General features: G+C 44.4%; 3 protein-coding genes and 3 long non-coding RNA genes across 21 annotated transcripts; 3 read left to right on the top strand and 3 right to left on the bottom strand.

Moving 5' to 3' along the window:
• Positions 1 to 41,476: 41,476 nt before the first annotated feature.
• Positions 41,477 to 392,943, bottom strand: ARHGEF9 (Cdc42 guanine nucleotide exchange factor 9). 15 transcript variants are annotated; one of them, XM_019487852.2, is made up of 21 exons: positions 392,826 to 392,943; positions 364,336 to 364,385; positions 352,246 to 352,303; positions 350,103 to 350,178; positions 349,903 to 349,997; positions 345,875 to 346,046; positions 338,105 to 340,143; positions 324,515 to 324,662; positions 320,308 to 320,417; positions 146,771 to 146,950; positions 127,355 to 127,546; positions 114,624 to 114,803; positions 109,772 to 110,004; positions 103,365 to 103,494; positions 90,834 to 90,965; positions 66,965 to 67,208; positions 66,149 to 66,217; positions 55,480 to 55,639; positions 51,397 to 51,447; positions 48,977 to 49,039; positions 41,477 to 48,271 (listed from the first exon to the last, which is right to left on the bottom strand). In XM_019487852.2, exons 7-21 carry the CDS (start codon positions 340,073 to 340,075, stop codon positions 48,244 to 48,246), a joined length of 3,891 nt encoding a protein of 1,296 aa, XP_019343397.1. In that variant the 5' UTR covers positions 340,076 to 340,143; positions 345,875 to 346,046; positions 349,903 to 349,997; positions 350,103 to 350,178; positions 352,246 to 352,303; positions 364,336 to 364,385; positions 392,826 to 392,943; the 3' UTR covers positions 41,477 to 48,243. The 15 variants fall into 15 exon arrangements, with proteins under 15 accessions (XP_019343397.1, XP_019343398.1, XP_019343396.1 ...); XM_019487853.2 differs by lacking the exon at positions 349,903 to 349,997; XM_019487851.2 differs by lacking the exons at positions 349,903 to 349,997; positions 350,103 to 350,178.
• Positions 161,420 to 167,188, top strand: LOC132252162 (uncharacterized). The gene is made up of 3 exons (XR_009463988.1): positions 161,420 to 164,751; positions 165,654 to 165,851; positions 167,077 to 167,188. It is a non-coding gene; the product is annotated as an uncharacterized LOC132252162 (long non-coding RNA).
• Positions 222,741 to 223,369, bottom strand: LOC132252163 (uncharacterized). Its single transcript, XM_059732796.1, has one exon. The coding sequence runs from the start codon at positions 222,929 to 222,931 to the stop codon at positions 222,752 to 222,754; it is 180 nt and encodes a 59-aa protein (XP_059588779.1). The 5' UTR covers positions 222,932 to 223,369; the 3' UTR covers positions 222,741 to 222,751.
• On the top strand, positions 392,510 to 394,307 carry LOC109283251 (uncharacterized). Its single transcript, XR_009463989.1, has 2 exons — positions 392,510 to 392,697; positions 393,822 to 394,307. It is a non-coding gene; the product is annotated as an uncharacterized LOC109283251 (long non-coding RNA).
• Positions 394,308 to 400,092: 5,785 nt separating this feature from the next.
• Positions 400,093 to 485,706, bottom strand: AMER1 (APC membrane recruitment protein 1). Of its 2 annotated transcripts, XR_009463987.1 has the most exons (3): positions 485,605 to 485,706; positions 406,572 to 406,704; positions 400,093 to 403,694 (listed from the first exon to the last, which is right to left on the bottom strand). XR_009463987.1 is itself a non-coding variant. In XM_059732785.1 (2 exons), exon 2 carries the CDS (start codon positions 472,647 to 472,649, stop codon positions 469,167 to 469,169), a length of 3,483 nt encoding a protein of 1,160 aa, XP_059588768.1. In that variant the 5' UTR covers positions 472,650 to 472,743; positions 485,605 to 485,706; the 3' UTR covers positions 461,737 to 469,166. The 2 variants fall into 2 exon arrangements, 1 of the variants encoding a protein (XP_059588768.1); XM_059732785.1 differs by lacking the exons at positions 400,093 to 403,694; positions 406,572 to 406,704 and adding an exon at positions 461,737 to 472,743.
• Positions 416,179 to 423,781, top strand: LOC106740011 (uncharacterized). Its single transcript, XR_001373404.3, has 4 exons — positions 416,179 to 416,337; positions 419,416 to 419,511; positions 422,789 to 422,888; positions 423,461 to 423,781. It is a non-coding gene; the product is annotated as an uncharacterized LOC106740011 (long non-coding RNA).
• Positions 485,707 to 501,159: the final 15,453 nt, after the last annotated feature.

Genomic DNA, 501,159 nt, shown 5'->3' with positions numbered 1-501,159 from the left:
GCTCTCTGTCTCGAGTGCTTTTCATTCCAAATGGTTCGGAAGCACTTTGCCTGCTATGTCTGAGATTCCCCTCCCCTGTTAATTCATCACAATGGAGAGTGCAGAACAGGCACTTCAGCATTACCAGCCATTAATGGAATTCATGCTGCTGCTACCGTTCTCACCTACTGGCACGGCATGAATGTTCTGTGTCACAGAGGCCACAAATCATTAAGCAACTGCTTTTTACTGATCTTCTGCACCCCTGCATCTGCGCTGCTCTAGCCAATGGTTGTTATGTTACTGGTGTGGGCACTGAACTTTTAAACCACAAGACCTGGGTTCCCCTTTTGGCACCAACGTTGACTCTGCCCAAGATCCTAGTCAAGCCACTTAAGTCCTCTGTCCTGAGAGCTTGTCTGTACCACAGCAGCAGATATCCTGGCATGGGCAGGGTGGTACTGAGCCTGCAATGCCCATGCCTCACTCATCTAAGTCTGTTGGTACCCTCCAGATGCATAAGTTCACCACTGAGGCTCGCCACCTTCTCCAGGTTAATCTCCAGCTGTTGCCCTCAACTATTGGAGACCAAGTGCTTGAGAACAAATGCTAGGGACAAGCCCAGAGACGCTTTGCATGCTTGAAGTGCACCTGTGGAAGTCTGTGTGTGTGTGCAAGGGGTGCTGCTCAGGCCCTCAAGCACGGGATACCCTGCTCCCCCAGCATGCAAGCCTTCAGCTTCCTCAGATGTGGAAAGAATCTCCCACCACTATGAAGCATTTTAAGTTCTAGCGATATGAAATGCTGCTGTTGTTGAATTACAACATAGCCTTCACCCCACCTCCCCCATTACAGACATGCAGTGACCAGTGTGGGGTGGAACACAGCAACTGCTAAATAAGCCCCAACAGCACTGCACAAGAGTGTGTGGATGCTGCCAGTACAATAGGGATGAAGAGTCACCCAAGCAGAGCAGCTGGAGATTCCTCCGAGGGGGAGGTAGTTGTTAGAGGGTCAAAGGTGCAAGAAACAGCTGATGTCCCCAAGGCCTATACAGCCACAGTGTGTAGAGCAGCAGATGCCCACAAAGCCATGTGGTCTTGGTGTATGGAACAAAGGGTGTCCATGATGTACTGAACAGCTGACACACATGACACAGGTCCCATGGAGAAAAGAATCTGTCTCCACAAAACTGTGACAGTTTTATAGCCTAGTGTGAACCTCAAAGCACCTTCTTCCACAGAGCTATCCTGCAAAGCAGCTGGCTTGGCATATGAACTGAGGAACGTCTTCACTTCATTGAAATACAGGGTTTAAGAGGTAAATTGGGTTAGAAGTAATTGCTCTATTGCTCTTCTGGAGTGCCTGAAGTGCGAGTGTTGGCCTGGTCTCTGATACTTAATGCTTTGATCCTGTGAAGAGGAGAGGGAGAACAACAAGCAGAGTGTGAGGCTGTGTTGCTAGAGGCAGATTGTTGAACGTGTCTTCGGTGGTTAATTTTCAGACTTAAATAAACAGATTAAACAGTGTGATCAACAGGGAAGGTCTTTTCATACAAAACTCTTTTCTAAGAGAATCAAATGTGATTATTCAGCCGTGCAGTATCTTAGGAATGGTCCAGGAACAACCGCAGAAGTGAACGGGGCGGGCACGCAGATCACCCACACTGGTTGCCAATTTAGAGGGGGCACCAGAATGGCAACCTCAGGGGAGCCTGCCCCCCAAAAGCCACAGCCAGGCAGGGCATGAGGACCCAGCCCCAGCAGTAGCACCCACTGTCACCCTCCATTTCTGTCCAGGGCCCAAAAGTTACTAGTTATGCCTTTGAACACCTGTTCCCAGCTATCTCAGCCAGGCAGTTCATGGTGGATATTTTAAATTTTAATAAGAATGGTATTAGGAGATGCATCAACAATGTAGGGACTGATAAACACTCGCTGTTCTGAGTAGAGAGCACCACCAGCTGCCACAAAGGACAAACCCAGCAGGTTGCTGAATTGTTCTATTAACTTGAGGTCAGATGATGGGGACTGCTAAGTATATGCAATGTTCATGGGAGTCAGAAAGACTTCCAGGATTTTGCTTATGCTATATAAAGAAAAGACAACAAGCAAACAAGAAGCCAACTCTGCAGGAAGGCAGAAAGTGGTCACCAGTTGTAGGGAATAGCCATTTGATCATCAAGCAAAGCAAGGTTCATTTTTTTTTCAGTGCAATGTTTTGTTTTCTGATTTAATCTCTCCAAATAGTTACTAAGCACTCTAGGTAACACCTTTCTCATTGCAAACACTGAACCCAAATCCAAAAGGCGAGAAGCTTAATGGACACTGGTGGCATTGGCCTTACTTTTATGCAGTGTTACATCCAGCAGACAGCACTGCCTGCATCAGTGTTAGATATGCACTGCACCATGTTATTGGTTGAATATTGGTTGACGCAAAAAGAAAAGTACATTGATGCTTGTAAAAACTGCTCCGGTGTTTAACAACACTGCAGAAGCATTATTATTATATTACATATAATTGCAGGGGCAAACACTATAGACCTCTTTTTCTTTAGAAAAGAACTAAAATGCCAGAACCCTGGGGGTCTGCTTGGATTCTTCCACCTGCACGATATTCTGGTCAGCTATTTAACTTTTGAGAGCCAGCAAGATTGTACCCCTGATTTGTCACCTTAGCAATTAAGCATCCTCAATGTAATTCTATTACTGGTCTTTATCAGGTTCTTTGATCAGATGGGGAGTAGATATAACTAACATGGGCAGCATGTGGTGTTACACTTAATTATTACCTTGATCCCAACAGAAAAATTATACAGCTTAGCAGATGTTGTCCCTAGTAAACTGTTATCCTTATGTGAAGTGACTTTCCTGGCTGATGAGACATAAGAACAAATGGGGAAGTGCCTAATGAAGGAATTTGTAAAGCAAATTTCTTTTCTGTCGCCTAATGGCCCATAGCTACAATTCTTATAGCATTCACTAGTTATCTTTCCAAAAAAAAAGCACATTACTGTGTGCATAACATACTGCTTTATTACTGCAACTTTAACTCCCCAATGAGTACCATTTCTTTGCACACACCCAATAGCTATCTATAAATGTTAGCTCTATTGATTTCTAAGGTGTAGCACTAAATAGCAAGAGGCTTAAAGTATATTCATTCAGGAGATCTTCTCTAGGATGTGTTCTGTATTTCCAATTGTGTTCTAAGTGGTGAAAGATATCAGCTTGCTTCAGGATTTAAGCAGATGCCAATGCTTTGCAGAGTGCCTACCCTGTTTCTCCTGCAGTTTTAACTGGGTACTCTTCCACTCACTGCTCTAATTAGCTAGTCAGTGTTGTCTGGTACTGCTAATATGCTATTATTTCAACCTAGAACTGTTTGTATTTCAATGGGACCAGTATACAGTGTCCTACTTCTAGCTGTACCTGACAGGGATGCTGTGAAGGGTCCTCGATGTTTCTAAAGCACCTGGAGTCTGAGAAATGACAGATACTGTGGAAATGCAAAGTCTAGAAGAAACACGGTGTTAAAGAAATGCGATTGCATTGCTTAGTGTATAAAGAACACATGCATCAGAACACACACGATCAGCTCTTAAGCTAAAGCCTCGCTTCAGGCTTCCAGGCTAGGAGATGAATATCTCTACTGAGAAAATGGAAGAGTTTGTAAGCTGTGGAGCTTGCTTGGGATATGAGGTCCTACACAGTGTGGCATCCTAAGCAGATGCCCAATATGCATTTGTTTTAGATCAATCCTGAGTGCATAGCAATGCTGAAAAAAAAAAGTCTGACATTTTAGACCTATGCATTCTGAAGATGAAATGAAGCTGTACGCATGCCCAAGGACATGGTTAAAAACATACATTGGATTCTCTAGTTCAGTGATTCTCAACCAGGGCACCTGTGGTGCTGCCAGATCCTTTGAAGGTTGCCAGAGGCTGTGAGGAGATAAGCTAAATAGATAAACACAGGTTCAGACTTGTCCCTACCTGAATGATCACCCATGCACACTGCCCAGCCCTTCTGCAAGGAGGTACGCATTGTAATATATGTTAGGGTTTTTTTTAATTGGGTGCCATTCAGTTCAGAAAAGTTATGGAGGTGTGCCTCAAATCCAATGAAGAGTACCTTGAGTCCAAAAAGGTTGAGAACTACTGCTCTAGTTCATGCAATTATATATGTCTCAGATGCTGCCACTTGATCAAAAAGCAGAGCCAGTAGTACTCTTCAAGACTGCTTGCTGACTAAAGTTTACAAGAGTTAAAAGGATGAACTTTCAGCATCCCAAGAGACATAGGCAACTGGTGACTGTCAATAGTGGTGGGGCACAATTTAAAGGTCCTGGTGGTATGCAGCAGGGGTCAGGGCAGGTATTCAAGAGACAAAAGAGTTTTGATTTCTATTCTAGAGCTATTTTTAATGTCATGTTTTATGATACTATGCATGTAATAGCAGATAGAGACTGTTCTAAAAGAGCTACACATGAAGAAAATGGTGACCATGATTTACGTACCTTAAAAATCTTAACAAGTTGTCTTAATACATGGGCAAGGAGTAGGTGTGTGGAGAAGGGTGTGTGTAGAGGGGGAAGGAGATGTGTGGTGGGGCTGGGTGTGTGGGTGTGGGGGTATGTGTGTATGAGGTGGGGGGTTGTGTGTGCTCCAGTGGCTGTGGGTGGCAGGGGACCCAGTGGCTTTCACAGAATATGTCCACTCATCATGCACTGCCAGAGCTTGGCTGCTGCCCCAGAGGCACAGGAGTTGGTCCAGGATTTCCAGAGCTTGGCCCCTGCCCTCATGATGCAGGGCTGGTCCAGACTCTCCAGAGATTGGTCCCTGATGACCCAGACTGTCTCTGCTCCTCTGGGGACGTGTGCCAAGATTGGCTCCATGCCATGAAGGCTGTCTGCCCATAGGAATGCATGGGGTAGACCTGGTGCCTAAAAGTCCCCATAGGAATCCAGGTCTGCCTGCAATCGTTCTCTACCCTCCGGAGTGTGCACTTCACCCCACAATACAGTATCATCCACAAACTTGAATAGAATACACTTCACACCCACATGCAAGTCACTGATGAAGATATTGAAGAGTACAGGCCCAAGGACCGAGCCCTGTGGGACCCCACTACCCACATCCTTCCAGTTCAATTTCGACCTGTCTACTACCACTCTCTGGGTGCAACCGCTAAGCCAATTTGCCACCAACCGGACAGTGTAGACATCTATGTCACAGCCTCTTAATTTATTTATAAGAATAGGATGAGATATCATATCGAAAGCCTTGCTAACGTCCAAGAAAACAACATCCACCTCTACTCCTGCATCTAAGCTTTTTGTGACCCTGTCATTAAATGAAACCAGATTGGTCAGGCATGATCTACCTGCTACGAATCCATGCTGGTTTCCCTGCTGCATTATTTTTCCCTCTGGACTCCCACAAATATGATCTTTAATAATCTTTTCAAAGACCTTTCCAAGGATGGAGGTGAGACTGACTGGCCTATAATTACACGGATTCTCCTTCCTCCCCTTCTTGAAAATAGGGACCACATTGGCCCTTTTCCAGTCCTCTGGGACCTGACCCAAGCGCTTCAAGTGCTCAAACAGCTGTGCCAGTGATTCTGCTATGGCATCAGCCAATTCCTTCAGTACTCTCTGATGGAACTCATCTCGGTCTGCCGACTTGAACACATTGAGTCCATCCAAGTAACTGCACCGAGTCAGCATCAACAGTTGGTGGGCTGGTGTCCCTTTGATGCCTATCTACGAACCCATTAGGAGACTTATCTTGAGCCCTGTTCAGGAACACCAAGGCAACAAACTCATTGAATAGCTCAGCCTTGTCCTCCCTCTCTGTCACTAATTGCTCCTTCTTGTTCAGTAGGGGTCCTATGCTGCCCTGTGCCTTCCTTTTATTCCCTACATACCTAAAAAAAGACTTCTTGTTGTCTTTAATTTGTGTTGCTAGCTTCAGCTCCGTAGTTGCTTTGGCCTTTCTAATTGCCTCCCTGCATGTGTGGGCCAAGTAGGTATACTCCTGCTTGGTAGCTTCCCCCTACTTCTAATGCCTATATGCCTTCCTTTTTGCCCTTAGGCTCCCCTGGATTGCTCTGTTTAGCCAAGGAAGTTTTTTGGCTCCTTTCCCCCTTTTCCCTCGTACTGGGATAGTTTCCCACTGTGCCTGAAGGATCGCTTCCTTTAGAAATGACCACCCTTCCTGGACTCCCATCTTGCAAATACGGTTCTTTTGCAGTACGTTGTTGACTAGACTTCTGAGCACAATGAAGTTAGCCTTCTTAAAGTCAAGCACTTCCACCCTACTAGTTATCTGACCCACACTACGCCGTAAGGTGAATTTGATTGATTGGTGGTCACTGTCCCCAAGGTGACCACAAATCTGTGCAGCTCCCCTACCAGGTCCTCCCCTGTGGCCAAGACCAAGTCCAGTAAGGCATTCCCCTTAGTGGGACTGTATACCTCCTGCATTAGGTGAAGGTCCTGCATGCATGTTAAGAACCTGGTGAACGGTTGGATTTGGCTGACTGCTCCTCCCAGCAGATGTCAGGGTAGTTTAGGTCCCCCATGACAACCACATCCCTAGACTGTACGGCCTCTGAGAGCTGCCTCAAGAATTCCAAGTCTAGCTTTTTTTCTTGGTGTGGAGGTCTTTAGCAGACCCTCACCACTGAGTCCCTTTCCCTACAACCTCATTTATGTTTATGAATAAAATCAATGAACATTAAATTGAGGTGGGGGGGTGCTCCCCCTTATCCCCCCCCCCCAACAAGTTGCCAATGACAAAAGGATAATGTGGAATATAAAATTGATTTGATAAAAGATGAGATTAGAGAAACAGACACTTTTGAAATGTCCCCCTCAAATATACTGTATTTCATTAAATTATTCCTTCAGTTCATGGAATAATATTTAATTGTCATAAGATTAGTCATTTTAGAGGCATCTTCAGTGCCTCATTTCTCAGCAAATACATTCTGAAATATTCAGACATTCAATTTCATAGCCAAACCTAAGATGAGGCTAGGAAATAGGAAACAATTAATATTTTCTCAAAATATTTACTTTACTTCAAGTAGTAATATAATCAAAATTGAGCAAGTAAATTAGTTAATTTAGCTTCTTCTATCTGCCTATAGATTATGTTTCAGTAACTTAAAATTTTCCCAAATATACAATTTTTTTTAAATTATTCATAATTGTAATGAATAATTCTTAGTGGTCCTTTACCCCATTCCTTATTCAACTTCCATGATAATTTTGATTATGCACCTAAGCCACATGCTACTGTTTCTGTCCCCTAACTAAAGGTGTGTAACTTTTAGACTCCATCACAAATGTGTGTGGCTACAAGTTAAAAATTTGCTGCTTAACATATTCACTAAGCATCACTGTTTTCACAAGCATTCTTGCTGATAAACTTGCCTGCTAGAATATTCAGAATAAATGAACACAAAAGGAAAGGGAACAAATATCAAGTGAATTCAGTATTTTTTTGTGTGCCAATAGTGCCGATATGTTATGTGGTATTTGTCCTTCCAGGCCTAATTTTACTGTTGGCATATGCATTACAGCATCTCTACCAGATGTGTTTTAGACAAGGAATGAATACTGAGGAGGCTGGAAAAATTTCCTGCGGGAAATTAATAATTTTCAGCAAAATATCTAAAGATGACATTGCTGTGGTGCTCAGGGGAAGTGTAGTTTGAGTACCTTACACCTATTCTCCATTATTGGCTGGGGTCCTTGACTGAACCACAACTCCCATAATGCACAATGATCTTCCTTCTTGTTGAGCTGCAGTGCTGCATCACGCAAGAACCCAGCTGGGATGCATCCTGGCCGACCAAGTTCACTGGGGAGTCAGCTCCAGAGGTGGAAACGAAGCAAGGCAACTGAATAACGGTACTGCACTGGTATTTCTGAATCAAAACTTTTTTTTTTTGGCGTTTGTTTTTAAAATCCAAAGTAGAATTTTTCAGTGGAAAGCAGATACTTTTAATGAAAAAAAGTTTCAGCCAAAAACCCTGTTTTTGATATAAAACTGGTCTTGACAAAGAAAAATCAGATGCTTGAATATTTACTTCTTATCTGTAAGAATTGGCCTGGGGTGCAAATTTTGGATCTGGGTTGGGCTCTTCAGTCTCCCTGTGGAAGGATTATACAACCCTTCCAGCACATTTAATATGATTAAGACTGGTACGCACCAGTCATGTGCCCCTATTATGATGAACACAAATTAAGGCAGTGACAGACACTATAATGCATTATGGAGTCAACAGTTGCCTGCAAACTAGTTCAAATTCAGCGTCAGCTTGGAGTGGATTTAGGGCTCTACGGAGAATGTAGGAATTCAGGATTTATGTTTTCAAAGGTGAAGGCCCACTTTCCCTCCCCTTTGAGGTGCCTACATTTGTTTGTGCAAATGGTGCAGTGATATGTCACATATAAAACTGTGGTTTAGACTGCAGCCTAAGTGTCTAGTTTGATGTATAGCTGTGACTATTTTTTGAAAACATACTATTTGTGCATTTATGAAATACATGCAGATTTATCTTCAATAAATAAAAGTAAACTGCAATTGTCAAAACAATTCTGTGATGCACCATGCTTGCTTTTTCATAGCCTTTGATTATTCATATGTGAAGTCCAGTGCTTTTTCAGCAAACCTCTCAAATGTTAGCGTGACTTGACAAGTTCCTGTTCTGTTTGGTACTGAGTCATGCCTTTGACTGGTAGTCTGAAGAATTCATGTGGACAGTTGTGCTATTTGTTTAAAATTAGAAAAAAAAACCCCTGTTGGGGACAAGCGCTAGAAAACAAGTCCTATTTTACATAAAGACAAAAGTATTTTGCTGATGTCTCATTTCATCAGTATGAATCACACACAGTATTTCCTTTTATTCAGTGGCCTTCAGTAACTCATACTAAATGAAAATAGAATATAGGAGGGTTCCAGGAATATCATTTTTACACCAGGGGTGTGCATGTAAAGTCAAACAGGGAATTCCAAGAAGCTTAAAAAAACCATTTACCGACAGTTAAATTTCGTTTGTTGTTATTTAGACTTTAAAATACCTGCAAAAAATAAAGGAACACAGGAAAAACTCACATGAACCTAATACTCAACCTCCTCATTGCCAAAAGAACTATGTTTTCTAATGCACCACTTGTAGACAAAAAATTATGAGATTTGCAAGCTATTTTCCATGGTGTTTTTTGCTTTATAATTCTCTCTTGTGTTGTGGTTTCCCATTACTGAGAGGGTAGCATACCCATTTTGTGTGTATCTGGAGAGAGACCCCACTGCAGGGGGAAGGGCTGTGCTATGTCATTTAGACCCATTTCCTGCTACAAGGTATTAAGAAATGAATTATATGTCTTTGGAAAATGAAATATTACTGCTTGGGAGGTTTTCTGATATTATTCAGAGTTCCAGCTGGTATCAGCAAATCCTTCCATATCAAAACCTACGCCCCAGATATGTCATGTGCTCTATGCAATTAATATACCTCTCCGCAGGAGGTTGTCTGAATCTACTATGTGAGCTACCCAATTTGGACCCAATTTGGACACTGAGTATCTAATCCAGGGCACCTCCCTCTAAGTTCAACAAATAAGGAGTGTGAAGAAAAGAGCCATTCAGGGCTGCTTCTTTTTTTATCATGTCCTTATTCACTTTGTGAAAAACAAGATACTTTTTAATTTTACCTCTGGTTCTTCACGTTCCCAAAGAAGGATGTTTCTGCAGAGGGAAACCAGGCATTTGTTTAAACAAAGTGCTGTGAAAGAAGCCAGTTGACCTGCAAGAATATTCATTGGCATTATCTATCCTGAGGGCTTATGTTTGCATTCCACCAGTGATGACTGAAAGATGCCATGGTCTGGTGAGATGGGCATGTGGTTTTGAGCAAAAATCCTGATTCTGGCACTGTGTCACTGTGTGGGGATGGGTGTGTCACTTTGGATGACACTTGCAAAGCCAAAAAGATGAAGTATCCTTATTGTTATTGATTGTGTGTTTACACCACAGGACAAGTATCTGACTTGCAGTAATCTAGATAGTTGTAAACCATGATACGATGTACTGCTATTAGCCCCAGCAGTCTCATAGAGTCAACTAGAAACTATTTCTTATACAGTGTACGTCTTCACTGATGGTCTCCATTCTAGAGTTGGGCAAAAAATGAGATTCGAGGACACCTTGAAGGCCAATTTGAAGCAATGCAGTACCTGGGAGACTCAAGCACTGAATTATCCCTTAAAGCGCTGTGTTATATGACAAGGCATTGCTCATTTTGAGCAAACTTGCTCCGTTATGAAAGTGGATAGGTGAGAGAGACAAAGGCAAAAGACTGTGACCTGACACCACCAGGATCTACTCCTTCCTCTGGGAAGTATTTGCCACGTCTGCAGTCAACATCCAGATCTCAGTTTGGCCTCTTTAGTCATTTATGGACTCACCGATGATTCTGCTGTGTACTGGAAGATTGCGCCCCGTGTATCAAGGGACTGCGACCATGAGACTCTATTTCTGTTTTTAGGCATGGTGTAGAATGTCACCATAGGAACTACGAGCCTTGCACAATTAGCATCTTTCTCAGGCAGGGTTATCATGGTTGGGCCTTCTTTACCGCCTCTTTCTCCCAAAGTCCAGTAACTTTAGAAAAAAAAATAATGGTCTAAGGGCAAGGGTGTGTATTTGGACCCTGGGTTTAATTTTCTATTCTGTCACAAATGTACTGTGTGGCTTCGGGCAGGTGAGTTACTCTTCCCAGGCCTCAATTCCTCATCTGTAAAATGGGCAATTGTACTTCCTCCATTAGTGGGGTGATATAAAGCTAAACGCATTAAAAAGGTGAAATGCTCTGATATAATGGTAATTTAGATCACGTAATTCCTTAAGGCAGTTTTATGCCATGAAACACTGGAGGGGGCGGGGGTGGAATTTTTAAAGCCAAAAGTCTCCAGCCCAAAGTTTCCCAGGAGCAGTGCACACTTTAAAATAGTAATTTAATTCAGGTTGACCATGACATTCATTGCTCATGGCTCTTAATACTTTTTGGCTTGATAGTATGAATGATTTTCTTCTTGCATAGGATTTTTCTGGGGATAACTTCATTGACTTATTAGCTTTAGATGTCCACTTATAAAAGTAAGAGGAGCATCAATCCGTTGGTCTTTTTGAAGCATTGGAACTAATGCCCTGATCTTAAGCTAACCACCCACCCCCACCAAAAAAAATAAAAAAATAAAAAAACAACAAACCCTCTGTTTTTGCTCCAAAAAGCAAAAGCTTGAAAACTAAATTTAAAAATTCAAAAAATGGTGAAGGGATTAGTTTAGGGTCACTGAGCAAATGAGTAGCAAATCTAGGAATAGAGTCCCAGATTTCTGACTCCTCACTGACTGCTCTCAGCTCTGTCTCTTGAGACAGTCAAAGTAAAAAGCTAGTCTATTTAAATAGTAAAAAGGGAACTGAATAAATATACAGTTGCAGCTGGATTATCACAACTGCAAAGCAACAGCTGCCTTCCTAAAGCAACATAATCAAAATCCGAATGGAGATGGTTCCTAAGATCACTGGAGAGACTGCTGCTATTCATCTGATTACCATTAGCAGGTCATGTTTTTGTTGCCCTCATTAAGCACTAAATGCAGTAGTCTTTTTTACTGCTTTATAGTATTTTCTCCTTGATGGGTTTTTCTTTTCATATGCCATGTCATGCATTTATTTAAAAGCTGGTTTAAAATAGCCATGTTGTTCAGTGGCTGTGTGGCAGAGTCTGTGTATTGGCTCAGCTGAAACACTATCCTTTGGCTTAGTGAACTGACTATTATATCTTTCATTAGATTCAGGCTGATTGTCATCTTCAGGAGCGGTTGTGTTGGGAATGGACTTTTGAGCACACCACAAAGTGTCCTGGGCAACAGGGAACAGATTTAATTTATTAGAAAACTACATCCTGGACATTGCCAGGTTTCTCTGGCTGGATGCAGGACTACAGAGCTCAGGGCCCAGTAATGTTCCACAGAAAAGATGAATACGAGGTCAGATCAAAGTGCACTAATAACAAAAATTAAGGAATGGTCTCCTGGGACTGGTTTGCAATGATGAGTCTTCTCTCAGGACTGCTGCGTCTCTGGAGTTCATGACTTCAAGTGTAAAAGGCCAAGAACCAAAAAGTGAGGTTCTGAGAAGTGAATTGTGAACCAGGTCCTGAAATCTGAAAAGTCAATATCCAGAGACAGACTTCATGGCTGGCCATTTTTTCTACAGTGGGGACAAACCAAATCACTGGATCCAAAAGTTGTGGACTTTTGGCAAATTCAGCCTTAAATCCAAACTTCAGATCTGGGTCCCATTTCTGTTTTTCAAGTACGTTTTTGGTAAAAAAAAACCAACTGGCATGCCCGACTGATATACACCTGGGAAGGAATCAGGACACCAGCACATAATGAGCTATACAGATACTCTATCACAGGCTGCAGAACAGATGCCAGGAGAAAGAAAGCAATTTTTTCTACTGTGCCTTTAAATAAAGGCAAAGTCAATCAAGACTCTGTCTAAATGAATCAGGCACTGAGAACCCATGAGTACTAATCATAACCTGAAATGACCATCACCACACAACTGTAACTTTACCCTTGCTAAGAAAAGAAGTTCACAGAGATGTGTGAAAGCATCTTCATTAATTACACATTGAACAGCTGACCTCAGCCCACTTGGAAGAAAACAGGCTTAATTCAGCTTTCAGTGCAGGGCCATTCCCACAGAGTATTGTTGAGAATGGGTAAAAACTGAGACAATGAAAAAAAGAAATATAACAAAACTAGGCCAGCTTGATTCCTAACCCTCCATATTTAAAATCAGCTATGCATAGGAACGGGGCCATATTCCAAAAAGAAGCCATAGCCAACACCAGAAAGAAAAAATCTGATGGCCTCATGACTAGAGTGCAGACTGGGCTATCAATAAATAGACTTATGCATCTTTATGATGTGGGGGAGGAACAATCTGTATTCATAGATACATCTCAGGTCATTTGGTATTTCAGGGAATATTGATATATGATGTATTTAAAGCAACTAAAGATGTTTATAGGCCAGTGTCTGCTCAAAATGAAACCAGTGTAAATCAAAAGTAATTTCACTGACCGTGGCTTAGCTACTTTTGACATGGTTATCTCGGGGTAGAACTGCATGGCAACAAGGAAGGAGCATTTTCCTACTACAGTATAACTAGCTCTTAACACCTGAGTTCAAGGACAGCCTCCTTTGGCTATGGAGAATCTGTATCAGTTCTTCTGACTCCAGCCAAAAGGGGGCAGGAACATATACCAATACATCACTTACCCTCTGAAAATAAAAGAAAAGCAGTTCTGTTCACCAGTCAGTATTATAGGCATCATGGGAGAGCTCTGCTGTTATTTGCTCAGTAAAGCAGGGCACACTTTGAAAACTCAAAACTTACATCAAGGACCTAGGCAACACACAATATGTAAAATGACGTATTTTTATTGTAAAGCATATATTGCAATCAGATAAGCAAACTGTAGCACATTTAAAATGATCAGGACAGAAACTAAAGGATTAAGAGGAGGAAACACTTGGAAAAAACTTCTTTGTCAGGAGGGATGTTAAATATTTACCCTTTGAACCGTGTCACTGTGGGGAATGAAAGGTCAAATTGATATAATCTATGTAATGGCACATGTTTGAGAGTTATTTTCATGACTGCTGGAACCTAAATATATTTCTAAAGGGACAAGCCTTGACTGATTTGTGTATTTGTTATAAATATATAGCACGGAGTGATGAAAATAGTCTTTGTTGTTTTGCTGAGACTCCTTGATTTGTGGTCCACATGACAGTTCTGGGTCTTTACATGTTGTTTATTATTGTACCTGTTACCAGCTCCAAATCATCCAAAACCACAAGCTGAGCCCTCCCTATGAAAAGAGTTAAAAATCATGAGTTAGTCTAAGGTAATTATTTTTGGCACAAAGACTTGTTTTCTGGGTTTTGATGCTTTAAAGGGAAATTATCCATCCTCCAAAGTATGCACAAATGCTTAAAGGTCCAAACCTAGTTTTAAAGAAGTACGTATAAAAGTGTGGCCTTTCCTAAGGCTGCTTAGAGAAGTTTCCCTTATCTTCCACTAACCCAGGGTTCTCCCAGCCCACCTAGCTCAATTCCCCCAAGGCCCACACTATCCCTTGGTTCCTTCTCCAGTTTCCCTTGTGTTTTTGCATTTTCCTGCACTTATTTTCTGCGTCTCACTCACTGTATCCCGTTGCTTCTCATGCCCTTATAATTCCCAAATTAACCTCCTGCTCCCACACACAGCCCCCCCCCATGAATATTTCACCAGGGCTCCAGTATTCCTGACAACCTCTGTGTCCTTCCACCCAACCACACCCTAACAACCCATTTGCCGGTAAGCAGGACACTTGTATAGGGAGCTATGCCTCTTCTCCAGGCAAGCCCAACTCCAGAAAACTTTCTCGTGTACAGAATCAACTGAACCATCTTGGCACTGAAAATGAGTCAGGACTTAGCAGGCAACAATTCTGGTTAGATTCATCTTAGAGTGCATGGAGGGCCCTGAGAATAGGCAAACTGCTAAGAAATGATAGTCTAGGCACTGTCAGTAAAAAGGAAGGACAGACAGAAACACTGAAAGGAAGGGGGTGGGTAAGCAAAGTATTTTGAGCAGCAGCGCTTTCACTGGGCTTTGTTTCATGTGTTGCAAATGGAGTTTCAGAGGTCTGTCTGTATCTCCACCATCGAGAAAACAGCACTATTCTAGTAGTGAGCGGAAGATGGTGAGAAGGTGTGCTGGGCCTTAGAGTAATGGGAGGCCAACTGGGAGTAAAGCATTTTTTCTTTCATTTGAAGACTCCATTCTGGCTGTACTAGTCCCTAGGAGGTGCTTCTCATGGAGAACCCAGGAGGGAGAATAGATGGTAAGGATATTAAAGGTTGTTTCAGCCATGCTAGTGTTTCCAGTGCAGCTCTGCTTGCTGAACTAGCACATGGGGTATCTGGGAGTGATGATATGACATAAACTGACGCTGTCAAGTTAAAAATGCAGAAAGTAAAATGAAGCTAATATAATTATTCCAGCTAACTCTGCACTTTCTGTCCTTCACAATTCAGTTCAGCTTCTCAGCCATTTTAATTTCAGGTTCTCCTGCCCTAGTCTAGTGTTGCATTGTTCAGGATTACCACAGCAGCAGAGGGGTGTTTGTTTTACATCTATTTCCAGAAGACATTTTCATGGGTTTTAAAGTTTATATGTTAGTTTTAAAAGTCTCTGATTTGTAGTAAAATTTCACTTGACTCCTGTGCTCCCTAAAAATAATGTTTAGACTGGATTTCAGGGCAAACTCCCATGCACTAAGAACTACTCACAATGGGAGCTAACCTCCCTAAGGAGTGGAAACTTCTCTTGTAGGAGAATAAGTGAGGTGAAAGAATTGAAAATGTGTAATAGGACAGTCCCAGCATTTATTGACTACTTGGGGGTAAAAGGAAGATGATGAGTGGACTAGATCCTCTTTATCTAGGCTTTCACAAGTATTATACAAATCAAAGAAAAGCAGTGAGGGAGCATATTTCTTGAAACCTTGAGTCAGGTGTATCCCAGCCCTTTACTGGTTTGAGCAAGACAGTTCTGGGAAGAAGGATAGAAACACAGGCATTGTCCTGGTTAGGCTGGTGTTCCAACTACGCAAGCTCAGAATGGATCTGTGTAGGTATTGCTTTTGCAGTATTAGTACAGGGCAGTCACATTAGAAACGATACTGTATACACAGCATGACATTTTCAAATGTGAATGACACTGCCTCGTCTAGAAAAGAACATGAGTTTCAGGAATGGAGAAGTTATCCTCCCAAGTCTCCGTGCGTGTGTGAAATTCAATATGGAGTGTGATGTCACACCTTCCAGAAGAGCATTTTTAAGGCTAGCTCCTTACTAATGAGATTGTTGAGACAAATACATATCAGCAGAAAGAGGCAGAATCCCAGATGCTGTTCTGGGGTGTTGTGCTGTGTCAATACTCAGACAACGCCCATGACTGTGAGACATGATAACTATTGAAAGGAAAAGTCTCCAGCTCAACAGTCTCACAAAGGTTGGGGACCGAGAGCAAGGGAGATAGTTGGTTTCACCTACTATAAGAAAGGGTGAGCAGCTTCAGCTGGGGGAGAGGATCCAGACTGCTGGTTTAAACTCATTCTCTCACTCAGAGAAGGCACGTGGAAAGCTCTTTTGACCTGACGGCCTTTCTGCTTTGATGGGTTTCTGCATGTGGCATATTTCTCCACGTCCACAGGTTCTGTGTTAGAAATGATAGGTAAGCTCTTAGTGCTGTTCAGTTATGAAGCTGCATCATTTTCCAGACTTGCTGCTCTACAAGAGCTGTAGCATTTAAATGTCATTATCATTGCAAGCCTGGGAGGCATTTTAATATGTGGGCTGCTTTTCTTAATGATCAAGAAGAACCTGTCACAGAATGCAGCTCTAATCATTGTTGCACAGAAAGCATGAGCTCATCATTTCACTAATGATCAACTGCTCCTTAACAAAGCTGAATTACGACTGTTGGATAGCTGCCGACTCTTCCATGAGGTCACTGCTTGCAGCAATGATGTTAGAGAGAGTGGAAAGTTTAAATATCCAAATTAATAAATATAGCATAGCCTGGGCCTGTTCATGGCTACATTTCCACCAGTTTTTATAGTCATTAGCCTGGCATCCATGTGTGCAGCTTAAAGATGCTGGGAGCCTGTTATATCCTGAAAGGTAAAGGTACCAATTACCCAAATGGGTCACCCCTGGGTTAGCATTACCCGCTACACACTGCACTTTGCCTTCTCAGGTTATTGTTCCTTTTTCTAACTCAGCCATTGATCAGACTCATTGTGTTTCTGTCTCCATGGTAGCACAGGAAATCCGTGACACTGATCTCATGGTTTAAATTGTGAGCCAAACTTGGTATTTTACTTTAGACAACCAGTGGGAATTCTATTATTGGCACAGTTCAATATTTCCAGTAAGTAATTCTCTTCTTCCCGGACCTAGTAGGTATTGTGCAGGATGGCTATTTTTTTTCCTTAAGGTTATCATCTTGTGAGCTTATTACCTTTGTGCAAGCAGGGAGAAATAGTTTTCTACAGCAACATTAGAACCCTGAAAAGTGCCCAGTAAAAAGATCCTAGGCTACCTGGATAACATCTGTAGCTCCTCTTTTTCATTTTATGCGTAACACAAGCGTTCTGGAAAAACTACTTACATCACTGCCTGCCACTTCCTAGGAAACTGGTGTGTGTCTCCAGATAGCCAAAGTGCACAACACAGATGCATTTGTTTCATTTTATTTGTAGCAGTTATCAGCTCCTGGTAACCCTCTGTGCTGTAAAGATCATTGGACAGATATTTCTCATGCTTGCCTAGAAATGAAAGGTTGGAAAGGTAGTAGCACTTTGAAGTTCTTGTGTATAAAAACTTTTATCTGGGGATAACAGAATGATTCACAAACACGAATGAGTTCATCTTTACAATAAAGTCACGTTAGGGAGAACGACTGCTGTGTTAGGGCTGATGTGTTCTTGGCCTCGTTTTTCTAATGGCGGAACTGGGACCCAGAGATGTTAAAAGTCACATGCCAAAAGTTACACAGGTAAAGCTGGGTGTCCATCCTAGACTGACTCCCAGTCTTATGGTTCAGCTACAGAGGCCTAGATGAGATGGTGAAGTGTATATTGGAAATATTTGCATTGACAGCTTGTAACTCGGGCTAGTCAAAATATTCCTTCAAAGCTTTTTGGTTGGAAATTTGGCTGTTGATGTAAATGAAAACATTTTCATCAGAAAAACCCAAACCCACCAAACTGAAACATTTTTGTTTGAAAACTAAAAACTTTTCTGACATTTGGTTTTTAATGAAAGTCAAAATTTTCTGTGAAAAATGTCTATGCAAATGAGGTTTTTTTCCAGTTTCTTTGACCTTTTTTTTTACATGGAAAGAGAGTGTTTCCTTCCAGCTCTGATTAAAATGACCTCATGCCTCTGAAACACTCTGGACTAGAGCCTTAGCTTGTATAAATCCTCTTAATTCACTTGATGTGGAAGGAGCTACTCCAGTTTACACTAGCAGCCTTCACTAGTTCTGCCAAGATGACAAGAGGTGAGTCAAAAAAAGCATTACTTCCTTGGTAGGTCACGCAACATGGTTGCCTCCTTCATTTTATCTGTTACAGATGTCCTTGTCTCAGGGCAAGATCTATCTCATTTCGTACCTTGATGATTAGACCATAGGTCTACAGTCTTCATCCATATTCTTTTATTGTTGAGGAAGACAACAGCTTTTGAAACCAACAACAGACTAGTTCTCTTTGTAGTGTCCTCCCCAGAAGCCTTGGCTGGTTTAGCCATTACAATAAATAATAATTAAAAGCAGTTGAAAGCAGTTGAGGGGGATAAATGCCTTTCTGAGTTAGTTTTAAACCCATTGAGGATTGCAAGCTCTGAATCTCAGATGGGAGCTGCTGCTGTAGGTGAGAAGCAACAGTACAAAAGGCCCTGGCTGGTTCCCAGAGATCAAGGGTACTAATTAGGGCCATGGGCAGTCAACTAATTCAGACCCTAATGAGCCACAAGGGAACTCTGGGTAATAAAAGATCAGATGCACATACTAGCTTGAAGTCACAAAGTGTGGTAGTTTTAATAATAAGCAAAGATGTTTTAGAGAACACGTGGAATTTCACATGGAACCAGCGAGGAGATTTAGAAAACCAGGAGTGACAACTTGTGTTATCAGCACTGTGGAGGGAAAGCTCTGGGATCTCCATGGTTTTAACAACGTGATTTCAACAGAGTTAAAATAGTGTAAACATGGATCAACACAGAGCTAATCCAATTTCTCTGGATTTCAAGGATTATAACAATATGTGGGGCCTCATCCTTAGCTCTTCATTATTATCCCCAAGGATGGTAAGAGGTATTAAAGGTACCCTAAAACAGCACCTAGGAATTATCCTTGGGTAGAAGACTTTGGACCAGACTTCAATGGCTGCTCTAAGGTTTATCTGTGTAGTCCTTCGTGTGTATGCGTGTGTGTATAAACAGTAGGGCTGTGCAAAATTTTGCTAGCTGTTTCGTTTTGGTGCTGTTTCGACTCATTTTGAGCTCGAAACAGTAAAGTCGAAATGAAACGAAGGGCTTTGAAACAGCCTCGAAACAAGGGCAGTCAAAACGTTTCAAGTTTCAAAGCTCAAGCTGGGCTTGCCTGCAGGGAAACAGAAAGTAAGGAGAGGGAGAAGGAAGAAGGGGGAAGGACTGCTCTCATATTGACTGTGTACATGGCCTGTGACTGTGATCCTTTCCTGAGGTCCCTTCCAACCCCAGCGCTCTGGGGGAGATAGAAAAACAGCATAAAAGGCAGCAATTTTTGAACTGACCTGCTTTCTGCCTTGGGGTCTGACAGTTACTGAGCTATCTTCCAGCAGCTCAGGAGTGTTAGACAACAAAGGCGGCTACTACCATTGATTTGAATGATTTCCTACTTGCTAGCCTAGCAAGTGGGATGCCACAATATCTTTTGCTTTCTTCTACACCCTTTTATTTTATTATTATGTAACCCTAGGCGCGACACTACATGCACCCTCACCTGAATAATGGGATCCTGGGGTACCCGGTAGCCAGTAGCCCTGCCCAGCCCCCCTGGGAAGCTGCTGCAGTGCCCCGAGCGGAGAGCCTCCCCGTAAAATCAAGCACCCTTGCAGACAGCTCTCAAACTATTTACAAGATTTAATTATTTACATCATAATAAATAATCATTAAATAAACACATGGATAAACTGTCTAATAAACCCTCAAGAACTTATTTACACAGTCTCTCACTTGCACACGGTGTACTGGGGATCCCGTGTGCACTGCCCCTGGTGGGGTATCTCAGGGAGCAGGACTGTCTGTGTCCCTGCACGTGGTCTGTGGACGCTCCCTGGCGCTGGTGTCCATCTCTGTGCTCCTGGGGGTCTCTGAGCAGCAAGCAGCGGCTCCTCTGCAGTTCCTGCAAGACAGCCTCCCCCTGCCTTTGCTCCCTTCCCTGCTTCTGCTGGGAGCAGTGTCTGGGCTGCAGGCTATAGCAACCCTCCTGCCCCGCACAGCCTCACAGCCCCCACAAATTCAGCCCCTCCCTGGGCTTGGCCTGCCCCTGGGGCCCTCCACCCCTCAGGGAAACTAGGGCAGACTCCGGCAGTCCCCCCCCACGGCTCTGCTGTACTCACCTGGCCACACCAGCTGCAGTCAGGTCTCTTCAGACCTGGATTCTCCACACCAGCAGTCCCTGCCTGATCCTGCTCCTGCCGCTGCCGCTGCCGCTGCCGCTTCTCCACTCTGCTCCTGCAGGCCTCTCGCAGGGGCTCTCCGAGGGACCACTGCGCTGAGATACTCAATCTGATCTCCAGCCTGTCTCTCAGCCCCCTCTCTTGTTCCCGGTGGGAAAAACTGCTCCCCCTTTTATCCAAGCCTCTCAGCCAATCCCAGCTCAGGGCCCTTCCCGGGGTTTTGCTAAGGGCTCTCTTTCAAACTGTGCTGGGGTTACATCACCCCTCCCACTCCCAACAGGGCTGCTCCCAAACAGCTTCACTTGCCCTCAGAGCCTACAGTGCCCCTCTGGGACAAACTCTGTCTCTGCCAGGCAGCTCTTCCCCTTCTGTTCAGGTGGGTCCATTTTTTAGAGGCTGCTACAATTATATTCATTGATTTATTCTTTTCAATTTCATAATTATATTGGCTATTAAACCATAGAATTTATATAGGAAGGCAGATACATATATTTTTATTTTTATACATTTATATCTGGCAGCATATTATACTATAGAATTTATATAGGAAGAGAGATACATTTATATTTTATTTCTATACATTTATACCGTGTGGCATATTAGGTATCAGATGTCGGATGTCTGGCAGGTTGAGTGTGTCAGAATTCCACGGTCTATATTGAGTCCGTGACTTCCTGTACCTAGGAGGTTGATGAAGTGCAATTCATAGACTAGTCTGTAAAAAGTGGTTTGTAAGTTCCCTTTGAGGATAAGGCCTGAGAAACTGGAGACAGGCGGTGTCCTGTTGTTGTCTTTGATAGTTTTGGTGTGCGCTCATTTTGGTGCGCAGTTGTTGCTTAGTGTCTCCACGTATTTTCCATCAGGGCAATCAGTATGAAACTCATGGACTCAATATAGATAGAGGAATTCTGACACACTGCGACCTGCCGGATGTCTGGCTCCCCAGGTACCTCTGCACTTTTACCTGTGCTGCTACATCCCCTTCTCCCTCTCCCCCCACCAGCCTGTTCCTTGCCCCCTGATGCTGAAATAAAACAGCGGTTTCGAAACGAAACAAAACATGAAACAAAACACTGTCCCAGAGAAATAGTGAAATGGAAGTTGAAATGAAATGGTGGTTTTTTGCTCAGCCCTAGTAAACAGCACCCCTTGTCATGGTGCAGTCTCTGTAGGAATGTGGCCAGGACATGCCACAATGGACAACAAGGCTCCTTTATGCCTCGAGGGATAAGAGTGCAAGTAAGGCACATGCATACAGTAGCAAAGCAAAAAGCTGTCATTGCAACCTGGTCTGCTTTGTGCTGTGCTGCAATTGACACTTTGTGGACAGAACTCACTTTCTGCTGTGGGACCGTTGGATTCTGGGAATGGCATGGCTTGCCAGCCTGAGTCAAAGTCCTAAGAAACGATTATCGGTTTTCCTATAAAATGCAGTTCAAAGTGACTGATTTCTGAGAATCAGGTCTCTTCAGCAGTCCCCACCCCTGTTTGGCTTGCCTTTTTTTCAGAGCTCAATACTTGAAGTGAAAGCCATTTAGTTGTCCATTCAGGGGTACTGTGGAAATCTAGGTCAGCCCGGTTTCCTTGGCCAACATGCACTGCCAGCCTTTGTCATGCTAGCCACGAAGAGGTTAGCCACATCTCGTAGCTGATAGGGCTGCAAGGTGCTGAGTGCTACCCAAGATGGTTCATTTTGGGTCTTTTCCTTATGCAAGCTAGAAATCTTGCACTCCTATGCTCTCTGCATACACATAGGTAAAGACTCTTGGCAATTTGGTGCAGTAAAGGAAAGGATGTGGCCTGTAACCACAGGTTCCAGTGAGGTCTTGGTCCTACTTTGTGAAGTCATCCATTATCTCTGTGCTTACTCTCCTGAGGATGGAGAGAAAATTGACACAATTTTGTCTTATCACTAATCCTTACTTAATTACATTTAAATTGAATTAACTATTTCCTCCTCAATCATTTTTTCCTCCCTGAACAAGCTAAAAAAAAATTAACAGCTGAGATATGCGATCAGAGCATTATTCTCTTTCTCGGGATGGGTGAAGGATAGTAACAAGGTGATTTTCCCTCATGCTCAGGTAGTGATGACAAGGGAGTGATAATCTCTTTTAGTTTCTATTTATTCTCTTCCTAGATGTGCGTGCACCCACTCCCACACATCCACACCCACATACACATATGTATACTATATATCAGTGGTGCTCAACTTCTTTGCCTGGCAGTCTGGATTGGCAGTACCCAGTCCATGAGCTGGATCCAGCTGGTGCTCCTGATCTGGTGCCCAGGTGGGCAAAGCAGGCACCATCTGGCTCCGTGGAGGGGGCAGGGGGCCAGGCCAGCCCTACTATAGCCCTGCAGGAGAAAGGAGTTTGCCCCAGCCCCCTGGAGACATGGCCAGGCTCCAACCTGACCCCATGGAGGAAGGGGGCATGGCCCCACCCCAGTGGGAGGGAAGGCAACATGGCCAGGCACCAACCTGGCCCCACAGGGAAGGAAGGGGGCATAGCTTGGCCCTACGGGGCATGGGGGAGGGGTAGGGTGACCACCTTTTCAAAATGGAAAGGCAGGACACATGCCCTCCTTCCCCCCGCCCGCCCACCCCCCACCCCCCAATGACATGGCCAGAGCAGAGCTGAGCGCAGCCTGTTGGAGGCAGGAGAGGATGTGGGCTGCCCACTGTGGGCTCAGAGCTCCCTGCTGCTGCCATGGTGAGGTGCCTCCTGCCCACCCAGCAGCAGCAGGAGCAGCGACATGGAGTTGTGCCCCCCACTGCTGCCAGGTGGGCAGGGAGCACCTCATCATGGTGGTGCAGCTGGTGTGGGGCTCAGCAGGGTGGGAAGCCATGAGGCTGCAACGGGAAGCCTGCATCTGTCCCCCACACAAATACAGGTGGCACATACCCCCACCATGCTTTCTTCCTGGGAGCGCCCACAGTGGCAGGGGGAAGGAGGGGAGAACTGTCCCCTACTCCCTGCTGCTCCTTAGATGAGCTTCCCATGTCTTCATCCCACTCCCCACCCCAACCCCGGGACCCATGCACTGCCCCAGCTGGGCAGTACCCCCAGCCGCAGCCCCTCCCTCACCATGGGGGCCTCAATTCCCCCCCTACACTCATAGCTGTACCTGCAGGCAGCTGGGGCTGTATTCCTGGCCATGTGCATGCATGTGCATGCACACATGCATGTGACACCCCATGTGTCCTGCTCTCCCCAGCCCCTTGCAGGCTCTAACTCTGCTAGCCTGCAAAGGGAACATACCGTTTCCTGCATTTTTCCATGGTGAATGGCAAATGCTGTCCCAGAGTCATTTAGCCCCAGGACTGGGACTTGATTTTGGGACTGTCCCACCCAATTAGGGATGGGTGGTCACCCTAGGGAGGGGACATGGGCAGACCTCAACCTGACTCCATGGGGGGAAGGGGCCATGGCCCAGCCCCAATCCAGAAGCTGGGGAGGGGAGGGAGTAGCCCAGCCTTGCAGAGGAAGCTATCACAGCCTGGCCCATCCAACCCTGACTGGCCACTCAGGGCTTGGGGTTTGGGGATTTGGCAGGGAGGAGGATGGTTATATTAATGGCCACTGCTCCCTGTCAAACTTCCTGACCCATGGGGAGTCCTACAGGATAGATGCAATGGCTCTGCAAGCCACATTTGGCCCTTGGGTTGGAGATTGAGCACTTTTGATTTTATATATATAATTACACACATAAATATTTAATACCATCCTATATTTTTCTGATTATGTCCACCTTTCTTTTTCTCCAAAAGAATAAAAACAATTTGCACTTGATTTATACAATGGGTGACCAATAAGCAGCCCCCTGCAGCCTTGACTTTTTGTACTTGTAGTAAATATACCAAACCATGCTTTAAAAAAAGATTATTTTAGTACATAAACCCTGTGGGTCCTTTGTGTGGTGTAAATTTGTTAGGGCAATAGCCCTGCAACAGCTTTAACTGTAATTATTGACAGGGGAAACAACCCCTGCTTTTCTTAAAATTGAACCTGAAAAGGTGAGGTTGACTTCTTGTATTCACTTGAATCCAAGATAAGGTGGCCATTGATCTTGTTTTGTACTGACCATCCTGTTTTTCAAACCCTTTGTCCCCTGCCGGTTTCTGAATGAAGAACAGACTGCAACATGTCCTGTTTTTCAATTCATTTGTTGGTGGGAATATATGTCAATCATTTATTCTTGCAGTTCTATTGGCTGTGCCTAGAGGTAGGGCGGCGCACAGCCAGGAGGAACAGGGTTCTGAGTTAACCAGGGCAGTAGGGAGATGGACTTTTTGTGGTTGCCCCACCCCTTGCTGCTGATTGGCCAAGGGGCCTAGTGGCCCCACCCCTTGCTGCGGACTGGCTGAGGAGGTGGCAGCCCTGCCCTTTCACTGCTGATTGGCCAAGGGGGCTGGTGATCCTGCCTCTCACCAAGGGGATGCCCTGTATTCTGGGGATGGGTGGCCACTCTGATCCAAGATGAGGTTTTGTTCCCCAGATGAAGTTAATATGGGGGGAACTTTGTCTTGGATTCAAGTACCAGAACTGGGGCCAGAGCTGCTGCTGCTACCACACAGTGGGTTGGGGTGGCTTGTGCAGGGAGGGGAGCATGGAGGTGACCACCTAGTGGCAGGGGAACTGCTGTAGCTCCAGCCTCAGCCTCAACCCAGCCAGGGGCTGGAGTTGGAGCCACAAACATTGCCACTGCTGCTGCCACCACGGCCACAGTTACTGGATCAGAACCAGAGCCAGAACCAGACATGCTGCAGGGTGGGCAAGTGGCGAGGTGTGGGGGCAGGCACTGGTGGGGCAAGTGGCTTGGGGGGGACAGGCAGCAGGAGGGCAGGCATGGGAGGGCTAAGTTGGGGGGGGATAGCAGGGGGCAGATCAGCAGAGGATGACAGGAGACAGGCAGCAGAGGATGGCAAGTGGCAGAGAAGACAGGTAGCAGAGGGGCAGGTGCCAAGATGGGCAAATGGCAGGGGGGACAGGCAGGGTGGGGGATCAACTGGGATCAGGGCTTAAGCCATCCTTCCTCCCAGCACTGCTTTCCCCATTACTTGCCTCCCTGCCGCCGCTTTCCCCACCACGGCCACGGGGGCATGACTTTAAGATGATCCTGCCATTATTAGATTCTACACATAGAAAATGAAAATGAATCCATCATTTCCCACGTATTGAATCTAATTATTGGGCGGGGGTCATCTTGGGTTTGGAAAAATACAGATGAGCAAACTTGTAACTGGAACAAGATGGTGGGCGTGTGGGTGTGTCAATCCCCAAGGTCAGCTGGGAGCAGCCGCTGCAAATACCATCTGCAGGTCAAGTCCATTTTGTGAGTGTATGGAAGGTTATTCTTGGTAGTCACTTCTCTGCTCTGGAACTCCCCCAACTTGTTGTCTGCAGAGAACAAGTCCAGACATCTTCTGTCAGAAATGTTGTAAGAGCTTCTTTGTCTGGCTTGTGGCAATCGTTCCTTTTTCAAGTTGGGCACAGGCAGGGGCTATGTTTTGGGGAGTTTGTTCTATTACACGTTATTTTATTTGAATATTCATTGCTGGCTTTATAATTTATGTGGTGCTTATTGTAAGCTGTAATAAACTGATTTCAGGAAGGGTGGCATAAAAAAAATCTAATAAATCAAGCAAACCAGTGTGTGTGTGTGTATGCGTAGATATAGATATAAATAAAAGTGCACCTCATTATCAAATGAGTCTCTTGTCCCCTGCACTTCAGGTGTTGTCTTATTTCAAATGTAAACACTTCAGAGCTCAGATTTATCCTGAGATTGTCTGGCACATTTTATTAACAGGACCAGATGTTGCGTGGAGTGTTGTTCCAAAAGAAAGGCCACTGTGCTCTCCCATGTGATGATGAGTTCATCCATGTGTCTGGTGTCTTATTCTCACCAAATTGCCAAAATGGAAACCCTGGGAAAATGAAGGGCTTTCCACTCAACCACAAGCTGAGCTCTCACTTGAGGACAACATTTCTCCTTTCCTTAGCTTAATATGTAGCTTTGGGCTGGCTGCTAAAATGTAGCTCTGCTGAGAGCCCCAGGGAGGCACTGCCTGACGACTGCCTCCCTCCATTTCTCTGTGGCTGCTCTATCCCCTTCACTTTCCAATCATTTAAAATGTGTTTGCAGAGTTTTCTCTTTATTCACTTTTTGTTACATGTAGCAAGTGGGCCAAGGGCTGAGCCTTATGCCTTTGGAGGCTGCAGATGGAGAGGCACCAATTTCCTTAAACATTTACTTGCCTAGAAGTCTGGTCCCCGCTAAGTGCTTAAAGGGTTAACTCAGTTGCCCAGCTAAAATAAAAAACAGGACTTGATCTTCATCCTTGTTTATCCAGTCCCGAACCAGTTTAAATCAGGCCAACACCCATCCTATGATTGCTTAATTGTTCTTCCTGTAAAAGTACAACATGTCTTCTTCATTTGCCTTTTTCATCAAAATAGCTGTGGGTGGGGGAGCCCTCCTCAGCCCCCGTTCTTCCCCCATGTAGAAATGTTACTCAAGAAAACAGAGCTAGATGCAAAGATGGGTACCTCCCCCTCCCTTCCCACATATGATCATCATCACTTTGGAAAGCTGGCACGACGACTTCATCAGTGAGGAAAATTATCCGACTGGGCACACAATTATAAAGGAGCTGGCAACCAATGTGCTGCCTATGTTGTAATAAAAGCAGCAGGAGATCTATGAGGCTGGTTGTGGGGGTGGGAAAAGAATCACTGCAGCAGTTGTGCAAGAGCCCAGTGTGATAATGATGCTGGCCATGTGTCATTCACTTATGCTGCCCATTCATAAGACCGTCTTCATATCTGTCACATTCTTTTGGGATAACAGGGATGTAAGAGAATGTGAAATGATATGTTATCCTCATAAGACAAACATGCACATGGTTAAAATATCAAGGGCAATGGCAAGGACTCATTGGCGATGTGCACAGTGAGCTAGGAGTCTCAAGCACATTCCTAAAGAGTCTCTGCCACAGAAAGTGCTATCACTGTTGACTTACACTTGGCATCCTTCCCCAGGCACTGATCTCTCCTATCACCAGAAAGGTTGGGGTGAAACACAAGTGATGGAGGAGTAGGAATCTTGCGTTGCTTCCAGCTACTTTGTCTGGCTTGTGACAACTGTTAGGGTAACGATATGGATTTTGGATGGTGGGGTAACAATATGGAATCTGGGGGTGCTGGGTGTGCAGCTGAATGAAGGTTTTTTCCTGTGTCTCAGCAAAAAGCTGCTGGTCACAAGGCTAGCTGAGATATTAAAAGCAGCTAACTTAGCTAATGCTTAAGTAAGCGGGTTCTTAACAAAAGGGTAGGGTGCAAAGTGCATGATGTGTTAAAAATAGAATAGCCCACCAACTAGTGTCAGGAAACACAAGCAGAAATACAGCTTTGGAGATGGGGAAGTCAGCAAGAAAACTAGTAAGAACCAGCGAGAAACCACTGGTGACCAAGAGAAGATAGGGGTCAAAGTCTTACGCATGTGCTCTTAGCGGAGATGCATGTAAATGAATGAAATGCATAGGCAATACCATGCTAAGGAAGCAAACAGTAAACAGAGTTAGAGCTTGAGATAGGAGGAGAAATGGGTAGAACTGAAGGTAGAACAAGGGAGGAACAAATGTTAATATGTATGAACCAAGGTGTATAAATGTTAGAAAAAAAATGTGGTTCAGGGCTGCTCCCCATGTTCATGGACTGGGTGTCTGTGAGGGAGCTCACTTGAAGCTGTCTCCATTCTGAATAAAGCTGTTGCGAGCAAGGTGTGCTGGTGTTTGCTCCCTGCTCTGCTCTGGCTAATGAGTACCAGGATCCATGAGCAATTGGACCATCGTCTTCCTAGTTGTTGGATGCCGCATAGAGTCGGAGTCTAATAACAAAATTTCTTTTGCCTGTGGCCACTGATTTTGGGCGCCCAACTTGAGACACGTAGGGATGGCAGGTTAAGCATGTAAACCTAAGGCATCCACAAACAGACTTTGGATTTGTCCCTTTTCCTTCAGTCTCCAGAAAATCCAAGCCAGAATTCTTTAGCAGCAAGCACTAAATTCAAAGTGTGTGTGTGTGGGTGGGTGGGTGTCTGTGCGTGCACACACGGGAGGATCAGACTAAGCAAAGAAGGAATTTTGTGTGCATGTCCAACTTCCTTAAGATATTTAAAAATTTGGACGGTTCTGAAATGACTGAGACTCACAAAAGACATGAGTATGCAGTCATTGGCTTTGGCCTCGTACTCCAACACCTCCAGAGTGGCATCTACCATGAAAAAACAATTGTGTTTGTAGAAAAGGAATAAATAGTTTAGGGAGGAAGCCCATTTGGAAGTCCTCAAGTTAGTGTTTTGATTTGAGTGGACTGTGGTTGGCAGTAACGTATACCAAATCTCAGTGCATCATTTAATTAGACAGACAAGGTTCCTTGGGTGAATTTGATATCTTTTATTAGATCAACCCAAATGTTAATTAAATTAATCACTTAATTAGAGTTATGTGGTGTCTGACCAGTATAGTATTCTCTGTGCCCTCAGCCATAGAACAGCTTCATGTCCATGGTGACTTTTCATTGAGGGTTGAAAGCTAGTTCAGTTTTTGGGACCCTTCATTGCTATAGAAAAGCTGCATTTTGACCTAGCATGGCAACAAGCTGCAAACCATGGGTCAAACTGAGAATGGGTATAAATAGTGGTATAGGCTTAATGCCAGGAGACAGAATGGGAAGATGTGGCTGCACATCTTCAGTCTCTGCCTCTATTTTTTTCCTGACTCATACTTTTCTCCACAAGCAACAGGGCCAGAAAAATACTTTGTTTTTTTAAAAGAAAGTTGAGAGTCTCATGTAATTGAATAACTCCAGGAGTAAGAGCTTTAAGAGGAATACAACATATATGGCAAGACTTGCAAAAGCTGTCAGCATGGCCAAGCAAATCTGAGCAATTTCTTTGTGACTTGACCAGCTCATCCTCATTTCCACAGGTCTTGCCGTGATGACATCCTATAGATTATCTTTCATTTCTTGTTAATTGTATTTCAACTTGCTGTATTGGCCATGCAAATTTTAAAATAACTCAATGACTGCTCCATGTGAGTCATAATCTATGAATAAATGTCTAGAAATGAGCCATTTTCATTTTCTGGTATTGGAACAAGTTACGGGGGATTTTTAGTAGAAAATTCAATGGGTCTAAATAGCCTTTCTCATCTTCTTGGTTGTTAATCAGTATAACCCGATGTTTTGCTTGGATGGGAAATAGATTTTACAAGGCTCTTGTATGCCTGTCTGTGTCTGGAATATAGACTCCTTATGTTTGCCTTTTGTGTGTGTCTGTGTGTGCGTGTGCATGGGTACAGAGTGTTCTGGGTAGAGAAGTAGTATATACAGGAAGGACTAGATGTCTCAGTAGATTACGAGTGGGATAGCAATGATTCTTGCATTCTTGACATAGCCACAGTTTCAAGTTCTGTGAGCTGCCACATACCCTACTGGACTCACCCCCCTGTGAAACAAATGTTTGCTCTGCAGACCTACCTGCTATATAACCTATACACATCCCTTAGGGCAGTAGTTTTCAACCTTTTTTTCATTTGCAGACTGCTAAAATTTTTTGATTGGAGGTGCAGACCCCTTTGAATTGTAAGTATGGGTATTCACAGAGTTCTGATTGATCGTAGTTATCTTTTGTGGACCCCCAGGGTCTGTGGATGACAGGTTGAAAACCCCTGCCTTAGGGCACTAAGTCTAGCCCTTTAGCTTTAAATCACTCGAGCTAAAACTGCTGGGTCTATCATTCTTCCTCTAGATACAGCCACTTCAGGACAAACCACACAACTCTTCCCAGCACTTAGCCTTTCCACTGGAGGAAGCAGAGGGTAGTTTCAAAGTTTGCCTCTTCTAGCAGCAGGAATGCTGCAGTATCTGGGTGGTTTTTTTAAAGCCTTCCCCAGCCAAAGCCAAGGAAAGACCATACGTCTAGTGCTGGCTCTGTTAATTCTAAAAGGATTTGCATGGCGAACATTTATTGTAATTACATTCTGTCTGTGCTGGTGACGCTTGGGAGCAGTGAGCCAAAAGTACCTTGGTCTGAGAATGTGCATTTGCTGGAGAATGGTGACATGGCTTGAAAGCCTTCACAGTAGCTTGCACTGCAGTTCACATTCAAATCATTTTATATATGTAATGAATGGCCAGGCTCTTCAGGAAAAATAACCCAGTCTAATCTCTTTCAATGGGAAATGCAGCTTATCCAGATGGGGAACAAACTAGATAGATATTGTTATGAGAAATTCCCTGGGGTGCTGCATCTTGCCCCAGGGTATGACTGGGATAAGGGAAGAGGTGGTAACAAGTGAAACACCCTTCATGAAATTATCTATAACCCCTATGTGATGTAGAGAGTGCCTGTCCTTGTTCAGGAAACAAATGAGGGCAGGTTGTTGAGCAGTAACTCCAGGAGCTCCTACTTATGTTTAAGATAAACATGATCTACCTGTGTGCTTTTGTATGCTCCTGGTTTGCGTGCTTAATTTCATAGATTTCATAGACATTAGGGCTGGAAGGGACCTTGGAAGATCATCGAGTCTAGCCCCCTGCCCGAGGGGCAGGAAGTCAGCTGGTGTCATAGGATCCCAGCAAGAAAAACATCCAGGTTTCTCTTGAAGGCGTTCAAAGTAGATGCTTGAACCACCCCCAGTGGCAGGCTATTCCAGACCTTGGGGGCTCAGACAGTAAAGAAGTTCTTCCTTATGTCCAGCCTGAAATGGTCTTGCAGGAGTTTATAACCATTCGATCTTGTAATCCCTTGGGGCGCTCTGGTGAACAAATGTTACCCCAGATACTGGTGGTCACCTCTGATAAACTTATAGGTGGCCATCAGATCACCCCTGAGCCTGTGCTTTTCCAGGCTTAAAAGTCCCTGGCTCTCAGCCTCTTATGATAAGGTTTGTTTTCCTGACCTCTGATCATGTGTGTGGCTCTTCTCTGGACTCTCTCAAGCTTCTCCACATCCTTTTTGAATTGTGGAGCTCAAAACTGGATGGAGTACCCCAGCTGCGGCCTCACCAAGGCCAAGTACAACAGGAGAATGATGTCCTGGGATTTGCTTGAGAAGCATCTATGGATGCAAGCCAGCGTTTGCTCGCTTTACTAGCTGCAGCATCACACTGCAGGCTCATGTTCATCTTGTGGTCAGTCCTGACCCCAAGTCCCTCTTGTCTGTAGTGCTAGTCAGCATAGCACTGCCAAGCCTATAGACATGCTGCAGGCTTTTCCTCCCAAGGTGGAGAACTTTGCATTTTTTGGTGTTAAACACCATCAGGTTCTTGTCCGCCCATTTACAGAGCCTGTTAAGGTCAGCCTGGATTACACCCCTGTCCTCAGATGTGGATGTTTACCCCAAAGTTTGGCATCATTGGCGAACTTGGCCAGTCCGCTTCTGACTCCAGTGTCCACATCATTAATGAAGAGGTTGAACAAAATAGGTCCAAGGACAGAGCCTTGAGGGACCCTACTGGTCACAGGTCACCATGATGATTGACTTCCATCAACCACCACCCTCTGGATCTGACTACAGATCCAATTCCCCAGGCAGCGGATCATGGTGGACCCGAGGCCACAGTTGGCCAGTTTTGCCAAAAGGTGATCATGGGATACCAGATCGAAGGCTTTTTTAAAGTTGAGATATATGACATTAATCTCTTCCCCTTTGTCCAGGTGATAGGTCACCTGGTCATAAAAGGAAATGAGATTGGTCAAGCACAACCTACCCGCAACAAACCTGCGCTGGCTGTCCCTCAGGGTGTTGCCATCTGCCGGTCCATTAAGAAAGGCCTCCTTGAGATGTGTTTCACCCTTTTAGAGACCTCTAGGGACTGAAATGCTTATCCATATGGGCTGACGTTCCTTGGATTTTGTACCTGAAAAAATAACGTGCAATGTGAGCCTGGGAGCAGTAACCATTGTCTCACCAGGGCTGGTGATACCCTGATTGGTAGAAGACTTCTTGGTCCTTTGTGGAACAAAGGCCTGATTTTGTCATTTCTCTGGGTTGTTTCTCTAGTCTAGGTGTTTCTTAAGTGAAACACAGGGGCTTGTGCCGGCAGGGCAGGCAGGGTAGGGGCTTGGCCAAGTCTACCCACTCCAAGTCCAGTAAGGTCTTTCTAGTAGCCCACATAGATTGTGAATCCTCTTAAACACAGTAGAGAATGGGATATCTTCCTTTGTGTGTGTGTGTCCATTGAAATGAAAAATTATCATCCGTGTTGGGTTGAAATGTCCCTAGAAATATAAGATACTCTGTTCTGTTCTTACTTTTGAGAGGCAGTGTTTTTGGATGCTCAGCTGTGCCTGTTTAATTAGGAAATCTTGCTAGAAGAGGCTCTTTCCCAAATTTTCCATCCATTCCTGATTTCATGCAAAGCAGGAATTCCACCAGAAAAGCCCCAGTAAGAAATGCAACACAGCAAGAGATGAATGAGTCACTTAGTCTTGTTTTTTGCCACCCAACACTGAAAACATTGAAATACACAGAGAAAGTGCAGGGGCAAGTAGAAATGGAAGAGAAAAAATATTCACATAATGTTTTCCAGCATTCTCAACTTTCAGCACTGAAAAAACTAGTCACTGGCCATGATGGGATTAGAAGAGGAGCTGAACAGCCAACAGTGGCAAAAGAACAGGTTAGGGACTATTTAGAAAATCTGGATGTATGCAAATCCATGGGGCTGCACCCAAGAGTGCTAAGGGAGTTGGCCAATGTGATTGCAGAGCCACTGGTCATCATCTTTGAAAACTCATGGTGATCAGGAGAGGTCCTGGGCAATTGGAAGCTAGCAAATATAGTGTCCATATTTAAGAAAGGGAAAAAGGAGAGAACTACAGGCTGTCCAGTAGCTGGAAAAGTCATGGACCAGGTCCTCAAAGAATGCATTTCTAAGCACTTGGAGGAGAAGATGATTAGGAACAGTCAGCAAGGATTCACCAAGGACAGGTCATGCCTGGCCAACCAAATTGCCTTCTGTGATGAGATGACCAGCTCTGTGAATGAAGGAAGACCAGAGAATGTGATATACCTTGACTTCAGCCAGGCTTTTGATACAGTCTCCCATAACATTCTTACAGACAAGCTATGGACGTATGGGTTGGGTGAATGGACTATGAGGTGGACAGAAAACAGGCTCAGAGGGTAGTAGTCAATGACTCAATGTCTAGTTGGGAGCCAGTATCGAATGGAGCGCCCCAGGGATTAGTCCTGGAGCCAATTTTGTTCAATAGTTTTACCAACGACCTGGAAGATAGGATGGAGTGCACCCTCAGCAAGTTTGCAGATGACACCAAGCTGGGGGGAGTAGTAAATACAGTGGAGGCTGGGGTTAGGATTCAGAGGGACCTAGACAAATTGGAGGAATGGACCAAAAGAAATCTCATAAAGTTCAACAAGGACAAGTGCAAAGTCCTGCACTTAGGATGGAAAAATCCCATACACAAGTACAGGCTGGGAGTTGACTAGCTGAGCAGCAACCCTGTGGAAAAGGACCTTGGAGTTACAGTGGACAATAAGCTGAATGTGAGCCAACAGCGTGCCCTTGTTCACAAGAAAGCTAATGGCATACTGGGCTGCATTGGTAGGAGTGTTGCCAGTAGATCAAGGGAAGTGATTATTCCCCTCTAGTCAGCATTGGTGACACCACATCTGGAGTACTGTGTCCAGTTTTGGGACCCCCACTACAGAAAGGACGTGGACAAATTGGAGAGTCCAGAGGATGGCAACAAAAATGGTGAGGGGGCTGTGGGATATGACTTATGAAGAAAGACTAAGGGAACTGGGTTTATTTAGTCTGGAGAAGAGGAGACTGAGGGGATTTAATAGCAGCCTTCAACTACCTGAGGGGGATTCAAAAGAGGATGGAGCTGGGCTGTTCTCAGTAGTGGCAGATGACAGAACAAGGAGCAATGGTCCCAAGTTGCAACAAGGGAAGTTTAGGTTGGATATTAGGAAGAATTTTCTCACTAGGACAGTAGTAAAACACTGGAACAGGATACCAGAGAGGTGGTGGAAGTTCCATCCTTGGAGGTTTTCAAAACCCAGATAGGCAAAATTTTGGCTGGGATGATCTAGTTGGGGATGGTCCTGCTTTGAGCAGGGGTTTGGACTAGATGTGACCTCCTGAGGTCTCTTCCCTCATTTTCTATGATTCAGTGATTTTAAGAGGGCTGATTCCTAGCAAGGCTTAGCCCACTAAACCATTTTGAGCAGAACATTGAGCAGAAAAATGAGAAACGCAACACTTGCCCTGTCTTATTTATTACTAATTCCTTTAACAGACACACTAGGTTTCAAATAGCTTAAAGCATTTTATTTTCCATACTTATCCTTTTTTAACTACAAATACAAAATGTAACTACAAAGGGTAATGTAGCCATTTGCAAAAGTAAACTCAAATAATGATGCCACATAAATTGCCTCCCCCCCAATTAGAAACACAGAAAAATACCTTTCTATATTAACAGAGCAACAGAATTACACTGAAAAATGCATTCTTCATGTTTGACATAAATAAAAAACACCTAAACATCAATCAGAATAGAAAAGCAGTAAGCCAGCCTCTTTTCTAGAAAGGATCTATTTTCATAGAAGCAAATAATGCTAGTGAAAGAATCATATCTTAGAAAATACAAACTATGTGCACAACTGCCTTATGAAACATTTCTCATGTTATTTATCTTTTGCATTGATTTCAGCAACCAATAACTAACTACATTACACATCTGGTCTGGAGTGGACGCTTTTCTTGCAAATCCTCCCCAGCTGTGCTTTTGTGGGAACAGATGTTTAACTGTGAAATAAAATCAGAGATGTGAACAAAGGGAACCTCTTCAAAAATTAACCCCATTCTAACAATTTTTGGCCCTGCTGTCTTGCCTCCTATTACTGTACTTTAGGAAAAATCTTCAATTGGAGTAGGATCTGAACCTTTGCTCACAATGTATAATCCACAAGATTATATAATCTGCAAGATTAGAAGTAGAATTGGCTGAGAAAGGGAAGCAAGCCTATTTTACAAACAGAAATGCAGAATTTTCACTTAAAATTAATTTTATATATTTGGGAAAAACACAACAAAAAAATTGATAGAGAATGATCGCCTTTCTTTTTTTAAATTTTTTGATAGAAAAATGTGGAACAGGAATTTAAGAAGAAAGACGCAGTGTGTTCTACTCAATGAAATGCCACATCTTTGGGGGAAAGATATATTTTCTTTAAAAAAAGAAAAGAAAAAAGTATCTTGACGAAAAAGATTTTTTTTACCCACAAATATTTCATTTTGGTTGGGCAAATAAGCCTTTTTTTTTAAACAGAAATATCCACATGGTCTGTTTAGCTGCCGTTCTTTCTTTTAAATGCCAGGAACCATCATTTTAGTTTCAAGGACAGTTAGAAATGTGAGTTGGAAAAATAGCAGCTTCTCCTTCACTGCCTGGTGTGTGATCTACTTTATTTCTGCTCACTTTAATCATGCCCCCCTTTTTTTTACTGCATTTCCCTCCCTTTAGCTCTGCAGAGCCAGAACCGAAGAGAGGAGTTGTCTCTGGCTCCTGCAGTAGCACGATAGCTGATTGCTATGTTTCAATTTGCTACATGTGTGCTAACTTGCACAAGGCCTCCACGTTGTATGGATGTCCATGATGGCCTAATTTTGCTTTCTGGACATTTATTATTGGTATGGAAGGACTTATAAGGAAAGACTCTCAGATTGCCTGTTAAGACAGGCTGGGTATCCCATTAAGAGACATCCTTTAATTTGCCAGCTGAGCACATCTGGAACGGGAATTAATAAACATTGGAGCATGTACTTTTTTTTTACAGTCATTTAAGAGTGCAACCCTACATGGGTATCTAGGAGGAACTTGCCAGACTGGGAGCAGGAACAACCTCAATCAATAAGCAAAGAAATGGATTCAAGAAGGAAGGAGGAAGGTACCATGTTGACACGTGATTGCAGCCCCTTGAGGGGCCTATTTTATTTAAAGATCACCTCACGCAAGAAATTATTGTTCCAGGGCTGTTGCCCTAACAGTTGGTAAGGAGGTCAATCCACGTGGAAGGTTATTTATTAAAAAATAGTGCTTTTCTTTTTTTAATCAATCACAAATTATTCAGATATTTATCCAGCACTCTCCATTTTGAGACTGGCACGCAGAATGACATTTCAGGGCTTTGGGTAATTTTTCTGTTGACTTTTGGACCTTTTTAATCAGGGATGATCCTGTCTTGAGCAGGGGCATGGACTAGATGACCTTGTGAGGTCCCTTCCTGTCTTTCTCTCTTCTGATCCTAATATTCAAATAAGAACTAAAGTCTTTCAGGTAGCATAAAGCATCAGCTCATTAACTGGATCATTTATGGCCAGACTGTGATTCTGTAAGAACCCAGGATGGTGAACATTTACACAGGTAGTTGCCCATGGACATGATGACTTCAACAAGTGCTTGCCAATGCACATAAAGGTTCAAATTGCTACTACAACTTGTAAGTGTTCACTAGTGCAAGGGCCCTTGTCAAAGGCCTTACTTAGGCACGTAAGTGCTTACCGCAAATGTAAGGTTCACCTCATGGATCCCTTAGTTTTATTTTTAATTAAAATAAACTTGGGCCAGTGCCTGTTTCAGTGAGCATTGGCGCCTGTTCAAGGATATGTTTCCCACACACCTTCTATTTCTGGGTAGCAGCAACACACTGAGTCCCTGGCAGTTACAGATTGTACTTTATTTTCCTAGTTGTTGTTGCATCATCTCATTGCCTGTTTAAATCCTACTTTTCTTGTTAGGCTGGTACAAGCCCTGTTGCATAGAGCTTTCATTTTCCTTGAATAAAATGGCTTATGGTCCCGCAAACTACTTTTAAGATGCCAGTGCTCCAAGGTAGCTTTGATATTGCTTAAGTAACAATGTTATTTGGGGAATTTTATAGGTTTTTATTAAGTAGTGAAGTCCCATTGGAATAAGGGTTTTGCAATGACTGTTTCAATAAGAACTTTGTATTTGATAATAACCCCCCCCAAAAAACAAACAAACAAAAAATCCCATGCGCATAAAATTCAGAGGAGAGCCTTGGCTTAGCTGAAGTCCTGAGCAAAATTCTCATTAACTTTAATGGGTTTAGTGCTACAGAAAACTGCCCTGATGGCACCAGCAAGAGGCAAGTCTAGTGAATACAGGTGCTGTGAAAGCACGGCCCATTCTCTTACTCTATACAGAACTCGACAAGTGAAAAATCAGGCCTGGCCTGCTCAATTCTTGATGTTCAGTTCATTCCCCCAGTGAGCTGAGGGGTGCTTTTATGATGCAAGCATAGATTGTGCCCATGATGTGAAACTAGGCCCAATTCCTGAGTTTAGGGATGTTGCCAACATCACCTACTGGAGCAGGGGTTTGCAGCTGGGGAACACTTAGATACTGTACGGAGGATGACCCTTCAGTAACTAGACAAGGGAGAGTGCTGTGATGTATATCTGAGAGGAGAATACTGAGCTGCTTGTGCACAGGATTCAATAATAGAAATCAGAGGTTTTAATAAAAGTAGTATGAGGTTCCAAATGTGATCCAAAGACAATTGAAGTCAGTGTAAGACTCCTGTAACTTTCAAGGACTTTGGATCAGGGCCTTGATTTGCTATACACTTAGAGCTCTACCTAGACCTCCTTCAGTAGGACCCTCAGCAGTTAAAACAAATACCTCCTCCTTCTGCTGTAATCCACGAGAGTGAGTGGAAGTGAGCCAGAGGAACAACATTTGGATAGAATCAGAGCGTTGGCTCAGGCCTGTCTCTGGTGCGAAAAGGATTATTCTGAATGAACAGCGTCCCACTACTGTTCTTAACCCAACATGCATTCTGTTTACTAATGGTTTGTCATGTGCGTTACTGGAGCATGTAGGGATATGTCTGCTCAGCTACCTTGGTGTTCCAGGTGGCAATGGGATAAGATGGGCCATGCTGCTTCACACATGCTCCCTCTCACGTGTTTGTGCAGTGCTGTGCTAACTAGCTCGCTCTCTCAGCAGGGCTAATTAGCCTGCCTCAGTGCTGCACTAAGACAGCTAATCTGGTTCCAGTTCATTATGCAGATCAGAATGGTACGTTTCAGCCTGGCCTCACCTGGCATGGCAAGCTAGCAGTATAAACAGGCCCTACAAGTTCTGTCCTGAACCAGGAGTCCATGGTGCTCAGTGCTGTACAGATAACAAAGGGGCAATCTCTGTCCAGTGACTTTACGATTTGATCTATGAGAAACAGACGGAGCAAAAGGAAAAGTGTTGCACGTGTCAGTGCAAGAGGCACCTGGGCAACCTAAATGCCATGAAGTTTTTTCTAGACATCAAGACAACAGAGATTTGAAGAAGGATACCAAGGAAGCTTTGCAGGGATTTGTGGGAAGTGATGGGAAAGATGGGACAAGTGAGTGATGGGGACTGGCACCCTGGGCTTGTTGGAGGCATAAATCAACCTGCTGGGACAGTAGGCAAGATGAGAGGCTGGCAAGGACTTTGAAAATGAAATCCAAGGTCCCATGAACATGAATGTGTGGCATGTTTCAGCATGGCATCGCCTGGCATAGCAAGGTAGCAGTATAAACAGGCCCTGATGTAGTGTAGCAAGGCTGCCACATGCCACAGCAAATGCAGACATGTATACACAGCAGTGGTTTTGGTATGACCCTAACTTTAAAGAAAACACAACCCCAAAGGAACATGCTGAAATAACCTGACAAAAAATGGTTAAAGCGTTAAAAAGTCAGGAAATACTCACATGAAAGTGGCTGCTCTGTCCTTGCCTCACTTAATCGCTTCTGAAAGAGATTAGCGTAGAGAGGCAGCTCCTGGGCTAAGCCTGGGAAATCAGATCCAAACGCCTTCAAACCCTGGAACAAAGTCTGCCAAAAATCCAAGCCCCCGGTTTGGAGCTGAGCCCCTCTAACCCAGTTCCTGAATGAGATCTTGGACCTACACTGAAAACAAATGAAGGAGCTCATTGTCTGAACTTTGTGCACTGTAATGCCAAGGCACTGCTGAGTAAATCAGGGAGGTGCAGTAGGTTGGAGAGAGGGGATAGATACAGTAGACCTATATTCAGTATATAGTCTACTCCCCAGCCTATTTTTTCCTGCACTCATCCACACCCCTGCATTGCAGCACTCACACCTACTCTGCTCCTTCACTGTGGTGAGCAATGATCTTTCTCCCTTTCCTGTTTCCAGGATGTTCTAGGTGCCTTCATATGTGACATTAGGGCCAAATGAGAATTTAGACACAGGCAGGCTCAGGCTCACTATGCCTAACATGCACGTGCCTTGTTCTGGGAGAGTGAATCCACAGACCCAGGTTAGGCACCTAAGCTACTTACATTTTAAATAGAGAGCATTAGATGCCTTGGATTGGGTTTCACAGCCCCAGAGCACTGAGTAGAGGAATACCTAAAGCAGTCCATTGATAAGATATCCTGGAGAAGAGGGATGTATCTGAAGTCCGTCATCTCTCCTGCACTTCAGCAATGACTGAGTCTAGAATTGGCAGTTTGAAACCTGCCCCTAAACATAAGACACCTCCTTTATCCTTTCAGGTATGGGCAACTCTCTGGCTTCCTTCTTTTCAAGGATAGCCAGTGGTGGGGCCACCTCCTTTTGCCTAATGATCTGTTGCTTAGGGCACTCTACCTGGAAGTGAGGCACCTGCATTTTAGGACCTGAACAGTCTGAAGGAGTTCAAGTCCACCTCTCCCAGGATAATGCCCTAACCACCAAGCAATGGGCTAAGCCAAAATGGACTTCCATGAAACAAGTGGAAGAGTAAGGAGCCAAAGAGACAATAAGAGGGAGCATGATTCAGTAGCCCAGCGAGGTGGATATTACAACCCTCTTGGGCCAGAGTGGGGCCTGAGTGCCAGTCCATGCTCCTAGGTGTGCACAGCACTTTGCATGCAGCAGTCACTGGGTAAGATACAAAAACAGCTTTGAGAACAGGGACCAGAACTCAGGTCTTCCATTTTGTGAGCAAGTGAGTCCTAAGGTGATCATGCAGAGGGTCAGCATAGGTACCACCACAGGCCACGTTCTAGGATGAGTGGTTATGGGCGCAATGATGTCAGGTTCGGTGTGCTCCGAGCATATCTACCCCACCAGGTCCCACTGGACAGTTATGCAGGGTTTCAACACCTGAATGTTTCGCACAAACAACATGGTGATAGGTTCTAAGCATGTGCAGAAGCTAAACCTTGGGGCCCTAAGTACATTTCTCCCAGAGAACTTGGGCCTCTCAGATGCCCAAGCTGCACTTAGGGTGAAAGAGGGATGTCTGAATTGCAGCCCACAAAACTCCTGCCCAGCCACTTGTAGGTGCCTAAGCCTTTTTTTGGATCTAGCCCTTAGGAAATAGATAAAGTGCTGGGAGCTGATGCTTACAGATGTGAGCCTTAAGGACCTACAGTAAAATAGGTACGTTTTATAGGATCAAAAATGTGTTGTGCAAGTGGCTTTTCTGTGCAGCTCTACATCAGCTGTTCATACTTTCCCCGTAAACAGGGTCACAAGGGACTGAAGACTGCAATGAAAGGGAAAAAAAGCATTTGTAAGCTGAACTGATAAGATAGTATACTTTCTGCTCCCCATCACTCCTTGTCACTCTCCCAAACTAATGCATACGACACTTATCCTTAATGGTCACTGATACAGCTCTGAATGTTTTAAATTATGACGTGCAGTGAATATGCAGGACATTTCTTGGGGTCTGAGAATGTACTTGCCTTTGAGATTGGCTACCTTGGCTATAATCAGTTGCTGTTAGCACAGGGAAGTCAAATGAAGTCACTTTTGTGTTGTAGACAGAATATTCAGGCAACTGAAATGAATTATGGGCGGCACCTAGCACAAATGACTCCTGGTCCCTGACTGCGGTGCTTTTACACTATAATTAATACTAATTTCACTCAAGCACACACTGCTGATGAAATAACTAGACCCAGAGGCTGATTCTGGAAAGAAATCAAAATATTATTGGTTTTCACTTTACAGGACCAATAACCAGTCACTAAAGTGATAACAATGTACCTCTCTAAAATGAATACACAAAAGCAAAGTTTATTTGTGCAACAGTATAACATCACAGAGACATATGAGATTTTATGTACATGTCATTATCAAGCAGACTATGGGTATCCACAGTGCAGTAACTGACCCTTTTATGATAGAAAAGAGGTTGAAGAAATTGTTTGATTTTTCTTTTTTTGTAAGACGGAGATTTTATGCATCCAAGTATTTGCTAGAAGAGCACACGGAGGACACCAACAAAGGCAAAAGAGTGAGGGTGAATAGTAAAGGACTGATGTGTGTCACTCTGGGGAGCCACGTGAGTTGTAGGAACATAAGGACCTGATGGTGCAAAGACACACGCACATGCTCAACTTTATATACGCTCTGGGCCCTTCTGACATGCTACCATGCATAAAATTAAGCACACACTTTAATCTTGGTAGGTTTGGGGCCTCAATTTCCCACAGGAATATCCCCCCTCAAATCTGTGCAGCGAGTCTTGATTCCCAGAGCTCTGGGCAGGGATCAAAAATAGCCAACAGAGGTGAGAATTGCTATGTGCATCTGAAAGGAGAATTCTGCCCTTCACATGCAACATGCAGACGAACAAGCAGAGATCAGAGCCTCTTACAAATCCACCTCTTACAATCAAGGATTAGTAATCTCAGTTCTGGGCCTAGAGGGTAAGTACAGGGAGTTGGTGGAAGTAGCTTAGGGAACTGTCTGGGCAAGATGCACTAATGACACATATCTGAGCCGCAGAAAGGCAATGAACTGAACAGAAACGGGAGGTACGGTAGATTGAAGCTAAATAGGAAACAAACAAACAAACAAGAGCTGCATCAAATTAAGGGACATGCCTAAAAGGGAATGTAGCAAAGCAGGAGGCTGTCATTTAGTCTCATTAGAGCTGATGCCACTGTTCCGCTCTCCCAGACAAAAGCTCCCTCATGGCCTTGCCTGCGTTCCCATGAATATCATTCACTGTTTGGCGTATGAGATGTGTGGCCATGCCTGCTAGGCTGATGTGCAGGGGCTCTGCAGAAACTCTAGTCTGGGAGGCATGTTGGCTGATTTCAAGCTTCAGTTTGTTGAGGGCCTGTTTTGCAGCAGGCTCCCAGATGTGCAGTATCTGTGGAGCTCCCCGTGATGGGTTGGAGCTCATAAATGTGGTGTTATCAGTGCATGCATAGACTGCTATTCAGGATGGCTATCAGGGACCATGGAGCAAGAAGACATGTCATGTAAACAGGAACCAAAGACAAGCTTGAGCCCATCCCACCCTGGAGCCCTGGGTGCCTGCGTTCTGGAGTCTCTTTGATCACTTACTGCCTTTTAGTTAATTCTTTAAACCTCTGACCTTGTCTTTCTGTTAAGATGCTAATTGTTTCTTCCCGCTAATATAGCATCCTGAACTCCCCAAACACTGACCTCGGAGTCCCAATAATAATTACTTCTCCACGAGCAGCTTTAATCTGAGGACAGAAACAGTCTTAAAGGGGCATCAATTAGATATATTTTATACAAACACCTTTATAGCATTCCTGCCACCTTAGCATATTGAAAACATTCCTTTGCAGTGTATTCCTGCTGTTTATTTCTCACACTTCAGTTTGGTTGGACAATCAAAAATAACCAAGATTAGTTTCTTGTTTTGTATATTTTGATTCAGTTTCATGCTAAGGTCCTCAGTGTTGCAATATTTGGGTGCAAACACTGCTGGGAAATGGTTATTTATTTAAAACATCTGTTCCACTAGCAGAAAATTAATCCACAAAGATATTTCCAATGGTCACAGATTTGGTAAAACTCTTGTGCATACAAACTCTCAATTATTTCTGCTGATTTTAGCACAATGCAGGGTGCCCCACACTGTCAGCACTGTCAATTATTTAATGTTACAAAAGAAATCCACATTCCAGCCAACTCATTCCTTCTCCCAAGCAGCAGCTCTAAGTTTAAATAAAGATGTCTTGGCATTCCAGTTAATTGAAAATGAATCCTACACTTTTGCAGGTGGTTGGATTAGCTGGCTTATGAAGCCCTTCCCAACAATGCAGTTCTATGATTTGGTACTTTCATCTCTCCTATTACTCTGCAGAGGCCAGACAAAGCAAATGGGCCCAAATCAACTCATCCAGGGGATTTCAGAGGGCCTTAAAACCTGATATATCCATTGTCAAATTTGATGTGCCATTTCTTAAAGCCTCTTGACTTTCCCATGAGGTAGGTAGTGGAGCCAGGGGCTGGGGGCAGGAGGGGGGGTAGGGGTGGAAGGGAGGGCAGATAATGTAAACAGAGGCAGGAAAAAATACTCATGGCCTATTGGCAGAGGAAGTGAGCATCACAACTTGTAGCTATGTCAGTGGGAGCTGGAGTCATTCTTTAATCTAGCATGAGGCCTTTGATGACTTGCCCAGGGTCATCATGCAAACTAGTGGCAGGCCTGGGACTAGTAGCTAGGAACCCTGATGTCCTTTCCTGGGTCTAGTAATTGAAGTACAGTGCAGATCTCACGGGCTTGTTCTGTACATGCGCCCCACCACCCATTGCTTCCATTGATGTCCATGGGAGTTTTGAACTTGGTTTGTGTAGCAGTGCTGCAAATTCAGTTCTCAGCTCACTCAAATCTAGTTGCACTAGGATTTTTGTAGTGGTTGAACTAGGCTTCCCTCGCTGGAGTAACTGGATATACAGAAGTGTGAGATTAGAATCAAGCTTTGCCTAGTAGCAAGTTTGCCCACCCAGACCATGGACAAGTCAGCTTGCCATTCCTCCCATCTGTCTTCTCCTCTTACTTAACTAGTCTCTCTTCCCTGCTCATTTCTTTACTTTTCTCTCTGATTCTTCTGCCTTCCCCACCTGTCCAGCTCATTTGGTTCAGATACCCCAACTCCTTCTCTTCCAGACTTTCCCTCATGTAGGAATTCTTAAATGGCCTTTTGGCACTTCATCTTCATCACCTACAGCCACAGCTGGGCACAGTTGGGCATGTGGAGCAGGGCATTTGGTGACCACTAGTCAATGAAACAGTTTATAGCATGTCTACACAGCAAAATGAAGGCATGACCTGACCATAGCTTGTACTTACCTACCAAGCTGGCATGAGTAACATAGCAGTGAGGATGCAGCAGCATAGACTTTAAATATGTGCTAATACCAGGTTATAAGCTCTTCAGAGACCCTGTGGTTGCTAACTTGTGCTAAAGCACATGCTGCTGGGTCTTTACTGCTATCCTTACCCATGCTAGCTAGATATATTACCACATGTTGTGATCAACCTTTATTTTGCCACACAGACATATGTTTAGAGTAGTTCTTAGATTATACTAAAATAAGCTAGAGGTTAAACCTGCTGGTCCAGAATTGGGAGAACACAAAGATGTGTAAAGGGATGTCTGCACAGGAAACTACTCCCTGAAGTTTGGCTTTCAATTGAAATTAAAGCAAGGCACACAAGGCAAGACCGAGCCATCACAGAATGCAGGTATATCTTTCTACGTTTCTGAAAGCTGCTCTCCACTTCAGACAGACACAGCCAACATTCTCAGAATCTTGATGGCAATAGATATCTTTGGAAATGAGGACAAAAACTTATTTTTGCATAGAAACTCCAATGTGACTTTTGGGCTTATTCTAGGTTTCAGCTGTCTGCCAAGACCTTGAAATCCACTGCAAAGATCCAGGGCATTAATGTGAGAGGATGTTGCTGCACCAAGCTGATCATCATCTAATGCCCTTCTTAAAACAAAGCATGACTGTTGCAATTCTTTGCAGGGCACCTTTGATGTTTTAGAGAAATAATAGCAACCCTCTCCCTCACCTTGGCAAGCAGCTTGTGGTGCTCTTCAAGTGACCAATGACAGTATCTTAAACATAACAGAAGAAAAATTACTTTACAGTTGTTTCCTAGATTAGTTAGTGGTTCATCTCTGGCCTCATAATCAAACACTCACTTTTTTGGGTTCATACTCTGTTTGATTTTTCTTGTGGAAAGCTTCAATTTCCAGCTCATTGGCCAGTTTCTTAGCATCAGTAAGGATGCATGTGAGTCCTTTATCACAGTGGTAGTTTACAAGGAAATCCTTCAAGTCATAGTTTGATCAGAATTTACATTGCTGTCTTAAGCATTTTATGGGTGGTGCTGCCTTCATAGGGCATATCATACTGAAGTACCACACTGTGCAAAGATTTCAAATCACAGATTTTGTGAGCCAACAATGCAGTATTGCTTTGAGTTTTGGCTGCTGTGGGTCCCTTTAGGTTTAAACTCTTGGCAATGGATAATGAAATATCATAGACTTCTGAAAGTTGGCACCAAAATACATGGATCCCATCAATTTGGCTATCCCTTGTTGTTTCACTTAAAAGTTTTGGAAATAGGTTAATCGCATGTTGGTGCATAACATCCTAAAGTTACTGTGAGACTGTGGAAACCCCCCCAAATGCTTTGATCCATATAAAAAAGTACTGCAGCTTCAATGCAATAACTTGCACCAATGTTGAATACAAGATTAAAAGAAAGCACATTGTTCAGGACCAAAAAAAATGCTCTCTTGCTAAAGTCCCAGATTCTCTCCACTGTTTGCCTTTCATAGTTGTCCCACTACCATAGCCTTGACCACTCAGATCACTGAATGAAATCTCCATTTCTTTTGACTGTTCAAGAAGAGGTTCTATCATTCTACTGTCAGTGGAGTATGTCACGCTCAAAAACCCAACAAAGTGTTTTTGGATTGTCTCTCTGCCTGGTTTCCATTGCGTCTTCCACAGAAACAGATCTAACAATCAGTGGCATTTGCTCTTGTTTACTGATGGCTTAGATGCAGTCAAGTGTAATAGGATAACTCTTGGCAGGTTTCAAAGCAGAAATAATTTCCTTGTTGATCATGTTCCCAAGAATTTGAATATTTTCAGTGTATATTCACCCAGGTAATGATCATGACTTTTTTGAGGTAATTTGTTGAAGATGTTCTTCTATCCTCAGAATCCTCAGACCGCATGTCCGAAGAAACTCCACAACTCTCAAAAACTTCCTATTGTGGGATGAATAGAGCTTGTCTGGTGAATCCTGTGAGGGAATGTTTCTTTTATTCCATGGAGTCTGGTGAGATAAAAAGTCTTTCCAAATCAGCTTGCCAGGGCTCCATCAGAGAGCTAATTTGGCACTGTTTCTTTTAATTCTCTCTTCTTTGTACAGTCCTGTTTCAAACTAAATTCTATCTCTCCAGGTATGATACTTGTTCATATGATCTCTGGATTTCTCATATTTTGCTAGGCTACTCTGTTTTTCCAGTGTCAAGCACCATTCCTGATTAAATCAACTCCAGAATTAGACACCTTGTAGCAGACGCAATAAGCAGGATCAGCTGAAGTAGAATAGATAAACCCATCTCATTTTCAACCTTCTCCGTTTGAAATCTGCCATGAGAAATGGAAAGCTAAACCTTTTCTTCCATTGCTATACATAAGGGAACCCTACCATCTGTTTGGAGCAATCCGGCATTCAGACGGAAATGGCAAATTCTGTACTGGACTACCACTCCTGTTGAAGTTAATGAAAATACCATCTACAGAAAACACAGTGTAGCATCAACCAATCCACCCTGCACCAATAATGGTATATTCAGTAGAAAAGTCCTAGGCTTAAAATGACCACATCAAAGTACCTTCAAGTATTTACCAGGTCACTGCACCAATGTTGTTGTTCCAAGCATTAGTTAAAGCATGAGTCAAATTCTGTGTTCAGTTATATCTGGTATAAATCTGGAGTAACGCTGGTGTAGTCAAGGGAGTTTCTCCAGTTTATACTAGTTGTACCTGAAAGAAGAATCTGGCCCAATCTTCACCACGGGCTTGATTCTGTCACCGCATGCTCTAGTTGCACTGACTACCTAGTTTTGTGAAGTCCCATTGATTAAAATGAGACACCTCATTGCAAAACATTCTTCTGTCCCATTCTACGTGAGTTAGGGGTTCCCACTCTGCTACCATAAGACATTTTGTTCCGTAGACCCTTATGCATGACTGTTTAGGGCAGATTTTGCTAAAGGCACAATCCCTCTCCCTTTGAAACCAATGGAAAAGCTCCCGTGAACCTCAATGCTGTGCAGATCAGATTCGTTTATACACAACACCATATCAGTACATGTTCTACTGCATAGCTTGACAAATCATATCCAAAGAAATGCTTCTCAACTGTTATAAAGGTAAATAAAGCCAAGATGTACCCATAAACTCCATTATAGAAGTGACTGTCCTATCAGTAATGGCGAGCGGATAACAGAATGATTAGGATGTTAATTTGCAACTTAGAAGACCAGGGTGGAACACTCAATTCCTTGCTCTTCTGTGGACCTTCTGTGTGACCTTGGTCAAGTCACTTAAATGCAGATTCTCAAAGGCAATTAATTTCCATTGAAATCCAACTCCCATCGAGTTAAATGGGAACTAGGCACCTAGACTCTTCCAAAAGTCTTGCCAGGTGCCTAAATGCCTTTGAAAATCTGCCCCCTTAGCTCCCATTCTGTAAAACAGAGAGAACAGAGAATCCCTGCCTCACAGGGGTTGTGAGGATAATAAATAGAAAATTGTGAGGCACTAGTACACTACAACAATTGGGACCACAGACAGAATAAGAATTAGAGCCACATGTATCCCTTTTTTTCCTCTTTTCCCAAAATCCTGTTAACAACTTTCTTCTCTGGCAGAAGGGCAGGGGGTGGGGTGGCAGGGAGTGATGTCTACTTCAGAACCAGATGTCCATGTTCGAAGCACCTCTTCAGGACTCTTATGTTTTCTTTATGAAGTAATCGCTCCTGCAAGAGTTTAATTTTTTTATATATTCTCCTTTATGAAAAATTAAAACAAACAGCATGATTGTGGCTTAAAGCTTTTTATGGCTGTGGCTGTTGTAACTAATATCGAAAGAAGAGCTAAACATCCATATTGATCAAGTGACTTGCATGCAACTAGATTTTATCTGCTAGGTTTGGTGATATAAGGGGGATCCAACCATTTTGGGAATGGAAAGCAACTGAAAATGGAGCAATAGTCTTAGTGATGCTCTCAGAGTGTGAGAACAGTGCAGAGCAGTAGCCCTCGACTGAGTAGGCCAAGCAGCAAAATTAGCAATAGTGCCTGTCAAATAATTGTTTCACTCAAGGCCTCAGAAGCTTTTGGGTCATTGCATGCTAAGGACCTCTTTCTGCTCCAAAATGTGGAATTCTGAACACTTACAAGGATGAATTTAGCCCTGAGAAAGCCTGAAGCACTTTTCTGTAGCAAAGGCAAAGATACCCTTAGTAGTTAAACTCTTGTATGCACAGTCTGGGCTTACAAGTTTTGGGTAGGTCACATTTGTGGGTCCACTCCTAGTCACCTCTCTAGTACAGAATCCTCAAAGGTCAATGTATAGGTCAGGAATTAGTGATACCCTGTCAGTTATGAATTACTTCATTTGTGCCCCACCAGCATACATTCAATGTCAATCTTGAATAATCTTCCAGAGATGGTGCACTTACATGCATTGTTTTGCATTGGAGGATGTTGAACTGGGACTGTAGAGGCTGGTGCTGATTCTGGTGCTGTAGACAGCAAATACAGAAGAATAGGGAACTCTTGTGACTGGGCTGTACTTGAATAGACAGTCCAGCTTCATTAGTCAGATTCAAAGACTGCTTCCTAAAAGAGCTTGCATGCAATATCATAAGCAAGTACACATTGGTAGAACATGAAGCATTCTGATGTACAGTGTACTCATATCATGTCAGTTATCATGCTGTATAGATCTTACCCCAGAGTTTCAAGGCTCTACTGCCTTGCTCAAAAGCTCTTGGGCTGGAGCTGGTGCCTTCCACCTGACCGTGAGCCTGCAGGTGTATGCTGCATTCCATATGTGTTTTGCATGATACAGTGGTTTACAGAGATGTAGCTAAGGAAATGCTTCAGTTAGCAGATGTAATATGAACAACCTAAACAGGCATAATTAATAGAGGCATTTCCTTACATCTATGATTTCGCAACTCAGACTGATTAGCAAACTATTTCAGTGTGTGTGTAAATGCTTTGGTGACAAGTGATGGGCTTAAATATAGTAAGGTAAACTCTGCCCTGCTTTGCACCCCATGTTACCTAAGGTACCAGGATCAGATGCAGGTCTCTTATACTAATGTCAATTAGAAGCATCTCCAGTGGCATAATGAAGAGACTGGTAATGTGTATCAGTATGAATGAGAACATGAGAAGGTGTGTATCAATTTAAAATGTGTCCTCTGTGGAATCTAGGATGGATTATATCAAATGGAAGCTGTCTGAAGCTGGTTGAAGGAAGACCAAAGAAATAAAAATGAATAAAACTTATACTGAATAAATAGAAAAGGATGCTAATGATTGGCTCAGTTTAAGACTATAAAAAAGTATTTAAAAAAAGCAGGCAGGCACACATACACACAACTGGCAGTCTGAGCTGTGTTACTAAAATATCCTTGTGTGTGGAAACTGAAATAATTGATAAAAGCTGGGATTTCACTCATTTTGCACCACAAAACCTGATTGATCAGATTCACCTATCAGCTGGCACGTGCTGGGATGCCTCTCCAGTTTGGGTTGTTGTAAGCACAGCAGAGAAATGTAGATATTCTGACAAACTTTTTTCCCTGACACATAGAGTATATCTGTGTAGCTACTTTCATAAGTTGTTTTTAAAAAAAATAAAACCTCCTTTTGGAAGATAAGGGCAAAAATTCAAGCCTAAACTTCCTGACGGAGTTGCTTGAAAATGCTACAATCTTCAGCAACTGCTGCTCGATTTCAGCAACATCCCTTCGGTCAAAACAAAAACGAAACCCCTATAATCAGTCCACATTGGCCATGTGGTATAGCAGAAATGAAGTCACTGAACTTGATGCTGTAACAGTGTTTGCCTGTGTCTCCACTGAAAGTAAAAGTTTGGCAATAATATTAAGCTGTGTCAATGCACTGATGAAATGGCAGGGATTTGTTCTTCAATGCCACTGATTCCATTTCTTAGCTTGGTCAAACTCTGAAACAAACTGTTTGCCATGCTGATGTGGCCTCTCTCTAACTCTTACTGCAGGGATGCTTTTCTTTTTATTACCATTACTGATTTTTTCTTAATAGATATGGGTTAAACATCCACTCACTCAGCATGCTAGCAGTGTGGCAATCAGTTGTTGAGAAAAGCATCCAGATTACAGCTATGTCTGGGTGCTTGGAATGTGTGTATGTGTGCCCATGCACTCCAGATAGAGTGAAGTAAGAATGGGAATTGCCTTGATTTCTAAGGGATGTGGACACTGGACACCATGGTTTAATACTGATGGCTGTTTTCATTCCAAACTAATGTTGGTACTACCTCAAATCAATTTTCCTCCATTGTCTTCTCCTGGAAAACATTAATGAGACTCTAAAGTGGGCACTGTGACATTCAGATGGTGCAATATCACCCTCCTTTCTTCATGAATGTCCCCTTGTCCTTTCACTTCAAGGGAACGCCAAGTTGAGAATCTGTTCATCTTCTTAAGCCAAGACTATTGCAATGAATCACGTGTGGCCACTGGTTCCTTACTTGGAAAATCACTGTCTGCTCTTACACTATCTATATGTGCAGTAATGTTTCTTGTGTTGGCAGCAATATCTCAGCAATTTGACATCTACTTATGGAATTCTGTCACCTTCCTTTTACGTTGTAAAGTGAAGCAGAATTTGGAAACAGAGAATGCCCCGTTTTAAACCAGGAGGAAGTTTTCCCCCAAACTCTAACGCAGCATCAGACAGCACTTGAAATACAGTATTTCATGTGAGTTGGACCTCTAACCATTAATCGGTTGTTTCAGCTCAGTTCAGGTGGAGGGCACAGGCAGGGGAGGAAGGGATATTTCTCAGGGTATGCCCCCTTTCTGGTCCCGCATGAATCACTTACTGTCTGCTATCCTGACATACTGGCGCCCCATCCAGACAATTCTTGCATGTCCTTGGGAAAAAGAGTAAGACCACTCTGAGTAGGAAAATGATTTAAAAATGCCTTCAGATGCCTTTTCACTTCTTTTTATTTAACTCCATAAATATTTTCATAAGGCTCAGTGTCTTTACAACACTTTTTAAACACTTTTTTTGTTTTATACACACAACTTTGACACTTGTTTGACAGGGTCAAACAGTCCAATATAAACAAAATAATAAAACTGGCAAGTGCGGATCAGCGGATCAGCTGGGTTACCAAAATCCCCTTTTTTTTCTTTTTTGCTCTTACTGTTAAAACCCCAAAAGCACTAAAATATCAGTATTTGGCTTCAAACTAGAATTTTAAAAACCTTTTTTTTTTTTTTTTTTTTTTTTAAATTCTCTGCTACAAATCCCCATCATCCTAGTGCCTTTAAACTCTTACGGACTCTTCTTTTCTTCTCAAGGAAAAATAAGCTTGGTGATGCCATGCAGAACTTACAATAGCTACTAAATATACATGTTCCCTGAAATGTAGCTGCAATGAGAAGATGACAGAGCATAAAGAGAACAAAACCAGAAACCCAAAGCACCACAGTGTACTATCAATAACATTGCACTGGATGGCTGGTGCCCATCCAAGAACTGAAACAATTTTCAAATATATTTTTCTATGTATTATTTTCTATTTACAACTGTAAGATGCACCTAGGTTGGTTCTTGTTTGATCTTATCTGGAGAGGGTAGGGAGGTGAAAGTCTTGAACTTAGATCCTTTGCTCTAGTATCTGCCAGGTCAAGGGGTAACGAGCATCATTTGCTTCGGGAAGCGGGATTTTTTTTTATATCGGTTTTATAGTTTCAGCTGGAGAAATCCTGTTTACATTTAGGTTTGTTACAACGCTCTTGTTGCATCACACATGGAAGTTATGGGGGTTCCTCCTGTCTGGCTTGGAAATGAAAGCCTCTATAACATACTCAGTCAAAATTACCCCTAACTTGATCAGATCTAATCTGTTTCCAGAGTTTTCAAACACGCAAGACAGCCCAACCCTGCTCCCTGTTGGAAAATCAAGAGCAGGTTGTAAAAGTGGGTCCCAGTGCTGGTTCTTCTGTGTATTAGTGCTTCACTTCTTGCAGCAACTTTGCAACTTATGGAGGGAAAGAGCTTTCTTGAATGCCATTACTGAGAACCAAACCCCACTTTCCTCTGGAACAAGCACCTGCATCTGTTTTGCCTGTCGCCTGGCTTTGACGCAGATCGTTTATTGTTGGCAAACCTATCTCATTTTGGCTTTCCACTTAAGAAAGAAGCTGTGAGTCCAACAAGTGGCCTTGTCAGATCAAGCGAGTCTTGATTTATGATGCAAATAATGGTGTGGTAGTGGTGGTTCTTTTTTCTACTGCTGAATATTTAGGAAGCATCTTCTCATAAAAATAATGGATGTTTCATTCTCACTCTCTGAGGCACAAAACAGTAAATGAACAGGCTTAACTAATGTGCTTGTTACTTTTCTCCCCTAAGCAATTAAAAAGGCAAAGGAATAAGTGAAATTTCCATCATATTGACAAGTAGGTTCTCATCCTTCTCTCTCTCTCTGTCCCTCTCTCTCTTCCTTTCTCTCTCTCTCTCTCTCTCTCTCTCTCTCTCTTTGTCCTGTCTCTTTCCAGCCATTCAGAAAAAGCGAGATATTTCATTTCATCCTCTATGGGAACCTTTTGAGGAATAATCCAATTTGTGTCTCTAAATGCCCATCCTGTTAAACAAAGACAAATAATAATTGCCACATGTTCTATATTCACATCTAAGCTGTTAATCATAAAAAATGCAGTGATACAAAAGAGGATTAAAAACAAATATTTTCCAATACAAAATTGTGTTGTTTCCTATTTAGATGTCCTTTTTTCTTTTGCCTGCTCAGTATCCCTGATATCTTGGGGTGACCCTGCTTCTTTCTAAAATGCTTGTCTGTCATTGATGCTTATTTATACTTGCTGGACTACTAACAAAATGCCAAGAGTATTTTTGTGCTTTAAATGAAAAATACAGTCACTCCTTCTAACACGATATGTCAGTTTTATGTCCATGGTTTTTCTACTCCTGAAAGAGAACAGGTTGGAATGCTGAAATCACATTTGCCAGTGGTCTTCCCAGGTTCTTGTTTAAAAATAAAATCTGTGCCCGTGCATTTTGTTCCTAGTTGAGTTGCTTTGCTTGGATGGTAGATAAGAATCAATACAAGTAAGGGTTTGGATCACCTCACCTGACATTTTCAAAGGATCCTGCAAAATTGCATCTGCAAAATTTGAAAATACACTCTTCTATGCAATTTAAATTCTCACATTTACCCATGCAAAAGTCATTTGTGCGTGTATGCAAAGAGCTGCTTTGCAAGGCCAAATATCAGCAATTGCACACAGCAAACAGCGTGCCTGAATGTGAAAATTTGCAGGTGCCATTGTAGGAGGCATCTTTGAAAATGCACTCTCACATTTATGGAGTGAGAAAGAGAGAGAAAGACAGAATAGTTAGCTAATTATTATGTAGCCTACTGACTGTGGGACATTTTTGCTGAACCATTGCTACAATTTAGACTAGACTGCTCACTAATCTCGATCTGGTTGTATAATCATGGTCACATGCTGGACTTCTCAGGTCACATATATTTCAATACAATCTTTTCTGAAAGGCGATTTTCAACCTCCTCCACAGCTGGGATGCATTAGACATCAGGTAAATACTTCTGATTACTTAGGCAAAGATCCTTAAGCTAATAGGTCATTATTGGTAGCTAATGTGCTGTTTGGTCACTCAGGGCTCACAGCAGAGCTAGAGATACTTAAATAAAACATAATAGACCAGACAGAGAGTACAGTAATGGCCATTTATATTTAGGATCATTGCTTCTGTAAATGGCAATCGGTGGTTCATGACAGGAATATTGTGTGCGTGTGTGGTGGGGGGGGGGGGGGTGTGGCAGGAAGGATGGGTCCTTAAAGTTAGTTTTTGCAGAAGGAGAACTGGCCATTCATTGCAGCTCAATGGCCGGTTTTCCCCTAGCTAGAATAGAGGGCATGAAGCCATTAACCAATTTTTTAACCATCTGTTGTCTTTTGTGTAGGAAAAGGACAGTAGTGGGCATTTCACAGAGAAAGTTCTCAGCAGGAAAAAATAACCTGAGGAAAATAAAGCAAGACAAAAAAATTGAAAACAACAAAAGCTCCAGAGGTTCTTTCTTGGCATTACTGGGAATGGAGGGTGATCTAACACAACGCTCCAAGGAAAACATCGTCTAAAAAAATGCAACAAATCAAATGAACAGAAGTCATCTCATGGTAAAGAGCTGATAACCCTTGTGTTTGTTTATGCCCCCTCCCCAGTTCCCCTGCAAGAACACCTATAAAACAGTAAAAGCAATAGGAATACTGAGCAGCAGGTCACAGTGCACAACAGAGCACACCCAGACTGGCACAACTCAGAATGGCGATGCTGGGGGAGGGTGGGAGGGCTGCTCATTTTAACTATAATTCTGGGGACAGTCAATAACTTGGGAGAGGGGAAGGGAGAGGGAGAGGGAGCAGAGATCTAAAAAGGGGGGTGGGGAAAAGGCATAAATAAAATAACATAAAATATACATCAATGTAGCCTGTGAAGAACTTCAGAGATGGACTCACAATGAACAAGAATTCGTTCTGGAGAGACAAAGACAATCTTGAATGACAATGGGGGGAAAAAATACAGAAATGAAGTGAAAAAATGATGTGTTGTTTGACCAATGGAATAAAATAAAATAGGTCACATGATTAGATGTCATTGGTGCTTCCTAGAATCTAGTAGCAGATTGTTTCCCAAAAACAACAAAAAAAGTTTTTGGTCCTTCTATATATATATGTATATATATATATATGTATATATATATATAATTTTTAGTTGCAACAGTGCTTCTCCGAAAAAAGGTCCATCTATAAATATAATTTTATTTCTTTTTATTTTTAAATTTTTAAAATTTTTATTTTAAAATTCTCCATCTCACTCTATGTATTATTTTTTGAATGGCGTTAACCTGCTGAAGTTTTGCCAGAATGGTGACTGACTGCGTTTGGGTTCGGTGAATTCGAAGACCTGGGACTGGGATATGCCATCTGTCACCATGTATTGTCCCTGATTTAATGGATCCTGGGGTGGCGGGTAGGCTGGAGGAACCGACCTGGAGTAGCTGACACCTGCATCGACGGTTGGGGGGAAAAGAAAGAGGTCAGTCAGAGTGCGGCTGGGTCAAAAGTCTTACTCATGCTATATATTTTTATAACTCTAAAAACCAAGGCCCCAAACAATGGGGACATATGCAAGAAAAAGCAGTTTTAGGGAAGAAAACAGCAACTGTCCTAAACTCTCACCTCAAATGCCACCTAAATCAGCCAACTAGTTGGAGATCTGAAAAAGGTCAATTACTTTGGCTTTCCTTATGGACAAGTTCTATGCTATGAAATTGGGATGAAACATAAAAATGGGAAGGATCTCTTGTGTTATTGAGTCCATAAGCTCATTTATAAGTTTATTAAGCTCCTTCTTAGTGCTCATTAGGTTTTTTCCCCCCACTATTCCTATTGGAGGGCTGTTCCAGAACCTCCTTCCCTTGATGGTTAAAAATCAAGGGCAAAAAGCTCCACAGAACCATTAAATAGGGTTTTCTGGAAATGGGCAAATGGAACTGAATAGCAATAGAAATGTTGCACTGTAGGGAACTGTATGTTTTCTACTGAAGCCCATTTGCTGGTTTAAAAAGCCTATAGACAGGAGGTTGTTGCTTTCTTTGGTACAGTTTGTAGGACTTTTCCAGAAGGTTTGCCTTAAATTTAACAGCCTGATTTCATCTCAATATGGAAGGGATATAATGCCATTGATGGGCTCTTTCTGGTCAACCCAAACCTGGGAATAGTGGGTCTCTCACAAGGCAGAATGTTCTTGTTAAATTCCAGTACAAAGTGTTTCAAAGAAGCAAAGAAGACACTCTTGTGACTGGGGTATGGGAGTGAGAAGGTCTATTAATGGTGCTGTACGTGTAACACCCTGTAGCACTGTGATGTAACGTGGAGTGAACCAGGATCATTGTGAGTCAGATAGCCCCTCCTCTGCATGCACCAGGGATTGTGAGGGGTGCTGTCTTTAAGACACCTTCACTGAATGCGAAGAAGGTGCTCTCCGGAGTTGGAACTTAGATTCACGGTCATGAGGAGGTAAAGAAGGGGTGCCCTGAGTCGCTGAGGTTGGAACTGAAGAGATGTGCAGCACTACTATATTAAATAGTATCAGGCAAAGGTAGTATAGCTATTTGCTGTATTTCCCTTCCTGCGATGCCATCCACGAAGCATAACCCCTCTTTAAGCACAGTTCTTAAGCAAAGTGAGCAGACAGAACCCCCATAAGCAAGAAAGTATAGGCTGGAGGGCTTTGAAGTAGGTGCAGTGAGGTCTTCTTGCCTTCTGTGGATCCCTTCAGCTGGATGCAGAACTCGTTATTCAGTTTGTGAGTGGGGCAGGCACCTCCCCCCTGAATAAAGATGGCCAAGACCTGCAAAGGGAAGAAACCTCATGGAAATGTTCACCCTTGGTTTTTCACTGAAGAAGGGCATGATCCAGCCCATGCAGTTCCATGTGTGGGATAATGGGTCTTCTGCAGGAGTCCTACACCTTCCCAGTATGTTCTTAGATACTTAAGCAGACTCATTTCACAAATTTCCAATGTTGCTGTTAGTACCCACCCCAAAGACACAAATCTGGGCAAGATGTCTGCGCAGTAGAATGCTACTTCTAGGGAGTCTTTATTACAGGGATGGGCTAAACACTTAAAGGTTTTGGCATCAGGATTCGTTAAAGACCACAGGCCAGATCCCATTCTCCAATTAGATTGCTCAGGCAGCTCAAAACTGTCCTAACCTAGCATCTGATTATTCTTGTTACATCTACTTTGTGCAGAACCTGGCAGGCCAGCTCTTTACAAACTCTTGTTGGCTTGTTTGATGTAGTGGGCCAAAATGGGACATAACTTGCCTTGTGTAACTCATTGCCAGAAGACGTTGCTGAACCTGACAAGTGAACGAGGTTCAAAAGGACTAGACAAATCCCTGCAGGATGTGTCCATCAGTGGGTATTAGATATTATAGTTCTGGGTGCAAGCTCCAAATTAGGACTTCTTAGGCTTCTACAGGCTCAAGGCTTTAAGGGAAGAGAAGCAGCAGGCAGATCAGTCTGAATATGTCCTGCATAATAAATACTCTTTCATTTAGCATCTATTCAGTGTTACTGTTAGATACTGGATGCTGAGTTAGCTAGACCTGTGGTCTGGCCCACTATGACATCTCATATGTTTTAAACCTATGTTTTTATGACAGGGAAAGTATGGTGGCCACATCATGTTGCATTCAAAGGGCCATGACAGTTTGCTATTCTAGAGAAGAAGCCTTGAGATTGCTCTAATTTAAATGAAGCACTTGGGGGTCAAACAGGCTTCTGTTGTGAGTTTTACGATATGACATTAGCTGATAGCTGGGAATGCCAGAGCTTTTCTTGACTGGTATATGGGTGTTCCTGGCCAAAGTGAACTATCAGAAATGGGGGAGGAAACTCCACTTATTTTCAGAACCTCAGAAAAAGAACAGTTCTCCAAATGAACAAGGAACTGATATATTTGTATCTGAACCAACTGCTTTGCTCCATCATGAGAACCTCAAGCAGTTGTGCAAGATTCTCTCTCTAGGGATTTTTTTTAATATGCAAAACCATAACTCCCCTGCAATTCATCTGAACAAATGAGCAAAGCTCTTTTCCAACAGAGAAAGCTGTAATCTCTGACTGCTTTAGCGAACAGAATTTAAAATGCAAAGTTGGGGAGGAGGGAGAGGAGGGGAATCGATAGATAAGAAAAGATTTCCAGGCACAGCTGTTGTGCTGCTTTTCCCAGGCGCAGGGAACCAGCTATACACCACGATCAGAACTGGAGCTCCTTCTGCTGGTTCATGCATAATTCTGCACCACACACAGGTTGCAGCTGCAGAGATTGTTCAGTATGACTGGAATTGGGGGGGATTCTGTACGGCATGAGCAAAAGAAAAGCTTAGGACAGAAACAATGGGGAGAAAAGGATGCACTATCAGTTGAAACAGAGCAGTACTTCAGCATCCAGCAACGTCAGTTCAAATCATTTGGATTTCTCAGCGCAGAAACAAATTTAAAGGGATTTAAACTCATTTCTACTTTTCTTCCCAACTTCTACAGAAAGAAATATCTCCCTGGGATTGGAAGAATTAGGAGAGAGCAGTAACTATCCAATGTCTCTCTGTGCTTATTCCATTCTCACCCCTTAAGGATTCCTCCCATGCCTTGATAAGTAGCTGTTTCATGGTTCTTATCATTGCACTTCCGTCTAGATACTGTGCTGTTCATTAGCTAGCTTTAAACGATGGGTGGTGAGATGTAAGTGCCTTCTATTCCTCTAGGGGCTGAAACTGTGACAGTGCTGGGGAGTGGAGAAGGTGCTAGGTTAGGAGCCCTCATTTATTATTGGTCTTGGGGTTAACTGAGGGAACACACTTCCTAGGAGGCACACAGCCTCACAAGTTTACTTTCCTACATGCATAATGTGTTTCTGTGGAGTGCTAGGGAGTGTGCTCCATTCAAGTATGAATCTCTATGTGGTTACACATCCAGAGAATAATGACACAATTCAGTTAAAGGGAGAATTAGGTGCAGTTGTGGGTGACCTTTGGCCTTTTCTGAGCACATTTTCACAACGGCTCTCAAAACACGACACAATTTTTCATTTATTTGCTCTCATGTTTTGAGTGGTCAACATCTGGCTCTCAAACTGCCCAAGAGCAAGTTGTGATTTGCTGAGAAATTAATGGCATGTTTGCCACTGTCCAACAAAAATCTTCTGTTTTGTTGCCAGTTACTGAACTGTTTTGTTTTTTCCCCAATATTTTAGTCACAAAACTAGCACAGGTCTTGTTTCTGCTCTCAAGTAGGGTAGAGATTACTTTCATAGATACAGATGCAAGTAACAAGTGATGAGCAAAAGTCTTTATCTGCCCAAGGAGATTGCCATTGCTTTGCCATGCTCACCCAGCTTGAGGTTCCGCATTAATGCAGCACAGAGCAGAGGACTTCACTTCACTTGCTTGTAGAGTTTGGTCTTATTAGAAATGCTACATAGGAATAGGAATCCTATGCGAATCCTAGCTCCCTTCTCTACCCATTAGACAAAACTTTTTATTTTGTAGGATGAAGAAGGGAAAAGAGTTAGCTTCTATCATTCTAGGCTCCTGCTTGAGAAAGGTAAGAGTCCATCAGCTACTCTATAATCAGTTCTCCAGCAGTCTCTACACAGGACAAGGCAATTCTACCTTCTGTACAAATGAGTCCATTACTGCAAACTAACATCAAGAGACTTTAGCACTGAAACAATGAGTAATACTTTACCTGCCTTATCAGACAAAGCCAGGTAAAGATCGTATTATCCAAGTACTTACAATTACATAACTCCTCATCCTCAAGTAGTTTATAAAGTGCTGTACAGAGATTAACCACTTTATTGAGTTGCACAAATTACTTCACTCGTCGATTTACTGACATACAGCCGTTTAGGGGTGGGGTGAAACATGGAAGCTCTATAAAAGCACACAGCAACTGTACATGACAGTTTAGGACAAAAAAGGAAGAAAAATGCCATATCTAGATGACATGGCAGGGAGTATGTAAGCTGACAGCATAACCCTGCTTGAAGTCATCACATGAAACTAAATATTTTAATTCCTTAAACAGTACTCTGAGATCCCTGAGGAACATAAGAGGTCAGTTTTGTATCTCAGCCAAAAGATGGTTCTCCCTGTACCCTGTTGGAGCATTTGTTTAAAAATGGCTTGGAAGAAAGACCACTTCTCCCTAACGCAGAGATACTATTGCCACATGCTTGTGCACATAGGTACTCTTGGAGGTCTCCTCTCCAGGTATTTATTTTACCCACCCTTTCTTAGTTTGTGAAATCTAATCAAATATATAGAACCAAAGCTGCTGACTCGAATTGGATCCATAAATACAATGAGTAGTGAGGAGCCAGTTACATCTATGTGATGAAAATCCTAATCAAAATCAATACTTTTGGATCAGAAACACTGATAAATGGTCAGGGCAAATTCCAGATTGTCATTGCATATTCAACATTCATTTTTGCAGAAGGTTCAGTTTATGGTCAATATAATTTATGTGCAAAGAGATTTGTGCTGTATTTTCTGTATATGTTGGGAAGTGGTACTGATAATGTGAATACACCTAGTAATGATAGTGTTTCATTTGTGGTGTAGAAAGCTTCGTAAACAAAAGGGAAATGATGTTGATTATGTCTAAAAAGATAAGTACCCCCTTTATTTTAGAGTTTAGCTAATATATACCTTAACCTTGTTGAATGACACCGGGGCTACATCTACACACCAAAATGAAGCAGTAACAGCTAGCAGGTGCTAGCTTAAGCTAGCTAGCAGGAGTAACAGAAGTGATTGAGAAGGAGTAGAACAGACTTTTGCATGCACTAGCATGCACAGTAGAAACCCAGGGTGTCCAGAGAGTGCTCCTCTGCTAAAGCCCATGTTGATGTGTTTTCATTGCTCTTCTTATTCAAGTGGCTAGATTAAGGTAGCACCAACATGTCACACATGATACAACTGCACCTTCATTTTGTAGTGCAGATATATCCTGGAAGCTTTGACATAGGAAATGCATAGGAACCGCAGTAATGTGAGATGTGATGGGAATATAGTTCAATTTAACTTGAGAGAATTTGAGTCAGGGTTCCTGGTGGGAGTGACATTATCTCAGTTTGGGCTGGGGGGGAGGAGACATTTGATGGCAAAGGGAGTAGTAGGTAGACTTAGCAGCTTGGAAGAGGTTGCACGGCAGGGCTGGGGCCTTACCTGGTGGAGCTATGCTGAATTTTCAACACACTGTAATTTTTTGAGCAGGTGGGTGTTTACCTGTGAAAGGTTAGGGTCACTTAGGCCACAACTATACTGTGTCCCTGCTGAGTTTGGGACTGTTGCTAAGAACCAAGCCCTGCCCGCTTGCTTTTGCCCAAGGCTGAAAATTAAGCACCCGAGGTTGCTTTGAAGGGCCCTGTGTGTGCCACACTTTCCTGAGACAGAGAGCCATTCTCAGAACATGCCTAAAACATACCCTGTGGCCTGGGACTCTCATGAAATTATGCAGCAGCTCCTTTTCTTTTTAAGCTGCTGGTGCCCACTACTTTTTAGATAAGAGACTGTTGCTTAGACCACTTACAAAGAAAGTAGGAGATCCAGGCTTAATGCTCTTTTAAGATTGAAGGGGATCAAACCCACATCTCTGCCCCCCCTCAGGTGAGTACTCTAACCACCAGGCTGCAGGCTACATTGTGTTGGGAGTGAGCATCTTCCACCTTTCCTGTTGAAGCTGTGCACTATACAGAAAAAAAATGTAAAGTTATTTGGGCCAGAGGGAGCAGGACTCTGCTGCCTAGTGGTTATGATACTCTCTTAGCAGGGGGAGAGTCCTGGTCTTTGTTTCCAGGACTGTTTCTGTATTTCACATTAAACAGTGATTGAAAGAAGTACAAAACCAGCATGGGGATACTCCAGTTGGGCACCTAAAACTCAATGCACAAAGAATCTCTAGTGATCTTTGCAAATCTTGGCTGATAGCTTCTAGGAATATATGCCAAACTGAATGCAAAAAGAGATGTGTTACAAACAGCCAGACGAGGGGATAGAAGAGGATAAAACAGGGGATTTGATATCCATCTGGACATTTTTGGAAACTGAAAGCATTAACTGGAGGACGGGGAGGTGAGGCAGGAGTAACGATCTTAAATTAAACTCAGGAAAGTTAAACTTAGCAATTGCGAAAGAAATTCCTCATAGTCTGAGTAAGTAAGGGAGTGCTGAAAGCCTGTTCTTGGAGTCCCTTAACTGGAACAAAGATATGGAAAATGTTTAGTGAACAATCCTGTATTGGCATTCAAGATGGACTGGATGACCTAATGGGCCTGGTTTTCAAAGGCACCTTAATCTAGCCTCCAATTTAGCACCTGCAGTCAGTCACAAATGCAATTCTTCAGACACAATTGATGCCATTTAACTGTGCAACTGCCTGATTTTTGAGTGCAGTCAAGAAGATTCTGAATGTCATTGGCAGCTTCTACATTATTTGCAAAATGGCTACAGCCCCAATGGACTGTGAGTTATAAGGGCTGTGGACTGCTTTTTAAAAAAATCAAATAAATATGATGTTTCTAGCTCTCAGTTCAGTGTTTCTAGGAGACTTTAGACAGAATTCTACCATCACTGACATCCACTGAATGGGACGGCATGGCTGTAACTGGACCTAGGATCTAGAGGTTTTTTTAAAATGAAGAAACAGAGGTCAACTGCGCTGACCATTGGGAAGAGGCATGGCAAACACTACTCATTCACTCTGTGCTTAATTAATATAAAGAAGATAAGAGAATAGACATAAAGTTGCCTTACGCCACCTGATCTCCTGATATCATTAAGTTTTCCCCAATCCAGTGCAAATCCTGGCATGTTGCTGAAATCTGATCTAGCTCATCATCAAGTCAATTTTGAAGGAATCTTGGCACTGTGCATGTGCACGTGAGTTTCGGTGTACACAGACGTGTGAAAGGCAGACTGCTTCCAACTGAAATGGTTCATATATTATGGTGTGTGCCCTTGTGATTTAAGGATAAAGGTCTAAAAATGCAAAGATTTAGGTCAGTTCCTAATCATTTCCTTAACTTTTCATCAAATTTTGAGGCTTCTTTTCTCTTCGCATACTCTTCCTCACTTTCTGTCCTTGCTGTATGGCAGCCTGTGGTGGTTTAAATGCTGCCTTTTAATAAACAGGCTAGCCAGTCCCAGAGTAATGCTTCAGGGAAGAGCTGTATGACAGTTCATGAAATAAGCCACAGTTTATATTATTGGAAAACGTTCTTCTGGTTCAGCTCTAACAGGAATATTGCATTTTCCATTTCATCTCCTTAACAGCTTCCATCTCTTCCTTGAGCAAGGATATTATTCCTGTTTCCCATTTGAGAGGCAGAAGGGAACAACTGAGATAGTATAGGGGCTGGTAGAAATGGGGCTGTGATAGACATGCATTGGCCTGTAGCAGCAGAACAGAGATCCTGACACTCCAAAGCAGACTATTACAGACTATTACACGGAGTCCTTCTACAGCTGCAGAATCCTGGTCTTTTACTTTAAATATGCAAACAGTCCAAGTGATGTGAATGGAAGTTATTGCACGCTTTAACTTAAGTGCTTTACTAGTTTCAAGGTCTAAAAGATGCTTCGAAGGCAACCAAAACCTACCAATAAAACATATATCTAACTGTGTGATGCTGTATGCAGAGGGAAATGGAAGTGACTCCTGTCTACCATAATCCTGAAGCCTGAGTTGTTGGTTACTCTTCTCTCAGCACAAATACCTACAACCAGTCAGCAACAATACATAGTCTTCAAGCACATGGCAATGTCTCTGGTAAAACCTTACTGGTGAAATGTGTAACATACCTATGACAATGTTAATGAAGCAGTCAAGAAAAGCACCTCAAGCTGGAAATCAGTTTGGGGCTAGTTCTGGTCCCCTCCTTTGTACCAAGTCCTGCTTTCTTAGCAGGCACACAGGACCCCATTGCTAAGTGCAATCATCTGTGCCAGGGCCAACCTTTGAAGTACTGTGCAGAATACAACCCCCTGCCCATGGGGTAATAAAATCAATCTAATTTGATGGTGCTTAGCAATGGCTTGACTTTAACAGAATGTACAGTACAGGACTTAATTCAATTAACTTTAGACTGGGTTGGGATAACACAAGCACAAGACAGCACGAGAGAGGCAGACTTGCTAATTTAATGATATTATGGAAAGGGGCTTGTTGTTATTTCAAAATTAATGTCTGAGGTAAAACAACTGGGCTTTGCTTCACTTGATGCCTAGAGTCAGAACGAGTTTGTCAGGCTCAAGAACCTCAGATCATAAAAAGAATTCCCAGTATTACAGTATCGGCTCACTCTGCATATGCAAAGTGCTGACTGATGTTCTAGGAAAGTATGAACTAATTAATTTTATAGTCAAAAGAGCCTGGGCTAATAAAATCCCCTTTTTTCGTCCCACAGAGAGAGAGAATAAGAGAGCAATTGTGGTGTAAGAAATAAATACAGTTAAGTACATTGAGTTTGTCAAAATGCAAGGCTGGGAATTTAATTGGAAATATTCATATGTACACTCAGGCACACTTGAGCTGAGTCAGTTTGGTTAGGAATAATTAAAACTGGATTTGGCACAGTTGTCATGAGAGTCACAGATTGTACAAGGTTTTTTTTTTGTTTTTTCCAGTGGCTGCAATTTTAGCAATCTCTGCATGCTTGTTAATGGGTGTGTGCGGGCAGATAGGGAAGGGACAAGTCTACAGAACTTTGCACATATGAGGAGTTACTAAATTGCAAAAATTGTCTATTGACAGTGTAGTATGGGGTGCATTGTTGCCAAAATCAGCTGTATATTTTTGGTATCTGAATGACAAATACTTTTTTTTCTACATGCCATAGTTAGAAAATCTGTCCTCAAAACCCTTTAGAAAGCAGCTGAGGAGACAAGCTAGGAAGTGATGAGGGAGCAGAACATCCTCAATAACAGTGAAGGGATAAAGGAAAACAACAGATTCACACTGAACCTAGCAAACCACTAGTGGATCACCAGAGCAATATGGGGATGAGTAAGCAGGGAAGAGAGCTAAGACCTCTCCTGAAGAGTTGAAAAATCCAAGCATTTACCTCCCAACAGCTACAGACCAGGGACAAGCCAGCTGGGAACATCAGGCACCCAAGAAATGAAGAGCTGTTCTCAAAACTTTGAAGCTCTTGGGGGACCTGACTATGCTAACATATTTCAGTAGCTAGACAGCATGTCCGTGATGTCTCAAATTGTTCCTGAAGTTTTGGACAACTTATAACATTTGTACTACAATTTCTCTCTGAACTTTTCCTACATCTACCATGACAAAACCTATAGCTGCAAGAGCTATTACAGAAGGTGATTAGTAGTGAACTTTTGGCCAGTTGTGTATCAGTTTAATATCTGTTTATTAGTTGGCTACACTCTGCTGAGGCAGGGGGAAGAATCTAATTCTATAGGTATAGCATGTCTCTACCAGGGCATGTTATTTTTGTGAGAGCTGATGCTATGTTGCGTGTAGCTCCCAGAAGTACACATACAAGATCCATGAGTGTCCCACTTCAAGAAGAAAAAGAGGTAGAGCGATAGGAACTCACCATATCCAAAGACAGCCATCTTAATTCCTTTCAAGCGGGAGACTCGGGGAGTTAGCAACGCTCCTATGCATTTTCCCAGTCATTCCCAATTCAGTTTGGAGTGAGCTAGTGCATCTATACGTTCCATATGGTTTAAGATAAAATGCCCACAAGACAACTTCTGGAGACTGGAGTGGTCTAACTCCATTGACTTCAACAGAGTCACATCAGAGACTAATTTGACCCAAGGAGACATCTTCACAGTATATGAACCACAAACATGGTATTAAAAAAGAAAAAGAAAGGGGGGAAAAACCAGGAAATCTGGACTCTTGCCCAGCAGAAAGCCCCACCAAACCCTCACGTCACCTATCACGGCATATGCTGCTGGTTACCTTTTTGCTTACTGACTTTCCTTACTGTCATTGCCGCTTGTCGCTTTTGATTTTCAGAAATTTCAAAGCCTGGAAAAGGGAACATGGCAAACGATTCAGAAAATTGCTTACTACTTGGCCTCTCTGGAATATTTCTTCATGCACCATTTATCACACAACTAACCCTTGAGGAACAAAGCACTACCTGGTGCGGCTGCCCACATGGAGAAACATTTGAACAAAAAACAGATCTTATTTTAAAATGAAGCCTCCTTATAACATCAACTGGAAGGCTGGGGGGAGGGGACAGTGGGAGGAGCTGCATGGAAAGCAACCTTCCTGCCTCTAAGTAGTGTTATGCTGTATCATAAATGTAAGCAGTGCTTTATGGATAATGGGACTGATTCTAATCTTGGTTGTAGCAGCCACGTGTGCTGATGCAGAAAGGAGGGCAAGGCTAACAGATCAGCAATATCCTTGGCCTTTCTTCCTACTCAGGAGGTGCCTAACTAGGGCAGAAGTTATATAGCCAGGAGGCCTTGATGCCTCTCCGGGCACAGGACATCCTGATTCATCTCTCCTACATCTGGACAGAGGCTTGATGCTAAGGGTAAGATTTGCTCCTAAGCAAACAGAAATGCAATACTAGTAACTGAATGGAAGAATGGTCAGGACCAAGCATTATCAGCTGGTACCTATTCCCTGACAGTGAGATAAGCCAAGGATGTTAGAATGAAATTTATTGGTAGTTCTAATGCACAATAATTCACCCTTCTCCTTCAGATAGAGATAAACCAAATGCCATCAGCACCCACCCATTCATTTTGAATCCCTTACCTATCTTTTCATCTTCTTGTACCATCTTCCTTTCTTCTCTGAAAGCTCTCAGCCATCGCAATTTCTCTTCCAGCTTCTTGGCAAAGAATAAGTGCATTTCATCAGTCTCCTTGTTATGAAGTTTAAAGGCATTCTTCATGCTGACGTTGAAGTCATCATCTCTCCCATCTTCTATATCCACCACCTCATATTTATCCATGTCAATGCGACCTTTGTAGTATAGGATATCTCTTCGTATCAGGTCCTAGGTGAAAAAGAGGGACGGGTTTACTTCTAAGTAGACTGAAGTCTATCTCATGAGATACATACTAAGTCTCAGTTCAGTTGACATTTCGCAGTCCTCTTGAAGTGCTGAACTGAAAGGGTTAATTTTCAAAATATGATCTAATTCTTACAACTTAATTTGCTGTAAAGAATCGTACTGCTGGCTAAGTGAACAGGATAGACAAAGGCTACGTGGGACAGAATGTGAAACTGGTATATTCCTTAAACTTTAGGAGAAAAAAATATAATTTGCTTGCACTTAGGAATTAACTACCCCAAATGAGTTGTTTATTCTATAAGTGTCCATTACATGGAGGGTTCATAAAAAATTTAATGATTTTTTTTAAAGTAAAAAATATTTTAAAAATGTTATTTAAATTATAATACACGTTTCTTCTATTAATAGCTATTAAAATGAAATCTGAATTTAATAAAAATATGTTGTTATAATGTTTTAAAAATGCAAATAAAAACTAAACATGCAGAATCCATTGGAATTCAGTATGAACAAAAACAAGAAGAGAGGATGAAACCTATTCATTTAAAATGTCTGAAGGATAAATCGTTTAGGAATAACTTAGGAAATATGTTGGGAATTCTGATTTTCCCAAGCCTCAGGCAAATAGCAATAGGAGTCTGTCACTTTAAATTAGGCTTATTTGAAAAATTTCCCAGGCTGGCCTAAACTAAATGGTGCTGACTACAGTTAATCTTTCTGTTCAATAAATCATTTAGCTGTAAGTGTGAAACTTGTTTTGATAAGAAAAGTTGATGCGTCCAAAACACTTCAGTTGGTTTGTTTAAGAACAATAAATTTTATAGGCTATTTTGTATGTTTAATTAAATTCCAGTTACCATCGTAATGCAGCTGCTTGACACAAATCATGAGCAAAAGGCAAGTTATCCAGTAAATAAGCAATAATCAAACACCATTTTCTAACATAGTAAAATGTGGAATCAGTAAGTATATGAAATATTAAGCTATATAACTGCTTAAATAAATGTTTATAGTTAGAGTGTACCCTTCAAACATATAAAATGCCTTCCTAAGTGGCAAAAAGATGTACCAAATCTAGTGCAAAGGCCCTATTTACATGTTATTCTACACACTTCAATAGTTATATCAACCAAAAATAATGCCTTTTCTTAAGAAATTAACTGAAGAACAAATGGAATAAATGCATTTAAAGCAATCATTTTTATTGAGGCTGGGGATTGAAATCAGATTACTTGAATTGTTTTGATTTTACTTAATCCATCATGATTATATGGGGTTTGCATCTTCTCACTGTCTCTGTTGCACAGATAACTGGACAACATAGGCCACTGGCCAATCCAGTTCACGTGCTCCTCAAGAAGAGATATTGAAGAGGAAACCTTATGGGCATTTTCTACAAATGTCCCCAGTAATGCAGACCTGAGAATGCAGAATCATAGAATCATAGAAAATTAGTGTTGGAAGGGACTTCAGGTGGTCATCTAGTCCAACCCCTTGCTCAGAGCAGGTCCATCTCCAACTATCATAGAATCATAGAAAAGTAGGGTTGAAGGGGACCTCAAGGCAGGCTCATCCCTAAACCATTCTAAACAAGTATTTGTCTAACATGTTCTTAAAATTTTTGGGACCAACCCTCACACATGGCTATTAGGCAAACTGGCGAAAACATCAAAACCACCCTTCAGCTTACCACAGGAAAAGCAGGGGGACAAGGGCACTGTCATGTTCTACCACTGCAAGGACAGGAATAGTTTGTTGCTCAAGAAATCCAAGGCAGATGATCAAACCAGTTCTAAATGTCACAAGAGGTGGGGTTTCTATCACTTTCCTCATACAAACTTCCCTGCTGGGAAAATTATCCTCATATTCACTCCAAATTAGACTTAACTCAACTCCATCCAAATATTCCTAACCCACTGGATGCTTCATACCTTCCTTTTTACTCATTGGTGTTTATAGTCCCCACTACCATATTTGATTGTGGGTATTTATAGATGTGCTCCAGAGGTGTGTGTGTGTTTGGGGGGGGGGGTGCTTTAATGAGCACAGATCTGAGAGCTGAACTAATTAAAAGTTCCCAGAGCATCATGTGCATCAGTGCCCCTGCAATGAAAAATGGCAGCACAGCGCTTTGAACTGAAGCTTATCAAACAAGCTTTATTTTAAAGTGCCCCTGCCACCATTTTTCAGCATAGGGATGCTGATATATGTGAATCTGGAGTCTCCCGGAGTGTGGTAATTACCACTCCAGCAGACTCAATTAATCGAGTCTGCTGGAGCACTGTAATTACAGGGCGTCGGAGCAACCTCCCTGCACATGTATAAGTCTCTGTGGCATTCCTCTAACCCTTTATTTGTCTATGGCCCTTTGACCTCTCTTTACTAGGTTGAAGGCAGGAAAGAAAGCCATCGTTATTTACATATTGATGTCCACACTTCATTCGTTTATTCCTTTCATGTCCTTTATGTCAACTTCATACTGAATCCTATATGTACCCTGGTGATAGCAAAATTGTGGAGTACAAATAATTCAGTGGAGCCCAAGATAAGCAGGCTTCCTGTACGGGTCCCCCAGAGGAAGACTATGGGCCAGATCATATTTATCCTTCATGTGCATAGTGTCAGGTATGTAGCTGCATAACTTCATTTTTTGGCACTTACACATAGTTTGGGATTCAGCAATGCTCATGGAAGTCTCCTGAGCATGGTCAGTTGGGCTGTGCTACAGCCAAGCAGCTGCCCAGGGAAAACCTGGGCAGGCATGTAAGGCTGAACTAGTCCTCCTGTGTGGGAGGATCCTCCTACCTTTTAACCTAGTGGTTAGGTCTCTTGCCCAGGGAATAGGGAACTCCCATTTTAAGCACCCTTCATCCAGGGGGGTTTTGAACCTTCTTGTCCTGCTTCTCAGTAAAGTACTCTAACCACCAGGCCACAAGCTAGGCATTAGACATGGTCCTCTCTCCAGATGTCCTCTTGGATCTGGGCCATTAAGATGCAGCCAAGAGAAAACGTGTTCCAGAGCATTTGTGGCCCAGTGAGCTGGATGCTGCCCTGGAAAGGATCTGGGGCTCTGAGTTAGGTCCATCTTCCTAGTGGGGAAGAAACCTACCCAGTATTTTTTATCAAATTGTTATTAATTGGAAAATAAAAGCAAGCCAACTTTAAGAGAGAGGTCCAGGCAATGTCAAACCCAGGTGTTCTCTACCTTTTTTAAACTCAAGGCACCTATGGATAGACTCAAAGCACCTGTCAGTCAATTCCAACTCTCGATTTTCACCCTTATTTTTTCTCCAAAAAAATAATAGAGCGGTTTTTCTGTTGTAAATGTCAGAAAGACCACAACAATGGATTTCTTTTGTAATCTCTGGGTTTATCTTGGGAACCATGTTTGTAAACCAAGCAGTCCTAATATTGTGTGGCAACCTGGGGCATCCTTGAAAGAATCTCAAGGCATCCCAGGATGTTGTGGCACCCTGGCTGAGAACCACTAGTCTAGCCTGTGGCTCTGTGGTTAGAGAGAAGTTTCAGCCTCCTCTGGGACACAGGGTCTAGAACCTTGATTTTTTACTTTCTGGGTAACAGCCTCAGCCACTGCATTATTGGGCTGAGGTAAGAGTGTCCTCCTCCTAGGCCAGGGGTGGGCAATTATTTGGCCTAGATGGACACTTAAGGAGTTTTGGTGAGTTATCATGGACTTGGTCAGCACCCCTTTCCCTTGGCCCCCTCCCCTTGGCCTGCATCAGCTCACTAAAACCCCTTAAGTGTCCCTCCAGGTGTTGTGGGTGCAGGGCGGTCAGGGCCAGGGTACTCCAGCAGCAGGACCGGGTCTGGCAGCCTCAGTGGAGACTGGCAGCAGCAGCTGGAAGGCGCTGCCAGGGCAGGGGCTGCTGGGAAGTGGCCACCATGCCACCCCAGCCCCACTGCATGCCCAGGAGTGGCAGGACCAGCTGCATGCACCATGGCTTGGGCTGCTCCCCACACCTGGGCCAGGGTGGGCTGCTACAGGCTGGATAAAATCCCTTGGTGGGCCACATTGTGCCTGCAAGCTGTATTTTGCCCACCCCTCTTTTAGGCAATGTGATTCTATTTCCACTAGGAGAAAACAGAATCCCAAACTGTGCAAAAATGTCCAGTTTCCCAAAATTGCAGCTTTATGGATCTCCACCTGCTAGTCAGGCATGTGAAGAGCAAATAGGATGTGGCCCTAAGGGACTTAACCTTAACATTGACATAAGATGTCAGTGGCATGAAACTGAACTCAAGCCTCCCACTTCCCAGGCTGGTACCTTTAGCATCAGGCTAAACCTGCTTCCTCTAGAGTTTGCTGACCCACTTGATGGGTCTAGCAGATCCCAAGCCTCATTTCTCCTGCTGCTTTTCTCACTGTGATCTACATCAGCTGCTCTAGTTCCTTTGACAGAGCCATGCAATGGGCTCACTGCAGTTGCTTGACAGATTGCAGGCACGTGTCACTAAATAGGTATTTTGAGAGCTGTTATGTTCGCTGCTCAAACACAGGTGTGAAATGTAGGTGTTGATGAATTGTGGCAAAAAATAATATTCAGACATTCTTCTCTCACCCTTTCCCCTCTGTTTGCTCCCACATTAGAAGACAGAAAATCGATACCTTGGAGATCTCGTTTTTTCTTGCATTAGTTGTAAGTAACATTTTCAATGGTGTGTCATGGAGCTATTTCTGATTCACATGGATGTAACTAAGAGGAGAGTCAGGCTCCCTGAATAACATATTTGTATTTATACAAACCGAGCATAAAAAGCCAAGTCATCAAAAATAGGAAATTGATCATTCAGAGGCATGATGTTATAAGGAGAACAAAGTTATAAGGCATTCATATTTAAATAGCCACTTTTAACAAAACAAAATTAAAACTATGTCCTTCTTCCAGGGGTTATAAACCAATACTCAAAGACATAAAATTCATGTAACTTGACCATTTAAACAGCAAGCTGCCTTTTTTCTCTATGAGAACACTTTTCAAGTGTTCTGAAGATCAAATACCAGATCAAAAGGATAATCTAAAAGTATCAAAGGAATGATCAAAAACTAAAAATCAATGCACAATACTCATTCAATTGAACTAGACTGAAAGCAAATGGTAAATTATGATAAGTAATGTCTCTCATTAAAACTCCTTAAATGCACAAAATAAATTAACTCATCACAGGGTCTCAGAAGAGCTTTTCCATTAATTTGCTTAATAGTATTAATGAATATGGGTGAAGACAATGTTTAAAAATGTTAAGTCTTAAGTAGCCAGTTCTTCACCCTAAAACTCCCTATGAAAGAGTTTATTAAGCATATGCTATGTGAGTATCTTACTGGAGTACAATGCGGCTTTCTATTCTGATCTAACCCTATCTATGGATAAAGGAAATTTCTGGCTAAATATATAGTGGTAAAATCTTACTATGAGATATATTAAACTGTGAGATAATTTCTCAAAAAGGAGATAGAAACACATGTGCCATCTGAGACAATTATTTGAACAAAATAGTTTCGATACCACATGAAAAAAAACAAAATGTGTGCTGATCTCCTAGATGGAGGAGTTCAACCATACTTTTTCACGTAGTATGCTTGATTATATAGCACAAGCAAGGTAATATTGGACTGAATAACAGCAATTTCTCTTCTACCTTGGCTCCATTCATATGCATCTGTGATTTTTTTCCTTCCAGTTAGTATTTTTTGTGCGTGTTGGATGACAATTTTTAATTCGTGCATCTTCTCTATTTTAATTTACGAAATTATGAATCGGTCTCTTCATATTAGCATCAAATTGACATTTTGCTTCTGTTGCCCCTTCACAGACAACACAGATTGGGATAGTGAGTTGGAGTCCTATCTTATCTGGACATCTTCTATAGAATTGTTAAGTACATTTCAGTGGCAAGGACACTAGTGTAACAATCCAAATGCCTTAAAATTTGGCCTTCAGTTAAGCCTATGGAGCCCATGCAAAAGACAACAGAGTTTCATGGATGTAATTGGAAGTGTTGTATATTAAGATAAAGGGGATGCATCAGTGTTACTGAGGGAATGATATGATGGCAATAGGACTGTACAGCTATTGCTGGGGTCAAATGCAGTGGCTGGTGAAGATGAACTAACAGGAAAGAACCTTACTTGAGTACCAGATCCCAGGCTGAGCTTGCAGAGTAGGTGGGTTCAAATGAAAAAAAAAAAACCTGATGTGGAAATTAGCAAAAGGCCTGAAGCCCCTCACTGCCATTTTAACATGCTGTAATTTTGAAAGACCATTAGAATTGCATATTGTGATTTTTTTTTTTAAGAATCCCAATCCAGAATAGCCAAATCTCTTATTTTTTTTCCTACCAGACTACACAGTCTTTAGCCTCCATTGTAACAAGAATTTTTAGGCGTGGAACTCGCCATCTGATGCCAGGCAAGCATGTAAGGCTGCTAGGAATAAGTTTCCAATGTTTCCAAGTTATGGAAACATATTGAAATCGACAAAAGACTAAATCATTCAAAATGGGACAGTACGGCTGCAGAGTTCAAACGAAGTGCATCTGGTCCTCACCCCTACCTCGGGCAAATTCAAGAGGAGGTTGGATGATCACCTGTCTGGGGTCTTGTGAACCCAGCAGTCATTCCTGCCTGTGGCAGGGGGTCAGGCTAGATGATCTGTTCAGGTCCCTCCTGACCCTAGCTACTATGAAACTATGAAACTATGGAACCTGTGCTAGCAGCTCTGAGCATGAGATAAATTCCATTTTTATTCCTGCTGGCAGAAGGGAGGAAGAACACTGCCCCACTGAGTAGCTGTATATTCCAACACAATGATCAGAGCCCCATGTTTTTAGAGATTCTCGACTTTCACGCAGTGTTAGAACAAGTATGAAACCATGGGAAAAGCATTTAGGGCTGAAATAACCTTCACAATCCTATTGATTTCCCAGAAAGTTCAATCCATACCGGAAGATGTGGGAACTAGAACAAGATGATATCATTTTCTAACTGGTTCCTAGATTAGTCATTCCCTGCCATCACTGCTTCCCACACACGCCTTGAAAGATGGATATTGTGTATTGATCAACTGAATTTTAAGTCCTCTTTCCACAGCTCTACAAGCTTGTATATATGATAAGAACAAACCTAGAATTAACTGTCTGTAACAAAAGGCCTACCTATCCTCCAATGAAACCAATAGCAACTCTCAAAATACAAACTGTCTCTATAACTAACCCAATATACATAACTTCCCATCATCAATATCTAACCACAGTATTCACAGGCAGCAAGATATACATAGCAATACATATACATATGTATTCAGCAATGAATACATATTATTAAAGACTGAAATCTAATGCATGTCTATACAATATATATTTTCTCTCCAAGGTTCCCAAAACCTTTAAAAATTATAAACAGGAATTGCTTCATCTGTAAATGAAACAGAGATTTAGGCTTCCCAAAAGTGCCCAAGACAGCTTTTTAGTATTTAGATTACAAGAAAACCCACAGGCTCTCAAAAAGATTGGTAATTCAATCATACTACATGCTGTACATTTCCCATAGTTTTGGGTCCCACAGTCCCTGTTTTGAGGAGTTTCTAATGTATGTTGACAAGAGAAATAAAGCGTGAAGAGAAAAAAAGAGTAAAAATTCACTGTATTTACTTGCATACAATACATAACTTAAAAAAACAACAACTCCCAGCTGTTGGAAATTGGAGTGTGTGTTATATGCAAAGAAATATGGTAAGAGCAGTGCCTGCTGCTTACCGGGCCAAAATGAAAGGAAAATCTGCACACAATCCACAGGGCGCAGAACAATGAACAGGCTCCGGTCCCTAGTTGCTGTTACTCAGTCACTATTACAAGGAAAGGTCTTGATTTTCTTCATTCTGCCTTTCAAAAAAAGATGCATATTTTATTATGGGCTTCACCATATGTGAGAAAATATGGCATGTGACCTGCTCAGAATCAGATGGGAAGTCTGTGGCACAGCTAAGAAATGAACCAAGGTCTCCCACACACCAATTCAAGGTCTTTAACACAAGACTCTCCTTTCTTTCGGCAAACTCACAATCTAAATCAGAATAGACGTTAGACTGGACATTAGGAAGAACTTCTTTACAGTTCGAGTGGCCAAGGTCTGGAACGGGCTCCCAAGGGAGGTGGTGCTCTCCCCTACACAGGGGGTCTTCAAGAGGAGGTTAGATAGGCATCTAGCTGGGGTCATCTAGACCCAGCACTCTTTCCTGCCTATGCAGGGGGTCGGACTCGATGATCTATTGAGGTCCCTTCCGACCCTAACATCTATGAATCTATGAATAGCAAACACACGACAAAGGAAAATGTCTGCTCGGAGACTGAGGAAAAAGGATGGTTTGAAGAAGGATGTAAGCATTATAAGGAAAGAAAAATAAAACACACAAATACAAAATAGGAAGTAGCTGGCTGGGCAACGGTACTGAAGAAAAGGATCTGTGGATTATGGTGGACTGCACACTGAGCACCATTCCACCGTATGAAACTGTTGTAGGGAGGCTCGTCTCATTCTGGGATGTATTAACAGGACTGTCACATGCAGGACACAGGAGGGAATTGTTCCACACTGTGGGCGAGACCTGCTGGAGTACTGTATCCACCACACTGTAAGAAGGATGTAGACAAAAGGAAGGGAGTCCAGAGAACAGCAAAAAGAATGAGAAGAGGTTTAGAAAACGACCCATGAGGAAAGGTTGAAAAAACTGGATTTGTTCCATTTACACATGCGAGGACTGAGGGGAGAACATGACAACAGCCTTCTAATATGTAAAAGATGGTTATAAAGGGGACTAGCAAATTATCCATCAAGAACGACAGGGGCCAGGGGGGGAGGGGTGCTTTGGGCTGGGGCCTGCGCCATTCCCCCATCCCCCCGCTGCTTCGGGCCAGGGCCAGGGCCACTCCCCAGCTCTCCCACGCCGCTTCGGGCTGGGGCTGGGGCCTGAGACTGTGGCAGCGGTTGCAGCGGGGCACGGCCACCATTAACTCCCCCTTCCCTTTCTGCTCCCTTCCCTCCCACCTCCCCTCCCAGCTGGCTGGTGTTGAGGGGGGCACTGGTCCCTGGCTCCATGAAGCAGACTCCCCCACTCTGTCCCCTCCATTATGGCAGCACTCCGGTCACTGTCATCCCCCTCTGCCTCCAAAGAGCAGGGGAGGGCCTCGTCCCCCTCCCCTCCGGCCCCTCAGTCCCCACTGTCATGGAGGCACTCCGCTGTCTGTCCCTGTCCATGTAGGGCACTCTGACAGGGTGCCAAGACTTGGGCTTTTGTAATATTAGAAGAGTGATCAACCGTTTCTCATGCCCCAAAGCAAAAAGTGATCAGCTTGGGTCACAGTAATAAAAGATGTAGGGTGGATATTCTGAATAACTTCATACTATGAGGACAATGGAGCACTGGAACAGACTACTAGGGACGTGGTGGAATTCTCTTCACCGGAGGTTTTTAAGAACAGATGAGACAGTTGTCTCTCAGGACGGTCAAGGTATATTTAACCTGTCTCAGCACAGACACATGCACTGAATTCCTCTTGAGGACACTTCCAGCCCTACATTTCCATGATTTCTATGATGGAGGAAGATGTGCAAGTAGAAATGAAGGGTGTTTACAGGCTACTGTAAATGTATATGGAAGCATGCCAGAACATACAAATCACAGACTGGGAGAGGACAGACAAGAAGCTGTGAAGTGCAAGGTCGAGAAAGAGCACAGGCTCCCCATTCTGTGTCCAGACAGCATGGCCCAGCTCCTCAGAGAACTAATGCATTTAGGTCATTTGCACACACTTGTTTAAATGTGATGGTTTTATACAGCCTCAGCAGTTTCTCTCTCCTCCTCTCCCTGAGATTAATTAAGCTCTTCTGAATAAGATGCTTGGCACTCTGTTCAGGTAATTCGTACTAGGGATTCACAGAGAAAAGATGAAGCCAAAAATGTTTTACAGTAGCACAAAATTAACTTATGACAAATTATATAAACCCACCACCATCCTGCTGTTTGCATTTGCTTCATTGGTGGTATATGGCTCAATATATCAGGGCACTCCTACATAGGGTAGCAGCTTTGCCTAGGAAAATTCAACTGGGGCAGATCTAGGATTTTGAAAAGGGGGAAAGGGAGTGCAGATGGTGTTGTGTATTATCCCATGCAACACAACATATATCCTTCTCCAGGAAAAGAAGCTAGAAGCTTTACTAATATGGTGGGGGCCTAAATCTACATTATTCAGTTTAAAATAGAAGCAAAAAAACAAATATAACTGTATTAGAATGAGTTAAAAATTATCTGCAGGGCAGTGAAATAAGAGCTACATTACCAGGAACAGCTATCAGACAGAAAAATTGCAGAAGAAAGGCTAGCTTGATTAATACAACATTAAGCCCATTAAAAAAGAAGAGAGAGTTGTTAACATCTGTGGCATGACGAGTTTAGAAGGAATCAGGTAGATTTTAATGAGCCATGAATTCAATTGATGCTCTTGCTGCTGCATGAATAGAAAAGCTGCTGCCTCTGCCAGCCAGTTGGTTTTAAATTTAGGGTGGAACAGGAATCAAAGTGGGGAGAGGGGATGTAGCTGCACCAGTGCACTCCCCCTGGATTTCCCCCTAGACGGGGACAATACTGTATCTGCAAAAAGCTATCCCCACTTATAATTGTAAGTTCTCAGGACTGGAATTAGCTTTCTAACAAAACAATTCTCCCCATGAATCATGTAACTGAAGAAAGCTTATTACTAATCTGACTTCTACAATTGCACCTGCCTTTGGTGTCGTCTTCTCCTCCTACCTCTCCACTCCTTTCTCTCATTATTCCCCTGTTTTCAGTTGTCAGTATCTCAGCTTGTGAACACTTTGGACCATGGACTCTCTTTGTGTTATATGGTTGTAGAGTAAGACCCTGATCCCTTGTTGGGATCATCAGGTGCTACTGCAGTAGAAATCCAAGTAAAAATGATAACAGTTTACACATGCCACCAGTTGCAAGCACAAAACTGAGCCTGCAAAATTAAAATCTATCTTCCAAATTGGGCCATACATATATAATTCTCCAGCCCTCTAGAGGGAACCCTGGCCTAGACAGCACACCATATATTTTGTATATGTTATCTTTGTGTGTGGTCTGCGTTATACATTTCAGAAAAGTCAACATATATATTATGTGTGTGTGATGTATCTGGGGAGATTATCTTGTATCTCACAGGGGCTAACAAGGGTTATGCTTTTACAGATGGCATTTGATATATAGAAGTTTTAAAGTATCATATGTTTTATTGTATGTTAGGTCATCTGCTATCAGGTGTACATTAAATAAAATACCTCTAAAACGGAGCTACAGAAAGGGTTGCTTCTTTGGATGAGTCACTAGAGCTCTTCTACAAAGATGCTACTGACAGAAGTAACATGTGTTACTGATATTTTGTTCCATGTGTAAGCTATCAATCTGCTTACCACATTCCTGCAGGTCCTGATGCAAAGCCAATATAAAAGGTTACAGAAAGAGGAAATATTATGCAGGGTTCAAGCAGAAGGAGGGGAGGCAGATATCTTGAGTTCCAGTCCCAGAGCAAGCACGGACTATTAGGGCTGTGCGAAGCTTCGGTCCCTGATTTGATTTGGCAGAGATTTGGCCTGATTTGGTGGCCAAATCTCTGGATCCGAATCAAATCAGGAGACCCTTTAATCACTCTGAATCAAATTGGAACCCTCTGAATTGATTCAGGGAGATCCAGAAAGATTTGGAGATTCAGACATAGACACAGCTTTAAATGTTTTTTCTACATACCTCTAGGTAGCAGGGACTTGTGAGTGCTGCAATGCTGGGGTGCATGGAGTGTCCCACAGAAGTGTAGGGGGCTCCCTAGTGCACTTGACAGCAGATCCAGAAGTAGACCAAAAGCATTTTCGGTCCGCTTCCAGGTCCACTGGGGAGTGCGCGGGGGGGGGCCCCTTTGCGCCTCCATGACTTGGTGACTGGTGCCTCCTGGGTCGGTGGGGTCCCCCTGAGGTTGATAGCCAAGCCAGGGGGAAGAAGTAAGGGGTGGGGGGGATGGCCATGAACGCTCCCTGGCAGACCCAGAAATGGACCTGAAGTACTTCTGGTCACCGCCAAGCACATGGAGGGCCCCCCCCCCCACTCCTGCGGGATGCCCCACGCACCCAAGCGTCACAACAATCACAAGCCATGCCTGCTACCTCAAGGTATGTAGAAAAAAACTTTTAAAGCTGTGTCTATGTCCAAATTGCTGATTCTCTGAATCAGCATCGAATCTTCAGACTTGGATTCGGCTGAATCGAATCAGAGACAGTGATCTGAATCAACAAATCGAATCGCTGTCCCTGATTTGGGCCGAATCTGAATCTGAATTGAATAGGGCCTGCTTTGCATACCCCTACTGACTATGTGATGGTGGGTGCACTGCAACTCTGCTCTGCTTCTGTTTCCCCAACTTTAAAATGTGGATGAGATATTTGCCTATTTCACAGGGTTGTTTAAGGCACCAGTGAAAGACGCACTGGAATCCTCCACAGGAAGGGACTTTAAAATATCAAAGTATAACAATAGGATTTTGGCACTGGATTGCTATCATCTTAATGTCTTTAGAATCTGAATATCAAATGGTCACACAGAAGGCTTCCTAGGCTGCAAAAATGACGCATGAGCAGAGTTTCCTAAACAATTCCAAACATTCTTCCCCTGCCTGTACAAGGAGAATGACACTGCTGGTTTGGGGAAAGACAGGAGACCTATTACAGATTTGTTCTCCAAAACAGGTTTCTGAGACCTGAGTTCTGTTTGACATTGGTTAAGTGTGACTCACAAAACAACTTTTGAAGGACAGTTTATTTTCTTCCATTCCTACCTCTCAGCCCCTAATAAATCAGTAGGAAGTTGTAAACGGTGGGTTTAGTGATGCTGTAAGTCAGACAGTGATATAAGGTGAGTAAAGTATCACAGCCATAGTTGCTTGTTTCCTTTCTGAAATGTCAAAGAAGAGCTTTGTAAGGGGGTGTCAGTGTTGGTGTGTGAGCATGTACTGTCCTGTGTGTGTTGGGGTCACTGGTGTTTATGTGCCCGGAATAATATGAAATATGAAAAAAACCCACATTTTCCCACTGTGAGAGGGCTCCTGGGTCTATCTCAGTCTCCATCTGAATTCGCCTTCCACGACTTTGAAAAGAAGAAAACACCACAGACCACCCAGATGGTAAACTTGTGCTGTGCTGATTTTATTCTTAGCAGTGGGTTACATTGTTGCATCCATCTTGCTAATTACCTCATTAGTGAGGAGAACCATTTGGTGGATCAGGTATCTCTTTCAATTAGAGAGTGTCCTGGATGCATTAGACTATCTCAGTTCGGGCTGTATCTTCCCCGCTAATTTACTCATTAGTGGGGCACGTTCTCAGTGTCTCCGCCGGTACTGAGCAGAGAGGTGCCTCTGCCACTATCCTCCTGCATCTGACTGTGAACCCGGCTCAGCTCTCAGCTGTCCAGTGGAGCGGATGGCTCTGTGCCACTTTTGCTGCCCGTGCACTGCCCTGGAACCCTCCACCTCGGGGTTTTCCTCAGCGTGTTGATCCCCCGGATCCCGGACTCTTCCCTGGGCTATCTGCGTTGGGTATGGGCCTTGGGTGAGTACCCCGCCACCTTACTGGCCAGCTGCGGCATCTCGGGGTCCACAGTCCCTGGCTCTCTTTGGCTGTTGATCACGCTTCTCTCTCCCTCTCTTTCACCGCGGTCCACTCTTCTTTCTCCAGTACCCGAAGGTGAAGTGCGTTTAATTGCTGCCGGGCTTATACCGGCCATCGTGGGCTAATTGCCCTGATGTTTCCCCGTTGTGCAACTCCCTTTACCTGTGTAAAGGTGCTATCTATAGCTACCCACTCCCGTGGCTACCCCAGTAACGAGGCTCCTGACTGAGCCCCTATTACACCCATATCCACTCAGAATAATTGAACTGACTCCTCTTTCTGGATTTGGCATGTTTTGGTTGATGGTTATGTTCCCCTTTTCCTATCCAAGGATGCCATTTAAGAGGTCCAATCACTTCTCTTCCATGTGAGATGATGCAGTACTTTAATCTGCACTCTGAGCTTCTGAGGTATTGCTTAGCAAGTTTGGAAGAAAGGGAGAAATGAAGGAGATTGGCAAATACTAACTCAGCTGGATTTTTTCTTATAAGGAAAGTTCAAGGGATCTGGGGAATCTTTCACCTGCTTTCTACATTCTTTGCTCAGCACAAACCATTTGAAAATGTCATGCTGTTCTTTGACTGCAAAGCAAAAGGTGAACTTTCTACTTGAAACTATGTATTGTTATAGTTATACAGCAGTGGCTTTGGTACTCCACTAATGCCAATAAACTGCATCAGACTTTGAAGCCCAGTTGCTTTTGGTATTGTAATGAAAAGACTGTACCTGCTCTAAAGAGCTAATAACCTAAGAATAAGGCATAGGTGGATACAACAAGCTGACGGGGACACATGGTAATGGGGAGATGATTGTGCGATTACTGGGTTAAGCAGCAGTTGCAGTATACCATTTGCCTTGTCTCTGTCAAGTGTTTTGAAGCCATCTTCGGACAGTTGGCAACCAGAATGCTGAAATAAGGGCTTTACTGGGTCACAGGCCCAGAATGAACCACAGACCCAAACACCCCAGTTTTGGGAAAAGTCAGGTCTCATTCTGGATCTGAACACTGTGGATTAGGCCAATGTCTTATTAATGTCCTATTTGAATGCAGTCAAACTAGAAAATGAAAATCATTTTCAGTTTTGTCCTCAAATTGGTCCTTGTTCTTCTGCCTCCCTTTCCCCTCCACCTCCTGTAGTCGTATGAGGTAGTAGGGTGGTTCAGTATGCTCTCTTACCATGTTTTAGGGGATTTTTATTCATATTTCTTTCAGTACTACTCAATTTTGTTAAAAGAAAGTAATCCCAGGATCTAACTTTTTAACCTAATTTACACTTTACAGTGACCCTGTCAAAAAGCAAGTCTTGTCTGCTTTGCATGGACCAAAAGAAAAGCATTTTCTAAAGTGTCTGCTCATTTAATTCAGCTAACTGAGACGAAAGGTGCACCCTAAGTTCTCACCAACTCCTGCTGGAGATTTTGGAACTCTCTTTGTAACAAGATGGAAACCTAAAAATGAATGAAGCTTCTTTGATATCAGAAAACAAAGCTAGGAGCTGTTGACTGGATGGGAGAGAAAGATATGAATACATGAGTACCTTTTCTGATAATAAGAGGTGCTCAAATACGGAGGTAATGAGTATCATGAGATCCTAGACAGAAAGACATGACAATACTCCCTGTTGACCTATGTCAGCACTGCTATTCACACCCAGAACTGGCCACATTCCTGTGGCACTGAGTGGTGGTAAGGTGCTTTGAGCTCCTTTGGTATGAAAAGCATTGCATAAAAACCTATTAATGAGAAACAGTTCAGTTTTCTAACCAGTTAGGTGCACGAACCTATCTGGCATGTGATGATCCACTAATGTTTGTTTCTAGCATTGAACCCAGAAGGATAACATCTGATTTAGAGCTGCTACAGGTGCTTTAGTACTGCAGTACTTAATCCAAGACTCAAGGGGCTGCATCCATCCACACTACCTCTTCTGGGGTCAGTGGACTTATACCAGGGTGGCCATCCTGTAGCATAGGCAGTCTCTGTGTATGGCATGTGGCAGATTGGGGAGGGGACAGGCAGCACACTGTGAGATAGGCCAGGGAGCAGAAACCAGAGCAGCAGATCAGGCAGGAGATGGTCATCAGAGGGGGATGCCAGATTAACTTGTAGCATGCCTGCCAAAAAGGTTGGCCCCCACTGAGTTAAACCATGGGCTAAGGCCATCCAAGACAGCAAATCATGGACCTCAGATGTGTAATTTTCATTCTCTGGATTTTCCTTTTTTTGGCATCAAGTTTGTTGTACCTCTTATGACTCCTTCGTTTTTTTAGAATAGAACTTCTCATTGCTCCACTTTACTCAAGGTCAATCTCCTGCTCTTCTCACATATTAACTCAACAGGAGACAAAGAATGTCAGTGGGTATGCAATTTGCTCCTACACTCTGGTCAACAGCAGTGTACAATGAGCCTTATCTGAGCATGCAGGTGATGCAGCCCGTAGAATGCATCAGCGAGAGCTGCTTCACATGACCAGCACTGAAATACAGCATGAACTCCCTGGACAGCACACCAGCCACTCAGCTCCTGCCATACAGTCTCTATGAAGAGGTGAAATGCTGATTAGTTATGTCCTTAATGTCTGACCCATAAAGAAGGGAATCCATATCCATGAGAGATATTTATGTAATCAGTTCCCTCAGAAGGCCAGCTGTGTTGGAGAGGTCACTAACCTCTTGCCAAAATATTCAGTCCTGACCACCTAGTGATTTTGAAAAGATACATTTGATTCATCCTTTCCTGTTCCATGAATTAGCTGTATGGGTATAAGTATTTATGTGTGTGTGTGGGTGGGTGCGGGGGAGATGTGTATCGGGGATGGCGGAAGGACTAGAGCTGAACACATTTGTGCAGAAGTGCTATTTTACTCAATGTATTTAGCGGAACATCAGTGGGATTTTGGTGTCTCCTTCAGTCTAAAGTCCCGTCGCACTTTGTTCAAAGCAGTGAAGTGAGGATGATGGTGTTTCCAAGGAATTAATAATAGGAAGAAATAGGAAAGCCTTCCACAGACACATCAGTTTGCTTTTCTGTTTTTCTCATAGATTCATAGATGTTAGGGTTGGAAAGGACCTCAGTAGGTCATCAAGTCTGACGCCCTGCCCTGGGGAGGAAAGAGCGCTGGGGTCAGATGATCCCAGCTAAGTGCTTGTCCAGTCTAATTTTGAAGACCCCCAAGGTAGGGGAGAGCACCACCTCCCTTGGAAGCCCATCCAGATTCTGGCAACCGTTACTGTGAAGAAGTTCTTACTAATATCCAACCTAAATCTGCTCATCATCAATTTGTGGCCATTGTTCCTAGTTACTCCAGGGGGTGCCCCCATAAATAGAGCATCTCCTATTCCCTGCTGCCCTCTCCGATGGATTTATAGGCAGCCACAAGATCACCTCTTAGCCTTCTCTTGCAAAGGCTGAAGAGATCTAGGTCCCTTGGTCTCTCCTCGTAGGGTCTTGCTTGCAGGCCTCTGACCATACAAGTGGCCCTCCTCTGAACCCTCTCAAGATTCTCCGCATCCCTCTTGAAGTGCATCTCCTCATTTCTTTCTCAAATGATGCTGATGGGCAAATACTGCACACTGGGTTTTCAGTTCTTGGGGGGCCAAATTTGTACCTGCTACAATTACACCAGGTGTGAATTTGAAACTGGGTGTTTTGTAAAACACTTTGCACGCCTCCATGTTTCTATAAATGGGCTCAGTCTTCCTTTCATCCACACCAGTGCCTGACTAAGGATCTGGATTCAGACCATTCCTGGGTTAACTATGGAAATATAACCTTCTACCTTCTGCTGATGCTAGTGTCAGCTTCTTCCCACCAGGACTTGGCATGTCGTAGGCCCCCTTTACACACATGCACAGCAGGAGGTGTGATTGTGGGATTGTGCATTAGATCCAGTTATGCCTTATTGCCAGTAAGGGGCAGCCTGACCCTGGGCTCCCCTTACTCTGGCAAGAAGCAGGCTCCTGGAGCTGGAAGTTCCCCAGCCACAGGGACCACGCAGAGCCAGGACTGAAGTTCCCATGCCTGATGGGGCTCTCGGCTCCAGCTGCCCATGTGGTGCAAACAGGACCAAGAGTCCTGCACCTGACACGGCTTTCAGTCTTGGCTGTGCCACATGGGCAACCAGGACTGAGAGTCCTGTCAGGTGTGGGACTCTTGGTCCTGGCTGCACATGTGAGCCCAGGGGTTTCATGCACCCCTGAGCCTTGGGGATCATGGCTCCTTGGATCCCCCGAGCCTGGGGTTTTCATGCTGGGCATGGTGCGTCCCTGTGGCTGGGAACCCTGTCAGCTGATAGAGCTCTCAACCACAGGGGAGGCCCTGCTACCTGTGCACATTAAAGCTCGACAACAACCAGCTATAAAGTAAGTACACATTTTCAAGGTCTAAATTATAGCTGACTGGAGCTTTTTATTGTGGGATAGTTACTTTGCATGTGTAGCTGGTCTTAAGGTAATTGTGCATTTAACTCGGTATTCACGTTATATCTGTAACATGTACAACGGGGCCTTAGCCACCTCTCTAAAGCCCAACGTCCATTTTTCTGGCATCTCCAGTGTAGCTAAAAACCCACACTGCCACAATGAGTCAGGAGAACTTCATCAACTGCACCAACGGAGTGGATTGAGCCTCCTAATCCTCTGGGGCATGTTGTATAATTAGTACCTAATATTAGCAGAACTGTTACCTCTCATTTTGCTTCTTACTCAGTATGCTTTGCTCAAGGAGCTCAAAGAGATGATAGGCAGTAGAAATAAACCAGAATTTACATTACATCTTGATGTCAAGAGACATATTGAGGGCGCATACCCAGAAGCGGGAACATGAGTTTCCCTGGGGACAAGTAGCAGTGGCACGCCTTGCGCCGCTGCTACTTGTCCCCAGGGAATGCCTGTGACACGCACGCCCTGGCATGCAGCTTGTTGCCCTAGGTGAGGTAGGGGAGGCTAGGGCCAGCAACTGTACTGGCCCCAACAGCCTTACCTGGGATCCAAGGGACCTCTGGGAACTGCGGCCATGGTGCTCCTGCAGCAGAGAGCCTGCTGGTAGCTGGAGTGGGGGTGCGGCCAGCCAGTCCCTGGTTTCGGGTGGTACACACTGCCACCATGTGCACTGCCCTGTTTTTTTTAAGGTGTGGGATCTTCCCAAGTCAAAAAAAACTCTTGGCTGCAAAGCAGCAGTGTGGGAAACACCTCCATATGTGGTGTGTGCGGCATGTGGTGCTACAGATGGGTCTGCGGTGCTGCATACTGCACATCCACACACATCTGGATGTGCCCTACAAGTGCAAATAAAATCTAAATACATTTCATGTGGCCACTCCATCAAGAAGCACTTAATAGAGAGCTCCAGCAAGAGTTGTTCAATCATTTGGCAAAAGAAAGTCCTAATTTAATACAGAAACATTTTTAACCCTTTTCACAGTCTAATATCACTTCCAATTGATGATATGATATGTCTATGCCCATCTGGGCAATCAAAGATATAAGCAAGAGGAGGAAAAAATCCAGATCTGCCATCTGTTACATGATATGCATCACAAGCACCCCACAACATAACAAGCTAAGATCATAATTAATGACCAATGTCGAAATGCTGGATGGTAAGCAGTATGATTTGCAAATTTAAAGTATCTCTGTGTCAAACTCTCGCAACTTCAGGAAGGAGAGGAAAGGAGATCCTGTGCCTTTAAGGCAATGTCTTTTAATGCTGACATCAGTTAGGATCGACTTTATTTCTTGGTACTGAAGGTTACTTTACTGGAATATACTGGGGAAGTCATCTTCCTGTCACAGACATATGGTAAATTGGGCAGAGGCCAGTGCTTGTCTCCTGCATAGTTTAAGAAAACTGACCCAGTATCCCTCTACAAAACCTACATCCTTTTTAAGCATAACTTCTATCACTTCTACCACAGGATCTGGACATACAACACATTTATGTCCCTTTACACATTGGTGTAAAAAGATGCGGACACATGGCAAATAGCTGTACATCAGTATGATTTAGTAGAGTGTAGGATTATCCTGAGAAAATACAGCAGTAAAAATGCACTGGTATAGGTTATATCAGCATAAAAGTTCATCAGAAAAATGAGGAGTTAATCCAATAGTCCAAAGCCACCTGGTCTTGCAAAGAACTGAGTCTCTCTCTACTACTGAACCTCGGTTACAGTTATTCCACGTTCTGTTCCTGCTCTAAGATCTCTGCCAATGCTCCTCAGCCCTGGCCTCTATCACTCTCTGCAGTAACTCAATGGAAATGTACCAGGGGTCAGAGTTTTGATCCTATGGGCTTTACTGGAAGAAGGAATTAGTAGCTCTATTGATATAGCTAATGTGACCACATCATTTATTTAAAACTCTGGTGGTCCTGGGCCAACAAGCAAATTATCTCTTGCCAAACCCAGATGAGTTTCTTTGAGAGCTGTCTCTGCACTGGTCACAGCGTTTCCTTGATGTAGAAGAGATCTATATAATCTCCACCTTGGGGAGCCCTTTGTTGTTTTTTTCCCTGAACACAGGTGTGGAGATAGTGCTGCAGTAATCTCAATTTGTCCATATCTTCCTGGAGACCAAGGACGAAGCTCCTTCCCCCCCGTTACTGCATGCAGACAATAGTGATCTGCGATGATCTCGGAAAATGCTACATAAAGGCATACAGTCCCTCAGCCAACAGAGGGTAGCCATCTCGGTCTAAAGTGGAGGTTAGCTCACTAATCATCTGCCTTCTGTCATCCACAATAGCAGAGTCTGACCCTGTGTCAAGACATCACATGCTGTAAATCACTGATTTAAGTTTATAGTGTTTGTGAACCCCAAACTCAGGCTAACTCTATTATAAATCCCTTTATTCAGGCAATCTTTCTTAGTAATACTCAAGGAAATGCTGCAAGGAAGGGAGGACCCATTTAATGAAAAATAATATACTACATTTAAAAATAAAACCTGGATTTTAGTGTTGGTAAAGGTGCCAGATTGACACCACAAGGGCAATAGCTACTGCAGAGACAGGCAGGGCTTCTAATTTTTTTGTCCATCCTGACCTGAGGGGTAGTTTCACAAGATGGAAGTGGAGAGGGTAAGAAATGCATGGTGCAGAGTACCCTCCCAACCCTAGTGAGAGAGGGAGCTAATATATTATATATGAACAAGAGCAAATGCCAGGATGGATGAATGAAAGGAGCATGGACATTCTGTATGTACAAGATCCATTTTTTTTCAAGGGGATGTGTCTACTGCAAAGAACTGTATGGCTTAGATCCCAAGGACCCTAAAGACTCATGAAAATTTCTGTGGGACCTGGAGGTACTTAACTGACTGCAGGAGGAGCTCAGTGCTTTCCCAGATGAGACTCAATGTTAACTAAATTTTGCTTTATGAAACTGTAAATCCAGAATACCACAGGGGAAGTTTAGGACCTGAAGGTTAACGTTTAAACCAAGTGCCTTATGCACTCTCAAGCATGTCCCTTCTCTGGCCATAGGATGTGTGTTTTTTTTAAAACAGTGCCAGAGGAATGAAACACTGAGACAGAAAAGAAAATCTCTAGGAAGGACGATTCAGCTGTGACTCAGAAGGAAAGTACCAACCACTGAATTGCTCAGACCACTGCTTTACTGCTGAGGCAGTGATTTCACAGGGACTGAAGGACCACCCATTGCATCACCCTCAACACTTCCTGCAGCACTAGGACGTTCCTTGGAGGGCACCCATGCAAGTGCCGAACCCACTTAACACTCACTTAGCATATGATATTTGACAGGAAATAGGCTGGGTGAGTATGGATGCTGACATCTGTGGTTTGTTCTCATTCATGCTTGAAGCTGATCCAACGGACTCTGCATAGCTGTATACACGCACGCACATGCACGCGTGTGTGTGTGTGTGTGTCTACAGCGCAAATGGCAACAAATACAGATATTTCAGAAGACAGAAATATCCCAGGCCTTATGAACTCTGTCACTTCAAATGCTGATGCTTTCTTTAATCTTTCTTAATAATGATGAGTTGAGAGCACATTAGCAAAAGCAGAGCAACAGAACTACCTGTTGGGCAGAGGGCTCTTTTTCAGAGATGTCTGACAGAGTTGCTTCTTCCTATTGGTATGTATGCAGATACTAATTCAGTAAGGCTACACAACTGGTATTCTTTATTACCTTCCCCTAGCTTAATGGTGAACCTCAATTCAGATATGTACTTTATAAGTTGCTATGGAGCTTGTGATGTGGGTTTCATGAGGATCAGGTTTAGAGCACACTCCAGTAAATTATAGGCAGTAAGCACTGGCTGGCAGATCGTAGGTCTTTGCCTGGTGTTACCTCTAGAACAGTGGTTTTCAAACTTTGTTCATTTGTGGACCCCTAAAAAATTTTGAATGGAGGTGTGGACCCCTTTGAATTGTAAGCGTGGGTATTCACATACTTTTGACTGTTCATAGTAATTTTCACGGATCCCTTAGGCATAGTTTGAGGATCCCCAGGGGTCCACAGACCACAGGTTGAAAAACCACTGCTCTAGAGGCAGAAAGCACCATTTTATTACAGTAATCAAATAGCCTGCTCAAATGCCAGGTTCCACAGTTCATATAGAAATGTTTGGGCTACCTGTTTCCAAATCATGCACCACAGCTGAAGGTTAAATAAAGGTGGATGTGAACAAGAGCCAACATAAGAGACAAGCAAGAAAAATCAACAAAACATCAAGCTAACAAAAAGACATTGGATTTACTGCTAGTCTAGAAACCTTCCAGTGTATCATAACCACAGTCAGTCTGCCTTCTTGGTGTCTACAATATACAATGGTATGTGGGGGAAAGAAGACCAGGTAGATATACAACCTTGATTATATACGTGTGTGGGTAGGCTGGGGAAATCTGAGCCTTAAAATGGAGGAGGAAGCTTCCTGTTGAGAACAGCTCAGCAGGGTTTGAGCCACTTTCTCCTTTCCTCCAGATCCTTAAATGTGGAACAACAACTCATTGCATCTCAGCTCAGGTTGTCAAGTCATCCCATGATGAGGATTTTTTCAGTGTTTTGACAGTCACCTTCTGGTGTGTGCATGTGGGTGCTTAGTGCTTGCCACGGGTCTTGGGGGAATGCCTGCAGGACGCAGCCAGAATTTTTACATTTATTTCAGAAATGTACAGAATGTGCAAGAACACAGCTGTAGGTCTCAGAAAATGACTTGTAACAGAAATATCTGTTAAGTGGGAAGAACACCATCTATCACATTCACGGTGACTTGCCCTTATTGCCCCCATCCATTCCTCGCTGTAACATTCACCATTTCTGCTTTTTCTGTTTCCTGCTCACTGGGATAGCCCCACCCATTAGCATTCTTCTCTGGTATTTCAGCTTCCTTCTGTCCTTTACTGGAACTATCATTCCCACCCACCTTCCTCTGCATTTCTACCACCTAAAACTCCCATTTTTTTATATGATTCAGTTAAGTTCTCCCCCCATAATAGCCCATCATCTTCAGGTTATGACAAAATGTCTTCAAGCTCTAATGCAGTGTCAGCAAGTCATCATCTTTCATGGCTTTGAGGTTTGGTTTTGCAACCTGTGAATAGGCAGGCTCCTCTTATTAAAACTGGGATGGTCCAACACAGCTCAACGCAGGTGGACATCCTCTTCCTTTTACTCCGCCTCTGGTTGTAACCAGTGTCGAAGAATGATCTCTACCTGTTCTAAATTTCACCTCTGTCCCTCCTTCATCACTGCTCTTCGTATCTGTCATTTCCCTCTCTGTCTGTGTGAGCCCCAGAAAGGAGTTTGGGATGATCTCTCTGCTTATAATCTATACCAAGTGCTTCCTCCTTCCTATGTTTGCAGCATGCCCTGCACAGTGCTGATTTCCCCCCGGGTTTCGGTACCTTTTTGCAGAGAACCAGCTGGTGATCGAAGAGGAAGAAAACGCGTTGCTGGTTCCGTCCATACGGCTGGTAAATCCAGGACATCTCCCCTGTGTAAATTAACTCGGAGCTCCGATCCAGGATGTCATCTCCCTGGTGGGGCACAGAGAAGGAGGCAGGGTAAGCCGCTAGGCCAAGTTTGGGCATTGGGAGGTGACTTTGTTGGGTGCCAGGTAGGCGGAAGGGGAGGAATGACAGGAGGTTCTGCTTATTTTTAAGCAGAACACGGAAGGGAAGAAATAAAACTTGCCGGGAAAGCAATAAAATAAACAACAAGAGCAGAGTTTTTGTTTCTATCATTTGATTCAAATTGTAAGTGGAAAAAGAGGCAGCCAAAAACCTCCACTCGGGTTGCCAGAGGGCTCCCCTCACTCCTCACCACTGGGGGCTTTCCTCCCAGCCGGCCCAAGCCTTGCTCCATTCACAGGCTGCAAGCACTCACAGTGCTCCTAGATGTGGCCAGAGCTGCCTTTGCTCTTCCAACAAAAGTCTCCTCTTCCTGATCTCAGTGCCCCACCTTCACCTGCAAGTCGCCTGAGCCACCACCTGCTCAGCAGTCCAGATCCTTGGCTACAGAATCTCAGGAGAAACCTGGACTTCAGGCTCAACAAGCAGGGCAGCAAGGGGCAGGCCTCTCTCTTTTTCAGGATTTTAGAGTTCTTCACATGCCGATCATCAAAGCAATGCCCTGGGTGGCCTCGCAGAGCCCCACACTCAGAGCACCAGAGCATGTTCCCTGCCACATCCCTCAGTCATCACATCTGACTGTCAAAAGACCTTCCCTGAGTTTTACGGTGCCACCCCCATCTTCCCAGGCATCAAAGTATTACACAGCAGGCTGTCAATTCGGTGCCTCTTGAGGCTGACAAAACATCCCTATAGACTGCCTATCCCACCTCTCCCGGCACGCAGAGGCCCTTGTCCTATGGGCTATTTGCACTCTCTCATCTCCAGCAGGCTGTCAGGACCACCTCAGTTCATGCTGACAGAGTCCGTCCCCACAGGCTGGTAACGCCCCCACCACAGGCTGCCACAGTGCCCTCACCCCTTCCTCTGCCTCGGGCTAAAGCTTGTTTTCCTCTCCCACATTTTTTAAGGATTCATGAGCAGATGGTCCTGCAAACACAGCTCGTCTCCCACTCTCAGAGAGAACAAATGCATCACCCTTCACTAATTGGGACGAGTTGGATTTTTTTTTTTTTAAAGTTAATTAAAATCTATTTATTAAACCGGGCAAATTCTCCACCACCTGCACCATGTGTATGTCGTACTCTGTGAGCACTGCATGCATCTAACACTGAAGACTCACAGACAGAATCCGACAGGTAGGGGACCAAATTTGGGAACCATAGTTAAAATGAGAAAAGACAGGTTTTTGGATCTGAATCCAGATTAGGTCCTGGCTTTGAGGCTGAAATAGGCATAAGTTAAGGATAAGATGATTTTGAAACCTCGGTGAACAGCTGGCAAAGGTTTGGCTGGAGACAGGAGAAATTTTAAGGGAGCAGCCCTTCTGCTGTATTTCCTCTGCATTGAAACCAGATCCAGAAAACAGGCCCTTCCTGGGTCTGTATATGCATGTGAATGAAGTCACCCTTCAGTCCCAATTTCTAGGGCTGGGTTTCTGAGACTCCTGCTGAGGTGAATCTGTAATTAAACTCTCATTTATTCTACACAAACCTATGGGACCGGTGACAAAGGAAACTTTATTGAGTCACAGTTAATGCATTTGCAGTCTCCACTGCCATAGCAACTGCAGCACAGAAACTCTCAAATAGCTTTAGTGAGGGGGGCTGGTAGGTTTGTAGCTAGTATCTAGCTGTCAATTGTGAGTCGAGAACCTCATTAGAGATAGCTGAGCTCTTCACACTCGCAGATAGCAAGAGGCAGGGCTGGCCACACATTTCCTGGCACCTCACCAAAGAGCCCCCATGAAGAGTCAGGAATTAGGCTGGCTCATCTCCTGGTCTGACCCTGCTCTTCCTAGAGGCCATGAATTGCACTTTGTTGGGTCCGTACAGGTATCGCCGGACCTTTGGACAAAGAGCCTTTCAAGAGCACGGGGGCTCTAGAAACCCCTGGCCTTTATGCAACACAAGGTGATGCAGGGAGACAGGATTCCTCCCGCTTCGGGGCTGCTATTTTTCCTTACAAGGGAAGGGGAAGGGCTGGAAAAGGCTGCTTGCTAAAAATAGCAGGCGAGCTTTGTGTGGCTGTTTTACTCCTGTGGTAGCATCGAAGGCCTGAGGACATGCAGAGGACTCTGTAAACACTTCTACTTGATTAACTGAGCCCAAACTGCGTAGTTCCTGCGAGGGATGTAAAAATGAGATAAAAAAAATAATAGGGTTTTTATCACATCTTGTATCCTGAGAAAACAATTTAAATATACAGTATCTGGGCTATAAATAGATGCAGTCCGAGGCTTTGTTTGCGTGTTTGGGAACGTCCTGCAGATAGTTTTATATTAATGTAGAATTGACCAGTTTTCATTACATCTGCTGTAGGGCATGCTTTCCCCGGACAGCCCCCATGCCTATTCCTTCTCCAAGCACAGCCAAGGCACTTGGGCCTCACCCGACAAAATTCATCTGGAGGACTCGGCTTAATGGAATGTGCATTTGGGCGGAGGCAGCCACCTCATTTCTACCAACGCGAAACTCTCTTGATTATTTAGCATACAGCCCTGGGTAGTCAATCCCAGGGCCTCATTTCTCCTAACATGAGCAAAACCAAGAGAGAAAATTAATTGTCTTCTCTTTTTCCACACGCTGGCTTGCATCTACTCTGGATGGGCCCGGGTCTCCCCTTCCTCATGAAGCTGGTTTTGTAGATTGAGAAACATGGTTAAACAGAATAGGGTAAAATTCTCAGCTGCCTTGAACCAGCATAACTCTCCAGACCTCAGTGACTCAGGGCAGGTGAGGATCTGGCTCAGTACAGCAGTCAGCCCAAGGACAAGGGTGGGGGTGAGCGGGTAGACATCAGGGGTCAATCAGGGCCACGGGAGTGCACAAAACCCACATGCACAGAGTTTTAGGTGCATGGCTGTGCATGCCAGTTCCATGGTTGTATTCCAGGGTGGTTATGCTGCATGCATTTTTTAACATTTAATTTTGCCCATGAATATTCTGAGAAATCTGACCCTTGTAATTAGAGCTCAGACACTAAACTGCATAGTCTACAGGCCCTGCTAAACCATCCACTTTGCTACCCTGAATCAAAAACATGACTATGCGAAAACAGTCCAGATTTGATCTACATACAGGCAGCCTAAAGTGTGATAGTGCTCCATACAGAGTAGGAACCATACACCGCTGACAAAGCGCATATACAAGGAGTGTGACATAGAAAAATAAATAATTAAATAAATAAAAGCTGCATTCTCATCTTTCCTTCAAGGAGGCACATGCACTGCCTGATAACTTAGTGCACAGCAGTAGAGACCAGAAGGTCAACCAGTTCTAGGCTAAGCTTGTGCTTCATGCTCCCTGGAGGAGCTAGCATCAGAGATGTGACATGTTAAGGTCCTGAGGGCCAGTTGCCAGTGCTGCAGTGAAGGGTCAGTGCCTCTGCTGCTGCTGAAAGCTGTCAATCATCAGCTTCCCAGCTATGCTGTAAGTAACCACTGCTTTCTATGAGGCATAGAAGGGAAATTGTGAGGGGCCAAAAATAGGGCTTCAAAAAATGCCCAGAAAAGCTGTGGGAAGTATCAACATTACAAGAAACAACATTCCAGTGTGGATAACAGAAGCTGACCAAGAAGCTGTTTCAATTAATGTTACCAAAGGCTTTTGAAAAATGGTCAGCTCCTGAAAATAGTACTGTCGCTAGTGCCCCCTGCACCAGCCCACCTCCTGCCATAGGTCCATGCTATTATCACCAGGCAGAGAATCCCCTTTATTTTGCTAACAACATTCAGTGAGTAGGGCCCTTTCCTGACTGACAGTGCTCTGCTCTAATTAGAGACTGATCGTCTGATTAACGCTCTGGGCGATGGAAAGATCAGAAAATGAAAAGCAAGTGAAATGTCGTCCTTTTTATCAGGCTCATTTTTGATGCCTTCTGTTGCTGGGGAAAAAAGATCTGTTTCAATCCCAGATTTGATTTTTCCCAGGAGGTTTTCTCATCAAGCTGTCCTAGCTTTGAAAACAGTACATTTGTTGCATGCATCTTTTTTTTTTTTTCATGCCAGTTTTTGGATTCAATAATGCAAATATTAAGCTGAAGCCAACTATTGTATATTACATAATTAAGGGCACTGAGTCCTGCATTAAAGAATCCATAAAGAACAAGAGCGAGAAGAAACATAAAAGGACCTAGTTGATTACATTTCCCCCCCTTTTTTCCTTTGTTTTTTATGGGAGCTTATTACTCTTGGAAACTGCCACACTGACAGTCCTAGAGAATAAGTGATAGAAATGCCTAGAAGTCTGCCTATGGCATGGGCAGTGGTCATTCAAACATCCTCCAGGAAGTGGAACTAGGTTGTCTCCTGTGCCAACATTCTGCCTTGGCTCAGGGTCCTTCCTGGAGTTTATGCCAGTGGAAGCCTAGCACAGCAAAGTATGGCTTTGCTATTTGCCCTTCCTTCCACTCGGGAGTTTACAGGCTGGAGAGGAAAAGGAGGTCATAATGATCTGCTACCACAGAAAGAGCAGGAGTTTGAAATGTTCTGTGTTAGGCATTATCACTAAAGTAGGAGCAACTATTTGCTGGGACAACTACTACTGTAAAGTAGGGACAGACACTCCTAATTTCTCATCAGAACATAACAATTTAAGATCTAGAGTTCCTCCTATTGTGCATTTGAGCATATTTCAGTCTTGAATATACTGCTTTTAATGAGGCACAAAGAGACTGAGGGAACGAGCAGCCACTGCATTTGTCCTGGAAAAGAAAAGTGCAGGATCTGCATGTACACGTTGCTCTTCCAGGTGGGGTTTAGTGAGCAGCTAAACGCACTGCTGCTTTTGTGGCAAGGATCCAATAATGCACTCCTAGGACACCCATTCGGATGCATTTCATGATATGCCAGGACAAACTGTTAATGGATTTTATCCCGTAAGCCTTTTCAAGGTCTATCCCAGGACAACGGAAGTGGACATTCTGAATTATTGCAATTGGTCCTGGGAGAAAATGGATTCTCTTGGGACAAATGCAACATCTGTTCGTAGTCTAAGGGGCATGTCTATGGTCACGTGGGAAGCCTGCAACAGAGCAAGGAGCTAAAGTCATGTCTTGAGTACCCTAACCAATGGATCACCTTTCATCACCAGTCTTGACTGTTTAAATAATGGTAACAGTCCTATGTAGGGGGCTGCTTTTATGTTTTAACCATTTGGGAAGACAACTGGCCTTATGAGAACAATCTCTTCACTCTTGTATTCACTAACCACAGAAATCCAGGACTACCTTACAGAAAGCACTGGGACAGATGGTGGCTGAGGATGTGATGGCTGCTTAGGGTGAGCATTGCCTAGGCATGTTTTGAGTACAGTCCAGATAAGTCTAGGCATGCTGCTGTGAACTACCTCAAAGTTATTTTAACATGCCCATTTTGTCTATCCATTTTCAAAGGTTACCAGTTGATCTGAGGGTATTTAACTACAGGTAATGGGATGACACTGAGCTGGTAATGGGCTGATCCTGCTTTGAGCGGGGGGTTGGACTAGATGACCGCCTGAGGTCCCTTCCAACCCTAACTTTCTATGATGCTATGAATACAGGCTGAATATCTGGAAACATTCTGTGACAGCAGGACCCATCCAACTGACAAATGGCCTCTCAAGGGAAACAGTGGAAACTTTATGTTCTGAACCATTAATAAGTGAACTGGACAAAGCACAGTGGAGATGTGGGTAGAAACAATGTTGTTCCAGGTTTATTCATAAATTTGGAATTCAAATTACAGAAAATCAGGTGACATGGCAACAGTCAGATCCAGAGATCCACGTAGGCGTCTAGAGTCGCCTCATCAAAACCACTGGAATTGTTCCTGTTTTAGACCATAGTAGTTGAGATTAAACTCTCACCCATCCGTTTTTCTTCAATCGTTACTCAAGTAAAGCTCCCATTGACATCAATTCCAAGGACTCTATGCAGCACAGTTACCAAGAAAGACAAGTCATCTTTTCTCAGTTTCCCTTTTCAGCTTATATCATTAAAACTTCACCTACATCATTTATATACTAGGCAGTGTCATAGGACCAATGAGCTAATGCTGAATGAAATAAAGCAATGTAGGACCTGGCTAACCCATCTGATTTAAAATCAGGCCCTGTTCAACTAAGGGACATTTACATTTTTTACGTGTTGACCCTTAAGTTAACCGTCAGCACGGAATCATTTGAAAAATCTTAAGGAATAAATTCACTGCTGGCAGAGTTGCTGTCACTTAGTTCAGCTGTGAATTGGGCCCTCTTTTTTCTTCTTTTTAGAATCAGCCACTTGCATATGTTTCCAATATATATGCAACCTCCTCCTTGAGAGTCATAAGGATTTTATATGTATATATTTTTGAAAGAACTGTGCACGTTGTAAGTTATGTTTCTTACTTCCTAAAGAAACAAGGATCACCAATGTCGATCAATATGTCTCTATAGTCCTGATGATAAAGTGCATACAGGTTTGTGATAATCTGTATATTGGGTCTTCTCAAACATTAACTAGTTAATCTTGACTTCAGATACATGAGAGAGAAAGAAAAGTGTTGCCATCCTTATTTTACATGTAGGAAAATCAGGGCATGGAGAAGTAAATAACCTGACCATGGCTGCAGAGGAAGAAAGTATCAAAAGCAAGGAATAGAATTCAAGATTTCTCTTCCCTCAATAGTCTTCACAGACTGATAAATAAAGATGCATACCTGAAAGCAGTTTAAATTAGAGCTGTGTGAATAATGGATTTTTTGGTTCAACAGCTGAAGTGAACACTTGGGGGTTTTTTTTCTTTGAGATGACCAAAAATCTATCTGTTGTTCCCCTTTCAGTCTTTTTCCCACCTCTTCACTCTTTTTTTTTAAATTTAGGTAAATTTAGAAATCAAATTGCCACTTTGAGAGGGGAAGCCAAAATGTTTGGTTTAAAGAATGTCAAAAGAAAACATTTTGACATTTTTTTAATGTACTATTTCACCATTTTTTGAGGCAAAGATTTTTTGTGATATTGTTTATTGGACCAAGCATATCATTGGGAGAGCAACTGAACAAACTTTTGGGCCTTAAGTGCCCTTCCTTAGGTTCCTTGGTGACCTGAGGAAGGACACTTGGGGCGCATCTACACGAGCGCGTACATGCATCTTGCAGTTTCTCAAAGCCCTTTGAGATGCTGCAAGAGGCATGTGCGGGAACAAAAAACAAAATATTAGGCAAAATTAGACCCTTGAATATCCAGGGGTCAAAAAAATGCACGGGGAAAAAAAGCAGGTCAACCGGAGGCTCGGTCCTCCACAGAGATGCTCTGGTAGTGGGTCTACGGCTGGCCCTCACCCCAGGGCTGAAGCACACTGCCTGCCCATGCAGGGCAAGCAGCATGCTAGCCACAGGGAGCTTGACCCAGGCTCCCTGCTGGTAAGTAAGGGGTGGGGGGGCTGGAGGAGGGGGGAGGGGACTATGGGGGGACCCCTGCCAACCGCGCCTGCTCCCCCAGCCCCTTTTCACTGCCCTGCCCAGCCCCATCTCCCACCTGTTCCCCCACCCCCCCGATCACTGTCCCACCTGGCCGCATCCCCTGCCTGCTCCTCCAGCCCCCCAGATAACTGCCCCACCTAGCCCCATCCCCCGCCTGCTCCCTGAACCCCTGATCACTGTCCCGCCCAGCCCCAGCCTCTGCCTGCCACCTGAGCCCCCGGATTGCTGTCCCACCTGGCCCCAGCATCCTGGCAATTGAAAAAAAAAAAAGCCCCACACTCACTGGCAGTAGCAGCTGCCATTGGGGTCACTGGGGCCTTGTGGCAGAGCCCCCCTGCAACATGGGGCCTGGGTCACAGCTGCAGTGGCCCCAGCTGCCTGACAGTGCGCGGAGCTGCACAGCGCCCTGCTGACCCTGGCCACACCCATGCAATGGAGCAGTGGTAGTGCCCCCCGCTGCTCTGTGCTGTGCAGGGGGCTCTGCCATGAGGGCCCAGTGACCCCAACGGCAGCTGCTATTATTGGTAAGTGCAGGGCTTTTTTTTTTTTTTTTTTGTGAGTCCCGGACTGCTGGGGCCGGGTGAGGGGATGGGCATCAGGGGTGGGGCTGGGTGGGAGGGGTGATCAGAGAGCAGGGGCTGCACAGGGAGCTCTGCCACATGGCTCCAGAGCCCCCAGAGCCCCTGCTACTGCCAGTGAGTGCAAGGCTTTTTTTTTTTTTTTTTTTTTTTGAAGTGCCAGGAGGCTGGGGCTAGGCACGCCATCCATTGGGGGGGGCTGGGGGTGCAAGCGGGAGGTGGGACTGGGTGGGGCAGCCATCACAGGGGGCTGCAGGAGTCAGCGGGACAAGGGGCCAGGCAGGGCAGCAATTCAGGGGGCTGGGAGAACAAGTGAGGGTGAGCATGTGGGCCCTGTGGGGGTGGGGGGTCGTAGCCCCTGCGGGGGCCATGTGGCCTTTGTTGGGGGGGCTGTAATCCCTGTTGAGGGGCGGTAGCCTGGGGGGGGCTGTGGCCCCCATGGGGGTGCTGTAGCCCTGTGGGGGGCAGGGGACCCACTCCTCCTAAGCAGCCTCCCTACACAGTCCCCCCACAATCCACCTACACCTACCCACACACCCAACAGCCCCCCACATCCCTCCACAGCCACCCACATCCCCCCACCCCCCTTCCCACCCCTGTCCTGCAAACCCCACATCCCCCCAGCACACACCCTGCATGCCCAGCTGCCAGACAGGATGAGACCTGCTGACGGGAGCTGTGGCTGCAGGGGCAGTTGTCCCCACATCCTGGTTAGTGATGGGGTCAGGGGGAGTTCTAGCCAAAGGCAAACAGCAAAACATATAGGTATTTAGAATTCATTTTCTTATGATGATAGAGACACTGGTAGGCTTCTAAATTGCTTTAACGCTGTAGAAATATCAATAAAACATTGCCCAGCTGATCGCTGTCTCTCTCTCTCTCTCTTTCTCTTTGGTGGTCTTTTGTTTTAATTGTGGAGGAATGTGGATTTTGGGGTATTTTACAGTGATTTGGGGATTTATTTTTTTTTTTTTTTATCAAGGGTTTTTCAGTTTTCAAATAGGGAACACCAGAATTCCTGCTATGGAAGCAAGTGGCAGGACCCAGGCAGAGGAGCCTGCTCAGAGCTGGCACCTTGGGCCCATCTGGCTGTGGCTGACCTCCTGGCCAATTGGGGCCAAAAGGACATGCTTTGACAGTTCAAAGCAGGCCACCACACCCGAAACATCTTCCAGGCAATAGCTGCCCAGATGGCCGGGAAGGGGCACACATGGCAGTAGTGCCACACAAAAGGCCAACCCTGCAGCCACAGCCCACTGGCAGCTGGCCCAGAGGGGAAGATGCCTCTACTGGCTGTGCAGTTCCCATCCGGATCCGGCAGGTGTGCAGCAAGTTACAGCCAGGCAGCAGCCCCTACTGCTAGACTGCTGCAGTGGGTAGAAGGCGCAGGAAACTCTCAGGGCTGCTTCAGCAGTCCAGCTGGCACAAGGGGTAGTGTCCCCAGGTACCAATTGGCTGGGCCCCAGAAGCTCCTGAGAGCAAGTAGCCCTAAGCTGCTTGCCAGGCCAGCTTTTGTACTGCTGGGGCCAGGAAAGGGCAATTTTTATACTGCTGGGGACAACACAGGTGCTGGCCCCGGGCTCTAGCTCCCCCTGGCTGCAGATCCAGGAGAAGCCAGGCAGGGTTATTTTGCCTCAAGTGGCACAATTTGCCCTGCACCAAAGTGCATCTCCAGGCACATGTGCTGAGGCAAAAAGCCCAGGCTCAAATTTGCACTGCTTTTATTTGAGCTGCTGCAAGCACACATGCTTGCATGTGTGGACATGCCCTTGATGTCCAAAAGCTTGTTCAACCAATCCCCAAATGATAAACTTGGTTCAGTAAAAGATACCATGAAAATCCTTGCCTCTTGTACACACTTCCTGGACCATCCCAACTACAACAACACTCCAACCCTAATACCATTTTTTGAAATATAAATTTCATTTTTAGGCTCAAATGATTTGCCAGTTTTGAATCAAATTTTCAAATAGCTTCAGTCCTCCCAATAATGCTTTTTTAAAACAGTGAATATATTATTTGCTGAAAACTTTCACCCATTTTAAACTATGGCTGATATCCCTCTATCCTGTATTCTATCTGAATTTCAGATCAGAGAAGCTGAACCTACTAGTTTTCCACCTGACTTATGTTTCCAATTATTCTTTTGTCCTGGACCTCTCTTAGAGTTTTTTGGCATACACTGAACCTCTATTATAATTACTTATTTGTATTATGGTTCCATCTAGAGGCCCAGCTGAGATAAGAATATCACTGTACTATGCACTAGATAAACACAGAGTGAAAGAGAATCTATGCTTGAAAAGAGCTCACCATTTGATTTGAAAGAAAGATGGAGTGACCTGCATATGCTCAAACTCTCTCAGCCAGTTGAACATCATAGCCCTTTCTTTCAAAGGACAGGCAAGTCCTTTCTTTAAAAAAAGATGGGTGGAGGGGGCAGTGTCTCTTTATGCAGTAGCAAAGTGACAAGAGATCTCACTTCAGGACCTGGGAGATCTGGATTCAATTTCTTTCTGTGTGTGGGATGTTTCAAATGCACACTTCCTAGGAAAGCACTCAAAGTTTTAAGCTATTCCTGCTGAAATCATTCCACTTTGCATGGAATAATTAAGTGGGTTTCCATCTTACTTAACTATAATTATTCATGGGAGCAAGGAGTGGAACCCAGATCACTCCCCATCTATGCAAGTGCCCTAACCACTAGGATAGAGTCATGGTCTCTGCTTACCTTAGACCAGTTATTCCATGTTGGCTGGAAAAGTTTTACCAGGAGGGATAAAATCATCTTTCCCCACCCCAAAACATAACCCAGCCTATGATCCTGTGGTACAGGCACTCTGCTGGTGGGGAGTCCTCTCAAGTAAGAATCTAGGACTCCCACATCCTAATTATGTACTCCAACCAGCAAGTTATTAGGGGGAAATGGATCACCACCTCCTCTGGCTGGTTTTGTGCAGAGTTTGATCATGCAGACATGCTCTGAAAATATATGTTATATTTGGCCCTGTAGACAAGACAGAAGATTGGGCATCTCAGAGCATGAGATGAGTGCTCAGCTGCTCAGCACTGCTCAGACTGAGACGCTTTAGGACATTCTAGGAAGTTTGCAGAGAACTGGCAAAAACTGAGGTCCCTAGGGATTTGGGGTGCTTTTGGGATCAGGCATCAGCTGAACTTGAGTTCTGAAGATTGCACTTTTGATTTGAGGTACCAAAAATTGGAGTTAGCAGGGCCTTGAGCCTCTAAGGCCTGATCAAGCCTCTTTTGGCCAGTGCCCCATCCACTCTCCTATAAAGCAGCAAGGGGGAAAAAGCAAACAAAATGAAGAATTTCCAAAAACTCCAAAATAAGGCCATGGCAAACTAGAATCAGCTTGAAGACCTGGTGTGCAGAATCCCTCTGCCTCCCTGCCGCAGTCTGCCTCTCTATGCTCATTTCTTACAGTGTGATTACTGTTAGGCCTTGATTCAAGAAAATGCTTGAGCATAATAAAGCATGTGGTGCCATTGATTTCCAGTCAAAACATGCAATTGATGACCTTACTGAATTGGGGCATAAGAGCATAATCTCCTTGGGACAAGAAGTATTTCTCATTTTAATTATTCTGATAATTATTTTAATGTATATAGCTCTACAGCACTGTGCATTTTTGGCATTTAATCAATAAATAACAAAAATATAGCATTCACCAAGGGATTACCACAGGGGTTTTAACTGCCTTGTTAGCACAGTTACATCCTACACCTCTGTTTAGGACAATTTTCCCTTTTGTCCCCTGATAAAGTTTAAAGGACCAGAATAAAAATCAGGAACTTGAGTCACATCTCAAGTTCTCCCATGTAATTCCACTGACTTCAGCAGAAGGGGTCTACTATTATATAGAACAGATCACACAAAAGCGATTTTCATGGATGCAAATGAAATCAGGATCAGATTCTGGATGGAGTATCCATTAGAATCAATCACTGACATTCTTGTCTTCTGTAGACAAAGGGTATCTTTCTGCCCTGTGTTTAATTCAGGCACCCTGGTTCTTTCACCTTCTCCCAAAGATCAGTATCCAAGAAAGAAGGCAGGAAACCAGTTGCATGCATTAGACAACACAGAAGGCTGTATGGAATATTCAGCTACATCCTCCACATATAAGGTTAAAAAAAATGATTATTTGCACCTATCTTATGTGCATTTAAATAAAAAGCATAAGGCTGATATGATGCAATGACACCTTGCACCCTGTTCTGGAATGTACTGGAGCCCAACACTGCCAAATGTATACTGTACCTCCCAGTCCAGGACTGAGGCCTGCCACTGAGCTATCTTGTCAATGTTCTCCAGTCTCCGTTTTCGCTCATTGATCTGTTGAGTCACGTTTCTCATGACTGCAAGTGCAGCAGCCACGTACCTGTAGTCACTGGAAAAGACAAAAAGGAGTACATGAAGTGACACCTGGCATGCAGTGGACATGTACAGGAGTCTGTCAATATTAATAGCGTTATTGAAAGACCACTTGGAAAAGATCATCAGGATTTGGCACCTGTTGCTACTACTGATACAGCTCTTCCTCCACCATTGGCTTTTTTTCTATTGTCCCCCAAAATTACCTTATTTCAAACTAAGACTGAATGAGAGAGAGAGAGAAAGAGAGAGAAACATGAGTAATATTAACTGGCCAGTAACATAGCAACTTAGCTCCTGTATATCAATGCAGTTCCACTGGTGTCAGTGTAGCTGTACCCATTGACAGCAGGCATAGGTCTCCCCCTGTAAGTGCTAAAGATTCCTGGGCCATCTAAACATTCCTAACTCCAACAGATGCTGGGAGACCTCAAGCTGTGCTCCTGGGTTTTCCACTTTTTAAGGAAGAGTTGAATTTTTAATTCTTTTTAAACTTTATTCCTTAACAAAACTTGTTTCCCTATCACATTGATTTATAAGGAACGAATATGATGCCCCAAAGACACTTCTGGACACATCGTTCTCAGGTCATCTGGGATAGAACGGGGTTAGTTCTGCAGTCAAATTATATGGATGAGTAATATGAGCAATTGTTTTTCTCTGTGTATATATGTGTGTGTACATATCAATAGATAGATAGATAGATAGATAGATAGATAGATAGATAGATATATAGACAGACCTATCTATCTATCTATCTATCTATCTATCTATCTACAGATGAACACCTAAATTTTTATAGCTCCAAATGAGATGTCTAACTATCTCGTCCTGGCATATCACTGCTCTTGACACGTGTAAAGTCAGGACAAAATATTGGGAATGTAACGCTCTATCCTCTCAGTCTATTCTTGCAAGTCCTGGCTAAGGACTTTACTGGCCTTAATGTTTGCCTATGCTTGGCTTTGAATAACAAAATGAAGTGTGTTTACTGGAGCCCCAAAAGAATTGTCTGTCACTATAAGGTTGCATGCAGTCTCATAACTCATTACACCAGGATTGAGTGCAGATGTAACTAACTTGGTCAGCAAAGAATACACAATAAGTAATTGATCTTACAATCCTTAAGACATAAGGCTGGAAACTAATCTGTTAGGCTGTGACAGGCTCCTTCCCGACCACAGAGACACTCAAAAGAGTGGTGCACAACATTTATCCTGTAGCATTTGCTCATACTGCAGATGCTATGTGAGCAAATCAAAGCAATTCTTTTTTGCTTCCTGGACATGCATGTGTGTGAGTTTAATAACATAGAGTGAAAATAGCCTCCCATCAGGGCCAGCAAGGATGATGATCAGTCTTTTCAAAAAGTGATGCTGAAATCAATGCTATTGATTTCCACCTTGTGCCTTATTTTCCATTTCAGGAGACCTTAATGCTCATTTAGTTTGGAAAGACAGACAAGGCCAGCTGCCATAATGTTGCCATAATTTATGATTAACTTAAGGGTTGATATTGACTGCTGACTAATGAGAAAAATGGAGATCACCGGCAGCTGCAGAGGAAATGGCTCTATTGGTTATTGCTCAGGATCCCACTGGTGGTGTTTAGAGCAGACCACAAAAACTTTGTGTTCTAGTAGATCTCTATATCCTCTTTCTCTGGCCTACACAAAGCATACCCCATATAAGGAGAGTCATTTATAGACCAAGACTGACTTCTGTTCTCCCTGGTATCATCACACTGTTCATTACATTAAAGAAATAGCCTGTCAATTTAAGTCAACTCCACTGTTATTGCTGTAATATACTATGCTAGGAATTTTTGTGATAGGATTTTCTTCAAGATCTGCAGACTTTTAAGTTTAGAGCAATAAATACCTCAATTCTGGATAATGAAAACTACCAATCCACTTATAGTTCACAGTTTCTCTCATCTGACACACTCCTAGAGAGAGAAACTATCATACCACCTTAATAGGCAACCTAGGTAGGGAAGAAATGTAGAAGTTATTGCAATAAATTACATTGCATTATTTTATGTCTTATTTTAACATTATTATGGGATCAAATACTAGGGTCCTTTTTTAGTGCTTGCTTGGCCATTAGGCCAAGTAGGTAACTCACCACCTGAACACAAGAGAGCAGGTTGACATTGTATAAATAGACTTCCAAAAGGCCTTTGATCTAGTATCCCAAAATGTCCTCACGAGAAAATTGGAGGATTGTGGGCTTAACTCTGAGGCAATCACGTGGGTGAGCAACTAGCTGCAGGATAGGACCCCAAGAGTCTTAGTGAACGGATCTGTATCATCGTGGCAAGAAGTGGGCAGCGGTGTTCCGCTGGGGTCGATGCTCGGTCCAGTACTTTTTAACGTCTTTATTAATGATTTGGATGTGGGGGTGAAGAGCTCACTGGCCAAGTTTGTGGATGACACCAAGTTATGGGGAGTGTGGTCATGCTTGAAGGCTGCAGATACAGGCGGACCTAGACAGGTTGGCAAGTTGGACGGATCGGAACCTGATGAAATGCACTGTTGAAAAATGTAAAGTGCTCCACCTCGGGATGAGCAACCCCCAACACACCTACAGGCTTGGCAGCACTAAGCCAGCAGCGCAATGCTGTAGCCAGTAGGGCAAATAATACTCTAGCATGCATAAATCAATGCATCTCCAGCAAAGCCAAGGACATGATTCTTCTGCTCTACTCAGCACTGGTGAGACCACAACTGGAGTACTGTGTCCAATTCAGGGCATTACACTTTAACAAGGATGTGGACAGGCTTGAGAGAGTCCAAAGAAGAGCCACCCAGTATGGTCAGAGTCTTAAAAGGCAAGCCATATGAGGAAAGGCTGAGGGATCTGGGACTCTTCAGCCTGAAGAAACGAAGACTGAGAGGGGACCTTGTAGCAGCTTACAGCTACACTAGGGGAGTACATCAAGGGCTCAGTGAGCAATCGTTCACCAGGGCATCCAAGGGGAAAACCAGCAGTAATAGCCACAAACTTCTGGAAGATCGACTCAGGCTCAACATTAGGAAAAAATTCATAGTCAGGGTGTCCAGACTGTGAAATAAGCTCCCTCCAGAGGTGGTGCAATCACCTACCCTGGAAATCTTCAAGAGGAGACTGGACGTTAACCTCGGTGGGGTCACCTGACCCCCAGTTATCTTTCCTGCTTGGTGCAGTGGGCTGGACCTGATGATCTTCCGTGGTCCCTTCCGGCCTTACAATCTATGAATCTAGGCAATACCCTGGCCAACTCCACAAGACCCCTACTGATTCCAAACCTAGCGAGTGAACGGTTTTGGTCTTTTACTACAAAGAGATGGTGGATGGAGAGGATGCTTTCAGGAGAGGAATATGTGTAGGTAGATGGTGAAAAGTTGCTAAGCTAATGCTTTTAAGGACCTTTTGGTATTTATCATGAATGTGTGTGTGGGTGTGTGAACATAGGGGAAGCCATGCTATAATGGAGACACAGTTATATAGTCTTTTAAATATTTGTGCATTCTGATCATAGAAAATTACTTATGGGAGGACTGAGAGAGGAGTAAAGATAAGGAACGGTGCATGGCTTATGCAAACAGGGTCATAGCTGCGCCTCTGGCAGTTATACTCATGCAAAAGTGGTGCATGGCCATAAGGGTAACTAACTTGGGTGCATAAATTAGAACAGTCTCACACTAAACTCAGACTCAGATCTCAGGCACTGGTCTCTCAACAACACAACATTACCAGTGTAGAAATGAAATTTTTAAAGCAAGCTGACAGCATTGCCAATAACCTGACAATAGACACAGATGACAGATGAGGTTGGGTCAGGCACTAGGTATTACCTATACAATGAAAAGATATTACATTTTTATTAAAAAACAAAACAATAAACACAAAATTTTAAAAGGGCTCTTAATGTCAAATGGACAGGAAAACTTCAGGGCATCTTTTATCCCAAGCCAACTCCCTCTTTTAAATCTCATCTGTTTTTAAATTCCTCACTGAGGAACTTGATGAAACTGCTAGGCAGTAGCCTTTGCAAGGCCAGGTGCTCAGGAGGCAATGTTACACTTATAACCTTCAAATATTCCATTCGTATTAAATGGTGTAAATCTTGAGAAGGTGAACAGATGTGCCTTTGTGAAAAATTCAGATGAATCAGCCCAGAGACAACGAACAACTGAACAGAGCCAAGTTTTGAAACTATTCCTACTCCTGCACCCGTGTGGAGGGGGCTGGTGCCAATCGAGCTGGGTTTTATTCTGGTAATGCTAATTCACTAATTCTAATGTTCCTTTTGAAGAGGAACCAACATGTGCATTTTTTCTTCCATGCGTTAATAAAGCAAGAATCACTGATTGAACTTTTTGGGCTCTCAGCCCATGTCTGCGGCTGAGCCGACAAAGAACCTGGAAGAAAAATGGCAGAAGCAAAGCTTTTGGCTTGTGGATTAATATTAGGATAGCGTTAAAAATAAAATTAAAGGTCAATAAATTGCTTGTCGATTATATTTGGGATACAATGGCTTCCTTTCAGGGCTCCATCAAGATGTAAGTGTAGACTTTTGTCAAATTGCCATGTGCTAACTTAAGATAGAATGATATAGGAATTTGGATTCAGGCCCATTGTCTTACACTTGTGTATAACAGACACAGAGCTCTAAGAGAAACATCTAAGAAAAAGATCTAACAGTATCCACTCACAGGTGATGCTGAAATTAATTCACGTATTCATTTTCAATGCAAATGAATGTTTTGAACTAAGCTGGACCCCAAAAATGTAATTTACTCTTGGTGTAATCATACTGTAGATGTCCTGTTTGATATTATTACTAATTAACTAAGTGAAGGATGCTTTAAATGACAGATATCTAAGGCTGTCTTTTCTGAGGCTGCCTTTTTGTAACCTCTGTGAAACCACAAACCTCATTTGCACCACAAAACAGCAATCACGTGATAATGGTTTGGGACTGTAAAAGAGAAGAAGCCACAAGATTTGTGCTCCAGATCAGGTTTCAAGTGCCCTAGCAATCATGAAGTTCTGAACCCAGGGTTTGATTTGGCTCTAGGATAAAGGTAGAGAGAACATTTGGATTGAGATCTGGGACTGAAAATCCAATATCCAAATTTGAAGATGGTAGTTTAAGAGTAATGTTGTTGCTGTGATGGTTCAGAAATTATGTTGGAGGCAAAGATTTTTTTAGTGCAAAATCTTTTATTGGACCAGCTGCATAGTAGAGATAGAGTTAGACACAGTATTGAATGCAAGACATTCTTCATCAGCAGACCTGATTTGAAAGATATCACCCTGAGAAATCCTTGCCTTTCTAATCTGTAGGGGCATTTATATTCAGAGTTTTGCATTCAGTCTGGCTAACATAAATTACAGATTTGTGAACCAGCTCAGTTCAAACCAGCATAACCCTCTACTCTTGTTACTATTTTGTCCATTCCCAGAACCAATTCACAAACTGGTGAAAATCTTTAGAGATGTTTCTGAGACATGTAGCTTTTTTTTTAACCCTTTCCTTTAACCTCTTTCTGCCAGGAGAGAGAGATTCTTATATGACTTGATTCTCCTCTTACTTAAGAGTGTCTCACCACCTGAACTCCACTCATTTCACCAGTTACTCTGGATATACACCAGTTTAAGTAATCAGACCCATGATACTTCTGTCTTGAAGTAAACCTCAGAAAATAGCAAGAGACATCAGAAGTCATGTGAGATTGGCCGATCCTGGTGGTAGAGAGAAGTATTCCATTTCTCAGGTGCTTCTCAGAACTAAACGCAGATTTCACAACCAGGGAAAGAACTGAGCTGGAAAAATCAGATCATTTTCCTTAAGTTTGAGTATTTTCAGATCTGAGTTGCTACCTTCGCCCATTTCTGTTCATATCTTAGAGGTCCTTATGTAAGGAATGCACAAGAGGGAAATGAACCTTTTTGACTAATGCATCCTAACCACCTATCTGAATCAATAATTCACCTGGGCCAGCAGGTAGCATCAAAAATCACAGCTACATATAATTAGTTTGGGTCTCTGACTACATTAAAGTTCAGTTTGGTTCCAAAGACAGCAAATGCTTCAAATGCACTTTCTAACTAGGTTGCTACAGCTTTGTCCCGCTTTAATTTTAATAAGTTATCCTGAAGAGGAGTAGCTGGATACAAGAACTGGAAAGAGAGGAAACCACTTGCTATCCACCGCGTGTAGATGCTATGTACAGAAAAGGCTACCCAAGTCCCTAATTAGTAAAAGCTTTTGAAACACAAACTTAGTGATAAAGCTCTCTATACCTGTGATCCTGTGCGGTGTACTTCAGTAACTCTGCCAGCTGCAAGGGGTATTTGCAGATCTTCTGCACTGGTGTCAAAAGGAAACCATCTATGGCAATATCAATCATCTGCTGCAACAGACGACACGCTTCAAAGAAATGCTGGTACCTGCCATCTTTCATCAGCTTGGAGAGCTCCATGCATGCATCCAAGTGATTGTTACAGTACTCTGAGTAGATCCAGAACCCGTCTTGCTGTGAGAGGCAGGAGGGAAGAATACACGCAGAGAGACACAGAGAGAAGAGAGGAGAGCACATCAGACAAACACTGGGAACAATCAACTGCTCAACTTGCTAACAAGAATAAATTAAAACAAATAAAAGAAAGATACCCCAGCAACCACAGGGAGGCCTAGTATTGGATTACTAGCATGCAGGCCTTGTACTGTTCTCTGTGAAGCACTCAATTAGCAGGTTTCTCCAGGGAAAGAATCCTTTACACTGACACTTGGTTGCAGGTGCATTTATGATGCATGCATGTAAGCAAGATTCCTTAGCAGAGTCAGGTAAGGACTCTCCATTTCAAATTAAATGAGGGGATTTTCTTTCTTTGAAATGATGAGGCTGATACTGAGTCACAGCTCTGATCTTTTGCTAATACAGAAATAAATAATAATAGCATACCGAGAGCAGGGCCAGGCCAATCTGTAGCTAGGGGGCCAAACTATGAGTGGGGTGATATGTGGAAGATAGAGCCTATTGGCTGCTTAGATTCTGGTTGAAAAGGTAGGATGTGCAGAGCTAGCCCCTTCAGTGTGAAGCATGTAAATGCTTGCATGCACATGGATGCTGTTGCTCTCCTGGTATTAATCTAGCCAAAGCTGCCAAAATTTCAGGAAGGGGTTTTATGCTCAATCCAAAAAGAATATAAATCTCATTGTGGGCCTTCAAGTACAGTGGCATAGGTCACATGCAGCTCACAGAACAAGCTTTGCAAAGCCCCAATCTACATGGTTTTCTGCTGGACAAACCTGAAGCTTTAAATAAATCAAGCCTCCCTCTGCCCACAGGGGATGGGTTTAAACATCCCAGCCATACCAAAAGTGAAACTGAAACACAATGTGGGAAATGGACTTTCCCAAGTTATTTAGAGGAGTGTCAGAGGTAGAACTGAAGCTTAAGGGTGCCTATAGATGTGCTCATTAGCATTTTAATTAGAGCGCATTGGAGCAGACTGAATCGATCAAGTCTGCTCTGCATTCTAATTAAAATGCTGCAGCATTGCCTCAGCATCACGTGTATTAAGCACCCCTCATTTCAAAATGGCCACTGGTGCTTTAACTAAAGCTTGTCAAATGAGCTTTAGCTAAAGCTCCCCTGCAGCCATTTCGAAATGTAGGGGTGGCTTAATACATGTGACAGTGAGCTGTTTTAATCAGAGCAGCTGTCTGGGAACTGCTCCAATTAAAACGTCCCACCCCCACCTCCAACCACATGTATAGGCAGCCTAAGTTTCTAGTTGTACTTGCTGGAGACAAGACCTCTCCTTTCTCTTGTGTTAGCCCATCAAGTCTACTAGTACTAGGGTTTATGTGGGTTAGTGCCCAGAGGCCCTAACTCATTCTACTGGACACTGTACAAATGCATGGTAAGAGGCAGCCTTGCCTTGATGTTTTAGACCGGTAACACAGGCAAAGGGAAAAAGCCCCTTTGTGCTTTAAAATCCTCCTTGTAAAAGACTGTCCAGGACACTGGCAGACATGGAGATTTTTAGAGGCTGGATCCTGTATATTCACACTGTCTGGGAGGAAGAGGCAGCAGGCACTGAGACTTTAAGTCACTGGTTCTCAAACTTTTTAGCCTCAAGGCACCCCTTGGAAATGCCAGCTCTTAAGTTTCACTCTTTTTTTTTTTTACTACAGGAAGAAACCAGAGCAATTTTTCTGTTGCAAAGGACTCAGAAAGATCACCATAGGTCAGAATGGTTTTGACATTGTGGATTCTTATTTGAAATCTCTGGGTTTATCTTGTGAATCATGTTTGCATACCTACCAGTGCTAACATTGTGTGGCACCCCACACCACCCTTGAAAAGTTTTCAAGGCACCCTACAGTGCCTCAGCGAGCTGACTGAGAACCACTTCTCTTTCAAGGGCTCTTGAAGAGCATGTGAGTTCAAAGGGCCTAGGTCCCAGGTGGAAGGCAAACTCCTCCCCTGTCATAATCATGTGGGGAGGCTTTCAGGAGCAGACTAGCCTGGCAACCCAAGGGAGAGCCTACCATTCTGTGGTATGGGTTATCCAATCTGCTTCCTTATCTGCAGATTTCCCTGTAACATCTAGGCCCCAGGCCTAAACATATAAATGAGGGATGATGCTATTACAATATAGCCCCTCGAAAATAAGGATGCTCTTTGATTAAAAGACCAGTGGCACTTAAGGGAAGTGAGTGGTGAGTGGTTTTAATGATATCCCATGAAGTTTTATTACTGTCTACAATGAGTTTCTCTAATAATAACTGAAGTGTTGCTGATGTGAAATGTAGCTCAGCCCAGCCATGACTGTAAGTAATGAAGTTATACATAAAAGGATCTGTATCCTGGATCACAGCACCTCTTACATAAGCTCCGATTTAGCACTTCATTCTCCCTAAAGGAAAGCCTAAAAAAGCAGAACTGTAATTTTCTTGACATTTCCTGACATATTTACAACACTGGCCAATTTATCAGCTCCCATAATATATGGCTTATGTAACTGGCAAGATGGGGTGGGCTAAACGCTCCAGGGCTATATTGTCAGCTAAAATGTCCTATTCATTGTATGTTTAGCATGAGTAAGCTATCTGCTACCTTGCTGTCATTCAGGCAGCATGAAGCATTGCCTTGTACCCTCCCATCCAGCAGAGAAGCAAAGTCACAAAAGGAGCAGTTGGGGGGGATATATTTGGCTGGGTTTTTATTCCTTACTAATATACCTTGTTGCTAGTCAAGGATGTGTGTTTTCTACTCAGTTGGCAGGCAGTTAGAAATGCCAGAATGATGGTGATTTTTTCTCCTGTTTAACCAAACAACTGGTGCTCTTGTCATACGTGGGTTTGAGAGCAACTTAAGACTTATTTTTAAAACCATTCTTCAAAAACAACCTATCACACCATGAGCCAGATATTTGCAAATTGCTTCCACAGAGCTAAATCTCAGGTGTACCATAACTTGAGGAACAGAGACATAGGAATTGCCAGTTATGATCAGATCAAGAGTTCATCTCCGACTGTGGCCAGGACAAGCTGCTTCAGATGACAGTGCTAGAAACACTGTGTAGAAGACCAGTATGGAATAACACGCCTATAATGTTTTTTTTTCCTGACTCCTAGTAGATATATGCCACCTAATGCCCCAAAGTTTGAGGGTTTCTGCCCTCTCCAAGAAATCTTTGTGATTTTTTTACTGCTCTAATTAGTTTTACTATAATTATAAAGGTGTCAAGCATGGAGGTTTTTGAGTAATTATATCATGGCCACCATCATCAGTGCATATGATAAAATAATACATCTCTTATGGCAAAGTTCTATAACAATTCAACAGACAAAAAAATTTGGGGGTTAACATTTCCAAATCATGCTATAAAATTTAATAATAAAAACGTATATCCCCTGGATGGTTTTAAAAGTAGGAAAGATCTCATTCTTTATCAAATTTCTTAAGAATAGTTTCTATAAAGCCGTACTCTATATCTGTGTAACCCTACTGCCTGAAACCCTATTAGATTGACTTATACCTCTCCAAGAGGGATATCAATATTGTCTGCTGTTGCAGTTATACAGGATATTTTGATCTATATATATCAAAATTCACTCTACGAAGATTAGCTAGTCCAATCTTGCCAACCTTCTCCTCAGATAACTATTGTCTCCATTTTGTAGAAAGGGAAGCAGAAACACAAGGGGATACCTAACCTCATAGGGATAAATGGAACCAAGGAACAGAAAAAGAAACAGTGTAGGGTTTGAGATACCAATTTTATCAAACAAAAACATCTTTTTTTCAAACTCAGAAACAGTTGGCAGACGGAGCATTCTCCCCACAATTTTGAGGTTGTGTGGTTTGGGTTGTTGCTGCTGTTGGCTTTTGTTTGATTTTTTAAATAAAACTAGATAATTAAATTATTTTTGCTTTTTTCTCTCGCTCAGGTTACTACTTTTCCTTCTTTTCACTCTTGTCTTGCTTCAGTAGTAAAATGAGAAAAGAAGAGGAAGGAAAAAGGGGGAAGTGAAGGAAAGAAAACCCCCCAAAAGTGAAAACTCAAACTTTTCTAAAGTAAAAATTTACAATTAAAACTTGTTTAAAATCATTCCTTTGGTTAAATATGAAGAACTAAAATGTCTTCAGACATTTAGAATTGCTTCACAAAAAAAAATTCCATTTCTGAACAGCTGTACTCAAAGATCCTGACCCACAGGGCCAAATTCAGAAATGATGCAAAGGGGCAGTAAGTTACACTTCCTTGTATTAACTTGATCTCCCTTATTTCCTATGATGCCTGTATCATCATGAGTGAATGGAGTCCCTGTTGGTGTAAATTATAGCCCGAGGAGCCAGGAAAATGCATCTGTTCTTTCTTTCAGCACGGCGCATGCAGTGTAAGATCAACTTAGACTCCCTTACACTCAGTTGAATGAATGGAAATAGACTGATGAGATCTGAATGTAAGAGGTCACTTATAATCTTATGCTTCACTTCTGGGTTTGCCCCATACCCATATCTCACAATATCAAGTAGTCTGCAGACTGTAACCTGAGAAACTTGCCACCCAAAACAATGAACACCAATTAATTTCTGATTGCCCTTGCCTTTCCATTCCTTCTGCCTCAAAAACTTACATGTTCTAGGAAGCAAGGTCCAATTTCACTGAGGTGGGGGTCCTCATTGTTATACTGTTTCTCCAAGTCCCGGACAAAACCCATCTGAAACCTATAGATATCTTCAATGTTGCCAAATATGACCTTCAACTGCTCATCGCTGAACATGTCTCTCCTCTTCCGGCACTGCTTTAAATAACCCTGCAGAAAGAAGGAAAAGGAATTAATAACATTACTCAAATACTTACAGTCTCAAGACACTAGAAATAGCAACTGGCAGAAAGATACATCTTGCTATGGGTAATAATAAGAAAAAAAGACCCCTTGGGTGAGCAAAGCATGAATAAAAACTGAGTCAGGACTTAGTCCTGAGGGCAAAATCCACCTGTGCTCCCTGACTTTCTCCTTCTCCTACTACACTCATGCATGAGCTAGATGCAAGACAGACCAAGTGGACCCTTGAAACTCTGTGGCCCCCTGAGGGTACAGAAAGACTGGTTTGGAACATGGCAAGCACTATACCACCCATAAGGGCTTCCGAGACTTGGTCAGGTGGTGCTGTAGTGTCTGCTGTTCCATACATAAATAAGTGTAAGGAAGGCCACAGGGAACTCCCTTCTCAGTCCCTGCACATTTTCCTGTACTCATTGCACGAAGGAAGCATTCCTCAGAGCAAACCAGTCATCTTAATACTGTCTTTATTAGTGCTGTAGTGGGGAACAGAGCCACAACTGGTCCTTAACAGTAAAGAGATCTGGCCACACCTTCCTGCCACTGTCTCAACCCTCAAAAATCACTGCTGTACAAACAAATCCATTATCTTTGCATCCTTGTTGCGAACACGTGACCCAAGGAATGGATCCCCATGCTCTGATGTTCACAATGGTGTGTTTGATTGACTGGCCAGTCATTCCTTTTTGTAGCTCAAAAATTTACAAGTTCAGCATGAGGAAGTTGCCAATCAAGTGGCAGAATGCTTGATGACTGTCTGACCACATAACCTTTTTCTGGAGTGGGGGCAGAAGAGCGCACAACACAGCTGTATTTCCTGTTGTCCCAATACTGAGCGAAGGCAGCAGAAAACTGTGGGCAGCCAAAGGCAATGGGCCACCTCTCCAAATCTCATGAAGCTTCCCCAGTTCAGAATGATACATGGTTTATTTAACCCACCATTATTTATTTGCTGATGTATCAGCACTAAAAGCAGGTGGTCTGGCTGCTCTAAAAATGTCACTGTGTGGGAATTCTGAATGCTAAAAAACAGGTTCCACGCAGGCTTGGTTTACTGGATGCCTGACTTGGGAAAGCAGTGGTTAAAGGCCATCGATTAAATGTCATAGAAGAAAAGCAAAACAGCACCATTCTACTTTGTCTCCCACTTTTGTTTCTCTTTCCCATATTGTCCCCAGTTACATCAGTACTTTAAACTACTGGGGAGGCATCAGTATAACTGATAGGGGGATTTTGTTCTCTAGTTTTTCAATTATTGTCTTATTATTAAATAATCATTTATTATATGTTATAGTATTAGTATTATTGTTATAGTATTGCCTAGACTCCTAGTTGTGGTTGGGCCCCATCATATGTCCCACAATACATACATATGCTAAGATAGTCTCCACACTGAAGAACGTACAACTTAATTAGACAAGACAGGAAAAGGGTGGACAAAAGAGGAAGAATTGTTTTCTTAGGTGGGGAATTGTGGTGCCGGGAATGTAAATGGCTTTCCGAAATCAGAGAGTGAAACTGGGATACAGAGTGGGAAACTGAACCCAAATCTCTTGAGTTCCAGACCAGTATATCTACAAGATCATCCCTTCATCTTTTCCCTATTCCTATTCATCATAATCATCATCAGTAGCCACATAATAACAACAACAGCAACAATAAAAATAGGTAGTACTTAATGACTGACTGAGAACGAGGCCTAGAAACCGTCTATGTCCCAAAAAGCTTACAATATAAATAGACAAGCTGGACACAAGGTTTGGGAAAGGATGCAGTGTACTAGCCTCTATTTGCCTCCCTACTTATAGATCTTTCTTTCTTCCCAATCCACTAAATTAACCTTTTGGTTTCTTCTGAAGCACAATCAAATCCAAATAATTGCCTAGAACAGTCTTCTCTAGAGTTCAGGGCAGTTAAGCTTGAGCCAGGAGAAGTGTACTTTTTCTGACCCTATTATATGACCTTGAGCATATCCCTTTGCCTCATTGTGTCTATTTTTCCTCCATCATTCTTTTTCTCTTGTCTGTTTAGACTCTAAAATCTGCAGGCCACAATATATAACACAATGGCGCCCAACCTCAATGAAGCCTCCAACAACAATAATACTGGGACTACACAAGATGATTGTATTGTTCTTTATTTCACAAAGGGTGGAAGACATCAAGAGAGTGAAATTCTAGAAGTTCCACTGGAACAGCTCACTTTGGGAACTGTGGCTGCTGAGTCACCCCCAGCTGCTGCTAAACAATACAAAATATTCGAAAGATATAATATAGCACCCTTAAGGTTCACCATGCAGCTCCTCGGAGGAAAACTTTCAATAGATAATCAAATTTGTAACTTATTTCTGTCCATGTTGATGATTAGTGACCAATTTCCTGACAATCCAGTTTAACTAATACCACATCAGTCTTTTGTAAGGATCTTGTTTCTCTTTCTTAGCCTAGGAGGGTTTTATTATAGAATCCCTAATATAGTTAACGAATCTGGGCTTCTACTCATTCAGGTGCCTCCTTTGGAATTCCTTGATGATTCGTATCTTGGATTTACCCCTCTCATTCTAATTTTAAAAGGGCATGATCAGGAACATCCTGATCTGCAGTCCTGCAATTTTTAAAATACAGTAGTTGCTCAGCAAATAAATAATATTAGTCAGATAGAAATCAAGGCATTTTTTGCAATAATATTTTGCCTCCCATCTGAAGATTGTAAAACACTCTGCAAATGTCAGCTCATGTTTGCACCTTCCCCTGACTCTTGTGAAATACAAACACATTGTGAACCTTGTTTTAGAGATGGAGGCTGAGGCACAGAAAAGTTAAGTAACTCTTCCAGGGTAACATAATGAGCCCATGTCAGAGTCGGAAACCAAACCTAAATTACCTAACTTGCAGACCTGTATTCTAACTACCAGATCTGACCTTCCCTTATCTTGTTTCACTTTGGAGCAGCTGTGCATGCAGTGGAAGGTAACATTGCCGTCTGCATGCTGTGACTTCTGTGGTGTATGAAGAAATTTGGCCTTTGGCCTGGTACCTCAGCACACACACTAGCTGCGCTCTAATATGATCTGCAACATAAAAACTGGTTAATATAGCAAATGCCAAGGTGTCACAACCTATCACAGTCCTGTGATGAATAAGCATCAAGAGCTGATGAACACCTAAAAATTAGCCTTGACTGAAAAACAACTGTAAAAAATAGCACTGCTGAATTCCAAGTGTATCGTGGCTCAATGATTCCAGTACCTTGTTTGCCCAGTAGTTATTCCCATCCCACACACCATCACCAGTAATACAAGTTCAGGAGGCCAAATTATATCTTCAGTGACCTCTGGGTAGTCCCATTGTCTCCAGCAATCTTGCAGAGGTTCAACTGATTGGAAATTAATCAACAACTTAGCCGCTGATGCAGAAGAGGGAATAGATTCCATCTTGCCTGACATTAGCCACATTGGCTCTTCAGTGTTAACAGGAGTAAAAAGCAGTCAAATCTCACACTGCCACTACTGCAGATGTGATGCTGAATATCCACAGGGAGCTGAGCTGTGGGGAACCGACCTGTCAGTTTTCCATTTAACTGCTTTAGGGTGTAAAAGTTTCTAGAAATAAAATGTGTAAAGCAGCAAATAACTCAGAAATGAGTTCACATTTTTACAGAAATGTCCCTGAATAAAGCGTTTTCCTCAATGTTTCAGGTAAAAGCCCTTCAAAGAATGGTCCTCTAGTCTAGGATAATTGACTGTAGGAAAGATAGCATGGGGAGACAGGTTCTATGCAAAATACCTTTTACTGATAAAAGAACACATTTCCTCAGGTTACTAGTAAAGGCAGCTTATCTAACTGCTGGTGCTATAAACTCTTTGGGACAGAGACCATCATTTATTCTATGCATGTTCTGAAGCACAAGAGCTAGGGATAGAAATTACACATAAATCAATATAAGCAATCAGAAACTAGTTCAAATCTGTAACACAACAGAAGTTCAGTGCACATAAACCACTTTCAAAATGGCTAAAACTGGTTTAAGATAAACCTGGATGAATGTAGTATCAGATTTAATTGATGTAGTATCAGATTTAATTTAAGTTAAATCAGTTTTTTGAATTTCTGCCCCACATTGTCTCCATATTCAAGTTAACTCACAGTCTCCCAGCATCCCAAGATGCTTTGCACCTCCCCACAAATCCCCTCCTCCTAGGATGGATGGCCAAGCAGGGAAGCATGCTCTATAGCCCCCCCCCCCCCCACACACACACACACCCACCTGCTTCTGGCCCGAGCAACTGCAGACACGTGGCTGCATTTCCAGAATCCAAAGTGAATGTCGGTCCACTTGCTTATCAGTTCAATCTATGCATTTTAGACTAATCTGCAAAGATTGAATTAATTCAGCCTCAGGCTTCTTGACTGTCTGTACTTAGCCAAGGAGGCTCAAGATGGCTGAGACCTTTCGATGCTATCCCCACACATGTTAAAGAGAAATAGACTTCATCCTGACATCTAAGTCTAAGTGGGTTTTTCTGGCTTTTGCACTATGGTTGGCCGCCCGTAGTGCATTATTTGTTGCAAAATAGTCAAAAAATTAAACTCGTTTGTTTGTTTGTAAATTATCTGTGGAGAGGCCCACCCACCACCCCCTCCTTAACAAACTTTGATTTTTTAAACCATTCCATGGACAAATATGCAAATGAGGTTCAGGCTTGGGATTGCTATTTGCTACCATCCTGAATATTCCCCCTCCTTTGTGTCACAGCTTGCCTAAGTCACATGCTACTCGGAAGCTGAAGCAGCACATTTCCATATAGATGTCTATCAAACTGTAAGGAAAATAAACAAATACGTATCCTAAGTTCCCAAGCCTTTGCTTTGTATTCAGTTTGTGCATTTGGTTGGTTGGTTTCCAATGTGAGTGAGCAAATGGAAGAGCCAGAAGATTATATATAATACACAGCAAGCATCAGCTAGAAGGCTGCTGCATAGTTTTTCCAGTAAATTTACTTCTGTTACATAAAACAATGTCATCTTTCTCCTGTTCCTTCCATCAGGTTTGCTCAGTGACAGAGGATAACTGACTGATGGGCAGATGTTGGAGAACGCTTTGCTCAATGAAGAGCTAAAAATAGCTGACAAACTGTCTCCTTCTAAAGTACTTTTTCATGTAGTCCCCAAGGTGTAGGCCAAAATTGGAGAGTATTTGCAGGAGGGTAAGTGCTAAGTTTTCTAAGCTCTGGGGTTGGTGCACAGAGAAACATGGACTGTGACCCATTCTCTTTTCTTCAACTGAGTGGGAGGTTGAAATGAAAAAAAGAGATGGGATGGGAAGTCATAAGGTGGCACTACCCCACGGTATGGATTGTAGGAGGTTTTGCTTTCCTTTGTATCTGGGACAAGGGCCTCTTTGTTGGATCTTTCAAGTGCATTTTAGTAACCTTTGCTGTGGCAAGACACTGACAGCCCTCATCCCCCTGCTTTACCTGTGGCAGGTTAGGGTGCTCTTGGTATTTTGGGGGCAATAAGTCTTTCTTTAAAGTCTTTCTGGACTTTAAGAAGGGGTGAGAGACAGTGTCAAAGGCCATTCTCATTAATAAACTGAGCGACTGTGGCACTCATGCCTACACAGTCGGATGGGTCAAAAATTGGCTGATGGGGCGCACCCAGAGAGTGGTGGTGGATGGGTCGTGCATCCAAAGATGCATCTCAAGTCAGTCCAGAGAGGTGATACTCCCCCTCTACGTGACATTGGTCAGGCCACAATTGGAGTACTGTGTCCAGTTCTGGGCACCGCACTGAGAAGGATGTGGCCTGCCTTGAGAGGGTTCAGAGGAAGGCCACCCGCTTGGCTGGAGGGCAACAGGGCAGGCCCTACGAGGAGAGGCTGAGGGACCTGAACCTGTTCAGCCACAGCGAGCAGAGACTAAGGGGGGATTTGGTGGCTGCCTACAAAGTTGTTAGGGGAGATCAGCAGCAAACAGAAAGGGCCCTATTCCCCCCAGCAGCACCTGGGGTGATAAGGAACAAAGGCCAGAAGCTGCTGGAGAATAGGTTCAGGTTAGAGATTAGGAGGCACTATTTCACTGTTAGGGTGGCTAGGATCTGGAACCAACTTCCTAGGGAAGTGATCCTCGCTCCTACCTTGGGTAAATTCAAAAAGAGGTTGGATGATCACCTGTCTGGGGTCGTGTGATCTCAGTGTGTGCTCCAACCAGTGGTGGGGGGTTAGACTAGATGATCTATTCAGGTCCCTTCTGACCCCTAACTACTATGAAACTATGAAATATTCCTTGAAGTTATGTGACAGGGTAGGGGTGACTGCCATGAGCAATGTGTTGGAGTAGATGACCTCAGGAGGTTCCTTCCAGCTCTATTATTCTGTGATTTTATGGCTCTCGGACTTCTTTATATCTATGGACCAATTCAGAGTGAGAGTCCCCATATGGATAAATCCCTCAGCTCTAACCACTGCCTGGTTCTCAAAATATCTCCTTCTGTAGGGCATCATGGTAGGGCCCACTGCCCCTAGTGACCTATAGGCCTAGTTTGAGAGCCATTTTGATATGCATATGCATCAGCAGTAACCGCAGGAATGAAGCTTACGTTGCCTTAAATGCGAGGAAAAAATTGGGCTGTCTCTGTTTCCAGGCTGTCATTATTCTAAAACATATCTGAATATTCCTAGTATCATGCATGAGGTATATATAACAAGTATATCTGTACTGATGATCCTCATCAGCAGAACTGGTTTTTGAAACACAGACATCATAACCACAAGGAGATGCTGTCTAAAATATACGATGCCTAGCACAAAGGTAGTCAAGTTCATGAAGGAGCGCACAGTAGAAGAGTATCACCCCAGCAAAAGTACAGGTAAAAAGGACACTGTAAGCAGCCCCAGTACAGAAAATCTTCATGCACCAGCAGACTGTAAACTACAGGTACAAACCTTGGGGTGGGAAAAGTAAAAACATGCCGGGTTTGATTATTACTTTGAGCTTCACGAACATACGGATGGATCACCCCGCCGGTACGGTTCCCAAAGAGCCAATTCCCCATACATCCTTTTTGACACCCCTGGTCTGTGTTTTTTAATAGGGAAGGATCCATGACCCATGGTTTTCCCCTTGACATTTTTTGTGGATGCCTCCACTGTCCAGTCTCGTATTGCCTGAGGAGAGAAGCGGCCCTAAGGAAGGGCTAGTATCTCCTCAGATATTTGATGGGCCTTTGAGGGAGATAGATGATAAGCAACACTTTTGCCTTATATGCTGCACCAAGGGCCCTCACAGATACCAGCACATTATGCTGGTTGGCTCAGAGGCAGCATGCAAAATATAGACCTACTTTCTGACAGAATGAGTCAAAATAATGTCAGCTCGTTACCCCAGTGGGCTTCGTCCATTTGGGGGGACTCATATGACCGGCCCTGAACAACAAACTCAGCGTGACAGTCTACATTCCCGTTTGGAATTTCCCACAAAATGCTCAGAGCTGTCCTAGTGCCTCGATAACGCTCGGATGAATGCTAGAAAGCTGTTGCTTTATGAAGAAAAAAGAAAATCTTCCGTGTCCTGGAGCTTTCCTGTGCTTGGATTTGAGCAAAATTTTAGGGTGAGGATTTCAGGAGAGAGAAAAGGTCATCCATCCAACTCACTCAGAACACGGGCTATCTTAAAAAAAAATGTTTCTTTTCTTCTGTCTTCCTATCCAAGCTTTATCACTTCTCCTATCTACCTTTGTTTAATCTGATTTGCATTCTGCACTCTGATGTGGAAAATACTGCCCCGGGTAATCAGTCATCTCTTTTCAACTCCAGCATGTCTCCTCTGTTTTGACCATCCTACAGCTCACTCTTCCATCTTCAGTGCAGACAATGCCACAGTCAAAAGCACTTCCCTTCCCCATTGCTGTCATGATATAACCTCCACTGTTTGAATCCCTGCACTGGCTTTCCAGTGTTTTTCTGCATTTAGTTTGGGGTTTTCCTCTTTATGCTCAATGCTGTACATAGTGTGATTCCTCCTACATCTCTACCCTTTAAATCAGTGAGAGCTGAAGGTGCTCAGCACATTTACACTATCAAAACCTTAGACTAGGAAGCAAGGACTACATTTTTAATATCTTTATAATACTGTGCACATCTATGGAGTTGTATGATAGGTGGAGTTAGCAGTGCCGCCTACAGTTAAGGTTACCTGACACTTCCCATTAGAAGACCCTGTTTTCAGTTGCTTATTACTTTGCCAAACTCTAGCTGTTCGAGCAGAAATTTTCCATGCTGGGTGTCTGCCTCAGGCTAAAAATTTTTGTGACATTTAAAAAAAAATGATGCAGCCATTTCTGATAATGTAGGTAAGAAAAATGCATTGTTTTGTCTGCGTTAAAACAGTCCTACAAGGCTTCAACTGAGACGTGCTAGTGCCACCATGCTTTACAGCAAGGGCATGATATTTGACAAAGGTGTCAGTGATGCATCTTTTGCTGTTCCTGTGACGATTCACCCAAACTCGGCCTTGTTACATGCCTGTGACAAATCTCAGTCTGCTCAGGCAGCGGGCAATTTTAATTATGGCACTCCATAACTTTTGAGTTCTTGACTGAGTGACCTTAATGTTCTTTCGATGTGGTACTTTCAATGTAATAATAACAGTGCATAATAATACATTATTGGGCATTGGGTATGTTCTTAGAGAGGACACCACAGACTGAATGCCCTTAATCACTTAAATCAAACAGCAGTCTAGTACAAATGCAAATCTTGAGATATTTCAATGACTCTACAAGAAGTTTTTGGTTATATATGAGAAATGAGACCTGGCTCATGCTGATATACCCAATCCCAATGCATGTTTAGCCTTCATCTGCCAGGCAGGTTTTTGCTTTCATGTTACCTGATTTATAACAAGGCTGTGCTTTTCCTCCAGTCCCATAAATAAGAGTGAGGGGGAATTTATAAAACTTGCCGGTGTCAACAACACTCCAGTGCCTTGTCAGTTTGTTGTCAGAACGAGGTTCATTCCCCAGCACAGGTTAGCACCTCTGCCTGTGTTCACCCTGTAGCACAGATAGGAAATCAAGCTGTCTTGCCTAGCTCTTAACTCGAGCTACACTCTGCTAAAGCACAAAAACACACAGTCAAGTCAACTTATTTGGACAGAGCCTGGAGTGATCAAGCTGTCTCAGAGCCTTCTCAGGGCAAACAGATTGCTCTGATTTGTCTGCTTAATTCAAGCAAGATGAGCTTCTCTCCAGCAACGGATGGCCCATCACTGTGCAAATGAGAATGCTCATTTCAGTCTTCACTAGTTTAAAAAAAGCATTGGTATCACTTTTTAGTACTCTACCTTCTGGTAAGATTTATCCTTCAATTCCACTTAGTGCAACGCAGAGCAAGATACGAGCTTTGGTGACACGCATCTTCCCATGTAGTGGACCAGATCCTTAATCAGTGTAGGTCCACTAAAGTCAGTGGAGCTATGTCTGGTTGGAACAGCTGACAATCTGGCCCAATAAAAGACCTAATTAGAGGCTGTCTAGTAGTAAATTCATGGTTTATCAGATAAAAAAAATACCAGTGGAGGTAAAGAAATAATATATAGAAAAACTGTTACAATACTTCACTTCTTCAATTCAAATACTTCTTACTAGAACAAGAACTGAATCAAACTCATTGGCTTCCAGCTGAGATTTCACAACTCTTCCACCCTTGAAACAGTTTCAGAAATTCCCATTTCCCATTTTGATGGATTTCTCACCAAGACAAGGCCAGGTTAAAATAAATGAAGACATCAAGTGACTCAAAGTCCTTATGGACATAGAGTATTGATTCTGCAAAGACTCGACATGTGATTTTAAGTTTAAAATTGTCAGTGGCCTGAGTTCAAAGTAGTAGACTTCACTGTAGATCATTAAGAATAAGGAGCAAATCAAGCTCTAAAGAAAGCTATCCTCTGAAGGAGGGTAGTGAAGAGAAAAGAAGAGCCCGTGAATCATGTGATAAAAACATGATCACTCAATGATTACAAGCCTTTCCCAAAATATCAGAAGAAAAGGATACGTTTAGCTTCCTGAGAAGAGTTAGTTATTTTTGCCAATATGTTTTTGTGGTAGAATTCAAACTTGAAGCTCCTCTTGGAAAGAAGTTGGTTTCAACAAATTTCTCAACTTGAAAAAAAGGTTTAAAAATGTCATATTGTCAAAATCCTAAATGTTGACATTTCAAAGTAAAAAACAATGTTCTGGTTCAAAAATACTTTGCAGAAATATGTGCTGATTATAATAAAATAATTAAAATATAAAGATGGGCAAAATCGGAACAAAATATATGCAATTACCAGCATAAACTACTTTGATAATTCCTAATTTTACTTAGAGTTTCTGCTACCAAAATTTTGTGATTACAACTTTTTTTGTCCCACATTAGGACAAATCAACTTTTTAAAATGTAGAAATTATTTTGTGGGAAAGGAAAGCTATTGTTATTAAAATTCTAGTAGACAACAAGAGGGCAATTTCAATTTATAGGAACCCGATCTCAATTTTAGCCAGATTCACCAACCACTTGTCAGACTGTACCAAGGTACCAAAGTTCATGGCATCAATGCATTTGTATAGTGCCTTTATCCTGACTGATCTCAATACACCTTAGAAAGTCTGTGCTGGATTCTCAGCTTGGGATAAACAAACAGCTCAGTGCAGCTACCCCAGTTACATCAAGAGAGGATATGGTGATATATAAGAGAAAACATGAATTTTAATTCCACAGACAGACTCCTTTTAAGACGTGTTTAACAGGTGGCCTCATTCTACTTGTCATTCTCCAAGCCTCCCAAAACAACTGCTAAAGAGAAGGAAATGTCAAGTTATAGGATGCCTCCTAAGCATATCTTAATTGCCCACTAAAGAATATTTCTTCCAACAATAACAACTCCATATCACCACAACAAATTTCCTTCTGCTTCTACATGGTGCCCAAAACATTAACCTCCCTTGCAGTATCACCCAAAAGGTTAATTATACCATCACATTTTCCTCCATAAACACACAACACTTGAGACACCTAACTTGTGTCTGTGTCTAATTTTGCATATTTACTAATTTTCCTGATGTTCTAGTTATGACTCTGTGTTATATAAAGAAGAAGATTAATGAGCTGTGTGTATCCACATGGAAGATAACAGCCACTGTAAGTCCATGAAGGAGGGCCAGGCTGAGAATCTAAAGGTCCAGCTTGAACCCCTAATGATAATCTGCCTGCAATTTTCTTCAAGTTGTACACAGTATAATTAAATAATTCATTTAATTCAAACAGTGAGAAAACTCCGTGGGCAGTCAGGGAATGAGTCACTTCAGTACCTTTACAAGGAGAAACAGCAGCCATTTTGAATAAGGAAATGTTGTGAACATAATAGGGAAAATGGTGAAAAAAAATTGCTACCAACTTTGCTTAATTACAACCTAATTTCTTCAAACGTACATTCAGAAGTAGCTGGCAATGAGTTTTAATTATAGGGCATGTTTGAAGGATAACAATCCAGGCATTTGTTAGTCAAAATAAAAATGATTGGAACATTTTCTTAAAGGTCCCATTGTCTAATTATTATAAACTCAAATTAAGTAGCAGATTTAGTTGAAAATGCTCAGAAACTTCAATCCTTACTTAGAGATACTGCTTCGCTATTACACACACATAAGCACACGGATACACACACAATGGAAGATAGGCAGCCACTCCACCTCTGCAGGAATAGAGAGGCAGGCATTGCACAGCTGGACAGTAGTGAGAGGAGAGGAATGCATGATCAATGGAAAGGGCAATCCAGAAATTGCCCCGCGTAAAACATTGTCCTAGGATTACTAATGACCACACACAATCAACAGCACCTTGGTTTTTAAGGTTTCATCTGAATGTTTTCCACACATTAATCTTTCTGGAACCTAATCCATCTAATTCAAAAGAAAGAGACCCTCACGTTACCAGGTGAAAACATTGGAGAGCCCTCAGTTTAGGTTTTTATGCACAACAGTGACAAGCATAGGACAATTTGGTACAGATGCCTGTCTCTGTTAAGAACATAGGTAGGAAAGTTTGAGAACTCCCCATCAGCATGAGAAGGTCAAAATCAGGGTGAAAGTAAATTCAAAAGGGGTACAATGGCATGAGGAAGGCCTGCAGTCTGATCCACATCATCATGAATGGTGTGAGGGGGCGGCACTGGACGCAGCAGTGGGGACTTCAAGGGAGGACTAAGGTATACTGACAGAGCTTCACGGAAGTCCAGGACCGGGGACAGCAGATTGCACTTCATTTCAGCATTGTGTTGCACTGTCAGAAGCATGTAAGGAGTCTGAAATCAAGAGGTATTGAAGACACGGGATTATGGTGCATTGGTAAAGCACTGCATATCTAATCTAAATCTGCTTTGCTGAAAATCAAAGCTATTGTATACCACCCTTCTTCTTTATTACAGCCTTTCAGATATTTGAGGACTGCTATCACAAACCTTTAACAGAATCCCAACATACCTCACAAATGTCCTTGAGGTGCTTGATATAGTGGCGCTCTGTGCTCATGATTTCATTGATTACATTAGCTCTCATCTGGTCTCGGTTCTGAAGGGTTCTGCCAAGGCAGAGGCAGTCGGCACTTGGATCCAAATGGCCATTCTGTACTTCGCTGGTTCCTTCCTCTACTCCGTCTTCTTGGTTCACCCATAGCTGTGAGGAAGAAAAGAGAATGGCAACATGTTTATTAGTGGAAGCATCAGGAGCCTTATTAATAAAGCAAGCCATGGCAGCAATAGAAAAGTTAACAGAGAGATGCTGGAGGAGAAACAAAGGATGACAGCAGGTCGCAACTTGTCTTCTCAGAGGTGGCACCCTCCACAGTCATAGACATCTACATGTTTTCATCTACACAATACTACTGCAGTGCTCTTTGCCTAGATCCAATATAGAAGGCCACTTTGGGTGTCTTTACATATGCTCCAGGATGTGGGGGGGAAGCATGCTTTAATTAGAGCGGCTCCAAGAGCTGGTCTAATTAAAGCAAACGCAGCATCACATGTATTTAGTATCCCACACTATAAAGTGGCAGGGGGGTTTGCTTTAACTAAAGCTCATTCGATGAGCATTAGTTAAAGCACCCTTGCTGCCAGTTTGAAGTGCGGGGAGGGGACACTGAATACATGCAACATGGAGGCTGCTGGAGCATGCTACTTAGCACGCTCCAGCAGACTTGATTAATTGAGTCTGCTCCGACGTGTGCTAAATAGCACAAATCAGAGCAAATGTCTGGCACATGTATAGGTGTCCTTTAATTCTATTAAGTTGTCAGAAAGCAGAGCAGGGTAGCATCTTATAGACTAACTCATTCAAAGAGGTATGAGTTTTCATAGGCTACAGTCTATTTTGGCATGCTACGAATGGACTAGCATCTGATGAAGTAAGCTGTAACCCGTGAAAGTTCGTGCCTCTCTGAGTGAATTAATCAATAAGGTGTCACCCTGTTCTCCCTTCTGTGTAAGTTCAGTCTAGCATGGCTAATTACATCTCTCAGTTAATTTGTTAATCTTTTTTTCTGAGAAGAGATAGCTAGTGGCAACACACTTCAGCTGTGCCTGATACTCAGGACTCGCTTCCCTTCCAGGTGTGCAGTGCTGATTTTTAATGGGAAAGGTTACGATTCTGATTAATAAACAGATCTGAACTCATGCTAGTGTTACTGCAAAGCCCAACATAGGGATGTTGGAGGACAGCTCATATCATCTGTATCTTGAGGTTCCCAGTGAGGAAGGGAGGAAAGAGAAATTTGGGATCACTGTAGCAGGCAGTAGGGCCACCCTAAATTGCATTCAGGTTGCCATGGCCAATAAGGCTATGTGGCTGTAAGGAAAATAGCTAGGAACGTCCCTTAGCTCCACCTGCTGATCGCAGCATGCCCATTGCATGGGAAGCTCTCACTTGAGAAATAAAGCACCTTTGTGGCCAATCCCATGCAGAACAGGAAGGAGCTTTGTACCAGGGTCTTTCCTTGGGGACCTTCCAGGTCCTCTGAAGTCAGTATTGAAACAGCCTAGCTGGCTCACAGTGGCCATGGAATACAGCTGAATTCCCCTCACAGGTAGATGGAATTTAAATTGTGTCAGTTTTGACCCCAAAGAGAAACTAATACTCATGTAATAAAATGAAAATAACTATTAGGATGGGGCATGCTCTTTAGCACACGTGACCATATGTATTATCAACCACCTTAGAGAAATATCTGTTGCAAAGATATACTATTAACCTTCCCATATCTCACATAACACCAGTCAGGGCTTGATGTGGAAGGAAAACATCCTTTGAAGAAGGGATAAACTGTTTCCTTTTATCCCAGGTGAATGATTTAAGAAGGGCAACATAGGTCTGGTTCAGAAATCTGAATGAAGCTGAACTTCACCTCAGGCTAAGCCTTGTTAGGACACCGAGGTTTTCATAAACTTCACAGTATACGATGTGTAAAGGAATGCTGCTTTTCTCTGATCTCTTATTTCACGTGACAAGTTCCTTGCCTGAAATGTTCCTTAGCTGGACAAAATGCTTACCTCCACATGGAGAGATTTTGTGAGCTGTCCTCTGCTACACAGAGAGCCGACTGAATTAAGAAATCATCTAAAAATTGTTTGGAATGAGTGCGAGTTTGGTGAGCAATGTAAAACAGGGGGCTCAACCCCTAGCCTGCGGGCCAGATCCAGGCCCCAGTGCTGGGTTATCTGGGTACATGGGGAGCCTCAAGGGCTGCATTGGGCATGCAGGGCCCAATCCTGGTGTGGGGGGACTCAAGGCCCCAATACCAGAACATGGGGCTGCAGGGGGGCAATACAGAGCCCCATTCCAGCACACAGGGTTGGGTGGAGGTACCATCAGGGCCCGATCCTGGCACACGGGACCACATGGTGGTTGCAAGGGGCCCTGGAGACTGATTCCAACACATGGAGCCCTCGAACCTCAATCCTGGTGTGTGGGGCTGAGTGAGGGCAAGAAGGGCCTGGATCCCAGCATGTAGGACCAAGCAGACTTGGCGTGAGGCCCCAATCCCAGTGCATGGGGTCAGGCAGGGGTGGTGTGGGGCCCCAGGGCTTGATCCAGACAACAGGGGCAGTACAGGACCCAATCCCAGTGCATGGGGTCAAATCCAGCCCATGGACTGACCCTGTGCCATTCTTCTTGTCCGTGGAGTCCAAACACGGGGTGGGCACCACTGGATTTGAACTAGCCAGCAAACATTCTGAATTTACACTGCTCACCCCAAAACACAAGTAAGGGCTGCTACAGTCACAATTTTTCCTTCACAAAATAAATAAAACATCCACAGCTTACACACTAAACGATAGCGTTAGCTGCTGGCTATTTCTGTTTTAGCAAAGCTCTTAATGTGTTTGCAAGTATGTGGGTCTCGCTGTTAATACAATTCCTCCATTTGTTACATCTGTCCCCAAATAGAAAGTGGTTAAAAGACATTAGCAAGGCAAATTGAGCTCAATGTTTAGCTTACAAACAAATAGATTTTTTTAATGAAGACTGACATAAATAGTCATGTGGCTTTAAAAACTTTCTGAGAGAAAGTTGTTTTCAAATAAACTTATTCCTTTTTTAGGATCGGCAACTCAAATATTGCAGCACTGAAAATCTGAAAGAAATCTACCTAAAAGCAAACGTTCAACTAACTCTATTACTAGCCATTGTCCAAACTGTGAGGAAACAAAGTAAAGAAACAAAATAAAAATTGAAAAGAAAACTTTTTCTTTTAATATTTTTTCCCTTTTTACAATATAAATTAATAGGCTGAGAAATTTTATTTGCTTCCAAAATATGATTTTTAAATTAACTGTATCCCTTTACATTGCCGGAAGGAAAAGCCTAACAACCTTTTTCTAGCTTGTTTCTGTCTGTCTAACTGATAATTACTTTTTCCATACAACAACGTCCCTTTTATTACAGTTCCAATGTTTTGTCTTTCTCCAGTGAGTTTGAAAGGTCAAGAAGTGGAGATTTTTGGAGAAAACCCACCTCTTTTCTACCAGCAGTTTTAATGAGACAGCAAACACAAAAGGGGAAAAAATGTTCCTTCAACAGCAAGGGAAAAAGTTATCCTTCCCACTATACACATCAGATCTTGCAACCACAAAATAGGCAACAGAGATCTTCATCACAGACAAGAGATGAGGGGAATGCGCGCCCGAACTTTCTCCTGGGTGAGTGAATGACAACACAGACAATGACACAGCAGAGAACAGAGCTTAAACATGCAAGAGACAGCCTCGCTTTTCACCACTGTTGCACTTAAATCGAGGGCAAAAATCGATTAATTTGTTCCAGCCCATTGCAATTTTTAATTTGTAATTCATTGCCTCTGATGAAGTGAGCTTCAGCTCACAAAAAACTCGTGTTTTATCTGTATCTATATATCTACATCTATATCTATACATACACACACATAGATGTGAGCATGGTTTGATTAGCCCAGCAGTTCCCAAACCGTGATACGTGTACCATCAGTGGTGCGCAGACAAGCTGTCAGCGGTACGTGTTAACAGATTTATTATAATTACTTTATATGACAAAAATTTGCTGGTGGTACTTAAGGTTGAACTGAAAAAATTGCATCAAAGTTGTGTCATTTTAAATTGGTGGTGCGCAACCTGTCAGAGTTTGGGAGCTGCTGGATTAGTCCAGAAAGTGCAAATCTATCTTGACTTCAGACTAACAAAACCCTAACTACATCTCAGTTTCTACTTTTCAAGCACTGGAATACCGTTCTGACTATGGTCCAAACATCTGGAGAGGTATACAGACAAATATGTGTCAGCATAACTCTGTCCAAGACACTGGAGAGGAATGTTTACATTAAAAAAAAAATCTGGTTTTAGTTATTGTTAAAAAAAAAAAAAAAAAGGAATTCTATGGATTATCAGGGATTTAAAAAACCTGAACTGAGAGCCCAAAGCAATGTGACAAGATCACTTTTTCAAGACAAAGAAACCTTATACTTCTATATCGCCTAATCCCGTCCTCACTCAAGTCACTGAAAATAAACCAATTTGTATCCAAGAATTTTAAAGCACTTGGCAAACATGAATAAAATGTACCTTCTTGACATACATTATGAGGGTTCTGGTATAGTCAAATGGCTTGGGACTTGGACTGGGACCAACACTCAGTTTTTACTTGTGGCTTTGCCCCTGTCCTGCTCAGTGACCTTAAGCAAGTTGCCTCCCTTTTCTATAGGAGATGGGTTAGGAAAAACAGAGGCCTGTTTTTCTGTCTGTGAAATAGGGTCAATGATACTCACCTCCATAGTAAAGCACTTTGAAATCTAGTGGTGAAAGAACCAGATGCTGCTATTACAAGGCAAGTGGGTGTAGTGGTCTAGGCTTTCTTTTTGTGCAGTAAGACCCCTTGTTTGGGCTACCTGGTCCTTGAACAAACTAAAATGTACTGGTACTTCTTGCCCCTGAGACCAAAGGGAAAGAGTTATTCCTTGGAGAGTTTTCTCAGAGTTACAGTGCCTCCCAGTGTCATACCTAGCTAGATGCAATTTGCTCAGTGCTGTGCTGAATGAAACAATCTGCCCAGCATGGTTATCCCCAGCAGAGGCCTTAGTGGGTCAGCAGCAGAACTAGGAGCAGAGCCCACCCATTGCAGACTAGAGGTGGGAGAGAGGGCCAGTTTTAAGCCCACTCAAGGCTAAAGGCCCTGCCATTACTGTGGGGAGCACAAACTAGACTAGACAACCTAAACCCCTGCAAACTAGACTACAGCACTTATAGCCTTGGACTGAAATGAGGTGGGGTGGCCAGGCGTGGGAACCAAGTGGCATGATGGTACTAACTACAACCAACTACACCCTCTCTCTAATGACCCTGACTCAGTACTGTGGATCTTCCTGATTCTGCCTCCAGACATTGAGCTTGTTCCTGCTCTCCAGAATGACTGAGGACAAAGGGAGCTTTGGAGACTTGAAAGTGAGGTGAAAACACTCCTCCCCTCCTAAGAAAACAACGCCTTTCTTTTCTTGTTACATAAAAGAACCATCCACTGACTGCTAATGCTCTGCACCTTTCCCCAAGACTATACAGCTGAGAGTCAATGTAATGTCTTGTGTGATGGAGCAGAAATGAAACACAGTGAATAGGGCTGTCGGTTCCTGTTTTTTATGTCCAAGTGCATCTAAGGTGGAACAGCGGAGGATGGCCACAGAACTGTCACACACTGCCACGGTGCTGACGGTTCCAGCGGTGGCAATGCTGGTGTTAAACACTATGGTTCTTATAAAGGGCTGTGTTTACCTATGAGCCTTGTGTTTTAGGAAACGGGCTCAGTGACAGACCTAAAAAGATGCTAATTAAAGAAGATGAGCCAGATTCATCCATGCTGGTGCAGGGAGCTATTAAGCATACCTGGATGCCCTCCTAACTGCCAACCTCCAATCCCTTTCTCACCCTCGGGCAGAATGAAAACAAGTAGTCATACCATTGCCTTCTTATCTTTGGGGATCTCCTGCTAGGTGGGGCAGCTTCCAGAGCTCTCGGCCACAGTAGAAGCTGCTGAAACTACTGGACCTGAATTATTACATTTCCCCACTGGCTGTACAGCATTTCGTTGCCTGTACTGCCCACTTCTTGAGCTGCACAGCATCCCTGGCAAAGGAAGGCAGTAATATCCCTAGAAAGTGCTTTTTTTAGAATTCCTGTCAACCATAAGCCCTGGAAGATTGGGCTGAAGCTTTGTGCCTTGGGGCTAGGTGTTGTCTACAAAGATACAGCACTGGGCTAAACAGAGCAGACCTCCCAGGACCTGAAAATGGGTTGGGGGAAACAGTTCCATTACCGTGTCCACGGGAACACCTGATAGCCGGTCACAAAACAATCCATCTATAATAATAATATGCTTATTCTGTTTAGTTGTCTTGGCAGCCAAACACAATGCTTACTGAAACAAGCTGCTGAAGGGGGGCCAGTGGGTGGCTGCTGCCCGGGGGACGCCACCGCCACGGAGGGAAGCACCAGAGTAAGCCACAGCTCAGGGGATGTGTAACTGCTTTTTTTTTTCCTTGGCGGAGCCTGCCCACTCAAGCTGCCACCAGGTTGCACAGCCCCTGAGCTGCAGCAGGGCCCAGTGCTTCCTTCCACACCGTTGGTGCCTCTGGGAGGGGTGCTAGCTGTGCAGGTGCAGCCGCAGCTCGCAGGCAGCACCCACTGGATCCAACAGTGCACAGGGCACTGGAAGCCCGGGCATGCTCGGGGAAGCTCGGCCTTGGCAGCCTTCCCGCGCCCCATGCACCATCCCCGCCAGTAACAGATCGCAGTAGACTATCGATTCTTGGCAGCCTATCACAATGATTACCTAGACAGAATAAGCATGTTATTATAATAGAAAATTTTAGAGTTTTGGAATAAGATGATCTGTAGAAAGAAAATTTAAAATGTCTAGAAGACTAGGAAGTCCTGCTAGTGAATGTGAATCTTATAGAATATTCCTAAGCCTGTGTTTACACATGGACAGCTTTACGTAGCCTTTTTGAGGGTGAGAAGTTTTGATTTCGTTACAGTATTTGGTCAAAAAATAAGTAAAAATCCTGTATTTAAAGAAATACTTTTGCAATAAAAATGTAATCGCAAATGTTTTGCAGGTTTCATCTAGTTTTTCAGCGAAGGGTTATTTCTCCAGCAGTGTGAACAGAACATCCCCTCTGCATAAGAGCTCCTTTTTGCTACTGTATGATATTGTGACTTCATACGTGTAAGCCAAGTAATATGATATATGCTGAGAAAGCTTATTGTAAATAACTCTGACACAATGGATTAGGCTTTGAAAGAGCTCTCGGGGGCCTGGTTTAACTACATTGACGTTACTGATTTTACTGGGGGGGGGAAGCTTTGAAATCCTAGGGGCCATACTTAGAATAGTAACCTGGCTAAAACTGTAGAAGAATGAATTACACGAAGAATCCACTGGGAGATAAAACCTAGTGATAAATTTATCACTACCGAAAAATCAAATTTACATTTGAAATCAAATAGGGCCAATGTTCATATTAAACCCTCCGCTCATGTCAGCTAAATTTAAATTTTTTTTTCATCCTATCTTCCTCCCCTAATGACAGTTCTTTCTAACTCAGGGGCAGGCAATTATTTCAGGTGGAGGGCCGCTTACTGAGTTTTGGCAAGCCATCAAGGGTGCATGACAGGCAGCTGGAAGCAGATAAATATTAATTTTCTAAATTTTTTAGGGGCCCCGCAGGCCAGACAGAATGGCCTGATGGGCTGCATTGCCAATTCTCATGGTGTTATCCTATACCTTGACATATAGTGTTTTGGGTTTTTTTTTTAAAAGTCCCAGCTCCTGGAGTCAGGTGATTATGTAAGACCCTCTTAGTTTTCACGGTGGTGGAAAGTATGACCTCTCACGGCTCAGAAACCAAGAGAGAAATAAAAAGAGTCCACCATTTATTATTGTTGAAAAGTTTATAATTTTAAAGCCAATTTTATGATTTTGGGGGATTTGGGGGAATTTGGATGCATGCAGTCAGAACCGGTTTGGGACCCTCATGCAGCAGATTTTTGCTATTTCCCATTAGAATTTCCAAAATGCAAAGTACAAAAGGTGCATTTTCAGTCTCAGTGGCCTCTACTTTAAATTCAAGGAAAAAATAATGAAGAACAATTACTACATCTCCAGTAGAGAGAAAGCAGAATGTGTCCTTCACTTTCATATGCTCCAGCCTGAACTGTTTAGTAGCACATTATTTGGACATTTCTGTCTTGACCTCTGCAGATTCTTGCATATTGAGAACATTTGATTGACATGACCGCAATTTGGTGTGGTGATGGTTATTTTTTTTGGTTTTAGATACCAGTTTCAGCCAGAAGTCAAAAGTACCAAAAAAAGAGGTTAGAGGTTAGACCTTGGATCTAAACTGATCCAAACTATCCAAACCTCTTAAAATCACCCATTACAGCTTAAAACCTGATACTCTCCTGATACCTGTCAGATTTCAGGTATTCTGACAAGAGTAGCTAGCTGTTAAGAGAGGAAGGATCACTGTCTGGCCCGGACTGGGATGCTGGAAGTCCGAGTCAGATTCCCTGATTTGCCACAGATTTCCCATATCGTTTTGGGAACGCTTCATCTCCATGAGCCTAGTTTCTTGCCTATAAAATGGGGTTAGAACTTGACCTTGCCACAAAGTTGTTTATTGTGTCCAAGGGGCTCAGGTGCTATGGCGAAAGGAGCCAAGAAAAGACTTTAGATTTTAGACTTCAGCTTTTAGGCTTGCATGGCCCTTAGACGAGCCCTCATATATTCTGGTACCTTCTCAGCTGAGAAGTGGGAGTGCAGCATTCAGGCTTGGGAGAGTTTCACTTCTTACAGTGCTAATTGTGCCCTCTGACTCAATAACAACAGTGCAAACCAGCTCTTCTATGCTTCACCAACTTGCTCGCTCAAACCTAGCTGATGGTTTGCTGTAGGCGACAGAGGTGGAAAAGGCAAATTGTGGATGACGCTATTTTTTCTGGTACTTTATTATACATCATATTCACTTAATCTAGATACTGCACTAATGCTCCCAATTGTGTTCTTTTTTAGCTCAATCCATAATAGCCATTAAAGTCAGTGAGTGCATTTGCTCTGGGATTTAGTCAGATGCAACTCCCCAAAACATAAAAGGATTCATTTCAAAATCAAACTTCTGACTGAAATGTTTGACTTGGTGTTGTTGGGGGCAAGATGCAAGTAAGTTGACTGTAATAAAAAGGCTCATCTCCATTATGAGGTTCTCTCCCCTTGCACAAAATCAGCCTAAAGTTTCTCTCGTGAATTTATATGCATGCATCACATTGAGTGGTCAGATTTTCAGGAGTTCCCAATAGAAAACTGAAGCATTAATAATTCACAAAACCACATGCATCTTGAAGACCCTTCTAATCAGGAACTGTGAGGTTGGGAATGTGTGTACATCTCAGAGGTTTGAAAGTTGTGCATGAATGCTATAGACTGAGTGCACTGAGCAAAACCACACTGTTCCTCTGGTCCCATCCCCATGGACCATTTTTCTGCCATTTTTAATTGGCTGCAAGCTGTAATGAAAGTTGGATTTGGCATAAAGCTTGACCTGCCTTTCAGCTTGCATATCGTTTGGTTGATAGAAATGTGTTGTCTCTGGCAGTCTGTTATCATCCTGGGGATTGGGAATTTAATAGATGCGTAGACAGAAAGACAGACAGACACAGATAAGAAGTGTGACAGGCAACCAGGGAGAAAGAAGGAGAAATAGTTTAAAAGGTGCAAACAGATGGTCCCAGGGTACAAGAACAAAAGCCACAATGCAGAAGTCTCCGTCTGCAGGTGATGACAGTTAAGAGAGATGCAGTAACTTCAACTGCAAAATAAAACATGAAAGGAACTTGTCCCATCCCGCAGAAGCCTGTGTGAACAGCTGGACCGTGCACCACATCCTATGGCCCCAAAGGCTCCATCACTGTTGGGCTAGGAGTGGCAAATTCCAGAAGAAAAGAACCTGCTGAGAGCACAGGACTGGTATCCCCCAGGTGTTGAAATCTAAGGACTCTCAGCAAATGCACCTTCGCTGATCTTAGCTACCATGGCAGAGCACAGGGAGAAGCAGCTTCTCAGAGGAAGTCTGATCTTGCTTCCATGGAAGTTAGAAGCACAACACTCACTGGCTTCAGCTACAGCAAGGCTGGGCTCACAGCACCTGGTGATGAGGGCCAAAGAAGTTTCAAATGAACATTTTAACACTTCTGTGCTTTCTTTTTGCAGTTCCACCTGGGATCCCTATTTTTCCCTAGCTGCATTTTTCAGAAGTAACTCTCTGCAATGGTGCCTTGCACTCAAAGGAGGACATCTGGGGACAATCCCCTTGAAAGCCTGTCATTGCTGCCAGTTATTCTGATCTTAGAAGCTCTATAGAGGCTGCCCCCTACTGTCACTGGAAGGCTGTCACTGTGGCAAGGAGCAGGACCTAAGTTGGGATCACCAGCCTGAATTGCTTCACCTTGAAGAAAACCCAGTAGGTATCTAGGATGTATCTGCAGCCCTACAGCCCTAAAGCAGCATGGAATGCTTTCAGAAACACCTCTGCCACGGAAAAACAATGAACAAAGCACTCCTTTGAAATAAAAAGGCACTGCGTGCCATCCATTGTTTCCGAGGTACACCTTGCCAAAACAAATCGAGTCTGCTCTGCAGAATTCCAACCCCGGACCATTTCAAACACTCCTTGTTAAGAATTTATTAAAAGAATCGGAACAAAAGCTACAGAGAAAATTCAGAATTCATAAAAACTAACATTAAGTGAAATTTCACGCTGAAAGGCCCCCTACATAAAAAGGAACAGAACTGTGTGCCCCACATTATGCTCATTTTAAAACACAACTTTAATTAAGAACCTATGACCTGTACCTGAATACAACAGTGCTCAGAGAGGCAGGAAAAAAGAAAAAAAATCCACAGAACCCAATGATAAATACATATTTCAACTTAAGATCCCAGCTTTGAGTTGAGGCTATGCAATTGTTTCATTGTGCTGCTTAATATTACATGCGATTCACATAAAACCTATATAAATGGGACTTACTAATTTGCAGCTATTCCCAAATGCTGTATGAAATAACCAAGTAGCATGGTTCCAACAGTAGCTGACCTGTAATTATTACATATTTTAACTAATGAATGCATATGCTACATATAAAAAAGCATTTTCCTGAATGCACACTAAGTCTCATAATAGTTTGAGTACATGGTAAAACCAGCATATTACCAGCCACCTAGATTATTAATCACCTTCTGTCAGAGATATGCAAAGACACAAATAAAAGATAATGTGTCATTTGGATTCTAGCACACAATTGAGTAATATGATAGATTAATGATACGAGAAGGCCCTTTCAAAGCATTGCTGCCAAATCACTGAAACAGCACTCACTGGTGACCCTATAACTATAACTAGTGGAAGCAGCCCAACTTCTATGAACATTTCTGTTAACAACTAACTAGTGTCACAGTTCTGTGCACATCAGCAGCACAAAACTCATAGGTCTGGTATGATACTTTGGAAACTGTACATAAGCAAGCTCGCATATACAGCTACATCTAATTAGTTTACCTTATAATCCTCTAGCTCACTGAGCAATGCCTTGAACTTCAGGGTGTGAACTGTTTTCCTCAAGCCACAAGCCTGTGGTTAGCCTTTGCCATGATCAGGCTGCCCATACATCTGCAGTTACACGTTGTGCATTTCTGTAAGAGCTCCAGTTTTATGACTCTTCTGCTTTAACCTGATAATTATTGCTTATTTGTATTACAGCAGCACCTAAAAAACCTCAACAGAGGATCAGAGCCCTAACGTGGGAGGCAGTGTGCAGGCAAATAACAAAGACAACATTCTTGGCGGAGGATTTGCTACACTGATTAGAAGGGCATGTAGATAGACTCTGCTCTAGGATACATCATCCTATCCAGTACAAATTGCTGGGTCAAGAAGATGCTGCTCGGGAGAAGTGGTCTGATGGTGGGGGCCAAATAGAAACTAAAGTTCATTACCTTTTCCTGGCTCTGGAAATGGAGGGGAGAAGCTGGCATCCAGCCAGGCAAATACTGTAGCATTTCACCCGCTCTGATGGCAGATTATATTTACAAAGTGAAAACAAGAGGCAATGGGGCAAAGGTTTTCAGAATGATAAACTGGGACACTTGACAGTAGAGGGTAGTGTGGAAAAAAAATCAATGCATCTTTCTCTGTGACCCCTTCCCTGTTCTCTCCGAGTTCCAACTTTTCCCCACCCTCCCTTCCAGCTCTGTATAGTCTGCCTCTTCCCATGCACACCATTAGCTGACTCCATCCTTTCCCCTGTTCTCAGTCCTATCAGTCTGAGTCTTTCCTAGGGCCTCCCAGGCCCCCTCAGCTCTCTTCAACACAGCCTCCTTCATGCTTGTTCGCCAGACTAGGAATCCAACCTTTATCCTAGCTCAGAATCATCTCTCTGAGCTCTGATCTTTTACCCAAGGCTCCCCCTCCTGCAGTGCAGCCTGTCAAGACTCAGAAACCATCCCAGATTCCTCCTCACTTCCTAAATCTTTCACTACTAGGGTCAGAAGTTTCCCTTTCCTGAGCTCAGAAATAACCCCTAACCCCTACTGGGGTCTAAAAAAGCAGAAGCAGGCAGCAGGGAGCCTGGGCAGGCAACTTTGTACTCCACATTTGTGTGGTGAAATCTCTCTCTTTTTCTGTGTATGTTTGGTCACTATGGTACATGGGTGAATCCCCCCCCCCCCCATGTACCATAGTGACCATGTACTATATATATATCTTTGGAGTATATATATATATATATATATATATATATATATATATATATATCCCCAAAGAAGCTTGTATTCTCTGCTCTGGGATTCTTCCTTCTGCTTCCTGTAGGCTAAAGGCCCAAGACAAAACTCAATGGAGTCAATGGAGAGGCCTCCACTGACTTCAAAGGGCACTGGATCAATCCATGCTTGCTGCAGATCACCCCACAGTGAGTGGCTCAAGAGTTTGCAGCACTGCTAGCTCCACTTGCAGTAGATATTATGACACCCTCCAGTACATCACTTGTATTCCACATTGGTGACACTGCAGTGCAACTTGCCCATCAACCTCCTAAAAGCCAGCATCCTTTGGTGTATGATGTTTCAGCATAGCATGGGAGAAAGTTAATACAGGTAATTACATATAGGCAGTTACACCATGTGGAACACTGCAAAAATGCAGCAGAACAGACAGGTGAAGAAAAGTTCTCACCCTAATAAACAGACATGGGATCTTCCTTCCTATTGTGTACACATGTTGCAGAAGAGATGGCCTGGGCTCAATGGACTTGTGTTTTCTGGGCTTGATTTTAGGACATATCACTTTGCAACCCTTTCCATCAACAGTTATCTCCATTTAGACCTTCAAGTATCCAACTGAACCAAGCTGAATGTTCAAGTGCATCTGTAATATGTGGTTGCTGAAAGGCAACCTGGTTTAAAAAATCCATCATCTGCTTCGAGTCCTGATGCCTTGGTGCCATTCACTCTTGTATAGAATGATAAAAGCTACAGTTATGCTAGATTTGCCATAGGAAAGTCATATAGGCTTTACAACGCATGGACTGTAGAGTAGACACTGCAGCATGGATCATTTTATTTCTCAAGCAGATGAATGTGCCCTTCATGTTATTCCCCTTCCTTTACTTTCTGAAAACTCGCCCAATATACCATAGTGACCAATGCTAAATGTTCTAATAACAATCAGCGACTGAAAAACAGAAAGTTGATTGGCTACCCTCACAAGTTGTCTACATACGATAAAGCTAAGAGGGGAAAAACCAGCAAGGCATGACCCTTGGAATAATATGTGTACAATAGAAAGGAGAATCATAACTCCCATTAATAAAAGTTAAACACACCTATCAAGTAGAGCATATGAGCTGTTAAGCACTTAGAAAAGACTTCGATTTAGTATGTCTTTATAAACAGTGCTTTAAAAGCTTGCAAGGATTTATCTAGCGCTTCCTCTTCTTCAGAAGAGAAGTAAAGTGGGTCAAGGCAGCATTTTAGCAAGTACATCAGCCTAGAACAACAACAGCCAGGGAAACCTTGAGAATGACAAGGTGGAACAAGGGTGATCAATGCACTTGCACGTGTTCACCATAAATGCAGAAAATTGATCATGTGGAATCTCTACATAGTCCTGGTTCAGTGCTTCAAGGGATACACACCACTCCCCACCTCTCCTCAAGAGCTATAGCTGAGAATCACTGAAGTTTAGGTACTGGGAAATATATCCCCAAACACACCCTGTCTTCTTGGAATGTTTTATAAATAAATCAACTCCTTTTCTGGCTCACCAAGACAAGCGCTTCAGCTGCAGGGCTTGATCCGTCTGGCTTAAAAGCAAGGGTCATGGTACTAAGCATCAGGGCGTTTTCTCTGGACCTTAACTCCATAGGGCACGTGCACACATGCAAGCATGTGGGCTTGCAGAAGCTCAAATAGAAGTGGTGCAAATTTGAGCCATGGCTTTTTGCTTCAGCACACATGCTTGGACATGTGCTTTGTTGTGGAGCAAATTATGCCGCTTGGGGCAAAATTTCCCTGCCTGGCTCCTCCCGGATCTGCAGCCAGGGGGAGCTAGAGCCCGGGGCCAGTACCTGTGCTGTCCCCAGCAGTATAAAAAGCTGCCCTGTCTTGGCCCCTGCCATACAAAAAGCTGGCCTGTCAAGTAGCTCAGGGCTACTCGCTCTCAGGAGCTTCTGGGGCCCAGCCAATTGGTACCTGGGGACACTACCTCTTGTGCCAGTTGGACTGCTGAAGCAGCTCTAAGAGTTCCTTGCACCCTTTACCCAAGCTTGCAGAGCGGGGAACATTTTCTTGCAGCGGCTCAAAGGGGTTTGAGACGCTGAAAGAAGCACATGCGAGCTCATCTGGACATGCCCATATAGAACAAAGATGGGCTTAAACCAGGCCACAGCTAGTTTTTGTGGCTCGGGTTTTTGAGTCCTCCTCAGCAATGGAGCAGAGAGAAAAGTTTTGGGTCCAGAGCTTGTGGTATCATTGGAGGAAGCCTATTGCATGGTGATCATCAGTTTTGCAGTACCTGAATGTTTCTTCCCACATATTAACCTTACCTTTCTGAGGTCACAAATAGGATCTGGACATACTGGCATGTGGAGGAGCCAGCCAGGGAATACCATGCAAATACAGCAGCAGGCTCATTCATGCATAGGCTATTATACCAATGCTAGAAGTGAAGGAACACCTCCCTCTACAGTGTAGAAGAGGCACCAATGGCCAGCTATACTGCTGCTCTAAAACTATGGAATCTCTACTAAAATTCATCCTGCTTTTCCACACCTAAGTCCTGCCCTGTCAGATCCCAGTCAGTTCATGTGAAGCTCTCTCGACAGCATGCAGCTAAAACAAGGCTGACACTTGCACCCTATCAGATCACTTCTGCACTCTCTTCTGGGATGTTTAATTGACAGCATGCAGTTACCTATGTGGTAGATATTTCAGTCTGATCCAAACCACGCACATTATCTCGACAACAATCTGAAGAACTGTGGAGTGCATGTCTGCTTCTAATGATTTCAGAAGATTCAGCTGTATCCTTTCTCCATGAGTATAGGATGGTTACCCCCAGGAAACATTACCTATTACACACTATGGTACAGGGCTTCCCCTCTCCTATTTCTGGCTTCTTTTTCCCCCCAGCTACTGCCCAATGGCAGACAAGAGATGTTCACCTGGTCTCAGAGGAGGCAAGAGGCACCAGAAATGTCAATGAAAATTAAGATTTAGAGGGGTTTTTATGGCAGAAAATATTAAAATGGTTCTGATAAGGATCGACATTTTCAATCCCCATAGTGAAGATCTGCCTGTTACTAACACCATGTACCATGTCTGCCTTGTGAAATTCCTTCTTTCTAAAACACTGCCCTCATGAAATTCTTCCCACAGTGTTTCTAAGTACTCTGATCAGTCTTGTCTCTCTGTGATCTGGGTTTGTATTTGTCATATTGCTTTTGATCCTCTGCTTACTATATAGTTTTGTTCCCTCATATAATGGCTTGATTAAAACTAAGAATATAAAAAGAAACCACCAATGTTTTACGTCTAAGTAAAATCAGAACAGCTCTGGGTGGCCACAAAGCACAGCAGTCACCAAAAAAATATATAGCTCAAAATAAATAGATGGAAAAAGCATAGTCCCTTCTGTTAAATAGTCAGTTTCCTATACAGTACACAGTGAAGGAAGAGGATGGAGGGGCAGGAAAAACTAAATCTGCACTGGATTAAGGGCTCTCGATGGGTGAATGAAGAGATGTGCATGTAGACTCTCAAGCCCACAGAAACCTGTAGAGGGTAGTGCTTGTTCTACAAGCTAATGAAATGGTACAGCAGTTACACCAGATGACCCCCTGAAGTTGTAGCAGTCACCTGGTAAGAAACATGCTTGACGATTTTCTTAGTAAACAAAGAAGAAGAAAAAAAAAAGAATTTGCAAGAATAGAAATGAAGAAGTCAGAGATTAGTAGCAACCTCAGCCAGTCCAGAAGAAGGGAACTTTACAGCCCAAATGGCAGTTGTTTTCACAGTTCATAAACAACAGCAAGATGGTTTGTCTTGTGGCAGCTTACAGCTAGATTTACTTCAGGGAAGACACATCTCTGTTTTGTAAACTTCCCCTGTGGCTTCTCTTGCAGAGCTGCCCCTTGGCAGTCCTCTGCTTGTGTCTTTTCGAAATGCCTTGTATCCATCTTTAAATCTTAATTATCAGAGTGTGGTGACAGCAGGGAAGATTGGCCTCCCTTGTCAACTGCTCATGGTTCACTTCTAGGTTGCGACTCTGGGTTCAAAGCCCATCGAACCAGTGTCTCACAATCAGAGGAACTGATTCTCCTCCAAGGAAGGTAATAGGAAAGTTGATGTCAGTAGGGAAATGTCAAGCCATGAGGCTGTAACACTAGATGACATTGCAAGTAACTTGCACTTAAAGGTCACCACTTCCCTTGGCTACTTGCAGTGTGAATCCATTTTATTAAGCTGTAATGAATCCAAAATCTGATGCATTTTTCCAATCTGCTTTGTCTTTTTTGTTTTCTAAAGTCATCTTCCTACCATTTGAATAGATTTAGTGGCAGCTAAATTATTAAGAGGTTTTATCCAAATGATCAATGAGTTCAGGGCCCAAAGTAAATGGATTTGTGTATGTATGCTTAAAAGAGGGCAGAATGGTGGATGATAGAACTGTTTATAAAACTTACTATGAACAAAAACATGTACATGATTACATAAAACTTTAATTAAACATTTCCCCCTGCAACCCACATACAACAGCACAGGATTAGTGTCTGCGACCGAGAAAGCAATACTACCAAACTAATTTTACTCACTGAGTTGAATGAAATGTTAAACAGATGTAAATAAAGAAAATTAGATTTTTAAAACTCAACCTTTCTAATTGCAGGTGCTCTTTGCAGCACAGATGGAGAATATGCTCCCAGACTGGATCATTATTTTGACAAAGTGACAGAAAAATCAATTTTCAGAACTCTTAATGGTTTCATTGGAAGGAGAACTGCACAAAATGAGGGAATGGAAATTTAGTTTGGCCGTCAGGCTGGACATGACCATGCAGGTGGCCACGTTTTCTTGCCAATTACAGGTCTAGCTCTTAGCGCTGGTCAGGGCTGACAGGAGCACATTCAGGTCCCATAATCAAAAGGCTGAGTGAGGACCAGGGTGGGGGGAGAGGGGGAAAGGGCGCATAGGTCAGGTGTTGCTGAACATTGCCTCCTATAGATCACCAAGAAGCAATTGTTCAATGCAAGAAAGTCTTGCTGATGCTGAGGCCCCCTACCCCCCTAAAAAAAAGAAAAGTAAGAATGTGGACTTAATCCAGAGGGACAGAGCACAACTTCTAGATGTTGCATGGGCTTCGCCACATGTTTCATTTGAGCAGCCTCCCCTTCCATGAGCTTGTAAATTTGCCTGAGAAGTTAAAGGAAAAAGGCCACTTCAGATAACTTAATGGGGGAGAAATATTCTGCATACCTGCAGTATGACTCCTAAACTCCTACCAATCAGAGGTGTAGCCAGCTTACTGAGTACCTAGGGCAGGGATGGGGGAATGCAGGGGTATGCCAGCCACTGTACATGGGGGTGAGGCTGGAGGGGGACATAATGAAGGGACGTGAAGGCTTACCTCCCCAAACTACCGCTGCTGCTGTCACAGCTGCTGCTGTAGCAGTGTCAGCTTTGCTCTAGCAGACGCAGCCCTTTGGTTAGGATCCCTGGGAGCCAATCCTGTTTCCCTGTTTGTTCCCTATCCCCCTCCAATTCATACATAACAGGAGCAGGACTGTGCCTGCTTTGATCTTGATTACTGCTATCAGAAAGAAAGAGTGAGGAGGAGAGGTGTTTAAGTTGGCAGCTGGCTCCTGACTCCCTGAAGAAGCCTGTGAAACAATCCTATTAAGACAGCAGGCAGTGACAATAGCAAAGAAGGTGTCCTCTCATGCTCTTGCTCTTAGAAGACTAAATAAATAAATTAAGTGGGTTCTGGTAGCTTTCCTATGTATAAAAAGCATTGTGTTGCTACAGTGGGTTCTTCTAGTCCCCATGAGAGCTGAATGAATGTAGCAAAAATCTGCTTCAGTATAGGACTGAAAACAATGGAAGATCATTCCATGTCCCTTTGAAAGGATGGCTGTCTGAGTACAGCTGGTAGATTTTTGTCTTTTCTGTTTTAAAGCACACAAGAACAATTCATCAAAACCAAACCATGTTTGTGGGAACATAACAGTTTTTGTAAGTCCCTGTTCTTAATTAAGAAGACTAGGGCTTGAGCCTAGGTGTCCCACATGCCATGACTGCCTTAAGTCAGTCTCTCTCTCAATAAATGCTTAATGAATTCTAGAAGGCAGAACAGCTCCAAAAGGACAAAGTCTGACCCTCTGGGTCTCCCACATCACAAGCCAGTGCCCCAAGGTGCATCTCTCTCTTGCTCTGTATTTCCCTGCTTTTTCAGGTTTCATCAAAAAATTTCTAAAGACTGTCTTGTCTTCCTAATGTAGAATGAAAACAAATTTCATAACCTCTAATTTATCTGAGAAGCAGAATTCCTGTTTTCTGACCAGCCCCACTTGAAAGGAGGCTATAGAGATTTGCTGTGTTTTTGGAAGAAATGCCCAGGATATAAGCTCTAAGGCTGGGTCCTACATTCACTGCACAACTCAACTTCCCCCTGAAGACAACAGGAGTTTCTAATGAGCAAGGAATGCAGGGTCAGGCCCACAGATCACCACCAACAGTAACAATCCAATAGAGTAAGATAAGAAAAAGAGAACAGCTCACCCTTACGAAGCTGGCGGGAAACCATCCTTCTTCATCATCAATCTGACCCCACCACCAGTCCTTGTTGGAAGCATCCAGGACCTTGATAACGTCTCCTGCTTTAAATGCCAACTCCCGGTTGGCCATGGTGACGTGATCCCATACTGCCTCAGCACTGACAATAGAACCACCACTGATCAGCTTTAAAAAATAGAACAAGAGACAGTCAGCAGAGGTCTGTCCATGGACATACACACATTCATATTAAAAAAGAAAAGAAAAAAAAAGAAACTTAGCAAGAATAAAACAATTCTTCCCCATTCAGTATCATTATAATTGCCTCCCCCCATATGCAGTAATCATACATTAATCCAAACTACAGTGATTTACACAGACAGAATATTCTGTTTGTAATCACTGTGGGCTTAATGCTGAGGGGTGCTAAAGTGTACAGTATTTGCAGAGACTCAGCATCCCTCAGGATCAGACCCAACACATATAATAAGCCACACCACCACATCACTTCTACACCACACTTATGCACACACATGCTTTCCAAAAGACTAGGCTTTCATGTATACTTTAGATAGCAGAGCAGATGACCTGGAGTCCGTATCCATGTCATACTGTATTTATGGCCTCTTGCTGAAGAATTTTAGCTACAGTACAATCTACCATAGCTCACTCAGCAAAAAAAGGATATCTTAATGGTGTATGGAATTTGCATACACGTCCAGATTGTAATTTTCGTAAGCTTTCCAATTAACATCGTGCGTGTGACATGAATTTATTGCTTGTTACAAATGGACCACCACTAGATTCTGAAATTTTCTGTCCACACTGCAAGTGAAGCATGGAACTGCATCACGTTAGCAATTCGTCCCAACCCAGACCTGAAGGGGAGCATCTGTCTCGATAGCTAATTCAGTCCTTGCTCTGTCTACTGAGAGTTCCAGTTTAGTGCTGACTGTGGTGATGGGTTTCATGATCCAGGCACCTATTCACTAGAAATTAGACTAAGGTAACCAGGCTCATTTTCTACAGGCCCCAATGGATATCCCTTATATGAAGCACTCAGTTTCTTTTGAACTGGGCCACCACAGTAACTTAGAGGTGAAAGGTGCTTCTTTCCATTAGTAGTCTTTTGAGTTATTGAATCTCCCACAACCTGTTGACTCATGTCCACAAGAACTAATCACATAAAACTTAATCCCTGCACATCTAAATGAGAATATTGATGTTTTTAATGGGATAATAAGCTGTGCTTATTCTTTGTCCACTGAATGAATGCAAAACCGAGCAATAAGACAGGATGAATGAACAGAATTCAGTGACCATGCTAGGAAGGGATAACTTCACATGCACCAATTAGTTCCTTCTTGGAGCTCCTTTTCAAACCCCACTCTTTAATACACCAGCCTGAGCCATTTTTAGATATGGCTGATATGGGTTCACTTCCAAATCTGAATGTCAACTTGGAAGGCAAGAGACCAGATTCTGCAACCACTCCATTTAAGTTAACAGCGCAAGGCAGAGAGAAAACAACCCATCATAGAAACTATGTAAGAGCACAGGGACTGGTAACTGTTGCAAGATTCTGACTCCACTTTTATAAGTTCATCCTGTAAAAAATGTCTAATAAAAAGTTGCCTGTGTGGTAAGTGCTTTTGCAGTAAATCTTTTACCACCACTGCATAGGTTCTCACCGCGAGGACACAAGAGCATTCAGGTCACCACAGACAGTTCAGTCAATAGATTTTAAGGACCTTATTTACACCCTTGCTTGAGGCCAAACGCCACAGACTTGTAATGAAGACTTGGCATTTCAACCCTTCTGTTACCAGAGTCAATTGTACACAGAAAATGAAGCCAATTGGGCCTGATCTTGTTCTATCTATTAGGCACCCTAATTTGACCTATACAGCTAAATGTGATCCTGTTCCACTGTGCTTTTCATCTGCAAAGCACAGTACAACAATTAACTATTTCTCCCTCCTCCCATCCCCACAAAATATGGTAAGATCATTTATTCACTTTCTACAGATGAGGAAATTGAAGGAGACATGCCCAGAGTTGAAGAAGAAATCAGTCAGAGACAGGGCATGTAGTCAGAAGTCTGACTCTCTGTGTCCTATATTCAGATCACTTGACCACACTTCTGCCTCTTTCTAAAGGCAGAAAGCCAATAGCTAGTAGTATCTTCTCATAATGGAGTTACAGGTTCCTGAAATACATCCAACCTCAATGGACTAGTAAACCTAAACACACTGCTAATAAAAACAACAACTCATCTATTTTAAATCAAGAGCCAAGTGAAGAAAAAATATTCTGTCTACAAATCTCTGAGGTATAGGCCTTTCTAGGACTCACGATACACTTGTCAAAGACAGATTGTCTACAATCTCATAACAGGAAAAAAAAAGAAAGAAAGAGAAATAGGGCATCGCTTGGTAAGGGGACATTGATATCAAGCCTTCAATAGGGTGGCATTGAACCTAATGTACCCATGTGAAGGGCAACTTCAAGCATTAAAATGTATTTAATTTAAAAGCAGATGTTATAAGCCTGTGTATGTGATGCAGAGCTCCTTCTGCAAGGGGTTGAAAATCCTCATGTCCCAATAAATTGAATCAGAGTTGAAAATATTTAGTACCATACAGATCCTCAGCACATCATTGGCCTAGGCTTTGAAATTGCACTGTGGTAGCTAAGCAATAATTGGTCTGGAGAAGTGGTGAAGGGTTATGGTGATTGATTGTTGGGTCTAGGGTCTACAGTGCATGTCTTACAGGCATGTCCTTCAGAAACCTTAGAGATAGTAAACATAATATTTATTGAATAATTTCTTAAATGAATTCCATGCTGTTTTCCTTAATTCAATGTTTTTAAACTTTATTCACAAAACTGAAATGCTGAAGAAACTCAATTCATACTTACAAATAATGTTTTGGATAAATTGTATGACATCTTTCATTTAAATGACCGACTGTTTGCCTATGTCTTGAGCTGGGATGAGTACTAATCCTTATACTAATATTTTGCACTTCCCTAACACATCTGAGACTCCCAAAGGCTTTCAGAGGCATGAGCCTTAAGATGAATCAAGAAGTAACTCTCTCTACATATTGGGGACAAAGATACTGAAGAGATGAAGTGAAATGACCAGTGCCACACAAGTTAATGCCAGCACTGGAAAGGAATCTAGATCTAACTCCCAAGTCTGTGGTTTATCTCACTTCCCTCTTTACATACATTTCTTGGGTACATTAAGATCACCATGTCTGCTGAATTACGGACAGTATCTCCTCAGGACATGCTATGCAGTCTGCATTAATGTTATGTTAATTTATGATTGTACTGTTAGCTCTTTCCAGTACTAAAATCTTAAGCAAAGTAAAACCTACCCACTGGTAACTCAACCAAATATTAAATTGGATCCTACTTTTCACTGGAACAGAGAACAAGAAGGGTCCTCATGGGTCAATAAGTCCAGCCCGTTGCTGTCTCGGACACCAAGTCACGTAATACCTTTCACAAACTGATCAAGCTCCACATTAACACCAACAGGTTTTTTCACCTCACTACTACTGGGAGGCTGATCCAGAAATTCACTCCTCTGATGATTAGAAACTTTCTTATTTCCATCTACATTTATTTATAGCTAAATTATACCCATTTGTTTTTGTGCCAATGGTCTTTGTATACAAAATAGCATTTTTCCTTCTTTTCAGTGTTTACCTCCCTGTGTTTATAGAAAACAATCATATCCCCTCTCAATCTTCAGTTTACACGAGTACTCAAGCCAAATCCTTGAAATCTCATCCTGTAAATCAGGCTTGGATCATTCTAGCAGCATGTATCTGGTCTCTTTTGAACTAATTTGCCTTGAACCTCAGAAGTCAGACTATCCAGGTATGCTCTCACTCCAGATTTGGGGTTAGAAAGGAACTGTTTTCTCTCTAGGTCAGATTGCAAAGGATCACAGACTTCTATCTTTCTGCAGTATGGTTCTCTTTCTTGGATCATCTGAGCATAGACAAGTTCCCCAGCACCATAGCAGCCTGACACTGATCATGCCCTTGACCTTCCTATTCTTTATCTGTGGTATGCTACAGAGGTTTTACCATAGGGTACTTTATGGCTATGGTCTGTATGAGGGCACGGTCACGGATGAACGTGTGCATTTTCTATGACTACAAAATTAGCTGTTTTACTAAAGAAAGATGCCAGGTTAGTCTGGCATGCTCTACCTTTGGTAATCTCATGTTGTGTCTCATCTCATTTTCCCATTCAAGATGATCCATGAACACAGTTATTGTAGAAAGGGTTTAATTCCACCTCCCTTCTACAATTTGCATCCATCCACTGTCCTTCCATGTGTACAGATGCCAGAGCATTGAATTCAGATCTTCAGAGGAGTTGGATTTGAGCTGTTTTATGACTTTTTCAGGGTACAGTAACTTGAGCCCCATGCAAACAATTCCAGCACTAAGAACTGTAACTTGGGCAGCTGGGGTAGGTGAAAACACCTGCTATGAGCCAGATAAGGATGGGTGCTCCTCTAACGTTTTCCTTTCTTTAACACTGTAAGGATCTGAATGATTCTTTTACTAGATGTTCCTGAAGTGACTCTGTAATGCATTTGCAAACAGGCAAGCCTGGAGTTCCTTTACCTTTAATTTTCACTGCCACAGGACAGAAGAAAGGCCACACGAGTCTTTATTTAGTTTTCCTTCCTACCCTCAGCCTGACACGTTAGCAAAAGAATGAGGGTCTCATTGGAAAGGCCTTCAGTGAGGGCTGCAATGCCTTCTAGGACACAGAATGAAGCACTGTCTAAAACAGAAGGGGATGTCGATAGGATGGGAGTTTTCAAGCTTCCACAAGCTCCAACTCTACCCACGTTTCATGCTGTGAGACATTGCGTCGCATCCACAAAACATCCCAACAATCACAGGGCAGGGTTACAGAGACAGGGCTTGACACCTGCAGCAGCAGCAAGATACAGTGAACTAGAGAAGGGCCAGAAACCAATAGTAAAACTTCTAAGAAAATCCAGTTGAAGAACTGAGCATTCTGGGAAGCCCCTGTATCTGGAGCTACTGAGCCAGACTAAAACCTGGTTAGGACATGCCTAAACTATGAGGAGTTTCAAACCAGGGTCCTAACACTATGACTTAGCCATACCTCCACAAAGAGACCTTATGGCTGCAGATAACCTGTGACTCATAAGAGCAGAGATTACCAACTAGTTAGTCTAAAACAGCTGATTTAAACTTGATAATGATCCCCGCAATATAAATAGGTGAAAAGAGAAAGAGCTCCCTGTCTGATAACTCAAATGAAACACGCCAGTGCATGACAATAGTCTTTCACTATCTAAAAGGTTGTTATAGAGAGGAAGGCATTCACTTGTCTACCAGGTGTATGATAAGTAGTTATTGGCTTCAAATCTTTGGAGCAAAAAAATTAGGTTAAATATTAGAGGAAACTTACTGAGTATAAGGACCGTAAAGCCCTGACACAGATTACTTAGGAAAGCTACAGAACTGCCCTTTCTGAACAGGTTGAAAAGAAGGCTGAAACCATGTCCACCAGGGATGGTCTTGGTGTACTTGATCCTTCCTAAGAACGAGGAACTGGGCTAGATGAAGTCCCTTCCAGACTTACAACTCTTATGATCCTATGAAGGATGTTATTAGGCCTAAAGACATCAATAAACTAATTTTTTCCATTTAATCCCACATGCCACTACCCATCCTTGTCTCCATATATGCTAGACAACAATATAAGGCTGTTCTTGTGGCACTTTGATCCAGGATAATGCTAGGAATTAGTGAGAATCTTATGAGCCCATCAAATATTGAACCAAAGAAGGGTTGGATGGGTTGCACTGACAGGTAGGGGGGTGGGTGGGTGGGGGTGTGTGTGTGTGTGAGAAACTGGGGAAGTGGAATTTGAATCTGCCTTTTATGAAATAGATTTAATGCTTCCCCCAGCTTTTGAAAGTTCACTTGTCATCAAGCAGACAGTGGGGACTGCGATAAACTCTAGAGACAGGTACTTTTCCTGTTAGGAAAACATAGTGGATGATCATTTGCATTTATGACTAAGGCACAGTAAATTCTGCATGCCCTGTAGACCAAAGGCACAGATCCCATTAAAACCAATTCTACTTGTCAGTTCACTGTGTTGAAATGAAGAGCCCAAAAGGACACAAGCTACTTGGTGTAAAAGACTTCTTCCTCTCAGCACTTTCACTGTGCACTGACAGTACAAGACAAATGCCTTGGGGCAGAATTCATTTTTTAGCAGGAGCATTGGGTTTAATTTTTGCTGTTTAATTTTCACTGTGCTTCAGGGCATAAGTCAACCACTAATTGTCTGGTGTTAGGAAACAATTTTCCCTGTGGGCAGGTTACAGGTCCTCAGCTTCCACGGTGATGGCCCTGGAACCGGAATCTCAATAAAACAGAATGACTAGCCATTTTGAGGCTCATTCCACCTGCCTGTCAAGCATCTGTATTGACTACTGCTAGAGATAGGATACCAGGCTAGTTAGAACATTGGTCTAATTCAGTCTGGCAAATGAATGGCTGTGACATAGATGATTACACGGTCAGCTGGGTGGCAAATTGGCTTAAGGGTTGCACCCAGAAAGCGGTGGTGGATGGGTCAGTATCAATCTGGAAAGATGTGGGCAGTGGAGTCCCTCCAAGGTTCAGTCCTTGGACCTGTGCCATTCAATGTCTTCATCAGTGACCTGGATGGGGGCATGGAGAGCACTCTGTCCAAATCCATGGATGACACAAAATTATGGGGGACAGTAAACACACTAGTGGGAAGGGATCGAATCCAGGCAGACCTGGACAGGTTGGAAAAGTGGGCAGAAAAGAATAGGATGCAGTTCAACAAAGACAAGTGAAAAGTGCTGCATCGAGGGAGAAGGAATCACCAAAACACCTATAGGCTAGGGGATGACCTTCTTAGCAGCACAGCAGCAGAAAGGGATCTCAGAGTCATAGATAACTCCAAGATGAATATGAGCAGTCAATGTGACAAAGTGATCAGTAAAGCTAACCACACTCTATCATGCATTAGCAAGTGCATCACAAACAGGTCCAGGGAGGTGATACTTCCCATCTTTGCAGTATTGGTCAGGCCACAGTTGGAGTATTGCATCCAGTTCTGGACATCACACTTCAAGAAGGATATTTACAACCTTGAGAGGGTCCAGAGGAGGGCCACTCATATGGTTAGGGGCCTGCAGGTAAGGCCCTACAAAGACAGGCTGAGGGACCTGGATCTCTTCGGCCTCCGCAAGAGAAGGCTGAGAGGTGATCTTGTGGCCGTTTACAAATTCATCAGTGAGGGGCAACAAGAAATAGGAGATGCTTTGCCTACCAGAGCACCTTCTTGGAATAACCAGGAACAATGGCCACAAACTGACAGACAGCAGATTTAGCTTGGACATCAGGAAGAACTTCATGGTAAGGGTGGCTAGAATGTGGAATGGACTTCCAAGGGAGGTGGTGCTCTCTCATACCTTGGGGGCTTTAAGAGGAGACTGGACAAGCACCTGGCTGGGGTCATATGACACTAGCGCTCTTTCCTGCCCAGGGTAGGGGGTCTGACTCGATGATCTATTGGGGTCCCTTCTGACCCTACCGACTATGAAACTATAATTCTTATGTTTTGCTATCATTAGGCAAAGAATCCAGTTAGTGAAGAGAAGAAGGAGAAGGAGAGAGGGGGACTTTCCTCAACTCAAATTCACAACTGACCTGTTTCTGAATACACGTTAACTGCACTTGGTGCCACTGCAGCTTTTCTAACACCTTTCACTGCAGGATCCTAGATCACTTTCCACGTATCTAGAAAATTCAGCTTCACATCACCCAACTATGATAGGGAGTACAATTAGACTCATCCTAGCAGCTGATGGATTGATCCAGAATATAAAAACGTAATCATTTCTTTGAGCACAGAGAGCAAGTCAGTGCCTGGCGTAATTAGAAGCTATAGATCTAGACTCCCAGCACCAGCCTCTTCTGGATCAAGACAAATATCTTTTGTAGCAAGGGCTTGTTGCAAAGCAAGTGGCTGTATGAGGAGGGTTTTTATAAAGACAGAGAGAGAAATTGCCTCTTGCATCTCAGCTGCATCATCTCCCAACAGTCAGGGCAGGACTGATTCTTATAGAACACATTCTAATGCTTTATCTTATCTCTCCCAAGCAAATAAGAAAGACTTCCAGCCCTGCCTCAGGGGAAACTGCTCCATAGTGGGGAGGGAAAGGAGTAACCAGCAGCTCAGTGATTAAAGCACTCCTCAGAGATGGAAGACCCAGGTGCCTCTTTCCTCTGCCTGATTCAGAGTAATCTTCCACCTCTGCAGTGAGTATCCTTAATCACTGGGCTCTTCACTATTTTGACATGGATGGTCCTCTCTCTTTCTCTTACTTTGGCCAGAAATTCCATCCCGACCTTCTTCCAGTGAAACCAACATATTTTCACAATACATCTCATCTCTAACATAGGTGTTTCCAAATGAGGAAATGTTTTGTCAACATATATATATATGATCAGCCCTGCTCCACAGTCACATTGACCTCACTGTGTTAACTTCTCCTGACATCCAGTCTAATTTGAAGATTATAATATTTTAGCACTTTCACCTAAACTGAGAAAATCTGAAAGTAAGTGTATGAACAACAAGTAACCAAAAGGGTGAATGGGAGAACAAATGGGACTAGTGAGCCAGAACAAAGATTGCCTCTGGTCCTGGTCCTATTACTCTTGGATATAATATAGCTTGTATACTTAGTTATACAAGTACTAAATTTAATGTACCGTAACTTCAGTGCATTAATAAATGTGTAGCTGTGCCCACTGAGGTCTGCAGGAGCCCGTTGACTCCAATGGGCCTTTGAAGCAGTAGAACCCATGCTCAGGGGCAATCACCATGGGTTCACCAAAGGCAGGTCCTGCCAGACCAACCTGATTGCCTTTTACGACCAAGTAACTAAATCCTTGGATGATGGTGTCACTGTGGACATACTCTTTCTAGACTTTAAGAAGGCCTTTGACACTGTCTCTCACCCCATCCTCATCAATAAATTAAGTGACTGCGGCACTGATGCCTGCACAGTTGGATGGGTAAAAAATTGGCTGATGGGGTGTACCCAGAGAGTAGTGGTGGACGGGTTGTACTCAACCTGGCGAGATGTGAGCAGTGGGCTACCCCAGGGCTCGGTCCTCGGGCCTGCACTGTTTAACATCTTCATCAGTGACTTGGACGACGGGGTGGAAAGAACACTGTCCAAGTTTGCTGATGACACTAAGATGTGGGGCAAGGTGGACACACTTGAAGGGAGAGAGAGGCTGCAACTAAATTTAGACAGACTACAAAAGTGGGCAGATGAGAATAGGATGGGGTTCAACGTAGACAAATGCAGGGTGCTGCACCTTGGGAGAAGGAATTCACAGCATACATACATGCTAGGGAGTTCCCTTCTTGAAAGCACAGAGGCGGAAAGGGATCTTGGAGTCATTATTGATGATGAACATGAGCCGCCAATGCCAGACTGCTGCCAGCAAGGCCAGCCATACCTTGTCATGCATCCAAAGGTGCATCTCAAGCTAGTCCAGGGAGGTGATACTCCCCCTCTATGAGACTTTGGTCAGGCCACAGTTGGAGTACTGTGTCCAGTACTGGGCACCGCACTTCAAAAGGGATGTGGCCAGCCTGGAGAGGGTTCAGAGGAGGGCCACCCACTTGGTGAGAGGGCAGCAGGACAGGCCCTACGAGGAGAGACTGAAGGACGTGAACCTGTTCAGCCTCAGTAAGTGGAGGCTGAGGGGGGATCTGGTGGCTGCCTACAAGCTCATCAGGGGGGATCAACAGCAAATAGGTAGAGCCCTTTTCTCCCCAGCACCACCTGGGGTGATGAGGAACAATGGTAATAAGCTGATGGAGAATAGGTTTAGGTTAGAGATCAGAAGGCAATATTTTACAGTTAGGGTGGCCAAAATCTGGTACCAACTTCCCAGGGAAGTGGTCCTCGCCCCTACCTTGGGCAAATTCAAGAGGAGGTTGGATGATCACCTCTCTGGGGTCTTGTGAACCCAGCATTCATTCCTGCCTGTGGCAGGGGGTCAGGCTAGATGATCTGTTCAGGTCCCTCCTGACCCTAGCTACTATGAAACTATGAAACTCTGGAGTGCACACAATGCACTTGGGCTAAGTACAGACAGTCAAAAAGCCCAAGGGTGAATCGATTCAGTCTTTGCAGGTTAGTCTAAACTGCAGAGATTAAACTGAAAAACAACTGGACAGACATTTACCTTTGATTCAGGAAATGCAGCCACATGCCTGCAGTTGCTAAGGTCAGAAGCCAGAGAATGCTACAGCATGGCTCTCTGGCACATAGCTAGTATGGGCTGTGTTTTCACTTCCTCTTCCTGCTGCCCCCGAGGTCTCTGGGATTTGCAGTCCAGTATCCCAGCAGCAGAACTCTGGAGGGTTGTTTATAACTTCCTCTTCCTGCTTTTAGGTATCTCTGGGATTTGTAGTCCACAGTTGCAGCCAGCAGTAGGTTTGAGTGGAGGAAGGAAAGTTTAACCCCCCTCCCTCGTCCCAGACCCCAGATGGGGTTTGCTGGGGGGAGGCAGTGAGCCAGCCAGTCGTCCAGCTAGGGAGCAGAGTGGCAGGGCCAGCCCTGCTCTCTGGAGCAGACAGCCCAGCCCAGCCCAGCCCAGGGCTGGAAAGCATGCTGGAATGCTGGGGGACTGTGATTTAACTTGAACCAGGAAGGGCTCTGCGACAGAAGTTTCTAAACCGGTTTGACCTAAATCAGTTAAGTCTGATACTACAGTCAACCAGGTTTATCTTAAAATAGTTTCAGCCATTTTTAAACTGTTTTATGTGCACTGAGCTAAAGTTCTGTTACAGGTTTAAACCAGTTTTTGATCACTTAAACCAGTTTATGTGTAATGTTTGTCCCTAGCCCAGGTGATAGGTAGGATATGCTGCCACTTGATTAAAACTCCTGGTGCGTTTGAGCTGCAGCTGACAGAATGACAGGATGCACAGAGGATTTAATATTCAAACAATGTTCTTTCACTGGAGTTACCGATATGTCCCATGGATTTACCAGATGCTCAGTACCACACGGCATTTGGCTGTGCCTTATAGGTACTGATCATTACAATAGTACCTAGAAACTCCAACCAAGATTATAGCCCCATTGTGCCAGGTACTATGACACCAGACAGTAGTAAGCAGCCTGCCTTGAGGAGGTTTCAGGATAAACAGATAAGAGAGACCCATGGTGTGAGGACACACAGAGGACCAGAGGGAGGGAGAGTGCCTTGTCTGAGGTCACACATCAGATCTGTGACTGAGCCACGAGTGGAGCTCACCTCTCCAGAGTCCCAGTCCAGTGTTCTTTGCAGCAGACCACCCAGCCTCCCATTCCAGCACACTCCTCTCATGCACTTTCTTTCCTATCCTACTCTGATCTGCATTCCAGGCCAGGGCAGAACCATCCTAAGTGGAAATTTAACAAGGTTAGGGAGGCTGCCAAAAATAATGCTCTCAAAAGCAATAATGCAGAAGGGTTCTGTGTGTTAGCACATGAAGATACTAAAAGTCAGACCAGCTTTCCAGCAACAGCAATATGAGCCAGTGAGGAGCTCCTGATACTGGCAAGGCAAGACTGTTACAAGCAGTGCTTCAGTAGGCTTGTTGTGGTACGCTATCGTAAAACCATTGCAGATTGCAGAGCTCACTCAGCCAGGTTCCTAATGACTAATGTTATGAAAGCTTTGAAACTCCCGCTTGGCATGCGGTCCTGCTTTCTTTCTTTTTATTAAAGCTTTCCGAATGCCCCAGCCAAAGGGGAGGGATAATTGTTAAAGCCAAAAGGAAAACCTCCAAGCAAATGAAAAGAGAAACTCAAAAACCCAGAGGTGGTGGCTTGGCTCTGGGATCTGCAAGCTTCCCTCTGTGGATGGCTTTGTGTTGCCACACTCAGATAAAACAGTGGCCTGTGCTCAGACTAAAGGAGAAACAAGGGACAACCATGGGGAAAGGAACGCCGAACGGTTCTGTTGTGACAGCACCACAAGAGGAAGATGTGCTCTAGGATGGAAGCAGCCCCCAAACCCAATCACTTTCTAGGGAACGTAGTTGTACATGACTGTGCAGAGGTGAGGGATTCAGAGGGGATGGCCTGAAGGGATTTCTCATAATGACACAGTTCCGCATGTTTCATTCATCATCTTCCTAACAGACTGCAAGTCAATCTAGCATCTACTGATTAAATCTGTGATACTGACCATAACTCCTAAAACACGTAAGTACTCTTCAGCTTATCACCTACATCTCTATGCAGAAAAGATTAGCAAAGAGTCCTTTCATCAATTATTGCATGCATTAGGTCCGTTCTTTCTCCAGTCATGAATAATACAACACAGGTTGAGCAAAGTTTAACTAATGTATTATAGGTTTTCTTCCTAAACAGTTCTGTGTTTGCCACAATTCACCCCAGCTTGTATATACTGTTGTGGCACTTTAGTTCATGCTGACTGCTGATATGTCTTCTGAGCCAGTCAGGATCAGGAACCACTGACCTAAATGGTGGAAGGATCATCAGGCTCCTGGGTTTTTCTAAAGCACCCAACAGTAGTATTGCTCAAGCATGAGGTTTCCACATTTTTCTAGGCTGACCTAGAGTGGTAGGTGAATGAGAAGGGGACATTGTGAATGAGTGAACCTTGGTCTTGGTACCGTCAGGCTGAATTTTTCCTTGAGATGCTGGCTTCCGATTCAGATCTATAAAGTCAGGATTTGGTTAAAGGGTCCCATCTGCTCCATCCCAGACACCACCCTTCCTTACTTTATTTTCAAATGAATAACTTCATATAAAAACTATTTCCAAAATCCACAGTGGAGCAGACAAGTGGAAACCACATGTTTTAGGTGGTAAGATCAGCTGCTGCTGCAAAATTTTGCTAAGCATTCACTGCTAATTGGCACTAACTAGCTTCCCAGTTGGCTGGGCCATGGAGACCAAAATGTATAAAGGATAGAAGTCATTCAGGGTGGTCTCCTCAGATGAGGAGTGGGACACATGAAGGGGAGGGGGGCTGTATCCTTTTTACCTGTGTGCATCTCTAGGGATAAATTATTGGTGTCAGATCCCAGCTTTCAATCCAGAACATTTTACCAGCCTAAATTCATGTATAAAACATAGATATATTAAATACGAAACATAGAAAATTCCACACACCCTCAAATCTACCCAAAAAGCTCCACTTCCTTAGATGACAGATACCCTTGTTCATGGGAAAACATGGCAAACAAGACACTTATTTACCCTAACCTGTATAGAAAAGTCCCGTGCAACTGAACAGGGATCAAATAAATAAGGTTCTAGAGAATGTACTGTAAACAACTGCAGAATTTCTAGGAGGATGATCTATTTTTACTATGTAGTTTGAATAATCTTATAATTCAGGCATACTTCTTTGTCAGATCTGTTAACAATATATTGATATAATTATACCAGCATACCTCCTGGTTGGATGCTCTTTTTCCAGTATAAGACTGGATCATTTTGTCTAGAGTAAACCTCTTCCCAAGTAACAGACGCTAAACTGATAAAGGTTATTTTATACGGAATACATGTGTCCATGGGGTAGGGAAGGGAGTAGAAGGAGCTAGGGGCTATGCCAGAATAGTTATATCCATTTAAATTCAAATTGTAGGTTGAAAACACTTTGCTTTGTAGACAATGACTTGCAGGCTATAAAATAATTATCATTTGTTATTATATTCAATAGACCTTTTCCACAAGGGTAGCATCTGAAATTCTGAAATGCTTTCAAACAAATCTATATAGGAAACTGGCACTCAGGAAAAAAGTCATTATTAAAAGCAAAAGCAAGAGAATCAGAGACAAAAATGACCTGGAAATTCCCAGCCAAATAAGAATACCACCATTTGATTCATATACTCCCATAAGACAGACACACATCCCATGCTGGCTTACCCTCCTGTGTTCTAACTGCATTTTCTTTCACTCGAGGTAACATTTACAGCATGGACTGGTGGGACCGTTACTCATGAGACCATTTGCTGCAATAACAATGCCATCATCTCAAGGGGTTCCAGGGGAAAGAATTCATAACTCTGGTAAGATATACCCATGCATCTCTATCACCAAAACAAACTACAGCGCAGACACTGGACTGACTCTTCAGGATGGTCACCTGAGCACAACATACAGCAGAAATCAGGCCTGTGTATTTCAGTCTAATATATTTCTGGTCTTAATGATCAGGATAAACTTGGAACACAAAAAACAGAACATATATGAAAATGCCGCTGAAGCCAAGCACTGTGCATTAGCTCATGTATAATTTCCCCAGAGGCCTGCTGGTGTATTTCTTTTTTAAAAAGAAATTATACAAACTGAATAAAGCTAAATCATAGTGGATAATCTGTATGGCTCATTCATAACTCAAATGGGAGGGCATTTTCACTCAATTTGCTTATTCTCTGAAGAGGCACAATCATAAAAAGGTTAAGCATAAGGCAAAGAATTTCTCCTTTTTGCATTCAAGCCCTTCGATGAATCTGACTAATAGACAGATTTCAACTGAAAAGGCCTGATTGGGATAACAGTGCCTCTGATATCCTTGGGTTATTGAATGGTTGGTGCCGTGGGATAGAGGCTTTACATATATAAGTGAGAAATCAGTGCAGATTTGAGGGTTAATTTAGGTTGGGTTACTTTCTTCATTAATGTGCTTTTCTTAAAGAGATATAGCCTGACACAAGAGAAATCAATTGGTGTCATATATTTTACATTTAGTAGACTCCGGGGTACATTCCTGATGATTCTCATCTTAATGAGTCCATGCAGCTCTCATTAATACTAACAGCAGCAACCCAGAGATGCATACATACCTGGAAAGGAGCAAATGCCTTTAAAATCAAGGCAGTAATAAAGAAAAGAGTTGGCACTCAGATGGAGTTACTCCAATGTGACCTGCTAATGTGGGTTTTAATTGGCTCTGAAGCCTTGGCAAGTACTCTCCTTTGACGGTACATATGTTCCCATATTTACTTTTCAGTTCCCTTTTGTGCAGAAGGCACATTTAGCCTTGCTTGCTTGGTGGCATAGCAACTTTCACATGCAATAATTACAAATATCTACAGAACACTTTCTCTTAGCAAGGGTAAATTATCTTGTGGGCATGGCGAGCTTAGAACTAGAACTGCTCAGAGTCTCTCCAAAAAGAGTCTGTACAGAGCAGTCTATGAACCTGGACCCTGATACAGTAAAGCTTTAAACCTCAGATCCTTAAAGGTTAGTTGGCACCTAACTCACAGACATGAGTGGGAGTTAGGTTCCTAAATACTTTAGAGGATCTCAGCATTTATCTAAGTCCTTGTTTCCTGAACAGAGATAGGATCGAACACATACTTAAAGTCTGGTTAGCCACCTTTGATGAGTTGGGGCCTTATTGAAAATGCTTGTGTAACTATATAGCTATATTCTGCCTTGACTTATGCCTAGTTGAATCTCATTGGTTTCAGAGAGTCTGATGTGAGGGTAGGGCAAGAAACATAGGACTTCCAGTGTTATAAAAAATATGCAGAATAAATGTTTCAAATATTAATGTCTATACAATACGAATTGCTGTTACAGATATCATCAGAAACATCATCAGGTACTGACCACTACAGATTAGATGGAAAAATGGCTGGATCAGGAATAACAAGCCCATGTCCATTTAACAGTTCATCCTAAGCGCTATCTTTCTCTAGGAGTGGCGGAGAATAGGAATCTGCCCCCCAGGGATCTGGAAGGCTGAATCCTACTTATAGTTATGAAAGCAAGTTGTTTTCAGCCAAATAGCATCTTTTGTGGTAAGGAAAGATTTCACTATAATTGCTCAGAGGCTGGATGGATTTTTACTTGATGTACTTATATATTTTAGAAATATTTGGCAGAAGGCAGGATATATGAGGTGTACTTTACAGACTACCTGAATCAGAGATGCATAAGCTTTCATGAGCTCAAGAGTTCAATTAATCAGTAACTCTATTTTCTGCTTGACTTCAGACTAATGCAGTGAAATACTTTTCTCTTTAGAAATGGGTATCACATGTATCACCATGGTGAACTGGGTCTTACATGGAAAAACTAAAACAGGCAAATTATGTAGACTGATCATAATAGGTTGCATTATTCAACACAACATAGCTACTTGCAGTGGCAAAAGCACATAGAGAACATCATTTTTCCTACTCCAAAACTCAAGGCATCTACCACCAGCGGAACTAAATGAGATGCTACATTAGCTCTGAGGAATATGGGTTTTTTGACACATACCTAAGAAGTTTAATTGCATCTAGAAAAGGGCAGAGGTAGACACAGAAACACACACACACACTTTGTAGTCGCATAAATCAGTTGCTGTTGCTACCTAATAAAATGCAGCAACTTGATTCCCTGGAATAACATTTGAAAAAAACTAAAAAAGCAAAAACAAATTAAACCCTAAGAAAATAGGCTCTTTGCGATATAAAACCTGTCGAAGTCAGGCATAATTTGGAAGACCAGGAAGCTGAGGGAATTGAAAAGAAGATTCTCAGCTGGGGGAACCACTCCTGGAGACCCCAGGTACAAGAACTGGGGCAAAAGCCCCTTAGAAGATATTAATTGCTGCACTGCATTTTAAACAGGCTTAAGATGCAGCAAAAGACATAGGTTGTATCATATTAATGCACAGGCTAGGCTCAAAGTAACTGAAACCCTGCATAGATGGAGACTTAATACTGCCAGTTTCTGCATGCTGTAAGAATAAAATGGTAAAGTTTCAAAAACATTGATACTTTTAGTGCAGCGATAAGGCTGCGAGTTTCACTGTTATTAGTGCACGCTGCTGCTTGGGACAGATAAAAATTCAGATGCCTGAATTACACTGATTACAGTCGCTGCTCAGGCTTTTTATCCACTACTTTCATCTCCTGATTCCTTAGGATAAGGCACTCTGCAGTTTACTTCTAATAATGTCAGGCAGTAGCTCATTTGCAGATGAGCATGCAAAGGACAGGACCATTTAGTGACTGCTTTGCAGGCCCCAAACCCAGCTAAGGAGGTGCTTTACAGTTTAATTGGATGTAACCCTGGAGTGACTGATAGGCTTAGGAAAGGACATATTCCTCCACATGCCACCTCAGGTTTCTGATGACTTTGCAGGGTTGATAATAGACCTTGGCTAATTGGCTGGCTGCCAGCTGAACCAATGGAAAGCAGAGCCTGCCAACTTGTCCTTTTGCAAATGAAGGGACATCCAGGAAAAATTTCACATTTGCAACCGTAGATAGCAAAAAAACTGGACAGGCCCCAAGAAGAAAAGTGGGAAGAAGCAAGTGTGAGCTCCCAAATTTTTATACAGAACTTGATTCCTTCTGTTCAAATTTAGAGGCATTTGGATATGGGCCCAATCTCTCAGTGTTGTAGCACTTAGGCCCAAAAGCCAATGAGAGACTTAATAACCCGTGGGACCAGGTGTCCCAGTCCATGATTGTCCCAGTAAATAAAGCAACATATACACAGCAGACCAAATTCATGTCTTTATATCAATTAGATCTTGTATTTCTTCCATAGGCCCCTTCATTGGTGCCAGCACAGATGGTATACATGGGACTTTTCAATTTAGGCTGGTGGACATAAGCAAACTCTATGGTACCGTCTGCTTCTCTAGTTCCCAGACTAATCACCGCCTTTGCTCTCTAGTGTCACCTTTCTTGTCTTGGCTTGGACTAAACAGTACAGAAAGGATTGCTAAATACACCACTCTATACAGATGGTTCCAAAAACTTTCTGCAGCCTATGTTCCAAGTCCTGCCGAGACCAGGACCCACAGCGGAGAAGGAATGCCAACAGTGCAGGATCCTATGGGCTCCACAGGAGTTGTATGGTATGATATACATTGTTACACTTCAGAGCAGGGTGTCAAACTCAAATCAGTTGGAGGATTGCACTCCCTCCTTTTCAGGTGCCTTGCAGGCCATACCCCTGGCAGCCTCAGCAGTGCCAGGGGGGGAAACTCTGTCCCCAGTGCTGGGGCTTCCTATGATGGTAGCCAGCACCCTGACCAGAGCTGGGTCTCTGGCCAAGGTGCAGAGGGGAGGGGAAGAAAGGGGACTTCCAGCAACAGCCAGTACTCCAGTGAGAGCCAGGGTGCAGGCAGCTCCATGCAGCACCAGAGTCAGAAGTTCTGTCACCATGGCCAGGGCCTGCTGAGCCAGGCATTTTCCCCAGCTCTGGCTGCAGTGGCAGGCCTTCTACTAGGGATGCTGCTTGCTGCTGCTCTCCCTTGGATACCAGATGCTGCTGTGCTCTGCACAGCCAGAGCCAGGGCAAAGTCTGCAAGGTTGATAATCCGGGTCAAAGGACCAAATCTAGCCCACACGCCTCATGTTTGACACCCCTGCTGAAACTGGTTTAAGATAACCTGATTGAATGTAGTATCAGTCTTATCTGGTTTGGGTCAAACCCGTTTATGAAACTTCTGTCCCAGACCCCTTCCTGGTTCAAGTTAAATCACAGTCCCCCAACATGCTTTCCAGCCCTGGGCTGGGCTGGGCTGTCTGCTCCAGAGAGCAGGGCTGGCTCTGCCCCTTCACTCCCTAGCTGGAACAGCGAGGGCTGGCTGACAAGGGGGTGGGGGTGGGCAAGCTCGGCTGGGGATGCAGCCCAGCCTAGACTGCCCCCTCCAGGCAAACCCCAGCTGAGGTCTGGGGTGGGGGGGGAGAGTTAAACACCTCTTTCCCTGCTCAAACTTATTGTTGGCTGTGGCTATGTGACTACAAATCCCAGAGGCAGCTGGAAGCAGGAAGAGGAAGTGATGAGCAACCCTGCAGAGTCCTGCTGCTGTAAATCTGATTGCAAATCCCAGAGACCTTTGGGGGCAGCAGAAAGAGGAAGTGAACACACAGCCAGAGATCTGTGCTCTAACACCCCCCAGCTTCTGGCCTGAGCCACTGCGAGCAAGTGGCTGCATTTCCTGAATCAAAGGTAAATGTCTGTTCACTACTGTTTCGATTTAATCTGTGCAGTTTAGACTAACTTGCAGATTGAATCAATTCAGCTTCACGGTTTCTGACTGTGTGTACTTAGCCCAGAGGGTTCCACACACTCCATATCCTGCAGACCTTAGCCCTTTGAGGCAATGTTGCCTTCACCAGTATGGGAGCCAGGCACCCTTCCTAGTGGGGTCTTGAGGGCTCATATTACTTATACTTCCCGCATCCTCCTCCCTGCCAGCATGTCTGCCTCAGAATCTAGGCCCAAGTGGCCCACAGATTATATTTCTCAGTATGAAATCCATCTACCTGTCATGCACCTCTGGCTGAGCAACACGTAATTACATTACACAAGACAATAAGGCAAACAATGAAAACAAACCCTGTATAAAACTGAAAAAGAAAACAAGGGAACTGATTCAATAAATTCATGGTTCTTTTAAGGATTGTTTACAAAGCTGGAGTGGTAAACTACAGTGACTGTAGGGTCCTGAGGGTTAGGGGTTTTGTTCTGGGTAATACCCAGTAGTCACTGATCTCACACACGTGAGCTGGAACCTGGCCAACCTCAAATTGAACAAAGAACCTCCGCACCTAAAAAGTAGGAGTTTCCACAGCCCTACCTTTGGGGCCAAACTCTCCCATGGGGATGTCATAGATTCACATATTTTGTGGACGGGGTACAAAGGGGAACCATACTAATGCTCTAATAGGAGAAGTGGAAGTGAAAAACATAGTAAGTGTTAAGCTTGATCAGTTTGTGACATGGTAAACTGCAATGGCAGGGGACTGAACTGGATGATCCAATCCATCCCTTCCAATCCTATGTACTCTGTGAGACACCCTGATCCATGTACTATAATTGGTCTGTTGCTTTCTTTTGAAAAAATATTGAACAGATGCAATGACAATTAATCTGATCCTACAGATTCTTTCCTCACTTAATATTCTGGGAAAGGACTTTGTATATTAGCAAAAGCAAAATAAACTCTTGGCAGAGTGCAGGGGATGAATTGGGGGTTTTGTTTTGTTTTTTTAAATTGAAGTTAGAAAAGGAAAGGAACTATGAAAAAAACCTATTTAATTTGGTATAGAATAATGAGGACTCCAGCATTATAGCTGGATGGTTCCAGTGCAGTGGAAAAATTGAATAATTTCAGATATAATTTCACTGAGCCTGACTCCTTATAAACCCTTTGTCCAAACGTCTTTTTCAGGGCCAGCAATCAGGAAGTTCAGAAGGGAAAGCAGCTCTGCTCATAAGATTCAAATGGCGCATGGTGAATGGTTTATTCTTGGAATTTGTCCTCTCTCTCTATTCAAAAGATAAGTCACTGTTTGTAATTATTCAGTAAAGTATCTCTACAAATATGTCTGGGCTGCTTGTTGGTTGACACAGTGCATACGTCAAAGAGGGCTTATAGGGGTTCACAATGCATTTGTCGGATGATGCTTGCAATTCAGCATCTGGACTGGGTAACTGGGTGACTCAGTCCAATGGTATGATTTCCGTTTTCTGTTTAGCACACTAATGATCTTCATTGCACAGATATTTACACAAAGGAAAATATCACCTAAACTTTCATGTGAACAAAATTACACTGCAGAAATATCTGCAGAGAAACAAAATGAAAAAGGAAGCAACAAACCTAGAATTCATCACAATTCACAATTCAGATTTAACAATCTTGTTTGCAAATGCTGTTCTCACTTTTCATATAGTTTTGCTCCTGATCAAGGACGAGCTGCTTTTGAATAAGAAACTCTCCTCTTGAAAATTGCAACCATATGTTACATTTTTAAATACCAAAGTTATTTTTCAGGTAGCAAATTGACACAGAATCACAGATACCCCATCAGAATTACAGTAAGTCTGAATGACAGTGGACTTTGAAGGTGTTCAGATCCATCAAATGATCACAACCCACATCAATCTTAAATAAGAGAAAAAATAGATAAAGCCTGCCGAGTCCCTCCTATTCAAGCTAGGGGAGGTTTAAACCAATTTTTGGTTCCAAACTTTGCAGGTTGAGGACAATCCCTAATTAAAATAGGATGGAAAAAGCCTAAAGGCCATTGTCACTGTCAGGATCATAAATAATGCACATTTTAGTTGTTAACAATCAGCAATAGCAAGTAATTCAAACATGCCTATTATAAACTGAAATATCATTTTCTTTCACAGACACTTCCTGGGCTATTCATGGAGAGAACATGTCTATTAGCAAGTGAACCTCTAGCCAGGTGGGCTGAGCAATTTCAATGTGTGCTGCTTTTTTTCTAGTTCAAAGTGCAGTCAAACATAATGGTGCCTCATAAAAGCATCAGAAGAAATGTGCCATATTATCAACTCCACAGTACCAAGGGTAATGTCCTGATCCCTCCTTGCTGTGTACTTGAAACAAGCATCTAACACTAGGACAAAAAGCACAACATGTGCACAGCTCTTTCGCCTTTCCCTTCCATATATTCTGTCAGCAAAAGAATCCATGCAATAGTAGCCTTGGCTATCTGACACCAAATTTAACACACGCACCACACAGACAGACACATAAACCAACCCATCCCTTGAAAACAGAGGGGAAAACCATCCTATTTCAGATACGATTGGGTGGCATCTGCTGGCAAATGCTGATTATTTAATAACAATCACTCAATTTCACGGTGAACACTCTAGGTACTTAAATGTGCCCATTGACACTGTAACAAGCTCCCTAAGTTTAATTAAAAAGCATAATTCCCAACAGAAAAAAAGGCCATAGATGATACAACGTAGCTTATACTGCTCCCTGCACACCAATAAGCACCTCATGAATCATAGGAATGTACTAGACTGCTAACGTTGGTGCTTATAATATGCTATGGGCCTCACAGGCTACAGACCTCAGGCAGGAGGTTGGACCTCTGGAGGTCCCCCTAGATGACTCCCCTCTGGAGGTCTACTTCTCTATGGCTATTACAGTAATGGAAGCCAAGAGCATGAGGCCTGCAAGCCTGGCCTCCTTGCCCCCATACCTAAAAGAATAGAAACACTAGAAAAAACACTGCTACTGATAAAAACCTGTGGCTACAAATACTGAGAAGTACATATGAATTAAGATAAAAACTCATTTCTCCCTACACACATTTTAATATTTCACATGTGAATAGTTTCAGCTTCAAACTCAGTTTCACCTCTCTCATAACAAAGTCATCACATTGGAATAATTAGTGTATTCACGTTTAAATGGGCCCAAATACATTGAAAGCCAGCATGCAAAGATGATTTGTTTTCATGGCAAAATTATGTTTTCTCTGGTTAACTGGTTTGATTTATGATTCATTAAGGAATAACGAGAGCTGAGTGAACTATCTTCAGTGAACAAATCATTTGACAATTTTTGGCTGCTTTCTCTTTCTGTGAATTATCCATAAGCAGACTCATTGTTACATAACTGTTTGTTGTTCATAACGATTCAACAAATATTTTAATCCAACAGCCTTATGGTTTCCTCACAAGCTAATTACACCATCTTATTGCTTAAGATATTAACTATTCATAATTTGCTATTTGGGTCATGTAATTAGTTACTGAAGTCATGTGCCTCTGTTTCTGTTTACGGATTGGATGACTATCAAGATCTAAAGAGCTTTCAACATGGCTGGACTGAGTACTTGCATTAGGATGTGCAATGCTACCTTAAGACAAACATGGCACAGCTCATGGGACTCTAGGTGTATGGGTAATGAATTAATCAAATATTGCGCTATTCACCCACCTTGACAGACAGTCTTCCATTTGTTCCATTGTATAGGTAGTTTTTCATCTGGACAAAATGGAAAGCATGTCACACATCTAAAGAGAGACTGACCCATCCCCAAAGTCCTACATCAACACACCTGGACAAAGTCATTAGCCCATTAAAACAAAACATGCAGCTGTCAGGTTAAGGGGAGTGAATAATCACTTAGTGAATCATTGCTGCGACAAGGCTCCCTGGATGTGGTCTGGAGTCAGAACATGTTCTCTTCAATTAATCATTTATCAGACTAGACTTGCTATGACAACGAAGTTAAGTGGCAACTTTAAAGGTGAACCAAAATGTTACTTTTAGAAAGCAAAGAGAGAAAAAAAATTGGATTGCTAGGAGCAAAACTCACACCTGTAACACACAGAGACGACACACAAGCTGGCAGGGGGACAGAATCCACCCCAGTGTCAAAGGGCAACTTGGCAGCCTTCTTCTGGCCGCCCTTTCAAACTCTGGCTGGAACAGGAGCTTCAGTCCCTGAACTGTCACATATGAAGGGTTTGTAGGCACTGGACTGGCTGGGAATGTCCCTGTCCCTCTTGCCTGTCTCCCTTCCTCAGCTTGCTGGTCTCCATACACCCACCATCAAGCCCAGCTCCATTGTGTGAAGTTGGTATGGAGATCATCATTCCATATTTGCTCCTTGGCTGCACGGGGGACCCACTTGGGACCTGTGCTTCTGGGATAAGAAGTACACATCAATCCTTTTTAACACAAGTCCTCTGGATAAGGACTCGTATGCTGCCTGTCACAGCTATCACTTGAGGCAGTGTGATGGATGCAGCCGAAGCGATTTGATAGTTTACTCAATGGAGCACAAGGAACACAGATTCCCCAACTCATGTCCCAGTGACAGCTAAACAGCTGTGCAGTGCAGACCTTTAAAGAAAGCTAAGCCTGAAGGTTGCTATTTCTCACTCCTTTGCAACATCTCAGTCTTCCATGATTCTTTGTTGCACATGGACAGTCTGATTTACACTTGTACAGCCCACTCATGCAACTAATGATATTTTGGCCCCTGCTACACATTACATATAGTATGCAATTAATGGGTTAATCATGCAATAAACTTAGACCAGCCACATATGCAAAGTAATTACCACACTATAAAAATGACTGTCAAGCTATAAAAAGGGCTAACCCTGTAGAAAGTCAGTGCTTGAAAATGTGCAGCAACTTTATAGCTGGTTTCTATCCAGCTTTAATTTGAACGTGTAGCAGGCCCCTTCTATCATGAAACAAATTGTGGCTCTTGCTTCAAGGAATTCATAACTCAAGGTTCTGAAGCAGCAGGTCATGGATGTCAGTAAGGGCTTTGCAGAGCAAGGATAGTGAAAAAAGGTACATAAAATCCTGAAGCTTATATCAACATGTGGGCACATCTATATGTTCATTAATATGCTGTAATTATGGTGCATTAAGTTTGGTACCTGTAATAACATTAGTGCAGATGAATGCTTTTTAAATGATGTTAATATGCATTAGATTAAATCTACTGTGCATTAGCACAATTTTTGCCGGCCACACTAATACACGGTAGAATTAGTCTTCTGTGCATTAAGCATCCCAAATAGGTATGCCCGGTGTGACATACAAAGGTAAACTTGTGCTATGAAAGTCAAACGTAGATTTAGATAGAACCTTCCTCAAAGCTCAGAGTTGTTTGAATTGCAGCTCTCTCACAGGAGAGTTGTAATCTCAATTTTTGCCCAGGCCTGCCATTAGTCATACTGCATGTTATCTCCACATTCAAACCTGGGTTAACTATTGATACATATTATACTTAGTATGTAATTATTATTTTCATAAATTTGAAAGCCAAGTAGAGAATCCATTCGGGGATATGGTTCCCTATTTCTTGAAATCGGTATTTGCAGAAACTAGCCACATTCTAATGTTGTGGGATACTTCTCTAAAGAAAAGACAGCAAGTTCTTCCCAGTGATCCTTTCAACCAAAGTAATTGAATCTGTTTTAATGGATTTCAAGCAGATAAACTGGGGGGTGATCAAAGATCTGGCAAGCATGACAAATAATAATACTGATGAACTCCAATGACTATAAATGGGAAACAAATGACACTTAGGTCTGTATCAATGATCACACTATACCATGGTTCTTTCACGCGCACAGTGGGAGATGTATGTAGATCCACCTGGCCAGTATATATAATATAGATATGTATACATCCCTACATATACATACCTAGACTATATTATATATCTGGAGATGGTGGAGGTAACTTGAACACAGGAGGCAGATACAATCACTCCCAGCTCTGTCAAATGGAATCAGCAAATAAAGTTTCCTCAATAAAAAAAAATGACAAGCTGAAATAGGCTATTTCACAGTAAAGCTCTGGCCAAAAGCACCAAAATAAACTGAAACCTTAGCAAGAGATATTCTGACTAATCACTGAAGGTAACATTGTGTATATCCCATAAGGAAGGAGAGGAGACTGCTCAACTATCTAGAGTCATTCTTACTCTTGACCACTCACATGCATCCTCACATAAAAACACTGTAATGTCCCTTCTGGTACTGAAGAAACAGAAATTAAAATGCCAGGCATCCTTTACTGAAACAGCTGGATAAAGATAGATGCCATAGTTCTCCCTCCCTTCTTGTTTCATTGATTAACCCATCCTGTTCTGTACAGTGTCATCACACATGATTTTGCTAGATCCTGTCATAGAACATGCAATCACAGACTAGGATTTAAAATTGACTATAGTACAGTATAACTCTATGGAACGATACACAAAAGAATAATTCCACCAGAGCTGAATGTCCTGTTCACTTCATTTTTTGCTTGTTTAATTTCTAGCTAATTAAACCTTCCCCCATTGATACAGCTTGCACAAAAGTTTAAAAGGAGATATGCCAAGCCATGCTTGTCTTATCCATTCCAACATAATTTAGTAACTTAAAGAACTAATATAAATTGCTGGAAACATCCGAGATGTTAATTTTGGAGTAATGGTCGATGAATATACCCAGTAAATTTTGGGAAGAATTTTTGCTACAGGCCTAAATATATACAGGCAGTCCTTGGGCTTACGACACAATTGGTTCCTGAAAATGGCGTCTTTAAGTTGAAACGTTGTCACTTGGAACCAATTTTCCCATAGGAAAAACTCTTATAAATGGGGAATTGGTTCCTGAACCAAGGCCCGATACCCTGTTTTCATAAAAAATAACCCAGAATTTTGTACTCAATCAATTATAGATGAATAAGATAGCTACATTAATGTATTTATATTGTAAATAGCAATCATACTGATTTGGAAGGACTTCTTTGAGGTGACTTTGCTGGAAATTTTTGAAGGGCTCTTGGTTGGACTTTTTGAAGGGTTCTTGGCTAGAGTCTTCTCAGGAGTCTTGGCTGCTTTCTTAAAGAAAGTGTCCAAGGAGGTTTGGACAGATGTTTTCCAGGGAGATGGGTAACACAGCGACTTGTTTGCTGTCGTGGCGTCACATCAGATCAAGCGTTGTAAAGTTGAAACTGACGTCAGAAAGTTGAAATGGTGTCAATTTAGAAACGTTGTAAGTGCGAAACGTTGTAAGTCAAGGACTGCCTGTATTCCCAAAAAGAAATAAGTGGTTCTTAAGGAGTGGTTATAGTCCAGTGAGTAAATCTGCATTTAAATAACCCCTGTGAAAATGGGATATAATCTCAAATGGGATCATTTATATTTATTTTATGGTTTTGAGAATTGGGATAGAGATATATACAATCTCCATTTTTTCTTATGGATTTCTCTTCCTCTTGCATTGCTTGCATCTCATTGCTTCTCCTTCACTTGGCCTCGGTATTTCATTGCCCTATGATCTCATAAAGATTTTCCAGTGACTTGATGGATACATCTCCCAAGGGCAGAAGATGCCTTCTGAGGGCTGTATTGCTGATGTGGCAGGAATGTTGTCAGGCTTCAGCATTGGAATCTATTCTCCCACACATCCTTTTTAATCTCAAAATATGAGTTACTACCTCATTCTGCTTTATCCATTTTTTTCCATCCCAAGAACTATGCAGTATTGCAGAGATCAATCATAAGAAAAACAAGGCATTTACTAATGAATTATTTCTTCCTCTATAAGGTGAAGAAGTCTCCTGACATCCTCAAATTTGGTTTATTCAAAAGGAGATAATAGTAAAAAGAAAAGGAGTTATAACTGAGCAGGAATTTTAATACAATAACTATTGATTCTCATATGAATGCTGGGACATTCACAGTGCAAATACCACTGTAACAGCTGAAGAATTAAATTCAAGGGAAGAAAGCCCTTTACCCTGCTACTGCCTTCAAATAAGGTCAAACTACTATGAAATTGAACCCCCCTTCTCTTCCCTGCCAACTTCCAAAGGACCTTTATATGTTTGACCAATGAAAACCTTAGATGTGAAATTCAGATTCAGATGGGAGTATCCAGTTTGGTTCTGAGGCTTTGGTTTGACTCACTACTTTGATGGAAGCCTCATCGTGGAAGGCGTTGTACATAAAGCATACCAGGATGTAAAGCATCCAGGATGCTTTGGGCACTCTTAAAACAATAAAATAAGTGACAGGAAGCCAAGCCATAATATTTGAATGTAAGTTCACGGGTGCTTAAACTCAGTTTTGGAAATGTGAGAAATCCTGAGAGAAAACTTGCTCATTTGAAGTCTGTAGCCCCGCTTCTTCACACCCAATATAGTACAAACAAGGTACCTAAACAGTGCTACTGTCTGGCAGGATAGTGTCATGTCTGCAGCAATGTGAAGGAGCAAAAGATAAGGCTCCCTTCCAAGCAGAAACACTATTAAAGTCACTATTAGGTGACTTTAATCACAGGTTCAGTTGAACCAAAAACCAGAGAAGAACCAAAAACGCAGGGCTAGGGTAAACAACAGCACATCCAATTGGGAGAAGCTGCCCAGCAAATTAAGACAGGGGCCGGAGCTAATTGCTGTCTTTCTTTACATCTTCATTAATGATCTGGGAGAGGGGGGAAATAACTCATTAATAGTACTTGCAGATGACACTAAACAAGAAAAATTGCCAACGTTGCTGAGGACAGAGACATTAGACAAAAAGGAAGCCTCAGAAACCAAAGGCAAAAGACAAGTGAATTAATACATCCCAAAATTTGCACTCAACAGCAGAGAGAGCAGAGGTGCTGAAGCTGGCACAAGTACAATGGTGGACAGCAATCAGGCACGAGTCTAAAATGCAACATGGCAACAAAACCAACAAAATCCAGTGAGGTTTCCCAGGTTGCCTACAATGAGGCAACACACTGCTGCAGAGGGAGATAATCCTCCTTCCTGCATTGCTTGACTGACACTAAACCTATATTCAGGTTTGCAAGCCTCATTTCTGACAGACATTGACAGTGTGGAGGGGAAACAGAAGTGCAATAAATCTGACTGGAGGCCTGGAGGGATTATTATATGAGGGCAGTGCTAAAAAATCAGCTCACTACAATTATGAGGGAGGTGATATTAGGCTAGGAATGTTTGCAGAGAAGAGGTATTGTTTAGGGCAGCACTGAAGGTGTAATGATAGCATAAAATGAAGGAAAGAAAGAATTTAAATGGACTATCCAGGGAAAAAAAACCTGACAGCAAGATAGGTAGTAGCAGCTTTTATTTGTATTTCAGCAGCACCAAAGGCTGCAATCAGAAGAGGTGGTAGGTGCTTTACTAACAGTGTGTCACAATAGCAAGCCTTTCTCCAGAAGACGTGCACTCAAATTTAAGCATAGGCTGGAAAACAGTCTCCTTGGAGTAGTGGTTAGAGAACCAAAATGGGGAGTTCAAACCAGGACTGAATAATTCTGTAAAATATGCATAGCAAAGGCTATCAGTAACACTGTATTACTGCTGTACACTGCATCGTGGACTCTGAGAGAAGAATAAATCTTGTTATAAGAGTTGTACATGTTCATACATGTATGAAACAAGAAACGATGACTGGTTGCGTCTACACATGCACCGTTACTACACTGTAACCAAAAATTACTGTGCAGTATGGGCATGTGTCTACGCATGTACACCCATACTGCATAGTGAGTATGGTGACTTATGTGACTTGGGAGTAAATTTGGAACCTGCCTGATGCAGGAAGCAAATTTACTCTTGAGTAGCTACTGCGCAGTACAACATGTGTAGATGCCTTACTGTGTAGTAATTCTGTTTGTGTGGATTGACTTGGGAGTAACTTTACTCCCAAGGTGGTGCATACACAGTATTACTGTGCTGTAACACTAGACGTATAGACGCTGATCTAAAAACTGCTTACTGAGCCATAAGTTACTGCACAGTAAATGCATATGTAGACATGCCCCCTGTGGCAGAGAGTTACTTTAGTATACAACCACCCAATGCTCCCAGTTCTGCAGCATCCAGAGTTCTGGTATTCAGAGTGGTCTGAAGCACAGTTCTTTGTCACAACACTTTTGTATACAGAGCACACTGCGGAAGTACAGTCAAGCCTACCGCTCTAGTAATAAAGATACCACCTTCCCTCTGTTTCTCATCTCTCCTGGCACCAAGAGCCTCCTGTGTGCTTTCTTTACTGAAAGTACACACAGTGCAGCTAAAAGCTCAGGGCAATTTTCCACAATAACTCCCTAGTTTCCTTCCAGGTCACTACGCTGAAGTGCTTTTGTTTTCCTGCTATTTTTTGCAAGTGGATCTCAGATTTTTCCATCCTTCTTACTTAGCACTCATTGCTTCTGAAATACATCAAGAATCATTCCCTCTCTAAAAGACAAAAAGTAATCAGTTTTCCATTACTTATTTACAGGCCTTAGGAATATAGCTCCACAAATAACTTTTTAGGTCTTGTCTCAGCAGCCATTTAAGCCAATGGACGTATTGCAAATTATGGGAATATTGATCTTATTGCTATTGATATTGGATCTTATATATATTATAAGATCAGGCCCTTAAGTAGCACTAGTTGAAAATATACAGTCAAGTTTTACAGTATATCCAGAAAAAGGAGTCTGCAATATAACCTACTGCAACTTTAGTCATTGTTTGTGCATTAGTAGAACTTGTGGGAAAGCCCTTTGCACCACACACAACAGTAATGGAATAAGTTGTTCATTTCTTGTGGAAACACTGTTTTCTAAAATTAATACATATATCATCTGTAGTTGGGGTTCTGGTTAGGTTGGTGTGGCATGGTAATGGCTGCACAATGGAATAGAAATAGTCTGACCTGGTGTTCTAAGCCTAATGTGGAGATAAACTGTTTCCCAGATCATGTTTCCTAGCTGAAAAGAAGACAGCGATGCTATGTCCATCCAGATAATGACCCTCATTCCATGAGTGCATGGCTCATGAACAGTAGGGGAAGGAGGCCTAAATATAAGCACCAGTGAAATTTGTAGCTTTGCACCCTTCTGCATGTATCCTGGGAGCAATATGCATTTGAAGGCTTAAGATGAATAACTGCAGCTGCCAAATAAAGAGCCAAGCACACATTGGCATGCTTCTTTGAGAAAACATCCTATAGATAAATTTTTGGAGAATGGCAATCATGTCTCAAAAGCTGACCTCTCATTCAGCTTCTTATCACTTCACTGTTGGTGTTCACAGACATCATTCATGGTCCTGTTTGCCATAGGTTTCTTGTTAGGCTGACTTTCCACAGTAGAAACTCAGATCCCCAGAGCCCATAGAAGAGAAGTTTTGTCATATAATTCGTAGGCTTCAGGAAAGCCAGTAAAAGTCCCAGCTTCTTTCTCCTTCTGCCAGATAAATCCCAGTAGCCGAATCATTGCTACATAGTGACTATGAAAGTTGAGGCTTTTTTTTAGCATCACCAACCAAATTGCTTAACTGCTTTAAACCTCAGACTCCATCCCAATACTTTCCTGACTTCAGCAGTAATTTGTCCCATGCAATTTTTTTTTTTAAAGGCATGGTTTAGAAAGCTTGGGGCTCCTCTTCCCTCCCCCTGCCACAATTTTCTCCTTCTCCATTTGCTGGTTTCAGTCCAGCTGAAAAGCAGAGGCTGAGCAAATCACAGTAATATATTTACTTCCATGTGTGGGGATGCATGCATGTGCTCTCCCTCCCCTTTCCCCCTCTCCCTACATATTCATTGCTGCTCTCTACTGGATGAAATCAGAACTGCTCAAAAGTGTGTCATAGGCCTTGTACTAGGGCAAATGGCAAATAGAGATTCTCCCCATGGGTTCTTTGCCCACACTGTGCTTTGAAGAAACATGATAGAGCTCTCCTTCCTGTCACTGTGAATTTCTGAGTGGCCTTGCTGTGCAACACAGCTGCAATGGTGAAACTCCTAGAGGAGCACAGATTTGTTACAGAGAAAAGAATATTCTTGAAGTATTGAGGCATCAGCAGAAACAGGATATATTAGACATTTCAAAAGAAAATATGTTCTTAATATTTCTCCATCTTGATCTTCACCCAAACAGAAACAGTGGCTCCAAAATTAAGGAAACATGCTGAAGCCTACCTCTTCTCAGGAAATTATTTGATTAAATAATACCTATAACATAGGGTTTGGTTTCCTAAATCAGGGCCTAATGCCAGGGAACCTTGAGATTTTGAAAGCTTATCAGAAGCAAACTGAACATCTCCACACTCTGGACTGACCCAGAACTAATTTCCCAGAAATCACCTTTTTTTCCTTTTCTACCTTTGAGGATCTTGCTCTCCTACAGGTTTAGCTGGTTGAGGTGCTCTGCAGTGTGTGAACTGCACCATCTTCATTTTGCTGCATTTGCTTTCTTAATCCACCCTGTCCTCCCATTTCCCGAATCCCTCTCTCCTTCCTGCTGCTGCTTTCTGTTTATCTCAGTGCTATTCTGGGCACACTGGCAAAAGCATTTTGATTGTTTTGGCCCTTTTGAACTTGAGAATTTCACTTAAAGGGAATGCAGATTGGACCTTTGCTTTTAAAATTATCCCAAGACATTTTTTTAACACACCAGGAGGGCATGTGGGAGTGAAGGGAAGCACCAATGCCAGGTCCCAGGAGCATTTTTACTTGTATAGGACTGGGGATAGGCAAATGCATTTGTGAGGGTACTGGCTCCTATGATGGTTCTGTGATCTCTGGATGGCCAAAGCATGATATTCAGGACAGATACTGATACTATCCCTCCCAAAAATGTGGGCACCGAACATCAGTATTCCACTCATAACTCTGCCTGTCTGAAGCGGCTAGTAATCACTCGGATTCGGCTGATTCCAGGTACAGTGATTCCATTTGATTCGAATCACCATCCTGAATTGGCCGAATCTCCAAATCAGACAGACCCCAATGGCTGCCCTGCCTGGCCCCAGCTCCAGGCTCTTTAAAAAAAAAAAAAAGAAAAAAAAAGCCCACACGCACCAGATGCTGCCAGGTTTGGGGGGGGGGGGTCCCTACTGCCCCACACTGCATGGGGGGCTCTGCCACAAGCCCCCAGAAGTCCCAACGGCCACTACAGCAGCCAGTGAGTTTGGGGTTTGGTTTTGTTTTTTTTAAGAGCTGGGAGCTGGGGCTGGGCAGGGCAGCCATGGGGGGGGGGTGCAGGAGACCTGGTGGGGGTCCCCCCACGGTCCCTTCCCTCCTCCAGCCCCCCCACTCCCTGCCCTCTACTTACCAGCATGGAGTCTGGGTCCAATTCCCTGTGGCAGCAAGCGGGGACTGCCTGAATCTCCAAAGCTCTCCGAACCTTTTCTGAAATATCTGGAGAGCTTTGAATCGATTCTGACCTTTTTATTGGTCTCCTGGTTCGATTCAGATTCAGAGATTCAGCCGCTGAATCAGGCCAAATCTCCCCCGAATCGAATCAGCACCTGACGCTTTGTACAGCCCTACTCTCCAGCAATCCTTACAGCTGTGTGATAACTCCATTGCCCTGAAGTGTGGCACTGACAGAGCAAGAACATTAAATGGAGAAGGAATTAAATGTAATATTAATCTGTTTCAAATATAAAAATAACAAGAACAATAATAATCTATTCAATAGCCAAGGATGGTGGGCCCTTTCTGTGATGAAATACATGAAGCGTTTAAAAAGGGCAGTAATATCAGCAGAGGACAGTCATATCCATGATAACATCTGATAGTTATCGAGCACGTTCAACCCAAAGTGCTTTGAAGTATCATCCTGCAGTCTTTACACAGGCAGGATTCCCACTGACATCACCAGGAATTTTGCTAACAGCAGGATCAGCCCTGAATTGCATTTCTTCTCTTCACTAAAATGCACCCCCCTCTAGGACAGAACACGGCAACTCTTTAACAGCTCACAGCAATGCTGCACAAAGGTCTCAGGCAGGAATTGGAGGTATCAGTGGTTCTCAGATAGCCAGCCCTGGAACATGGCCAGTGCTCAGAGAACTTGGTGGTACTCTGCAGAGAGATGGCTGGTCACACGGCACTGACTCTCCCTGTTTCTAGCAGTGAAATCTCATTAAAAGACAGCTAAAATATATTTGTTATATCCCTAATGCTGCATTTGCATGTAAGTAATTGCTGCATGTATTCCAGAAATATTATGTGGCTCTCAATGGGAGGAGAGGCAGGTCTCATAATCACAAATCTAACAGATTCCATTACATTGTGGTTCATGCTAAGAAAAAGTTTGCTAACCATGGCTACATCCAATTAAACTTGCAGGAGGGGGAATTCAGGGAGGTGAAATGTAATTGTAGAGTAAGAATTTGGCCAAGACACTGCAACTTAACACCCAGACTCCCGGCCAAAGTGCTAAAGGATGTTTAATTACCACATCTTATCAGAATCTTAGTTTTGTGACTCATCCCTAGCAGAGATAGGAAAGCTGCCATTTTTCACACTCCTGATTTACTTCTGTTAGTGTTTCCATGGCCACGTTCACAGTGTGAACAGGACCAAGCTGTGAAATTTGGATCCTGTTTTGAACATTCTCTGAAACCTGCTGAGGATAGGTCAAAACCTAGGATTTCATATTCTGGTCATCTCTTGCTGTTACTGTTTCCTGCATATAGTCATACAATTTATTTTCTATCCAAGAGGACATGTACAATCTTTGATTTCTCCTCAGTCTGAAGAAGGGTGTGTGCACCCAAAAGATTGCAAAAAATAATTTTTGTTACTTTTAGTTGGTCTAATAAAAGGTATTACCTCTGAACCAAGAGTTTTAGAGTTTTGTATCTCTCCTGCATACAATGATTTTTTTAGCAAAAACAAGCAAAAAAATCTGGCTGGATTTTTTAAAGGTATCTTTGTTTTCTGGGGTTTTTTAAGTTTAAAACTTAAACATTCTATGCCTTTTGTTTTCATTTACATTGTTATAATTGTTACTGAGAATACTGACATGCCTGTGAAAACCTTTAATTTATCAAACACAAACCAAAATATTTCTTAATCATTTCAATAATGCTTAAGTAAGATTCTTTACAAGTTTTGTTTAAAATAATGCAAACACTTTTTAAATAGCTAACAATGGATCCATTTTGAGTGGAAATAATTTAAAAATATCTTTTTTTCCTTAATAGTTCTACATGTGAGTAACTGAGATCATACTGATGTTATGTACTTTCAGGGAACGTATTCAGAATATTTCATACAGTGCCAGGTTAATGTATCAATAAAGATAGTTTTTTCCCCCCCTGTGTGTCATCTAGCCAAGTTTTTGTTATAGAAACTAAGCAACACTAGTGAATGTGACAGAATTAGCTCTACTGGTAAACCACAGCCTTGATCAGTACAGCAAGTGGAATGGTAGTTGCCAATTCCTAAGGTCTTGACTGAAGCAAAACTTGCTTTTATTGAGCACAGATTTTAACAGTGTTTAGGTGATAAGAGAGAACCTTAGAAGGTTAGGCAGTAGGGCTGTGCGAAGCTTTGGTCCCTGATTCGATTTGGCGGAGATATGGCCTTACTTGGTGGCCAAATCTCCGAATCCGAATCGAATCAGAGGACCCTTTAATCTCTCCAAATCAAATTGGAACCCTCCAAATCAATCTGGAGAGATTCAGAAAGATTCAGAGATTCAGACATAGACACAACTTTAAATGCTTTTTCTACATACCTCTAGGTAGCAGGCGGTTCATGAACGCTGTGAAGCTGGGGCGCATGGAGTGTCCCACAGAAGCATGCGGGGCTCCCCAGAACACTTGGCAGCAGGCCAGCAGGCCCAGAGGGCCACTTCCAAGCCGCGTCCTCTGCCCCCCCCCCGGGCTCAGTGACTGGTGCCTCCTGGGTCTGGGTGGGGGCACCCGGGTTCCCATGTGGCCAATTGCTGAGCTAGGGTGGGGTGCCCCTCAGCCCACTCCCCGGCAAACCCAGAAGTGGACCAGAAGTACTTCTGGTCTACATCTAGGTTCACTGCCGAGGATGTGGAGGGCCCCCCCGCACTCCTGTGGGACATTCCATCTGCCCCAGCATTGCAGTGATCACAAGTCACGCTGGTACCTCGAGCTATGTAGAAAAAACTTTTAAAGTTGTGTCGATGTCCAAATCCCCCTCCCCTCCGCCCCCCACAGGAGCCTGGTGCCTCCTGGGTCTGGAAACTACTTCCAGTCCACTTCCGGGTTTGCTGCTGAGCACATGGGGGCCTCCCTTGCATTCCTAAGGGATGCTCCATGTGCCCCAGCACTGCAGCATTCATGAGCCGCGCTGGTACCTCGAGGTATGTAGAAAAAACATTTAAAGCTGCGTCTGTGTCCGAACTGCTGACTGTCAAATCAGCATCGAATCTTCAGATTTGGATTTGGCCAAATCGAATCAGGGACAGTGATCCAAATCAACTAATCGAATCACTGCTCTTGACTCGGGCCACATCTGAATCCAAATCGAATAGGGCCCACTTCGCACACCCCTATTATAGGCAGTTCAGTTCAGATGATGATACAGGGGTGTTCCCAGGAGTTTCCAACCTTCCTCAAACCCAGACCCTTCTGACACAGAACCAGCTGAATATGCCATTAGAGTTGGCTGTTTTGTAAATCATTCCTAGAGAGAGGTGCCATTTTCACGATAGTTCAGTAGCTTCCAGGCAGGCTGGTTTGCAGAAATCCTACAGTAGCTTCCATTCCTGGACAATAGAAAGAACCAAACTGAATCAGGCTTGTCTGGGATTTGGAGCTAAAGTTCATGTGAGTTATCAAAATGTACATATCTATCTCCAAAAATTACTGAACTTCACAGAAATCTTGAGGTAGGATAACAAATAACAATGCACTAAAGAGTAACTAGCCAATTCCTTCTCTCCAACAGTAGTCAAACAAAGGCATGACCAGTGTACTATGACACAAAGGCAAACCTTTGCTTTGCATTTCAGCATTAAGACTGAAAAAGATAGGACCAAATCCTCACCAGCACAACCAATTCCTTATTTACCATATTCCCAAACCAATTTCTTGAGCCATATCTGTTTTCCAGCTATGCCTCTAAAATAGCAGAGAGAGAATATTTTGGGCTACCAAGAACTCTAAAACGCAAAAAGAAATGAGAGATCAAAACTTCAGATACAACCAATTGAATGGATTGTGCTGAATACAGCCACAATGACACTGCCTGGTAAAACTTTTGGCTCTGATAGTTGTAGCCAACAGTTCTGTTTTGCCTTTCTTCCCCTTTTCTTTCCTTCCTAAAAGTGTGGTGCTCATGCCACAATTGGGTGGAGAAGGACATAAACCTGTTTCTCTTGAATACAATGGCAAATCCTCAAATGGCTTTAACGGAAGTGATACCTACTGTGGCAGAAAGCTTTTCTACATAGCTACAGGGAAACACCTTAGTTCCAGTTTACAGCCTGCCCTACTGCTCCAGGGCAGAGTCCACATACCAAGAGCTCTCCCATTGATATTCAGACTTAAACGACTTAAATTCTCTTTCCCGGTCCACCTCAATTTTGACCTGCAGAAGACTACCAGGATCACATCATTGTACATCTGTGGTGAGTTTAATGAAGTTAACAGCGATTCATTATTGAGCTGACTGAGCCTACAAAAACTGGTGTAAAATGAAAGCTTGTACAAGAACCTGCTGCCAGACATCGGTGTGACTTGCCATGGTTCTATCAATAATCCTACATTTTTTCCTCATCTGATATAAACTTTTTATTAACTTTGCCTTTAAAACAGGATGGAAACATTTTCTACACCTTTTAAAACCCCTTTCATAGTATGGAAGCATTCTTCCCAAAATATCCTCCAAGCTCTAGGGAACATGCTTGTGACTAGTGCTAAAAGCTTGAGAAACTTCCCTTCACAGGCGATGCTTTTCAAGTGATTCCTTTTTACTGTTAAATAATTCAGAGCTTCTGGAAAGGTCATAAGCATAACAAGAACAAGAGTTGAGTCAAGATTGGACATCAGGGTGATCTAGACTTTAAGGCTCCCGTGAATTGTAAAGAGCAACTGAAATTAGACAGACTCGGGTGTGAAGAAGACTATTTCTAGTCACAAGGGATAGTGAATTGCCGGATCGCACCTTGCGTCCCAATGGATATTGGTCTGCGTTAGAACCAAGCATTTGAATCATGACTGGCAGCCTCTGCACAAGACTGGAATAGCATAGGATGCTGTCAGCCAAAAATGAGGAGTATTGATTTCGTTGTAGGTTTTTTGATTCTATGGTGAACTACTGATCCTTCACAGGCATGATTACCAAAACCACGCTCCCTTTTATTTCACACAAGATGAAAATGTAACATTTTTTCCCCTTAAAACTTCTGAAATATGGGAATAGATAGATCAAGGGGGTTGATGGTTGGAGTAGGAGATTCTCTCACCACTATGCCAATTAGCACCAACTAAGACTCTGATGTAATAAATCCAAACCAAGCCCAGCTTGGAGATAGTCACAAGCTACTCAGTGAATTGATGGTTCTCAGTCTAGTTCCAATTAGGAGGCTGTCCAAAAACAACCATCATAATTGCTTCTCTCATTGGCACCATTCAGCAAAGAGGCCACTGAATGAATGGACATAGGGTAGGGAATAAACTCTCATTTTACTGGTAGGAGTTTGTCTTTCAGCACAGGTACAGACATGCTGGCAAGAACTTGACAGAGGTAGCTTGAACTGCTTCCCCAAGAGCTCTCAAAACATTTGTCTCCTGAACAGAGAGAACATTTCTGCTTCCAGAGACTGAGACTCCACTGCCTTTCTCCTAGACAGAATCACTTTTGATATATCTGAGATAAAATATCTCCCCCACTGCACTCCATACTTTGTTTGGGTTGAAAACCCACAAAATTCCTGGTAAATTAGAAGGCGATGGCCTTGGAAAGAGGACTATATTACTCAAACTTCCTCATGTGAGCATAGGGCAGGCACACTGTTCATTGTGGTCCTCAAATGATCAAAATTAGATAGGACAACTAGCCTTCCCTGGGCTTTCTAACACTTAATTTGTAATCATTAATATCTACTTTACTACATTGTACTAGAATTAATCAAGAATCGTGAATCTAGAATTAATCTAGAATCCTCATTACAGGCCCATGGATTCACAAAGATTTTGATCACCCATCTGGTGCCTTTTAGTCTGATATCCCCATAAAACAAAATCTGGCAACTTTTTCCTCTTAACTTTCTGCAGAAATGACCCAAGAAGAACTGAGGAAGCAATAGTGAGAAAGCCAGAACTTCCTATGAGAATTCCTTAAACTCAGGGATAGGTTACTCAGATGTAAGAACCTTATACCCCATTTGTTCCCTGCCTTAGTCTGAATTAAACCCTCAGATCTTTGGGGCAGACGTTTCATCTTAGTCTACGTTTTCTAACACACAATGTACATCTGCAATGCTAAATAAATAATTAAATATACAGCTCTAGGCTGAAAACTGCCTGGCTTGTTAAAATCCAGCACTACAAAATTCTATAAACTAAACAAGTCATTAAAAGAAGGGAGACGCACAGAAAAGTTATGAAATGTCCTAGCTACTGTATCACAAAGAACTTCACTTTTTCAAAATGCCTTGTAAAGTTGATTGAGAACAGAGGGAAGCTTTCAAAGGCTTTCTTCTCCAATTTGCACCACTGGAAACCAGTGTAACGTCATAAACTGTAATGGAATTATTCCTGAATTATACCAGTGTAAGACTGGAATCCAGTCTTCTGGTCCCAGGGTGAGGCTGGGCTCTCTTCCCTTCTTGGTAGGCTAAAGGGATAGAGAATGGAGGGAGGTGGGGGAGGCCATTTGGAGTCTAAGGAAGATTTGTGCTTAGGTAACCACGTAATGTGTGTCCAATCTAAACTATATTCTCCCATTGCAAATAAAAGGAGAGTAAAAACAATGCCACTGTATTTTAGTTATGAGCAAATGAATTACAACAGTATGCCTACACACATGCTCATGCCCATGCCTATACACTCAGGCAAAACATAGCTTGCCTGGCTGTGTGTTCTTGAGTATAGGTGTTTGCATAGGTTTGCATATAGTATTGGTGGTGCACAGTGTGAGCATAGGCATGTGTGTAGGCATATTGTTATAATTCATTTGCTCATAACTAAAATACAGTGACATGGTTTTTATTCTCATTTTATTTGCAATAATAACTTTGCCTAGTGGTTTCCACAGATAAAAATAAATATATGGTTCTTCCTGGTAAGAGATAAATTAGCTGCAGAGTCTGAATGTATCCACAGGGCAGACTCAGATCTCGGCAACACAGGGATAAATCTGGAGCAGGTCTACTGGCTCTGTGCTACAGGAAGTTACCCAGGTTTACCTTGGAGTGGCTGAGAGCAGGCACTAGCCTAAATGAAGAGTTGGGGAAAAGAGAGACAGGGGTTAAAACAAAGAAACACATTTGTTATTTTAAACAGAGACTGTGATAGAGTTTAAAATTGCATTTTGACACTCAATCCAATTTAATAACCTGGCTCAGACACTGCTCTGGTCTCTCTCGGCTTCTAGGTTGGGTTTCCTGGATCTGCATAAATAAAGATGCTTTCTTCCTTGCCTAATAAAAAACCTCATTACAAAACCAGCTTATTGCTCCAAATATGTAGCACTTCTCTTAGGTCTTCCATATTCATGCCATTGATGCAATTCTAGAAAGCACTTAAGTTGGAAAAAATTGATGTAGCCTTATTCAGTAGTAGGGAATTTTCATCCCATATCTTATCTGAATAGCAGTCCTCAGGCAATACTGTAATTAGACAGTTTCCTCCACTGCCCAGCACCAAACAACTGAGGGAGACAAGGAACACAAGCGCTTGTCAGAGACATGGAAAAAGCCAGGTGATAATGGAATAGTAGAAGAAAATTAAGCAGGTCAATCAGAATGTCAAGCAGAACGGCCCTTTCATTTAGTCCTCCACCTCCTATTTGCATCCACTGACATTTATATTACACAGATCTGTAAAAAGTGCCTTTCTTGTCCAGGACCCAAAAGAAAAAGTCACAGATGCTAGAGTATGGATCAGGTAAGAGGCATGTAGGATTTGGGGCATAGGCAGACTCAGGTCTCAGCAACATAAGGATAAACCTGGAGCAGGTCTGCTGGTTCTGTGCTAGAGAAAAGTTACCCAGCTTTACACTGGAGTAGCTGAGAACAGGAACTGTGCTAGACCAGAGCTGGCTTGCAAACCTCCTAGATTAAGGGTACATAAATACCTCATGATCCTGCCCCAAAGTGTAGTCCATTCTCTGTCTTGTATGAGGCTGAGCTAGCTCATTCTCACCCAAATCCTAGTCTCAGGCAGCCACAGGGAAGCCCAGGCATCATACCACCCAAGTCTGGAGAAAATGAGACTTGGTGGGTCAGCTGCTTACTGATGACATTGTAGCCAAATTGCCTCCTTATCTCCCCTCTCTATTTATTGTTCGTTCTAAAAGCTTTTTATCTTGGTTATCATTTAAACGCCATTTTGCTAGTGCAAAATGCTGCATTTTCATGCACTCATTTTCACGCACTCATTTTCACTTGAAAAAGCAAAAGGATCTTTGTGCATATTCGTTCTGAAGGAATGCAGGAAATGGGTGCACTGGCAATATTTAATGAAATACCCTTAGGACAGTGATGCCCAAAGAGTGTGCTGTGAGACCAAAGAAAGTGTGCTGCTAAACACGGGCTGGTTTGGGCCCCAGCTAGGCTGGCCCTTGGCAGTGAGATGGGGCTCTGGTTGGGCTGGATTGGATCCAAGGACTAGGTCTGACTCACAGACCAATGCGTGAAGTGTGCTACTAATTTTAATCCAGAAAAGAAGTGTGCCTCTGGTATCAACATTTTGAAAAATGCTGCCTTATGGTCTAAAACAGATTGCTCCACAAGCTCAGCACAGCCTAAAATGTTCTGTTTTTCTATGTATGACTCTTTGCTATAGTAAAAATGGTCTTAAAAAGTACATCTGATTCCAAATTTACCTCTTACCATTTAAGGAGTCAAATGTAATTAATATATGTACCAGAGCAGACCACTGAAGACATCAACCTAATTAAGTAAGGCACACTGTAGTAGTTATATACCTTGAAAGAAATACAGGTATCTATGAAATATTATGCTTCTTGTACATATGGGCAAACTAATCAACAGAGAAAAATCAAATGTATTGTTTAAAGTCACATATAGAACACTAAAAATCCTGGTCCCTTGTTCTGACATAGTGCACATAAAAATCCTTTGTTTCTCAGACAGATATTAAGGAATTTATCTTAAAAGTGAAACTAAAAAAACAGCAAAATGAAATTGGCTACAAGTAGGCGCACTCTCCAAGCCTAGTGAAATGCAAAAAAGGCAAGCACACACCGTAAAACAGTGATAAACACAGTAGATTTTAAAAACACTTTCAAGCTGGGTACATGAAGTTGCTGTTAGCACTAGGTGCATCTACACATACAATTAATTTGAAGCAATAAACTCTGGAGCAATTTGAGCTAGAGTAAACTACTCCCTGGTGGAGCATTTCCATGTGCAGTTAATTACCCTGCTGTAAGATACTGTGGCCTAATAATGTCGCATGTGTAGATGGTGATACTTTACTCAGAAGCTAATTAGTCTACTCCATAGTTAAGCGCACGTGTAGAGGCGGCCACAAGGTCTTTTTCTTTTTAATTATGTTATTTTTATCTCAACAGTCTTCCTTATATTGGACTTTGCACTGGGGAGATTTCTTCTGATTATTTTTAAGCACCATTGCCCATTGCTACTAATGATTACAACCTTTGCAAACACTGGAGCAGATCTATCAGCTCTCTGCCAGATGGATTTTTGTTCTTTCTAATCAAGCACAAGAGCAGTGAAATCAGAGCAATAATACTTCCCAAAGCTATTGCGCTTCTGGTTCTGCTGCTGCAGAGCCCAACAGCTATTGTTGGCATGATAGCTCAGTTTGCTACCTCGTCCTTCCCAGTTCTCACTGCTGGAAACATCAACAGATTGACCAGGCCCAAGGGACATCTTACATTCAAAACTAGGGGAGGCTGAGGGTTATACATCAGGGTAATTCTTTTATTAAAACCTATGGAGAGTTTACTCCTCCTTTTCAGTCCTGTATCAAATTCTTCCCTATTCAGTGATATCACTAGAAAATGTTATGGCTCCTATAAACATGTAGGGAACCTGATGCAGTGCAACTGCAGCGTGTCAAAACAGACTTGATTAATCAAGTCTGTTGGGGTGCAGAAATTAACGACTCCAGCATCACGTGTATCAGCGTCCCCGCACTGAAAAATGGTGGCAGAGGCGTTTTGAACTAAAGTTTGTCAAACGAGCTTCAGTTCAAAGTGCCCCACCACCATTTTTTCAGTGCAGGTAATGATACATGTAATGATGGGGTGCTTTTAATTAGCAAGTCTTCCAGAGCACGTGTAAAATGCACTTAGTGGCTACATTTTGCTGTAACACCTGTAGCTTTTGTTGCTTTGATAATTTCCAAGCAGAATTATTATGAAAAATGTGTATTAGGTTTTATATATGCATGCATATCTACGTGTATGTGTGAGTGTGTACAAGAAGAAATAATGGCTCAATCACCATCACCATCCCCAAGGACAATCACCATCACCATCCCAAAGGAAATGCAAACTGTGAGCTGGGACGCCCCTTTGGCTCAATATGGAACTTTTGGACCTCCTGAAGATAAAAAGAGAGGCCTACGCTAGATGGAAAATGGGAGTCATCACCAAGAAGGTCTACGCAACACTAGCCCACACCTGTAGAGAGTGGATCAGAAAAACCAAGGCAGACACTGAACTCAGGCTAGCCACGGGAATCAAGGACAACAAAAAGTCCTTCTTCAGACACGTAGGAAGTCGGAGGAAGAACAAAGGCAACATTGGACCTCTTCTAAATCAAATAGGTCAGCTGACAACTGATGCTCTGGAAAAGGCAAAACTCCTAAACGATTACTTTGTGTCAGTCTTCCACTTGTCCAAAAGGGTCACTGGCAGATAGGATACAAAGCATCCAGGGGGTGGGAGATCGGCCCACAATTGACATAGATCAAATGATGGAACACTTCAAAAGACTCAACATCCACAAGTCTGTGGGCCCAGATGGTATGCACCCGAGAGTTCTGAAGGAGCTGGCAGACATCATAGCACGCCTTATGGTGAAGATATTTGAGAACTCATTGCACTTGGGAAAGGTACCGGAGGATTGGAAAAGAGCCAATGTGGTCCCAAGCTTCAAGAAAGGAAGAAAGGAAGACACGGGGAATTACAGACCAATGAGTCTGACATCCATCTCTGGAAAGATCCTGGAGAAAATTATCAAGGGTTCCATCAGCAGCAGGCTAATGGAAGCCACCTTTCTGAGTGCCAGCCAATATGGCTTTGTTGCTGGAAGGTCTTGCCTGACCAACCTTGTCTCCTTCTATGACCAGGTGATGCATTGCATGGACAAGGGAGATGAGGTTGATGTCATATATCTGGATTTCAAGAAGGCTTTTGACTTGGTCCCAGGATGCCCTCATGGCTAAGCTAGAAAACTGCGGCCTCGTCCATCTCATGATCCAATGGCTGGGGAACTGGCTCCGGGGTTGGACCCAAAGAATACTGGTTGATTGGAGCAAATCAACATGGCAGAAGGTGACTTGTGGTGTCCCTCAGGGCTCAGTACTCGGGCCAGTAATCTTCAACATTTTCATTAATGATCTGGATTCGGGCATCAGATGCGGACTGGCAAAGTTCATGGACAACACTAAACTATGGGGGAAGGTGGTCGCACTGGAGAACTGGTTAAGGATACAAGGTGACCTAGACAGGTTTGCAAGGTGGGGAGAGCTAAACCTGATGGCATTTAATGCAGAGAAGTGCAGGGTGCTCCATCTTGAGAGGAAAAACCAGCATCATACTTATAGGCTTGGCAGTGCTACGCTCAATAGTACCATGACTGAAAGAGACTTGGGAGTCTTGATTGACCACAAAATGAACATGAACCACCAATGCGGTGCCATGGCCAGCAAAGCAAACCAAACTCTAGCATGCATCCACCAATGCATCTCAAGCAAAACCAAGGACATCAACCTCCCACTCTACTTGGTCTTAGTGAGGTCTCAGCTGAAGTACTGTGTCCAGTTTTGGGCCCCCCACTTGAAGAGGGACATGCAAAAGCTTGAGAGAGTCCACAGGACAGCCACCCACATGATCAAAGGCCAAGATAGCAAGCCTTATGTGGAGAGACTGAGGGACATGAGACTTTTCAGCCTGGAGAAGAGAAGGCTCGTGGGGGACTTGGTGGCAGCCTATAAGGGGGGTGCACCAGGATCTGGGAGCACAGTTGAGCACTAGGGCCTCCCCAAGGGATAACAAGATCTAACAGCCACAAACTTCTGGAAGGTCGATTTAGACTGGATATAAGGAAAAGCTTCTTTATGGTCCGAGTGTGCAGGGTCTGCAACAGACTCACCCCAGAGGTGGTGCAAGCACCTACTCTGGACTCATTCAAATGGCATTTGGATGCTTATCTTGCAGGGGTCATTTGACCCCAGCGCAGACTTCTTGCCTATGGCAGGGGGCTGGACTCGATGATCTTGTGAGGTCCCTTCCAGCCCCTAATGTCTATGAATCTATTAATCTATTCCAGGGAGGACAAAATACGGCCTGCAGGCCAGATCCAGCCCACCAGGCCATTCTATCCAGCCCATGGGGCCCCTAAAAAATTAAGAAAATTAATATTTATCTGCTTCTGGCTTCCTGTCAAAGATGACAGGAGCCAGCATCAGTAGGACCCACGGGAAGCTAGCAGGACCCAGCAGGAAGGCCAGCCCAGCACTGCCCTACCCCAGCCCCCTCCATCCCCACCTAGAAGTCTCTTCCCAGCAGAGCCTTGTGGCCTGGAACCCTAGGGCTGTTGCTACCTCCCTGCGCTGGAGGGAAATTCAAGTAAGGCGGGGAGGCAGGGGAGAGAGAGAGAGAGAGAGAGAGAGAGTGAGTGTGTGTGTGTGTGTGCGCGTGCGTGCGTGCGCATGTGCATGCAATGAGGGAAGGAAGGACAGAGTGTGTGTGTGTGTGTTTGTAGGGCAAGTCCCACAGGCACACCCCACCATGTACATGCACCCACACCCCACCTCGCACTACCATACACACAGACCCCCATACCCACACCCCCTCACACACCCCAGCCACCCTCCCCCTACACAATTCCCCACAAACCCCATATCGACCTATACCTCACATACCCCACACACCCACATGGTCCCTCACCCCACCCCCCCACACCTATTCACCCCCCAAACTTCCCCCACACACCCACACCCTCCCCCACACCCTCATACCCACACACCCACAGCCCCCCCACAAACCTATACCCGCCCCCATGCCCACACCCCCCACAATATACAAGAATAAGACTTCATTTTAAGCTATTGTGCAATCACCTGTATGTACACTACGCAAACACATGTAAACCGGGACAAAAATATTTTTTGAAATCAAATGAATGAATGTTGTAGATGTTCAATTTTTAGAATATAATTTGGTATTTTTCTGGTTCCAAGAGAGCAAAACCCTTTGCTGAAAGGAGTACTTCTGGGGTCAAGGAGAGGGACTTCCGTAAGGAGTTAGAGGGCGGGACTTCAGCTTCTCAATAAAATCAAAGCTATCTTCTTTGTTTGCCTCCTTTTGCTGTGCTAATGATACAGTATAGCAAACAGTTTATCTTTAGGAGCAAAGACTGGTCTTAGCCACCACCAGTGGAGAGACTAGGGAATAGTGCAGCATACAAGGAGGACTAGCATATTATTGAACTAGGAAAATACCATGAAAAAGCCACAAAAAAAAAGGGTGAAGGTTGGGAAAAGTTTGGGTGGATAGTTGAGAGGCATGTTGCTTGGCAAACATGTTAGCATCTCCTTGACTTAATGTGCCAGAGTCCAAAAGCACATCCACAAAGACAACAGGAATTCAGAGTAATTTGACTGAGACCAGCCGCAGGATAGTTTGATCTTCACCTCCATCTTCCTCCCCTTTCCATCACCATCCTGAGGAGTTCACTGCACTAATAACCTCATCTGTTAGTTCTCTGACGGCTGCCCGAGTTCCCTTTTGCTGCCCGCTAACTCAGATAACTGCACAAATAGCCAGATCAGCAGATTATTTTTTTTAAACTTTTTTCTCCTCATTTGCAAATGCCCAGGAAAATTTCCATCCAAAAGGCTAAGAATCCATCTCCACATTATGATCTGGCATTTAGAGTTTGCTCTGCTAATCTGCAGGATCCACAGAAGGAACCAATTTGCCAGCTTGGATGATTTACCTTGGGGCACAGGGTGGTTCTAATGACCACTCTCAGAGCAACACTTCTCGTTCCAATATAAAGGCATTATGTCAGGTCATGTTTTTTATGCTTATCTGGCAAAAGCATTAGAATCACAGGCTTGAGAAATGGAAATAGAAGAGACTTCATAAGTGATCTCACCTTTCTTCCTCACCTCTCAAGGCCATGTGAATCCCTCACAATACATGCCCTATATAGAATTATAAGTGCCCCAATCAGGAAGGAAGGTTTGACCAACTAACTCCCATTCTGCAATTGTTTTACACACTGTCTTAGAAGTTGCTGAGAAGCGGTAACAAGATTCCAGTTCTGAACTGGCAATCTCTCTCATTTGCAGAGTAAAAAAATGGATTTCTATAGTCCTTCCTTGACAAAGCTCTCACTACTGAGTAGTCATTACTAGTATGATCTTGAGGGCTGCTTAGTACTAGCTAAATACTCACAAGCAGTGGTGTAACTAGGGTGGGATGACAGGGGCAGGTGTCCTGGGCACCATCTTCGGGACAGAGAGGAGACTGCTGCCACCACAGTTGCACAATCAAGCAGCGACATGGTGGCAACCAGAAGTTGCCACTGCCCCTAGGTACAGCAGGTGCCCCAGGTGATCACTGCCTCTGCCCACAAGGAGTAATGCCTCAGTGCTGGGTGGCCATGGGGGGAATCAAATCACATGGCAGGCTCTCTAAAGGAACTTGTGCTCCATCTTCTCAAAAAGCCCATCTATCTCTCTGAAGGGCAGCCGTGTTCTTATTTTGCCAGTGAAACTCCACTCATTAAAGATGCGCGTTAACATTTCTTCTGGCCACTTTGCCAAATGTCACTGAGATGTGCATATACAAGGAACTGCCCTTACACTGCAAAATACGGGGGAGGTCTGTGCCGCCTCCATGACACTCTCCAGGGTGCTGTTTCTCAAGCACATCCTGCTTATCCACTCCTACGCCACACATGCCAGGCCCAGATATGAGGTAGCAAAGCTATTCTGGGAGCACCCTTCCCCGCTCCTTCTGAAATCTTTGTCCCTGGCAGGCCTTTAAGTGATGGTAAGGTGGCATTCTTCAGATCAGTTTCACTCCATCATTTCTAGGGCTGGCATGTGTAGAGTGGGAGCAAGATGGGAGAGGCGTGATCAAGAGCAGTGCTCCTGGGAGCAATCTAGAGGGACCCACAGAGATTTAGCAACACCCTATACAAAGTCTGAATACACACCCAAATCAGTGTGTTTCAGATGCCATGGAACTGGTGACCTAGTACAGCAAATTCAGGGAATTTCATTTGGGAATAAAAATGCTGGGTTTGTTCTTAGGAGGGGAAACACTACTGTGCTAAAGAGCCTAGATTTGTTGACCCTCTATCTCAACCATGATTATTTTCTCTTTAATTTAAGACAGACAGACAGTTAGCTGGTTTCCCTAGATTTGGACTTCAGCTTCTCAGCTAGAATGCTTTAGTACCGAGTCTTCACTTTAGATCAGCACAATTCATTCTTGTCCTACTGAACTGGCTGGACTTGTGGATGCCAACTGGCTACCTATACCTGGCAGAAGTGGCTAAGAGGCACTTCTAGTTATCCAAAGAGTTTTTTGGTAGCCTTTAAAGCTCTTCAATAATTAGGATTCTACTATATTCTAGGCTAGGAATAGATGTCACATTCGTCCCTGGATAAGTTGTGCCTGTGTTTGTCCTGGAACAAAAATATCCTGGGATTAGCATGTACACGTATCATCCTTCTAATCAGGGTTTGGTGAGTAGCTGAAATCAGTGATGCTTTCATTACATTGATTCAAAGATGCAATCCCAGGATAAGTGTATAGATACACTTTGGAATATCCTAGGATAAACTGCTACTACTTCTTATTTGGGAAAGTATTTTAGGATTTATCTCAGGACAATGGACATGGATGGCTGTACACTTGCACTTTGTCCTAGGATAAATGTGACATCTGTTTGCAGCCCTGGTATAATGGCTCCAAACATTTTTATAACTGCACTGTAAACTAGATTGTGCCAAACCTTTACAAAACCAAAATAATACCAGTATGATATTTTTACTAAGGGAGTTCAAACATTTCACATTCTTGTCACAGTTCTGGACAACTAGTTCAGACAAAATAAGAATCCAACTCTACTTTCTCCACAGACTCAAACTGAATCTTTTTGAAGGTCAAGAAGAAAAAAAACCTCAACAACCTAGTTACATCACTACAAATGTACAGGCTCTAATAATACCCCAAGTAAAAATGTAGGACTACTATGAACACAACATTTCCTGTGAGATTTCTGACTTTCCAACCCCCCACCAAAAAAAGCCCCCAACCTATAAACTTTGATATTATTAAACTATTAAGATTCTATAAAATGTAATAAGTCTCTGAAGAAATTAATCTAAACCTCACAGAAATCAATACCTGAAGTCAATATTTTTCCAACTTCTTTGAAATATCTTACAGAATTCTAGAACAGGGAAATACATTTCTATTCATTCCATAGACCAACCAAAAACTTATAGAAAAAAATGTCTTTTCTTAGATGTTTCATTATAATCCTTTTAGACAGCCATAATCAGGGATTTCCAGTGTATTAGGTTTAAATTTCAATTCACTGGGTGCATCTACATGTGATGCTACATCGCCATAGCAATGAGCTACAGTGACGTAGCTCATCGCTATGGCAACGTAGCATTGGAGGGCACAATTATGATGCCAATGCTAATGTCACCACAGCAATGAGCTATGTTGCCACAGCTCATCGCTATGGCGACATAGTGTCTAAAAATAACCGTGGCACCAGGACTACGCGGGGTACTGGAGGGTACTGCACAGTCATTTAGTACTTTCTAAAGCAAATACTAAATGACTGTGCAGTACCAAATGTGCGGTCAAGGGCATGTGTGGATATGCCCACAGTGAACTAACCAAGCTTCAGCCATTAACTTTCATCAGACTTCTCGTACTAAGTATTTTTTCCAGTTGTCAGGTTAAATGTTTTTTTGTGTGAGGAGTTCACCATTTATTCTATCAAGGAGTGAAGAATAACTCCTTTATGCCATCATTCTTTTCTACTTTCCCCTTGTTCTATGATATTTCCACTCTTTGGATGCAGCTACTTCTTCTGGGAAGCTAAAGTGACCTGCCACAAGTCCTATTAGTCCTTGAAAAATCTAATATAAGTGTGATGAGGAAAGTAACCATGATGCATTTTGTGCATCCTGCCTACTTGTCCCTTTCTTTTAACGTTCAACACGTGGTTTTCATGTTTAGTACACCCAGACTTCCTGTATGGGAAGCATGCATTTGACCTGAGTGGTTTTGATTGCTGCAGCATACTCTGAATTTTTCCTTCTATTTCCATCATTTATGTCATGCTGGATTGTTCATACTAGACAATGAAGTCCTCTGACATCTACAGCAGCCTGGACAAAAACAAAACAAGCCTCCCTCCATGCCAACCTACAAGCTGCCCTAACAAACACTCCTCTTGGGATCAGGGACAGCTTAGTCTCCATGGTCATTCACACTTTGGCCTTAATACTGTGACTTCTGATGATGATGATTTTGGTGGTGTGGGTACCTATCCAGTGGGAACTTAGCTGAGATCATCACTCTAGGTCCACAGACCACCAAGCAGATGTAACCCTGCTTATGTTCTCTATGTTTGACTATAGTTGTGTTCTATAATGGTAACTGTGTGTATTCTTTATTCCCATACCCTCCTTTGTATGCGTGTTGGGGGACAGGGAGGCTACTTGCACCTATTTTCACTGTTTGTGGGCCTGGGTTCACTGTCCGGGGTTAAAGTGACAAGGACAGGTAGGTCAGATTTGTGTCTATCAGCCATCCCTTCTAAATCTATGAACTTTGTAGGCATACAGACGGTGTTAATGCAAAGTAATACTTTGCTGATGGGGCAACCCCCATTGCTGATGGGGCAACCCCCATTGAGCTGTGCAGAGGTCTATAGTGGGGTGGCCCTCAGCCTTAGGGGAAAGTTGGTGTGTATGAGGAATAGGAGGGATTCCAGTCAGAAGGCGTTTCCCATTTGATCTTGTGGCTCATCAACTCAAAGAGAAGTACTTATAAGCATAACCCCCATGGTGAGTTAGAGAAAATCTAATGCTTCCTATTGCTAAAAAGTGATGAATATCTCTGAACCTAACACTGAAGACATCACCTAAAAGAGCAAGGATTGCAGGGAAACCTAGAGGACTGGTAGAGGAACAGCTGTGACCGCCTGTGGTGCAGGGGATTGGTGGTAGCTCATGGAGGTGCCAGCCAGACCATTGCTCCCTAGCATTGCATCCTAGCATCGCTTACCAGCACCCCTCCCCCACCCATTTTACTTTAAGATTTGCTTGCAAGTGGAGAAATCTGCTGCTGTTGGAACAGCCAGTAAAAATGCGCTCTCTCAGTGCATTCTGGGTGGGGGCTGGAGTTCCATTTGAAAAGTTGGTGTAAAACCCCTAAATCTGAACCTAGCCCTTGTTACTGCTGTCCAGTGCCTGGCAGAAGGGGTACACAGATGTTAGCAATTTCCAGCAACCATCAAACAGGGATGCATTTAGACTCACTGCTGACATTATGATGGAAACGATCCGTATTTCACTTCCCATCCTGAGCCTTTTTGACCAGCCCACCCAGATGTCTGCTATAAAGCATCCTTCTCCTAGCCATTTTGTTCTGCAGAACTCCTCAGTTGGGTGCTTTGTGATAGGAGGATTCACTACTTACAAAAAGCTACACAGACCTTTTTTATTATAAGGGTCACTTTGCAAATGTGCACATTGCTTTTCAGTGACTTTTCTCATTGGTCCTCCAGGTTTTTTGTCTCTTTATCAGTGGTACAATCAACAGCATCCACATAGCTACTGGATTCTCTTGGATGTGCATCCTATACATAATCATAGCTAAAATATAAACTAGGGTATTCCTGCTCCACAGGTAGTAAATCCATCAGGTTAGTCAAAACCAAGATGTCTCTTTGGATTAGGCTGGATTAGCTGTGAAAAGCTTGGCCAAATTGAAAGCCATTCTATTTATAAGTTATACAGCACTTTCCCCTTCCTGTGCTTCCACCAATAAAATTAAGATATTTTATATATCCAGTGAACCACAGCATCACAACTCAGCAAATTAGCAAAGCCACCCAGCAGTACTAGATGCTGGACATCCTCGCTCCATTACATAGAAGTGAATGAGCAAAACCACAAATCAGAGAGTTCCTTAGAATTGAGTCAGTTCACATTTGAGCCGACCTGCTTATGTGGTTTTTCCACATTAGATCCAAAATGTATCTATGTATTCCAGTTCAGCTGCAAACAAAATTTTGCAAGGCTAACTGTCAGGCCAATCTGGCCCCAATTAGTGGACATTTCACAACACCAAGTTTTCCGCTGTCTGGGGCTAAAATTGCTTGAAAACATCCCATCAAATCTGGCAGAAGGCAGAGCAGGGTAGCACCTGAGAGACTAACTCATTCAGAAAAGCACTAAGTTTTGATTTCATCTGAACCATAATCACCAGCCTTAGCTGATTCTGAATAACTCCTTAGCTCGTTCACTGCATCCAGTTAAGGTATTTCTGAACTGTCAGTCACTAGTATCTGGGTTCCAAATACAATGTTTATGATTAAGGCTTCAATATGGACTAGATCTCAGTCACCACACTATTATCTGCTCTCCCCTGAGAATCCCCGCTGCCAGGGCAGCTTCCCGACCAGTACAGCATTTACAAATCCTCAGTTCCCTTGTGCTATTTCAGTTCTTGGACCATGCATATCATCACAGCATCATTTGCAGGCTGAATGTGACCACATTGCTATAGATGACTATGTCAGATCGTGATTGTGGTTATGCACAATTCTGCCAACTCAGACAGGCCACACTACAGACAACTGGGGAGGCTCTGTGGATGTTCATGAACAGGAACCATGCAGGGTAGGAGTCTGACGCATAACACCCTACTCAATGGCTAGTCTGAGAAGTCAAGAATCAAGAAACTACATACCAAAACCCAGGGCCTGGTTCAGAGGTCCATAGAACCAGCAATGCGCTTACTCCTGCATGCTCTCAGCTCCTCAGAGAACCAGACCACTCTCTAGAGATGACCTCACCTGAAAAATCCTTCTTTTTCCTTTGGATTTCTTGCATTTCAAGAGGGCCTTAATTGCACAAAACATCTCTTCTGATTTGCACACATACGCTGTAAACCATTCAGCATCTCACCCTCCCTTCCTCCCTCTGTTCCTTGTCAGTATGTATCCTACCCTGCTTTGGCCAATCATGCAGGAGCTGATTTTAGCCTCAGCCTCATTAGCATGTGATATAAAAATAGAAGCACATTATCTTGCGTTGCTCTCACAGCTGATCTGTCAGCAGCAAGAAGGTAAAAGAATTAAGTATTTGTCTGGTAAAAGGAAACACAAAAAGAGGACGCATCTGAAGTCAGCCCTCTATGCCTTTTATTTTTAAGCCAAACAACATGCAGCACAGAATGCTTTGTGGTGCAGTGGCTCCAATTCTAATTTTTCCCTCCATCTTCTCCCCCTGAATATAGCTATGAAAATGCCTGAATAACACTCCCCTCCTCCACAGAGAGTAAAAAAAACCCACGTGCAATAAAGACCTTGATTCAAGCAAAACTGACAAAATGTCTCCACAGCAAAAAACAAACATCCAGCAAATCCACTTCAGAGCTTGCACTGAAAACCTCCAATTCTCTTGGCACTTCCAAAATCTCTCCTTGAGACAACAGAGCTGGATTAGCGGTGCGATATCTGCATGAACTGAGGTCAACACAGGAGATATTCAGAAACCATTTAATGAGTTGACTTGATCTTTCATCAAAATACTTTAGCTTTTCCTTCCTAACACATCACTGCCCATGATATGGCAGGCTAAGCCAATGTGACAAACTGTCAGAACCATTTTTTTTTTTTTAATGAAAAAAGTTAGACAAGACTTTAAAGATAGGACTGGCTTCTTGTGCCTGTTTCACACATGAAACACCTCAGAAAAAAACAAGGAGCATGGAAAGTAACTTTCTGTGAAAAGCTACCTAAGAACTGATTAGCAGTAGTTAAGATGACCATCCTAGCAGCAGTATCAATCACATGGGTATCCAGTTATCTTTGAAGAAGCCAACCATTAATAAAAGTGACTGCAAGAGGCACTAAACCACCATCTGTTTGTCACTTTCCAAACAAAGCCCTGCCATGATAAGACATTGCTCTCCAACTCTATATAATAACAACTGGGAGTTATTCAACGCTCGGTTGGCACTCACAACAATAAACAGCACCACAGAACCAAGATGACATCAAACACAATTGCCCATTGCTCCTCACTCTCAAAAGTCATACATCACAGTTTATTACCACTATGGTATTAGTCTAAATGACCTATTTACCAGTAGACAATAGAGGGCGTCAAATCCAAAGTGCTTTCATGTTCCTTGTTGGATGTTGAGATTGATATTGATGAGTTCCGTGATTTGGTTTAAAGGAAATGAGTTGACTTTAATGCTATTGGCAGTCTTTTGGGAAAAGTGCCAGGAGATTTTTATGGAGGTTTTTCAAACTGGCAATAAAATGCTGGGAGTAAGATTCAGAGAGCGAATCTATATACACTATATTTGCATATGCATGTAAGCAATAGGGGTGTGTGAAGCAGGCCCTATTCGATTCAGATTCCTCCCGGATTGGGAACAGTGATTCGATTCGTTGATTTGGATTACTGTCCCCGATTCGATTCGGCTAAACCCAAATCTGAAGATTCGATGCTGATTTGACAATCAGCAATTCGGACACAGACACAGCTTTAAATGTTTTTTTTTTACATACCTCGAGGTACCAGCGCGACTCATGAATGCTGCGATGCTGGGGGGCACGGAGCGTCCCACAGGAATGCGAGGGGGGCCCCCCATGTGCTCGGCGGCGAACCCAAAAGTGGACTGGAAGTAGTTCCCAGACCCAGGAGGCACCAGTCGCCAAGCCATGGGGAGGATGCAGGGGGGGGCCCTGCACGCTCCCTGGTGGATCCAGAAGTGCTTCTGGTCCACTTCCGGGTCTGCTGCCGAGTGCACTAGGGAGCCCCCCATGCTCCTGTGGGACACTCCATGCGCCCCAGCATCACAACATTGATAAGCTGCCTGCTACCTAGAGGTATGTAGAAAAAACATTTGATGCTGTGTCTATGTCCAAATCACCGAATCTTTCCAAATTGATTCAGAGGGTTCCGATCTGGTTCGGAGAGATTAAAAAGTCCTCTGATTGGATTCGGATTTGGAGATTCGGCCATTGAATCGAGCCAAATCTCTACCGAATTGAATCAGCGACTGAACCTTTGCACAGCCCTAGTAAGCAGGCATGTCTGTATCTGTAAGAGAGAGAGAATGCATGTGTGGGACAGAAACACAGTGTGTTTATCCATATGTCCATGCTCACATCCACGCACATATGTATATCAGTATGTAGCTGGGATTTTGTGGGCGCACACTTGGGATTACTTGTCTGTTTGCAATTATAAGTGCAATTGTACATACATCCATTCAATAGCTCAGCATATATGCACATAAGATATACCCATTTTCATTTGGCTGCATATAAATGTCCAAATGTGTGTAGCTGATGCAGTGACTGTGGGCTTGTGTGGGCATGTGATACGGAGCTTGATAGCACTGATGTTTTCTTTGCATTTTACCAGATCAAATTTCACAAACACCATGTTCTCTAGGTTAGCTGTGTTATGAACCCACTCAGAAAAAACCTTGCAAATGCTGAGGGAATAGGCTGACACCTGGTTATTTGTTAGTACAAATTCCCACTCAAAAAAAGCTCAAACTTTTTCATTTCTGTCCAGACCTCACTTGCATCTTTATTAGTATTGAAAGAGAACTCTCCTTAAAATAGGATGAGTTATACATTATTAATTTCTCATCCCAATATTCAATGGCCAAGATGAGGGTAGGGAGCAAGGAGGGAAACTGCATCTGCACTAGCAATGATCATCCTAAAATTGGATTCATGAAAGAAAGAGAAAATGCCCAAAAGCTGAAGTTCTAGCATCCCAACAGTTATGCCTGAACCGGCGAAGAACCCAGCACAGTACTGCCAATGTCTTGGGTTCACTTCCAAATTCCTACACTCCTTTTTTTCAGTATTTCTCCCCATTAGGTCCATTTGGATTAGCACAAACCTGGGATTTTCAGCTTGCAGTTAGCAAGATGGCTGCTGCTAAAACAAATGGTAAGCAAGCCTGTCGTCTATTTAAAAGCCAATGAATGTGAAAGAGGTGTAGTATATAAACAAAGATGTGATGGGAAAGACAGGCTGCCCCAGTGATAAATATAAAAAGGGACTTTTAAAAAAAAATTGCATTTATTGAGGCTGATAGACCCTGTAATTCCTCCTCTCTAATTTACAGGTTAACCAAATGCAACCTGGGCAAGGGGCAGTAGCAAACAGGTTAACAAGGGGTGGCTTAGTAAATGCAAGCATCCCACCTATTTACTTCTATTTACCTAGACTTACATACTCTGAAGAACCCCTACCAACAGCTGTAGGAACCAGACAACTAGAATAACAATCCACAGAGGCATAACCAATTAGCAGCACAGGAACCATTACCTTAACAAGCCTGACATTTAAGACAGAGATACTCCTGCCCACCCCCTATACATTCAAGTTCTCTGCAAAGATCACGCAAACAAACGGTTTTTGCAGAATGCCCTAAAGCTCAATAGATTTGAACTATTTCAGACCAAAGTAGGAAGCCAGTGCCAAGCAGTCCCCATTGAGAATGCCTTGCTGGCAAATCCCTTCCTTTTATATCGAACAGACTACAGTTTCAGCCCCCACCCCTCACCCTCTCCCGAGTGACAGCAGCTACAGTCCCCTATCAGATGGGGAGACAGTATCTCATACAGCAAAGTATAAAGCCAGTTAGAGCGTGATGAGTTCACAATAACAATTTAACATCTCACACACAACTGGATTGGCAGCATGTAAATACCCTACTCATCAAGAGAAAAGGAAGAGAAGGATCAAAACCTCTGTTTTGTAACAACCTTAATCCCTGTTTGGTACATATGAAATCAGACTAGGCAAAATGCTAGCAGGGAGCATGGGCACAATCCTGCAATGGTAGGGAGATGAACTGGATGATCTAATCACCCACTAGCTTCAGTGATCCAATTATTTTCTAGGCAGATGCAAACTATTTTCAAAAGCCCCAGGACTGTATTTTATCTGAAGAACAAAAAAAATTGAATTTGTCAGAGGTGAAACAAACATAAATTGAAGCAAAAAAAACAGTAAGCATTTTAAGGTATATAAAGGTGGGGACAAATGCTCCTGTTAATAAGTAATAGTACAATTATACATGTATATGTGAAATTTCTGATGCCAAAGCTCACTGTATACTTTGCCATTAGAAATCATGTGTCTCACCACTCAGGTCAAACATAGGAATCACCTAAGGGCCCATAATAAAGAGGCGAGGCAGGAAAGGGCGGGGAAGCAAGGCAGACTACAGTAGCCAATTTTGGCTTGGATTTAAAAAGGAGCCTAATTGAGTCAGGCACCTAAATCCCATTTAAATTCAATGAGAGCTTGGCTGCTGACTCTTTTAAGCACCTCTGAAAATCAGTGCCATATGTTTTAAGGCAGTTACTAAGTGCAACATTTTGCCAAGACATTTTAAGTCATCATTTTACTCTTGCAAAAAGGGTTTTTTAATGATCATGACTTTATAGAAGACAGCCCTTCCTACGGCATCATGTCACCACACAAAAAAAAATCTTGCTCAGCTGACAACATCTGAGACCACCACTGAAGTTAGCCCCAACTAAGTCTGCCCAACAGTAATCCAACATTGCAAGCTGAGATACTTTAGGAGGAGGCTGTCTTCTTTCTATCACCACTAAACATACACAAATCTTATCAGCATCCACCGTGAGCAGATGTTAGGGAAAGAACTTCTCGGGAAAATGCCCGTGTTGACTTTTGTAGGACGTGTTTTTGAACAAGCTCGAAATCTAGAAGTTGCTCAGCGGTGTCTGCTCACTTGGAGGACAAAAACATTCAGTAAAGAACATCTTGTAAATGACTTTTTCCCCAGACAGAAGATTACGGATGCAGACTACACTCAGGGAGCAGGACAAGAATGAAGAACAAGGGAAGCCTGTCTCTGTGCATCCCTCACTGGGTACATCTCTCTTATAGCCTACAACAAAGACTGAGTTAAAGCTTGGCAAAGGTGAATGAGAACCAACCGGCAAGCAAACCCCACAGGATGTTTTTAGATTGCATGTTCCTCCAATTTTGAAACGTAACCCAGATCTCTCACCCCACAGTAAAACAGGAGAAAGCAAAACAGCAACTCTTGAGGCAAAGCCAATGCTTTTCTAAAATGCCTCCCAATTCTGGCTTGCAAGGCACATTAAACTGCACCATGCCAAGAATCTGAGGTGCTTGGTGTGGGCTTACAATGGCCTTGCTTTGGTTAAAAAAGCAGAAGGGTATACATAACATGGTGCTTGTAATGACTGATGAGGCAGCATGGCACACTATCTTCTGAGCCCCAAGGGCCCTGCCTGCCAGCACAATTGAAATGAAGCATCCCATAGTCATTCAGAGGTACAAGGCTTGAATCACTTCCAGGTAATAATAATAAAAACGTTCCCTGTCCCTCTGCCCCAACCATTACTGAATGACCATTTTCCAGAGATGCTGCTTGCGAATGCATCTGTCCGTGTGACCATCTGCTGCTGTCTCCACTACTCCAGAATAAGCTTTATCTACCTGCAGCTCTTGCTGGTGCTTTGCCTTAGGAAAGATATACCTCACCACGGCTGTGCCTACCTGAGGGGATCATAGGGACTCTGAGTAATACTGATTAACTATGTTGCCATGGACAGTAAATGAAGAGCTGGAGAGAACAGATTAGAATCACCCCTTCTCTGCTTCTGAGGGGCCAATGAAGAGCTCTTCTCTACAATATATTTGTCCAGATCAGTTTAAAATAACCCAAGTGATCAGGCTTCAACCAAGCTGTAGGGAGGCCATTCCACAGCCCAATCTATCACACTGAGTGCTATTTTTCCTGCTGACTAGCCTCAGGGCGTGCATCTACATGTGTGCTTTACTGCACCTAATTAGCTCCACAGTAAAGCATCACTATCTACACATGCACCCATATTAGGCACAGTAAATTAATTAACTCCGCTGTAGGATAGTACTGTCCGGGACAAGTGTGCTCAAATGCATGTGTAGAGTGTGACCAGTGCTGACTGGGACACAAGGATGCTACACTGCAGAGGCTGCCTGTCCATGACTGCTCTGCTCTGGCTTAAATCGCTGTGGTCCTGGGTGCACATGAATACACTGTGCCCGGGAAGCAGCTGACTCCAGTGTAAACTGCACCTGAGTTTATTCAGGTGCATTAATAACAACTGTAGATACACTCAGTTTCTCCTTTTTACTTTCATTCTATTACCCCTTCTTACACCTTTGCATCACTTTAAATAATTCCTCTCTTTCCTTCACCTTCACATGATCCAGCTACTTGTAGCCTATTACATCTGTGCACTTCATGTCACTCTAGCCTATTTAGCTCCCCTAGCATTTTCATGCAACTCAGCCGCTTGAGACCTTGACTGTCTTCATAAACTCTTCCCTGAATCTCTCCTTCCTGTGTCCTATAGCTTTCTGATAGAACAGTAGTTAGAACTGAATGCATTGAATGCAGTCCTCCTATAACCAGCAATATGGAATATAGGCTGCAACTTTCACTGGCATGAAAATGCTCACCTGAAAAACTTTGCTATCCCCTGAGAGAAATTGCTTTCTAGCCTGACTGCAAAGCTTGGCTTCCCTCACACTCGAAGTAATAATGAGAAGCACCAACTTTCCCCAAATGGGATAGGAGTGGGGACAGTTGGATTTACTCTAGAAAAAGTAGATGGCACCTGGGAGGGAAGGATAGAGTAGGGATATGGTTGGAAGTAGGAATAGAGGCAGAAGACAGGGACTACTAACATATTAATCAGATTACCCAGACTTTGAACCAATTTGCTGGGGAATCTCTCTCAACATCTCCAGTTCTGGTTATCAGGTTAGTCTCCCATTTCCTTGGGTGTCCATCTCACTTGAACTGCTGGTGAAGCCTGACCTTAAAAACATGTGCAGCCTTCACAAAATCCACTGAGGAGCCTCTGTTTCCCTTGGCACCAGTTTGAGCTGAGACAAAAACCCAAGCCTGCAAATGCTGCTCTCTTTCTCTCGTTGTGCTGTCATTTGAGAGCAATCTACCAGTAGAGGCAGACAGCACGAGGCAGAGAGATACAGTATGTCAAGGGACACTTTCAGAGCAGTGCTTGGGCTTTTAGCCCTGCTAGTCTTCTGAAAGTCAATAGAAATACACTTAGCTAGAATGCCATGTAAACCCAACATCAATGTGACCCTCCAAAGCTTTTTTTACTTAGGAAAACAATAGACCACAAGAACATCTTCAGCATAAAGACTTTTGAGGTGTGGGGTGAGACAGAGTCTGCCTGACAGGGCCCTTTTCACATCTCCTCATGGCAGCCCCATTTCTGGCCTGTGCCACTTAGTGCACCACAGTGGCCAAGGGACTGGATGAAAGGGAATCATGTGTGGCACCTTTGAATGAATGTGACAGCTGATGACAGAAAGAACCCCAGTCTAGTCTCCTTCACAAAGACCAGACAACATGGGGAAACATCAGATATGCTACTGCATCCCAGCGCTCCAGCTTGACCACAAGTACCTAGTTTGCAAGATGCAAGCTAAGCTGCTCTGAAGTTGGATTCCCTCATAAAGACTTGCATGGGTAGCAATCTACCTAAGTGGGACATAACCAGGTAGCCTTTGCATACATTGCTTCTCAGTCACATACTTCTGCAATGCAGAGTCTGTGATCACCATAAGGGTCTTTGTTCAGAATCCATAGCACACGCTAGCACCACAAATTTATATAAGACATCCTACCTGAAGAAGGCATCTGATCTTCCATCCTTTTGCACAATCCCTAACATACACAGGAGAAGCAAAAGGAAGAAGCTAACACAAGAAAGGAGATTAAAAACACAGAGCCAGAAAGTCTTAAATATTTGGAATTCAGTTTTATTCACTGACCCTGGTGCTCCACTTTACAGTCCTGAATTGATTTCTTGCCTCAAATAGATTTCTAGATGAATTGCAATTAAAATGAATTATATGGTGCCATTAAAAGGTTACGAGTTTTCATTTCAGATTTTTTTCATGTTTCTTGGCTTTCTGGATCCTTTTATGCTTTTAAATATTATCAGCTAGCCCATGGTTTATAGTGATCTTTCTTTTCTTTTCTGCTGTCCTCTTACTCAAGCCAAACTGTACTGCACCTATCCATCTCTATGTTTTATTAATACAAGGAATATGCTGTGGGTCGATCATACTTCCTTATTACATTTCCCTATTTATAGTTTGCCAGTGGTAAAAATTCCAATGGCAAGCACTGAAAATGGCTTCAGGGAAGGCTCAGAGCACAGTTTATGACTTTATCCATTGAGGCATCTGCTTGCTGAGCCAATCTGTACCCCAATGATGCCAGTGTCGCATACTCTTGCAAAGAAATCAACTGTATCTAATGTCAGATTCCAGCTAATAAAGAACCAGGACATCAAATATGTAGGCCCCCAATGAACACCGTAGGAACAACTTTGGGTTTTCTCAAAAGGTTGCATGGACACTATCAAGCTGAAAGCATAATGGATCCATACTGGACCTCCTCATTCCAACCAAAGAGTACATTAATCTAAGAATGATTCAGTGTGGCAGCTTGCTGTGCCAGACGCCTCTTAGTATGAGTACAGAGAGCAGAATCCTGCTCACAAGGGTTCTATCTCAGTCTCTGTCTCAAGTAACTAAGGACTAGATTATGCCTTTGATGCCTTTCCATGAACTCTGTGTATGGAACACAGTGTAACTGATACTCCAAGAGCACCTCGTGCACAATTCTTGCCTTTCTTCCTCCTTGGTCAGTAGGAGAAAAATTGTAAAAAGTGGTTGGTCATGTGTAGGGACCTACTGAAATTACGATTTCACGGAAATCACAAAATCTGGAATTACCTGCAAAAGCAGGCAGTGTCTGCAAAACCTTACTGAAAATAAAACGGTGACTCCCCAGAGGGAACCAGCAGTCTTTACACTGATGCGGCCTGACTCTGCAGCCCACTCAGGCAAAAAGGGGGAGGGGGGACACCGGCACAAAGGAGAGCCAAAGATGGCTGCTGCTCCTGTCCTTCACTGCTAACTGGCTTAGAGGGCTGCCTGTCATGTGGCCCCGCCCCTCTCTACCAATCGGTGGGAAGGGGCAGGGCCACATGATGGACAGCCCTCTGCCAATCAGCAGTGGGGGTGGGGATACCAGGGAACCTCCACCAGAGGCTTGGGGAAGCCCTGCTGTGATCAGCCCATGAAAAAGGTAACTGGCCCCACAATCTCCCCATGGATCAGCAGGCAGCTTCCTCAAGTTGAGTAGACCCCTAGTCATGTGGGATTTCTGACCAGGACTACCAGCAGAAATGTCAAACATCAGCCCAGAAAACCCGTCCTCGTGGGCAGGTTCAGTTCTACAGATTCGCAGCATTCCTATCTGAAATTCCATAAGTCTTTCCCTTATCACCCCTTCTTTCAGCTCTCACAGCGAAGACATAAGACAGATAGTCAGGTTGGCTTGATTTGAAACCTGAGGTTCTGACTTCTGCAAACAGGCCAACTCTCCTCCGGGCTTGAGGTCATTTAAAGAAACTGTCTGGAGATGCTCAACCCATCCAGAGCAAGTCCCAAGGTGACCTTCTGCATGGCACTGACATTGTTCTGTGCTCCTGTCTCCCCATTCCCAGCATAGGGGAAATGCGACAGTATTTATCTACCTCACAGCCTTTTAATTAACTCATCTTGATAAAACATTTGTAGATAATTATTATTTGAATAATTAAGTATTATTTGAATGAAAATCTTTGAGTATTATTATCACCAGAGCGGCTCTGTAATTTTAGCATGAGCTAGAAAAAAATGTAAGTAAAATTAATTGCAGTGGGGATGAAAGGGGGATAAAAAAAATGGGGATTTGAACAGAAGTGCAATGTCCCTAATAGCCAGGAGGCATTTTAGGACCCAGGATAGTTATCCAAGGGAAGTGGTAGCAGTCCCAGCTTTTTACAATTAGATTTGGCAAAGCATTAAATAATGGGCTGTAGGGAACAACCTTGTTTTGGGAGAAGATGGAATGAAGTTCTAGGGACTGGTCCACAAAACACCAGCTTGTGGTATGTGAACTATCACTGGCCAACATGAAACATTTTGAATGCCCAGGCCAGGCTGCTGAGCTGCTAGAGTGGTTTATGGGCTCCTCTTCATGAAACTGCCTACAGAGCAAAAAAAAGCTGAGTGGTATCTGATCTTTCCAGCCTTTTCAAGCTCTCACGCCTACAATTAGATGAACATTTATTTGAGATTTACCATGAAGAAACATGTGAGGGAGGATACCTGGAATATTGTACTAGCCACAGCATACAGCCCAAACTACTTATGACTACTGTTATTCAGTCCTTATGCGAGGATATAATCAGGCATTGAGCAAACGGGTGATGTTAAAAATATTCCTTCTCATTACGCAATTAAAATTATGCAGACTTTAAAAGAGGTGGGGGGGAACCCAACTCCCCTTACACTTAACAGCTGTGTTGATGCTATTTTTTATGTACGTGTCTAACTTATTTTCCCTTGGCTGTTGCAATTTCTTCTCCCTGAAGAGATGTACAGGGCTGGGATGGGTGTTTTCTATCACAAGGAGTATTTTATTCAGCAGTGGCATCATTCTGTCTCTCTGCTTTCTGCCCTGTGAAGATAAACCTTAGAGAAGACGGAGAAAGTCTGAGAGGTTTGGGCCTTGAATTTGCAAGGCGTTGATGACCATTTAGGAGCTGTTGACCACCCTGGCTAGGGACAGACATTACACATAAACCAGTTTAAGTGATCGGAGACTGGTTTCAACCTGTAACAAAACAGACATTCAGTGCACATAAACCAGTTTGAAAATGGCTGAAACTGGTTTGAGATAAACCTGGTTGAATGCAGTATCAGACTTAACTGATTTGGGTCACACCAGTTTATGCAATGTTTGTCCCAGAACCCTTCCTGGTTTAACATAAACCAGAGTCCCCCAGCATCCCAGATGCTTCGCAGCCCTTGGCGGGGCTCTCAGGGCCACAGCAGACCTGCTCCCCCTCCCTCCCATTCTCTAGCAGAAGCTCTGGCAGAGACTTGCAGGCACAGCAGGGTCTGCCTGGCTTCCCCTTACCCCACCCCCCTCACCACTTGCTGCTCAAGCAGGGATCTCTTCCTCCTCTCTCCCACAACACAGACCATAGCCAGCATGTGGTCCTCTAGCTAATGCTGAGAGGTGTCTGTGTAAGGCAGACAGGACACATCTGCCTAGGGCTTTTTGGAGCTAATCAACAGGTTAGCTGGTAATGTCCCTCCATTTCTTCCTTGGAAAAAGTGGTTTAAGAAGAGCTTGAACTAATGAGAGAGGCTTTGTTTTCCTGATGGGCTGATAAATGCTGCATAACTCCCTGCTGGCTCCGTCACTGGTCAGAGGAGTAGCAAGGGGGGGGGGGGACCCTCCCAAATCAGAGCATCCTGCTGGGCCTGGCCACGTCCCCCTCAGCTCAGCAATATATAAGGGAAGGGAGGGCTGCTCTAGCACCCCCTGGCTTCTATCCTGAGCCACTGCAGGCATGTACCTGCATTTCCTCAGTCCAGAGGGGATGTCTGTACAGTTACAAACCGATTCAGCCTAGCCAGGTTAGACTAACCTGCAAAGATTGAATCAATTCAGACTCAGGCTTTTTGAATGTCTGTCCCTAGTTGCTGAGTTCTCATGGACTTTCCAGAAGAATTAACAACCACAGGGAGTTACTCAGCTCTTTTTAAAATCAGGTGACTGTTACAAGCTCTATGGTACAGAACAGAAGAGTTTACTAACAGTTCAGGGTAGGGATATGCTGGGTTGAGTCATTTTGGGGCTGTGCAACTCAACGCCTGAGCTCAGCTCATATTTTACTGATATATATGAAGAAATAGCTTTGTTGGTCATCCTGAAGAGAACTGTGCTAGAGCCCATTTTACATTGCACAAGACATGAGAACTGAAAAGCTCTTCTGTTAAGTATATATAAGTGCATAATGCAGCTTAATTCAGCGCTGTTTGGGAACCTATTGAAAGGCATTAGAAAAATGTCAAGCTGCTCCTTTTGATCAATTAGTAATAAAGAATAAGTTTATTAATTCTCAATGTTGAAACAAAAGATCCTTAATAAGTTGAGTATAGATTGAAGGCTTTAAAAAGGTATAAATTGAGATGATAAAGATCATGGTGTTTAAAAGACATTATGTATGTTACTCCTCTCCCGCATATATTACCTAATATTTACATACAGATGGTATACCTACAGAACAATTGGGGACAATTTTATCCCTATTCTCACTCCACTGAAATCAGTGGAGTTACATCGGGGTGAATTTAACCCCTAATCCTTTAGTAGGGTGCCAAGTGGAATTCCAGGTGTTGCTGCCTGTCTTCCTACAACAGAGTGCCAGCAGAGGTGCACAAGAGGGAGCTCCCTCAACAGAAAGAAGAGAGCATCCTCTGTGAGGGGAGCCTCCATCTATGACAGCAAAGGATTTGTCAGCCTTCAGGGCTCAATGCAAAGCCTGCTCTTTTGTCCTCTCATCTCAGGCTGCTGCTGAGAGAAGGTGGATGAAGTGGAGACATTCCTGGGCAATTCATAGTTTATGCTAAAAATGTTGCTTAGCTCTTTCAGCAGCCAATCTCAAAGCACATTACGAAGAAAGCCAAGTGTCTTTATTCCCATTTTACAGGCTGGAAATTAATGCCCAACCACTTCATCCCTCTGTGTCTTCTTTTCTCATTTGTGAAATAGGAAGACAGGAAGAACTCCTGGTTGGGTCAATCTAGAACCATCTTATTTGTTATCTTTACCTGATCCTCTATTTCCTTCAAATCATTTGCTTCCCCCTGCTTAGGATGATTAGCAAGCAAGAAGAAACAGCCTGTCCCCTCTCAATATCCTTCTGTTTGATGTGGATGATTGCATGACCCCCTGCGGGACTAGACAAATAGTCTTAAGGCAGCAGAGCCAATTAATACCGTACTTGAATCCTCTCCTACTTTACCATTCATAGACACAGCAACAAGAAGTGGTGGAGAAGGGAGTCTAAAATCAGCTTGCAGAGAGAAAAACACAAAGACCATAAGGCTCTGGCTAAAAGTAGCTGTTGATTTCATTCTCCCATTCGTGTGTAGGTGGATGGGTGGGTGGGAGTGTGTGAAAGACAGGGGGATGGGTGCAATAGTTATTTCCAGCTGCATTCATGTGTGATTTCTCAAAGTACTGTGATTTTAAAGAAAACAGAGCTGGGGTGGGGGAAGGAAGAAGCAGGATCCTTGCAGGCAAAAGCATAAATAACAAAAGAAAAAAAAACACTGTTGTCTTGAATTTTTCACTGCTATTATTTGCATTAAAAATATAACAAAATCAAAGGCTGGTAGAACTGGATTTGCAAATCAGACCCAAACGTATAGGACAAAAACACAGCCAGTTGGCAGATCTGCACACATCAACGGTTAAATGATGCTAACAAATACTGCTTGCAGAAGCCCTTCCTCCTAACGAACCGCAACATTTTCTTCACTCCCAGAGATTATGTAACATGCTGCTGCCTTGCTACTGACTCACACTTACATGTAGTCCCAGATATGGTTTGATATGTGTGCTTCTGTGTGAGGGAAAGAGAGGCAACCCAGCAAATTCTCATGAAAACCAGATAAGAGAGATGCCTTAAGCATTAGTGAAAGGTAGCCACTTCTGGGGTGAAACACAGCAACTGTTTATCAGTGCATAGCCACATACCAGTGGCCTCCAGTAAACAAGCAACCCCTCAGGAGGATAGATGACAAGAAGGACACTGAAACAAACACCCCCACGACACCCCGAAGTTCCTGATCCTTACAGAATAGATGTAATTGCATCAGGTATTTAATGCCTGGTCAGAAACATGACCTCTGAACCCAGAACACTGTTCTGTAAAATCATGCCAGACTAATGGGTCAGTGCTGACTCAGAGCCCTGATGTGAGCACTACCTGCTGGGTCAGGCATAGTACCTCCTGATGAAGGGGAAATCTGCTGAAGAATGCCTTGCATTCAAAGCTTGTCTAACTTTCTCCCAGCCAGGCAGTTCATCCAATAAAAAAAACCTACAAAGATCCTTGCTTCTTGCATACCACCTCTTTCAGCCTTTACACATGTCGAGGAGAGAAAGGGAGAGGTTCCTAAAGACACCTCATTTCATTTATCAACCCTGAAGTGCATTTCCTGACACTTAAAATTCAGGAAGACAACAATCTTATGTTTTCAGATTTATTCCTAATTGCAGATCCTGCGCTTAGCCTTTATGTAAAGACAGCCCACTCATTCCAGGTCTGCTCCTACATTTCCCACCCCCTCCTTCCAACACACACACACACACACACACTCTCTCTCTCTCTCTCTCCCCCCCACCCCCCTCTTTCTTTTTAATTCAGTAGGAAAGATGTCCAGATGCCTGTGTAGAATCCTGGATCTCCAACAGATTGGTGCAATCTGGTGCTGGACACTAACGGATTAAAGATTTATCGAGCCTTGACCACAAAGACTGAAAATCTATCCAGCTGTCATCTAAACACTGCTGAATTACTTCTAGTAATTACAGCTGCCTCTGCTCAATACTTTAGACTTGAGCCCCTATTTCAACCAGCTTGATGCAGGCAAGGAGTTACCTTCACTAAAGACAAGGAGGGATGGCCCATTTCCTGAGGCAGAGGTGTAATGCCAGCACACGGGGATGGCAAATGTACAACCAGACCAAGTATATATGTCATTTTAAGGCCTTTACGGCTTATAACTCCTACCTCCCCCTAGCACCGGATTAAAATCAGGCCATGTCATAGTGTTCAGCTACAGGCTGGGTTGGAGAGGCAGAGAAAAGGCAGCGGGAGACTCTGGAAAAAATGTGGTTGACACCTCATTTGATTGTTATTTTCATGGGGCCGCAGGAGAACAGAGGTTGGGATGACAGCCACTGCGTCTCTGAAAGGGCACAAGCAGTACACACTGCTAACTCTCTGATCAGTCCCAGGGGCCAGTGCAGGAGGTGGCCTTGCTCAAATTCCACCCTCCTTGCTTTCCTCTTCGAAGATAGCAGTGCCTCCACTGGCAACAGCCATTGCCGTCGCCACCACCGCCACAGCAACTAGTCCTATCCACGGGAAAAATGAGGGAAGACTACTCATGCCTGCTCTTTCCTCCATCTTAGTCACATATGCTGAGTCTATCTCATATTTTACACATCAGAGGGATACAAACACCCAGACACTCGAGGGTGCTTCTATTTCTATAGAACTATTTTTATATAGTGAAGCTGCAATTTAATGCACAATTCTAGATCTGATAGGTTTAAAAGAACTCCTGTTGCCATTTAAAAGAAGCTGATGCTTGCTTCATTGAACCTTTCAAGTGCATTCTAGTCAGATTCAGGGACTGGTTTATACCTATGTTATTTTTAAATTGCATTTTTATAGCCGCTTACAAAAATCAAAGCAACTGCATCACTACCTCCCTTGAAATAGATGTTAAAAAGCAACCATTGAAGAGTAATTACTCTTTTGCAAGCTCAAAACAAAAATCACTACACCTCAGCTAGGTAAGAAAGGAGAACTGTACTGAACCTGATCAGTAGCTTATCAAGTCACGGTGAAGGAATAATGAGCATTACCTAATATCAATTCTGTGTTAGAGCAGAAACCACCACAAACAACACACTGACTAAATCTTGACAGATGCACTGAATTAAATAAAAGAAAAGAGACCAGTGTCATCAGGATTAACATAGGCAATCAAGCCTATCGGTATTATTTTAAAAAAATCCCTAAAAACACAAGCAAATCTTCATTCCAATTTCCCAGTTGATTCTTCTTTGTTATCAAAACTTTTCTGCCAGAGTCTCCAGCAAATGAACCTACGGCTTAGACAATAATGACCAATTTCTATGCTGTTATTTTTTAAAGTATTAATTTATTTATTTATTCATTCATTCATCTTTCCCAACCTTGGAACTTTGCTCTTTAAAAATGCATATTTCTGCTGATGAGTCCAGTTCTAGTCTTTGGATTATGATCTCACAGTCAGTTTTGCAGCAATCAGTTATGATGTCTCAAACAGAGGATTATGGATTAAAAAAAACAGCCACAAGAGAAAATATCTCCATAGTAACAGTCTTGCTTTCATGCAAATGCCCCAAATATTTAAAAAGGGCAACTTGGAGCATGAGAAGAAAACATAACCACATCAACAGAAATTGACTTAAATAATTGGATACTCTGCCTTGGCTATTTAGCAGCATCAGGAATTCAAAAGAGTCTGATACATCCCTGACTATCATACCATAAACCCAGTGACAATTATCCTCATCATTATGAGTAAGACATCTCTTTATAAAGGTCAACATGTGAAGCTGTCAGAAGGATATGAAAACGAAGGTGAAAAATATGGGCTGCAACTCCCAGCGGAAAATCAAATGAAATAGTGCTTTTCACCTTGAAGAGATGAACAAATTATGTACAAGGAATTATTGTATCCACTGTAAAAATGCAGCTCTCTCTGGAGTGGATTGGGACAGCTACTAGGCAGTGCACAGCAACACCTACATGGCAGCTCAGCAGAAGGAGCACAGAATACCAAAGCACGCTGAAATTTAAAGGAGACATTGATGCAGGCTAAAAATGCAAACTGAAATCTTCTCAGCACATAGTGCTCTAGTGAGAAGTGCAATGAGACATCTAATGACCAGAAACTATCAGGAACTTAAGTTTACACATTGTCAGAAAAATAGAAAAATCCAGCAGCTCAGGGTCTCCTGAAACCAGGTAGAAGTACATACTGGTTCAGTTCTGACTTAGCACCACCTACTGACTTAACAATACCACTGTTTTAATGCTTCAATATTTCCTTTCGCAGTCTCCCATCCAAGTATTGATCAGAGCTATTTCTCTTCGGCGCCTAAGTTCTGATATGACCATAGCACAGGGCAGCGAGGCTACAACAATATTTATAACCACAGACAATTAAGCAAGAAAAGTAGGATTAGCTGACAGTGCATTCCTATCTGTTTAGCTAGCCAGAGGCTTCTGCTAAGAACAGAAACTAGACATTTGCAGCGAGGGGTTGATGTGTTATTTTTATGGTATACTAAGGTTAGACAAGTCCCTTCTTCATCCTGATGCATTATCCATAACCAGCCTGGACATATGCAGACTTTGTTCACATCCTGGTTGGTGGCTCTTGGATGCTGAGGGAATGGCGACAGAAATCCCACAGTAAGAACAGTATTCTTTACTGGGCTGGAAACAGGTCACAAATCAAGACTGTTGACATGACATTTCCCAGTGCCAAGCTTCAGGGAAATGAATATGGGCTTCACGCAGGAATTCTCACTTGTGTATGGTTGGTGTAAGAGGACTTCTGCTCCCTGAGGGTCAGTATGGCCTAGCTGATTAGCCACAGACTGGGCGTCAGGACACCTTGGTTCTATTCCCGGCTCTGCCATAATCTCACCGTATGGCCAGCACTTGGCACTCCACACATCAGTTTCCTTATCTCTGCTTAGGGATAACGACTGCTGAGCAGCTTTGCGTACAGCTCTAAGATCCTGAGTATGGATCAACTATGCTAAATACAGCCAGCACAAATCCAGATCTATTCTCTGTAAATGACTTGCCAGCAACATTCCTTCAGGCCCACTTTAATTTTGGCTATTCTGCACTGACCAAGTCTACTGACTCTAACAGGCATGCTCATCAATGGGAGATCCTCTGAGGATTTTTCTGCCCTCTATTAGGTTTTTCTGATGGACACCCCACTAATATGGTATTTCAGACAATGTGGACAGGGATACATACTCTCAACGGGAGAAGAACAGTATGGGCTACATGCTGCTTTGAGAGCAACAATCATAGAAAGGGTTAGAGAGAACCCAGTTGTCTGCAGGTTCTCTATGATTAAAAATAAAACCCTTTTCTCAGGGGGAAAACTCATGTTCACATGAAAATCAGCCGGAGTGGACTGAACACACACACATACACGCAAAAAAGCTTTCATGGTTTCTTCAGCAGCTCTTCCTCCAGGAGGATCTATTTTTAGTCAGAAATACAACTCACTACAGCTTGACATCCAAACCAGGATTCCCCTCAAAAAGAATGCTAAATCCCACTGCGTATAGTGTAGCAGGCACTGGGCTACACATGCTAGCTACCTAATTCACTACATTTCTAAGTCCTTGGAATGCAATAATAGTATTTTACATTCAAATGTCAAGTTAGGATAGAACATTAATTTAACAGTCCTTACTAAACCTCTGTCACATGCCATTATTTCCATTTTACTGCTGGGGAAAGACTCCAAAAGGTGAAGTGATTTGCCCAAGGCCATACAGTGGATCAGTGGCAGAACAGGGGATGGGTGCCAGGAGATCTATCCTTCAGTCACCTGCTGTACTTGTGGGGAGGAGCGGGGAGGGAAGAAGGGGGGAAGGAAGGGGGGGAACACCTCATCCTCTCCACAACAAATATAGCTGTAAGCTACCATCATTATTAGTTTGTTCTCTTCAATGTTCCTAACCTCTGATGCTTGGGGATATTTCAGATAAAAGAGACCAAGTGATACAATTTATAAAATAACCCTGATAACATCCCATTAGATGAGATATACATTGAATACAATTATCGCCCCAAGTTCAGAAAGGTATACATTGTGAATGCAAAACACAGACCCCACCCCCCTGCCACACAAAGATGCATTATTAACAACATATATAGCACACACCAACACAGCACAGGCATAGGTACAAACAAACATGCAAGCAAGCACTGTACAGGAAGAGAATTAAAAACTACATCTCCAATAACCACCAGCATTCATTATATAAAAATGAAGAAACAACAAGAAAATGAAGTGAACCACAAAGAAGAGGTGGGTTCTATTACTTTAACAATTAAAAAAAAAAAAAAACTTACATGGATTTTTGGCAATTTTCCTTCAGACATTATACACAGCAGTTGGGCTGTGTACTGAATACCTGATCCAAAAAGAAATATAACCACATTATGCACACAGATGGGGGTAGGAGTCAGGTGAACATGCAGCTTTTAACAACATTCATCTATGGGATGAGAAAGCACCTCTGCATTCCCACAGAAGGATTCTACTCAGCTCTTCATTCACCATAAAGCATAAGCAAATGCTGTACTGTTGCCATCCTAGGGTACAATCCAAATGGCAGGACAGACTAGAACAATCACGTCAGAGACCTCTGAGCTGTCCCGTCCCCCTTTGACTTGTCATGTGAGATTTAAAACTGAGGGGGAGAAAATATCGAAGGTGGGTGGGGGAGAAGGGCAGTGAAAGCCTTTTTTTCCCCCCTTAATAAATCCCTTTATTAGCCTTAAAGAAACAGAAGTCAGTTCCATACTGGAAAGAATAATAGGTCTAGTATTGATAATGGTCACATACATGCTTTTTCTGAAGCGTCGGTAGGGGAGAAAATGCACCAGTGTTTCCCCTTATCTAGAAAGGTGCCTGAATCTTTAAGAAGGTGGATTGCAGCTCAGAAGGAATGGACGTGTTATGTACTGTGTGATACAGGGGTTGCTATGATACAGTCAGAGGCATTTGCTTGAATCCTGTGGCAAATAACATTGAATCCTGCTTAAGCAGACAAACAGTGAGTTAGGTCTCCCATCACCCAGCTATAACATATACATTGTGGCAGTCACCAGAAAGCTTTTCTTTCTTTATTTTTATTACTATTATGGGACATTTTAAGGGGCAGCTGATGGGGAGGGGAAATCTAATTTTTCATTAAAAATTAACTTCCCTTTCTATCTCCCTGTCTTCTGGCTTGTCTCCTCCCAAAGATAAAGAGCCACACATATTTATATACAAAGGAAGAGAGAATTAAAGGGGCAAACTCCCAAGACCCTGACTCTCCAAACACCTACTCACATGAGTGGCTTGAATAGTCCCCACCATTCGATGCATGTAAAGAAAGGAATTCCTATGCATATGTGTCTGTATGATCGAGCCCTAAGAATACAACTGAAATTTTGCAAGTGAAAGTCATAAAATGTAGATATCTGCCCATGTCATGTCAAAATGATGCCACTTTGCTACTGTGGGCTGCCATGACTTGAATTACTGCAGAACTCTGTGGGACCCAGTGCTTTTTAATAAAGGTGTCTCGCTGATTGCTTCTGCAAAGGAGGACGTTAGCTAGCTCAGTCCTGTACTTCTAGGTTGCTGAATGACAGGTGCATTATTATCTGGATGTGATTTTAGTGGCCAGATGGAGGCCTGTCTGAAACAGTGGCCATTGACAAGTGGGAACGGGATGTAAAATACGGGTGCACTGTTAAATGCCCCTTTCCTTTCTTTCCCCCAAAAGTCCATGGGAAAGCTCTATCCCACAAGAACAATATTTTTAAAATGGCAATCAAACTTTTCTCCTCTCAGACTTTCATATTCACATTATTACACATAAATGTGACTTATTTGATTCCACCAGCCTTCAGGAAAATAAAAAAAAAAGTAGATTTGAGTCAAAGCTGCTTTACAATTTCCAAGTTTTGCATTCAATCTAAACAACAACAACAGCGATAACAACAACAATAATAATAATAATAAACTAAGTCAATGTCCAATGTGCGATCTACAATGAGCAGAGTTGAATATAGCATTGGGCATCCCTTATTCCATCCAACACACCCCACCACACTTTAATCCCCTGGCAACATGAAATACAAAATCTGCATCACTGGTGGAATCAAAATAAGACTGTATGAGCTACCAGACTCAGACACAGACACTTCATAGACAACCCCTCTCACACATGCTGCAACATACACCGCCAGACACACACCGTTTCAGAGCACAAACTCTCAGGCAGAACCTCTGTATCAAGGAATGGATTGAGTTAAATACAGATATATAATAGTTACCAAGCATTCCTTGTAGAAATCATATTGAAAGATAAACCTTCATGCCAAAATCTAACTTTAAAAAATAAACATTCAGACACTGTTTAGTCTCTTTTTCTTCTCCCTTTCTTTTCAATCCCCCACTCACTCCTCCAAATAACTCTACCATTGAAAACAGTTCAGTCAAAAGGATTATTTTGGTTGGTCTTAGATTGATCCCCATTTTATAGTGACCTATGTTCGGTCATACTTCCAAAAGGCTCTCCAACCCCTGAGAATACTGACATGGGATGGCTAACATAGAAATAACACAAATCCTTATTGTTCAGCAATCTAAATCTTCCTCCTTGTCATTATGATTTTTTAAAAAGAAGATCCACTCGGTCTTTAATCGAGTGCAGCGATCACCTGTTCCATAGGTAGCTACAAGTGAGTAAGATAAAAACAGCCGGCAGCCACTGCACCGCTATGGACTTGTGTCACAATTTATGGAGTTAATATATGATTAAAACTGGCTGTACCCATCAAACACTTCTAGTCGGTTTATGTGGCTGAATGCTGCAGCACTTGGCCCCAGTGAATTTTTTTCTCTCCTATATTTGTGCTTAAAGCCAGGTTGGAAAATATCATATTTGCAGCATTTCACTCAATATCAAACCCTGACACCCAGCTTCTATAATTATACTTATAACTATAACTGCACATTTAACTTGTAGCAAACACATGCTCACATGAATATAACTGAAGGTCTATATGCATATTGCCACTGGTGGCATATGAATTGATATATTATTCCAGGTAGCAGAGTACCTAGGAAAAATAAAGCAGACAGGTCGAACTAGTTTGAGCTGCCTAAAATTATCCTTGGAAATATACAATTACTATTAATATTACTATGAGATGTAAACAGTTCCAAAATATGCTGCCTTTTGGGAGGGGGGTGGAAAGTTGAGCAAGTCTGAATATTTTCCTTTAGGGGGAATAATTAATAAAGAGTGGACAAGATTTCAGATCCAAAACACTGCTTCTGTACATGACATTTTCATAGAGAAAAGCTATTACTCTTTCCAGTCATTCCTTTTCTAGTCCTACTAAACTTCCAGCACTAGAATTGTCCCCCAAAATCCATTCCCCGACTTTCAAACAATTTCACTTTGTTCCAGACATCTCTTAACAACAGGAGGACCTCAAACTAGTGGACACTTTTTCATCGAGCCCATAATATGCATCTTAGCACTTCATTTTCAAGAAAATCAATGTAAATGAAGTCACTGAAAACTACCCATAATGGAATCCTGTTATCCCTGAGGTGGGCAAAGATTTTTCTTTTGTATATATGAAAAAGGAAACTTGAAATGTCATTTTTAGAAAAATCAAAACAAAACCAACCCCCCCCCCCTCCCATCTGTTGCTTTAGCAAAGGAAAAGAAAAGCATGCAATTCTTTTTCTCTCTGAACTCATCTTCCCAATTTACAAAGATATGAAACAGACACAAACAGAATAAAGCCCAATTATGCTTCAATTCATATTATACCTTTAAAGAAAGGAGCTATACTAAACCAGCGTGGAGACAGAATTTGGAGGCTTTTTCCAGCTGAATACTGAGAATGCAAGTCACACTATCCTGCCACAGAAATCAATCAATCCATCAGAATTTCTCTCTCCTTTTGTGGCTGAATGTTATTTTAGCAAAGATTTAATCCTTTAATAGGATTTCTTGTCCCGTTTTAAAGATGTTCAGTACTAGATTCACGATAAACACACACCGCATCTCACCTGGCACCTATATGGTTACTCCCAGAGACACCAGACATTAATTGCTTACTAGAAATTTCGGCAAAAAATGACCCTTCTTTGATTAATCCAAGACTGTATTTTTTTTAAAAAGGAATCAAAATAACATAGCCAGTGCTTATTACGTAAAGATATTTTTACTCTGCTTCTACCTAGGAATGTAAAACTGTATCAATCTAATAATCAAGAGACAGCTGAATGGATTATTATCATCACATTTAAAACCCAGGCAATAAGCAGCTACACTTACAGGCATACTTAAAAGACAAGACATGACAAAAGATTTAGGGAGAGATAATATACCAACGTCATACATATCACAGCGAGGCCATGTTGAAGCTCAGTGCGTTTTCCCCCCTCAGTAAGAAATCTCTCTCTCTTTCTCTCTCTCTCTCTCTCTCTCCTTTCTCTCTCTCTCTCTCTCTCGCTCTCTTGTTGAATTGCTAGTGGTAGTAGCCCCCAACAGCTCAGGAGAAAAAATCCATTTAACGAGTGCCCAGGAAGAACATGAGTATGACATTCACAAGCAATAGCACTACGATCACTGCAAAAACGACCACCGTTTGAACATCCAAGGTCATGGTGCAATGCAGAACACTGTAGTGTTCAAGATGTGGGGCTGGTAGATTTGGAGATGTCAACCTCTGCTCTGTAAGACTGTCCATACATCCACCATGCTAGAATAAAGGAGAAAACTGTTCCTGGTTTTGTTTTTGTTGGTATTTGGTTTTGGTCTGCTTTTTTGGTTTATCCCCCTAGCTGCTGCCTCTAGCTCATTCTGGAGTCTGCTAAGTGAAGCATCATCACAATCAGTGATCACTTAAGATGCAAAATCCTTCCTTTAAAAAAAAAAAAAAAGAGGAAGCAGGCGCTGTCTGTGAGGTGTTCTCTCTTTCTCTTCCCCCCTCTGTCTCTCTCTCTTTCGGTCTCTCTTGCTGGCTGGCTTGCTTTTTAATTCGTCAAGCCAGTGCAGATAAGAAGCCTGTGTGAGTGTGACAGCTCTGCAAGCTGCTGCTGCTGCTGCTGCATCTCTCGATGCGAGGCGGACCCTTTCGCATACTAATCAGCTCCAGTGACCAGGCAGCAGAGGGAACTTGGCTGTCATTCAAATGCAAAAGGAAGAGCTGGAACCATAAATAAGGGAGTCTTCCATTCACTGTGGCAGTGAGCACCATGCAGGCATGTTTCTTCTCCTACTTTTACAGCAGTTAAAAAAACAGAGTGCTCTGGGGGGAAGAAGAGCATAACTGAGTGGTTGGGGCACAGGCCTGATGAGCTCTCTCCCATGCTCTGCCACAGACTTTTTGTGTGGCCATGATGAAGTCATTTAACTTCTCTGTAAAATGGGGGGCTCTATCAGCCTATGCCAGGGAGAAGGGGAGTGGATACATTTTTGTATGGAAAGTGCTAAAGAAAAGTGGGGGGGGGCATTTAAAGAGAATTAATATTTCTGTGAATCTGCTCAGTATGGGGAGGAGTAGAAGGGAAGAGCTGAGCACTTGTTATGCATCTAGTAAGAAGGGGCAGTCACACAGAGTAATCTGGAAAGCCAGGATGTATCTAAACCAGGGGTGGGCAATTATTTCAGGTGGAGGGCTGCTTACTGCGTTTTGGCAAGCCATCGAGGGCCTCATGACAGGCAGCCAGGGGCAGATAAATATTAATTTTCTAAATTTTTTAGCAGCCCTGCGGGCCAGATAGAATGGCCTAATGGGTCCTATCCAGCCTGCAGGCTGCATTTTGCCCACCCCAGGTCTAAACAAACATTTTGCAAGGCAAATGACTCTCTCTTCATCTCAGTTCTGTACATTATGATTCAGTCTCTCAAATAACAAATATATCAATCAGTCTCTCAGCACTGCACAAGCTCCATTTTGCCATACAGGACATGTCTACACGTGCATTTACTCTGGCTTAAAGTTACTGTGCAATAATTTACTGTGCAGCAAGCGGGCGTCTACATGTGCAAGCGTTAAAGCACATTAACGCTGCGTGTAGACTGACTTGGGATGAAAGTTAGTCCCAAGTCAGTCTACATACGCAGTTTTACTGCACAGTAAGGCATCCACATGTGTATTACTGCACAGTAACTGGTTGGGCATAAATTTATACCTGCATGATTCAGGTATCAAATTTATGCTCAAGTCAGTGTAAGTCACCATATTTACGGTGCAGTATGGGTGTGCATGTGTCGACGTGTGCCCGCACTGCGCAGTCATTTCAGTTACTGTGCAGTAAATGTGCATGCGTAGACACACCCACAGAAAACTAAATTGTACCCTGATCTCTTGGACGTAGAAGTAGAATTAGGAAATGAGAGGTAGCACCTTTATTTAACAATCCAGGATGTTAAATCGTCCATTAAATGCTTATACATGGGCCACTTAAGTCCTTGACAGCAAAATACACAATGCCAAGATTCCTAGTTACTGCCCCTACCCCACTCCTCAGATCCCAGCACCCACACTTGCTTTGGAAATGTATCATGAGTTAAAAACAGAGATTTCCTTGGTTGGAAGGATTCTGAAAAGCAAATGATTTATGGCAGCAAGAAGAAGATGAATGTAGAAATGCTGCCAATGCACATGCATTACATGGCGAAATGTGAATACCAGGGCTGATCTTCAGTGCATTCCAGGAAATCTGCTCCTTAGAACGTACTCAGACAATGTGTGTCCAGAGACCAGGAGAACATGCAACAAATGAGCAGACTTTTCTTTTTTAGTAAGAAAACTGCCAAGAGTTCAGAAGGATTTTAGGATCTTTTATTTCAAACGAATTGTAGTCCCAATCCGTCCTCTCTGATTCCATGTGCCTAATCATTACATAGTTGAGCCGGCTGGTTACTTCTGATGCCCTGGTGATACTATTCCCTTCAATGGAGCTGTCCAGAGGCTGAACCCAGGAACTTTGGGTCTAAAAACCACAGGACTGTTGCTTGTGCTGAAGAACCAGCTCTCTTAGGACAAAGACAGAAGTAAACTCACAATCCCTTATGTCAGTGGGGGGAGAGGGGCAACCTTTTTGGCAAGTGTGCCACTAATTAGCCCTGCACCCTCCCTGGGTGTCACCCTGATCCCTTTCCCACACCCAAACTGCTGCTCTGTTTTCTGTTCCCTGCCCTGTACTCCCTGCCCAATCTGGCTGCTATGTTTTCTACTGTCTTCCCTATCTGCTTCTGTGCTACTTGTCCCCTTCCTGGCCTGCTGCATGCCACACAAAGAGGCTGCCCTACAGGTTGGCTACCTGTGGCCTATGTGGTCCTGCCACTAAGCAGGAAGAAAGCCCAGAACAGATTAGGGACAGTTACAAAGAATCAGGACAGCAGAACACAGTACCTGTGAGCATTCACATTGGTAGGGACCTGAGCACCCCTGATCCCACACCCCTGAACTTGATGGAGTGGCACCAGTGCAGGAATCAGAATCAGGGACTTCTGTTAAAGACAAAAGATAGATGCTTCCTCTTGGACCCAGGTTCTTCCACTTTCTCTTATGGTGTGTGTATATCTCACCCCCCTCCATAGGTGTTCAATAGGATTTGAAGCACAGCTTCAACTCCTCAACCTAAATGAGTATCTCTCGGTGCCTTGGATCAGTAATAGCCCTCTACTCCACCAGAGGGAAATATTGCATACACTCTGCCCATCCGTCACAGTCAGTGTTGGGGAAAGGTGCTAGATCTTTGATCCAGATAACAGAAGTCATTTCTTCAGGGAACAAGTATGCCTAGGCAGTAATAGTGCAACCCTCCTGCTCTCCCTCAAGTCATTTACAGAAAGGAATATATCTGGGTGTGGGAGGGAAGTTCAGTCTTTATGGATCATTCATTCCTTGGGCTCTGCTTAGGCTGTTAATAGTTCGTGATGTGAATATCTGCTTATTGGGAATTAGACTGAGAACACAAAATCTAACCAGCTTCAGAGTAAGTGGGGATTGTGCTGTGTTAAACTGTGTTAGAAGGAAGCGTGGGCTGGGTTATGGATGATTGTATAATGGAGTCTTCTGCTTCTAAAAGCCCAAAGCTGTCCCAAATGCCCGAGATTCCTGGCCCAGATAAAACAGAATCTCTCTCATTCAGGAAGTGAGAGTGAGGGGAGATTTTTCACCTGTATATTTACAAGAAGCTTCTTTAAACCTGCTCAAGGCAACACAACTGCATTGTTAACACACTGGCGAGACTGCAGGGCTGCTGGAGAATTCTCCTCTGAACTTATATTCTCTATAACTAATTTAAGGGACTGTTTTTAAGGTTTTTTTGGCCTACTACACATCTTCTGGAAGTTCAAACTATCCAGAAGGACAAATGAAAATGTGCAGAATATTTATTAGTCTTATTTTCCAAATAGAATCATTGCTCTGCATCCGTGCCATCAATAAGCCTGTTCCAAAACCCCACTTCTGAACACCCTTGTACTTGAAGGAAATTCCAGGCTGGGTCAGAACTGTACGAGCAATTCCTTTGATATCTGCAGTTGGCCTCATGAACTTAGGGGTACCCAAATCCTATACCTGGCCCTTATCTCTAAAATAGGATAAATGTCAAGGAAGTTTGGATCTGGAACCTAACCGTGTGTCTCTGGTTCATTACTGCTTTCTTTGAAAACAACCAGTGGAGGTTTTTGCTGTCTGTTAATGTGACAAACATGGTGGCCTGTAACTGCCACTAGGTGGCTCAGCACATTAAAGTTCAGCAAAATACTTATCAGGAGAATCAAAATGTGAGGGAGCCTGGGCAAGAGAGATTCATGTTTGCCATTTTCTAAGCCAAACACCAGAACCTAAACCTGAACTGCTCCGGGCCATCCACATGATAACGTTACTATACAGCTGCAATCCATATGCTTTATCCTTCAGCACTTGACTTGTGGGACCAAAGAAAGGGAAGGCAGCAGGGAGGACTCTTGCATTTAAGCTGGAATTTGTATTTTTACAGCAAGGCGGAAGATAGGGCAAGGCAACTCAGACAGAATTGCTTAGAAATATCTAGAAATACTGTGTAACAGTGGTTTGACATGTTCAGTAGCTAGTTCTGAAGCTGTAAAAGGTTCCATTATGGGCAATCTGCCTGGCAGGTCACACCTGGTCACCCTCCAGGAGCTGAGGCACTGAGAGCACAGGTGGAGAGAAAGGTTATAAATAGAGAAGTTAAAACCAGCTCTGTGGCATCACTGACCAGGCGATGCAGGACTGAGAGCTCTGTCAGCTATGAGGGCAGGGTCCTGATACCCGTAAAACTTTGGGTACAGACTGTAGATTTCTGTTTCACTGGCAACTATGGACCAGACAACTAGTAACCCCAGGGCTAGAAGGCATTGTCAGTGGAGACCAAAACCTGTTTGATTGCTGACAGCACTTTGAAATGTCTAAAAACAACCCTTTGTGCCCTTTTACTCCAATTCTCACATACAAAACGATGCGGATATAATACACAAGCTCAGAAATCACCTCTGAAAGATCAGAGAGGAATGTATTGGTGTGTGCACTCACAGACACAAGTGGAAATGGTACGCTAAAACTTTGAATTTATGTTTAAATATGTAGCTAATTCCTATGCAATACTATTTCTACCCATTAGCCTTTGTCTAACATGTATTTATAGTATTTCCAATAAAATCTATCATATTTTATATTATTTGCAATGTCTTCTGCATGCATTAAATATCTATTTTATTAAAAACAGTGTGGTATAAAATCAATCTATCAAACATTTACTCAGCAATATTAACACCTAATTTATCAGTGTTTTATATGCGATAACACTGAGGTCTAAATTGAGTAACACACTCTGAAAAGTCCTGGAAAGGCCAAAACTGTGGCATATGTGCTTCAGCAAAATGTAAAGATGAGATCTGGGAAGGAGTCCAGAGAACAGAGTTACACAAACTATTGCTTCAGCAACCCCTACTCTGTTGCCCACACACAAACCAATAAGGGTTGATTCAGGCAGCTGCCACTAATACATTCTTTTTTTTTTAATGAACTAGACTCCCAAGACAGAAAACAGAGGAACCATTGAATATAGAGGAATTGTAATAATGTTAATTCTGAGCCATGTCTTTGGAGCAGAAGATTTCAAGCTGCAGTTCTCCATGATGCGCCTTTTCAATATGCTGCTTTGAGGCATGTGAGCCTGCCTCCTTCTGGTGGATGACACTAGTGACTATAAAAGCCTGCTACTTATAGCTCAGTCAAATATTCCCTCAGCTCAAGAGTCAGGAGTCATAATTTGAATGCTGGGAGCCATAGTGTCTTTGCATGTGCCAGCAGAGACAAGAAGGCTAGTCCAATGTTTAGGATCTGGCACTTCAGAGACATGGGCTCAATTCCCTATTCTGTGACAGGCTTCCTTCAAGACCTTAGGCAAGTTGTTCAGTCTCTCCATGTCTCAGTTCCCCTGTCAATAAATTCAAATAAGAGCATTTTCCTATCTTAGATGTGTATTGTGAGGATAAACACATTAAAGATTATGAAGCACTCAGCCGTCTAATAATTGGCCGTACAAGTACCTAAAAATGTTAGCTAGAACACGACTGTTTTTAACCCAGACTGGCTGGCAATTGTGGCATTCGTACATGTCTGAGAATGGTAGTGGATGTTCACAAAGAAGTCCAAAACTATTCACATCACGAACTATTAACAGCCTAAGCAGAGCCCAAGGAATGAATGATCCATAAAGACTGAACTTCCCTCCCACACCCAGATATATTCCTTTCTGTAAATGACTTGAGGGAGAGCAGGAGGGTTGCACTATTACTGCCTAGGCATACTTGTTCCCTGAAGAAATGACTTCTGTTATCTGGATCAAAGATCTAACACCTTTCCCCAACACTGAGAGAGAGAGAGCTGGTTCTTCTTCCTCCACCCCATCTCCCCCCTCCCCCAGTGGCTGAGGAAATAGCCAAATTTCAACAAATTTCACATCTACTTCCTTCCTCAAGAACTACATCTTAAAGTAGCTTATACTACGGTATTGGCTTTTACTAAGGGTATTTTTATTCTGGGTTTATCTTTCATAATCTTGTTCACAGATCCAAATTACAGACGATGCTCCTGGTTTAAGCCTCCTGTTTGTTGTTAGCTATTGATATATTGCAGGTGTGAGAGAGGTAGAAAAGAAGACTACTTCAGGGCAACTTTTCTGAAAGTTTTAGACTGTTTTGTTTGCCTAACTAAAGGTCAGCTCCATTTCCTAGTCACTGAGAGAATAAAGCACTCTAAGCAGACCCAGCAAATTATGACAAAATTACATAGAAAATGACATACATATAGAATTACAAAGGAAAACTTTTTCTATGACCAAAGCCAGGCAAGATTCACCTGCTTTCAGGACTTGTTTCTCAGATCCGGCTCATGTCACAGCTACAACAATCCAGAACAGTCTGCTCATTAATCAGTGAAAATTGGTGAATATTTTGGTGAATGTGAGCCAATTTTCAAACAAACATTGGGCTTAGTTTATAGTTTTGGCTGGAAACCAAATAGTAGGAGTAGACCACTACTGGTCTGGTCAGGACTATAGGTAGAGAAGATCTAGAGAAAAATTATTGTATCCTGTCACCAACCCTGTAACTTGCCTACTCTTTCCTTTACTCAGCATTTTTGAGGACCCATCCATCTTGAAGCCCTGCCCATATGGCACTAATGCAGCTGCATGATAAGGGTTTTAAACTTCCCTTTTTAATTTGGGTGAATTTATATTGCTCGTGGAAGCAGGGAAGCAAACTGTAGCCTTGCTATAACAACGAATAACGCAGGCAGGTGCTGTGAGAACCTTCCTGAGCAAGGATGCTAGAGTCGGAGAGTGAAACTGCTTCTTTAATATGGGCAAATATCTTTTATAAATTAGGCTGAGACCACCAGGAACTTTTTTCCACAGCATATTTAAGTCTAGCCAGAAATTAAACTCAGATATTTAAAGCTACTGAGGATAGTGGGGGCAGGTTTATGATTTGCCAAATGTCCAGAATGGTAGATAAAGTCGGGCTAAAATTGCCTTCCTACTCCACTGTTCAGTGGAGGAGATATGTGAATCTCACAAGGAGTTGTTTTCTCCAGTCCTGCTGGTGGGAAGAGAGAGGGTCAGCCAAAGTTCTGTTTTTTTCCACCGTGCTCAGTAATTTTATAAGCTCAAAGGCTGACTTCAATTCAAAGTCAAGCTCAAAAGAGCTCGGGTCAGTTACCAAAACCGGGAAGCGTGCAAAACATTGCTGAATACTTCTGAAGATTTGGCTCCAGGATTTAAATTATCTATTCCAGTCATACCCTGCCCCTGTTCATAGTCACTATCTTCTAAATAGAAAATCTTTTTGTTGTCTTGGGACAGAGGAATAGGCTAGATAACTCCTCAAGATCCCATCAGGCCCTATTTTTACAATTCCTATGAACCTGACTCTTTCTTCCAGTGCTCACTTTACTATTTCTTTCTTTTCACTTACCCTAGTTATTTTTCTTTTGGATGTTCCAAATGTCTTCCCTAAAAACTTTACCTTCATCTCTTCCTCCATCCCAGATTGCCACCTTACAACAACTTGAGTGTCCTTTATCAGGCGTGAATGTAAAATGTCGATGTGACTACAAAAGCAGTGGATTAATAAGCTTAACTTCATACAGCATCCTACATACTAATGGCACAAGGTGCATTACCAAACTAACAGACTGGTTAGGGAAGTAGACAATATTTTTAAAGAATTAATATTATACAATACAATTAGAGAAAACAGAGATGTAGGCAAAGGTAAAATTATGGGATTTGAAATTGGATGGGAGCCAGCAGAAGTCTCTGGTATTATTCTGAGGAATGGTGAGATTGTGGGAAAGAAGAGAGAAGGAGCAAATGCCATGTGGGCTGTGACAAGAGCAAAGCATGGCAAAATCCACAAAGCAGGCTGCGCTTGGCTCAAGATTGGGGGAGGTGAGAAACCGAAGAAGTAAGATTTAAAATGGGGTCTTGGAACATTTGGTGAATCCATGGCCTTACTGAAATGTGGGGAATGGGGATGAAGACCCCAGGCTTCCAAGTCCTGGTCAATTTACTAGTCACTGGCAGTACACTTTCAGAACGACTCTTCTGAGTGTGTGTGAGGAACTAGACTACAGCATCCAAATGGGTGGACAAGAACCTGATGGTGTTTAACACTGAAAAATGCAAGGTTCTCCACCTTGGGAGGAAAAACCTGCAGCATGATCTTCCGAGGTCGCTTCCAGCCCTAATGTCTATGAAATCTATGAAATCCTGAATCAGCTGAAAGGCTAAGCTGGGTGGAATGGTGGACAATATAAAGGTGGCTGACTGACCAGAGCTTTTCTAGGTCACTGCTATCACTTCTATGGTGGGGGAGTCAAACGTGCAGTTCATGGAGCAAATGCAGCCTGCAAAGCCCTGTCATCCAGCCCCTAGTGCTGCCCCTGGATCTGAACAGACCTACACAGGGCATAAGCATGGTGCACATCCAATCAGTCCTGTGAGCGGGACTTGAAACAAGCACTGCAAGCAGTGCCTGCCCCAGCCATTCCAGGGCTGTATGGCACAGCTGGGCATGTGTGGCGCAGATCTCAGAGGGATGGAATGAGCTCTGCCTGCAGCACAGTCTGGCTAGAATCATGCAGCACGGATCCCAGACCAGCCAGAGTGGGTGCCACACTACACGTGGGGCCTGCCTTGGTTGCCTGGCCCGCTCTGGGACATATTCCACAAGTGGCAGCCACTGCGGCTGGTAAGGGATCTGTGCTTTGTGCAGTACCTGCTCCAGGCAGTCTAGGACCCATGCTACATACAGCGCCTGCAAACACCACATGCAGTGCAGGGCCCAGACCAACAGGAGCAGGCACAGCGCACAATGCAGTCCCCAGAGCGGGCACTGCATGTGGCACAGTCCAGCACTCGGCACCTTTTCGAGCTGCTCTGGGATCTATGCCGCACACAGTGTGGGTCCCAAACTGGCTGGAGGGGGTGCCAGATCCGGTATGATGGGGAAAGGGGGAGGAGAGAGGGTCTATGGGCTCAATCCAGCCCACGGAGCCAGGTGAGTTTGACATCTCTGTTTTATGGGGTCTGAGCAAAAAATAAAAAGCAACACACCTACCTTTGTAGATTAATCTGTGTTAAGTGAAGGGTTCTGTAGAAAGCTCTGTGAGATGAGACCTTTCTTCTTCATAGCCATTCCTAATCTACCCTCAGAGGATGACAGCCAAGTCAGAACATACCTTAGAAATATCTACAAACACATGGGGATCTGCCTATTTTTAAGCATTTCCTCTAATATTAATGGTCGCATGGCCAGGAAAGTCGCAAGGATCTATGGTTTCAGTTCTTTGCACACTAAATAGAAAACATGTTCTGGATACACAAGTCTTGAGCAAAGAAAGATTTTTCAGCTGCCAGCTATAACAACAGCACCTGAATCTCTGTCCATTTTAGGCTAAACAAGGTTTGCCTGATCAGTGGCTAAAAAGGAGACCTCCCATAAAATCTTAAAAATGACTTCAAAAAGAACGACTCTCAGCGCCTTCTTTCCATCAATGAGTTAATGCCCTTGCATAATACCAGAGAGGAAAGCAGCACAGCACCTCTGGATCTTTCTGAAACAAAGTGCAACCAAAGCCCTTACCATTTCTGGTCATTTAAAATGTCCCAACAGCATCTCCCAAAGTGCACAGACCAAGAGATCCAGGAGAGGGCGTTATATTCTGGCCACCAAGATCTCTATTTCTGTTTCAGTTGGCTATTGTAACCTGTGTTTTCTTCTCTGCTTGACAGTGCTGCACAGTGCTACACTTCAACAGTTATGTGGTTCCATTTCAAAGGCATCTGTATTTCAAGGGAGCATGGAGCGGATCCCTTCAAGTATATTAACCTGCAATTCCCTGGGGATTAGACTGGGTAGTATTCCAATCAATCCTCAAAAGAAAGAGGCAGAGATGATACTGCTCACCTAGTTTTAGGTAGCTCCTCTCTTTACTAGGGAAAGAACAAAACTTGGATATTTTTTTTTTTTTGTTTTAGTTACAGTGCGAAATAGGAAAAATCATTTTGAAACACTGAAAGAAAAAAGAAAAGAAAAATCCAAACCTCTAGTAACCAGCATGTTTCAATTGTTTTTCTTTTCACGCTCTCATCTTCTGCATGTTCCTGCCTGTCTGTCATCTAGTTCATGATAGAAACATCCCCGTTCACTTCCTTTTGAACACTAAAAAGGCTTCCAAACTCCAAAGCTTGAGCTTGAGATCAGAAATAATCAAAAAGACCAGGAATTATCACCAGAGGAGACTCAAAGGATTGAGAGGATCAGTTGGGAAGATAAGCCACCAAGTCTAGAGGCATGTTTTGATCTCAATTGAACTCTGAAACTACTGAGCCTACAAAACTAGACTAGGAAAAATGCACAGGAAATGACTTTTCAGTGAGGTTCCCACACTTCCGGCTCCCAGATGAGTCTGGAAACAAGATTAAACAAAACAAAAATAGTTTGTTTGCAGGATGTCTGGAATTTGGTGCATTCAACTGTTGGTTTCAGATGCTGTGCAAAGATGCTAGTGCATTTTTGGTTTATATGAAGACACTAGTTGTCCCCTGACCTAAATTTCAAAGGACCACCTGACACGCATCTTATGGCAGGCACTTGCAGGAAAATAGGAATATCACTTTTTGTTGAAAAAGATACTCTTTGAATTGCTGGTAACATGTTTCTGGCGGGCAAACAGAAATATCTTTGTTCTGTTCTCATGAAAGGAGCAAGGTGCAATTGCCCGCCTGCTTCTCTTTTTCTTCCCCTGAGTTACTGGTGGAAGCTTGAACAGACATGGTTTCAAGGTCCATTTTGGTGTTCAGTTCACCTTTTGTATGCCCATTCTGCATGTTTACCAACTCCAGCTCTTCAATAAGCCTGCCCATATTCCTCCAGAGTGGTCCATTTCCCTAACTAGCCCCAGTGGCCCTACACTTCTGGTGCACAGAAGTCTCTAAGGCAGCCAGTGCCTAGTCCTACTTTCCCAACTGCCTTACATGGCCAAGAAGAGCAGAGGAATAGAGAGCAGTCAGAGGTGGCTGTATGCTCAGCAGGCACCACAGCAGATGCTTTCTCCTGCCTCCCACTGAGGCTTTAAGAGTCTGGAAACATCACATACTCAATATAATTGGCAGGAGATATTTGCAGATGATGTGGAGAATGTGCACAAGACTATTGATATGGCCATGGTTTGGCAGGACTAAAGTCTTTACACACCTGCATGTCATGGATGGAGATTTCTGTGCCAGCCTTAAGTGTCCAAGCAGGCTGGCATATTTAATGCTTTGGGAATATATAGTTCATGGATTGGGCTTTTGGTGCTTTAACTAGATGAACTCTGTGGTTTTCAGGGGGCAGTGGTAACTATCCTCCCCCCTTATGCTGGGGGTGCAAATTCCACTTCCTCCCACAAGCTTGCAAAGACCCCCACGTTATGCCTACTGGCTACAAGTGGAAAAGTTTTTCACTCTCTAGGAGCAAACCATAGGCAGCATCTATATGGCAGGATCCTTGATGATGCCCATGAAGATCAAAGAGTCAAGGCTGCTCAAAATATAGAAAGAAGTCTGCTTTCCACATAAGAACCAAGAATCATTTTAGTGTTGCTTCCATGCAATAAGATTCTCTGAAATCCAATGTATCACCTTTCCTCTGCAGCTAAATAGCAAATCTATTGGAGTATTTTCACCTATCTAAGTCTGTGGAGATCCATCAATTAACAGCACAAGGCTAACCTGCTGGGTAGAATGAAAACAGTATGAACCATGATATACATACTAAACAGCCATGCCACAAGCCTTGCATAGGTAAGGGCAGGCAAGAAAGTTTTCTGTTCAGCTGTGAGTGGTTGCTGACTAACCTGACAGAAATAGATGGTTTAATTAGACCTTTCACAGCACAAAGTTTCCCTTCTTCACAGCATAGATTATAAACAAATCTGCTCAAGTGTATGTCCAATTCAGGAACCTTGCTGGATGTAGCATAAGAAATTTACACTGGCCTTTCATCAAAGACCAGGGAATTTGAAGTCCTACCAACAACAATGCAGTATACTCCTCAAGTGATTCTTACCCTAGGAACCCTTTAAAAATGTTACTAGTGGTCATTATTTGAGCCTCAACCTTTGGGATAGGAAAGTACTAATATCAATTTTGCACGTGAGAAAAATGGAGCACAAGGAGAGCCCTGCAACTTGCTCAGGGTCACAATCAGTCAGTGGGAAAAGAATCTAAGATCTTGTCTCAAATTTTCTTGCTCCTACCCCTAGACAACACACAAAGAACTATGAGAACAGACTAAAAATTCCCCTACCAGGTCCCTGAATCTTTCCACCTGCCTTCTTCAGGGGCCTGCTTGGTTATATTTGGCCTTAGTTTCCAATTGTCAAGAGGTCAAACGGAGAGTGGATGAACTCGTATTAAGATGTAAATCCGCTGATGTTGTGAATTTTATATAAATGAACCAAGAGCACTGGAAACACCTCCCACCAATCTTTTCAGCAAAGGTAAAGATGAGTGAACAGGACTTGTTTCATGAAAAAGGTAACCCCAGTATACTAGGAAGATAGTAACTTCAAATGGATAGCACTGTGGTCTTCCATGTTGTACATTATAATCATATGCCTATAAAAAGGCAGGAACAAATGAATGTTTGGCTGGGCTTCAGTACTGCAGAGAAGGACCTGGGGGTTACAGGAGACCAAAAACTGAATACGAGTCAGCAGTGTGCTCTTGTTGCAAAAAAAAGTCAACCACATACTGGGTTGTATTAACAAGAGTGTAATTTGTAAGTCAAGGGAAGTGACTCTTCCCTCCTATTCAGTACTGGTGAGGTCTCACCTGGGGTACTGTGTCCAATGTTGGGCCCCACACGTTAAGAAAGATGAAGGATGTGAAAAAAACTCAGCAGAAAACAAAAATAATTAGAGGCCTGGGAAACAAGACTTATGAGGAACTGCTGAAAGAACTAGGGTTATTTAGTCTGGAGAAGAGAAGACTGGGGGTTGGGGTTGGGGGTTAATAACAGTCTTCAAATATGAAGGGCAGTTATAGAAAGGATGGAGACGGGCTTTTCTCTGTAGCCATAGGGGTCAGGACTAGGAACAATGGACTCAAGCTGCAGCAGAAGAAATCTAAGTTGGAGTTAAGGAGAAATTTTCTAACTATGAGGGTGGCCAAATACTGGAACAGGCTACCTAGAGAAGTTGTGCAATCTCCATCCCTGGAAATTTTCAAGAGCAGGTTAGACAGACACTTGGGTGGGATGATTTAGTCAGGGATGATCCTGCCTTGAGCACGGGCCTGAACTAGATTTTATGGGGTCTCTTCCAGCCCTACTTTCCTATAGTCCCATGAACAAAGAAGATCCTCCACATCAGACAAGATTCACAACCTTCTACTTGCAAAGATGACACTGATTACAGTAAACTGGGGAATTCTGGGCAGCATGAAGGCCACAAAAACCACCAGAGTCCTTGTGAACCACATGAAGCCTGTCATACTTGGAGTAGGACACCAGTACTGTAAATGCACCAAACTGATCTGTAAGTGTAGGGAGAAATTCTATGATACTAGGTAAGATTAGTTGGGAAACAGTATACAACCACATAATTAAAACATGTACAGCAGTATATGTATAGTATACAATGGTGTGAAATTCCAGAATTGTGTCACAGGCGTTCAGAAAGTGAGGCTCCATTTTAGGAAAGCATTTGAACACGTGGTTACAACTACATTGGACTCGATAGGAAAAGAGTAAGTTATTAGGTGTTTTGTTTCATTGGGGCCTGACCAGGATGTGGACTTTCCATGATCCCTGTCTTTATGCTGGGCATAACCAAAGCCAAGATCTCAACATATTCACCTTTTAGGGATATCAGAAAGTGGAGCTGCTTCCAAAATGTGGATCTCAAGACTTATGGCACTTAACCTTTCCATTACTTAAATACATTATATCATAGGTGGCTTTTTTTTCTGACATCTTTTCAAAATGATAGAAACCATTGGAGGCTGAGATAACTTGATGAGTTTTTCCATTATCTAATAGCTTAGTCACTTGAGGAATTAGTCATATTCAAAATAACAGCCAGCCGCAAAGATCTCCAAAGCAACTATTTTGGACCAGAAGTAGCTACTGTCATAAACATATTAAGATGTTAGTGTGAAGCAGTTCTGAGATTTCTCAGGAAGACTTTTTTTTTTAACATGCCTACATACCAGGAACAACAATGATGTTTAAATCCTGCACTGCTCAAATACTGCAATGATGCACAAAAGCTGGACAGATGGAACAACAGACCACATGGCACTTTTAGTTTCATAACAGGTGCTGATTGCTTGAGGTCACACAGGTACTTTGTGCTGCTACGGCACCTTCCCTCCAAATATCAGCAGGGGGCATCCAATCATTAATGACTCAATCATCACAACAGTTTGTTGAGGTAAAGAAGTTACTGTTGTGTCTATTTTACAGATGGAAGAACTAAGGCAAAAGATTTTTTGCCTATGATTTGCTCCCATTCATGCACTGACTCCGTGGCAGAGAAAGAAATGGAACCTAGGTTTATGGACTCCCAAATAGGTGATTTAGTCACAACATAGTTTTCATCCCAATACTATGTATTTATTATCTCATGTGTGCACTTTTCCATGAATAAAATCAGCGGGCAGCTAACACTGAAATATGTAAGTCCCAATGGAGGTAAAGAGCAGGATGCGGGTGCTACAATTCTGTAATGAAATGTGCTTCATGGTACCAGCTTACTCCTTTGGGAGCTACAACAATAGCACAGAAAATCCAAAGCACATTTAGTCCCCTTCAATCAAAGCATCACTCTCCTATGGCAACCAAGCCCAAGTCAAGTGGGAATAAACTTGGAATAACCCATTCTCTCTGTAGAGAAAAGGGTTAGGTTAGGTTAGATGACAAAGATCAGCATGGCACAATGTTGTTCTCTATGCTTCCCAATGCATTCTGCAAATTGCTGGGGATTTTCTTGGTGACCATCATTACACGGGTGTGACCCTGGAACATCCATCCTCAGCACCCTCTGATTTCAGCTGGAGTTGAGAGTGCTCAGTGCCCCACAGAATGAGTCCTGTTGCCCCCCCCCCCCCCCCGCATGCTTGTGCTTGGAAGGCTTTTATTTCTCTTGCCAACGTTATCTTTTAAACAAGGAAAATCATCCAAATCCCTGGCCAACTTCTCCACCTATCTTGAAGCTGTTTGAAACCTGGAGTGGAAGCTTGATTTACAAATGGCTAAATGAGAAAGAACCAGCAAGATAAGATGGTATAGCAGACTGGCTGATAAACGGCACTGTTCATGGCATCTCCATTACTAGCAAGATTTTGTATTTTTATACACTGACTTGTTTTCTGCATTTCAGTTGCATTTTCTCTACATGGGGTTTTTCAGTTGGGAAAAAAAAAGATCAATTGCTAGGTATCAGCAATTTGAAAATTAAGAGGGGAAATGCACAAAAGAAGGCTTGGTGCCAATAATTAGCTTTCAAAGAATAAATGTGCTGCTTTCAGTTAATCTATATAGTGAACTTCTACCTTGTCTTCACAGAACCTGATTCTTTTCCCATAGAAGACAATGGCAACACTCACATCGACTTTGCTGACCACAAGACTAAACCTACAGTGAGACCTTGAGAGGAAAAACAAAGACGACATAATTAAAAGCTTTTAAAAAAATTAATAATTATGGCTATGACTTGGGAAATATATGTGCCTTCTTCAAATAAAGAAGTGGTTGAGAAAATACTGTATTGCATGTATAACTTAAAAAAACCTCATTTGATTAACATGATGGATCAATATTCTGAGTGCAGAAATCCCTAACCTAACAATCATCTTATTTGCACTGCTGATCAGTTGTGTATATTTATTCTCATCACTACCAATGACAGTTGGTTTCAGCTTTCAGGGTTAGAAACAGATACTTGCAGAGGTTAGCGACTTGCTACCAGTGAAGCATATAAAATCCCCTCTCGGGAAGCCAGCATAATTGGCAAAAGATTAATTGTTTAAAAAATAGAAAGCAGCACGTGCAAAAAACCCAACAACTTAATATTACAGAATAGGAGAAGGGTTAAGTAGCTGATTTAGAAAATAAAAAACAATCTACATCAGCAGCATGAAAGCTCTGACCAGCTGCAAAATTTATGTGCCTATTTGTCAGACAGGTCTGACTTAGTACTGAAAAAGAAAGAGTCCGACTCTGACTTGATCCACTGAGGAGGACAGTAAAGAGCAGCATTTATTTATCATGCTATAAATCAGCAAAGTTCCTCTAGATTTAAACCATTGGAACTAAGCAGAATCTGGCCCTGCAACTTCAACTAAGGCATACTTCCTGCAAGTTCTTTAATAGTTATGCAGAAAATAACTACAGTTTTACTATTGAGAATTGGTGTTCATGAAAGGAAGTCTAGTTTCAAATGGATGAGAGCTAAAGTTCTTTATCTGATGATAGACCACAGCAGTATAGCATATGAAAGTAGGACAGTGAACCTCACTTGAGGAGGAGGAGGAGTAATAAAATCACTTTACAACTGCACAGTGCTCTTTATCCAGAAGACGCAGACGATGATTTTCAGACTATCTATATTCAGATCACTTCACCCTTCCGTGAAGTACAGCCATCACTGGTGTGGAATGTGTCAACAGTTCAATGGAGCACAGCAACGTGACCCAACAGTTTAAGGACAGAAAGCAAAAAGTAACTTACCCACTGGGAAATGCAGGCGGAGTCTAAGTAGGATGAAATATAATTATTTGAATTGGCATTTAGCCTGGACATCTGGGCTAGCATTCCTTGTCTTGCAAATACTGTGCAGAATTTTTTAATGATCACAAGTTATCCAAGACCTTGACTTTGCAGCTCAGCCAGAAGACAGCTACCAACAGCACAGTGCCCCCTACCAAAAATGCTGGAGTGACATCTATTAAGTCCTACTATTTAAACCTGCAATAAGATCCTTGGTACTTGCTGCAGCAAAACATCTAATAAGTTCTTACATAAATCTCTCCTATAGTAATGTGACTTGTTTTTTATCAATTTGCTACTCTGTTTTTTGATGTAAATTGATACACAGAATAATTCCAAACACCACTGATTCTTCACCCTTCAGAAACCATGGTGCTGGGTTCACTCCCTACCCCCCGGAAAAAAATTAACAGCACCTGGTAATTCCTGAAAAGAATTTAATTCAGAACCAGTCACCTGCCTAACTTAAAAAAAAACCATCCAGTATTAATTTAAAAAATAATAATGGTCACTATATCTTTAAGAAAGGGGTTGTAGAGTCAGAGGCTTGGGCTAATCAGTGCAAAATAACAAAGTGCCCCTTTTCTGTGACAAATAGAAAGAATGAAAGCTGGAAAGATAAGAGGGGAAACAAAGTGCTTCCCCTCGTGCTGTGTCAATCAGAAAAGCTGAACTCCCCACCCTGCTCCCCCAGCCCTGGCTCCTCCATCTAAGCTTAGCAGTTGCCTAGGAGGTAAAATAAAAGAGGAAAGACAGACATTGGGCTTTTCTCCATCACTTTCTTTCAACTTGATAATCTCTAACCATGTAAATAGGCAAATTGATGCAGGACGCTGTGTGTTGCTTGGACACCATGGGGCAAGGGAAAAGTGCCGTTATTGGAGAATCACACTTGTATGGATGGGGGAGTTACGTGAGAACTGGGCTAAAAGGGGAGAATAAAAAGCTGGGAGGCTTAAAAGCCATCAGTGTAGTGCGTTTGACAAATGGTACATGTGAACCGAAAGACCAGGGTGTCTGACGCAGGGGCTGCTGCTAACACCCCCACACTGAGCCTCAACTGTGGGCTTGAGTACTTAAGTGCTATTCATTGGGGTACATTAAAAAGGGGTAGAAGGTAGGAGAGGAAGCCAAATAAATGATCTTGAAGCTGTGACTGGGATCAATAGGTAACATGAGGCTGTTCCTCCACTTGGCTTTGCTATGAAATGTTCCCCACTTCTGCCAACACAGGTTCAAGTCCACCAATGTGTAAGCGGGGCACTAGGTGACCAGCCACCTTTTATGCACCACATTTGCCCAAACCTGCTCAGAACAGGTTTGCCCTGCAGTCCAAGAGGCACTGGTGCTAGCAACTGTGGGAAATTCTGCTGAAGAAAAGCCCAGTGCCTAAAGGAAAAAAAAAGGCTTAGCCAAAAGACATTACAAACCAAAGGCAGTTCAACTGGAGGCAGAGGAGCGGGGAAAGAAAGAGGCATGGTGTCTCTTAGCTCAGAAGTTATTGAACATTCGCAGCCAGGAAATAGATAGCTTCAGCCTAGGTGGGGGAACGTTCCCGGCTCCCCCCACCACAGATAAATCACTACAAAGCTGCTTTCCAGGCAGAAGCAGCGAGGACATCTGTAAACGGGCAGCATCTATTTTTAAGCAGAGCTGTCATCATTTAACACTGCCTTCTTGAAGCCTCCACTGTGAAGAGGAGTGCTTTACAGTACAGACCCAAGCAACGGCAATGCTCCAGCATAGTAACAAATAACACCCATGCACCCCAACTCCTCTACCACGGCAGGGGCAGATCTGACAGGTTCCACTTGCAATACGCACTTGCCAGCCAACAGCCCCATTTCTAGGACTCGTGTCTGTCTCCGTAATCCTTCTCCCCCAGCTGCTTCATCACAGACAACACACGCTAACTCCTGAAAAATGATAATCCTCCCCTCAGCACACACACATGCACTTCTACAGAACACCCCCCACCCCCCAGCACCAGCTGCCGAATTTCTCCCTCGTTTTTCTTGCTTCCCTTCCTCCCTCCCCTTCTTTCTTTTAAAATTTCTTCTTTTGTTCAGCAGGTTTGGAACACGGGGTCCATAAAATGGCTACAGTGTGATCAATGATTTCAAGGACAGGGAGTAAAGAGGGAGCCCAAAGAAAGGATTGAGGCTGATTTCCCCTTCAAAGTACTGCAATAGGAAGAAAAGAGAAAGACATAGCTACCTGAACTCACCATTCCTGATCCATCCCTTAGCCACTGCATCTTGCTTCTGATGATGTCCTTATTATCAGGGAAGGGAGAAAAAACACACACACACACACATGCACTGCTTGGCAAGAGCTGAAAGAAAAGAGAAGCCCCCCGCCCCCTCCCTCACCCTAACCCTTCAGTTAGACAGCCCTCAGCCCAGCAATCCCGTGCCTGTCAAGAGCACATTAATAGCAGCCTTCTCACTACCTGGGATTTTATTTATTTATTCCAATCACAGGCAGAGGCTTTTTCTTTTCTCTCTCTTTTTTTTTTAAAGCTTTTTTTTTTTAAACTGTGCTTTGAAAATTGTGTGTTGAAGCAGGGAGTCAAGGAAAGAAAAAAAAAGACGGGGGGGCGGGAAGGGGTGAGGGAACCCAGCAGAACTTACAATGATGCCCCCTCGCCCCCCTCCTCGGCTGCCTCCAAGCTCCCGTCCCCCCTCATCCCCCTTCGCTGTGGGATTCGCAAATCTGCCGACTCAGCAAATCCATTTGTGCTCAGAGTTAGTCGCTTGGGTTTCTGCTGACATTTAGGAGGGAGCTAAGTTATCTCTCGCCTCTTTTTAGCCCTCAGCAAAGCCCCCTTTTGACTGAAACCGAACAACCCAACTCATCGGCCCCTCCAGAGCATACCCCCGCGCCGATTCGCCTGCCCTCATGTTTTGCTCTTCCCCACACCTGCCCCATTCGCTTGGGCTCTTCTCTCTCCTGAGTTTTTAGATCCCTCCTCCCGTCATTCTGTTTCCAGGTTGTCTGACCAGAAGAGCAAACCACAGACCCCTGCATGACTGAAAGGGAATGACACCCAGCGAGGGTTTTTTTCCACCAGTGAGGACATCCACACTGAATGGCATAATTTCCTATCATCGGAACGTATCGAACCAGCCCATCCCATGCTGGGTGAGGAAGGCAAAGGTTAAAGTTTGCTCTTTCACAGCAAAAGTTTTATATGAACTGTCATCAGAAGGAAACTTCACAGCATTTCCAGCTGAGGGAGAGAGCTTAATATCAGTCCCCATGAGCCCTTTATTTTATTGATTGATTGATTGATTGATTTTCCAGGTGAAGCCCTGAGAACTAAACAACTTGTCTCTGGCCATGTAAAGAGTCAGTGGTATGGCTGGAAGTAGACATTCAGATCCCAACCCAGTTGTTTCTTCCTCTAGACCTATCTGCATCCCAACAGGGTATGATGATCCAACACTGGAAGGACATGTCTTTAAATAAAACAGAAATATCATCTCATCGTGATGGTGGGGTCTCTTGTTTTCTCTTAATAGCCAACGAAACACCAGGAAGTGTCATTCTTCTTGCTGCTGCCACTGTCAGGTCCTCTGCTCCCATTCATGCCAACTGATGAAACAAAAATCTAGCTTGATGTACTATAATCTACTTCAGAGGCAGAGGGGGAGAGATGAAAGTGATGGGAGAAAGCATGCTGGAGGGGAAGGTGACAGCATGGCATCTGAATACTGGCACCCTGCTCTCTGCTCTCAATACCCAATTCTAAAGCATGGATACAATTCTCTCATCATAAAAGGTGGCCTCTAAAATCTATATATAAAGTTCTCACCACCTCTGTCCAATTCTATAGGGGTTTTTTTCTCTATGGGATACGCTTGAAAGAGAGACATATTTGATCCTCAAGATCTTGTCTCAGTTTCCTTTCCTATAATCAAGAATCAGAGAGAACCTAGTAACAATGTACAAATAAAAGTGCACAGAGTATTTAGACTAGCAAATCAGATGTAAGGGAGGATAGGACTGCTAGCTGTAATTACATTTCAGGGTGGGATTTGGGGGACACCAGGGAGGGAGAAGAAGTATTTAAGCTGAAGGACAATGCTGGAAAAAGGACAAGTAAGCAGAAACTGGCCATTAATATGTTCATTTACTTTTTTTTTCTTTTTTTGTATTGTCTTTGCCCAAAAAGGCTCTTGCATTCTAAGTAGGCTGGAAATAAGTAAAAGTTTTTCAGCACCCAGTGTGAAAATGGCTGTTCCCCACCCAGTTCCTAAAGGACCTCTCAAAATGCCCTCACACACTTGGTACCAGCTGGGAGACCAGGCTGCCATCCAGGCTCTGACAAAAGTGGGGTATGAACAGACCTGGCCATCCTATACAACTGACAGCTATAGACATAATGTCACACTCCTGTAGGGCTAGGAGCAGCTTTGAACATGCAGTTCTCCAGGACTAGACTTCTGAACAAGGGTCAAAGGAGTAAATCAAAAGATAAAAGGGAAGAAGTTTTAGGTGTTAGTACTGGAGTTGTGGGGCAACCTCACAAGCAATCACATTATCTGCTGCACTGTTGACCACACATGTTGAAAAAAAAAACGACACAGGCCCCCAAAATCATGAGGCTGTTTTGCAATTAATACGCTTTCTGGGCTTTTTGTTCTCTACTTTCTGATTTCAGAACTTTTAGGAGTGCTCTGGTCAAGTTTCCATGCTCTTCTCTGCAACCACAAGGATTAGAAACATTCTTTCTTTAAAAAAAGAACATTGAGATGATATCCTAACCCTATGACTCCAGCTTTAAGAGACCATTTAACATCACATGACTCATGATAAGAGAACTGGAAACACTGTATTGAATGTATTCTAGGAGCTGATGCCTCTTCAAGTGTTCTCATAGTAGGGGATGACCAGCTATGGATTAAGATGCAGGATGCTAATTATTACCAAGAAAACTTTCTCCAAAATAAGTACTATAACTCACTGAACTGCTGGAGGCCACAGGACACTGGGAATATGATTCGCATGCCAGGATGGTCTATCATATTGAACATGTGATGAAACCAAGAAAGCGCACACACTTATGCGTGCTCATATTCAATCAGGGAATTTGCATTCCAAGTTCTCTTTCATAAACACCTCCTCACCCAGATTGCAAATCAAATGCTATGGCAACACAGAAGCTGCTTTGGTTTGTCTGTGTCCGCCTTGCAACCAGCCTTGCTCCCCGGCACGTCTCATTTTCCCGACTGAATCTACGCACTGTGTGCAGTGGGGTATCTATTGTATTTTATGCTTTTCTTCTTTACACTGCTGTTGGCTATGATTGCCATGCTTGATTTTGCCAGGGGGGAAGGAAAAAATAGAGGAAGGAAGAAGAAAAGATATGGTCAGGGAAGAGGATGAAAGGAGAAACACAGAGGTGACTTTTGAATTATCAATAATTTCTTAGCCTGAGCCAAATTTTGCCTTCATTCATACCTGTAATTCCACTGACTGAGTTGAATTTAGTCCAGATACGCATGCAATTGTGTAAATGGTAGGGGAGACAGGTTCTCCGACTCCAGCCAGTTGCTCCCAATTTCATGAAGTGTGGGGGAGGAAGGCTTTTTTCACTGAGGACTTGCTACACACAAGCAGAAATTGTCCTGATTTTTCTTCATCCCTTCTTCCTTCTGTTGTTGATAGGCTTGTCATTAAGGTCAATAATTTATTGTTTAATTTTCTCTCTCTTGTTTATTCTGAGCTGATTTGGGAAGGTGTAAATTGAAGGCTTTTAAGGTTAACACTTTCACTCCACAAGAAGGAGACAAAAGGCCATGGGGGATGAGGGACTGGCCAAATCCCCTAATTGGATTCAGTCTGAATATGAATCTGTGTCTTTCCTCCCCCCTCCCCCCCCCAATTGCTGGGCCTGGAACCTTCGATAGCAAATGAAATCTCAGAACGACATCTGAATTACACCAACTGCACTGCCAGAAAATGCTCCTCCCTGCTCTATACCCTCCTGTGGCATTGCATTTAAGGCCTGGCTCAAGAAAGCCTTGGTTGGCATGATCTAGTTGGGGCTGGTCCTGCTTTGAGCAAGGGGTTGGACTAAGGCACCATGCTCTTAGAAAAATCCATATTGCCTTGGGGGGAAGTAAGCAATCAACTTTAGATGTGTAGTATTTGGCCTTCAAAAGATGACTGGCATCTCAAGACTGGCCCAGCTCTCCCTCCATAATGTATTCCAAATCTCTGATAGCGATACTTAGGAGCAAGTCAATATTGTTTGGAACAAGCATGAAGAGACCCTTCTATTGATCCCTGATAGGCATACAATTAAGATGTCACCTAGTCTGTAAATGCTGCTGGCTGTGAAAGACTTAAGCAGGAAGTTGGCTCTTCTGCACTGCCGGGCTTCCAATACCAGGCACATGGCAACTACCAAATCAGATGCTTTTCTGGACATGTTCCTGCCAGATGAGGACCTCCGGGAGGTTGGCTGAAGAGATCCCTTATCATTGTCCACATACCTGAGACAACCTTCTTCTCCTTGATCAGGACCAGCTTTCCTCAGGAGACAGGAAGTAACCCTAGGAACGTGCACAGTTGTCAACAGTAAAACAGTACATTAATTTAAAGGTGGCAAGCCCTCAACATGTGTCATGGATCACACCAGATGGGTGCCCTGTGGGAAACTACACATCCACATTCCACAGCAATAATACCAAATTCCCAGTGCCAAATTCCCAGTGTATCTATATTCATGTTGATTAATAGTTGCAATAGCATATGCCCAATCTCGATCCTGTAGGGTAAGGACCAAAACCTTTCCTGCAGTCCACAATGCTTTGTTGATGGCTGGGTTCGGATTCTTATTGCCTGGACTGTCCTTCCCTATTGCTCCTAGTTTGGTCTAAATCTCTTAGCTGTTTTCAATCACTCTCAGGATCCACCCCTCTGAGACAGCTCCTGAATCACTCCCACCTTTCTCTCCGGATAAAAATTCTCTGCCACAGTTCCCACATCAAGCCAGCCACACACTCTCCAGATAAACCACACTCCCCACACTATTGAATCACTTTCTCAGGCTCCTCCCGCAGTGCCAGATAATTGGCCTAAAATCACTGAGTAGCCCACAGCCAGTCTACCCTCTTGGTTTGGGATTGACATCTTCTCCCCACCTTCCCTCTCCTTAATAAAACTCAGGCCTCTTATTCTTAGTTAAAAACTGGTGGGCAACAATTTCAAAAGCATGAATGCTTTGCCTCTCTAGCCAGCCATAGCTTTTGGGGGCTGTCATGTAGTACCTCACACTCAGTATGAGATAATTTAAAATAAATTCATGGTGAAGTCTTTCCTTTGATAATAAAATATACTTCAGATCATTTTGCCCTCCCCTCCTGTTTGATTTGCATTAACAATGAATGACATGTTGGGTGGTTAGAAGCACATAAAGAAAAAGGAAGAGGTTAGACTAGATGCTACTTTACAGATGCCGTTGTGACTGGTACAAGTGCTATAATTATTAGATTAATGCCACTTTCCTGTGCAAATTGGCATGACTTTTAAAAAAATTACTTGCAGCTGTAGGGACTGATTGAAAAGCAGATCACATGTGCATAAGAAGAACATTTACTATAAGACCTTGTCGCTTAAAATTCACAAACAAATCTGGATCTTTGTACCTTCTTCTCATCAGTGTTTCTTTGAGAGCACATCTGAAGCCAAAATAGCGACATAATGAAGCGATGAAACACAGTTCCCTATCAGGGTGATATGCTTGTTCTCTGCCTCTGATGCATTAACAGATTGATTCTCCCCCTCCCTATATTCAAGATTATTCCTGCTGCAGAACCCAGACATAGACCCTCTCGGCAGTATTTAGGTCTGGATTCCTGGTCTGAGATAGATCCAAAAAAATAACATTTAGTTCCTCCTGTGGATTGAAGCTCTGAGTCTGAAGAGAACAGGCAGGGGAGTGGCTGGATTACAGGTTCTGCCACCTCTGATGCTTTCCTGCAGTTTGGACAAGTTTTTTTCTTAGTTACACCTGATCCTGATATACTAGTGCCAGTAAGAGGTGAGGCTCACAGACTTTCCATGGTCTCCTTCCCTCACTCCCATCCAATGAGGAATGATACAGAGAGAGCTCTTGTGAAGACAATTCCTGAGTAGTATCTTTCTTTCCCCAGCCCTGTATGTACAAAGGAGGGGTTTGCCTTACTGAAGGACACACCTGTTCCCCCCCACAAATTTCTTTTCAGGGCATCCATTTGAAGGGCCCAGAAAACACATTCCCATTGATATTCCAAGCTTGAATTGTCTCATTTGAGGGAGAGCATGACAACACTTCATGGAGGGCCTTCTCACTCAATGGTATTCCATTGCTGCAGAGGGCAGATGGTCTTCATTGCCTACTAGAAAGCACAAATATGCTCTCAGAGCCATTGTCTCTATTGAACTGCAAAGAAAAGGCACCAGACCTATAGGTTAATTAATGGGTAGGAAGGAGAATTTGTCTAACCTCTGCTCCAATTTGTACAGCTTGCTTTTGTAAACAAATCAACCAAGCTGTATGCCTGGGTTGAGTGCCTTCCTTGGGCCAAAAAAAAATGGCTTTGCTAATGACCAGGACTTCTCAGATCAGCATAGCAATACTTGCAATACTTTGGGTAATAGTAATGAGAATTTGCATTGTTTTCCGGTATATTAAAGGGTGGGATCAGGTTTTTTTTAAGTAGGAGTTGAGACGTGTATCAGTAGACTTTCCAGCCATTAATATCCTTCTGAACAGCTTTGTTTCGAATACAAAACTGGGTTCTCTCACTTCAAGAGACTCCTATGAATAATTTGCTCTCACACTTTTATACAAGGATATCAGTAGATTTAACACTACTGCTGGGATGAAGATAGATTTGATAGCTCTTCAAGACAAGCGCTTATTTTTATCTTATTTATTATTTTATCTTATTTTTATCATCTCCCTTTTACAAATTGAGAAACAGAAGTACAGAGTAATGCCAAGGTCACATAGCAAATCAGTGGCAGAGACTATAAGGAGCCCAGGCTCTCCATGTTCTCCACTAAAACAGCTAGCACCGCCTCCCTGATTTGGAACAGTTTCCTGACAAACCTGGTACCTGCTGGCATGCATTATAATTACTTCTAATGTAATTAGCATTTATTATTTATTATATTTATTATTAAGAATGTTTTAGCAAAGTTCCGGATTCTAGATAGCCCAGGGAATATGAAACTTTCAGATATAAGCTAGCAGCTCAACCCAACCACACTATCAGGTTTATACTTTGCTCAAGTGGTGACATTTGGTTGCAAAATAGGATTTCTCCTCACACACTTCACTTCCACACCCACACCCACTACAATTTGAGGGTAGTTAGACTTGGGAATTTGGGTCAGCAAACAGAAGGGACTGCCATGAGATTCTGATTGAGTTTGACTACTCTACTCAAAGTCCTTCAACTGGAAGAGAGTGAAGGGAGACATCAGCTCAAGATTTTGGTTTGGACCCGTTCACTGTTAGACATTCAAAGTGATCACCCTGTGAGGGAGACACTTCTGTCCCGTTTCTAGCAGATGTGTGACCATGCCACAAAAAAGCAGCCATCACACAACTGACCCCTATGGTAACAGAGAGATCAGGGACTACATGGGCTATGGACCATGTGTTCTAGAGATATTGACTCTAGGTCAGTGGGAGGGCTTAAAGGTGGAGGTTACAATATGCTTTTCAAGTCAAAATGACAAGTTTCCATTTATGAAGGGAGGTGAAGCCCTTCCTTCTGTAAAAACTAAGGCAAATATGATTATCATCAATCTGGAAACTTGCAAAAAAGGTAATTTCAAAACAAAGCATTCCATTCAGAGACAGTATATTTCCCCTTCCATCCCACCAGTACCCCTACCCTCACCCACATTTCTACCCTCCTTCTCCAGTACAAACTGTGGAAAACAGGTGGGTCAAGCTACACCCAGGAGTCCTGTGAAGCCAGAACTACCCTGCCACATCCTCACAGCTTGTAACTTGTTTACTATTCTTTTTTACTTACCACCTCCGTCTAACTGACAAGACAACTCATGCCTCAGCCCATTTGATTTGCTAATATCCTTCAACTTTTTCCAACAGTGGCATTTTTAAAACTCCCACACCTGCTTTAATTAAACTGTGGAAGTCCGTTGCCAAGGAAAGCGATCTGTTGCTAAGGCCCCTGCTTCGGAGGCGAAAGTTAATAACCTGCAAGAAAATTAAACTTGTTGAATGAAGAAGAAAGTACCCCAGTTTAGGACCAAAAACTCCTTTGGAAAGATTTTTCAGGATGAAAGTGGCCTCTGTATGTTATTTTATGGAGAATGTGGGGAAGTAGTAAAGACATAAAATAACTAAAAATAGAGAATTTGAACAAATATCCCAATTTATTTCAATTTCACTCTGTTTATTTACGGGGGGACTTTGCAGCTTCCAAAGATTTTTGAAGTGCAGGCCACATATATGCATGCACGCAAATCGGTATATGCAGACAAATATTTAACACCCCTGACTTATAGATTTTAAGGCCAGAAGAAACCACTGCAGTTGTGAAGTCTGAAATGGGATTTTCCCCACTGCTCTGGAGAGGCCTTTTCAGCAAAGAGATCGGGAACTGATATTCTAGGCACGCCCTGGGGATCAGGATGCATAGGCCCGATGGTCCAGATGCTGATCACTCTACTCGCATTGAGTAGGACCTTTCTCCTCAAGGAACCCCATTCACTCCAATGGGATGCCTTCAGAAGTGAGGTACTAACCCACATAGGATGTTGTCACCTGGCACTGTATCTGTGTCACTGTATGTCCCACCTTGTAAGGCAGGGAAATCATGCATTCCAAATTGCACTGTTTGGACTGCGGAAGTAGTGGGTCTCTTCCTGCTGAGGTAAAGCTCCTGTTGAAATCCACAGGAGTTTTGTCTGAAAAGGGATTTTAGGATTTGACTCATGATGAGCAGTAGCAAAGTTATTGTAGGAGGCAAGCGGATTAGCCTCAAAACTCCTACATCTTGATTACCCAGATGTATGCTTGCTGGAAGTCAACAAGCACTGAGCAGCTCATATTTATAAGGTCATGGCTATAAACTGGAAATGATCAAAGGCCACAGAGCAATGCTGAGAAGTCTTTCGTAGTTAGTGATCTCACACCTAGTTGAATTATTTACTAAATGATGCAACCTGTGGACCTAAAAGGCTGGCTGTAAGGAACACAGTGCAGAACCATGATTTCTGGGTTTCCAACAGTCAATCTGAACTTACTCTAAGTTGTAGGAGAATCTTTTAGCAGTCAGGTGTGCTGGGCAGCAAGAGATTCTGGGCAGAAAAAAGAAAGAGGGCTCCATATTGCCTTGCATTCCTGCCCAGAGATCACCATAAGGGCACTGAACATCCACTCATACAAATAGCTTTAGTGGGTGCATCTAGACAAGCGCAGTCATGAGGTATGTGGTGCTGCAAATCTGTTTGCAGCACCACATACCGCACAGTCCGGAGTTCTCTCTGCTGCAAGGGCGCACTGCCTGAGCATTCGCTGCTCCACTTTTTTTTCCCCATTTTTTTTTTCACTATATGCACCCAGCTTACCTTAGCACACATTGCCCATCAGCCTGAGTCTTAATAAGAAGCAAGGTCACCTTTAAGACAATAAAGAAGGGCAATCATGGAGGCATTGAGAAGCCTCATTAGGTAGTGCACTCACCACTAGTTTGGAAGGGTGTACATTTGGGTTTTGAGTTCAGGCCTCACAATGACACCACTACTTTGCTCCCTAGTGAAGAGGCTCAGCAGTGTCATTTTTTGGCAGTGAAGTACAGTGTCAGCTGCCTGCTTTTTCGGTGTCGCTTTTTTTTTTTCCTTTCTCTTATTTTTAAATACAGAAAAACAGTAAAAAGCCTAGAGGAGCAGATTCTGATCTCAATTACCCAGCTGATGGGTACAGAGCCAGACATTGCATTGCAGCAGGAATTACTTGGCATTTACATCAGGAAATGCGTGGACTCAGAATCCAGCCTTCAGTGCCCTCAGTAACATGCTGTCTCCAAGATTAGTTAATGCATTCACATGTGCAGACTCAAAAATGATGATGCTACTAGACATACTTAGCAGGTAAGAAAATACCAGCAGGCTTGAACTTTACTAGGGAAAAGAAAGAAGAGGAGAAAGAATCACTCAGAGTCATTTCTCCCATCAACCTCTGGAAACATGGTCAGATGAACAACATGTTTGCTCCCAAAAATGTTACTCTAGTAATTGAGCTTAAAGTTCAGACAAGGATAAAAGTACCATCACAAAGCATTCAAACACTGTCATCTAGTGCATGCTGCAAATTCACCCAAAGACAAAGGTTTTAACAACATCCACACTGCGTAGACTGTGGTGGGGCAAAAAGATATGCTTTATTGTATAGTCTGATACTCACAGGACTCACAACGGGAAGAAATTAGCCCTCACACATGACTCAACAGGCCAAGTGCAATGCAAAGTGTTTTTGTCTCCTTCTGTAGGACTTTGTATATCTGCTATGCTTATGTTTCTTAACATGCCTCATTTCGTCACTCTGCTGGTTTCTAACCCTTCCCTGCACTTTTCCCCCAACAATTCAAGTTCATTTCTGACATGAGACACAGTAGCCAATAAGCAGCCAGACAAATAACAAGAACAACTAGGACAAGCCCCAATGATATGACAAGCTCTTCTTTCTCTGGAGAAAGAAAAGTGCGTACCGCAAGCAAGACTGAGGAATCCCTTTTGTCAGCTTACACTAGAAAAGTTAAAGCCAAACTCTCTCCTTATTCTCTCAGGTTATTAACAGAGATCAGCAAATGAAGCAAACTAGCTATGCTGGGATGTGACCATTGCACAGCTGATCTGCTTCACTGGGTAACACAGACGTCACCAGTTATCATGAACGGTCAGGTCCCTGCTGCTCCCAGGGCTTCAATGGCCTGATCCCCCTACAAATGGGGGAACCCTAGGATCACTTGCACAGGGAATCCCCTGCCAGGGGATTTGTGGGGCACACATCTGCGAGTGGGGAACCTAGGTAGGGGCTCCTGGTCTTCAGGGCCCCAATCCTATGCACCCCACAAATGGGAATTCCCGAGGCACACAGGATTAGGCCCCAGAAGGCGTGGGAGCGCCTGCCAGCAGAACATTGCTCTCCCGTCATAAAGCAAACAGATGCCTGTCACAAAAAAGCAGCATAAATTTATACCAAATTGTCATAGCCACAATTTGGGGCTTTTGTGGTTATATTTTTACAGTGGCCCAAAGTCAACATCTGTTTCCAGCCTAAGTGACCCTGGCAATGCAATGCTGTCATTTTATAAAAGGAAGCATAGCACTCAAATGACACAAGTCACCCCTCAGAAGTTGAGAGGCAGGCAGAAATATGCTTTTTCACTCAGAGCCCATGAGGGGAGGGCACACTGCATTTTCTTTATAGAAAACCTAGACATCCTCCCTCCTCCCACTACCACAAACATAGGCCTGTTTCCTTTCCAGCACCGCTGAGCCTCAATTATGGCATTCCATTTTCTGACACCACATCAACCTCATAACCTCTACAGCATTTTCCAAGAGTGTTGTTAGTGGATGAGGTCACACTCCACTGAGCTCTGCTTATGAAAACTTATGCTATGCATCTTGGATTTAGTCTATTAGGTGCAAATCTATCCTGCTTTCTGCTGTAATTGAATTAAATGGGTTTCATGTTTAAAAGTATTTAAAATTCAGTTTCTGTTGCTACTTTTTGTTCTTTTTTTTTTTTTGTAAACATTCTTCCCTCTTTTCCCCACCCATGCCAATGTTTGGGTCCTGTACCTTTTGCTGGAATCCCTAGAAATTATTAGCCATTCATCTGTTTAGAATTGTTTTAATTCCAACCGGGTGATATCCCTCCATTTTCCTCTTGGGAGGGAGGTGTTACTGTTATTATTGCTAAGGGAATCAAGCTCTGGGTCCAGAAATGTCTCAAGCATGCTAAGGAAAAGACAGCAGGAATGCAAATGGTTCTCTTTGTGTCTCCATGTCTTTCATTTCATTACTGCATATTACCACATGCTTTGTTATGTAATACTAGTGCAATATCATGTGAGATAATGTCAGTAGCTTAACTAGGAGTAGGGAGGCACGGCACCAGCTTTGGGTGCTGATTTAGAAGAGGTACTAGAATGGCAGTCCCAGGGAACCCAGTGCCACAACCAGCCTTCCAGTGTATACACCACAGTGGCAGCCAGGGTAACGTAAGACTCTCCAATGCTGGGAATCTTCACAACCTCTGGCCTCCTCTCTACCCATCACCCCCTGAAGCCTTTAAGATGCCTGGCAGTGAGCAGACAGAAGTCTAGAGGGGTCCGTTCCACTTTATAGTGGTGACTGAATAGAAAATTATGGCCAAATACATGAAGAAGGGTTAAAAATAGCTACAGTAACGCCTGGAAAATGCTGTTACAGAAAAGCAATTACGTACTTAATTAAGTGAGCATCTCTGCAAGCATATGAATCCATAAATATATAGCCTTCTCACCCTCTAGTGGTTGGAGGCTTGGATACAAAATGAACAGAAAGGTTATTGCAATTCCTGGAAACTAAGGGGATTCTCCTGGTGCTTTGCCATCTCACGATCCCTGCTGTAGTCTCTGCAAGCACAGACTTACCAGCAGGGGCCAAGACTGAAACAAAGAGATGGGACTATAGTCTGAGTGAACATCATTTCCCATCAGCATTCTGAAGAGCAATAAGGATGATAATGCAACCAGCTGAAATCTGAAATCCAGCCTGCTTTCATTGGGCTGCCATGTTCATTCAGCGTCACTTACCAGTACATTTTCCTTGGAATTAAGAGGGGGTTTTTTCCTTCACAATATCATTTTACCCTTAAGAGACTAAAATGTATTAATTTGCAAATGCCAAAAAACTTTTGGGAGCAAATCTATGCTCATTCCACTGTATGACCAAGTACCCAATAATCAGCCAGATCCACTTACTTGCTATGATGTTAGTGTGCATGTAGTTAAGTGTAGTGTATTAAAGATGTACCATAAGATAGAATGAACAAGAGCACTGGAATGGGGTAAACCACATGAGTAAACAGAAATCAGACAATCTGAAATGCTCCAAAATGAACTGCCACTGCATTTCTTAACCTGGGTCTTAATGTTACTATTACTCTTTAATTCTACCTATTGTAAATAAAAGTCAAAGCATTAAAAACCTGTGACTACTTAAGGGTCACATTCTTTTTCCTTGACAAGTTGAGATGTGAAGGGCAAAATTTGGTTCTGATTTTACAGTGCTGCATTCTCACTAGTCACAGTGATGATGGTATAGAGGCAATATACTGTAGATGATGCAAGTATAATCTAGCATTTCCATAGCTCAGCCCTTTGTATATCAGATAATGCAATCCTTAATGTGTTTAGCACTAGTATTATTTGCCCTGGATTATACCTGTGCACCTTCATTCTTAGTTCTGTCCTCTGTTATATCCAGACTGACTAAGAATGAAGTTGCACAGGTATAACCCAGGGCAAAATTTGGTTCTGATTTTACAGTGCCACAATCTTACTAGTCACAGTGATGATGGTATAGAGGCAATATACTGTAGATGCTGCAAGTATAATCTAGCATTTCCATAGCTCAGCACCTTTCTACATCAGATAATAGTTAGGGCAAAATACAGATATTCAAAAAGCCCTAGGCAGAATCGATCCAACATTTGCAGGTTTCTCTAAACTGCGTAGACTGGATCGAAAGCAAACAGAACGCATGTTTTCCCTTCAGTGGGGAGGGGCATGCAGATGCCTGCACTGGCTGAAGCCAGAAGGCAGGGGGTGCTCCCGCACACCTCCCAGATTGCTGGAGATAGCTGGGGGCAGCCGAGTCGGGGGCCATGCCTCCAACCCCCTGCTATCAACCACGGGGGGGAGCCAGCACAGAATCACTCCCCAGCCTCCCTCCCCCTCTCCCCCCCCACCCGCCAGTGGCAGCAAGGGGGAGAGGCCCCTACCAGGTTACTGTGTGACACCCTCCCTGGCTGTTCTGGCTGAGTCTGGGGGGGCTGGATCCAGGTCTGTGCAGCAGGTAATTCCCACTTCCTGGCCAACTGTTTCTCTGCAGTCCCCTCCCCAGCCCCACTGCTAACTATCAGCAGGAGGCAGCAGAGAAAGTGGACGCCCCAGCCCCAATCCCAGCCCCCACACAGGGCTGGCCCTATGCTGGTCTCCATGCACTGAACTTCTGTTCTGTTACAGGTTTAAAACAGTTTCTGATCACTTATACTGGTTTATGTGTAATGTCTGTACCTAGGCTACAGGAGTCTAAAGTTATGCACCCAGCTCTTGTTCAAAAGCCCTGTCTTTTTGTGGGAGTATTACAGTTTGTATACACAACAAAACTGTGCCACATGTAACTACACTGGGATAGTAGTTACAATACTACTATAAAATGCTAGTTAAAATGCTACAACCCCTGTTCTTAAAAGATTCCTAAATAGCAATAAATTATTTCTGTAAGAAAAGGGTAATAAGCCATATATGCACTAGGTACCTTCATACTGCTCTTACCAGTTCCTTACTAGGGCTGCATCAATTTAATAATCTTGGCAAATACTTTGATTACGGAGATTGTTAAATCAATGCAAATCCCATGTATAGATTAGGCTTTAGAGACTTTTGTGACTCATAAGAAGAGTCTGGAGAAGATTATAAAAGGTCAGAGATGCTATCAGAAAGTGGGCTGCTGGCTTTTGACTCAACCAAATCCTCACTTTGGGAGGGGGGGGGGGGGGGGAGGGATTTTTCTCTCCAGGCTTTCATGCCAACCTTAAATCTTCTAAACAAGATTCAGTCTTGGGAGAACAGCCCAGTTAGAAAGGGAGAAGGTCTCTAATTCCAGATTTCATTGATTGTAAGGCTGGAAGGGACCTTGGAAGATCATCAGGTCCATCCCCCTGCACAAGGAGGAAAGACAACTGGGGTCATGTTTGAAACTCCATGTAACAAACAAATGGCAAAGCTGTTTCAAACTGGACTCAAAAGGTGTCTATACATGTTTCCGGGGTGGCAGTGAGGGGCTTTTTAATTAGAGTGGCTCTTGGGAGCTGCTCTAATTAAAACACCCATGTGTCTCAGGTATTTGGTGTCCTACATTTCAAAATGGTGGCAGGGGTGCTTTAACTAAAGCTCATTTGACAAGCTTTAGTTAAAATACCCCCACTGCCATTTTGAAATGCAGGGATGCTGAATACACGAGATGATGCAGCAGACTGGAGCGTTCTGATTAAAATGCTCGATTAACTGAATCTGCTCCAATACATTCTAATTTGAACGCCTTGGAGCATGTGTAAAAGTGCCCAAAGGTTTGTATCACAACTTGTGGCAGAGGTGATATCTTTTATAAGACCAACTAGATATCTGCAGAAAAAATTCTTTATTTGCAACCTTTCAGGCACACACACCCTTCCTCAGGCATACGAAAATGCAAGGATTGTAAAATTTCTCCTAGGTAGAAATGAAAATTGATATTTCACATATTTCAGAGGTTTGTATAGCTCTCCATAGACATCTGTGATGCACGTGGACTTGTGCACTCATCACTAGACCAGATCCCTCCCTCCCTTTCATTCCCAGGAAATTTAACGTAACCATTATTAGGCCTGTGCGAAGTGGCTAGCATTCGCTTTGGATTCGGATTCGGCAGACAGTGATTTGATTCGGTGTTTCGAATCACTGCCCTGAATCGATTCGGCCCGATCTCTGAATCACCCAGGCCCATCCCCCGCCTGCTCTCCTGAAATTCAGAGAGCGTGAAATCAATTCGGACCTTTTAACTGGTCCCGTGATTTGATTTGGATTCAGAGATTCGGCCGCTGAATCGGGCCAGATCTCTTCCGAATCGAATCAGCACCTGAAGCTTCGCACAGCCCTAACCATTATGTCCATGGCTTGGCATGACCAGCTGCTCAGTCTTCTTACATGACTAAAATATTTTTTTTAATCTATTACTTAACAACGTTATTATATGAAAGCAGGTGCCTGAAAGAAACACTGAGAAAGAACGACAAATTTTCAGAACCATATCTGCTCCTAGACCCATGAAATCACACTTAATCTAAAATCTCATTAAAAACTGTCACGTGCTTCTCTTGTATTTCCTTCTCCATCATTGTTGATTTGTATGATGCACATGCCTGGTAAAGAATTCTTCTTTAAAATCAGCCCACCACGTAGTTCAGGGGTGGGCAAAATACAGCCTGTGCTGGCCCATGCACCCCACAACAAATTGCACCCCACGCAGACTGCCCACGAGGACGGGAGCAAGACACCCATGTGTACAGCCCGCCCCCAAACACACTGTATTGCACCTCACTTCCACCCTCGTGGATGGAAGGGTCTGGACTGGCCAGCGCACAGCTTCTGGGCAGGGCTACTGCTGCCGCAGCCCCCAGGGACCTGCTGTGCTTCCCTACCTGCTTCCCGGAGCAAGCAGGAGGCCAGGGAAGTGGCAGGGGCAGAGCTGCAACTGGATAGGAGTGTGGTGCTCAGGTAGGCAGCATGTGGGTATGAGGGAGGAGGGTGGGGGGGTGTGGAAACCCCCCACTCTCCTCCCATGGTGCAGCAGCAGCAAGTGGGCCGCTCAAGGCTCTGGTACCTGGTGGGGCTTGGGAAGTGGCTCTGGCCAGGACATTGTGGTGAGGCGCGCAGCCCCCTGCTGGGCAGTCTGTATTGCTGGTGCTCCCTGCACTTGTGCACCATGAGAGGGAAGTCCCGCACGCTGGAGCCAGGCACCAAAGCCCTGAGCACCCTGCCTGCTGCTGCTGAACCACAGGGGGAGAGCAGGGGTCTCCACAACCCTCACCTTCCCTTATACCCCACAAACCTCACACACTCACACCCCGCACTACCCCCCACATATACACAACCCCCCAACATACTCTATGCCCCCACACAGCCACACCCCTCACAAATCCCCCCACACACACCCACACCATCCACATATACCCATACCCCCTCCACACCCCAACATACACACACACACACACACACACTCATTTCCCACACCCCACCATACACACACACACCACAATATACAAGACTAATTATTTATTTTTCAGTTATTGTGCAACCCCCTCTATATACACTACACAAATACAAATCATGACAAAATACTTTTGCAATAAAAATATGTTCTAGTAGGTGTTTGACTTTTACTGCATCATTTGGTTGTTTTATTTTCTGGTTTTATGATGGCAACCACTCCAAACGGAATATTTTCGGGGGGCAAAGGGAAGGACTTCCTGTGGCAAAGATCAGGGGCTAGGGGGTGGGACTTCTGGTCCCAAGATGGCAGCCAGGGGGCAGGGCAGTGGTCAAGGGGTGGGGCTACCCACTAAGCCCTGGATAGCTCCACAAAACTCGTTAAGTGGCCCTCCACCCGAAATAATTGCCTACCCCCAACCTAGTTCATTCCCTGTCTAAATCCAGTGCTGGTCACCCAGCAGTCACTGCCACAGGTGAGAAATCCAACCCTCCCCCAAATGCCTCTTGGCATTTGGTACATCTCTGTGTTAGAAACATTTGCATTATTTGGTTGTAATTATGGTCATAATTGCATCTATGAAATGCTGTTTATGTACAATGAGACTATACAGCTATGTAAGATGGGTCAAAGCATAACTCTAGATGTTCACAGCACTTGTCTGTGCTTATGTGTACACTAAATTTACCAATATTTTGTCACAAACCATGCTGCCTCTGCCTCTACAGAACAGTCTGGATCAGCACTAAAAGGATTTTACTCATCACTTTAGATTAATTTTCCTCGCTAGAAAAGCCCATTGGTTATTGTATGCATATGCTAAACGTTTTTGTATCATTAAAACAACTCCATAGACAAATTATGCATATGCCTACCCATCACTATAAACCTCAGCAAGGGGTTTATTTTACATTATAAAATAATCTGTGCAAATTCATAGAAATCAATCTCTTCAAACTGGCTTCATGTCCTAACACCTATATTGTCATAATCTTTATAAATCACTGATTTTAAAAAAGTTTGTTTGGGTCCAGAATGTGAGCATTCACTAAATGAAAGAGGCAATAAAACTGTTAATTTCCAACACACATTCACAGACACAAAAAAAGCAGATTTTTATGTTTCATCCCAGGTTTTCACCAAACCAAGCAGCATGTAGTCCCATGTCAAAAGCAAGCAAGTGTTCAAGGTTACACATGCAGTGCAGGCAAGCATGAAAGATCAATTTTCAGATTCATCCAGAAAAATCTAATGTCTTGTACCAAAGAAGCGCACTGCTGCAAAAGGTAAGTTTAAAAAAGAAATACACAGCAGATTCTTCCAAGCCAAATGATGGAAAATGAAGATACAAATAGAGGAAGCTACAATTTTCAGAAATGATTTTACAGTTAACACTGGACAGGTTGGCTCTTTCCTGCAGTGAGTTTGTGCATGTCTGGGACCTCAGCCAGCCTGGAATATAAACCCTGCACATGTAATGCACCAGGATCCCAACATGATGTCAGAAAAGCTACGAAGTTTGCCAGAAAACCACCCAATGAGTTTGGTGAGCAGTAGTCTCATCTTGCAGTTTGCTACCTGGATCCTGCTGGTCTATTAAAAAAGGGATGGATTTGAGATGCACAAGAATTGTTTACAAAACATGATTTTTCTTAATGAAACTATGTTGTGGAAATATCAGAATAACCTTTCTGGGATGGCAGACTAACTATGTGAAGGCATTGTACAAATATTCTTGTAGGAAATGAAAAGGTGTGAAATACATATTCTTAAAAAGAAATGCATGGCATATGTTTTACTTTGCTTCCCTTATGCAGCCATATGTTGGCTGCTGTGTTCTATTAATAGCTAGGAACTCGGCCATTTTTCTCTCTGTGTCTGGATAAGCATGACTGGCACAAACTTTTTGGCACATAAATACTTAATGTTATTACCTTCAATGGATAATGATGTTTAGACATCAGCTACATCATAAAGAGAATTTGACTAAATTTTATGCAAACCTCTCTGTTAAGTATACATCGATCCTCCACTGTTCTCTGGATCAGAATGGTAAGTGCTACCATGGCATTTATGAATGAGTATCACCTCATGTTTATAAGGGCCTGGGCCTTTCTATTTCACAGCCCTTATAAAGTTGTGTACAAATACCACAGCAATTTCTTCCAGCACTGCAATGAGGCCACTCCTGGGATGGAACACAAACAGTGACTAATGGTACAGAGCAATATTACACAACAAGTTCAGAATAAGTGACCTATGCATCAGCATGTGTCCATTGCCACAGAGCCAATTTTCATTATCATTAAAAAAAAACCCAAAAAGTCAAAAAACAAAAGTGGGTTTCCAAACTGGGTACATGGTAAAGTGTTCCTGATCTTTGGAACTACTATGACAAATTTAGCTGTCATTTATGCCCATGTACCTCTGCAGCCTCAAATTCAGGTGCAGTCATCACTGATCGAAGCACAGGATTTAAACCAGTCGATTTAAAAGTAAATATTATGCATGCACTAATTAGGTCTAGAGCTTCTGCAGAATAATCCTATCTTCATTAAGACTAACTCGTTTTAGAATATGCAAATCGATTTGGACCTTTTAATTGGTCTCCCGATTCAATTCGGAATTTCCTTTGAATAGAATAAACAACCGAAGCTTCACGCAGCCCTACTGTCTATCCTTGGTAATGTAAGAGTTGCTGCTTTCCCAGGAGAAACCATGAGTATATAGTTGGTCAACTTTTTTCTCTTACAGTAAAAATTGGTGCTCCTGGAGAAAAACAAGTTGGGAACAACCAGGGTAAATCACTCCCAGAAGTTTCTCCTGAGAAAGCAAATGTCTGTACATGCTGTGGTTTCTCTCAGAAGAGAACAGATTCCTCCAGCAACCCCCTTCTCCCCTGGGAGGCAGGGTGTTTGTTCCAGCAGAGAGCAGAATGCACACACTTTACAATCCCCACACTGTGCTGCAGGGAAATGCAGAATGACCATGGGCAGTCTGGGTCAGCCAATCAAGGCTGCCCTGTGCACTGCTACCATCTATTGCCAGGCAGACTAAGGGAGCCTGCAGAGCACACTGAGATGTGTGCAAAGGGGCAACACTTGGCTCCACAGTGTCAGCATTGCAAACTCTGCATTATTCAGGGCTTAGCATTCAAATGTCTGTACATCCTGCTCTAGGTAAGTTTCTCTACCAGGAGAACAAACCTGGGAGAATGCTCCCAGATTATCTGAATATGCGTACACAGCCTTAGTTCCCAAAGCCATAAAATTAACTTATGCCACAAGCTTGATTATGATCCCAATTTCCTCCTAACCCTACAGTAAGCACCAGTGAACTCAGTGAAATTATAGTAGCATGTAAGAGATCAGAATCAGCCCTGGTATCTCTAAACCTTCCTGGAGCAGAAGAGGAACCCCCTTTGACCCCATGCTTCCAGTAGCTAACAGCTGGCCACAAAACATGGCTCTCCCCTCCCTCTGTAACATCCCACAGTAGCACCTTAGACTCAATGCAGCAGCTGACACTGTGCTAGCATTGCCTAGTCATCCATCCAGTAACTGTCAGGGCATTGTTATTCACTGCAAACAGCCTTACTTCAAAATCTTTCCATGACAACAGGAATGAGAGATTGAGAGAGAAAGAGAGAGAGAGACTGAGATACAATGAAGCAAAGCAAACTTTGCCAGCCCTGCAGTTTCTGTCAGGAAACAGTTCCGTGAATGAGCAAGGATTATATAAACTTGTTATGTAATGGGGAAGAACAAATAATGAAGAAACAGTGCATTTTGGATGGCAAGGCAAGGCAAGGCACAAGAACAGGTGCTGCTCTCTGTCCTTCCATTAGAGAGTGAACTCTGAACACACACAGATGGCACTAGTCTGGCTCTGAGCCAAGTATCCTCCCTCTAGCCCCTAATTTCCAGGGAACAGACAGAGCCCAGCTTGAGTTTTCCACTGTAATGATTCCAAGCAGATGCACTGTTGCATTTGCTGGATACTGCTGACAGCCATGGATTGTGCTGTTGCATTTTCCTGTGGTATGCCCCTCTGGATTGAGAATGAGCCTTAAAAGAATGCATTCAAAAGTGGGTGACAGATTGTGTTTGGGAGCAAAGGGAAACATGTGACAGGAACACTGCATGGAAATAAGGTACCCAAGGCAGGGTGCTTTCTTATCCTTCCCATGAGCCTTTGTTGAGAAAGATGGTATATAAACAGTGGCAATGCGTAGGGGGTGCAAGAGAGTGCATCTGCACCCCCTCAGCATGATGGTGCACCCCTTACAAAAAGGCACTGCTGACACTGCCAGTGGCACCTGTGGGCAGTTGTCACTTTCCATCCCCCCACTTCACTGCCAACACCACCAGCGGCATCTGTGGGTGGTCCGCGATCACCACTGGCCGCCACTACTGGCGTCTGCAGGTGGTTGCCTACCACCGGTCAGCGCTCACCAACCCCTCCCCCCCCCCCCGCCACAGACACCGCTGTGGCTACCTGTATGAGCTCCCCACTTGCTGCCGCCATGCTCTCACTGCCGACCGTGCTGCCGCCGCTTGTGGGAGCTCGCCATCCCCACCCCCACCCCAGCCTCCAGGGGTGCGCGGCCTTTATAAATCTATATATCACAAAAATGTTGTGTGTGCCTACACACACAAACACACATTATGGTGACGATGTCAGGGAATAAAAGAAGTAGAAACCTTTCACTTGTCAAACATAGCTTATTAATTGGTCTCTTCATGGTCAGTAACAAAGCAGATTGGGGGGGAGGGGTGTGCATATATAGGCACACAGAGTTATTTTCCCAGATATGCACACTTTTGGCCAGGGGGCCAGATTCCATGTTGGTGGGAGTGGCAGTCTGAGGCAGTCTAATGGCACCTTCGTTGGTGTTAGATGTGTGCGAAACAGGCCCTCGGTTGGTATTAGGGGTGTGCAAAATGGGCCTGGTACCTTGAGGTATATAAAAAAACATTTAAAGCTGTGTCTATGTCTGAATCAAATAATCTTTCTGAAACTCTCCAAATCAATTTGGAGGGTTCTAATTTGATCTGGAGAGATTAAAGGGTCTCCTGATTCAATTCAGTTTCAGAGATTTGGAGATTCGGCCACCAAATCGGGCCAAATCTCCCCCGAATCGAATCAGGGACCAAAGCTTGCACAGCCCTACTTGGTATAATTTTAGTTGTATAAAGCTGGGTTCTGATGTGAAGAGGCAGCCCTGAGTTTAAGGTGGTGTAACACATCATTGCCCAGCAGGGTTAAAGATGCACAGAATCCTTCCTCAAGCTGCCCAGTACAGAGGCTGCATGTACACATGTAACCTGAGCAGTACTCCAAGATGTACCCCTTCTCCAATTAAAGGGATCAGAGCAGGTGCACAGGTACTGTGGGAGGTGTAGGGACCCTCTTTCCCCTATAGAGCAGAGCCAGATCACCAACGGGGACTTAACCATATACCTTTTAATGAGAAAAACAGTAGTGGGAACATCACATGTATAAACCAGGGGCACAGGGGTTTATACATTTATACAGGGGTACAATGCCCCGAGTGGGCAGGATTCAATAAAGGTTAGGCACTTACAATCATAGACATATTCATCCGGTTGACAAAAGACAGGTTTAACAAAAATATAAAACACAAACAGCAGAACAAACAATAGTGGTTGGTGAAATATAAAATGCACAAAATACAAAATGTCAAAGAACAAAAAATATAGGGCCTAGGTACCTGGAGGGGGGAAAGAAGGGAAACACAATGACCCCTTTCCACTGCAACAAGTATTTCTCTCTGCCACTTCACTCACCCCAATTCATCCCAGCTGGGACTTGAATATGGATCTCCCACGTGGTAGGCAGAAACTCTACCACACAGCCACCAGTGCTGGTACTTCTCTAAGCTGCTAGGCGTTTTGACCTTCCAGGAGCCCTGGCCTCAAGTTGAGCTGCCTGGCCTCTTGCTGGAGGAGCTAGAAGCAGAGCTGGGAACCTCTCAGATCACTGCTCAGATACTTGCTGGAGCTGGGGAACCTCTCCTGCTGGCTGCAGACTCTCGTAGCGGGATCCTGGAGCCCAGAGGGAGCCTCTCCTGCCGGCCACACGCTGCGCTGCTGAGGGTCCAACTGCTGCCTGCAGGTCCCACTCCTTCAGGCTCTTCTGGGGCAACTGCTCCCACCACACTGACTCAGCTCTAGCCAGCTCTTTGAAACTCCTTCCTTGTGGTCCCTCGCTGGTCTCCCGAGTCAGCTGCGCTGCCCCTTTTATCCCCCTCCAGGAGACCCGAGGGGCCAATCAGGGGACATGGAGGGTGAGTCTCTGGGGTCTGATTGGTGAGGAAAGGGAATCCCAAGTCCCCCAATCATCTTCTACACTTTCAAAACCCCTGGGCCAAATCATTACCAGCTAGCCCATCACACACATGACAGGGGTTGAGTCCCCTAAATTGAAATGGTAAGTTTTTAACTGCAGCAATTGTTTAATTGTTGTTTTGGGGGTACTAGCTCTGTGGGAGCTGCCCCAGTTTGCAGGCAGCACCCATCAGATCCAACTCTTCCCAGAGCCCACATGCTAGAAGCCCACCGGGCAATGCTCCCTGGGTGGGCAGGCTCCATTGAGGGAATAAAAAACCGATGAGGGGCCTGATCCTTTTTTTTTTCCCCACCCCCATGGAGCTTATCCGCCTCTTCTATGGCTGGGAAGCGAGTTGCTGGCAGACCCTGAAATGGCCCCAGACCTTCCCTCCCCAGTGGCAGTGCCACCCCAAGGCTACCTGGCTGGGCAGCTAGTGGGCGGGTGCTGCCCCAGCTCATAGGCAGCACCCAGCCCAATTCAACCATTCCCTGAGCCGGAGCTAGGGCAGCACCTGCCTGCTAGCAACCCGCCTGGGCAGCCCCAGGGGGAAACACCACTGCAGAAAGAAGGAAGGACAGGGGCTCCCTGCAGCTCCGGGGCTGCTCAGCTCACTGGCAGCTTGCCCCCCACGCTTTGGGAGATGCAGGCAGGCTCTGTGAAAAAAAAAAATAGATCCTTCACTGCTTCTGCCTTCAGCCCACCTCTCCTATGGTGGGTGGGGAGGGTGACGCCTGTCAAAGGCTGCAATGTTACAAATAGCTAGGTTGTAAACTAAACTACATGCAGATGTGATTTAGTCTGCAACGTAGCAAACTCATTTGAATCACAAAACCCCACACACATGTACAGCGTGCCACAATTAAACCGCAAAATGGCCAATTTTTGTCACGTGTACAAGTGCCCAGATAATACTTTAGCATAGTCCAGCCTGTTCCACTTGATAAGCTTGGGGCCTACTGGGCTGGCTAGCACACCATCTAATTAAGTGAGCTCAGCTCATGGAAGCTTGTACTTCTCACACACACACCCCCCCTACCTGTTTTGGTTAGTTTATAAGGTACAAAACTAACCTGCCATCTACTTGACTACAGACTAACATGACTAATTACATCTCTCAGGGCATGGAATTATAGCCATGGACAGGGTTACCACATGATATAGACACCAAGACACATGCAGCTTACAGATATCTCTCAGGCTCCTCAATGCACACCCAGCAAGAAGCACAGAAGAGTCAGTGGCAAACTGACCCACCTTAAGGAGCCCAAAATAATGATAATGGAGAGGTGAGAGATACATTAACTTACACCTTCCTATACCAGCTATTACTTGCTTTTCCTGCCACTTCCCTCTTTCTGCTCCTTAGCAGGAAGTCACACCAATGCAGATTTATATAGATTCTATCACGTCCACTCACCAACCTGTGACTTATTCCTATTCAAACGTCATCTCTTAAAACAGTGCCAGATTCAGGCTCCTTTTGGGATCTATTTGTATTTTTTGTAAAGATGTCCAAACATGGCAGCTCAGGATTCCCTTAGGGCTTGAAAATTCCCACTATATGAAAAGTTGGTAGTCCAGTTCTACAGGATCTGGTTCCAGAACAACCACTTCAGCCCATATAGGACCTGTCTTACAGTAAAAGACAACCACAACCCATTCAACCTCTGCTCTGGTGATATCCAGTAATGGTACCACTGCACATTTTCAGAGTTTAGAGCAGGCTAGTCCAACATGCGGCCCACCAAGGCATTTTCTGTGGCCTGCGGTGCTGCAACGGGAAATGGAAGTAAACACTGTTTACTTTCATTCCGGCCCCTTGTCCCTCCCCCAGCCCCTCAGCAACTTCCTAATGGCTGCGGAAGGTCTGGGGAAGGGACAAGGTTCCCACACGCACCGCATCAGCTTGACGTTGCTGACGTGATGCATGTGGGAAGAGGAGTAGCCATGTGCCGCTCGGGATGGGATGAGCCCAGCTGGAGCAGCAGGGGGCTCAGCTGCACTTAGGCTGGGGGAAAATGCAGCTGAGCCCCCGCCGCTCTGGCCAGGCTCATCCCCTCCTGAGCAGCACATGGCTCCACCGCCGCTTCTGCTGGCCGGTGCAGACCAGGCCTGCCTTCTGTCCCGAGCACCACGTGGGGAAGCCACCGCTTTCCAGCCCGAGCAACTCGCCACTCCCCACCTGCAGGCAAGAGGCAGCCCGGCTTGGCTGCCCGGACCTGGGTCGCTGGCGGAGGTGGAGCAGCATGGGCAGGTGCCTCCTCCTGCCAGGCTGTTGGCATTGGCTGCGCCGCACAGGGCAGCCCTGGGTTTGGGCAGAGCCTGTGCTCACTGTGCCACCAGGTGCCACTGGGCCCCGGCTCCGGCTCCCTCCAGCCCGGCGCGGCATTGCAGACCCATGGAGGCAGCGCAGCAGCCGGGCTCGCCCTTGTCATCTGCCTCTGCTGCCTCCTGCCAGGCTGGGGCGCTGCTGGTAGAGCCGGGCTGGGCCAGGGCCAGGGTTGGGGCGGGAAGACGGCGCCTCCCCCGGAGCCAGGCCGGTGACTGTGGGCTCCTGGCACCTGTGTGTGTGCAGGGGGGTCCCTGTCTTTCACAGGGGAGGGAGGCTCAGCTCTGACCCCCATCTCCTGGGGCTGAGGCTTTAACCTCAAACCCTGGTCTTCCCTCCAGGGAGCCGACTGTGCCCATGTCCCAGAAGCCAGGTGCTGGAGCATTACAAAGGAAGGCAAAAACCTCCACGGTCTGCTCTAGTCTGACCATGGAGTAAAATTCCTTCCTGACCCCAAATTTGGCGATCAGTGGGACCCCGAGCAGAGGGGCAAGACCAGGGCTCGGCAGCGTTTTTTGGGCAGTGCCAAAAACACCCGCAGCCTTGACTTGTAAAATGTTGGCATGCCAATGGCAGACAGCGGGGGAGCCACAAGGGGCTCTATCCTTGTTGTGGCAGCACAGCCTTGGCCCTTCCCCTGAAGTCTGCCCCGAGGCACACGTGCCAAGCAAAATGCCTTTGTGTGCTATGCTCTGGCACCCAAGGAAGGGGTTGCCTACCTGTGGACATAACCCTCTAGCCAAAAACCTCTGGATTTGGTCCCAGAAGGAGCATTGGCACACCCCAGTCAGAGTCCCTAGCCTTGGCTGTAGCCAACACCCAGTACCCCTGAGCAAGACGTAAAAACACCCTGGCACATATAGCAGAAAGGGGAAGGAAGGGTGATGGTGGGGGCAACCAGCAAAGCCCAGAAGCATGAGAAGTACCCATAGCAGAATATAGGCATAGCTATGCCTAGATCAGAGGTAGGCAAAATATGGATTTTAAACCTCATTTCCAAACCCATTTCATTGTCACTTCCTGCAACTTCATTAGTGCCAAAGGTCACATGACATCACTTCCTGATGTGATACCACTTCCTGTGAGGTCTTTGAATATGGCTCACCAGCCCACCGGGTGATAAAAAGTTCTTGATTTGGCCCCACATTCAAAAAGGTTGGACACCCCTGGTTTAGAGAAAGCCCTGAAAGAGAAAGATTGGTCATGTAGGTCAAAAGGCAGTGTTCCCACTGCCTGGTTGGCAGCAAATTCTTATTTAACAGAAGTTGGACCTCAAAGAAATACAGAAATGGTGGAACATATATTTCCAGCATCAGCCTTAGATAAACACATGCCTGCACTGATATTCAGAGGAGAGTGTTTTGCAGAACTGAGACAAATTCAGGACTCAACAGCCTGCTCTGCTCCACAGGAAGTGAGAACAGAAAGTGGACTCAGTGTAGAGAAGTCACTGAAAAGAATGCTGGAATGCAGCTTTGAGGACGAGCTACGAAAAACAAATGATACAATCATGATGCTTGTGAGCACTACTCAAGCATGCTTTGAATTTGCACAGTTGGTGGCATTATCAAAGCTTGTCTTAAAAAGGCAGGCACATACACTGGAATCGCTGACTGACAGGACCCACCTGAACAAGCTTTTGTCTCTAGTCCAGACAAACTTTGGACATGTTCTAAAGTTGTATGTTATTTCACTGAAAAGAGCTGTCATTGAGGAAAGCAGAGGGATTCTGGGTCTGGGTCTGACCTGCCTAAGGAACCTAACCTGTGATATGTGCTACACCTGGATATGTGCTACATATGAATCAGAGGTAACAAAAGCTCTAATTAAGCCTATAGCTATTCCTATCAACATACTAGTGAACAATATGTCCAATTTATTCTTGCCATTTTTGTCTACATGCTCTATTTGTTCCTTGGAAGCACTTAGTACTTTTTCAAGTTTAGGAAAACCTTGAAAATCAGCATACGTAAGTCTCACTGGAAAACCAGTCCTGGTGAGTTTGTACAGAACAGCACATTGATTAGGTTGCATGTGAAGTCTTTCAGTCCATTAAATTGCTTCCCCCTGAAAGCTCTTCTCCCAGAGAGACTGATAATTGTTTTGGCTTTTTAAAAGTTATTAAGTGAATTTACTGATGAAAAGTGATGGATTAACAGGCCTGGAGACTCCAGAACAGGTAAAAAGGATGGGCAGTGGCAATTCCAGCTGCACTATATTGTCCTTAAAATGTGACCTGGAGGGGCCACCTCTCCAAGGAGAAGAAAGTCCTATCCATTCCTTGACCTATCATGAAGCTATCAGAATAGGGCCTTTTTCTGCCTCATTTTAGGACCTAATCCAGCTGCCACTGAAGTCAATTGTAATCTTTCTTTACAGCGATTTTAGTGGAATTTGGATTAAGGTCTGTACACTACGCAACATTCTCTGTTTCAAAAGCAGGGAGGCTTGGGGCCAGCCAAAAGCCAGCCTAGACAGTTTCTCATACTACCAACCTGCACAAGATTCATTAATGCCCTCAAAGGTCCATTCTCAGTACCAAATCTCCTTAACTGCCTGTCCCTTTCTCATGCCAAAATGTTTATCTCTTCATTCTTTTGAAAGCAGATTTTCTGAATGAGCCAGTTCATCCCCATGTGCTATTTTCACAACCAAACACCATAATGGACATGCCCATTTAGGGGTGTCCTCCAGTTGGTGGTTGGTTTACTGGGCATATGTATCCTTCATGCTACCATCATCAAAACACAGGAGGCAGCTCTCACAGACTATTGGTGACAAATTAACCAGATGAGGCAATATTCAGTCTCCACCTGGGCAAGCTACAGGAGGACTGCTACACTCCTTTTGGATGCAAATTAATAATTTCTTACACTGTTGCCATCAAATGGGAAGCCTGAATTCAATTCTTAGCCCCAGTCCTAAAGACATTCCAGCAGGAATGAAAGTGATGTAAAGGTGACATGTTTAGCATTAAGAAGAGGAAAAAACATGGCTTTCTTCACAGAGTCACTTCAAGCATGGAGGGCTGTGCCAGCTCCAGATTCTTTCATTCCAAACCCCTTCCTCTAATTGCTACCTCCAGTCTTATCCATCTCCTTGTGCACCCTCTACAGCAGCAGGAGGCCACATCCTCTTTACCTGTGTATCTTCTATCAAATCTTGCAAATGTTATTCTGAGATACATGTGCATGTGTTTGTGGTCAGGTCAAGATTGAAAGCCTGCTACTGCTATGACCGTAAGTGGTACAACATGTACTGATCAATGCCAAGTGCTGTTTAGTGGTTAATTAACCTGGAAAACCCAGGAAGTGCCAACGGCTTCAGGAAGATGAGCGCCTGAGGAGGGTAGTGGAACCCTTGATGGAGGAAATGGGCTATGTGACCTTGCTCCTGATCCTGTGGAGCAGCTCCTGTGTTCCTCTTGCCAAGAAGAAACAGAAAATAAAGGCTCTGAATTTATAGCAGTTTCCCACAGTTTGCAATAAACAATTACATTTAGATTGTGAAGTGCCTGCTTTAAAAAAAATCATAGTTGGGGGTGGGGGGGAACTGTCTGAGATGGGCAGGCACTTTTCTCAAATGAGGCTGCAAAGAGTGTGTTATTCAACTGGCATGTCTTAGACTCCCGCTCTTGGTGCCCATAGTCCTAAAAGTGAAAGCAACTGGAGGGGAAGCCAATGTCATTTTTATATTTACACAAAACGCACGTACAGATGGAGCATCCCCTTGCACTGCACAGCTGCACATTCAGCATGTGATTTTTACATTTAATGTATTAAATAAAACAGCTCATATAACAAAACTATTAGTCATAACCTAAACTTGCACAGAGAATATGAGAAAGAAATTAGTTCCTAAGCCACTTTCCCCCCACCCCTCATCTTGCTTGCCCACTCACCTAATCTGCATCTTGATGACATCTCCTTCAGTAGAGCTATATTTCTGATAGAATGTAAGATCCCCAGAGCACAACTTTATCTTATTTTGTATGTATGAAATGCCCCAAGCCACTATGTGGCACTACGATTTTAGCCATACAGTTAAATATTTAGACATCTAGGGCATTAAGGCCCTAAATAGTATGGCGTTTGCTCCATTGACTTCCAGGAAGCTATTCCAGTACTTGAAGTTAAGCCTGCATTTAAGTGTTTCACTGGATTAGGGCCTATCTAGCAAATTTATTAATGATACTAGTAACACATTACAGCTATAAATGTGTAGAGACATACCTGTAGCATCTAGATAATTAGTGCCAGCTCAACAATTGAAAAAATAATAATTTGTATTTAATATTTAATCAAAATGTTTAATTTTTAAACATAAAAAGTTGTTAGCTCTTATTTTAAATTATTTAGGCAGTTTTTAAGCCACACTGAAAACTTCTTCCATCTCTGCGTGGACAGTGCTCCAACTGGTATCACACACATTTTGCAATATGCCTACCTCCAAGTACCAGGCCTTACAATGGACCCAAAGGCCTGCCGTTCTCCCACATCAATATAGACTACATCATCACTGGACGAATAACAAGGGATAAAACATCTGGGCTAAGTAAAGACATTTGGGGGAATTAGGCATCAAAATGGCTGCCCGATATCAAGTAAATCAGAATGGAGGGGCCAGAGGGGGTGGGGGGAGGTTGGAAGTCTAGCAGGTTGGAGGGGATTAGGGGTCTGCAGAGGGATGGGGAGCAGGCACAACCCACAGGTGCGGTGAGGGGGACAAGCAGGGCTGGCATGACTCACGAGTGATATGGGGGGGCTGGCACAACCTGCAGGTGGGGTGGGTGGGGCTGGCCTGACCCACAGGTGGGATGGGCAGGGCTAGCACAACTTGCGGGTGGGATGGGGGGGACAGCATGATCTGCGGGTAGGGTGGGGTCCATCCTGTCCCATCCACCCCCAGTGAATATACATCCCCATCCCTCCTGCCACTCCCCTCCACTAGGACTTACTTGTTCAGCTCTAGCAGTGGCAAACGCTGATAAAAGTGGCTGCACCCTGAGTAGCTTGTGGGGTGGGGGCTGAGAGGCCTGGCTGCTGGGCGGAGGGGAGCAAGGGGTCAGGGGGGTGGGAAAAAATAGCCTAGTGCAGGGGAGGGGTTGGGGGAGGAAGAGCAGCTTAGGGGCTGGGGCCAGTGGCTGGATTTTCCCAGCCCCAGGGCTAAGTAGGGAAAGCATACAGAAGTTCCATGCCCTGGTCTGACCCAAATCAAATCAGTTTGGTACTAAATAGATCAGGGGTGGGCAATTATTTTGGGCAGAGGGCCACTTACTGAGTTTTGGCACGCCATCGAGGACTGCATGACAGGCAGCTCAGAGCAGATTAATATTCATTTTCTAAATTTTTTAGGGGCCCCGTTGGCCAGATAGAATGGCCTAGCAGGCCGTATCTGGCCCCCGGGCCGCATTTTCCCCACCCCTGAAATAGACCCAAGTTTATCTTAAACTAGGTTCTGCCATGTTTAAAGCGGTTTGTGTGTATGGAACTTCTGTTCCGTTACAGGTTTAGACTGATTGCCAAACACTGAGACCGGGTCTGTAAATGTAAAATCGGCACCAGGAAAAGCTAAGTTTAAATCGGGTGGCCATTTTGAACCTGTTTTAACCTCCCCAAATGTCTGTACTTAGCCCTGAGGTTCATTCACCTACAACTCTACCAACAATAGATGCCATCACCTGCTCCAGTGCCTTTCTGCTGTCTACATCAGGCAGACAGGGTAGTCTCTACATGTAAGAACTGCTGAATGCCGATTTGACATCTGAGGCAGAAAAAAACAAAGGTTTGTCACAGAACACTTGAACCTCCCCAACAGTCCTTCACTGACCTCAGGTTTGCTGTTTTTAGGCAGCAACATTTTAAAAACCAATTTGAATGGAAAATTTCAGAACAAAAGATCATCCACAGACTGGACTGTGTTAAGTAAGGTATAAATAAAAACTATGGATTCTTATCTCATTACTTGGATTAGCTTTCATGACTTCTTTGTTCCAATGGGTTCACTTTTTGTTTGCTGCATCCTTCCACCCTCTTCCTCTCCCTTTTGCTTTCCCATCTTTCGTATTCAAATCACTCACTCTACTTTACACACTGCTTTATGTGTGTCCTTCCACAGCTGCTGATGAAGTGAGCTCAAGTTCACAAAAGCTTATGCTCTTTCTATATATCTTATTTACTCATAGTTAGTCTTTAAGGTGCATGTCTACCCTGCCTTCTGACTCAAAAATGGCCAGTATAATTAAAAACCTCTGATCCCAGCTTTATATTGTTTTAGCAATGGTTGGAAATCACTTACTTTTTGACCTTTTAGACATCTGGGAAGGGCAAAAGAGATAGCATTTTCCTCTCAGTCCTTCAAGGATACAAGAGCTAGCAAGAGGTCTGCTCTTCACATAATGGGACTGGACTTTCAAGAACACTTCAGATTTGACTCTGCTTCAGAAATGGGAAAGAATTACTCAAATACTGAAATGCAATGACTAGAAAATACCTATGTAAAATTGGCCTAGTTTGACTGATGGCCTAGCACCTGGTGTCCTTGAGATCTGGTTGGGGCATGTACATGGAAAGGCATTGCCCTGATATGTTGAGTTCAATTCTGACATGACCCCAGTGGAACTCTATTGATATCAATGGGTTGACCCTTGCTCTTCCTCTGAGATCAAGACTGGGCCCATTCCAGTGGCTCTGGGGAAGCAGGAGTCCCAGTTGTTTCTGCTACATTGTTTTAAATCACATGGTGATTTGTGAAGCCAGCTCAGCCAGGGGCAGGATGGAGTGTCATCCCATCCCATCTCTCTCACCATCTTGTTCATTTATAGATACTAGTACAGATGTTGGGGTTATCCTTGCATGGTCCCTATCCTCCATGAGGCATATTGCACCTTATCTCCTCCATTTTGCAGATTTGCTTGGGTCAGGAGAAGGCTCTTCACAAGGAATATCAGGTGCTTGTTCCTCTTAGTGCTACAGACCCCAGACAGGAATAGGAAAATGAGCTGGAGTTTATTCTGACTTGCAAATCACTGGCAGCATTGTTACTTGAGTTCCAGCTGCAGATTTTTTAATACCAGTAATGATCATAAATGCAAAAAAGAACAGCATGACTGTAGGATACCAGTTGAAATTTGGAGAATGGCTATAAGAATGTAACTAGAGCAAATTTCCTTTCCTTGTAATTGGAGCAAATTTGCTATGGATATCACTCACACAGTAAACATGAAATCACACACCATTTCCATAGTGATTTTCTTGACTGTAATCTAGCCCTAGGAATCCTGACTATAATAAAGAGGCATTGTGTTAGGACACAATGCACTACTAAGCCTTGGACTAAAATCCTGCCTAAATTTTAATTCTGGTCTTCAACCTCATCTAAAATTATATCTAGATCTATTCTCTACAGTTTCAAGTAGAGGTGTCCCCTCCTCCTCCTATGACTACACACATTTTTCATCATTCCACTGGAAGTCAAAGGAAACATACACCAACCAGAAGCCTCTGAGTATGCTGCTAAAGTTAAACTCACAGGGAATCTGTTTTTAGCATTGAATATCTTTCAGCCTCTGATGCCATCATCTCCGTAACCACCTGTTTCAATGCCTACCTTTAACAAGGGCAAATGTCTTATCTGGGTTTTGAGAATGGGACTTTGCAGAACTCAAGCATTAGAAACAAGGGTACTCAATTGGATTTTTGTTTCCCTGACTTCTAAGAAACAGACAGACATGAGGGAGCTAATATTAGCTCTTCCAGGAATACCTTTGTAGCTATTAAGAGAACAAAGGTGATGGAATAGATACGGGCTGAAGCAGCCATAGAAAAGGATTTCATTCCTTCTGCCAGTTTGTTATTATCCTCTACAGCAGTGGTTTTCAACCTTTTTTCAAAATTTCAAATGGGGGTGCAGAGCCCTTGGGAAATTGTGAATGGAGGTACAAATCCCTTTGAATTGTAAGCGCGAGTATTTACATACTTTTGATTGATTATAGTTATCTTTCATGGACCCCTTAGACCAGCAGTTCCCAATCTTGTGGTTGCAACCCTATTTGGGGTTGCAATGATAAAAATGGAGCCGTGCACTCCTGGGGAGGGAGGCATGGGGGGCATGCACCCCCCAGATTTGGCCACTGGGTGGGGACAGATGCAGGCTGCCCGCTGTGGGCTTGGGGCTACCCACCCTCCTGCCCTTCCCCTGCAGCCTCCACAGCAAAGTGGGGTCGGGAGGATCGGTGCCAATGCTGGGAGCGCCATGCTGGCCACACCACCATAGTGAGGTGTCTCCTACCCACCTGGCAGCAGTGAGGGACACAACTCCATGCTGCTGCCACTGCTGCCGGGTGGGCAGGGGGTGCCTCGCCATGGCAGTGCAGCTGGCGTGCGGCTCGTGGCAGTGGCACAAAGCCTCCCCTCCCTCCTGCACTGGGTCCCACCTGCTGAGCCATGGAGGCCCCTGGGGGAGGGCAGCATAGCAGGCAGCCCTCATCCTCCATCCCTAGCATGGGCTCCACTCCAGCTGTGCCGCCCATGGAGGGGTGGGTGGGATGGGAGGGAAGCAGAGCTCCATTCCCTGCTCCGGCCGCAGCAGCCACCACCTCCCATGGGCAGCAGCCAGGGCTCAGCTGCTGGGGGGGCAGGGGGTCCTGGTCCCATAGCTCTGGCAGCTGGGGGCCCCCCTCCAGCAGAACTTGGGGTGACAGAGGGCTGCAAGTCACAAGTGAGGGGCCCTGCTGAGGAAATGGAGTCATAAATGGGGTCATGCTGAGGAAAAGTTTGGGAAGCACTGCCTTAGTCTGCGGACCCCCAGGGGTCTGTGGTCCACCAGCTGAAAATCACTGCTTTACAGCCTCTGCCCTTTGTTCTCATTTGATAGACTGCTTGGATAGCACACCTGGGTCAGTACTCAAATATTTATCGGCAAAATAGTATAGGACTCCTCAGTTAAGGCTAATGCCACTGGTGGCCTGTGGTCTTGCACAAATATGTTGCAAGGGCAAGCATGATCCTGGGTACAAGTAGGTGACAGAACACCTGGGGTGGCTCGTCCTATCTAAAATATTAAAAGAGTAGCCATTACTGGTAATAAAGAACAATGTCAAAAATACTTTGTGTTTATACAAAACCCTTTGTGGTAGAATCCCAAAGTATTTTAGGTAAAGACTACACGCTTTACAGCTTCCTTATCTTAGATGGATATAACAACTAGACATGAAGAAGGTTTTGATTAGGATCACAGAGCAAGTCAATGGCAGATGTGAGAAGAGGAGCCAGGCCTCCAGACTCCCTGTCATTTGCTCTAACTACTGTTATTATAGTGGGGCTGGTAGAGCAGCCTATTATTAATACTGCCTGACACTTCTGTTAGAAGACCCTGTTTCTTATAACAGTTGCTTATAACTTTGCAAAACTTTAATCACTAGGACTGAAATTTTAATTGCCAGCTATCTATCTACCACAGTTCAGTTATTTCTTCAGCAAGAAATCTGTGAGGGGAGAGGGAGCAGATGTTACTTTGCCTCTGCTAAAAAATTCTGCTGACCTTTTCATCATTAGTAGTGGAGACTCAAAATGTGGCTGGGACAAGGATATACCTCTTTGGTCATCACCATGGAAATCTGCTTAAATGTGGCAAAGGTAGAAGCCTTTGAATATTCTCAGGTCACACATGGTAAGCTGAGACTTTGAATATAGCAGTTAAATTCCCTCATGTTTCCATGCAAAATAGGCATATTCAAGCCCAGGACCAAGTAGAACTTCCATTGACCTCCGTTGGAACAGTGAATATTCAGTACTGCTGGAAATCAGACACTAGGAAATAAGCCACGTACGCAGAAAAATGTGGGACACAAAATTAGCGACTGTTTGTGAGCCACCTGGTTTAAATCAGTTAGGAAATCTTTGACAGAGGCAGACAAAAGAAAAAATCTCCAGTCCAGCACTGGCCTACTTCAACCATGAGACTGTCATTTCTCTTCTTGCATTCCCTATCTCTTTCAAAATATACTTCCAACTTCTGTAAAATATTGAAGCAGAAGGCTTACAGACCTTCACTCCTTATCCCTTGTTCATCATCAGAATAGAGCCGTCCCATGTACTGAATGAGGCAGGGGTCCTGTGAGTAAAAGAGTAAGTGGTCACATAATTAAAAGGCTATATCAGAATCCTAATACATATGCCTAAGGGGGTTGGATTACAACTTTAATTCTGGGTTTTGGGGGTTTTTTTGTTTTTTTGTTTGTTTGTTTTTTTAACTTTTCAGCACTTGGTTGGCAGACTTCATAATGTTATTTTAATGCAGTTTTGTGGTGGTATCTACAATGTGGCGTGTGCCATCCAAACATGCCTCAAAGTACTTGCAAGTCAACCAGACAAGGCAAGCAAGCCATAAACAAACAGCATGAAAAATATTTTCAAGGATATAGGCATAAGGGGTGTGTGAAGCAGGCCCTATTCAATTCGGATTCAGCCCAAATTGAGGACAGTGATTTGATTCGGATCACTGTCCCTGATTCGATTCAGTCAAATCTGAATCTGAAGATTCAATGCTGATTCGGAGGCTCAGTGATTCAGACATAGACACAGGCTTAAAAGTTTTTCTACATACCTAGAGGTAGCAGGCGCAGCGCGTGAACACTGTGATGCTGGGGCACGTGGGCATCCCACAGGAGTGCAGGGGCCCTCCATGTGCCTGGCGATGAACCCAGAAGTGGACTAGAAGTACTTCCAATCCACTTCTGGGTCTGCTGGGGAATGCGCCAGGCCCTCCCTTCCCCAACTCGGTGATTGGCCGCAGGGGGACCCCGAGCACCACCCCCCCCAGACCCAGGAGGCACCAGTCACCGAGTTGGAGAGGTGTGGGGGGACCCTCCACACGCTCCCTGGCAGACCCGGAAGTGAACCAAAAGTGCTTCTGGTCCACTTCCAGGTCTGCTGCCGAGCACGCTGGGGAGCCCCCTGCACTTCTGTGGGATGCTCCATGTACCCCAGCATCGCAGTACTCACAAGGCCCTGCTACCTAGAAGTACGTACAAAAACATTTAAAGCTGTGTCTATGTCCGAATCTCCGAATCTTTCTGAATCGATTCAGAAGGTCCTGATTTGATTCAGAGAAATTAAAGGGTCCTCAGATTTAATTTGTATTTGGAGATTCAGCCACTGAATTGGGCTGAATCTCTGCCAAATCGAATCAGGGACCAAAGCTTTGCACAGCCCTATTAGGCATATGCTTTGTTAGGTACTGTCTATATTCTCCCCACACACATTCCTCCTAATAGTCACTTCCCTTTCTCCTTCTCCTATATCTAGGTACCTCAACAATCTACTCTGCTACTGCTGATCCAACATGCTCTTCCCTTCCACCTTGCATGCTACACGATTCAAACGTATTAGGAAGACCTAGGGTGCTGGAACAACTAGCCAGATGGAGACAAGCTGTGGGAATTCTCAAGAGCACAATTCCATTTAGCTTAACCTGCATTCACTAGTATCTCCTGCTGCTTTAGACCAGTAGTTCTCAACTTTTTTTGTTCCAGGACCCATCTGTAAACATTGATGGCCAGTCCTGACTCAGTGCCCTCACTCCAAACCCACTGTCCCCCACCCCCAGACCTCCCCATGTGTGGGTCAGGGGATGGGTAGGTGGGGCAGGGGGGGCCCCAAGCAGCCCCTTGCAGCCTAGAAATCTGCCAGCCTGCAAGGGAAAAGCCACAGCTTCCCACATTTTTCTCCTTTAAAGAAGAATCCATTTTTAAAGTTTGCCCATGACCTTTCATATATTCTTGCAACCCACTTTGGGTTGTGACCCATGGGTTGAGAAATGCTGCTTTGGGTGACATACCCTCTCGGAGCATGTAAATTACCACTCATATGAATGTCCAGGAGCACCATGTCACTGAGATCAACTTTCACTCTGTAACACAAAGTCTTTTTGTGGCTTAAACATCCCGTGACAAAGAAAAGAGGCTATTCCTCAAGAAGTTTAACTCAGATCGGGTCCTTCTTGCTTTGTCAAGACCGTAGAGGAGCAAAATTATAGCACTGGAAACTATGACCAGCTGAGGCTTTACCATTCTTCCAGGTTGTCCAACTCTCTATATCCTGAGATTGGTAGCTGTGGGGAACAGAGCAGGAAGTGTTCATTTTTGTGACTGCATTTTGCCTTTCTCGGCCACTATCAGCCCCTTGTTTAACAGCTTGCAAATAATATGCAGGCAAGCTCAGTGGCATTTTAGCGGAGATACTGTACAGCAGTAACAGGCTTTGTTGTTATTTTTTATGCCTCAGAAACAAAGGGTTGACATCCTGGCGCCATGCTAAGCCTACCATGAATGTGCCTGCCTAGATGACTATAATTATTGGCATTCAGCAAGAGCCTTTTTTATCCTTAAAAAAAAAGAAAAAGAAAAAGAAGGAGGGGTTGCACATATCCCTGGACATAAATGAGTTTCTCTAGAAAACATGTAAAATAGTACAAAGAGCCACTGTTGGCAGGAAATCAAGTTCTAAAAAGCAGCCAATGGCAGCTTTGGACTCTCAGTCACACAACAACATGGGTATAGACAAAATGGCATTCATGTGAGTAAAAGAGTTGAAAATCCAATGGTCCATTTCTTGTAATCTCTTGTAATCTATGGCAACATTCCTACAGAGTACAGTGAGAGTTCATGTCCAGAGAATTACAAGAGTCGGGTATCAAACTGCCAGTGGCCTTGACTCTGGGATATATGAAACTCACTCACATATATACACAGCATGCTTTGAGAGAAAAGGGCCCCATCACACACTGGGGCAAGGGATGGATGCATACAAAATGTTCCATGCAATTGTTTCATAAAGGGCGCATCTACAAGTGCAATGAAATTTAATGCGCATTAAGCTAATGCACATTAAGCATTTTTTGGTAGGTGTGTATCTACACATGCAGAGACTTGGCACAAGTCCCTGCAGCCCTGCCATGTGCCCCTAGTGGCTGGGCAGACCCAGCACTAAAGTTAGTGCTGGGTTGTGTCTACATGTGCGTTAATATGCTTCAACTAATCACGCTTAAATGTGACAACTGCATTTGCAGGTATCAAATTTAGGTATGATTAGCTTAATTTCACAATTTTAAATGCTCATTAAGGGAACACACATGTAGACACATGCCTGCAATGTGCATTAAATTAGGTTAATGTGCATTAACACATCTTGTGTAGACACGCCCAAATTGTTCTATTTATTATCACACTAAACATCACTCTTCTGGGCTCACCCATTTAGGACTTCCCCAGCCAGAACACCCCATGAGCACTTGTATTCACAAGTAACTCCCCAAAATGGCACAACCAGGTCTACAATCCTTCCTGAGACTGTGTGTCCAAACACAGAAAGGGAAATTCTGCCTGGGCAAGCATGAAGTTGGTAGCCACTTGCTTTCTTGAACAGCAGTTTTGCTGATTTGGGTCGCTAAGAGGATTTAGGTTATGGTTGCCACTGTTTTCCTTGCAATAGGAATGGACTTGGAAATCCCACAATGAGTACTTAGATGGTGTGGTGAAGTAAGGACCCTGAATTTGGGAGCAGTAAGCAGCAAAGTTGCTTCACCTCACCCTGGTATCCTGCACACATACCACTCCTCCAGACAGCTCTCTTCATCTATTAGGAGCATCTGCTGCTAATAAACAGGGAGAAGCTGAGCTATCAGCTGCTGCTATTTTGGGGTAAGTAGCCTGTTTTGAAAGCAAAGGAAATTTCCAGCTTTCACAAAGGCCCTCTCCTCCTCCATGATAGTAGGAGCTACCTACAATATTCTCCCACACTCCTTGCCAAGCACATGCATGCACTCTTTAAGTCATGCTAAATAAAACTAGCACCTCTTCCAAAGCAGAAGTAATAACAGAGGAGGTGTGGCATATATGTTTACAAATTGATGCTAACCACTTTGATAGAAAATATCTTATCAATTTTGCAGACCAGATGGGAAAGGAAATCTCAGATGTTTGGATGCCTCAAAACAGAGGGTGCTATAAATACTTACTAGATCTCCACTCCTCAGCTTGATGGCTCAGTCTTCATCACTTCTCCTCCCAACAGCTTTACAGGATTCTCTTATTTTCAGGGGGTTACATTTCCTTTCTAAGCACTTCCCACCTTCTCTATCCCATGGGACTCAGTTTCCATCCTGAGATATCTTACAGGGAGGAACTAAAATTGAATTCTCCTGTCTTGATTCAAGTGGTCCAAAATCACTGCAGCTGAGCCCTGCAGAATTCAATGAGAGTTACCCCAGTGATGAATATGGCACCTTGTACAGGATAGGTCTAGGGGTGCACTGATACATTGGTCTGATATTGGATCGGCACAGATATAAAGAAAATTGACTATATCAGAAATCGGCCTGAAGTGCTTGATAATTTGGCCGATAAATGCTTGCGCGTGCGCCCAGCCACCGCACAGCATGCAGGCAGCGAGGAGCGCAGCTCGGCAGCTTGGAGAGCTGTGTGCAGCTGCTAAGTCTAGTGTGGTGGAAGGGGACGGGGGAGGAAGGGGCGCAGGGGGGCAGAACAATGTCCCCCATGGTGAGGGAGGGAGTGGGGCTAGGACTGATGTAGGCGCTGCCCTGCCAGAGTGGGGAGGGTGCAGGACAGAGCCACAGCTCATCCGGAGGATGCACGAGTAGGGCGGGCCGGGGGGGGGGCGCAGCTCCTGCACCCATGCACTACTTGTCTGGCGGCTTGTCCCGCCGCTGTTCCTGCTGCTCGGCCCCAGCCTGAAGCTGCAGCCTACCCTGCCCCACACAGATCTGCGGGCCAATGCCCCCTGCCCCCCTTGTGTCCTCTCAGACAAGCAGTGGGAGCACCAGTGGGAGCCACTGGACAAGCCCCTGGATGAGTAGTGTGCTGTGGCAGGAGCTGCCCCCCTCCCCCGCATGCCCCTGGATGAGCCATGGCTCCGTCCCATGCCTGCCTCACCACGCCCCGGTTGGACAGCACCTGCCCCGGCCCGTGCCCCACACCCTCCCTCACGATGCGGGGTGTTGATCTGCCTCCCACCCCACCCCCACGCCCCTTCCCTTCCCTTCCCCACAAGAGGCTTACCAGCTGGACTCAGCTGTATCAGAAATCGGATCAGTATTAGCCAATATGCCTCCTTAAAAATTAGTTGTTAGTATCAGCCCCCAAAATGTATATCGGTGTACCCCTAGGTGGGTCTAGAACAAGCCACAGTTCATTAACAAAAATCTATTTTGAAACCCAGATGTGAATCTTGCTCCTCCATGCCCTTTATTTTTGGACTTTCCGGACAGATGTTGGCAACACTCACCTTTTTTCAGGCTCTACAAATACTCTGTACTTTTCTGAAAGTCCCAGCTCTTAGAGTTGTGGGGGTTACAGAAGCATAAAAGTCTTTGTTAGAGGAAGTTTCTAACCCTCACAGTTAAGGATAAAAGCTTGAAGATGTGGCACTGTAAAAGTTCAAATAACAGGACCAGTTAAAAGAACCCCAAATACATAATGTTTCAAAAGAAGGGATTTTTAAACCAATATTATAATATGGGGGAGGGGTCTGACCCAGGATTTTTGAGTACTTGGGGTTAGCAATAGCGCAAGAGATGTATGAAGCCAGTGCTAACCACCTTTCTTTTCCTTTGATCCCTTGCAAAATGTTTGCAAGACTATAGAAAATCAAAAGGCTGTTGTAGAAGTGAAAAACCTATAGGGTTTCCCCAATGCCATCTCACTGCCTTCCCTTACAGAAATAGCAATGTCAGATTCTCCTGTCTGCTCCAGTCCCCCTCCCCCTCCATTCCTTCACAGCGCTGTGTAGATGCTGGTGCCCTAAATATCCTCCCTATTCTATAACCATTAGGGCTCTGATTAGGGAATGAAACATGCGTCATTCTATCTGCACATCAAAGAACTTGCAGCCACAGCATCTACAGGGACAGAGGGAGGGTGGGGAGGCGGTGGTAGTGGTGGTGGTGGGGAGTGGCTTGCGTAGGGGGTGCTCCCTGTTGAGATTTTAGTAATGGTGTATTTAAAGATCTGTGAGGCAGCAGTTCCTCTGCGCTTTTAATAATTCTAGCTCAGCATGGAAACAGGCTTCACCTACCCTCCTCCCTCCCCCCAACACCCCTTCCTGCAATTCAAACAAAGTGTCAGCTGGAGACTGATGTCAGACTGGAGGCTGCTGGGTCCCCCCTTCCCTCTCTTCCCCTCCCTCCCCTCCATCTAGGTCTGCATTATCCACAGTGACTTGAATATTCAGATATCACAGATAACAGAAAATGATGCCTCCAGTATGTTAAAATGAGGCTGTCAAGAGAGAGGAGCCAGCCCCTTTCAAATGCCCTGAAAAGCTTGCATCATTTTAGTTTCTTCAGCAGCTGAGTCCTTTTTTGCTTCTTTTCCCCCTGCCATGCAATTACTAAGAATATTAGACTGCAGCTAGTAAGTGCACAGTCAGGATCCAGACTAAATGAGACTAGCTAAGTAGGGTCCTTGCAGCAGTTTTAATGGTTTAATCCACCATCCCGAGGAAAAGTACTGGGGTCACTACTTCCTGGTTTGATCGAAAGATCAATATTCACTTTACATTAGGATTAAGGTGCAGCTCCATTTTATTTTCCCTTCAAGACTCTTTAGTATGGGTAGAATGTATTTCAGTAACAGCCATAAAGCCTGGGTAAAGCAGTGCAAATGTCCATCATGAAATCCCTATACCAACGCATTTCTGTTCTAAGGGAATCACCCCTCAGCCACAAAGAACTGGGCAATTCTGCACACCCCTCCAGAGCTCTCCATCCATCTAAAGCTCAGTCAAAAATAATGTTCTCAAAGTCAGAATAGTGCAGACTTTTAGGCTCTGATTTTTCAAGTGGTGTTGCCTCCTTTCTTGATTTCAGAAGGGAGCCTTCTCAGTTAAGAACACTGAAGTGAGTCATTCACAAAAATATCATTAATAACTTGCATGCAATCATCTTTTCTCATTTGCAAACTGGCGTTCTTGAGTGCATAACCTACTGGGAATTAGTTGTGTTCTTCTCCCCCGTGTAAATAGTTCACCAACAATTTGTGACAAAGATGTAAATTTCCCACTGTGTTGGCTATTCCATAATGAACAGTCGCATCCACTTAGCACTATCCATAGAAATCAACTTGTTCCCTTGGCATGCTGTAACAAAGAGGATGTTGTCCTAAGACTCCCACTGCAGCAAAGAGGCTGAGATGCACAGTAGTAACGTAATTTTTTCCAGGTTGCAGATGGGCCATCAAGAGAGACTAGAATAGAACCAGGTCTCCAGCCTCCCAACAAGTCACATGGTGATGTTTCCAAACTGGATGACTTATGTAACTAACCAATGCAGTGTGAATTGCAAATGTCAAATATTGCAGTCGAACACACAGTTCACATATTCCTCTAGGGAATATTCCTGCATGAAATCTTAATATTATTTTTTTAAGAATAGTTAGACTATCAAAGCTCAAACAGTCATACAAAAAGACCAGGAAAGGGTAGCAAACATGCCTGAATCATAATTTCTCTCTGAATTCTAATCAATACCTAGAAAAGATTTTTCTCTTCACTCTTTCCTCAGTTCAGATAAAGATAAATCTGTTACTTCAACCCTAAAATAAACCCAGCATAGCTAGAGGCCACAAATATAGTCAGGTATGCTAGATTCTGTAGACCTTCAGGTTTAAGCACAGGTACTAAGGATGGATATTACACATCAACCAGTATAAGTGATTGGAAACTGGTTCAAATTTGTAACACAACAGAAGTGCAGTGCACATAAACTTTCAAACTTTCAAAATGGCCAAAACCAGTTTAAGATAAACCTGGATGGATGTAATATCAGACTTAACTGATTGAGGTTAAATCTGTTTATTGAACTTCTGTTCCAGATCCCCTCCAGATTCAAGTTAACTCACTCCCCCAGCATCCCAGGATGCTTTGCACCTCCCCCACAAATTTCCCCCCCCTCACAGGATGGGCAGGCTAGGCTTGGCCCAAGCTGTCTGCTCCAGCCAAGCAGGGACACTTCCTCTAGCACCCCCTGGCTTCTGGCCTGGGCCACTGCAGGCATGCAGATGTATTTCTGGAATGAAAAGTGAATGTCTGTTCACTTGCTCGTCAATTCAATCTATGCAGCCTAGAATAACCTGCAAAAATTAAATCAATTCGGGCTCAGACTTTTTGATTCTCTGTACTAGGTAGACAAGGGAAGGGGAAAGCTAAGAGGAGCGGGTAGAATTAGGAGCCATCTTTCCTTTGTAAAGCACATCACTATAACAACACAAGTTCTGCATGAGTTCAGAGCACAAAAATCACCTTGACATGAACTGAGGGCCTGTGAAACAAGAACACAGGTCAAACCTGCTCAGCAGAGATGCAGAAATAGCCTCCAGCCATGGAATCTTTAAAGAAAGATGTGAACTCACACCTTGGAGGGGGAAAGCCACAGCACGTGGCTGGCCATGCAATAGACAGCTCAGCCTGCTCCTCTCCTAGAATTGGGAAAGTCCTTGTTCCCTGGATGATCTGATGCTTCTTTCTCTATGAGCTAAGAAAATGTGTTTGAAGAATCAATGAATATGTAAAGGGCTTCAAACTAGACTAGAGGGAAGCACTTTTCCTGTGCCATCAAGATTTGAGAGTTCAAAAATGTCCCTGTTCCACATGGCAGAGGCATAGCCAGCTCACTGAATGCCCAGCGGTAAGCCTATCATGGCACATCAGGGGGCAAGGGGCTGGAGTGAAAACCAAACACATATGGGTAAGTGCCAGCTTTGCTCCAGCAGCAGCAGCCCTGTGGTTGGGCTCTTTGAGAGTTGGTGCCCTCTTTGCTCCCTCTACCCCACCTCCTCCATACATACAGAGTGGGTGTAGGGCTGCAAGGCACCCTGGGGTGGGGCAGGGGGGAGCACCCTTTCAATTACTCCCCTCACCCCCTACTGCCTAGACGCACTGCTCGGTGTGATGCTGCCCAACTCCTATGGATGGGCAAAGGCATGGCAAGCTGCCACTTCCCTGACAAAGACTCACAGGAATCATAGAAAATGAAGGTTGGAGGGGACCTCAGGAGGTCATCTAGTCCAACCCCCAAATCAAAGCAGAACCATCCCCAACTAGATGATCCCAGCCAAGGCTTTGTCTAGCCAGATCTTAAAAACCTCTAAGGATGCAGTCTACAACCTCTCTGGGTAGCCTGTTCCAGTGCTTTACTAACCTCCTAGTGAGAAAGTTTTTCCCAATATCTAACCTAAACTTCCCCTGCTGCAACTTGAGACCATTGCTTCTTGTTCTGTCATTTGCCACCACTGAGAACAGTCTAGCTCCATCCTCTTTCCCACTTCAGATAGTTGAAGGCTGCTATTAAATCCCCTTGCAGTCTTCTCTTCTCTAGACTAAATAAGCCCAGTTCCCTCCCCAGAAGTCAGGTGCTCCAGCCCCCAAACCATTTTCATTGCCCTCTGCTGGATTCTCTCCAATTTGTCTACATCATTTCTGTAGTGCGAGCCTCGCAAACTGGACACAGTACTCCAGATGTGGCCTTACCAGTGCTGAACAGAGGGGAATAATCACTTCCCTCAAACTGCTGGCAGTGCTCCTACTAATGCAGCCCAGTATGCTGTTAGCCTTCTTGGCAACAAGGGCACATGGTTGGCTCATATTCAACTTATTGTCCACTGTGACCCCCAGGTCCCTTTTCTGCAGAGCTACTGCTTAGCCAGTCAGCCCCCAGTTTGTACTGGTGCATGGGATTGTTCTGTCCCAAGTGCAGGACTTTGCACTTCTCCTTATTGAACCTCATGAGATTTCTTTTTGTCCAATCCTCCAATTTGTTCAGGTTTCTCTGAATCCTAGCCCTACCCTCCAGTGTATCCACTACTCCCTCCAGCTGGGTGTTATCTGCAAACTTGCTGCAGTGTACTCCATACTAACTTTCAGGTCATTGAACCTACTGGGCCCCTATAAGAATGAAACCCTCCAAAATGTTTCAGTGAAAAACCAAAAGACAAGAGTAGTCAGTTGCTGGCTGGTTGTGACACTCACCAAGGAAGTGTCTTCCCTAACTTCTCTTGAGTATCTGCTGGTGGGTCTCCTTCAAATTTCTGCTGTTGGAATTGTTATGTTTTGTATAATTAAATATTCTTTAAGAAACATGCACATATACAAAGACCCTATTCTTGACCAGAAGTACCGGCCTAGAGTTGAGAAACTTCCTCACTAAAGCTTCACCAAAAATAAAAAATGGCACATTCCCAATAAAAGTTGTAGTTTGCATAATTCAGCATTTTCTGATGAAATCTGTTTAGCCAAAAAATTCATGACCAGCTATAGCTGCAATATTTCCCTGAAGAATTTTCTCCTAGCTGCAAGGAGACTATGACACTGCAAAGAACAGTGTTACCAATCTTGGGAGAAGCTGTGGGGTGAAGGCTGGATATGATTAAAATAAACACTCTGAGAGGTGAGTGAAGATGCAGATGGTCCCTCCAACTCAGATATGAGGTGCAGCAAGCAAGAAGCACAAGTCTATACTGTATACATCTCGCACCCAGAACAAGAGCTCATTTTCCAGACCTGTCAACCTACTGCAACACACTTCACGAGCACTAATGTCCCTCCAGACCTTCAAGCCATGAAGATCCTCTCTGTAATCAGTGCTGTTTCTAACATTTCCTACTCTTCCTATACAAGAGCTATCACATATAAGTACCTGGGGACTAAATATCAAAAGCAGCTGTAGGCAGAGTACTTTCCTTTCCCTACAATGAAAAGCTAAAATATTTCTCTTACCTTGGATATGTGGCAGCCAATGGGGCTCAACCCTTCTGATAATGAGGCAAGGGGGGCTGCCTGGCTTTCAGACCTATGTTCAGACAGTAACTCTGGGTATCAGCTGAGCCCTTGGGTTGCCTTTAAGATCAGAGCACCTTTATTCCAAATTCAGGTTTGTCCATTTTTCCTAAGAACCTGAAACTTCATTTCAGAAAGGATGGTTCAAATCTGCATCCAGGTGTGATTACTTTTATTTAGGGCTGGGACACCGAACAGGTAAAAAATTATTCTTAAGAAAACCCCTTGGCACTATAACATGTATTAGAAATAAATGATTGGAGCAGTGGTTTATCCTAGATGTCTCCATGGATACCTCTGTGTCAGCACTTCATTAGATAAGAGCTCAGATTTGTCTGAGTACCTTCTCCTTCTGCTTTATTGTTGGTACATCACATACTAATTATTCAAATCTTCATCCTCTCTTGAGTGATGGATACTTGTGAGTTCACAAGACATGATAGATAAACTGAACTGTACTAGGAGGAGGAAAAGGGAGATTTCATTTCTTACTTGCTTCTTGCAACTGCTGGCATTTTGACATCATTACTGGTGCCAGGGAAACCCCTATTGGCTGGCAAAATTGCTCTTCATTTTTCTTTTAAACAACAGGCTAAAAGGGAGGAAGGGAGAGCCAACAAGTTCATAGAGAGGCTTTTCGAGTGTATGGCGTGATTAATGGAAAGCAGATTCTCAGTAATCCTACATGAGGATTTTTGGGCATAAGCAGAAGTCACTGATCTTGAACCCCAGTGCAAAGCTTAAAAATGGAAATGATGGAAAGCTTAAAAACGTGCAAGTTGGGAAAGGTGGTGTCAGGTGGTGAAATGCAGAAATGCTGTTCGGAGACTTCCAGAACCTGGAAATCAATGTGCAGTGTGCTCAATTAAGATTTAAAGTTTTAGCTGTTATTTGAAAGCCAAAGAGCATCTTCAGCTCCCAGTGAGTTCAGTGGGACTGGACAATACTCCTTACCCTGGAAAATGTTTTCAGGACTTCCCAGGATCAGGCTGCTAAATAGGTTTGGGATTAGTACTGTATTGCTTTTGCCTGCAGTTCAGCATCTCTCTCTGGTTATTCCACTGCTAACACCCAGCTCCTTCCCCATCCCTCGCTTCCAGCCACTCATCTACACAATACATTCAGGATCAAGGATAACGTGCTGATCTTATCTGGAGAGTTACCTTGGTGTTTCTGTCATGGTTTGGGCTCCCAAATTGCAAAGGGTATGAACTGTCAAGCACTATATAAGGGAACTAGACACTTTTTATAGGCATTTTAATTGATTTTTCAATACTGAAAAGTTATCAATATTAAATAGAGGTACGCCATTACTAATCACTACTATTACCATGAACTATCCGAGGTAAGAACTTTCAGCCACTGGGCATCAATCACCATACAGTCTGCAGTCAATACATCACAAGATGCATCTTCCTCTTATGTCAAACTTCCTATTCCTAAGCAAGCTCAGAGAAGCTTGTCACACAAACCAACTACAAGTCCCTCCAATTGAAGCTAACAGTTTACATCTAGAACAGTGGATCCAGGCCAGGAAAGGGAACTGGAATGACCTGAATGGCACTAACGATCACCTCCTGTCAATAAATAAAGGCACATCCATTTTCATCCACCTGAACATCTCTGAAACACTGGACACTTCTGACTAGGAGGATATTTTTATCTTGCCAGGTGATAGGAGTCAACACTGCAGCACTGAGATGTACCCAATCAGTATATCTTCAATGCTAGAACCCCTCAGTTGTGGAGCGTCATAAGGAGCAATGGTCTTTCCACTTATTTTCAGAGTTTACATGCAGCCACCGGCTGAAGTAGTCAGACAACTGATTCAAGTACCAGCTATAAGCAGATGACACATACCTCACATCCAGCTTTTACTACATCTAATTGTTATCACCAAGAGGGCCCACTACATAGAGGAAGAATGGCTAGCTGAAGCCAAATCTGTGCAAAATGGAGGGGATGTTGGTGGGGAGAGGGAAGCATTCAGCAGAGTTCACGATCTTTTTTGATTGATGGCACATATCCATAACTGGTCATTTTAGTCTGTAGTTAGGAACTGTCTTGGATTCCCTGCTGATGCTAAGTGGCTCTGTCCCAAACTGGTAGTTAATGAGCTGGCTTTGGTATTCAAGTCTCTGTTTCTTGGCTGGTTTACAGTCGTGAAAGGTAGCTGGCCAGGAAGCATTCAAAACTTAGGAAACTCCATTGGGTATTGGATGCTGTAGCACATCCCTCCAGCAACACAGGCTGCAACAAGTACACAAAACCTGTCCTCCATTCTCTCTACTGGCTCCTGCTGAATTTCAAATTAAGTTCATTATCTCAGCCCTTCAAAGCATTCAGCAGCCTAGGCCCAGGGTAACTAAAAGACTGCCTACAGCTCTGGGCCATGACTGACATCTGTGCTCCTCTGACATAATGGACCTCTCCTCAGTGAAAGTAAATCTTGCCTGTGAGGCAGAGAGAACTCCCTTGGGGGCTGGTCTGAGGCTGGAGTGAGCCCTCCCAGGCAGAAAGACCATCACAAATCTCACCACCTTCCTCTGCTCCAAGGACAAAATACATTCTTTTGATCTTGCCTTCTCAAACACACACACCTACCAATATTCACATTTTTAAAAAGTCTTCCAAAACACAACACTCCACTGCATGCACTCCTCCCCGTAGGGAGAGAATGAAAAAACAAACAGGCAAGCAAAATTAGTCATGGTGCTTAATGCACTATGGAAGGTTTCAGATATCATGCTGATGAATGAGCTGATACAGAAAAGTTACTCTGTAGGGACAGGGACAAACCGTTCTGACAAAGTAAGAATTGACCTAAGCCTCGCCCAGAAGTTGAATGAATGTTAATCTCATAAAAAGTTTAATTAGGTTTTACTTTACAATCCCATGTTTCAAAGGATGCTTTTGTGCTATATATAACAGGCACAAAAGGCTAGAGAGGACTATCCTCTAGGTGTACTGCTAGAGATCTCAGGTTGGGCACCCAAAATGCAAAGGCCACTTCACTTCCACAAATCCATTTTTCTAGGACTGAATGAGTATAATGCTTTGCAAGCACTCACTGAAAAAGTGCTGGAATATATTACTGTAAGTACCAAATTTATAGCCATTTCAGAAGATAGTGTACACATTACATTGCCAGTTCAGGGTGCCTCATTCTTAACATGGCCAAAGGCCACAGTGGTTGAAAAACCTTTGCTATTGCTTTGCAAATGTTTTCTTCAATTGCTGGCCAAAATAGCGGGGTCGGTATGAAAGTTGTATCCTTTCTTCTGAGGTTCATTTGTATGCTTTGATTTAGTTAGTCAACATTAGTCAGATTACCCTAGTGCCTTCTCCTCCTTACTACGCTACTCCCAGCTGTCACTGTCATCTTCTACCACTCTTATCAAGTTATTCCCTTTTTAACAATTTCCAAAACTTCCTATATCTTTGTAGATTAATTTTGGAAGCTTGTCCTTCTCACCTTCTGCCATACATTGGTTGTGCCCAAGCCCTTGTCTCCAGAATTAAGCAACAAAACACACACTTCATTTACTCAAAGGCCTATGGGGTGCACCTGGATCCTTTTCCAACTTTTACCTTACCCAGCACAATGGTTCTCCTCACAGCCCAAACTTCTAGACCCAACTTCCTAACCTTCCTCAAACCCTGGATAGGCACATTGTAGGATTCATTCTAGCAAAGTCAAGCTTAATTGGCCACACCTGTACTAAGGAATACTGTTCCCCTCAGCCCCCATTTTTCAACTTTAAAATAATTTGGCTGCATTGCTTCATGACACATTTATGGTCTCCGTTTTTCCTAAAGGGCTAGGGAAAGAGCATAGCACACCTCAGTAAGTCCCAACTGGTAACATGCTGAGATGATATTTCTGTTGTCTCTATCACACAAATACTGGTGCGTTTAATTATGCAAGTTAGTTCCCTTGTGGCCCATCTTCTTTAACAGTTCCTCACCTGAGGCTATGTGAACAGAAATATTTTGAGGCTTTTCTAATGACAATGATAATTACTTGCATTTATATTGTGCCCATCATCTCAAAGAATCCCAAAGCTCTTTAAAGGGTCGGAATCTATTCTTACTGTAGTACAATACCTCTGAAGCAAAACAAGGTAGCTGCCAGCATGCATGGTGGTTTTGAACAAGAAAGGGAAGACTGAGTTTCTTCTACCAGAACCAATGAGACAAGGCAGGAAATATGAGATAAAAAACCACTGGAATTTATTCACAGCACTGAGATCAGCCCAAATAAGAGGACAAGGTCATTATACATCTTCAAGACAACACTATTATAAAACCACCAACAGATGGCTTCTCAGGCAGGCAAGGAAGAGACTATTTAAGAGTGGTCATGCTCTGCTAATTTCCCAAACAGATTTTTATGGGGCAATAGCCCCATACACACACACACACACACATATATATATATCTGTGTGTGTGTGTGTGTGTGTGTGTGTGTGTGTGTATGCTACTGCCCCCCAAAATCCCTATGTAAGCTACTGTCATATTATATATATGCATACACACACACACACGTAAAATGTACACACAAGCATATAGATACATATATATATGTGTATGTATGTATGTGTGCATGTGTGTGTCTATATATATATGACACCCATACACATACAAACATGCATATACATCTATAACTATAGACACACACACACACACACACACACACACACAGTGTGTGTGTGTGTGTGTGTGTTGATATATATATATAATCCAGAAGGCTGGAGATGAAGCCTTGAGACCTACATGTAATACAGAGTGCTAGGTGCCTTAAAACAAATACACAAGCCCTGCATAGGAAGATAATGAAACCAAACAAAGCAATGGAGAGTTGTGATGCTTACAGAGAACGTAGAGATCCTGAAAGATTGGAAGGATATTATAAGTTCAATTCATTATTTGTTTCTATACCCCAGTCTTCATATCACAAGCCCTTTATCTTGCTAACTCATGTCAGAAACCATCACTGCATCTGCTTCCTTTCAAACCAGATGAAGCTACTACAATTTCCTCTTATTGCTATTTGACCCACTTTTCTCCAGGTAATTAGCAAATAGAAAGACCTGGGAGCTGAAGAGAACACTTTTCATTAAACAACAAGCTCTTTGCAGGAGAATGTGCTGCCAGATTTATTCATCTCTAGGTAATGAACAGAGACGTTCCTAACAATCCAAGTATTAACCCATTGGTGTTTACAGACTAGATGCTGAAAAGCTATTACACCTCTCTTGTCAGGACATAATCAAAGACATACTCTCAGCTCCCTTTAGTTTTCTGTATCAAAAATATTCTAAAGCTGGTATTCCAAGAGCTTTAGTTACTTAGGATATAAAAGCACACATGGAAGGAAACCTAATCATATCCCAGTAGAACAGAGAAATCCCCCATAAAGAAAATTCCTTTCAGGTTAAATGGATTGCTTGTGATACACTCTCATGAAAAAGGTTGATCTGTTATTTTAATAGGATCCATTTGGCTTTCATCTCAGGCCACCAGTTCAAATCCATCTCAGCTGAATAAGGATGAAAAGTTACCCCCTTTGGCTGTTTGGCAACCATCTGACACAAACAGATGGGTTCCTGCTAGGCAGAACACTGGATCCAAACTATACCAGCCACCTTACCAAAAGATACAAACCACAGGGCCTTGGCCTATAACAGACTGAAGCATCGCTGACCTTGGGAGGGTTCAGATAGAAAGCAAAATCTGGGTCTTAACTCCATGGCTTTATATTGGAATCCCTGCTGGCTGTCTGATGGACTGCACAAGACAAAGGATGACTCCCCTTGTCCTCTCAGGAAGCAGTTTTCCATCCAGGCTACAGCCAGGACCCTTTGGAAAGATGGTGATTTGAAATCCAGCTATCCAATGAACTCAGCAGACCCAGAAGATGTCTTTGAGAACAGCAGCATTATGTCAAGGATGAATTTGGCCAAAAATGTTTAGGAGATGAAAGCACTATTATGATTTTCAATGCAGGGTGATGTTACAACTTTTGACTACATTAAGTGTTCAGGGACTTTATTTCTGGCTCTGTTTGCACTTGGGAGTCTGTCAGTAACAAATATCCTTGCCCATCATTCAGGACTACTGTAGTTACAGCAAAGTTCTCTATCCAGGCCCTCTTCCCTCTTCTTTATTCAGAGTGTTATATAGTGACTTATTTTCTATGAGACTATGCAGGTGTTTGAAGCTTTCCCTGAATCCTAGTCACTGCTAGGGTTGATCTATGAGCCAGTATAGTTATGCATCAAGCTCACTGTATCAAGGGTTTAATTCCTTTCTTCCTCCTTCCCAGTATGCCCCCTCCCCACCCAAAAAAAAAAAATAAAAAATAGAAGTTAATCCCTCTCTAAAGGACAGAAATTCTCACCCAGCTCATTAAGATGCAATGCAGTCACTGCCAGGAATCAAACTGCGGCATCTCACTCAGCCACAAGCAGAAGAAACTTCTCTGGACTGGTTTTAAACTTAAAAAAAAAATCAATTCTATCCATAACAGTCAATATCCAAAAAAAAAAGAAAAGTGGAACTTTTCAAGGTTAACGGATTTTGATTCATCTGCTGAACCCAGTGCTGATCACAAACTGCCTTTGGGTTACAGCCTCCAGAGATCAATACTCCTGAATCTGGTACTGATTAGAAAAAAAAACCTCCAAGCAAGTGGGACAAGGGCTATGAGTGTGTCAGACAAAGAAACTGTACCTTCCTAAACCTTGCACACATTCAAAGCTGAACAGTCACCATAGTTTTTTCTCTACAAAATGGTTTGGGTACTAATGCACGGGTTTAGAATTCAGTTCCCTGCTGTATCACAGACCCATATCATGGGCCATTTTGCCTCCCTGTCCACTTTTCCCTCTTCTTATTCCTGTTCCCTCAACAGAGCCCTAACTCAGTCAGTTTCTTAAGAATGTTCTTAACTTTGGAAACATAAATAGTCTCACTGATCATGTGCTACTCACCTGCCTAAAATAATACACATAATTAAGGACCTTAATTACAGCTTCAGTGATGAAAGGGATGGCTAGAACCTGGCAGCACATGCAAACACGTGTGTTGACAAGTTCAAAGCCCACTTGCCATTAAAAGTCTCTAACATAAAAATATAAGATCTGCTGGGTTTTTTGAGAACATGGTTGTCTGTGAGCTCACTGGGATATTGGAGGGGATCAAACATAAGATGGGAGGGAGCAAAATCAATAGGAATTCAGCCTTTTATTCATTAAATATTTTTGGAAATGTTCAAACACGGAGTTGAGCAGTTCTGATCAAACGTCAAATCTTTATGACATCTCTGCCCCCTCCCCTGCCCCATCCTACTGCTCTTTTGAAAACTGGCATGTGAAAAGGATCATTGCTATAATCAGGCAGAATGATCCCATTTGTTACCTGACAATTAGCCACACTGAAGAGGTCTACAATGCCATAGACAAAGTTTTGATGTTTGGATGACTGGCAAGCAGAAGTAGGTAACAGACTGAGAGCATCAAAGAAACTGCAAGCATATGTGAAATGAGCCTGGCAAATCGCAGACAAATTCCAATGTACAAGTACATAACAAAAGCCACCATCACAAACTAGCATTTTTCTTGCTTAACAGAGCTAAGAGTCCACAGGTTAAGTGGACCTTGGACACTTTCACAGCCCTAGAGCAGTGACTCAAAGCTAAGGCTGGAATCATGGTGACAAAGCAGTGTTGGGCAGTTTGTGGTCCAGAACAGACTGAATACAGAATTTCTGTCTAAAAGAGACAATTTAACACATTACAAAATCACTAAATCCATATAGCAACAATTAAGATGTTTTTGAGGGCCCTGTTTTCAACAAAAATCCCTGGTACCTTTTAAAAATGGCAGAGGAAAGGCAGGATAGTTGCCAAGTAAGATGTTCTTTGATGGGAATCACCAAGCCTGAAATGATTACTGTTCCCTGCCTAGGTTCTTCTTCCTTAAACCAATTTTCACCATGAGGAAAGAGCATGTCAGGAACCTGGAGCTTCCAGCACAGCATATGTGCAGGAATGCATGGACCCCCCTACCCTTCGTTAGAGGGCACGTGTTGGATCTACCATTCATACAAGCATGTGTACAGAGTTGGGGAAAGGAGATATGCTGTGGCAGGTGAACATCTCACCTTAAAGTCATGGGTGACTAACCTACAAAACATGTGCCACAAGTGGCACAGGCAGCCACTGTGTGGCACACCAGGAGGGACAGGCAGCACAGCAGCAGATAAGGCAGGGGACAGAAAACAGAGCAGGAGATCAGGCAGGGAGCAGTGGGTAACAACCAGAAAGCAAAGCTGCACTTTGAGCAAGGAACACAGGGCAGGGAGCAGATAACAGAGCAGTAGATCAGGCAGAGGAAGGGGATCGGTGTTGCATTCAGGGAGGGTTCAGGGCTCATTTGTGGCACTCCTGACAAAAAGGTTGATCCCCCTCACCCCTCATTTTAAGTATTGTGCAGTTCAGGTGCTCTTCCAAAGCTGAACACCTGCAAAGTCATTATAAAAATTCAAGCACTAGTGACACAAAGCAGAGACCCTTGTACAGATTGGGCTGAAGAGAACTTGGGCTTCCTGAGCAGAAAATCCTCAGTTCTGGTCCCCCTACCATAACACCTGGATTTGAGCAGACAGCCCCAGCCTCCATTGCTCATGCCAACAGAAGCTGTTCTGAGGCACTCATTCAGAAGCAAAACCAAACAAGGCTTGGCAAAAGCCAGCCTGAGCCTTGAAATAAAAAGTTTCCATGCTCACCCAGGAGGAGCTGCCTGTTTGACAACATGAAGCCTTTTGTCAAGGAAAGGGCGGGAGGAACAAAAAAGGTTTTTCTGTGATTTGAAGCTGTTTTAGGCGTAAGCCTGGAGGAATTAGCTTTAACGTTCCATTTCAGCTTTTTTCCTCCCTTCTCCCTTTTTTGTACAAACTTGCGTCTTCGTGCTGTCAGACTTTGATGGTTTTATGTAACTGTTTAAAAATTGAACAAGCTTCTTAACTTAGATTTAGCAGAATATACTTTTTTTGCCTCTCTCTTGAATGCACTTAGAGAAAAAGGATTGCTGGAGAATGAGACCTTTTCCATCCTCTGCTCTCAGACCACCTGTCAGTACGTGCGAGGTCACTTCCTTGAGAGCTGTCTTGTACAAGACGGTGTACCTGCCACAGTCCCTGAGAAGCAAAATCCAACAGAGAGACTCATCTTGAAAAAAATGTAAAACCAACACAATGGGGAAACTTATCCCCTAGAATCTGCAATTTTAGTGGAAACAGATCCTGGAACGCAGTGATGATGAAGAAATCAGAGTGATGCTGGACTATAAAGTGGACGCAAGCTCATAGTACAAGATGGCATGCTCAGAGGCATTACATCATGGAACAGGAAGGCAGCAGTATCAGTGTCTCTGCCTCTGCTGGAGATCCAGGTTGGTACAATCCTGGGCACCTCATTATATCAGAAACTAGAGGAAGAAGTGCAAGCAATAAAAATTAAAGGACAATGAAGACTTGCTTAGGAGGAAAGAACTAGATATGCGTAATTTGATGATACAATTTCTGTCATGGAGGGACAGGATGAAAACAGGCTGAAAGGAGACAGAGGAATTATCTAAGATAATAGACATCATTGCATAAACAGAACTAAAGGGCTAAAGTTAAGAAAGGAGGAATGTAGGCATTGCTTCCAGAGAACTTGCATGAACAGAAGAGCAAAGATAATAGAGAATCCCCCCAGCAGATGTGGTGCAATATCTATTTCTGGAAACATCTAAAAGTATGAAACAGCTCACAGGGAACCAATTTCTGTGGCACTCAAATGGGTTTGATGAGGTGTTCAGGAGCCTCTGCTTTAACTTGTGTGATAAAAGGCAAGGACTTGAGCTCTAGGCAGAGCAGCTGTAGTGGGCTGGGGGGACTGACATCTTGGAACCTAGGCATTGATCCATACCCCTCTAGTAGGGCAATGATAGTGAGCCCCATCACTTCACAAGGGCTGAAATGGCCTATCAAGTGTGCTGTAGTGGTGAGGAAAGGGAAACTACCTTCAGAGATTTATGTGCACCCTACCCAGATGTCGATTTATTCCTTCAAAGTAAAGAAACCATGTCTGTGAGATGGATAGGCTAAAAAGGATGGCACTTCAGATCAGCAATGGCAGAGCAGGTTGGCTGGGGTGCCTAGACGTGAAAGAGAGAACAGGGCATTGCTGCCAACTTCTGCAGCTTGACAACAAATCCTAGGATATTTGGTGTTTTTTAAGCCCCAGCTCATGAAGTCATGTGATTACATGAAAACATGAGTTTAATGAAAGCAGAGAAAGTTCGCTGTTTGTATTACTGAGCAGAAAAACTTGAAAAGTGGCACCTTAAGGGTTCAAAAACCCATAAGCTGACTCATAGGCTTTTTTAAAATATGGTCTGGACTCTTAAACCAGATTCATGACTCTTGAATGTTTGGGGCTAGCTCTGCCAATGGCAGAAAGGGGTGGGGACATTAACAACAAAAATATTCAATGAGCAAATATTGTCTCTCTATTACTGCTCCTGTGTCTTTACTTGGATCTTAAGCTGTTCAAGGCAGGGGCTCCTTCTTTCGTCTTGTATAGGGCAGAGCCTTAATCCTGACTGAGGGCGCTGGGCATTACTGTACATGAAATCCTCATTAACATCATCTCTCACTCCATTCTGCTTCCAAGCCTGGAGACACACACCACTGGGCTGACTCCACTCTGACGTATGACATCCCACCCACAGCTCCCAGCAAATGTCTGGGCCTGGGAAAGTGACAAGCCATAGACAAAACAGAGCTCCTGATTTAGCCAAACAGGACCATGCTATCCCCCTTTCTAGGAACAGAGAAAAGTTCAGTCTAATTCTATTCCACACAGATTCTTATACTGTACTTATTGCTATAGCATCCAAGTGCCTTCTAGCAGAGCTGCAAGCAAAGTGACTGACATGTGTCACATGTTGCTTGTTCTCCCATCAGAAGCACCAAATAATTCCACAGACAAAATTCACCCATTAACCCTGAGGATACTTTCTGTGATGTTGGGATCCCAGACATCAAAATCTATGGTTCGTGGTGTGTAATAATACTAGCACCCTCTGCTGTATTTTACTTAACATAACAGGACCATCCACTTGCCCTATCTTTCTCAAGCCATGAACTGCTAAAATGAAACCAACTGCTCCATACTTTAGAGAACAGAATCCCAAGAACTAACACACAAAACCAAATCAAATGCTTTTCAAAGCTGTGGCTTCTCGCAGCTGAGAAACAAAGAAGAGCTTCCCAGGCACCTACGGAGTAAGTCATACCACCAGCCTCTGAGGAGGCTGATACGATGATCTTCATCTTAGACCTGAGAAAACTGGCAGAAAAGGGCAAGAAGCCTCAGCTGAAGCCATACAGTGCATCAGTGGTAGATGCAGGAACAGAAATGAGTAGTGTATTATTATTATTGTATTGTAATGCCTTAAAACTCCAGTCATGGATCAAGGCCACGCTGTGCTAGACACTGTACAAGGGCAGTGTCTGCCCCAAACAGTATACAACTGAAGAATGTAACCACTAGACTAGAAATCCTTGCTAATCAGACAACAGAATAGCATCCTAAGAAAATTTTGCAGCCAAAATATTTTCATAGCCCTGGAGGAGAGAATGTGACTGCATGGCTAGGGACAGAAGTTACACATAAACCAGTTTAAGTGATCAGAAACTGATTTAAACCTGTAACAGAACAGATGTTCAGTGCACCTAAACCAGTTTCAAAATGGCTGAAACCAGTTTGAGATAAACCTGGTTGAATGTCAAATCAGACTGAAGTGACTGAGCTCATACTGGTTTATGTAACTTCTGTCCCAGGCCCCTTCCTGGTTTAAGTTAAACCAGAGTCCTCCAGCATCGCAGCAGGATCTCTGGGCTGGGCTCTCTGCTCTAGGGAGCAGGGCTGGCCCCGCCCCTCTGCTCCCCAGCTGGAGCAGGGAGAGGCAGGGGTGGGGGCCTGGTCAGATGCTGGCCCTGGAAGAGAGCAATGAAGAGATTTATTCCCCCTACTCCCTCCCCTGTCCCACCAGCACAGACCCACATGTCTCCACTGGATGCTCCAGCAGAGGGGGCATGGTCAGCCCCAGCAATAGCTTGGAGTGAACTGGCCAGAGAGTGGGTTTAATTCCCCCCTCCCTGTCCCACCAGCAGAGACCCAAGCTGGGGTCCCCTGGGCACTCCCCCCTCACTGCTGCAGCAGCATGACTGGGGCGAGGCCAAATGTTGGGCCAGCATGGTCCCTGAGGCAGAAGGGGCAGGGTGGGGGTTTATTCCCCCACTTTACCCTCACTGGGATGGGGAAAGCTGCTGTAGACTGTATGGGGCGAGTGGCAGCAGTGCTGGGGTGGCTTGGGGGTCTATCACGCCCTTCAAGCCCCAGTGCCACCACTCACCCCACACAGTCTGTGGCAGCTCTGACCTCCCACTCGTGGCCCCCCCACGGGGAAGAGGCTCATGCTCCCCAGACACCAGGACAGGGGCTGCTGCCCCATCAGGGCCCTGCCTCCTCACCATTCCAGTGGCAGGGTTGAGGGCCCAGCACCCCTTAGACAAGGGGCCAGGGAGGGAGGTTATTCCCCACTCCCTCCAACATCTGGAGGAGGGGGCAGGAAGGGGCTTATCTCACTGCTCACCCCGTGCAGGGAGAGAGCGGCGGCAGTGGCAGTTGAGGCAGGCAGACCCTGGTTGCGGTCCTCCGGGGACAGTGGGGGTAGAGGAGAAAATAAACCCCTTCCCTGCCCCCTCTGCCTCAGGGGTCATGCCAGCCAGCTGCTGGCTGCATCCTGGCCCCACCACTGCAGTAGCGAGGAAGGAGTGCCAGGCAGACCCCAGCTTGGGTGCATGCCAGTGGGACAGGAAGATTAATGAGTGTTTTGCATCTGGAGATTAACCTAGGGTGCATCTGAAATCTAAACAGACAGAGAGAGAAGAATCAGTTAAAGGATCCCTCGGAGCAGACTTGCAGAACTGTGCCACATGCTGCAGCTGTGTCAAAGCAGAACCAAATAATAGCATCATCATTTGAGGCAAATCCTGGCCCTGCCTCCGAGGCTGCAGAGGCTTCGCTGACAGCAGAAGTGCTGCGATTCCACTGAGCAAGGGGACGGGCTGGCCGAGCTGCAGGGAAATGAATGCTCCCTCTGAGGGGCTTGCAGCTCAGCTCTGTGAGAGCCCTAGCACATTGTGCCCCAGGGTGCAAACAGCAAGAGGGGAAGAAGCAAAATGCTGACCATCCTGACCTCCCTGAGCCTGACACACAAGGGTTATTATAGCCTTAGGGCTGGAACAGCTGTAGCTCTTTGATGTGCTGGCAAAGGAATCATCCCACTGGACCCTTTGGCAGATGGGCCAAGGGCACAAGCTGGTAGCATCAGATTTTCCCCTTGGCCAGGTACGGACATTACACTTTTACTGCTATAAGTGATCAGAAACTGGTCTATACCCATAACAGAACAGAAGTTCAGCACATATAGACTAGTTTAAAAATGGCAGAACCAGTCTAAGATTTGCGCCCCACCCCACAAAAAAGGCAAACGTGTGTTATGCTTGTTACTGATCTAAACTATGTCACTTAGAGAAAACCCTGTCTTTTAAATCGATTCTGCCTCAGGCTTTTTGAATGCCTATACCTAGCCCTTATGTCCAAAAGTGACTTAAAACAGCCTCCCCAGTTCTTCTCCCTCTGACCAATTTTAGCCTGTTCTGTTCCTCTCCTGGAGCAGTAGGAAGCGCCTTAGCTTTCACGGATCCCTTCTAACCTCCCAGACTACAAGCCAGAGACAAGAGCCATCCCACAGTCTTTGCAGATGTCATACAAGGCCAGAATGAGTCAGTAGCTCTCTTTTCACCTTCTACAAACAGCTGTACCACACCTTGCAAAATGTGGAACACCTGCGCCCATGCCAGTCTACATGGAGCAGCTTATGTATGTCACAGTAGGAACCTCCTATTAATTACCCAGCTCATTCTGAATTTGCAGCAGGTCCTAAATTCCCTCACACACTTCCATTCAGCTCAGCTGGTCAGGGTCAAGGCCGAGTTACCCACCACCCAGCTTCTGCCTTTATTTTGTGTTCCGCGTCTCCCCACACGTCCTCCTGCCCTCAACATCCAATTAAATATGTGTTGGATGACCTCAATTAGCCATTTCCTGCTAATGGATGTGGAAAACGGAAGCCATAACAATGTTTTCCACTAACAATCTTTCATGATAAAGCCTCCACATGGATATTGAAGGGTGCAGGATGTCTGATTATTTAATTAAACACATATATAGAAACTAGCAGCTGCATTTAAGGCACAGGTTTCCTGTAATCTTTTGCTGTCATCACAGTACTTCTCCTCTCATACATACACCTGACACACTCATTTAGCTGACAGGCCGATAAATCAGCACTAATCCCCTCCTTTTTTTTATCTAGTTATGTATGCTGATTTTCAGCTGAGGTCAGCTATTTAAAGAAACCGCAGTGCTCCAGCTGGCATGGCCCACCCACCCTGCTGAATGGAAATTCCAGTTATAAAATGCTCGGTTTGTAGTAGGCCTGTGTGAAGTGGCTAGTATGCGCTTCCGATTCAGCCAATTCAGGGGACAGTGATTCGATTCGGTGATTCGAATCACTGTCCCGATTCGGCCAAATCTGATTCGGAGATTCAGCTGCTGCCAACATCACCCTCGCTACCTCAGCCCCACCCCCCACCACAGATGCCCTGCCCGGGCCAGCTCCAGCCCTTTAAGAAAAGAAACAAAACCTGAAAAAAAACCCAGACTGTTCCTGCCAGCGGTGGCGATCCCAGCTGCCCCACCCCATGTGGCTGAGGGAGCAAGGGGGGTTGGGGGGGCTCATGCAGAGCCCTCCATGCAGCATGGGGCAGTGAGGGGCAGTGGGGATCACCACCCGCCTGGCAGCACCCAGTGAGCACCGGGCCTTTTTTAAAGTACCAAGCTGGGGCAGGCAGGGCAGCCGTGGGGAGGGGCTGGGGGGTTCAGGGGGCTGGCAGGGGTCCCCCCATGGTCCCCTCCCCCAGCCCCCCTTCCTGGCACCTAGTACTTACCAGTGGGAGCTGCAGCCACTGGGGACTGCCCGAATCATCAAAGGTCTCCAAATCTTTGCCAAAGCTTCAGAGAGCTTTGAATCGATTCGGACCTTTAAATTGGTCCCCTGATTCAATTCAGATTCGGAGATTTGGCCACTGAATCGGGCCAAATCTCCTCCTAATCAAATTGCCACCCGAAGCCTCACACAGCCCTAGTATGTAGTGGGTCAAACACCCTTTTCATTCTCAGAGGTTCACTTATCCCCAGGCTATCACTTCCCAGAATTTGCACACATGACAGGAGCCTGGAAGAGAGAAACTGATGGCTAATCTGGGGACTTCTTTGAGATAATTTTTTTTACATTATTTGGATAGATCTTTGGAAATGGGGAAAGGAATGGGAAATCCAAAAAAGCTGTGGTAGATGTTTTCTAAAAGGCTGGACTATTCCAAATTCTGGGTGCTTAAGTAAATTTTGTCCAAATGATATTAATTTTTGGAGTATATAAAACTGGCAGAAAAATATCATGGGAATAAGTAATGACTAGTGCCTGGGCATCAATGCCTTAAATGTCATACACTAATTCAGTTGTATAGGACTTGATCATCCATGGTTCAGGAAATAACAAGCTTCCTTAAACAGGAAGGGGGTATTTTTAAAAGAAGCTACTATACCTACAGGCACAAAGAAACTTTCCTACAACTCCAGTTCCAACCTTGTCTCCTTTGTATACTATGAACCATATCTTGGTCTCGAACTGTGAGTATACAAAGCCGCCTAATAGCTCAACAATGTGCTGCAAGTAGATCTATCATCAAAGTGACAAATTATTGTAGTGGTATTATAGATAATGCTTTTATTTAGCTCAGCAGAGACCCTAACATACAGGCAAGTGGAAAGATCGAGTGTTCTCTCTCATGATGCAAACACATGGTGCATCTAACCATCATAATATCTGTATGTACAAAGCATGCAGATTTATTGTCAAGTGTTAGCTTTCTCTTTCAACATCATTTAGGCTGATTCAAGGACATAGAACTAGACAGGCTGAGAGGAAGCTAAGAGAAGACTGTAAAGTGACTGTCAGGACAAACTTCCCAACAGCAAGATACAGAAGAGTCTTCATGTGAAAGAATGGCAGACTTGTCATTTTGGACTTTGAGACCTAGATTAAACAATGCCTCGGAAAACACATAGGAGGTAGAAAACTTGCACTGGTTTGCAGTTTACTAAGTAAAACCAAAGGGAAAGGAGAGGAAAAATAGAAACCAAAAAAAGAAAGCAAGTCTGCCATTATCTCATAATGTTATTTCTACATGCTTCATAGAAGAAACTGCTGTTAAAATTGCTCAATACCCATGGGCAGATCCAGGATTTCCTAAAGGGTGGTGCAGCACACTGCCCCTCAGACCGTGGGGAGATGGGGCAAGGCATGGCTGGAGCCCCTGGGCCAGTGGGGGAGACTGGAGAGCTGGGCAGGGAGCTGGCATATGAAGGGGTGGGAGCACCCTGCCATCGCCACTATTACTGTCCCCAGATGGCATGGGGATGGGGGGTGAGGGGCTAGAGCTGCTCCTACTCTGCCCCAGCTGGGGGTTGTGGAGAGTCAGATTTAGCTGGGGACAGTGGTAGTAGTGTGAAGTTTCTTCCTTCCAGGCCCGGCTCCCTGCCCCACAATGTCCTCCACCAGTCGGGAGCAAGCTCTGGAAGAAGGAATCTGTGCATCTCTGCCATTGTCCCTGGCTGAGCCCAGCAACTTGTGCAGTTGCTCCCAGCCGTGCAGAGCAGGAGCAGCTCTGGGACTCCCCCATGCCTCTGTCAGCTGGGGACAACAGCAACTGGCATGTGGACTCCTCCTTCCAGCACCTGCTCCTGGCCAGCTGGAAACATCTTCAGGGGAGGCGTGGGTAGAAAGTAGGAGCTGGAAGGAGGAACCCGAGTGCTGTTGCCACTGTCCCCTGCTGAGCCTGGCACCCTGCAGTGGCATATCCCATGGCTAGAGCAGAAAAGGAGTGGCTCTGGGAGTGGGGGTAATGGCAGAAGAGGGTGTGACCACACCTCTCCTGCTTTAACCCCTGTTAATCCCTGAGAATGGCAGAACCTCTCTTAAAACCCTGGTCCCTCCTTGTCCATGGGAAAGGCAACAAGTACCCCCACCCTGCTGAACTCCCACCTGGTAACACTCTGCTTGTCTCTGGAAAGAATGTGTTCTCAAAATATCTCCCAACCAAAAGAGAATGAACAAAAAGCTGCTGCCCCCCTCTCTCCTCCCTCCCATCCCTGTTTGCTGTATGCATACCAAAGAGCTCTGTTTCCACTTAATGCACATGTACTGTAGCTATTTCTGTGCAGGAGTGACGCAGCTTTGTTTGCATAACTGAGTTCCCACCTCATGATCTGTCACTCTAATACACTGCAAAGTAATAGCTAGAAAAATGTGCAGCTCCCCAGATCAGCTCTCCTCCTATCCCAGAGCAAAAGCATAAATTAATCTCCCTGCACAAAGGTGTGAAACACGCTGCAGCAAGAGGCAAGACAGCAACACATACCTGATGACCAACTGCGTTGTGGGGATTTAATTCTGCTGTGTTTTTGCTCCAGGATTAGCAAAACAGAAAATGTAAAAACATACAGGTCATCTAGCAAGATGACCATTTGACATAGCAAGTGTTTATGTGCAGGTGCCTAAATTAAATGTAAGCCAGGCCTGGTTTCTAAAAATTCAGCCTAAAAATGCAATTTGTAGGGAAATGCACTGTGGAAATGCCCTGTCAGAAAAGCTTAGAGCAGCACTGCTTCGGATGAAAAGACAGTTGATACATTTGCCGGAATAGCTACCAACCCTCAAAACTGAGTTGTAGCCACAGACCACTCTTGAAGAAAGCTTCATATTTTTTGGATGCAAAAAGAGTAAGGCTGTGCAGCAGAGATGCACAACGAAGCCAGGAAGAGAAAAATCACTTAGAAGGACAAGTTGTATTCTAGTGGATCTGGCTATCAGCTAATTTAACCCAGCAACCTGGCAGAAGTTAACATCAGATACTTCCAGTTGAAGGTGATCCAGCCTATTCTAAGGCAACTTCACAATTGTGCAATGGTTCTCAATTCCTGTGACTATCTCCACCTATGCCCGGAAGCATGACTAGCTTTGACTAGTTTTACCTCAGTGACTAGTTGACTAGTTTTAGCTCCGTGTTTACTTACCGAAAATGAGTCAAGCCTTAAGATTCTTGTTTAATCCTTAACCTTTACCAAATCTTTGTTTAATCCAAAGGTTAGGCTTTAATAATTCTGAGTAAGACTTCAAGATCTGAGCGGGCTTTTTCTTGTTAGTAGTTCTTAAAATGCAGCTCTGTAATTTGACACAACAACCCCTGGCAGATACTTCCTCCAAGCTATTTCTGATGGTATTTCCTTCCATTGATTTAACTTGCCATTAATGACCTCACGCAAGACCTTTGTTCTCAAGGCTTTGGACAGCGTGGAGAGGGGAGGGAAAAGATTCTGCCCTGCACACTTGATATAGATGCATAAGGTTGGAAAGGACCTCAAAGGTCATCTGGCCCACTCCCCTCCATGAAAGTAGGAATGCTGCTCCTAAATCCTCCCTAATAAATGTTCATTCAGACTCCTATTAAAAACCTTCAGTGAAGGAGATGCTGTACCTCTCTCCATCTTATCTCCATTCATCCTGTCTGCCCACCCATCCCTGCACACAAAAAGGAGTTGCCAGGTTTCACTGGAGTTCATGCTTAGGTCTTTGCGAACCCTCCTGGGTGACTGATTCAAGAACACTACCTGCTGTTATCCCACAAGGCTCTTTTTAAAATGCACCCACAGCAGACACAAAAAAACTCCAGAGATGCACAACGTGGAGATTAACTCTACTCCAAGAAAGACATTTCTCATCTGCTCCCAGCACTAGTTTGTCAAAAGATAGAAGGAGATTCTAGAAATGGCTCTGTTCTTACATTTCACCAAGACAGTATGCACTAGGTTCCTTACTTACAATTTTGGTTGTTTGCATACAGGGTAATGGGGCAGCAAGGGACTCAAGTGCTGTACTATGCAGTTACAGGGCAAACACCTGACATGCTGCTCAGAGTTCTAATGGCAAGACTATCATAGATCAGACCTGGCTTCTCAAACATAGCATTTCCATTGTGATGCAAGGTGCTGATATAGATTTGGAAGCTTCCCAGTGGCCAAACCTGGGTTATCCTGTCAGGAAAGCTGAGATTAGGTGGGATGTTCTAGCTAACAGCAGTCCCTGTAGTTGGGTATCAAGACAGGAAGATGACGGCAAATCCATTTTTCTTTCGTACGGTCCTGGGTATGGTCAGTATACATTGCTGATGCTATCTTCATTACTGTCTCTGCCAGAGGGAAATCTTTGGTTTGCTTTAAAACAACTATTCTTTTCTCATCTCTTAAACTGGATGCTTATCTTGCTGGGATCCTATGACCCCAGCTGACGTCCTGCCCTTTGGGCGGGGGGCTGGACTCGATGATCTTCCGAGGTCCCTTCCAGCCCTAATGTCTATGAAATCTATGAAATGACTATGAAAATTCATCCCCAGCTATGAAAATTCACCATGGACCCCAGCTCCCCTTTGCAAAGGCCAGTTATCAAAGATGTCAGGAATTCTCACAGAAAAAAACACTGAATATTTCAGTCTTTTATATGGTGCTAGATAGAGAGGCTAGTGGCAGGGAGAAGCAAGGGTCAGACTATTAAGTGATAAGTGAAATGCAAGCCACATTCTCCTTTCAATTCCTTTCTCTTGGTTTAGGGGTGATATGCCAAATTAGGCCATAGTCTGGCTACAGTCTACCTAGTTAAAGAAAAAGCTATTACAACAGGGCAGCCACTCGTCTAGTCTACACTGAAAATATACCTGCAGCATACTGTTTACAATTCAGTACAGTCACTTTCCATCATTATGCTGGCTCTGACTTGACCAAGCCACTTTCCTACGCAAATGTGTTAGAGAGATCAAGAACAATCGACAGCATGTCAAGTCAACTTCAAGAGACAAAGCTTCATAACTTCAGCCTGGTCTCAATAGGTGTCCACTTATTTCTCATTCAAGGACTAACCTTACTTAAAAGATCTGCAAAGGGACTTTACATTTGAAATGATAAAAAGAGAAAAAGGTACTCAGAATGCAAAGACTATTGGTGGAAGCATTTGTTCTCAGCTACAGAAGGTTTTTTGTGATAAGGTGGGGAAAATCATTTAGTACTAAGCAGCCTGTTTCCTGTGAAACTACTTCTCCTGGCACCCAGGGCTCAACAAACTCAGCACAAAAATTTCATTTGACTCAGGAACTATTTCACCTAACAGCAATTATTTTGCACTACCTTCTCTCACTCACTCACCACATCAAACACAGTACTGGACAACTTCACTTAGGGAACATCCTAACTTTGAAAACAACAAATAAAGCAATAAGACAAGTGGCTAGGCACACAAGGCATACACCTAATGTGCATATTCATTTACATGTATTTCATCATTTGTAGACTCCCTGCTATAACACTCATCCATTCCCATATTTTTTCTCTTTTTCATTAGAAGAGGATCAGTTCAGGGCCTATGCACAAACTAAATACCACCAAACTCTCAGATTAGGGTCCAAAGTGGTATACAGACCTGGAGTTCATCCTCTGATGGCAGAGGAGGAGTTTTACAGTAGCCAACGTAAAACTGTGACTGGGTATTACAGGGGAATGTCATGGGAAGAACAGCCAGGAAGTCAGCCAAGACTCAGATGCAGAAGCTACTTTCCAGATTCCCTTTTCATATTACTCCCTCTGTGCCAGGAAATCCCTCCTCTACTTCATACTGGAAGACTCAGGCCATTACAACAGCTGCCCATCAACTGGTTCTTCCTGCTTGCTTTTGCGCACCTCTCCTGAACGCATTCCCCTGGAGCTCTTTGAATTAGTGGACATGAATGTAGCCTGACATCTTGAAATAGTTTTGCTTTTCTTCCCCATTTAAAAAATTTCACCATTCCTCTCAAGAAGGTAGATCAGGAACATTTCTTTGCATTCCAGTGAAGATACCCAGGTGGCATTGTTGATCAGGACTAAAGGATTAGATTGGACTGCAATGGGCTATTATTTAACTTTTAACCATCTGCACACAACCCTGAAAGCTCTCTTGATGAGAAAACTCTTGATTTTTGGCCAGTGTACAAACTCCTGGATTTTAGAAATGGAGTGTGACTTATTGGGGAAATTTCCTTCGTTCTATTCAGTTAATTTATGAGTGGCTTAAGTGATGGTATTGTTATCATTTCACTTCGGAGGTCATTCCAAGTTGTTAAATTTCACTATTAAATAAAGTTTTCCTTTGTAATTTCACCTCATTACTTATAATTTCTCCTTCACCAGCATTTACAGCTTTCAAGTCCAGGTACCCTACATATGGTTGATACTCCAACCCTGTGCTAGCTGTGTATTTGAGGTTGATAGTGAAGTACAGTTTAATGTAAAAACCCTGGGCTTCTCACGGGTTATACTAATGATGGTCTATTTTTCCCAGGTTAAGACAGAATATTTTAAAGCACAGATATTACGTGAGAGTGAAAGTATTCAATCCAAGTTTCAGTTCAGCATTAGGGACCAAAAATGCAACTAAAGCCACTCACTGTCTTCTGTGAAACCACAGATTTTCATATGCTTTGTACCACAGTTCCTGCTAAAGCTCATTCAGAACTCATGCCAGACCCCTGGTATCACCCCTGGTGATACACCTGACCTAAATTTCTAATCAGTAATGGATCTCCCCAATCAGGCAATTTTCATTAATTTGGCTACAAATTTCCCCTCAAGCAGAATGTAGCGGAGCACCTGAGAGGCAGCCTGCAGGTGACGGCAGAGCCAATCAGGTGGTCACATGACAGCCAGGAGGCCACTTGATTGGAGCAGGGCAGAGCAGCCTCAGTATAAGAGCTGGCCCCGAGGAGCAGAGCCGGCTTACTGCAGGGATGCCACTGTGGTAGCATTGCCCAGAAGGAGATCTTCTGCTCCCATTAAATCTGGAGGTCAGGGAGGAATTATGGGGAAGGAGGAAGTTCCTAGGGACCCAAGGGGATCCCAAGCCCTGAGGAAATGGCTATGGGTCTAAGGAGAGCAAGGCCAGCCTGGGAAAGGGGCTTAGAGGGTGTGGGCCAACTGAGGGGCTGGGCAAGCCCCAATTAGAACTGGTGGTGACTGAAGCCATCTACAAGGCATGGGAAACAGTAAAGGGAAGGTCGGAGCTGTGTATTATGCCCTTGGCTTCAGGGCATTAAATGGGCAGCCTCCTGCATCCTTCCATCTGGCTTTGATACATCAAGGCATGGCAGATGACTTGGGGCAGACTGCCCTAGAAGGTGGGTGGGCCAATATTGTGACTGGCCCAGGATGGCCCCCTGTCACATGGAAATATAGTTGTGGATTCAAAGCCATCTTGAAGTCACCACCATACTTCCATATGAACATCCAATCAAAGCATCACAGAAACAGTTGTACTGTATTGTGTACATCATGCCCTTTGACTTCAGAAGCATCTGGGTATGGAGAATACACTGCCAGATGAAGTCTCAACAGTCACCTTAAGGGGACTTTGAGGATCTTGACTTACAGATATTTGTAATTTCTCTTATCCCCCAACCTCAAAATTCTTTTGTAAAAAAGCCTTGGTAACTAAGAGAGGTTTATATACTCTCCTCATACAAATTGTATCCCAGAGCAAAACAGTTAAATAAAGAATTAAAGAGGAAGCAAAGAGAAACTAAGCAAGAATAGGTAGATGGGGGGAGAGGGGTAAACACAAGATCAGTTTTCAGCTGGTGTCCAATATGAGACTGAATGCTGGCAATTTGGAGATATGTAGAAAGGTTATGCCAGATACTGGGAGCTGTAAACTTCCCACAGCAAACGTTATAGCAGGAAAGCAGGAAAGAAGGACACATTGGGCCCGCACTGTTCAATTTCTTTATCAGCGATTTGGATGATGGGGTGAAAAGCAACCTGTTCAAATTTGCTGATGATACCAAAATTTGGGGTGAGGTGGGCACGTTAGTAAGGAGGGGAAGACTGCAGAATGACCTGGAAAGGTTGCAGGGGTGGGCTAACAAAAACAGGATGTGTTTCAATACTGACACGTGCAGGGTGCTGCACTTGGGCAGTAGTAACCGGCAGCACACTTATAAGATGAGAAACTGCCTTCTTGAGAGCACGGAGGCAGAAAGGGATCTTGGAGTCATTATTGACTCCAAGATGAACATGGGCCGACAATGCAAGGTCACGGTCAGCAGGGCTAACCGGACCTTATCGTGCATCCACAGGTGCATCTCAAGTAGGTCCAAGGAGGTGATCCTCCCCCTCTATGTGACACTGGTCAGGCCACAGCTGGAGTACTGTGTCCAGTTCTGGGCACCCCACTTCAAGAGGGATGTGGACAACATTGAAAGGGTCCAGAGGAGGGCCACCCGCATGACGCGGGGACAGCAGGGCAGACCCTACAATGAGAGGCTACGGGACCTGAACCTGTTCAGCCTTCACAAGAGAAGGCTGAGGGGGGACCTTGTGACCGTCTATAAACTCACTAGGGGGGACCAGAAGGGTTTGGGGGAGACTTTGTTTCCCCTGGCGCCCCCCGAGATAACAAGGAATAACAGCCACAAGTTGGAGAGTAGGTTTAGATTAGACATCCATAAGAACTACTTCACAGTCAGGGCAGCTAGGATCTGGAACCAACTTCCAAGGGCAGTGGTACTGGCTCCTACCCTGGGGGTCTTTAAGAAGTGGCTTGATGCCTTCCTGGCTGGGGTCAATTGAACCCAGTTTTCCTCCTGCCCAGGCAGGGGGTCGGACTTGAATATCTACAAGGTCTCTTCCGACCCTACTTCTGTGATTCTATGATTGCTCCGAAATACAGGAGGGCTGAGGGAAGATCACCATAAACTCATGTTTATGGTCTATGCATAAGGCAGTTCCATGTGTAGTTTCTTAGAAAGCATATAGACTTCTAGCATATTTTAGAATCTCTTCTTCTAAGCTTAGAACTTCAAATAGTCTTCTATTGCTTTTCAAGACCAACCACAGACTGCATGTCATTTAAGTAAGAATTCAACTTGATCCTCATCCACAATGGTAACATCCCCCACCATTGAATTACCACTTGGCACAGCTCTGCCAACAGTAATATTAGAGTGGTCAAGGTACAGGCTCCAGCATAGTGTTACCTACCACTGATAACAGAAACCTAACACTCCTTTACCTTTAGGAACTGTCTTGTTTAAATTTACATGTTAAATACCCAGAGCAAGCAGAGTTTGTAGGCACTGATGTGCTGACAGTGGAAGCAACCAGCAGAGAAGTAGCGTAGTTACAATAACTCCATTCAGAGGTGGCTTGGAATAAACAAGGTCATGGCAAGATGGTTATGTTCATACAGAGTATTCTGCCTAATACACATACAGAAGGGGTCAGAAGCAGCCAACCTGAAACACCTTGGAAGAGTCTACGGTGTTGCAAATCTTGCTGCTTAGTAGGAATCTTCAAACTACTTTTTGCTCAGACTCACAGCCAGAATCTGACAGCACCAAATGGGTTAACAGGCCCACGGGTTCAATGATACAGGATTCACACACACTCACAGGTTTTCCAGAGCTGGAAAGCCATGGTAGCCATGGATATATTTAAGGAGCTCCTGGAGTGGGATGAGGAGGACTGTACTACAGACAACGAGTTTAGCAAGTGATAAAACAAAGTATGGAAAAAAAGAGAGAGCAGACAGTCCCTAGAAGCAAAATTATTGGGAAAGAAAGAGATTAGAGAGGATGCATTTTCCTGGCTGCCTTCCCCACATACAAATAAACCTCTGATCATCAGTGCACTGATATTTAAACTAATTAGCAAAAATAAATCCATAGGCCTATGCTTCCCTGTCAACCTATTCATACGGATGGAAGGACTGAAAATCACTATGATTAAATACAGCTCACGTCTCAAAATGCAGCAGTCGACAAGCTCATTCCCCCCCCCCGAAGTAGTACGGTAAGAGAAACACGGTGCAGGACATTTCAAATAGAAAAATATCCCCACAAAATGAAATGCTCACTCAGCATCGTACTACAGGATAAAAATAGAAAGTGACAGAGCTAGCACGGAATACCAAACAGAGCTGCCTGCTCATTACAGCATGGCATCAACAGGGGAAAAAACCCAAAGCAACTTTCCCTTCATTCCCTTCTCCTGCAGGCAGCATGTTGGTTGAATTTTCTGTCCCTTATAAATGTGCCGGAATAGAATTAACTTTGGGGAGCTTGGGATTACTGCATATAAGGAATCTAGCTCACGTAGCTATCAGTACTGCAATTACAGCCCCCCTCCTGCCTCCAGAAATAGGTTGCATCTCAGAAAGAAGCAAGGGGCTGGGAGGGGAGGTTGTTTTTCTGTGAATATTCATCACCTTTCTGCAGCAGGTCTGCATGATCCCTGCTATTAGGAGAGGGCATGTTAGTGAAACCGGTCCTCAATGCGGATGCAAAACTACCATCCTACATAATCAGACCAGGGCTTGCTTGGCATAAAAGACAATTTAACAGGATTCATAACAAGAAGGCAGGAAGGACTGGGGATGAAGCAGCAGGCAAATCTTGGATCCTAAAATACAACTGAAGTCAGCCATTCAGTTTGGGAGCAAGCCGTTCCAACAAAGAACCGGAACCACAGCTCTGCCCAGAAGGAGTTCAGGGAGCAAATCTCACACTTATTTTTAGAGGGGTAGAAAAGGGGAGTTACCTTCACTTCCACTCTCCCCAGTTCCATTCAGGCAGCTAGACTGCCCTCATGGAAGCAATGCAGGGAGTAGGCATAAGAGTACCCTGGATACCATTCCCAGCTCTACCACACCCGGGTGAAACCATTAATTGGAGCTTGCTAAAATTTTTCAGCCCAAAATGCAGTTGTGATGACGATGAAACATTTTGAAAATTCATCTCCATTTTGCTGAATGGCATATGTCAACCTCCCTTACACACCTCCCAAAAAAAAAAAAAAAAAAAAAAAAAAAAGAACTTCAGAAGAGTCAAGACTTCCCATGTCAACATTTTCTAAATACAGTTTTGATCCCAAATGACTGTCCAAAATGTTCTTTAATTCCATTAAGTTAAAGAAAAACAAGCTTCTAGAAGCATTTTTAGAAGTTGGGACACCAGATCATTGCATTCACCCAGAAATTAGTTTATTTTTCTGATGTTTCAGAATTGCTGGAGGAACAAAATATTCAATTACCAGTGAAGTTCCCGCACTTGATGCATCCTGGAGCCCTAGCTTTCCACGCATCTGGGAAACCTGCACAACCCATCCTTAGCTACCTTGCAGGGGATTGCTAAGACTTAAGTGTAGCCTTGTAAACATTCACTCTCTCTGGCAGTCTGTTTGTAGGCAAGGTGGAAAGGTACTAACTACGAAGGGCTCCTGGAAAAATATAGCTAGGGCGGGATGAAAGCCGGTTAGAAGGAGAATTAGACACCTTATCTTCCAGTCCTACCAGCTGTCAAAACCTCTTCCACTGATTGCTGCCTGCTCCCCATTTCCTGCTCACACATAACGGGAGCAGTGAGAGAGGAGACCACTTGCCTGGTGGAAGATGACAAAGGCCTCTATATAGTGAGGGCAGATGCATTAAGATCCACTTGGGCTGCAAGATGATTGACAGTGCTGCTGGACATGACATGTGGCAGCCTTTGCAATGGGAACCCCTTGTTGACTTCAGTGACCCTTCGCACCTACCTCTGGGTCACAGGGTGATAAGGAAACATCATTCCTCTGCCCAGAACACATGTTCAGTGCTTCAGAAACACAGGGATGTGCAGTGGTATTTCCAGAAGCAGTACCCTGGGCCCAGTGAATAAGAAGTCACCTCCTGGGGCTCCCAGGGAGGCTGCTCACCAGCAGTTCCGTGTTCTCCAGGATGTGCACTGATATTCGAGGATTTTCAGGCACTGATCAGGTCTTTCAAGGACTGAGGTAACACTGGTGCTATGATCACCAAAGCTAGGTCAGCCCCTGACCCTCACTCTGTATCTCAGGCAATATCATTCACAGCATGGAAACTGGGCCTGGCTTCTCCCAGAGCTGGGACTGCGGTTTTGATTTGCTGGATTCAGCTGTGTTCCTTCTAAAACAATCTGCTTGGTCCATGGCAGCAAATAAATGGATTGACAAGAGACAGCCCACAAATCTTACCTTTAGTTTACAAATCTTGCCAGGGATTTCTGGCTAGCACAGAGGTGATTTACAGATCCAAAGATCTTAACTCACCTTGGGATACAGGTGACAAATGGGGTTTTCAAAGGCTGCTATTGTGATCCACATTTGTAAATCCCATTCTTGCATCATTTAACTCAGCACATCTGATTTATAAACTCTGATCAGCCTTTGCACACCTGGCTGTCCTCTGTAATTCAGACTGAGCGACAACCTGCCTAATGGCAGCAATGAGCAAGCCTCAGAGGGGGTCTTGATCAGTGCCCAAAAGCCATTTCTCTGAATTATCTCCAGCAGTTCACATGACGCACAACATCTTGGCACTTCTGCTTCTGCTCCTAACCCCAGCAGCCAGGTCTCTTTGCTCATCAGGAGACAGTGCAGAAGCCCATTAACCCTGGGATCTCATCTTTTTGCCATATAATTAGATAGGAAACATTCTTCCCCCAGACATAGCTTGGGCTTGGCTTGAGAGGGCAGGTCTGGAATGAGCTGGAGAGGATGCTCTGGAGTTTGTTTTAATCAGCCTTTGTCTGGCCCCTTGAGTGACCTACCTACACATTCAGTAAGAAAGATTTCTTTACACAAATCATTTGGAGTATAGACTGCCTTACTTTTTGGATCCATGGTGTCTTGCAAAATGGGGCTCTGGTGCTGGAGAACAGTAGTGATGTTTATCAGAGTTATTTTAAAGAATGAGGCCTAACACTCCCCAGAAAGTTTCATGCTATGTGCATTACAACTAACAAATAGCCAGGGACTCCCCATGAAACACTAGGAATGTGTTTTATCATCACAAGTGTGAAAAATACTAAAGTTGTCAAGTGTAGGATTATTCTTAATAGGTTAAGAATTTGATTTATTAAACTTGGCTGACCATAGCTATGCATCACAAAGCCAACTCCTGAATATGGTAATATTGCCTTTGATATAATACAGTTGATGGCATTCCAAGATATGCCTTGAATACTGTACAACAGGTTACAATGTAGTCTGTAATAGCAATTCACCTTGAATAATGCTGTTGCTTTTCTTGGTTGTCTCCTGAGCACAGACAACCTCTCTGCTGGTTTTGGTTCATTTTTATCAAGATGGCAAATGGGTAGTAGTTAGCAACACAGTCCAGAGGCTAATTACCAAAACAGCTATCCCAACTGATTCACTGATAGGAGTAGCTTGTTCACTACCCATAGAAACACAGACATAAGAAGATTTTGAGGCAGAATTACCCCTACATGAAGCATTTCTGCCTTAGAAGGAAGGGATAAAAATGGAGGACTCACCCTCTGTACCTGATGCTTGGATAAATTAATGAAATTCTTCCTTAGGGATTTTATTTCAGTACTTTACATCAATAATACAATGAGAAATAAATAAAGGTGGAATTGAAGGCAGAACATTAAAAATGTCTCCTGAGTGCTCACAAGCCTTCCCCTGCAAATCTTCAGTGACAGTTGCAAGATAAGATCCATCCAATCAGAGGTCAACATCATGTATGGGTGGGTAACTATTAGGACTGTGCAAAATTTTGACGGGTGTTTTATTTTGAAGCTGTTTTGACGCATTTCGAGCTCGAAACAGCAAAATTGAAATGAAACAAAAGGCTTTGAAACAAAATGAGGGCACTTGAAACATTTCAAAACTTTCGAAACATTTCGAGTTTCAAAGCCGGGCTTACTTGCAGATAAACAGAAACTAAGGAGAGGGAGAGGAAAGAGTGGGGACAAGGGGGGAAAGGACTGCTCTGCTATTGACATCTAGCTCCCGGTTTGATTCCCCAGCTCTCTGATCGCTTCCCCCAGCTCTCTGATCATTTCCCCAGCTCTCCCTGGGGAGGGGTGCGGGCCCCCGATCTGCGCACAGGGTTTCAGCAGGCTGCTGCTGCAGGCTAGGGCTCGTGCCTCCCACAAAGAGCTGAGGAAATGATTAGACAGCTGGGGGAAGCGATCAGAGAGCTGGGGAATCAAACCGGGAGCTAGATATCAATATCAGAGCAGTCCTTTCCCCCTCGTCCCCACTCTTTCCTCTCCCTCTCCTTAGTTTCTGTTGATCTGCAAGCAAGCCCAGCTTTGAAACCGCGCCCCCATGGAAGAGCTGAGGAAATGATCAGTTAGCTGGAGAATCGAACCAGGAGCTCCAGATGACAGGTGGATCTGCCCCAGCTCCAGGACAGTGTGCAGCGGCCTGCCAAGCTGCAGTACACCTGTGCAATGGTGCAGCTGCTGCACGGGTGCCAGGTGGGGGTGGGGGGGGAGCGATCCCCACTGCCCCGCACTGCGCACGGGGCGTGCTCTTCCACAAGCACCCAGAGGCCCCAATCACCGCTGCCAGAACGGACACCCTGGAGGTGTCTGGCACAGCCCCACAGCCCCCTGGATCTGCATTTGGGATTGCAGCATGCTGCTGGCAAATGATACTAGTTTTGCTTTGAACAATTTGAGATGCAGTTTCACAAAAGTCCCTATACCTATCTCCTAAAAACTTGGTAGGCATCATGCCCTCAGATGGGACTACCAACCCTGTAATTTTCACCTGAATCAGGCAGGAAATGACAAAGTTATAGGCATTTTTGTGATTCCCTATTATAGCCTATGGGCGAAATATAATGCGTCAAAACAGCGAAACAGTTTTGACGAAACGAAATCGAACAGCGCTTTGAAACAGTGGAATGAAGCGCTGTCCCTTCGAAACAGTGAAACAGAAGTCAAAACGAAATGGTGCTGTTTCGCACAGCCTTAGTAACTATTTCTGTCATGACAAACCAACCTACAGCTGCCAAGTCCTTTCTGAAAATCATATTCTGGAAAGGCAGCTGATTATATAAAATTATACAAAGTGAGGCAGCCACTGTGAGGAAAGCAGCAACAAGAAAAGCATTAAAATAGTGCCGGTTTGGATAAGCACCTGAATATTCAGATGTTTACTTGAATATCTGAACTCCCGGGTGTAGAGAATTAATGTGCTGTAACCGCAGGCACACCCGGTGAGCCAGGCCTTGAATTCTGATCTCGCAGAGCTGTTTAACCAACAAAAGTACAAGACTGTTTGCCACCTTTTTGGGTTCTGTCACTACAGGCCAAACTCATTCTCCCTCAGTGAATTTGGGCTGCTAATCTCATTTAAGCTGGTTGCCTCATATCATGGTCCATTGCTGATCCCAACAGAGAACTTCAGAATTCATGGTTGCTTGCCCATTCTTCCCTCACCCTGATGCTAAAGAGGCATGACAGCAGTTATTCAAAAAATAACATCATCTTTTTTTTGTTCATTCTCCAATAACTTTTCCGTGCTAATGTCATCCACATTAGCATCAAATCGATGAGACTTAGCATATATATAGTACAGTCAACAATATAGCAATTGAGGCACATCCTACCTAAACATACCACCAGAAAGCTGAGGGTGGGAAGACCTTTCCTCCAGAAGTTTGCCATGTTGGCAAGTAAGCAAGGGCAATGCTGAATCTAGTCCTAAATCGCTTTGCTCATTAAAGGCAAGTGGCACAATTGTTTCTGAGACTTCCCTCAATATATAGAAAAATCAGCAAGGTAGCTGGCATATCTGTCATGATGAAAGCAATTCAGACTCCTATCATGATAGAAACTAGGGATCTCTCTCAAAGGGTCATGCTCACACAAGGCAAAAGTTCTGAAGAATAACATGCAATAACCCCAACTTCTGGCAAGCACTTGGCATGAGATCACTGATGGCATTAGGACAATTCAGAGCTCAGAGTAAGTGCACTACACAAATGTAGATAAAGTCTCAACTCCCAAACCCAGGAGGTTTCACTTGAAAAGATGGAGAATACCTTCTCTAAAAGGAAAAAGTACTTGGATTTTGTCTGTCTTTGCAAAACACTTTGGAAAGCAGTAGTCGCATAAATATGTCTCAGAGATAGCTTCAGTGACAGTAATGAACCCAAAGGACATATGGTAATAAAAAGCAGAGCAAAACTACAGATGATTTGAAATTTCACAGTTTCCCCCATCTGTGAGAAACACTTAGCCAAAGGGAAGGAAGGCCCATTGCCTACGTTAGGTCATAAAACCTCTGATTTATACTGGAGGGAAACTAATCTGGGGGGAAAAGGTTAATGCTCCATTTTTTATATTGCAATAAAATAACTCAAACTAATTGAAAAAAAAAACTGCTGCTAAAGAAACTGCTCTGGCTGGTAGACGCTTTTACTAATGCGTGTTGTTAGTTTCCCTGGCTAAGTATGCAGTAGATAAATGCCACCCCTGAAGCAGATAGAGAGATTTTTTTAAACAATGCCTTACTTTATCGACTAGCAGCTGCTCAGCTCCAGGCTTCAGGGGCTTCCATCTCCTTCTGCCATTCCTGCAGTCTCTGCGCACCTCCAGAGTCTTTGAACCCAGGTCGTTCTCAGCTGCCAAGACAAAATCCACAGGATAAGGAAGGAATCATAAAAGATAAACACTGTGTTCTGGCTCAGTCTGTGGGTGGAGGCTGTTCCATCTAAATGAAAGAAACCAAACTGTTTGCAAGACACTTAATTCAAGCTTTACTTTATTGTTTTTAGAAAAAGCAGAGTATGTCCCTGCCTATCCCACTTTGGATACTGCAGAAACTCAGGTGTAAATCAAGAGCTGAGGGCCAAATTAAAAAAGATGTAAGCGGGTAGGGGCAATAAGATAAGCAAGTAGTTTAAAACGCAGCATAATGCAGGAGTATAATCTGAATGTATTTGTATTGAAGGCATGATAGCTCATGAATCAGAAGTGCTACAAAATATTTCTTCCAGGTCCCTGGCAATCTGAAGTCCTCAGCCCTTGTGATCTATAAGATGTGACAAGCTGAAAGATTAAACTGTTCCTTTGGTCTATGCCAAAGGGAAACAGGCTATACAATGCTGTCTGCTAGAGAAGTCAGGGGGCTTTCATCACCCTAGGCTTTTTGTGTAAGTCCACCCAAGAATGCTATTCCCCTGCAATTTTAAGGTAGTTGCATCACTTACACCAAACCTGAATTTGTGCTTAGAAAGACCAGTGGTCCCCAGGGCATTCTGCCCTAAACCAGGGGTGAGCTGGTCTAAAGAATAACTTACCTGCTTTAAAATCATTTCTATTTTTACTACTCAACCAGGAAGCAAACTCCCCCTCCCCTGCCTGTTCTTCCAGATTTGGCAAAGCACTCTGAAGCCATCAGAAGCAGGTATTTCCTGCTCTCTTTTTGCCATGGATCAGTTTGAATCATTTCCTCCAGTCCACCTTCCACAAAGCACTGGTCTGGAGTGACACCCACCGGGAGAGATAAGCTGTAGAAAGACACTACGTGTAGGTCCACAGCTGCTGCTAGCGCAGGCTCCTGAGTCAGCAGGCCGCGTACAGCTTGAGCAGAGCACTAGCAGCATGTGGTGCGTGTGTGTTTGCTTCCCTTGGGACCTACCATCCCTTTCAGGGAGAAAAGCATCTACAGAGAATGGCTGAATTAGGGAAATTTTGCCTGAGATGTGCATCACTGATTTCCCTCCTCCTAGCCCATCGCAACACATCCAGACCACAGTTGTACCAGATGCTACTCCATGATGGTCATTTGACTCAGGCTTGCAAGCAGAACATCAGATCACAACACTGCCCTGACCTTCAAAGAAGGTCAGATAGGGCCAGTGAAATGGGCCAATGGCCAGATAGACTGAAACCCCTGAGTCCGAGCAATTCTGAACTTTGGAAGAGTAGAGATAGGAGTCAAAATCTCAACTTGGCAGCCCAGCTCAGCTCTGCCTTGCAGTGGTGTGGCACACTCTCTGTGTGGTGGGAAGGTGTGCATTTCAGTAGCACCTACCAACTCAATCAGCCAGACCTTACTAAACAACCACAGAAAAGGACCCATTTCCCCTCTGGGGGGGTGTCGGGGACAAGGATTGTCTTTAAAATCTGAAGCACAGTTCAATGAACCTTGATTTAACAGGTCTCTTAACAGTAGTGCTGGGCTGTGCTTCGATGGGTATGTACAAATGTTCAGCACACCCAGTCTAGGTTTAGGCAGTTTACCTTAACTGCTGAACCTAGACCAGGAGTGGCATGTGCAGGCATTCAAAACAGCCCGACATAAGTAACCTGGAGGAGGAGGAGGAGCTGGTGAGACTGGGGTGGAGGGAGGGGTCTGGAGGGTTCATGGGGAGGAAGGGGAAGGTTGCCCAGTCTGGGGGTGCGGGGCCAGGGGGATAAAAATAGCCTAGTGAGAGTTGGGGGTATGGGGCTGGGGTGAGTGGCTGGGCTCTCCCAGCCCCAGAGCTGTGTGCAGCATTAGCTAGATCAGGTTAACCCTTTCTCGACCTAAATTAGTGCCCTTCCTGAGGTGAACTAACTTAGGATGGGCACACCGTTTTTGACTGATTTAAACCTTGTGAATTCCTGCATGAGTGGGCATTTAGATCGACCTAATCCTGGTTAGGTCAATTTAAATGTAATGCTTGTACATACCCTACAGTACTGTTCATCAGTGCTCAGGGGTGCTAGGACATAGGGCTTTGGGCTTTTCAACTATGAAATTCAGTGCCATCGGCCTAATCTAGCTGCCCTGTGAAGTTAATGGTGGAGGGGATCCCAAGGTAAGGGGAGGAAGAGATCTGGAGTTCTGTTTCAGGGGAATGGCTTACTCCAGGCTGCTAAAGCAGGGAACCCAATATTTTTCCAGTGTTACCAGGAGAATGATAACACTAGAACCTATTTCCTAAATGCTCTCTTGACGTAGTCATACTGCTATTATTTTTAGCTGCTTGCGTTTCTCTTTCTAAGCTCTCAGAAAACCAAGCTGAAGTGCAAGCGTTGATTAAAGCTGAAGGATAACAGGCTAAAAACGCAACATGCAGCCACAGCAACACTTGCATTCTTAAAGAGATCCCCCCCTCAGCGTGCTAGAGAAGCCTGTTTCAATACAAAAGAGCAATTATATTAAGCTGCTGCTTCATCCATTCACTACCAATGCTTCTCATATCCGGTTGCGTTGTGACCATTCTCTAACACAGTGATTGTCAACCAGGGTGACACCCTTTTAAGGTCTAGCCTGGAGTGTTGTGCAATATTAGTGCTGTTAGGTGTGCAAACACCTACACATGATTCACAAGCTCAACCCAGAGATTTCAAATAGGAATCCACAGTAGTGGTCTTTCTGAGTTCTTTGAAATAGAAGAACTGCTCTATTATTTTTCCATAGTCAACAAATGAATGAAAGCCAAGAGCTAGCACTTACTGTGAGGGGCACAAAGAATAGTCAGCACAAGCACCAATCAATCATCACATCATCTCTGAAACTACAGTCAGTCAACCAAGATTTAACTGGCCACGCTGCTAGTGGACACTTTTCAACCATTTTTTAACTCAATGGGGTCACTGTGCCTCAAACCTATACCAATGGGGCCTTCGCAATGACAACAAATGCCCTTGTGGACACGTTCAAACCATGTCCCATGTTGCTGACTTGTGTCCCTTTACTATGCTACCTGGTGACCTTCAGGCTCTTATCACTGGTGATGACATCGCTTTAAGATGGCTGAAACAACATGCCAAAACCATATACGCAAAATAAATAAATATTGAGGGATGCCTTAAATCTAAAAAGGGATGTCTTAAGTCTAAAAAGGTTAAGAACAACTGGTCTAGCACTCTGCTGCAATCAGTGGTATGTCTGGATGTACCAGGAGAGTCCAGCAGCATGGCTAGTGTCTCTCTACATCACCTTCCACATTCTTGGTGTTAGAAAAGAACCTCCATCCTCTACACCTCTTTTTTTTACTCAGAGTTTATATATTGAATTATCAGCCCCTCTCCCCATCAGTGGAGTTCTGGTCCCACAAATGCATTCTATAGTGTTTTGTTCAATGCAGTTTTGAACATCCCCAGAGACGGGAGCTTCTATCACTTCCCTTTCCATCAACTGGTTTACAGCCGAGTCTATTGCTCTATCAATTCCCTGATATTCTTTCTCCTTTCATAAGAAAGTAGATGTTGGATAGATGGGAACTTTTCCTTCTAATGTTATGTTCCCAGATAAATGTCTCACTTGGTGAAGATCTGAGTATGTTTAGATCTTAGTTTACTTTCTTACATGGCGGTATTCACAAAAGACTAAGAAATAATGAGGCAGAGAACTGAGCAGAAATCACCCTGTATGACAGGGGTATGTGAAAACTTACCCATAGGTTGTTAAAAGGTTTTTACTCTGCACAGCCATTTTATTCTTCAGCACCCCAAATATGGGGTTCACGGAAATTAAAGAAGGGAAATAGCCTTTCTTTCAGAACACATTACACACAGGAAGATCCTCACTAGTCAGAGCTGAGCCCTGAGCATCTGTAGTTGTTGCAACCTCTTTCCTCAAGTTCTAGTTTTACAATGAACACAGATGCATTTCCAAACCATATCTACTAGTCTCAACACCAGTGCTGCCCTTGCCTTTTTAAGTGGCTGCTATGGTTAGAAGACAAATCTGACAACGAAAACAGTCAAACAAACCAGTACTTACCACCAGTGCTCAGTAACAGACGTCGCCTCCAGCCCAGTTGATCCAACCCCATAGGTATGCTCTGGGAAAGGGGTAAGGAGCGACATCTGTCCAACAAGATTTTAAAAGGAGGTGCTTGTGGTGAGGGATGAAGAGGATGACACAGAGGCTGGAAAGAAACAGATTGGGAGGCAAGGGAAGAAAAATTACTCACCAGTGCTTGAGAAATATCAAAAAAATCAGTCCTTTTACTGCAATATGAAGGCGTGCACATTTTTCAAGATATTGGATCCATTTTAATATCCCCCTGCAGTTTCCAAACAAATCAGTGACCTCTTAATTGCTTGAAATAGAAAGATTAGATTTTCTGGCTCAAGCAACTAATAAGAAAATAGAGACTTTCCTCTCTAGCAGGTCATTTCTAATAGGGTACTTGAATTCAGATAGAGAGGCAAAATTTTCAAAGGCACATACATTCTATTGACTTCCAATGGAATTTAGGCTGCATGGCCTCCCAGGCATTTCTAAAAGCCAAAGAAAAGTCAATAATGAACAAACATTGTTCCTTCTCAGCACCTCTTTGTTGGCCAACATGAAACAAGTAGTTGTTCATTCAGTCCTGCTGTAAATCTCAGCAATCACCCACAATCACTGTTAATGGCCACCTTGAAAAGAAGGGTAAATTAATGAATGGTAATTGAATGGAACTCTATTGCCCTTTGGACTGGTCCCTTCAAAGTTTGGAAGACACACGCAACTAAGGAACAGTGTACATTTTGCACTGTCTTTGTTTCAGCCACAGTGAAAGAAAAAACAACACTCCCTGGTCCTGGCTAATAATATCTAACATTACAAATATCAACTACAAACATAATTTAAGATTGCTAACAAACCAAGTACCAAGCCCAAAACTAAGAGAACTAGGATCTACAGGCAAAAAAAAAAACCCAGTGCCAATAAAACCCTATCTAAACCTTAGCAATATTTGAGGTGTTGTGCATCTTGTTAATATAACATCTATATAAAAGTGAATTATGTTAGTAATAGGATCTCATCCCCTGAGTTCTAAAAATCTGACAACCACAGCTTCCTTTCCAGTCATTTGTAAAGGCCGTATTATATCTTTTCAAATGCAACAAACTGGGAGCATCTACACGTGTGCTTTAATGTGCAGTAACCTATTCTACAGCTCATTAAAGCACTGCGTAAAAAAAATGCTATTATGCTAATGTACAGTAAAATAGGCTACTGAGCATTTATTGTCACCTAAAAAGCGTGGCTTGTGCATTAATTTAGTACCTCACATTGGAGGGCACTGTGACACATGCTCCAGGGGTTGGGGGGGAGGAAGGGTGCTTAAATTAGAGTGGCTCCAAGACCCACTCTAATTAAAGTGCCACAGTGTCCCCATGCTTCAAAATGGCAGCGCGGACACGTGAACTAAAGCTCGTTCAACAAGCTTGTAAACATATGTTGCAGTTGTAGACTCTCCTACCCCTTTAAGAATCAAATCCAGTAGCTTTTGCCTCAGTCAAGTCTCACCATGAACGCCGCTTGCCCCTGGAGGCTGGGGGGTGGGCACAGCGAGCTCCCACAGGCAGTGGCAATGCTGTTGGCAGCAGGAGCGTGGCAGCAGCAAGCAGGGAGCTCCCGCAGGCGGTTGCAGTGCTGTCAGTGGAGGGGGGAGTGGCAAGCACCGACCAGCAGTCAGTGACCACCCATGGACACCACCAGCAGTGTTGGTGGCAGACAGTGGCGATCATGGATCGCCCACAGATGCCACTGGCGGTGTCAGCAACAAGGGGGGGGCAGAGCCTTTACACAGGGGGTGCACTGCCACACTCAGGGGGTGCACATGCAGCCGCGTACACCCGCTATGCATCGCCAATGCGTCTCACTAGAAGCATGACTGCTTTCCTTTTCTCAGAGATTCTTACTTCATACCATACTGCCCACACATTGCCTCTAGTATGATTGCAATAATGAGTTAATTGCCTACAGCTTCCCCAGCCATGCAAATCCCCTCACTCAGAAAGGGGGGGGGGGGGGGGGGGGGGGGCTCCTCCAAAGAGTTTTATGTTTTTATCTGAAATGTCATTTAGCTCCTTTCTGAGGTCAAATGCACCACTGATTAGAAAGGCCCCCCAGTTTATTTTTGTGAGCTCCGTAAAGTTCAGTTCTCAGTGGAAACACTTCTTTAGAGGTTCTGTGCTAGGGGGTTGGTTTGAGCTACATTATTATAGAAAGAGGGACCAGATATATTTGTCAGTATGATTAGTTAGATTATGGTTTACACTTTTTCTGGAGTAACTGTCATTGGAACAAGTTATTGATAATATTTCTCAGAATTGTGCTTAGTGAATTTAGTGCATTTCCCAGTTTCTAGTTCTGGGTTATGTTTATACGTTTGAGATGGGCCATAAATTTAGATCCAGAGTCAGATTCCAACTGTTCAAAATTTGGGGATGAAGAAAATGGGAATGTAATTTAGGATCTCTCTCTAGATTTTCATTCCAGACTTCTGTGTAGTCTCTTTTAACAAACTAATTTCAGATTGTCAATTTTGACTGAAGGGATCACACAGTAGGGCAAAAATAACACCAGCGGTATCTTTGAAATTTGAGTCATAACCAGTCACATGCACTAAGGGCATGTCTACATGTGCACTTGAACATGCATTAGCCTATTTTAATGCATATTAAAGCATCACTTAAAAAGTGCTATTCAGTTAATGCACATTACAATAGGCTAATGTGAATCAAGCATCACTTAAAAACCATGCTCTTTAGTTAATGCGCATTAAGACAAGCTAATGTGCATTTTCTTAGTACCTCACAATGGAAGGTAGATCTATACACAAGTGTGGAGACTGCTCCAATATGCTGTAATTAGAGGGTGTCAGAGAAGACTTGATTAATCGGTTACCACACTCCAGCAGCCTCCTGCATCTTGCGTATCAGTGTCCCCATACATAAAAATGACGGTGGAGCTGCTTGAACTAAAGCTTGTCAAACTTTAGTTCAAGCACCCCTGATGCCATTTAGTGTGGGGATGCTGATACACAAGGCATGACAGCGCTTTAGAGCAGCTCTTGGAGCCACTCTAATTTAAGCACTACCCCACTCCCCACCCTCACAGTATGTGTAAAAGTGCCCTAGAGGTACTAGATTTAATGCGCATTAACTAAAGTGTGTTAATGCACATGTAGACGTGTATATGCCTACTGTCTGTGAAGAACTACTTGAAATAAAAAGTGTCTATGCCATTGACTGAAGTACCCCTAACATGGAAAAGTATTCTGGTTATGCCTCAGCCAAGGTAACACTGATCCAGACAAAGTGAGAGTTAATCTTTTAAAACGAATAGGAGGAACAGTTATAACTCTTCCTCTCTCAGCTAGGGACTAACTTTGATTATCCTAGTTAAAAAATGTATCTTGAAACAGCCAAGTGTGAAGTGACATGTTGAAGAATGAGTTCATTTTCAGTATTTCACAATTCAAAAAAATCAAGCTTTTATTTTCATTCTGATAAATTGCTGGTCTCAGATATAATCTGTGATCCAGGAAATTGGCAGAATTTCAGTGAACAATAGTCAGAAATGAACAGGAGATCTTCCCACTAAAAGTTTTTGAAGTAAATGAGAAATGGTCATCTGTCATCTTACACAGCCTCCGTTAGCATAACAATGGGATGCTGCAGCAGTTTTGTGACACCCTTCTGTGACAGGAACACCCCTGTGTGATAGAAAAGTCTGATCCCTGTTTTACACATAGGGAACCGAGGCACAGAGAGATTAGCTTTGCCACAGGCCACGCAGTTAAATCTACATCTTCAAAGTTCAAGGTTACACACATACTGGACCACTATTCCTTTCCCGATTGCGGGGAGGGGGCAGAACGCGAGACAGGTGGGTTTAATTTCAAAGTAAATTTACCAGCCTTTACAGCCTCATACACATACTGTGAATGCAAGGGGACTTGTATAGCCCAATAATAAGAAAGATTAATAGGAAGAGAGTATTGACATTCTATAGTTCATCACTGTTTTTGGTCTTGTAGTGACCAGAGGTCATGTTTGGGATCAGGACCTCCTTGTGTTGTGTTGAACACTTTACAACTATATAAATGATGAAACTTTGTCAGCTTTCTGGAGCAGGGAACTAGCTCAAAGACAAGACAGAAGCACACATAGTTACATGGATTAGCCTTCAAATACTCAACCAGCCTTTGCATACAAAGCCTAAGCACCAACTGACAACACAGTAAGAGTATTCCCAGAGAAGATACTTAATAGATGGTTTTTAATTTAAGATTTTGTTAGTGCCTTGTGGTTATTAAACATGCCAACTATCTGAAAATCAGAACAGCTTGGAGTTTTAATTCTTTTTTTAAGTAAAATAAGGAAGGTCACTTGCCAACATTGAAAGTCAGGATTTGGCCTTGGCCAGATCAATTTCCTGCTACTGAAATGGAATAAAACATAACATAAAGGTTGGCGCCAGCAGGGTTCAGAAACAAAAGGAAGTGAAATATCATATCTTGGTTTGAAAAGTCTCAAGTTGTTGGGTTTTTTGTATAATCAAAGAATAATTAGTGGTACTCAAACAGAGAATGAGCCAGTTTGCTGCCATTTAGCATGAGGTAACTGAAGACCGACTCTTGGATAAGTACCTTGTTTCTAGCTCCTGTGATTCAGCCTGCATGTTGCAGGCAGAATGAGAAAGGGGAGTAAGAAGCTATTGCTAGTCACTGTAGCAATCTCAGCAACGTTACATGCAGGATAACAAGACAGTGCAAAATGAGGACCACTATCAGAACTTGCTGTACATTACCAGTGGTCTCTTGTCAGATTTAGGAGAAAGCAGCAGCCTCTGCCTGCTGTGAAAAGCAAATTGCACTAGCTGCTAGAAAACAAAGATAAGCAAAGCTACAAGATTGTGGCAGAACCCAGAACTCCACACTCCAAGTTCAGTGCTTTAACTACCTGGCTATGTACCTGCTACTGTACAGGACCTACCAGACCAAGCATCAGATGGATCAGGTATTTGCAGGGATAGAGACCTTCCTGAGCCTGTGAATTTTCCAGGTACTTCAACAAGGCATTGTTGAACAGGAGTTACATGCACCACTCAGGAATTAAAATATTACCTGGGAAGTAATGTTTGTTTGCATTGCTCATGCCCCCAGAATGTAGCACACGTGTAGATGGGCAGAGGGCACTTCTGCTGAATCTACCTGCCAATACGGGCTGCTGTCTGGGACATCTTTTGTGGCAGAAAGGTAAATCTGTCCCATACCGAACGTTCACCAGCACTGAGGTGAAGGAGAAGCTGTTTCCTTGATGACCTTAGCAGCATCCAGCACAGAACGAGGAACCACTCCATAGCAGTCTTGGGCCTGACAAGACGACTCCCACCAACAGCCTTAAGCAGTATTCAGAAGCTGGTCTGATTAAGAGAGTGCTAGGTTCTTGCACCCGGTGGCAGAAAAGTCAGAAGATTTGTTAGCGTGTGATTTTTTATGACACGACCTTAACCAGGCACCTAGTCCTGTGCTGAAAACTTTACAGACCAGTCTGCACCCTGAGAGAACCTGGTTTTCACAGCTCTGGCTGACACATCCCACTGGACATATGCAACAGAGACAACAGCTTCTTATTTACTGTGTGGAGCAAGAATTTACCACTAAAGGGAGTCAAACTCTTTGGAGTGAGAATTCAAACTCTCAGTAGCTGGGAAAAAAGCATGGTCTTGTAGTTCCCTAAAAGGAAAATGCACTGATTGCAGCAACAGCCAGCAGAGGGCACAAAAGGATCACAGTGAAGAGCCGCGGCACTTTGTGTAAGAGCCGCGTTTGCTACAAAACAAGAGTTGGGCCGAAGTACTCAATTCCCAGCAGAACCCAGGATTAGATTAGGTCTGTAGAGCAGAAATGAACCTAAACCAAAGTGTCAGATTCAAACGCCCCTGGACTGGTGTTGGCCTTATAAGTGCACACATCAATTTTTCAGTGGCTCCCCATGCCAATAGAGAAGAACCAATACTACTGAGCTATAAAGTCACCCTATTCCCCCCAGAAGCTAAATTGGTTTGAAATCCTGAAGGGAATTTTGCAGGTTTTGAGCTTACGTCTGCTCTACACTATTCTACAGCCGTGACACTGAGGCACTGCCTCTTCCCACCCAGCCACCACCTTAGGTTGCTGGAGTACCAAACTGCTGGGTATGGCTGGCACCAGAAGGCATTGCTTCTTCCACTAAAGCTAGTTTGAGGTGGGTAAGGTGAGTTTCTTTGCTGAAGATGGCAGCTTTCATAAGTTTGCAGGTCCTCAAAATGAGATCATAGGACACAGGAAAGTAGGGTTGGAAGGGATCCTGTGAGGTCATCTACTCCAGCCCTCTGCCCAAGACAGGATCACTCCTGACAAAAGCCATCCCACCTAAGTGTCTATCTAACCTGCCCTTGAAAACATCCAATGATTCCACAGTTTCTCTAGGTAGCTTGTTCCAATGCTTGACCACCCTCATAGCTGGAAAGGTCTTCCTAATCTCCAACCAAATTCCCCCGGCTCATCTTAAGGCCACTGCTGCTAGTCCTGTTCCCTACGGCCACAGAGAATACTTTATGTCCATTCCCACTGTAGTCGGCTGTTATCAAATCTCTACACCCTCCCCCCCTGCAGTCTCTCTTCTCCAGACTAAATAACCCTAGTTCTTCCTTATAAGTCTTGCTTCCTAGGCTTTAATCATTTTGTCACTCTCTAATGGACTCTTTCCAATTTGTCCACATGCTTCCTGAAGTGTGGAACCCACACAGCACTGCAGGTGAGGCCTCACCAGTGCTGAACAGGATGGATGAATAACTTATCTTGATTTGCAAGCAACACCCCTGTTAATACAACCAGGATGCTGTTGGCTTTTCTTGCAACAAGTACACACTTGGCTTACATTAAACTTGGCTAGGTTCAAAAAGCCTGAACCTGAATTGATTCACTCTTTGCAGATTAGTCTAACCTGGCTAGGCTAAATCAGTTTTGTAACCAGACAGACATCCCAGAAATGCAGACACATGCCTGCAATGGCTCAGGCTAGAAGCTAGGGGGCGTTAGAGCAGCCCTCCCTCCCCTCCCTTCTACAGGGCTGAGCTGAGGGGGACATGGCCAGGCACAGCCAGGATGCTCTGATTAGGGAGGGGTTCTGTCCCCCCCTCCCAGCAGCCTAGCAGGGAATGTTTATCACCCCTAACTCAGTGTTTATCAATTCATTAAGAAAACAAAGCCTCTCTCCATTAACTAATGGAGCTCTTCTTAAACAGCTCTTCCAAGGAAGAACATTAATCTACCTGTTGATGAACTCCAAAAAGCCTGTCTGCCTGTCTTCTCCCACAGCACGGACTTAGCCAGCATGTGGTATGCTAGCTAATGCTGAGGTGTCTGAGTAAGGCAGAGGGGAGGGGGGAATAATCCCTGCTTAGATGGGAAAAGCCAGGCAGATGCTCTGGGCCTGCACGTCTCTGCCGGAGCTCTGGCCAGGGAGCAGAGGGGAGGGGCCAGCTCTGCTGTGGAGCATTCTGGGATGCTGGGGGTGTCTGGTTTATGTTAAACCAGCAAGGGGTCTTGGACAGACTTGCATAAAGTGGTTTGACCCAAATCAGTTAAGTCTGATACTACATTCAATTAGGTTTATCTCAAACCGGTTTCAGCCATTTTTAAACTGGTTTATGTGCACTGAACATCTGTTCTGTTACAGGTTTAAAACAGTTTCTGATCACTTAAACTGGTGTATGTGTAATGTCTGCTCCTAACCCTTATGGTTCACTGTACCTGCTGCTCCTTCTCAGCAGTACTGCAGCCAAGCCATTCATTCCCCAGTCTGTATATGCGCACACAATTATTCCATCCCAAGTGCAGCGCTTGATCTTGTTGAATTTCATCTGGTTGATTGAGGACCATTTTTCCAGTCTATCCAGGTCATTCTGGATCCTAGCTCTACCCTACAAAGCATCAGCAACTCCACCCAACTTGGTGTCAACCACAAATTTGCTAAGTGTGCATCCAGTCCTATTATCCAAATAATTAACGAAGACATTCAGCAATACTAAAGCTAGAACAGACCCCTGGGAACTCCACTTGATATTGGCTCCCAACTAGACATTGAACTATTGATGACTACTTGTTGAACACAGTGATTTAACCAGTAGGACAGAGAATTTCAGGTTTGTCTGGAGCTTAAACAATTTATTTTCTGATTTTAAACATATGGCTAAATATTAGACCTGCATCCTGCAGTAGCTCAGACTGCTGTCTATAACTAACTTTCTCTCATCTACATTATGTTGGCACCCTCTCCCCTTTAAAAGCCTCAAATCCTTTCCATTTATACTGGCTGATGTGTCCCAGGCATACAGCAGTGTTTGGGGTCTGAAAGAAACTGGCCTGGTTTAGAAGTGAACAGGATAGGTAAAAAGTCTGAAACATGTTTTTCACTTTCCAAAAGCCATTGCTACAGGTGTGTATAGAGACCCTAACTAATATGAAGATCCCATTCTATTAGGCAGTGTCCATACATACACATAACAGGCAATTTCTCCATGGACCACTTACAGGCTACATAGACAAGACAAGCAAAACGGAAAGATGATGTTTGGAAGAATAATATACACTAGACAATACTGCAGATGAAAAGTAAAGTCAGGAAAGGAAATCATTTCTCCTTAATCCAGTCCAGTACCTGAACACACTAGACAAGTCTCAAGAAAGTGAAAGACTTTGTAGTGCTGTCTTGTCCCCCCAGATCTGAGAACTCAAATTTTCATTTGTTTGCCTTCATTGAGGTCCGGGGCCTTTGTGCATTTTTGGATGGTTAAATAAGTTGCTTTGTGGATATCTGCTCTGCGTAGTCCATCTTCAGAGAGGTCTGGAAGGTCCTTGGCAGGCTTCCCACAGTATTTTTCACTTCCTGTCTTTACAGTAGCAGGACTGAAGTTGGATCCTACCAACCCTCCCCTCCCTACCCCCCCAAATAAACATGCTGCCCAAATGTTTCATCATGCATCTAGCCCCTTCTTTAAAGGAACTGACACCATTGAAGTAGTAACGAACACAATTTTATGTACCAAGAAGAGTGAAGAGTGGGTGCTGACAGAACAGAGTCCTCTCCTAATGCGATGTTGCAGCTTAACCATTTCCATTGCACGTTTATTTTGGGAAAGGACATTTCCAATTGCCACTCCCTGGCAGGAGAGACAAGCAGTCGGAATCCCCGATGCAAAAGAGTATTTTACATAGGAACGTTAGATGGGTTGTGTACACCCTTCAGGTTCAGCACACACTGCCACTGCCTTCCAGCCTCTTCCTCCTTTGGCCCGATTGTCAATTGCTCTGGCCTCTGTTCTGCTCCTGCTAGCACACTGGATAACTATAATTACTTCCAGCCCTCAGCAGCTGCCTATCTAGGTTTGAAAACCTGATTGCAAAGTAACATAGGCCAAGTATTTTCCCTTTCACCCCTGATATTCTTTCAACAAAATGTGAGGCCCAGACAAGCCCCAGTCCGGAAGACACACAAGTCAATAGGTTGTTACTATTATCAGCAGAGCAGCAGATGCTACAGGAATTCCAGAGGGAGCTTCCTGTCCAATTATCTCTGGTGCCATGTTTGATTAAGTTTGTTGGTAATATTTGTAAGCTACAGGAGGTCAACCTCGATCAGAGGACTTGCTGTGTATCCTGTTCAGGCAGCTGACCTGGGAAATCATTTAGATTTCACTATAAGAGCCCTGTGATTAGACATTTAGCCATGGCAAACAGCTAGCTCTGCATTTTAAGAGATGAAGCCATTCTAGAAATGTAATGCCAATTTTTCATCTTTGCTTTCCCCAGAAAAAAAAATATTCTGGTCACCTGGTGGATAATGTTAACTTCCTTGCTCTACTCCAGCATATTTCCCCATCAGAACATTCTTTGCCAAGCCACTGCCCTCATTTCACTCATGGGACATAAGAAGTGAGTTATTAAACAATGGATTGCTCTCTATTGTTGGATTACCCAATGCATCCCATTTTAAGTGTCTGTAATAAGACATCAAGCCAGCCTTAATTCCATGTATTGTATAGGAATGTATACACTGACAGCATTAAAGAATTAATACAGGAACAAATATCCAGGCCATACCCATTTCAGCCTGGGCTCACAAATCCAGAGGTTTCTGCCTCATTATTGCAAATCTGCCATCCATTACTAATGCTCCCCTTTCTGGCTGAGAGTATCACAACTCCCTTTTCCACAGACTAAACACACCATCTCCACAATCTATGGTCTCTACAAACCCCGCAAAAGAGAAAGTTGAATTGGCCAGAGTTCCCAACCTGGCATCTCAAAAAATGTCATCCTTCCTGCCTCAGGTTGACTAGTATTGGCCTTGTAAAGTGGTTAACTCAGTCCAGTTCCTAGACTGCAATGCTTTATAGAAAACTGAACAAAGAAGCTAGTGACTGAATGGATCACATGCATTGGTCATCCTTCTCAACTTTAAAGCTGACCGCTCAAGGAAAGGTTGAGGGACATCATCATGTAACAATGCTCACACCACTGCTCTTGCCCATCTCTATAATAAATAGGAAGATACATAGGAACTCAAATGTTTCTAAATATCCTGGGTTGGTTTTTTCGGTTTTTTTAAATGAGTTAGAAAACATTTTTAAACCTGCCCTATCAAGAGTCAGGTTAGAGCCAGGACTTTCAAAAGGGGGTTAAATGATTCATGTACTCAACACACACTAGCTTTCAGCTGGAGGTAGACACCTCTCAGACTATAATCTCTTAGAGACAGAGTCCACCCTTTTGCTCTGTGCTTCTACAATAGCACAGTGAGGTTCTGACTCACAGCTGAAATACTTAAGTGCTATGGTAATAAAGCACTGTATGATAAAAAAGAGCAGAAGCTCTCTTAGGTCCTCAGGAAATGCCAAGAGTTAAGGTGAAAAGTAAGGTCCTGAATACAATTTATCCACTGACATCCACTTAATAGCTTAAGCAACCTTCATTTTGAATGAAAAGAAGTAAACAATACTTTATTGAAAATAATACAAGCTTTTCTCTATGTTGGAGTAATGTTGATGTGATGTTGTTACCATGATGGTCCACAAGCTTTGTTCCATCTGCTACTTAGCTCTGTTTCTCTCACAGAGACCTGAGGATGGGTACTATGAAAGCTTACCTGTGTCTATCCCAACCATGCAGTTGACCCAATAAAAGACATTACCCTGCGACAGAGAGCCTGGGGGGTCTCTGTTCCTTTAAGAAAGAAGCGGCCCAGAGAGGGAGTGCTGCAAGCCAGGCAGGATGCAGCAGCTGCAGAGCGCCATAGCAATCAGGTAATGAAGCCAATTAGCAGGCACCTGCAGGCTGCCCAGGGTAGCCTCTTGACCGGAAAGGGGCAGGACCCTGGGTTTAGGCATATGAGCCCAGGGCCTGAGCTATCAAGTTAGTCCAGCCCTGCAAACCACAGGGGTAGGAGCTCTTCCCCGAGAGAGCTACCAGGGGATGCTAGACAGACTGCTCTGCTGCCTGCAGATCCCCAGTGAGGCTCAGGGAGCTCACACGGAGCCCAGAGCCAGGAGCTATGCCAGCATGAGAGATGAGGGAAGGTTTCCCAATTAAAGGGGCAGAGGACTGCTTCTCCTTCTGTGTTAATGGTGGTGGGCCCAGAGGGGACTGTTTATATTACAGCCTGGGGGCTTATTGTTTGAGTTGCAGTTTAGCACTGGCAGTTTGGGTTGTGACTAAGGCAGGGGTGGGCAAAATGGCGTATCTGGCCAGTGGCCAGACTCCATTTCCCAGCAGTCCCTGCCTATGTGGCTGGGGCCAGTTGTTATGGAGACCCCAGTAGCAGCCACACTGTGATAGTGTGAGGCCGGGGTTTCCATGGAGACCGGCCCCAGCAGCATTGGCAGGGCATGCAGCAGGGTACAGAGCTGCTCCACAGCTGGGCTGGGATCTCGTAGCAGTGACAGCATGGTCCAGAGCCAGGGGAGAGCCATGATCTGCAGGCTTCACATCCCGGGCAGGGACGTGCAGGCAGCTGATCACGGCTCTGCCCCAGCTTCTTGCAGCTCAAGGCTCTGCCCTAGCTCTGGATCACACTGTCACCGCCTCAAGTTTCCAGCCCGGCTCTGGAGCAGCTCCCTGCCCTGCCACACATCCTACCAGCAGAGGCAGCACTAGGAGGTTGGGGCAGTGAGGCTATAGCCACCCCAAAATTCCCCATAACCCCCTGTAGCCACCCCTCCCAGAGGTCTCACTGCTGCCCACCCTGTACAGGTGGCAGCAGCTGAGCCCTCCCCACTCCCGCTTGCAGCATAGCCTCCCCTTAATCCCCTCATCGGGAAGATGCTGGCCCCATTACTGCCTGTCAGTGCTGCTGGGGCTGGTCTCTATGGAAACCCCAGCTCCACATTATCACAGCATGGCTGCTGCTGGGGTCTCCATGGAAACCAGCCCTAGCCACATGGCCAGGGGCTGCTAGGAAACAGAGTCTACTGCTGATTGGATCTGGCTGATGGGCCAGACTTTGCTGGCCCCTTCTGTAAGGGATGATATACAGAGGTCCACCCCTAGTGCCCAAGGGGCATGCATTCACCTTGAGCCCTGCCAGGGGCAAGCTCAAGGTCCGAGCAAGAGTTCAGCCTGCAGCGGGGAACAGCATGGGGCCACAGAGCCAGACAGAGGTAAGAGGCCCAGCACATGAGAGGGCTAGACCAGAGCCAGTGCCTCAAACCCCGGTCCAATTCAGTTGACCCAGGCTAGAAGGCCTAGCTAGAGGAAAGGGGTGGCAGCTGAGGGGACTGAAGTCTCAACAGGAGACAGTGATGATCTAGCAACACCTGCAAGGCTTGGGGCATAGTGTGGGGGTGGAATGGAGCCATGTAATTAGCCCTTAAGGCTATAGGTGCCCTGCAGTGGCACGGTTAAGAGAGGCTCAGCGAGGAACCTGGAAGTAGTGAGGCCCAGCAAGGGGCCCAGGAGTAGTGTAGCTGCGGCCAGTAAGGTGCCAGGGAACCCCAGTGGGGATACAGCTGGACTGGGGCCCATGCTAAAGCCTGTGGGCAGCCTCTCTTTTAATCTATTTATTATATCAAGGCATGGCAGGCATGACAGAACGGAAGGCACCCTAGAGGCAGAAGGAGGCACATTTGTGGAGCCACCAGGGGGCATCACAGTTGCCTCAGGACTCTGACGTGCTACACACCCACAAGAATTCTTGGTTTTTTCTGCATTGGAGCTGCTTTTGCTGCAGCTGCTCTTTCCTTGGGCACATGTTTGTTAGCGATGTGGCCAAACGGTTTTTAAGACAACAGCTTTCAGGATTTGTATTCATAGCTCAGATAAAACATAAGCCAACTGCTTCCTTTAAAGCCTTCTGAGTGGCTTTAAAAGATGCAAACTATTGCCATTATCCATGTATGATGCAATGGTCTAATTCACCTGAAAGCCCAAATGAGCTACATCAAAACCAATTTTAGCTGCAAACCTTCTAGCCCAAAGGAAGAACTGTGTAATTATAATTGTATAACATCTTATTGCTGCAGCATTATGGTAGAAATTGGTCATACCTTTCCATTATTGAGTTCACCAAAGGAGACAATTGTACAAAGGTTCAGTTTGAGCTGATGGCACGTTTCATTGCACTCAAAGTGGTCCACTCTGTCTGGTCCCTCAATGGAATTTTGCTCTCCAGCTGAAACTGTTTCATGCTTTCTGGTAGGGGTGTCCTCTGGTTCTACCACTTGCTCATTGCCTTTTCCATATTTTAAAAGAGTAGATGTCGAGAGATCCCACATAGCACTGCCCAGGTCTTGAGCACCCAGATTACTCTTGGAAAGATCCTGCACATCATCTGGAACACTACTTGGCTCATAGACATCCTCATCACTGATCAGCCCCAAGGCAACTTCATTATCACTTGGCACTAGAGAATCATCATGATCACTTGGCTCCCAGGCATCCTCTGAAGCACTGCTTAATTCCTGGGCATCCAGGACAGTTTCAGACAAGTCTTTCAAGCATACCTCAATATTTCCCAAATCCTGGGTGTCTATGTTTTTATGGCAAAGATCTTGAACATCTGCTGGAGGGCTGCCCAGGTCCTTAGCATCTAATTTAGCCAGAGGCATAGATGGGCCTTGCATGTTGAGTGAGGTACAACAGTCATCCATAAGTTCAGGCAAGGGGGAGGTAGGTGGAACTGGCCCAAGGTGAGAGAGGGATATTTCAGTAAAACTATTATTCTGACTGCCTGGAGCAGAGCAGCTAACGTCTTGGAATACTTCTGCATTTACATCCAACTGGGGTAGCTTTTTCTGTGTTGAACTTTCAGAATTATGATGATCCCAGACCTCAGCGTCCGCAGACCATAAAGGTATTCCTGTTGAAGAGAATTCCCTGGCATTTTCATTCTCAAAAACCAAAGACTCTTTGTGGGAGGAGGCGTCCTGCCTCTGGCTTCTGAAATTTGACTGAGATCCTTTCTCCTCCTGGGAAAATGGCCTTGAAGAGGCTCGCCACTTTCTAGCAGCATCAGCCATGCTGTTAAAGAACTTTAGGACGCCACCAAAATGACCCGCTTTCATTGAATTGTTTGATTTTTTAGGCTGGCTAAGATTCTGCTCACATCTCATATCAAAGTCAAAATGAGAAGCAGAATTATCAGTTATATTTTCTAAGTTCTGGAAATTGGTTTCAACCCTTTGATCTAGTAGCTTTGAATTATCTCTGCTAGTTAATGAAATTCCTTTCAGATAGTTCCAGACATCAGAGCTTTTTCCTTTTCTGCTTTCCTGTGGGAGCATAAGACACCTCTTTTGATTGTCCCCTTCTGTAATCACAGAACTCTTAAAGTTTTCAAAATTCAGAGACTCGCTCCTTCTAGACCTCATCTTATGGCAGTTATTGTCATTATCTTCACCGTGTATTCTGACATTGATATCCCTGAGCCATTTATTTTCATTGGCATTGATTTCTGGAATGCTGATGTTTAACTCTACGTCTTCAAAAGAAGAATCCAAATCCTCAATGTACCCTGCATATGAATGACGGAAAGGCCTCTGACTGTCAGACAGTTTCTTAGTCCTGTAGATTGCTCTTTGCCCATTGTCTAGTTGGTCCTCTTCAGGAATGCAGGCAACCTTTGCTCTGGATGCTCTCAAATCCACATTCTTAGACATACTGGAAGATCTCAGTTTTTTAAAGGACCTAACCCTCTCCATAAAAGACAGCTTGTGTTTTTCCTCTAAAGTCTCTGAGGTATCTCCTAACAAGATCATGGACTGAGGCCTTTTGTTATGCATGGAGGAACCTTTTTTTCGACTAACAAAATTCCATATCCGGCTGCCCTTGGTTTTCTTTTTATACCTGGCTGCCTCTTCCTTTTCATTTTGGTTGCTGCCACTAAAGTTGCATGGCTCAATATCACAAATCTTTAATACTTCAGTGCTCCTCTCTGGATTTGCTTGAAAAACCTTTTTCATGTATCCATTGGACACCAGCTGAGGGTGAGAATGCCGGCAGCCCTCTACAATTTCCATAGTTCCAATTAGAAAGATGGTGTTGACTGTCACAGCACCATTGTCTTCAGATGAGTTTCTTCATGGGGCTTAAGGAAAGAGAATAAAAGAATACAATTAGCAACACTAATGCATTTTTAAAAATACATTTCTAAAAGCATCTGTGGCAAATCCTAGTTCTACTGACGTCAATAGAGATTTTCTCATTGATTTCAACAAGGTTGTTTTTGCCACAAACATGTACAAAATTTAAAGAAGCTTAAACATTGATTGAATTGACTGAAAATGGGCTTCTATACATTAATAGAAGCCATCACAAAAAAGATATTTAGCTTAATATGCATCACTTCCTTATCTGGTGGTTCAACCTGACACCAGAGATGCAAGAATGCATATGTGGGGGCAGAGGGGTGGATTGAAATTTCGGAAAAATTCTCCTTAAGGGCATATCCCTTATAGAATCATCATTGAGAAGTAAGGCTGGAAGGGATCTCCATAAGTCACCTAGTCCAACACCCTCCCTGAGGCAGGATCATCCCTATCTAAATCATCCTATATAAATCCATAATTTAACCTCTTAGTAAAACTACACAGTCAGCCATGACACAAACACAAGGCATAACACCCTAACCTGCCACAGGTAATGCCAGCAGACCATGACAGCCAATGTCCTGCTTCTATAAAGGCCGTTGATATATGCTTAAGAAATCGCAAGTAGAGAGCCATGCCCCCCACTAAGGATGGCAAAACCCCCCCACAATCCATACCAATCTGATCATGGGGTAAAATTCCTTCCAGCCCCCAACTATGGAGATGGGTCTGACCCTAAGAGGAGGGGCAAGACCCTCTATAGACAGGAACCTCCAGCTTTAAGATCCAACACGAGCATTGGCACACCTCAGCCCAAATCACTAGTTTGGCTGCAGTCAACACCCAGTACCTCTGAGGAATACTTAAAAAAAAAAAACCCGGGGGCGGGGGCATTGAATTATATCCTTGCTGGACCTTATTTGTCAAGAAGCAACAGGGTATTGCCCATGAAGAAATCAAAATCTCTCCTGGACAGCGTTCCAAGAAACTCTGCATTGTTCCCTTACCTGGTAGAATACCAATAACTGATGGTATGCCTAATTCACCTCTAGATCTTAATACCACAGTGTATGAGCAGCATCAGGGACTTAGCTTACAAAGGAGCGTGCCAAATGCAGACTCCATAGCCACCACTGTAATGCATCCCACTGTACATAGGTTTATTTGAACTGAGATCAAAACACCAACATCCATGGTGGGAACACAGCACAGAAAGAAATCAGTGTCAGCAGCTCAGGTCACCTTCTGGGCATATGGTAGAATCTTTTTCATACACAGAGTGTGTGTCTACATGTGCATATTTACTGTGCAGTAACATAAATTACTGCGCAGTACAGATGCGTGTCCACACGTGTGTGCCCTCACTGCACAGCGACTATGGCAATTTACGCCAACTTGGGCTTAATTTCAATACCTGCATGACGCAGGTATCAAATTTATGCCCAATTAGTTACTGTGCAGTAACACACGTGTAGACGCCTTGCTGCACAGTAATGTGGGAGCTTCCTGGCTGATCTGCCCAGCAACTAAGGAGCCAGCCAGAGCCCAGCCCCAGGGGTCCTGCCTGGCCCCCTCTCCTGCTGCTGGGGTGGGCTGTTCTCTGGCAGTCCCTAGCTGCAGGGTATAAGAGCCTGCAGCCATTATATGCCTTGGGGCACACATTCTAGGTTGCCAGCAAGAGCTGCTTGTGGCTGCAGCACCCCAGCAGACCCCCGTGTGCCCCCCTGGACATCCTGCAGGCTGCATTTGCTGGGTCTGTCTCTCTCCAGAGCTGCTGCTGGGCCACAGGCGAGTGCTGCAAAGGGCTGCAGTTTGCCGCACCCCTTGCCCAGCCCTGTGCTGCTGGCTGTGCCACCAGGGCCAGCATGTGCTCCCCACTGCTGCTCACCCTCCACCTCTCTCTCTCTTTGCAAGACTGTGGTGAAGTGCCTTGGCCGCAACTCCCTAGCCATGCCCCTGTCAGGGGTGCTGCTCCCAGCCTTCCAGGGCCAGCATCACAGGGCCAACTGTGCAGGAGCCCAGTCAGCTGACATAGGGCTGGACATCCTCCTTCTCTCCCATGTCCAGCCCCAGCCCTGTTCACATGCACCTATCTGTCTGAAGCCACGGGGGCATGGACTGGACCTGGAAGGAGGTGCACTGTGGGGCAAGGAGGATGTCCTGAGGCAGTTCACCCACAGCAGATGCTCGACCACCCACAGTTATGAGGCCCTGGTGGCTGGGATGCATGTACATGGCTGCTCCTGGTTGGTGCAGCAGTGCCATGTGAAAGCCAAAGACCTGTGGATGGCTGTGACTGGCCACAATCATCAGTCTGGTGGGGACCCCAGGACGATACCCTTCATGAAGCAGCTGACCTGCATTCTGGTGCCCTGGGAGCCTGTGCCTGCACCCTGGCACCTCCAGTGACATGTCACCAGCAGAGGGGACCATGGACCTTCAGTGCCCTGCCCTGAACTCCTTCCTGGCTTCTGCACCCACTGGCAGCCTGGGGAGCCCTGGCCAGTAGCTGCCTCGGCCTCAGCCGTGCCCTGCAGCCACCCACGAGAAGTGGCCAGCCACACCACCGCTGGCTGCCAGCAGCACCAGCTCCTCCCCAGGGGGACCCCTGGCTGGCCGCTGGCCCCCAGCCACCGGAAGCCACAGAGACCAGGCATAGCCAGATCCTGCCTGGCACAGGAAGCCCTGCACTGACCTGCCAGTCTCGCTGACCCCAGACCCATGGTAAGTCCCACACTGGGGGGCAGGGAAGGCCCTCCCAGACCCAGTCCCCAACTCCACCACTGCCCCTGCACCTGTCCCCAGCCCCTCCTCCTTGCCCAGCCTGCCAGCAGTACCCTGGCCCCAGGTTCCTCCTCACAGCATGCAGAGAGGCAGGACACAGGTCAGAACTTTATTAAGCAGCCTGAGTCCCCACAGCTGAGTGGGCACGGGCCTCTCTCATGCCAAGGAAGGCAGCAAACTCCTCCTTGGCAGCCGGGGGTAGGAATGTGTAGCACTGCAACAGATAGCCATCCAGGCAGCAACGGGGGTTACAGAGCAGGCTGGACTTGCCCCACACACTGCCGTAGCTCAGGGTCCTGATCCAGGAGTGCAGGTGTGCCTGAGGCATCAGCGGGATCAGCAGAAGCAGGCGTAGTGGCCCAGGCAGCCTTCTGCCTACACAAACAGCCCACTGTGCACCGCTTGCAGCACATGCATCAGGGGCACACTCAGGGCACAGTGGCAGTGTGGTGGGGGGCCAACAGCCTGTCCTGGGCTCCCCTGAGAAGTGGGCAGGGGAGGCAGGTGGTCTGCAGCCAGCCTCCAGGGAACAAGGTGGGGCAGGGGCTCAGGCAGCACCAACCTGAGCCCAGGCCTGCCCGATCAGCTTACCATGGTCTCTGGGCACCCACACATGGCTCACCTCCAATGTGAGGCCAGACTGTGCAGGGCCCCTGCAGCAGATCTTCTCTTCTCTCAAATGTTGCAAATGCTCACAAAAGCCTTCTGTCTCTTGCCTTTGCAGGGCCAACATCTGCATGGGGGGAAGAGGCCACAGGCGCCTGCAGTACCACTGCCATCTGCTGCTGGAGCCACCCGGAGGCACCAGCAGTACAGCCAGGATCAGACCCGCCCGCTCCAGCAGCTGATGGTTACAGTGGAGGTCTGGGTGTCAGACCAGCAGGTGGAGGACCTCACCCAGGAGGAGGTGCAGCTATGGGTATGCCATGCCCACTGAGCCGAGCTGGTGGCTCTAGAGTGGCAGCATGTAGAGCTGGTGGTGCAGCACCTCACCACCCAGAGGAAGCTGTACCATGCCCCCCCAGACCTGCCCCCCACCCTGGCCTCACAGGGCCCCTGGGAGCACCCACCACCCCACAGCAGGCCCTTGATAGCACCCTGGAGCAGGTCCTGCAGCACCTGCTGGCCATAGGCATCCTCCGGCTTCACCACAGCCCCCAGACCCATGGGGGAACTGTCTGCAGCTGGAGTGGTGGCTGCCTGTCGCTGGCCTCTCCACCCTGGGTGGCCCCACTTTTCAGCCCCTTGCAGGTGGACTAAGGGATGGGGCCAGACACCTGATGCATCTTTCAAGCTTAGGGAATGGGATTTTTGTGTGTGTGTGTGGGGGATCATGATGGAGGAGCACTGCATTGGGGTGGGGGGGAGGGCTGTGTTTGTTGAGGGGGAGGGAGGAGGGGTTTTGTTTTATTAATAAAGTTTGCGTGGTTTCTCCTAGATCTGTGTCCTGGAGTGGTGCTGGGGATGGGCATGGAGTTGGGGGGGGGGGGTGGATGGCAGGGCAGGCAGGCTGGCCTGGGGAGTGCAGGAGGAAGAGGTCTGCCAGAGCCTCCTGCAGTCAGTGCCTTGGGCCCAGCTGGCGGGTGCGTGGCTGTCCTAGGGCCTGGGCAGGGGGCCTGGTGGGGCCAGCATGGCCAGCACCATGGCCAGCAGCAGCACAGGGTTCTGGTCATTGCTGACAGTGGCCAGGCTGGAGCAGTGGGACAATGAGCGCTTCTGGCAGGGGCTGGAGCAGCTGTGGTGCAAGGAGGGAGCTGCAGTGTGCTGCTCCTATGCTGGGCACACAGCTCCAGGGAAGGGGTGGGGGCTGGGATCAGAGGGCAGGGGTGTGATTTTAAGATGGCTGCCAACTGCTGGCAGCTACCTCTGGGCTCAGCATGGCTGCCAAGTGCTATCAGCCATGTGACAGAGGCTAGAGCTCCCCCCAGGGACCACAGGGGCACATGGCAGGCTGCTCTGACTTGGGACTAAATCTAGTCCCAAGTCACCTGCACGTGTAGATGCCAGCCTATTCCTGCTAGAAGTAAATTTAAGGTGACATAAATGCACATGTAAATGGGCCCAGAGTGAGGCTACATTCTAACTCTCCTTTCACAGCTGCACCCCTTTGGCTGGTCATCCCAGTTCAGCCACACCAAACAAACCAGGACTCCTTGCTAAAGCAATGATCCTGATGTTCCTTACATGGGGTATCAGCTGCTCAAATCATTTATCACAAATTATTGCCAGTGACTGTAATCATTAGGGAAAGAAGAATGTAACCAAATGGATTTTTTAGCTGGAAAGGGAGTGTTTTTAAAATTTAAAGTTACAAGACCACTGTGTATAGTATGATGAAAGGCAAATTCAAAAAAGGCCACTACTTTTTCGTCAAGGTTTTGTTTGACTGGATTCCGTTTGAGGAAAACAAGAGTGAAAGGGAACATGATTAGGCACAAACACTTGAGGGATGCTTATAAAGAAAACAAGGAACCAATTCTCATTTTTCCGCCATGGGAAAACAAGTAGTAGCAAAGCCAGATCCTGAGTGGCAGCTAATGAGCTCTCAGAAAAACAGGGTACAAACCACCTCTACAGAGCCAGCTCTAAGTGTAGTGAGGCCACTGTGTCCGCTTCAGAGATGTATTACTTTTGAAGACCAGTGTTGAGATCGTGCCCCCTTGCGTTCCCTCCCACCACACGTTTGCCTGACCCTCGGAACAGCATGCAATTTAGTTGCTTCTGTGCCAAGGATGGGGATTTAAGAAGACAGTCTATTTTAAGGATAAATGGGTGGATCAGAGATTTGATAATATGGAACCTCTTGCCTTCAAATTACCAATTTCAATCCCTGCCAAGTTGCTGCTGTTGCTGGTGCAAAGCACCCTGCACAAGATGAGTTTGATAATCTCTATTTTGCTCCCAGTGGCCCCTTCCCCACCCACCACCACATGCACAAAAAGGCACCTTTGTTTCCCTGAAGGAAGCCAAGACTTGAATTGAAATCCATGATCCAGCTAACTGAAATTCAGTTATGGTGCCATGCTGCTCCCCAGGTGACAGCGGTTTTGGGAACAGAGGTCTTCAGTATGCCAGTCTGGTCAGTCTCACAGGCTCTCCATTGACTCACACGGACTCACTGGAAAAACAGAAGCAGGATCTATTAAAATACATTTTAAAACCTGAAAAGAAATTAAAGCTCCATTTGCAACCACATTTGTAATCACCCACACAACAGAAGCCACACAGCTCCTACAGCCACCCCACCACAGACTGGCATGGAAGCAGACCTGGGGGAGAGTTTAAAAGGTCAACAGGCCACTATCACAAATACTCCATGCAGGAAGCCAAGCTTATTTTTGTCCGTTTCTCACCAATTAGGCATGCAGGACTTTTTACATTCATCATATCTCTCCCTTTCCCATGCTGTGCATATTTGGCAGCTGCTGGCCTTTCTCCTTATGCACATGAAACTCAATCCTCCTCTAGAGAAGAGCCTGTGTGTTTGGCAGCCAGCTGCATGTGATTACTTAAGCACCTGGGCTTGTATGAACCACCTGTGTAAGAAGCATTCAGCTCTCCCAGGCTTTCAATCCAAGTGAAAAAATTGTATTTTTGCATAATCTGCATCCAAAGCTTCTAAAACAAAGAAAAAATTCAATGGTGGGTAGCAAATTAAAGTGTTGTGGTCTGTTCAATCTTTGCACAGTTCTCGCAAAATAAAACAAATGGGGAACTCTGCATTAAGGGCCTGACTTTGCTCCTTATTGGGTGCATCTACACATTCATTAATGTGTCTTAGATACTGCACATTTAGTTTAGTACTTCCTTAATAAAGTACTAATACGCAGTACCTAGAGCTACTGCACAGTAGTGCCAGCGCACGGTAATTTAGTGACACTTACTACTGTGCATTAGCCTAATAATACTGCACAGTAGGCTATTCGTATACTTTTTGCTATGACATGCTACTGAGCAGTGTCATTAGGCAAATACACAGTAAGTCTCTCAATAGATGCACCCACTGAAAACTACTGGCTAAACTTCACTTGATTTTAATGAAATCCAAACAAGGAAAATAATTCCAGGATTGCCCAGAGGCCACAAATGAGATGAGGAACCCATTGTGCTAAGCATGGTACAAACACAGGAGCAGATAATTCCCCATTGGGCCTACAGGTTGAACAGGCCAAAGAGAGCATAAGGGAAGTCACAGGCAAGTGAAGTCAGATGAGATGGACAGCGACAAACACCACAGCTCCTTGCAAAACAGCCTTAGGTCCTTCAGAGATTCCCAGCCCCAAGAGGTTTGTGTTAATATTGCTTTCTAAGGGCCCAGCCTGCAGGGATAGGAATTCTCCTCGGGAGAAGCCGTAACAAGCAATTTCTGCTCCCTGGGGTGCACCGGTGGCTAAGCTAGCAGTTGCTGCTGCCACTGCCATTCTTGTGCTCATCCTGATGTTGCATCAGGGACTGATGTCCTGTTTGCCCACCCCTAGTTACACTACTGCTCCTCAGTGCTGGGCAGTTATAAATTGTCTCCAACCCCTTGACAATCCCTTCACGAGGTAAGGGCACTTAAATAGGGTCAACTACCAAGCTTCAGAACTTGCAGGTGATATGGGCTCAGGTTGCTTTGCTTAAGCTCAAAGATGGCTAGCACCCATCTCACCAAAAGGAACTCCAAAGAGGCCTCTGTACTTGCTGTGAATTTAGAGCATAATTTGTCCTTAAATATTTTGGATATATCTGAACAAAGCCAAAACTGTGAAGACAAGTTCCTATCAAAGGATAAAGCAATAAGCAAGCATTTACTCATTGCTAAGTACTTGATGTAATCTTGCTAATGAAGCCAAGTTTTAATACTACCCAAAGGAGTTCAGCTAAGTGACATGATGTCAACCAAGCCCTTGTAAATAGTATTGACTGGGACAATCTGTGACTGACATCATTTCATCTAACTGTGGATAAACTCTGGTCTTACGATGACTTATACACAGATCTGATGGCATGATGTTGAACTGTATATGACCCAGAATGCAAAACTGCAGTCAATATAGGGTTGATTAACACAACCACTCAAGATAATACACTACTTTCATGCAACCTTCTAGTTAAGAACACCCTAGTGCAAGAGTCCTCTCGCCACAGTGTGAATTATTATAAAACCTGCCCCCTCACAGCTTATATTACTCCCCGAAGTGTTGTTCATATGTGGCGGACTTACTGATACAGCCCGGCCTACCCGGGCTCGGAGGAGCTTCGTTACAATTGGTGGAGCATGTCTGCCAATCAGGTAATTGCTGAGACGGGCTAGCCCCGCCCCTGCCCGGAGTGGGGGAGGAGGGGACCTGATTGAAGCCTGCATCTTGCAGGTCTGACAGCACTCTGGGGGCGGAGCCTCCAGAGAGTATAAGAAGAGCAGCATGCCCAGCACATGTGCTGAGGGACGGAAAAGAGAGCGGAGCTAAGAAGAGCAGGGGAAGAGCAGCACAGTAGGTGACTGCTGTTGCCCTGAAGAGCCCTCAAAGACACTTCTTGCCATACAGGAACAGAGAATGGCTTCAGCCGCATGACCCTGGGAGCTGTGCGGCAACTCAGGTCTCCAGCCACTCAGTGCGCAGAGCCTCAGACCCTGGGAGCTGCATGAGGCAGCTCAGGTCTGCAACCCCCAGCATGAGCCCAGGAACCTGGAGCCAACAGGGCAGAGCGGCACGGTCTGGCAGGACCCCGACCCTGGCTGTTGCTTTAGGTGGCTCAGTCCCCAGTTTCCTGGCATGCGGCCAGGACTCACGCACACACTCTGTGTGCAGCTGGTCCCAGGCAGGGACCTGGGCCTTGGAGCCGCAGAAGGCAGCCTGAGCCCCCAGCCATGAGCAGCGGGCAGAGCCCTCAGTGTCCGAAGTGGGGCACAGGGCTGTGAGGGGATCGAAGGCCCTGCAGGAGCCAGAAACCTGCATCTGCATCAGCTGAAAGAAACCCTGGCTGGGGTGACAGGGACCCCACATCGCCCATTGGAGCTGTAAGTTATCAGGGGAAGCCCTTGGAAGGGGGTCTAGCAGAGGGCCTTGTGGGGAAAGTGTCCCTGGCAAGCCCATGAGGGGCTGAGAGGTACTGGGGCCCTTTCCTTCTCCCCTCCTGGAGCTGTGCCAAGGCCCCTAGCATCAAAGGGGAGTCTCCAGTACTCACAGTGATGTTGATACCCTGAAGGGTGTGCAGGTGCCTCATATTTTGTAGGTAGCACCTTATATTTTGTGATTTCTAACGTGAACGTGTGTACGCTTACCTATGCTTACCTGTTTCAGATCAGTTACTAACCTGTGCTGGGTTTGAGCCCATTGGTTGTGGTATAATTTCCTAGTCATCAATTATAGAATATAGCATTATATGTAAACTATATATTGTATGTATTTATTCATATCACGTGTTGGGTTATATGTATATTAACAATCCTGTATATAGTTAAGCTATTTGTGTCCTGGCCTGACTCTATAGAGAACAGAGGGAACAGGCCTATATTACAGATCCCTCTCACAGCACTCCTGTCTGGCCACTCGTCTCTTCTCTTTGGAGAGGGGAGCACATACTTGTGTGCACCCAGGTTACACATAAAAGAGCAAACCCCTCAACTGGGTTGCCATCATGGCATAGCCTACCTCATGATTCTCATTTTGCCAGCCTGAACCACATCCTACAGAAATAACCAAAGGGCACCTGCCCTTATTTCTAATCAGCACATATTCCTGGGGTGGCTACAGCGATTTCTTAAAACAAGTCATATTTAATATATAGATTTTTGCTTTTGTTATAGTGTGATTTATGAAGTGGAAACAAGAAGCACAAATACCAACCAGGGCTCAATTCACTGCCCAATTAAGTCAGCACAAAGATCACACAGACTTAAGGGGTCCTGGATCCAGCCCAAGTTACAAACCAGCTCTCCTCAGGTATTTGACATGCCCCACAATCCCAGTGCTCAGGAACTATTGCCCTACCTTGCTGTAAACTTACACCCTTCAGAGCTAGCCAAGCTCACTGTCTATTTTTCCAGCCTCCACAAAATCAGGGTACTCCGGGATCCTGAGGAAGCCTAGAAGGAGAGCAATTGTTGAAAAAGCTCTGATTTAAAAGATGTATTGGCCCAGGCTGGGTTGGATTCCCTCAAGAGATTCCAGGGATAAAGAAGAAAACTCACTTAACATTTGGTGGCTTGGAATGACTCCAAGGCTGGCAGATAACAGTTTCAGAACAATATTTTGCTGTAACAGCTCCTAGGCAAGAAGCAAAAAGTATTTTTATTAAAGATGTGATGCTGTAAAACTGCCCTGTGGCTTGAGAGGGGGGGCAGGGGGAAACCCAAAATGATAACATGTTTAACATGTAGAGCTTCCATCTAAAATGGAAATCTGCAGAAACTTTTCATGTTTTCGTATTGTGAAAGATTTTCAAAGCTACCGAAACATTAACACTTCACCTGAATTGTAGCCCCACTGCGTGGAAGAAGATACCAAAGTAAAAGGTAAGGCAAACTTTAAGGAAAAATTCTCTTCAGTGGGTGAGATTCACCAGGGCCAGCACAAAGCCTGTAAAACAGGGCTTAAGAAGTACGCACGCGTCATGCTGGTCCTCTCTGAAGGAAAGAGTTTCATCTAATGAAATCACCTTCACAAAAAAAAAAAAAGAGACTGCCAAGGGAAGTGTCCAAGAAACCGGCAAAACAAGCAGCAGAGTCCACTTTGGTTAAGATATTAATGGTGGCATTGCACAGAAGTCTTGCAAAATGCCCAGACCAGACTGGATACCCCGAGTAGCTATATACTGGCCTTCATACGGAGCTGGGGGATCTCATCGTCACCCAAACAGGAGAGTATCAGTACCTGGAAGGGAGACTCCCACAGAACATCCCAAATGTCAATAGGTGGCACTTTTTTTCTAACTTGGTACTGATGCAGTGTGACTCCGTGTTGTGAGGAAGGGTCAGTGTTCCAGGAAAAAAAGTAAATTCAAAGTCCTAATTGCTTGCAGTATTTAAAGATCTCTTAACAACTTTCACAAAAATAAGATAACAGCCCTGTTATTTTGTCTATATTGGTATGGCAATTATTATTTGGTATGGTAATACTTATTACCACATATATAAATTGGTATGGTAATAATTATTTTGGCTACATGCATATGGTAATTATTTTATGCCTACCTAAAATTCTCTTATGAGATTCAATAGGAAGCAACATTCCTTTTTAGTTTGTAAAATAGCATGGCGATGTGCTGTTAAATAGGCTTCTGTGTATCGCCCCAAGATGAATGCACGTCAGCAATAGTGAAGTGATTCCAGAGTGTGTATGTGTAAAGCTTGTAATATTTCCTAAGATCTTTGGGTTTTCAAACCACTGTATAAGTGCTTTTTCTTTTTTCTTTTTTTCAAACCATTCTAATCCTAAATGACCTGGTGGCCCACTTGAACATACCGTGTCCCATACACAGCTTTTGAATCATCTTTGTCTTCCAGTGGTGGACTTCCACACAGGCACAGGGAGGAGAACGTCACCTTCAGAGACCATATCTCTAGCAAAATTATTTAGCAGCTCCTAAGAACTGAGCTTGGGTTTTAAGAGCTGCCTCGTGACAGGATACATGTCTACTGCCCTCAACGAGGGTTTGCAGCCCCTGAACTAGAGCAGCTCTTTCAGTAGTAAAATTCCACCTTAGCAGCACCAGAGCCGAGCAATACAACACAGCCCTGAGGACATGAGATAAATAGTCTTGTAGCAACATCACCAGAAACAAAGAACAAGTTCAGGCCTGCCTTGCCACATGGCAGAGATCTTCTGCCTGTTCGGATAAAGATGAATACAGCCCATGCATTCTTTTTCCCCCTTGGAAAGACTTTAAAGGTTTTATAAGGATTAAAAGCCACACACCTTGTTCATGTCCCCTACCCAGCACCTCAGAAATAGCTCATCTTCATTATAGGAGGAAGACTGCTCAGACAAAGAAAGTATTCAGTGGTTGGATTGCTCCAGTAAGTTTCCCTTTCCTCCATTCAGGTACATGACTGGTCACCAGAGCTAACCAAGGGTCTCTCCTAGCATTTCCTCAGGCTAAAAAGCAACTTCAAAGTACCCCTAAGGCAGAGCTGGGTCTTACAGTCAAAAACGAGGAGCCTTATGTTTTCAACTGAATCGTCAGGTTTGGCTTTAACAAGTCACTCCCTTGGTTTGACAGCACACCAAAGCTGTTTTAAACAACTAGGTAAACTAATTTGGATAGGAACAGATACTCTTCCCCATACACTTACATTTCTTTCAGATCTTTTAGTCCTATTGTTAGGGACCTACCAAAATTGCGATGGGGGGTTGCAGAAATCAGGCGAGGTCCATGAAAAATGGCAGCTCACTGCAACACAAACAAACAAAAAGCACAATTTACCAACAAGCAGAGAGCATGGAGCAGGGAGGCAGGGGGTGGGGTGGGGCTGCTCCCAGCAGGAGGCAGGGAAGCTGCAGGCAGTTGCACCAAGGTCTGGGGCTGGCCATGGCAGGCAGCCCGGAAGGTTGCAAGTGGCTGCACTGAGGCCCGCAGAGCCCCACCCCAGCTCATTGCATGCATGCACCTGCTGCCAGCAAGGAGCCAAGCTGGGGCTCCACGGACCCCAGCAAAGCCGCTTGCAGCCTCCCAGCTGCCTAACACAACCAGTCCAGGACCCGGTGCAGCTGCCTGCAGCCTCCCTGCTTGGGGATGGCCCGAAACTACAGTTTAATTAACCTGACTAAGCCCAGGGAAGCCATTATTCCAAACTTAATGCATGGATTAATGGCTTCCCCAGACTTAATCATGGAAATTAAGCTACAGTTTCGGTCCATCTGGCAATCTGCAGGGAGGGGCAGAACTGCTGGAGCCCATCAGCCAAGCAGAGGCTGGAGGTGGGGGGGCAGGGACGGGGCTGTGCTCAACCCAGAAAAATTGCAACCAGCCCTGGGATCTGCCCTTAAATTTGGTAGACCCCTACCTATTATTCTTCATTTTGAACAATCCTGTGCTCTCCAATTTTATCTGAAGGTAGAAACATGCATAACTACTGCTTACAGTAAGCCAGGTCACCAGGCCAAAATGCATGTAATCTTTCTTGGTTCTGCTTTTCAGATCTAATACCTTAATGGTACAGTTTATCTTCTTTTTTAAAAAAGATGGTTATATTCAGTGGTTAATCCTGTTTGTATGGAAAAAATTATCTTAAAAAAAACCCTGAAAACTGTGGAATCAGAAAAAATATATGCCTTAAACTTTGATTATTTTAGTTATAAGATGACATAACTGCTTTGTGTAGAATTGCTGGCTCTGTACAGTAGAACAGATAAGGGCAAGTGTTTGTTCTTTGCAACTCCTCTGCAACTGCTTTGCTCACCGTGGCCTTGAAGGTAGCAAAAGGAAAAAAGTATACGCAAAGTTAATTTCCAGGTGCAAGGAGGTTTGTGAACTAATCTCGCCTCCCCCATTAGTTCCCATCCTGATTACAACAAAAAAAAATAAAATAATATTATAGCCGCTTTTCATGCTAATTTCACTATATGATCACGTGAGTTATAAGCAACTGTTAAAAAGTATATAAGCCTCCTGATTTTGCTCTTGGGGGGAGACCCCTTCCAAGTGCTTAAAAAATCCATGTCACTTTAAAACTCCCCCTACAGCTATAGTTTCTTTTAAATAAAAGCTTCTGTTGACCTGACCCAAAAATATGCTGCATGTGTTTCCACGACAAAACTTACTCCTCAACAGATCCAACTTTCAGTCACAGCAGCCTCTTTTCAGAGCAAAAGAGTTTTTTTTCCTTTGGATTTAAACGTACAAACAACTCAGGAATCAGAGTTGAATTCTAACCAGGCATCATAAGCAAAACTAGCAGCTATGTTTTAATTGTAGACTCATCATGAGGAATATGATGATTATTACAATAGTATAACATGCAATCTCACTGCCATGTGTTGCCTACAAAGTGCTAAGCAAATACTAACTCAGAAACCCTGCCCACATGCCTGCTGGCAGGTATATATCATCATCCTCATTGTAGAAAGGCATCTATGGAATCACCAAAAACTTTCACGATTTGTGCTGGGCATCAAAGTAGAGCTGCCAGGTAGGTCTACACTCGGGCCAGAAAGCCAGTTCTACATCCAGCCTTTGGCTAGGGTTTCATTTTCTTGGGATTAGCTACAATAATGCAAAAACTGTGGGTAGACTCAGGGCCGTCCCTAGGGTATGGTGAATCAGGACAACTGCACCATGCCCTGCATTTTAGGGGGCTCTGCGCTTTGACATCTGAGGGCTGCAGCAGAGGTGCTGCCTAGCACCTGCCCTGGAGCCCCTGCAAGGCTGCCAGGCACCGTGACTCAGCTCGGCTCAGGGCCCTCTGCTGCAAGGGTATCCCCAACCCAGCCCACTGTGGCCTTCACCTCGGTTGCTCCACACTGCAAGCAGCCCACCAGGCTGGGCTGTGCCAGCGGCAGTTCCCTCAGCACCAGGGCTAGGGCCAGGGCTGCCACCTCTATCCCGCTCTGCATGGCACCTGTCCTCTTAAGGGGGCCCTGCACCAGCTGATTTGCCCCAGGCCCTGCACCCCTCTAGGGTTGGCCCTGGGTAGACTAGTCCTAAGATTCTCTGTTGAACTAGAAATGGGGTCATCTCTTAGACCAGTGCAACATGAGTGTAACATACACCCAAACCAAAAAGGTTGCACATTTTGTATCCATTTTATACTGGTACATGAAGATGGAGATGCAGAAGCAAAGATCAGACGCTCAGTTTCTATAGTGCCACAACCTCAATAGAAAGGAGCCCCTGGTTCATTTTCATATCCCAGGTGGAGTTGGCTGGGAGACAGTAACATGCATCTTTTGGCTTTTACCCTGAGGGTCAGGTTTTGGAAGTACAGCGCGAGAATAAATACAGAAGCCCACCATGTAATTCCCAGCACACACACTGCACAGCTCCAAATCTTCCACAAACTAGATGTATGGTCACTCCATCCTGACTGGCCATCACTACTCAATATCCTAAGGTGAAAAATGAAGCACGAATACACTCCTGAATGACATTACATTAGACAGAGAGACTGGGGAGTAGCACAGAAAATACAGGTGAATTTTCCTAGGATGTACAAATCACACCAAAAATGCCTAAAGCATTTGGGTTCTTAACAAATAAAGCAGCAAAAGATGGAAAAAGCTTGCAGGGAAAAAATGCAGTTTCCAATAACCTAAGCTTTGGAATCTATCACTTCGAATGTCAGTATCAAATGGCAAGAGCAGGGCAGTACATAAGTGGAGTGGATATAGTTGCAATAGAAGCAACAGTCCTTGCAGCCTGGTTTACTAGGGAAGGAAGTTCAAAACAGCAAAGCTTTATGACAGCTCAGTCCCTTCCAGCCAGGCATCCATAACACAATAATGGACCATCCACAGCCAGGGCTATGTGGGACTCCTGTGGGTACTTTTAGCAGAAGGGTAAGGAGTTGTGGAGAGTAAAAATCTGACTTACTCTTAAGCCTAAAGCAGGCTCCTCCAGTGCAGAGTTGAGGGGCAATGGCAGACGATGGTTGCGCAGAGTATCTGCTCTGCCATGCAGTACTAGCCTAAAATGGGTTGTATTTTGTTCAGTGATTAGATACACGCGTCATTATTACAATTGTGTGTGCGACTAGCACGTGCAAGTGACCATCTGTCCAAGCCATTATCTACTGTGCATAAGAATCCCTGGGGGAGCTCTCATACAAATCAGACAGACTTGTCTGTGAGTATGTCACGTATACAACTGCTGACTTGCATTTTTTTTTTTTTTTAATTTACACAAATCTCCACAGCCGTCAATCTGTCACCAGTCCTGAATTCACTCGAGAAAGGATCGGCCTGAAAAACAGCAGCTGTTTATCACAATCTGAGTATGTAGCATTTCCCACTGAAGGATTCAGACTCATGGACAAAAGGGAATCCTACAGGACCGTACCAAATAACCCGGTTCTTGAAAGACTTGTAGAATATGGAATGCAGCGAGGCCCCCGAGGATGAAAACTTGCATTCAGTTCTTCCTCTGCAGAACATAAAATAACAAACAACAAGGAGTATTTGGTCCATTGTTTTATCAGAGAAAGGGGGAGTGCATAGAAAGGGGCAGGGTATACAGCTGAGTTTGCCAGCAGGCATGGCTTAGCTGAGGAAGTCCTGCCTGAGCTTCAGCATATCCGCTCCTCTCCAGGAGCAGTGGGGGGAGACAGGAAGGAGAGAAAATAGAGAACAAATGATCTTGTAACCCTTGAGAGAAACCCGTCTGCTCTAGGAGAACTTATTTAGCTCCAGAACATAGAGCCTCCTGCGATACAAAAGAAAAAAAGGAAAGAAAACCCTGCCAGTTCTTCCGTTACCGTGTTCTGTCACTGAAAAAAATGGGAGGAAACAGATGTTTAGCTCTATAGTGTCAGGAAATTCTCTTTCATGGTATGGTTACCTCAATGTATTTAGGTCAAATAAATAGTAAGGAACACATGACTTCTCTCTCTCTCTGCCTCTCCCCAGACATCTCTTCAGTCACCCTCGGTGCTTCTCTGAATAGGCTAGACAAAACCTGGCTGGGTTTTTTTTTCTATGTTGTACATTCAGACGGAGAGGAGGAGTTGTAGTACAGTAAGAGAATCAAAGGAGTAAAAGGAACTGAAGATTTCAATTAGAAAGTAATCTCCAGGATGGATTCCTACCAGTGCATTTTCTTCTCGGTGTCTCCCATAAATGCCCAGGCAGATTTCAAAGTCAGGCATTTTTCTGGAAAACCTGCACTATGTTGTATAAGACACTGTGGCTAGGGACAGACATTACACACAAACCACTTTAAATGATCAGAAACTGGTTTAAACCTGTAACAGAACAGGAGTTCAGTGCATGTAAGCCAGTTTCAAAACGGTCAAAACTGGATTAAGATAAACCTGGTTGATTGTAGTATCAGACTTAATCGATTTGGATCAAACCAGGTTATGCAACTTCTGTCCCAGACCCCTTCCCGGTTTAAGTTAAATCAGACCCCTCCAGTATCCCAGCATGCTGTCTGGGCTGGGCTCTCTGCTCCAGCCCAGCAGGACTGGCCCTGCCCCTCTGCTCCCCTGACACAGCAGGGACAGGTAGGGGTGGGAGCCTGGCCAGACCCAGGCCCAGAACGGAGCAGGGAAAAGCTTCATTCCTCCCTTGTCCCACCAGCATGACCTGCATTTCTCCACTCGCTGCTCTGTGGCCAGCCCTAGCAGTAGCCTAGAGTAAACTGTCCAGGGAGGGGGTTTAACTCCCCTCTCCCTGTCCCACTGGCACAGATCTGAGCTGGCTCTGCCAGGAGCTCCCCGCTCACTGCTGCAGTGGTGGGGGCATGGTCAGAGGCCGACCGATATAGAGGCCCCCTGAAGCAAGATGGGGGGGGGGGTAAAAGGAGGGTTATTCCCCACTCCACCCCCTCTGCCCCTGGCAGGGCAGCACAGCAGGGTCTGCCTGCCTCAACCACTGCCACTCGCTACCTGCGTGGGGCAAGTGGCAGGATAACCCCCTCCTGCCCCCTCCACCAGACACTAGAGGGAGAAGGGAATAACCCCTCTCCCTGCCCCTCGCCCAAGGGGCCCTGCTGGCTGGGCTCTGGTCATGCCCCGACCCTGCCACTGGAGTGGTGAGGGGGCAAGGCCCTTGATGGGGGCAGCATCCCCTGCCGTGGTGTTCAGGGAGCATAATCCTCTTCCTGGTGCAGGGGGGTAGCAAGCAGGGTCAGAGCTGCCACAGACTGTGTGAGACAAGCAGCAACACCAGGGCTCAGAGAGGGCTACAGCCCCCCAAGTTTCCCCCAGCACTGCTGCTACTGCTCCCCCTGCACAGTCTGTGGCAGCTTTCTCCACCCCACAGTGGGGCCCTGGCCTGCAGTGCACCCCCCCCGCCAGGAAGAGGCTCATGCTCCAGGACACCATGACAGGGGCTGCTGCCTGCATCATGGTCACCCCCCCACCATCACTCCAGCAGCAGGCTGGGGCCCAGCCAGAGGCCAGCTGGTGCAGCCCCTTAGGCAAAGGGGTAGGGAGGGGGGTTATTTCCCCTTCCCTCTGGCATCTGGTGGAGGGTAGAACAGGGGAATAACCCCCTGGCAGTGGGAATAACATCTGGCAGCATCCCTTGGAGGGCAGAGGTGGGGGGAATAGCCCACCCCACCTGCCCCCTGCCTAAGGGGCCCAGGCTCTGGCAGTGCCCCACCATGCCACAGGAGCAGCAAGGGGGGGGGATCAACCATGATGGGGACAGCATAGGGTTGCCAACTCTGTTTGAATCTATTCCAGGAAGTTTCATCACATGATGTAACGACATTAATGACTTTACATCAGGAAGGCAAATGCACATTACTATTACATTTTAAAAACCTACTGGACATCTGTATAAATCAGATTCAACATCTAATATTTATTTTAATGAATGCCCTATCATTTATCTTCCGGGTGACTCTCAGCAGTCTCCTGGAGATTTATCTGGGTTGTCCTAGGGTTGCAATCCTGGACGGTTGGCAACCCTAGGACACCACCACTTGTCATGGTGTCCCAGATCGCGAGCTTCTTCCCAGCAGGGGGGGTCACACTGCAGGTGGGGAAAGCTGCCACAGACTGGGCAGAGGGAGCGGCAGCAGTGGCACTAGAGGGGTTTGGAGAGTTATGGGCCCCTCTGAGCCCCAGTGCCACCACCTACACTGTGCAGCCCACAGCAGCTCTGACCCCCACTCACGGCCCCCCTGCCAGGAAGAGGCTCGTGCTTTCCAGACACCAGGACAGGGGCTGCTGCCCCATCAGGGCCCTGCCCCCTTGCTGTGCCAGCAGCAGGATCAGGGACCTGGCCAGAGGCTGGCTAGCACAGCCCCTTATGCAGGGGGACAGGGAGGGGGGTTATTCCCCGCTCCATCCACTATCTGGCAGAGGGGCTTATCCCTCCACTTGCCCCACACAGGGAGCGAGTGGCAGCTGCGGCAGTCAGGCCAGGCAGACCTTGCTGCAGTCCCCCAATGGCAGAGGGGGCAGAGGGAGAATAACCCCCCTCCCTGTCCCCTCTGCCGCAGGGGGCCATGCCAGCTGGCCTCTGGCCATGCCCAGCTCCGCCACTGCAGCAGTGAGGGGGGAGTGCCCAGCAGATCCTGGTTCAGGTCCATGGGACAGAGAGGGAAGTGTTAAACCCCATCCCTGGCCAGTTCACTCCAAGCTACTGCTGGGGCTGGCCATGCCCCGAGCACAGCTTCCTGCAGCTGAAGGCATGCTCTAGCGCCTCCTGGCACTTGGCCTGGGCAACTGCAGGCACGTGCTTGCATTTCCCCAGTCCAAAGGGAATGTCTGTTCAGTTGCAAGCTAGTTCAGTCTAGGCAGGTTAGACTAACCGGCAAAGATTGAATCAATTCGGGTTGTTGAATGTCTGTCCCTAGCCCGTATGTTATTTATTTTTTAGGCTTGCTTTAAGGGTGGGGGAGAGCAGAGAGAATTATATGAAACATCTGGTAAAGTGATCTCTTGTAGCAAGCTTCCAGAGCTAGGTCCCTGAGGAGAGATGAGCAAGTACCGCAGGAAAAAACCATAGCGTTTACCCATTATTTTGCACATGCTGAAAAATACATTGCATAGGAAGATAAAATCTCTCAGTGACAAAAGAAGCAGATGCCATTTGGACAGACTGGAGATCAACTCTAGGTCACCAGGTCAAATCACATTCTCAGTAATGGGCCAAAAGTCATTATCCAAGGTTCTTTGGTGACTTGTATGTATTTGGAGTGGTAGTCTCAATTCATCAGAAATGGCAACATCAAGTACTGTACCACAGATACTTGGTGCTTAAGTTCTTTCTGCAACAGACATTGATTTCTTTGGTCAAGATTTGGCACAGCAATGACAGACATGTTAAAGCAGCTTCCCTGGAGGCAACCCTTGGATCCTCCCAAACCCCAATTTGCCAGTTAGCACAACTGAGCTGGCATGGCAAAAGTGAGAATTTGCTACCAGCAACAGGGTTGCTGCTTGTCTCCACCTAGTTCAGGGACTGTTTGAGGTAGTGCAGCCTACACCCCATCCTTTCCTTAGAATTAGAGGGTTAATGAACAGTTAGCCTCTGAAGTGCCTCCTGTTTTGCCTTCTGCCTGACTTCAAACTGGCATGGTTAAAATCATTCCCTAAACACACGCGTTCCTGAGAGATGGGCTCTGAGAATGTAGGAGGGGAGAAAAGGGATATCCAGCTCTCTCAGAGAGCTTTTTCAACCTCACAGACTTCAGGCGCTGGCAGTGTAACCTGTTTTATTCTCCAGCATTTGCTGCAGTTGGATCCTTAGGGTGCCCTGTTTCATGCTGCAACCAATAACACAGAGATACAGATACAGACACAGACCAGGGTGAGCTGAATTTGCAGTGGCAGGTGTGCACCTGTCGTGCCAGGCTTGTGCTACTTTAAGTCTGAGCCTTCATGACATGCGGTCCTTGGTTTGCCTCCTAATTCAGTATCATGTGAAGCTGAATGGCTGCACAGAAAAAGCTAAAACTGGGTGTTCAAGGCTGTGACTTGGGACTGCAGTTCAAGTAAATTAGTTCACTCATGTATAATTTAAATCTTATTTCTTCCACTTCCAGGAAGCTGAGCATGTGCAGGCTAAGCACAATGATGTTAGAGGAGGAGAATAATTTTCCCCACAGGTATGAGACTAATGCATCTGTCAGCTAAACTGGACTCTGGGAATGGGACAGACTCATGGCAAAGATGAGCGAGTCCTCAACAAGTAAATCTACATAGCACAATTGAGTTTTAAACCCTATTACCAATCAGGAAGGACTTTATTTGCAATGAGGCCCTGTGCGAGTGGGAAGTGGACCCAAGGTGTTGCCAGTATACCATGAAAAGGGTGCGAGATGGGGGATGGGGGGGTGGAGGAGAGGGAATGTAAAGACAGACCAAAATAAAATCAAGAACAGATGATTAAGGCTATGAACGGCCCCTGGCCCTGGCACCTGAAATCCTACCATCAGGAGGGGCTCTAATTGATGGAACCCATTTCAACCAGTGATGCAATATCCTAGGGCAAAACATTTTTCCTAGATCTATGATGTGGAACATGGCTTTGGATCATGCTCCCCACCCTAACATGATGCTTTCCAAAGCTGCATACTGAGGCATAGGAGCTGCCAGTCTGGAAGATGCTAGTAGCGCATTTAGTCTAGCATCCAATCTATATGACAGTCAATGGCACCAGTAACTTCAGAAGAAAATGCAGAATACCCTGCAACAGGCCTTTATGGAAGACTCTATCCACAAAGTTCTTCCTAACGCCCATAAGCTAGACAGCAGCTAACGACCTGATGCAAAGGGCTTGCATTCCTTTCAGAGCTCAAGTTTCTCATCTTTTCTGTTACATCTCCAGCTATACTTGTCATCTTCATACATATTCAGTAGACCATAGTTTTAGATGAACTCTGTGGATCTGAAAGGATCGTTTTACCTTTGGCTTCCAGGATATTAAAAGGTTCCAAGGGAAACAAGGGATCCAGAACCATTGTGTTGCAAAACAACAGAAGGATTAGATTTAGATCATTTCACTTTCTTCCCTATATTAGTTACCAGACACCAGTGATTATATCTATCACACAATAGTTACATGTACAGCTACAGCTGGGCCATTTAAGTTCTTAAATAGTTATTAAAAATGTTCACTACAGTTCACTGATTGGCTCAGTACACAAAGTGACATTTAATTGCTGTGCAATATCTGTGTTGTTTAGGCACTCTGAAGCCTTGGTGCAAATGTCTGGAGTAACTTTGGGATCCTCATCTCAGTGACTCAAGAGGCTGGATCAAGTACAAATTTAATGCAAGGCAGGTGCTCATCATCTCTTGTGAAGGTTTCTTTGAACCATGCCTCTCCAGCACGACTGCGTGCTGTTCACATTACAATATTTTGCATCATGACTCTCTGATGCAGCATAACCAGCTGTTTCATTTTAAAGAGCCAACATTTATATATAGCAATCTCTACTAGAGAAGGAAAAGCATTGTGCAGGGACTTTAATTTCAAAAGAGAAACATAAGATGAGCAGTAGATCACAAGTCTACTGCTTATTTCATCCCTCAACGACCACAGAAAACCAACCACATGGAATATACTTGTCTCACCCTAATAGATGATCTCCGTTTAATGGAAGTTAAGGACGCCAAGATCCCTACCATTGTGGTTTCACTGCAGAGAACAGTGGCATTTTTAAAACATTTGTAGAGAGGAAGGGGAGATTGACAGTGAAATGCTTTAGCGACTCAAACAACTATATAAAGAGGATGGTAAAAAGGGGAGAAGAACATGTCTACCTCATTACTATGTCCCCACCCTGAAGGCATCTCTGCCTTATCTGCTGAGCCATCCATCCATCACTTATCTCAGAAATGAATCTCCAATCGTGAAACACTTTCCCTTCCAAAATTTGGGACACACAGTGAGCAACACCCCACAGTTTAGCATGTGAGCAAAACAATGACTGTTGTGTAGCATTTTGTGTTGTTTATACCCTGAGACAATAGAGGTGTCCAAATAATTGTCCATTGCATCCAAAACAGACAGCACAGGAAAAACTCTTCCCTCTGCTTCTCCCTCCCCAGCAGGAAGCCTAGGAGTTGCATATGCTTCTACCATAACGTTTGCTATTAATACTCCATTTAGCAAAGGTTTGTGCTGTACATGGTGCACCATAAAGCAGGGTCTGTGCTCCTATCCATCTCAGCCATTCGTTTTCCCCCGAGGAGGCATATCCTATCCTATTGTTTCTGCTCAACTGTTTGAAAGAATTATTTTTTCCTTGCTCCTTTGTTTCTGGAGTATTTGCCCTGCAACATGGAACTACTAGCATAGGAGTCAAAGCCAAACGGAAAGTAACTCCACCACCTCACACAGCAGCTCAGCAACATCAGCATAGAAACTGGGACAAGGTTTTTAAAGATGTTTAAACACTTAATGATTCAGATAGGTATTTTTGAGATGAGCAGCAAGTTCCTTCTGAAAATCCCACTAGGTCTGAGGCACTTAAAGATATTAAAGAAATTATCATAAGTGCCAAAATGCCTTTACAAATTTGGCCCCAAGGGCCTGGTCTTCACTGAAGCTTTAACCAATGGTTTAACTGTGCTGATAGCAAATGTAGTGCAGTCACAAGTTACACTGATACAGTCCCAGCTAGTTTTGGCACCAGTGATAATAAGTGGCTAAAAACAGGAGATACAACCTTTAGGATGCAACAGGAGGGAGAAATTGGTAGTTTATGCATACTCTGTTAAATTCAAGGCCAAATACAGAAATGTGTACTATGATGTCACAACATTTGGACACGGGAAGGATTTTCCAGATGCAATGGACGTGTCCACCAAAGAGTTACAGTGGGCTTGTAAACAAGTGTTGACCTTTTTATTTCATAGATTTCACAGACTTCATAGACATTAGGGCTGGAAGGGACCTCAGAAGATCATTGAGTCCAGCCCCCTGCCCAAAGAGCAGGAAGTCAGCTGGGGTCATAGGATCCCAGCAAGATAAGCATCTAATTTTCTCTTGAAGGTGTTCAATGTAGGTGCTTGAACCACCTCCGATGGCAGGCTATTCCAGACCTTGGGGGCTCAGACAGTAAAGAAATTCTTCCTTATGTCCAGCCTGAAACGGTCTTGCAGTAGTTTATAACTGTTTGACCTCGTCATCCCCTGGGGCGCTCTGGTGAACAAACATTCCCCCAGATAATGGTGGTCACCCCTGATAAACTTATAGGTGGCCATCAGATTGCCTCTGAGCCTGCGCTTTTCCAGGCTAAAGAGTCCCATGGCTCTCAGCCTCTCATCATAAAGTCTGTTTTCCTGCCCTCTGATCATGCACGTGGCTCTTCTCTGGACTCTCTCAAGCTTCTCCACATCCTTTTTGAATTGTGGGGCCCAAAACTGGACACAGTACTCCAGCTGCGGCCTCACCAAGGCCGAGGACAAGGGGAGAATGATGTCCTGGGACTTCTTGAGAAGCACCTATGGATGCAAGCTAGCGTTTTGGTCACTTTACTAGCCACAGCATCGCATTGAAGGCTCATGTACATCTTGTGGTCAATGATGACCCCCAAGTCTCTTTCTTCCGTAGTGCTAGTCACCGTAGCACTGCCGAGCCTATAAGGATGCTGCAGATTTTTCCTCTCAAGGTGGAGAACCTTGCATTTTTCACTGTTAAACACCATCAGGTTCTCGTCCGCCCATTTGCTGAGCCTGTCAAGGTCATCCTGGATCGCCCTCCTGTCCTCAGGTGTGGATGCTTTGCCCCGAAGTTTGGCATCATCAGCAAAGTTTGGTGTATTTTGAAGATGCAATGGTGTAAGAGTAATAATCCAAAACATACCTCTGAAACATGTGCCTTTTCTTAATCCCCAACAAGACATGAGGTTCCTCCTGTACAAGAGAAGTGACAACATTGAATTATGTTATCTGCCTTCCTTCACCAGTGGGAGGAAGTGAGCAATAAAACCACCTAACACCACCAGCGTTTTCTGTCCCATCTTAGTGTCCCAGGGCAATCATTATTCACCATTTAAACAGTCTATTTTCACCTCTGGGCACCACACACTGGTGCTTGACACTGCAGTGAAGGAGTTTTGGGAAGTGGTTGGTTGTACATGTGGAAGCTGTGGCATCTTTGTGGTAATAACTTTTTTACCACTGTTAGTCCACACTAACGCCAATAAATAAAGCCACATGAAATGCCACCCCACACCCATGTAGTTCAATGAAATTCATGACATTGCCATTAAGTGGTGCCATTGTACACACATGCTCACACCACCCGAGACAAGAGGGAAATCTTGCTCTTTCCTCGAGTCAAGTCCACTATGCCAACCTGCTGATGATGCTAAATAAAATACATGGATCTTTAAGCTTCCTGCAGAGGGTTTGGGAATGGATCCCTACCCCAGATCACTACACACTCTCATAGTTGGGGCTGTCCCCTATAAAAGGGGCCTGTCAGTTTGAATTCTTCATACACCAGGGCCCTGCTCAAAGCAGCCACACTCAGCTGGGTGACCGAGACAGAATCAGTGTCTGCACATAAAGAAACAACATCAAACTCAATTAGCATCACTACAGGCAGGCTTCTTCCATCTCTCTGCTTCTCCCTTCCCTTCCCTTCCCCACGCCCTGCTCTGACTAACTAGAAACATGTACTGACAAGATGTGGTGTAAAGTACTCATCTGTTCCTGATTAAGGGTTGGAAATGTAAGAAGACAGCAGGCCAGAAAGAAAATCTTGGAAGTAATGTCTCCCAGTCAACACAGCCACAATGGATAGGGACAGAAGTTACACATAATCCAATTTAAGTGCTCAAAAACTGGTATAAACCTGTAACAGAACAGAAGTTCAGCACACATAAACCAGTGTCAAAATGGCCAAAACCAGTTTGAGATAAACCTGGTTGAATGTAGTCTCAGACTTAACTGACTGAGGTCAAACATGCTCTGCAGCCCTGGGCTGGGCGGTGCTGTCTGCTCCAGTGGGGCACGGCTGGCCCTGCCACTCTGCTCTATCTGGAATAGGGGCAGGGGCATGGCTACATGCTGGCCCACCTAAGGTGAAGGGGTCAGGGAAGAGGTTTATTCCCTCTCCTTCCCCTGTCCCACCAGCACAGATCCCAGCCGGGGTCTGCCAGGCAGGGGCGCAGCAGCCCTTGCCAGCCATATTGCCCCACTCACTGCCTGAGTGGCGGGGGGCATGACCAGTCCCAGCAGCAGCGTGAAGCAAATGGAGATGGAGAGAGGTTTAATTTCCCTGTCTGTCCCCTGTCCCACAGGCACGGACCCAAGCCAGGGGATGCCTGGCTAAGGTAGAGCAGTGCCTGTCAGGCATTTCTACCCTGCCTCGACGCTGGAGCAGGGGGGGTATGGCCTGCCCCAGCAGGAGCCTCAAGCAAAAGGGAGAGGAAGAGGGTTTAATTCCCGCCTCCCTGCCCTGTCCACACTGGCATGGACCCTAGCCAGGATCTGCCTGGCTGGGGCAGCCCATGTCAAGGTCCCCCCTGCCTTGTTGCTGCAGCAGTGGTGGGGGCATGGCCAGATCCTAGCTGGCATGACCCCCTGAGTCAAAGGGGGCAGGGAAGGGGTTTATTCCCTCCTCCATCCCCTCTCCCCTAAGGGAACCCCAGTCAGGGTCTGCCTAGATGGGTGCAAGTGGTAGAGCTGGTGGCCATGGCTAGCAGACCCCAGCTGCGGTCCCCTGGCGGGAGAGGGGATGGAAGGGAAATAAACTCCCTCCCCACCCCCTTCACCTCAGGTGGGCATGCCAGGCAGGCAGACCCCAGCTCGGGTCCATGTCGCTCAGACAGAGCAATTAAACCTCCTCCCTCCCCAGTTCCCTTGAGGCTACTGCTGGGGCTGGCCACAACCCCTGCCGCTCCAGCAGCAGGGGGGGGGGTGGTGGCGGCGGGAGAGGGAATGCCTGACAGGGACTGCTTTGCCCCAGCCGGGCAGACCCCAACTGGGGTCCCTACCCCCTTTGCCTCAGGGGGCCATGCCAAGCCAGCATCCGGCCATGTATCTGGACCAACATCTGGCTGCAGCAGCAAGAGGGGTTGGGACACTACCATGGGCTTCTTTGCCCCGGCCAGGCAGATTCTCACTCGGGTCCATGCCGGTGGGACGGGATGGAGGATTAAACCCTCCTCTGTTTCTGTTCACTTCATGCTGCTGTTGGGGCTGGCCACGGCCCCCTGCCACTTAAGCAGTGAGAGCAGGGTTGGGAAATGCCTGTCAGGGGCTGTTCCTCCTTCCCCCTCCAGGCACAGTTTGGCTGGGGTTCCTGCAGGCCAGGGTGGGGGTTTAAATCCCTCCCCAATCATACTCAGCCTGCCCGGCCCTGGCCATACCCCCCCTTCAGCACCAGCTTCCCTGCAGCCGAGGGCTCACTCTAGCCCTGCCAGTGTCTAGCCTGAGCCACTGCAGACATGTGCCTGCACAGCCAAAAATGAATGTCTATTCACTTGCAAATCTGTTCAATCCCCACTGGTTACACTAACCTGCAACAATTGAATCAATTCAGGTTTGGGCTCTTTGAATGTCTGTACTTAGCCAATATGTCCAGTTGGGCTAGTCCTCCTGAAATGATCATCTGAATGGTCCCAGGCATCTTTTCTACCTTTAGGAGGGCACGTTAAAGGTTATCCTCCATTTAAGAAAGGAAAGCCTAACTGAAGAAGTATAAAGGTTTCCTTTATAATAATTTATAGAACAAAGTCTGATACTTTCCTGTTTCGGCTGTCATAGAAATAGGGATTTTGATCTAGTACATATTATTTTTAGACTGCACTTTGCTGTTTTATGCTAAGTCTCTTCAAGATTTGTCCTTCAAATTAGATGCAGCGAGTGAATTTATCATTGAGGAAAGTGTGAGGGTAACAGCTAAAGGCATGTATAGTGTAACGGTAAACCACTGCTAATGACTTAAGCCTCCCCTCCTTAAGACTTTATCCGTAACTCCTCTAATATTCTACTTCAATACTCCACATAGCACTGCCATTACTGTCCCACCCCATACCAATAGTTTTGCTAATGTGTATCAGATGTGTCTTAGTACTCTACAGACACCTCCAAGTCTACATCTCCTGTGAACAAAGATGTTAGCAGTGCCACATCATCCATCTGTTTGCAAAAGTACGTAAAAAGCAGCCAAGAGACACCACTGAATTCCCTTTTAAACCACATCTACAGAGGGAAGAGACTAATGTACTAGCTCAAAACATCTATATCATCTATCATGGTAAAGTGCACTGACCATGAAGCACCATGTAAGCTATTACACCAGTTTCCATTTTCTCCACACCCCATTACATTGTCTGCTAAATGAATGTCCATAAATCCCATTGACATTAGTCTTTGCCCCCCCAAGTAAGAACAGCACTGATAATTTGGGGATGTATACAACCAGTATGCACTGGCCCTCATATGGTCTGGAGATGCATACTTTACTCACTGGTTCTCTCACCCTTCATAGGCAAGACCAAGATATGTTGCTTCCATGTCTTACAGACATACAGGCACAGAACTTTGTGCACTATAGTATTTACCTGTCAAATATACATTTCTAGAAGCCTTGTCACAGCTCAAAGGGTGAAACCCTGCATACTACAGGCTACACGTACAGTGTTCTTGTACTTACCCCAACAGAGGCTACAAGAACCTCCCCTGCAGACATGAAGGAGAACATCTCCAGCTTTGGAAAGAAGCACCATCCTTTTCTGTAGCATGTGCTGCTGATGGTAGCCTGCAAACTCATCTTCTGAAGGGCTAGTCATGTCACTTGGCCAACTGACCACTCCCCACAAAAGGCAATGGGATACCAGCCAATGGCCATCACTTTACCACTGGATTCAGATTCTGCTCAGCTAGCACAAGGGTTTAAGCAGCTCCTTCACCCTCCTCCTTCACTTGCCCATACATGTAGCACAGGACAGGAGCTGGCTCCTACTCAGTTGCGCTGCCACTAATGTGAGGTTTGGGGCTGTTGTTTCTATGCTGCATTTTCTAATCTAGGGGAATTAGTACTCGCAACTCAGGAAAGATCGCTTTAGTTTGTGGGAGATATGCTGGATGCCTGAGACAGTTGTGACTGGTTTACTTCCTTTAGTAAAATTCATTAGCAATCCCATACTTGGATGTTCTCTCCTCTCTCAAAATAAAGTGTATATAATTACATCTGTTTGTCTCACTCTAGAATCAGAAAAAAAAGGTTTTAAACAAACCCTCAGTCATACATAACTAGCCCAAGACAACCAGCAACAGACTGCTAAATGACTGAATAGGCTTTCAGGATAAGGCAAAAATATTCTGACAAGGCTAGCAGTCTCATCATTTGAATTACATCTTAGCACATTATGCAATTATATTATTATTCACAGCAATGCAATCAGGCTGCATTTCCACAGCTGGAAAGGATGAAAGTCCAGCTGGAAAGAGCCTCCCAAAGAATCTCTACAGCTTCAGTCTGGCCAATTTGCATACTCCTGCTGCACACCAGAGGGTCTGGGGAAAGGCTGTCCCTAAAGTATAGTCCCCACCTCAGGCAGATAGCTCCCAACCACAGGAAGTCAGTCCCTCAGAGCAGGCAAATCAGGTGAAAGTTGTGAACCTACTGAGGCCCATAAGAGAACTCCCACTGACTTCAATAAAGCCAGGATTTTGCCCCTTATGATCTTATGTAACACCACAACATAAAGAACAATATTGATCATCTCAACAAAACCCAAAGAAGAAAATAAAATTAAGAACTTTGCCCTGAAGTGAAAGGAATTGTGGCCATTTCATTACTATTGGCAAAAAACAATCTGAGATCAATTATAATCTGTGCCAAAAAAGGACCTTTCTGAAATGCAACAACTGGAAGACCTGCGCAGTGCACAGATAACAAGAGTTCTTTGGTCCTGACTGTATCCACCTGCTGGAATCTATGCAGACATGCACATTACTGGTGGCTCCTCAGTCCTGGGAAAATTCAAGGCTCTGCATGGATGATGCAAACAAGCACAGGAAAATCTGAAACTGGTAAAGGAGGCTCCTGCATACCCAAATAAAATCAACTTTTCTGACCCCTTTGGTACAGAGATGGCACACTCTCACATCAAGGCTTTATGCTTTTCCTCTGAACTAGCACATATAGAGCTTTCATCACCATCCACCATCCCACTAACAGAAAGCAAGAAGATAATTTGAGTCTGAAACATTAAAATATTTTTTTTCAGAGCTCCTTTGGACTCAATGAATGAGAAAAAGGAAGGTCAAGGGGGGAAGCTAATTTTATAGAAGTTTATGGGGTTTTTGATCATTTGTCTCCGACTAGAACTCAGCATCTCATCTAGTGCAAACCAACATTTTTATATACAAGTACAGTACACTACAATGCAGATACTTAAATCCTTACAGAGGAATCTATGATGGGGATTCAATCAGCATCTCAAAGTTTCAAGTCTAGGAACTGCAAGGGCTTCAGGGGTAAAAGCCAAATCCCAGCTTAGCAACAGTAAGACAGAAATAAGGAGAAAAGCAAGTATAAGCCACGACTGAAGTACATTCCCTACTGAACACCCTCCTGTAGAGTCTCCCCCTTACTGGTTTCCCTTGGTGAACTCAGAGAGGGTTCCCAGCCTGTCTTGCTCTTAGAGGAATGCCTCCGTATCACCACAGCAAGAGAACCACAACCCAAATTAGAGGACTCAAGCACCTGCAAATCCCCCCACCAAAAAAAGAATCAGTGGTGCCTGCAAGTGTCCTGCACCTATGAAAAAAATCAGACTCATTCAGATGCCCACATGTGGACTTCAGTACCTAGAATTGTTAGGTACATAAGGTAGGTAGGTGGTTTGCTATGCTACCATAGCACCTCTGTCCTCAGTGTCTTCAATATCCACGGTCATCCATGCACAAGAGAAAGTATTGCGACCACTCAGCCAAATCCGAGTGGTCGCAAAACTTTCTCTCGTGCGTGGATGACCTCTATCTGACACAGGAAGTCTACGGGCCGACAAGAGGTAAGATGCTGCTCGACCTCGTACTGGCAACTGGGGACGACCTAAGCAGCGACCTAACAATCAAAGGAAAACTAGGTGACAGTGACCACGAGCTGATCACCTTCACCATCTGCCGTAAAGCTGGCATGTCAGTCAGTAATACAGAAGTCTTTGACTTCAGGAAAGCTGACTTTGACAAGCTAAGCAGGCTCGTCAGTGAGGCCCTAAAGGGCCACAACCCAAAGGGAAGGGGAGTTCAGAACGAGTGGTTGCTCCTCAAGGAAGCAATCCTGGATGCACAAGCAAAGTCCACCCCATCTCGGAGGAAAGGCAGCAAAAGGGCACAGCATCCCCCTTGGCTCTCCAGGGAACTGGCGGACCTCCTGCATCTTAAAAGGAAGACCTACAAAGGATGGAGGACTGGAACCACCACCAAGGAGGAATATTCTTCTCTGGTCCGGACCTGCAGAGAGCAAGCCAGGAAAGCCAAGGCTGCGATGAAACTCCAGCTAGCTACAACTATCAAGGACAATAAAAAGTCCTTTTTTAGATATGTGGGGAGCAGAAGAAAAAGCAAGGGCAACATTGGACCCCTACTAAACCAGATGGGACAGCTGACAACTGATGCCCATGAAAAAGCAAACTTGCTTTGTGTCAGTTTTCACCAGCCTCATGGGATGCCTCTGCCCACTATGGGTCAGGGAGGCCCGGGTGAGGGAGATTCTTTGCCCTCCATCGAAGCTGACCTTGTGCAGGAACACCTTGACAGGCTGGATACCTTCAAGTCAGCCAGCCCTGACAGCTTACATCCCAGGGTACTCAAGGAGCTGGCAAGCATCATAGCTCAGCCCCTGGCAAGGATCTTTGAGAACTCCTGGTGCTCTGGTGAAGTGCCCAAAGATTGGAAGAAGGCCAATGTGGTGCCAATCTTCAACAAAGGAAGGAAAGTAGATCCATCAAACTACAGGCCCATCAGCCTGACCTCTGTCCTGGGGAAGGTCTTGGAAAAGATTATCAAAGAGGCCATCCTTAACAAACTAGCTGACAGCAATATCCTGAGGGATACCCAGCATGGGTTTGTTGCAGGTAGGTCTTGCTTGACCAATCTCATTTCCTTATACGACCAGGTGACCTATCACCTGGACAAGGGGCAAGAGATTGATGTCATATATCTTGACTTCAAAAAAGCCTTTGATCTGGTTTCCCATGATCACCTCTTGCCAAAACTGGCTAACTGCAGCCTTGACCTCACCACGATCCGCTGGCTGGGAAATTGGCTCCGTGGCAGGACCCAGAGGGTGGTGGTTGACAGAAGCCAATTGTCTTGGTGCGCAGTCACCAGTGGGGTCCTGCAAGGCTCTGTCCTAGGGCCTATACGGTTTAACATCTTCATCACTGATGTGGACACTGGTGTCAGAAGCGGGCTGGCCAAGTTTGCCAACGATACCAAACTGTGGGGTAAAGCATCTACACCTGAGGATAGGAGGGTGATCCAGGCAGACCTTGACAGGCTCAGGAAATGGACAGATGAGAACCTGATGGTGTTCAACACCGAAAAATGCAAGGTTCTCCACTTTGGGAGGAAAAACCTGCAGCATGCTTATAAGTTCGGCAGTGCTATGCTGGTTAGCACTACAGATTAAAGGGACTTGAGAGTCATGATTGACCACAAAATGAACACGAGCCTTCAATGTGATGCTGTGGCTAGTAAAGTGAGCAAACTGCTGGCTTTGCATCCATAGATGCTTCTCAAGCAAATCCCGGGATGTCATTCTCCTGTTGTACTCGGCTTTGGTGAGGCCGCAGCTGGAGTACTGCATCCAATTTTGGGCTCCGCAATTCAAAAAGGATGTGGAGAAGCTTGAGAGTGCACAGGAGAGCCACACGCATGATCAGAGGTCAGGAAATCAGACTTTATGATGACAGTCTGAGAGCCATGTGACTCTTTAGCCTAGAAAAGCGCAGGCTCAGGGGTGATCTGGTGGCCACCTATAAGTTTATCAGGGGTGCTCAGCAGGATCTGGGGGAACATCTGTTCACCAGAGCGCCCCAAGGGATGACAAGATTGAACAGTCACAAACTCCACCATGACCGATTCAGGCTGGACATAAGGAAGAACTTCTTTACTGTCTGAGCCCCCAAGGTTTGGAACAGACTGCTGCCAGAGGCGGTTCAAACACCCACTTTGAATGCCTTCAAGACACATTTGGATGCTTATCTTGCTGGGATCCTACAATCCCTGCTGACTTCCTGCCCCTGGGGCAGGGGGCATGACTCGATGATCCTCCGGGGACCCATCCAGCCCAAATGTCTATGAAATCTATGAAATATATTATCTTTGCAGCGCCCCCAGAAAGGAGGAGTTACCCCTGCTTCATAAAGGAGATACCAAGGCTTGCAATGAGAACACCGGTGCACCCCCTGACTGGCAATGCTCACTGCTTAGGCGAAGGGCAGGGGGGCAGGCGGGAGTGCTAGTGTCCCCCCTGCAAATGCCAGCCAATTGCTGCAGCTACTCCCAGAAGCGGCTACAGTGATTGGCCACAGGGATCCCCCTGGGCAGCAAGATTGGCCATGGGGGGGCCCCCGCCAGCCAGTGGGACTGGTCACGGGGGGGACACGTGCCCCCCCAACTAAGGCGGCACCAGTAGCCCATGAAGGCTCACGTTCACTTTAGAGGGATGAGCAAGGCAAAAGAGGGAAAGGGGCCAGGAGGCTTCCATGGCTGACCAGAGAAATCCAGGGCAGCCTAAGGGCCAAAAGGGGAGCACATAAAAAGTGGAAAAAGGGTGAGATCACTAAAGATGAATATACCTCCTCTGCTCGTGCTTGTAGGGAGGCAGTTAGGCGGGCCAAAGCTACCATGGAGCTGAGGATGGCAACCCAAGTAAAGGACAACAAGAAATTGTTTTTTAGATATATTGGGAGTAAAAAGAAGGCCCAGGGAGGAATAGGACCCCTGCTAAATGGGCAGCAGCAATTGGTGACAGATAGAGGGGACAAGGCTGAACTCCTCAACGAGTTCTTTGCCTCAGTGTTCCTAAGCGAGGGGCGCGACAAGTCTCTCACTGGGGTTGTAGAGAGGCAGCAGCAAGGCGCCAGACTTCCATGCGTAGACCCTGAGGTGGTGCAGAGTCATTTGGAAGAACTGGATGCCTTTAAGTCGGCAGGCCCGGATGGGCTCCATCCGAGGGTGCTGAAGGCACTGGCCGACGTCATTGCAGAGCCACTGGCGGGAATATTCGAATGCTCGTGGCACACGGGCCAAGTCCCGGAGGACTGGAAAAGGGCTAACGTGGTCCCCATTTTCAAAAAGGGGAGGAAGGAGGACCCGGGCAACTATAGGCCAGTCAGTCTCACCTCCATCCTTGGTAAAGTACTTGAAAAAATTATCAAGGCTCACATTTGTGAGAGCCCGGCAGGGCAAATTATGCTGAGGGGAAACCAGCATGGGTTTGTGGCGGGCAGATCGTGCCTGACCAACCTAGTCTCTTTTTATGACCAGGTTACGAAACGCCTGGACACAGGAGGAGGGGTGGATGTCGTATACCTGGACTTCAGGAAGGCCTTCGATACGGTATCCCACCCCATACTGGTGAACAAATTAAGAGGCTGTGATGTGGATGACTGCACAGTTCGGTGGGTGGCGAATTGGCTAGAGGGTCGCACCCAAAGAGTCGTGGTAGATGGGTCGGTCTCGACCTGGAAGGGTGTGGGTAGTGGGGTCCCGCAGGGTTCGGTCCTTGGACCGATACTCTTTAATGTCTTCATCAGCGACTTGGACGTGGGAGTGAAATGTACTCTGTCCAAGTTTGCAGATGACACAAAGCTATGGGGAGAAGTGGACACGCCGGAGGGCAGGGAACAGCTGCAGGCAGACCTGGATAGGCTGGACAAGTGGGCAGAAAACAACAGGATGCAGTTCAACAAGGAGAAATGCAAAGTGCTGCACCTAGGGAGGAAAAATGTCCAGCACACCTACAGCCTAGGGAATGACCTGCTGGGTGGCACGGAAGTGGAAAGGGATCTTGGAGTCCTAGTGGACTCCAAGTTGAACATGAGCCGGCAGTGTGACGAAGCCATCAGAAAAGCCAATGGCACTTTATCGTGCATCAGCAGATGCATGACAAATAGGTCCAGGGAGGTGATACTTCCCCTCTATCGGGCGCTGGTCAGACCGCAGTTGGAGTACTGCGTGCAATTCTGGGCGCCGCACTTCAAGAAGGATGCGGATAACCTGGAGAGGGTACAGCGAAGGGCAACTCGTATGGTCAAGGGCCTGCAGACCAAGCCCTACGAGGAGAGACTAGTGAAACTGGACCTTTTCAGCCTCCGCAAGAGAAGGTTGAGAGGCGACCTAGTGGCTGCCTATAAGTTCATCACGGGGGCACAGAAGGGAATTGGTGAGGATTTATTCACCAAGGCGCCCCCGGGGGTTACAAGAAACAATGGCCACAAGCTAGCAGAGAGCAGATTTAGACTGGACATTAGGAAGAACTTCTTCACAGTTCGCGTGGCCAAGGTCTGGAACGGGCTCCCAAGGGAGGTGGTGCTCTCCCCTACCCTGGGGGTCTTCAAGAGGAGGTTAGACAAGTATCTAGCTGGGGTCATTTAGACCCAACACTCTTTCCTGCTTATGCAGGGGGTCGGACTTGATGATCTATTGAGGTCCCTTCCGACCCTAACATCTATGAATCTATGAATCTATGAGACAAATCATCATTCCTTCCTATGTTTGGGAACATTAGTCTGCAACTTTACAACCCTTACATTTTCCAGTGTAAAATCTAACAGCACCTGTCTCTTTGTCCCTTTCTATATAGTGATGTACAAACCCAGAGCAAAGTTGCCTTGTTGCATCTTTTAACAAATCCATTCCTTTAAGCTATCGGTGGTGCTTCAGGGTCTACTGTTTCATGAAATGAACTTAAGCTGTAGCAGCCAAAATTCAAGTTAAATGAAAGGAGAAACTGCAACAATCAATATAACCTGCCTGGATAGCTTGCAGAATAACCATTACTAGCAAGCTTCAAGGATAAGACTGCATGTTCCTGTACTGGGGATAATTTAAAGCAGCATGACCCTAATTTTCTTCCAATGCTGGAACATAAGTCATAGCTAGATCAGACCCCAGGTGCATCTACTCCAACATGCTGTCTGTTGCTGTTCTAAAAGTTTCAAAGAATGATACAAAAAGCTCAATAACCGACAATTATGGAATAGCCTGCCCATAACAGAAACATCTTCCTTGTCCTCTCAGACAGAGGATGTTTCATGCGCAGATACAGGTTGGTTTTCATTCCTTATCTATACAAACTTCCAATCATTTTGGGAATATGGCTCTTGGCCTAAACATTTTGTAGCAGTGAGGTATGGGTTAATTCTACACTGTGTCAAAAAGCACAAAGGAAAGGACCAGCTGGACACTGCTTACACTGAATTAGCTTTAAAGTCCTCACAACCCAGCATGAAAGGCATCAAACAATTGAAGATTCAAAGCCAAAGCCTTTGTTGCCGAACTAAGAGTTCTCTACTCCAGAATTATTTTGTTTACAGGCACTAAATTGCTTTGCACAGTTTACAGCAATAGATGTGAGCAAGCTATTCAAAATGAACAATGTCTGGAGGAATTCCGCCCTCTTCCTGCTTGCAAATTATCTGCACAGTTGGATTTTTATTAATTTATTTTAGTCTTTCTTTCTTTGCTTTCATATTCCCCTTTTCTCTTTCCCACCTTCAGCTGCTTCCATCCCAACAGGCAGGCAAGTGTTTTCCTTGGAAATTGCTGGCTGTCTGTCAAGACCCCCACTGATGAAGTGTCACTCAGGACAGAAGTACTAGCAGGGGTAATGAAACTATGAAAAGGTTAGGAGCTTATTGTAGTGCTGCTGTCATATGTAGCAATTAGGCAACAAAAGCCAGTATCACCATGCAGCCAAACACTCTTATTACAGAGCCCTGTAAACAGAGGTGTGTAATCCAAGCAGTCTGTAGAGATGACCAAACCTACTTAGAGCAGCTTCCAAGGTACCTCATATCACTAGACCCTCTGGTTAAAAGCATGACTCTACTCTGAATTACGCTACAAAAAATTGAAAGCTTCTTTCACCACATATCTGCCCTGTGTTACTTTGAACATGACTGTATATATGCAATACAGAAGACAGTATATAGGGTATACATATATAAAAGGAAAGCATTTCTTGATTTTTGCCCATCAGCAGTCTACACAATTCAGAGAATAAATTCTGCTCTAGCATATGTTTAGCAGAATTTTTAACCAGGCATGACTCAAGAATCCATCTCAACTTTGCTCCCAAACTATTTATAAGGCTGACAGATTGAATAAAGAAAGGTTTATCACCCTCCCTCCCCCCCTCCCCCCAAAATTGAGCTGAAATTACTCGTACACAAACATATACAGGGACATTTTCTGTGACAAGGGTCACATACTAAAAAAGGACAGTTCATTTAGATCTCAAAAGGTAGGCTTCAAATTAAAAGGGAATGTGGCAAACCCCAATAGAAAAAACAAAAAAAAACATTTCCAAAGCTTGTTTTTATATAAAATTAAAGCATTCTAAGTTTGGATTTAAAATCCTACCCAGAAGAGCTGGAAACCAAAATACAGTAGCATTGTCTCAGTTAATGGAAAGGAAACTTGATTACAAATAAAATGAAGCTGATTAAATCATGGAGTAAAGTGCAAATATTTTAGAAAATAAAATAAAAGCCAGCAGCAATGCTAGACCAGGAACCTCAGGGTGTTAATTTAGAACAATTTAATAACCTTAAGTGTAAAAAAAAAATAAGGAATTTATCTTTTACATAATTAGAAATCAGGAGTAATGCCACTCAACAATCAAATCAGTGTTAAAACAAACAAACAAACAAAAAAATCAGTAAGAACAGTTACCCTCAGGGCTTAGAATATGTCCTTGTCCCTTTTGGGGATAGTAGAGGTATACCTTTCTACCTATGTATACTGCGACTCTCTGGGGCTCCTGTCTACCAAGCTCCATTTCAGTGATAACAGAGTTGATGAAAAGTAACAGAAGATGCCCGTCACATTCTTATCAAATATTAGCCAAGCAAATTCGCCCTTTCAAAAAACTAGCCTAGTCTGTAAAGCATTTTGGTTATGAAAAGCTGCATCCAGGTCTGGTAGTCTTGTACTGTACCATTTGTGTAGGGAGCAAGGGGCATGGAGTAAGGATTTGCTTTACCTCCTATGAAGCACCGGTACACATACAGCAAAATGATCAAAAGCAAAGCATTGGGAGGTAAGGTTCTTTGGGTAGATGTGATATCTTTTATTAGACCAACTGAGTAGTTGGAAAAAAGTTCCTAGCAAGCTTTTGGGAGCAATAACCCTTCTTCAGGCATAGGAAGTCTCTGCTGTTCTGAGACTGCAAGGAATAAGAGAAGCTAAAAGTGTAGCAGGATGTCAATGAGAATGTAAATAGGTAGAAATTAGGAAAAGGAAAGGTAAAGCAGAGAAGGGATTGGGTGGGGGAGGAAAGTCAAAGGCAAGTAAGGGAGACAGTGCAGTGGTAGTAAGTCAAGGTAGAAAAGAGGATGTTGTGAAAAAGGAAATAGCTGGAAATTAGGAAGACAAAGGGCAGAAAAGTAGGGGTGGGGAGGGGAGGGAAGAGAAATGTAAGAGGTCAGGTCTGGCAGGTACCTGGGGAATCAGATGTCCGGCAGGTTGTAATGTGTCATAAATTCAATGTCTATATTGAGTCCCTGAAACACAGAAAATCGTCAAACAATTGCAACCCATGCTAGAAGAAGACCCATTTCTTAAAGAGATCTTTCCAGAACCACCCATCCTATCCTTTAAACAAGCACTGAACCTTGCTAACCTCATCACCAGAAGCAAACTCCCTATGACCCAAACTGCACTGAATGGATCCAGAGCATGCCAGGACAAGAAATGCAAAACCTGCCAACACATCTCCACCACCCACACAATAACTATACCCCACAACAGAACCATCACCATTCCTGGATCTTACAGCTGCACCTCCAGGAATGTTATATAGCGCATCCAGCGCACCAAATGCCATAATGGAAAATATGTCAGAGAAACCAAACAATGGCACACCAGCATGTATGCACACCGAAAATCTATCAAAGACAAGAATACCCAACTACCAGTCAGGGCACACTTCTCACAAGACAATCACTCCCCCTCCAACCTCTGACTTCTAATTCTCAAAGGGAATTCACAAAACATCTTTCATAGACAAGCCTACAAACTGCACTTCATAGTTCTACTGGATACAGAAAATCATGCACTCAATATAGACATTGGATTCATGACACATTACAACCTGCCTAATGTCTGATTCCCCAGGTACCTGCCAGATGCAACTTCTTACATTTTTCTTCCCTCCCCATTTGTCCCCTCCTCCCTCCTACTTTTCTGCCCTTTGTCCTCCTAATTTCCAGCTATTTCCTTTTTCACAGACATCCTCTTTACTACTTTGAATTACTACCACTGCACTGTCTCCCTTACTGTCTTTGACTTTTTCCCCCCTCCCTTCCCTGTTTTACCTTTTCTTTTCCTAATTTCTACCTATTTACATTCTCACTGACATCCTGTTATACTTTTAGCTTCTCTCATTCCTTGCAGTCTCAGAACAGCAGAGACTCCCTACGCCTGAAGAAGAGTGACTGCTTCTGAAAGCTTGCTAAGAACTTTTTCCAACTACTCAGTAGGTCTAATAAAAGATAGCACATCTACTCAAAGAACCATGCTTGCCTATGTCCTTAGACCAACACAGTGACAACCAAAAACCAATCACTGGAAGCAACTTTCAACCTTGCTTGAGCATCCAGAACAGATCTGCAATCAGGGATTCAGTCTGTGCCGTGTTTTATGCCAGTAATCTGACCATTGCAGAAAAAAGAAAACAGCCTACGAGGGGACACTATGAGCACCCTAAGCATCCTTAAGGCCTAAGCCCTCTGCCAACTGAAAACCTGCCACTGGCTTTAAAAGGAGTTGAGTAAAACCATAGGGTACTCAGCATCTAGCAGACATATAGGATCTTCTATCTTAACATTGCCCCTCAAAGAAACTGCATCTAAGTCAAAGGACTTCGGTCCCCCCAGCTACAGTAGAGATAATTTATACGCAGGTGGTTCACAACCTACTTGGCAGCAAATTGCCAAATTAAGAACAAGCTTCTCAGCTCTTTGCTACATCTCTTTTCTACATCAGAGGGTGCCACCTCTCTATTCAGCTGGAGCATATCAGTGGGCGCAAGCCGCTGATTAGAGAAATGGAAGGAGGCTGGGTAGATTTGTACCTTTATAGACTAAATCAGATGTACATTGAAAGAATGACTGCAGTAAACAGCCAGAGCACTGCAGTAATCCTACACAGCTGTTTGCAAGCCATACCCCCAATTATTTACCAAACCCCCATCTTTGCAGGGCAGGTAAGGAACCTATCCCCAAAGAATCAGGATTCTACTGTATTTCCTTCAGTAACCAAAGACATTTAATGAAAAAATGTTTCAGAATAGCTAACATGGGTGCACATTTGTGTTGCCTATGGGGCAACACTAAGAAGACATAACCTGCTTTATTTCCCCCCCCCCCCCGTCTCTTTAGAACTAGTATTGTTATTAAGTAGATCAGAAACAGGGCATCTGTGTGGTTGTAGGTTACTGTTACCTTTCAGAAGCCATTTTTTCACTACTGAAATGACATGCAGCTTACAGGTATATGGCATTGCCATACCAAATAGTGCAAGGCCCCATTCAGAGCCTGGATTACAGTAGTTTACACAGGCAGAGGGAACCAAAGATACTGCTAGCAGAGCTGAAATTCAAAAGTGATAAGTTATTTATTCTTTCAGCCCAGTGAGGGATATGTGGAAGGAACTAGAAATTAGGGAAAGAAAAAAGGGAAAGAAAGTGATAAACTCCAAGTCACATGGATAATGGATAGTAACATAGATGGAAAGGAATGTGTTCCAGTGAGGTGGGAATAGAAGGTGGACATCAATTGTACGTCTGTACGTACGTGTTTAGGCAGTACTTACTGTAGCGATAAAAGTTAGAGACATTCCCTAATGTAGAAGATTTGGGAACTGGGAGATGGTCCCTCAGTTAGGTAATAGTTGTTAGTAAAAGAGAGAGAAAGGGTCTGCAGAGGTTGCGTTCTGCTCCACAATAAACTGTGCTTAGTTCTTCTCATTCATTGTACGACAGTATTTTCCTTGGAAATGATATAATACCAACATATATGCACCACTGTCTCCAACCACAGAACTATTAAACTTTCCTCTCGAGCCTGATCTAGACACATACATGATGAAACTGTGCTGCAAATGCTTGCCAAGCCCACCTACAAGTATCCACTCTGCAGAGCTGCACGCAACCCATGCCCATACAGCTGTCCTGCAATGACACAAAGAATAGGCCCCTTTACGTGCACTGGGGCCACTGGACACTCTCATACTCATAATATGCCCACAACAAAGGAAACATGAGTCAACTACAGTTGTCCTGCTAACACTGGCTGACTATCAAAGCAGATGCAGAAGAACCAGAGTGGAATACACTGGGAAAGTAAAAGATACCAGGGTACTGAAGGAACTGGACACCATTGACCTTATTCCTTCTAAGTAAGTTAATAGGACGTCTGTGCTCACTATTACCTTTCAGGTTCCTGCTTATGCTCTTCTGGCCTGGTTCATGAAGCCTAACCCCAATATCAGAGTGCTTGGTAGAAGATTTACTTACATACTAGGCACATCTACATGTACATTAATGGACTTTAGTTAACGAGCATCAAATCTAGTACCTATGGGCATTTATAAATGTGCTCCAGGAGGGGGAGGGGAGGGCACTTTAATTGGAGCAACTTCAAGAGCCACTCTAATTAAAGTGCCTGGAGCATCATGCATATCAGTGTCCCTATGTTGAAAAATGGCAGCAGGGGCACTTTAACTAAAGCTCATTCAACAAGCCTTAGTTAAAGCATCCCTACTGCCATTTTTCAGTGACACTGATACACATGACACTGGAGTCTGCTGAAGCCCGGTAATTATCATGCTCCAGCAGAGTCCATTAATTGAGTCTGCTCCAACACTCTGTAATTACCGCACATTGGAGCAGCCTCACTGCACATCTATGGGCACCCTCACTGTGAGGTACTAAAATGTGCATTAGAGTCTTAAACACATGGTCTTTAGTTGATGTGCATTAAGTGATACTTAATGCCCATTAGTCTATTTAAGGCACATTAACTAAATAGCAAGGGGGGGGGAGTGGTTTAGTGAAGCTTTAATGTGCATTATAATAGGCTAATGCGCATTAAAGCACATGTGTAGATGTGTGAGTAATTACAAAATGGTAGTGGTTATACTGCCCAGGCTTTAGCTGTATTTTCACTGCATTTTGATCAGGTCAGAACCTACCTTAAAGAGAAACTTGCGCTCTATCCTATACCCACAACAGGTGGATAGGCATGCCAAAACTGGCTCAAAACACTTAATCAAAGGCATAACAGCTTTGTGAAAGGCCCCTGGGTAGTTAAGTTATAAGCTAGTTAAGATAAGTCTGCAAAATAGGTATAGCCAATTGCATCAGTTCCACTAAGTGACTAAAATAATTTATTTTACCTCAGTTTAGTTAAATGGATGCTGCTTTCAGTGTGGATAAAAATTTAAACAAAATGCTAGTAATTTTACAAGCATAAGCAACTTAAACTAATGAATACATAAAGAAGCCAGTTTTAAACCAATGTAATAATATCTACACATAGAGGCTGCATCAGTTTATCTTGGAAGCTTCCACTACTGGATTATAACGGCCGCACAATTCATCGTCATGGAGCCAGACTGCTGGGAGGAATTCTCTGGGGCTTTCACGGAGCAGTGATGACACATAACTTGGACACGGTGTTTGAAAAAGCCCTGGGAATATGTTGCCCCGGTGTGACACCAGCTAAGGAATGTCATGCATGCAGCTTCCACTTGTTCCACCTGCCCTGCACTGGTGCCTTCTCTAGTTTGGGACACCAGCCAAAAAAAATGAAAGTCCCAAAAGACAGGGCAATCAGACCAGGACTGAGAGCAGGCTCCTGCAACAAAGGTACATTATCAGATCCTCAGCGGAGACAAACCTCTGTTTTGGCCAATGCATAAGCAATATCCCAAAAGCCATACATCAGGCTAACCACAGGGACTGCTGCATATTTGGATTATAGGACAGCATCTCGGCTAGGGACAGACATTACATATAAACTGGTTTAAGTGATCAGAAACTGGTTTAAATCTGTAACAGAACAGATGTTCATGCACATAAACGAGTTTGAAAATGACTGAAACCAGTTTTAGATAAATCTGGTTGAATGTAGTATCAGACTTAGCTGATTTGGGTCAAACCGGTTTATGCAATGTCTGTCCCAGACCCCTTCCTGGTTTAAGTTAAACCAGAGTCCCCCAGCACCCCAGATGCTTTGCAGCCCTGGGCAGGGCTCTGCTCCAGCCCAGCAGGGCTGGCCCTGCCCCTCTTTTCCCTGGCTGGAGCTCTGGCAGAGACTACAGGTACAGGGGGGTCTGCCTGGCTTCCATCCTGCTCCCTCCCCACCACCATTCCCTGCTCAAGCAGGGATTCCCCCTCCCCTCTGCCTTACACAGACACCTCTCAGCATTAGCTAGCATATCACATGCTGGCTATGGTCCATGCTGTAGGAGACAGGACATTGTTGACTTAGGGCTTTTTGGAGCTAATCAACAGGTAGCTGGTAATGTCCCTCCATTCCTTCCTTGGAAAAAGTTGTTTAAGAAGAGCTTGAACTAATGAGAGACGCTTTGGTTTTGTTGACGGGCTGATAAATGTTAACAACTCCCTGTGAACTCCCTGCTGTGTAACTAAATGCCCTGTTATCAACTCCCTGCTGGCTCCCTCCTGGTCAGGAGCAGCAAGGGGGGGGGGGGGGACGACCCCTTCCCTAATCACAGCATCCTGCAGGGCCTGGCCACAACCCCCCACATCATCAGCTCAGCACTAGGGAAGGGAAGGGAAAGCTGCTTTAACGCCCCACCCAGCTTTTAGCCTGAGCCACTGCAAGCATGTGCCTGCATTTCCTCAGTCCAGAGGGGATGTCTGTATTGTTACAAACTGGTTTAGCTTAGTTAGGTTAGACTAACCTGCAGAGATTGAATCAATTCAGGCTCAGGCTTTGTGAATGTCTGTCCCTAGCCTTAAAGTTGTGGAAATGGTGCTATCAGCGTCATCTATTCAATCTAGACTTTTTACAATCCTAGTCAATAGAGAATAAATCACATGAATTTACATAGAATCTCTCTCTAGGATGTATCATGACATGTTACAATCTTTCTCTTAGCTCCATTACACTCCTGCAATGTAAATATTACCCCTCATCCAAGAGTAAACTGAGGCACAGGCAAAGTAATAAGATTTCCTCAAAATCATGCAGTAAGTCAGTAGCAGCGCCAAGTGCTGACTCCCAGTCAGGTGATTTAACAAGAGTGCACTGACTCCCCTCTTTGCCTAGTGCTGGAATTCAACTGTCTAAGGACCAAGTGCAGAATATACCTTAGAAGACTTCCGTTTGGATTCAACTGGAGAATTTTGCCCTTGCAATCCAGGTTATAATCTCTACAATGTTATGACATTCAAAGGTAGGTGTCTTTATACTTAAAGCCAAACACGGAGAATTCATTGCATTGGTGCTTGTGTGACCACTGTTCTTCTCTTAGTCTGGTTTGGCTGCTCTGTATCAAGGCTCATGCAGGACCATACAAAGTTGCAGAAGCCATAGGATTTTAATTTCAGACCATAAACTGGTTCCAGTTTCCCTTCAACTTTCTGTGAGCCTGGAAGACTCCTTTGAGAAAGCATATCAAATTTATACTTAAACTGGGGGATTCAGGGTTTCATTGCAAACATCTGATGCGCACAAATCTACTCTAACTCAAAGCTGGGCCCGAACCAGACCCCAGATCCAGACATCTTTGGAGTCTGGGGTCTTTCAGAATTGCATGCCAGCCTTAGTCCAAGGACTTCACAGCATCCTGTCAAACTGCAAAACATTTTCATAGTAAAAGCAAAAGCTGTACCCTACTCTTGAAAGTCTGCCCTGCACAATAGAACTGTTGTAATAATGGACTCCACGCAACTACAATTTCCTGTACAACAAAGCATGCCAGAGTCAGCAAGGAACTCTATTAGTAATTTTCCACGGTGACAAGAAAGGCAGCATTACAGCAAGGCAGGGTAACTGCAAGGTTCCTGGAGACACCAGTTCTATAGCTATAGATGTCAAAGAGGAAAGGGGCTCTATGATGAAGTCCAGTCCAGAATAAACAGCTCTGGTAGACAAAAACAAAAGCCATTCAGGCTGGAAACGTGTGGATAATTAATTACCACACTCAGCATTTTGGAACATCTGGATGTGGCACTCTCTCACGGATATTCCACTACTTAACACAATCTTTGTGAAAACGTTTGGCAAGAGAAGCCATATCTTGATTCTTTTATAGTATCCCTGTCATGGCCAATGGGGAACATCTCTATGAACATAATCAGGCAGATCCTAATCTCAGCCACACTTGTGTAAAACTGGATTAACCTCATCGCTTTCTTTCATGACCCTGAAATCAGAACCAGGGCCCTCTTTGTAAGTTAAGGACAAACACCCAATGTACCATCCTTGGGCACAATAAATAGGCAGACCTAAGGACAATGCAGGTCCAGGCACGTAAAGTTCCATCATGATTCAAGCCAAATCAAATGAGTGGGTGGGGAATGCTTTAAACACTAGTAACCCCACTACACCAGCTGCACAAGAATCATAAAGACTACGAGCAGAAAGGGGAGCGGGCTTTGTTTCACTATCCAAGCTGAGTAGGAAAAAAAAACAAAACCCCTTTCAAAAACCCTTTAGGCATCAAGACTGGGTTTGATATTTAAAGAGCTCCAGTTTGGAAATGTAGGGCATTAATAGTAAAATTGGAAAAGATGTAGGTTAACAACAAGGTTTTGATATTGCCAAGCCCTGCTCCAAGCTCCATGCTGTCTGGGGAGTTTTCTCCAATACCACCCTACTGTGCTATTTTAGCAGGAGAGTCCCGAGCTAAGGGCCTTTGAGCTATGAAAGTGCATGATGCAGTTCTGCAGTCTGCCACCCTCTGACACCACCACAGGATAGGGATTAATTCTTGCTGTATCTTTCCATGCAATATGGGCCAATTCCTCACACATGTAGGGTTTTGTATTCTGCCTGTCACGGTGCCATCTGAGCCCTGCAAGTAAGAGGATCATTATATCAGTAAGCCTAACGGGCATCACACATCCCACCAATATTCAACTCCCTTTTCTTGCTAGTCCCCGACAGGACCCTCCTACAGTAAGTAGGTGTTTCCACAGTCTGTAGCTCATGTGCATGACCATCCGAGGTAACGTGTGTCTGTACCTCTGGCTGTATTCAGAGTAACTTGGCATTCTGAGCTCTGGCCCATCAATAAGTTTACCCAACATATGTTTTCCCAGCTCTCCAGCAGGCAGTTCTGCAGAACTGCTCCAAGTTGATGTATACCATGGATTGATCAGTGTTCAATGATGGATTTAGCAGCCAGGCCACAAAAGCCACCTCTCAGCTCTGTCCAATGCAAAAAGTTAGAGAAGAAGAGACCTATTAGGCATGCCAGCACCCACCTTGTCTGAAAAGGGGAAAAATCATGGGGAAGAGTACTTTGCTGTTTGATGTGCTACTGTATTTACATAACCAATGCTGGCAAAGCAGAATTAGCTTGTCTAAAAGTATCCAGCTTAGATTCTTGGAAGTCTGACTGCAAAAGGCATCAAAGGGTTCTTCTCGCGTGGTAATCACTTCCCTAGCAGCCTAGGTCATCCCTCTCTGGACTTGCAGAGACCTCAGTGCTCCTATCAGGAAGAACAAGGCCCCATCCTCCTGAACTTGGCTTGGCAACACATCCATACCACCCCTGCAGCCTTGTGAATTCAGGTCATAGCTCCTGGAACCAACCCAGTCTAAATCACTCACCACCATATTCAGCAATTGATTCGAAAGTGGCTGGAGAGCCCAAGTGTTTTTGAACCAGGTCAGACAGGCTGTTGAGAGCGTGGACACCTTCTGCCATTGCCCCCAGCTTATAACTGATATATTACAGAACTGAAAATCTTCAGACTAGAGAGAATATTGACTAGGAATCAACACTGTCAAAATTGATATTACTCAAATTGTACCTCCTGGACCATAAATGCCTTTTATAACTTATGTGCAACTCTGGACAAAAGTGCTATCAACTTTTTTTCACTGAATGTCAAGGGCAGCCACTGATTTTGAAGGGAACAGTCTATCAGTGCTAGGGGGAGCCTAGGGTCATCCATAACTAGTTAACACACAACTAAGATTATAGACCGTTTCAGGCTTAATACTAGGAAAAACTTCTTCACAGTCAGAATGTCCAGACTGTGTAATAAACTCCTTACAGAGGTGATGCAATGACCTACCCTGGAAATCTTCTAGAAGACACTGGACGGTCATCTCACTGGGGTCACCTGACCCCAGCTGTCTTTCCTGCCTAGTGCAGGGGGGCTGGACCCGATGATCTTGCATAGTCCCTTCCAGCCCCTTACAATCTATAAATCTTGCCTGCAGGGCCAAAAGGTTGAACACACTGACCTATAGGTTCCCCACTGTATGCATCCTTTGGGCACAGATCCTCAGTCCCACAAGGTCCAGGCAGAGTGCAATTAGCTCCAGCCACGTTCTTGACAGGATCAGATTTTGTAGCTCACTGTCAGGATCCAGAAAGATTCTGTGATAAAAGAACAGCTTAGCAGCAGCCTGTTCTAGAGTCTCACCTCACAGCGCTCCCCAAGAAGAGAAGAGCACGTCTTACTCTGAGTGGGGCCGTGCACTTGGCAGTAGCAACATTCCAGATGTGTGCGCCAGATGTTCCCTGCTGTTTTGTTTCATGACGTTTAAAGTCCCCCTAGGTCATCACTACAGTTTGGCACAAGCCTGATCCTGAAAAGTCTCACTGGTGTTAAGCAGCATTATACCACTTGAGTACAGTATAGGCACTGCAATCAGACCCATGTAGGTGGCTCCCAGGTAAAAAGGCTAAGGGTACCATACAGCTAAACCAAACTCAAAGGATTGGCATTTGGTCCTTTTCTCCCCAAGCCCTTCAGAAGCTGAGAGAATTCCAGGGACTGGAAAAAGAAAGCAAATTCCTCCTGCCTAAAAAAAAAAAAAAGCAGCACCAATGAGAGTCACATCCGGACATTTGTAAGCACAGGGTAGGTCACCACAGTGCAAGTCCTAGAGTGGGTAGGAAATGGGCTAGGGAAGGATTTCAGGGGGCAAAACCCCAAAAGGAACAAAAAAGTCTGTGCCGTTTGCTAAGGGCAAAGGCAGCATTTGCTTAACCATTTATTTCTGGCTTGGGTCAAGATGGGCCACAAGCAAAGTTCTCGGGAGGCGTTTCAAATGGAAGAACCCTGATGTGAACTGCCAGGAGATCTATGGAGCCTCTGTATGCAGCTTGTGCCACATCCTCTCTTTCATGTGCCAACAGCAAAGAAAAGCTATTGGTAAGAACATTGCAGCACTACATAAAGATCTGTGAACAAAACCTTGATCAAAGCAGCCATTCACTGGCAGGCATCTGGGAAATGTATTTTAAATGGCTTCATAAAAAGTAAATACCACTTAGTTTCTTTATTGTTTATGGGCAGAGGGTGAATTGTAAGGAGTGGTATGGTAACTGGCACTTCTGGATTCACTGGCCGGTGCATTCAAATCTGAAGGCTCCACAGACTATAATTCCTTCCTGGACAATAACCTAAGGGGGTCATTTTGCCTGAAAGAGGAAAAGGAAGTTTACTACACTTCATATGCAACTGAAAATCCCCCCAAGCAGAAGCCTGCAGGCATTCGTCACAGAGAAGTGTGGTGATTTCCATATCTGGATTGCTGCCTGTTAATCATCAAACGGAGACCAACAAAGTGTTTTCATCTGCAGCTGACATGCTTTGCAATGTTTATAAAATGCTCCCTTACAGTGATAACTGGAGTTTATGGGCCTTATGTTAAAAGAGCAAAGATACAGTAAATCTGTTAATTACAAGAAAATTAAAGGCTTTCTCTTACAATGCCAGTGTCCAAAATTTCAGCAATGAGCAGAGGTAAGCTTCTGGTTTTCAACCTGTAAGAAGGAGCCCCATTTAAAAAAAAAAAAAAAAAAAAGGATGATAAAAATACTCATGGCCCCAGCTCTCCCATAGATCCACGCATCTCCGTGCACCTGCAGGACCCCCTCTGACCCAGAAAGTCCAGAGAAACATGACAAATCCTAAAAAGCAAAATCTAAAGCTTTGCCATGCTTCCTTGGCAACAAGCCACCTTATGGGAGATCTAAATTCAAATCCCAGCCTTTGTTTCTCTCTGCTTGGGTTGGCAGGGATCTTGTACATCAGGGAGGACACCGCAGAAGAAGCTCTTTCAGCTCTCAGGGGGAAATAACGGACATCCAGCTGGCTGACCAGAGGCAGCATGAACTGAGCTCCACACCAAGGTCATTTTCTGTGTCTACCCCCTGCCAAGGTAAAGACAATCAAAAGGCAATTATCCTGCACATTCGGACTTTCTATTAGGAAATAGCAAGCAATGAGTCGTAGAATTTCTCTATGATAATGGAGTCTTATAGGGGACTTTTGGAATCAGCAATCGCCCTGAATAAAGAGAATGGCACTACATGGACACAGAACAGAGAAAAGAATTAGCACCTCCTGGTGTCGGCACCCTAAGTGCCACATACCACTGCAAACAGGCTCAAAAGATACTCAGTGCCAGAGCCACCCAAACATGGAAAAAGCCCTACCCATTTTATCATATTATTGCAGGATTTTTTATTTGAGGCTACGTTCCATTTTTCATGGATTGCTCTTTTTATTTGCCCCCTTTTTCTTTCCAAAAGATTAGATGTAAATAAGAATCAAGTTTAGTAAATGACTAGGACTAGGGCATCAGCTGGCAACTTTTTAAGGCTGCAGGCCAAACCGACCCAGTCCAGGTGGGAGGAGAAAGGTGCTAGGACTTTTCCCAGTGGCAGCAGGGAGAAAATGACTCCTGCTGAAGCCCCCGCTCAAATGCTGCCAAAGTCCACATCTGCAAGCTTCACAGGTAATACTACCACAGACAATCTGGTCCACTCGTGATCTGCTACACAAGATCAGCTTCCTACTGCACCAGCCAGCAGATGAAATTTTGATCCAACTGGAGACAATGGCCAATCTCCCATTGATTTCAACAGATCTAGACTCACTCAGCATTTTTAAACTCTCAACACTTCTAGGTGCAATTTCCTTGCATGAAACAATGCTTTCTTTTCCTTTGCTCCTCCTCTCTACACACACATGCCCAATGCGCACATACTTGTCACATGTACCTGCTTCTTCCTCCTTGCAGACAGCTTTTCCTGGTGGTTCAGGTTGATGTGTTGGTGGTATTCTGTCTAGTGAACAACTGCCAGCAACCGCCACCACTTCATGCAAACAGCGTGAAAGCAGCAGTAGCCTGGAGTGCTTGCAATGGGACTTCAAAGTAGGTTTGTTCCAATAAGACGGCACAACAGCAAAGGAACCAAAATAAATGCCATCCATTAGGGCACCTTTTCAGAAATTATTGACCTCCCAGAAAAGCACTGCTTGAAAATGGTAAGAGTCAAGAAAGCTGCTATCTCCAGCCCATCTAATGAGAAGCAATAAAACAAGACCTCCAAACAGCAAAGCAACACAGTTCAGAATCAGAGCAGTACATTGGAGAGAGCTCTCTGCTCAATTGATTACCCTTCCCCCAACCTCAAGAATTGCTTCTCACAGTATATTCCCCACTGCATTATCTAGTCTGGTTTTATAGGTCTTGGGTGATGGAGCTCCCAACACTCTCAAGTACTGGATTATTTCAAGCAGGAAAATGTCTCACTCCAAGATAAACCCTCACGCCATGCAATCCTTTAAATTCATTTACTGGATTTGGGAATACTTGAATTTTTTAGCATTATATTGCAATAAGGAAGAAAGCCCAGGAAAGCAAAGGTTCAGCATTACAGCCCAAATCTATGCATTCATTTGATGGTCAAATTCCAATCAGGTGAGCAGTCCCACCAGGGGTCTATCCAGAGGGGCTGCACTAGTGCACTTACCCCTCTGATTCCTGCTCCATCCAAAGTTTAAAACCAACTGCCTGGCAGCGGCAACAAACAGCATTTCTAGTCAGGCAGTGCTAAGGAAGTCAATTGACTTCATGGCTCTTTATAATCTACTTGGCCCCTTGTAAACTCTTCATTCCACAAGTGTGGACCCTCTCTTCTTTTTAACGATCTTGATATTCCAGCAATCAAGCTAGCCTTTGTTCTGTAATTCTGCTGTGTGTTCACTGCTCCTGGTGTTGAAACTCCTATTTCACAGCCCTGCAGATTGTTTTTAATGCATTCCAATAAAAGTCACTTTTGTTTTTGCTTCAATGTTAAACTGCATAACACAGCCCCATGTCCTGAGCATGTTAGTAAAGTTTCTAGTTTATTTTTAACTTGCAAAAAATGTGTGCTGTTTTATATGTGATGAGGCACCTTGGCATCTGCACCCCCTTTCCAAAATTCTAGATCCACCCATGAATCCCCAGACTTCAGTCAGATTCCATGCAAGCAGAACTGCAAAAGGAGTCCTGCCATAAGTCTCTAGCCAGACTACATCACAGCTGAGCCTCATTGGCTTATTTTAATTGAGATTAAAAAAAAATGCCAAATCTCTCTCCATTTCCTTAGAGCCAATCACTCAAGATATCAGGGAGGGAGTGACCAACATTCCATGAATACTTGATTTAACACTTACAGCAAGTTTAGACCTAGTTCACCATTATCAAGTATACAAGTTTTAATCGCCTGCAATCAGCCACCTCTGGGATCTGTGAAGCATTAATGTTCGTCCTGCAGACCAGCCTAGTTTAAAAATAGAAACTTGCTGACTTCCTTGCAAAAACTGGTAAATAAATCAAGAAAGAGTGTCAGTCATTCCCGGAGGAAAATTAGTAAACCTGGTCTTAAAAATGCCTGCTCCTCCCAGGTTTAGTAGTTATGCTTGGAAAGATCAAAGTATAAAAGGTGTAAAACCAAAGCACACATCTAGAGGTCTGACTGTGTCCAACAGGGACCTAATCCTATAAACATTACTCATGTGAGTCAATCCTACTCAAGCAAGTGGTCCCATCGGTTTTAATTGGGATGAGTAATAGGAGTAAGGACGGTAGGGTTTGAGCCCCAAGACACAAATCCAAAAGTCTGTTGCAATGTTGCCCCGGACTTCAGACCAAATCCTCAGTGCATAACAGAAGTCCTGATTCTACATCAGTGTCACTCATAACGAGCCCCATTTCAGCCTGTAGAGCTCTACAAAGACACAGAGATTTAACTAGGATCTGGCCAGTCTAGGAAGCGCCTTTTTCAATGAGGAGAAAAAAAAAAAGTTACTCTCTCAGTTATGAACATAAAGTGTCTCTGAGCTACACTGCTTTCTGCAGACACATACGAATTCTGCTCAGCGTGAGTCCGCTGAAAATTCAAATTACAGAGCACTAAAACTTTCTCGGCTTGCAGTTACCTGTTCCAGAGGCTGGCAGGATGCATCCCTTATTCTCTGTCAGACATGCAGCAAAAGCCATTCCCTTGCAAGCCTCCCTTTAAACGCGACTGAACTGCAATGATGCGGATGCCTACACGCCAGTCCAGCCTGGCTCCACAAACTCCAGCCGTCCAAGTAGCCCACCTGGGGATTACTTGGGTTAGTGAAGCCTGTAGGACGTGCCACAGGAGTGTGGTATTCCTGAAGGGTTTCATTCCTTGATATCAGCCCTGACTATACGTGAGCAGAGTAGATTAAACATCACCTCCCCACCCCCAAAAAATAAAAATAAATCCCCAGATCTTAAAAGCCACAGTCAAATTGGGCATCCTAGTCGCGGGCATACAGCAAAAGGCAGCGTGTGTGTAACCCGCTAGTCCCCTCCTGTCCTGTCCTGTCCTGTCCCACGCGGGAACCAACTCCGGGAGCACAAGGGGAAGGGATGGGGGAGGAAACAGCGTCTCGTCCCGAGACAGGGGCAGTCTGCGGGCCCAGGGCAGGGCTACAGGCGAGAAAGTGCGCGGGGCCGGACGGGGACGTGAGCCCACCCGAGGGGCCGGGGTGGGGGGCGGTTGTTGCGGGGCAAAGAGTTTGAGAAACTTGTGCCGGGGCCGCGGGCGGGCGGGCCGGGCGGGGAGACTCACCTGCCTGCTCGCGCGCGGCGCTCAGCCTCTGCCGGCCACACCTCCGTGGGCTCGGCGGCGGGGCGGCATCCCGCGGGCGTGGGCGGCGCGGGGCTGCCCGCGGAGGAGGAGCCGTGGCCCCGCGGGCTCCGGGGCTGGACGCGGGGTGCCGCCTGCCCTGCCGCCGACACAATGGGAGGAAGCGCCGCGCCGCGCCGCGCCGGCCCCGCCGCTGCCTGCCGAGCGCGCATCGCGGCTCTCCCCGGGGGAAACTGAGTCACGGGGCTCCCATGCACGGGGCTCGAGCCGGGTCAAACCCCAGTCGCTGCGGGGGGGCACCGAGGACTGGGTCCCCCACAGCAGGCGGATAGTAAGGGCCACATCCACGGGTCCCCGCTCGGCTCTGGTGTGGGCCTGGCCCTGGCTGCCTTGCTCCGAGGGCAGTGCGGGCCTGGCCCTGGCACTGTCCCCAGGGAGTCAGGAGCGCCGTGTGGAAGGCCAGGCACCTCCTGTTGTACAGGCACACGGACGTGGCGTGGCTCTGAGCGCGCTCCAGACCTGCTACCAGAAGGATGGAGAGAGGACATGGCCAAAGCCACTTGGCACGAAGACGCGGGGCACAGGATCTCCCAAGTCCCCCCTAGCGGGGAAGGGGGCAGTGACAGCGAGGGGGAGGAGGAGACCAGTGGAGCTGAGGACAGCGACAGTCCTCCGGCGGGAGCTGGGGGGACCGCGACGCGGACGACAGGTGAACTGAGGACGTGACCCTGCCAGCCCAGCGGGGATGAAAGGAAGGAGCTGCCTGGTCTGAAAGACCAGAGGTTGTTTGGGTGTAGCTCCTGAGGCAGATATTGTACCGGGTCCAGGTGGCCAGCGGGCCTTTGAAAGGGTACGCAGGATGCGAGGGTGTTGATTTATAACAGGTGAAGGTTTTCTTTGTGGAGTGATACTCGGAGTGTAGACATATATAACCTTATATTTCCCACCAAAAAAAGGTTTCTTCTGTTACCTCTTTAGGGAAACACGGCCTAGCTGCTTCCCAGAGACTGCCCAGTGGTTTCAACAAGCCTTCTCCTGGACTGTCCCTTGAGCACATTTATTCCAGGCTCCCACTTCATTTCTTCAGTGACAGGGCAGCAGCAGCAAACATGCAGGCTCCGTAAAGGCCTCCCAAACCAGTCCCTCCTTACTCACAACAGCAAAAGAAACACAGATCTAGACAAACAAATAGATAGGCGTTTTCCTGCCTCAGGTCCCTCATCACTCAGCACCTCACACAGAGGTGAGAGGCTCCATACCAGCTATGAACCGCCTGCCCAGAGGAGTTTTCCATCTATTGACTCCTCTGGGAAATCCTATGAAATATGAACTTTCATTTCTACCCAGGAGAACTTTACAATCTTTTCTCCAATGCCTGATGAAGGGTGCTCGTGCCTGAAAGCTTCCAATTAAAGACATCTTTTTGTAAAAATGTTGTTGGTCTCATAAAACACATCATCTCTACTACAAGCCCTGACTGCTTTTTCCTCTAGACCAATATGGCTACAACCTGGATACCGCATCACTCAGAAGCATTTGTTGGGTTTGGGGTAGAGCACTGAAGGGCATTCAGGGTTCCCTTCCTGAAGCACTGAGCTTCTCCAAACCATAGGCTTTCATTCTGACAACCACACAACAGCTTCTGCTCCTAGCCTGCAACTTGAGCCAGGGTCTCTCTCTTACTTTCCCTGTCTCTGAGGAAGGAGTTTTCCTTGTATAACTTCCCACCTCTTTGCCGATGACATATTCCCCCTTCGACCAGAGTTCCTCAGCAAGTGATCCGCTGTTTCATAGCAGCTCATCTTAGCACATACAGTTTTCTTACTTAGGCTACCACCTTTAACATATCAATTAACTGGCCCAGGCAGATCTGTTAAAAGGTCAATGAGTCTTAACAGTCCACTCAGGGCTACATCACACACAAACTGATTTCCTATTTCTGCCTCCAAGGAGTGTCTTTAGAAAGGGATCATCTTCCTTCCAGGGGTGTTAACTCCTTGAATTCAGGTAACAGGCAGCATAAGATTAAACTGGTAAACAGAGTCACACATTATATTTCATGAAGATAATGCTGAAATCTCTCACTGCACACCAAGGCAGGCCTTTTTGGAGCAAATATAAAATCCACAAAGGTTATCAATCCTGCTTTTACCTGTATTTCTGTTGGTGTGCATTTGCACTGAGAAATAAATGATCCTAGAGGAAACTGCAGAAATAACAACATTTTGTTTTAAAAAAACATCATTCTTTATAACTTCAAAAAATAACGGGGAGAATGAAAGTATTATTTAGGCAAAGAATAGCAATTTTAATTGCTGCCTTTTATTTAATGTAAATGTGAAGAGCCAGGTGGGTACCATAGAAATAGTATATGCTTAGGATAATAATAGGATAATCATGATTAAATAAAATTAGGATCATCTCTTCAATCATTCCCCAAAGTAGCAAAGCCTGCTGCATTTTCTACCCTGCTTTTTGATTGATTCCATGGATTTTAAATGCTTCATTTCACTATGCCCTGTAGACAGAGTGCAAGGCTTTAGCCAGACCTTTTACACCATCAAAACTATATGAAAGACTTTTCTAAGGATTAAAAATTAGCCATAGGAGACAGAGTGGTTATCCATTTATTAGCTCCTGTTCTTCTTTAGTGTTGGATTTAGTTTATGACTGAGGAAACTGCTATTCATCAGGTCAGCAGAATTCACAGTATCCATCCATTTGGTAGAGAAGGAAATATGACCAGGAAAGAAGACTGGTATTGAAAATGTGCATCCAGTCAAAAGCTCAGAGAGGTGGTAGGTGGCAGAGTACACACAAGAATCATTTGGTTTGTCTTCAAGAAGGGATGGTAGTTTGTTAATGTATGGGAGAAAGGCCTATAATGACTGCATTGGAAACAAGTACTTTACAATATCCCTCATGCAGGACTGCTGTACCTCAAGCCTGACCTCCAGAAAAGCTTCTGCTCCCATCTTGAAGCTTCACACACCCTGACACTGCACCTCAGTCAGGTTTTGCCTTGGCCTACTTTCCCCAGCCTCACCACTGTGCTGCCTTATCCACTGTACTGCACCCTTTGTCACTTTAGTCCTGAGCCCCACACAGGTCCTTCATGCAGGTCTGCCCTTCCTTGCACTTCTCCTAGCCCTGGCTATCCTCCCGTGCCTTTCAGTCCTGCTGCATCACAGAACTGGCATAGAAGTGACCAGCCTCCCAATTCAGCCACTGAAGTCAGTGGGTTGTAGGACATGCTAAATGTTTTGTTTCAAACCAGGCCATTAATAAGACCAAAACTTCACACTTAAGAGCGTCAACATGATTTACACATATCATCTGTTTAAAGAGTATTGCTTAATTGGACATGGAGAATCCTGTCTTTCATTATTCAGCCCCGTTTTGCTTCATTTGATGGAACTGTCTGAAAGCCAGTGTTTTCCCAGCAGCTTTGGTGCTTCTAGCCAGGTGGCACCAGCTGCAGCTCCTGTGAGCTACCCTGTCAAATCACTTGCCTTAGGCAATCATGCTCCCTCTTCCTCCTTGCCAAAGGCAGCCCCTCTCTCTCTTCTTATTGCCTTACTGATGAGTATTCTTAGTCCCAGCCCTTTCTCTGACCTAGCTGCAGTAGTGAACAGTTGAGTGCACCAAAGCAAAAGATGGATTCATATGCTGTTCTCACATGCTTGGCCTCTTCCCCCCTCCATTTCCCATACTGGTTCAACAATGGTACGCATGGCTGGCCAGTTTCTATTACTGGTGTTTATACAAGCACCAAGATTTTTTTAAAGCCTTACAAAAACTGCACCTACTGCAAAATAACATTACAAAACCTTCACCTTTGTCTGAATATTGGCGCAAGAGGAGAATTGAGGCTAGATCTTTTGCTGAAAAATGCTACCAAATAAATGCCCAGAAAGATAAACCATATAAATCACATACCACACATTCAGCTGTTCTCTGCACTACAGGGAAGCAGCACAGGGGCTTTCTTTGACCCCTGGATATCCAGAGGTCAAAAAAAGCTGTGCAAAAAAAAAAGTGGAGCAGCACACATGGAGGCAGCACATGCCACTCAAAAGTGGAGCCTGGCCAGCATACTCCAGCTGCAGCCAGACTCCAAGTGGCAGGATCACGACTGCTGCAGCCCCAGGAGGCCCCCAGGACCCCAGGTAAGTGCCCCACACCCCTTCAGTATCCCTGAGAGTCCAAGAAAAGTAAAGGTATTCCTGTCACAACTTCATAGTATCCTTTAGGTAAAAAATATAAAGAAAAATTCCACCATTCTTCCACCAGTGCTTTTATATTATCCTAATAACACTGGTAAAAGCTGTATAATACAAGTACTGGGCCTGATCTCTCTCAACTATACTGGCAAAACTCAGGTGTAATTCCATTTAATAATCATTCCTAGCGCATATAAGCACAGCACTTTTCTTCAGTAGGTTTCAATACATGAGAGGCACTATTGCCTCATTTTATTGATGGGTAAATGGAGGCATAGACAGGTTAAAAGATTTGCCAATGTCATATTGCATGTCACTGGCAAGCTGACACTAGGACCTGGATCTTCAGAACCTGAGTTTAGGGCACAATCCTCTGGACTATTCTGACTCCCTTTAAATCAGTAGACCTACTTATATGAGTAGAATTGGCCAAGTAACTCACTGCCATGCAAAGCAAGGCAGAAACATTGGGTTTTTTTCTTCTACTTTGTGTAAAAATTTGCATAAAGTAATTTTTTTTCTTGGAGAAACCATATAAAATACTGAGCACAGCAGGATTTGATTCTTTACAAGAAAATGTTGTAAGGTTGCTGCACAGATAGAGTAAAGATATAACAGAACTATGACCATTTGCCCATAGAATGGGAAACAGAAGAATTTGCTTTCTTCATGGGGGATGCCATCTTTCTGCAGAGGCACTGTTTGATCTGTAATCATACATACATGCAGCATAGTCTTTTAAAGTGACAAAGTTGGATTAAAAATAATATACATTCAAAAAAAGCAATTATCTTTCCTTGTATTATAGGCAATAGCTGAGATTATTAAAACTAGGAAACAACTTTTGAAATGTAACTTGGTGAAAAGCTATTTTATACTTCTCACATTTTGATCAAAGAAAATCTGCCCGCTGCTTTCAGAGCTGGTTAAACTTAGTAGCGGACAATTTCAGTTTCAGTCTCTCTCACTCTAGCATAGCAGTTCTCACCCTTTTTAGACTCCAGGCACCCCTGAATAACTCAGGCTTCCCCTTGGGAAATGCCAGCTCTTATTTGTCACTCTTAGGGAGGGAAGAAGTTGGGCAGGGCTGAGGCTGCTGGCCAGCCCATATGGTGCATGAGGCTTGGGGCTCAAATGCATCCTGCAGGGCCTGGGCAAGGAGTGGTAGGGAGCCATGGGTGGCTTGTCCAGGTGCAGCAGGAGGGGAGGCCCGGCTTCCCACCACTGCGTGCACTCCTGGGGGGGCATAGAGGGTACATGCCCCTCAGATTTGTACGCAGGGCAGGGGTGGATGTGGACTGCCCGCTGCAAGCTTGGGGCTCCCTGCCCAGATGCCCTTGCACTAGGGGCCTCCATGGCCCAGTGGGTGGGACCTGGTGCAGCAGGGCACAGCGGAACAGGAAGCCTTGGTGCTGCTGCCACAAGCCCTGCACCGCCAAGGCAAGGTGCCCCCTGCCCACTGAGCAGCAGTGTGGGTAGTGGCACAGAGTTGTGCCCCTCATGCTGCTAGGTGGGCAGGGAGAACTTCACTATGGTGAAATGAGGCTCCCAGCGACCACACTGCACCCCCCCCCCCCCCGCCCTGCCACACTGGGTCCTGGCCACTGGGCTGCAGATGCCTCAAGGGGAGGACAGCAGGGTGGGGATCCCTGAGCCCACAGCAGGTAGCCCATACCTGCCCCTGCCCACAGGCTCCACTCCATCCATACCACCTGCAGGAGAGGGGGAACCAAGCTCTGTGCTCTGCACAAAACAGCTGTTGCCTTCCACAGGTGGCAGCCAGGGCTTGGGTGCTACTGGGGGCGGGGGGCTGCAGACCCAGGTCCCTGGCCCCATAGCCCTGGCAGTTGGGGGCCCTTTCCGTCAGGGCTAGGTAGTGTGAGTGGAGAATGAGGGGCACCTGCAGGGCCAGGGGGCTATGGCTTGGCAGTGAGGGACAATGGCATGGACAGGGCACCAGTATATCATGGCTGCTCAGCACCATAAAGCAGGAGGGAGGCACAGTCGCAGCAGGACCCATGTCCTGGTGAGCAAAGGGGGCAGGAAGAGCTCTGATTTTCCGTGATAAACCCCCCAAATCAAATACCATTATTTATAGGTATTTAGAATTATTTGAGTGCTTATTATATTTTTATTAATTTTATAATTAATTTTAATAATTATAGATGAATTTTGTTATTATAGTAACTGAGGCACTGGTATCCTTCCAAGTTTCTTTAAAATTGTAAATATATCAATAAAACATTGTGTTCAACTGATACCTATATACATATATATACACACACAAACAAACAAACGCATATATAGGGGTGTTTCATTTTAGTTACTGAAAAACACAGATTTGGGGGTTTTAATCAGAGAATGTGTTTTAGCAGAGAATTTGTGATTTTTTTAAACAGAGAAAACCAGTGTCTCTGCTTATCACTCAGTGAAAATGAACGCATGCCTCATGAAAAGCCATTTGTAACACTAAATTTATTCACTTGTAAGTGACTCTTCAGAAGTAAGGGTCCAATTTTGCTTCCTCTAAAGTCAATGGGAAATTTTTCTACAGTGGAGATGGGATCAAGTTCATTTATCAACAGCTGACTTACCATGGTTACTAAGTTAATAATACATTCTCTATCCTTTGAAATGGAAATAACTGTGGTCACCTATGACCGTACTGTGTGTACTGTCACTGCTTGTAAATGTTTATTTAACCAAGATCAGTATATGTCAGTTAGGAATAAGTACTGGAAATCCTTACTTATGTGAGTGATCCTTACCCATGGAGACCAATGGGACTACTAAGGTAAGTACATTTTTGCAAGATCAGATGCAATGTCTTTTATTCCAAACACTTTACAACCTATGAGTCAAATCCCACTTGCTTTTAAAGTCCTTCTGACTCAAGTAAGACAAGCAGGATTTGGGCCAATCTTAACTAACATAAATAGTTCCCACTTACAAAAGTAGTCTCTGAAACACAGCAGTCCGTTGGCTCCTACTCCAGAGGTTTTCGTTAGAATCAAAAGGAACAGACACATATTTTGTTAGTTTTAATGAAACCTTAAAACCTGCAGAAAACATTGGAAAATGTCAGCAGAGAGACCCTAAATCGATATAATGTGGAAGTTCCCCAGGATTTATTTCCAATGCCATACAGAGCACTACGCTACAGGATTTATAGCCAGACTGTTCCATTAATGCTAGCAATTCTTTTTCTCTCAGATAAAGAATTATGGGCCTTGTGTGGGGAATAAAACATGTTCACCTTAGTTTCATCAAAAGAGTACCAAGTCTTGTGAGTGAGCGTAATGTCTGCTTTAGGGTGAACCCAGGCCTAATTTTAATTTGTCACATTACTTCAAAAGCTGGGAAAACTGGTGATTTCAGGTGGCTCTGATGTGAGTTCAAATGAAGCTTGATGGTTTTCTGCAAGTGAAATGAAGGGTGTAAGGGACCCAGTCTTACCTAATGGTTAGACCACTGAGGGAAAGCAGGGCTCTATACCAAAACCAGAGGAAAATCCAGAAGCAGAGTCTGCAACACAGTCCAGGGTCAGGATCTGGGGGTTAGTTAGATGCTGAGTACCAGTCTGAGAGGCAATCCACAGGGCAAAATCCAAAAACAGAACCAAACTGGGTCAGGATCCAGGAAACAGATCTGCAGGGAAATCCAAAGCTGAAGTCCAGAAATAAGCTGAAAACCAGGGCCAGGAACCAGGAGACTTGCCACAGCAGCACTGTTGACTGGCCTGCAAACCCAGGGCCCCAGCTAGTGCTCAATGGATAGGCAGCGTCCCCAGCAGACAGGCAGGATGCTCGCTGCTCCTGAACTGGGGCAGAGTTCATCAGCTGAGGCGTATTGCAGGTGTGGTTGCTGAGTTACTTGGCTCAGGCTGGTCTGCCTGCTCAGCATCCCTGACAAGAGGCCTTCCTAAAGCTCCTCACTTACTCTGAAAGTTTCCCAAAACTTGAAGCTGCCTTGGGACTGTTGGGAGTCTGGGGTCAAGCACAACCCGCCATCAGATAGAAACAAACATAGAAAAGCAGGGCTGGAAAGGACCTCAGAAGGTGTAACCTGCACTTAAAACTTGCCAAGGGTAGCGATTCCACAACCTTTCTAGATAGTCCATTTCAACGCTTAACCACCCTTATAGCAAAGAAGTGCATCCAAAGTAAATGACTCTTGATCCAATTTAAGACCATTGCTCCTTGTCCTGTCTCCTGCAACCACAGAGAATATTCTATCACCATCCTCTTTATAACCACCCTTCAGGAATGTGAAGACTGGTATCAGATTCTTCCTCAGTCTCCTCTTCTCCAGACTAAATAATCCTTGTTCTTCCAGCCTTTTCTTAAACCTATTTTGCCCTCTCTACACTAGGTGCAAAATGCTGTTAATTATAATGTGTTAGTTAATACAAACACAACCATCTTCTCTATTCCCAGTCCTTTTATTGTAGCATCCCAGAAATCTAGCAGGATAGACCCCTTCCCACCTGCCTACAGTGTTTTGAATCTGCAAGAGGTTTGTTTAACAGACATGATTATTTTTTCTCCCACCCTTTCCCTAGTCTCATTTTTCTTTCACCCCTCCACTCTTTCCCAGGCAGATGCGTCTCTTAAAATTGCATTGTAGAATGCATAGTGTTCTGGTGCCTTGTAAACACAGCTCCTTTGATATCCCTGAAGTAAGAAAAAAGTAAAGAAGATAAGGAATTAATAGCGTTTGGAAACCCAAACAAGCTGTCTAGAGCAGCTCAGGCATCAGAGAAGTGTCTGCACTTCTATAATTAAACAGCCTTATTGCTTCCTGTTTGCTGCTTAAGTTCCTATAGGGAAGACTGGCCCATAGCAATGCAAAAACTTGTTCCTAGCCAAGCTTTCCCTGTGAGTAAAGGTTGAGTAAGGTACCTTTGTCAGGCTGGGACCTCACTGATGTCCAAGAGGGTTTGGATTTATAGTCACAGTTTGAATAGCCTATAGCTGTCCTTTTTCCTCTATCCCCAAAACCAAAATCTGACTTCCTCCTAGTCCCCATTGTTTTCTCACCTTGCAATTTCACTGAAGTCAAGGAGCAAGCAGAAGTTTCCAAATGAATCCTTATTCAACCAAAAAACCCATTGGGTAGATCAGATTCTTTTGTAGGATCACAATTCAGCACGGTGCTTAAACAAATGACTTGGTGCAAGTACATGAGTGAGAGAATAGCTTACTAGCAAATTGCTTAAAGCAGGGGTGCTTAACTCCCAGTCCACAGACCAAATCCAGCCCATGGAGCCATGGCATCCAGCCAGAGGGGCTCCCTACAGGCCAGGAAATTTGGTGGCAGGGAAGCAGTGGCAATCAATACTGCCACCCCCACACCACTGCCAAGTTCCCAAGCCACACATGACTGGATTGGACCTGGGTGGCCCCCTCACTCCCACATGGCCAGTTTGGTGCTGGGTCATGCCCCTCCCCCCATGCAGCCTCATTGGGGCTGGGTTGTCCCCACTTCCCCTCTCTCGCTGCGCGACTGGATCGTTCCCTGCCACACTTACCAGTTTGGGCACTGCCCATCCAGCCTGCAGGGGCAAAAGATTGGGTACCACTGGCTTAAAGTATACAGGTCCAGTATTTTGCTGTATTACAAAACCATTCGTGCAGGCCACAACCTGATGTCTATAAGAACCATGCATTTTAACCTCTTCATTAAAACATGCACCAATAGCTTGCTATGGCACAAGACTTTGGTTTTGATTATTTACATGCTAGCAGCCCTTTTTGCCTGCTGGCAAGGCGTAGAACTCCACCCTGGAGTGAGTTAGGGCGCTTGTTGCTCTAATTCAGGTTCCTATTGAATACCCAAATCCTGATGGTCCATTTATTGACAGAGACAGAAAAGGGGGGGGGGGGGGGTAAGTTTCAGGGGTGGAGTGGAGAAACATGCTGCTTGGAAGTATCTCACCCATTCATGACAATTAACAAGTCACCCTGGCTTTTTCATTGGTGTGTGTGACCCCTTTCAATAATCAGAGTGCATTTTCTGTTTGGCCAGAAGTAACACTATAGTTCCTGCTCTCAGCTTCGTTTACTTCTTTTCCACGATGCAGGTTTATGGAGAGGAAGAAACTGTAAAATGGTGTTTTTGGCACACAGAAAAGTAAAAGCACTGAAAGTGTCCCAGGGAGACACTTCCTTCCTTCCTAGCAACCCCTGTAGAGCCATTAGAAAGGCAAAATGATTAAGGAGGGGAAAACTTGGGAGAATGGACCAGATTCTTAAAAGAGGAACATGTCACTGGCACTAATTCACAATCAAATACTTCCTGCCTGTTGAAGATTCATGGCTGATTTCCCCTTGCTTGACAGTGAGTTTGCATTGTTTGGGCCAATATTTTGAGATTTACTACTCAAGTACTTACTACACCTGGCCATAGAACTGACTGTCACTCATGGGCAATATCTCTAACACAGCACTTTCTTCTATTTCACCCACACAGTCCTGTGTGACCTGCTTCTGCTCACATCAACACATCATGCTCTATCCTTGTGGTACACCTTTGCCTTCCAGCAGCTTTACCCTTCCATGACTCACAGAAGGGCCTGCTTTGAGAATACACATTTGTAAGCAGGATCTTGTCTCAACAAGAAATAGACCTGCAGGGAAACAAATAAACAACAACAGGAGTGAGCACTTGAATAATACTTGGCATTTTTTGCATCTTGAAACACTTCACAAAGGCTGCTAAATATAATTAGCATTCTTTTAAATGACAGATAATAATGAAGCATGGAGAGGTATTAGGCCCAAATGGTAAATAGTTGCCCATGACTTTGGGTCCCTGAATTTTTAGATGCCCAACCAGGTTTCCTAACCCTGATCCTCAGTAGTGCTGAGCACCTGGAACTCCAGTTGAAGGTTGTGCCCGAGAAGCCTTATGTTTGGCCACCAAAAACTTGAGGCACCAAGATCGAGGCCTACACTTTTGAAAACTTTGGTCCATAATTAATCACAATGCTCCCTTTGGGCCACAGAAATTAGTGCATCTGCCCAAAGTCTTACTGTGAGCATGTGACAGGTCTCAAAATAGAACTCCAATCTCCTAACTTCTGATCTGGTGCACTATCCCCTGGACCATAACTCCAAGCCACCGCCTTGGTGGATAAAATGCAGTAGGGTAGATTCAGGTGCTTCATGCATGCGTGGCTCATACTTTGCTTTTACTCAACTCTTTCCTCACCACTTGACACTAGAAGAGCTCCTCCCACACTGCAGGGCGAGACACCACACTGATGTTCCAGGGTGTCCTGCTGAACTAGCTGACACTTTCATTTAGTGTAAGATCTGAGGCTTCCTCCCAGCATCAGGGTGAGGGCCATGCACTCTAGGGCAGCTCTGACTCAAGGAAGCTAGCATGTAAATCTGGAGTGCAGCAGCTGCCAGGAGCACAGTGTAGAGAGGAGCCTTCTCTGTGTGGCACCACCAGAAAATAAATTTGCAACAGTCAGCTTAAGGGACCTGTAGCTATCTGGGTGGAAAAGAAGGATTTGAGGCTATGGTTCAGCAGAGGGCTTAGTTTTAAGTACTGACATAATTATGCACCTTGATGAATTGGGTCCTGATTGAATGGGGGACTTTCTTGAGATTGTATGGGTTGAAGGAAGCAGTCATGTGGATACGGTGTGCAGTCAGAAGGAAACCTTTTGTTTACAAGTGTTTAGATGATTTAACAATCAGGCAGTGGGAGCTTGTGGCCAGAGAGCTTTAGGGGATCAAGGAGAGGACACATCGTGGGTTCTTTAGGTTGTACATGTGTCCAAAGAGAGGACAGTGGATGTGCAGGGCCTTTATTTCACACCAAGGAGACAGAGCTTGGAGAAGGGATCCAGAACCTGGAGCAAGGTCAAGGAGAAGGGTTTTAAGGCCCCCTGATATTCAAACAAATCCTCCCTCAGTAAGACATGGTGCCAAAGCCTCCTACTCATCCCCAGTTTGAGACAAGAGACAAGAAGATCCTTCTCTGATCCCATTTGGAATATGCGCATTCCAAAACCACAGGGAAGCACTGTAAAGACGTTTCCTCTGACACAAGACAAAGCTTGCTGTGCATGTGAATATTAGTGTCAGAGAAAGTCTGTTTAAACTCAGGATCAAATGCAATTTTAAATGTATACTTTCCCCCACCAGCTTGGTGTTTTCCATAAGAACCATCTTAGCAACATCTCTATATTTCTAAGCATACCTCTATATTTTTTTTAAAAGCCTGAAGGAATGCATTTCCCAGTCTTTCCACTAAAACGCGTGTTTAACAATTCTGAGTTTGTGTTGCATGGAGAAAAGACTATTAGTTCATCTAGCCCAACTTTATTCTTCTGTCCGAAAATGGCTAATGATGCTTTGAAGGAAAGCAAAACCTTCATACATTATGGTTGCTGTCAGACTGGCAGTGGTGAGCTAGGGAAAGATTATCCAGCTGAGGAACAGTTTGTGCCCTGAAGCAGGTAGAATGAGATCCTCTGCCATTTTAACCTAGCTAGGATTGCAGGAATAAACTTGCTAAAGAAACACTCTTTGGTGTGGGAAGCTGGCAGAGAAAGCACTTGGGTCTCTGACTCAGGAGAGCATTTTGGGCAGTCCCAGAATCAGCGTGGGCCCAACACACCCAAATCCTTTGAGTGTTAACTGCTTTTCAGTCTCCAAACAGGAAATTAAAGTGGAAAACCTCTCAGAAATAAATGCATTAAACTCAGGCCTTGCAGGGAAACCATCAGCCCTTCCCCTCAGGGAATGCAAAGGTATTGGGCTGTGTGCCTTCCATTGTGCCTAGGCAGAGTTTCTCCACCCCATTAGGTACCCAGCCCTTTCCCACTCCACTGAAGAACCTTCCCTTCCCCCACACCCACACCAAGGACCCCCTCTCACCAGTGTGCACCCTTTTCTGCCTCCTATTAAAGGTCTCCATTTCCCTTACTTCTATCCCCTTGCCTCCAGAATACCCCCTCTCTCATTATCTCAGGTCTATAAACTTGCCTCCTCCTCTGATCACTTCCAATAAGGAGCTGTCACACAGTAAGGGACTACATTGTCTTTCTCCACCTTGCCCAAATAAGTCTCTTCCTCTCCCTCCACTAAGGTGCCCACTTTTTTCTTCTCCCTTCCCTCAAGAAACTGCCTCTCTTCTCCCAAACAGCTCTGCATCCTTCGGGCAAAGATAAAAGTCTCTTTTCCACCCCCAGGGTCCAACCAGACCCTAACACCAAAACTCAACACCCGCAGGGCTCTGGTCTGAGGATCGCTGTACTTTGGGATGGGGGAAAGCAGAGGCAAAATCAGGTCCAGAAGTGCAGAGCAGTAAACAAGGAAACATTCCCTTGTATTAACTTCATTTCCTTGTAGTTTTAATGACTTTACCAAATTGCTGTGGACGTGGCTATTAATAGCACACTGAACATAGCGACTGGAGCTAGCCCATAGTATGGCACAGAGTCTGGATTCTCTTACACATGTTTTTTTAAGATGATATCATGCATTACCTCCTGGTCAGCAGCCATTCAGGAGTCCCCAGAGTCCTGACCTCTGTGCCCCGCTAAAGAACACAAGGGGAGTTCTGATTGGTCAGCTCTTCCTCCAGCTTCCTGATGTAGCTAACAATAGCGGCGCTTGCTTCTGTAGAAAAAAAAACCCCCACACAATAAACAAGACATATAATATTCACTTCTCACAAAATGTGAATAATTTCTAATTAAATGCCATCAAGTGAGCACTTGGGAAACACAAACACCTAAGCAGTTTCTGCTGCTGCAGGATGGAAGCTGGAAAGTAAATGTTAAAGATCAAACTAGAAATGTTTCCAGCAATATAGTTATTTTGTATTTCATGAAAATGGGAGCCAGTTCACAGTTAAGTTTTCCTTGACTGTGTTTGCAACCCAAATGTCAGTGCTAGGCTAGTGCATGAGAAGGAGAACGTGATTATGAACCAAAACAGATTATTCTAATTTTACAGGCCAAGCTGAGAGAAAAGTGATTTTTGCAGAGCCATTTGCAATTACTTCAACCCTTGCTGCTAACCCAGGCAAGACCATTTGGATTTCTTTAAAGTCTACTATGATTCCTTCTAACTTGGTGATGTCCCTTTAGGCAAGCAGCAAGGAGGAACAATGATGTGTTTAGCAAACCTTAAACCTGAAATGAAGAGGTTTTCAGTCTTGTTTGACTGGTGTTCATCTCAGCAGTGACTCTGATCAATACTCTTTGATGTATTACACAACAGGCAAAGGGAGGTAGCCAGTAGCTACAGGCGTAAAGGTGGGGAGAGGTGCTGCTTTCATTGACAATACAAGGAAAGAGGCCTCTATTACATCACTCCCTTTTTGGCCTTCTCCTTCTCCTCACACGCAGGTCAGGTGCTCTGTAAGCAGCTGAGATGCTTGGATTATTTGTTGGTAAACTCCCTGTAATAAAGGTGCAATACACAGGAGTGCTGTTCCACTCTCAAAGCTATGCCCCCCACCAGGCACCTCTAATACCATGCCAGGAAGTGTCTGTGAGCTCAAGGTGTTTGTTCCTGCTGTGGAAGAGAGAAGAAGTCAGGACATGATCAGTCTGAGTTGGCAGCAACTGGAGAGAAGAGAGGATTTGGGGTTTTTCCCTTGTTCCCTTAGCTTTAAAAGAGTGTTCCCACCCTCCTGCTTGTCACACATCCTTCAGCTTCTGCCAAGCCATTAACCTATTTAAACAGCATGGCTACCAGTTCAAACGTGCACTCAGAAACAGTATAATTTCCAAAACTGTAATTCAGAAACAGCCTGGAGGAGAATTTTCCAGACAGCATCACACGCTGATCAAGAGCTCACCCAGAGACAAGCTGCACCCAGCACAGGGAACCCCAGTCCCATCACCCATCACAGAGGCATCAGACCCTGTCTTCTCACATAGGAAGGGAAGTCCTCTTGAGGCGGTCCTGATGCTGATGGGTTTTAAACCAAAATCTAAGCTTTCTCAGTTAAAGCAACTGGTCAAACTAAGGGAGGCTTTGGGAGGAAAGGATGAACGGGGAAATCTGGGAAGTCTACAACAGTGGTTCTCAACCTTTTTTGTACCAGGACCCATTTGTAAACATCAATGGTCAGTCCCAACCCAGTGCCCCTCACTGCCAACACACTGCCCTCTGCCCCCCAGTCTGTGGGTTAGGGGGTGGGTATATGGGGCAGAGGGGGCCCTAAGCAGCCCCTTGCAACCTGAAAATCTGCCAGCCTGCAGGGGAAAAGCCGCGGTTTCCCACTTTTTCCCCTTTAAAGGAAACTCCATTTTTTAAGTATGTTTGCGACCCTTTCATATATTTTTGCAACCCACTTTTGGGTTGTGACCCATGGATTGAGAAACAGTGGTCTAGAAGACTCCTTCCTTTCCATCAAAATAAATACTGAGAGGAACAAACCCTTCCTCCTTAATCGACCAAAAGTTCTCCCAAGCCTAGTGAGGTTAAAAGGTACACCGACTTGTATAGCCAATAGTGTACAGGGGAGTGATGTGGCTGCCACCATAACCTGAGGAGTCAAAAGCAGCTGGTCAAGTGACCAGGTGTCCACTTACAGCTGGGTCAACTGAGGAACAGCCCTTGGCACAAATCCAGAGCAGACTCAAATCCACACCCCTGGAGCCATAAGATGCTATATAACCTTAATCTTCATACCTTCCTCCTTAACAAGATAGACACAATTTGCCATTAGACAGAGAAGAAGGGGAGAGAAGGAGAGAATAGGCCCATGAGGGATTCATTACTCTGGGTTTTGAAGGGCTTAAAAAATACACAAACAGACTGTAAGGACCATTATTAAGCCCATCCAGTCTGACCTCATGATTCACGCAGAGCATAGAAATCACCCAGTGATTTCTGCAAGCCCGTAAGGCAGAGGTGAGCTAAAACATGTATTTTAGAAAGACAGCTAATTTTGAATGAAAGACTTCAAAGTGATGAAGAACCCACTTCATTTCTAGCTAAGTTGTCCCAGTGGTTAATAACCCTCGCTTAAAAATGTGTCTTATTTCTGTTGCCCTGTGGAGTCAGGCCAACTCTCAGGATCTCAATATTGCACTGTTAGACAGGAGGGTGTGACATAGTTGCACATATACAAACATACAAATCAATTAGGTGCATACACACACACACACTACCAGCTCTGGCACATGCACATCCAAACCAGCCTAGGCACATGCATACCTATCATCAATTAAAGCACATACACACTGTACCATCCAAGTTAGGAACTTACCTGTGTATATGTGTAGGTGGGTTGTATGTGTGTGAACTGGTGAGTGAGTGAGTGAGTGAGTGTGTATATAATGTCATTGTGTGCATGATATACAAATTAGTGATCTGTGTCTAACTTTTGGGGTGTATAGTGTATGTGTGTGCTTGGGGTACCTGGGATACTTGGGGGAAGGTTCAGGTGAGAGAGAGAAAGCTAAAGTGTAGGGAGTGAAAGTTGCCAGAACCGGGATTACAACCGGTGGACTACAAAGAAGCTGGCTGAGGAACTAAGGCTTGGTTTTACTTAAGGTAGACTGGGGCTGGAAACTGAGGCAGAAACCTGGTTGCTCAGGGGAAAAGGAAAAGGCAGTGGGAATAAGAAAGTGGCAAAGAAGCAGGGGGTTTGGAGGCAGAGGGGAGCTCAGGACAAGTTGTTGGAGGTGGCAGTGAGCCAGAAGCAGGGGAGGGAGAAATAAGACAGAAGTTAGAGGGGTGAGGAAGAGAGATTGGAGCAGGGCCAAACCATAGTAAAGCAAAACCCAATGTAGGGGTCCAAATAATAGTTTTATTAAAACAGATAACACACTACACAGCCCCATGAAGTTATTGGTTCTCTCTCTCTCACACACACACACACACACACACACACACACACACACACAAGCACTCACAATGGCAGCAGGGGAAAGACTCAGTGGAAGGGCTGGAGTCCAGGTAGAGAAGAGAAGCAAAGTCCTTGGTTGAAGAGGGGTGGGGGGTGATAGCTACCTATCCAGGCTGGAAAGGGGTCCTTGTCCAGTAGGTGTTGTCCAGAGGGGGGGTTGCCAGCAGGGCCTCTGGGTGGATAGGTGGTGTGGCATGGTGCTGGTCCAGATGGAGAGGGCGTCCCACTGGGTCTGTCTTCACTGCCCCTTTTTATAGGGGCAGACCTTGTGTGATCCTAGTGACAGGAGGCATGCCCAGGCAAGGGTCAGCCCCTGGTGTACTGAGCATGTGAGCTCCATGCAGGGATGTGCAGTTTTGGGTTTCTGTAATGGTGAGGTACAATGGTCGAGTTGCTGGTTCTGCAGGGTCTTTTTTCTTTCAAATGCTGGGTTCTCTGTTCCTGGGTGAGGTCTGTGGTTCCTGGGTGAATCAATGCGAGGTGATGGCCCGGTCATTACAGGCTATTCAGTAGAAGCCTGCTACCATTGTATTTCAATCATTCCCAAACACTCTCATTCATCCAGGAACCAATTTACATGGGAGGGGTACACAAATCATACAGTTGCAACACAGGGGATGCCCGGGCAGAGGACACAAGATGGAGGCTTGACATACAAAATGGAAACTTGACATGACTTATGCTAACTTACATATATAGGCCTAAAACAATAATCACACAATATAAAAGCAGTACAAACATAATAATTATCACTTATAAAACAGTGGGTATCAATATCAAAATAGCAGGGAAATTATTTGCAAAGAGGGGAGAGAAAAATAGAACTTACTACCTAAAATAAAATGTTAAAGCTTATCCTACATCTTAGCTTATTTATACTTATCTATAGGGAATAGAGAGGGAGAGAAAAAGTCAGAAATGGTTGGGGAGGGAATGCGTTTTAAAATAAATAAAAAGAAAAACTGGGGGTTTTGCTACACTTCTAATGGGAGTTTATCCAGTCTCAGCTTCCAGCCTGTGGATCTCATTGTGTCTGCTTTTCAAAGAGAGATTGAAACCAGACCTCTGTGCCCACAAACACCTGAACAGCTGGTTTGTTTCCAATCCATTTGCTTCCAACCACAGAGCTGTCAAAACCCCTTCCGTACCTCAGTCCATCTCTAAAGTACATCACGCTGATTCAACCTGAAGCCATGTCCTTGTTTGCTTCACTTAAGTGGAACTCAAAGGCTAGAAATGCCAACTGAGAGACATTCTTCCCAGCATCCTCGTGGAAAGATTTGTCCAGCCCAAGCCTGCACTAGATGATAGAGAATGTAGGAATAGAGGAATTACCCCACGAAGCCAGTGGATTCCAGAAGGGACATCCTTTTCTCCAGCACTAACCAGTACCAGCTGCTTTGGCAGAGGGTTCAAGACTGCTCTAATGGTCATGTAAGTGGCACAATGGAGTCCAATTGGAGCTTGCACATCCCAGTCATCTCAGGGCCAGAAAGCACCACAAGCAGGAAGCTTGGAAAGCAAGGGTTGTCCTCATCATGCAGTGGCCAGAAATACCAGGATGACTAAAACAACAGTAGAATTGGAGAGGAGTGAGAGAAACATAAGGAAAAGCTGCTGCTTGTAAAGAAGAGCTCAATAGTTTTGTCTAAAAAAATAATAATCGGAGCCAGCCCCACTCACCCCTGTTGTAAAGTCAACTGGAGTCAATGGTATTTATACCAGGGAAAATTTGGACTTGTGACTCTTTCCTTACAAACTCTGTTTCTTTATTTCCCTCTCACCCACCACTGTGGTCAGCAGAGTGCTCAGTTTAACCTCAGCAATTTGCTTCAGCAGCAGTAAGTAATGAGCTTTACATTGTTTTCTCTTATACCCAGTGGGCATCAATGAAGCTTAAGAATCCCTAACTGAACCCAGTTACAGGGAGTGAAAGCCAGGAAGAGCTATTCCTAATATCCTTGGAAAAGCACACTCTACAAAGCAGCTCATTGTAGAAATGCAACAGCATCCTCCAACCCCCCACTCCACTGCTGTGGTTCAAACCCCAGTGCTGTTGCAAAATATGGGAGAACTGAAGTGGGGTTTTGGGTGCTGAATGAAAACATGAAAAGCAGGCGTCACACTGAACTTCTAAATACCAGATGTTCCACACAACCATCTTTAGCTGTTCCCATTGCAGTGGATAATATAATTGTAATGCATAATCCTCAGAAGCATTCCAGAGTCTTTCACAGCTTCATTTTTGTAAAAGTCAAAATGTTGGCATAATTCTACATTTCACCTTTTTCCTGCTTAGAACCAAGCGCACCTTGTTTCTGGAAGCAAATGACTATATTCCAAAGGTGGAATACAAGGGTGCAAGTGGGCATATTTTCTTCTCATCACAACACTGCAAAACGAATATATAATTTACTTTCTTAAGTTGGCAAAGAATGAAAAAAGAATACTTCTTTTGAGCGTGAGTGGGAAAGATCAAACCAGACAGAAACATCCTGATCAAAGTTAAAGGAATCTTGTGCGTTCCAAGGGAACAGTAAAGATCTAGAGCAGAAAAAAAAAAAAGCAGGTTTATTTTGTACATTGGGGAGGGATGCAGGCATTGGTATGTGAATGCCTGCCTTTTCTTGGTAAAGCATTCTTCAGACCTCTTAGCGCTGTACCGTCCCAATTCTAAAATTGCATGAGATTCCCATCTGAACACACTGGCAGCATTTATTCTAAGAAGATCATAGGATGCAACACCAAAGTGGAGCTTTGTCTGTGCAAAGATGAAGAACTAACAGTTATTTCAGTGGCTCACAGTGAGTCTGAAGAGCATTGTAAGGAGAAACTGTGTGGAAATGAGCAAAGAAATGTTGAGGCTGAATATAAGAAGAAAATAGTTTTGGGTTGAGACTGATTAGGTTGTGAAATAACCTCCCAAGGGAAATAGTGAAATCCTCCCTCTGCATCATTTGGAATGAGACTAAATAGTACTATGCTGAGCAGAGGGATGATGAGAGTTTACAGGGTCTTTCATGTCTATGATCCCATGAATATCTCAGCTATGATATACTGTCATCAAGAATACCAAAGTTGGTATGTGCCACTTCCCTACCAGCACACACAAGCATGAAGCCCCATCCCAGGGTATGTTACACTGCTAATTAGGCCCACCCCCAGGCCCGCTGTCTAGGGCCAACCCACTGACCGTCTACATTAAAGCCCTGAAAGCTGGGTTCTGGCAGCCATCCAGCCATTCTCGAGAATAGCAGCACCTAACTGTCTGGCTCTGCAGGCCAATGAGAGGCTCAGGGCCGGTCATGGACTCCGCATACTAGGATTGGGCTCTGGGGGCCTTGTGCCACCTCTGCCTGCCAGGATCAGGCCTTGGGGGCCCTGCACTGCCTCTGCCTGGTCCCACATGCTGGGATTAGGGCATGCAGGGAGGCACCGGGCCTATCTAGCAGGAAGGGCCATGGCCCACATGGCTCTCCACAGACCTGTGAGGAATCCTGCAGGCCAAGTGACATGGCATCAGGAGCCAGATCTGGCATGTGGGCCTAGGGTTGAACATGTCTGCTTTAGAATAGTAGGGACCAATAGTGTTGGCAGCTGTGCTACAAATTAGACCTGTTCCGTCTCCAAGTGCCGCTCTGATCCCCTTCTGCTCAATCTGCTGCTGTGCTTTCTGTTCCATGCCCTGTGCTCCCTGCTTGATCAGCTTCCCTGGCCATCCCAGCTCTAAAAGCTCTGCTGACCATCACATCTCAAGGCTTAGCTTTCCTCCACCCTTTTTTCCCCAGCTGTGTGTCCAGAACTTCCCTGAGCTAAGCAAGATGAAATTATAGGAAGTCTAGCAGCTGCCTTTCTGCACCCAACTGCCTGTGTCTATTGCCTATAGTAAAAGCAAAGCATGGAAAATGAGACAAGTTGGGTGTGTGATTCCTTGAAGGGCTCCATTTGGATTCCTATTACTCCCTTGTGGAACCTTTTTTGGAATCAGTTCATCTACTACTCCTCTTTCCTTTAGTGGTTTCTTTGTGCAGAGCAGCAAGGTAAGCAAATGAGGAGAAACAGTTGGAGTAGTCTGGGGCTGTTGAGGGCAACCTTTAGCGTTGTCCCAACTAGTGGTGTACACATACCTGCTGTTTCTGAAAACACAAGCCTAATTGTTTTCAGAGTAGCATTTCAAAAGGAGAGACTTCTCCCAGAGATGGCTGAAGCAGGTCTGAAGCCCATGCCCACGACTCTCCATTGCATTGGTCCAGTTTTATCAGAGGTCACGTGGGTATAAATCTGCAGTAATGCCACAATAAATTAAACTCCATCATCAAAACACTGTGTAACACTTTGGAACCTTTCCCATGCATTTCGCAAACTCAGAGAAGAGAACAGAGTATCCTCAATAGCCACCCCTCCCAGAAAGACTCATTGTGTTTATTCCATCACTCGGTTTAATAAGCGGTCAGCTTAGTGACGTGTTAGCACATATCTGCCACTCTGCCTTCATGACTTCTATGCTCAGGACACAGGGGAGTGCCTCTAAACCCACGCCTGTGCATTCACCAATCTCTGAGCCAGGCAACTCGGCCCTGATTTTTTCTATTTTCTCCGCAGCATTTTCTTGCTCTTTATCATGGGCCATTGCTGCGCCGAATAGCACCACACTCTAGGACTTGAGTTTCTCTTTGGAAATGAAACTCAGGCAGGAGGGAGTAAGTCACATGGTCATCACAGCCTCATCCTGAAGATGTCATCAAGATACTAGGAACTAATTGAGGGTCTACAGTGCAGGTGTAGTGAAGGCAGATGCCAACGGTAGCTGGGCTGGAGTGAACCTGATGGTTTCACAAAGAGAAGAAGCTATAGTGCTCAGTGTGCCAGGGATTCTGGCCTGGGCCTGTAGCCCATCGCTACCACTACCCTAATTTATCTCAAGAGTTATTTCAACCCAGAATCTAGAGAATTCAAAGATAGTCTAGAGCTTTGCCTCTTTCCCCTGGATCAGGCTGACTGTCCTGTAGCAAAGCACAGAATCTGACCTACAGAACAGTTACCAAGGCCTAAAACAGCTATGGAAATAACAAGAAGTTAGGCTGAAGCTGACAAACCAAGACTAGCCCTGATTTAAAATGAGTTTTAAAGTGTATTGGCTTCATTCTTAAAGAGGCGTCCCACCCAATGTGTGCTGAGACATACAGGCAACCAGAAATGTGGAGGAAGCCAACCTTATCCCCGTTTGCTCCATGCTGCCTGGGCTGGGTGGGATTTAGTTTCTATTGCTCTCAGTCCAGTCCTTTTCAGCAAGACTAATTTCATTTCAAATAAATTGGAGGTAAATTATATCAAGTAGAGTCCCCAAGGTCTGGCCTATGTAATATAGATAGTATCTGTCATTGTCTTTCCCACCTCTAGTGATTTCACCACAGAAAGCAAGCAGAGGAATCCCCGTCTGCATTGCAGGATTTGCTTGCTTGAGTCCTGCTCTTTAAAGTCAGCCGTAATCACTTTTTAAATCATATTTGATGCTTTCTAGCCTTTGGCATTTCCTAATCCCAAAGATGCTGCCAATAACATGGCCCTGCCTTTCATCCCTTCAAGGCAGGCAGCAGGTCAACCTGCCCTTGATGCAGCTTGAATCCTCTGGCCCTGAAGATAGGAGGGAGAAGTTCATTATTGCTGTTGGGTTTGTGATTGGCACTCAACAAGCCAAAGCAGCCAAAAGAGAAGTCTTGAAGGAAAATGCAGCTCGATTTCTTTCACTCAATTGATTCCCCTAGAAGGCCTGTTTCCAGTCAATACTGTTTCTGAGGAGGACAACCTTTGTTTATTAAGCAAGTTGCCCGGACCAAAAAAGCACCAAGACACTGCATCCCTTTTTAATAATGTCCAGCTTTGTGCCTGCTACTGTAATGCAGCACTATGCTGAGTGATCTAACACAAAGCATAATTTTACTCTACTTGCAAGAGAAAGAAGCCCTAAACTTCTTTTTGAACTGGAATCTGAGGGTCTATTTAAAAATCCTCCACCATTAAAGAGCATTGCACAAACGTATGACATGTCAGTCCAACTAATAAGATACTTAAGTTACCTGATGATTATTAATCAAAGAGCCACTGACCACTAATACCACCACTTTGGGGTATTTCTCAAGCATGGTCACGTAGTTGCATTGTGACATGGTATTGCATCACTTGCCACCTTCCGCTGTCATACTGTACCGGTGGGCCATGCCACATGGGATGATTGTGAGCCAATGCCACAGCACAGTGTCTCACAGTGAAGACTTAGCATTACTATTTGGGGCATTGCAAATTCAGCTGTGGCCGTTTAGCTGTCATGTGAGCTTTGACTCCTGGGGAAGGCGAGAGGAACAAAGATCAGCTGGAAATTAAAGGTTAGTTGGCAGGCTATAGTTTCATAGTTGGTAGGGTCGGAAAGGACCTAAGCAGATCATCAAGTCCGAACCCCTGCCACGGGCAGGAAAGGATGCTGGGGTCAAACAACCCCTGCTAGGTGATTATCTAGCCTCCTTCTGAAGACCCCCAGGGTAGGAGCGAGCACCACTTCCCTTGGAAGTTGGTTCCGGATCCTAGCCGCCCTGACTGTGAAGTAGCGCCTCCTGATGTCTAGCCTGAGCCTACTCTCAATCAACTTATGGCTGTTATTCCTTGTTACTCCCAGTAGAGCTCGGGAGAACAAGGACTCTCCCATTGCCTGCTGGTCCCCCTTGGCAAGTTCATAGATGGCCACCAGATCCCCTCTCAACCTTCTCTTGTGGAGGCTGAACAGGTCAGGTTCAGGTCCTGTAGCCTCTCCTCGTATGGCCTGCTCTGCTGCCCCCTGATCATGCAAGTGGCCCTCCTCTGGACCCTCTCCATATTGTCCACATCCGTCCTGAAGTGCAGTGCCCAGAACTGGATGCAGTACTCCAACTGCAGCCTGACCAATGTCGCATAGAAGGGGAGGATCACCTCCTTGGACCTGCTCGTGATGCATCTGTGGATGCATGACAAGGTGCGGTTGGCCTTACTGACCGCGTCCCCACATTGGCAGCCCATGTTCATCTTGGAATTAATAGTGACTCCAAGATCCTTTTCTGCCTCTGTGCTGACAAGAAGGGAGTTCCCCAGCCTGTAGGTATGCTGCTGGTTCTTCCTCCGCAGGTATGATACCTTGCACTTGTCAGTATTGAAACCCATCCTGTTCTCATCAGCCCACCCCTGTAACCTGTCCAGATCTAGTTGTAGCCTGTCCCTCTCTTCTAGTGCGCTTACTTCTCCCCACATCTTAGTGTCATCCGTGAACTTGAACAAGGTGCTTTTCACCCCCTCTTCCAAGTCACCGATGAAGATGTTGAACAGCGCGGGCCCAAAGACCAAGCCCTGGGGGACCCCACTGCCCACATCCCTCCAGGTCGAAAATGACCCGTCCACCACCACTCCCTTGGTGCGGCCCTCCAGCCAATTTGCGACCCATCTGACTGTGTAGGCATTGACACCACAGTCACCTAATTTTTTAATGAGGATGGGGTGAGAGACAGTGTCGAAGGCCTTCCTAAAGTACAGAAAGACTACGTCCACCGTGACACCTGCATCTAAGGCTTTGGATGCTCTATAGAGAGCATCCAAATTCCAACCATTCATAGAGCTGTGGGGGTCCTATGGAAAACTTTTTTGTTAGACAAAATTCTGCAAATTATAAAAGGATGCAACTCAAACCCGTGTAAGGAGGTCCAATGTCAGTGGCCTAACTTACATCCACTCTGAATTTGGCCCTATGGCAGTCTGTTCACTTTCCCTCATTCTTTATCACTGAAGCCATTCTCAAAAACATCGGAATTACCAGCCTGAATCAAACCAGCAGCCCCCTTGTCTTGGCCCTTTTTATCTCTGGCTGGGCCAGTACCAGCTGCTGCCATGGATGCCAGAAACCCCCATGGAAAACAGGATCTTTCTCTGATCACCTACAGCTACTGCTTATTTCTCACTTCATGTTGTACTGACAGAGTCCAGCCCATAAGATATGGATGAACAGAGCAGGTGGGATCACCTTGCAGAAGGAAGGCCTATGATGACCTTATTGTTTCTATAAAGACACTCCACTAGCAAGCAGAAAACAAACATGGAGGGGTAAGATTAGGGGCACCCCTAGAAGAGGGACACTGACATTCACACAACTGGGATGTATTAGGAAAGAGCCAACATAACAGCATCTCTGGCACGTGTTCATTCCAGGGGCTGGCCTGAGGCAACACTTTCACTTTGCCAGGGTCAGTCTTGCATGCTTCAAGCACAAGAACAATAATTACTTAGGAAGAACCCATTCCTTCCACATCCCTTGTTAGTTCTCCTCTCCATCTCACTGCCACCCTCTTCTGCCTAGCTAAGAACAGACAACATCATGAACTACTGTCTCTCCCAGCCATCAAGGGAGACTTCTGAAGGCTCAGATGTAAGGTAGATGGGCAACTCCCACTGACTTTAAGTAAGAATCAGGCACTTTTCCATCCTTTGAACACTTCCCCTCATGCTTTGGCTGCCCCAAGGGACCTCACCGCTCCTAGGACCAGATAATCACCCCTGAACTACAGAGACCTTCTTTGTGCTTTATTATAAGCAAGTGCTAATATTTAGCACAACTTTAGGTTTTGCAACATTCCTAATTGCTCCTTTCACTACCTCCTAAAGCAGACAGCCAAGACAATCTGCTTCAACAGGTCTGGATGACTACACAAGCAGATTGGGCAACCTTAAGTCTTTGGCACCTGCAAAAGGTATTCCATTTATTTGGTGTCTCTCATCCAGAGGGTTCCTAAAATTCTCAGCAAAGCTTCTGAGCACATTAGAAACTGAATTATGCTCTGTGATAAAGCGGTCTTGCCTGGGTGTAACCGAGGGCACAATTGGATTCTCTGTCTTAAGGAATCGCTTCACTCCCAAAAGAAATACAACTATTTCTAAGGGCAAAATGTAGCAAATACTGCAATGTGGTAGGACAGGTAGTAAAGACTGCTGTGTTCAGTTGAAATCCCAGCTGAGAAAGAGCTAGGTGAGAAATATGTATTTATCCAGGCTAAAATGTCCTGAGGGCACTAGGATCAATATAACCTAACTCATGTGCAATGGACTGTGTGATTATTATAGACCAAGTTGGCTGAGCCAATATTTTACACTTCATCCAAAAAATATCTGTACATTTCTGAAATGGGCATCAGGCAAGGAAGACCTCCATTTATAGCAACTTGTATAGATGTGAGAAAAAACTTACCTGCTACTGTACTGTACTGAGCAACACCAACATCAACATTAACCAACATCAACTGCATTATTCTTCTCCTTGATCTATGACCACACTTAAATCCTCCTCTTTATTTAGCTCAGATTTATGGTGGCAATTCATGTATACTAATGAACAGGAAACAAGTGTCTCCTATTAAGGCCCTGATTGACTACTCACTCTTAGTATTTTCCAGACAGCAAATTAGAAGAACAATAACTGAACGCAAGAGGCAGCTATGTAAAAACGCTCCTAAAAGCCAGGATTTATGCAGAAGAAAAAGGACTTTTTGGTGAGACTAAGAAATTAGTGGTGGGGGAATTGTCATCTTAGGAGAGAGATATTTGTGTTGCCTCATTAGGCTACAAATATATCAAGATGAGCCAGAAGAAAGCATGGCAACGTCTCAGCCAATTTTCCCCTTACCGGTGACAGGCATCAGGGAGACAAGTGGAGATAAGCTTAGTGAAGCATCTACTGGGATCCTCCATAGACAGACCCACCAGTTTCACATTGACTGGAAAACAAAATCAAAATTGCTCCTCTGAAGTTTTAAAAGTCTTTTTTGACATAATCCACCTGAGGTCCCTGACTCAGTGGGTGCATCTACATGAGACACTAAGTGCACAGTAGCCAAATAATACTGCATAGTAGCACATCACAGCACTGACAGTGCTGATCGGCTACAGCGCAGTATTATTAAGCTACCGCACAGTAGTGCCACTTAAAAGGCATTCACCAGTAACTCTGGTTACTGCGTGTTTATTTAGCATTCGATTATACAAGTACTAAATAAATGTGCAGTAACCACTGCGCAGTAGCATCTCATGTAGACGTGCCCAGTATCTCCCACCTTGTGTATGTAGCACAATGCCTTGGCAAACAACTGTGAACTCCTCAGGGGCATCTACACGTGCAATTAGCATGGCTGAATAAATGCTGGTGCAGTTTATGCCAGAGTTTATTGCTCCTGAGAGCAATGTTTACATATGCACCCGGAACCGCAATATATTCATAGTTTCATAGTTGATCTCCTTGGGTCCCTTCTGACCCAACCATCTAGTCCGACCTCCTGCCATGGCAGGAAAGAGTACTGGGGTCAAACGACCCTGCCAGATGTTCGTCCAGCCTTTTTTAAAGACCTCCAGGGTAGGAGCCAGCACCACTTCTTTTGGAAGTTGGTTCCAGGTCCTAGCCGCCCTGACAGTGAAATAGCACTTCCTAATGTCTAGCCTGAAACTACCCTGTGCTAGCTTGTGTCCATTGTTTCTTGCAACTCCTGGGAGTGCTCGAGGGAACAGGGACTCTCCCAATGCCTGCTGGTCCCCCTTGACTAGTTTGTAACAGGCCACTAGATCCCCCCGCAGCCTTCTCTTCTGGAGGCTGAACAGGTTCAGGTCCCTCAGCCTCTCCTTGTAGGGCCTGCCCTGCTGACCCCTGATCATGCGGGTGGCCCTCCTTTGGACCCTGTCCATATTGGCCACATCCCTCCTGAAGTGCGGTGCCCAGAAGTGGACGGAGTACTCCAGCTGTGACCTGACCAGTGTCGCATAGAGGAGGAGGATCACCTCCTTGGACCTGCTCGAGATGCATCTGTGGATGCATGACAAGGTGCGGTTGGCCTTCCTGACCGCGTCCCCACAGTGTTGGCCCATGTTCATTGTGGCATGAATGATGACTCCAAGATCCTTTTCTATCTCGACACTGGCGATAAGGGAGTTCCCCAGCCTGTAGGTGTGCCGCTGGTTCTTCCTCCCCAGGTGCAGTACCCTGCACTTGTCACTGATGAAGATGTTGAATAGTGCGGGCCCAAGGACCGAGCCCTGGGGACCCCACTGCCCACATCCCTCCAGGTCAAATAAGACCTGTCCACCACCACTCTCTGGGTGCGGCCCTCCAGCCAGTTAGTGACCCATCTGACTGTGTAGGCATCAACACCACTATCTTCTAGTTTCTTACTGAGAATGGGGTGAGAGACCGTGTCGGAGGCATTCCTGAAGTCCAGAAAGACTATATCCACAACAACACCTGCATCCAAGTACTTGGTGACCTGGTCATAGAAGGCCACCAGGTTGGTTTGACAAGACCTGCCCCTAATGAACCCATGCTGGTTGCCCCTGAGCATAACCTCCCCTGCTGGCCCTTCCTGGACATGTGCCAGAATAATTCTTTCGAAAAGTTTCCCCAGGACCGAGGTAAGACTCACGGGCCTATAGTTTCCTGGGTCCTCCTTCCTCCCTTTTTTGAAGATGGGGACCACATTGGCCCTTTGCCAGTCCTCCAGAACATTGCCCGAGCGCTATGAGTGCTCATAGAGCTGTGCCAGAGGTCCCGCAATGACCCCTGCTAGTTCCTTCAGCATTCTGGGGTGGAGATCATCAGGACCTGCAGATTTAAATACATGTAGTTCCTCCAGAAGTTCCCTGACAAGGTCCTCTTTAACCCTAGGCCTGGGTGTGCCACTTTGAGCCAGAGTGGCCCTTTGAGCCAGGGCAGCACAGGCCTGGTTGGCAGGGGGTTCAAAGGGCCACTCTGCCAGCATGGGGACACTCTGCCCTGGCTCAACGTGCTGCAGAGGGGCTGGATAGGGCATGAGGGTGCTCTAGTGTGGGGCTAACTGAGAGGCAGGTCCTATGCTGTAGCACCCTCATGCCCCAGCCAGCCCCAGTTACTGTCTAGTGTCTACATGTGCATTGCAATGGAGTAAATAACTCCCCTGTAGGATAGTACATATATTGGGCAGTGCTATCCTACAGTGGAGTCAATCAGTTTACTCCAGTTTAATAGCACCACACATGTTAATGGTGATGCTTTGCTATGAAGCCAATTAGTCAACTGCAGTAAAGCGCACATGTAGATGTGCCCAAAAAGTCTCTTTCTGTCTGTACTGAAGGAGGTAGTTGGGAGGCCAGTTCCACCTTGGTAAGTATTCAGTCATTGCTCTCTCTTCTGATACTTCCAGTAAGTGGTCCATGTATAATGGGACAAAGTCTACAATATGAACACCTATCCCCTAGGTAAAGGTTACAGACTGCTGTCAAGAGCTGGCTGGGATGATAGATTACAAGAGACAGGCTAGAAATTGGATGAGAAGCCATTGGTAATTTCGTATAGTCTGCTAGGTGCCCATTCACTGAGAAGGGCTTACAGTCACTACAGCCCTGGCGGGGTTTGAACTCATGACCTGGAGGCAAAAGGCTTCACATCCCATTCCCAATTCATATCTAGAAAAATCAAACAAACAAGAGCAGAAGGAAATATATAAAAAGCTGGTGCCTAGGAGACTGCAACCTCTGTCCTCTTTCCGTTCTGTCCGTCAGACACTGGTCTACGGCTCCCCTGGGGCTGGATGAAAGGAGCCTCCCTAGTGAAGAGTGATTGATTTGCCTGACTGAGCTTTGCATTCTCCTCATTTCCTTCCGCAGTCTCAGGTGCCTCAGCTCCCAGCATCTTCCCCATTCCTTCTCCCAATCAGCCTTACCCCCAGCAGTCCTCCGAGAGGCACTAAAACTTCCCGAGGGACACAAAGGACCGGTCGGGGAAATAAAATGCCATTTATCTTTCTGCAGCATAGAGCAGACACCCAAGCAACTCTGCCAGCACCAGACACTGAAATACAAACAGCTTCATCAAGATACACTGAAATTGTAGAAATTCCTTGACAGAAAGGTGAGATCAGCAAACCGCGCTGAGCTAATCTCCATGACCAGATGTTTTTCATATTGAAGTGATCTTTGTCCTCAAGTAGCAGATGGGGACTATGCTTAATATCACCAGCAAAATCCCAACCCCTAGAAATCGTAGTGTTAGAGTGATGTTGTAGCTGCGACAGCCCAGAAACCAAAGCTCTGTGGCCCTCTCAATAATTCATCAAATTGGTCCAATTTTGGAGGGGAAAAATGTTTGAAAGGGCTCTCTCAAAAACACATCCCGAATGAAAATGATCCTGTTTTCACTCAACTGATTGTCTCCTAGCATAGATGGTACCAGTGGGAAAGCAACCGTGCACCGAAATGTGCTTAACACACAATATAGCAGATAGCTCAGGTCCATGCTCAGTGCCTCAATACATCATTTTGGCCTGTCTAGTTTTCAACCAGGGATGTTTTCAATAGAACAGAACTGGAAAACCCCCCCACAATCTCCTCAGCAGTCCATGGTGTATTTAGGTAAATGAGAAGTGAATGTACCAGTATTTCTAATAACACAATACCTGGCATTTTTCTTTTCAAATCCTCCAGATGCTGTATAGATATTTCCTGAGCAAAACGCGGCTGGGGAGAAGCAAGTGTTATCCCAATTTTGAAGGGGCACGGAGAGGGCAAGTGGCTTGCTGTTTGCTCTGGCAGGAAGCAGTAGGCGAGCTGAAGCTCTGGCCACGCACCGTCTGTGCTAACCCGGGACTGGCGCACGAGAACTTTTGCTGCTGCCAGAAGCTGAGCCTTAGACCCCAGGGAGCCGGACGGCAGCAGTCATGCTGAGAACCTTTAAATAGCTAAAGAATAGCTGAAATATTTTAAGGCACTTAAAAAAAATAAATCATCTGCAATGCATCCTTCTGACACGTTCTCTAACCTCCATTTATTTTCACCTACAAATAGCTCTTTAAATTGTACCAAATTTTCAGGCTTTAACATCTTCCTCAGGAGGAAAATTAATGAAATCCTTTCCCTGGCTGATCCCTGGGGAATACAGGATGTTATTGCTGCTGGTGCTCTCTGCAGGCACCAGATAACAGAGCACAGCTGTAAGGCTGTACTGATTATTGATGCCCTCTGGCGGCTAAGCATTGAAACAGCAGGGATTTAGCAGACAGATTGACTACTCTTGTGTGCATTAAAGGTGAATCGTGCAGGTAGTTTGCCTCCTGCTATTTTAAAGTGATCCCTTCTGGGCAACTTCATCCTGAAAACTGCATTTGAAAACCACGTACAGATCCCGTCTGAGGCTTTTCCATGCGTCAGGGAATGCACTACTTAGAGAGAGGAACTGACAACCCCGGTTTGGTCCAGGCATGGCGTGAGCATTGCCCCTCGGCTTTGTCAGCACGTCTCCAACTTGACAAGGAGCACCAGAGGTATTTGAGCTTCAGCTCCCTGCTTTGACACAGGGCAACGTGCTTGTGTGGGGGTTATATGAGACCTATCAAACTCGTTTCACTTGTGATCTAGCTAAAGGATTAGACCTCAGGTCTCCAGAGGCTAACGTTCCTCTGGGGTATTCTGAAGAGAGATTTATTTGCTGTCCTGTTAAATGAATTCATCACCTTAAAATCTCCAATGTAGGACTGTAGCTCTGTGTTGGAAGCATGCAAGTCACTGCAGGACTGTAGCATCCTAAATGCTGCTCAGTACCTAGCTCTTGAGCTACAGCAGCGAGACACAGTCTTGGAAATGGGCTTGTCCCAGTGATGATGGATGGGATTTCACTTGCTGGTCAAAACAAACAGAAATGCCTTGCCCAGGGCCAGTGAATGAGAGAGTTTTACTAGGCTGATTTACAAGGCGGCAGAGCACACAGGATGAAATCTGAGGTCACTCGAGAAGAGCTGCCAGCCTAACATTTCCCTGACAAGGGCAACATGTTTTAAATGCCAGTTTTGAAAGGCCAGTGTCACTGATTGCTAGCCACCACACCACTTATCTGACCAGGGGGCTACAGATGAAAACCATGCGGTAACCACCATGTGACTGTAGTGGTGTACAGGGACACCTGGCTTCCAAGGCAGCTTCTCTCTCATCCTGCAGGACTGTCAGCAGAAGAGCTATATGAAGGGCTTTCTGAGAGGCAGAAAGAGAGTGAGAAAGAGGGCAACACCTTTGGGACAGTCAGGACTCCACAGCCAGGGTCACTGGGCCTCCTTCCATTAGCTCTCCGATGACAAGTATCATCTCTCCCTTGGGAAAGAAAGTGGAATGTGCCCCTGTTCTCCACTCTGTCGTTCCTTCAGCCAATAAATCAGTCAAATGTAAGACACAGCAAAAACCCTGGTTTCCATTTTGCAGCCATAGAAGCTTCTTGCCTATGATTTTCACCCTTCAGGTAACAATAGACCAATGAAATCAATAGATCAATTTAGGAGATGAATTCACTCTGCACCAGGCAAAGGGAGTGAAAAGGGGCATTTGCTATTCCAGTAGCTAATGAAAAATAATTGGCAGTGAGGGACATTTGTACACACCACGGGGGTTTACTTCGGTTTAATCCTCCCTAAATTGAAGTGGTCAGTCTTTAAAAACACTGCTTCAATTCAGGGCAAAATAAACCCACATGGTGTGTACACAAGTGTCAGGTCTGACCCTTACCTGCCTCTCTGGCAGCAGGGAGGGGAGGGCGAGCTGCTGGTGGGCCGAGCGGTCCCCGAGCTGGGGGGAGGGGACTGGTGCTTCCCTCCATGGCGGCAGCTACTTTAAAGGCCAATTTTGTGGTGTGTACAAGTGGCCTAGAACAGCACCTCTCTCTGGCTGGAAGAATTTGCCCAGCCCCTTGGCAGGTCTGTACTACAGACTGCATTGCTGTGAGCCATTCCTTTTGACTAGGAGGGCTTGAGGGAGGAAAGATGTTTAAGGAAACCTGAAAAAAGCAGCAGGCCCCAGGGGATTATTTCAAAGCAAAATGTAAATTGTAGAAAATCCCCAAGGGATTTTTCCTTTGTGTGTCGTTTATCAGGAATGGTAACAGAGATGGTGCATTAAGCTTTGAAGTGATGCTGCCTTTTATTTTCTGTATACTGCACTTTTATCTTGCTAAGCATTCACCCTGTGCGCGCCAAGCTCAGCTGCCATTTTGGTCTCCCTGCTCAGTGCAGACACCATGCTTTCCTCTGGAAATGTAACTTGCACTCTTTCATCTAAACTAAAGCGTGACTAAACATGCTTTGTCCTTTGTCTGTAGAGAAATTTTAAAAAATAGAACAAAATTCATGTGTGATAAAATAAAAAAAGCTTCATGATCAGAAAGGCAGACAAGGTTCTTTGGGTAAATCTGATATATTTTATTAGACCAACTAAGATAGTTGGAAATATTCTTCTTTGCAAGCTTTTGGATACTGATGCTTCCTCAGCCTGATGAAGGGTGTTTGTACCCAAAAGCTTGTAAAGAAGTATTTTTCCAACTATTTTAGTTGGTCTAATATAAAATATTTTGGATTTACCCAAAGAACCTTGTCTGCCTATGTCCTTAGACCAGGGGTTTTCAACCTTTTTGGATCATTGTACCCCCTGGTGGCTGGACACAGGGCAGTGTACCCCTGGCCACCAAGCAGGGGGGGAGGGGGAAAGTGGTGCGTGGCCAGACACTGAGTGGCAAGGTGGGGGGTGGCATGCACCCAGATACCAAGTGGGGGTGGAGGGAAGGGGGGTGCCATGCAGTCGGATGTGGAGCGGTGGCAGCCACCACGTGTGAGCTTCCCCCACCCCTCCATGTCTGGCCAGGCAGACGGCGCCTGCACGGTAGTACAGGATTGTGCATGGCAGTACTCCGTCCCCGAGGGCCTTCTCAAGTACCCCCAGGGGTATGCGTATTCCCAGTGACAACCCCTGCCTTAAACCAACACAGCTACAACCTATACCCCTGAATCATGATCAGAAAGAGCTTCAACAAAACACCAGGAAAAATCCCGCTATCTGAGTTTCATTAAGGGTGTTTTTGGAAGGTTTCTAGGCAAATATCATTTGTGTAGAAGCACGGCAAGCTGACTACTTCTGCAGCTCATAGGCAAGTAGGGCTGGAAGGCACTTCACAAGGTCATCTAGTCCATCCCCTGCTCAAGGCAGGGTCAGCTCTGACTAAACCACCCCAGCCAAGCGTCTGTCTAATCGCCTCTTGAAAACTGCCAAGAATTCCACATTTTCTCTAAGTAGCCCGTTCCAGTGCTTTGACTGCTTTCAGAGTCAAACAGTTTCTCCTAATCTCAAACCCAGTTTCCCCTAGTGAAGCTTGAAGCCATTGCTTCTAGTCTTGTCCCCTAAGGTCACAGAGAAAAGCCCTCAAAATAGCAGAGGATCCTGCTCCAAAGAGTTTATAAACTAAGTCCTTGATCTTTCACTAAGGTCCAGGCAGGCAACATCTCTGGACCTTCACACAGCTGTATGGAAAGCCTTGCAGGGTTGGCCTTTGATAATAAGCTGTGCATTGGGAGCAACAGAATTATTGATTATTATTAACCTAGAGACACTAGCCCTAATTGTCAGTAAAAGAATTAGCATTTTTTCAACCTCCTTCTCCCAATGATCTTTATAAGTCTCATACCCTCCCCATTGGATTTAAAAGGTGCATCTGCAGCTTTTGTTGTCTCCAAATGTCTCTATTAAAATAGCTTCCTAACATTGGCAAGCCCTGGAGGAGATGATGTGCTAGCACAAAGGACTCCAGGAAGCCAAGGAAAAAATGAATCTTGGAACCTGAGGAGAGAAGCCTAGGCAAGAAGGCATCTAAGTCAGATGCGGAGAGCCGTCCCAGCAAGGAGGCTGGAAGTCTGACCTTTCCTGGGTATTTCTAATGTCTTTACAGGATGTAAACTAATTACTGTATTTAGCTAGAAAAACAGCCCCTCACTACATTGACTCACTTCCCCTTTTATAACAATGAGCTCTGAAAAGCCCAAGTGTTTTTTGCCAGTTTTCCCTGACTTCTTCCCAGGCAAGTGCCATCTTTATGTTAACTTTCCATGTCTCATATATGATTTATCAGCTGTTCCTGGCCATGAGAGCTGTTCTTTTTTACTACGTCCACCAACAAGCTGGAGCCTTCTCATATCCGTGCCACTCAAAGATGAGGTCACTCCTGTTTTCCAAGGGAGGGCTCTAGCCAGCTGCCAGGTGGGAGGAGCAGCTCCTTTGGCAATGGTCAAACACCACCTCTGATCCTTCAGGAAGAAAGAAGTGAAGTAATAGCTTCCTGAGGATGCATAGCCTGAAGCAGGGAGGGGGCCCAGGTTATATTACAGTGCACACAGTGCAGTATAGTGGACAAACAGCTTGTTGGTTGGGAGTTTCAGGATTGCAAGGAGCTTGGTGCCTACCTCCCAAAGGCACCAGAAACTGAGCAGTCCGTCCAGAGGCCATGGAGAGAAACACTAAAGCCAAATTCTTTTGAGAACCAATACTGATAATGTCACTTGCATGCATGCAAGTTAGGATAAATGAGTAACCAAATCTCACACATCTGCCAATTGCCTGCAAGGGATCAGGAAGGAATATTTCCTCCCAATCTTACCTCCCATGCACCATTGGGGCCGGACCTGGTGCTGACCAGCTCCAGGGCCTATTTAAGGCCCAATGATCATTTTGCACAAAATGGCTGAAAATTTCTCTATTAAAAAAAAAAAAAAGGAGGGTGTGGGGAGAATCATTTCCATGTGCCTTCTGTAACATTCACCTGTGCATTTGCAACCTGCAGGCTTTTACTTTGGGTTATATTACAGGCAGTCCTTGGACTTACGACACAATTGGTTCCTGAAAACCACACCTCAAGTCGAAATGTTGTAACTCGGAACCAATTTTCTCATAAGAAATAACGTTATAAATGGGGGATTCATTCCTGACCCAAGGCCCGATACCCTATTTTCACCAAAAATAACCCCAAATGTTGTACTTGGTCAATTATAGATGAGTGATATAGCTACATTAGTGTATTTATATTGTAAATAGCAACCATATCAATTTGGAAGGACTTCTTTGAGGTGACTTTGCTGGACTTTTTGCAGGGCTCTTGGCTGGAGTCTTCTCAGGAGTCTTGGCTGCAGGTTTTCTGGAGTCTTGTCTGCTTTCTTAAAGAAAGTGTCCAAGGAAGTTTGGACAAATGTTCTCCAGGGAGATGGGTGACACAGCAAACTTGTTTGCTGTCGTGGTGTCACATCGGATCAAAAGTTGTGAAGTCAAAAGTAACGTCAGAAAGTTGAAACAGGGTGTCGAGTTGTAAATGTTGTAAGTGCAAAACGCTGTAACTCAAAAGGTTGTAAGTTGAGGACTGCCTGTATTACATTCTCATTCTGCTTCCCATGGTACTACATGGTAGCATCAATCTGAAGTGTTCCTCCCACACATTCTCCAGTTTCCTGTAGTCCCTAGCAGAGCTGCTGACACTCCCAGTGCCCTGTCTCTTCTGTTTTCCAAATGAAACAGTCACCTCAAGCAGGACAGTTGATATACCAACCAGATATACCAACCAGACATTCAGCAGAACTGAAGGGACAAAGAGCTACCATTCCTGGCCCCTATAAATAACATTATTTGGGGACTCCACTAGAAGATGAAGAGATAAGTTTTAAAAATGACCTAGTAACATTTATGCTTGGGCAACCAGGCAGATTATAGATTTTCTCCAGAGGAAAAAAACAACAAGACAATGTAAAATTGCACTCTCTCTCGCTCCACTGATCTTCTTCCTATGTGTATTCAGAGTCATATCTGCTGACTTTGCAGACTAAAATTAGTTCTCACTGCAAAGCCAACAAAACTACAGGAAGGCAAGTTGGATTGTATCCTTGCTTACTCATCCTCAATAATGTGGTTTACTATATTTTAACCACAGGGCTAAATTCTACCCTCAAATCCACTGGACAATTGCCCTGAACCTGGTGGTACTCCAGAGGCCAGAACTTTATGATGTGACTGTTTCTGTCCTGCAGGATCCATGAAGAAGAACGGAGACTCCATGAAACCCCATGGAGATGGGTTTCGCCCTGGAGTTCTGTCACTGGCAGAGATACTGAAATTTTTTGTACTGCCATTGCTGAAAAAAGTGACATTTTGGAGGCTTCCCTTATGGAACATAGGCTAATTGGAGCCAAATCCAGCCCCGGCAGAAGCAAGCACAATTGTCATTGAAGTCAAAGCCGAAATCCTCACCTGTGGCTCAGGCTCTCATATCAGCACTCAGTAGTGAAATGTTTTACTGAGGTTAATAGGAGACAGAAGCTCCTATTAGAGGATTTTAGACAATGCAGATGGCAAATAGAATCAAGGCCCAAGAGAACTGTGCCCAGCCCAGGCCATCCCGGAGGTAAGGGCCACATAGGGGCTGAAATGCAAGAGGCAAAAACTGCATTTGAGTGTCAGCATTCTTTCCTGGCCAATAAAATTACAGGTTTATTAATGATATTAAGGAAAGGCTTTTACTTTAGCAGGGCCCTTTCAAACAACACTTACTAATGAAATCCTCTACATTACAGCATTCTGACACGGAGCAATGAGGAGCTGAAGGACTTATGAAGCTAATTGGTAGGGCATTTGCATGTCAGGGGGGAGTCAGCCTTCTTACTTTGTCCTTCTCCTGCAGAGGCAGCTTGCTGAGCATTAATGAAGTCAGGATGACATGCATTCATTAATGACAGGAAAAGATTTGCTCTACCATCAAAAGCACAAGGGCTGATTGAATGCTCACCTCACCACCTGTCTACTGGAGTCTGTAAGATCCAATTAGCCAGGTGGGAAGTGGATGTTAAGAAGAGAGGGCTCTGTTTACAGAACTGAGTCCTGAAGCTTTGCTGCCAAGTTCCAGGAATTGGAATGTGACAAAAGCTAACATCAGGGCTTGAGTCATATATTTATACATCTTAACACAGTTATAAACCAACAGGGAAAACCCCGTGCACTCCTATGGTCTGATTCTCTTCTCATACACACTGGTTTTCCAATGCAGGAATGGTCGAGTCACAGGATTTTCAAATGAAATTCAGTGGGAGCTGGGTGCCAAACCCCTCCATCAGCTCCTTTGGAAATCCAAGCCCACATGTTTAAGAAATAATCCTGCACCTATATTGCAAAGCTCTTGTGGAATGTCAAAACCCTTTTTTGATTATTAATAGGTTTTAAGTCTTGTTTACTTGCAACATTAATGCTGCTGGACAACTTTCTGCATTGTACTTATCTTGTCATTTCCCCGTCCTGCAGATACCCTGCTGGTTCTTCATCTACCGACGTGGATACAGAACCTGTTTTATTACAGGGTAAAATTGACTGTCATTCCAGAGTAAGGCTTATCCAAAGACTACTGAAACCAACGGGATCCTTTCCATTGCTTCTATGGAACTGATCAGTAAATTAGACCCTCAGGGCATAACTCACCCAGCTTTCTATGGAGAATCTATGCTTGGGCTAGGACGAAAGAACCCATTCACATAACAGCAAACATGATGTCTAGACACCTGGACTGGAAAAGTGGGGTGTCCGAGCTCCATTTTCTGTGTTGAAGGCTTTCAGTCATTTGCAGGTGACCTTTGCTGATCCCAGTTCATTCATGAACATGGTGCGCAGAGCTCCCTTAACACATACTCACACAATGAAGGAGACAAGGCTCTGATATTTGGAGCCTTTTGCAACTCAGGCTAGTTTGTACCAAGACAGAACGCATAACAGTTTCCGGGGGTGTAGGTTGAAGCAGTGTTGGTCTGAGGACATGGGCAGTCAAGGTTCTTTGGGTAAATCCAATAGCCCCAGCCCCACTCCCTCCCCCACCCATGGGGTCTTAATCTCCACCCTTCCCTTTAAAAAACAAGAAAAAAATATAAAGGGGTACATGAAGTGAAAATGTGTTTAAAAAGTTTGAAAAACCCTGTTCTAGGGTCTGGAGCAGATTCCCCACAGAGGTGGTACAATCACTTATCCTGGAGATATTTAAAAAATGATTTGATGCACACCTTGCTGGGATCATCTGACCACAGCAGTCTTTCCTGCCCAAGTGCAGGGGGGCTGGACCTTCCCAGCCCCTAACATCTATGAATCTTTTATTAGACCAACTCAAATAGTTGGAAAAATTCAGTTTCTAGGGGTTTCTTCTCAGAAAGACCCAAAAGAGAGCTCAGGGTTAATTAAAAGAAGGAGGAAGAGAAAACATTAGGGAGCACAACTTCAAGCCCCTTCCCAGATCCTACACCAACTGAATAGTTCAAGCTGCCAGTTGATGGTCAAGGCTACCGCAAGCTTAGGAGTCAGACCTACTGACCCACATTCAGACTAAATCAATATATTATTCATAGCAGCTGAAGCCCCAATTCCCATTCAGCTGCTACATGAGAGCATGTAAAAAGCTGCTTGTCACGTCGAGGAACTAGACATGCGGAAAAGCAGCCCATTTCAGGGAATCTATAGATGAACTTACTGCCACCTTCTTTTTAAGCAGTCCCCCAAGGCCACAAACACATGCTACAGTTCAGCTGAGTAAAGCAATTGGCATGAGGCGAGTAGCCAGAAAAAAAAAAAAAGGGTGAGTTAATGGAAAGACAGTCTTAAAAGGGTGTCTGACAGGGCCGCAGTAGAAAGTCCCTTTAAAAGGTTAGTGTGCTTTGACAGGCTTACATTAATGCACACGGTGTCATAACATACTCGGCAGTTTGGAGGAAAACGAGCTTCAGTTTATCTTAATGACCAAATGGTTTAGTGCAGTACAGAGGTATTGCCCAAAGCCCTGGGCAAACCCTGCAAGAGAGTGGATGGGGGAGGGGTGGGGAGGTACACTGAGCACTGGAGGGGCAAGGGTTCCCAAAGTCAGGGGAAGGAAGGGGGGCTGCAGGTGCCTTACCTGTGTTGGGTACTCAAAAACAGCTCCTTGCTGCTGCTGCCAGTCACAACATGGTCTGCCCACCCCAGCTCTTCTTCTACTAGCGGTTGTGCGGTGTTCATGCATGTGGCTGCTGTTGCAACTTGCAAGAGCAACGTCATGGGGCTGCTTCTGCTGCTGGGGCACGGACTCTGCAAGAGCAGGGGGGCAGTTCTGGTGCCCCTTTGACTTGGGACCCAAGACTGATGCCCCAATTGCGCACCCCTAATTACAGTACTAAGTGGCAGTGCCTAACCTTTGTCCCCCCACAGGCTGGATCTGGTCTATGGGCCTGATCTGGCTTGCAAAGCCAGCTCAGTGTGTGGCCCCTGCCCTATGCACAAATTTGAGCCCCACACCAGATTACATCTACAGTCCTGGCCCCATTCACAGGACCATATCATCTGGCCTGAAGGGCTTGGAAATTAGGCAGCAGGGGAACCGTGGCAATATTCATTACAACTGCTCCCCCACTGCCAAATTTCTGGACTTGTGGGGAGCCCTGTAGGCTGGATGACATGGCTTCATGGGCCGGATCCTGCCTGAGGGCCAGAGGACAAGCATCACTGGTTGAATGAATAGATGATGTACTTTTGAGAGCTCATCTGTTCAGCATGGGTCCTTCCAAATGGTTCACCCTTCCAAGCAAATAGTTATTGTTTAATAGGAGTAGCAAAAGAAGAGCAGGCAGAAAGTTGGGCAGAGTGGCATCATGAGGCATAGACTAATGTAACATATTGTTCTAAATCAGGGGTGGGCAAAGTACAGCCACGGGCTGGTACCAGTCCACCAAGGGATTTTATCTAGCCTGTGGTAGGTCCCTCAGCCATACCCAGCCCAGAAATGGCCACCAGCCTGAGCCATGACATATGTGACTGGTCCTGCCACCCTCGGGCATGCAGCTGGGAGGGGGGGACACAGCAGCTGAACTCCGCTTCCCAGCAGCCCCAGTGGCAGCTTCTTCTGGCTGCTGGTGTTACTGCCACTGCCAGACCTGGCCCTACTGCCTGGGCACTCTGGCCTGTCCTCCCTACAGCCACTGCTGGAGGCACCAGACAAGCGGGTGGGCAGGGTCTACATGAAGATCAGCTGTGACCCCTGCAGGCAGGGTGCACTCAGCCAGGTGGATAGGATGTGGTATGGGATGGGTGAACAGGGCCACCGCCAGGATCACAGGGCAGTAAGTGTCAGGCCAGGGTCTGGGGCAGAGCTGCAATCCATTCCCCATATATCCCTGCCATGTGGGGAGCAGACTGTGGCTCTTCCCCAGGCCCCATCTGCCCACCCTGCTCCCAGACACCACTCCCCACCAGCCCACAGCGCCATCCCATCTGCCCAGTAAAGTGCACCCTGTCTGCAGGGGTCCTGGCTGGTCTGCATGGAGACCCTGCCTGCCTGCTCCATCCAGTGCCCCCAGCAGTGGCTGCAGGGTGGATGGGCCTGAGACAGATAATATCAATCTCTCCTTCTTCCCACCTCTGTGCTGGGTTAAGTCAGCATCCTCCCCCCAGCAGCTCACCCAAATTCCTTAAGTGGCCCTCCAACCAAAATAATTTCCTACGCCTACTCCAAATACACTTTAAACCCCAGGAATCTAGACATGAAGGTCACTTTAGACTGGTTTATACTTCCCAGAACATTTCATAAGTACAGCAGGAAAATCAAGTACTATTTTGAGCTGGCTCTTCTGGAGCCAGTTTAATGTTCTGTGCAGACACAGGCCATGCCATGCTTACTGTCTGTTCAGTCCTTCCTCATCCTTACTAACTCCTCATCCCTACAAACCCATGCGGGCAACAGGGGGGCTGCTCTGGGATGCAACCAGGACTCTACTGCCCAAAGATCTATTGCCTATAGAGACCAGAGTCAGCCTCTGCAGGTTTCACCCCGCATACACATCTGGATGCAATTGTTGGCAATGCAAGTGGCTGGAAAAGGCAGGGAGTTCTTGGAGGGGGCAGGGCAGAGCACTCAGGCCCCTGGAAACCACAAGCAGGGGGCCACACAGGTCCCTCAGCACCTGGCTACCCCTCCACTCCAACCCTCCACCCCAATCCAGGTCTCCCTCCTCCTCTAAAGCAATCCTGGGGAAACTCTGAGCACTGACTGCTGGAAGCATGATGGTCTGGGTAGTCTACCACTCCAGGTGGCATTTTGGCAGCAATGCAATCCACAGTCCCTTTGCGATATATGTATGGACACTTCTGTCCAGGGACAATTGTGAACGGTTCCCAATCAGTGGCATTCTTGGAATGGTTCGAGTGTTATATCTGTCTGCACCCTTAGAGACTGATTCTGAGATGCACAAGCTTTCCTAGACAGCAACCTGCTTCTGTCAGATGCTAGGAATGGAAAACCTGCAGTAACTCACAGTCCCCCTTAGAGGTCAGCCTAGCATAAAAACTAGGACCCCATTAAGAAGAGTATGGTTCTTTCCTCAGAGAGGGATTTACATTTCAAGAACAGTAGCTGCTGCTGCAGAGAGGGATTTGTTCGCAGACTGCATTGATTGAGCACTGCCTTCATAGCAACAGATCCATCCCTCGGCTCAGTGCCTACATAGCTGTTCAAGTGACGGAGCCCTTTAGGTCCGTAGGAAGGCAGGGGTTTGCACAGGGTTACTTAAACCCAAAACAAACTAGCTGTGTAGTTGGACCAGAGGGCTTATGAGCCAGATATAGCTTTCATAACAACAATCCTGGCTCTTTCATCTCACAGGAGGGGCTCAGGGTTTTAAATCATTCAAAACTTGTATGAAACCATCTGTCACTCTACCATAAAACGCACACCAACAAGGGGTTTATGGTTCTCATCCTGGCCATTTCCAAGCACTTGGTCAACTGTGCTGGTTACAGAATGTGATTTTTAACAGCCCAACTCCTGCCTACTCTCTCTCTCTCTCGCTCTCCTACCAACAGACACAGCATGCTGGATATTTCGAAATGAGAGGATATTGGCCGGGGCGGGGAAAGAGAGAGAAAGAACGAGCATGCACATGCACACACGTGCATAGTTTTAGTGCTAATGCAAGTACCAGGTTGACACTAGAGACTGAAGTTTCTCTGTGTCTACAGAACAGGTATGGCGCAGATAACAGCAGCCCCAACTTTCCCCACATGCTGCTCTCCCCTTGGTGTGGATGGACTGACTGTGAGAGATAAGGTAATCAGTCATCTCAGCCCATGTGATCTTTTCTCCTGAGACCACAGGAAAGCTGATTAGTGCCATTTGTGATGCTGTGCTTGTCATGTGGACACCTGCCCACTAGCAACTGGACTGAGGCTTGAGGCCTGCTATGTATTCTGTAAGCGGTCACAAAACAGCTGTCAGATAGCAGCTACTTTTGGTCACTACTAATCTGGTCTGCATTTGAACCAGCAAATAGAATCTAAAGGGCAGAAAGTAGCACTATCTTGGTTAACCCTTTTTTAACAGAATGGAGAGACTGAATACTGCTTCACCAATACATTGAGAGAGAAAGGCGGCAGCAATTTGGGAACAGCATATGCAAAGATGCAATAACTTCACCTTATTTTGTTCCTGCAAAATTGTTCCTTCTTAGCTGGAAGAGAAAGATTGATATATAAAACATTGATACAGCTTTCACCCTTCATATTCATATATATGAAGTGTGTAAGCTATGTTAGTGTATGTATGTTAGCTACTGAGCATGTGAACCAATGACTTCTAATGCAAGAGTTCCCAAAACCTCAGCCCATGGTCCACCAGTGAGCCATACAGACGCTACAAGTGGGAACAAGGGGACCAGCCAGGCTCCCACAAATATTTTGTAGAACCAGGCAGCATAGGTCTGAAAATATGCCACTTCATGCATGCTGCCTCCAGAAGAGGAAGACAGAGCCACCCTAATGCAAAATGCCTTCAGGTAGGCAATTCAGCTGTGCTGGGAGGCAGAGCTAGTTGGGTGTGGTGCTGTGTCACCACTGCCCCCCCACTGACTCCAGAAGTAGAGTGCATAGAGCCAACTATCATCACGCTACTGTACACGACACTGCCTTGCACCAACACAGCTCCCCACTAATTTGGCTACACCACACTACTTCTGGCTCTGGGTAGGCCACCTCCAGGGGTTATGGAGATCACTTCGCCATTGTTAAGATGTGATATAAAAAAGGTTAAGAACTGCCCCTATAGTGATGGACTGGCCTGCTTCCCTGTTTGTTATAATTCCCACCAGCAAACAGAGGGTCTCCTTCACCTCCAGTGGTCAGCTGCTCCAAGAACAAGATGGTTTGAGCTTGATCCCTGCTATACCCAAAACATAGTGAGCACCAAATGTGCAGAACAATGACAGCTGTGAAGTCCTAGGCTGATAACGATGAGCGGGTTACAAAGGAGCACTTTTATAGCTTAGACATTTACTAAGATAGCACATGTGGGAGACGAGAATCAGAGCCGCTTCCATACCAGCAAACAATGATTGCATCTGACAAACTGTCTTTCCATCCCAAACTCTCAAAATGTCTAATTTAAATCAAACCATAACATATTTGGAGGATGTATAATCCATTAGTTGGGCTTGTTTCACCACAAAGCTAAACTAAAGTCCAGCCAGTGTAACTTAATTTCATTCTTCCTTGCCCAGGAACAAGTGGCTGCTAAACAAAACACATTACAAAAAGAACAGATTGCCCCTGCCAGCCTAACATGATAGTCTCCTGGAAGAGACAGAGGGGCTCAGAGACAAGGCTCATTCAGAGCTATTTGCCTCTTTAGCCAGAGAATGTTCCCAAAGCAATTCATCTCCTCTGCTTCGGCACGAGGTGGGGCATGAAGGAGAGCCAGCCAGTCTGGCCAGGCCACTGGCTGCCAATTAGAAATGGAGCAGTCTAGAAGTTAGCCCCCTGCCTATAGGACTCCACTTTGAGATACTGGAGCTCAAGCCACTTGTTCCTCAAAAGCTGGGTGCAAGCAAAAAAACCAGACAAAAGGCAAGGAGAATGGAAACTTAGATTAAAATGGATGTGCTGATGGAATCAGATAATATCTTGCCACCATGTTTCCTTCTAAACAGAGATTAACAGAAGAGGTTCTGGCTTGAATCTATCTATGCAGCTGAAATGGGGTTCGGATCAGGTGTTCAACAAACCCAGTCAAACAAAGCAAGCTAAGACCCAGTCAAAAGCAAGCTGCGTCACAGAGGAGAATGACCAATTTCTCATTTAGAAAAATTGGACAGCAGGTGCCTAAGACAACATCACCTATGGTTGTTAAGTTTCTGACATATTCACTTTATCCTGCAGCATATAAGGTATAGAAGCGGGAGTCCTGGGTTCTATTGCTGACTTTGAGCATGTCATTCGTTCTTTGTAATTCAATTTCCCCATCTCTACAATAGGAAATAATGTTGCACTCAATCTTTGCAAGCAGTTTTAAGACCTTCAGACAAAGGACTTGCCACTTGCATGCTTGAAATGGTGCTATTCCCAGGGACTGTGTCTACTGGAAGCAAAGCTCAGTGAATGCCACTGCAATAGTAAGTGAATAAAGGTGTCAGCAATTCCACAGGCCTGAAACAAAAATGATCCCTAAGTGAGGAGTAATGAAGCATTGTTTTGATGGACCTAAAGAGAGATTGTTGAATAGACATGTGAGACTTTAATTTTTCTGCTACCAGGTTTTGTGGTTCACTCAGCAAAACAGAGACAACCCCAACCTCCTGGCCTGGTAAGGATTGTTGATAGTGTATCCAGAAGCTGCTTCCTATATAAAGAAGCACTATAACTTGAACTACAACTAGAAAGCATTCAAAGCAGTACTTTATACAGGGATGACTGGGAGTGGGGGTAGGGAACAATGAATGACTGATCAGGAAAGCAGTATAGTGGGGGTGCTTTCACAAAAGAGTCTAATCAGTACTGGTTGATAAGGTTAAATTGCTCCAGGGGTGGATGATGTAGTATTAACCTTGTTCACAAAGTAGTGGAGGGAGAGGAAGGGATGAATTCTTGCTAGCAAGTCCATGAAAGTCCTGTACCATGCTCACAACTTCAGTCAGCTGGTTTGCACCAAGCTTAAAGTCCAGAATGAATTATTAGAAACCTTAGCTAACCTTGTCTATTCATCCTCAAACATCCCTAAATAATAATGCTTTAAGGCAGGTGAAAATGTCAGACAAACAAGAATTATCTGACCAGGCCAAGGATCCATCTAGGGCAGAGGTTCTCAAACCGTGGTCCGTGGACCACCACTGGCCCATGAGTGCCATTCAGGTGGTCCACAGAAAGGTTGCGGAAGAATCGAGAATATCTGTACTTGCAAAGTAAGACTACTGATACTAAAATATGAGTTATGTACTTTCATTTGTAGAACAAAAACAAGTTTATTAAGTGGTCTGCCGAGACCCTTAGCAATTTTCAAGTGGTCCACGAAAAAAAAAGGGTGAGAACCACTGATCCAGGGCACTGATTCTGGGAGTGGCTTTTAATGGTGCTGGGGAGGTGTGACAGACACCATGTTAGCAGTTGTGTGTGCAAACCTGATTCACAACATAAACCCAGACATTTCAAATAGAAATCCATAATGTTAAAAGCATTCTGACCTGTTGCGGTCCGAGTTCTCTGCAAGAGAATAATTGCTGTACTGTTTTGTTTTTTTTACTACAGAAAAGAGTGAAAACTAAACTGGCAATTTTTGACGGATGCTTAGAGTCTAAAAAAGTGAGAACCAGTGATCGAGGGCAATATACCCCCTCTACTCGAGGCCAGTGCCAAATGTTTCAGAGAAAAAGTAAAAATCCTCTTGTAACATGACTAACAGTACCACTGTTTTCCCTTGGATGGGATAATTTCATCTTAATTTCACCCCCTTACCATTTTCAAGCCTAGCATGTGTTGTTGTAGGTGTTGTCTACATTGATGGCAATCGTCTGAATCCTTTATGAGTCTTGTCAAAACATTTGGTTAGCCTGCCCCATACTGAATCTGCAAACTGGAGATTTCAGTCCCTAGAACTGTCAACCCAGCACCTTTCCCCAGAGGAGGGGGCTCACTAACAATGTAACCTTTTTAAAAAAAATAAATAAATAAAAAAAAAAAAAAAAATGATTGACCCATGTCAGGCTGTAATAAACAGAATCCATCATTCTGGTCAGACAAGAGCTCCCAGAGTACTGCAATCTATTTAGCTTCCCAGTCATTCTTGATTTACCTCATATTAAAGTTCATTGGAAACCTCTGGCAATTAAAAAAGCAATAAAGGGTGAGGGCAGCTAGACAAAAAAGTTCTTGCCCTATAGTGGGATCGTGTCCTGCAGGAAAGCTGAACTAGTCCTCCTTAGTCAGACTATACCGACTATACTTAGTCAGACTTACTTCGAAACCTCACGACAACAACAGAAGATGGAAAGGCGGAAGCGGCAGGAACAGCATATCGTGGACCAAATCAAGAATCCAGTGCAACCCACCCCACACAGAAACACGTCCAGGCTGCAGTAGAGTCTATCAGTCCCAGGTAGGCCTCATCAGCTATCTTTGGACACACAGATAAGACAATTATGGAAGACAATGATCCTCAACTATAAGGGACTGCCAAAGAAGAAGATTCAGACCATAAACGATTCCCCTGCTGATCTTTTGTATCTTTCATTTTCTGAATTCCAACAACCAAAGTAGTCCATGGCCGTCACCTCAATTTATGAGCTCACAAAACAATTAGGCTTTGCCAAAGTCCTTGCTAGAATGGGAGAATCAAAGCCGCTACCACAAGTTTGTGTTGGCAACTCAGGAGGTACTATCCTTCCCTCTGAAACACTGGTGCTAAGCTAATGTACATAATAACTAGTTGTGTGTTACACATTCCTCTCTAGTGGATCTGGAGAAGACCTGAATTTCAGTGGTCCAGAGAAGACACGAGCCTACAACTACTGTGAGCCAAGGAAGCTTAATTCAAGGGGTAAAAAGTTTGTGTTTTTAGTACTAGAGGTCTGAGGTTGTGTCCCCACTAAACACCTACGATGGTGGTTTCATAGTTGGTAGGGTCAGAAAGGACCTGAGCAGGTCATCAAGTCCAACCCCCTGCCATGGGCAGGAAAGAAAGCAAGCTGGGGTCAAATGACCCCAGCCAGGTAATTATCTAGCCTATGTTTGTTGCATACAACTATGGTGTTGGATGGGGTACAGTGCTGTAGAAGATGCTTTGGGATGATAATGTTCTTAGAAGCTCCATGGTACTCTTTGCAAGCAACTGTTAAGGATAGTTTCCAGATCCAGTTCCAATACAGGCAGTCCTTGACTTACAACGTTTCGAGTTACACTATTTCGCACTTACAGCGTTTATAAATTGACTCCGTTTCAACTTCCTGATGTCAATTTTGACTTTACAATGCTTGATCCAACGCCACACCACACCAGCGAACAAGTTCGCCGTGTTGCCCATCTCCCTGGAGAACATCTGTCCAAACTTCCTTGGACACTTTTCTTTAAGAAAGCAGACAGGACTCCAGAAAAACCAGTGGCCAAGACTCCTGAGAAGACCCTAGCCAAGAGCCCTTCAAAAAGTCCAGCAAAGTCACTTCAAAGAAGTCCTTCCAAATCAATATGATTGCTATTTACAATATAAATACATTAATGTAGCTATATTACTTGTCTATAATTGATTGAGTACAAAATTTGGGGTTAATTTTGGCGAAAATAGGGTATTGGGCCTTGGTTCAGAAAGCAATCCCCCATTTATAACGTTGTTTCCTATTGGGAAAATGGGTTCCAAGTTACGTTTCGAATTAAGACGCGGTGTCCAGGAACCAATCGTGTCGCAAGTCCAAGCACTGCTTGTAGATGTAGTTACACCCCATCTCCCTAGCCGTGCGTTAGAATTACAAGATCCGCCTCTGCTTCCTATTCTGAGCTACTGCACAGCATTGCTAGTAGCTGTAAACATTTTGCTGCGTTACAGCCCAGATGCAAGTGCAGTTTAGCAGTGGGTGGTGTTAGTTCCATTCATTTTTCTTCCAGCTGCATTTTCATTTCCCTCGGTTTCCTTGCAAATAAGACTTCAGAAAGACCCTCAGCCATAGCTCGTGCTCACAAAGACAGCTTCTTCTTTTTTTTTTTTTTTCCCAAAAACCTTTCTGACAAAACAAGGCCAAGCTCTCAGCATCGTACTAAAAATAGAAAGATTAAAAATAAATCTCAGGAATGCGGTACTTCCCAGTGAGCGGTACATGGAGATTTTGCTGCGCTCCTGTAGATGGCAGCAGGGAATAGAGCGAGACGTCTATAGAAACCCAGCTCATGAGAAGCAATGCTAGAGGCTTACATCTGGTCGCTATGACAACCTCAGTCCTGTACCCCTCTGTTCCCCATGAGTGGTGTATGAAAGAGAGAGTTAGGACAAGACATCTCCTGGAACGGGGAATACGGGCAGGTTGCTTTCTGACCGGAGTTACCCCATTTGCCTGCTGTGAGAAGGCAGGGCTGCGTGTGCAGCCCCCTAACATTGCTGCTCGAGCTGCCTTTTAGCTGCTGCCAAGCAAATAGATGGGGCTTCAGCCCTATGCCGTCCCCAGACCCTTCCCCAGCCTGAAGCAAGATGTACTACATCAATCTGTGTGTGAGAGGAATGGAGCAAAAGGCTACAGAGCCCACAGCAATCCAGAGAAAATTAAATTAACCATTTCAGCAGTATAACCCTTAGGGTATTAAACTGCCTTGCATGACACATGGGTTCAGAAGCAGATGGAGAAGGGACTATTGTTAGGGGAGACTTAATCAAGTTAGCACAGAGGCCATACAGCTCCAGTTCAATCAGCATGAGAGCCAATCATGTGGCTCATGGACCTCCCCAAAACTCCATTTTGCCTTCCCCAAGTCATCTTGCCAAGTTCGCCTCTTCACACCCAAAATGCTCCCATGTTTAGCACTGCCTGGAGGGGAGCTGAACATGACAAAGACGTGAGGGGAAGGACATATGTTCATTTAAAAAAAACAACAGAAAAAACAAGTTACACTTTTCTGATAACTCTCCAAAAATGTTGCCATGACATAAAGGGATTGTTTCAATGACCTGAGGTCTGAATGTACCCAACTTACCATCTGATGAAGGCAACAGCTTTCAAGTAAAGCACCAGGAGACACATTTTCAGTCATTTGTTCTGCACCTTAAGTTCCTAGAGTTGTGATTTTTTTCATATGAAGATGACTTAAAAATTGAAACACTCCCTGGACTGCTGTAAAAAATAGGTTCAGTAAATCGCTGGCTGGGCTGGCATATTTTCTAACTAATGCCCAGCTTGTGGGGGCCAAAGAAGAGGGTAGACTGCTACCTGGGTGTTCATAATACTGGGGCTTGGTTTACCTGTTCTTTTTTTCTTCTCATGATCCATGAGAGAGAAGGGGAAAAAAACAGATGCTCCATACTCCTTTTAGCATTCCCCTCCCTGAACTAATTCAATAGGAACACAGAAGAAGGTATCAGAGCTCAAGGGCTACCAGTGCACCTGCCTCCCACCCCTTGCAATCACAGATAATGAGACCTCACTCACAGCTTCAGAAGAAAAGTTACTGAATATGCATATGAGTGAGCACACACACACACAGAAAGGCTAAATTGTCAAACACCCCCAGGAAGTAACATATCTGGCTGATTGGCCAGGAGATTCTGCCCCATATTAGGATCTCCTTCTAATCACATCTGGATGCAAGACCCTGGGGGAGGCCATGACCATTTCATAGCTGTAATGTTTTATCTCTGGCCCTTTCATGGCGGATTCAGCGTTAGCTGTTAAAGGGGGTACACGTTCATGCCGTGCTTTCCTGAAGAGCCCTTACATTTAATTTTTCTTGGTCAGCTCTTTCTTAACGTACAAGAAAAGTAATTCAGGCTTCAACTCAAGTACCTATTTGCTCTGTGTCTATGGAAAAAACATAACTGGAAAAATAGCATGTCACTACTTAACTCCCTCCTTTCAGCCAATAGGGGATTGCCCTTTACAATATACTTTGCTTTGTGAAGTTTAATTTGAAATATAGGGATAAAAGCAAGCTGAAAACCTAAAATGAGCAAATTCTAGAAAAATCAGCAGTGCAGTAGGTTTCAGCCTGGGCCTAAGGGCTCTAATCTCAATGATTACCTCCCTTTCCTCATCCATCAATTCTGATGCCAAAGGCTGACCATGGTAAATAACAAGAGAAGATTTGGGGTCCAAATGGAACAGAAGGAAACACTGGTCTAACAGCATGCATCATTTCTAAAGACTAGACCAAGTTGTGCACTGTGGCATCATGCCCCATAAGAGGATACTCTAGGGTTGTAATAGAGTCCTACTTGATTAAACAGCAAACACTAGATTTCGAAGCTTGTCTATATCTATTCTAACCATGGAGTTGGCCCAGTAAAAGATATCACCCATAAAAATCCTTGCCTTTCACATATTTCCTGGACCATCATGGCTACAACATCAAACACTACAAATGAACAGAAAGCCATTTCTTCCTTTCAAGCGCAAAGACTGGACAGTCATAAAGGCCGTTTTAATTTACCCATTTCAGAGATGATGAATTATTTTAAACTCCAAGTTGACATTAGGAGTGAGAACATTTTCAAAGCAGTTTCAATTAGTTTCTCGTCTTTGCCAACTTCAGAAGCGTTAGGAGGGTTTTTGATTGAAATATTTCTCTCTGTAATACTAATAATGTTAAATAGGTCCTCGTTGATTCATACATTACTCCTCTGCACAATTGCTCTAGGCTTTGTACAAAGATACCTTTAAATCGTATTTACCTTTAATGGAGTTCATCCACAGTTCTCTCTTTCACAGCCAGTGCCCTTGAGTATAAAGAATCCTATTTAAAGCAAGGATGTGGAGAAACAAAGATCAGAATAAATATATAGTGAGCTTTGTTAGACCAGAGCTAGGGGCAAAACCTGAATCAAAGAGAATGTCTTAGTAACAACAAACCTCTAAAAACTGTGTTGATTAATGGGCTGGGAACTAATTATGGCTACTAGCTTACTTAAGGAATTGTGAAAGCCTGTGCTTTGTTTAGCAGCTGCAACCACTTGATTCCAGCTGTGATCTCATCAGATCTCACAGAGATAGGGCTCAGCTTGGAAGGAGACCAGTGGGAAATATTCAGATGCTGTAGGGCGCTTGTACACATGATAATGTCATGATATACATGTAATGAAAATGTCCCATCATTGCAAACTAAACTACACTGGGATGTAGCTTGCAACATTGCAACTGGGAACATTGCAGCTATTAGTCAGATCGCACCCCTCAGCCACAGGAGAGGTGGGCAGGCTTCACCGAAAAAAAGGATTGGGTCCCCTGCCACTTCTGCCTTCAGCAGGCTTCTGCGGCCAGCAGGACACCTGGGGCTATCCAGGAACAGGCTGGCTTGCCCCTGGGGCAGCGCAGAGAGGTGGCAGAAGGGGAGCTGGGTGGGCTGAGAAGCCTGAGAAGGCAGTGGGAATGGTGCACGGGGCACTGGAAGCCTGGGTGGGCTCAAGGAAGCTAGCAGAGGGCAGCCGCATGACCCAGGCATCATCCCTGCCACCTTCTCTGGCTGCCAGCACATCCAGCCACCCTCCCGCCACTTCCCCATGCTGCCTCAGGGGCAAGCCAGCCTGTTCCTGGGTGGCCCCAGACATCCTGCCAGCTGCAGGAGCCTGTTGAAGAAAAAAGTGGCAAGGGTCCAATCCTTTTTTTCTGTGGAGCTTGCCTGCCTCTTCCATGGCAGGGTGGTGAGCTGACAGATTAATTCTCCAGCCACCAGAGAGGTGGGCAGGTTCCTCCAAAAACAAACAAAAAAAAGACCTGGACCCCTCACCATTTCTGCCTTCAGCAGGCATCTGCAGCACCCAGGACAACAATAACATATATACAGTGATGGAAAAATGAAACCCACTGTTTCAATTAAAAACTCACCATTTCAATTTAGGGGGCATAAAATGCAACCCAAACAACTAGAACCCCATCACGTGGGACCAGGTGGGGGCGTGGACTCACTCTCAGCCATGGGGAGACTCGTCGTGCCCACAGGCTTCCTGGCACACCCGAGGTCTCCACCCAGACAGAGCCCCTGGCTCTGGGCTGTGGGGGCTGCCTAGCACAGCTGCTGGCATCTGGGGATGAGGGCACCCCCACTTGTGGGGTGTGCTCCCTAGTGGAGTCTCTGGAGGGCCAGGTGTGGGAGCTCAAGGAGCAGGTACATCAGCTATGTACCATCAGGGCCCACAAAAACTACATCAATGGCTACTGCCAGGTCCTTCTCCAGAAGAAGGAAGAAGAGAAGATAGAGAAGGTGGCCAACAAAGAGACTGGCTGAAATGACCCACCCAGAGCTACCTGGAAGACAGTTGTCTCAGGACATGCAGGGCTAGGGTTGCTCCTCCCCTGGCACTACACAACAGGAATGCTCCCCTCACCACACATGAGAAGGGTCCAATGGAGACACCAGAGGAGAAGGAGGGTAGACACTGAGCTGCCACCCCCAAGAGGAGATGCAAGGTGGTGGTGATGGAGGTGGTGGAGGTGTAGCTCTCTATGTGAAGGAGCAGTACACCTCATTGGAGGCCAACATTGGCTCAAAACCCTCTGGGTCAAACTGCTGTGGGGGAAGGGGAGCACAGTGAGAGAGACCTACTCTAGGTGTATACTACAGACCGCCAAACCAGGAGGAGGAGCTTGATCTGGAGTTCTCTCAAGAACTAGCAGAGGCCGTGCGCACATGGGACATGGTCGTCACGGGCAACTTCAATTATCCAGACAACTCTTGGGAGGAACACTCGACAAAGTCAGATTGGTTGCATTGCTTCCTGTCCTGTATTGAAGCGCTCTACCTGACTCAGGAGGTGCATGTGCCAACCAGAGGTAGCACTCTCCTAGACTTGGTCTTGGCCAAAGGAGATGATCTGGTGAACAACTTGAATATAGAGAGCAACCTGGGCAACAGTGACCATAAAACCATCATGTTCACTGTCCATTTCAAGGCAGGCAATCAGTTAGCAGGGTTGAAGTTTTGGACTTCAAAAAAGTGAATTTCAACAAGCTCAGGGCAATAGTAGGGGAAGTGATGCAGGACCAGGGACTGAAGGTGAAAGAAGTACACGAAAAGTGGTCATTCCTCAAAGTCACGATCCTTGAAGCACAAAAGAAGCCCATTCCCATGTGAAGGAGAAGTAGCAGAAGGGCTGGGAAGCCCTCTTGAACAAGAAGAAAGAGGCATACAAACAATGGAAGCTGGTGAGCGTCTTGAATACTGAGGTTAGCCTGGGCAACAGTGACCATGAGATCATCATGTTCACTGTCTGCCATAAGGCAGACACATCAACTAGCAGGATTGAAGTCCTGAACTTCAAAAATGCAAATTTCAACAGGTTCAGGGTAATAGTAGGAGAGGTGATGCAGGACCAGGGACAGAAGGCGAACGGAGTGCATGAAGAGTGGTCATTTCTCAAGGACACGATCCTTGAAGCCCAAAAGAAACCCATTCCCATGCAGAGGATAGGTAGCAAAAGGGCTGGCAGGACCTCTTGGCTTAATAGGGATCTCATGGTCCTCTGGTAAAGAGGCATACACACAGTGGAAGCTAGGGACAGTCCCTAAGGAGGACTATACAACAATGGCCCGCACTTGTAGGGAGCAGATTAGAAAGGCTAAGGTGACAACTGAATTTAAACTAGCAACGGAAATCAATGACAATAAAAAGTCCTTCTTTAGGCATGTAGGGAACGGGAGGAAAACAAATGGAAGCATGGGGCCATTGCTTAACAACTCAGGACAGCTGGTTACCGACACTCAGAAGAAAACTGAACTCCTGAATGACTACTTTGCTTTGGTATTCACCAGATTAAGGGGAAAATCATGTTAGACAGGGTACAGAATGGGCATGGTGGGAATGACCTCCTTCCTACTGTTGATGATGAGCTGGTGCATAATGAGTTAGAAAAGTTAGATATTTATAAGTTAGCAGGACCGGACGAACTTCGTCCAAGAGTACTGAAGGAGCTGGCCAAAGTCATCGTGGGACCTCTGGCAAAACTCTTCCAAAACTCGTGGTGCTTGGGGGAGGTCCCTGAAGACTGGAAGAGGGCCAATGTTGTGCCCATCTTCAGGAAGGGGAGGAGAGAGGACCCAAGCAACTATAGGCCAATTAGCCTAACTTCCATCCCAGGGAAAATCCTGGAAAATTTCATCAAGGAGCCTATGTGTGATAGGCTTGCAGAAGGTAGGATTCTGAATGACAGCCAGCATGGCTTTGTCACGGGCAAGTCTTGTCTTGCCCATCTCATCTCCTTCTACAACCAGGTAACTCACTACCTGGATAAGAGGGAGAAGGTCAACACTGTATACTTAGACTTCCAAAAGGTCTTTGATCTGGTATCCCATGACGTTCTCATGGGAAAATTGGAGGATTGTGGGCTTAACTGCTCGACAGGTAGGTGGGTAGGAAGCTGGCTGCGGGGTAGGACCCAGAGAGTTCTAATGAACGGATTTGTGTCATCCTGATGAGAAGTGGCTAGTGGTGTTCCTCAGTGATTGTTGCTTGGTCCAGTACTTTTCAACATCTTTATCGATGATTTGGATGCAGGGGTAAAGAGCTCACTGGCCAAGTTCACGGATGACACCAAGTTATGGGAGGCTGCAGATACAGGTGGACCTAGACAGGTTAGCAAGCTGGGTGGATCGGAACCAGATGAAGTTCAACACCGAGAAGTGTAAAGTGCTCCATCTGGGGACGAACAATCCCCAACATACTTATACCCTTGGTGGCACCAAACTGACTGGCACCGTGACTGAAAGGGACCTAGGGGTAACAATAGACCATAGTATGAATATGATCCGTCAGTGCGATACTGTAGCCAGCAGGCAAACAATACTCTGGCATCCATCAACGGATGCATCTCAAGCAAAACCAAGGAAGTGATTCTTCCATTTTACTCAGCATTGGTGAAACTGCAGCTGGGTTCTGGGCGCTACACTTCAACAAGGATGTAGAAAAGCTTGAGAGAGACCAGAGGAGAGCCACCCATATGATCAGAGACTTGCAAGGCAAGCCATATGAGGAAAGGCTGAGGGACTTAGGACTCTTCAACTTAAAAAAGAGAAGGCTGAAAGAGGACTTGGACTTGGTAGCAGCTTACCACTACATCAGGGAAATACATCAAGGGCTCAGCAAACAACTGTTCACCAAGGCATCCTTGGGAAAAACAGGAGTAATGGCCACAAACTCCTGGAAAACCATTTTAGGCTTAACATTAGGAAAAACTTCCTCACAGTCAGGGTGTCCAAATTCTGGAATAAGCTCCCTTCATAGATGGTGTAATCACCTACCCTGGAAATCTTCAAAAGGAGACTGGATGGTCACCTTGCTGGGGTCACCTGACCCCAGTTGTCTTTCCTCCCGGGGGGGGGGGGGGCGGGGCCTGGAGCCGATGATCTTGCAAGGTCCCTTCCAGTCCTTACAATTTATGAGTCCATGAATATATGTACACGTGCCCTAGCTCTCCATTCTCCGAGTCACTACTGAACTGCTCTGATACTAGAGAATTTCTTTTTTCAGGTCAGCTCAAAGCAATGGTCTTCAATACTTGTGTTGTTAAGACCCCAACATATTTTTGTCAGAGTAGACAAAATTCTTGTCTCTGTTGTTTTTACCTTTAGATTCCCTCTGCGATTTCAATGGGATTGTTATTTTTCACTTCATGCCCTACACTCTGATTTGGGACACCACGTGCTCAGCTTTCAAAATGGGCATGTTTTCCTGAATTAAGGGCCCAAATTACTGTGGGGTGGTACATGCTATTAAACAGGAACTGTGTTTCCTCCTGGAAGTGGCTGAAATGATTCACTTATGCATTTGTTAACTGTAGAGAGGATGGGTCTGATGCACAGCAGTACTGCAAAAGAAATTGGACTTCTGTTTTTCTGGCCCATTAAATTCTTGGCTGACACCAGTTGCCTTTATATTTATTAGAAATATAAAAGGTGAAACATATGGAAAAATATGCATCAATAAGTCTTATCTACCATACTTTACACAGATTTCATAATAAACTTTCAGGCAGAGGTCAGCCCTGGAAAACTGCAGGGCAAGAAAGGAGAGTTACAAACAGGTTAGAATGGATGCTGCTGTTTAACTACGGCCTTGTCCAGATTAGATTAATTGGTTTAGCTTAAACTATTAAACAATTAGTCTAATGAAATGGGTGCAAGCCCACTAATGGAGATGCATTTAAACCAATTTAACCTTTGCTTAGAGCAGTGGAAGTGCACAAGTGCACTGCAAGGCAACCACAACCACCACAGGAGCATTTGTGTGGACACTGAGACAGGATGTGGACCAAGGGCTATGAAAGGGAAGACAAGCAATGTCGAGCAAAGGTGATAGTTCTGCCACAGGCCTACCATAAGGTCTACTATAAGGGGAGGTAGGGGAAGAAGTAGAGGTGTCCTAAGAACTGGACCTTTCTACAAAAAGCATCATACCATACACAGTGAGGAGCCCACTCTTGGTAGAATTGTAGAAAATAAGGGTTGGAAGGGACCTCAGAAGGTCATCTAGTCCAACCCCCTGCTCAAAGCAGGACCAGCCCCAACTATATCACCCTAGTCAAGGCTCCATCTAGTCAATCTTAAAAATCTCCACAACCTCTCTGGGTAGCCTGTTCCACTGCTTTATTACCCTCCTCATGAGAAAGTTTTTTTCCTAATATCTAACCTAAATGTGCCTTGCTGTAATTTGAGACCATTGCTCCTTGTTCTGTCATCTGCCACCACTGAGAACAGTCCAGCTCCATCCTCTCTGTAACCTCCCTTCAGATAGTTGAAGGTTATTAAATCCTCCTTCAGTCTTCTCTTCTCCAGACTTCTGGTTCTTAATGCAGATGCCTCATGTGAAAAAGAAGAAGCAACCTCTGATGCTGCACAGCAAAGAGGAAGATAGGAAGGAGACAATAAAGATCATGCGGACCCTCCAATAGAGACCAAGGACCTCTTTGAAACACCCCAGTCCTAGAGCCAGACCCAGAAGAGATGAGGTGTATTCACCAAGTGCATGTGAAAGGCAATGCCTCACTCCAAAATGAATCAAACACATCTGCGCTCAGGTAGAGATAGAAGGGAGCAGAAGTGATACACCTGCCTCACAGATGAGTTTTCCTTTAGCTGGTGACATTAGGCACCAGGAGGAACCCTTCTTTTCTTGCAAAATATCTTGTTGACCTGAGCCCAGATGTCACTTTTGTCTTCTCTACCCAATTTTCTACCAGATGCTCTTTGATTCTTTCATTGATGTTTCTTTATTCTTCAACCATGATCAAATACCACTCTGTGGTAAATTCGGGTGAGACTATCACCTCAGACAGCTGGGCAGCAAAGATGCCCAGGCAATCCTGAGTTTCTGGGGCTGTGTTATATATCACATAATGATATTTCAACTACAACCATCACTGCTTATAATAAGCTTATCAACAGTGTTCCCATGCTCACAGTCCAGGACCTCAACCACCAGCTCACCTTACAGTTATGGCCTTACAGAAACTCCAAGCAACACATTCCTGCAGCTGCATAGCAGTCCAGAGGAAAACTGTCCAGAAAGGTGGATGAGTTAGTCTAATCCTACTCTTACCACTGCCATTGTAAAGCCAACAATCTCTCTATCTTCCTTTATCAGTGTCCTCGGCTGGAATGTCCTTGCAAGGAACAACCTTTACACTGAAGCCATTGAGAGACTCCTTCCATTCCCTGCCTGCAGACAACAAAGAACCCTCTGCCTACACCCACACACACTCGCCTCCAAGGGTCACAGTCTCTGCAAACAGCTTGCACTTTCCTCAATGGTGAAATGTTTTCATTTTTGTTTTTTTTCAGTCCCTGAAAAAAATACATTTAATGAATTCTGAACACAGACAAAATGCTCTCCATGTGTTTTTGGCACTCAGATTGGACCAACATGGGCATTGTTTTCTGTGTGCAACTCCATTTTAATTCTGTTTTTATTGCATGCAATAAATTATTTAAGATACAAAAGGCTTTATTGTGAAATGGTTGGTACCACAGCACCACCCACCCTTGCCTTGGAAAGGATTTATAGCAGTAACTTATATGCTGCTGTTAATCAGTATTCAAGAGGCACCCACAATAAAGGAAAAAAGAAAGCAACATGCTTTTAAGACACAGTGAACCCATAGGGCATCCCTGAGCCAAAGAGCTGCTTAATGGGGTCTAATTGCTCATGTATCTGAGCTGCTCAGAATCTTCTACCACTCTGCTGACAAAGTTTCCCTCAAGCACTACACAATGCACAGCATGCAGCAATCAAGGTGGAATATTTTCCTCCTTGAGATCCAGCCTAATCACGAAGTATTGCCAGTGACCTTTCAAAAGTGTATTCAGTGGTCATTCTGTGCTGATTGGACAGTAGCTTGATCTTTCCTTGCTGCTGTCCAGATGCCAGTGTATAGGTTCATGACCCAGCTCAGGAAAAAATAGATTGGATCCCCCAACATTGCTGATGGCATTTTAACATCATCATTACAAAGATGGCAGTCAAGGAGAATATCCCATATTTCAGAAGATGCAAGTATCTTTCACTTTCCACAAACAGCCTGCGTTAGCATTTGTGAAATGCCTGTAGTGAACCACCAGCACTTCATAAATTTCATTGATTTTTTCCCAAGGTGGAGAACCTTGCATTTTTTGGTGTTTAGCACCATCAGGTTTTCACCTGCCCATTTTCTGAGCCTGCCTAGGTCGGCCTGGATCACCATCCTATCCTCAGGTGTGGACGCTGTACCCCAAAGTTTGGTGTCATCGGCAAACTCGGCCAGTCCACTTCTGATACCAATGTCTACATCATTAATAAAGGTGTTAAAGAGTATAGGCCTGAGGACAGAGCCTTGGGGGACCCCACTGGTCACAGACCGCCATGATGATTCAGTTCCGTCTATTACCACTCTGTGGGTCCAACCTCGGAGCCAATTCCCCAGCCATTGGACTATAATGTAGCTGAGGCCACAGTTGGTCAATTTTTCCTTGAGGAGATCATGGAACACCAGATCGAAGACTTTTTTAAAATCAAGATATATGACATCAATCTCTTCTCCCTTGTCCAGGTGATATGTCACGTGGTCAAAGAAGGAGATGAGAGTGGTCAGACAAGACCTACCTGCAACAAACCCATGCTGGCTATCCCTAAGGATGTTACCATCAGCCAGCTTGTCAAGAATAGTCTCTTCGATAATTTTTTCCAAGATCTTCCCTGAGATAGAGGTCAGGCTGATAAGCCTGTAGTTCTCCAGATCTACTTTCCTCCCTTTCTTGAAGATAGGCACCACATTAGCCTTCTTCCAACCTTCGGGCACAACACCTGAGCACCACTAGTTCTCGAAGATCTGTGCCAGTAGCAGAGTTATGATGCTTGCCAGCTCTTTAAGTACCCTGGGGTGTAAACTGTTAGGGCCAGCTGACTGGAAGGTGTCCAGCCTGTCAAGGTGTTTCTTCACATGGTCAACATTGATGTAAGGTAAATATTCTCCTTCACCCTGGCCATCCTGTACCATATAGAGCAGGGCTGTCCCTTGGGGCTGCTGAAAAACTGATGCAAAATACCCATTAAGCAGGGGACCTCCCCCAAGCACCACGAGTATTGGAAGAGTTTTGCCAGAGGTCCCACGATGACTTTGGCCAGCTCCTTCAGTACTCTTGGATGAAGTTCATCTGGTCCTGCTAACTTATAAATGTCTAACTTTTCTAACTCATTATGCACCAGCTCAACATCAACAGTAGGAAGGAGGTCATTCCCACCATGCCCATTCTGTACCCTGTCTAACATGATTTTCCCCTTAATCTGGTGAATACCAAAGCAAAGTAGTCATTCAGGAGTTCAGTTTTCTTCTGAGTGTCAGTAACCAGCTGTCCTGAGTTGTTAAGCAATGGCCCCATGCTTCCATTTGTTTTCCTCCTGTTCCCTACATGCCTAAAGAAGGATTTTTTATTGTCCTTGATTTCCATTGCTAGTTTAAATTCAGTTGCCCACAAGATGTCTGGGTAGTTGAAGTCTCCCATGACAACCATGCACTGGGAGCATACAACCTCAGCCAGTTCCTTGGTGAATTCCTGGTCAAGCTCTTGATCCTGATTAAGAGGTCTGCAGTAGACTCCTACCATTATGTCCCCTGTGCCATGTTCACCACAGATTTTAACCCAGAGAGTCTCCAGTCATCCACCCTGGATGCCAACATCAGCTTGCAGGGACGTGTAGCTTTCCTTGACATAAGAGAGCTACACCCCCGCCCCTTTTGTCTACATGATCTCTCCTGTGCAAGGTATAGCCATCTATACCTGTGGCCCAGTTACAGGTAGAGTCCCACCAGGTCTCCATTATCTCTATGAAATCATAGTCATTCTTGTTTAGCAGGAGGACCATTTCCTCCTGTTTATTCCCCAAGCTCCTGGCATTGGTGTACAGGCACATAAGTCTCCCAATGTAGGCCCTAGTCATCCCTACACATCGTTCTGGGGCTGGGGTAGGGAGGAGTTCCCTTAAGTGCCTTAGCCTGCTGGATTTGCAAAAGTTGCTCAGTGGGCTTGCCATGATGGGAATCCCTCCATTCTCTGGCAGGCTTAGTTTAAAGCCCAGTTGAGCAGGTCAGCCATTCTGGCTGAGAAGAGCCTCCTTCGCAGTGCAGTGAGGTGGAGGTCATCTCTTCCCAGCAGACCACTGCCTCTCTCACCAAAGAACGGACTGTGATCATGGAAGCCAAAGCCTTCATGATGACAGCAGCACCGCGTCTTTGGTTAACTACCTCAATCCTCCTCTCCCTCCTCAACCCATAAGCCAAAACCAGGAGAATTGAGGAAAACAGGACCTGCGCCCCCAACCTCCTAAGCCCTGTTCCCAAAGCCCTGTAGCCTCTCATGACCTGGCTGGGATTGCTCCAAACCATATCATTCATGCCCACATGGATAAGGAGCATAGGGTAGTGGTCGGTGGGCCGGATGAGCTTTGCTCCACTTGCTTCACCATGGAAAAATAGCCCTTTTTATAGATATAGAAGAGGTGAGCTGACATGAGATATACATCTCAGCTAGCATCCTGCTGCAGTTCAAGAGCCCATTCACTTCCAATCCCTGAGCTGTAAGTACTTTGAAGTTAGGCTCCTAAATGCCTAAGTTGCTTTTGCAGGGGTGTAGGTTGTAGCCGTGTTGGTCTAAGGACATAGGCAGACAAAGTTCTTTGGGTAAATCCGATATATTTTATTAAACCAACTCAAATGGTTGGAAAAATTCTTAGCAAGCTTTTGGGTTTAAATGAGTTGCTTTTGCAAATGGGAACTCAATACTTTGAAAGTGTTATCCAAGGCATCAAAAGATCTTGGATATGGTGGTGTGATTAAGAGCCAGCATGGAAGACGCCCAGTCTCCACAAAATTAAAAAGACTGCTTGGTATACTAAGGAGACGCTTAGCATTCTGCTTCTTTTTGCTGTTAAATGCACTGAAACACAACTCACCTGAGCCATTCCAACAGAAAACTGATCAGGAAAAGCAATTAAAGGTCAAACCTAGGTTGTTTTCTGGTGGAGATGAAGGTAAGCAAAGCAGATTGCCCCATGCATTCCCAGTTACTGCATTTTTTGATTCTCTCTGAAAAGATTAGAAGCACCAAGTTCATCTGGTAGTTTCCCTCCTTTCCCCCTGTGATAAAATAAAATGTAGACAGTGGAACAGATCTATTGAACATAACTATTGAAGGGAGCTTGTGATTTTCTTAGAAGTAGGGATGGCTCTCTTGCCTGATGATCTTAGTTTCAGAAGAGGTTTATATCATCCCTACCCTGGCAAGATGGAGAAGCTGTCACCAGTGCCCGACCTACCTCAGCTTAGTGTTTCATTTTCACAGCTGATTACATTTCAGATCTTTGCCCTGCTTTAAAATGAAGTATCATAATTGTACCTCATTAATCAATGCCAGTTACTGCCTGCCCTCTGCCCTCTACTTTTTCTCTTGTTGTGTTTTTTCTTCCTAATTCAATTAAGCATAACTAGGCACAGGCTGCTTTTCAGTTTCATTGGTCTCGAAGGATAAATACCAGGCTGATGGCCTAACCTGCTCCCTGTGGTCCCACAGATTTGAGTAGCCCTGGGTTTTTCCTGAAGACCCGGTCTCAGATGTTTCCTTTGTAAATCTCCATCTTGATGCTCTTCAGGGAAAGGTCATGAGGCTGGTTCAATTTCAAAGCCTCATCATCATCATAATATGGTGCTTCTCCCTTGGAAAGCACTTGCATATATTAGCAAATTAATCCTCTCAGCTCCCCTCTGAGACATGAAGCACTGGCCCAGTTTGATGAGAAAACAGCTCCAAGTCTCGCGCCTGTGCTCAGAACAAGCCTGTCTCTCTACAGCTCTCTTATCTCATTTTCAGGCCTTGGCCTGCACCAGATAGTCTCTTCTAAGACAACAAGAAAAGCCAATGAACTTCTATATTTCTATGGTAAGCTTAAATTACAGAGCTGTTGGCATCTGTTTCTCACCAGTATCAGCAACACATTCAATAAGCTAACGGATGTGGCTTTTCCTCCAGTGCTTTCACTGCTCCTTCAATTTAGCATTCCTCCCTTTATAAGCACTCTCGCTGAGAAGTCTGGAAGACCCAGGAAGGGTAAGGAAACCTGGCATCCTTGTTTCAGTGCCTGCAAGAGTTGTATAACTCAAGAGGCTCAAGCTCCACATCCAGGACCAGTTCTCAGCCTTATGCCTCCAGGATCACTACCAGCTGTTATATGAGGCCAGCCTACTCATTCTGTTCATATATATGAACTAAGGCAACCAAGCCTCCAAAAGGCCTGTGTGGAGAGTCTCCCTAAAATGGAAGGCTTCTGCTTCCATTCAGCTTCATCCCTGCTGCTAGAGGATGTACCCCAAGTTCATCCACATTCTTTTGCCGGTGTTTGTGCAATTTTGGCTTTGCCTTAGGAATGGCCAAATCACACAAAACACCAGCAATTAAAATAATATATTTTTTAGAGGAGGAAAAAATTAGTCCTAGCCATTCCTACCCTTTTACCCATTTGTTGCTAAAGATGCTGAACAAAAGATGGAAGTGGATGACAAAACTCTCATTAGCTTCAGTGAGGCCAGAATTTTATTCAGTATTTTTATGAGCAAAAAGTTAATGAGAATTTGTTTGCTCAAAGCTCCTAGTTCTCCCCTGATCTGTAGTATTGAGAAAGCATTTTTGTTTAAATGGCAAAACATATTAAAGAGGTTTAAATACCCCTTCTCTGCAACCCTAGAAAAAAGGATCGAATCACAGGCTAGCAAGAAGTTTGTGGAACAGGATCTTGTTAAAGCATTAGCAGGGCACAACTAGGAAGCATCTTTTTGCTGTGTCCAAGTCAAAGTCACAAAGGCATTTGTACAGCTCCACTCAAGCGCTTCTTCAGAAGTCAAAACCACAGGCAAAGCTTAATGAAATTCAAATAAGCACAAAGATGGATAGCCACATTAGTTGGAAGTCAGGCAGAAGGTAGGGCAGAGAGGTATAATTACCATGGTCTGTGCCCTGAATGCCCCAACTGACTACCCCTCATTACATACACTACTGGGGCCAGGTGTCCATTCATAGCATGTGACAAAGTAGGTTGTTTTGTACAGAAGTCTGGCCTTCTCTGAACCAGTTAAGTCTCCAAAGCAGAGGCATAACTTGAAATCTTGGTGCTCTGGGCAGTGTGGAGTGGGGCAGGGGCTGCTGCAGTTGAGCTGTGGTGACAGTTTGAGCTGGGGGCTGCCATTCTGGCACCTCCTATGAAGTGGCAAGTGGGGCTGGTACCTCTCTCTTGCTTCCCTGATTTTTGCTACTGCTCTGGTGCTACCTTTCCCCGCCTTCTGCCTAATGCATTTAATGCAACATAATACAAAAACAGAAAGCCCCCACTGTAAGTGCAGAAAGGTAGAAATACCAAGAAACAGAAAGGATTGACAGAAAGGAATCAGTCAGAATTATTCCTGACCATAAAATACATCGTCATGAGTGCTACTTCCCTACAAGACTATTAAAATAAAATGGTATTTTTAACAGCTTGTCTTGTTGATATTTTCCAACTGCCTCTATTGCAGCGATCAAGTGCAAATATGACCAATCTATGTGGAGGTGGAAATATTTTGATTCTATGCGCACAAAAGCTTTTAATTGGTTACAAACACACGCTCCAGGGAGCTGGGCAATGGACAACAAAAACATAACAGATGGTGGGATAGCAGAGCATCTGCTAATCCAGTACTGAGCAGTTTCACCTGTAACCAATCATAATGCACATCTAGTGGTCTGTAATTAAAATCAATGATCACTATACACCCCCAAAAAAGCGGATCCTTTCTAAATTTGACTCTCAAACGTCTGCTAAGGAATAAACTATCCAGATCACCATGTGAGCCCTAGATAAACAGGCAAATGCTACTGCAATATGGGTCCTAGGATTGACTTAAAGGTCCCTCTCCAACTTTATTTCTGTTTGATGTGAATCCATAAATGATTCAGTTCTTCTGGTGGCCAGCCAAGGACAGCAGAGGGCAAGCACAACCTAAAAGAATCTTTAATCATGCCCAAAGTGTAGAAAAGGCACAATTTCCTGCACAAGTTCTGCAGGGAGGCGGCACTGGACAGCAAGAGAGAAGCGGGAGAAGCAGAGATTAAATTCACACCCAGATGAAGGTTGACACTTTCCTTTAGCATAATCAATACTCATGAATTTCCAACGGGTGGAATCAGCAATGATAAACCCTCCCCAGGATGCTGGGCATAGAAGACAGAATCTTTTGACAACTGCTCTGGACCCACTAATGTATCAGTTTGTCATCCATGACAGATAATTATATCTCTTTGCAAATGCAATTTCTCTCCTGTAAGGTGAGGATTGTTCTTTTAGTTGGTTTGTTGCATTTTAAAATGATCACAAGGTTTTGCAAAATCCCTAAAGAACAGGAAAGTTACAGGTAGGCTTCCACACAAGCTCCCTGGGGTGTTGGGAACCCTTTTGAACTCAAGAGCTGGTCTTAATGGCAGAGAAATTAAGGCATTTTGCTTTGACTCCAGAGTTGTAAGCCCTGCTTCAGGCTCATACTGAAAGCTACCCCACTTCTTTGACCCAACTGTATGCTGTTAGGTGGTCATTCAGGCTGGGGAGTCGTAAGTGGCTAGAGGTCATTCTAGCCATGTTGCTCTTTTGCATGCCATGGGCTATAGAACCTGCGGGCCTTAACTATGCTAGCCCAATGGGGATAGTCATTATGCTTGAACTACCCTTTGATTTGTACTCAAGCCCTCTTGTTGACAGGCATAGATCATATAACTACAGATCTGCATCGTGTCCCCTAATCAGGAATTGTCCATAGGGATCAAAGCCCGGACCTTAAACACCAGAAGTACTCTACTGTCTGAAGTAAAATTTTCTGTCCTGGCTCAAGTCTATGCACCCTCCAAGCACCGTTTTTGTAATAGCTCTGAAAGTTTGCTGACCCAGGCCAAGGTCTAGATTCCCATAACCTGTTGCTGCTAAGGTCCATCTCCATTTTAGTGTTCCCCTCGTGTACCTGACCATGTTCTAAAACTCAGCCTCTCCCCAGTTCTCTTACAGTATGGCTTGGCTTATTACAATGGACCCTATATCCCACTGACTGTAAAAGGACCCCAGTATCACTTCATGGAATTAGATTCACCTGATTCACTGCCACCACCCACCTTGTGTTACCATGTCTGGATCCAGGGGGTCTGTCCAGATGAGCAGAAAAGTTTGTTTCCCTGGGGAATGCCCGTGCTATACGTGCCAACATACGATGGGATACCCCAGGTGGAGTAGAGGTGGCTAGGGCCAGCAACCGTGCTGGGTCCTGGGGGCCTACAGGAGCTGCAGCCACAGCAGGAAGCCTAGCCGGCAGCTGGAGCATGGCTCTGGCCGGCCAGGCTCATTTTAAGTGGTGCGCAGTGCTGGTAGGTGTGTCACCCCACTTTTTTTGGCATGGGGGTTTGTTTGTTTTTTACTCCTGGATCTCTTGGGGTCAAACCCACCCCCACACACACACAATGCAACATATCAACACAGGGAACGCCTGCACATGCGGTGTGTGGTGCTGCAGATGGGTCTGCAGCACCACGTACTGCATGTCCACGCTCATCTGGACACACCCATGGAGTTTTAGCAACTCATATCCCACTCAGTGAACTTCCCCTTGGACACAGGCGTAAGGGCCACAACCAGACAGCAGAGTGAACACACACAGAACAATGTGGTGCAGTGACAATGCCAAGCATTCCCATGCCAATCAACTGTGTGTTATTTCTGCAGTGTCCTCTCTCTCCTCTCAAGGGTGTATACAGAGCTCTTGCTCCTCTTTGATCAGGATGTCTCTTGCTGTTTGTGAAAGCTTGGGTGGGGAAGAACACCTTTCTATATCCCCTGATCTAGAAGTTCACTAGGAGTACTTTAAAATGCAATTGCTGGCTATGGACAGTGGTAGCATAAAACTGTTTCAAAAGAGGAGCTGCCACCCCTTACGAGCATGTACTAGCTGTTTTGCTGTGGCTGTTTCCTCTGTATGATTCTGTAGGGGCCAAAATGAGCTAAACCACTACAAGTTCTATATTAAATGAAACAGAGTTGAAGATGTTACAGTTTTGCTGCACTTAAATTGCTACTAGAATTTGCACACGTAATTGCCTATTGACTGCATGTTATCACAACTGTGTACAAGTCCCAATTAGTGCAATTGTTTGGTATTCTTCTGTCCTAAAAAATAGATGTGGCCCTTTTAACCAGCTACTAGGCACTGAACAGGAAACCTGAGAAACACCACTCTGCTCTTCTCCTACCCCCAACCCAAGATTCAAGCACACAGCTTTAGCATTTTCTATTCTCAACAACACTGTAAGTTCTACTATTTAAAGTTTAGGATTTACCTAAATACTTGCCTTTTAACTCCTAGCTCTGGCAATTTGCAGACCCCATCAATTCAACAGGAATTGAGATCCAATCTGGAGCACTATTTTGCCTGGGCGGAAAAAGAAGGAATTCTAGTTTGCGCTGACCTCAGCTAGATAGGCCTACAATAAGAAATGTATGCAGCTACAATCAAACCGGCATAACTCCCCACATGGAAATTCTTATTCCAAAATAAGAACATCCACATGAGTAACACCAGTATGATTATGCTACAGTTATGCTGTTAAATTCCACCCCTTGGAGAAAGCTTTTAGACAGCTGGCCAGAGAAGTAAACCCAAAGGTTTTTACGGAGCAAGAATATTCAAAAAATATTACTCATGGGACGTAAGTGCCTCTTCCAACACAAAAAAAAATTCCTTCAACCCATTCCTGTCCTATACTGTGCCTTCTAATCAGCAAAGAAAAATTGCAAAAATAACATGTCATCGGTGCTCTAAAGGAGCTGCGTTAGCACAGGCAGATTCACTATGCTCTCCCTGCTCCTGATAGCAGATGAGCAACTGCTCAAACATTTGTTCATTCTTATTCTGCCATGAAGTCAGAGCAATTTAGCCCTGTTTCTAAATATCTCTGTGCTTGTTTGCCAACAGATGTACAAAAAGGGAATTTTTCATGAACTCAATGAATCTGTTGATGGTACCAAGAGATATGTTCCCCACTTCACAGACAAATGAAATTCCTACTTATTGTCTGCACAATGCAAGTGGAACATGCTCCTAAAAATGAAAGTCTGACTCTTTGGTCCAGCCTCTTGACTGGCTGTTAATTCTGTAGAGCTAATTTAACAGCAAATACTTTAGCTGGGTATAGCAAGTATAGAACTAGCCAAAATCAAGTCGATCTCAGATCGTGCTTTCTGAAATATTTTTCCCATTCCACTCCCCATTTCATTTGATTCTTAAAAGCAACTTTCCCTCTACTCTTCAGCTAAGAGAGGGAAACAAGTCCAATGTACTGAGCACTAGGAAAAGAAAGAGAGAGAGACACCAACACAAAAAACACACCAAGACATTTTAAGATGTTCTCTAGAAACCTGAAGTTTATTCATTAGAATTCAGTGAAAGGAACATTCATTTTAAAACACAGTAAATACATTAAAAAGTTTAAGAACCAGTAGCCATGAGGACAAGAAAGGGGCAAAAAGAAAAGAAAAGTGTGAACTCAACTAAAATATCTAAAAGGGGCAAGGGAGAAACCAACTGCCCTTGAGTGGATCAAGCTGTGCATAGCCTTCAAAGGTTCCAAGTTGTACTGAAATTATTTGTAGAAACATTTGGTTCTGCAACTGGCATCAAGGAGAGCCGAGGAAGACTTGGCCAATGGTTCACTTCTCTGTAAAGGACATATGCATCCCTCTATCCCTAGATTTACCCCAGCTGAGTTTTGTTCATTTATTTGCTGCTAGATGAGATAGAAGTGTGGAGGATGCAAGGAAGAGGAACAAGTGACTTGGCACCTTGCTGGAATGTTAAAGAAAAGAGGGCACTCGATGATGCTTTGGAAGGAACTATCCTGCACTAGCAGGGAGACTATTTGGATACATTGATGGGTCTTCTCCTTCCCTAACTTGCAGGAGAATACAGCAGTGCAGAGCAGAGTGATCTCAGCAAACACTTAACTGCATGAGATTACATAGCTTCAAAATTAAGTTCAGGGAATGTTAAAATGAAGTGTTGGTCAAAACACCCCAGGAATGTTTGCAAATTAGATTTCCGCCCACTTTGCAATTCAGAAACAGAAGCAAAATCCATTTAAGAAAAAAAAAATTAAAAGGAACACTGTCTGCTTAAGGAGTCATTTAATTAAAAGACATCAAAAAACCCTCATGCACAGCAAGCATCTGTGGCTGAATCACAGCTTTCCCTTTTTCATAATTTAGCTTTCACCACTTCATCTTTTGCACTCAGCTTGGAGACTGAACAGAAGTGAGTCAATTTCACTTCCTGTTTGAAAGCTCACTTCACTTTCTGATCCTCATACACCATTCTGCTGCTATTGAGAGTGGGTTTCCAAAACCTGACAGGGATGCACTTATGAACAACCTCAATTAAAACAAAAAAACTACAGTTCCCTACAATGCATCAGGAACTATATTTCAGGCCCTAACTTATGGCAGTGCTCCTTTAAACTAAGAGCAGCCACTAAGTGAAAGATTCTGGGGCTCTTAAAATGAACAGCATAGTTACCATAATTAGGGACCTACTTAAATCACAGGGAGACTAAGGGTTTTTCACGGTCCACACCTGGCACGGAGAACCAATTTTGCACATTTCAGTGGTTCCACCCCTTGGTGCTGATTGGCAGAGGGCCTGGGGGAGTGGGGAGGGACGAGGGGGTGACTGCCATCTTGATTACTGGCTGCCCTTTGTCATCCCGTCCTTTGGCACTGACTGGCAAAAAGGTGCCAGCAGGGAGGGAGAGACAATGGGGCAGCTGTCATGGTACCCCACCAGCCGGCACTTGCTCTCCCAGCAGCAAGGACCGCTGGCTTCCACTTGAGAGACAGCATTTTATTTTTAATTTTTTTGTTGTTGTTTTCACATATTCCATGAAATCCATGAAACTGCGAATGAAGTGGGCCCCTAACTATAATTGGTGAAGGTTTTCCTAGAACAGTGTTGAGAAGACAGCAGACCTCTGGGGCTGTTAAGGTATGAGACTAGTGCAGGAGTTGATAGAGCAGAAGCAGAAGTCAGGAAATCCCTCTAGTCCAATTTTGATTGGAGACCAGATGAAAGAGGCTACCCTATAGCGACAGGGAACAGGAAAAACTTCTTGCACTAGGTAACAAACAGGCAGCAAAGATTGTTGCTCCTGATGGGCTAAAGCAGGGCTGGCAATACCCTTGTAGCTCAGCCCGGCAGGGAGGACAGGACTGTGTAGATGCAGCAGCTACTGCCTCCTTCACTTCCTCTTCTAGTAGTAGCAGCTTCGCTCCAGTGAGGAAAAGACCCACCTACTCTATTCTGTGGGTTTCTCTCTTCTCCAGTAAACCAGCTGGCAGCTAGCTACCCCATCATGCCCTTTCCCAAGGGGAGAGGGCCGCAGGCAGCAGTAGTACACTGATGGCATCTGACTAGGGCCCCAGGTGAATATTCAAAATCCCAAGACTGACTCAACTGAAACCAGACTTTTGGTAGGAGCTTTTCCCAACAGTTTCAATTAAAATATCACAGGGCAACAAAGAACATGATTTCCACTCCAAGACAGGCAGTTACTTAATAAAATTCCCTTTCAGAAATCAGATATAAAAGGGTTCAAACAGAAACAAAACCCACATACACAAAAACAAACCCCCCTGATTTCTAAATTTAAAAAAATAGTCAACAATACTCTTGGAAAGTGATCAATACAGTCCACAAACTCAGATTCAAAACAAAACTAAGACAGCACTTGACAAGAGTGACAAACCAGTATTAAACAAACATTTTAGTAGTACCCACAGAAGGTGTGTGGGGGGGTTGGCAGGCTTCTGATCTTCAGAATAAGCCCTCAGTATAAAGTTGAATAGCACATGACACAAGGATTTTAGAAGCAAGATGGTTTCTTCATTGCACAGGTGGTGGCAGTGGTAGCAGCAGCATTTGCTTTTTCTCCATCGAAACTGTAAACCACACCATTTTAACATAAAATACACAAGTAAAACAACAGTCCATAAAATTTCTCCATGAATATAAAATGCAAAACTATACAAAAATAGATAAAATTGACCATTTTCATATGCATATAAAAACGCAATACAGCACAACTTGGTAGTCTGACCTGAATGTCAGTGGTTTAAAACTGCCATAGTTAGCCATGTGATAGCAAAACATTTTGTGCAAGTGCCACTGCTTGGTACAATCCTGCTATTTTTAATGCCTTGGACAGACAATTCCTGACTTCTGACAGTTGATGACCGGCTCAGTAGACCCTACTCTTACTAAAATCTAAACTGATACTTAGCAACTTGGTGCCAAAACGTGACTCCACATTTAACCAGATAAAGACGAGATGACTTGATTCTGCAATGTGTTGAATGCTAACAGCTCTAACAGAAAAGACAGAGCGCTCCTACTAAGTTGTATTTTATATGGAACCCAGGTCGACAGTTCTGGCCAAAGGGCTTAATTCAAACTGGTAAATGCTGTAGGTTTAAGAGCCCACACCAGAAACCCAAGCCTCGGAAGAGCTTTTGGGGATGTTGCAGACCCTATGCATAGAAAAGCAGATGCATCCGCAGGGTCCATCCCTCCAATTTGACATGCATTTGGCCAATATTAACTGGATTAAAAAATCCTTAAGTGTTTAAGTCTTACTTTTAAAGAGAGGCTACTATGGCTGGTAAGTGATCAATTATACTACCAATTAATTAAGAGTAAGAGATGATTCTCAATCTACCTCATCATGCCAAGATCTCTTTTCTCATGGAAGTGGGAAGGAGGAAGAAAGGAAAAGGGTAAATTGGGGGATGGGGAGAGAGATTTGTAATAGGACCACCAACTGCTTCAACTCTGCAGTTAGAGAGGTCTCCCTCAGGAAAATGGCAAGACCCACCAGCTCATACCCATAGTCTGCTCTGACACTGAATGAAGTCAGGAGCAGAAGCATACTCTGAAAACCTGTAGCAGGCTCCCACGCCCACAATGAAATAGGTGATCTTGAGATTCCATAATGGATTTAATTCCTCTCACTTTTACAGCAGAACTTAAAGGGTTATTAAGGAAATACGTCAGAATTTGAAACTGAGTTCAGAAATGCCATTTGCTTTATAAACAAGCACTTAAGAAATTGTTGCTTGTCACTTCAACCCACCACAAGCTTTTTTACCTTCAAATAAAATCTATGACCCTTTTTACGATTTTAGTAGAAACATCAAAAAGTGTATCATCATTATGGAAGACCTGGTCTTATTTATCCCTTGATGGACAAAAATTTTAGTAGCATTAGGAGATCTCATTGTGTAACACCTTCTTCCCAATTTGAATTAAACAAAACGTACTTTTCTTTTATCTTTGGGCTCATGGAGCAGAATATTTCAATAATCCTCCAAATTAATTAACACTTGCATATTTCAGAAATGTGTAACTTTTGTCAATGTCACGTATTTTCTCTGTTAAAGAGTCTAAATCACAGTAAGAAGAAAACCTTTGGTATGAAGTCAGATTATCAAGTCCTAACTGTATTGCTTTCACACATTAGTGTATTGAAACCGCTTGCATTAAGTCTTTCCATTACATACCTACAACCAAAATGCTTATTAGAGACATGCATCTGTAACTGAACATTCTTTTTAGCACTGAGACGCTTTAATGTTTCACCCAAACCTTGGCAAAGGCCACATCATTGAGAAACAAAAACACAAAACAAAACCCCATCCCCACAAGATGCCTTTGGTGACATGCTCAAAAAAAGAATTCAGTAAGAGGCTGTTGCTTTAACCAAGACAAAAAGGTGACTATTGGGAATGCTTGCCTGTATTCTCTTTGCTCTTGTCAGCAGAAATTTATTTGTGACCTACAGCAGGTGAAGAAGTGGATCAGATCTATGAAGTTAGGGTCTGGTTTGGAATGTGCCCCAAATTTAACTGTTGGAGTTAGTGCCATTTCTACTTGAGATTCTGGTGATTGATATGCTAGGCCCTGATTTAGGACAACTTAAAGGCTGCCTTCAATTGGATTTTATTCCCAGTTCAGAAAAGGAATGCGCCTGAAGCCAAGGTCGCTCCCTTTGCTATTTCTTTGCCTTTTCACGTAAGACTGTCAGATTGTAAAGCACCAAGGACACTGATTTAGTGCAGTAACGAATAAGCTCTCAGTTACAGATGACCAGTTTAAGGACATCAGCAAATGAATTAATTATTGCAAGATATAAAAGAGAAGAGGCTTTGCTGTACCAGTGTGAATACTCTTGTCCTGTAGAAAGCCAAAGAAGAAAGCTAAACAGAGAGTTGGCCTTCATACAGTAAATTCCTGCACCTTTTAACCTGGCAGTAATAATATGTCTGCCCATACTCTCAGGGTTGAATTTGTCCCATGCAATCTTGTTTATTACAGTGCGGTTGTATAGTTGTGCAGTGTGCACTGAAGAATGGGACACAATGGGTCCTAGAGGGTAACACTCAGCAGTGCAACCAACACGGTAACACTGAAGAATTAAGATATAATACAGCATATAAATACAGAACTAGGTGTTCTCTGTTCTTAGCTGCTTTTTTTTTTTTTTGAAGTGAAGAGCCAAACAAAGAGCATGGCTATTGTTCTGTCCTTCAATGCTCCTTCACATATGCACAGCAGCAGCCCCATGAAGGTGTCTTTTCCATATGACATATTAGACCCTCACGTGCCTCTTTCACCAGGGAGTCTGTATTTCATGCCTAACTACTAGTACCAATGCAATGATTGCAGAGATGTTCTCAGCTGTTCGCTAAGCCAGTGAAGAGTACAACTCTAAATCAGTATGGGACTGACTTATAGCCCAGGTAGGAAGAAACATTAAGACCCAGTCTACACTGCAATTCAGAACCCTGGTTGTAATTAGGTTATGGGCCAGAAGAACTGTAGCCAGGTTATACATTCTGACCAGCATCTATACAGGGCTTGAAAATGGGTATCAGATGAAGTTGGTACACAAGAGAAGTGACAGCTGTGTAACTTCACTATTCAGATCCTCCAAAAGATTTTGCAAAAGCCTCCAGGCAAAGGAAGACCCAATTTAAAAAACTGCAGTTATTTTTAAGCCATTAAAGAAAGTATTTTTGCATGACAGAAGCAGAAAAGGGCATTTTTAAATGCTCTGCAGTTCACCATTAACCAAATTAAGTCAAAGCATGTAACACTGATAGAAGCATAGGGACACTTAGCAAGTCAGTTAGGAAGAAGAGAAATCTATTTTAAGAAACCAAAATCATGTAATTCAAGACTGACAAGGACACAGAAGACTCCTTGGAGTCTGTGCTCCAAGAGCCTGAAGCAGGTGCCTCAGATAGCTCTCTCATCCATGCAACCAAAGACCTCCTCAGAGCAAAGTGCATCTCTCCACAGCTTGCTTTCATTCCTCAACCTTTCCTGCAAGGTGTAGGAGCAAAAAACCTAGAAAAACAACAGATGAAGAAGAGTGGCAGTATATCCAGCTTTTTCATTTCCTCCAGGTGTGAGGAAGAGAAATTCTGAAGCCTAATTTAGGCTGTGTTACACCTCGTATTCCAATTAACAGAATACTCTCCTTGTATGCATTTATGCAAGAAAATAAAAATCCCTAACACAAAACTTCCTTTTGAAGAAAAGTAACAGCATCTGCAACTAAACAGCTACAGGCATGAGTCAATTTAGCTTATTTAAAAAAACAAATATTCACGTTAAGGTGGGGGAGAGGAGGCTGGGGCGGGGAATGCACACAGGGAAGGTTCTACTCTATGAAGTGTGATCACTTCAAAAGAAATAAATGGGTGAACATTTTGTTCTTAAAGGGACATCATCAACATGAAATCTAGTCAATAAAAAAGTAGAGCTGGCTGAAAAATCAAAGCTCCTCACAGCAGAGGGAGCTGGAGTGAAGGGGTGGAGGATTTTTTTTAAACCAAAATGAAAACATTTACAGGAACACTCTCATTTCGGCTGAAATTCCCTTCGCCTCCCGTACTTTCCTTTCTCCACTGGAAAGGAGCAGGAAAGGAAATCAAAACTTGCCAAAAGAATTCCAATTCCCCCCCAACCCTATTCTTTTAATGGACATTTTCAGAGAATTTATTTCCCTTTTCTTGACTATCGCCAATTAAGTCATTCTAGGTCTCTGAAGTAAGTCCCAGGATGATCTGTGATTTTACCACCACATCTACCTATTTTTCCTCTCTCATCCTTATCTCTGCATGTCACATAAACAGAGAGAAATGACTCTACAGTGGATAAAACTGAGAGAATATCAAGTGCTGTCCAATGCACAAAGCAAATAAATGACGAAAATATTATTTATTACTCATCTTTCTTACTTTTCTGTTAAAGCAGCTTCATATTTTAAAGAAAATTCAGGGGAAAAAAAGCTTTGATTTTTAGAAGCTGATGGTGTCCCTTTAATTAAAAGCTGCCAAAAACTAGCCTGATGTACTAAAGATTTGTCTGCTTCCAGATTTTTATTCCAGCAGTGACAGTGTTATGTACTGAGACTAGTATGCATTCTGCATTGTGTATTATATTCAACCGAAGAGTGGTACATGCTGAACCAGGGCGTCTCAGTGGTAGTCTAGGAATCTAGGAGCTTGCTTGTACAAAACACACATAAAGCACCCAAAGCCGTGCAGAGTGCTAGCAGCACTGTCACTTTGCTGCACCCTACTTCAGCCGCAAGAGAAAAGAGTTCATCTTTGTCGGCCCAATTCTAAATTAAAAATCACTCCTGGAAGTTTGCCTTCTCCCTCCCTGAAAAGTGAACCCTAAACCCTACCCCCCTCACCCCTGTGTTGTTGGCTATTTGGCTACCGTTACATTCACTGAAGTGCTTTTACAGCTAATGGGCAGCGGGTTCCCATGCGAAGCTCTCCCTTTCAGCAGGTCGGCACTAGGGCTTCCATAATGCTCAGCAAAGCAGGCTGGGAGTTTTAAGGTCTCAGCGTTGTCATCGTGAAGCTGGGGTATTCCTTGAGTAACACCAACAGGTTTGCACTTTGCTGGTTTCTCAGGGGACTGAGTGAAACTGAAGCTCTGAGGTAAGTCAGTCCCTTTTTCTCCCAAAGGTAACACAAGAGCAAGCTTTTTGGCCATGTTTTCCCCATGGTACCTATAGGAGCTAGACACGACTTGGGACTGTCTCGTATCAATCTGCAGAGGTAAACTGGATGGCCTGACCATGTGTCTGGGGGACTGAAGCATTGGGTTATTGGGTTCCATATCCTGGGGCCTCCTGTCCAGAGTCTCCAAGGCATTGCTCCGTGCAAGGGACACAAATGGAGAATCCACTTCCGACTGCTCAGATGTATCCCAGTTGCTTTCTACGACAGCTGGAGCACAGCCCCATTCTGTCACCGCTCCAGAGGAACACTCAGCATTGTACTGCACACACTGCAAAGCTGGCCACGCCAGAACACCATCAGCTTCTCTTCCATCTGAAGGAGAGGGAGGAGTGCTCTCCTTGCTTCTGCTCAGCAGGGATCCATCAAAGTCCTTTTTGCTGCTGTCCCTTTTAGACCAGAGCTGACAAGGCTTAAGGCCATTTTTGGAGAGTTGCAAGTCTGCAAGTTCAAACTCCAAGCTCTCAGTGTCAAGCGACCTGCTCCTTCTGTTGACGGAGAGAGGTGCTGGCATGGAAGGGCTCAATCCATGAAGGCGCAGGTGACGGGGAAGGCTGGCTACTCCCCAGTTGCAGCTCTGGAAAGAGCTGTGGGGATACCCTGGGAACATTCTCTCGTCACATTCAGCAAAGGACTCCTTCTGCACATAGCTGTCATCAAAGGCCTCAAAGGATGCAGCAATGTCCTCATCTGTGTTCATCTCCAGGTGCTGCTCACATTCCCCCTCACCTTCCTGCTCCACATCGACAATATCAAAAGTGACCATGGTTGGAAGGACAGGAAGGTTCTGAGTGAAGGAAGAACCAGAGTCAGAGCTACCAAGACTTTCAGAAAGGCTAGAAAACAGAGTCCCGCTGCTGGTGAACTCCACCAGAGCTTGAGAAAAGTTAACAGCATGCTCAGGTTCACATTCACTTTCTGTCTGGGGCTCTCTGGGGCTATTTTCCACACCACTGTGGTTCTCATTTTGCAAGCAACCATCATGGTCATGTGTTCTGTAGCTGGGGTAGGTCACCGTTTTGGCTGGGGCTAATCCACTGTGGACAAGTCCTCCAAACACTGTATGATCCAGATCAGAATCAAACACAGAATTGTTTTTCATGAGCTCAATAAGGCAACTTCCTTGTGCTTTTTGGCCATTGCAAAACTTCTCTGGATATAGTGTCCCTTGAAAATCCCTCCACTCTGAATTTTCAAGTCTGGACAGAGAAACCCCACTGTTTACACTTCTGTTTGAGGCTTGAGGACCAACTTGTTCACTTCCAAGGCAACTCTGATTTTTGCCAATTAAGTTGGCTGCTCTAGTTTTACATTCAATATATTGCTTTTCCCTGGCACATTTATCTTTGCTTGGAACATCCAGGCGTTTCAAGACCGGTTCCCTCTGCAGCTCCCAATACAACAGCTGTTTCTGAATGGCAGCCAGCCTCTCTTCCTCAGTTTCCATCACTCTGTTTTTCTGCCCTGCCAGTTGCATCAGGTTCTTCTCAGCAGGGAGAGTGAAGTCCAAGAAGCAGCTGAAGATGTCTGGATGAGATGCTTTGCCCTCGAATAAGGATTCATCCCCCTGGGAGGGGCTCATCAAGGTGTCATCAGGCTCATAAAACTCATAAAGTGCATCACCGCTATAACTGTCTCTTGGGAGACGGTCCTTCTTGCCTTCACCAAGCCCATCCCCAGCTTCATCCTCTGGACCAGGTGTGGTAGAGTCATAATAACCCTCATCGCTATTAGGGGCAGATTCTTGCTGGTCACTCTGTGGTGTTAAGAGCTCTACGTCATCTACCACCCCACCAGTGTATGGGTGGGCTCCCTCCATGCACAAGCCATGAGCTTCCAGCTTGCTATTCACTCCCTGTGGCTCATGACTGTTCATGAGATGAGGAAGACTGGCTTCATAGCTACTGTCCACCTCAGTGGTTCCTTCCCACATCTGATGGAGGTACTCCTCTATCTCCTCAGGCATGGCCATCTCCTCCCCTCCTCCCTGGTACGTGACAAGACATGAACTCCTCTTGGCAGCATCTCTGCTGCGCTCCACAGAGATTGTGCTCTCAGCAATGCTCTCAATATCTGGCTCAGCAATGATGTCTCCACACCCAGTGAGTGAATCGAAACTTTTAAGGGAAGTGACATCCCCAAACATCAAGCTGAGCTGATCTCCTGAGTGTTCAGATGGGGGATCATTTTCTATGTAATCTGAATGGAGGACATCAGGAAGGCTGCTGTAGCCTGGCTCTGCACAAACAATAGCCTCTACCTCAGATTTCATATCTAGAACACAGTCTTTGCTCACAGGCGCTACTGCTCCATTGCCTTCCAAGCTACATTTCTCAGCTACCAGCCACTCTGACTCAGTGGCTTCTCTAAGGCTGGATGACAGGCAACAGTTTCCAACCAAGTTTCCAGTGCATGCTGCAGAAAGAGGATCTCCCCTTGAACTCTCCACCTCAGAGGCTCGCTGGGGTTCAGCCCCTGTTCCTCGTGTTTTGCTAGTTTGCTCTCCATCTCTAACCTCTCCAACCCACTCATGCGGCCCCGCCTTTTCAGGCTCAGCAGTTTTGTTCTTTCTGTGTCGCCGGATACTGTTAAAAAGCCCCTTCAGTCCTTTCTTGGGCCTAGGCAAAGACAACGATTTGTCCCCGTTGGACTTCTTCTCAAAACCTTCTGTGCTCCCTGGTGGAGAGCTCTCCCGCCTGCTGAAATCAAACCTGAAGCTGGCATCTATTGCTGTATGAGCACTTTGAGAGCTCGGCAGCTGGCACGGGTGTGAGTTTGTGCCCCCATTCAAGGGACCCTCCAAATGCCCCCCTCTGCCATCTTCACATGCAACATCGCTGATCCCGTCATGCGTCTTACTCTTACTGAGACCCTTTTTGGAAGCTCCCTTCCCTTGGCCTTTGGTTTTTCCTCCAAAGAAGCTTGGTAGGGTGCATATGCTCCTCTTCCCCCCAAACAGCTTGAAAGCAGTCTTTTTCAGCTTGCCAGGGGGCGCTTGCTGCTGCTGTTGTTCCTGAGCTGCAGCAGAAGCATCGCTCCGCTCAGACAGACAGTCAGCTGCTCCATTCTCCTCCTGCTGCAGGGGGTCACCTCCCTCAAGGTGCCTACAGACCACAGATGGAGTGCTGGTTCTGCCTGCCTCCTCTGTGCAGCTTGTTTCCATGGCAGCTGTTAGGCCCAGGTGTATTTAGCTGAAAACCAAGACCCTGACAGCAGAATCTTCTTCAGAGCATGTGGACCAAAGCATGGTAATTGATCTAAAGTGAAGAGACAGAGAGAGAGAGAAGAGAAACACAAAATCAGTGCTTGGCTTGGAAATATTCTGAATAGATGCAACAAGAGCTTAGGCACATTCACAACAAGAGCTGAAACACTAACTAGTGAGACCACCGCAACCGACTTTGTATATTAGTTCCTTTTGTTCTTACTCCTCGGATGAATATAATGGCAATGATGACTGCTGGGATGCTAGCGTGGTAAGCCTCCGTTTCATCCATACCACAGCAGTAGTGTCTCTTCAGTTTGAACAGCTGTGAGATGGTATTTGGCATATAAGAAGGTTTGCACTCTCCGATTCATTCACCTTGCTTCCAGGCTCCAAGCTGTCAGCCAGGCCTAGTTGGAAGGTGGGTGGGTGGGAGTGTGTCCATATGTGAATACACATGTATTCATCTCCACAAAGAAGTGGACTGACTCTCCAGACTCATTTCACCATGAAAAATGTTCCAGTATCCTCTGGCTGTACCTTTTATTAAATATTTACACAATGAACCAAATCAATAAGCAATCCTTAACAATTATGCTGCACATCTGAGTAAAGGGAACATTTTTTGTACTAGATTTCAGTTGTTTCTAAAACATCTTTCAGAAGAGTGAAAATTGTATTAAAAAGCAGTTCAATACAAACCTCCCTGATGAGATTAGCTCAGGAACACCAGAGAAAGGTTTTAATCTGATGCTGGCTTGACATCAATAAAAAAAAGATATCTTTTGCAGGGGTGAGAATGGGAGAGAGAATAAATCCAATGAAAATTGTAATGCACTGCTGGCTTCTTCTGCCTGCAGCTTAGAATTTTTCTGGTATGAGGCCAGAAAAGCTTTTCATGGAGTTTAAATAAAGATCCTATATGACAAACACACCCAAAACATGGGCTCTTCATTGCTGTGACTCAAGGGCAAAACCTGAGAAGAAAGATTTGTTCTCAAGTCTTTGGGGAATCTGGGCCTGGAGAAAATAAGAATGTTTATTTGCTTCTTTTATTAATGACAACCTTGGTGTGTTCACCCTGCTGACAAAAATTAGCAGTTAAGAAAACAGATGGTGACAGCCTGTAATTATATTAAAATAATGGTTACTAGAACATTGTAGACCAAAGCCAGCTATTTGTAACATTGAACTCTTCTCCCCCTACTACTATAGACTCTGGCAGGCAAGGGCAGTATGTCAGAATAGACAGGCATTCATACAGACACTGAAAGTACAGGCAAAGGTACAGACAACCCTTTAACATGTCTCTACACAGGCATACCCCTTCCGTACAACAGACCAATACTTCTACAGTATTAAAGCTTTTAAGCAGCCATTAAGCAGTATTTCTAGCTGTGCTGTGTGACCTTGGACAATTCAACTGCTCTGCTCCTCAGGTTCATCCTGCTGATGGAGGTGGAAAGTGGGATGAGGGGGAAGGAATTATATCTATATGCCTATCTGGCTAGTTTTATGGATACCTTTAAAGATACTCAATAGGAAAGCACGGTTTTATGACCTACACAGAACAGCCACATACCACCCAGTCTAGAAGCTTGTCAAGTGACAAGCAAATGCTTTGAAGTCAGAGGTCACAAAAGGAAGTTGTGATTAACAACATTATTATGTTGCAAGATAATGCTCTTTCCTCCCTTTTAACCCCTGACCAATGCCCAACTACCAAAGCAGGAATAGAAAGGGTGGAGTGAAATTTAAAGAGACAACTTTGTTTTCCAGAGGCTAAGTCTTGTCAAAACATATACCACTTTTTCCTTCAGACCTATCACACCCCAACCATGCTTTGCAGTTAGCTCAGGAATCCTCCAAGGCAAGCACAGGACCTCCGATTCTGAAGTCTTGGCGGTTTGAAGGAGGAGGGGGAGAAGAGAGAAAGCTAAGCAGTAATAGTGTATTGACTCAAATATAAGACAAGATTGTCCCCCGCAATCAGCATGCTGGGGGGGGGGGGTGCCCCTCGTCTTATAGTTGCATGCAAAGAGGAGGGGGGAGCAGGCAGCTGCTGTAGCTCTGACTCTGGCCCTGAGCCTGGGTAGGGGCCAGGATCAGACCCACAGAAGCTTCCTACCCCTCCAATTCCCCTCTGCAGCTTCTGCCCCCCCTCTCCCCCCAAACCCTTCCCTCCCCGTTGCTGTCAGGCACAGCTCAGCTCTGGCTTGGGCTGGGGTCTCTCCCAGGCACAGAGCACATGAAAACGCTTTCCTCCTGTCTGGCCAATCAGCAGCCCCTACACTGCTGCATGGCCAAGCAAGGACTGAGCTTCCACGTGCCGCACTCCAGGAAGGAGTAGCCCAAGCAGCATCTGACAGTAAAGGAGTGTGGGAAGGGAAGAGGCAGAGGCTGGGAAGTTGTGGGGGGGGGAAAAGCAGAAACTGGGGTGTTGGTGGGGGGAAGAGGGAGAGGCTGTGGGGAGCTGGGCATGGGTGGTGTGGAGGTGGTAGGAAGGCTGCAGTGGAAAAAAAAGTGGGTGGAGCAAAGGGCAGGGGACCACCCAACCCCTCCCGTCCCAGCCACTGCTTTCCCTGCTGTAGCAGTGGGAAGGGGAAGCGGTGGGGCAGAGAGGAAGAGTCAAGACACCCCTCTAATACTCAGATTCTGGAAAATTATACCAAGTTTATTAATTTTCTATACGTGGAAGCTAAGTATGAGGGGGGTTGTCTTATAGTCAGGGTCATCTTATACTTGAGTAAATATGGTATTAATAATACCCAGCTTGCTCAAAGGGAAACAAAAAGCTATGGCAAAGAGTATATGCCTCTTGCAATGAGCAATTTCTATTGAAAAGGTGGCTGCTCAGTCACCAGTCCTCTGAAGAACAACAAATTGATCAAAACTCTAGGCTCAGATTTAAGGCCTTCTGAAGTGCAATTAGGGATGGTGGTGATTGTGCAATCAGTTCTTGGATAGAAGCCACCTCTACAGCTCTGATATTCAAAAGAACAAAAGGGACCTTTTATCCAGTTTAAAGCTCATGAGAGCAGTTGGCAAGATCATCATCTAATCTTAACCCAGATATTAGATCAGTCTTAAACCAACTCTAAACCTCATCTGGATATGAAAGGTTGAATGCCTTAGCAGCTTGTTTTCACAGAAAAAAAAAAAAAGACTCCACCTAAATCTCTGTTGGCAACTCCCTCAATTTTAAAGCCCTATCTTATAATTAGGTAAGAAAACCATCTTCCATTTAGGAAAGAAAAAAAATAAAGGAGTTTCTAGTCCTCATCATTGTGAAGTAAATCTTGAAAACCCAACTCAAATGGACCCTTTAGGCTCAATAATCAAATATACAGAAGTCATTTAAGCACAAAAAACTTCCAGAAAGGCCTATAAGTATCTCAGGCAGACAAGGTTCCTTGGGTGAATTTGATATCTTTTATTAGACAGGAACCTTGTCTGCCTATGTCCTTAGACCAACACCACTACAACCTAAACCCCTGCAACATAAGTATCTCATGATTTTTAACATTTTTACCTTAACTAGCAGGTTAAAATTGACCCAAGTTGCCTCAAATAAGTCCCAGTTAAAAAAATAACTTTTTTCACTAGAATTCTGCTTCATATTAGATCATCTGGGAAGGCTACTTCAAGAACACAACTTAATGAAAAAGTCCCTTGGGGCAGACAACATTGCTAAGAAAATGTTCCAGTCTTACAATAAAATATATTTTCCTGTTGCAAGTGGCACAGAAGCAAAATTAAAAAAAAAGAAAAGAAAAGAATAAGAAACCTTGCAAAAATAAAGAAAAGCATTATAAAAGTTCGTTTTGGCACTCTCAGTACTGAGATCAACTCACACCCGCAACTGTAACCACAGGGATATTTATAGACACTAGAAAAATATGATTAGCAGGGACAAAAATATTAACAGAGAAAGGGAATAGGAAAAACAACAGCAAACATGCTGACAAAAAGCACCTCATCTGCCCTGTGCACTGGGCTTTTTTCAGCCTAGATCTGTTTATCCTAGAGTGGAATAAACTCAGCCACAGTCATCAAGACTAACTCATTCAAAGTAACATGGTAGCTTAAAACACCAGAAACTGCCTGAAGATCTCTGTAGTAGTCGTACCAGCACTGCTACCATGGATGAAAGTGTACTGATGGTAGAAATAATGTTAGGGCTGGTAACAGGAACGTAAATCTCATGTATCCCATCATAAGGAATGGCTTTATTAATACTTAATGGGGGAGATCATCTAAATCTTACCTACTTTAACTGGGGTGTTCTAATTTTCCAAATTATTTGTACAAAAGTATCTAGAAACCCCCTTCATGAAAGGGTCCTCACTGGACAAAGCAAGTCTCTATACCTCTCTAGTATTTCCCATCCACTATGTAGAAAACAATTTTCTTTCTCCTACAGCACAGAAAGAAACAAGGAAAGTATTACCCTTATAGGTGAACTTGTTTGATCATGCTGCAACCGAGAAAAATGTCCTTATACAGATGCTCCTAACTGTGGCAAAGATCCACAGTCAACAGAGCAAGCACAGGCAACCTTTTTCAGCTGAAGCCAGAATGACCCCACCCCGGGTTAGAGGCAAGTGGCTGGGCAGGCACCCTAGCACTCAGCCATTGCTGCTTGTCCCTGCAGGGGCACATGGTGAACACCCACAGCCAAAGCCTTCTGCCACCAAATGATGAAGAATTCCCGCATCCGTGGGTTGGATCCAGTCTGCAAGCCCCAGATCTAGAGTGCAGACACACCCTTAACTACAGTGGCAAGTTGCAAAAGATTTTTTTTCTCCCAATTTTTGCAAAGAAAGTGCCTCTGTCAGTGGTAAGGGATCAAGCTGGGCTCTTAGAGCTTTGCTAGGAAAGTTAAAAAATTAATCCAGGCTTGCTTATTTTGATAGCTGTGATGTTTGAAAGGTAAGGAAAGCTCCCTGCCTCTCTGCACCCCAGAGGCTCAAGAAGATGTCACCCATTTTACTTCTTTAATACATCACATCTTAGCTTGTCAAATCAGTCTCCTTCATGTAAAATTACACTTTCTATAGCAAACAGGTCTGCTATAGCCATTCATTATGTAGCAGCAGATTATTAGCAATGATCCCGGTTTTGTTTCCTGAGGAAAAATATGCATTTTCCCTCTTAAAGGAGAAAAATGCAGATTTTCCCTTTTAAAGCCGAAAACTACAGGTTTCCCCTTCTCCACCGGCTGGCAGAGTTCCAGCCTGCAAGAAGCTGCTTGCAAAAAGGGCACAAAACCCTAAGCCCTGTCCAGAGCGGGAGGTGAAGTGGGCACGGCCTGAGAATCTGAGACCAGCCACTGCTGGCTCATGCTCACTTTGCCTCCTGCAGCCCTTGGGGTAAACAAGGCCTGGGGACAACTGGGGGCCCTCTCTGACAGGGCTGGGGTGGCAGAGGGCTGAGCACGAGGGGGCTAGCAATTTCCTGGTTCCTGTACAGCCCCTAGGCCTGATTTTGCAGGGTCTGGGGCCCACTGATTGGCAGGGCAAGTGGGATGAAGGAGGGGAGGGACAGGAGGGGAAGTGGGAAGGGGACGCAGCAGGGTTCCATCTAGGGGGTCAGCTAGAGTCTTCCCCAGCTGCCTTTTAGCCCCCACCAAGCAGGGACCAATGTTGCCTGCCTGCTGCCCCCATCCAAGTGCAGGTTCCCAGTGAAGAACTTGCAATAAGCAAGGATTCACACTCAGAGGATGACCAATTAATTCTCCCAACTGCCAGGGAGGGAAGACTACCATCATCCCTACCTTATGAGACATGATGAATTAAGGAATTTCTCAAAGCTGCAAAGGAATCTATATCAAAGTAAAGATAAGAACCTAAAACAGTAGTGGACAAAATACAGCCCGTGGGCTGGATTTGGCCTGCAAACTGATTACGTCTGGCATGCAGGTCAGCAGCTGCAAAATCATAAGATCCAGCCCATAGGGAGCTGGCAGCTCCAGCTGCGGCATAGTGATGGCAGGCGGGCACATCCCAGCCCCATCCACAGCTGCCCCGCACACCAAAAGCAGCGCTGGGTACACACTTGCATGAGCTGTGGATGCTGTCTGCAAGTTCCTGCCGGGGACTAGGGTGACTGCCTGGGATCACAATTGACACAGCATTGTTACCCGCAGACCAAGGAGGACACCCTGATCCCCAGTAGGAACCAGCTGCCTGCATCCGCAGCTGATGCCAGTGCCCGCTTGGTGCTACTTCCAACACACAGGCTGGCAGCTGGTGTAAGCTGCGGGACAATGCTGGAGGTGCAGGACAGTGGGGGGGGAGGGAAGGTGGAAAGAGAGGTGGTCCTGCCCATGATGAGCAGCAAAAGCAGGACACAGCAGCAGGCGCACACACTGCTTCCAGGGCCCTTCTGGCTGTAGCTGCCCAGAGCCTGTGCTGGGGGCTCCTGCCCACTGCTGCCACACCGCACCACCTCCAGGCTGCCTCAGGCCCATGGGGTGGTGGCACTGGCAGTGGGGAAGAATCACAGGGCAGCCCCAACCAAAATGGCCCTAAAAGCTTGTTGAATGAGCTTTAGTTAAAGCACCCCCACGCCATTTTTTAAGCATGGGGATGCTAATACATAAGATGCTGCAGCACGGTAATTACCATGCTCCTGCAGACTCGATTAATCAAGCCTACTCTGACGTGCTATGGTACATCGGAGCAGCATCACTGCTTGTGTACAGGCGCCCTTAGAGACTAATTCAGAGAGACCTACAAGGTACCACTGTGTCCTGCCTTCTGCCTGACTTCAGACTAACACTTCTAACTACCTTTCTCCATCCTAGAGTTAAAGGAGTGCTACTTCTCTATGGTGTGTGAAAATAAGCTTTATCAGTTATACGGATACAACTCCATTACCGCTGAAGTTTTTACAAGTATGCATATCTTTGATAATGAAGCAAATGTATGTCACAACTTTGTTGATCAACACAGTTAGCTTAGGTGTAGACCAGGCCTCACAATCCTAAAATAAACTTCCATATGAGGACCCCACATATAAAAAGACAATTCAGTTGCATAAAGAGCACTTAATCATGCTCCAATTTTCATTTAAAACAACTGTTTCTCACTCAGAAGTGATGAAATGCAGCAACATCACCCCAAGCTCACAGACTGTTCAGAAAGCCGGGATCCCTTTAATCTCATTTGTGATACTGCTCTGAACCCCATCAAGGATAGTTTGAAATGCCAACACTTAATTATTTCACTGCTGACCTTTTTCTCCATCAGAGTGGAATGTAGATACAAGAGAAGGAGTTAATAGGGCAGGAACTAGCAACCAGGATTTTTTGGGAAAGATGGAGAAAATGAGGAGTTTAAACCCTACAAGTCCTGCCCACCCTTAGCCCACCCCAAAGGGGGAGAAAGGAGAGAGACGGCTCCTCCACAGTACCAAAGAACTTCCTTTTTCACCTGGTTGCCAAACACCCAAAAGCAAGTACTCTCCAACCCTCCAGGGGGACCACAACAACTGAATTTGATGACAAAACAAATTAGATATGCCGGACTGATTATACCTAGAGACCTACCTAAATCACTGCGAGACAAAGGGTTTTTCACAGCCCCCTCATGGTGCGCAGAGCCAAATTTTGCAAGCATTTCACTGCAGCCCTGATTTCAGTGATTGGCAGAGAGGACCCGGGGGGGGGGGGGGGGGGGGGGGGGACACGGGACAAGGGGGTGGCCATCATCTTGATTGCTGCTGGCTGCCCTGCCTCACAGCCCTGACTGGCAGAGCGGCCCTGGAGGGGGGAGAAGGAATGAGGGGGTGTCCACTATCTTGTCTGCTGCCCTTAGTGCTGCCCCACCAGCCAGTGCCTTCTCTTCCAAGCAGTGAGGACCACTGGGGAGCCAACACTTAAGAAAAATAAAGGTGGGGCTTTTTGTTGATTTTATGGATTTTGCAGACAATCCTGGATTTTGTGGCTTCTGTGAAATCCATGAAACTGCAAATTAAGTAGGTCCCTGATTTTACCATATTAGGATACAGCAAACAGCAAAGCGGGAAGGGCAGAAAGAGATAGGGATTCAGGAGGCGGGGGTTAGGGCTGGAAAGCAAGAGGCAGAGCCGAATATTTCTGGACATCTCCCCATATAAATTAAATCCAGCCTACTCCACAGGACATAGGACTTTGTGCATGCTCATGCAAGAGACAGATTAGGCGCTCTATGTGACAGACACAAAAATATCACTCCCCCCCTCCAATAAATCAGACACAAATTCCAGAAGCAGTGTGCAAAGCAACAGCACATTACAGAGATTATTTATTTGAGCCATTAACGCTTTGAGAGAGACTCTCGTAGGGGTCGATACTGACAGATGTGAACCTGCTAAAACATGCTTCCACAAGACCTAAAATAAACTGTTGCATAAGTTACCTTCATTAATAAACTCTGAAAACCTCTTGCAATAGAAAATGTGTTGGAGTACCAGAGTATTACCAACCCTTCATAAAACTACCTCCAAAGGGGCAACTTAAAACATTATAATCTAAATAAGTTTGATATCACTATATCTGCCTTGCTTAGAGGCAGTTTCCCCCCTAGTATCATCAGTTACATCACTATAAAAGGGGTCTTAACCGTCTTTAACTAGAATAGCTATTTCCAGAAGGGTTCAACTGGTCTAGCATCTGCAAAGGGCGTTTTATTGCTTTAAGCTATCTTGGTATACTGGTAATTAAAGTGTTACATCTTGTGGATTTAGACACGGCCTTACTTGCCTGAGGACTACGCCTGCATCTCAGACAGACATTTGTCATCTGTTAGTTATAAAACAAATGTTACGACTGATGTTTTTTTTCTTTTTAAAAGAGACATACCAAGTCTCTCCAGGAAGTTCCTGAGATGCCAGGACAGCGGTCTGCCTTGTCATATAATGCCCTGGCTAAAGTTTAGATATGTGTTCCCTCTAAAACAATAAGATCAAAATTGTCTTTTAAATGAAATCTATATTGCTTCCAAAGAGAATGTTAGAAATAAACCTATATTGGAAAAGAAGGGAAAAATGCAGATTGGATGGCTCAGGGAGGAAGAAACAAGACCTTCCAACTCCTGCTTATGGATTCAGCCCTGTTTGGTTGTGATGGGATGGAGTTACAAACAAAGCACAGTGTTGTGGCCTCACATGAATGAGTGGTGGGGGGCTTCTGTCCAATTCCCATAAGGTAAGTGCCCATCAAAAAGCCATTTGCAGTACTTGGGCCCTGGTCTAGCATCTCAGTATCAGGGAAGTCAGAGATAGGAACAGTGAACTTCCCCCAGATCCTGACCACAGTGGGAAGTAGGTTGTTGGGTGGGGTTTCAGTTAAGTTCACTGTCCATGTTATGTGTAAACAGAAAAATCCAATCAAAGCAGCTTTCAGCCTAGCAATTTCCCAAGCTCTAAAATGCACTTGTTTTAAAAAAGCCAACTATTTCATGTTCATAATGTTTTAGCATCAGACAGGTGAGGATGAGGAAAAAACCCCATGAAAAACAAGAGTTCCTCTTGCTGCCTCCCAGGCTCCGATCTCCACCCCCAAAGCTGGTTTTATTTCTCTATCCTGATATCTATCACCTGGCTGAAGGGGAATTGAGAACACCCATTAACTCATGGATCTCTTTAAAGGTAAGAGAGGAATCAAACCTCAAGAGTTAAGTCACATGTCATCTACTCTTGCTTACACTCTACTCATTTACATCACACTGTAGTTGCAAGTAGTAAGCATGTTACATTTGTGAGTGAATATTTTTACAAGCATAGTGTAAATGTAACAGCTATTCCTGAAGAGCTCCCAACGCCTCCATTAGTCTGCTACAGAACTGGAAAGCAGATTCCTCTTACATATGCATTCCTCTGCCTCTCCCCATTCACAACCTCCTAATGCATGGCTTCTGTGTCTGTTCTCTGCTGTTCAGTGTGGTTTGCATAAAGGTCAGAAGACCAAGTAAAACAATCCTGTGTCCTTCCCACAATCACTTAAAGAAGCAAAAATCAGAAAAGAATCATTACAATAAAAGCAAAAAAACCCAAACCCAGTAAGTTTCAAATCAAAGCCAGGGATCTGGATATCCAGTACTTTGGATCTCAAATGAATTACTTAGATCCCATTAATAGCAAACAGAAATACAAGCAAACAACAAAATGACTGTCAAGTAACTTAACTCCTACACAAGCTAAAAAAGTAATACACAGGCTCCTATATATGATCATGCCCAGAAAGTACAAAATCAACATTAACTGAGGAACTCAATGAAATATTCAGTTAATATGCAGGACCTGGCACAGTGCACACTTTATTTAAAAATACTGTATTCTAGTCCTTGCTGGGTGACACCTAATTTTGGCAAAAGAGAATGATGTTTGGAGCTAAATTCAGTATTAGAAGCCACTTTGAAGTATCAGTTGAGAAGTACAATGGGACACGTGTCCCAAAGAGGTTTGGAAACATGTCTGAGTTAACAACAAAACTTAAATCAACCTTTTTTTTTTTTTCCTCTTCCTGGCCTGCAGGCTTTTATACAACTTTGAGCCCAAACTTAGCAGGCCTCAAGCAAGGTCCTCCACCTGCTCTGGTCATATAGTGAGGATACACACTGAGCTCACAAACACCTACCCTTTATCTGATATATTAGAGTCATCAAAGCAAACAATTCTGTGGCATCATGTCAGACAGATGGTCTCAGGAACACTAAAATGAGCAACAGCTTCAAATGGTTCAATCCTAACAAAAAAAGATTGGGGTGGGGGTGGGGAAAGGGCTTAAAACAAGCAAAGCAGCTTATAATCAGCCTATTTCATAGAACAGTCGAGAAGAAGCAGACTTCACTCTGCAGTGAACTGAAGCAAGAGCTTATCGAGGCTTTGACAACCAGCAAAGATGGGCAGCATCTACTTGGCTTAGTTCAAATTATATGAATTGTTCCACTATAGCCTGCAAAACAACCTTCTCAGCAACAAAATAAGACAGAACGGCCCATCTTGGTTCCTGGCAGTCTGGCAAAACCTTAAAGTTTCTCATCCCATCACCAGGTTCCCTCTACAATTTACCTGGTAGCCCAAAGCATTAGGAACCACACTTAGCTCTAGCAAAAACAGGCACAACTGTCCTTGTTGTCAACAAAGTAAAGTCCTGCTCATATCAACACTGAGCTTGATGCTACAAACCATGAAAATTCCTAAATTCTTGAGGTTACATATTACACATCATAGGATACAAATACGGAGGCCAAGATTTGCCTTAGATGTTTGCATTGCTACAATATTTTGACATGTTTTCTTCCTTCCAAAGAGAAGTTGGAGGACAACACTATTTTGTGGAATTTTTAGCATTTAAATGTGGGTACCCTACTAGGAATGACTGGTACTGATAATCAACTTGGTAAGAAGTGTCAGAACTACTACTGTCAGTGAAAAGTCCCCATCTTCCGAAGTGGCATGCAATGAAGTCGGGTGACTACCATCAGAATTATTACCTGAAATGTGGGCACTAACTCCCCCTTCCAGAGGACATTACAGCTGGTCTATAGGAACGCATTTAAGCAGAACATGAACTATAGTGTCTTTAAACAAGAGTCCAATAAATCTAGTATTTCTGCAAGCGAATTTCAGGTCACCCTCCCAATTTAGACATTGCTCTAAACAACAGGACCTGGCCATTTTTTTCAACCCAGCATCTGAAAATTAAAAGTAGTGGTTTGCCTCCATGAGTCACACTGCTAAGCACTTGAGATCAAGCTTGACTGTTAGAAACCCAAGACTGGAAAGGGCCTTTTGGGCCACAGAGTCTAGTCCCCTTGCATTTATAGGCGATCCTACCGTGAAGGAGTTCCCCCCAAATCACCACGTCAAACCTTCTCACACAATGACAAGGAACAGTGTCAGAAAGAGACACTGAAATATTTTGGAGAATTAACTCAGGAGAAATAGATAAGAGAGCAGAACAATGATATTTAAATATCTGCCTGTGGAATCAAAAGCAAGCGTGTTAATAAGTGTTTACATGGGACAAGTTTAAGGGGGAAGGAAACTGCAGTACTGGCAAGTCAGGCAGACAGGGCTTCTTTTTCCACATCGGAGAGGCTCATTCAGTGCTCAAGGATAAGCAAGTACAGCTTCTCCCGGCCTCATTTTCCCCAGCCGATGCCAGGAAAATGTTCCCTTAACACACTCAACTGAGGGGTTAAGGCAAGGTCCTAGACCTTAAATTCAAACCCCTCATTTCCCGCACAGACAGACCAGGCTAACCCCAAGAGACTCGGCTGACCCAAGGCAACTTCCCAGACCTTAAATTCACAACTTTCTTGACCTTAAATGCTGGAGGCTGCAACGGAGAAAGGAAGCGTGGAAACAGCACTAGTCGTACCAGCCCGCTCCCTGCCCCGGCTCGCTACAGGAGACCGCGCAAAACAGACCCACGGTTTGAACCATCATCTGGCCAGTCTTGTTTCGGGGGGGGGCTACAGCCTGAGGAGACGGACTGCGGGTTTGGCTACGAACTGGAGGAGAAAGGGGCAAGGGCCATCAGGTTCAGTCTCAACGCCAGGGACTTACAGGACAGGGGGACGCAAGGAGATCGGTAGGTAGATCAATGTAAGGATACAGGTAAGTCACAGAGCTACGTAGATCCGTGGTACAGGGGCGGGTAAACATACGGATACAGGTGGGTACAAACGATGCAGGGCTCGAGGCAGGCGGACAGACAGGGACACAGGTGGACAGACAGGTCTGGGAAGGTCGCAGCACAGGCTGAGCGGAGCCCCGCACACAAAGGCGGCCACAGCCGCTACCAGCGCCCCCGAGCGGGCCGGGCCGGGCCGGGCCGGGACCTGCGACCTCCCCCTCCCGGCCCAGGCCGCGCTTATGGCAGCGCCCACCCGGCTCCGCGCCCGGCCCGGCCCGCACTCACCCGCCCGGGGGGGCCGCAGCGCCGCGCCAGGGGGAGGCCGGGGCCCGCCATTGTCCGCCGCCGGCGCCCGCGGAGCAACCGCCCGCCTGGCCCGGCCCGGCCCGCGCCGCCGCCGCCGCCGTCACACACGCACACGCGCCGTCACACGCGCGGGGCGGGGCCAGTGCGACTGACGGGCCGTGCAGCCAATCCGCGCCCGGGGCGGGGCCGCAGCCCTCCCACGGGCCGGGACACACCCGCGTGCGCGCACACACGGGCAAGTGCGGACACGTGCGCACGCACACACACACATACACAAGCAGGCACACACAAGCACAGACTCACATAGACACGTGTGCACATACAAGACACAAGCACAGGCGTGCGCACACAAACACGGACACACATGCGCACACACACAAGCAGTCGCGTACACAAACACGTAGACACACAAGCACAGACACACACAAACATCGACACAGACACGCACACACGAGCACAGACACACGTAGAGGCGCACACACATCAGGCTCCGCGCTGCCCCCAAGGGAGGCGCCAGGACTGCGGCCCAGCGGCAGGGGCGGGTTTAACCCCCTGCTCTCGCCCCCTTGAACCCGGGTGCAGAATTACCCCAACACTTGAGCCCTGCCCCCGGGTGCTACTGAAGGAGATGAAGCTGCCCCACCCGCCACAGCGGCTCCAGGCCGGGCTCGGGAGCGTTTCACAGGCTGCGCCCGGTGCTGCCTCTGACCCAAACCAGCCCCCAAGGCGACCCACGAGGTTGTGTCCCCCACGGATGCCCCAAACCCTCCCGCGGGGCTGCCGGGGCGCGGTGGCAATCAGCACTCCTCTGTGCTGCCTGGTTGCTCAGGTGGAGATTTTGACAGAGAGGGCTCAGGGTTGAGCAGCAGGTAGAGGCAGGCAACGACGGAGCCAGGACCCCTCGTCTCCATTCCTGACTGTGCCTGAGTCATGGTACGACCTGACACAAACCGTGTCACTTCACTTTCTCCAGACACTACCTACTTCAAGTGGCTGCTGTAAGGTTAATTTAATGAATGCTCCTACCATAGTTTGAGCTCCTTTCATGAAGGATGCTGTGCAACAAGTACAACGCATGTTTAGTAGTAGTAGTAGTATCGTTGTTACTATTATTCTAGAATCACAGAATCATAAAAAATTGGGGTTGGAAGGGACCTCAGGGGATCACATCTAGTCCAAACCCTAGCTCCTTGTTCTGTCATCTGTCACCACTGAGAACAGTCTAGCTCCATCCTCTTTCGAACCCCACTTCAGGTAGTTGAAGGCTGCTATTAAATCCCCTCTCAGTCTCCTGTAGAATATACTAAATACACTCAGTTCCCTCAGTCTTTCCTCAGAAGTCATATCCCCCAGCCCCCTCACCATTTATTGCTCTCTGCTGGACTCTCTCCAATTTGTCTACATCCTTTCTATAGTGGGGGTCAAAACTGAACACAGTACTCCGGATGTGTCCTCACCAGTGCTGAATAATCACTTCCCTTGACCTACTGGCAACACTGCTACCAATGCAGCCTGGTATGCCATTAGCCTTCTTGGCAACGGGGGTACATACACTCTTTCCTCATATTCAGCTTATTGTCCACTGTAACCCTTTTCTGCAGAGCTGCTGCCTATCCAGTCAGCCCCCAGCCTGTACCAGCACATGGGATTGTTCTGTGCTAAGTGCAGGACTTTGCATTGACCTTGTTGAACCTATTGTTAACAACAATAATAATAATTACCAGATTTCTTTGGATTCTTTAATGTACAAAGATCCAGCCCAGTAAATATCTCTTCATTTACTTAACTTTACTACCACGAGCACTCTTGTTGATCTGCTTATTCAGCAGAGTTAAGCAAATGCTGGTACAATCACAGCCCAAGGCGGAGGGGGTCTTCTGGATTGGGTCTGTGTTTTCATGTACAGCACCTAGCACAATGGGGGCCTTGGTCTTGACTGCTGCCTCTTGGTACTGTTACAATACAAAGCAGATTTCAAAGCAGATAGGATGTTGGATTTGAATTTTCCTCTGACAGACAAGAAGACTACATAAACTGTTATTTATCTTCTAAGAAAGATGAATGGCTGTCTCCAGGATCTGGACAAGTACATAAGGATTTGATATCAAATGTATCATATGGTTATTGGTTAACATATTAGTTCTACGGACTCACTGTGGTCATTTAGTTGTCATCAGTGAATGAACCCTGAACTTCTGGTACCCGAGGTACAAGCTACTGGTAACTAAAGGAGGTAGTATGCTGCCTTAAGTCTGTTCATGAGAGAGTGGTAGCTTCTGAGGCCAACCACTGGGAGGGAAATATATATTGCACTGCCTAACTTTATGTTGCCATATCCACCTATAAGTGCCAAGCAACTGTTATCAGCCTGCTGCTTACTAGTTATAAGAAACCCAACATTGCCTCAGATGTGCAAGCCCAGTCTTCGGTTGCCTGAAGAAACAGGTGTTTGAAGATCACAGCACCAGATCTGAAACCAAGCTCGTGGTTTATCAGGTAGTCATGATCTCCACCTTGCTGTACAGATCTGAGACATGGACAATGTACAGGAGCCATCTAAAGTTATTAGAGAAGTACCATCAACATTACCTGTGGAGACACACCAACATTTGTATCCTCCTGCAAGCAAATACCAGGGGTACTGAGGCAACGAACATCTGACACCAACTTTGCTGGGCTGGGCATGTCATCTGGATGTCCGACTCTTGAAGCAAGTTTTATTCTCCTAGTTCAGCCAAGGTGTAAGCTTAAGAGGAGCGTAGAGAAAGTGCTTCAGGGACATCCTCAAAGGCCAACTAAAAACATGCAACACTGATATCAACTTGTGGGAGAATATCGCCTAGGACCACCGCAAACGGAGGAAGAGTCTGCTGCAAGGATCTCAGTACTTCAAAACCTCACAACAACAGCAGGAGATGAAAAAGCGGGAATGGCAGAAACAGCGTGTCACAGACCAAAGCAAGGATCCAGCACTATTCACCCTACACAGAAACACGTGTCCAAGCTGCGGTAGAGTCTGTAAATCCTAGACAGGACTCATCAGCCATCTTTGGGCACACAGATAAGACAGCTATGGAAGATAGTCAGCCTCAACTGCGAGGGATTGCCAAAGAAGACTAGTTATAAGTAGTAAGGGCTTGGATATTTGGTCTTGACAGTCTTTGTGTCTTCGGTTTAATACATTTGAGAGATCTTAGGTCAACAGATAACATTCTGGTCCTCTAGTCTGACATCCTATGTAACACAGGCCATAGTGCATTACCAGTACTTTCTGAGTGATCTCATCTTGAACTAAGGCTTCAAGTGATGGAGAATCCACATTTCTAAATAAGTTGTTGCTGCAGTGCCTAATCACCCTCATGGTGAAGAAATTGCACCTTATTGTTAGTCTGAATTTGTCTGGTTTCAGTTCTAACTTTTGGAGCTTGTTAGGGTATGTCTTTTTCTACTAGATTAAAGAGCAGTTTGCTGTCAGAAATCTCTTCCCCATATAGGTACCTGTATGATCAAGTCACCTCTTAACTTTCTCTTGGATAAACTAAATAAATTAAGCTGCTTTCTGATCTCACTGGGCACGTCTACATGTTCATTAATGTGCCATAATTATGACACATTCAGTTTAGTAGCTGTAATAACAGATACTAAACTTAATGCACTGTAATTGGCACTACTGCGCAGTAGCGCAAATGAACACTTATTTGTGATGTTTATGTGCATTAGACTAAGTTTACTGAGCATTAGCATAATTTTTGCTAGCCATGCTAATGCACAGTAAGTAGAATTAGTCTAATGCGCATTAAGTGTCTAATGTAGATGCACCTACTGTCAGGCAGGTTTTCCAGATTTTGCATTGTTCTTGTAACTCATTTTAGAACCCTTTCCATTTTTTCAATATCTTTTTTGGAAGTGAAAACACTAAGGCTAGACACACTGTTCCAACAGTAATTTAATTAATGCCATATACAGAAATAATTATGATTTTCTCTACTCCCATGCTTATATATCCCAGGATCACTTTAGGCCTGTTAGCTACAACACTACAATGGGAGAATGTCTTCAACTGATGAGGTTTCAATGTGGAATAGTCTCATTAGGGGCATAGTACCAGCCTCATCCTTTGGGATGTTTAAAACAAAACACCAAGAAATACAAGCAGCAATCCTGCTTAGGACGCTGAAGTATGAACTACCTAGAGAAAGTCTGACAGATTCTATCTCTAACTTTTTTGGTAAGCAACAATCCTTAGCCCTTCCTGATTGGTGTACTTCCTGCTTCTAAATGGGAATCTTGTAATCACAAGAATAAGTGTCTTAGGCTTTCAGAGTACCGATCTCCACCTCATTTGGAAAGTAAGATTCAAAACATGTCTCTGTGGTCAAACACACCAGGTCAAGCTGGCAGGAAAGCAGAATGCAGTCATTCCTGTGGTGTGCCTGCATCTCTACCCACTTGTTCCACAGCCAGTGAAAGACCAGATTTTAATATCAGACACGTCATATTTTACATCATCCCTGCTGTTGAAAAGTCCTCTGTGTGGCTTTCTTCCATCAGTACAATACTAGATTTTTTTACATAGTGAGTTGCATCCTGTAGGGGTACTTCAGGGAGCCACAGTGTTGCCAGCTCTTATTTTATCACAATTCCTATACTACCTGGTGTCTCTCTTACAACTCCTGAAATCAAGTGATTGTATGAGTATCACAGCTTTAACCTCTTTTTTAAAGGTTTATTTCTAGCCATTGTGGAACATTTAAAAACTACGAATCCTAATAACTCAAGACCAGAAAGCAAACATCATTTTTTGAAGGTGGGGTTTAGGGTGGAGGTGGGGAAGTGGGGCAGGACAGTCTACTGACTCATGAGCTTTGAATATTGAGCAACTGTAGCCATCTGATTGTTCAGAGACTTACAAGCATTTACTTGTGCACAAGTGACATGTTAAAATTGGCATTATCCTTGTCATTAGTCTCAGTAGAGAGGTCAAATATTGATTGCTCTGTAGATGCTGAACTCTCCTTGGAAACCTCGAATTGGTCTCCAGCTCATGGCTATGGTACAGTAACGGGAATTATGAATGGCTACTGCCTGTGTTGTATAGCTCTTGCACCCACCTTAGCAAATTCATGAAACTGCCCCCCATTTATGCTTGCATAGGACCAAAACCTATACCTCAAGGCTAGGAGTGGCCCATCTGCTGACAATTGCTATGATCCACTTAAGCAGTCAATATACGTGACTTAAGCAGTCACAATATAACGTGAGACAAAAACCCAAACATGGAAAATTATTTCTGAAGGAAAATTAAAATTCTGTAAAAACTGCTTTAGTCAATGAAAATGGACTTCACAACTTCTGTTTCATGATTATTTCTCAAGTAAATAATTTTCACCAATACATTTTCTATGGGACCTGAAAGTAGTTTGGGGATGGAAGAAGGGTACATCACCCATCATTAATAGTTACTGTTTGGAAAAAAAGGACAGACCAGTAATTAGGGCCCCAGCTGCAAGTTCAGGGACCTAGACTCAGATCTCTGTTTTGACACAGACCTTGTGTGAAATTTTGAGCTATACGCTGGATTTTTCTGGGTCTTTTTGCACTGTGTGCCCAGCTCTTCTGGGAAAGGTCAGCCTTAAGCATACATCCTGCTCCACACACCCACTTCTGCTTTCACATGCCAAACCTGAAATGAAGCAATAAAGTCCTTCCAAGGCACTCCTCTTGAGATATCTGCCTCTGGTGTGCTCAAGGACACTGTAGGGGTGCGTCTGGAACAGCTTCACTACCACATTTTTGGGTTTGGCAGAAGCAGGTAGACAGACCCCAGGAGCTCCACGGTTGCAAGGACTCACTGTACTTCAGTTGTCCATCTACTGGAATATAAAATGAGGGGGTTTTTCTACTTCCGTTTACCAGAACATCATCTTCATTACTTCAAAAGAGGGTATTTACAGAGTTCTGGCCACATCTAGTTTAATTCATGCAGCAACCTGGTCTTCCCTGCATTTTCAGACCAGGACAACTACATACCTTGATTAGTACCCCTTGGCAGAAAAAAAATACACTTTTTTCACTTTTAGCAGGAAAGACCAGACCTTGTGAGATGCTCAGACACCATGGTGGAAGCACTCTATAAACACTTCAAAGACATTGTTTTCAAGTTACATCTAAGATGCAACTAAATCAGCAATAATACAAAAATAATAGGGAAAATTCTACTCAGAACCTCCTAATCAAACTGGAAAAAATGCAAGCTGTTTCTTAGGCTATCAAGGATACATGTTCATTGTAAGAGGGTTTGCTTTGCATAAGCAGTCACATTAACTGGACAGATTGCATTGTTACACTCTCATTAAAGGTAGGAGCTATGACTCAGAACTGAGAAAGAGTTGAATAAACAGTTTTAAATCATACTGTTTTCCATTAACCCTCCCTATTTTACTTTCCCCCGCCTATTACTGTTTTAAGACCACAATTTTCTTTATAATCATGATTTCAATTATGTTTGGTAAATTGACTGTTTATAACTTACTCTTTCCTTGCTTAAACTGAAGTATACCTCAAATTCCCACTTACTAATCTTTAAGCAGTTCTGTGCTTAATTCTGCCCAACTGAATTTTCTTTCCCTCCTCCTCCTCCAGTTGCACAATCATGTTTTATGCCTCCAAGTCCTTCACTTTTTAATCATAGTGTGGTTTGTTCCAAATTACTTTACAGAATCACAAACCACTAAGTCATCCGCGTCAAAGGGCATGAGAAAATTGCTCTGGATTAGCTTTGGAAGGACACCTAGTGGTTTTCGTTGGGTAGCAGCTCAGAAACCTGATGGAATCAAAGCCTGTCTACAGCCCATTTTGGTGGGTGGTGGTGAACAGGTTTAATTTCATGCATAGCGCATATGCTACTGTGCTCCAGCACGGCCACGTTTGTCAAGTTGCTGACTTCTCATTGGTATTGTATTTTATAAACTCTTTATCATTTGTTACATGTCAGCGTACTGTGCTCTCAGTGCCCTTCCAAGCGGCGCAACCAGACAGTTCTTTCTAAATAAAATATATTATTAACTTTTTGCTATCCAAGAACAACATGCACAAATCCATCCAAGAATACAGCCCTGCTTTATTGTTTGAGGCTCAACTCACTCAGTGTCACTTAGCACACGTGTAAAATGCACCACCTGTGTCCTTAGAGTTTTTTGTCCTTCACTATTAAGAGAAAGGCTCTGTCATGTTTTTCCATGAAAAGAAAATGGTTGTGCACGGTGTCAATGGGACGCTGGCTGTCACCTGCAACCTGGTTCTGATAGGTTTCCTACAAAAACAAAAACAAAAACAAAAGGAAATATTTATCTGATGATTTTTAATTCAATAAAAAATGTGGTTTTAAACAACCTCCTCCACCCCTCACCGTGCTAATTACTTCCAAATATTGTCTCCCTCAGAAATAAAACCAATTTCACTGATGTTTCCTGTCAAAGCTGAGATAGAAAGTTGAGTGACAGCATGAATTATAAAGGGTGTCAACTGGAGACCTACAATTCCCTTTTGATTGCATTATCAGTAATATAGGAAAATAAATGATTGTTTACAATAAATCATTTTGACCAAGTGCTCTTAAAAAGAAAAAACACACCAGAATAACACATTAAGGACAACTATGCATCATGGATGGCAGGTGTTACTAAAAGGTCTTTTGCCCTTGGCTTTTTTACTAAGTCTTTCTTCCAAATCATAAAACATTATCATTTCCATGGTAACCTTAAGTCATTACTCTCATCTGCTGTAAACCTGCCTAATCATTCTAATTTCCAAAGGAGTAATCAAAAGTGTGTAGAGGCAAGGGGCAGCATGGGAAAGACTGGGGGATGTTATGTTGGCTGTAAATGGGCAGATGACTTGGTGCCTGGACAGATGGTGTCTGAAAGCTGCTGAAACTCCATGGATGAGCTGTCAAGCTAAGCAGAGATGAATAGCATGAATCAGAAATTTGCATGCGAGGACAGGAAGTGAAATATTAAAACAACTCAGCGTAAGTCTACAGCAAAAGATTCCCAGAGATACCCTTTGCCATGTATGAGCAGGAAAGGCCAAGTTGTGAGGAAGTAGGAAGGAGACGTCTTTGACCAGGATAGGGCATGCTGCCTTCGCAGACCTCAGATGGACTCACAACCAAACACAGCACATCAGGCTTAAAACATCTGTGAAATGCACCAAGATCCTCAAATAGAAGATACAAGAAGGAAGAAGACGTTATTGGTACCTGAAAAGCATCTATCTAGTGTGTGAACATGGAAGATCGTCCACTGTTACAGTGACAGACAAATCTCAGGGAGTTTGTTTCAGGCAAAGGATTCTCCAGGTCTCATCTGAACTTCTAAGAACATTACATTCGGACTGGAAATTTCTTAGAAGTAAGCTCTTTATGAGCTGTCTGCCACTGCCTGTTATATCAGAAACAGCAAAATAGCTTCCTGAATTTTGCATTGTGCTGGACAGAAGCTATGCAGATGCAGTTGGAAACTAAACACTCAACTTCCTGGGTTTGGTGTAGTTTTTTGAGTCAATTCCTATTTTATCCAAAATGGTTGACATATTCCTACTCAGATCCTCTTGTCAGATTTGATGTAGGCTTAGCCTCCACAGTTGGTATGGTTGGATGTAGCATGTTAAAGCTTCCTCATCATGGAGCAGTCCTTCCTAACTGGACAGTCGCATAAAATAGTCCTCACTTATATCCATCTGAACAATTAATTGTTTTTCCAGAGATCCGACTTCTACAGATCCTGCGTGGTTTGGAGCTAGACACAATAGCGAGAGCTGCTCCTTATCGTGAAACTTACATTAATTAATATACATGTGCAGCTGTTATTAGAACCACCAGCTGGTACTTGTTTGGTTTGATTACTATGAAAATGAAAATTTTCATCCATTCAAGTATTAACAAATTACTTTCCCCTTCAGGTTGTCGGTTCAAATCTATCCCGGGTCAGCAGGGAATGAAAATCATTATCTTCCGATGGCTGTTCAGTGGCCTGTGTATAATGAGAGGATAGCCATAGTCCTGTTCCTAGAAAGGATGTGACCATATCACAAAAGCCACCATAATCAGCCATCAGGATAACGGCACTCTTGTTAGCAGTCTCAGAAGAGAGGCTGAGGACCCGATGGATGTTGGAGTTGCAGTGATGGTTTCCTTGTACACTTAAATGATTGATAGACATTGTTTTGCCCTCACATAAATGTGAACAGCAATGGGTGAATTCAGTGGGTGTTTTATGGATGTACTGGGAGTAAAAGCAGGTTTTAAATGTGCAGCGTGTGTTATCCAATCATTTCCTTACTTTCAAATGTGCAAAGTTGCTACTTCAAAGAGTAGGATAGCATTTAGTGTTTAATCTCCCTGCTTCATTTTTTAAAAAGATGAAAATATCTGTGTGGGTTTTTTTTTCCCTTTCCTTAAACTAGTATCACCTCATATATCCACAGGGAAAACTGTAGCATAACGCCTCACTTGTCACACTAGTTTCCTATATTAACAGGAATGGAATGCTAACTTATCTCCATATGAATTGCTAATAAGCCCATCATGGTGGTATGTATTTAAATTATGTCATACATTTATATAATAACAGCAACAACATCAACCTACCACCTACCTCATTTATGGCTTTTTTCATTACGAGATCTCAACAAGTACTTGACAGAGGAGGTCAGTATCACTATTTCTGTTTTTCAAGGCAGGAAAACAAGCACAGGAAGATTAAGTGATTTGCACCACGTCACTCAGCAGGTCCGTGTCAAACTGGGAACAGAATCCGAGTCTCCCGTGTCCAAGCTCTGTGCATTAGACTGCCTGGTCTCCTCTGTCATAGTGCTGTTATTAGCCAGTATTTGTAACTAAATGTAATGTCCTTTTCTCGTGCAAAAAAAATAATGTTATTGTTGGGGTTTTTTCATGAGACAAAAAACTAGCCCTTTTATGAATCCTAGGAAGGGCAGGGAATGACATCTGGGAGCAGGATGGGCAGAGAGAGCTGGGATTGTGAGGCCCAAGCCCCATGCTGTCACTGCCCCACGATCCCAGGCCTGGCCTTGCCTGCCCACCCCACTCCAGGATGCTGCTCCCCACCTGCCCATGGCTCCATCCTGGCCAAGTGGAGCAGAGCCATGATCCATTTCCTACAACCCCCTGCAACAGGCACTGCTTCTGCGAGCAGAGGCAGGCGGGGAGCAGATTGCAACTCTGCACTGTCACTGCCCCATGATCCGGAACTATGATCCGGCCTTGCCCACACGTCCTGTTCCCAAACAAAGCTCTCGACCTGCCTGCGGCCCCATCCCATCCACCCAACCACATGCCCTGCCCACATGGGTCCTAGTCCTGGCAGTGGGTGCGGGGTGGACTCACTGGGGTGCCTAGGCAGTGGGGTGGGCCAGGCGGCAGTGGTAGCTAGAAGGAGCCACCGCTGACAGGGCTGCTGGGAAGTGAGTCCAGCTGCTCCGCCACCCCAGCCCTGCTTTGCACCTGCGGTGGCAGGACTGGCTGCCCCCTGTACCTGGGCTGGATGGGATCAGGGGACCTACCACAGGCAAAACAAAATCCCTCGGTGGGCCAGATCTGGCCCATGAGCTGTATTTTGCCCACCACTGCTCTACTTGGTTGAGGAAAGACATCTTGATCTACCAAAACAAAGAGGATGCTACAGCCATCCTTGATGTTTATATACTATAAAGCTTGCAGGTATGAAAGAATCACAGACTTAGAAATCCCTGCCAATGAGCATGTTCACTCAGACTGAGATAATTAAATATACACTATCGGTAGCATTATTGCCCTAAACACCACCAATACACAACATGCAGCCTAATAGAAAAGTGAGCATCTAAGAAGTTTGTAAGTACTGTGTAACAGTATACTTGCCACCTTCAGGCCATCAGGAAACATGTTTTAATAGGAGTTGGTTTGGCCTTAGCAGTATTTTGAAAGACCCTTCTGCTGAGTTTCTCCCCTGGCAGCTGTAGGTATTAATGAGGGAAAAAATATGCACTCAACTAGTTTAGTGTCTCCCTAGTGATGGTGCTACTGGGATTGTTTATAATATATGAAGGAAACATAAGGCAAATGGTACAGTGTTTAGGGCCAGGACTAGAGTGTCCAAAATGACTGGGGGATGAGTTATTTCTCATGTCATTAATCCCAGCACTCAACAATAGGCCATTTCAGATCATCCACAGATGAACAAGACCTCTTAGATCATCCAGCCTGTTTCCCAGCCAAAGCACAATGGTTCCCGACAGAGTATTTTCTAGTGTTTTGTCCAGTCTAATTTTAAATATGCCAGGAGCCTTGGAGCTTAATGCTTCCCCAAGGAAACTCTTCCCTATCCTAATAGATTTTGATTAATAGATTCTATAACCTCTGAAATAACAATTAGATTATAAAGCCTATAAATAATGCAGAACTTTCTTCTGTGCTTGTCTGTGTTTTGCAAACAAATGTAATCTGACTGACACCCAGGCCACGGGGATATCTGGCACACAGGTTTAGCAAAGACTAGGAGCAAGTGAAGAAAACACAACCTGGGGAATTGGTACTCCCCGAGGCTCTGACAGCATCATAAACCACTCCAGCAGTTACCATGGTGATGTGTGTGCATGGGCATGTATCCTGAGAGCTTTCTGTTGTCTCTATTTTCCCTGCGCCTAACTGACATTGGAGGGTTGGGACACAAGTATAGAATATATCAGGAACTATGCAAAGGATATGGTTCTGAAATCCAAAAAATAAAAAAGAGGAGGAGGAAGGGCCTTAACAATCTAGTCTCTTTCTATGACCAGGTTACGAAACGCCTGGACGCAGGAGGAGGGGTGGATGTCGTATACTTAGACTTCAGGAAGGCCTTCGATACGGTATCCCACCCCATACTGGTGAATAAGTTAAGAGGCTGTGATGTGGATGACTACACAGTCCAGTGGGTGGCGAATTTGCTAGAGGGTCGCACCCAGAGAGTCATGGTGGATGGGTCGGTCTCGACCTGGAAGGGTGTGGGCAGTGGGGTCCCGCAGGGCTCGGTCCTTGGACCGATACTCTTTAATGTCTTCAGCAGTGACTTGGAAGAGGGAGTCAAATGTACTCTGTCCAAGTTTGCAGATGACACAAAGCTATGGGGAGAAGTGGACACGCCGGAGGGCAGGGAACAGCTGCAGGCAGACCTGGACAGGTTGGGCAAGTGGGCAGAAAACAACAGGATGCAGTTCAACAAGGAGAAATGCAAAGTGCTGCACCTAGGGAGGAAAAATGTCCAGCACACCTACAGCCTAGGGAATGACCTGCTGGGTGGCACAGAGGTGGAAAGGGATCTTGGAGTCCTAGTGGACTCCAAGATGAACATGAGCCGGCAGTGTGACGAAGCCATCAGAAAAGCCAATGGCACTTTATCGTGCATCAGCAGATGCATGACGAATAGGTCCAGGGAGGTGATACTTCCCCTCTATAGGGCGCTGGTCAGACCGCAGTTGGAGTAGTGCGTGCAATTCTGGGTGCCACACTTCAAGAAGGATGCGGATAACCTGGAGAGGGTCCAGAGAAGGGCCACTCGTATGGTTAAGGGCCTACAGACCAAGCCCTACGAGGAGAGACTAGAGAAACTGGACCTTTTCAGCCTCCGCAAGAGAAGGTTGAGAGGCGACCTTGTGGCTGCCTATATAAGTTCATCACGGGGGCACAGAAGGGAATTGGTGAGGTTTTATTCACCAAGGTGCCCCCGGGGGTTACAAGAAATAATGGTCACAAGCTAGCAGACAGCAGATTTAGATTGGACATTAGGAAGAACTTCTTCACAGTTCGAGTGGCCAGGGTCTGGAACGGGCTCCCAAGGGAGGTGGTGCTCTCCCCTACCCTGGGGGTCTTCAAGAGGAGGTTAGATGAGTATCTAGCTGGGGTCATCTAGACCCAGCACTCTTTCCTGCTTATGCAGGGGGTTGGACTAGATGATCTATTGAGGTCCCTTCCGACCCTAACATCTATGAATCTATGAATTAGGAATTTAACTGCCAGAGGAGTGTGGGAGCATTTAGAAGTGAATGGAGCAACAGTGACCCTGTGTGGTTATGCATCCAAGGTGAGTACCCACCTAAGGATCCAACTAGGGGGATCCTTCGTTCCTGGTGCCCGTTAAAAATAGTCTTATTAAAACAAAGAACAGCATCTTCTAAACTCATTCTCTCCGCAGTTCCTTGCTGTGCTGTGCATGACATGCCACATACAGTATATGGCTCTCACGAGTTGAGTACTGTTTCCCTATACATATTGGAACGCAGCAGTACAAAATCAAGTGCACATCAACTCCCTGCTGTTTACAACATCTGTTAATAAGAGTGTAATGGGCATCTGCACTGAATCCCAACTCTGAGTCTTTACCTATCTGACACTTCTCAAATGGCACCATTCATCTTCCCCACAGGAGGAACCAATCAGGCATCTCCCCACTTATTTACCTTACAAGGCAGGGAGGAAATCACCCCATCACAACATGCCACAACACTGATCATGCAGCAGGTCGGGGCTGACAGACCCTCACCATCTGGCAGGAGGCACTGCAGAGTAGAAGCCTGAAATAAGGCAGCTAGTGGACAACAACACAATACCTTTAAAGTCTCCCCTGTAGAACCACATTTTTTTTGATGGTTCCCACCACTAACCTACTACTTAGACTTACGGCCACACTTGCTGTGGGAGATGTTCAATGGAGAGACCGTTCTTTTTGTTGTGTGTTTGTACAGTACTAAGCAGGGTGCGATCTCAGCCCAAGACAAGGACTTCGAGTTGTTGCTCAATAAACTTGGCAGATAATTTTCTACAAGTTAATTTTATGCATCTCTTTAACCCCCAATTCTTTCTTCCATCATTCTGTGTGCCTCAGTGACTAACCTTGGTACCTTAATAATATTCTCTGCTCATGTCTCCCTGCTGTCACCCACCCACCCCCTGCCCCTAGCTGGCTGCCTAGTGTTTCAATACCCTGCTTTGTGTCACATCTACGATTAGTTTGCAAGCACATTGAGGCAGGAGTTTTGTCAGCTCTCTATCTGGGGAAGTATCCAGCACACTTTTGGGGCCTGTGTAAAACCATGACTGATGTCTGAACACCGTGTCCTTCTTTTGCTTGGCTGGGTTAAATTAGGGAGCTGGATGTGCTGCTACAGGAAAGAAGTCTTAATCAGAAAGCCAGGCAAATCCATAGTCACTGATCCACATGCACCTTCCAGGGAGGGCTTCACTGTGTGCATGCAGGTGTGCCAGGCACTCCAGATGGCAATTAGCTAGCCAAGTTTCTTGTCTGCTGACAAGGACGGAGAGAACAGACCTGACTGTTGTGAGCCAGGACTATATTTACTGATGGGCTTAGCAATTTGCATGAAGCCACTCTGTGACCAAATGTGCCATGTATTTTTGTTTCCCATTTTCATCCCCACTTCCTTCACTCACCCTCTGGTCCCCCAACCCATTTGTTTCTCTTCCACCTACAAGAAATGGTTGTTTAGACCCATAACTTCATTGGGGTAAAGATTGCAATTGAGTCTTGTCTATAAACTCTCCTAGCACAATGTGGCCTCAATCAATGTGCTTGATCACATACAACATTAAAGGTTTACTAATGATGATCAGCATTTAAGAATATCATAGTTATGATAGTTATCATAGAAGTTATATCACCAGTGACTGTAAGCATTTCCACCCATGATTTAACGGCAATATATGTTCAGATGAACAGAACTTGTAATAGTATCTGGCCTGGGATGACTCCTGGTAACAACACAGCTGATCATCTGTGGCAGGAGTCAGCAGTAGCTTTTGGTCCCTGTTTCATTTGGCTCTTGGCTTGAATCATAGAATCACAGAAAATTAGGGTTGGAAAGGATGTCAGGAGGTCATTTAGTCCAACCCTCTTCTCAAAGCAGGACCAACCCCAACTATATCATGCCAGCCAAGACTTTGTCTAGCAGGGCGATAAATGTCTGTTACCTAAAAGAGACAGATACAATTTACACACATCACACAGAACCTGTTTGTGAGCAAGCAGTTTATAGGTTTTATGACCCAAGGGCTTTGCCTGCACTGTTCTGCTGAGTTGGGCCTGAGACTCAAACTTAGATGTAGATCCAACCTTGGCCCCAAACAGGGATGTTTCCATCTATGGTGATGTTTTGGGGCTAACTCCATTTTTAAGATTTGATATATATCTCTGAAGGTCTGGGTAGCCAAGGATCTAGGGCTAGTATCAGATACCACTTAAGCCACTGGAATTTGTAGCAAGTTTTGTCTTATTAAATGACTCCTCAAGAGATTTTCAGTGCTGTGCTTCCATTCGAGCCAGAAATGCCATGGAACTGGCCCCACCAGTAATCCAGCACCTTCACTAGAACCTGGAAGTCCAGAAGCAGCAGAAGCTAACAGAATTGCTTCTAACCTCAGAAAATGCTCATTTGGGGTCCTGGTGTGGTATGGAGTCAACATATCCTCTGCATACTTTT

The sequence above is a fragment of the Alligator mississippiensis genome, chromosome 8 (assembly GCF_030867095.1).
Source record: "Alligator mississippiensis isolate rAllMis1 chromosome 8, rAllMis1, whole genome shotgun sequence".
In the NCBI taxonomy this organism is placed as follows: Eukaryota; Metazoa; Chordata; order Crocodylia; family Alligatoridae; genus Alligator; species Alligator mississippiensis.
The sequence above is the reverse complement of the archived record's forward strand: the minus strand, read 5'-3'. Positions and strand labels throughout refer to the sequence as shown.

Bases quoted from the DNA above. Each gene is read 5' to 3' on its own strand.
- LOC132252163 (XM_059732796.1), bottom strand. From the start codon at position 222,931: ATGGACAGTCTTACAGAGCAGAGGTTGACATCTCCAAATCTACCAGCC.
- ARHGEF9 (XM_019487852.2), bottom strand. From the start codon at position 340,075: ATGGAAATTGTAGAGGGCTGCCGGCATTCTCACCCTCAGCTGGTGTCC. The intron at 103,495-109,771 runs GTATAGAGAGCT...TGTCTTTTCCAG, and splicing joins TACACCGCACAGGATCACAG to TGACTACAGGTACGTGGCTG. The intron at 48,272-48,976 runs GTAAGTGCACCA...AAACTCTTGCAG, and splicing joins TCCAATGCAAAACAATGCAT to GAGCGATTACTTCATAAAGA.
- AMER1 (XM_059732785.1), bottom strand. From the start codon at position 472,649: ATGGAAACAAGCTGCACAGAGGAGGCAGGCAGAACCAGCACTCCATCT.